At 42.7% G+C, this 576716-nt stretch overlaps 2 protein-coding genes across 5 annotated transcripts in view; one reads left to right on the top strand and one right to left on the bottom strand.

Moving 5' to 3' along the window:
- Positions 1 to 180804, bottom strand: part of TUBGCP3 (tubulin gamma complex component 3) — a 237541-nt gene extending 56737 nt beyond the window's left edge. The window contains exons 1-16 of the mRNA XM_082245180.1: positions 180596 to 180804; positions 162497 to 162604; positions 161350 to 161417; positions 121156 to 121233; positions 116392 to 116609; positions 112075 to 112250; positions 94776 to 94894; positions 93408 to 93533; positions 90947 to 91015; positions 87511 to 87643; positions 82686 to 82852; positions 72951 to 73061; positions 65277 to 65385; positions 55615 to 55804; positions 38657 to 38792; positions 23083 to 23151 (exon numbers count right to left, since the gene is read on the bottom strand). Of these exons, the coding sequence (XP_082101306.1) occupies positions 23083 to 23151; positions 38657 to 38792; positions 55615 to 55804; positions 65277 to 65385; positions 72951 to 73061; positions 82686 to 82852; positions 87511 to 87643; positions 90947 to 91015; positions 93408 to 93533; positions 94776 to 94894; positions 112075 to 112250; positions 116392 to 116609; positions 121156 to 121233; positions 161350 to 161417; positions 162497 to 162604; positions 180596 to 180671 (1953 nt within the window). The 5' untranslated portion in view covers positions 180672 to 180804. The remainder of the gene's footprint in view (positions 1 to 23082; positions 23152 to 38656; positions 38793 to 55614; positions 55805 to 65276; positions 65386 to 72950; positions 73062 to 82685; positions 82853 to 87510; positions 87644 to 90946; positions 91016 to 93407; positions 93534 to 94775; positions 94895 to 112074; positions 112251 to 116391; positions 116610 to 121155; positions 121234 to 161349; positions 161418 to 162496; positions 162605 to 180595) is intronic.
- A 32202-nt stretch (positions 180805 to 213006) lies between these two features.
- On the top strand, positions 213007 to 515723 carry ATP11A (ATPase phospholipid transporting 11A). Of its 4 annotated transcripts, none has more exons than XM_082245178.1 (30): positions 213007 to 213438; positions 359953 to 360075; positions 384788 to 384877; positions 389640 to 389720; positions 389833 to 389940; positions 391395 to 391523; positions 393643 to 393746; positions 396517 to 396567; positions 396695 to 396759; positions 398629 to 398710; positions 400840 to 400990; positions 401233 to 401430; positions 422156 to 422329; positions 424973 to 425136; positions 426861 to 426932; positions 428366 to 428439; positions 432210 to 432313; positions 437006 to 437187; positions 442205 to 442456; positions 448140 to 448314; positions 451552 to 451654; positions 456140 to 456285; positions 456369 to 456428; positions 456648 to 456775; positions 457895 to 458030; positions 472658 to 472723; positions 480239 to 480342; positions 490893 to 491058; positions 503253 to 503340; positions 514775 to 514908. In XM_082245178.1, exons 1-29 carry the CDS (start codon positions 213400 to 213402, stop codon positions 503316 to 503318), a joined length of 3393 nt encoding a protein of 1130 aa, XP_082101304.1. In that variant the 5' UTR covers positions 213007 to 213399; the 3' UTR covers positions 503319 to 503340; positions 514775 to 514908. The 4 variants fall into 4 exon arrangements, with proteins under 4 accessions (XP_082101304.1, XP_082101303.1, XP_082101302.1 ...); XM_082245177.1 differs by having other exon boundaries at positions 503250 to 503340; XM_082245176.1 differs by lacking the exon at positions 503253 to 503340 and adding an exon at positions 497006 to 497094 and having other exon boundaries at positions 514775 to 514906.
- The last annotated feature ends 60993 nt before the right edge of the window (positions 515724 to 576716 follow it).

Genomic DNA, 576716 nt, shown 5'->3' with positions numbered 1-576716 from the left:
TTGATTGTTGTGGAGTAAAAGATGTTGTGGAGTAAAAGATGCCATTAAGAGGAAAAAATTGCCAGGACCAAAGATCCTGACAGGGAACTAGGTCCTTACTCCAGAGAGACTAGGCAGAAAAAAACAGAAGGCCTATAGCAGAGAGGGGGATGTATACCAGCTAGGACTGCCCATAGGGGTGGCCAAGTCTTTTTCTGCCTAGTGTCCTACTCCTGTAGGGGGCGATATAACCCTATGGTTCTGAATATGGAGCGCTGTGTCCATCAATGAACGAAAGAGAAATGGGTTTTACCTACTAACAACACACCTTGTGCAGTGTGCACAGATTAGGAGTCATACTAGACACTTTCGAAAACCTATTATCAACAAGTATATTCTCTTCTTCTAGCACAAGAACACTAAGAATTAAACATCTGATCCCAGCTCCAAACTATGGCCAGCAGGTCAAATATAGCTAGCTGCAAGATTTTATCTGGCCCTCTGATGGAGACCTTGATTTAAGGGTTAACTCTGATGGGGCGACTCACATGTAAGGAGGATGTCTGATGTAAGGGCAACTCTGAATTAAAAAGGGATTTTGATGGGGACTCTGATAGGGGCAAGTTTATTTAGAATTTCTCTCCGTTATTTAAATTATATCATATGCTGATTACAAAGAAATCCAAGTAAAACTTATACATTAACATTTGATTTGTTCATTTATAAAACTGATTTTTTTTTTTATTGGCCCAAGAATACATGTAAAATATACAATGTGGCCTTCAATCTGAAAAGTTTGTAGACTCCTGCATGAGATGATACAGAATGGAGTTACCAAGATTAAAGTGACTCTAAAGAGTTTTTTTAATTTTAAAAAATGATTATACTTACCTGCTGTATACAATGGTTTTGCACAAAAAAAAACCTGAAAATCCTCTTTTAGAGTCTCCTTCTGGTGCTCCTGGCTCCTCCTGCCTTCTGAGTACCCCCTTAACAAGTCGCTTGCTATGGGAGCACTCGTGCGGGCTCGATACCAAGTATTAACGTGTGCATCTTTTGACACACACACAGTGCCGGCTCGACCCTACCCCCCTGGTCCTTCATCACTGGATTGGATTGACAGCAGAAGGAGCCAATAGCTCCCACTGCTCTAACTCCAGTCCAGTGAGGAGGGAGAGAGAACATCGTCAATGTGCTTGGACGCAGTGCTGGACCAAGATTAGGCTCAGGTAAGTGTTTAGGGGGCAGGGGGGGGGGAGCTGCACCCAAAAGGGTTTTTTTTTTTTTTAACCTTAATGCAGAGAATGCTTTAAGGTGAAAAAATGTTGGCTTTGACAACCACTTCAAGCATATTAATGCCATATCACTATTTTTGCATAATTAATTTGGATCTGTTATATGACAAAGGAAGAATGTTTATTTGTTTTTAAAGTTTTAAAACAACCAAACTTTAGCAAGGAAACCCTACACCTCTCCAAATACCCTTCAATCCTCACACAACGTAATACTAAAATATACCAACAATCTACTAGAAATCACTGTATCCAGCTCCACAGTCCCCCAAGGCAAAAGAAGCCCCATCTTTAAAAAATTTAAACTGCACCTCAGCCTTGCCTATAGGTGTAAATACATGCAATAATATATTTGTGCACACTGTTGTACTAGCATTTGCAAGTCAGCATGTGAAAATGTATAGATTTTTCTTAAATAGGCATGCAAATTACCTCACACTTCACTACAAACATTTTCAAGCATTTTAAAGAGATGCCATTTGCTTCTTGAGTAAAGTAACATAATAGCTTCATTAAGTAAAATACAGATTTTAGGTGATAAAACTCTTTTGAACAATAAACCTGCTATTTTCTAATCAAATCTAATGAATCCTTCATCATATTTTATTTTAAATTGTATAAATATGATAGTACTTAAATACATTCCACAGTGCCTTGCAAATTATTTCAAATTAGTTGATAGTCTATGAATAATGGAACACAATGAATGAACTATTTTATTAAGGACATGCTTAAATCTCAAAGAGAACAAGTGAATTATTAAATATATAAGATGCGGTTTCAATAAAAAGCCACTTATCTACATATAACACATTAAAAGAAACTGACATTGTAACTGAAATACTAACTGCCATGCCTTAAAGTCTAGCTTGACCTTTTACAGAAAATAGCCTATGCAGTCAAGGAGCCTCAGTAGATATTTACAAACTGAAGTATACTTATTATAATCACTAAACTGCAGCTGAATTTATAACATTTTTATTGTGTGCTTTTTTCTTTGTGGTTGATTATTTGGTCTCTATCATTTAAAATACACATATGTTAAAAACTATTTCTTTGTAAGTGGGCCAACTTACAAAATCAGCAGTGGATCAAATAATTATTCTCCCCACTGAATAACCTCTCACTCCCATCAAGCTCCGGTTTTGTGGGAAAGCAGTGGATCATGAAGACAGAGGGCTGAGACCTGTGTCTAATATTGAACTCCAAAAAAGATAAGTACTAATCACGGTTTTTGAAGAACCAATAGAACCAGGCTGAGGCTCCATGGAATCACAGATGGAAGTACAGGGACACTCAACAATCATTGATGCCCTGTAGAAAGGTGTTCTGCTTCGTGTTATTGAACTGTTGTATAACACTAGTCAGACAGCTTAACAATAATTCAGAAGTCAAGAAACGTGAGACATCAAATCTGTATGTATTCTTTTTTCTGAATAACTTTGTAAAACTACAACATAAGCATAAACAAAACATATGTGTCAGTACATGAAACATTATACAGCAGCCTCACTCCATCAGTGGATGTACTTACAGACAATTCCCTCAATAGTTCTGGAATAAATAGGGACTCTTCTGAATGCTGTCTGCTGTATCAGAAGGTCAGTTGTGAAATGGAGGAAATACAGTTCCAGGTTAAAGGTTACTGCCCTTCCCTCTGAGGGGAATACCTTTTCCTGTCAAGCTCTAGCAAATACACTTCCAGGTTAAAGGTTACAGCCTCTTCCTATGATGGAAAACATTACTTCCTATAAGCTCTGGCAAATAATAACTATAATAACTCTGACCACTAGATGGCAGCAAAATCAACAACATTGCAGTATAATCTGTAACAGCACCAATGTGACCAATATGGGCAGAACACTCCCTGTCTGGCATAATTTATTATGTCACTACCCAAACAATTACTGCTATGCAGAAAAAACATAAACAGGAAAAATGGAATCCTAGTTAGTCTGAGATCAAAACTATAATGTCTGTTATAGGTCTGAGATAAATTCTGGCAGTCTCATTTTTTACAATCTTGACCTCAACCTTTCTAACCTTGCCATCCCTGCTAGGTAGAACATTGACAATAAGTCCTACGGGCCACTCGTTTCTGCTCTCTTGGCTGTCCTTCAACAGAACAACATCACCCACTTTTACATTTGGGCGATCCTCAGTCCATTTCCTGCGGCGTTGCAGGTTTGACAGATACTCTCTCTTCCATCTTTTCCAAAAGGTGTCTGCCAAGCATTGTACTTGCTTCCATTGTTTCGCATGGACTTGGGTTGTACTTATGGTTCCAGATGGAGCCGACAAAGAGTTCACCTTTTGAGTCAATAACATTGCTGGGGTAAGGACCATAGGTGTATCTGGGTCGGAGGACCATATAAAGTTCTGAAGGCATACTGCTTGAATAGGTCTAGTGGCATAATCTGCAGGGTTTTGCTCTGTAGATACAAAGAACCACTGATCTGGGTGTGTAGATTGCCTGATTCTATTCACTCTGTTGGAGACATACAGATAGAACCTCCTAGTGGTGTTGCAAATGTACCCTAGGAAAGTCTTGCTATTGGTGAAGAATTTCACAGCATCAAAGTCAGTGTCTATTTCATCTGTGATTAGCTCAGACATTTCGACTGCAAGTACAGCAGCACACAACTCTAAACGTGGAATAGTGTGGGCTGGTTTAGGGCTTAATTTGGACTTTCCCATGACAAATCCAACATGACACACATTTTCTGCATCAATTACCTTCAAGTAAGCTACTGCACCTATAGCTGTGGTGGATGCGTCTGAAAAGATACACAGTTCCTTCCTGCAAGCTGATGATAGAGATACAGGCACATAGCATCTGGCTATCTTTAGGTGCTCTAACGTTTGCAAGGATTCTGTCCATTGAACCCACTCACTTAGTCTCTCCTGTGGAAGCAATGCATCCCATTCACTTTTCCCAGATGACAGTTCCCGAACTAGGACCTTACCTCTTATTGTCACAGGCGATACAAACCCTAGGGGATCATAGGGGCTATTTACAGTAGATAGAATGCCTCTACGTGTAAAAGGCTTTTCCTCTGAGGAAACTCTGAAAACAAAACTATCTGATTCTAGATCCCAACTTAGGCCTAGGCTTATCTGCAGGGGAAGAGTGTCTGTACCCAGGCAAAGATCTTTTAGGTCCTTAGCTCTGTCTGCTACAGGGAAGGCTTCCATTACTTCTTGGCTGTTGGAAGCAATTTTATGAAGACACAGGTTGGATTCTGCAACTTCAGCGTGATCATTGTCTAGCATCCCTTTAATGAATTCAATGAAATCTTTTTTCACCTCTGGCTTTCTCTGCAGTGTTTTGCTGAGTGAATGCAAACGCTTCATGGCTTGTTCCCTGTTACTAGGCAAAACACGTCTGGGTGTGCGAAAGGGGAGAGGGGCCACCCAACTGTGATTGTCATCTTGGTAAGCCTCTCTATCCATAATCTGCAAGAAGGTCTGATCCTCTATAGAGAGGGCTTGTTTGTCATCATCTTTAGTTTTCTGGAACACTGTAATCCCTAGATTGTCTGTTTCAATGTTGGAATTGACTTCTTCTTTACCATATAGTGTAAAAGAGCCACAGTGTTGTGTTGACCTGCCAAAGCTTTCCTTGACAATGAAGCTGTTGTGACAGGGACTGAGAAGGGATGTGCGTCCATTTGTTAACACAGACGTCTTCAGAGTGCTAATGTTGTCAGGCTGGTGCACTGTCCCCAGGCAAACTTCTCCTACAATGACCCACCCCAGGTCCAGTCTCTGTGCATAGGGGGCATTATAAGGTCCATTTATTTGCTGGCGCACCTTGTGTACCTGAAGGATGTCTCTCCCAAGAAGTAGAAGGATAGAAACATCTGGCTCAACAGCTGGGATAAGGTGAGCAATTGAGCGGAGGTGAGGGTGGTGATGGGCTACTTCTGGAGAGGGAATCTCAGTTTTGTCGTCAGGTATCATGCCACACTCTATTAGGGTAGGAAGCGGGAACTGCACTTTCCTATTGAAGGATTCAATGGTAAAGTCAGTAGCTCTTCTCCCTGTGGTTTCAACTGTCCCTGCACATGTCCTTAGAGTGTATGGAACTGCACTTGACTTAAGGTTAAAGATATCAAAGAAATCCGACTTTGCAAGGGATCTGTTGCTCTGTTCATCTAGCACTGCATACATTTTCACTGCTCTTTCTCTCTTGCCAGTGGGATACACAGTCACTAAACAGATTTTTGAGCATGATCGTGCACTCTTGCCTTTTCCACATACTTCAGTGCAATTAGACATTACTGAGGAGAGTGGGGTCTCTTGTTGCTCCCTGCCCTGATCTTTCCTGGGTTCTACAGTCTCTAGTGGAGCAGGAGCAGGGCCAGGGTGTAAAGCTGCAATATGTCTCTCACTGCCACATTCTGTACATTCTACTGGTATTTTGCAGTCTTTGGCAATGTGATAAGTAGATCCGCAGCACTTGAAACAGATGCCGTTTTGTTTAAGGAAGGACATCCGCTCTGCAATGGGTTTGCTTCTAAAGCCTTTGCATTTCTTTAGTGGATGTGGTTTTTTGTGTATTGGGCAATGTCTATCAGGGTTTTCTATGGTGTGTACCTTGTGGGTGCTTTGGTAGTCTGTGACTTCTGAAGGTACAGCTGTTTTGTGTGTGGATACAGAGGTCCTACTGTGAGGTCTGTGAGGTCTCTCAGGTCTGTGTGGTTGATTGCCGCTGGTGGTGAAGGCGAAACTGGGATCACTTCGGATTTTCGCTTGCTGTCGGACAAACCTAGAAAACACAGAGAAAGGGGGAAAGGCAACTCCATAATCTTCTTTGAATTTACCTCCCACAGACATCCACTTGTCTTGTAGATTTGAGGGCAGTTTCTCTACTATGGGATTAGTGCCTCTAGCTGTATCTAGATATGAAAGTCCTGGTAAGTAGCCATCCTCTTTGGCATATTCTATCTCTAGTAGAAGATCACTTAGTTCTTGTAGCCACACGTTGTCTCTGTAGCCCACTTTGGGAAAGACTTCAAGTTTTCTCAACAGTGCTCCTTCTATTACCTCTGGGGATCCATACGTTTCTTCTAGTCTTTTCCAGGTCATGTTGAGTCCTGCTTTAGGATTGAACAGGTTTGCTCTTCTCATCCTCTTCGCATGCTCTACTGACTCGGTACCAAGCCATTTTATCATTAAATTAAGCATTTCTGCTGGTGATAAGTTCAGACCTTCAGTGGCATTCAGAAAAGAAGATTTCCATGCCCAATAGTTTTCAGGACAGTCATCGAATTGGAGAAAGCCTGAGCTAACCATTTCTTTGCGGATGAGATATTTGGTGACGTCCACTGCACATTGTTGTTCGCGCATGTAATCTATAGGTTGAGGCGATGGGAACACTTGTTTTTTGTTCTTAGGGGTTTCTGGTGCTTCATTCTTGATTTGCTGGCAGCCGCTGACCTCATGTGGTTGATTGGGCCTGCTCAGGGGGTCTGATGATCTTGGCCTGACTTCCTTTGCTTCAGGTTTAAGAGACTGTTCCTTTGTATGCGCATCAGTAAGGTTCTGGATGTACTCACTTGTACGATCTGCAGAGAATAGAGGTTTTTCTGGAACCTCTGCGCCTTTATATGATTTTTCACTTCCTGATCGACTTGTTCCCATGTAGGCATCGGCCTCTGCTTGAGCAACTGCAACTGCAGCTTGTCGCTGCAGGATGAGCAATTTTGATTCTAATTCTGCATCTTCTTGTGCCATGACAGCTTTCTTTGCTGCTAACTCCTGCATCATCTTGGCTTCTTCTTGTGCTTTGACAGCTTTCTTTGCTGCTAACTCCTGCATCATCTTTGCTTCTTTTTCTGCGTACTGTAGCTGGACACGGGCAGCTTCTGCCTTGGCACGAGCTCTAGCCGCTGAGGAACTTGCTGAGGACATCTTGCTAGCCCGTGAAGATCTGGATGCATGCGATTGTGCATCGTCTTGCTGGGCGCCAGGAATGTTCTCCCTGCCTTGCTGTGTCGGCGGTGGCGTGACATCAGCCTTGTACTTTGTTCCTGATCTTAGACTCATGCTGCAGTAATGGCGTCTCAGTTTATTCCAGACCGGATGTAGTTGTCTTTTTACTGTTCTGCTTCGTGTTATTGAACTGTTGTATAACACTAGTCAGACAGCTTAACAATAATTCAGAAGTCAAGAAACGTGAGACATCAAATCTGTATGTATTCTTTTTTCTGAATAACTTTGTAAAACTACAACATAAGCATAAACAAAACATATGTGTCAGTACATGAAACATTATACAGCAGCCTCACTCCATCAGTGGATGTACTTACAGACAATTCCCTCAATAGTTCTGGAATAAATAGGGACTCTTCTGAATGCTGTCTGCTGTATCAGAAGGTCAGTTGTGAAATGGAGGAAATACAGTTCCAGGTTAAAGGTTACTGCCCTTCCCTCTGAGGGGAATACCTTTTCCTGTCAAGCTCTAGCAAATACACTTCCAGGTTAAAGGTTACAGCCTCTTCCTATGATGGAAAACATTACTTCCTATAAGCTCTGGCAAATAATAACTATAATAACTCTGACCACTAGATGGCAGCAAAATCAACAACATTGCAGTATAATCTGTAACAGCACCAATGTGACCAATATGGGCAGAACAAAAGGCCTATACCAAGGAACAAATGGGAAGCAACCTATGTTGGTACTCAAAGCCAAAGGCAGATGCAGACCAGACTAAAGCCAGTCCAGGCATCCCATGAAGAATCTACTGAGATAGAAATGAGTTCACACCATGCGAGTTATGTCTTCCCACATCATGCAGATTATACCTTCCAGGTGCAATAGTAGACATATGCCGGTTTTCGGTAATTCGATATATCGCGGTATTGCATAGCCACGGTATTGTTATTGTGGCATTTTTAAAATACCGAGTTTCTCTGCTCCTGGGTCTGACTTGTGATTTGATACATTTCAGTGAGCTGGATGACTCATTCACTCACACAGCAGTTCACTCACTCAATAGAAAACAGCTCTGGTAATATGATCCTGAGACTTAGCTCCTCCCTGTAACCAATCAGACGGCTCCCACTCAGCACACACCCACATGCTTTTTCCAGGGCTCAGACACAGAAACACTGCTAATACAAGCAAGTTTCTGCAGATAGAATTAGATAGATATTATATATATATTTATATATAGATAGATAGAGATATACATACATACATACAACATGGGCATAGCAGCATATAACACGCATAGCAGCCCACATTACATTATTATATAGCCATCAAGCAGTGTCTGGCCTACCTGGTGATGACTGGTCCTGGCACTCTGATCCGATGGCCTGGTCTTTAAAGGGGCAAATCCTTGCGGTCCAGAAGTGGTTAAACCTGCAGGAGGACCAGTGTTTTTATTTATAAATGACTTTACTATTGCTTTAGGCCTGGTTCACATGTATGCGGGTTGGTGGTTCACATGTATGCAGGTTGGGGGCCCACATTTGCACAGGCATAGCAGCCCATTGATTTGAATGGGCTTGAGCTGCTATGCCTGCGTTTTTGGCTGAAAAAAGGTGCATGCAGAATTTAAAAAAATGCAGTGGCCATGAAATCCATCCTTTTGCACCATGCGACTTACCTGCCGTTGCTGCACGCGCAAACTGTTTTTAAATGCCGTGCCCACGTATACAAAAAATGCAGAAAGCTTGCCAGAGCAGGAACTGCAGGTAAGTGGCATGGTGCAAAAGCGGGATGGATTTCAAGGCCACTGAATTTAAAAAAAAAAATGCTGCATGCACCTTTTTTCTGCGGAAAATTAGGGCATAGCAGCCCATTCAAATCAATGGGCTGCTATGCCTGTGCAAATGTGGGCCGCCAACCCGCATACATGTGAACCAGGCCTAAAGCAATAGTAAAGTAATTTATAAATAACACCTCCTTCAGGTTTAACCACTTCTTGACCACAAGGATTTGCCCTCTTAATGACCAGGCCATCGGATCGGAGCCGAGCGCCAGGACCAGTTATCACCAGTTAGGCCAGACACTGCTTGATGACCTATTTTAGGCCTGGTTCACAGAGTCTGTACTGACTGACTATATAATAATGTGCATAAGTGAACCAAAGCCCCTAAATTCAGCAATGAAATTGAAGTGAGGTGGAAATTTAATAATTTAAATTTAATAATTGAATACCGTGATAATACCGTATACCGTGGCAAAACCTTAATCAATTAATCGCAGCATGAAAATCTGATACCGTCACAAGCCTATGCAATAGTAGAGCTTTGAGAGGAGCCGTTTCTAGCTTTTAGGAGTGCAGGAATAAAAAAAATTAGATTGGCACTTATCTTTTAGGACTTGGGCTTCAACAGCCATGCCCCATTAAAAAAAAAGTGGAGCAGAGTGGTAAACTGGTTCTTGGGACAGAAGATTAGGGTGATCTGGGAAAGCCTACAGACTATGATGACGGTTGAGTATCACATCAGCCCGAATGTGAAGTTCTGACCTAGCTGGATGATCCCGCAGTCAAGACGTCCAGCAGTGAAGGAATAACTGAATCACTCTAAACTCCACTATGTTGACTGGGGGAGAAGCTTCCTGGTGACCAAGTCTTCTGCACTGAAAAGGGGTCCAGGACTCCTCTACAGCCTTTCAGGCAAGCAAATGCCTTGAGAATTCTCACAGAGAGAAGGTTTCCCCAACTCCAGGGCTGGATTTGTGGGGCCACCAGACCAAGTCTTGGAAATCAGGTTCATAGAATTGAACATAAACTGTGCCTTCTTGTCCTACACAGCCAGAATGTGTAGCTGCAATTGTCTGGAATGGAATTCGGCAAAATAACCTCAATAAAGGAGGTTCTCATCAAACCCAGACCCTAGATGTAAAAGTGAATGGTTGGCTGGTTCTTCAATTTAAGGGCCGGTCCACACTACTGCTCCAGCACTGTTTACTGGTTTTTGAAGGTTCGGGATCTAATCAAACCTCTGTGGAGTCTTAACAGTTTGATGGATACTGGCAGACAAGATCTGTGCCGCCTGTTCCCTCATAAGAGCGATCTCTAGGTTTTTTCTGTGAATGAAGTACAGCATGCACAAGAGCTAAGGAAGAGTGCCAGGCAGGATCAAGGGAAACATGCTTCATCCAGTCAGTCTGCACATCAGCCTACTCCCTTAGGAGTCTTTAGAAACAGGGTTCCACCAACCGGTGTACAGGAGACCTGGACCTGTAAAGTGCTGTTTGGCTGACTCACGGAGTCCACCCACTTGTCTTGGAGAGCGCCTACAGCAGAGCCCGGTGCACTAGGGTCACATAATAGGCTGTACCCACATCTTTGGCATGGCAGGATCCAGGTGGGGCCTCCATGGCTGTGCCAAGCATCAGCCAGGATCCAGAAAACTGCAATAATTAGCTCTCCATCTTTGCAGTAATAAAGGATCTTGACTGTAAAACAAGTAGATCCTGACATAAGTAGAAAAGGCATTTATAAAACAGGGGTTTGCTTCTTTTAGAAACAGATGTCCATTCTCCTATAACAGCAGCCCAAAAACTGGAGCTTGATGGGAGTGGAAGGTGTTATATCTGACTGACCAACAAATGTGTTGCTAGTATCTTCTGTAGGTAGAAGTATAACCTATATGACTCACAGTTAACTTTGTGTTCCCAAGCAATGATAAAGAAAAAATAAACTCAAAAGAGACAAAAAAAAAAAAATTGTAATACATACTCACAAATATAAAAAAAAATATTCAAAATTCCCAAGCATTGCTTAAACATTTTGCCTTAATAAATGCTTTATTTATGGGCTTAGTGCAGAGCAAACTTTTACAAGGCATTGGGAAAGCTTACATCAAACGTTGAGCGGTTTCCATGCAGCATTTTAAACAACCTTCTACTCTAGATTTTAAAACACAGATTTCCACATGCACCTGTGCCCAGACTATGGTCATCAAAGTATTTACATATTTTCAGAAAGCAGTAAATGAGAAGAAAAACAAACCCTAACTGACCTCTGTAGTAGTTGAAAATGTGGAGTAACTCATCCTTTAGGCTCCGTTCACATATACACTACATTACCAAAAGTATTGGGACGCCTGCCTTTACACGCACATGAACTTTAATGGCATCTCAGTCCTAGTCCGTAGGGTTCAATATTGAGTTGGCCCACCTTTTGCAGCTATAACAGCTTCAACTCTTCTGGGAAGGCTGTCGACAAAGTTTAGGGGTGTGTATATGGGAATGTTTGATCATTCTTCACAAAGCCCATGTTAGGTCAGGCACTGATGTGAATGAGAAGGCCTAGCTCACAGTCTCTGCTCTAATTCATTCCAAAGGTGTTCTATAGGGTTGAGGTAAGGACTCTGCGCAAGTCAATCAGGTTCCTCCACCCCAAACTCACTCATTCATGTCTTTATAGACCTTGCTCTGTACACAGTCATGTTGAAAGAGGAATAAGCCATCCCCAAATTGTTCACATAAAGTTGGGAGAATAAATGTATCTAAAATGTCTTGGTATACCGACACCTTAGGAGTTTCATTCACTGGAACTAAAGGGCCAAGCCCAACCCCTGAAAAACAACCCCACACCATAATCCCCCAATCCGACAAATGATTTGGACCAGTGCACAAAGCAAGGTCCATAAAGACATGGATGAGCAGGTTTGGGGAGGAGGAACTTGACTGGCCTGCACAGAATGCTGACCTCAACCTGAGAGAACACCTTTGGGATGAATAAGACCGGAAACTGCGAGCCAGGCCTTCTCTTCCACATCAGTGCCTGACCTCACAAATGCGTTTTTGGAAGAATGGTCAAACATTCCATTACACACACTCCTAAATCTTGTGGACAGCGTTCCCAGAAGAGTTGAAGCTGTTATAGCTGCAAAGGGTGGGCCAACCTAATTCAGAAACCTACGGACTCTGGGATGCCATTAAAGTTCATGTGCGTGTAAAGGCAGGCGTCCCAATACTTTTGGCAATATAGTGTATGTGAAATGAATGCGTTTTGAACCGCATCCGATTCACATGACATGACATATATGTGATGCACCGGCAGTGTGAATTCACTGTGGATTTAAAAAGAATCCTAATTAATAAATGTGAAAAGGATTTACTCCTGATGATTATAAAAAGGAGACAGCTAAAGCTTAAAAAAGTGGAAGGGGTTATTATCACTCTGAAAGAGCAACTAGCACCATTCGCAGACACAAGGGAATATAAGGATAAGGAAAAAGCTTTGCAGGAAGGAATAGAAAAATATGACAAATTAATACAAGGAAAAAAACAAAAGAAGTACAAAAGAGATGTTTTGGATTACAAAAATAATGAAGTTTATAGATGGCAATCAGATGAAGTATATGGTGTACAATCAACACAAGTAGATCCAGTGAGCACCCCCTCAAGAGAAACCAGTGAAGATCGAGACGAGGATGACACCTGGATGGAAGTCGGGGCTCAAGAGGACACTCCAAGGGGAAATACGCGAGGATATACAGAGGCCAGACCACAAAGAGGTACATCCAGGCCCAATACACAGCATCAGGGGTTTAGAACTCCTAGAAATGATAATGGATATTGGAATTCACATAATAGGACTCCAATCAACAATCACAATGGATATGGAAATAGGACACCCGGTAACTACCATGGGTACGAGTCCTATAACAGATATGCTCCATTGGAACATTATACAGAACCCACTTATAACAACCGAGGACCACCACCTCCCCCCAGAAGGGGTTTTTTTCAACAAGGCAACAGGGGGAGACCCCCACGAGGGAGAGGAGGCCCACGGAGACCGTGGGGCCATTGGCAACAGAACTGGCACCGAGCACCACCTCGAGAAGAGCAGTGGATGGAACAGCGACAACAAGGAGAACACCGTGGAAACAGGGAGGACACAAATCGACATCAAGAAAGAGACAGAAACGAAAACCACGAGGAACACGAGGAGGAAAGAAACGACAGAAAAAGGAGAAGAAAACAATAGGGAAAGGCATCTACAATCTGAGTGATACACAATTTGAAGAGGAGGAGTTGAAAGTCTTGGATTTAGGTTTAAAATATGCGCCAGGAAAAAATTTAGATAAATTCGAGGCCTACATAGACCTAAACAAATACGTCAGAAAGCTAAATATAAAGAAACATTTCACTCTGAAACAAAAGCAGATACAAAGACCCATACATAAAGAATACAAGCAAACGTTATTAAAGAATCGCTCCAAGTTTAACCCCAAAAATCCTCAGAATGAGAATTTGGAGGTATTTAAACGAATGGTGGAAGCAGACATAAGAGCATTAAGGATTCAAAACAGAAAAGAGAAAAATACATGGGATACTATCAAGAAATTGGAAAAAAGAAAAGGAGTAATAATAAGGCCAGCAGACAAGGGAGGAGGACTCGTAATCCTAAACAAAAAAGATTATGAAGAGGAGATGGAAAATCTCCTCAATATAAAAGACACCTACATCAAGCTTAAAGGAAACCCAAAACAAGGATTTGAAAAAACTTTACATAAATACGTGGAAAAAGGAAAAGACTTGGGAATCTTAAATAAGAAAGAAGCTAGGTATATTTGCCTGGAAAAACCAAAAACCCCAGTTATTTATTACATTCCGAAGATACATAAAGATGACAAGAAGCCACCAGGCCGCCCCATCGTAAGCGGAATTAACTCAGTGCATTCAAGGCTAGGGGAATATTTGGACCAGTTCCTACAGCCTTTGGTCCCGGTAGGAAAGTCCTATCTGAGGGACAGCAAACAATTGCTAGCAGAAATAAAAGATCTAGAAATAGAGGAAAGTGACATCTTGGTCACAATAGATGTAAACTCCCTCTATACTAATATCAAACAAAAAGATGGTTTACAAGCGGTAGATTGGGCCCTGCATGCCCACACAGACATGAAGGAGACGCAGATTGGATATATACTGGAAGGATTAAAAACAGCGATGGAATCAAACTATTTCTGGTATAAGGGTAATTACTTTGTCCAGAAAAAAGGAGTAGCTATGGGGGCTAAGTATGCCCCCAGCGTAGCAAATGTGTTTATGCAAAAATGGGAGGAGGAACAAGTTTTCAGTATACCAAGGAATAATCTGAAGTATTACCGTCGATATATCGATGATATCATCATTGTGTGGAAGGGAAGTGAGCAATCCCTGCGAGAATTCTTTGATGAAATCAATATGAATATATATGGCATCACTTTTTCAGGAACCTTTCACCATGAACATATTGCATTTCTGGATCTGGAATTAACAAAAAAGGATGGAAGACTAAGCAGTAAAACGTTTTTTAAAAAAACCGATCGAAATGGATACATTCCTAAAAGCAGCTGCCATCATCCGAAGTGGCTGGGAAACATCCCCAAAGGGCAACTGATGAGAATCAGAAGGAATTGCAGCGATATTAGAGACTTCGAAACACAAGCAGAATTATTAATTGACAGGTTTGTGGAGAAAGGGTATAAAAGGAATGAGTTAACCAACATCAAGAAAATAGTAGAGAAAATGAATAGAGAAGATCTGATCAAGGATGCGCCAAATAAAGGTAACGGGAATAACAAAAACACCGAGTTTGCATTTCTAACGGGATACAGTACCCAACATAAGGCCTTAGAGAAAATTGTGAGAAAATATTGGCCTATCCTACAGGCAGATGCAACACTTAGAGACATCCTCCCTGCAAAACCAACTTTCATATATAGAAAAGCACCAAACCTTAGGAACCGGCTGGTGCACAATGTTGTTGATCCTCCTAAGCAAATAAACCTTCCAACCAGCCTAAAGGGCTTCTTTAGGTGCGGAAAATGTCTCCCATGTAGAACATCTAAGGAAAAGAGAAGAAAAACAACTTCCTTTATGGCACATAGTACAGGAAAAACATATGAAATAAAGGAAACCATCACATGTACAAGCACTCATGTCACCTATGTGGTGGAATGTCCCTGTAAATTACAGTATGTAGGCCGCACCACCAGACCCCTATTTGTCCGCATCAGGGAGCACGTAAAGAATATCAGAAAAGGGTTTGACAATCATAGTCTGTCACGACACTTTAAGTTTCACCATTCCCAAGACCCCACCGTAATGGTATTTTACGCTATTGATAAAATAAAAAACAACTGGAGAGGAAGTAACAAGAAAATAGATGTATCAAGGAACGAAACGAAGTGGATATATCAGATGCAGACCCTTCAACCGAAAGGCTTGAACATTGACATAGATCTGAACTGTTTTATTACTGATTTTTAATCTTTTAAGGCTTGTGCCCCCCATGTTTGATTCTCCTTTTGATTCTCCTTAAATCCTTTTTAACCTCCCGTATGGGCCCTCTTCGAGGTTTTTTGGGTTTTTTAGGTTTTTAGGTTTTTAAGGAATTCAGTCCTCTCTTATTTGTATCACAGCTCCTTGGTTTTAAAGAAACTTGTTTTTAAAGATACAATTTCTAAATTTTATATATATATTTTATATATATATATTTTTATATATATTTTTCCACATATTTTTAGGTAATATATATATATATTTTTTACCTACCTTGGAACATTTATAATCTATATGTTTTTTCCCGCATAACATTATTTGGGTCCTCTGGAGAAGCCTGGATGTATAAGAGATTGGTATATTCACCTATTTTAATTTTAATTTTTTTACTATTTTTTTACTATTTCTTTGGAAGTTCACAAAAACATGGACCTACATTTTCAGCGGTTGGACTCATGGAAGAACCTGTTTTTTGTTTTTTGTTCTTGTTTTAAAATAACAGAAAAAGGAATTTTTTCAGCACGAAAATTCTTTTTCAGCACGATTTCTATCTCACCGATTAGATTGGTACATGTATGGGCACTTTCTTCTTCTTTATAGTCTAGCACCATCTGCGTAGACACATCGGCCCACGTACTTACTAAGTGTAACCCACACACATCACTAAATCACATTGTCACTCAATAAAAATATCTAATGAGTATTCTTTTTATTTATATCACGGCACTACTGGACATCGGCTCACTACCGATTAAGCCAGACACATCACCTTTAGCACATCTCTTTTTTATATAATCTTCAACCCATTTTAATTACCAATCGGCATTTAAGTTTAGTCGTACTTGTTGTTTTAATAAAGTTTATGGTTTTATATGTACGGCAAACACAGCATGAAGGGAGTTCACATGATGAACAAAGATCATTAGGCTACGGGATAGGTGCACCAAGATGGCCGCCGTGTCCGGCCTCAAACTTGGTGCACCAAGATGGCGGCATCCCAGCCTATAAAAAGACCGGGAGGAGTGATGGATGGCACGCTCCAGATGACGTCGTATGACGAAACGCGTAGGGCGTGGTTTGTGTACGTCAATACGTCACTTCCGGGAACGGTGGTTTGAGCCGGTGGAACGCGGAAGCGGTCCGGCGAACACCTCTCAAGCTGAAAGTGAACTCCCTAACTGTGAGTGGATGCTACGTTATTTTGGTTGACATAACATATGCTACGCAATGGAGGCTTATCCTTTATTCTAGTGACCAGGAAGTGTCGAGGCATTGGCCGAGAGTGTGCGGTAAGCAGCGGTGCTTTGGTGGGGCATCCACCAACGCCATAACTTTGCTTGTTTATTTGTCTCCTTTTCTAATTTGCACATGCACGATTTAAAGTGGTAGCGCCGGGTCCAACTTTTTTGCATTTTTTCCCTTTAAAAAGAATCCTGTGCGTTTTCTGATCACTGTGGTGCAATTCAGATGCAAATTTCAGCACTGCACGGGAACGCATCTGAATTGCACATCTCATTAAGTTTTGAACAAAAATGTGATCAGAACAGCATGGGTTCCCCCCCCCTACTATCCATGCCATGACCTTTTGGGTTTGGTACAAATGTTAAGGGGAACCCCAAGCCAAATTAAAGAAAATGGTGTGCCCCCCCCCCCCAATCCATACCAGACTGTTAGATCTAGTATGGATTTTGAGGGGAACCCTCATGCCAAAATCTAAAAAAAATAATGTGCCCCCCCCCCCCCCGAAATCCAAACCAGATCTTTATCCGACCATGTTGAGGGCATGTGTCCTGGTATGAACCCCACCTCAAAAGCACATTGTATCATACTCATTCACATGGGGGGGGGGTTAAGGATTGGGGTTCCTCTGTTAAAGGGGGCTTCCAGATTCCGTTAAGCCCTCTGCTTGCAGACCCCAACAACCACCAGCCAGGATTGTGGGGAAGAAGCCCTTGTCCCCATCAACATGGTTTCATTGTGCTTTTGGGTGGGAACCCCCCTGACAGCTGATGAGTCATCTATTGTTAAGGACGAGGCGCCTGGCTTCCCATGCAGACATGTATGAAGACATGTATGAACCTAGCCTAAAGCTTAACTTGTTTTGTGTGTTTCGTATATTTCTTCCAGATCTATGCAGTAACCCAGTGTGAAACTTTGCCTCTTTGCAGATGCTTATGTAAAAGATCAGTCACTGTCTTATTTCTTTCCCCACCTGCAGTTTTTTTAGGCAGCCTACAGTGTGCGGGGCCTGCTGGGCCCTTCAAACAGCTCTGCTAAGGCTACATAGAGTACAGCGATGATGTCATTGTACTTTTTACAAATAAATATCTGAGTTTGCAAAGGCATTTGGCGCACACAAAGTAGATTTCTCTCCCTTGAGGTTATTGATGACTATATTTAAATGAAAGTTTTTGTGCCCAGAGTTTAACTTTAACTACTTTTCTACCAGGGCAATTTTTACATTTTTAATTCACATTGCATGCATTAGTGCCCTTAACCAAGTTGGCTTCTTGTCTGCACAAGAGGCCTGTAACAATGTCATTAGGATGCTCAATTTTATCCACGCAGCTACTATCTCTGCTACCTTATGCCTCAACCTATCGACATGACGCCAAAAAAGGCCTTTGAAGTGACTAGCAATTCATGAAAGCTTCGTCTCGTAAAAGCCAATGGAGTCTTCTCAGAATCCTTCAGGATTTCAAATGGCACTTACCAGAGCTGCTTTCTTTCATCCCTTCTCTTTGTACTCACCCTGGAATCCTTCTTATGCAAAATAAGTGCCGATTCAAATGTAAAAAGAGGACAGGTGGGAGAATATCATTGCAAAATCTTGGCAATGGAGAATTTGAGACATATGAAGATCTTTAATTTCTCAAAATCAACTTCCAAAAATCAGAAGCAAACCTATGACCCTCAACAAATGGACAAACTCAAAACGAACTTCAAATTGAAATGGGCAAACACGGTAATCAAATGCCTTGATACTATTATTCTAGTCAATTTGAAGAACACCTCTAAATTTCCCACCTCCCCCTTCGAAAAACGCAATACCTACACAGAAATGGAAAACAGGCTTGTTCTGGTTTGGCAGTTGTAACATCTTAAAAATGACTATCTTTTTGACATTTGTATACCTATTTTCGACCCTATCCATACATATCGTTCCTTACTATCTTAGATTGGTCAACTTGCTTTTCTCCAATTTCTTATAGGCAAACAACCTAACTTTACCTGACATTTTAAAATATCACACAGCCTACCCTCTAGTCAGACTGATCGACTTGTGCATGCAGTGATACTAAGCAATGGGTCACACTTGAGCAGGCAATCTCATACTTCCACCTGTGTAGACTCCCCTGGTGCCACACACACACCCCACCTTAAAATGCATCTAACAATCAATCAGACCCTCTGTCTTGCCTAGCTCCAGAAACACAAACTATCATCAGTCTATTTTACCCTCTTTGATACTTGGCAATCCAGCTTTCCAGTTCCTAGACTTATGAACCAATTCTGTCAGGCTCTGGAAAGCTCTGCGAAACAGACATTTTATCTTTTCTCTGCCACCTCCTGTCTTATTCTAAAGATATCCGATTTCAAAATGCTATGCAGTGAACAGGGACCACTTCAGCACTCTCTATTTATTCTTTATGTATTACTCTCTCAATCGCAGACAGGCGACACAGTTGCATATTTCAAACAATATGAGCAGGACCCGCAAATTACCCTAAGACCAGAACAAAAAGAAGGTCTTCCCCTTACTCTGAGATCCTCCATCTATACCAAATTCTGGCAAACTAACTAATAATTATGTCTAGGTGGCACAGAATTTCAATGGTCCTCCACAAATTTTGTTCTAATGTCTCGGATGAACACTGGCTTGCAAAGAGGACAAGAGCTCCATCCCCATGCGTTTTGCTTCTTGCCCTATTGATCTAAGCTCAGATAAATCTCTCAAATTCACTGACTTAGTCATTCCAGACAACCCGGTCTCTCTCCTGCTACATCACTTTTATATTCCTATAAACACCTACATCAAAGTTCATCCTTGGTCCTCTTCTAAATGAGACTAAGCCTCAAAAGAAGGAAAAGGTCATTTGCTTAGATATTACCCAAGACCTAAGTGCACTAGCATGAATACAATTGTTACAGGATATGTGTTTCACAAAAATCACGGAATTTGGATGTATATTGTTCATAAACCATGATTATATCTGAAATGTAACCTCATAAATAAGAAGTATAATATTACAAATGATTACAAAGATCAAAATGGTGCGACACGCCAACCCCCCCCCCCCCCCCCCCCAGACCCTTAATGCATCAAGTAAGTTTATGAGGTGCAACACAGCAAACTGGCCCACTATGAAGCATCAATTTTGTTTGCACCTTGCTTATGCTGCTGGAATACATATGCTCATGAAAATTCTGTACATTACATTTTTGCATTATTTTTATGAGTGTGAGGTGTGCACGAAATTGATGCAGGGTACTAAATATATTGAGTTTATTTTTTTTTTTTTTTTTGTATAATCAGTTTGTTTTGACATTTTTCAAAGTAGTACAAAATATAAACCAAGGGCCACAAAAAGAAAGGGGAAAAAAATACTATATGTTTGAAAAGTACAAAATGTACAAAGTAGATTAATTTTATATATTTGTTGTACATGACAAATTGGCAAGTATTAGAGTTTTCAGGTGTCAAATAGTTTCACCAAATAAAGACATCAATCTATCATTGACATCAAAATACAAAACCTTTCAACGGATAACCACAGTTAGGACTCATTCACATAGGCATACTACAGCATAGAACCGTGTGAGGGTTGGGCTTGCCTACACGTGGATACACAATTGGTCCATGCATCCAAATGCAGACTATCCAATTCATGTCTTTTGGGACGCAGCAGCTGCACAGATACAGAAGCTGCTCCTAATTTGACAGCAGTGTGGATGTGTGTCCCCAAACACACACTGTCTGCATTCAGGCTGTGCACCTGTGACACAAACACAGGTGCTGCGTACCAACAGACATAAAAAGGATTGTCTGCATATGGATGCACAGAACACCTGTGCAAAAGCACCATGCAGTTTCAAAGAGGCTGTGATTTTGAAAAGCGTCAGGGACTTCTTTCCAGGCAGGTACAGCAGCCCATCCAAATGAATAGGCTGCTGTGCCTGTGTAAACGCAGCACACAGTAAATGGATAGAACCTAGCCTAACTTGAAGGCACTTGGCATAAAAAGGACATAAACCAAAAAACCTGCTCAAAAAAATTAAAGGAACACTTTGAAAACACATCAGATCTCAATGAGGAAAAATATCATGGTGGATATCTATACGGAAATGGACTGGGTAATATGTTAGGAAAAAAAGAATGCCACATCATTGAAATTAAAATGATCATCCTACAGAGGGCTGAATTCAAAGACACCCAAAAAATGAAAATGAAAAAAGGATGCAGCACGCTAGTCCATTTTTCTGAAATTTAATTGCAACTCAAAATGGTACTCAGTAGTTTGTATGGCTCCCATGTGCTTGTATGCATGCCTAACAACGTCGGGGTATTCTCCTAATGAGACGATGGATGGTGTCCTGGGGTATCTCCTCCCAGATCTAGACCAGGGCATTTCTGAGCTCCTGACTCTATAGGGTCCAGGTATCGCCTCAAGTTACCAGTAGTGATACTGACCCTAACCAAATGCAACTGAAAAAACAGTCAAAAAAGATGAGAAGTGAAAAAAATTGTCAGTGCCTCCACCTGTAAAACCATTGCTGTTTTGGAGGTTGTCTCATTGCTGCCCCTCTAGTGCACCTGTTTATTTCATTAACACCAAAGCAGCTAAAATGGATTAACAACCCCATCTGCTACTTAACCACTTAAGCCCCAGCCCTATTTCGGACACTTTTTGTTTACAAGTTAAAACCAGTATTTTTTCCTAGAAAACTACTTAGAACCCCCAAACATTATATATATATTTTTAGCAAAGACTCTGGAGAATAAAATGTCGGTCATTGCAAAATTTATTGTCACGCGGTATTTGCGCAGCGGTCTTTAAAACGCCATTTTTTTGGAAAAAAATTGAAAAATCACATTTCACTGCATTTAAAAAATACTAAACAGTAAAGTTAGCCCATTTTTTTTGTATATTGTGAAATTTTTGTATATTGTGAAAGATGATGTCACGCCGAGTAAATAGATACCCAACATGTTACGGTTTAAAATTGCGCCCCCCCGTGGGATGGCGACAAACTACGGTCAATAGAGATCTCAATCTGCGACGCTTTAAATTTATTTAACGGTTACCAGTTTAGAGGTAGAGTGTAGCTCTTTTTTTTAAATTATTGCCCACGCTTTGGCGATCGTGGCGATACCTCACATGTGGGGTTTGAACAGCGTTTTCATTCGCGGCTCGACTTGCGTATACGTTTTTTTTTGTGCACGAGCTAACGGTGATGGGGGCGCCTAATTTTTTTTTTTTTTTCCTATTTATTTTTTTTTTTTTTTTAAACTTTATTACAGTTTAAAAAAAAAAAAAAAAAAAATCTGATCACTTTTATTGCTGTCACAAGCAATGTAAACATCCCTTGTGACACCAATATGTAGTGACAGGTACACTTTATGGAGGGATCGAGGGTCTAAAAGACCCTAGACCCCTCCACTACACTTCCCTGTATGCAAAATGCCGAAAACGGCATTTTTGCATACAGCCGTTTTTCAAAACTGCCGCCTTTTGCAGCACAGTAACCCAGAAGTGACGTCATGGACGCCGCCTCCGGGTTACGTCATCGGAGACCCGATCAATGCCGTTTCCGGCATTCATCGGGACTCCATCCAGCCGGCGGACGCGCCGGCTGGGTGCTCGGGGCTCCCGGTGGAACGGGAGCCCCGAGCAAAGCCACGGAAGGCGGCGGGAGGGGGGGGGACGTCCCCTCCCGCCCCCCCCCCCCCGGGTAACGATCGAGCGGCTCCCGAGCCGCATCGGTCGTTACCGACGGAAAGCCGACCGTCGGCTTCAAACCACGGTACCGGGATGATGCCTCTAACTAGAGGCATCATCCCGGTATAACCCCGCAAAGTGTACCGACGTATCGGTACGTTACTATGCAGTAAGTGGTTAACCAGAGCAATATCACAGGAGTTTACTTGACTTAATGCTATACTCTGGTTAAAACGTTTTCCTTTAATTTTTTTGATCAGTGTATAAATGTAACTATGCTGTATTTTACAGGTGTTTATTTCTCTGGCTCCAATAATCAGCCATGTTATTCTATGACAGCTTTCATAACTGAATAGCCTTTCGCACAAACTTTGTAAGAGACAACAATAAAGCCTTTTTGGCTATACGTACATTCATTAATGAAAACACTCTTTACATGACAAGAACCTTTCATTAAGGCACAGTTTTATGAGCAGTGTAATTTTTGATACACACTCTTGTGTTTTTGTGAAGTCTCTAAAGACCTTGGGGTATAATTAATTGCACATTCTAACAAGAAGCCAGTTACAGTTATCTAATATCGATCCACCACAAAACGATACTTAGAACAAAAATTAACTTACAGTCGCAATAGGTCCATCCACGTGGTAATCCAAACTAAATACATCCCATCCAGTGTCTCCAGGAGATACCTAACAAGTAACAGAGATAAAAAGGTTAAATGTATCTTTGTGCTTTTTAAGTCACATTTTCTACAGATTAATAAAATGAAGGAATAAGGTAGACATGAACAGTCTGTTTGAATCGTTCCACTATCACTAAACTGCTATTTTCCTGCAGATTTTCTCTGGAAAACCCTTTTCAAAGAAAAAGGTTTCTAATAGCTCAAGAACAGAAAAAAGGTAGAAATAGGAACACAATTTGCTAACACTGAAAGAAAATGGGACATTTAGAAAACATTTTTGTAGATTCATTCCTTTTTGGATGAAATAGGAACCACTGTTTGACCATGTTCATTTTAAATTGATTTTCCAATGGAAGGATCTGCCTATCCATTTGGCGCCCGTATAAAAGAGTGGGCAGAACGCCCTAAGAAGAGACCAGTACAACATAACCACTCTACTAAACATGAAGCAGAACATTAGTGAATATGGATATCCAATGAACAGGGCTGGCCCAAGACATTGTGCTGCCTGGGTCCGAGAATGAAATGCTGCCCCCCCCCCCCCCAAAAAAAAAAAAAATTCACGCCCTCCAAGAGGCCCCCACATTCTATAGGACTATGAAAGCAGTCAGAGGGGTGTGAGTGTGTACGGAGTGACAGCAAGAGCAGGACAGAGCAGTTGACACTGGGCAGATGAGCGCACCAGGCTTTCTACTGTCTATAATGCCACAGTGCCCTGCAGGGCTGCGGGAATGGTACAGGAGAATGCAGGGCTGCGGGAATGGTACAGGAGAATGCGGGGCTGCGGGCTTGGTACAGGAGAATGCAGGGCTGCGGGCATGGTACAGGAGAATGCAGTGCTGCGGGCATGGTACAGGAGAATGCAGGGCTGAGGGCATGATACAGGAGAATGCAGTGCTGCAGGCATGGTACAGGAGAATGCAGGGCTGCAGGAATGGTACAGGAGAATGCAGGGCCTAGGACATGGTACAGGAGAATGCAGGGCTGCGGGCATGGTACAGGAGAATGCAGGGCTGCGGGCATGGTACAGGAGAATGCAGTGCTGCGGGCATGGTACAGGAGAATGCAGGGCTGAGGGCACGGTACAGGAGAATGCAGTGCTGCGGGCATGGTACAGGAGGATGCAGGGCTGAGGGCATGGTACAGGAGAATGCAGTGCTGCAGGCATGGTACAGGAGAATGCAGGGCTGCAGGAATGGTACAGGAGAATGCAGGGCCTAGGACATGGTACAGGAGAATGCAGGGCTGCGGGCATGGTACAGGAGAATGCAGGGCTGAGGGCATGGTACAGGAGAATGCAGTGCTGCGGGCACGGTACAGGAGAATGCAGGGCTGAGGGCACGGTACAGGAGAATGCAGTGCTGCGGGCATGGTACAGGAGAATGCAGGGCTGAGGGCATGGTACAGGAGAATGCAGTGCTGCGGGCATGGTACAGGAGAATGCAGTGCTGCGGACATGGTACAGGAGAATGCAGGGCTGAGGGCATGGTACGGGAGAATGCAGTGCTGCGGGCATGGTACAGGAGAATGCAGTGCTGCGGGCATGGTGCAGGAGAATGCAGAGCTGCGGGCATGGTACAGGAGAATGCAGGGCTGAGGGCATGGTACAGGAGAATGCAGTGCTGCGGGCATGGTACAGGAGAATGCAGTGCTGCGGGCATAATACAGAAGAATGCAGGGCTCTAGGCATGGTACAGGAGAAAACAGGGGTGTGGGCATGGTACAGGAGAATGCAGGGCTGCGGGCATGGTACAGAAGAACGCAGGGTGGCGGACATGGCACAGGAGAATGCAGGGCTGCGGGCATGGTACAGGAGAATGCGGGGCTGCGGGCATGGTACAGGAGAATGCAGGGCTGCGGGCATGGTACAGGAGAATGTGGGGCTGCGGGCATGGTGCAGGAGAATGCGGGGCTGCGGGCATGGTACAGGAGAATGCGGGGCTGCGGGCATGGTGCAGGAGAATGCGGGGCTGCGGGCATGGTGCAGGAGAATGCGGGGCTGCGGACATGGTGCAGGAGAATGCGGGGCTGCGGGCATGGTGCAGGAAAATGCGGGGCTGCGGGCATGGTGCAGGAGAATGCGGGGCTGCGGGCATGGTGCAGGAGAATGCGGGGCTGCGGGCATGGTGCAGGAGAATGTGGGGCTGCGGGCATGGTACAAGAGAATGCGGGGCTGCGGGCATGGTGCAGGAGAATGCGGGGCTGCGGGCACGGTACAGGAGAATGCGGGGCTGCGGGCATGGTGCAGGAGAATGCGGGGCTGCGGGCATGGTGCAGGAGAATGCGGGGCTGCGGGCATGGTGCAGGAGAATGCAGGGTGCGGGCATGGTGCAGGAGAATGCGGGTCTGCGGGCATACTACAGGAGATGCAGTGCTGTGGGCATGTACCATGCCCGCCGCAGCACTGCATCTTCTGTAGCATGCATGCAGCCCCACATAATGGCAGGTAGTGTGGCTGTGTATGGAGCAGTCTCACTTACCTGTTCCTAAAGGGCGCCTTAGGTTTTAAAAATGGCTGGGGAGGCGGAGCTGAAGTTCAGAAGGCTGGAGGAAGCTGGAGGGGCGGAATCCATGTGTGCTGGGGAGGCGGAGTTCCGATCAGAGCCGAGTGCCTGGGGAAACGAACGTCGGCACAAGGTCCGCGGCTGGCCTGACATGCACACTGCGCATGTGCCGCCCGCCGCCGCCGCTCGGTGAAGTCCGTACATGTTCGGCTATTCCCGGAAATAGCCGAACTTTTACGGGCTTTTCCGAGCGGCGGTGGCCGGCGGCACATGCGCAGTGTGCATGTCAGGCCAGCCGCGGACCTTTTTTTTTTTTTTTTTAGCAATAGCCGAAGAGAAGAGGCGGCCGGGGGCCGCCCCTCTCTAAGTGCCGCCTGGGTCCCATGGTCCCACCGGGACCCATGGTAGGGCCGGCCCTGCCAATGAAACAACTATAATATACACGTAAAATGTTTTTAAAATGAGAATAGGATTATCTATAAACTATGTATAGGATTATCTATAAATCTATGTGTTACAAGCAAAACCAAGAAAACAGAACAATAGTATGTATTTTGTATTCTGCTACCAATAAATTGCATCAGGTGTTACTAGGCACCTAACAATTCCGTAGCTGAAATTGTGGCCAAATTGCAAAAATAAAGAATATTGTTTAGGAGCATAGTGTGGACATAGCATTCAATAATTCTGCTTTCTTATTAGCAATGTTATTTTACTCTATTCTAAAAACAAATTTAAAAAAATAGCAAACTTGTAGAAATGAAAACTTGTAGCCTTTTTTTAATGCTACATCTAAGTCTAGGCATAAAAAAAATGAATGATAAGCAGGTTGCTTTAGAATAAATGGTTTACTTCCGGTGCCACATGAGCTAGGAGCTACCGCCTACAAGGCCCTGCAAATCCTGCTCGCACCTCCTCTGCCTACCTCTGGGGATAATCAGCATTGACCAATTTGTGGTCCACAGTGGTCCCGATTCGAACACAGGACCCTGCTCCCTCAGTACAACAGCCAGGTAACATGGCCGAAGCTATACACGCGGGGGACGTTGCCAAACCCCGGCTACCACCTGATCTCTCTCTCTCTGGGAACCCAGGAAGAGCAATATCACCGAATGGCACAGGCTATGGCTGCTCTCCTGTCCCCTACCATCACGGCAGCAGTAGATAGAGCAGTGGTAGCAGGCATCATGCAGCTCCGTAAGGAGATGGCAAATGGCTCTCTGAGCTGGAACACCGCCTCTCAGACCTAGAGGATGAGGTAAATCCTCTCAGGCAAGCGACCAGCAACATGCCCAGAAACAGCAATACATCCTGGATAAGCTCGAAGATCTCGAGAACTGTTCCAGTCTGAACAATCTGAGAATCATAGGGCTCCCTGAGTCATTCAATGCAGGCTCTTTGCTAAAAATCTGTACCACACAGCTACCTCATGCTCTGGGGATAGCGACACCATGTATAGTTGAAAGAGCACAACGCTTGGAGACCCGCTCAAATGAACGCCGCTCCCCAGACCAGTTATCATTCGGTACCTCAACTATATGGACAGAGTAGCGATTCTCAAGTCGTTCTGTAATGCCAAGTCATTTCAACTAGATGGCCATAAATTGCTTCTCTTTGCAGACTATTCCCAAGAGGATGTCCGCAGACGCAAGGCCTTTCAGCTCTCATGTGCCACGTTTTTATCAGAAATGCGTTTATCCCGCAGTCCTTCGGTTCACTGACCAGGTTGGGGAACCAAAATCTTTTTCCCACCCTGAGGAGGCAGCCAACTATATTCAGGCCTATCTTCATATCTCGATGGAAACCCAACTGTCAACTGCTCCTTCACTCTTTCCTGGCAACAGAGGTCTTCGTAGCCCAAGAAAAGATTCACCGAAAAGGGCCCGATTTTCCAACAAGCCTAAACATGATAAAACCCGCAGATGTCCGGATAATTCTGGCTTATTTGTCCTTCCACCGTTACTGGAGCTTGCAGAGTTTTTTGTGCTCTCTCTTTTTTTTTCTATTTAGAAAGAATGTTCTCCAGTAATCACATTTCACAAAGCCTCAATCCTTTACTCTGTCTATCTTGTTTTTGAAATGTTACCATGTTATCGCTCTGCCTCCCTAACAGAGCCTTAGCGAAGATCTATCTAAGCTGCGTCACGGCCATCATAGGTCCCGCATTGTACCCCCTCAGCTCTTACATTCCCAGGGGGGACACTGACCATTCACGATCTGCGAGCAAGCCATCATACATCTCCGGTAATGCTGTTCCGAGAGAAATGCATCTCATGTGAAATAAAGAGGATAAAGAGAAGTCTTCACGTATTGTGGTAGGTTTATATTTATTTTTCCTATTGTTTACCTATGTTGGGCTAGCAACCACTCCACACCCCTCACTTCAGGAAGCAAGAACCTCAATATACCCCACCGGGCTACATCTCCATGTCCCTCTATCATTTACTCCCAACTCTAACATTCCTACCAACCCCCCCCCCCCCCCCCCTCAACTCCGCCCTGATATGAAAATAGTTTAATGGGATGTCAAGGGGTTTAGGTCTCCCCATAAAAGAATGGCCATTTTACATCATCTTAAGCGGCTTAAGACTGACATAGCCCTACTACAGGAAACCCATTTACTCCCTTCAGACTTTACCCGTAATCGCAAACTATGGGTGGGTCAAGTCGATGGCTCCGTGTCCGTCAAGGGGAAAGCTGGTTTGCTTATCCTCATCTACAAAAACCTCCCTTGAGAAACCCTTTTCAATAAATACAGATAATGACAGTTGTCTGTATGGTGTATGGCATGCTGACCTGTATGGCCCTGATCCTACTGATGACACAGAGGTGAAGGCCTTCCTTGATTAGGTCCAGCTCCCTCAGATAGATCCCTCACTTCTAGCTCAATTAAATGCCCCGATCACTCCTGCAGACGTGAAATCAGCGATAGCTTCGCTGGCACCAGGCAAAGCCCCAGGCCCTGATGGGTACACCTCAGAATTTTTAAAAATCTCAGCAGATATGATTGCTCCAACCCAGCATCAACTTACCAAGCCATTCTAGACGGGGGCCAATACCCCCCCTCGGGTTTCTAAACTCTTATTAAACTGATCCCAAAAAAAGGAAAAGACCCAACAGAGCCAGGATCATATCGCCCAATCTCCTTGCTCAACCTGGATTCGAAAATATTATCTAAAATAATGGCCAACAGGTTAGCATTGCCATTGCTACTTCACCCCTCCCAAGCAGGCTTCACACTTGGACGATAAGCCACGTCAAATATTCACAAAGTTCTTGCTGTCCTAGAACAAGCAAGAGCCAGCCCCACCAGTGATCTAGCCATTGTCTCACTAGAGAAAGCCTTTGACAATGTTAGCTTTCACTTTCTGCAGCTGGCTGTCCAGAAGTACGGCTTTGATGGCCCCTTCCTTCACATGATCTCCTCCATGTACTCTGCCCCCTACGCCAAATGTAGTAACCGCAGGCCAAATCTCCAATAGCTTCCCCCTACACAAAGACACTAGACAGGGATGCCCCTTTGTCCTCCCTCCTCTTTAAAATAGCCATCAAGCCCCTGTCACGCTTCCTCCTCTATCATTCAAATCTCCATGGAATTAAGATAGGCCAACAAGAAGTACGCACAGCCCTTTTCGCTGACGGCATATTAATCTTCACCTCCGACCCCAAGTCAGACATGCCCCATATCCAACATATTTTCACACAATTCTGGGCCTGCTCCTGACTCAGAATTAATTTTTCCAAAAGTGAAATCTTACCCCTTTACCACACCCATGTCTCCCCCCCCCCCCCCAGTCAGCTCAACCCACCTTCGCGGTTGCAAAAACTCACATCGCCTACTTAGGCATCCAAATAGGTAAGTCACCTTCTTCCCTCCATTACCCTTAACTATCCCCCTATCTTCTCCAAAATCATTAGAGAACTAGAAAATTGGCCAGACCTTTCCCTCTTCCTTTTTGACAGATTTCATTTATTCAAGATGGTTAGTTTCCTCAAACGTTTATATCCTCTTCAGACCATCCCCTTTCTCCTACCAAATAAAGACATCCAATCCCTCTACAGATCTCTTACAACTTTACTATGGCGCAAACGCCGTCCCCACATTTCCCTTCACAAGCTATTCCCAAAACATGAGGGGAGCGCTAATCTACCGAATATCCAAATGTACAATCTATCCTGCCTCCTTAGAGTGGGTTTGGACTGGTTGTCGGGGACATCCAGATACTCCAACTATGATCTTGAATCCCAGATGGTTGACCAATAAGGACAGTCCGCTATTGCACTGCAGAGTCAACTCCCTCCCGCCACCATTAAAACACAATTTACTGTTAAGTGTTACCCTGAAAGCTTGGAGGGAGATCAGGAAAAAATTGGGGCTCTCCCCTTTTATATCTCGCCACCTTCCAATAAATGGTCACCATCTCTTTCCACATACGCGGCCTTTTCCACATGGGCCTCCTATGGGCTTACAAGCTTGGCACAATTTTTTGATCTCCCCTCTGGCTTAACCCTCTCCTTCCCAGGTATTCAAACCCGTTACAACCTACCAGCCCACCAGTTCCTATATGTCCGACAAGCAATTAATTTTGCAGCTAGCCTTTGCCCTGACAGGGGTAAGCGTTTTTGCACATCCATACTGGGCACTCTCTTGGATCTTGACCGCCTTAAAATTTCGGACATTTACAGACCCCTAACTTCCCAACTTGTCAAGCCTCCCCACCTGGATCAAACCTCCTCGTAGAACAAGGGTCTCTTCTTTCCATAGTCAGACTACATCCTTGTGGGCTCAACCACCACCTGTGCCTTCATCACCAACTAATTCTGGAAGGAGCAGCAACTCACAATAATGCACCGAACATACTCACCTTTTTTCCACGTCCTTGACCTCTACAACTCAACAACAAAGCTAATGGTGTGACCAAACCAGATCAGACCAGACCAACACTGTATCAAAGGATGTGGAGCTGTCCTCTCCTCTCACGCTTCTGGGACTAAATAGAAAATCTTGCAGCCACAGTGACTGGGTTTATACCATGTAAAGACCCTTTCCCATTGCCATTTGACTTTCTGGAAAGATCTCCACTTGGATATTCAAAAACAAAGTCTCTGATTGTTCGACACTTGGCTTTCCATATGCTTCATGGTGACCAGAAGGGCCACCCTAAGAAAAAAAAAACAAAAAAAAAAAACCAAAACAAAATGGACCTCCGCTACCCCTTCTACAGTTTCTGATGTGTGAACTGAACCTGTCAGACTACTCCACAAAGAAGAACTGGACCTATTCTTCTCCATTTGCAACCACTTGTGCTTTTACAATAAATGTCCCACATTTTGCAGAATTCTCTCCAAGGACATGCACTCCACCTGATAATGGGTGAGACCTTTCCTCCTCCTTCTACCCTCCCTTTTCCCAATAAATCCACACAAATGACAGATGCAGAGACCACTGCATCCTCTAAGCCTCTCCGATGGTCACACCCACTCTCAAGCCTTTGCCCTACCCTATCTATACCTTGTTTAAATTTGTGTAGCTGACTTCCAATCTATACATTTTCACTCAACTCACCCTCTCCATTACCTTCTTCTACGTTGAATGATTGTTTGCCACCTCTCAAGCCAAATGACGGCTCTTCTAGTATAAGATCTTTTTCAGTGGTTCTATCCAACCCCCCCCCCCCCCCCGCCCCTCCCTCACCCACCCCGTTTAATCACCTGCCATCCGGAAGATTTCCCCCCGCCCCTTCATGACCAGGCCATTTTTTGCGATACGGCACTGCATTTCTTTAACTGACAATTGCGCAGTCATGCAATGCTGTACACAAATGAAATGTATATAATTTTTTCCCCACAAATCAAGCTTTATTTTGGTGGTATTTGATCACCTATGGGTTTTTAATTTTTTACGCAATAAACAAAAAAAAGGCCGACAATTTTGGGGGAAAAAAAAGGCCAAAATATATTTTGCTACATGTCTGATAAAAAAAATAAAAAATCCCCAATAAGCATACATTGCTTGAACAAAAGATATAGCGTCTACAAACTACGGGTTATATACTGGAATTTTTATTTTATTTTTTTTATACTAGAAATGGCGGCAATCAGTGACTTATTGTGGAGCTGCGATATTGTAGTGGACAGTCTGACACTAAATGACACCTTGTGGGAACCAGTGATACTAATACAGTGAGTGATTAGTGCTAAAAATATGCACTGTACTAATGACACTGGCTGGGGAGGGGTTAAAGATCTAGAGCGATCAAAGGGATAAATGTGTGTCTAACCAATGTTTGTGTGTACTGTGTGTAGTGTTTATACTAAGGGATGTGATGGGTTTTATTCCCCGCTTTGCAGGGACAGAAAATCCATCACTTATTCCCTGTCAGGACAGAGCTCTGTATTGTTTACAAATGCAGAGCTCCCTCCAGATGACGTCAGTGAGACGAAACCGGTAGAGAGCGTGACCACGTCATTTCCGTTTTTCCGAACCCGAGGCCTGGAACACACATCCGGCGGTTGATGCGCACGCCACCCCCTAGCGTGCACCGCAAGTGAGGAGGTTGCGGTTCCTATGCCAGACGGGCATACGATAGGTTACACTTTTATGTGAGTACATGTCCTTCTTTTATTAATAAAGTGTTTTAAAACGATATTACACTATCGGAGGCTCCTTCCCTTTTCTTCTACATACCCTGGTACTGAATTGGAATTCATTATACCTACTGAGCTGACACCTGAATACTATGTAAGGAGAGAGACCGAGACCTTGGAACATCCTGATTGCCAGTGTATGGGAGCGATCCCTTATTATCGACCCGCTGTTTACCCCTGTAGGGGTAAGGGAATCTGGTAAGCGCAGGACCCCAGGCTCAGGGGAACACTTCTTCCTTCTGCCCATTCACCACACTCGGGGCATAGAAAATAGAGCACCATAATCACTATATATGGACTATACCATCTAGGACTTCTTTGGATCTGCCAGAATCACTGGGATTGCACTTGTGTTTTGATTTATTTGCTTCATAATTTATAAGGACACCACAATTTCTGTACTGCCGTTTCTTTTGCACAGCTGTATAGCAGGAAGATCAATTTGATCATTTTCACTTTTTTACACCTTTGCAAGTGTATACATATTTTTTTGGCAGCTATATATATATATGCACTTTAATTGCACTTATATTTATTAGAATTTTTTACGGTGATATTTATTGATTGTGATGATATGGTTACCCATTTATGATTGGATATTTTAACTAATTTTTTATTATTTCATCATTGCACTCCTGATATTCACTATTGCACTTTTCTTGTTGCACTTTATACCCACCGATTGTACGCATTGTATATATACGCTGGTTTTTATATGTTTTAAGATTTTTTTGATGTTTTGATTTACATATGGGACACTATTGATTTTACACATAGATTGACCTAGTTTTACCAATTCATTGTTTTATATACCTTAAATCACAGTATATATAGTGTTATATAACTTAATTCAGGAGGCCAGGAACCATAAATTACATTCCCAATACCCCACCAGGCAGCGCCAATCACTTCTTCTCTCTTTTTTCCCTCCAGCCTATGTCCTCGACGATCAGTAGGTGCCGGCGGACATCCATTGGCCGGCCCCTGCTGATTGGCTTCTGCTGTGACTAATCCGGAAGTGCAGATTCATGTATATATACATGTGATTCTGCGCAGAACGGCCGTCATGTAACAGTAAATCTGCTATGGGGTGGTTGGCAAGTGGCCAATCAGTACAGTATTCATCAAAAAAAAAAAAAAAAAATAGAAAGACCAAGACCATGCATGCTCAGAAACGACAAAATACAATACAATACATCACTTTCAAAGTTGTATTCTGTCATATGAGAATTTTAATAACCTTAGTGACCTCTTCATTTTTGGGACTAGCATGCAAACAAAACGGATGATCATTCATCTAATATTCTCATTGTGTGTACGAGGCTTAACTTGTCCAGAGATTCTTTACTTCATCTCATACTGTTCATTAATGTAAATTACAGGACAGCAGTTTAACCACTTAAGCCCCGGAGGATTTGGCTGCTAAAGGACCAGGGGTTTTTTTGCGATTTTTTACTGCGTGACTTTAACGGACAATTGCGCGGTCGTGCGACGCTGTACCTAAACGAATTTGACGTCCTTTTTTTCCCACAAACAGAGCTTTCTTTTGGTGGTATTTGATCACCTGTGCGATTTTTTGATCACGCGCTATAAACAAAAAAAGAGCGTAAATTTTGCAAAAATAACAATATTTTTCACATTTTTTTATATGAAATTCCCCAAAAAAAAAGTAAAAATCAAAATTTTTTAACATTTTTCGGCCAATTTGTTTTATGCTACCTATGTTTGGTAAAAAAAATCGCAAAAAGCGTATTTTGATTGGTTTGCGCAAAAGTTATCGCGTTTACTAACAAAGAGAAAGATTTTTGTCATTTTTGGTGTTTTTTTTTTAACGCGTAATGGCGGCGATCTGCGATTTTTTTTTCGGTACTGCGACATTGCGGCGGACAGATCGGACCCTTGACTGACATTTTTGACACTTTTGGGGTTACCAGTGACATTACTGCAGTAATCAGTGCTATACATATGCACTGTTACTGCAAAAATGACACTGGCAGGGAAGGGGTTAACTTTATTGGACAGGGAGGGGTTAAGTGTGTCCTAGGGGCGTGATTCTAACTGTGTAGGGACATTCCTATTGGTGTAAAAGCAAAGATCAACCGTTCTACATAGTAGAACGGACAGATCTTCACTTTTACACAGGGAGAACTGACAGGCAGCTTGTTTACACAAGCTGCTCTGTCTTTCTCCCTTCACAGGAGCGATCGCAGTGTGACTGGCGGACATCGAGTCCGCCGGTCACACGCACTGACTTGCCTGTGAACGAGCCGCGGCGGGCGCGCGCCTCGGCGGGCGCGCGCCCGCCCGCGATAGGCTCGCAAGTCAGTGACAGGCGAGTGACGTACCGATACGTCACTCTGCCTGGCCGGGGCTGACCGCCGCAGTATATAGTCGTGCGGCGGTCGGCAACCGGTTAAAAGGTTCTTTTTTTTTTTTTGTTTGTTTTAATTTTATTGTGTTTATTATACAGAATAGGCTACTTTTTAAAATTGTAGAGGCGGTTCAGACTGGGGCGACTTGTCAGGCGACTTAGTCCCCTGACAAGCCGCGCTCCATTCAGTGCAATGGAAGTGTTCTAATCAGAGCGACTTTAGTCGCTCCGACTTAGAAAAAGGTTCCTGCACTACTTGGGGGCGACTTCGGAGCGGCTTGCATTGACTTCTATTAAATAAGTCATTTGCAAGCGATGCTGAAGTCGCGCTGCAGGGGGGCGGCTTCAGAGTCGGCAGCCCCAGTGTGAAGCAGCCCCAGTGTGAACCAGCTCTAAAACCAACAACCCTTTTACATTCATTGTCTTCTAAATATTTTTGCAATTCTGTCATTGTCAATGTGCACTAAACAGAGTTTAAAAAAAAAAAAAAACTGAAATAGTTTTGGGCCGACAGACTCTAAGCAACAAACAATTGGTAAACCAATCATTTGCCGGTTAGGTTGTTTGTCATGGCAACAATGCATATTTGCTGGATAGCATATTCATTTCCTTTTCAATGATACAATAAAATATAATTAACATTTTATTTTGTATTTATAATATATTAAATGTATGGACACCCTCCCTGACTGACATTTTCTTTTCAATGAGAGTGCAAAGTTATTTTTTATGATTTGCCTAAAGATTCCTTTGGGAGACCTGCCATGTCCATTTACTGTAAATCAGATATATTACAAATGACAATTCTTAAGTGGACTTTAGTTTCCACTGCTCTAAGCTGTTAGACCTATTCCAAAAACATCAATTGGAGTACTGTAAGCTTACCTGTCAACCATTGTCTTGGTCTGTGCCTGCTCTGTAAAGGCAGAGTCATTATTTGTTTGCCCTATATCCAAGCAGTCAATTAATGATGGTATATCAGAAATGCATCAAAGAAGCAGAATTGCACAGCAGTCTGTGGGGTCTAGACAAAGCCTGCACAAGCAAGCAGTTTTTTCAGTGCTCAAATGGGTCTTTTTGGAACAGGCGCTGCAGCTTGTAGTGGAGGACCTAAAGTCAATGTTTGAATCAAGGTTTAATTTAACCATACATCATTTGTATTCACCTCTTGACAAGTTAATCTGGTTCCCCAAATGTACATGTCAAATGGACAGCAACTGCAGCAGAATCTAGGAGAGTCAAATCTGCCTAAAGTTGCTTGCTTAAATAAACTTGCGCCAAAAAGTTTTTTTTTTTACGAAAAAAACCCATATGGCCTTGTTTATTATAGCATTAATACAAACCATAATGAGGTGTCTATAAATATTAGGAAAGCATCTGAAGAAAAAAAAAAACATCAAATTATGACATGCGTACAACATTTAAAGTGCTAATTGCCAAAGTGAAAATCATCCATACTTTGTTTTCTGTACCCAATTTTAGTGTGGCAGTTTTTAAGAAATCAAAAAAGCATATGAAATTATTCAAATGCTAAAGGACAAAAATATTCGAACAGCAAAGCTTTAGATAAAGAACAGGTTTTATATAATACAACACAAACACATTTTCTGCTATTAGTTTCTCCAAAACAGGACTGGCCAATTAAATGGAAGGAATAGTTTTTTTTCAAATGGAGAATAAACAGGAAAAAAATATTTGACAAAGCACAGCATAAACAGCGTGCACTAGAGGCGCAGGAGGGAAGCAGATTGGTCCTATGACATATCAGTCTCTTTTTTGTTACAGGCCCGCCTGAGTTATTAGCTTGCAGGCACTCTCAATAACAAGAGAGTTTCATTTTAAAGAGGAAGCCTTGATTCGTATTTTGATTTTTACAGTGTGGATGAATGCAATAAATAATGTCTTCTTATTTCTCCTAAATGGCCCCATTTGAATCATCAAAAGAAAATTGAGGTTATTATGTGCTCTGTCTAGCAGCACTTTAGTTGCCAATTCTAAGGATGTTTGTTTATTACTTTATATTGGCAAGGGAGGTACTGCTGAATTAAACACTATAAATGTTTTAGGATGCAAGCATTTGTACGCAATTGCCTAGGTATTAGTCTAGTACATTTTCACACAGCGTAATACAAGAAAATTACATTTAATACAAGGGTATTCTGCATGACATACAGCCAATTACGCACTAAAACATACTGTTTCTGTTAGTTTAATAGGAACATTCTTTACCATATTCTACTTTATAACAAATTATTTCACCATAGTGACTATATTGATGATATTTTATATGAACGTGAGCATTTCAAATTCAGCTATAGGTAATGGACTAAATGTAGATAAAGGTAAGGATGGGAGTATTAACAGTGAGTTGCTTGTGCACGGATACAGGCTTAAATAAAATAGGCATGCTTAATGCACCTACAGTAAATAGCTGTAGGTCTAGTTGTTCATGAGGATCCCCTCCTGAAAAGGTATACCAAATCTCATGAGAAGACACTGTGCTGTTGTGTCATCCTGTGAAGTTTTGAGTACCCTGCATTCTTTGGAATCTCGTCCCAAGGGTGGTGATGTCACCCCCTGTAGTACAGAAGCTGGGGATAAGGTAAGAAGATTAAACTTAACTCACCTTTTCGCACTCAGTTCTCGGAGACCCCGCCGACTCCTGAGCCCGTTTTAGTTCTAGAACTCATCAAATGTCAGGAACCTTCACACTGAATAATCCCTGTTTTATGCTGAACTTTACACGCCCTCCTCCACAGAGATTGCCTATGCGCTTAAGACCCGCTGGGTCCGGGATGTGGGACCTATCGAGGATGAGGAGTGGGGGGAGGCTCTGCAGACCTGTAGGCGGGTGTCCCCTAAATTGTCCGACAGACTCACCCAAACGTTTATAGTGCACCAGGCCTACCTCACACCTCTTCGGGTGGCCAGGTACCACACTGATAGTGATCCTGCCTGCCCAATGTGCCGCGAGTTGAGGAGGTACCTTTTTTCACTTGCTTTGGAGCTGCCCTCAGCTCCAGTGTTACTGGCAGCAGGTGGTGGCTTTTCTTCATGACAAAATGGGATCCCCGTTGCAACTGGACCCCAAGCAGTGTCTCCTTGGTATATACCCGGATGGAGACATGAATTAATTTTTTGACTACATTCCTGCAGAAAACGCTGTTTGCGGCCAGGAAATTAATAGCCAGAGCCTGGATGCGGAGTACCCCCCCGACCTTCGCCATGTGGATGCAGGAGGTGAATACCACTATTCCCTCCCTCAATTTGCTTTACAAACACAGAGGGTGTCCTGCCAAGTTCAATAAGATATGGGACGGATGGGTGCAATGTCCGGACACGGGTGCATAGTGTTAACTCTGGTGTTCCTGCTCCCTACCCCAATACTGCTTGTTACATTTTGGGCTTACCGGCTATAGTTATATACGTATATTGTATTGTTATTTTTCCCTGTCACTTGGCTGTCTGTGCTGCTGCACGTGCGCGGTTTGTTGTATTTTATTGTTTGCAAATTTTAAAATGTACTGTACTGAGATTTTAATAAACTCACTGTTTGGAAAAAAAAAAAACAAAAAACTTAACTCACCTTGCTAGAATACTTGAGGCTTTCCTCTGTTTGCTCCAGTTTTCAGCAACCTAAATCCCAAGTGAAAAGCAGACTATTTAGCCTAACAGAGGGGTATACACAAGTCGTTACCCCAGCAGGCTCAATATGCACTGGGAGACAGGTCACAATACCTTATTTTATTTATTTGCCAGTATTGATATCATTAAGCTGTCTGAGGCAAGGGGAGCCTTGAATTTGAAGACACACTATAGCTTTGGCTCTCCTCACTTGGAAATGCCCACCTCCATTAGTCCAGCCCCCCTCAACTGCTCATCAAAGCTCAGTGTACTAGCTGCCAGTTTCCTCTGAGCTAAAGACACTGAGAAAGAAAAACCTGCTCATTGGTACAATACATAGAATACATTGCCACATTACACATTACCTCTAGAAGCCGGACATCCAACCGCTTTAGTATCTCAGGATTGTCAAACTGTGCATTGGTTGCTCTCACAGCAGTTTCAAGTATCCCTGTAAGATTATGTTGGTACAATGTAGTTGCTGGACGAACAAGTTCTGGTCTAAGATAAAATAAACAGCATCCTTCATTTCAATTCTGCAATATCTCATAAATACCTTCTTAAAGTGAAAGAATCTGTACATTTGCAATCGTATGAGCCCAAAAATAAGTATTCCTGGAAAACAGCATATGTATCACCAACATGCACTGAAAAAAAGAACGTGGATGTGTTATCAACTGCTATCAAGACCAGGCTGTTAGTAACCAGCACTTCACAAACATGAATCTGAGAAAGAAAACTGGATTTTTGTAGGAATTTACCGTAAAACCCTTTCTCTGAAATTCGTCGACAGACGCAGCTCCACCTAGTCAGAGACTATAGGGTTATTGCTCCTCCAATCAGGAATAGACACTAGGCAGGAAAAAAGCTTAACCACACCTATGGGGGCTGTCCCTGCAGGCATAACCCCACGCACCCTTCTATAATCAAGCAGTTTAGTTGCAAGCAGTGTTTAGAATAGAAAAAACCCCATTCACACAGAAGAAGAGGGGTGGGTGCTGCGTCTGTCGATGAACTTCAGAGAAAAGGTTTTTACGGCACGTTCTTACAAAAAACTGGATTTTTGACTTACAGTAAAATCCTTTTCTCTTAAGTTCATTGACGGATGCAGTTCTCTCTGATCCATATAAGTAGGGAAAAACTGCCCCCTACAGGAGAAAGACACTCGGCAGAAAAAAGTTCTGGCTACGCCTATGGGTAGTCCCGGAGGGTACACCCTCTCTCTTCCTGCATAGGATGTCAGTTTTGTATCAAAGCAGTGTCAGAAAAGAACACCAACTCAAAATAGAGGGGCGGGTACTGCGTCCGTCAATGAACTTAAGAAAAAAGGATTTTACGGTAAGTCAAAAAAATGGATTTTTGTAAGATCTTACCGTAAAATCCTTTTCTCTTAAGCTCATTGACAGACGTAGTCTTCTTGATTCTCAAGAGCTGGGTTATGTTGTCTCCGCAGGAGTAGGACTAGGCAGAAAGACAAACGTTCTGGCTCCACCTTAGGGGCAGTCCCTGAGGGTATATCCTCCCTCTCTCTGCTACAGGGAATCAGTTCTGTTTTAAAGCAGTACAGAGAATTTAACCCAACCCAACTCAATGATAGAGGGGCGGGTACTACGTCTGTCAATGAGCTTAAGAGAAAAGGATTTTACGGTAAGATCTTACAAAAATCCATTTTTCTCTATCGCTCATTGACAGACGTAGTCTTCTTGATTCTCAAGAGCTGGGACATCCAGAAGCAGTGCCACAAATGAGGGGTGGGATTGACAAATCAAATCCAATCTAGAAGGCCCAACCGGTGCCAAACTAGAAGTTTTAAAGGCTCATTATAAACAAAGAATGAGACTAAAGAAAAAATTTTCCAACGGAAAAACCCTTGAGGTAGACCACTGGTCTCCTCAAATTGCGGCCTGCAAAACCTTGCGGCCAAACGAGGCATCAGACGATGCCATTACATCAACCTTATAATGTTTAGTAAAGGTATGCACCGACGACCAGGTAGCCGCCTTGCACACCTGGACCACTGACGCCTGATGGCGAAAGGCCCATGACGCACTAAGTGCCCGAGTGGAGTGCGCCTTAACAGGGAACGGGGGCTCCCGACCCTTAATAGAATAAGCCTGTACTACCGTCTGTCTGATCCATCTGGAAATGGTCGCGGCAGATGCAGGCAACCCCTTTTTGGGTCCATCTGGGATCACAAAAAGTGAATCCGTCTTGCGAAACGAGTCTGTCGTTTTCAAGTATACCCTGATCGCCCGGACCACATCCAAGGAGTGTAAAGCAAACTCCCGAGGATGACTGGGCTTAGGACACAGGGAAGGTAATACAATTTCTTCATTCAGATGAAATTCTGAAACCACTTTTGGTAGGAAGGATGGATTCGGACGAAGAACCACCTTATCTTTATGAACCACCAGATATGGGGAACGACAAGATAATGCGGCCAGTTCTGACACCCTGCGTGCAGAAGTAATAGCCACCAAGAAGGCCACCTTCTGGGACAACGTAGGTAGAGGAATCTCCCTAATATCTTCAAAGGGAGGCTTCTGAAGAACCGACAACACTAAATTAAGATCCCAGGGGGGTAACGGCGCGTGCACTAGCGGAGCCAGATGTCGCACCCCCTGGATGAAATTCCGCACCAAGGAATGAGTAGCCAAAGGCTTCTGAAAGAAGATGGCTAATGCTGAGACCTGACCCTTGATAGTACTCAAGGCCAGTTTCTGCTCAACCCCTTGTTGCAGAAAAGCCAATATTCGACTAATCGAATAAGACCGAGGACGGAACCCCAAAGGTTCACACCATGCAATGTAGGACTTCCATGTGCGATGATAAATCTTTCTGGAAGTCGCTTTCCTTGCTTCAACTAGAGTAGGAATAACTGAAGCTGACAAACCTTTGTCCTTCAGCACCTGGGTCTCAATAGCCAGGCCGTTAAAGCCAGCGATCGTAAAGCAGGATGGAAGATCGGTCCCTGAGACAGTAGATCCTCCCTGAGAGGAAGTCTCCACGGGACGTCCGCCACCAGTCTGACCATGTCGGCGTACCAAGCTCGACGAGGCCAGTCCGGAGCTACCAGGATTACTGGAATTCCTTCCTCCTCTATCCTGCGAAGAAGTCTTGGCAGTAACGCGAGAGGAGGGAAGGCATATATTAGCTGGTATTGCCCCCACGGGGCGATCAGTGCGTCTGCGGTTTCTGCTAGAGGATCGCGGGAGCGAGCCACGAATCTCTGAACTTTCCTGTTGAATCGTGATGCCAACAGATCCACATCCGGGGTGCCCCACCGTAGGCACAACTGGTGGAAAACGTCTGGATGGAGGGACCATTCCCCCTGATCCAGGGTCTGACGGCTGAGATAATCTGCCTGCCAATTCTCCACCCCCGGAATGAACACCGCAGAGATTGCTGGAACAAATCGTTCCGCCCAGCGAAGAATGCAAGCCACTTCTTTGGCCGCTCGGACACTCTTGGTGCCCCCCTGGTGATTGACATAAGCCACGGCCGTGGCATTGTCCGACTGGATCCGAACCGGGCTGCCCTGGAGCTGCTCGGTCCAGTGAATCAGACAAAGTCTGATCGCTCTCAGTTCCAATACATTTATCGGTAACCTGGATTCTTCCGGGGACCAAAGTCCCTGGACAGATAACTGACCGAGAATTCCTCCCCATCCGGATAGACTGGCATCCGTGGTCACTATCGTCCAAAATATTGGCAGAAATGACTTTCCCTGGCTGAGCATCGAAGACCGAAGCCACCAGACCAGAGACTCTCTGGTCTGTTTGCTCAATCGGATCTGATTGTCCAGGGATTCCGGATTCCGATTCCATCTGAGAAGAATCTCTTGCTGAAGAATTCGGGTATGGGACTGGGCAAATGGGACTGCTTCGAACGAAGCCACCATCAACCCCAGAACCCTCATGCAAGTCCGAAGGGAAGACCAGCTGTTGGACAGTAACAACTGGACTGCTGATTGAATCTTTCGGAGTTTCCCTACCGGAAGAAAAACTCTTGTCCTGACTGTGTCTAGAATTAGACCCAGATATTCGAGCCTCTGGGTGGGAACCAGAAATGACTTTTGCTGGTTCACCAGCCACCCGAATTCCTGTAAAGAAATCATAGTAATTTCTATGTTTTGTAGCAAGGTCTGAGGAGACTCTGCATGAAGCAGAAGATCGTCTAGGTAACCAAGGATCGATATGCCTCTTTGGCGCAGAAGTGCCAACATTGGGGCCAACACCTTTGTGAAGACCCGCGGAGCCGTGGCGAGACCGAAAGGTAACGCCACAAACTGATAGTGGTTCTCTTCTACGGAAAAGCGTAGAAACCGCTGATGTCCTGCGAAAATGGGAATGTGAAGATAGGCGTCCTTGATGTCTATGGACGCTAGGACATCCCCTGGATGCAGGAAGGCTGCTACCGTGCGAATGGACTCCATTCTGAATCTTCTTATGTTGACAAAAGAATTGAGTGCTCTTAAGTCCAGAATTGGACGCACTTTGCCCTCTTTCCTGGGTATTGTAAATAGGTTTGAATAAAACCCTTGAAACCGTTCTGTCCAAGGAACGTGGACTACCACTCCTTGTTGTAGTAAATCTGTGACTGCTCTCCGCAGATCTTCTAAACGATCTGAGGATAGTCGGATATTGGAAGGGAAGAATCGCGCCGGTGGGAGAGATCGAAACTCGATCTTGTACCCTGACCTTATGACTTCGCAAACCCATTTGTCCGGGATTCTGGAAAGCCATGGATCCGGGAACCGGCGAATACGTCCCCCCACCCCAGTTATGGGTGGGGGCGCACCTTCAGGCTTTGGATGGTTTATCTTCAGGTCTGGGGGGGGGGCGGGCTTTTGCTTGCCCGACCAACGACCCCTGACGCCTCCTGCAGGAGCTTTGGAGGACTTAGTTTTTTCACCCGCGGGACGAAAAAACCTCTTGTGAGCAGAAAAAGAAGGCCCTCGTCTTTGACGAGTTCCTCTACCTTTAAAATTTTGCGGTAAAAAGGTGCTCTTTCCACCCGTGAGATCTTTAATGATCTCATCTAAGTTGGCTCCAAATAGACGCTCTCCTGAAAAGGGGATATTAGCCAATGCTTTTTTGGAACCTTGGTCGGCTAACCAACCTTTTAGCCACAGTGTACGCCTGAGAACCACTGCTGAGACTGATGCTCGCGCCAATAATGGAGTGGCGTCTAACGCCGCATCACACACAAACTGTAACCCCTGTATCATTTGTTCCAACAAATCTGATACCGCCTGAGGGACCTCTTCTAAGTCCCGGCGTAACCACTTGGTCCATTCAGTTACAGCCTGCGAAACCAGACCAATAGCAATTATTGGTCTGAAAGCTGATCCAATCAAGGAAAACATGGTGCGAGACATAGCTTCTATCTTGCGATCCACTGGATCTTTAAAAGACGGAGCGTCTTCTAAAGGAATAACCGTGGCTTTATTCAATCTAGCAATTGGTGAATCCACCACAGGTGGTTCTGTCCATTTCTTAATAAGGGTTTCCTCAAACGGATAACGCCTGTCAATGCGTTTAGAAATAGTAAAAGTGCATTTTGGCAGACACCATTCTTCTTCGATTGGATTGCCAAAACATTTGGGCAATGGAAAAACCTTCGCCACTTTGATGCGTTTTTTAGTCCCAAAAGGGATTTCAGTTTCAGCTATTTCCGATGGAGTACCCTGTAACCTTAAGGTTTCTTGAACAGATACAATGAGTGCGTTTACCAACGCTTCCTCTCGGGCTATGGCGGATGCCGAAACATCCTCCTCACTGTCTGAAAAGACAGGACCCGAGACACCAATCCCAGATGAAGTACCTGCAACTGCAGAAATGGGCTCAGAGTCTGAATCCGAGGTTTCAGATAATATGGGGTTAGGCGGGGGTCGCTTTCTTGCGCCCTGTCCCTGACAAGCCACTTCCACCCGGGACACAAAAGTTTCCATAATAGCTGACAATGATTCGATTGTCAATGGGGTGCTGGAGGATCCCGCAGACCCCTCGAGGGGATCCGGAGGAGATACATGAGTGGCAGGGTCCATGTTAATTCAGGACACCTTTGCCAGCAAAACAAAAAAACTTTTTTTTTTTTTTTTTGTGTGTCTCCCCCTAGCGCAATAGCGCCCCTCAGAGTACCTGCTTCTCGATCCCACAGAGAGAGAGAGGGACCCCCAAGGCTCACCAACCGATGCAGTGCAGTTTCCAACCAACTGCAGTCAGCGTCTGTCTTACACAGACTGGAAGGAGCTGTTTGCTTTTTCCCGGGTAGAAGGACGTGGCTCCGCCCCCTGTGTACGCCTTCCGGCGTTCCCAGCTCTCCACGAGGTAGCTGGGCTCACAAAACATGGCCGCCCCCATAGAAGAGACATAAGACTCCAAAAACATGGCGGCCGGCGTGACCTGAGGACATACATGCATTAGGTCTACGGCAAAATGGCGGCGGACCGCCAAAATCGTTTTCCCAGCACATCCACCTGCATCTCTGCTAAGAGGCGATATATGGATCTACAGAAGATATACTACACATAAGGTAGGATTATACCTCCTATGTCAGCTGTAATGTTACAGTCTGCTGGGTAGAGTGTTAGCTCTTAAACCAAGTCCACTTCCCACAAACACATGCTGTATTACAAGGGGGACTTGTAAGTATCAGATATATACTGACCATATATGGAGGGGCCCATAATACATACTGCCTCATAACGAGGAAAAAAAGGGAACGTTTACTCACCATACCGAACCGACAGGCACCCTCTCTTCACAATACCCTCTCCACCGGGGTGGGGGTTTGTGGACCACTCCGGACGCCTCGACTCTCTGGTTCTTGGCGTCCAAGCGAGACTTTTAACTCGCAAGGTCAGTCCCTCCACTGGGACTCCGTCGCGGCCGACCCAGCGCGGAGCTCTGGTCTGCACGCGCTCGTAGGCAGAAACCGGGGTGACCACTGGATCTCAACATCCAGCCCGTCGCCCGGCCCCGCATACTTACTTGAATGTGTCGCGGCCGACCAAGCGCAATGCCATGGTCTGCGCGCGCTCGTAGGCCGGCTGGGGTGACCACAAGTGTCGCCCGGTCCGGCATCTTTGCTTGAAGATCTCACAGGAAAAAACACTGGAGAAAACTACCTAAAAAATGTCTTTTTCTTAAAGAAAAAAAGTCTTGCCAGGACCAAAAGATCCCAGCAAGGAACTTAGGTCCTTACTCCTGACTAGACAGAAAAAAACTGATTCCCTGTAGCAGAGAGAGGGAGGATATACCCTCAGGGACTGCCCCTAAGGTGGAGCCAGAACGTTTGTCTTTCTGCCTAGTCCTACTCCTGCGGAGACAACATAACCCAGCTCTTGAGAATCAAGAAGACTACGTCTGTCAATGAGCGATAGAGAAATCCAGTTTTCTCTATCGTTCATTGATGGATGCAGTTTTCTCTGATCCATATCAGTAGGGACGTCCCAAAACAGTGCCAAAAAATGAGGGGTGGGAACACCAGAAAAGAAAGAGTCTTCAAGGCCAAACATAGCCGACCAGGCAACATAGGACTCATCAGAACATAAGATGAGGCCCACCTGAAACAAACAGTAAACACCCTCAAGGAAGGGCAAAAGCACTCCAAACAGCAGCCAGCAAAAAACCTTGCGGCCAAAAAGAGGCATCTGCAGATGCCAGCACATCCACCTTATAAAACGTGGAAAAGGTGTGAACAGACTACTCGGTAGCCGTCTTGCAACGTCAAGCACAGATGCCTACAAGGCAAAAAGCCCAGGAAGCACTAGGCGCCAGCTTCAAGCAGGGTGGGAATCACTGAAGAAGCCAAACCCCCGACCTTCAGCACCTGGCATTCAACAGCCGAGTCGGCAAAGTCAGCGACCATAAGGTTGAACGAGAGATGGGCTCTGGAGACAATAACTCCTCCCTGAGAGGAATTCTCCAAGGAGCGTCTGCGGCTAGCCTGACCAGGCCGGCGTACCAAGCTCGGCGAGGCCCATCCGGGGCAACGAGATAGACCGGAATCCCTTCCGCCTCGATCCTGCGAAAAATTCTCGGCAGCAACTTGGGAGGAGGAAAGGCAGACTGCAGCTGATACTGACCTTGGCCCATCCGTGAGTACGCACACACGACCATGCTGGCGGCAGTTGTGCGCAGGTGACCATGCTAAACTCCACGGTCAAGTTGAACTTAGCGAATGTTCTTGCCCATGACAGAACCCATGGTGCCACCATTGCAGCCGCCGGAGGGTCCCGGGAGCGGGACATAAACCGCAGCACTATCCTGTAGCGATGCCAACAGGTCTAGGTCTGGGTTGCCCCCAACGAAGGCACAACTGCTGAAACACCTCCAGGTGAAGGGACCATTCCCCTTAATCCAAGGCCTGTCGACTGAGGCAACCCACCCGCCAAGATTTCCACATCTGGAAAGGGAACAGCGGAAGAGCTGGAACAAGGCGCACTGTCAGACAAAGAATTGACACTTCCAAGGCCGCAAGGACACCCTTGGTGCCCCCTTGGCGAATGACATAAGCCACGGTCGTGGCGTAGTCAAATGAAAGTGCACCGGATCGCTCTCAGCCCCAGGATATTGATCGGTAACCTGGACCATCCAGGGACCATACTCCCGAAGCAGAGAACCTGCGGAGGACTCCTCCCCACTCGGGCAGGCTTGAATCCACGGTGAAAATTGTTCAGGAAAAAGGGAAGGAAGGATTCTAGCTCAAGACTCCCTGGTCAGTCAGCTCAGCCAGATCCGAAAGTCCAGACAGTTTGGATTCTAGTCTCGAAAGACGGCACCATCAGTCCCAGAACTCGCATACAGGTCCGAAGGGACAACCATGTGCAGGACAGTAACAGTTGAACCGCAATCTGAAGCTCTAAGAGTTTTATCCCCGGAGGGAGAAAAGACCCTGACTGCGGGCGAGTCCAAAGTCAGGCCCAGATAGTCCAGTCTCATGGAAGGGACTAGGGATTACTTCTGAAGGTTCAGAACCCACTTGAACTCCTCCAGAATTCTCGTGTTGACTTCCAAATTCGTTTGTCAGCACCGTAAGGGACTCCACACGGAGAAGCAGATCGGGCAGGAACCCTGGCCCGGTATGCCCTGCTTCCGCAACAGCGCTGGGACCGGAGCCAACACCTTTGTGAAGACACTAGTAGCATAAGCGAGACCAAAGGGTAACGCCACAAATCGATAGAGATCCTTCCCCCACGGCAAAAAATGGAGAACCCGTAGGTGTCCCGAACAGAACAGGATGTGAAGTTATGCAGCTTGATGTCTATGGAGGCAAGGAATTCTCCTGATGCAGGGAAGCCACCACCGTGCAAACCAATACCAACTTGAATTTTTGATCTGCACGGAACCATCAAAGGACCAGTTGGTCCAGTTTGTTGAACCAGAGCCTGAACTGCCCCACAGAGCACCTGAAAGCGATCCGGGGACAGCCATACATTGGAAGGAAAAAAACGTTACGAAAAACTCGAAACTCGATCTTGCAACTGGACCGCATGACCTCCTGAACCCAGCAGCCTGGGATCCAGGCCAGCCGCAGGTCCTCGACCGGCAAGGACCCCCCCCCACCCCCTCTACTTGGGTGAGGAAGCAACTTCAGGCCGAGTAGGCCTAGTTCGCAGGTCTGGAAAAAAAAACAAACAATCTCATGTTCTCCAGACCAGGGTCGTTTGGAAGCACACACGGAAGTCTGGAAGGACTTCGCCACATTAACCGTCCCCAGGGGACGAAGAAACTGTTTACTGCAACGAAGGCCCTTACCCTTGTTAGCCTGTGGAAGAAAACATTCTTCCCCCCGTGAGACCCTTATATACGGTCATCCAGGGCAGCGCCAAACAGGCGATCCCCCAAAAAGGAGATCCATTAAGACCATCTTAGAAGTTTGATCCTCAGACCAACACTCTGGCCAACTAGACGCTGGACAACCACAGCCGCAAATGACAAGGTGACCCATACAAGGGAGACTCGAACAGTGCGGCATCGCAAACAAATTGCAGCTCCTGCGCCAGCTGGTCCAACAGCTCCCCAAGGGCAAGGAGGGACATGCCCCACACCAAGTCACGGAGGTGGAACTCCGCCCATCAGGCAGAGTCTGCGTGGCAAGGGGAAACAAACAAACACTGTTCCCAGCGCTGACTATGCCAGGGAGTACAGATCGCAGGCCACAGCCCGCGCCGGCCTTAAGGACTGGGATTCCTCAACCGGAACAACAGTAGTCCAATTCAGCTAGAGACCGTACGTCCACCAAAGGCTTAACAGCCTTCTGCACCAGAGACTCCCCAAAAGGGCAACGTCTAACAGCCAATTAGACACCCCAGGGGAACGTCTCAGACGGTCCCTTCCTACATGAGCAGCCAGCAAAAAGACCAGATCCAGATGGCGTGAGTGCCAGATGCCACCTGCGCACCAGGCGCAGCCGCCACTGCGACACCCAAATTGCAGGGTGTCACGCCCCGAAAACAGCCAGAGCATCCACCAGTGCCTGTCGCAGCAGGGGAGGTAGAAATGTCAACCTCATCATCCGAGCAGACAGGGTGCGAGGTAACAGACCCGGCAGGGAGGCCCCATGTCTGCGGCAGCTGAGCCAGACTCCAAGACATCAGATGAGGGAGGGGTAGGCGGAGAAACCTTTTAGCGCACCTAACACCGTCACCCGGGCCCAAATGCTTCCCGAACTGCCGAAAAGGCATCAACGGACAGTGGAGATCCGGAAGGCCCTGCGGCCTCCGTGAGGGGGTCAGGTGGGAACAAATAGCCTGCAGGGTCCATACTGAACCTGAGGAACCCGCCAGCAATTAAAAAAAGAAAAAATTACAAAAATTACTTTTTTTTAAAAAAATGGCCCCACAGCGCTACAGCGCCCCCCAGAGGTCAGGCGCGCGTTAACAGACTCCCACAGAGAAGGCGAGACCACCCTCATGACTCACTGTCCTCCAGGCATTCCCACCGGCCTCCACAGCAAAAAATATTCAGCAAAATGGCAGAAAACGGGTGTACCAAGATGGCCGTCGCCATAGAAGCAGACAGAGGCTACAACAAAATGACGGCCCTGCGTGGGAATCGCGGTAATCGGGACCCACAGGGGGACCCCTCAAACACCCATCCAATGCAGAAAACCCCACCAAGGCCCCCCTGCACGATTCACCGCGGACGGCACACTCCCCCGGCCCCCCAGGCGGCCTGCACACTAGGCCCCAGCCCCACATGGGAGGGTGGGTAGGGAGGGGGGGTAGAAGTGGTAGTGGAGAGGAGGAGGGGGGTCACAAGAGGACAGAGGGAAACCCAGTGTGAGGGTTTGACCACCCCAGGGAGAGGGCCCGCGTCCACCCCAAAATCCGCCGGGGGGGGGGGCGGGGGAGGTTTACTCACCATACCGAAACACAGGTGGTGGCCATCTCCTGACAGGACCCCCCGCCACTGGAGTAGGGGGGCTGTTGGCCAAATAGGAACGCTGTGACATAAGCCTAGACCCTGTGTGTCCTGGCGAGACTCGCGGGGCTAGTCCCCGTCCAGCGGGACTATGTCGCGGCCGACCCAGCGCAGGGCTAGGCCTGCATGCGCTCGATGGCCAGACTGGGGTGACCACTCGATATAGGGGTCCAGCATAATTGCTTGAAGATCTCACAGGAAAAAAAGTTCTGGAGAAAGAAAGGCTAGCTAAAAAAAAAAAATCTACATAATAAAATACTTTATATGCCAAGACCAGAGATCCCAGCAAGGAACTAGGCCCTTACTCCTGACTAGGCAGATTAAAACTGACATCCTATGCAGGAAGAGAGAGGGTGTACCCTCCGGGACTGCCCATAGGTGTAGCCAGAACTTTTTCTGCCTAGTGTCCTACTCCTGTAGGGGGGCAGTATTACCCTACTAATATGGATCAGAGAGAACTGCGTCCGTCAATGAACGATAGAGAAATCCAGTTTTCTCTATCGTTCATTGACAGATGCAGCTCCATCTAGTCAGAGATTATAGGGATGTCCCAAAGCAGTATATTCATGAGGGGTGGGAAGACAACGCAAACGGAAACATAACTCCCCAAAGGCTAAACTTAGCCAACCAGGGAACATGGAGCTCAACCAGGAACACCTGGAGCTCACCCTGAAAACACAATACACCCTCAAAAAGAAACAAAAAAAAATGTTCTCTTTAAACAGCAGCCTGAAAAACCTTGCGGGCAAAAGAAGCATCCGAAGATGTCAACACATCTACTTCTTAGAATTAATAAACATATGCACAGATGACCAAGTTGCCGCCTTACAAACTTGCAGCACCAACGCCTGATAGCGAAAAGCCCAAGAGGCACTCAGCGCTCTCGTAGAATTCACCTTCACCGAGAAAGGAGGAATCTGACCCTGCAGTGAATAAGCCTAAACCACCTTCTGCCTGATCCATCTGGATTTGGTCGCCGCAGACGCAGCTAATCCCTTATAAGATACTTCGGTAAGGATAAAGAGAGCGTCTGATATTCTAAAAGACTCAGTGGTCTCCAGATAGACCCTGATCGCCCGAACCACATCTAAAAACACAAGTTCCTTAGAATGTTTGGGCTTAGGGCAGAGTGAAGGCAACACACGGTCTTCATTCAGATGAAAATCAGAAACAACCTTAGGAAGAAATGACCGATTAGGTTCGAAGTACCACTTCATCCCTGTGTATCACCAGATAAGGTGAGTGGCAGGACAGCACCGCCAGTTCAGATACTCTGCGAGCGGAAGTGATAGCCACCAAGAAGGCAACCTTATGGGACAATGAAAGCAGAGAAATCTCCCGAATGTTCTCAAAAGGAGGCTATTGAAGAACAGATAATACCAGATTGAGGTCCCACGGAGGTAGCGGGGACCTTCTCGGAGGAACCATATGGCGCACTCCCTGTATAAAGGTACGAAGCAAAGCATGCGTAGCTAACGGGTGTTGGAATCATATAGCCAAAGCCGACACTTGGCCTTTGATAGTACCCAAAACCAACCTCTGTTTGACTCCTTTCTGCAGAAAGACCAAGACCCTAGCTATCGAAAACAAGCGAGGGTGCACCTTCAGTGATTCACACCATTAAAAATATACGATTTCCACATACGATGATGTATCTTCATAGAAGTCGACTTCCTAACCTTTAATAGTGTAGGAATCACAGAGTCAGAAAGACCTCTATCTCTCAACACCTAGCTTTCAACAGCCACGCCGATAAAGCAGGATGGAAAATTGGACCTTGAGACAGCAGATCTTCCCTGAGAGGAAGTCTCCAAAGAGCATCGGCCACCAACCTTACTAGGGCTGCGTACCAAGACCGGCGAGGCCACTCCAGAGTCACCAGAATCCCTCCCCACGCTATCCTGCGCAGAAGCCTCGGCAGGAGTTACAAGGGAGGAAAGGCATAAATTAGCCGACACTGACCCCAAGGAGCCACCGGGGCATCTGTGGCGTCTGTCAGAGGAACTCGAGACCTGGCTACGAATCTCTGATTGGGGGAAGATGATGCTCTTACCCTCCATGATACCTTTGATCAACTCGTCCAGAGAGGATCCAAACAGCCTCTCCCCTAAGAAGGTAAGATCAGTCAAGGACTTTTTAGAAGCCTGGTCCGCCGACCAGCTTTTTAGCCAGACAATGCGCCTAATAGCAACCCCCACTGCAGACACCATGGCCATCAACGGGGCTGACTCCAAGGACATAGCACACATGAACCTCAGGGCTTGAATGAACTGGTCCAGTAGTTCCAACACCGCAGGGGGGAGCCGTTCAGCTTCCAAGTAACTTCACCCATTTCATAGCAGTCTGCGCTACCAAAATAGTCACAAAGGTATACTTTAATATGTGACCTGCTACCACGGGTAAATGGCGGGACAAGGATTCCACCCGTCTATCCACGGGGTCCGCAAAAGAAGAAGACTCTTCCACCAGTACCAGAGTTGCTTTATTCAACCTAGACACAGGGGGATCCACTTTTTGGTGGTACAGAAATGGCGTGCAAAACGCTTAGGCACCATCAACATGCATTTAATGCGCCACCACTGTTTATCCACAATAGCATGAAACAATTCCTGGGCAAGGGAACACCTTGCCCGATTTACGGGAGGCAAAAGACACCTGTGTACCCGGCGCTGTGGATTCATCAGCCAATTTTAAAGTTTACCGCACTGAAACCTTTTAGAGCTTCCACCAAAGCGCGTTCCCACACGGCGGCTGATCAGGACAGGTCCTCTTCACCGTCAGAATGCGACGACACCGACCCCTCAGGGTGGTCTATGTCTGTGGCGGCCATGTCTATCCCAGAGTCCGAAGACCTTGCTGATGGGAGGTGAGGCGTTTGCAGCTGGCAGAACTAGCAATGACAAAATCTACCTTAGACCTCAGATGCAAAAAAAACTACAATGTCTGGCTGAGAATGTGAACCAGAAGGTCCCGCAAATGCTCCCAGGGGGTCTGTGGGTGAAATATTATCCTGGGACTCCATGTTACACTTTTTAAAAAATTTGGGTAGTGTCTCTTTAATACCGCCAAAAACGCGGTCCCACCGCTATAAGTGCGGGCTCACAATCCATGGTTATTATAAGATAATAGCAGAGTGAATGAAGAAAAACCCACAGGGAACCCCAGGAAAAACTTTACCAGACAACTGAGGAGACTTCCAGCCTGATCTGTGCAAAAACTAAACTGACATGGACAGTACTGGAAGAGGAAGAGAAAACTCAGCCTCTATATGTTCAAAACCATGCCGCATGCCTGTCCAGCCTATGAACCTCAGGAAAATGGCCGCTCATGCATTCTCAATGGGTAATTATAGAAAATGGCTGCCCATATAATCTAATGGGAATATAAAAATTATGATCCACAGCAAAATGGTGGCCCCCGCAGCGTGCCATGCGGTCTCCACGACCCCCAAAAAGGGGGCTCAGAACAATAGGCATCGGAAGGACCCTGCCCAGGGGCCCACACAGGACCAGTCACCCCCCTCAAATAAGCGCCACAACGGCCACATTATTACCCCCCCCCCCAAAGGTAAAAACCTGCTAGGGGTAGTAGGGGTAAGGGAATGCCGAGTGGTACACAGGACTAGTCCTCCGAGGTGCCAGGGGAATTGAGGGAGCCCCTAAGGTCCGACCATTCTAGGGAAGGGCCCACGTCTGCCCCGAGACCACCAGGGGTTTTTGGGGGGACAATTTACTCACCATACCATGGTACCAGGTGGGCGCCATTCTGAAACAGATCACCTACCACCTGGGGGGGTGCTGTCAGCCAATGGGGAAGCTGCGACTCAGGGCATTCCAGGTCGTGTGCGTCCAGTGACACGGTCCACTCGCAGGCTCGTCCCCATCCATCGGGGCACTGCCGTGGCGAGGCCTACTTCTGGACTATAATCTGCTCACGCTCGCTGGCCAGGCTGGAAGACCTTAAGATTATCCAGTGCGGAACCTCAGCCGGCTGTTGCCTGTAGTTCCTCTGAATCTTGGTCCTCAGGAACTAACTAGTGAAAATAAAAAAAATCACAAACTAACAAACTTTCCTATAATAGCGAAGACCGAAGTCCCAACAGGAAGCTAGGTCCTATTCCTTAAACTAGGCAGAAACAAACTGCTTGATGATAGCAGGGTGTATAGGGTTATGCCTGCAGGGACAGCCCCCGTTGGTGTGGTTAAGCTTTTTTCCTGCCTAGTGCTGATAGGAGGAGCATAACCCTATAGTCTCCGACTAGATGGAGCTGCGCCTGTCGATGAACGAGAAAAGACTGCTTTTCAGCTAAGGCTAAGGGCTTTTACCTTAATGAATTCTCTGCATTAAAGTGGAGCTCCACCAAAAAGGGGAAGTTCAAATTTTTTGCATCCTTCTCCCCTCCATTGCCATATTTGGTTTTGACAGGTACCCGCTCCCACTTTTGGCTAAGCACACTGTGGTGATCTGAACCGAAGTTCGGATCTCGCCCTCTCCTTCTGGGACACATCACAGGTCCCAGAAGACAACGGGACCATTCACAAAGCGCAGTGCAGCACGCACATGCACAGTAGGAAACTGGCTGTGAAGCCTGTTTTCCCTTGTTTCTATGCCGGCACCTGCACCTGAAGCCGACTAAAGAATCGTTTCAGGTGAGGGCATCGCTGGATCCCTTGAAAGGTAAGTGTGCTTATATTAAAAGATAGCAGCTACAGTATTTGTAGCTGCTGACTTTTAAATGTTTTGGGGGAGCCTCTTCTTTAAGAGCGGCTTGCTATGGGGGCACTCAGAAGGGAGTTGGAGCAAAGAGTGCCAAGAGGGGATCCCAGAAGCGGAAGTTTGAGCCCACTTTGTGCAAAACCATTGCACAAAGCAGGTAAGTATAACATGTTCATTATTTTAATTAAAAAAACAAATCATTACATTTTAAAGCGGATCTGAACCCACCAATTTATAGGTTTCCTAAAACAGTATCCACTGGTTATACACGTCTAAAAACTCATCTGCTTCTTGCTGAACTGGCAAACATTTGAACTGTGGGCGGCCTTGCAAGCACCACCCGCCTCACCCAACTTCAATTAGACTGCAAGGCTGAACAAGAGAAATTGTAAGGTATATGGCAAAGCTTACATTAAAGGCATGCCTCTGGTGATATACATCACAGTTGCTAGTCTGCTTACAGTATTGTCAGCTTTCAATTCAACTTTCAAGCCCGTAAACAACTGGTGTCATACCCAATCAGATGTCACCATAGCAACTACAGATCTACATACAGTCTAATGTGCTGTTATCTTCCACCTGTAAAAGGACAGGAGGATTTAGTTCCACTATAATGCATACAGTTGATGTTTTATTTACTTATTACAAGCATTTAAATAATGCAGACAATTTATACAGCTCTTTACATACTCTACATTCACAGCATTTGCTACCCTCAAGGACCCTATAATCTAAGGTCCCTTTATCACATGCGTACATAAATGAACAGACATAGTGCCAATTTATATAGCAGCCAACTAACCTCTTTTTCTCACATGCATACACACACACACACACACACACACACACACACACACACACACACACACACACACACACACACAGCCAATTTAGATAGCCGCAACTAACCTACCAGCATGTCTTTGGAGTGTGGGTGGAAACCCACACAAGCACAGGGACAATATACAAACTTCTGATCAGGGACCAAATCTAGGACCGCATTGCTGCAAGGCAGAAGTGTTAACTACTAATCCATTGTGAAGTTTTTACAGTTATAAAAAATGTAAAATACTATGCTCTTAATTAAGCCAGTTTTTATATTTATTGGTGACAATGTTATCAGTGCTCCAAATATAAAGAAATGCTCAAGTTTAACTAAAATAAAAATTTCTTACTTAAGTAAGTCCATTAGATGGCGTATAAAATCTCCCTGACCCAGCAGGAGGTAACGTCTCATGGCCTGCAAGTGCTCAAGCAAATTGTAATTCTTGTTAAGAACATCCAGTAAATATTTGCTGGTCTCAAAATATGCAGCATCAATTTTACTCTGAAAAGCATTTTCCAAGTCTGTGAACAGCTCTGCAGCTAAAAGACATGAGAGACAATTTAATTAATTGTGTATGGTCTATTATATACACAAAAATGCATTAATTTTAAATGTCTACTATGCGGCTTTAGTATATTTAAAGAAAGACCCGAAATCGTAAAAAAAACACTGTATTTTGACAATGGAATGTAGTTGATGCTTACAACAGTATTCCACACATTACATTCCTTGTTTAATTTCACATGACTTTTTCTACAACTACATGCACACCCAGCTAACCAGCAAATCTGGCCAGAGTTGGAATCATCTATACCCACTGCCAGGGGAGTGCCAGGTGTTGGGTAATATAACTGCTACATATAACATTCAACGCAGGTACAGTGTGAAACTGCTACTCTGAGTCCCACTAAAGTAATTAAGCAGGTTGGAAAAAGGTTGTGATTATTAAACGCAAAAGTGAAACCACTTACAGTGCATCCGCAAAGTATTCACATCGCTTCACTTTTTCCACAATATGTTATGTACAGCCTTATTCCAAAATGGTATCAATTCATTATTTTCTTTAACATTTTACAAGCAATACCCCATAATGACAACATGAAAGAAGTTAGTTTAAAATATTTGTAAATTGATTTAAAAAAAAAAAAAAAGGGAAAAAAAAAAAAAAATCACATGTACATAAGTATTCACAGTCTTTGCTCAATAACTTTGTTGAAGCACCTTTGGCACCAACTAAAGCCTCAAGTCTTTTTGAGTATGATGCTACAAGTTTGGCACACCTATTTTGGGCAGTTTCTCCCATTCTTCTACGTAGGATCTCTCAAGCTCCATCAGATTGGATGAGGAGCGTCGGTGCACAGCCATTTTCAGATCTCTCCAGAGATGTTCAATTGGATTCAAGTCTAAGCCACTCAAGGACATTCACAGAGTTTTTCCGTAGCCACTCCTTTGTTAGTTTGGCTGTGTGCTTAGGGTCCTTTTCCTGTTGGATGATGAACCTTTGCCCAAGTTGGAGATCCAGAGCGCTCTAGAACAGGTTGTTATCAAGAATGTCTCTGTACATTACTGCATTCATCTTTCACTTGATCCTGACTAGTCTCCCAGTTCCTGCCACTGAAAAACATCCCCACAGCATGATGCTGCCACCACCATGCTTCACTGTAGGGATGGTATTGGTCAGATGAGCGGTGCCTGGTTTCCTCCAGACATTATACTTGCCATTCAGGCCAATGAGTTCAATCTTTGTTTCATCAGACCAGATCATTATGACCAAACCATGTCTCTCATGTTCTGAGAGTCCTTCAGGTGCCTTTTGGCAAACTCCAGGCAGGCTGTCATGTGCCTTTTACTGAAGAGTGGCTTGCGTCTGGCCACTCTACCATACAGGCCTGATTGGCGGAGTGTTACAGAGATAGTCGTTCTTCTGGAAGGTTCTCCTCTTTCCACAGAGAAACGCTGGAGATCAGTCAAAGTGACCATCGGGTTCTTGATCTCTCTAGGAAGAGTCCTGGTGGTTCCAAACTTCTTCTATTTACAAATGATGGAGGCCACCGTGCTGATTGGGACCTTCAATGCTGCAGAAATTTTTCTGTACCCTTCCCCAGATCTGTGCAGACAATTCCTTGGTCTTCATGGCTTGGATGGTGCTCTGACATACACGGTTAATTGTGGAACCTTACATAGACAGGTGTGTGCCTTTCAAAATCATGTCCAATCAACTGAATTTACCACAGGTGGACTCCAATCAAGTTGTGGAAACTTCCCAAGAATGATCAGTGCAAACAGAATGCACCCGAGCTCAATTTCGAGTGTCATGGCAAAGGCTGTGAATACTTATGTATATGTGATTTGTTTCTTTTTTTACTTTTAATAAATTTGCAAAGATTTCAAACAGACTTCTTTCATGTTGTCATTATGGGGTATTGAAAAATAGGGGCTTGGCTACACAACGTACCAGAAGGATTGGTCGGGTGAGCAGAGATGTCTCCTCGGTTCCAGCGGTATACTACGCCGCGGCAGCAGGATCTGAGTGAGCACCTTTATCCCCGCTTATGACATTCTTTTATGTGTTTTCACAAGGATTGTTCCATGTGAGTGTAAACATTGGAAGCTGATATTTCATTAAAAGGTCTTTCAGACGTTATTGCACTAGTGGTATCTTCTCTTTCTTTTAATGCCATGAGCGGAAGGAAGGCTATCTAGGCATCAGTGATCTACCAGCCAGTGTACTCTTGATCTAAGGTGGAACATCCAAGTGTCTTTTGCCCATTCCATGAGAGTGGAGGGCATTAAGTGGGGGTGAGTGACTTGGCAAAGGGGTGTGGAACACAGAGGTGGTGGACCTTATTTTGGTGTTTCTTTTATCTTGAAGTCACTGGAATCTCACCAGACTATCTATACTTATCACTATGGATTTTCAGTTTAGTTCATTAACTTTTTTGGACAATTTTTATTTTTCATATTTATATACAATATATTTTTGGTGGCAGTGTTTTTGAATTTTATTGTTCACGTATTTGATTATTTGATTGATCACTTATACACATGTCACTGTTTTGGATGATAATAATAAATTGGAATAAGCTAACAGTTTATATCATTTTGCACTGTTATTTTTCAGTTATATTTAAGTTGCAGCACTGTGATCTATTCACTTTCATCATCTTTTTCATGTTTGCTCATATATTGATTTCACATTATATATTGATATGGATAGTATTTTTGGAGTAATATTGCTTTCGAGCACGAGAGCTCCCACTATTTATTTACATTATGGGGTATTGTTTGTAAAATCTTGAGGAAAATAATTAATTTAATCCATTTTGGAATAAGGTTGTAACATAAAATGTGGAAAAATTGAAGCGCTGTGAATACTTTCCAGGTACACTACATAATCTCAACTTTTTGCTAGGCACCATTGATAATTTCTTGTAGTCAACTGAAGGCATTTATTCATACTAAAAGTTCCCTTTCGCTATATGTCCAGTGCCCGCGGTCACTGGGTCTGAAATGGACAAAAAAAATGGAATTTTTTTACTTACTATTAAATCCATTTCTCTGATGTTCATAGACAGATGCAGCTCTGGTTATTCATAACCATTGGGTTATACTGCCTTCTTCAGAAGTAGGACTCTAGGCAGAAAAAAAATCTGGCTACATTCATGGGCAGTCCCAGGGAGTATACTTCCTCTCTCTGCTACAGCCACTCATTTTTTATAACAAGCAGTGTCAGGAGACTAATAACTCCACAGAGAGGTGGGTGATGTGTCCGTCAATGAACATCAGAGAAATGGATTTTGCGGTAAGTCAAAAATTCCATTTTCTTTTTCGTTCATTGACAGACACAGCTCCGGGTATTCATAACCATTGGGATGTCCCAAAGCAGTGAGGTGATGGGAACTACCAAAAAAAACCTCCTAAGGCTAAAAACATTAGCCAGCCAGGCAAAAGGGGTTTAACCAAGCAACCGGAGCACACCTGAAAAAAACAATACACCCTAAAAGAGGATCAGCTCCTCCTAAACAGCAGCCTGCAAAAGCTTGCGGCCAAAAGGTAGCATCCACAGATGCCAACACATCCACTTTATAAAACCTTGTAAAAGTGTGCCCCGACGATCATGTGGCCGCCTTGCAAACCTGCATCGCTGACGCTTGATGACGGAAGGCTCAGGAGGCACTAAGTGCCCTAGTAGAGTGCGCCTTGACAGAGAAAGGAAGAACCGGACCCCTGATGGAATGGGCCTGAACCACAGTCTGTCTGATTCATCTGGAAATGATCAGAAGAAGCGGACAAACCTTTTCGAGGTCCATCCGTGAGATCAAATTGAGAGTCTGACTTCCTGAAAGACTCCGTAGCTGCCAGGTACACCCTAATTTCCCAGACCACTTTCAAGGCATGCAAGGCAATTTCCTTCCGATGTTTAGGCCTGTGACACAGGGAAGGCAACACAATGTCTTCATTCAAATGAAAGTCAGAGACAACCTTAGCAAGGAACGATGGACAGGGGCGAAGAACCATCTTATCCCTGTGAATCACTAGGTAGGTGAACGACAGGATAACGCAGCTAGATCTGACACCCTGCACAGAGAGGTGATAGCCACTAAAAGGGCCACCTTCTGGGACAGCGTAAGCAGGGGAATCTCCCGAATATTTTCAAAAGGAGGCTCCTGCAGAGCTGAAAGCACCAAATTAAGATCCCAAGGCAGTAACAGAGCCCGCACTGGAGGAACCAAATGTCGGACACACTGAAGAAAGGTATGCACCAGGGAGTGTGTGGCCAAAGGTCGATGGAAGACCGCAACCTGGCCTTTAATGATACTCAAGGCCAATTTCTGTTCAAACCCCCTGCTGAAGGAAGGTTAAGATCCGAGCCACCGAGAAGGAGCGAGGAGGAATTCCAAGAGACTCACACCACGCAATGTACGTCTTCCACATACAGTGCCTTGTGAAAGTATTCGCCCCCCTTGAACTTTGCGACCTTTTGCCACATTTCAGGCTTCAAACATAAAGATATAAAACTGTAATTTTTTGTGAAGAATCAACAAGTGGCACACAATCATGAAGTGGAACGAAATTTATTCGATATTTCAAACTTTGTTAAATAAAAAAACTGAAAAATTGGGCGTGCAAAATTATTCAGCCCCTTTACTTTCAGTGCAGCAAACTCTCTCCAGAAGTTCAGTGAGGATCTCTGAATGATCCAATGTTGACCTAAATGACTAATGATGATAAATAGAATCCACCTGTGTGTAATCAAGTCTCCTTATAAATGCATCTGCACTGTGATAGTCTCAGAGGTCCGTTTAAAGCGCAGAGAGCATCATGAAGAACAAGGAACCCACCAGGCAGGTCCGAGATACTGTTGTGGAGAAGTTTAAAGCTGGATTTGGATACAAAAAGATTTCCCAAGCTTTAAACATCCCAAGGAGCACTGTGCAAGCGATAATATTGAAATGGAAGGAGTATCCGACCACTGCAAATCTACAAAAACCTGGCCGTCCCTCTAAACTTTCAGCTCATACAAGGAGAGGACTGATCAGAGATGCAGTCAAGAGGCCCATGATCACTCTGGATGAACTGCAGAGATCTACAGCTGAGGTGGGAGACTCTGTCCATAGGACAACAATCAGTCGTATACTGCACAAATCTGGCCTTTATGGAAGAGTGGCAAGAAGAAAGCCATTTCTTAAAGATATCCATAAAAAGTGTTGTTTAAAAAGTTTGCCATAAGCCATCCGGGAGACACACCAAGCATGTGGAAGAAGGTGCTCTGGTCAGATGAAACCAAAATCAAACTTTTTGGCAACAGTGCAAAACGTTATGTTTGGCATAAAAGCAACACATGGTGGTGGCAGCATCATGGTTTGTGCTTGCTTTTCTTCAGCAGGGACAGGGAAGATGGTTAAAATTGATGGGAAGATGGATGGAGCCAAATACAGGACCATTCTGGAAGAAAACCTGATGGAGTCTGCAAAAGACCTGAGACTGGACGGAGATTTGTCTTCCAACAAGACAATGATCCAAAACATAAAGCAAAATCTACAATGGAATGGTTCACAAATAAACATATCCAGGTGTTAGAATGGCCAAGTCAAAGTCCAGACCTGAATCCAATCGAGAATCTGTGGAAAGAACTGAAAACTGCTGTTCACAAACGTTCTCCATCCAACCTCACTGAGCTTGAGCTGTTTTGCAAGGAGGAATGGGCAAACATTTCAGTCTCTCGATGTGCAAAACTGATAGAGACATACCCCAAGCAACTTACAGCTGTAATCGCAGCAAAAGGTGGCGCTACAAAGTATTAACTGAATTTTTGCACGCCCAATTTTTCAGATTTTTATTTGTTAAAAAAGTTTGAAATATCCAAATTTCGTTCCACTTCATGATTGTGTCCCACTTGTTGTTGATTCTTCACAAAAAATTACAGTTTTAAATCTTTATGTTTGAAGCCTGAAATGTGGCAAAAGGTCGCAAAATTCAAGGGGGCCGAATACTTTCGCAAGGCACTGTACAATGGTAGATCTTCCTAGAAGTAGATATCCTAGCTTTCAACAGGTTAAGAATCACGATTAAAATAAACCCCTATCCTTCAGCACCTGGCGTTCAACAGCCAAGCCGCCAAAGTCAGCGACTGTAAAGCAGGATGGAAGATTGGCTTTAGGGACAGAAGATCCTTGATGAGAGGAAGCTTCCAAGGAACGTCGGTGACCAGCCACATCAGATCGGCGTAACAAGCCCGGCGAGGCAAGTCCGAAGCCACTAAGGTGACCAGAATCCCTTCTGGCTTGATCCTGCGTAGAAGTTTGGGCAGAAGCTTGAGAGGAGGGAAGACGTATATCAGCTGATACTGATCCCACAGGGCCACCAGTGCATCTGTGGCGTCCACCAGAGGATGCCTTGACCAAGCTACAAACCTCTACACCTTTCTGTTGAGCCAAGTTGCCAACAGATCCACCTCAGCACGGGTGCCCCACCAGAGACACAGCTGATCAAACGCCTCCAGGTGAAGGGACCACTCCCCATGGTCACACTCCTGCCGATTGAGATAATCTGCCTGCCAATTTTCCACCCCGGGAATGTGTGCAGCCGAGAGGGCTGGAATGAACCGTTCTGCCCCCCTTAGAATGCCGGCTACCTCAAGAGCCACCAGGACACTGGAGGAAGGAGCACTCTGGCTAAGGGCGAGTCCAGAGTCAGGCCTAGATAGTCCAGCTTCGTGGACGGAACCAGAACAGAAAAAAAAACATGCAAGGGGACCTTCATGCTGAAGGAGCCTTTTTCATGGGTCTGGAGAAACCCGATCTTGGCTTGCCAGACCAGGTTCGGTTGGATCCTCCCGAAGAGGCCCAAAAAGGCTTTGAGCCCTTGTCAGTCGACCCTGAGGAACAGAAAAACTTCTTATGAGCTGAAAAGGAGGGCTCACGTCTATGACGAGGTTGCTTGCCCATAGTAGCCTGCGGAAGAAAAGTACTCTTCCCCCTGTGAGATATTTAATGATGTCATCCAGGGTAGCTCCAAACAGGTGATCTCCTTGGAAAGGAAGATTAGTCAAGGACTTTTTTGAAGTCTGATCCGCAGACCAGCACTTGAGCCACAAGACACATGGAAGGAGCACTGCCAAAACAGAGAAGCGAGCCATCAGGGGAGCCGCATCCGAAGAGGCATCACAGATAAACTGCAGCTCCTGGAACAGTTGGTCCGCCAGCTGAGCAAAGGCAGGGGGGAGCTGTCCCCCCTCCAGGTCACGGCGTAAGAGCTTAGCCCACTCGGTCAGAGTTAGCGGCACTAGGGCAATGGTGAATGCCGAACCAGCCAGAGTGTACATATGGCGGGCCACAGCCTCTGCCTTCCAGTCAGAAAGATCTTTAAAGGCCGGGGACTTTTCAACCGGAATCATGATTGCCTTGTTTAATCTGGAAACCAGAAGGTCCATCACTGGCGGCACAGTCCACCTTTTTAAGAAGGGACTCCATAAGGATAACGCCTAGTAAAGTGCTTAGGGACCCCACGGGGACGCTTTTGTTGTCTTTTGGTCCACTCTTTGGCGACAATTCTGTCAAAATAGGCAGGGAAAGGAAACACCTTTGCCGCTCTGGATGGCTTGTGAGTACCAAAGGGTACCTGCTCCTCCGTCACAGCTTCAGCTGCGTCCTCCATCTTCAGGGTCTCCCGCACAGATACAATCAGTGCATCCACCAGCGCCTTTTTGTGCGCGGTCGCAGACATGGAGGAATCATCCTATCAGTGGATTCCAGGTCCGTGGTTGCAGACCCAGCAGGGTGACCCACGTCCGCGGTGGCCAAATCGGATTCAGGATCTGATGAGACAGATGAGGTAGGGGAAGGTGGGGGGGGGGCTTTTTGCTAGCCCATCACCCACAAGCCACCTCCACCCGGGACACAAGAGACTCCAGGACCACCGTCAGTGCATGGATGGATGGTTGGGACCCGGAGGGCCCCGCAGCCTCAGAGAGGGGATCAGGAGTAAAAATGTGATCCAAAGACCCCATGAGTCAACAGGGGGACCCCACAAAAACCTGTAAACATTGCTAAGGGACAACCCCCACCACATGGCAGCACCAGAGGTCACCAGGCAAAAAGCACCAGCAATCCTCAGCAGAGAGGGAGAGGACCCCACCAGACTCACCACTCGCAGGGACAAGCACCTGCAGCCACCAGGATAATCTGCACTACATGTGCGGCGATCTGGAAGTAAAATGATCCAGGAGTCAGCACCAAGGGATGAGGAGGACTCCTACTGTCGAAATCGCCGCCCACAGGGCTCCACAGTCATGGTTGTCACTATTTTCAATGGCAAACCACAGCAAAATGGCCCCCATGTATAGAGCACACATGCTACAACAAAATGGCAGCCATGCGTGGCACCACAAGGCACACAGGGACCCAGGATTGGGAGACCAGGCCTTTAAGGACAGATTCAAGCAGGCCGGGGGGCCCTGGCAGTGGCCCCCACCAGATAAAACCCCTCCCCCTGCACAATAAATCGTCTGGTCGCCTGCGGCGCATTCCCTGGCCCCGTCGCCAGTCAGCGCACTGCCCCCACACCTAGAAAGTGGCCAGACCACCCAAACAGCCCCAGCGTATGTGGAAGGGGGGGGGTAGGATAAGGGACTCGGCAAAAAGGGGGTGCCTACGGGAAGGAGGGGAACCTGGGGGTTTGACTGTCCCAAGGAGGGGCCCACGTCTACCCAAAAACCCTCCAGGGGGAGAGGGGAGACAGCTACTCACCATACCAGGAACCAGGCAGGCAACGCTCCAGACAGAACGTCTCTCCATCGAAATTGGGGGGCTGTCGGACAGGAGGAAACGCTGCGTATTAGGCCGAGACCCGGTCATATGCGACCTCGTGAGGCGTTTAACTCACAGTCCCCGCCGACCTAGCGCGGAGCTGAGGTCTGCGCACGCTCTCTGGCCAGACTGGGGTGACAACTGGATCAAGATTATCCAGCCTGTCTCCCAGTCTGGCAGTATAACCCAATAGTTATGAATACCAGGAGCTGTGTCTGTCAATGAACGAAAGAGAAATCTAAGATTTAGAGTTGTCACTAGAGCAATGGAAAGGAAATATTCGACTGTGGCCTCCTGCATCAGCAATACCAGTTAGAGATAATATCTCTCACTTTGGAGAGATCTTCTCTTGATTCCTAAATTGGTTTGAAGCAGGAAGTTTAAGTAAAGCCATGACTATGCACACTAAAGTAGGTAAGTTACATATTGTAAACAAGCAGGAAAATGCACTTAAAAATACCTTTGTTTACCTTTTAGCCTCATGCATAAGGATGGTGAGAGGCTGAAAAATGCTCTAGTATAAACCCCCAACATTTTCCTGTGCCAGGGGAGCCATAGGTGGAACGTACAGTCAGCCATATAAAGGAATGGCTTTACACGCCCATATACATGAAAAACATCGATTTACCCATTAATGTAGAGTGTAATTTCCGTTCGTGAAAACAAAAAAAAGAAAGGATTATAGGGCATTAGTGGCATTTACCATCTTTTGGTGATTCTGCAGTTTCGGCCACTGCCATCATCTTAGCTGTAGGTGTCTGATCATGGCACACTTGATGCAGAAAGTTAATAGACTTCCCAATCAAAAGAACCTAGGAATTAACAGTACAATGAATTTTCATTAGTACCAAAATGTTGTGCGTCATATTGTGTTATCCCAACTACTATGAAAAACAATTTTGACTTCTGAAGAATTCTGACTTGCCTGTAAATTCCTTATCTTGGAGAACAGTAACGAACACAGGTTGAATATTCATAGACTCTGGGTTATAGGTTTATAGCTTCAGGTGATTTGATCCTGGCAAAACTTTTGAGGACATGCCCCCCGGGACCTCCCCTGTAATCCTACCTTACTCTGAGTTTTGTTTTGTGGGTTTGTAGCAAGTAATGCAGGGGAAAGAAGGATTAGAAGATGGTGGCCTGTGTCCTGTACTGTACTCCAAGATATGGAATTTACTGTAAATTCTAATTTCTTATTTTACTCTTATACAATACATGACACAGGCCGAGTATTCATAGACCTTGAGATATTCTCATGCAACAAATGAGAAGGGTGGGCAACACACCGAACTGTGCAAACAGACCCTCCAACAAGAGTGAAAAGACCAAACTTCAGAGTGGCACTGCATCCGCATATGACTGAGCGTCCACCTGGTAAAACTTTGAAAAGTTATTAACAGAGGACAGCTAGTGGCCTTATAAAGCTGAGGGAAAAAGGGTCAAGGAAACCGCCACGGACCTGGCAGAGTAGGCAGGTAAAAGCACTGGAGGAGATTCTTCCTTTAGCCCAGGTTCACAATGAGGCCATTTTGAAACTGTGCGAGTTCAGATGAACTCGCATGATTTCAAGCCAGCATTTCAGTCTGACTTCGGGGGCGATTTCACAGACATCTCTGCATGTTCCTGCACAGATGTCTATGGAAATCGCCCCCCAAAATCGCCTAAAAGTAGTACAGAAGCTACTTTTGGGAATCAGTTTGCCGCAAAAATCGGTGTCCCACTGATTCGGACAGTGCCATTGCCGGCAATTAGCTCCGATTTGACATGCAATTTGGCATGACAAATCCGACCAATGTGAACGTGGGCTTAAAGTGTAAGCTATTTTACATGTTAAAAAAAAGTGTAAGCTTTAGAGATTAGTTGTCCATATCAATTAAACTATGGTGGACTAGGAAACAGAATTTCTTTTGCAAAGTCCTGAAGATAGGACAAATAGAAAGTCTGTCTTGCTAAAAGAAGCTGTAGCTTTGTGGTAGATTCTGATGGTCCTAGCATATGTGCAAGCATAAAAGAGCAATTTCTTTTAGGTGTATTGGAGAAGGGCACTATGTCTTCATTGAGGTAGGAGACTTATAACATCTTAGGGAGAAAAGGCTGATCTGGCTGCATGGGGGGGCCTGATCCAGAATACAGCTTGAATTAGGCCCCTTTCACACATACGGACCTGTTCATTTCATCAGTTCAGTCACACTTTTTTGTCATCAGTTTTTTTTAATCAACATCAGTTTAACATCCATTTTACATCCGTTGTCATCCGTTTTTCGTCCAATCAGTTTTTTTAACGGATGAAAAATAGGGCTTTCATCCGTTCAAAAAACAGATGTTGACAGAAGCGGATGAAAACGGATGTAAATGGATGATCATCCACTTACATCCGTTTCTCTAAAGGAATGCATTGATATCCATTTTTCATCCATCAACAGATGGATGAATAACGGAAGAACAGTCCGTATGTGTGAAAGAGAACTAAAAGTTTTGATAAGGAAGAGTGAAGCTAGAGGTTTTGGAAAATAATGGAAAAGGCAGAAATGTGTCCATCCAAAGTGCTTAAATTGGTACCCTAAAGCAAACATTTATTATATTGCAGCTTACCAATTCTTAGGTTTAATGGCTGCATTCATTTTCTTTTTTAAGCTTTCTTTTTTCTATTTTCATTTGGTGATCCGGCCAGTAAGTCTGTTCTATTCCAAAAGAAAAAGCTCTCCAGCAGAATGCATCAGTTATAGAGTTAAGACAATCCATTTACCACTAGCAGGGGTGCTTACAGTAATCACTTTTATTTATGTAAAACCTTTATCCCAAAAGGAAAAAAAATGTTTGCTGTAACTGAATATAAAGTGTTAGCTGGAGTTTGGCTTCAATTTGTTAGTGTATTTTAAATCTGCTGGTACATCCAATAATACCCTTCCCCCCCCAGATTGATAATGCTACTGCCCAAAGATGCCCATATGCCCCTTATTCAGAGTGGAGGCACAGAAGTTGTGTTATTGGCCAGACCACCAGGTAAAAACAATGAAAATTAATGCGGCCACCATGTCTAATGATTGGTAAGCTGAACTTTATTACATTTTTGGTTTAGGGATTAATACTATTTTAAGGCCAAGTTCTGGTCAAGTGTTTATTGTAGGAAGACCAGAATAGACTTCACAGAGTAATCTCTGGGACTGAAGATGCCGGTGTTCACACCAGACAAAGAAGAATTTCCAGGTAGGATAATAGATCTTTCTGGAAGTGTTTTTTCGTGCTTAAGCAAGGTAAGAATGACAGGCTTGCTTAAGCAAGGCAAGAATGGGAGGTCGAGATAAGTAGCCTGCTTGTTACAGGTTAAAAGACATTGCGCTGGAGAGGCCTTGAATTAAATTAGATGAAAGGAACAGCCTCCAAGGAGGCTACCATGAGGGCTTGAACTGTTATGGAGAATTGCACTAAGGACTCTTTGACCTCAATTCCTGAGTGTAAGAACTGAGGGACAGCATTTTTTTTCTCTGGAAGGACAAACTTTTTACTGATCTTTTTGACTACTCTGGGAGCAGAAGATAGGCCAAAGAGCAGTGCAACAAACTAGAAACCAGTGGCAGCCGTTCGATAGGGGGCGCAGGGGCATTCCATTTAAAGCCTACTATGGGGCGCCGGACCTATTGCTAGCTATGGGGGGGGTGAGGTTTGGAATACCACATGGTGCCAGGCAGAGGCGCCGAATGGCAGCCGTTCTGGGTGTCACCGGGGCGCAGAGCAATGCGCCCCGACACTCCCCACTAGTCCTGTCCTGGCTGTGATTGGTCCAGACTCCAGCCTGGACCAATCATTCAGGACATCCCAGCTGATGTCTTCGTGGGGGCGGTGCGTGCGTCAGTCACTCACCGTCTGTTACCTTCCCGCCGCCGTCAGAGCTAGGAGGAGCCGCGGCGCGCGTGGACGTCTCTCCAGTTACGCCTGGTCACTGAATTGAAGGAGGCACGTACGCTGGTCACTGCATTGAAGGGGGCAAGCACGCTGGTCACTGCATTGAAGGGGGCACGCACGCTGGTCACTGCATTGAAGGGGGCACGCTGGTCTCTGAGCAGTGAAAGGGGGCACGCTGGTCTCTGAGCAGTGAAAGGGGGCACGCTGGTCTCTGAGCAGTGAAAGGGGGCACGCTGGTCTCTGAGCAGTGTAAGGGGGCACGCTGGTCTCTGTGTATTGAAAGGGGGCACGCTGGACTCTGTGTATTGAAAGGGGGCACGCTGGTCTCTGTGTATTGAAAGGGGGCACGCTGGTCTCTGTGTATTGAAAGGGGGCACGCTGGTCTCTGTGCATTGAAAGGGGGCACGCTGGTCTCTGTGAATTGAAAGGGGGCAATTTGTGAATTGAAAGGGGGCACGCTGGTCTCTGTGAATTGAAAGGGGGCACGCTGGTCTCTCTGCATTTAAAGGGGCACACTATACCTTAATTACTGAAGGCCCCTTTCACACTTTTGCGACCTCAAAGTCACGCAATTTTTTGCAGCGTTTTTTGCCGCAAAGCAATGCCTATTACATTTTTCTGTTTGCGCCCCCCCAAAGATTTTGAGCACCAGCCAACACTGCTAGAAACGGCGGTCTTTCACTGAAAAGTGCAGAAAACACTGATGTGGTGGTTAAACGAGAATATGCAAAAATGAATCTTGGGTGTCTACGGATGCCAGTTATTCTCCTCTTCTCAGAGAGGCAATAATCAAACTTTCATATTAAATGCAAAATTTCGGAATTGAAGATATATGTTTAGGGATTTGAGGCCCACATTAGGGTGAAAACCCCTGTTGGACTTTGGTACCAAGAACAGGATTTTGTCTTTGTTTTTGAAAATTCTATTTATTTTGTTTGGAAAACAGTACAATACAAAAAAGCAGACCAAGTACAAAAAAAAAAATCTTCCTTTGTCAGGTGGGCTGTGTGTCGTGTGTCTGAAATAGAACTATAGTCAGACGCAAAGGCTGTGTTAAAATTGGGTCTGCTCCTGACCCAATCTGCATCATCACTTTGAGGTTGAGTGTTGTGTAGGCCTTCCGCACAGCAAATGTTTTCCTGACCTTCTGCCAGGCAAACATTTAGTTTACACCATAGCTACAGGGGAGGGTAACCTCCTGCGGGGGATTCAGAGTTGGAAGCTGAAAATAGGGTAAGCATGTCCGGAAGGAGTACCCAACAACCCGGGTGTAGACCTCCTGTAGCAAAGTCCTCATGGCAAAAAGGCGGTAGAAAGCTCCTGACTGAAGTGGTAGAAAAGTGTGCAACCAGTAGTGTTATGTCATCTTGGTCATACACCTGAGACTAAAGGGACTGAGGGACTCCGCAAGGGGGGGGGGGGCCTGCGGGAAGGAGGGGAACCCAGGGGTCCGACCATCCCAAGGAGGGGCCCCCGTCTACCCCAAAACCCTCCAGGGGGAGAGGGGGGGCAGCTAATCACCATACCAGGAACCAGGTGGGCAGCACTCAAGGCAGAACCCCTCTCCAACTAAATGGGGGGCTGTCAGCCAGGGGGAACACTGCGACTCGAGCCGAGACCCAGACGTAGACGACCTCACAAGGTATTTAACGCGCAGGCCAGCCCTCGTCCAGTGGGGCTATGTTGCAGCAGAAATAGCACGGAGCTGAGGTCTGCGCGCGCTAGCTGGCCAAACTGGGGTGACCACTGGATCTAGATTATCCAGCCTGTCACCCAGTCCGGCAGTTGAATGTAGATCTCAAAGGAAACATCCAGAAGAAAAACATTTTCTATCTAAAAAATGTTGCAAGGACCAAAGATCCCAGCAAGGAACTAGGTCCTTACTCCTGACTAGGCAGAAAAAAACCGAATGGCTATAGCAGAGAGAGGAAGTATACCTCCTGGGACTGCCCATGGGTGTAGCTTTTTGTCTGCCTAGTGTCCTATTCCTGTAGGGGCATTATAACCCAACGGTTATGAATACCAGGAGCTGTGTCCGTCAATGAACGAAAGAGAAAGTGGTATTTTTCGTACAATTTACTGATCGTGTGTGCTAGGCTTACTTAAGCTTAGTGCCTGTGTTTTAGCTGCTTTCAGTGATAATGGTAAACAGGAAAAAAGAGAGGGTGACAAAGACAGCAAAAAACACTCAACAGGTGTTCTAATCCCTCCAAACTATATCCAAAACTAAGGGGGAAAATGCCCATTACCTTAAAGTGTCTTTAAATGCTAGTTTATTTTTTTAAAAAAATAAGCATCTTAGAGGGGCCTCATTCCTATTCCCTTGTGATCTCAGGGAATGCGTTAAAGAAAAAAACTTTTAGCTTTAGGACCACTTGATCACACTAGCGGAAAACATCAGGACCCACTGAGTAGCATGGATTATAGGGGAGGCACCCAGGGGAATATCCTCATAAGCTTTTCCAGTGTCCAATCACCTGAAGGTATGAGCCTATAACCCAGGGTATATAAATAGTTAGCCTGTGTCCTGTACTGTACAATCAAGATAAACATATTTATTGCTCTAAAAAAATTTCAAGAGCAAAATTAACTGGTACTTTTTTTTTTTTTTTAAACAATAAATTATATTTACGGACAATTTGCTATATAAATTAAATTTAAATTAAGCTATAATTTTTTTATTTTTTTTCAAATATGCCATAATGGCTACAGGTATTGCATTTACAAGGGAGTTGCTGATTTAGGTTACCAATACATTTTTAAAGCCCTAAGGTAGAGCAAGCTGCAATGATGGCTCATAATATATATACATTTTCTCTAGGGTGTAAAGAGTGCACATAAACCTCCCAACTGTCTGGCAACTTAGGTTGTGTTGAAGTAAATACGTGCTTTTATGTGGTTCAAGAGGGACTTTATTTCTGCAAGTTTACAGTCCTAGCACTGCTGCTTCTATGGCTCTGAAAGGTTTGTGGACACTGAAAAACAATCAAATTTGGCTGTCCACGCATCTCATAAAAGTTGTCTGTTAAAGCCCAAGTTAAACGGATCTGTACATGAATGGGCACTAGAGAAGAAATAATTAATTCAATAATTGCCAAATCTAACTTTACAAAGGCAATCTGCAATTGTATTTTAACATTAAAGCGTTTTTAACCCTGAAAAAACATATATACATTATATATACGGTATATCCTGTTCCTTAAAGCATATTAAATAGCACAGTGCTTGTGCTGTGTAATTTGTCCCTTTGTATGATGTAAAATACCTAGCTGATCCCGCCTATTCCTTGGTCTCTGCTGACCACAGTACTGTAATCATGGCTCCTGATACCATGGTCAGTTTAGGTGCCATTGTCATCCCCCACCCTCTCCCCCACCCAACCTGTCTGTTAGTTCCAATGCCTGTGTGTGAGAGCCATCTCCTTCCGCCCCTCCACTCCTTCTGCTCTTCCCTGTCACTTGAAATACCTTTTAAAAGTATCTTGCATCCCCTCGGTTTTAGCAAGTTCTATAAATACTAGGTGTTCATTTTTTTAAATCTCTAATCATAAATACGTTCTCTCACAGCAGTCACGTGACATTCTTCTGCTGGCCAGCTGATGTCAGAGGGTTATCTAGCCCCTCCCTCCCCATTCCTTACATCGCGGAAGATCGAGCAGAGTAATGTCACTGACAACAAGTCATTACTGTGAGATAAGGTATTTACCATTAGAATTTTAAAAAAATGGACACATAGTATTGCAGATCTTCATAAAACAGTGGGCATGGCAGTGTTTTATCATCCTGACTTTACAACATATTTTAAAGCGGAACTAAAGTTAGAAAAAAAAAAATTGCAGACAGGGTCTTTACTACAGAAGAGACATGCAATGCTTCCTCCGCAATAAGACACACTTACTTGCCTATTCACAATCGCCTGTAGAATGTACACTGCCTGCCTGTATGCTGTGATGACTTCACTACTACGCATACACAGGGGTGAGGTCATCCCATGCTGGTCAATAAAGACAACCAAAGACCAGCACCTGAAAGAAGCTGAGGAGAAGAAGCTCACACAGGCGAAGGACTTTGTGGGCGTGAGACCATTGGAACTAAGTACAAAGTATTTTTACCATTAGCTGTGCTTTAAAATGTATGTTACCCCCAGAACATTTATTATAAATATAATATATCTCTGTTCATGTTGTTTTGGATAAATGTAGCCTGTTCTTTATGGGGATCTTCATTTGCCCTGAAATACTTGGTTATCCTGCCAGTTTCTCTTCTTCCCGGTTTGATTCTGACAACATCAAGCACAGAAGCAGATCCATGCTGGGATGGTTAGTTTGCGCATCTGTTCTTCCTGGATATACAGGATGTCATGTCACGCACGGCGTGCCTTAACCTCCCATGCAAGAAGTATAGGAAAGGAAAACCTGTATGACAAAGTTTATTTTTCTGTGTTCAGTAAATGGAAAAACCAAAAAACAGTTCACCTTTCTAGACTGATCCATGGTTATGAAAGATGGGATCATTGATTTCCTAAGAGTATATTTGTCATGCCATAGTCGATCTGTTTTTACTGTTGGATCTGAAGCTACAAAAAACTAAAAACAAAACAAGCATGTATTTACTTTCAGAAATTGAAAAGGGTGGAAATACAAGTTAATAAAAAAAAATACCCTTCTGTAATTATTCCTACCCAACATTAAGTAGCTTCGTGTTATTTCCTTGATACTATGACATTTTCATGTTAAGAAATGTTAACAAAATATTAAACCCTCACCCCACAAAAGACAATTAGGCTTGAAAAACATATGTAGATAAAGAAAATGAATTTACCTGCAGAGTATTTGCACCTAAGAACATACAGAAATCACATACATAATTTACATGTTAAAAAAATAATTACACAGTGCCATCATTACTGGAAATGGATGGAAACAAAAGAACAAAAGCAATCAAGGTCATTATCTGCTGATGTACTGATGCAATCCCTGTTCAAGGATCTGCGATTTCCATCATGACATGCAGAAAAAGTGAAAGAAAAAAAAGATAATTGTACTATGATTTCTCATTAATTACTGGGTAAATGCCAAGGCTAAGTAAGTAAAATTCATTTTAAATATGTTATTAGCTATTAAAGGCACCAAAATGGTGTTGCTTCTTGACATGTTTATGGGAAATCATTTATGCCTGAAAAGATATTTATCCAGAATGTGTATCTGGAATCTTTTGTATTAGTATACCTCTTGTGCCCAATTCAGAACACAGGGGGATCTCTTGGCACCATTTTGTTTTATCAGCAAAAGTCAGTGTGCAAAAGAGCAAAACAAGATAGTAATTAAATGATATCTGCAGTACAACAAATAACTTTTAAATCAAATATTTCAAAAAGCAAGTCAAGTTATAATATGAGAAGGGAAAATCAAGCAAATTTCCCAAACCAATTATGCACTACCCAGCTCAACAGCAAACCTTTATTACATATTACTCTATAGCTTTGCAGTCACAAAAATAAATAGCTATCTCATATTAAAATTACCCAGTAACTTAGATGATACAAAATTTAAAGTGTATTTCCATTTTTGAAACCAAATTGGGATAGCACCTGCTTCATATGTTACATGATCACATTCAAATAGAAACTATTTACATTTTTAACCACTACAATCCAGGTCAATTTTCAAAATTCAGCGCTGTAGCACTATGAATGACAATTGCGCTGTCATGTAACACTATACCCAAACTAAAATTTTCTTATTTTGTTCACACAACTAGAGCTTTCCTTTGGTGGTATTTACTCACCACTGGGTTTTTTAGTTTTTGCTAAATAAATGAAAAAAGACTAAAGTTTTGAAAAAATAATGCGTTTTTAAAAGTTTGTAAATAAATAGTTGTTCTTAATACATTTAGGCCAAAATGTATTCTGCTACATTTCTTTGGTGAAAATAAACCAAGTCAGTGTATATTATTTAGTCATTAGGAAAGTTATAGAGTCCACAAACTATGGTATATATCTGAAAATGTATCAATACTAAAGTACTGACGGCCTATCTCATTTCTTGAGGAGCAAAAATGTAGCAAAAGGCATGGCAAGTCTTTTGAAGTTGTAATTTTATTGTCATAATTTTTTATAAAATAAAGAAATAGAACATTTTTTTTTACAATTTTTTTCTTTTCTCACATACTGTCACCAGTGCAGTACAGCGTCATCATATGGCGGTGATCAGGGACACTGACCGGTGACAGTATGGGAGAAAAAACACAAAATTAATATATAGATATATTTTTTTAACACACGGTGACTGGAGCAATATAAATGTTACCACTCTGATCAAGGTTTTTTTTTTTTTTTTACACATTATGATTGCTTATAGCATTGAATTTTACTTTATTGAATTAAATTGATCTATTCAGTTTGTTTTGCTAGGATTAGCTGTGATTGGAAAGAACTAATCACATGGTACAGGTGGGCTGTGATTGGCCTTGTCTGTACCATGTGATCACTGTAACCAATCACAGCTAGCAACACGACTGTACAGAATGGATGGCATGAAAGGAAGCCATCCATTTTTTTATAATTGTCATGTGATTTGCTGTCATAAGTCACAGGGATCATATAGTACTGGCAGTGAGCCGATACAGTGATCAATCATTGGCTGTGTCTGATGGACACAGCCAATGACAGATCGCACTGCTGGGCGGCCGTGATCCAGGAGGACGCCCCCCCCCTGTCGTTATTTTGCCATAGGCCAGGCAGGAACTGGTTAACCACTTCCCGCCCGCCCTATAGGCAACTGACGGTGAGAAGTTGCTGCGGTGTGTCATTCTGCATCTCCCGTCTGACGTAGGCTCTTTACCATGTGACCAGCTGTGTCCAATCACTGCTGGTCAAATAGTAAATGCCATTGATCGGCTTTCCTCAGTTCGTGCCTGACAGGCACGAGTAGAGGAGAGCCAATCTGCGGCTCTCCTGACAGGGGGGGTCTGCACTGGTAATCAGAGCATTGATTACCAGTGCAGACCCTTGGGGGGGGGTGTGCCACTAGAACCACCAGGGATGCCCACCCATGACCCCCGGGATGCCCACCCCTGACCCCAGGGATGCTCACTATGGCCACCAGGGATGGCAATCAGGGCTCAGGGAGCCCGCCAGTGCTCTCCCCATCAGTGCCGCCCACCAGTGTCCATTATTGCCCACCAGTGCCGCCTATCAGTGCCGCCTATAAGTGCCACATATCAGTGCTGCCTACCAGTGCCGCATATTAGTGCCACCCCATCAGTGCCTGTCAGTGCGGCCTCATCAGTGCAGGAAAAAAACTTATTTACAAAATTGTATAACAAACAAAAAAAACGTTTTTCTTTTTCAAACTTTTTGGACTTTTTTTATTTGTTTAGCAAAAAAGAAAAAACCTTGCGGTGATCAAATACCACCAAAAGAAAGCTCTATTTGTGGGGAAAAAAATGACATAAATTTGGTTTAGGTATGGTGTTGCTAAAAGCTGAAAATTGGCCTGGGCGGGAAAGGGGTGAAAGTGCCCTGTATTGAAGTGGTTAAAGTGGCTGTAAAAGGCAGAAGGTTTTTTACCTTAATGCATATGCACTAAGGTAAAAAAAAAAAAAGCTTCTGTGTGAAGCAGTCCCCCCCAAGCCCCCCTAATACTTACCTGTCAATCACAGCCAGTGAGCCAATGAGAAGAAAGAGGGGGTGGGGCCAAACTGCAGCTGTGTGTGTAAATGGAAACACAGAATAGCGGCCTGGAAGTGAGCCTGCTTGGGTGCCCCCATAGCTAGCTGCTTGCTCTGGGGGCATCTGGCAGGAGGGAGGGGCCAGGAGCGCCAGCGGGGGACCCAAGAGGAGGATCAGGGCTGCTCGAACAGAGTAGGTGAGTAGAACATGTCTGTTATTTATTATCATTATTTTTTTTTTAAGACAAGCCTTTAATATAACTAAGTGCTTTTAACTTTAAGGCCTCATGCACACTGGACATTTTTGGAGCTGCTGTTAGCAGCGTCAGACGTTTTTTTTTGCAGCTGCAGAATGCCCATCCGAGTTATTCTATGGCCTCATGCAGACATAGAGCTTTAGGGAGCTCCAAGTGGCATAGGCGTTTTACAGCTCCAAAAAAAAAACCCAGGAACTGTGCGTTCTGGAGCTGCAGCGTCAAGCTGTAAAAACATCTGACGCTGCTAAAGGCTGAATAACGTTGCTTAACGTGCGTTAAGCCACGTTATACGTTTTTTTTCTTCCATTCAAAATCAATGGTTCCCTATGGGAGCCTATTGATTTGAATGGAAGTCGCACTGCAAGTTGGATCAGGATGATCCGACTTGCGGCGCGACTTGCGCTGTGAGAATCTTGAGGGGGAACTCCATGCCAAAATGGGGAAAAAAACGGCGTGGGGTTCCCCCCCAGGTTTGAAACCAGGCCCTTCGGGTCTGGTATGGAATTTGAGGGTAGCCCCAATGCCGAAAAAACGGCGTGGGGTCCCCCCCAAAATCCATACCAGACCCTTATCCGAGCATGCAGCCCGGCAGGCCAGGAAAGGGGAGGGGATGAGCGAGTGGCCCCCCCCCCTGGACCATACCAGCCCACACGCCCTCGACATGGGGGGGTGTGGGTGCTTTGGGGCAGGGGGGCTCTGCACCCCCCACCTCAAAGCACCTTGCCCCCATGTTGATGAGGACAAGGGCCTCATCCCCACAACCCTGGCCGGTGGTTGTGGGAGTCTGCGGGCAGGGGGCTCATCGGAATCTGGAAGCCCCCTATAACAAGGGGGCCCCCTGGATCCCGGACCCCCCTCCCTATGTGAATGGGTATGGGGTACACTGTACCCCTACCCACCATTCACCCCATAAAAGGCAGTGTGTGTAAATAACAGGAGACGTTTTGGAAAGTTTATTAAAAATCTTCATCCGGTCTTCTCCCTCTCCGGTCTTCTGCTCTTTTGCTGTCCTCTCTTCTTGTCTTCTCCTCTCCGGTCTTGTGGTCTTCTGCTCTTTTGCTGTCCGCTCTTCTTGTCTTCTCCTCTCCGGTCTTGTGTTCTTTTGCTCTTTTGCTGTTGGCTCTTCTTCTTCCTCCGGTCCTCCGACGACGACTTCTCCGGTGATTATGCCAGTCTCCGCACTCTGCAGCTTATTATATAGCCATTAGGGGCGTGGCCACCAGATGACGTCATCGGGAGACCCCCGCCCCCTTATGTCACAGATGACAGCGATTTTACTGCTCAAGAAAAAAGTATCCGATCAAATATCTGATTACCTGTGCTACTACTGGCGTTATTTATATGCTGGAGTGCGGATCCGGGCTCCAATATATAGGGCGCACATCTATATGTATTAATATTAGGGTGGCAGAAGAAAGGGGTTGTCACACATAAATGTGTCCTAGCATTTTAAAGAGGTTCATGACAGGAACCCTAAATCACTTAAATTCTGGGGGATAGAAAAAGTAGAGAGACATTGGAGGGGGGGATTTTTGAGATCAAGGTCCTTCCACCAAGAAGCCTTAAGGTGGACTTTGACCTCAACTGCTTTATTAGTGATAGATGATTTTACTCTTATCCTATTTTTTATGAGATATTTGTTTTATATATATATATATATATATATATATATATATATATATATATATATTTATATATTTTTTTTTTTTTACATTGTTAGCTGGAGGTTTAGGTATCCACTTCTGCAAAGAAAAAAATGTTTTGCATATTTTAGAATTAAAAAACAAAATATATTTTTAGCCAAGTGGTGTCCCCATTATATACAGTATCTTTTGGTGACCCCTTCCTCTCGACGTGTCATTTCCAGGTGCATCCCAGTGATGGGCGGCTGATTGTGCTGCCTGAGTGTAATTGAGAATTAACAGGGAGGCGTTGCTGCCGATCTAGCTGAGATCATTTATAGAGCGGAGTGACGTCCTAACCCCACCGAAGTCGTCTACGCTTTAACATAACGCATATAGGGGGCGGAGCCTACGTTCTGACATCACATGGTGGCCATCTCGACTGTAGGGAAACATAGGATTGAAGCCGAGCGAAGCCCGCACTGCCTAAGTGCTATACTCGTGAGTGTTTTATCCTGACTTTTTTTGGAATAATAACATTTTAGTTTAACAGAGAGCACTCGATTTTGCCCTTTTCTTATACCTTCATATATTGTGGACTGACACCGAGGCTTACAAAGCTGGTTGGAGGGAGAGGAAGTTGCAGAGGAGCCAGCAGTATACCGGACCAATTGTTTGTCCCCAGAGGGGAACCCCTGTTTTTGACCTACTGGTAACACAGGGGTCAAAATATGAGGTGAGCGTCCTGATTGCACAGGTGGAGGCGAGCACCAGCACTTTATCGCTTTCTTGCACTGTATGGTGGATCAATATGCTGAGTGACTATCAAGATACACTCATGATATATGTACTATATATTTTTTCTTTTCCCACATGGAATATTTGATTTAAAGGGTTTTCACACATTGAGAATCACTCTATTTCTTAGATTGATTAACCACTTCAGCCACGGAAGGTTTTACCCCCTTATTGACCAGGCCATTTTTTGCGATTTGGCACTGCGTTACTTTAATGGATAATTGCACGGTCGTGCGACACTGTAGCCAAATACAATTGATGTCCTTTTATCCCCACAAATAGAGCTTTCTTTTGGTGGTATTTGATCACCTCTGCGGATTTTAGATTTTGGGCTATAAACAAAAAAAGAGCGACAATTTTGGAAAAAACACTGCCAATAAAAAATTACATGTTTTTATCAGTTTAGGCCAATTTGTATTCTGCTACATATTTTTGGTAAAAAAAAAAAAATCCCAAAAAGCTTATTTTAATTGGTTTGCGCAAAAGTTATAGTGTTTACAAACTACGGGATAGATTTTTGGACTTTTTATTTATTTATAATTAATGGCGGCGATCGGCGATTTTTAATACTGGAGGTGATCAAAGGGGTTAAATGTATGCCTAAAGTGCTTACTCACTGTGGTGGGGATGGTTCTGTGACAGGCAGAGAGAGAGATCGCAGTTTCAGCTTAGCTGAAACTGCTGATCTCTCCCTGTCTGTATGACAGAAGATCCGCCTGCTTTGTTTACATAAGCAGGCGGGTCTTCTCTCGGTTTCTCCGATGATCGCGGGAGGGCAGCCGCAATCGCCGCCGCTCCTCCTGCTGCCCGCCTCCCGCTGTGTCTAAACCATATGCACTCCAGTCTAATACTACGTGACTGGACGCAGCCAAGCCGCAGTAATATTACGGTGGGCGGTCGGCAATTGGTTAATTTTGACCTATATGTTATAAATATTATAGTTGTCGAACAGCACTGTTTTTTGTTGAGTTTCCTGTGGCGTTATCCATTTCAACAGGGTGGACTGGCGATTGCACTTGGCCAGCAGAAGTTTTGGGAGGAGACTAGATACTGCACTTTTCAGAAAAGAAAGGAGGGAGGCTGTTGGTGAACAAATTTTTACCTACTAGATGACATCCCTAATGAAATGAAGCAGGAAAGATATTACTTATAATTGTGAATTTCTATATTAGGGGGTGTGCCTGATTTATTGCTGAAATTATTGTTCCTCTTATCTGTGGCAGAAAGGGATTTCTGATTTTTATATCTGATTTTTCATGGATGTGACATGAAATGCCTCAGTCTGGTCACCGATCTACCAACTGATTTCTGTTCAACCACCCTGTGTGTATTTGTTTGCTCGATCAGTGCAACATGCAATAGGCTGCAGTGCCGATTTCAGTGTTCTAACTGCAGGGAGCCTACAAAGACACAGCGGGGAGGATTCTCCCATCCACCTCAAATGTTTGGATGGGCGGATTGGGTCTTTTTTTTTTTACTCGCTGGCTGATCGATAAAAAATTACTCATTTATGGCCACCAGCCTAAAGACAACTAGACTGTACATTTTGCAAATGCAGTTAAATACTGCAAGAGAATTATCACCAAAACTTAGTGAATGTGGTTAAGGCTGCAGCGAACAATTATTTTCATAATCAATTAGTTGGCCAATTACTCTTTTGATTAATCGACTAATCGGATAATACCCTTAAAAAAAGTGTAGTTTATATTTAGGTAATTTGTAAGGTTAGGAAAAAAGAAAAAAAAGCAATTTATTCTTAAATATCTCTATGCGGTGGTAACTTTAACTAGCCAACTATATGATTAGGGAGAAAAATCTCTAATTCACTCTGAGAATAACAAGCAGGAGAGATATACTTTATATACTATTAGAGGTTGAATCTGGTAAATATCATCAGACTCAAAGATCACATTTTTTATTTAAAGAAAAAAAAAAAAATGAAAGAATGAATGAATATTTTTCCAATTTTCAAACAGAACTGTAATATATTATGTATGACAGACTCCCTTGTCATAGGCAGGTGGCTTGATAAAAGATACCTGTGCCTGCTGTCACTTATGCTGGCCATACAAAAACAAGGTCTTCCTTAATGAAAAAATAATTTCATTTTAAGAACGTTTGTTCGCTTTTCTTATCGTTAGTGGGGTCAAATGGGGTCAAATGGACGTTCGCTTTCGACCACGTCACGACGGCAAAATTTGAAGGAGCAGAATAGAAAACTTCTTGGTTAAAGGAGTTTTCAGACGGTGTATGTGGTTTTCATTCAGAAATTACATTCATTTCAAAACTGAATGTTAAAAGCAAGTGAAATTTTCAAAACTGCATTCTTTCATTCAGCGAATTTTTCGTATGAATATTCTCGCCTGAAAATGGATGTGTGTGTGGCCAGCATAAGGCTCGGTTCACACCTAGGCAGCTTGCTTTTGATACATTTCTGTAGTGCCTTTTGCTGTGCGTTTTTGCACACGCAATTTTGCTGCGATTTGCGTTTTGCATTTTTAGGCTTTTTTTAGGCCAATTAAAAAACCCAAATCGCGGTAAAAATGCACTACATGCTTTTCTGCAGCTTCTCTATTTAAGTCTATTGAACCAAAAAAGCACAGCTTTGCGTAAAAAAGTCCTTGACCCTCTCCAAATTCATAGCGACTGAAAAAAGCATAGATGTGAACGCGTTCCATGGGAAACCATGTTAAATGAACTGTAGTGTGTTTCTGCAAAAAGCACCAAAAAAACGCATAGGTGTGAACCAGGCCTAAGATGTGTAGTAGCAGCATGCTTTTTTTTGTATCATTTGTCACACTGGGATTAAAAAACCTAAAATTAGCCCTTTATAGTATAAAAAGAGAAGATAATTGCTACTATAAGGGGTTTATTTATACTGTGAAACAGTGAAAGTAATATTATATTACTTTTATCATATATAATATATATATATATGTATATATATATATATATAAATAAAAATAATAGTAAATACACCCAGAAGTAGGATATGCTGTATGGGCTGAGACTTTTTTTTCATGGATATGATCATTTTAAATATAATGCACAGTACTGGTAAAAGTTTACTTTAAATGTAATTGTAATGCCTAATATTCCCTCCAGTCTGTCAGCCTCCACCTTCTCTGGGTTCGAATGCTGATCTTCCCTGCACAGTCTTTAACTTTGAATGTGATTGGGTATTCTATTCAAAGTGAGGCTTCACCACATTCACTACGCTCTGAGGCAAATGCTGAATCCTTTCGCACAGGGGAGTCCTTCGGCGGACTCAGTTTTTATCAGCGGGGGATCGATCCGCCGATCCCCCGCTGAGCAGGCAGGTGGCATCTGTGTGCGGAGACAGAGCTATCAGGTTCCCGCTGTTCTCTTTGGGGGAATCATGTGGGAACAGACCGTCTGTTCGTTCTCATCCAATCCCATACGCTGGGCGGATGGAAAATAGTGTTTCCATCCGTCCAGATTTGTCGGATCGGATGTCAGCGGACATGTCTCCGCTGACATCTGATGCCCCATAGAGATGCATGGGGCATCCGTTCAGATCCGCCAGATCCGCCAAAAAAAACGGACAGGCGGATCTGAACGGTCCTATTTTTTTTTTTTGGTCATCTGTGTCCCAAAGAAGATATTTACCTTCACTTTTCATAGCCAAAAAAGGAAGCGAAAGGAAATATCTACTTTCACTGTTGATGGTAATGGGAAACAAGTCAAATAGAGAGGGTGAATGTAACTAACGAGAGCACATACAGCAATAAAAGCCTAACCTGTGTTCTAATTAAACTCCACTCTGTCCAAAATTTTCACCAAAAAAAAACTCTTTACTTATACTTTAAACAGGCAACAAAAAAATCAGTTAAAGTCATACCTCATGGTAAGTATCTTCTAACTCTCCATCGTATATCCAGCGGTAAAGAAAGTTTACAATTGGATGTGACACTAAACCAAGAATATGCTGTACCAAGGACCGCATATATGGGTCTCCTGTTTTACTGTATGCATGTACTGCTGATGCCAACTCTCCCCCTTTCCGCCCTATGCAAATTATAAAAAATAAAGGTTCAAACATTAAATCCTAAAATCATTTTTATTTAAAAAAAAATAGCAAACAAAAAAGCACAGTGCAGTGATATACCTGCATTCAACATAAAGAAGAGTTATTTTATAAAAAATAGATAAATAAAATGTGCACACACACACACACACATACATACATACATACATACAAACGTGAACACTTATGCCAAGGGCGCCTATGTACGAAATTATGGATTGTGCTACAACGTACATATCGCTGCGTATGCCAGAGTGAAAGTTAGCATTAATTATAATCATTTACCCTGTTAGTGCCTTTAAAGCGTTGCCTATGGAACATTTTGGATACGGATGTTTGTTGCTACTTCATAGATATACGCATTTTAACATATCAACGCGTTGTAGCTTTGGCTATCTATTTACTTTGTGCAACTTCTTCTTGTATATTTTCCAATAAACTGGGTAAAAAATAGTGTTTGTGTGCACAGAAAAAAAAAAGACTTTTCTGTAAAGTCCATATCCTGAGAGTATAGTACAGGACACCGCCGCAATTTTTATGGATCCTTGGATATAGGCTGGGACCTTTAAGCGACTTGAAACTGGCAAGCTTTTGAGGACATGTCCCCTGGGCATCTGACCTCTGAAACCTTTCCCTACTCTATGTCCTCAGTTTTGTAGCAAGCAATGCAAAGTGACCAAAGACCAGAAAAGAAGTTTGCCTGTGTCATGTACTATACTCTAATTTCAAGTATTCATACCCCTTGAAATTTACCACATTTTGTCATGTTACAACGTAACTGTGTTGTATTGGGATTTTATGTGATAGACCAACACAAGGTGGCACATAATTGTGAAGTGGAAGGAAAATGATAAATGGTTTCCAAAATTTTTTACAAATAAATATCTGAAAAGTGTGGCATGCATTTGTAATTAGTCCCCGAGTCAATACTTTGTAGAACTGCCTTTCGCTGCAATTACAGCTGCAAGTCTTTTTGGGTATGTCTCTACCAGCTTTACATATCTAGAGAGTAAAATTGTTGCCCATTCTTCTTTTTAAAATAGCTCAATCTCTGTGAGATTGGATGGAGAGCATCTGTGAACAGCAATTTTCAAGTCTTGCCACAGATTCGCAACTGGGTTTAGGTCTGGCCTTTGACTGGGCTCTTCGAACACATGAATATGCTTTGATCTAAACCATTCCATTGTAGCTCTGGCTGTGTGTTTAGGATCGTTGTCCTGCTAGAAGGTGAACCTCCGTCCCAGTCTCAAGTCTTTTGTAGACTCTAACAGGTTTTCTTCTAAGATTGCCCTGTATTTGGCTCTATCCATCTTCCCATCAACTATGACCAGCTTTCCTTGTCCCTGCTGAAGAAAAGCATCCCCACAACATGATGCTGCCACACCATGTATCACGGTGAGGATGGGGTGTTCAGGGTGATATGCAGTGTTAGTTTTCCGCCACACATAGTGTTTTGCTTTTAGGCCAAAAAGTTACATTTTGGTCTCATCTGATCAGAGCGCCTTCTTCCACGTTTGCTGTGTCCCCCACATGGCTTCTCGCAAACTGCAAAACGAGACTTCTTATGGTTTTCTTTCAACAAGGGCTTTTTTCTTGTCACTCTTTCATTAAGGCCAGATGTGTGGAGTGCAGGACCAATTGTTGTTCTGTGGACAGATCCTCCCACCTGAGCTGTGGATCTCTGCAGCTCCTTCAGTTACCATGGGCCTCTTGGCTGCTTCTTTAATTATTGCTCTCCTCGCCCAGCCTGTCAGTTTAGGTGGACTGCCATGTCTTGGTAGGTTTGAAGTTGTGCCATACTCTATTTTCGGATGATGGATTGAACAGTGCTCCGTGAGATTTTCAAAGCTTGGGATATTGCTTTAGAACCTAACCCTGCTTTAAACTTCTCCACAACTTTACCCCTGACCTGTCTGGTGTGTTTCTTTGCTTTCATGATGCTATGTGTTCACTAGGGTTCCATAACAAACCTCTGAGGGCTTCACAGAACAACTGTATTTATACGGAGATTAAATTACACATGGGTCCTACTCAGGAGCAAGGGAAATGTTGTCAGGTGCAAGGAAGTGTTGTAAAGGCCTTTTGGCGAACAAATGTTCAGCTTTTGTCGTGGTTCCCATTAATCTGGTTTGTGCCATTGCTATGGGTGAGGGTATTTCTCTGTGGGGTTTTCATGGAGTAGAGAGCAAAAATGGGCTAAGCGTGTCCAAGACAGAGTTCGCAGCAACTAAGGGTGCAGACCATCATGTAGTGAAGTCCTCATGGCAAGAGGGTGGAAGGAAGCATTTGATTACTTTATAAAAGGCTCTAGGCAGAAGTGGTGGTAAAGTTTACTTGTGGGGTGACTGCTGACCCTGACACTGTTAGCCAGGATGAATGACTCCTGTGCATGCGCAAGAGCAACGTCATCCTGCTACGACCGAAGAATGGCACACAGCAAAAGATCCGGGAGAGGGCCGGGACTGTTAGAGCGAAGGTAAGTTTAGTTCTACTTTAAGAAGTTAGCTTGCCAAATTTCCACACCCGGAATGTGTGCTCCAGACAGGGCCTGGGTCCTTAGTTCTTCCTAAGCCAGAATGAACTCTGCTTCTCGAAGCGTGGCCTGAATCTGGTACCACCATGATGATTTATGTACATCACTACCACAGCTTTGTCATATATCAGATTGGATCCCAAGTGTCACCAGAGTTGGGGGGTCAAGGGCTTTGGGCCAAGTTTTGCTATATGTCAGTGTTCAATCACCTGCAGGTAGAGAATAGCGTAATGGGCTACCTCTCCTATGATGTACAATTAAGAAACAATGCAGAAGAGTGGAGGTTTTATGTGAAAATTTACCTACTTACAATTGTATTCCATCTACAGTGGCAGAAATAATTATTTTAGACCCTGCAGATTTGTCAAGTTTGCCCACTTATAAAGGAATGAAGAGTCTATAATTTATATTATAGGTGTATTTTAAATTATAGAGACAGAATAGCAACCAAAAATCCATAAAACACATGATACAAATGTTATAAATTGAGTTGCAGTTCAGTGAGTAAAATAAACATTTGATACCCTATCAACCAACAATAATTCTGGCTCCCACAGACTGGCTACCATATGTGCTTATGTGGTACACAGATTAGTCCTGTCAGTTTAAGAAGGTGCTCCTAATGACAAGTCGTTATGTGTATAAAAGACACCTGTCTACAGAATCTCTTTCTTCCAATTAAAACTCACCATCATGGGCAAGACCAAAGAGCTGTCAAAGGACATCAGGGACAAGATGGTAGACCTGCACAAGACTGTAATGGGCCACAAGACCATAAGCAAAAAGCTTGGTGAGAAGGAGACAACTGTTGGAGTAATTATTTGCAAATGGAAAAGTACAAAATCACCATCTATCGACCTCAGTCTGGAGCTCCATGCAAGAATTTGCCTCATGGGCAAATGAGGATGATCATGAGAAAAGTGAGGGATCAGCCCAGAACTACACGGGAGAAGCTTGTGAATAAACTCAAGGCAGTTTGGACCACAGTCACCAAACAAACCACTGGTCGCCATGGATTGAAATCCTGCAGCACCCGCAAGGTCTCCCTCCTTAAGAAGACACATGTAAAGGCACATCTGAAGTCTGCCAATGAACATCTAAATGATTCAGAGGAGGGTTGGGTGAAAGAGCTGTGGTCAGATGAGACCAAAATTGAGCTTTTTGGCATTAACTCGTGTTTGGAGGAAGAAAAAAGCTGACTATGACTCTAAGAACACCATCCCTCCAGTCAAGCACGGGGATGGAAACATTATGCTTTGGGGTTATTTGTCTGCTAAAGGTACAGGCTGACTTTGCCGCATTGAGAGGCCAATGGACGGGGCATGTATGGTAAAATCTTGGCTGAGAAACTTCTTTCCTCCACCAGAACACTGAAAATGGGTTGTGGATGGGTCTTCCACCATGACGATGATCCAAAACATACTGCCAAAGGAAAGGCTCAAGAAGAAGCACGTTAAGGTCATGGAGTGGCCTAGCCAGTCTCCAGACCTTAATCCTAAAGAAAATTTATGGAGGGAGCAGAAACCTTGAGTTGCCAAGCGACAGCCAAGGAACCTTAAGGATTTAGAGAAGAACTGTAAAGAAGAGTGGACCAAAATCCCTCCTGAGATGTGTGCAAACCTGGTAACCAACTACAAGAAACGTCCTAACTGTGCTTGCCAACAGGGGGTATTCTCCACTACGAAGTCATGTTTTGCTTGGTGATCAAATACTTATTTTTCTCACTGAACTGCAACTCAATTTAAAAGATTTGTATCATGTGTTGTTTCTGGATTTTTGGTTGATATTCTGTCTCTATCATTTGAAATACACCTATGATAAAAATTACAGACCCTTAATTTTTTTGTAAGAGGACAGACTTACAAAATCTGCAGGCGATCAAATATTTATTTTCCTCACTGTACCAAAGTAACATCTTACAACAGAGGTACAGAACTCCAGCCTTCAACACATGCATGCATACATGCCAGAAGTTTTGGAAAGACAAACATCTTTTAGCTGAATGAACCAACCCACATATAATTCACTGCTACCTGGTAATTACAAAATTCTAAAAAGGCTAATGAAAAGGGAAACGTGTAAGAAAATATGCAATTACCAGCTCACCTTGACAGTGGTCAACAAGTGCTGCAAGAGTTTTCAATCTAATTTTGGGATCATACGTCCATACCAAAAGACGGCGAAGAGTTAAACTACTTTCAAGTCCTAAATTAACACCTTGGTCATCTTCTGCCTGTAACTTTTATGACAAAAGAACACAATTATTGTAATATTTGTTTGTTTTCATACAGTCCTAAGAAAAGAGTCTGAGTATCCCTAATGCCCCTTTCACACACGGAGTCCGTCAGCGGGGGACCGATCCGCCCATCCACTGCTGAGCAGGCGGATGACAGCTGTGTCTCTGCGCTGTGTGCGGAGGCACAGCTGTCAGGTCCCTATGCATCTCTATGAGGGAATCGGATGGGAACGGACCGTCTGTCCGTTTTCATCCGATCCGATAGACGGATGGAAAATAGGGTTTCCATCCGTCCAGTTTTGATGGATCGGATGTAAGCGGACACTGACATCCGATGACCCATAGAGATGCATGGGGCGTCCGTTCAGATCCGCCAAAAAAACTGACAGGCGGATCTGAACGGACTCCCTGTGTGAAAGGGGCCAAAATTAGATTTTATTAAAAACAACTTCTGAAGGGAATAAACTTAGTGAAAATATTTTGGAAAATATATGACACAAGTACTATTCTATGAAATGTCATTTGTGGGGGGTCAAACATTCTGTGCAAGCAAGATGACTTTAGAGGTGTTTAACAAAGAAGAATGGGAACAGAATTTCCTAAAACAAGACTATAATAAAGGCTATTGGCTGGCTTGAAAAAAAAGTTTAGAAGTTACGATTTTGTAAATCAAGTAAGAGAGTAAGAGGGTGAACAAAAGTCTGTACATTACACTTTGTCTTATTTTTCATCCAAACAGTTTCAATTTAGAATTAAACAAGGCCCCAGCAACTTAAAATGAACAACTGGCCAGATCACACACACTAAAGTATTCAAATATTCTGAACAAGCAGTAAAAGAAATTAAAATCAAATCCTCTCTTTCTATAAGCATTGTGAGGACATTTTATTTTCCAAGTTTACAACACAGACATTGAAATCTTTGTTTTCCTTTGGTGTGGCACCCCCATCACTCCCCACCACCCCATCGTCATGCTTTCCAAGCTCTCATGCTCTATTCAGAAACCAAGATCCAAACCTGTGACTTCAGGATGGAGAGTAAGAGGAAATATTCTAACATCCTCTACTTCCATCTCCTCTATAATTCTCTTGGTGATCATTCCTCCCCATTCATAAAAGCTCCTCTCTCCCTGGTCATTTCATCCATGCTCTATTTCCCCCTAGGATCATTCTCCACATCGATCTTGGATTGTTGGATTGTACAACAAAAACAACTTATACAGAACAATCTCTATATTTCAAACATTACAAACAAAATTACTATAGTAGAACACTACACTGCAAAAATGTATTAACAGCTAAATCCCTTAGCAGCCATCATTCACTTAAGCCAATTACAAATATTGCTTTGTATTTGTTGTTGCTAATATTTACTATCCCCAATAGCTAACTGGGCTTCCTTTATTTTTTTTTTTATTTCCATCAACTGCACTTTAAGCGTGTACTGTAGTGATCGTATGCAATATTATTGTTATGTTTTTTCTACACAAATTGGTGCAGGTTTGTCAATGTGTTTGTATTCTGTGGATATGGATATGATTCAAAAAGTGCTGATATAACACAGTTTATGCTCATTTGCAAGCCACCTCTCAGTGCATGTTGTACTCATTTCACCTTTAATATGTTTCCTGTGTAAAGTGTAGGTCTGAAATGCAGTGGCTTTCTAGGTCCAACATTAAGAACAGTACCAGCGGGCACCATTTGGCTGCACACTATGGTAAGTTAAGTCACCTTAGAACATCAAACTGCAAAAACTTTAACAAAACCCATATTTTTGTTTTATTTTTTTAACATAATTAGGTCCGCCTTTTTAAAATGTTTTGCTGTCCCCCTCCCCAGGCTGGGTAGTAGTGGGATCCAAAGCTAAATGTACTGGAGGGAGCCAGAGCTAATTTTGTAAAGAAAAATTAATTCTTTAAAATATGACTTTTGGGATGAAGCAGACACATTCGTGTTAATTTACTGAAACTGGGAATACAAAATCTGGTGCAGCTCTGCATAGAAACCAATCAGCTTCCAGGTTTTATTGTAAAAGCTTTATTAACCACTTAAGGACAAAGCCTATTTCTGAGACTTGTTGTTTACAAGTTAAAATCAGTATTTTTTGCTAGAAAATTACTTAGAACCCCCAAACATTTTTTTTTTAACAAAGTTCTAGAGAATAAAATGGCGGTCACTGCAATATTTTTTGTCACGTGGTATTTGCGCAGTTGTCTTTCAAACACAATTTTTTGGGAAAAAATAAATTTCACTGTATTTAAAAGAAACTAAACAGTGAAGTTAGCCCAATTTTTTGTATATATTGTGAAAGATGATGTCACGCCGAGTAAATAGATACCCAACATGTTACGGTTTAAAATTGCGCACACTTGTGGAATGGCAACAAACTTCGATACTTAAAAATGTCCATTGGTGCCGATTTAATCTTTACCAGTTTAGAGTTACAGAGGAGGTCTTTTTTAAGAATTATTGCTCTCGCTCTGGCGATTGTAGCGATACCTCACATGTAGTTGAAACACCGTTTTCATTTGCGGGCGCGACTTACGCGTGCGTTTTCTTCCGTGTGCGAGCCCACGGCGACAGGGGCGCTTTAAATTTATTTTTTTCCTATTTATTTTATTTTTTATTTTTAGCAGAGTAAAAATCTGACCACTTTTATTGCTGTCACAAGGAATAATAGGCAGTGATAGGTAAAAGACCCCAGACCCCTCCATTGCACTTCAAAGTACTCAAAATGCCGAAATCTGCATTTTTGAATACTGACAGTTTTTTAAAATATGCGCCGTTAGCCGCCGAGTTAACCCGGAAGTGATGTTGTGACATCGCTTCTGGGTTACTATATCGGAGACCCGATCAAAGCCGAATCCGGCTTTGTTTGGGACTCCAACCAGCCAGCGGACGTGCCGGCTGGTTGCTCGGGTCTCCGGTGGGACAGGAGACCTGAGAAGAGCTGCGGTAGGGGGGCCGAGCCGAGAAGAGCCGAGCGGCTGCTGTGCCAGGCATCATCCCTGTACAAACACTTCTGCAAGCCAAAGTACAGGTATGTCGGATTGTGGGAAGTAGTTAAACAAGCTGAAATTAGAAGGGGATTGGCCACAATGCACGGCTGCACCAGATTTTGCACTCTCCAGTTTCTCTTTTTTGTTTTATTTTTGTAAATCAATGTCCCTTTAGCCAGAGGTTTTAGACAAAAAAAGTTTGAAAAACTACTGACCACAGATAGGGCAACATTATTTTTTCAGTCTTTTTCAGTAAAAGCAAATTAATATCTAACAATTTACTAAAAGTGTCTTGTTATATAACATACCTGAGAATGCAGAACTGAAAGAAGACGATAATATTCTTTAAGTTCCTGATGTAATGCAGCACAAAAACTCTGTTAAGCAAAGATAATATTAAGAAATTACAACATCTGTATTTATGAAGAAAATAAAATGTACAAAATCTTAAAGTTTCAATTGTTTGTTGGAAGAGCCCAAAATATGACAATTGGGAAAGAGATTACAGGTGGCCTTTACTTCTTTTAAATGTAGCGGCTTTTGAATCTCTAACTTGATAAATTATTGCTGTAGAAATCATCCTACATAAAATCATCCAGTGGATATTTTATATTTATAATCATAATGAACACAATACACCATCTTATTCTCCAAACGTCATCAACAGACGATTAGATTTCAAATCTTGCATGCGAGTCACATTACATAGAATCCCCACTAGAACATGACCAGTTCCAGACATAACGGGGGCCATCATAAATCCCCTTACAACACTCCATGATCTTGATAGGGTCCAATGCCATTAAAACATTGGCAGAAATCTGGCAAAGCAGAGCACAAAAAGAAGTAGTAAACAACATTTAACAAGAGATTTGTCTGCTGATCCCCTGCTGATCAGAGCAGAGTAGGCGGATAAACCATCAATGTTCTGCAGCTCTTTGGGTAGCCAGGAGTAAATAAACTCTGCTGTCTGTTTACACCCACCTGATCCGATCCACCTAGATGGAGAAGGAGCGATCCCCTTCCATCTTTTTTTTAGCGGACCAGATCAGAACAGAGGTAGGCAGGTGAAAACAGACACAAGTTCTTTTACACCCACCAGTCCATAGAGATGAATGGACCGGATTGGACCCTTCATGCGAGAAGGGCGCAACACTCTTTAATGACTGTCGTAAATATTGTAGAAAAACAGAGCGATACACATTTCAGTCTGGCTTTAATTGACCTAACCTGCCCTTTTCATACAACCCAGTCTTCGTATTTATTTAAATTCTATAAATCTTGCCATGATAAAAATTATAACAAGTACAGCCAGTACACCACTATATTAGGAAGACTGAATCTCCTAAGGTGAACAGGCACTAAGAATAATATGTTTGGTTTTAAATTGTGAATAATGATACAATAATGAGTGTTTGCAGGCAACAGTGAAGCATTGTGGAGGTTCCTTGCAAGTTTGGGGCTGCTTTCTGCAATTGGGGATGCAGATTTGATCAAGATCAATGGTGTCTTTAATGATGAGAAATACAGACAGATCCTTATCCAACATGCCATATTATCGGGGGGGGGGGGGGGGGGCGTGTAATTCCCCCTAATTTATTTTGCATGCATACTGCGGCAGGCAGCCCCTCCTGCGCGAACCGACGTATGGGTACATCGGTCGCGCGCCTGGTGCTGAGCTCCTGCCCCCACTCGGCAGCGGGGATGCTGATGCACGATCGCCAACGGCGACGATTGCCACCGGCCACCCGCGATCGCTTCCCAATGAGAGAGAAGGACGGGAAGCGGTTGTAAACACAGCTGAACGTTCTTCTCTCTGAAATCACAGAGTGCCTGTGATCCTTCTATATAGGATCACAGGTCTCTATGGTCATTTCAAAAGCCCAATCCCCTACAGTTAGTAAACACACCCCTAGGCTTACATTTAATCCCTTGATCACTAACTAGGTTAACCCCTTCCCTGCCAGTGTCATTATTACAGTAACCGTGCATATTTTTAGCACTGATTACTGTAGTAATGTCCCTGGTCCCCCAAAAAGTGTCAAAAATAGTTAGGGGTTTGATCTGTCCACCGCAATTTTGCAGTCCCGCTAAAAATCGCAGATTGCCGCCATTACTAGCAATAAATAAAAATGACATAAATCTTTCCCGTAGTTAGTAGACGCAATAACTTTTGCATAAACCAATCAAAATACGCTTAATGCGATTTCTTTGACCAAAAATATGTAGCAGAATACAAATTGGCCTAAAAGGATAAAACATTTTGATATTTAATTTTTTTTTTTTTTTTTTGGGAATGTTATATAGCAGAATGTGAAAAACATATATTTTTTTTTTCTTTTCAGAATGGACGCTCTTTTTTTGTTTATAGCGCAAAAAATAAAAATCACACAGGTGATCAAATACCACCAAAAGAAAGCTCTATTTGTGGTCAAAAAGAACATCAATTTTATTTTGCAAAAATGGCCTGGTCATTAAGGGGGCAAACCCTTCCGGTCTAGAACTGGTTAATGTCCCTAATCTGAGCACAGGTGCACTTCAAGCAGTGGAAGTTTCGGATAGCATATCTGACACATAAAACAACATTATCAAACAATACTTTCCCTAAAAAAGTAACTTTATAGTCACGCTCCACATTACCATTTATGTCTCTAGGATGTCTGCATATATTGCAATCTCTTTTCTCCAGTGTCTTAAAAAAACATTTTTGATATTTTTCAACAGAAATAAGCAGACAGGCTTTTTTATGCAAAAATAAAATATTCATACTTGTCCAACAAGTCCAAATGCTCGGTCTAAACTTCTTTGGTCTGTGTATTTTCTTATTTTATTATGAAGCCACCCTAACTCTGCAAGCCTTCCAGTGGTATCTTTAAGGGATTTTGATAGAGCCACCTGTTATAAGAAAAAAAAAAACAGTAAATGAAAACCATTATAACAAAAAGACCTCTTTGAATGCAAATTATGGACATGGAAAACAGGAGCTGTAGGGCTGCTCTGCCATATGAGGAAAAAAGCATAAATATGTTCATAATAAAGATAGCAATCACAAGGCAAAACAATTTAGAAATAAAATATTCACACACACTACAATTTATATTTGGCTAATTACTATGAATATATACAATAAGAATCATTTTACATTCTATTTAGAGGATTAAAAATTCCTTGCCCTCTACACGGAACACAATCAGGCCTGGCCATCTTTACTCATGATTTGTTCCTGCATTGTTACAAAAGTGCGTTCAATTTGGCCATCACATAGTACTACAACTGTTGGCAAAACAACAAACACCATTAAAAAAAATATACTCAAAAAATGACACAAATTTTTAATGAAATGCACTTTGCAGTAATGCCATTATGATTGCTAAGTTTCAAACATCACTAAACCAATAATTCTCCATGTACACTAGATGGCAGTAGTAGCCCACAAAAGCAAAATGTATAACTGCTTCTTTCTTTCTTTCTTTCTCAAACTGGTTTAACAGATGTATATACACATTATATATATATATATATATATATATATATATATATATATATATATATATTTTTTTTTTTTTTTCTACTCGCAAGCTACAATAATATATTGTGTACACTCCTGAATAAGAGCATTTTTTTTTTGGTCATTATATTTATTTGTTTAAGCTCAATTCCGAATGTGGGGTATCTCCGCACCCTATAGTAGTTTGGTTTTTAAAATTCCCAGGATAAATCTGTTTTTCTGTGGGTGTCCTCTGGACAGTCGTGTGACTAGAGGGGTCCTCTCTCTCTTTTTTAGAAGTGGTCTATCCTTAAGACTGCACAGTATTTAGGTTATGATGTTAGCGCCATGCTTTAAAGTAATGTACTAGGTGCCCAGGTTGAGATGATTCTCCACAGGGAGGGTGTCTTTGACGGTCTGGGACCAAGGGAAGTGCGTTGAACAACAATGGGCACCAGAAAAACCTAGGAGTCTGGCACAGGAGGGAGTTAGGGCACCATGGAAATGTGGAGGGGGCGAGTTGGGCTTTGCAACTACTCTAAAGATGAGTTTTCAGTACCAAAAACATAGATATTAAACGTCACCCTAATGTGTCTACTATTGGGTTCATTTTTTTTTTTTTTTTTTTTAATAAGCCATGCAATTTTTACCTTGCTGTCAACTTTGTAGCAGTTTTCAGAATTACACATTTTAATGCACTTTCCATCTATGCCCTGGAACACATATAGAATATCTCTTACGAGAGAGGACTCCGTTATTTCAACAGAACCTATAAAAAAAATTAAACAAAGAGCATAAAATGTATGAATACCAAACATTTTCACCTCCTTGGAAAAATACCAATGTGTAACTATATTTTAACTATAATGTATACTACAAATAATATAAAATATATTAACAGACAGAGGTTTACAAGTGTACATGAATTCCTCAAATACTCACAATATAAAAAAAAAAAAAAATTGTTTGTAAACCTGAAATATTGCATATTAAAAATGTGTAGGTTTTCTATCCAGCCAGCAGATAAAGCTCTAGTCTTGTATTTACATATTTCAAGAGTCACTAAACCCATCATAAAAAAAACTTGTATTAATCGTACGTGCTGATCGTACGCTCTCGTTTTCTGTATTTTGCAAAAAACCTGGTTGACCCTGCAGCTATCTCCCCCTTCTACCCAAATCTCCATTTCAGCTAGGGATTTTGCAGCTGCTGAGGCAACTCTGCACATGCTCAGTTTTCAGTGAGTTTCTATGCTAAGCATTTCCTCCCTGTCACATATGAGCAGCCGTGTTACTATAGAGCAGCGGTCACTAAATGGCGGCCCGCGCGATGCTTCTGCCCGGACCGCTTGCAGCTCACTAGCAGCCGTTGTCCTGTCGGGCCGCGAGTAGGGGAGTGACGTCCCACGCGAGCCGCGAGTAGGGGAGTGACGTCCCGCGCGCGCCCCGCCCCCTGCAACTGACTAATGGACATCGCGGTGTCCTGTCGGGCTGCGAGTAGGGGCGTGACGTCACTCGCGCGCCCCGCCCTCTGCTCCTGACTGCGGCTCCCTCACAGCGGACACTATGTGCATGCCCCGCCCCCCTGTTCGCGGCTTTTGACTCAGCTGGCTCCAGGTATGTGGAGCACATTTTTAGAGGAGAATAATGCAATTTAAAAAAAAAAAAAACCCTGAAGTGTGCAGACTGGCATGTGTTATTGTGCTCATTAGAGTGCCCCATAAATGAAACAAAATATGCCCATCAGATTGCTCCCTTGACATAAAATGTGCCCATCAGCGTGCCCCTTATTTTATGTTAATGGACACGCTGATGGGCATATTTTATGTTAATGGACACGCTGATGGGCATATTTTATGTTAATGGACACGCTGATGGGCATATTTTATGTTAAGGGGCACTCTGATGGGCATATTTTATGTTAAGGGACACGCTGATGGGCACATTTTATGTTAAGGGGCACGCTAATGGGCATATTTTATGTTGAGCGCAACGCTGATTTACACGTTTTGTTTTGCCCATCAGCGTGACCCTTAACATAAAATGTGCCCATCAGCGTGCCCCTTAACATAAAATATGCCCATCAGTGTGTACCACAGCAAAAAATATGCACATCAGCATGCCCCTTAACATAAAATATGCCCATCAGCATGACCCTTAACATAAAATAAGGGGCAAGCTGATGGGCATATTTTATGTTAGGGGCACTCTGATGGGCAGAACAAAATGTGCCCACCAGCGTGACCCTTAACATAAAATATGCCCATCAGCGTGCCCCTTAGCATAACATTTGCCCATCAGCGTGACCCTTAACACAAAATAAGGGGCACGCTGATGGGCATATTTTATGTTAAGGGTCACGCTGATGGGCACATTTTATGTTAGGGGGCACCCTGATGGGCACATTTTATGATGGTGGGATCGCTGATGGGCAAAATAAAACGTGTAAATCAGCGTTGCTCTTAACATAAAATATGCCCATCAGAGTGCCCCTTAACATAAAATATGCCCATCAGTGTGTACCACAGCATAAATATGCACATCAGCATGCCCCTTAACATAAAATATGCCCATCAGCATGACCCTTAACATAAAATAAGGGGCAAGCGGATGGGCACATTTTATGTTAAGGGTCACGCTGATGGGCACATTTTATGTTAGGGGGCACGCTGATGGGCAAAACAAAACGTGTAAATCAGCGTTGCGCTCAACATAAAATATGCCCATTAGCGTGCCCCTTAACATAAAATGTGCCCATCAGCGTGTCCCTTACCATAAATATGCCCATCAGAGTTCCCTTTAACATAAAATATGCCCATCAGCGTGCCCCTTATTGTGTTAAGGGTCACGCTGATGGGCAAATGTTATGTTAAGGGTCATGCTGATGGGCATATTTTATGTTAAGGGGCATGCTGATGTGCATATTTATACTGTGGTACACACTGATGGGCATATTTTATGTTATGGGGCACTCTAATGGGCATATTTTATGTTAAGAGCAACGCTGATTTACACGTTTTTTTTGCCCATCAGCGATCCCACCATCATAAAATGTGCCCATCAGGGTGCCCCCTAACATAAAATGTGCCCATCGGCGTGACCCTTAACATAAAATATGCCTATCAGCGTGCCCCTTATTTTGTGTTAAGGGTCACGCTGACGGGCAAATGTTATACTAAGGGGCACGCTGATGGGCATATTTTATGTTAAGGGTCACGCTGGTGGGCACATTTTGTTCAGAGTCAGCACAGACTTGAGATTCGGACCTCGGGCCAATGAAAATTTTAGCGACCGGACCTCCTTGAATTTTAATTCATTACCCCTGCTATAGAGTCACACATGTGGGCGTATAACACAGTGGTAAATGACAGTCCACTCCCTCCCTCCTCCTCCATGCCCACTAACCAGCTAAACACAACGGGGCAGGATATTACATGTAGATTAATGGAGGCTTCACCTGCCTCTTATTCTAAGACACAGGCTCAAGGGGTGTGACCCAGCCTGTGACAAGCAGAAATTCGCCCACATAATGCTATTGCTAAAAAAAAATAATAAATATTTGATTTCAAACATATATTTGTATGCCATTTCAAAACAATGTATTGATATTATTTATTTTTACTCTGTATTCCAGAGGCTTTTTTTTTTTTTTTTTTTTTTTTAACATGAGACCAGCAGCAGAGGACTCGAAGTTCCTCCTGCTTATGTTTCCCTGCAGACAGACTGGGAAAGAGCTTGGTAAATTGACAACTGTATATATTGATTAAGAAAAAGGTACTTCGATTTTTTTTTAAATTAAAACAAATTACATTTCTTTAGGAAGCAGGCATTCTATGAGGAGGGAGAGTGAACGGCTGCCTGTTAGCCAAACAAGTAAATGCTCGATCTGCAGTTCCACCAATAGCGGCCCTCAGGTCACGATCGGGCAGGCTTCTTAACACACCTGACCTGGTTGTGATGGACTGTGGAAAATGTTTGTGTGCTGCTCAGGCTCGATAGCGGGGGAATGTGCAAAAGTGCTTCCGTAACTGCTGCTAGAGTGCTGGCAAGGGATGGGGCCCGTCCTGGCTCCTGTGGTAGCTTGAGGAAAGGAGGCTAGTTCTTGGAAGCTGCACATCTAGGTGGTCTGTTGAGGTGAATAGAGTGGCAACCTCAGCCTGGACTCCAACCAGGCCCTGCCCCCAATGAGTTTCACTCTGCCCCCTGGATCATGATCCCCATGACTAAGCTCTGGAGACAGAGCAAAACGCATTGAGGCATGGCCTGGTTGGAGTCTGCCACTCTATTCATTTCAACAGAACACCTAGATGTGCAGCTTCCAGGGGCTATCCTCCTTCCCACTGGTTGTGACTGAGCTGGTGTGATTTTGTTTTCTCATTTGTACCAGTGTTGAACACACCATCCTAATGACGAGTTGAATATGCATCTTTCGACTCGCGAGCTGCCTAGTCTTACTGTGACACAGTGGGCCCGATCTGACGCTCCTATTGATTTGGAGGAGATTCAAGAGGCGGTGGGTTCGTTCCCAGTCTGCAAAGCACAAGGGGAAGATGGTATCCCCATTAAAGTTTATAAACACCATTTAGCAATTATCCTGTCCCATCTATTGAAAACATTTAATGCTGAATTGAAAACGAACTGCCTGTTTCCTTGTCTAAGGCAATTATTTTTCTTTTTCTTAAGCAGGGCAAGTCTCCCACGGATCCTGATTCATACAGGCTCATTTCCCTACTGAAATCAGATATAAAGATCCTTGCAAAAATTTTGACTCTAAGCCTGAATAAGGCCATACTCTGCATTATACACCCTGATCAGACTGACTTTATGCCTGGCAAGACAACAGCCATCAACCTTCGCCAGGTTTTTCTTAAAGAGTTCTGCCTGGGGAAAAAAAAATAAATAAAAAAGTCAGCAGCTACAAATACTACTAAAAATAAACAAAAAACCTGAATGCCCCAATGGCCAAATGTAGCCAACCAGGAAAAACAGAGCTCAACCAGAAACAACAGGTGCTCCCCCGGAACAACGAACCCTCAAAGAGAAACCAACAAAAGGGGGTTCTCTTTCATACTGCAGCCTGCAAAACCTTGCAGCTAAAAGAAGCATCGGCTGATGCCAGCACATCTACCTTGTAGAATTTTGTAAAGGTATGCACAGACAACCAAGTTGCCGCCTTGCAAACTTGTAGCACCGACGCCTAATGGCGAAAAGCCCAGGAGGCACTCAGCACTCTAGTAGAATGCGCCTTCACTGGAAAAGGAGGAGTCTGACACTTCAGTGAATAGGCCTGTACCACCGTCTGTTTTATCCATCTGGAAATGGTTGCAGCAGACGCAGCCAGTACCTTACGAAGTCCATCCGTAAGGACAAAAATAGTACGATTTTCTGAAGGACGCAATGGTCTCTAAGTAAACCCTGATAGCCCGGACCACATCCAAAGAATGTAAAACATACTCCTTAGGATGCGGAGGTTGAGGGCAAAGGGAAGGCAGTACAATGTCTTCATTTAAACGAAAATCAGAAACCACCTTAGTAAGGAAAGACTGATTAGGTCGAAGTACCACCTCAGATAAGGTGAGCGGCAAGACAACGCCACCAATTCAGATACTCTGCGGGCAGAAGTGATTGCCAACAAGAAGACAACCTTCTGAGTCAAAGCAAGCAGCGAAATCTCCCAAATTTTCTCAAAAGGGGGCTTTTGAAGAACAGACCGCACCAAATTGAGATCCCATGGCTGTAACGGGGATCATCACGGAGCGCCAAATGGCGCACACCTTGAATAAACATTCCGGATAAGGGCGTGCGTGGCTAATGGGCATTGAAAATAGATAGCCAAAGCCAAAACTTGGCCTTTGATAGTACCAAAAGCCAACCGCTGTTCAATCCCTTTCTGTAGAAAAGCCAAAACCCTGGCGATCGAAAACAAGCGAGGGTGCACTTTCAGCGATTCGCACCATGAAATGTACGATTTCCACGTGCTATGATAGATCTTTCAAGAAGTCGACTTTCTAGCCTTTAAGAGAGTGGGGATTACAGACTCAGAGATTCCCCTATCTCTCGACACCTGACTTTCAACGTCTATGCCGTTAAATCCAGCAACTGTAAAGCAGGATGGAAGATCGGACTTTGAAACAACAGATCTTCCCTGAGAGGAAGCCTCCAAGGGGTACCGGTGGCCAGTCTGCGTACCCCCTGGTGATTGATGTAAGCCACAGCCATGGCTTTGTCTGATTGAACCTAAACCGGACAGTCGTGTAGGCGAGTGATCCAATGACTCCGACAAAGTTTGTCCGAGGGGAGGAAAACCCTCGCCAATGCTGAATCCAGAGTCAGGCCTAGGTACTCCAGTCTCAGGACCGGAGTCAATGCAGATTTTTTTATATTGATGTTCCAACAAAACTTTTGTAGAGTTTGGACAGTGACCTCCAGATTGTCCAACAGAACCGAATGAGAGCCCGCTCTTAACAGGAGATAGTCGTATCCAGTGGCGGCCCGTGCATAGGGGGCGCCAGGGCGCCGCCCCCCCTAAAAAAAAAAGAAGAAAAAAGAAAAAAAAGACAAAAAGAACAATAAAGTTCGGAAAAAAAAAAAAAACGGTTCGCCGGCCAATGTGGTGGCTAAAGGGGGGCTAAAGCCTGGACCAATCATCATCCAGGATATCGCTGACGTCGAATGGGGGCGGTGCCGGTGCGTGCGTCAATCACTCACCGTCACCGCCGCTCAGAGAAGAGGAGAGGCCGCCCGCCGGTTCCCGCCGTGAGACGAGGGAGAAGGACCCGCCGCAGAAGAGGAGGAAGAAGCTGAGCCGCGCCGCCGCCAGGTAAGTTTGAAGGGAGCACGCACGCTGCACTCTGCATCGATTGGGGTACACTGCTGGCACTCTGCAATCATTGGGGGACAATGCTGTGGCGCTCTGCAATCATTGGGGGACAATGCTGGCACTCTGCAATCATTGGGGGACAATGCTGTGGCGCTCTGCAATAATTGGGGTACAATGCTGGCACTCTGCAATAATTGGGGTACAATGCTGTGGCGCTCTGCAATCATTGGGGTACAACGCTGTGGGCGCTCTGCAATCATTGGGGTACAACGCTGTGGGCGCTCTGCAATCATTGGGGGACAATGCTGTGGCGCTCTGCAATCATTGGGGGACAATGCTGTGGCGTTCTGCAATTATTGGGGGACAATGCTGTGGCGCTCTGCAATCATTGGGGGACAATGCTGTGGCGCTCTGCAATCATTGGGGTACAATGCTGTGGCACTCTGCAGTGATTGGGGTACAATGCTGTGGCGCTCTGCAATCATTGGGGGACAATGCTGTGGCGCTCTGCAATCATTGGGGGACAATGCTGTGGCGCTCTGCAATCATTGGGGTACAATGCTGTGGCGCTCTGCAATCATTGGGGGACAATGCTGTGGCGCTCTGCAATCATTGGGGGACAATGCTGTGGCGCTCTGCAATCATTGGGGGACAATGCTGTGGCGCTCTGCAATTATTGGGGGACAATGCTGTGGCGCTCTGCAATCATTGGGGGACAATGCTGTGGCGCTCTGCAATTATTGGGGGACAATGCTGTGGCGCTCTGCAATTATTGGGGGACAATGCTGTGGCGCTCTGCAATTATTGGGGGACAATGCTGTGGCGCTCTGCAATCATTGGGGGACAATGCTGTGGCACTCTGCAGTGATTGGGGTACAATGCTGTGGCGCTCTGCAATCATTGGGGGACAATGCTGTGGCGCTCTGCAATCATTGGGGTACAATGCTGTGGCGCTCTGCAACCATTGGGGTACAACGCTGTGGGCGCTCTGCAATCATTGGGGGACAATCCTGTGGCGCTCTGCAATTATTGGGGGACAATGCTGTGGCGCTTTGCAATTATTGGGGGACAATGCTGTGGCGCTCTGCAATTATTGGGGGACAATGCTGTGGCGCTCTGCAATCATTGGGGGACAATGCTGTGGCGCTCTGCAATCATTGGGGGACAATGCTGTGGCGCTCTGCAATTATTGGGGGACAATGCTGTGGCGCTCTGCAATCATTGGGGAACAATGCTGTGGCGCTCTGCAATCATTGGGGTACAATGCTGTGGCACTCTGCAGTGATTGGGGGACAATGCTGTGGCTCTTTGCAATCATTGGGGTACAATGCTGTGGCACTCTGCAATCATTGGGGGACAATGCTGTGGCACTCTGCAGTGATTGGGGGACAATGCTGTGGCTCTTTGCAATCATTGGGGTACAATGCTGTGGCGTACTCTGCAATCATTGGGGTACAATGCTGTGGCGCTCTGCAATTATTGGGGGACAATGCTGTGGCGCTCTGCATTGAAAGGGGCATGCACGCTGAACTCTGCATTGAAGGGGGCACAGCACAGTGTTTATTGCATTGAAGGGGGCACAGCACATTGTTCATTGCATTGAAGGGGGCACAGCACAGTTGCATTGAAGGGGGCAGGCACGCTGAACTCTGCATTGTGGGGGCACAGCACAGTGTTCATTGCATTGAAGGGGGCACAGCACAGTTGCATTGAAGGGGGCATGCACGCTGAACTCTGCATTGTTGGGGCACAGCACAGAGTTCATTGCATTGAAGGGGGCACAGCACAGTGTTTATTGCATTGAAGGGGGCACAGCACAGTGTTTATTGCATTGAAGGGGGCACAGCACAGTGTTTATTGCATTGAAGGGGGCACAGCACAGTGTTCATTGCATTGTGGGGGCACAGCACAGTGTTCATTGCATTGAAGGGGGCACAGCACAGTGTGTATTGCATTGAAGGGGGCATATCACAGTGTTCATTGCATTGAAGGGGGCACAGCACAGTGTTTATTGCATTGAAGGGGGCACAGCACAGTGTTTATTGCATTGAAGGGGGCACAGCACATTGTTTATTGCATTGAAGGGGGCACAGCACAGTGTTTATTGCATTGAAGGGGGCACAGCACAGTGTTCATTGCATTGAAGGGGGCACAGCACAGTGTTTATTGCATTGAAGGGGGCACAGCACAGTGTTTATTGCATTGAAGGGGGCACAGCACAGTGTTTATTGCATTGAAGGGGGCATAGCACAGTGTTCATTGCATTGAAGGGGGCACAGCACATTGTTCATTGCATTGAAGGGGGCACAGCACAGTGTTCATTGCATTGAAGGGGGCACAGCACAGTGTTTATTGCATTGAAGGGGGCACAGCACAGTGTTTATTGCATTGAAGGGGGCACAGCACAGTGTTCATTGCATTGTGGGGGCACAGCACAGTGTTCATTGCATTGAAGGGGGCACAGCACAGTGTTTATTGCATTGAAGGGGGCATAGCACAGTGTTCATTGCATTGAAGGGGGCACAGCACAGTGTTTATTGCATTGAAGGGGGCACAGCACAGTGTTTATTGCATTGAAGGGGGCACAGCACAGTGTTTATTGCATTGAAGGGGGCACAGCACAGTGTTTATTGCATTGAAGGGGGCATAGCACAGTGTTCATTGCATTGAAGGGGGCACAGCACATTGTTCATTGCATTGTGGGAGCACAGCACAGTTGCATTGAAGGGGGCATGCACGCTGAACTCTGCATTGTTGGGGCACAGCACAGAGTTCATTGCATTGAAGGGGGCACAGCACAGTGTTTATTGCATTGAAGGGGGCACAGCACAGTGTTCATTGCATTGAAGGGGGCATAGCACAGTGTTCATTGCATTGAAGGGGGCACAGCACAGTGTTTATTGCATTGAAGGGGGCACAGCACAGTGTTTATTGCATTGAAGGGGGCACAGCACAGTGTTTATTGCATTGAAGGGGGCACAGCACAGTGTTTATTGCATTGAAGGGGGCATAGCACAGTGTTCATTGCATTGAAGGGGGCACAGAACAGTGTTTATTGCATTGAAGGGGGCACAGCACAGTGTTTATTGCATTGAAGGGGGCCCAGCACAGTGTTTATTGCATTGAAGGGGGCACAGCACAGTGTTTATTGCATTGAAGGGGGCATGCACGCTGAACTCTGCATTGTTGGGGCACAGCACAGTGTTCATTGCATTGAAGGGGGCACAGAACAGTGTTTATTGCATTGAAGGGGGCACAGCACATTGTTTATTGCATTGAAGGGGGCCCAGCACAGTGTTTATTGCATTGAAGGGGGCACAGCACATTGTTTATTGCATTGAAGGGGGCCCAGCACAGTGTTTATTGCATTGAAGGGGGCCCAGCACAGTGTTTATTGCATTGAAGGGGGCACAGCACAGTGTTTATTGCATTGAAGGGGGCATGCACGCTGAACTCTGCATTGTTGGGGGCACAGCACAGTGTTCATTGCATTGAAGGGGGCACGCACGCTGGTCTCTGCATTGAAAGGGGGCATGTACGCTGGTCTCTGCATTGAAAGGGGGCATGTACCATCTCCTGTACCATGACCTGTGACATGCTTATACCATATCTGTGCCATGCCTATACCATCTCCTGTACCATCACCTGTGCCATGCCTGTACCATGACTTCAAAGTCACGCAATTTTTTACTGCGTTTTTTGACGCGAAGCAATACCTATTACATTTTTCTTTTTGCGCCCCCCCAAAAATTTTGAGCACCAGCCGCCACTGGTCGTATCCCAGTACCGCAATCCCCGTCAAGCGCAGCAATGCTATCACCGGAGCCAGAACCTTAGTAAACAGCCTGGGAGCGGAGGCGAGACCAAAGGGTAATGCCACCATTCAATAATGCTGCTCCGCAACCGCAAAGCGTAGAAACCGCTGGTGTCCAGCGTAGATAGGGATGTCCACTACCGTATGGATGGACTCCATCCGAAACTTCTGTACCCGCACAAATCGGTTAAGAGCTTGGAGATCTAGGATGGGGCGCACCTTGCCTTCTTTTCTGGGCACGGTGAATGGGTTTGAATAAAACCCCTGAAAGTGTTGCACAATCACCCCTTGCGACAGCAAGTTGTGTCCAGAGAGGCTCCAAATAGCTTCTCCACCGTGAAAGAGAGATCAGCAACAGCTTTTTTAGAAGCCTGGTCACCCGACCAGCATTTAAGCCATATCAGGCATCTAATAGCAACCCCCACTGCTGACGTCCTGGCCACCAATAAGGCCAAGTCCAGGGATGTATCACACATGAACACCAGGGCTTGAACCAACCGGTCGAACAGTTCCAGAACCGCAAGGGGAAGCGGTGTCGTTTTCAAGTTACTCTTCAGCAACTTTACCCATTCAGTAGCAATCTGTGCTATGAGAACATTCAGTTAGCTTTTAACATGTGACCCGTCACCACATGTAAATGGCGGGATAGGGATTCCAACTGTCTATCCACGAGATCAGAAGGGACGGCGACTCTTCCACCGGCACCAGAGTCGCTTTATTCAACCTGGCCACCGGGGAATCCACCTTCGGTGGTACAGCCCATCTGGTATACACTGCCTCCGCAAAGGGATAACGGCGTGCAAAACGCTTAGGCACCACCAGCATGTGCTTAATGCATCGCCATTGTTCATCCACAATAGAGTGAAACAAGTCCAGACAAGGGAATACTTTACCCGATTTGCCATATTTGTGGGAGCCAAAAGACACCTGCTTACCTGACACTGTGGGTTCATCAGCCATTTTAAGAGATTCCCGCATAGAAACGATCACATTTTCCACCAAGGCGCGTTCTCGCGCGACAGCGGAGGAGGACAGATCCTCTTCACCATTAGAATGTGAAGACACCGACCCCTTAGAGTGGTCTGCGTCTGCAACAACCATATCTGTGTCAGAATCCGAAGATCCTGCAGATGGAGGGGAGGACGGAGGATGTTTGCGGCTTGTAGCACCAGAACATTCCGACTGCACTTTTGACATCAGGCTTTGCAGAAAAACCGCAATCTCTGGCTGCAACTGCGAGCAAGGAGGGTCCTGCAGTCACTTCCAGGGGGTTTGCAGGGGATATTTTATCCTGGGACATTTGCAAACAACAAAAAACGATATATATATTTTTTTGTGCACTAAAATTATTACTGCGGACCCCAAAAACCTGAACAATGTCTAAATATAGCAGAACAGGAGAGGGAAACCTACACGGGACCCCCAGAAACTTTCCTAGCCAGAGTCGAAACGAAAGGAACACAGAAGAAACAGGAAGAGGAAGCAACACTGCCTCAAGCATAGAAAAAAAATGGTTGCCCACACAAAATAATGGGAACACAGAGGTCATGAACCACGGCAAAATGGCGGCCCCCATGCACGCCATGGGGTCTCCGTGACCCCCAAACGGGGTTCCAGAAAAAATGGCATCTAAGGGTCCCCATTCAAGGACCCCTACCCCGTACGATCCATCCCCCGCAAATGTGTGCGAAAAACCGTCCGCATTATAACCTCCACCAGGGGGGAAAAACGTACAAGGGGGAAGGGGAAGCAAGGGGTAGGCCAGTTAGGCTTCCGGGGTGCCAGGGAACTGAGGGAGCCCCTAAGGTCCGACCATTCCAGGGAGGGGCCCGCGCCCACCCTGCGACCTCCAGGGGTAGTGGGGAGACATGTTACCATACTGTGGTACCAGGCGGGCGCCACTCTGAATAGGGGTAGGGTAGGGTAGGGATAGGGGTGCTGTTAGCCAAGAGGAGGCTGCGACTCAGGGCGTTCCAGGTCGTCTGCTTCCCGGCGAGATGATCCACTCGCAGGCTCGTCCCCATTCATTGGGGCACTGTCGTGGCGAGGCCTAGTACTGGACTATAACCTGCTCATGCTCGCAAGCCAGGCTGGGAGACCTTAAGGATCTATATTATCCAGTGTGAAAACCAAAGCCGGCTGTTGCTTGTAGTTCCTCTTGATCTTGGTCCTCAGGAACTAGAAAAATAAATAAAAAAAAATACAAAATCACAAACCTGTTACAGCTAAGACCGAAGTCCCAGCGGGGAGCTAGGTCCTATCCCTGTCACGAGGCAGAACAAAACTGTTGGAGTATAGCAGAGCCTGAGGAGTTACGCTTGCTGGGACAGCCCCTATAGGCGTGGACAAGCCTTTTTTCCGCCTAGTGCCAATCCTTAGTGGAAGGAGCGTAACCCTATAGTCTATGATTAAGCAGAGCTGTGTCTGTCAATGAACGATAGAGAAACTTGTGATATCTGTAGAAGACTTGGTTATGGCAGTGATCACGGACTTTGGTATCTATTCTGGCTTAATCATCAACTGGTCCAAGTCTGCACGGTTACCCTTAGAGGGTAACCTCTACAACAGTTTGGGGACGGCCCCTTCTGTTCCAACATGACTGCACCAGTGCACAAATAATATATTACCAAACCTGGTATTATAGTGTAGCTCATCAATAGGAATTAAAAAGGATGATGCATGCAAGCACAAAGAGAAGTGGGACAGTTGGGTATGGTCATAGAAAAAAGGCAGTATGACGCCAGGTGGACCACACAGTGAGGATTGTTGGAATGAGGAGGAAGGTAAAGGGGCTCTGCACCTGCAGTGTGGGAAAATTATTAAAGGATGGGTTCACGAAAAATAAAAAAATCCCAAATAAAAATGGGCCCAAAACCATTGTAATTTACCTTTAGGCAGTCAATATTTTTAAAACAGCAATCAATCTGAGCCCACTTAGTGTACCACCCTCTTACAAAGTTCACAGCAGCACCACTGACATGCATTAACTAGAACATAAGAGGTAGCTAATAGAGCATAGAATCAAAAAAAAAAAAAAAAAAGACTGCACAGTCTATCCCAGCAGCCCATACATAAACCTTCTAAAAAACTCACTGCACTGAACTTTGTAAAGCATAGATATAATAATAATTTTTAAAAAAGCTGACTTAACAATGCAGCAATCTTTCTGAGTAGTATAAATATTTCAGTAATTGACTATGCTTTTTTGACTGGAATTGCTTTTCTTTGCAATATTTTGTATAACCACGTCATCTGATAAGTCTTCCCTATCAGCATAGTGACTTTATATTTAGATTTCAGGTTAATGCAAACCTATTCATCTGAGGTTTATTCAATACAGTATCATAAACATGTTTATGCTTTATTTCAGACTCTATAGCAGCCTCTCTCACAGAGGAACCTTTGAAATAACTTTCAGGTCTAATAATAGATCTACATCTTAGGAGACAATATCAAGAGCGGTAAGTTGTAGATATGAAAAAAAAAATAAAAGAAGGTGGCTGTATTTACCATATTTGAAATCCCAAGGCCTCTCTATACTACAATAATATTTTCAGTAATAATGAAATTAAACAAATAATAATAATAGCCAGAAAAGAAATTCAGACAGTAAAAATTCTAGTGCTCTCTCACATTTATTTAAAAAGTGAACCCCTTTACATTGATAAGTCAGTAGAGAAATTTCCACTTAAACTGTTGGTCCTTTAAGGGCCCTTGTACATGGATTGTCAGCGGGAAGAATTCTCTTTACACTGGTTGTCTATGGGGTGAATGCCCTCCTTATAGATATCTTAAAGGATAATTTCTGTGGTAGCTTACCCGAGAGGTAGAAATTGCCAGCTGACCATGGAACCCCCAGCAACCTCTGGAGGAACTTGGGTTGAGAAAGGCTGCTGTATAGATTATTATTACTGCTCTTTTAAGGTCTATCCATAGATTTTCAATTATGTTGAGGTCAGGAGATTGTGAAGGCCATGGCAAAACCTTCAGTTTATGCCTCTTGATGTAATCTCCTGTGGATTTCGAGGTGTGTTTAGGATCATTATCCATTTGTAGAAGCCATCCTCTCTTTAACTTCTGCTTTTTCACAGATGGCATCAAGTTACCATCCAAAATTTGCTGAAATTTTATTGAATCCATTTTTCCTTCTACTCGTAAGATGTTCCCTGTGCCACTGGCTGCAATACAACCCCAAAGCATGATTGATCCACCCCCATGCTTAACAGTTGGACAGAGGTTCTTTTCATTAAATTCTGTGCCCCTTCTTCTCCAAACGTACCTTTGCTCATTCTGGCCAAAAAGTTCAATTTTAACCTCATCGGTCCACAGAACTTGTTTCTAAAATGCATCAGGCTTGTCTATATGTTCATTTAAAAAGTTCAAACGCTGATTTTTGTGGTGAGGACGTAGAAGAGGTTTTCTTCTGATGACTCTTCCATGAAGACCATATTTGTACAAGTATCTCCTTATAGTGGAATAGTGTACCACAACTCCAGTGTCTGCCAGATCTTTCTGGAGGGATCGTGCAGTCAAACGTGGGTTTTGAATTGCTTTTCTCACAATCCTGCGAGCTGTTCTGTCTGATATTTTTCTTGGTCTTCCAGATCTTGCTTTAACTTCCACTGTTCCTGATGACTGCCATTTCTTAATTACATTCTGAACAGAGGATATTGACATCTGAAAATGCTTTGATATCTTCTTATAGCCTTCTCCAGCTTTGTGAGCGTCAACTATTTTCAGTTTCAGTTTTCTAGACAACTGCTTAGAAGATCCCATGGTGCCAATTGTTGGGGCAAGGTCAGATGAGTCTGGGCATTTAAAACCTTTGAGATTGACATCACCTGGTCTTCCCAGACGATGATTGAGGACAATCCATGACACTGGCAGGTCTCAGCCTTGCAAAGGGGGCAGTGCATGCTATAAATTCTGAAGGGTGCCCAAACTTTTGCAGACGCCATTTTTTTGTTTTCTGTTATTTTGAAAGTGTCAATGATGGAAATAAAATCAAACTTTTGTTGACATATTATAAGAATGTCTAATCTGTAATTTGATGCCTTTTGGAGATTTTTCCATCTTTCCTTGGCTTCTTTATGCACATTAATACAAATTTTTACCTGGGGTGCCCAAACTTTCGATCCCCACTGTATATATATATATAGTACACACACACACACATACACACACACTGTGGTTAGTATAGAATTCTCTATAGATAAAGATTATTAAAAATAAATAAAGGGCATACAGGTACGTGATTTGGCAGATAGTGATTAAAGCTATATTAAATCCACAACCAAAAATGTAATACATTTACCAATCATTAGTTGGGGTGGCTGCATTTGTTTTCTTTTTTAGGCTTTTTTCCCTCTGTTTACACCTGACGATCTGGTGAGTAACACACCTCCTTTATTAGAGTGCCTCCACTCTGGGTGACGGAGCACAGGGGCACAGCAGAGAGCAGCATGGTTAATATGGGGGGGGGGGAAGGGTTATATATACTAGCAGATTTGCATACACTAACAAATAGATGCCAAACTCCAGCTCACACTTTATAATCAGCTACAGCAGTTTTCTTTTACTTTTGTGTTAAAGTCTTTACATTGATGAATAAAAGCTGGTCATTGTAAGCACCCCTTGGCAGTGGTAAATGATTTGTCTCTTCCCAGTAATCTGATATATCAGGAAGAGAGCTTGTTCTTTTGAAAAACAACAAACTTATAGGCTCAATCATCAAGTGAAAATAGAAGTAAGCCAAAAAAGAAAACACATCTAAGAGTTGGTAAACTGCAATATAATAGATTTTTGCTTTTTGTTTTAAGACTAACTACAAAACATCTCCCCCCCCCCCCCCATGTTAATCGAGAAAGAGGTGTTCTATAGTGCTACCACACTCTCCTGCTAGGGTGACAGCGCTGCTCCTCCTAGATACAGTACAATTGTCACTTCGGAACAAGAAGGGTGGCAGGAACCACAGGCATAAATAAAGAAGAAAAAAGTTAGACAATGAAAACAAATTCAGCGATTTCATCTAGGGACCGGTAAGCCACAATACATTTGATTTTTGTTCTTGGGTTTAGAAACACCTAAAGCAAAAAAGTAAACACTGTATAGGGGCATATTTATTAAATCTGATGCAAGCAGGGGTATATTAGAAAAAACTGTATTTTGCACTAAAATCTATTTTTGTCAAAGACCACACTTTTTCCATTGCACTAGTTGTTATATAAGGGGATCGGAAGAGCTGTTCAAAGGTATTAAAGGGAAAGAATTATGTAAAAAGTATTTCTACTTCCTTCTACTTCTAAAGAGATATTTTGTAGAAAAGGCCTTAAAGTGTATCTAGGGTGGGAAAGGGTTAGACATTATGTCACATTTTTTATTGCTGTCCCCATAGGGGAGATTAACCCCCATATATGTATTGGTGACCTTTGCCACTGAAACAGAAATTGAAGGAAAATCAAAAATGTTAGTGTTGTCCCTAGAAAAAGAGGGAAGGAAAAGTTTCCCTATGGTGGCACCTGTTCAGGGTCCAATTCCCCACACTTTGTAGAGATTTCCACTTCCTGTTGCGCTTCTTGGACAGGACGTTAAAAGAAAGTTCCTTAATTGTACAAGGACAGCAAAAAATAACCTGACAGGAATTTTAACCCTTCCGTACCTAGATCAAAACACAAAAACCTTTTGACTATACATACACTTTGAATGCCCAACAATTTTTAACTACCTTATAAACGTATAGGACATCATTTAAAATGAGAAAATGCATTTATGCCAGGGCACAGTAAGGGAGGAATCAATGGAAGTGTAAATATAGATTTTTCCTTGCTGTTCGGCACCACTGTTTCACACTACAATTCCCATCATGCAATGGGAATTATTGCACTCAATGGGTGTGAATGTAGGCAGGTTTGTGGCCGAGCAGACTGGGAGTCTCCTGGTCTGTCAGTCAAGGTATGATGTCATAATGTGAGGGACAGACCAGCAGTCTCTTGGCCTGTAAATCAACATAGGCAGTGAGAGTGGGCTAAATAGATTGGAAATCTGACATGCCTAGGTGCTCCCACTACAGGAGGCGAGAAACTATGCATCTTCTGGTACAATGGGAAAGGTAAAATGATCGGGGCCAGGGAAGAAGCAAACACAGTGGCAGGATATTAGAGACTCTGAGCCCTGGAAACAATCTATTCAATAACAGATTGATTAGTGGATGTTGTTTTGTTTTGCAATGAGACTATCATTTTTAAAAAGTAGGAACGGACTTTCAGAACACGGATAATGAATATAAATAAGGGGCAGGTGTGAAAAAAAGGACTCACCACTTGTCTCCCCTTCCCTCCTGGTTCTTGGCACATTGCGGGACACAGTGTTTGGAAAGCCCTTGTTGGTGACATTTTGCAAAGCTGGCTGCTGACCAGTTGCTAAAGTCCATGCAAGACGCGTACCCAACTGTTGACGGAGGGAATCCCCAACTGCTGAGGTTTGATATGACTGACTGGAAGAAAAAAATAGAAAAGTAAAAAAGAATGTGCTTGTTAATGTCAAGCGTTTTGCTATCATACTCATGTTTTAAATCAAATGGTACCAAGCACTATCCATAACAGTTCAAAAACCAACACAAGGACACAAGTAAAACTTTGCTAACAGTTTTAATGGTACATTTCTTTGATTTATCATTGGCATGGGAATGTGTGGCAGATGGCTGTAACCCTACTGCAGATATGTGCAGCAACCTCTAGGTATTTCCACTTTAACCACTTCAGGTCTGGAAGGTTTTACTCCCTTCATGACCAGGCCTTTTTTTGCTATTTGGCACTGTGTTAATTTAACTGGCCATTGCAATGCTGTACCTAAACAAAATATAATTCATTTTCTTACACAAATTGAGCTTTCTTTTGGTGGTATTTGATCCCCACTGAGCTTATTTTTTGTGATATAAATTAAAAAAAAGTCCAAAAATTTTAAAAAGAAAAAAAAAAAAACAATATTTTTTACTTTCTGCTATAAAAACATATCCTGTTAAAAAAATTAAAAATCAAATGTCTTCATAAATTTTGGCCAAACTGTATTCTGCTACATGTCTTGGGAAAGAAAAATCCCAATAAGTGTATGTTGCTTGGTTTGCGTGAAAGTTATAGAGTCTACGAACTATGGTATATAGCAGGATTTTTTTCTTCTTTCTTCTAATAGTGGTGGACAGCAACTTATAAAGGAACTGCGATAGTGTGGTGGGCAATCCGATACTGATGCTGCGGGGGGAACTGACTTACTGCCACTGACATCACCAGTGATACTAATACAGTGATAAAACTATAAACTGTTAATGTACTAAAGACACTGGCTGGTAGGGGTTAATATTTAGGGCAATCAAGGGGTTAAATGTGTGCCTAACAATGCGTTATGTGATTGGACACAGCCGATCAGCAGGTCCCGGCCATGAATCATTGGGCGGGACTAGCTGACAGAGTCCAGCTGTGTATAATCACCCATGCATCGATAAAACTCACATTGCCATAACTGTTCCCCATCAGGTACATGTACTATTTAACCACTTGCCGACTGCCTGCCGTGTATATACGGCGGCAGTGTGCCTCAATTGCGCAAATCCAAAGCACCTGTACGTCATTTCATCCAATAGCCACTAGATGGTGAGATTGCGCCATGACTGGCTAGCGGGGATGACAATCAATGGGCTCGGCAGACCCAATGTCCGCCGGCCATCAGCGATCATCCCCGGGAGAGGCAGAATGGGAATCTGCCTATGTAAACAAGATAAGATAGCCATTCTGTCAGGCATGAACACAGTGATCTTGTGTTCCTGCTTAGGAACACAGGTCTCTGTGTTCATCCAGTGAGTCCATCCCCCACACAGGTAGCAAGCACCCCCTAGGGACACACTTAACCCTTTGACCACCCCTGATGTTAACCCCTTCCCTGCCAGTGTCATTAGTGCAGTGACAGTGCATTTTTTTTTAGCACTGATCACTGTAATAATGTCACTGGTCCTAAAAAAAGGGTCATTAGATTTTAAAGAAAAAAATTTATTGGCTGTGTTTTATAGCAGAAAGTAAAAAGTACTGTTTTTTTTTTTTTAATTGCCAGTCTTCTTTTGTTTCTAGCGCAAAAAGTAAAAACTGCAGAGGTGATCAAATATCCCCAAAAGAAAGCTCTATTTGTGGAAAATGGCAACGATTGGGCTGAACTGGGACCAGGGGATTATCAAGGCATCTGGAGTCAGCGCTAGAGGGTCTGTGGTCCTGGGCATAAACTGAGGAAGTTTGTGGTTGAATCTGGAGACCAAGATATTCACATACGGGGTTCCTAATTTCTAACATATACGATTGAAGATGTCCCCTTGATCAAGGTGGTGGAGGCTGAGCTAACCTGATTTCCAACTGTCCACTCCCAGGATATCTGCCGCAGAGATTGCTGCACGGTGAGTCTCTGCCCATGACATGATCTGGCTTGCTTTTGTCAAGGCTGAAGGACTCCTGGTACACGCTTGATGTAGTCCACGGCCATGGCATTGTCTGACTGCACCTTGATTGGTTATCCTTGCAGAAGGGAGGTCCAGTGTTACAGAGATATCTTTATTGCTCTGAGCTCCAGGATGCAGATGAGGATCTTGGCTTCCACTGATGAGCATGTTCCCTGGACCGTGAGGGACTGGAACCCTTATCCCCAGCCTAAATGACGGGCATCTGCTGTTATAATTTTCCAGCAATAAGGAAGAAAAGACTTCTATATTGTTAAGGCTGAGCTGAAGAGCCACCAAGTTAGGGAATTTTTTGCTTGGTTGGACAAAAGCATGAGTAGGTCGAGAGAAGGGGCATGCTTGTTCCAGGTTAACAAGATGTGGAGAAGTCTCAAATGAAATTTGGCAAATGGAACAGCCACAGAGTCAGCTCTGGTCAATCAGAAGCGCTCTGAGCCATCCCAGAAGCTCTACAAAACGAAGAGTGAGAAGACAAGGGATTTTAAATCCCCAAAACTGGGCACAGACAGTGTGGTGGGGAGGGTGTGGGTGTTAGTTCACCATTTCATTTTTTCTGAAAAGGTAAACACTTGAAGCTGAGAGTGATTTCTCCATAAAGAGGTGCATAACCTTAGGACACTAGCAATTAACTGAGGTGTGTCCCCTAAAGTTTACTTGTGTCCAATCACCTGAATGTACAAGCCAATAACAGATCTATAAATACTCAGCCTTTGTTCTGTACTGTATGATTAAAATGTATATGTATCTAAAATTTGCTGTCAAGTGAAAGCCCTCTCTGTCTTGAAATACGACAAAGTATTGTACAATACATTAATGTAGACTACAAACTAAAAAGTGGAACCAAGACATTGCCAAAATGAAAAAAGTGTTCTGGGGCTAAACGGGTAATAGAGAAAAACACTCAGGGACTCAGGAGGTTAAATCCCCATTGATGTGCATAAGAATGCAAATCCTGCTTGTAATGAATACAAACCTTTGATAAGTGCTCCAACTGAGATTTTTACCTGAAAGCAGTTTTTAATGATATATTCACATTTGTACATTTCCTGCAATACACAGATTAGTTATCAAAGCAATATATCAGAATGTGGCCAGCATATCTGCTGAAATACTTCTGAGATAAGGTCACTGTGTTTTCAGTCAGTCTGCGTAGACCAAAAGACATGTACTGAGACAGACTACTAAACCTATATAGAAACCCAGATTATAAAAAATATCAGCAACAAGGTATCTAGACTGGTCTTATTGGTGTAAACACATACCAATAAGAAATATTGAGTAACTCGATTTTTTTTGTTTAGAACCTCTTCAGGTTTTTTTTTGCTGTTTGTGTATTTCATTAATAGAGTAGGGGAGGGTTAAGATCCTCTATCGGAAGAACTGCTGTTTGTATTGCTTGTCGGTGAGATTTTCCAACTTTAAATGAGAAGTATGGCCAAAGCTTTTTTGGCTATTCTTTCTATGGATCACAGGAATGCAGTTCGTTCTGCACTCCTGTAACCCATTTTCAGCCAACAACAGGCTAAAGTCCACTGTTGGCTTACGTCATTCAGCTGGTCCAGGCTCTGGAAAAATCCCCAGAAGTCTGGACCGACACCTGGCTCAGCCTCTCCGTGAGCTGCTGACTGCCTGAGCAGTGGAGGGTATAGCAAAGAACCGCTGACTGACAGTCACCGCTCTCTGCTCAGAGCAGAGGGGGAGAACTGAGCAATCAGCGGTGTTTGATCAGTCTGCTCTCACTGCAGAGCTAGCGGGGAACAGCATTGATCCAATGCTGCATCAACCTAGATGAGTATAAATGTTTGCTTTGTTATTTTGCACCGTTTATTCTTGTTGTGTTCATTTTAAACGAGAAGCTCACGATTAAAAAAAAAAAACACACACATGACAGAGGTTCCAACCCTACACCAATCTATCCAAATAGCAAACTTTCAGAACACTAATAAACAAACATATATATCCTAATTGTAAAATATAAAACATACTTTGCCGTTATTTTGTTTGTGATCTTGGAATTACTAATTTTTCTTATTTAAAGATTTTTTATATAGCAGAAATTGCAAAATTATCTTTGTCTCTTATTTTTCAAATGTAAACTTTTAAATGAGAGGAACAGTGCTGTGGAATAATATTCGCTTACCCAGGAACAAAAGACTGTGGTGGTGGAGTTGGCCCATTTAAAGAATACATTCCAATACTGCCAATCCCACTACTGCCCAAAGCAGCAGAATTCTGCACAGACTGAACATTGCGGTCCTGGTAATTCAGTTGGAGGGTCTGCGGCCTTGCGTAGTAGTATGGTGTCGAATGAGCATCACGGGGCAAGGCCTGCGCAAACAGTGTTGCATAGCTGGATACCTGAAACAAATACAATTACACTTATCATGCTGATACAATAACTCCTAAAAGAACTCTTACAAAAAAGGAAGAAAGGGTAACTTATTAAAATATATTTTTTCCAAAAAAAAAAAAAACTGCCAAGAGTTTGTATTTTCACCCAAAAAAAGCGTGTTTGTGTAGATTTCTTGTTTCCTTCCACACTCCACAAAAATACAGGTAGGTAATGTATTATAAATTCCTCTCTCACCTCTGGTATTGTTCCAATACAGTTTCAAAAGAGCTGTAATAACCCCCAAACTTAAGAAATCTGGTGCAGACCCCAGTGACTTCAGTAACCTTCGGCCCATCTCCAACCTTCCTTTTCTATCCAGAATCCTTGAAAAAAACTGTTGCTTCTCAGGTCTATACTTCCCTCTAGGACTCAATCAAATATAGTCTGTTTTTTGTCCCCTACATAGGACTAAAACTGCCTTAGTAAAAAATCACAAATGATCGCCTCATGGCAGCTGACTCTGGTCTCATAACTATCCTCATCCTCCTTGAATCAGAGTGCAGCCTTTGATACCATTTCTCATAACATCCTGCTTGATAGATTAGCCTCCATTGGATTCACTGACACACCCCTGAACTGGTTTCACATCGGGCCAATTTGACACGTCAAATCGCATGCCAAATCGTAGCCTATTGCCAGCAACGGCACCAACCAAATTGGTGCAACGCCCACTTTGTGGCGCCGCACTGATTCCCAAAAGTAGTTCCTGCAAAATTTTTGGCAATTTCGGGGGCGATTTCAATAGACATCTGTGCATGAATCCACACAGATGTCTCTCCAATCACCCCCGAAGTTGGACTGAAATCGTGCTAGTTCAGCTGAACTCGCACAATTTCAAACCCGCATTCAGTTTGAACCTAGGCTAAATCTTATCTCTCTAGCTGTACTCCATTCATCCAACTCAAATCTTTAAAATCTCAACCATATCTACTGGTGTGCCTTCTGTTGCTAATCAACCTTTTTTCTCTTGGTCTCATATTTTGTAAATGTAACATCCACTTCCATTGCTATGTGGATAAAACCCAGCTCTACCAGTCCACTAAATCTACTACCACTCTTACACTGAAATCCCTTACCGACTGTTTACAGGAAATTTAATCCTGGCTTTCTTCCAACTTTCTAAGTGTTTATATATATATATATATATATATATATATATATATATATATAGTGCCCCAGATTAAAATAAATCCATAAACATAGAATGCAAAAAAGGCCAATGCAATAAATAATAAAGCTTCTTATAGCTTGTGCAATCAAAAAAAGTCTCCAGATTAAGACATGTGCGTTGGTGGCGTAACGCATAGAGGTTGAGCCTGGCAGCAGGAGTTTTCACTGGATCACGTGAGAAGCTGGATTTTATTATATGCTTGTTTTTTTACATAATAAATGTGAGTGCATTTAAGTGGGTTCTGTGCGGTGTGTTGAGCTTAATAACCCAGGTACTGCACTATTACAGGCCATTTTTTCTGTGTGTTCTTTTGTGAGCTGTGTGGAGCCATCTTGGAGAGGGAATTCTATTGTTCTTAAAGGAACCTGAACACCGGAGTTTGGCCCATCAGATTGATCTATGTTTATGCTTTATTGACCCTTAGGAGTCTATAATGGAGGTGAGCTTGCACTTTACCTGCTGAAAGGAGCACGAGTGGAAAATTGTCGTTACAGTGTGGTGTCATCCCTATGAAGCACCTTATCAAATAGACTTTTTTGATTGCACAAACTATAAGAAGCTTTATTAATTTATTGCGTTGGCCTTTTTTGCATTTTATGTTTCTTTATGGACTTAATTTACACTGGCACTTTATGTATATGAAACACTTACCTATTAAGTCATTTCTTGTCATTTTCTAGTTTTTATTTTTACCTTTCTTTTAATCACATCCCTCCTGTCCTTCAGCACCCCCACTGGCTTCCAGTCAAATATCATACTGATTTTAAGATTCGGTTACTTACTTTAACCATTTCAATACAAGGCACTTTTCCCCCTTCCCGCCCAGGCCAATTTTCAGCTTTTAGCGCTGTTGCAATTTGAATAACAATTGCGTGGTTATGCAACACTGTACCTAAACCAAATTTATGTCATTTTTCCCCACAAATAGAGCTTTCTTTTGGTGGTAATTGATCACCGCAAGGTTTTTTCTTTTTTGCTACACAAATAAAAAAAGACCGAAAAGTTTGGAAAAAAAAAAAGTTTGTTTAGGCTATAAAATTTTGTAAATAAATAAATGTTTTCCTGCACTGATGAGGCCGCACTGACGAGGAGGCACTGATGGGGTGGCACTAATATGCAGCACTGATGGGCACTGATATGCATCATTGGTGGGCACTGATAGGCGGCACTGATCGGCAATAATGGGCACTGGTGGGCAGCACTGATGGGCACTGGTGGGCAGCACTGATAGATGGCATGGGGTGCAGCACTGATGGCTAGGGCACCACTGGCAGGCTCCCTGAGCCCTGATTGCCATTCCTGGTGACCATGGTGACCATGGTGGGCATCCCTGGGGTCATGGGAGGGCATCCCTGGTGGTTCTAGTGGCACCCCAACCCCCCCAAGGGTCTGCACTGGTAATCAATGCTCTGATTACCAGCACAGACCCCCCCCCCCCCCCGTCAGGAGAGCCGCAGATCGGCTCTCCTCTACTCGTGCCTGTCGGGTCAACGGCTCTTCCTGTTTACTATGTGACCAGCTGTGATTGCATACAGCTGGTCACATGGTGAAGAGCCTACGTCAGGGGGCGCGTAGAGTGCATTATCCTGCCGCCGTCATATGACATCCGGTCAGGATAATGTAACCATCTTCCCGCGGTCAATTGCCTATAGGGTGGGTGGGAAGTGGTTAAGGTCATTCACAACCCCGACCCCGCTCCTCTGTACCTTAGGCTACATTCACACCTGAGCGTAGCGTTTTCGCGCGTTTTTACTGCGATTTTAACCTCGATTTTTACCGCGATTTACAGGTTTTTTGTGCAGGCGTTTTTAGATTGAATAGAAACCAATGAAAAACGCCTGTAATCTGCCCAAAAAGAAGCTCATGTACTTTTTTGAGCGTTGGGCGTTTTGCTTACAGCGTCAAAACGCTCAGATGTGAACAGGGGCCATTGAAATGAATAGGATTTGTCTTGTTGGGCGTTTTGAGAGCTGATCCTAGAGCAGAAAAACTCCCCAAAACGCCTAGATGTGAACGGAGCCTTAGTGAGCTCCTACATATTAACAGACCCTCCTGAACTCTCAGGTTTTCTATCAATCTTAATGTTCCATCCACCCACCTGACCACTATGGTAATGCCATCCTTTAGCAGCTCTTCCCCTTGACTTCGGAGCACCCTGCCTCATGACATCTGCAACATTGACTTCCTAACCATTTTCAAATCACGTCTCAAAACTCATCTCTTTAAACTAGCATATTCTGTATGACTTCATTGATTTGTTTTTGTAATTTAATGTTTATGTAATGTATATTTTTTTGTTGCTCTGTTGCCATTTTGTTTATAAACCTAGAGTTTACGTTACCCTAAGCCCCCGTTCACATAGGGGCGACGCTACTTCGCACCGCGACCTCCGAGGTCGCGGTGCGAGCAGCGCGCCGCGACCTCGGAGCGGCCGACACGGACTTCATAACATTGAAGTCTATGGCGGTCGCCTCCTGGTCGCCCCAAAGAAGCTTTGGACCCTTTTTCTAAGTCGGAGCGACTTGTGTCGCTCCTATTAGAACGGGTCCGCAGCTTCCCTATGGGAGGCGACCTGTGAGGCGACCAGGTCGCCTCACAGGTTGCCTTAGTGTGAACGGGGGCTGAAATGGACAATAGGTAAACATTTGAAATGTTTGAGAAAAACTTTTAGAAATGTTAATCGCTGCTAAGCAGTATCCTAAAAAATTTACTTTGTTTTTAAGTTGTCATGAAAAATAGCAATGCACATCATGCTATGTAAAAGGTGCCTAGGCAGCTTAATTGCTGTATATTTGCTGTGTGAGATCTAAGACACTGCTGTCTCTGACTGCTAGTTACTGGAAACTACTGTGCTACAGGCTCTGACATGAGGAAGCAAAACTGATACAGTGCCAGCACAGGTTATGGAAAAAGATCAAATGCATGGAGACCACAGTCAATACTAATACTCTGTCCTCTGCTTGCCTTGGGCTCCATGCACACTGAGCTTAAAAAAACCTCAGTTCTCCTGGCAGAAAAAAACGCTCATACGGAGTTCAGACAAGTTTAGGAGAGTTTTGCATTTTTTTTCTGCCAGTAACCTCCAATCAAAAACGCAAAGCAGAGGGGTTTTTTTGTTCCTGCCTCTAAACATTGAGCTTAAAAATGCCTGTAATCGTCCAAATGTGCATGGACAGATAGGATAACATTGAGCTGCTTCTACAGGTAGAACATAGAACTCCTGTAGTAGCATAAATTTTTAAGCCAGTGTGTTTGGAGTTTAACTATGGGCACCGTTTCCACAGTTTAGTTGCTTTTTAAAAAGTAACAATATATTGAAAAGCACTCTTATCTATGCTTACCTTGTTTGGTTGTTTACGTGGATCTTCATTAAGGCTAAGCAAAAGATAGAGAATTGCCCATCGGTTTTTCACAACTCCCTAAAACAGCAGAACAAGAGAAAATGTTTGTTAATTGACACATTTTAAAAATACACCACATTTTTAGGGAATGTCAGAACTAAATGCAGCTAACCCAATAAAGTGCACTTATGTCTAGTCTACGTACATTATTACATATTTTTAACAAACGGTAAAAAAGCTTTAAAACAAGGTATCCATGGATTCTGAAAAAAAAACATGAAAAGCATAGCATAAGGCACAAGTCAGACTCCCTGCAGTAAAAACCAAATACATTTTAATAAAAGATGATAAAAAGTGCACTCATAAGCAAGATGGAGTACAGCAGCTTATCTCAAGCCTATGTGGCAGCTTCTTGTGCCCCATGAAAAATGTACATAAACGATCAAGGGGTGGCTTCCTTGATGACCCTGGAACTAGTACAGGAGGGGCTGCATTTAGTGGTACTGACCCCCCTTTCCTCCTGCAGCTGCTGAAAGCCATCTCTCTCTCTCTCCCAACTGCAACCAGCAGCTGCAGGATGAAAGGGGATAGGTCCCAGTATGTGCCGTCATCACCAACCCTCCTGTCCCCGTTCCTCCTCTTTCGGGTGCCCAGCACCCTTGTCCCCGTTTTTCCCCCCACAGTGCTGCCGGCTTCCCTCCTCTCCTGCTGTGAGAGATGGCTTAAGGATGGAGAGAGGTGGAACGGGATGGTAAAGATTAGTGGTGCACCAAAATGAAAATTCTGGTACTGAAACTGAAACCGAAAATTCAGGATGCACTTGGTCGAAAAGTTTTTTTATTATTATTTGAATTTAATCAATGTGGAAATTTGCATCAGCGTCAATGGGACGCGTTTTTGCATCAACGTCAATGGGACGGACGTGTTTTTGCATCAATGTCAATGGGACGGACGTGTTTTTGCATCAATGTCAATGGGACGGACGTGTTTTTGCATCAATGTCAATGGGACGGACGTGTTTTTGCATCAACGTCAATGGGACGGCCCCGTTTTTGCATCAACGTCAATGGGACGGACGCGTTTTTGCATCGACGTCAATTGGACATGTTTTTGCATCGACATCACTAGGGGACGTTTTGCATCGACATCACTAGGGGGCATTTTGCATTAAAGTCACTAGGGGGTGTTTCCATTCATTCACTGTCAAGTGCAGTTGAGGCTGTAGAAACGGGACTGGGGAATCTATGTCCTCAGTCCCTTTCTCGGCTCCAAAAGTGAGACATCAGGGGTCTGTTTTTAGATCCCAATATTCCCCCAAAGGCCCCCAACAGAGCTCCTTAAACATTTTGTAAAAAAAAAAAAAAAAAAATTAAAATTGTAAAAAAATGATAAATGAAAAACTACTGACAGCAGCCACTGTTCTACTGACAATGTCCACTGCTCTACTCACTGACACTGACCACTTTAAACATAGTGTAAGGTTACATTTTTTCAGTGACATTTGTTTTAGTATATTTTTCGCAGTTTTTCTTACTATTTAGTTAGGCCTTGCTAGTTATTCCCTAAAAAAACTATAAGGGCACCAAACCCATGTGGTCTTTGATGTATTTCATTTTGTTCAGCTAGATCTCCGCCTCTCAAAGTTGCCTACCCCTGACTAGATTCTCTCCTAGAGTTCTATTTACCTTAGTTTCCTCTGCCTGTTTATGTTAATAAGGGACTCTCCCCCCTCCCCCCCCCCCCCAATAACATCATAGCTGCTATAATAGATCCCTATAGTTACTGCAATCTTTTGGCTTGTTAAAGGGGAAGAAGCCCCCGAAAACACGTAGCAATAGCAAAGCCACTGCCTCCTCGCAACCTGAAAGTGTGAGCTGGCTCCAAGTTACGATGATACAGTGGAAACTTTAAAAGTTACGATGATATTGAGGGCCTCCTCATTGACCATTTAGGGCTGTCAAATCTTCACAGGCTTCAGATAAGCTGCTATAGTCCCGTTTGCTTGTGAGTGCATTTTAGCCATTTTTTTTTTTTATTAAAGGGTTTATGGTTTTCAATGTCCAAAGGTCACCTTATGCCCTATTCTCTGCTTCTAGGTTTTATTCAGTATAGGAATCTTTCCTGTCCTGTGGAAAATAACCTGCATAACCAATGTATGGTAAAAAGCTTGATGCGTTTTCCATTAAAATTATTCAAAACGCATCTCAGCGCACAGCATCATAGCACACGTCAACATCATAATGCATTTCTTTTAATCTCAATGAAAAACACATTGGGGGGGGGGGCTGTATAGTTAGGAATCCAGCCACAAAAAAATAAATAAATAAAATTAAAACCCTAACCACCTCATCTATCTTTTTTGTTTAAATCAGTTCTTTACATATCCTATGTCAATCGACAATCAGGTCGACATATTAATGATCGGTTCAACATATAAAATTATATGTCATTTTGTAAACAAGGATTCAAAAATCTCTCAAGTCCAGCACCAACTTTATACTTTTATTTTTTATTATTACACATGTGTATCCCCAGAAATATTACAAACACTGACTTATTCCTTTAATATGTTTGCTAACAAAGGGGTGAATTAATGCATCACATTTCTTTTCACGGATGATTGTATATTCTCCTATTATACAGACATGCCTCCCTGTCTTTGTGTCTGAATCATTTGTCCTGTAGCGTATCACATTATGCCATAGGAATTGATATCTTAAGCACACATAAAAACCAAAGACACGAACAATTTAAATTATTTATATCCAATTCCTGGACTTCTCTTCTTACTGTACATGCAGCAAACCTTCTGTGCTATACTGGTGCATCCTACAAAAGCCCAATGTTTAACAAGTGTGAAACCAGCACCTACCACACTTTATGTCCACATGTTCTGTGAACAGAAGAAAGTCCCTTCTTCTCTCATACAAAGAATGTCAGGGTACTTAGCAATTCCGTTTAAGCATACAATCAGTGCTGCTGTGCTTATCTGGGTTACATCAGAACCTTCACAAGTGTTCTGTAACTAGAACAGCATCCCTTCTTTTATCAAGCCCAAGCAGCAACACATGGCAAGACAGTTCAATTGTTTACTGCTGTACTTATCTGGACAACAATGAAGAAACCTTGGTCTGTATCTTTCCCTGCTGTAAACCAGACTTTGCAAATGTCATGATAATTATACAGGATTTATATAGCGCCAACAGCTTGTGCAGCGCTATACAATATAAAGTGGAGAAAGTATAGCAACAATACTATTCAATACAAGATGGTTAGGAGGGCCCTGCTCCAGAGAGCTTACAATAGGGAGGGTAAACCAGAACAAAAGGTAATACCAGTGAGGAAAGAACTGATGGGATAAATAAAAGATTCAGTTGAAGGTAGGATAGGCTTCCCTGAAGAGAGTTTTCAGGCATTGTCTAAACATGGACAGAGTAGGAGATAGCAGGACAGATTGAGGTAGAGAGTTCCAGAGGATGGGAGCTGCTCTGGAAAAGTCCTGCAGACAAGCATGGGAGGAAGGGACAAGGAAGCTAGAGAGCAGGATGTCTTGGGAGGAGCAGGGACGAAACTTTGGGTGAGATTTTGAGACAGGATTGGTGAAGTAGCTTGGGGCAGAGTTGTAAATGGCTTTGTATGTTGTTGTTAATAATTTAAATTATATTTGCTGAGCAATTAAAAGGCAGTGCAGGGATTGGCAGAGAGGAGTGGTAGACACTGAGTGGCTGGTAAGATGGAGGAGTCGGAATCATTCACAGGAATCACATTGTCGTAAGCTTCATCAGGATACTATTGTTTAGTAAGCTTTGTCAGGATACGACTACGTGGTAAGCTTCGTCAGGATACGACTACGTGGTAAGCTTCGTCAGGATACAACTACGTGGTAAGCTTCGTCAGGATACTAGGACGTCGCAAGCTTCGTCAGGATACTGTGACCTCGCAAGCTTCGTCAGGACACTGTGACCTCGCAAGCTTCGTCAGGACACTGTGACCTCGCAAGCTTCGTCAGGACACTGTGACCTCGCAAGCTTCGTCAGGACACTGTGACCTTGCAAGCTTCCTCAGGATACTAGGACGTCGCAAGCTTTCTCAGGCTCCTACTACGTCACAAGCTTCGTCAGGATACTATTAAATTGCAAGCTTCCTCAGGATACTATTACAACATAAACTTCATCAGGATACTACTATGTTGTAAGCTTCCACAGGACACGGTTACATCATAAGCTTATTACATCATACCCTTCGTCAGGATACCATTATGTTGTAAGCTTCTTCAAGATACTATTACGTTGTAAGGTTCATCTGGATACTATTGCACATGCTTACGGTTTAGCTGTTTTTAGCAATTACATTCATTGGTTGAACTGGATGAACTTGTGTCTTTTTTCAACCAGACTAACTATGCAACTATTTACATGCACATTCCAGGGGCTGGACATACCTAAACTGTTCTCATTGGTTGGTTACAGTACATCTCCCCTCCCATTATTTAAAATGATACTGCATGTGTATAATAACACCTTTACATCATTCTTTATACAAATATCCCACTTTTACAAAACCCAGTCTCAACTGGTTTAACCTTGGTTGAAGAACAAAACACTCATAGATCTGGAGCCATGCTTGGCCCGTCCATCACCTTTACCCTCAGCTTCTTTAGCAAGGCAGTGGTCATCTTGAAGGTGTGTTTGGGGTCGTTATGTTGGAATACTGCCCTGCAGTCTAGTCCCTGAAGAGTAGGGATCATGCTCTGCTTCAGTATGTCACAGTACATGTTGGCATTCATGGTTCCCTCAATAAATTGTAGCTCCCCAGTGCCGGCAGCACTCGTGGAGCCCCAGACCATGACACTCCCACCACCATGCTTGACTGTAAGCAAGACACACTTGTCTTTGTACTCCTCACCTGGTTATCGCCACACTCGCTTGACACCATCTGAACCAAATAATTTTAACTTGGTCTCATCAGACCACAGGACATGGTTCCAGTATTCCATGTCCTTAGTCTGCTTGTTTCCAGCAAACTGTTTGCGGGCTTTCTTGTGCAATATCTTTAGAAGAGTAGCTCCACTTTTGTTGGGGAAAAAGACTCCCTTCTGGGTGATTTATATACATTGCAGGGGTTTTAAAAAATTAGCAGCAGATTCCTACCTTTTGTTATTCTGAAGGATTAGCTGTTTGTCTGTATTCATGTACATTTGGTGAATCTAAATTGGCATGACTTTATAATTATCAAATCAGCTGCTGCACCTTTAGGCTTTATTTCTCTTTGGGAGTATCTTACCAAAAATTACAGCTTTGTTGCAGGAGATGCCCAAAATCTTTGGGAGGCATTCTGTACAACATCTGTGTACAGAAAGCCTCCAGGTAGCCACATTGCACTACATTTTACAGAAAATTACAAAGTTGCAGATTAAAAAGGATAAGGTCATTACAATATGACTTGTGTCACAAATAAATAATATATATATATATATTTATTTGTGTAATTTTTCCCCCCTACATAAGTGGAGTTACCTTTAAATGTGGTCACTGTATTCATGGTATTTTTTTCCCCTTTATTTTCACCTGGTGATACAGCCAGTACCACACCTGTATTAAGGTATCCCCACTCTGGATGGAGTAGAGGTGGGAAAACCATTAGACAGCAGTAGGGCCGAAAAAAACGAATCGATTATGAAAATAGTTGTCAACTATTTTCATAATCGATTAGTTGGTCAGCCTGCATATAGAATGCATTATTTGTTTACATATGAAATACAGCTCAGTACACTGTCGTATCATACATGTCAGAAGACACAGTGCAGCACACATACAGCTCAGTACACCATCCATATATGTCAGTAAGTGCCAGAGAACTTGTGACTAAATGTGTGAGGAGCAATGCCTCATGGGACATGTAGTCCTGGGCAGGAACTTTTACCAGTATTGTGCATTATATATAACCACTTCTGGACCGGAAGATTTTCCCCCTTAATGACCAGGCCATATTTTGCGATTCGGCACTGTGTTATTTTAACAGACAATTGCGCAGTTGTGCGATACTGAACCCAAATAAAATTGATGTAATTTTTTTCCACAAGTAGAGCTTTCTTTTGGTGGTATTTGATCACCTCTGATTTTTATTGTTTGCGCTATAAAAATAAAAAGAGCAACAATTCTGGGAAAAAAAACAATATTTTTCACTTTCTGCTATATAACATTCTCGAAAAAAAAAAAAATGTAAAAATCAAAAATTGTTTAACATTTTAGGCCAATTTGTTTTCTGCTACATATTTTTGGTAAAAGAAAATTGCAATAAGCGTATTTTGATTGGTTTGCGCAAAAGTTATCACGTCTACCAACTACGGGAAAGATTTATTTCATTTTTGTTTTATTTTTTACTAGTAATGGCGGCGATCTGCGATTTTTTGCAGGACTGCGACATTGCGGCGGAGATTGGACCCTTGACATTTTTGACACTTTTGGGGGGGACCAGGGACATTACTACAGTAATCAGTGCTAAAAAAATATGCAGTTACTGTACTAATGACACTGGCAGGGAAGGGGTTAACACCAGGGGGTGATCAAGTGGTTAAAGGTGAGCCTAGGGGAGTGATTCTAACTGTGGGGGGGGGCGTGGCTTGTGAAATGATCACAGAGACCTGTGATCCTATATAGCTGACTGTTCTTTTCTCTCAGCGGTGAACGATCGCAGGTGTCAGGCGACAATCGGAGCCGACTGCCCCATGCATTGGAGTCCCCGCTGCCGAGTTGGGGCAGGAGTGCACCGGTGGCGACAGTGCGCTCGCCCACTAGCTGCAGGCGCGCGACCGACGTAGGTCTATGTCGGTTTGTGCAGGCGAGCCGCAGTAAATAGGCGGCAGGCGGTCGGGAACAGGTTAACCACTTTACCACCGGAGGATTTTGCTGTCTTACGTCCAGGCCACTTTTTGTGATTCGGCGCTGTGCGAATTTAACTGACAATTGCGCGGTCGTGCAACGCCATACCCAAACGAAATTTACGTCCTTTTTTTCCCACAAACAGAGCTTTCTTTTGGTGGTATTTGATCACCTGTGCGATTTTTACTTTTTGTGCTATAAACAAAAAAAGAGCGTTTATTTTGAAAAAATAATATTTTTAACATTTTTTTATATGAAATTCCCCCCAAAAAATGTAAAAATCTAATTTTTTTAAAATTTTTGGCCAATTTGTTTTCTGCTACCTATGTTTGGTAAAAAAAAATATCACGATAAGCGTATTTTGATTGGTTTGCGCAAAAGTTATTGCGTTTACTAACTACGGGAAAGATTTCTGTCATTTTTGGTGTTTTTTTTTTTAACGCGTAATGGCGGCGATCTGCGATTTTTTTTGCGGGACTGCGACATTGCGGCGGACAGATCGGACCCTTGACTGACATTTTTGACACTTTTGGGGGTACCAGTGACATTACTACAGTAATCAGTGCTATAAATATGCACTGTTACTGTAAAAATGACACTGGCAGTGAAGGGGTTAATTTTATTGGAGAGGGAGGGGTTAATGTATGCCTGGTGCTTACTGACGTGTGGGGGGGGAGGTGACTGAGTGACAGAAGGACAGATCGGATGTTCAGCTATGTTGAACACTCCGATCTGTCAGTCCCTGTCACTTTGGAGATCCGCCCGCTCTGTTTACACAGGCGGGCGGATCTCCTCACTCGATTCCCCGACGATCGGGGCAGAACAGCGGCGATCGCCGCCGCTCCTCCCCTGGCCCGACTCCCGCTGTGAATGAAAACAGCGGGAGCGCGCCTCCGGCGGCGCGCGAGCGCCGCCTACAGGGGGAGGAGTCCAGCGATGTAGGTCTACGTCGCTGGACGGGAAAGAGCCACTTTGCCGCAGTACGCTCCATGTGAGCGGTCGGCAAGTGGTTAAAATAATTATATCCATGAAAAAAAATCTCAGCTTTTAGTACTACTTTAATATAAAAGATTTATATCGCTCTTCCACCCTTTCTATAACTTCATGTCTGACTCCTAGTTAAAATGCCCATATATCCTAATTCTGGGTATATTCATTTTTAAATATATGATATACATTACTTTTCACTGTTTCACAGTATAAATGAACCACTTATAGTAGTGATTATCTGCCCTTTTTGTACTATAAAGGGCTAATTTAATTTTTTAAAGCACATTATAACAGGTGATACAAGAAAAAAAAAAGCATGCTGCTGCTACTAAACGTCTTAGGTCTGGATCACACCTATGCGTTTTCATTGCAAAAATGCACTACAGTTCATTTAACATGGTTTCGTATGGGACACGTTCACATCTATGCTTTTTTCAGCCGCTTTGATTTGAAAAGGGTCAAGGACTTTTTTTCAACGCAAAACAGTGCTTTTTTTGCTTGTTTGGTTTAATAGACTTTAATGGAGAAGCTGCAGAAAAGCATGTATTGCATTTTTTGCCACAATTTGCGTTTTTTTAATCTAACAACAAATTGGCCAAAAACAGCATAAGAAATGCACAGCAAATCGCGTGTGCTAAAACACAAAACAAAAAGCACTGCAGAGACGTCTCATAAGCAAACTGCATAGGTGTAAACCGAGCCTTATGCTAGCCAAACACATCGATTTTCGGATGAGAATATTCATACGAAAAATCTTTGTACATTCGCTGAATGAAAGAATGTAGTTTAAAAATTTCACTTGCTTTTAAAATTGTTTTAAAATGAATGTAACTTCTGAATGAAAACCACATACACTGAAAATTCCTTTGGCCAAGAAGTTTTTTTATTCTGCTCCTTCTAATTTTCCCGTCACTGTGGGCGAAAACAAATGTCTGTTTGACGTTACTAACGTTTAGAAAATCGAATAAACGTTCTTAAAATGAAAATGTTTTTGAGTCTGATGATATTTACCAGATTCAACCTCTAACAGTATATACAGAATTTCTCTTCTGTCCGTTATTTTCAGAGTGGATTCGAGATTTTTCTCCCTAACCATATACCGGTAATTGGTATACCACTGCATATAGAAAAATTTAGGAATAGATTGCCTTTTTTTTTTAACTTTACATTTTAACTAAATTATACAAACCACACTTTTTTTAAAGTTATTATCCAATTATTTGAAGAAATAATCGGCCAACTAATCAATTATGAAAATAATCGTTCGTTGCAACCCTAGACAGCAGCATGGTCAGCCTGGGGAGAAGGTAGCATCAGATGCAGATTTACATGGACTCGACTAAAAGATTAAAGGAAAATTCCAGCAAACACTTTAAATCAGAGAAATTTTTTTGCCTTGGTAACCATTATAAGCACCCTGTCAGTGTTCAGTGGTTTAACTCAATCCTGTAACTGCCACTTTTGCTGGACAGCTTGGTTTGTTAAAGAAAGTTAAAAGATAACAGACTTTCTTCTAGCTAACCAATACTGTTCCCTCTACTCAGTTTGCCCATTATCATTCTGGACAAAGAAATTAAAGGGATAGATGGACTGATGATAGGTCCAGCACCCAAAACTTTTAGATCCCTGCAGATTGAATATCTCTGCCATGGAATGTAGCCCAATATCACTTTAAGTCAAGCATGTCCGAGTCGAGGGCAGGCTTCCAACTAACTGTAGGCAGAGGCTGCCTCAGAGGAGGGGGGGGGCGAGCGGCGCTGGATTACAAACAGAGCAGGGATCTTACCCGGCGGCCGCTGTCATACGAAGCCCTGCCTCCTGGACCGGCTCCTATGATAGACAGCACATTGGTGACGTCTATCATAGGAGCCGGTCCAGGAGGCAGGGCTTCGTATGACAGCGGCCGCCGGGTAAGCAGAAGATCCCCGCTCTGTGTAATCCAGTGGCTCTCCGCTCTCTTCATTGCAGACTGCATTGGATGGGCACGCACTGGTGAGGCTACATTGGATGGACACTGGTCAGGCTGCAATGGATGGGCATGCACTGGTGAGGCTGCATTGGATGGGCACTGATCAGGCTGCATTGGATGGGCATGCACTTGTGAGGCTGCATTGGATGGGCACTGATCAGGCTGCATTGGATGGGCACGCACTGGTGAAGCTGCATTGGATGGGCACTGATTAGGCTGCATTGGATGGGCTCGCACTAGGCTCCAAGTGCCGTGCAACCTCCCGGCTGCCGCGGGAGACTTAGGATGTCTGTAGTCAGTGACAGAGCCGCTGCTTCTTCCTGTATAGTTCCGGCTCTGTCACAGGTGGAGTGATATGAAATGCACTCCGCCTGTGACAGCAGCCATACAGGAAGCAGTGGCTCTGCTCTCTACTGCAGCTGCTGCTTCCTCCAGCAGTACCCGATGTCATGACCAGCAGTACCCGCATGACCAGCATTAACCGCCAGCAGTAACTGCCAGCAGTCTGCAAAATAAGTAGAGAAGGTCTGAGCATTAGCGTGTGTAAATTGTTGCAATATGTTTTTTAGTAACTAGTTGTGTTTTGTCATAATATGTCATGTCCTTGTTCATACATGTATGAATAAGGACGTGATATTTTCTGGCTGCCTAAGTCATGTGTGCTAGGGGTGCAACTAGCCCCCAGCACATAATTGTAAATATCCCAGCATGTGCAGTGTTTCTGACTCCTACCACCATGACCACTTCAAATCTCTTTTATGCGGCCTGAGAAAATTTCTCTACACTCAGTGTGGCCCAGAGAAGCCAAAAGGTTGGAAACCCATGCTCTAAATCTAATACCAAGATTAAAGGTATCTCACTATTTTATAATTTTCTGAACAATAGAAACATATTAAATTAAAACCTCTAATATCCAAGCATGGGAAAAAGATCTCTTACACTCCTGTACAATGGCAAAAGACGCTCAGCATCACAAATGCAGAAACAAAAAGTGTTAACATGTGGGAATTGACTCAAAATTTTTTTATTTAGGTGGTACTTAACTCCATTTAGGATATCCAGATTTTCGCCACAAGCTCCTTTTACATGCTAGAGGAACTGTGGAGCAATAGGTAGACTATACCACATACTTTGGACATGCCCGGTTATAGTCACCTTTTGGACAGCAATCTTCCTATTGCTCACACAAATTCTGGGGATAATTGCACCCATATTGCCAGGACTGGCTCTTCTGTCCTTAGGTATAGAAACAATACCAATAGACATTAGAGATATAGCCATTCACATTCTACTAAGCGCAATATTAGCTCTAGTACGCCATTGGTAAGATCATTCAGCTCCTTCTATCCACGAAGTGACAGAGACAACCCACAGGCATGCCACAGATATCAAGCTGCTAAAACTCTGTGAAAAGTATGGATTGATTGGCATACAATTTTCTCTACTGATTAACCACTTAAGGACCAAGCTTATTTCTAACACTTGTTGTTTACAAGTCACAATCAGTATTTTTTGCTAGAAAATTTACTTAAAAACAAATATATAATATTTGGGGTTTCTAGCAGAGACCCTAGAGAATAAAATGGAGATCATTGCAATACTTTATGTCACACCATATTTGTGCAGCAGTCTTACAAAAGCAATTTTTTTTTTTATTAAAAACACAATTTTTTTTAATTAAAAATAAGAAAAATAAATTTAGCCCAATTTTTTCTATAATGTGAAAGATAATGTTACGTCAAGTAAATAGATACCCAACATGTCATGCTTCAAAACTGGTACTTAAATATCTCAATAGGCGACGCTTTAAAAATGTCTACAGGTTACCAGTTTACAGGTTATGGAGGAAGTCTAGGGCTAGAATTATTGCTCGCGCTCTAACAATTGCGGTGATATCGCATGTGTGATTTGAACACCGTTTACATATATTTGGGCGCAACTTGCATTTGCATTAGTTTCTGCGCGAGAGCTCGGAGGGACGGGTTGTTTTCTTTATTTTACCTTTTATCTTTACACTGACATTTAAAAAAAAAAAATTTTGATCACTTTTATTCCTATTACACAGAATGTAAACATCTCTTGTAATAAAAAATAAGCAGGACAGGTCCTCTTTAATGTGAGATTTGGGGTCAAAAAGGCCTCAGATCTCACATCTACACTAAAAAGCAATCAATCATTTCATCATGAAAAAAAAGCCGTTGTGAGGAAGTGACATAGGACATCGCTCTGGTCCTCAAAAGCAAGAGAGTCGAGTGGGGGGCCAGGTTGCCCTTACTCGACTTACTCCCTAGGAGGGGAAAAGTACAGGATAATTTTCCCCGCTACCGAAGGCCCCGGGGAAAGCGGCACCTCTCCCACCGCCCATAAAAGTGATCCAGTGGCAAATCTGTATGAAAATACCGGGGTTATGGCAGCCATCTGCTGCCATAACCCCGGTATCTAATGTCAAAATAGCGACGTAATACTGCGGCAGGCGGTCCAAAGGTGGTTAAATGTGCCATATACAAAAGGCGGAAATTTGACATAAACCTATTGACTGTGATGTTTTGTCCTGTTATTCCAGTTTGTGCTGTCGTTCTGTTGTTTTGGAACACAGCTCTATTGCACATAGTTCTCTTACACCCTAAACTCAACTGTAAATCATAAATTTGGTCAAGGACATATGAAGATGTACCTTAAAGACCTAGAAATGGTCTCATCCGACATAAAAATACTAAATGTTTGCCTTTTGTATGTACACCACTTTACACCATCTATGCATAATCAAGATCATCTCAAATGTCCTTTTTCTCCATTCCTTTTGTAACATTTATTGATTAGAAATATTGAAATTAAAATAACAAAACTTCCCGGTTCACACTACCGCAACTTGTCAGGCGACTGGTCAGCCTGACAAGTCGCGGTCCATTCTGTGCTACGGGAACCGTTCTAATAGGAGCGACTCAAGCCGCTCCGACTTAGAAAATAGTTCTTGTACTACTTCGGGGCGACATCGGAGCGACTTGCATTGATTTCCATTATGTGAAGTCCGTGCAAGTCGCGCTGAAGTCGCGGTGCACACGACTTCACAGGTCGCCCCCGAGGTCGGATCGCCATAGTGTGAACCGACACTTACTGGCTTGATCACCAAGTAAAAAAGGAAAAAATGTCCAAAAAAAGAAAACAATTGCACCTACCACATCTAAGATTAGGTAAGCTGCATTAAAATACATATTTGTTTTTTAGTTTTAGTTTAAGGTCGCTGTAAGCCTGAGAAAGAATCTTTAGATCCAAAATACATTTCTGTTGAATTGTATTGAATACAAACACACACGAGGTACCGCAGTTCCGTCTAGGGAATTTTTGCTTATTTCAGTGCTACAAACAAACCCACTACTATCAAAATTGCAGCTGTGTCCATATCATAAGAAAATATGCCATTAAATAAGCAACAAGAAAATGTGAGAAACTAGTTATATATCCACTTTAGCCACTTTCTATGATCAATACCATCTTAACCTTCAACCAGAAAACACTAGCTACTAAAAAAGCTCCAAATGTGAAAAGAGTATTCAATAAATCAGTAACATAGTAAAACAAAATTACTCTAAAAATAAACTGTCACTATAGAATTGAGCCTGTAATGTTCAAAATCAAATACAAAAATCTATCCCTTGCAAGAGGTTTCCTATGATCAAGGATGCTAAAAGGTTTTGATGGTTTAAAATAACAGCAAAAAACCACCAGGTTTATAATAGGAGAAATGCCCTTCCTATGTCAAGAGAAAAGAAAGTCCATTAGACCTACACAGCAGAAAGATGCAGGCTATAAAACTTCCACTAAAATTTTTAAAATAATGCAATCAAGCTGTGCATTAAAGTGCGTCACCCAATCAATGTATCATTATGCTTCTCCCCTGGGAGTACAATATTGCAGAAAGGGGATCCATTTAAAGAAAAACTCTGCCAAATACTTTTACATTAACACTACTGCCAACATATCTGTAGTTTTCAAAATACAAAAAATAAATAAAAAAAGCAGTTTTATCTCAATATGCCTAGAAATCTGACAAACATACATTGTATTACCAAATGTATTGAGACACCTGTCTTTACACACACACACAAACTTTAATGGCATCCCAGTCTTAGTCTGTAGGGTCCAAAATGGAGTTGGTCTACTTTTTGCAGCTATAACAGCTTCAACTCTTCTGACAAGGCTGTCCACAGGAATGTTTGACTATTCTTCCAGAAGTGTATTTGTGAGGTCAGGTACTGATGTGGACAAAAAGGCCTAGCTTGCAGTTTCTGCTCTAATTCATCCAAAAGGTGTTCTATCAGGTTGAGATGGAGGTCAGTCAAGTTCCTCCACTCCAAACTCATCCACATCTGTATGGACCTTGCTTTGAGCACTGGTCCAAACCATTTGCGAGAGGGAGGATTATAGTGTGGGTTTGTTCTTCAGGGCTTGGGCTTGACCTCTTTGTTCCAGTGAAGGGAACTCTCAACTCTAAGACATTTTGAACCATTTGATGTTCTCATCTTTGTGGGAGCAGTTTGGGGATGACTCCTTCCTGTTCCAACATGTCTGCGCACCACTGCACTTCCCATCTGCGCAGTCCACTCAGTGGAGACACGCACGGCATTCTGGTCCTTGTAGTTTAGCTACATTGATCTGGACCTCGGCGCAAGATATGGCCTTGCTGTCAAAAAAATGAAATATTATGCACCTATCAAAACAGTGCAGAATAATTGATCTTTGGGTGTTAATTGTGCCCATGAAAACGACACCAAAATATTTCAGATGAAAACAACTCCCACAACGTTAGGCAGCCTAGAAGTCTTGCAGAGATTCTACACCCAAAAACATGTAATCAGTGACTTTGGCATCAGGGGCTTCATAGCTGCTGGTAATCCAGGACTGATTTATTTTGATAAATGTCAGACGGTTCATGGAGTCTGTGGACAGACGCCTTCTATTATCAGTAACAAAACCTTCAGCTGGAATGAATACCTGTATGGAAAGCACGCTGGATGCAGGGCAGCCGAGCAGCTCAATTGCATACTAGGCAAGTTCTAGCCAGTTGTCTATTTTCATGACCGAGTAACCCAGTGGATCGTCAACTGGAAAGCTCTCCATCTCTGTTTTCGTCCCTAAATAATCCTCCAAAATAATCCGACGCTGCTGATAGGATGTGGAAGCTGAGAGCCCTGGGTGGTGAGGACAAAATAATTGTGAAATGCATTACTTAGGCGGACCCCTTCTCCAGCACTCCTCTCTTGACCAGGAGCCTCAAAACTACATTTTCCATGACACTGTAACCTACCAGAGTCAGGAAAAGCTTTAGATAAACTCCTCTTTAAAGTGTCCTCAAAAGATTTCATCCTCTGCACCCTCTGTGGGGGCAGGGTGAGTTCTGAGACTTTCCCCTTGTAACGATGGTCAAGGAGGGTTGCCAACCAAAAGTGTTCCTTCTCCTTGATGCCACGAATTCTTGGGTCCTTTTGCAGGCTTTGAAGCACGAGGGAGCCCATGCGCCGCAAGCTTGTGGAGGCATGAAAAGCAGACTCCTCGGGGGTCACTGAGGATTACCGTATCTTAAACTGCCTCCTCCCAGCCACATACTACTCCCAAGGGTTCTGGGGATGGAAAATCATCTCTTAAGGTTTGACGCATGTCTTCCTCTGCATTAATGCCCCCAAAGCTGTCAGAATCGCCCTGCCTTGCTCAACGATGACACAACATTGCCTTTCATGTGGTGTTTTTGCCACGCGTGATACAAAGTTTGCAAATTGCAACAGTGCGATCGGCTCTGCTAAAAGAGGCCCAAACAGCAGAGCTGTGGGAAGCGGGCCGGGAGATAACAGCGCCACAATGTGATGGAATAGGGTGGCTGCTCTCTAATCTTTCATGATGGCTGCCGCATTGGGGTTGTGCCCAACACTCCGGCAGCTGCAGTGATCTGCGCACTAGTCTCTGCTTGGGTGACAGAGGATGAGGAGGATGGTTTAGTAAGCCAGTCCCACCACCTCCTCTGCATGCTGTGGCTGGATAGCACGGGCAACATCACTAAACAGAGGAAATGATGCCCTGCCTGGGGAAATGATGCACCTTTGCCTGTGGACACATTCGCTGCTGGCCCCCTCACAGTGCCATGGGAATGTTTGCTCTCCTTGATGGCCTCGCAGACATGATGGGTGGGGGTGCTTAAAAGAAAATGTAATAAAAGATGTTGAAATGTGTACGTGGATGCACTTTACTCAATGGAAAGTGGTGTTTGGTGCACTTTAACCTGAGTACTCACTACACCAACACTACAATATACTGCAGTATATTGTAGCACTGCAATTCACTGCATTAAACGGCACATAACGCACTAAAATATACTGCATTAAACGTGCAGTAACACACAGAAATATACAGCACACAGCATGGCACAATTAATCCTCTTTTGTTTGGGACCGTGAAGTACTCTGTGAGACACATCATTTTTCCTCTCTGTGTGTATGTCAGGCGGGGGCGGACATGTGCAGTCTTCCGAGACGCGCTCCTTATTGGTCTCTGGGGCTGCCATTCACAAAGTGGGACAGCCCCAGACGAAACGGGAAATGACACCGCGGTGCACCTGGAACGCAGAACCGCCTGCACTCCTGGGTGTACGAGCGAGGTGTACGGTTCAAGCAAATTTGATGTGGCTTGAAACACATACAACGACACGAACCCCTGCCTACGGATGATGTGCACACATTTGTGGGTAAGTAGAGCATGATCCCTAATATCCACTGATCCCATCAAGGTTGGAATACATACATACATTATATATATATATATATATTATATACATACACAGTGCCTTGCGAAATTATTCGGCCCCCTTGAACTTTGCGACCTTTTGCCACATTTCAGGCTTCAAACATAAAGATATAAAACTGTAATTTTTTGTGAAGAATCAACAACAAGTGGGACACAATCATGAAGTGGAACGAAATTGATTGGATATGTCAAACTTTGTTAACAAATAAAAAACTGAAAAATTGGGCGTGCAAAATTATTCAGCCCCTTTACTTTCAGTGCAGAAAACTCTGTGCAGAAAACTCTCTCCAGAAGTTCAGTGAGGATCTCTGAATGATCCAATGTTGACCTAAATGACTAATGATGATAAATAGAATCCACCTGTGTGTAATCAAGTCTCCGTATAAATGCACCTGCACTGTGATAGTCTCAGAGGTCAGTTTAAAGCGCAGAGAGCATCATGAAGAACAAGGAACACACCAGGCAGGTCCGAGATACTGTTGTGGAGAAGTTTAAAGCCGGATTTGGATACAAAAAGATTTCCCAAGCTTTAAACATCCCAAGGAGCACTGTGCAAGCAATAATATTGAAATGGGAGTATCAGACTACTGCAAATCTACGAAGACCTGGCCGTCCCTCTAAACTTTCAGCTCATACAAGGAGAAGACTGATCGCAGATGCAGCCAAGAGGCCCATGATCACTCTGGATGAACTGCAGAGATCTACAGCTGAGGTAGGAGACTCTGTCCATAGGACAACAATCATCCGTATACTGCACAAATCTGGCCTTTATGGAAGAGTGGCAAGAACAAAGCCATTTCTTAAAGATATCCATAAAAAGTGTTGTTTAAAGTTTGCCACAAGCCACCTGGGAGAAACACCAAACATGTGGAAGAAGGTGCTCTGGTCAGATGAAACCAAAATCGAACTTTTTGGCAACAATGCAAAACGTTATGTTTGGCGTAAAAGCAACACAGCTCATCACCCTGAACACACCATTCCCACTGTCAAACATGGTGGTGGCAGCATCATGGTTTGGGCCTGCTTTTCTTCAGCAGGAATGGGAAGATGGTTGAAATTGATGGGAAGATGGATGGAGCCAAATACAGGACCATTCTGGAAGAAAACCTGATGGAGTCTGCAAAAGACCTGAGACTGGGACAGAGATTTGTCTTCCAACAAGACAATGATTCAAAACATAAAGCAAAATATACAATGGAATGGTTCACAAATAAACATATCCAGGTGTTAGAATGGCCAAGTCAAAGTCCAGACCTGAATCCAATCGAGAATCTGTGGAAAGAACTGAAAACTGCTGTTCACAAACGCTCTCCATCCAACCTCACTGAGCTCGAGCTGTTTTGCAAGGAGGAATGGGCAAAAATGTCAGTCTCTCGATGTGCAAAACTGATAGAGACATACCCCAAGCGACTTTTAGCTGTAATCGCAGCAAAAGGTGGCGCTACAAAGTATTTACTTAAGGGGGCTGAACAATTTTGCACGCCCAATTTTTCAGTTTTTTATTTGTTAAAAAAGTTTGAAATATCCAATAAATTTCGTTCCACTTCATGATTGTGTCCCACTTGTTGATTCTTCACAAAAAATTACAGTTTTACAGTGGGTACGGAAAGTATTCAGACCCCCTTAAATTTTTCACTCTTTGTTATATTGCAGCCATTTGCTAAAATCATTTAGGTTCATTCTTCTTCCTCGTGAATGTACACATAGCACTCCATACTGACAGAAAAACACAGAATTGTTGACATTGTTGGAGATTTATTAAAAAAGAAAAACTGAAATATCACATGGTCCTAAGTATTCAGACCCTTTGCTGTGACACTCATATATTTAACTCAGGTGCTTTCCATTTCTTCTGATCATCCTTGAGATGGTTCTACACCTTCATTTGAGTCCAGCTGTGTTTGATTATACTGATTGGACTTGATTAGGAAAGCCACACACCTGTCTATATAAGACCTTCCAGATCACAATGCATGTCAGAGCAAATGAGAATCATGAGGTCACAGGAACTGCCTAAAGAGCTCAGAGACACAATTGTGGCAAGGCACAGATCTGGCCAAGGTTACAAAAAGATTTCTGCTGCACTTAAGGTTCCTAAGAGCACAGTGGCCTCCATAATCCTCAAATGGAAGACGTTTGGGATGCAAGAACCCTTCCTAGAGCTGGCCGTCTGGCCAAACTGAGCTATCGGGGGAGAAGAGCCTTGGTGAGAGAGGTAAAGAAGAACCCAAAGATCACTGTGGCTGAGCTCCAGAGATGCAGTCAGGAGATGGGAGAAAGTTGTAGAAAGTCAACCATCACTGCAGCCCTCCACCAGTCGGGGCTTTATGGCAGAGTGGCCCGACGGAAGCCTCTCCTCAGTGTAAGACACATCAAAGCCCGCATGGAGTTTGCTAAAAAAAAACACCTGAAGGACTCCAAGATGGTGAGAAATAAGATTCTCTGGTCTGATGAGACCAAAATAACGGAATTTTTGTAAAATCTTACCTGTAAAATTCCTTTCTCCGAGTCCTCCGACAGTCGCCGCCTCTTCATATTCGTCACAATGGGGTTATGACCTTTGCTCCGTAGGAGTAGCTAGGCAACAGAATATGTCAATATTAAAGCTTTTAACATATCCCACCCCCAGGGGGTGGTCCCCTCAGTCAATACCCTCCTACTTCCTGTATCCATACCTCAGTTTCAGTGGAATAGCAGTAGAGTATACAACCAAACCCCAAAAGAGGGGCGGGGGCGGTGACTGTCGGAGGACTCAGAGAAAGGAATTTTACAGGTAAGATTTTACAAAAATTCCGTTATTTTGGTCTCATCAGACCAGAGAATCTTATTTCTCACCATCTTGGAGTCCTTCAGGTGTTTTTTTTAGCAAACTCCATGCGGGCTTTCATGTGTCTTACACTGAGGAGAGGCTTCCGTCGATGCCTGAACATCCACCTTGTAGAACTTTGTGAAGGTGTGAACGGACGACCAAGTCGCCGCCTTACACACCTGGGCCACAGAAGCCCGATGATGACAGGCCCAAGACGTACTCAGAGATCTGGTAGAGTGCGCCTTAGACATATGCCGGTTTTCGGTAATTCGATATATCGCGGTATTGCATAGCCACGGTATTGTTATTGTGGCATTTTTAAAATACCGAGTTTCTCTGTCAAGTCTGCCTGACTTGTGAATTGATACATTTCAGTGAGCTGGATGACTCATTCACTCACACAGCTAATGCCTATCAGCAAAGTCTCCTAACTATAAACAAAAATGATTACATTTGTATCTTTTCCTTCCCTCTGCCAGGGAGAAAGGAAGTTTAACCTCTTAAAGACTGGATCTTTTTCTGACACTTGTTGTTTGCAAGTTAAAATCAGTTTTTTTTGCTAGAAAAGTACTTAGAACCCCCAAACATTTTATATATTTTTTTAGCAGAGACCCTACAGAATAAAATGGCGATTGTTGTAATATTTTATGTCACACTGTATTTGCGCAGCAGTCTTTCAAACGCAATGATTAGACTTTAATGAATAATAAAAAAAAAAAAAACGTAACAGTAAAGTTATCCCAATTTTTTTTTTTTTTGTTACACAGAGAATCGTGAGAGAATCGTGATCTTTATTCCAAGCTAAAAAATCGTGATTCTCATTTTGGCCAGAATCGTGCAGCTCTAATATATATATATATATATATATATATATATATATATATATATATATATATATATATATATATATATATACACACACACACACACACACACACACACACACACACACACACGCATAGCAGCCCACATTACATTATTATATAGCCATCAAGCAGTGTCTACAAAAAATGCAGAAAGCTTGCCAGAGCAGGAACTGCAGGTTAGTCGCATGGTGCAAAAGCAGGATGGATTTCAAGGCCACTGAATTTTAAAAAAATGCTGCATGCACCTTTTTTCTGCGGAAAATGAGGGCATAGCAGCCCGTTCAAATCAATGGGCTGCTATGCCTGTGCAAATGTGGGCCGCCAACCCGCATACATGTGAACCACCAACCCGCATACATGTGAACCAGGCCTAAAGCAATAGTAAAGTCATTTATAAACAACACCTCCTTCAGGTTTAACCACTTCTTGACCACAAGGATTTGCCCTCTTAATGACCAGGCCATCGGATCGGAGCCGAGCGCCAGGACCAGTTATCACCAGTTAGGCCAGACACTGCTTGATGACCTATTTTAGGCCTGGTTCACAGAGTCTGTACTGACTGACTATATAATAATGTGCATAAGTGAACCAAAGCCCCTAAATTCAGCAATGAAATTGAAGTGAGGTGGAAATTTAATAATTTAAATTTAATAATAGAATACCGTGATAATACCGTATACCGTGGCAAAACCTTAATCAATTAATCGCAGCATGAAAATCTGATACCGTCACAAGCCTAGTGCGCCTTCACAAGCATTGGAGGAACTTTTCCCTTCAAAGCATATGCCTGTTCAATGGACTGTCTGATCCATTTGGCGATGGTAGAAGCCGACGCCGCCATGCCTTTCCGAGGACCCTCTGGAAGGACAAATAAGGAATCCGACTTGCGAAAAGATTTAGTCGATTTCAGGTAAACCCTGATTGCCCGAACAACATCCAGGGAGTGCAAATCCTCCTCCTTCGGATGCTTGGGCTTCGCGCAGAGCGAAGGTAGGACAATATCCTCATTGAGGTGAAAATCCGAAATCCTCTTCGGAAGAAAAGAAGGGTTAGGTCGCAAGACCACCTTATCCAAGTGAACGACCAGATACGGAGACCTGCAGGACAAAGCTGCCAGCTCCGACACCCGGCGAGCCGAAGTGATCGCCACCAAAAAGGCAACCTTCTTGGACAACATGGACAACGAGATCTTTCTGATCTGTTCAAAGGGAGCATGTTGTAACACGGACAGAACAAGATTCAAGTCCCAAGGAGGCAGGGGTTCCCTCCTAGGAGGGACCAGATGTCGCACCCCTTGGACAAAAGTGCTAACCAAGGAGTTAGATGCCACAGGACGTTGAAAAAGAACGGCCCTTGATCGTAGCCAGCGCCAAACGCTGGTCAACACCCGTTTGAAGGAAGGACAACACCCTAGACACCGAGTACGTGCGAGGGGAATGCCCCCTGGACTCACACCAGGCAAAATAGGCCTTCCAAGTACGGTAATAGACCTTCCCCGAGGAAGACTTCCTCGCGTTGGTCAAAGTGTGAATGACCTCAGGGGAGAGACCCCTATCCTTCAGGACCTCGGTTTCAACAGCCAGGCCGTCAAAGCCAGCGACTGTAAAGCAGGATGGAATATCGGTCCTTGAGACAGGAGATCTTCTCGAAGAGGTAGATGCCACGGGGCGACCGCCAGATTCACGAGGTCTGCGTACCAGGACCGGCGAGGCCAGTCCGGTGCCACAAGAATCACCGTGTGCGGTTCCGAGTTCAACCTGCGAAGTAACCTGGACAGCAGTTGAACCGGTGGGAATGCGTACAGCAGTCGGTATTGATGCCACGGAGCTACCAACGCGTCTGACGCGTCTGCCCGAGGATCGCGTGTCCTTGCCACGAACCTTTTCACCTTGTTGTTCAGATGAGACGCGAACAGGTCCACATCTGGAAGACCCCACTTCGCGCACAACATCTGGAAGACATCCGGGTGAAGTGACCATTCCCCCTTGTCCAGGGTCTGGCGACTCCGTCTGCACCCGAACCGGACGGCCCTGCAGCCTGTCCGTCCAACGTCGAAGGCCGAGATTTATCGCTCATAGTTCCAGAATGTTGATCGGAAGAGAGGATTCCTCCACCGACCAAGTTCCCTGGGCGGACAGAACGCCCAGAACACCACCCCAGCCCGACAGGCTGGCATCCGTGGTGACCACCGTCCATGAGAGTGGACGAAAAGACTTGCCCCCCGACACCGTCGGGGACTGGAGCCACCACAGAAGATCCCTTCTGGTGCGATGACTCAATGAAATCTGGAGTTCCAGAGATTGTGGTCGCCCGTCCCACCTGGACAGGATCTCCGCTTGGAGACCCCGCGTGTGAAACTGGGCGAAGGGAATCGCCTCGAAAGCTGAGACCATCAACCCCAAACAGCGCATGCACGTCCGGATGGACGAGCACGGAACGTCCCTGAGGGACCTGACCTCCTCCTGAAGAGACCTGAGTTTGTCTTCCGGCAGGAAGACCTTCGCCTGGACTGAGTCCAGAATCATCCCCAGGTAGGGAAGACGAACCGACAGGCACAGCGTCGATTTTGGAAAGTTTATCGTCCAACCAAACTCCTGCAGAGTCTGCATTGTGACGGACAGGTCTGACACCAGACCCTGGTTGGTCGCCGACCGAACCAGAATGTCGTCCAGATACCCCAGGACAGAGATGCCCTGGGCTCTCAACAAAGCCAGAACCGGTGCAAGCACCTTGGTGAACACCCGTGGAGCCGAAGCGAGCCCAAAAGGCAGCGCCACGAATTGGTAATGATCCTCCGCAATTGCGAATCGAAGGTACCTCTGGTGACCCTCGAAAATCGGGATGTGAAGGTACGCATCCTTCAAGTTGATGGAGGCCATGAATTCCCCCGGAACCAGGGCAGCCACCACCGACCGCAGGGATTCCATGCGGAACTTGCGAACCCGCACAAAGCGGTTCAGAGCCTTAAAGTCCAGAATCGGACGCACCTTGCCCTCCTTCCTGGGCACGGTGAACAGATTGGAATAGAACCCCCGAAATCTGTCCCGATGAGGCACCGGAACCACTACTCCCTGAGCCCGCAGGTCCCGCACCGCCAGGTGCAGATCCCGCAAACGCTCCTGAGACAGTTGAAGATTTGAGGGAAAAAATCTGCTCTCCGGCCGAGAGAGAAACTCGATCTTGTAGCCAGATCGAACGATTTCCTGAACCAACCTGTCCCGAACACGGGCCAGCCAGGGTTGAAGAAAACCGAGCAAGCGTCCCCCCACCCCAGAACCGGGTGAGGGCGCCCCTTCAGGCCGCATTGTTGTGGGAAGCGGATCCGGACTGGCCGGACTTCTGCTTACCTGTCCACAGCTTCTTCTGGGAGCCTTGGCCTTTGAACGGCTTGCCCTTATAGTGCGACCGAAAGGCACGAAAGGAACCCTGAGAGGGCCGAAAAGAAGCGGTCTTCTTACCAGGAGCCGCCTTAGCCTTGTGGAATTGGGGCAAGAGCGTGCTCTTACCACCCGTGATCCCTTTAATCAGTGTATCCAAGGAATCGCCAAAAAGGCGAGATCCGTTATAGGGTAGATTAGCCAAGGTCTTGCGCGAAGACTGGTCCACAGACCAACACTTCAGCCAAATCAGGCGGCGTGACAACACCGCCACACTGTGCACACGTGCAGCCAACGGTACCATATCCAAGTCCGCATCACACAAATACATGACACCCTGATGGATTTGATCCACCATAGCCAATGTCTCTGGAGGGGCAGAGTCAGCCAGCAGGACGCGCCTAAGCACCTGCGTCCAATTTGCGACAGCCTGAGCTGCCATAAGTGAAGCAAAAACAGCTTTGAGCATAGAACCGGTAACCGAATAAGTATGACGGGTAAGAGACTCCAGCCTCCTGTCCGTGGCATCCCGGAACACCGGCGTATCCTCAGCAGGAATCGCAGTGGACTTATTCAAAACCGCTACCGCGTGATCCACCGGAGGTGGCACACACCAACGTTCATCAGTAGCGGGCGTGAAAGGATAACGCAGCTTGAACCTACTTGGCACAGCAAAAGGCTTCCGCAGATTGCGCCACTGTTCACTAACAGCGCGCTGAAAATCATCAGTGCAAGGAAAAACCTGTGAAGATCTGCGTTTCCGCTGCGTCCCATAGGAGGCTAAAACAGCAGGAGGACATGGCTCATCCTGCAAACGCAGTGTTTGTTTGATAGAAGCAACCAATTCATCCATGAGTGCAAGCTCTTCAGACGAGCCAGGGGGAGAATTATCAACCCCTTCCACCTCAGCCTCAACTTCTGATCCCACAAGATCCAGGGAGGAACGGGACCCCGATAAGGAGACCCCAGCCATAGCAGCCCCATCACCCTCACCCTCGGAATCAGAGGAAATTGAAACTCTGGGCCGTTTAGTGGATTGAGCAGCCACCAGCATTTGCACCTGAGCAGCAAGGTTGGCCACAACAGCAGCCAAATCACCCCCTGGGGGGGAAGCAGCAGCCCCTTGGCCTCCCACCAAAGTGAGAGGGAATTTGCTTTCCTGAGAATCCATGCCCCAAAAAATTTTGCAGGAGAATAAAGGGTAACTGCCCCTTTAAAAGCGCGGTCAGCGCAGCCCACCGCACTCACACACCAGCACAAGCCGACCCCCACAGGGAAAAGCACAAACTCAGGCAAGGATTCAAGACAGAGAGGATAAAACCTGCAGAGACCACCGCTGCTGCCTCGATCGGTGCGCCCAGGAGAAGAGGAAGTGATGCAATACAGGGCGCTCTATTAAAGCCTATGGAGGGCTACAAGAAAATGGCTGCCTGCAGTGCCAGCATGAGGCCGGAGCGATCGCCGCCAAAATGGCGGCGCTTGGCGCCGAATACGCCGCTCCCGCCCACAGTGAAACACCAGTACACATGTAGCACAGTAAAAACAATGGCGGACCGCAGCAGCGGTCGCCGCAAGTATGCACAACATGATCCACATCATGCCCCGCAACACACAGCCTATCACACAGTAAAAGACAGCACACATTCTGACACAGAGACAGTGCAGTATAGCCCCCCTCCTTGCATTCCACAGAGTGCAGCTAAGACAGATAGGGAGTCCAACAGTGTGAACAGGGGCAGGGCTACACAGTCCCAGACTGACACCCCCCCAAACAGACAGGTCCCCACACAGATACACTTACCTCCTAAATGGCGTGGGGAACCCGCACAAGCGACCAAGCCACTGCACATGGGACAGGGAGAGTCGCAGCCAGGACGCAGGAGAACTGCGGAGCGATACCGCAAGGCGTCCAGTGAGGTAGCCACCTCACCATAGCATCCCCGCAGCGAACAGGGATGGGTCGTTCATTGTGCCAGGAAAAATACCTGACTGAACGCTCGATGGCAGGCTGGGAAGCCACTGACCCACAACCTGCGACCAGGGGGGTCAGCCCGAGACCCAGCCCGCACGATCCTCTTCATCAGAAGAACTAACTAATGCTGACAAAAGTAACAGCTAAGAGAGAGAAAAAAACTCAAATAAAATAAAAAAAAGAGAAAAGGCTGAGACAAAATGCCCCAGCATAGAGACATCCAGCTACTCCTGACAAGCTAGACATTGAAACTGAGGTATGGATACAGGAAGTAGGAGGGTATTGACTGAGGGGACCACCTCCTGGGGGTGGGATATGTTAAAAGCTTTAATATTGACATATTCTGTTGCCTAGCTACTCCTACGGAGCAAAGGTCATAACCCCATTGTGACGAATATGAAGAGGCGGCGACTGTCGGAGGACGTAAGAGAAAGAACTTTTTGGCCTTAATTTTAAGCGGTATGTGTGGAGAAAACCAGGCACTGCTCATCACCTGTTCAATACAGTCCCAACAGTGAAGCATGGTGGTGGCAGCATCATGCTGTGGGGGTGTTTTTCAGCTGCAGGGACAGGACGACTGGTTGCAATCGAGGGAAAGATGAATGCGGCCAAGTACAGGGATATCCTGGACAAAAAACTTCTCCAGAGTGCTCTGGACCTCAGACTGGGCCGAAGGTTTACCTTCCAACAAGACAATGACCCTAAGCACACAGCTAAAATAACAAAGGAGTGGCTTCACAACAACTCTGTGACTGTTCTTGAATGGCCCAGCCAGAGCCCTGACTTAAACCCAATTGAGCATCTCTGGAGAGACCTAAAAATGGCTGTCCACCAACGTTTACCATCCAACCTGACAGAACTGGAGAGGATCTGCAAGGAGGAATGGCAGAGGATCCCCAAATCCAGGTGTGAAAGACTTGTTGCATCTTTCCCAAAAAGACTCCTGGCTGTATTAGATCTACTAAATACTGAGCAAAGGGTCTGAATACTTAGGACCATGTGATATTTCAGTTTTTCTTTTTTAATAAATCTGCAACAATGTCAACAATTCTGTGTTTTTCTGTCAGTATGGGGTGCTATGTGTACATTCATGAGGAAGAAGAATGAACCTAAATGATTTTAGCAAATGGCTGCAATATAACAAAGAGTGAAAAATTTAAGGGGGTCTGAATACTTTCCGTACCCACTGTATATCTTTATGTTTAAAGCCTGAAATGTGGCAAAAGGTCGCAAAGTTCAAGGGGGCCGAATACTTTCGCAAGGCACTGTGTATATATATATATATATATATATATACATACACACACACACACATACATATATATATATATATATATATATATATATATATACACGCACACGTATCGCTATTTCCATTTGGACTTATGTTCACTGCTTTAAAGTTAAAGTCAAGGCATTGTGTGACCCTAATCACTATGGTTGTAGGCGCCGTCAACGGTTAATAGTATTTACTTTATTCATTCATGCTTTATCATTTTACCTTTATTATTACCATCAACATTTTTCGCAATTGGTGGACGTATATAGCTGGTGTGTATATACAGGGGCGGTAGTTTGTACTGTGTGGCAACTTATCTCTTTGGGTGTTGCCGACTATCAGTAAACAAACCCCACCAACTCACACCCCTCCCCTTTGCCTTCTGTGGGGCGGGGCTAACTATCGAGGGTGGTACAGATTGGCTATACATCACCTTGTGAATTTACGGTGGGCCAGTAGTACTTTTGGCTCTGAAGAGGATTCTCCATCGAAACGTGTCCCCCAGGCATATACAGACACCATCACGTCTCTCAGCACCATCGGTGTATCCCGGCAGTCCAGAAGGCGATTGGTTCCACTTCTTTAACACGCGTGCATTTTTCATGTTTTTGTGGGTACAATGTACGCTGCTCTTTTGACTTTGAATAAACTCTTTTAGTGGTAATGCACGAGGTTGGTGCGCCCTTTTCTTGTTGTTGTTTGTGCTAATATGGCAGATGGTTAACTCACATTCTGAGCAAGATTATTTGTGGTTATAGCCTGGTCTTGGTGTATCTCCTGTAGCCACACAGCGCCCCCCCCCTTCACGCACAGTGCAGACGGCATCGTTGGTGACAATAAGGGGCCAATTGGGTAAGCATAAGGTGAATGGACAGGGTGAATAACAACCATATACTTTGTGTAAAAATTGTATTATGGGTTTGTGTTATGTATAATTTATCATATCACTGACTGAATATTTTGTCTTCTGATGTAGTAAACATACCAGTATTGGTTCTCAAAAATCCCTGAAGAAGCCCCAAGTGGCAAAACATGTCGGGATAATATGCCACGCTACTACTTTTTATGTGAATATACCATTGTTTTGATAAATTTTAACATGTGGATTTTAATGATGTACTAATAAAATGTGTGGAATTTTTATATTTTAAACTATCTCTGGTATTTTCTGGCACTGGTAAAATCCCACTAAATATTTTTTGCTCTGCGAATACTATTCCAGGATGTAGTGCCTAATAACCATTCCCCCTAACCACATCAATATGAGACTTCGCACCAGTGCACAGTCCAATAGATGAGCAAGTCCTGACCTCTACCTAATAGAACACATTTGGGATAAATTAGAGCGGAGCCTGTGAGCCAGTGCTTCTCGTTCAACATTAAAGAGGTTGTAAACCCGTAACATTTTTTCTTTTTTTTTTTTGCAACCTAAAAGGGAAACACATAATGAGCTAGTATGCAGCGCATACTAGCTCATTATGAAATACTTACCTTAGAACGAGCCCCCGCTGTGCCGCTCGCTTACCTGTATGACGGGCGACATGTCCAGTGGCCCGTCTTCCGGGATCGCGGCATCCAGGCCATCTGATTGGCCGGAGCCACGGTGACGTCACTCCCGCGCACGCCCGCGGGAGCAGACGGTCACGGCACGGGACTCTGAAGGAACGGCCGCTGGTTCCTTCAGAGCGCATGCGCCAGTGACGTCACTGGCTGCATGTAAGGTAAATATCTCCTAAACGGTACATGTTTAGGAGATATTTACAGTACCTATAGGTAAGCCTTATCATAGGCTTACCTATAGGTACAAGTTACAGAGGAGGGTTTACTTCCTCTTTAATGCCTGACCTCACAAATGTGCTTCTGTTGTATGGTCAAACATTCCCACGGACACACTTCTAAAACTTGTGGACCGCCTTCCCGAAGAGTTGAAGCTGTTATAGCTGCAAAGGGTGGCCCAACTCAATATTGAACCTACGGAATAAGACTGGGATGCCATTAAAGTTCATGTACGTGTAAAGGCAGGTGTCCCAATACTTTTGACAATATAATGTATAATTCAGGCTGAGGAGGAGACTGAGTAGTGGTTTGAGCATCACAATACAAAAAAAGGAAAAAAAATATTGATTGCATAGATGAAGGAATTTGCAAGCTGGCTGAATGAAAAAAGAGAAAATGTGTATGGTCAGCCTTACTATCCTGCTTGTCCTTTCTATGTATCTGAACAGCTAAAGAGATGGTCTGTAAAGTGTTCAATGGAAGCCTTGTTAGCTCTTTCACTGTAACACATACAATACTTGTCCTAGTAAAATTCAAAATGGTTCAGATAACCCCAAACCTTAACCACCCCAAAAATCTCACAATGGGATTGTATAGGGAGTCTCCCAATTAGGACGCTCCTTTATCAATACAGCCTATTTCTGCCTCAGAATAGAGAAAAAAAAAAGACAAACTGCCCATGTGCCCATACTATGAACAATAACACAGAAACAAGCAGCAATAGAATTTTAAGGCTGGGTTCACACTGTGTGCAGAGCAGCTCGCAGCAGTGGTCCGGTGCGTCCCTGTTCACCGTTTCAGGTCCGAATTCTGTCCAAATTTTTGGGTGAATTTGGACCTGAAACGTACCAGAAGATGCACAGGACAGACCCTTCTGCAAACTGCTCCGCAGGCGTCCCGGAGCTGTGTGAACCGGCTCCATTGAGAGCCAGTCACAGTCTCCTGACAAATGCGAATTGGATGCGGGGAAACCTGCATCCAATTCGCACCAGTGTGAACCCAGCCTTAAACAAACTCTCTATGGCCTCTGTAAATGCATTACGGGAAATTGACCTTCAACATTTACAGAGGGCACTATAATCACAGCTCCCCTCCCCTTGGCCTGCCAGCCTTTTGATGTAAACAAATATAGGGTTCTATAGGCTATCAAAAATTTACTGAAACAAACTTCAGTCTGTTGTGACCTTTGAACATGAATTCCTCTACATTAAAACATACATACTACCTTAACCAGTTCTAGACCGGAAGGATTTACCCCCTTAATGACCAGGCCATTTTTTGCGCTTCAGCACTGCGTTACTTTACGGAAAATTGCGCGGCCGTGCAACGCTGTACCGAAATAACAATTTCCCACAAATAGAGCTTTCTTTTGGTGATATTTGATCAGCTGTGCGATTTTTATTTTTTGCGCTATAAACAAAAAAAGAGCGACATTTGTATTTTAGGTGAACAACACCCTCGCCCAATTAAATAAATATCTGTGAAATATCTGTGTGAATATTGTGAGGGAGAACGCAGCTGCTACACGTTTACCATATGGAAAAAGGAACAAACTAAATTACTAACCAGCAGCGCAGTAATCCTAATGTGTGCAAATTATCTTGCTACAATCATAAACAATATTTTAAATACATATATGGGCAATGTATACAATGCAAGAGTGATCTTGGCAAAAATAATAAATAAATCAACAATTAATATTATAAAGTGGATTTGTGTGTAAACAATATTAGTGCATATATTTGTAAACCATATATCAGGTGCTCCAGTGCTTTGTGCAAAAAATGCCAATACAGTCCTGTATTCTGTGCTATGCCATACACCAGTCCATATATATTCCTAGGCATGCAGAGTATTGGTGGCGAGAACCTCTAAACAATATATAGGTGGTGGGAACCTCTTACGCCGAGTGCACCCTGTGGAGAGTGGTGGGGGCTTACCAGATAGATGATACAATTGAGCCTTTTTCCAACCAGTGCAGCCACTGCATATAAGGAGACTCCCCAATCTATGGGTCCACTGTCAGTATCTTCCTTTCCCTCAGTGCCTCCTACAGTACTTGGACAAAAAACAATAGACCGTCCATAGTGTAATACGCTCAAAAACTTTATCAAAATACTATCAGTTTAAAGCCATATAAGACTATAAGCTAGATAGACCGCACACTACCCGCACAATACACAATTACCGTGTGTCTGCTGTATGCTCTCTAATTACAATCACAGTCCAGCAGGTGGGTGGAGGTGCATGCATGTCACTCTGGGTCCGTGGTAGGCGTGTCCATCAGCTTTACATGTTTCGTCATTATGTTGACGTCCTCGGATGTATTGTGCGGTTTATCTAGCTTATAGTCTTATATGGTTTTAAAATGATAGTATTTTAATAAAGTTTTTGAGCATATTACACTATGGAATGGGAATGGACCGTCTGTCCGTTCTCATCTGATACCAACCGATCCACTGGACGGATGGAAAGGGTTTCCATCCGTCCAGATTTATCGGATCGGATGTCAGCGGACATGTCTCCGCTGACATCCGATGCCCCATAGAGATAAATGGGGCATCCGTTCAGATCCACCAAAAAAACTGACAGGCGGATCTGAACGGTCCGCCTGTGTGAAAGGGGCCTTAGGCTGTCCCTCTGGGATCTTCAATATCTCCTGAGGTAGCCAGAGTTGGTTGATGGAGCCAGGGGTCAGGCTGCCTCCTCCACTCCTCCACCCAACCTGAGGAGAAGAGACCACATCAGCCCTGGGAGGGTTCATATCCAGCAATGCTGTGACTGAGCACATTGTCACGGCATACAGCCCTAGCCTGCCACAATTTCACCAAATACTATCCAAACCTGCCACTATACTGCCCTATACTACCCAAACTTGCCACTTTACTGCCCTATAATACCCGAACCTGCCACTATACTGCCCTATATCCCCCATAACTACCCAAACTCTTCACTATACCACCCTATACTACCCAAACCTGCCACTATACCACCTCCTATACTACCCAAACCTGCCAGCCTACTGCCCTATGCTACCCAAACCTTCCACTATACTACCCAAACCTGCCCAATTGTGCCTATAGTAGCCAATCATATTTTATCACATTTAGATCAATGAAATATTCTTAATAATAATATTGTTAAAGTTGTTGTTGTTAATTTTGTAACCTAATTCTGCATAAAACATTGTCATTTCATCAGATAATTTGAGGGCAAGTTTAGGGGTGGGATTAGGGGTGGGGCAGGGCAGGGGTTGGGGGGGGGGGGCAACTGGTGGCAAGTAATGCTTGCCATACATGGTTAGAAAATAGTTTGAAAAAGCGTTTGATATGCTCAATCATTTGACTTTCGAAGAGTTCTGACTTCACAACTCCTTTAATAGGAGGGGAGGGCAACACTGCAAGCCAACTGGCCCCAAACAACTAAACCAGTATAGGTTAGAACCTCCTAAAGAAGCCTGTGAATTGTGCCAGCCAAAAGGTAGACTTTAAGGATGAGAGAAAAAAGCGGAGGAATCCAAAAGAAAAAAAAAAGAAAATGGTAAAAATAAATGTATTGTAATGAATCGGCGCTGTAATAACACATGTGGCCACTGGAAAACAAAGTTTGATATACCCAAATCCTAAACACTTCTATTATCATGAAATTATGCAACGCCAGGGAATCTAATAAAAACGTACAAAAAATAAGTAAATAAACAGTGTTCAATATGCAAAGCGTAAAGTTTCTCTTAACTCAAAGTCCATATATATTCAAATAAAATAGATCTTCCACCATCCAGCAGATCCTTTAGTGTAATGAAAACTCTGAGTGCCACTACCTTATTCCAAATACTCACTCACCAGACCATGAGCTGTAACAGGTACAGGGGACACAGCAGGTTTCTTAGGCACAGATCCCCCCAGGAGTAAAACCATCCACTCTGGAATCACTCCTCTTAGGCAACTCCCACTTAGTAGAGCTGGTAGAGCTCACCAAGGAGCCAACATAAAGCCAGTGATAGTATAGTAGCTTAACCACTTGCCGACCGGGCTATAGCCGAATGTCGTACACACCGATCAGTGCAGTGCACATGGAGAGGAGGGAGACCGCAGCACTGCTCATCCGTGCCTCAATAATGCCTCAATGCCAATCTGAGCCTCAATCTGTGCCCTATCCGTGCCTCAATCATGCCTCATTCATGCCAATCTGTGCCTCACATGTGCCTCAATCAAGCCTCATTCATGCCAATCAGTGCCTCATCCATGCCCATCTGTACCTCATTCATGCAAATCCGGGCCACATCCATGCCCACCTATACCACATCCATTCCTCATCCGTGCTCACCTATGCCACATCAGTGCTCATCCTTGCCACATCTGTGCCACATCAGTGCACATCCATGCCACTTCTGTGCTACTACAGTGCTTATCAGTGTCCTACAGCACCTCACAAAAGTGTAATGGGTAGTCAGGAAATTAGATTTGTAATTTTATGTCCCTAGAGCACCTGATGGTGAATGTTGGGCCTCTGTATGTGGCTAGGCTGTGTAAAAGTCTCACATATGCGGTATCGCCATACTCAGGAGGAGTAGCAGAATGTATTTTGGGGTGTCATTTTCGCTATGTACATGCTATGTGTTAGAAATGTCTTATAAATGGACAACTTTGTGGAAATAATAAAAAAATAAATAAAAATGCGCTCTCATTTTCTTTCCACATTTTCCAAAAACGTATGAAAAAAAAATGACATGTTCAAAAGACTCATTATGCCTCCTAGATTATGTGTTGGGGTGTTTTCTTTGCAAAATGGGGTCATTTGTGCGTGTTTCTATTGTCCTGGTGTTCCAGGGCCTTCAAAAGTGTGACAGGTTGTCAGGAAATTATATGTGTAATTTATGCTCCTAGAACGCCTGGAGGTGCTACTTGGATGTTAGGCCTCTGTATGTGGCCAGGCTGTGAAAAAGTCTCACACGTGCAGTATCTATATACTCAGGAGGAGTAGAAGAATATATTTTAAGGTGTCAGAAGGACTAAAAGAAAATCCCAGATGGGTTGGAAAAAACACAGCCAAGGCCAAAATCTGACCTTTGATCGTCTTTAAGGCCACACCCTCATCAACACCAGAGGAAGATACCAGCAAGACTACACTAGAGCACTCACCAGTTCTGCTGCAGGACCCCCTATACCACACGGGTCAAGCACAAGGCCCGTGGGCCAAACCCAGCCCGCCAGGCCATTTCATGAGGCCCTCAAACCCATGGCTTTTCTTCAGCCGGAACGTGGTGGAACCCTGTGTCACAACCTCCAGCTCTCACCCTCCGATGCCCGATCACCGTTGTCACTTGTAAACACTGAAGCTTGCATTTACAAGGACAGCTTTCCTCTCGGCAGGTCTCAGATTCTCTTCTGCCCTGCACTAATGGCAGGGACAAGGGAGATGCAGATGCTGGTGTAGTGTGGGATGGGGCATTTGCACTGTGGTGCCCAGGTACACAGATGCCAGCAATAATCTCCCTGCCAAAGAGAAGGTGAAACAGTCACCTACACTGCCAGGAAGTACTTGAGCTGGCCGGGTAAGTTGCGAATAAGCTTTTGGGGGGAAAGAAGGGGAGAGAGGGGAGGGATGGAGGAGAGTGGTGAAGAGGTCGGAGCCAGGGAAGGGTGAATGTGAGATGTGGACAGCCTGTGAAAGAAAGATGAACCCTTCACTCTGTATGTAGCACCCTCCTCGACCTTGCACTCTGTACACAGTGCACCCCTGAACTCTGCACTCTACATAGCACATCCCTAAGCTTCACAATAACGCATTCCTGGTATTTATTGCACCTTTAAGATCCTCTCACTGTTAGTGCAATTTATCCACACCCACTGTTTCATGTGATTCAGCCATTGGGGGGGGGGGGGGGGAGTGGTTGAGTTCCTGCACCTATTCTGAGAAAGAAAAGCCTTGATAAATTGATATAGTCTTAACATCGGACCCTCTGAGGGCAACCATAATGTTGATGCAGCCTGCAATGAAATTAGGTTTGACACCTCTGCCCTAGGGAGTCCAATCTTCCCCTATCACAGCAGGTAATGCCTTCAGGGGCTCAACTCCCCAGCCTGTCAAAAGACAGAGTAGAATGAAAACTCCTCCTACAAGCTTTAACTAGACACTGAGAGAAGTCATATGACTGCTATATACGGTTGATGAAAAAAATTGGATTTTTGACTTACCGTAAAATCCATTTCTCTGATGTTTATTGACGGACACATCTCCTGGTCTTCATAGCCCTTGGGTTATACTGCACCCTATAGTAGGACAATAGGCAGAAAAAGAACCTGGCTATGCCTATGGGCAGTCCCAGGGGGTATACTTCCTCTCCCTGCTATAGGTACTCAGTTTTTTTTACAAGCAGTGTCAGAAGAATTACAACTCCACAGAGGGGTGGGTGCTGTGTCCGTCAATGAACATCAGAGAAATGGATTTTATGGTAAGTCAAATATCTTATTTTCTCTTTCGTTCATTGACTGACACAGCTCCTGATCTTTGGGACGACCCAAAGCAGTGTTAAACATGAGGTGTGAGAACAGCAAAAAAATTCCCCAGGCTAAACAGTAGCCAACCAGGCAACAGGAGCTCAACCAAAACAACTGGAGCCCACCTGACAAAAACAATACACCCTCAAAGTGGATCAAGTCTTCCAAACAGCAGCCTGCAAAACCTTGTGGCCAAAGGAAGGACCCGCAGATGCCAACACATCCACTTTACGGAACTTTGTGAAAGTGTGCACCGACGACCAGGTGGCTGCCTTTCAAACCTGTGTCACTGATGCCTGATGACCGAGGGCCTAAGAGGCACTGAGCGCCCGAGTAGAGTGCGCCTTGACAGGGAAAAGAGGAACCTGACCCTTGATTAAATAGGCCTGAATCACCATCTGTCTGATCCACTTGGAAATGGTCGCAGAGAAGCTGACAACCCTTTCCGAGGCCAATCCGTGAGCACAAATAGAGAGTGACTTACTGAAAGACTCCGTAGCTGCCAGGTACACCCTAATTGCCACATCCAAGGCAAGTTCCTTCGGCTGTTTAGGCCTGGGACACAGGGAAGGCAACACAAGGTCTTCATTCAAATGAAAATCAGAGACAACCTTTGGGAGGAACGACAGACAGGGGCGAAGAACAACTTTATCTCTGTGAATCACCAAGTAAGATGAACGACAGGATAACCACACCAATTCCGACACCCTGCGCACCGAGGTTGAGGTCCCAAGGCAGCAACGGGGAGCGCACTGGAGGAACCAAATGTAAGACACCCAGAAGAAAAGGTACGCATCAGAGAGTGTGTGGCCAAAGGTCATTGGAAGAAGACTGCCAAAGCAGACACCTGGCCCTTGATGGTACTCAAGGCCAATTTCTGTTCAAACCCCCGTTGAAGGAAGGTCAAAATCTGAGCCACCAAGAAGGAGCGAGAATGAATCCCAAGAGACTCACATCACGCAATGTACGTCTTACACGTATGATACTAGATCTTCCTAAAGGTAGATTTCCTAGTTTTTAACAGCTTTGGAATCACCGACTCAGATAAACCTCTATCCATCAGCACCTGGCATTGAACAGCCAAGCTGTCAAAGCCAGCAACTGTAAAGCAGGATGGAAGATTGGTCCTTGGAACAGCAGATCCTCCCTGAGAGGAAGCTTTCAAGGAACGTCGGCGACCAGCCGCACTAGATCAGCGTACCAAGCCCGACGAGGCCAATCCGGAACCAATAAGATGATCAGAATCCCTTCTGCCTTGATCCTGCGTGGAAGTCTTGGAAGAAGCTTGAGAGGCGGGAAGGCGTAAATCAGATGATACTGACCCCACGGGGCCACCAGCGCCTCTGTAGCATCTGCTAGGGGATCCCGTGACTGAGCCCCAATATCTGCACCTTTCTGTTGAGCGGAGACACCAACAGATCCACCTTGGGGATGCCCCAACGGAGACACAACTGATGAAACACTTCCAGATAAAGGGACCACTACCCTTGGTCCAACGCCTGCCGACTGAGGTAATCCGCCTGCCGGTTTTCCACCCTGGGAATGTATACGGCAGAGAGGGCTGGAACTATCTATTCTGCCCACCCTAGAATGCCGGCTATCTCCCGAGCCACCAGGACACTTTTTGTGCCCTCTTGGTTATTGACATAAGCCACAGCAGTAGCATTTTCCGATTAAATGCGCAGTGCACATCCCTGAAGACAATCCAGCCAATGGTCCAGGCACAGTCTGATCGCTCGGAGTTCGAAGATATTGATCAGTGTCTGGACTCTTCCAGTGTCCAGATCCACTGAGCAGAATTTTTGCCGAGGACGCCTCCCCAGCTGGACAGGCTGGCATCCATGGAGACCACTGTCCAACATAAGGGGAGGAAGGATATGCCCAGCAAGTACTGAGGGATGACCATCTGCTGGACAGCAGGAGACTAATTGCAGCCTGCAATGTCTGGAGTTTGTCAAGAAGAAGGAGCACTCTGGCTAAGGCAGAGTCCAGGGTCAGACCCATATAGTCCAGCTTTTTAGACTTAACCAGTGCAGTTATGAAAATTCAGAATTCAGCCGAACTCCCTCAGAGTTTGTATGGTGATTTCCAAGTTTTCAACCAGAGCAGTAGGGGATTCCGGTCGCAGAAGGAGGTCGTCCAAGTAGCCCAGTATTGCGATTCCCCGTTGGCGTACCAACGCTAGCACCGGGGCTAACACTTTTGAGAAGACCCAAGGTGCAGAGGCGAGACCAAAGGGTAACGCCACAAACTGATAAAGCTCCTCTTCTATGGCAAAGCAGAGGAATCACTGGTGACCGGCGCATATTGGAATGTGAAGGTAAGCACCCTTGATGTTGTTAGAGGTAAGAAAATACTCCTGATGCAGGGATGCCACCACCGTGCAAATAACTTCATCCTGAACTTCTGCACACGCACAAAGCAGTTCAGTGACTTGAGATCCAGGATTGGACACACCTTGCCTTCCTTCCTGGGAACTATAAACAGGTTTGAGTAAAAACCCTGAAAATGTTCCGAACCGGGACAATCACCCCTTGAAGCAATAGGTCAGTACAGCCCCAAACAAAACCTGTAAACGGTCCGGGGACAGGGGTGACTTTGTGGACCCATTTGTCTTCTACCACGGGTAAGGAAACTAACAAAGATGCCCCCCTGATACAGAGCCTTGTCCGCGGGTCTGGAGAGGCTCACTCTCGGCTTGCCAGACCAGGTTAGTTTGGATCCTTCAGAAGAGGTGCTGAAAGGCTTCCAGCCCTTGTCAGTCAACCCTGAGGGACGAAAAAACTTCTTATGAGCTGAGAAGGAGGGTCCACGTCTATAATGAGGTTCCTTGCCCTTAGCCTGTGGAAGAAAAGTACTCTTTTCCCCTGTGAGACCTTTAATGATGTCATCCAGGGACCCCAAGGGGATGCTTTGGTCGTCCCCACTCTTTAGCGACAATTCTGTCAAAATAGGCAGGGAAAGGAAACACCTTTGATGCTCTGGATGGCTTGGGAGTGCCAAAAGGAACCCATGCCTCCGTCGCAGCTGCGTGCTCCATTTTTAAGGTCTCATGCACAGATACAATCAGTGCTTCCACCAGCGCCTTTTCGTGCGTGGTTGCAGATGTGGAGGAATCATCCTCACTATCTGAGTATCCTGGGCGAATGGTCACAGACCCATGCAGGGTGACCCACGTCCACAGCGGCCGAATCAGATTCAGGACCTTATGAGACAGATGAGGCAGGGGGAGGCGGGGGGACGCTTTTTGTTAGCCCATCGCCCGAAAACCACCACCCGGGACACAAAGGACTGCCGTCAGTGCATCGATGGATGGCTGGAATCGGGAGGGCCCCGCAGCCTCAGAGAGGGGGTCAGGTGGGGAGATGTGCTCAAAAGCCTCTAGGAGTCACCAGGGGACCCCACAAAAAGTGTAAAACACTGCAAGGGACAACCCCCACCGCACTGGCAGCACCACCCGGTCGCCAGGCAAAAGCACTAAGCGATCCTCAGCAGAGAGGGAGAGAACCCCACCAGACTTACCACACAGCAGAAACAGGCACCTGCAGCCACCAGGATAATCTGCACTCTACGTGCGGCGATCAGGAAGTGAAAAGATTCAGGAGTCAGCACCAGGGGATAAGGAGGGGCCCCCACCACCGAAATCGGCCTCCACTGGCATGGCCGCAGCTATTTTTAATGGCAAACAACCACAAATTGGCCGCCTGACTATACAAACATGGCCGCCGGGCATGGGATTACACAGCCTACAACAAAATAGCGGCCCCGCGTGGAAGCACTGGGCTCCCAGGGACCCTGGAGGGATCTCTAGGCCTCAAGGACAGACCCAGGCAGGACAGGGGGCCCTGGTAGGAGCCCCCACCAGGTACAACCGACCCCAGAACAGCTGATCGTCTGGTTGCCGGCGGCGCACCCCCCGGCCCCCCCTGCCAGCACAGCATCCTGCCCCCACCCCAGGGAGGTGGACCAGACCACCCAAACAGCCCCAGCATAAGTGGAGGGGGGTAGGATGGGGGGACAGATGAAAAGGAGGGTGCCTGACGGAGGCGGGGAACCCGGGGGGTATGACCAACCCAGAGGCGGGCCCGCTTCCCCCCAAAACCCTCGAGGGGGAGAGGGGGGGACAGCTTTTTACCATACCAAGAACTAGGTGGGCACCGCTCCAGACAGAATCCCTCGCCATCGAAATGGGGGTCTGTCGGCCAGGAGGAACGCTGCAAATCAGGCCTAAACCCAGTCGTATGCGACCTCGCAAGGTTTTTAACTCGAAGGCCAGCCCCCGTGGGGCTATGTTGCAGCCGACCTAGCATGGACCCGAGGTCTACGTGCGCTCGCTGGCCAGACTGGGGTGACCACTGGATCTAGATTATCCAGCTAATCACCCAGTCTGGCAGTTCATTATAGATCTCACAAGAAAAAAACAGGAGAAACAATTTTTAATCTAAAAAAAATTGCCAGGACCAGAGATCACAGCAAGGAACTAGGTCCTTACTCCTGACTAGGCAGAAAAAAAACTGAGTACCTACAGCAGGGAGAGGGAGTATACCCCCTTGGACTTCCCATATGCATAGTCAGATTCTTTTTCTGCCTAGTGTCCTACTCCCGTAGGGGGCAGTACAACCCAATGGTTATGAAGATCAGGAGCTGTGTCCGTCAATGAACGAAAGAGAAAAGGTATTTAGCAGTTTATATTAACTACAATAATTACATTTCCATGTTCTGTGTACTGTGGGAGCCCAGATATAGTGAATACAGGGTCCTGAGTTTAGTAACACTAAGTATTCTGGTTATATTTTCTAATGGTATTACATTTATCTGTATCTGTCATCATTTATACTTATAAGTATTTGTGTGTTCTCTCTTTGCACATCTAAAACCCAAATACCTAAACTATCACGTATCTGTGATGAAATATACACAAACATACTGTGGCGTATTTACACAGAGTGTAATTTTACTTTATTTGTGACATTCTGTACTTACTTGTGACTGGAGTTTCCTATGCAGCTCTGAAAACAGAGCACCATCTGCTTCTCTTCTCTGACGCACAACTGTAGAAAAGAAAAGGATTACTGAACAGCCCTTTACAGAACATAAAAAAGTTAGGTAAATCACTTTAATATCACAGTAGCACATAACTGCTTTGCAATGGTCTGTTGAGTACTTTAACCCTATTCGATTCTGCAGATTTAACTATTTTGTCAGCGGGCACTGCCAACATGTAAAGAGAATACGAGCTGCTATAGCCCATGTATAGACACTGTGGTTGTGTGTGTCTACCAATCGACTTCTGTACAACCATCCTGACGGATTTTCCCCTCTTGATCAGCGCCAATGTCTTTTTGGTAAGCAAAACCTGAAACTTTTTAAAATGAATAATGAAAAATGTAAACTTCTTTAAGATGCTTTGGGACATTGGTGTTCCATCTTTTGCCTTTTATGTTTCTGTGCTTCATTTGGTAGGTAATGCAATATACCCCTGCTTACCAAGGCTGCAGACAACAGTCTTTTTTAGCTGCATCAAAGGCCAGCAGCCACCCTCTAGGAGCACTCTCCTTTTTTATCAAAGCACTTTGCAGGTTTTCTGACATTTCAGCACGCCAAAATGAACTCCCTGCCAGTTTGTGTGCAAGCTGTTTTATCAGAAGAATGTACATTACATAAGGTTTATGTGCAAGAGCATTTAAGTCAAGCACTGCATTTTCCATCTTAAGGCAAGAAGATGTGATTGTGTTGAAAACGCACCATTTGGCAGAAAAAGGCACCATTTGATCTGCTTTGACTGCAGTTCAAAGGCACTTTACTAAGACACGCTGCGTCCAAAGAAACGCAGCACAGCACAAAGCAGGTCAAACACAGCCTCGGAACTTCCCCATGTACTGCTCAATTGAAGTCAATAGGATTTTGCTGACATGCATTTGACATGCATTCTATATCCCTTTTGAAAACCTTTACATTTAACAGTATGGTGAATTAGGACCAGCATGTGAGGTTCAGTAGCTGAGAGGTCAGGAACTATCAGGCTTCAGGTGACTTTTTACCCTCAGATTGCCTCAACAATTGTTGTTCAAATATTTCTGCCCTGAGTTCTAAATGAAACAAGTATTCATTTTCTGTAAAAAATACTTACATTCTTTTTTAATTTTCTCAGCAACAAGAAACTCATCCCTTTCAACGGTTGGGGCAAAATTACTGCCAATCACTCGAACTGCATATTGAAACTGCTGGGCTACATCCGCTGGAAAAGTAAGAAATACAAGAGGACAAACATGTCAATAGCAAATCATTTTAATGAACCAAAAGTGTCACTTTTAAGTTCTTTATGGATACTTTTCTGGTGTTACAGCTCTCTTGCAATCCTTATATAGCAGCTATAAAACTGTAAAAATCCACTTTCCTTTTACTGTCCTTCATCTCCCATTGACTAGATTTTTTTCTACTGGCTGATTTTAGCCAACAGGAAAAATAGTTCCAGCCAATCAGGAAAGAAGGGATTAAGTCTGTGGTAAGCAAACAGCCTAAAGTGTTTGTACAAGAACATTTTTATTAAAATAATAAACATGTTATACTTACCTGCGATACTGTTGCACAAAGCGGTGTCAAACCTCCTCTTCCTCCCCTAATTGGTGCTCTTGGCTTCTCTTCTTCTGTATGTGTCCTGATAGCAAGCCAATTGCCATGAGGGCACACCTGTGAGCTCACTCCTGAGCAGGGCTGTGTGCATCCATAGACACACAGTGCAGCACAGCCCCACCCACCACTCCCTCCTCAAAGAATTTGATTGACAGCAGCAGGAGCCTATGACTTCCACTGCTCTCACAGAGTCCTGTGAGGAGAGGAAGAGAGACCAGCGTTGCTGCAGACAGGCTCATCGCTGGATCGAGATAGGACTCAGGTACTGTACATATATAGGGAGGTTGAGGGGGTGATAGGACTACTGGAACATATTTTACCCTAACCACTTCCCTGTCTATTGGGTATAGGGTGGCTCTCCAGCTCTGGGAGGTGGTCCGTGGATGTCCTCTCAGAACTGCCCTTCCCACGCATCTTCTGTGTCCTTTGGACAAAGCTGATCACAGCCGCCCTTTACCATGTGATCAGCTGTGTCCAATCACAGCTGATCACATGTAAACAGACTTTGCTGGTTATCAGCGTTATTTTCCTCACAAACTTTCTCTGTGTGAGGAAAGGAAAGCTGATAACCATCAAGGCTGGGCATCCATGGATATCCTCCCATAACTGCCCTTCCCGCGCGTCCTCTGTGTCCTTTGGACAAAGCTGATCGCAGTAAAGGGCCAATCATAGCCGCTCTTTACCATGTGATCAGCTGTGTCCAATCACAGCTGATCACATGTAAACAGACTTGCTGGTTATCAGCTTTTCTTTCCTAACATACTGTCTCTGTGCGAGGAAAGGAAAGCTGATCACCGGCAAGGCTGACAGGGTACAGTGAGGTCATTGTGTCCTGATTATTAGTGCCGTATTAGTACAGCCCCATCAGTGCCACCTATTAGGGCCAATCAGTGCAACCTCATTAGTGTTCATCAGTACAGCCTCAATCAGTGCACAGTGAAGAAGAAAAATTACTTATTTGCTAAATTTTATAATTAACAGCAAGAAAAACTTTAAAAAAAAAAACATTTTGTTCTTTTTCCATTTGTTTAGCAAAAAAATGAAAAACCCAGTGATTAAATACCACCAAAAGAAAGCCCCGTTTTAAATGAATGATAAAAATGTCATTTTGGTACAGTGTTGCATGGTTGAACAAATGTCATTCAAAGTGTGACAGAGCTAAAAGCTGAAATTTGGCCTGGGCAGGAAGGGGGTGAAAGTGCCCGGTATTGAAGTGGGTAATGTAGGGAATGCGTTCAAGTAAAAAAACGTCTTGGCTTTAGAACTACTTTAAGAAGGAACTTGAAAAGTCTGATTTCACTGATGAGTTTTTACAGCTGCTATCTAGGGATTGTTGAAGAGCTGTGACATAAGAACTGAAGCAATAAAAAGCAAACAACTGTCTCAGTGCAGGTATGCCATTTATATTTTCCAGCGCAGATAATGGAAGGTAAAATAAAAGTCTGATTTTACGACTGCAGACATGATGAGCGGGGAACTCCAAAATCGGACTTGGTTTTGCTGGATCTAGTCAGGGCTACTCACTGTAATAGTTCAACAGACTTGGATTCTTGTTCTAGTAAAACACACACTATTTATTTTTTTAAAGCCATTTAAATAGCACCGGTAATTCGTGCACTTTTACATCAGTCCTTGCCCTCAAAGAGCTTTAAATCTAACTATCCAAATTTCACATGCATACATACTAGAGCCAATTTAGACGGGAGTCAATTGAACAGCATGTTTTTGGAGTGTGGAGGGAAACCCACGCAAGCACAGCAGAGAACTTGTATTCTCCATGAAAATAGATTCCTAGACAGAATTTGAGGAGCCCAACACTGCAAAGGTAGAAGTGCTAACTACTAAAACATTGTGCTGCCCTCTAATTTGTATTTCCCTTACTATGGCTCAAAACAATGTAAGCAACACAGATCCGTCTTTATTCTGATAATGTTTACAGTACAGATATATGTTACACATTCCTGCATTATTTATTAACTGTGTATCACTTTGCCAAACCGACACAATTAAACCTTAATAGCAAATACTGTGAGGCCCCGTTCACACTGGGGCGATGCTACTTGCCGGGGCGACCTCATAGGTCGCGGCGTGCTGCTCGCACCGCGACCTCGGAGCGGCCGGCACGGACTTCATAACATTGAAGTCTATGCAGGTCGCTCCGGGTCGCCCCAAAGAAGCTCCGGACCCTTTTTCTAAGTCAGAGCGACTTGTGTCGCTCCTATTAGAACGGGTCCGCAGCTTCTCTATGGAAGGCGACCCATGGCGACCTGTCAGTTGCCCCAGTGTGAACAGGGACTGAATGAAACTTAACCTTCCTAGCGGTATTCCCGAGTGTGACTCGGGGTAAGATTTTAGTGCCAAAAGCGGTAACCCTGAGTCACACTCGGGGTAGCGCTAAGAAGATCGCTGGATGCTGGAGGAGGTTTTACTTACCTTTTCTCCGGGATCCAGCGAAGACTGCGAGCTGTGTGCGGCGGCGGAGCTCTCTCCCGATCGTCTGCGAGCCCCGGCTTCCGTCTCCGGCGACGTGACGTCCGCCGGGGGGTGGAACCGGCGGCAAATTTGAATGTAAAATGCACCAAACACACTGATATCGTTCAAAATAAAATAAAATCACATTACATTACCCCCCAGTGCCCTTTCCTGCAGTTTTACTGTACTTTTTATGTAAATATATGTATATATATATATATATATATATATATATATATATATATATATATACACATACATATATATACAGTATATATATATATATATATATATATATATATATACGTATATATATATATATATATATATATATATATACACACACACACACACACATTATATATATATATATATATTATATATATATATATATATATATATATATATACACACGTAATTCTTGTGAATGAGCAGCCCAAACCAACTGTATACATTATATATATATATATATATATATATAATATATGTATACATAATCTATGTATATATATATATATATATATATATATATATATATATAATGTATAATAAATGTATACAGTTGGTTTGGGCTGCTCATTCACAAGAATTACATGCTTTCAGCACCTAAAATAATGGTACCGCTTTCAGCACCTAAAATCCAAAAGAATCATACCGCCAGGGAGGTTAAAGTGATTTTAAAGGAAGGTTTTTTTTTTTTACTTAATGCATTCTATGCATTAAGATAAAAAAAAATTGTGTGCATCAGTCCCCCTAATAATTACCTGAGCCCCATCTTGATCCAAGGATGTTGCACAAGAGTCTGGGCTGTCTCGGCTGGGACTCTGCCTCCTTATTTGATAAGACATCAGTGGGTGCCATTGGCTCCTGCTGCTGTCGAAGTCAGTGAGCCAATGAGGAGAGGGGGGGCAGGGCTGAGAAACGGCTCCAGGTCTGAATGGACGCAGAGCAGCCACCTTACACCATACAAGCCCAACTTGTAATAGGTAAAAGCAGCCTCAGCCTAACTCAATCCAGTGATTGCGTTGTGGCAATAGTAATCCTGCTCAGTACGAGAAGAACCGCAGGTTCAGACATTTGGTGTATGTGCTTGGCTGAGGAGCCAATAGGGAGAAGCTACCATCTGTTGGACTATGATTGAATGCCTCTAAGGAAGTATTCACTCTAAAGGTGACAATACGGCAATGCCATGGAGCCCACGTTGGCCTGGGATAGCCGACTCCCACACCCCCTTGCCGGGGCGGGGGGCCTGGCACACGGACGGAAGTGGGCCGCCTCTCTCCCGGAGCGCACCACATGTTTATTTAGAACTCAGTGCTAAATCATCCGTAGACGACCTGATTCTGGGTCAGGTTTTCATGCGTACCAGAGCAGCTACCTCGCTGCGATCTATTGAGTCATCCCTAGAACCAAGCTTTTGTAAAAATAAAAAAAAATAAAATATATAATATATATATATATATATATATATAAATAATCAGCTGTTCAATAAAAGTGTTCTGGGCATCTCTACAGTCACCCAATCTCTTTTACTGTAGTGACCACCGAACTGTCCTTGATTAGCTGCACTGGAGGGTCGACATATGGGGGGGGGGGGGGGGGTCTCCATAAAGAGGGCCTCTGACCTGCCTAATGCTATCACTAGGGAGCCTATTAGCAAAAGCATTTTCAGGCAACTTTTTGGAGCTTTTTATATTATTTTTTAACAGTTGTGTATGTTTATTTAGGATTTTTAGCCTTGAGTGTTTTTTTAATCAAAGTAAAGCTAGTTACTAGGAGGAGAGGTGAACAATTACACAAAAAAAAAAAAAAAAAAAACACATGATCACACACATTTTCAATCACCCTATTGAAGTATATAGGGCAAAAAACACGTGGCTCTGGCCCAAAGAAGCTAATGTACTTTGTCAAGTGACAAATGTCAAGTAGCAGGACACACAGGTGTAAATATATATATATTATAACTAAATATAATGGAAACCCTGATGTTGAGTGTTGAAGAAATTCAGGAAACACTCTCCCCACACTCCAAACTAACATGATCATTGAGGGGCGCATTGTGTTTTAAAAGGCACTGTGGGTGCCAATACATTAAAAGCACCTGAAACGCAGAGGTGATCTTTCTGCACATAGCTTGAAGTGCTATATTCCTCCCACGAGGAGAAAAATGGCAAAAGGCGGTAAAAAAGACCCGATTTGGGAATATTTTAATGAAGTGTTGCCTGGTGGCCCGAATGAAACATTGTGAGAAGACATGCTGTGATAAAAGGACCGTGTTTGAAGTTTTTTTTGTGTGGACCCAGCGGAAATATTCAGTTTAGGTTCTTTTGTTTCTGTTTTTTCATAGATATTTTGTTTATGCACTGCAGTTATTAAACATTGAAGAGAATACAAAAATATGTAATATAATGTTATCATTTTAGTTAAATAAAACAATTTTAGTAGTTCTCCAACTATGTGTGATTAACCTATTAACCTATAGCTCCGTTCACATATAGGCACTTCGGATCGTGGGCAGAATTGCCGCGATTCCAAACCATTGCAAGTCGCTAGACGCCCGAGCGATTCCTGTGACTTAGAATGGCACCCCAAACCTGGTGCGATTTTGCCGCGAGTGTCGCGGTAAAATCGCGCAGAGTACGAAAACTTCTTTTGGGCGTCAGGCGTCCCACTACTTGCAATGGGTCAGAATCGCAGGCAGAATGCGAAAACGCCTATATGTGAACGGAGCCTAAAATTGGTTCTGATGTCGCTGTTTTACTAACCTGACAGCTTATTATTCTAAGAGCCGGTTCAAACCGGGGCAACTCAAATATTTCATCGCGGCTTGCAAACGACTTCTCTAATAGAAGTCAATGCAAGCCGCTCCGACTTCGCCCCCAAGTAGTACAGGTACCTTTTCCTAAGTCGGAGCGACTCAAGTCGCTCTGATTAGAACGGTTCCATTGCACAGAATAGAGCGCTACTTGTCAGACGACCAAGTGGCCTGACAAGTCGTGGCAGTGTGAACCGGCTCTAAGGCTCCATTCACACTAGAGCGACTTGTCAGGCGACTTGTTAGCCTGACAAGTCGCGGTCCCTCGCGGTCCATTGACTGCTACAGGACCCGTTCTAATAGGAGCGACACAAGTCGCTCTGACTTAGAAAAAGGGTCCTGTACTACTTCGGGGCGACCTCGGAGCGACTTACATTGACATTCATTTTATGAAGTCCGTGCAAGTCGCGCCGAAGTCGCGGTGCACAGAACTTCACAAGTCGCCCCCGAAGTAGTACAGAGTCGTGCCGCTCCAGTGTGAATGGGCTCTAAATAAGAAACCTTTATTTTGTTTACAAATATTAAAGATTCTAAACTATCAGCAAGAATAATGGCCGGAATACACGATAAGAAAATCGGCCGATATGCTACTCATTAATGCCCAGCCATCAGTGACCCATATCGATATTGTGAACGAAAAATCCCGTTTGAAAAAATCAAAAAATTCTGTCGTCTCGTTTGCGAACGAACGATATTCTATATGTTGGTGTTAAGGTCGTTCATTTAAAATCTGTAGATCATCACGCATGCACTGTTTCGATGGTCGGCGGTCAAACGGTCGGGCGATATTCGGCCTGTGTATGTTGGCAACGTTTTCGACCAACGAACACTTTTTCATAAGTTGGTGGTCGAATGATCGGGCGATATTCGGCCCGTGTATTCTAGCCATTAGTCCTTACATTTAAAGAGCACCTGTCATTTCAGATCCATCATGGCAGCGCCTGTTAGCGGGCATTCACTCATCTGCTGCCCGCCACTTCCCTCACTTTGCTGTGTCACTGCCGCATCACCAGCCGTCCCATTAAAGTGAACGGTCAGAGGAGAAGCCGCTGCAGGACAGAGATGACAGTAGGCTTGTGACGGTATCAGATTTTCATGCTGCGATTAATTGATTAAGGTTTTGCCACGGTATACGGTATTATCACGGTATTCTATTATTAAATTTAAATTATTAAATTTCCACCTCACTTCAATTTCATTGCTGAATTTAGGGGCTTTGGTTCACTTATGCACATTATTATATAGTCAGTCAGTACAGACTCTGTGAACCAGGCCTAAAATAGGTCATCAAGCAGTGTCTGGCCTAACTGGTGATAACTGGTCCTGGCGCTCGGCTCCGATCCGATGGCCTGGTCATTAAGAGGGCAAATCCTTGTGGTCAAGAAGTGGTTAAACCTGAAGGAGGTGTTGTTTATAAATGACTTTACTATTGCTTTAGGCCTGGTTCACATGTATGCGGGTTGGTGGTTCACATGTATGCGGGTTGGCGGCCCACATTTGCACAGGCATAGCAGCCCATTGATTTGAACGGGCTGCTATGCCCTCATTTTCCGCAGAAAAAAGGTGCATGCAGCATTTTTTTAAAATTCAGTGGCCTTGAAATCCATCCTGCTTTTGCACCATGCGACTAACCTGCAGTTCCTGCTCTGGCAAGCTTTCTGCATTTTTTGTAGACACTGCTTGATGGCTATATAATAATGTAATGTGGGCTGCTATGCGTGTGTGTGTGTGTGTGTGTGTGTGTGTGTGTATATATATATATATATATATATATATATATATATATATATATATATATATATATATATATTAGAGCTGCACGATTCTGGCCAAAATGAGAATCACGATTTTTTAGCTTGGAATAAAGATCACGATTCTCTCACGATTCTCTGTGTAACAAAAAAAAAAAAAATTGGGATAACTTTACTGTTACGTTTTTTTTTTTTTTATTATTCATTAAAGTCTAATCATTGCGTTTGAAAGACTGCTGCGCAAATACAGTGTGACATAAAATATTACAACAATCGCCATTTTATTCTGTAGGGTCTCTGCTAAAAAAATATATAAAATGTTTGGGGGTTCTAAGTACTTTTCTAGCAAAAAAAACTGATTTTAACTTGCAAACAACAAGTGTCAGAAAAAGATCCAGTCTTTAAGAGGTTAAACTTCCTTTCTCCCTGGCAGAGGGAAGGAAAAGATACAAATGTAATCATTTTTGTTTATAGTTAGGAGACTTTGCTGATAGGCATTAGCTGTGTGAGTGAATGAGTCATCCAGCTCACTGAAATGTATCAATTCACAAGTCAGGCAGACTTGACAGAGAAACTCGGTATTTTAAAAATGCCACAATAACAATACCGTGGCTATGCAATACCGCGATATATCGAATTACCGAAAACCGGCATATGTCTAGATGACAGTTGATTTAAATCAAGCCTTTTTATCAGTGATTTAAATCATAAATTAAATCGACTTGATTTAAATCAAATCCACCCTGGTAGTGCATGTACTACGTTTGGTGCGATCTGGTAAGATTTCAGCCCATTCAAATGGTTCCATACCTTGGGTGAGAAGGTCTAGAGTGGACTCTACCCGAGATATTTTAGAAGAAATATGAGCTCCTGATAACCCCTAGAACAGCCTTTCTCAACCTTTTTAACACAGAGGAACCCTTGAAATACATTTCTGGTCTCAGGGGAACCCCAACTAAAAATGAAAAATCTACAACTTATGACAGATTAGTGTGACAGTCAGTGGGAAGAAAGCTCCTTACTCTATCATTGGGAAGAATTACCCCCTTACTGATAGCTAAAAGGAACAATGGTGTCATTGGAAATCTATCTGAGAGGCAGAAATTGCCCATTTCTCTAGGAACCCCTAGAAACCTCAGGGAGGGACCTGGTTGAGAAACCCTGCCCTAGAGCTTAATTCACACCTATGCAAATACAACAGTGCAATTGATTTTGCATGTCGTGTTTAGGGCCATCCATTTATTTCATAAGGCTGTCCTACACATGAATTGCACCAAATAAGTACAAGCACCTAGGGCTTGTTTACACTTGACTAAATTTCTAACTCTTAACAAATGCTCCTATAAAAAGGTAATGCGCTTTAGTATGGACATTAAACTGGCATTTTACAAGTGTTAATGAGGTTTTAAAAACACTCCCCAAACACCTTATGCCACGTTTGAAGTGCGTTAATACCAGTCCACAAACGCATACTTTTTTCCTTTTTAAAGGGAAGCAACATTACAGGAAATAAACAATTTGAGGTGTGACTTGTCATAGTGATGAATTCCTGTGCATACTCCATTAGCAGGGAAGGCAGCAACATTGATTCCTTTACTAGGCTTTACAGTAAACCCCCCTCCATTGCGGGGGTTGCGTTCTGGACCCAGCCGCGAAAAGTGAAATTCCGCGAAATAGAAAAACCCTATTAAAATGCATTGTAGGCATGATTTTTTTACTGTCACTGTACGTGTAAAAGCATTTTAAGGTCTTTAAACACACTTTTAAAACAATAGAAACTCATTTAAACACATAAAAGATACTTAGAGACATAGCAAGAGCTATGGAAAACACAAAAATCTTTCATTTTTAATGATTTATATAGTAAAATAACATTACAAAAAAACCGCGAATTACCGGGACCGCAAAAACTGAACCGCGATGTAGCGGGGGATTACTGTATCTCATGTTTGGCCTCCTGCAGAAGATGCTGATTTATGAGCAATTGGATGAGCAGAGAAAGAGAAGAGGGGCATCCAGGTGCTACTGGGTACATCCAATTGTTTCTCAGAGATATTCTGAAGTGATTTACACAGCTACCCTCTGAAGTTGATGGCAGCCTTCAAGCAGCACAAACAGGAAGTTCATAGAAGTAAGGGACTGCAGGACACTCTATGCCAGTGATAGTGAACCTTGGCACCCCAGATGTTTTGGAACTACATTTCCCATGATGCTCAACTACACTGCAGAGTGCAAGAGCATCATGGGAAATGTAGTTCCAAAACATCTGGAGTGCCAAGGTTCACCATCACTGCTCTATGCTATCATTACAGAGCATTGTGGGACATTAGATTCCTTCTGCATGATACATTTTTTTTAAGCTCATTTTCAAGCACCCGCACTGTAAACACAGTAAAGATATCACAGTAGATCGCCGCCATTACTCGTTAAAAAAAAAAACACCAAAAATGACAGAAATCTTTCCCTTTGTTAGTAAACGCAATAACTTTTGCGCAAACCAATCAAAATACGCTTATTGCGATTTTTTTTACCAAACATGGGTAGCAGAAAACAAATTGGCCAAAAAATTTTTAAAAAATTGGTTTTTACATCTTTTTTGGGGGGAATTTCATATAAAAAAATGTTAAAAATATTGTTATTTTTTCAAAATAAAACGCTTTTTTTTTTGTTTATAGCGCAAAAAGTAAAAATCGTACAGGTGATCAAATACCACCAAAAGAAAGCTCTGTTTGTGGGAAAAAAAAGTTCGTTTGGGTACGGCGTTGCATGACCGCGCAATTGTCATTTAAAGTCGCACATCGCCGAATCGCAAAAAGTGGCCCAGACGTAAGACAGCAAAATGCTCTAGTGGTAAAGTGGTTTAGATACATACACATGCATACAGTACTATAATTGACACAAAGTTGTCACATGCAGCCAGGTGGCGTTGAACCCCAGTAGCCCAGCCAGTCCGGGTGTGGCAGCCCTCTCCACCTGTTGAGGTCTTTAGGGAGGCAGCAACATACTTCTACTTTGTTTTTATCATTCCTTTGCGGCTGAATACAATTAAGCATCTTAAACAGTTTGGTTAGCAATCATGTCAACTATGTGTCATTTATTGTACTATATCTGGAAAATATATATACCAAAGTATATGCCTCGTGCCAACGGAACTAAAAGGGTATTTTAAAATATTAAAACTCTTAGCCTAAAATTCAATTTTCTCTGCACTATATGGATGTGTATGTATCTTAATGCTGACTTTGTATCATGGAATAACTTTGAACCTATGTATGAGCATCGCTGAAGGACAAAAATCCGTATTGTCGAAACCTGTGGGAGGTCTTCATATATTGTTTCTCATAGTCAAGGTTTCCATTATTTATGTATACTGTTTACTAGCTGCAATCATTTTACACTTTTACTCATACATTTTGTAATAAAGTACCATTTTAACAATTCATGTTTTGGAGTTCAGATTGTCTGTTGTGCCATTTAAAGTCCCTTTTTTGGTGCTTTGAGGGTATTTCTTCTTCTAAAGTATCATTTGCATAGGCTTTTGAAAAAAAAAAAAAAAAAACACAATGCCAGTGTGAACTTAGCCTAAGTTGTGCAATTTTGCACCAACGTTAGCAAGGTGTATTGGGGTGCCATTAAAGGATAAGTTCACATTCTGAACACGTCACACCCATATTTAGGGTGTGAAGATGTTCAGCACCCTCATCCAATTCCCCCGCTCCCTGTGACAACAGGTGAAGGTACGTCTTCCTGCAGCACTGTCACATCATTCATTCACAGGGCTCTGTGAATGAATGAACTACAGGACAGGTCCCGTCTTCCACAGAGGCAGACAGTTTGTAGTTCTCAATGAACTACAAGGGCACTGATCAGCGCTCTTGTAGTTTGTTCACTCTTCCTGCAGCTGCCCATACAGAGGAATGGGCAGAGAGCTGTACTGAATGTCTGCAGGAACCTGGCACTGCACCTGCAATCCACTGATTGTGGGTGCAATGCTTTGCAGGCTCCAAATAATAAATACCCTTGCCTTTAAGAATTAGAGGAACAAATACATACCTGTAAAGAGATGCACTTGTTTTGTACATCACAATAACGTGCATGATTTTGTACACATTGCAATATCACATAAATGTGAACCTAGCCTAAATTACCCAATGCACTGTACAGCAGGTGCTATGAGGTGCCACACCCTACCCCTACCTAGGAGCCCGAGTGACACCTAATACCAAAGCTAAGCACTGTCAACTAGGGGGTAAGCCCATACATATATTCACATTCTGAAAGAAGATATTTACATAGGATTTAGGGGCTAGTGCGCTGCAGAGGCCAATGGAGCTGTCAAGGTAGGATGTGCCCTTTTATGTGCCTGCCTAACAAGGTTAGTTACTTTTATGGTTAAAAAGACATTAAGGCCCCTTTCACTTGTCCTGCGACTTAGGACTGCATGACAAGTCGTACCCCTTGATTTGCAATGAGTACCATTCATATCAGTGCGACTTCAACTTAGTCCCTGCTAGGGCTGGGCGATTTTGCCTAAAAAAAAAAAAAAAAAAAAAAAATCTTCGATTTTTAAAGAAAAATTCGAGTTTCGATTCGATTTTCAATTTTTTTTTCAATGCACTTAAAAAATAACTGCAGACATCAGATATAGTGTCAAAAGTGCAACTTTATTGCTACGATTGTCCTCAAGAGTTAAAATGCGTAGAATCCCAAAACAAAAAGTAAAAAAGTAAATGAGGTTACGCGGGGCGGGGGCTGGCTCATATTGCGCTATGGTAACGCACAAGGACTGTATGGAATGAGGGGCGCTGAGCGGGGAGGGAAGGCTCACAGGAGGAGAGCTCACACCTGTGTGGAGGACTGAGGAGAAGCGCTGTACAGGTGTGGCTAGTCTCTGTACCTATCACAGCCCCTGTACAGGTATAACCCCGCCTCCCCTCAGACGCACCGCCCGCTTCCTCTCCCGGCAGCTGACATCACATCCAGGCCTGGCGGTGGCCGATGATTGGCTCGTTCCTTGTAGACTCTGAGCAGAGATGGCAGCGGCGGTGGTCCGGTTACTGGGGAGTTCTCGGTGTGTTGTGGCCAGTTCCTGGGCCTGGCTGTGCAGCGGACTAGGAGCTGGCTGGAGCCCAGGGCAGCCCGCCTGTACAGGTAAGTGTCCCGCATGCAGGCCATGGGGGCCCCTGAGTGACCTCTAGTGTGTGTGTGTACTGTCGGTTACGAGGGGCGGGGGCTGGCTCATATCGCGCTATGGTAACGCACAAGGACGAAACGCGGAAAAGTCAGAAAAAACTATTGTGGCAAAAAACTCGAGTTTGCAAAAATAAAAATAGTTTTACTCTACAAAATCGATTTTTTGCCCAGCCCTAGTCCCTGCACTACTTTGGTTTGACTTTAATGCTACTTGAGGTCCATAGATCTCAAGATTACACAGGCATTGCTTCAAGTCGGGGCAAAGTTACACGACTTTCAGGTCGTACAAATGTTAAAAGGGGCCTGGACTGAAGGACCCGAAATTTACAATATACTTTGCAGTGTACATGTAGGTTCTCCTATAATGTGCAATATAGGGTGCTGGGTCATAAAATATATTTTACAGTGATAATCAGGGCATAATAAAGTGGTTACCTTTTAGAATTATAACCTACCATTGGCCACAATGGTATTTTATCACCGGAAGCAGATCTGCAACGCTACTCTGACAGATACGGCAAACACTGAACCACATTGCGTAGTCTAAATACATTTTAATGAATTTTAAGATTTTATCAAAAAATTAAAAAAGCATAGTGCAAAAAGAACATACATATACATGCTCTAAAACCATGCCCGGCCAGCACACATACAGTATGTGTATCTAGGAGTTATCAAACATCCGGACTTATATCAGATAGTTGTACATTAAGTTTTTATGGTCCCCCGCTCGCTCTGAATTTGAAAGACTGCTGCGCAAACGACTGCTATTTAATAATTCTCTAGGGTCTCTGCTAAAAAAAAAAAAAGAGAGAGAGAGATGTGTGATGTTTGGGAGTTCAAAGTAATTTTCTAGCACAAAATACTGATTTTAACTTGTAAGCAACAAGCGCCAGAAAAAGGCTCTTGCTGGCCATACACTATACGATAAATCGGCCGAAAATCAGTCATTTGGACAGTTCTTTCGTTTTTCGGCCAGTTAATGGTCAGGAATCGGTAATCAGTTGTGACATTTTTGAGCCAAAAAAAAACAAAAAAACAAACGAAGGACAAGTTTGGAAATTTTCTCCCGAATGAACTATAAATTGAAAGATTAACCACTCAACGCAAACTACGTCAGCTGACTTTGCGTGGTTATACCGGGATGATGCCTCTAGCTAAAGGCATCATCCCGGTACCGTTGTTTAGAGCCAGCAGTCGGCTTTCCGGCGGTCAAGACCGATGCGGCTAGGGAGCTGCTCGATCGTTACCTCGGCGAGCGGGAGGGGACGTCCCCCCGTCCCACCGGTAGACCCAAGCAACCAGCCAGCTGGAAGGAGTCCTGATCTAAGCTGGATGCGGCTTTGATTGGGTCTCCGATGATGTAAACCAGAGGCGGCGTCCATGACTTCACATCCGGGTTACTCGGCTGCTAAAGGTGGAAGGTTTCAAAAAGTAAATATTCAAAAATGCAGTTTTAGGCGTTTTGAATACATTGAAGTTTAGTGGAGGGGTCTAGGGAAAAAAATAGGAAAAAAAAATAATAATTTTAGCTGCCCCCGTCGCCGTGAGCTCGAGCACGAAAGAAAACGTATAAGGAAATCGCGCCGCAAATGAAATCGCTGTTCAAACCACACATGTGAGGTATCGCTGCGATCGCCAGAGCGTGAGCAATAGTTAAAAAAGAAAAAAAAAAAGAGCTACACTCTAACTCTAAACTGGTAAACCGTTAAAAATGTTAAAGCGTCGCCTATGGAGATTTTTATTGACCGTAATTTGTTGCCATTCCATGGGTTTAGGGTATAGCCAGCATTAGTCTTTAAAAAGGTTAAACTGCCCTCACTAAGGCCCCTTTCACACGGGCGATCCCATCTGCCTGTCAGTTTTTCAGGCGGACCTGATAGGATGCTCCATGCATCCCTATGGGGCAGCGGGTGTCAGCGGAGACATCCCCGCTGACACCCGCTGCTATCCGATTGCAATCCTATCTGTGAAATCCAGATGGATGGAAACCCTATTTTCCATCCGTCTGGAGGATTCGGATCGGATGGGACGAGAACGGACAGGCTATCCGTTCTCATCCGATCTCACCATAGAGGAGAGCAGGGATCTGACAGCTCCGTCTATGCACACAGAACGGAGACAGAGCTGTCATCCGCCTGCTCAGCAGGGATCGGTGGATCGATCTCCCGCTGAGCAGAATGGACTATGTCGGGGCGGTGCGCCCATGTAAAAGGGGCCTTACAGACGGCAGTTCAATCCCTTGATCTAAAAGAAGGAAATGATACATTGTAAAACATTTTAAGATAGTGAGAGAGAGAGGGGGGGGGGGGGAAATCGAGATCGCAATTTTCTAACAATTATTCGTACAGCTGTAACATATATTTGATCATGGTAGAGTTTAAAAACACTTGATGTTTCAATACCCAAGATTAAATTCCCAAAAACACTATGGGACATCCCTAGCTAGACTTGGACTACGAACACTATTGGATGCGCCAGCACATCAACCTGCACACTAAAGCATGGAAAGCCCATATATGTAGAGATCAACTTTATAATCACAGATCTTTTTCCATTGTATTATTTTTATTTATTTTTTTAATTTCAAGTTACTTTGAAACCTGGCAAGCTTTTTGCTTGGATCTATGTGCGGAGCTGAACCTGGGCCCCCTTGCGATTGAATTATAATACAGCAGATTGTAAGTAATCATCCAATATACACTATATTACCAAAAGTATTGGGACAAATGCCTTTATATGCACATTAACTTTAATGGCATCCTAGTCTTAGTCCATAGGGTTCAATAGAGTGTGCCCACACTTTGCAGCTATAACAGCTTCAACACTTCTGGGAAGGCTGTCCACAAGGTTTAGGAGTGTGTCTATGGGAATGTCTGACCATTCTTCCAGAAGCGCATTTCTGAGGTCAGGCACTGATATGTACGAGAAGGCTCCACTCAAATTCATCCCAAAGGCATTCTATCAGGTTCAGGTCAGGACTCTGTGTAGGACAGTCAAGTTCCGCCACCCCAATCTCGCTCATCCATTTCTTTATTGACCTTGCTTATAGCCAGGAAATCCCTGGTTACACCTGGACCCTCGCCGCTACAGGACATCCCTGGTTACACCTGGACCCTCGCCGCTACAGGACATCCCTGGTTACACCTGGACCCTCGCCGCTACAGGACATCCCTGGTTACACCTGGACCCTCGCCGCTACAGGACATCCCTGGTTACACCTGGACCCTCGCCGCTACAGAACATCCCTGGTTACACCTGGACCCTCGCCGCTACAGGACATCCCTGGTTACACCTGGACCCTCGCCGCTACAGGACATCCCTGGTTACACCTGGACCCTCGCCGCTACAGGACATCCCTGGTTACACCTGGACCCTCGCCGCTACAGGACATCCCTGGTTACACCTGGACCCTCGCCGCTACAGGACATCCCTGGTTACACCTGGACCCTCGCCGCTACAGGACATCCCTGGTTACATCTGGACCCTCGCGCCAGGCCTTCTCGTCCAACATCAGGACCTGACCCCACCAATGCGCTTCTGAAAGAATGGTCAAACATTCCCATAGACACACTTCTAAACCTTGTGGACAGCCTTCGCAGAACAGTTGAATCTGTTAAAGTTTCAAAGGGTGGACCAACTCAATAATAAACCCTACGGCCTGGGGTACAATTAAAGTTCATGTGTGTGAAAAGGCAGACGTCCCCAATACTTTAACACTACAGTGTATCTAGATCCCAAACATAACGGGACATCCCTGGATCCGTCCGGGTCCCAAACATCACAGGACATCCCTGGATACATCCAGATCCCAAACATCGCAGGACATCCCTGGATACATCCAGATCCCAAACATCGCAGGACATCCCTGGATACATCCAGATCCCAAACATCGCAGGACATCCCTGGATACATCCAGATCCCAAACATCGCAGGACATCCCTGGATACATCCAGATCCCAAACATCGCAGGACATCCCTGGATACATCCAGATCCCAAACATCGCAGGACATCCCTGGATACATCCAGATCCCAAACATCGCAGGACATCCCTGGATACATCCAGATCCCAAACATCGCAGGACATCCCTGGATACATCCAGATCCCAAACATCGCAGGACATCCCTGGATACATCCAGATCCCAAACATCGCAGGACATCCCTGGATACATCCAGATCCCAAACATCGCAGGACATCCCTGGATACATCCAGATCCCAAACATCACAGGACATCCCTGGATACATCCAGAGCCCAAACATCAGAGGACATCCCTGGATACATCCAGATCCCAAACATTACAGGACATCCCTGGATACATCCAGATCCCAAACATTACAGGACATCCCTGGATACATCCAGATCTCATACATTACAGGACATCCCTGGATACATCCAGATCTCATACATTACAGGACATCCCTGGATACATCCAGATCCCAAACATTACAGGACATCCCTGGATACATCCAGATCTCATACATTACAGGACATCCCTGGATACATCCAGATCTCATACATTACAGGACATCCCTGGATACATCCAGATCCCAAACATTACAGGACATCCCTGGATACATCCAGATCCCAAACATTACAGGACATCCCTGGATACATCCAGATCCCAAACATTACAGGACATCCCTGGATACATCCAGATCCCAAACATCGCAGGACATCCCTGGATACATCCAGATCCCAAACATTACAGGACATCCCTGGATACATCCAGATCTCATACATTACAGGACATCCCTGGATACATCCAGATCCCAAACATTACAGGGCATCCCTGGATACATCCAGATCTCATACATTACAGGACATCCCTGGATACATCCAGATCCCAAACATTACAGGGCATCCCTGGATACATCCAGATCCCAAACATTACAGGACATCCCTGGATACATCCAGATCTCATACATTACAGGACATCCCTGGATACATCCAGATCTCATACATTACAGGACATCCCTGGATACATCCAGATCCCAAACATTACAGGGCATCCCTGGATACATCCAGATCTCATACATTACAGGACATCCCTGGATACATCCAGATCCCAAACATTACAGGGCATCCCTGGATACATCCAGATCCCAAACATTACAGGACATCCCTGGATACATCCAGATCTCATACATTACAGGACATCCCTGGATACATCCAGATCCCAAACACTTTACACAATGCAGTGAATGTAAAGCAATCTAATCTCCCGGCCATCACACAGTGCAGTGCACAGATGAAGTGACACCTTAAAGCCCGGGCCCTGCCATCAGGACTCCTGGTGTCACCCGGCATGCACACAGCTAAGAGAGCAGCATGGAGAGAATGAATCGGTGCGGGCCGCATTACCTTCCCCCTTTCCAAGTATACGACAGCACAGGTTCTGCAGCAAGACATTTGGGGACTTCTGCTCCGGTGTCGCCATTCCGGAAGAACACGGTGAACAGCGAACCCCCTACACAGTCTCCTGCATCAACCTCAGCCGTTAACCGTCACTACAGCGGCGCCATTTTAACAACCCGCCGAAAGCCCCTGTCATTTCCCACAATGCTCCGCTCTGTTGTGACAGCGGAGGGGGCTGCGCGGCATTGTGGGTGTGTGTTCCCAGTCTGGGGTCACCGGCCTGGGTTACCCGATCACTATAGCTGTCAGTTTTCCCTGTGTGTTCCTCTTCAACTATATGTGACAAGCTATTTACACTATAATGCCTCATATCACATTACTTCTGCCTTTTCAATATTTACTGTTTATCTATTTAACAGAAAAAGACTGAAATGTATCAGCATTATTTACTAATAGCAGCTTTATTTTAGATGTTTTAGGTCTTGCACTCCTGAATCACAGAATTTGCGCACAGGGGGACTTCCGTCTAGAGAATTCCAGGTACGGTATATTTTGTAGTAGGGATAGACGGATGTGTTTTTTTTCAGGGCCAATACCGATATTTTGGTCACAACGTATTGGTATCGGCCGATATTTTGGTCACAACGTATTGGTATCGGCCGATATTTTGGTCACAACGTATTGGTATCGGCCGATATTTTGGTCACAACGTATCGGTATCGGCCGGTATGGTATGGGCCAATATTTTGTACATTTAAAGTTTTGAAAAATAAAGTAAATTTTTGACACAAATCTGGTACTGAACATGTTAATTTTTGTTTAATGCTTAATGGCTGGCTGTCTGGCACCCTGTGGTGGATAGCTGGCTGTCTGGCACCCTGTGGTGGATAGCTGGCTGTCTGGCACCCTGTGGTGGGTGGGTGGCTGGCTGGCACCCTGTGGTAGACCCTGTGGCTGGCACAGGGTCTGTGGGTGGCTAGCTGGTACAGGGCCTGTGGGCGGCTAGCTGGTACAAGGCCTGTGGGTGGATGGCTGTCTGGCACCCTGTCTGTGGGTGACTGGCTGTCTGGCACCCTGTGGTGGGTGGGTGGCTGGCACAAGGTCTGTGGGTGGCTAGCTGGTACAGGGCCTGTGGGCGGCTAGCTGGTACAAGGCCTGTGGGTGGCTGGCTGTCTGGCACCCTGTCTGTGGGTGACTGGCTGTCTGGCACCCTGTGGTGGGTGGGTGGCTGGCACAGGGTCTGTGGGTGGCTAGCTGGTACAGGGCCTGTGGGCTGCTAGCTGGCACAAGGCCTGTGGGTGGCTGGCTGTCTGGCACCCTGTCTGTGGGTGGCTGGCTGGCACCCTGTGGTGGGTGGCTGGCTGGCATCCTGTGGTGGGTGGGTGGCTGGCACAGGGGCTGTGGGTGAGTGGCTGGTACAGGGCCTGAGGGTGGGTGGCTGGCTGGTACAGTGCCTAAGGGTGGCTAGCTGGTACAGTGCCTGTGGCTGGCAAGTACAAGGCCTGTGGGTGGCTGGCTGGTACAGGGCCTGTGGGTGGGTGGCTGACTGGTACAGTGCCTGAGGGGGGCTAGCTGGTACAGTGCCTGTGGCTGGCAAGTACAGGGCCTGTGGGTGGCTGGCTGGTACAGGGCCTGTGGGTGGGTGGCTGGCTGGTACAGTGCCTGTGGCTGGCAAGTACAGGGCCTGTGGGTGGTTGGCTTATGCAGGGCCTATAGGTGGCTCGCTGGTACTGTGGCTGGCTGGCTGGTAGGGGGCCTGTGGATGTGGGTGGCTGGCTGGCACCGGGCTAGTGTGGGTGGGTGTATGGCTGTGATACACTCCCATGAGACTAGTCCCGACTCCAGACGAGGCTGTCCAAAGTGAGGGAGGCGGTCTTAGAAGGCAGAATGAATGATGTCACAAATATATCGGGCCGATACTGATATATCGGGGAAAGTGCCCCTGATATATCGGCCTTGCCAAAAATCGGTCTATCCCTATTTTGTACACAGCTTTATTGATCCAGCTTGGACCAATGTATGTACCATACATGCGGGATGCTGCTGCCTCTCCAGTGATATCCATTTGCTTCCAGATCCTGCACCGAGTGGCCGGACTGCTGCAGGTACAGTGCCTTGAAGAAGTATTCATACCCCTTGAAATTCTTCACATTTTGTTATGTTACAACTAAAAACGTCAATGTATTTTTTTGCGATTTTATGTGATAGTCCAACACAAAGTGGAACATAATTGTGAAGTGGAAGGAAAATGATAAATGGTTTTCAAAATTGTTTACAAATAAATATCTGAAAAGTGTGACGTGCATTTGTATTCAGCCCCCTTTACTCTAATACACCTAAGTAAAATCTAGTGGAACCAATTGCTTTCATATGTCACCTAATTAATAAATAGAGTCCAGCTGTGTGTACTTTATTCTCAGTATAAATAAAGCTGTTTTGTGAAACCCTCAGAAGTATGTTAGAGAACCTTGGTAAACAAACAGCATCATGAAGGCCAAGGAAAACACCAGACAGGTCAGGGATAAAGTTGAGAAGTTTAAAGCAGGGTTAGGTTATAAAAAACATCCCAAGCTTTGAACATCTCATGGAGTACTGTTCAATCCATCATCCAAAATGGAGAGAGTATGGCAGAACTGCAAACCAACCAAGACATGGCTGTCCACCAAAACTGACAGGCCAGGCAAGGAGAACATTAATCAGAGAAGCAGCCAAGAGGCCGATGGTAACTCTGGAGGAGCTGCGGAGATCCACAGCTCAGGTGGAAGAATCTGTCTACAGGACATTTATTATGCAGGCCTTACAAGGGTCGAATTCCGAATGAATTTTCTTTCAAAAATTAGAAATTTCTTGCACTTTGCGATCCAATGGTGCCACCACTGATTTCGAAATTGGACCAACCAAAACTTCAATTTCACCTCATGTTGCTACAGAAAATAATTTTTGTGGCCAGGAATCTTCTTTTCTTTCAAGGAATTTTTTTTCCTCCCAGGAATTTTCTGTTCTTGTGCTCATGCGCATTTATTTTTTTATTATATTTCTCACAAGATTCTTCCATCATTGATTAGAAAATCGTTTGTTTTTAAAAAAACTTCCAACGTGCCCGATCACTCAAATGCGATGGCTACACGAAAATCGGTCATTGTTGCAGCCTACTAATGGTGCGAAATTCAAACAAATATTCTTTAATAAGATTTGTGAAAGAGAATTCTTTCGAAATTCGTCTCATGTATGGCTGGCCTTAGTCATGCACTCCAAAAATAGGGCCTTTATGGATCAGTGGCAATAAGAAAGCATTAATCAGTGAAGCAGCCCAGAAAGAGGCCAAAGGTAACTCTGGAAGAGCTGCAGAGATCCACAACTCAGGTGGGAGAATCTGTCCACAGGACAACTATTAGTCGTGCGCTCTACAAATCTGGCCTTTATGGAAGAGTGGCAAGAAGAAAGTCAAAAGTCCTATTTGCAGTTTGCGAGAAGCCATGTGGGGGACACTGCAAATGTGGAAGAAGGTGCTCTGGTCAGACAAGACCAAAATTTGAACTTTTTGGCCTAAAAGCAAAACGCTATGTGTGGCAAAAAGCTAACACTGCCCATCACCCTGAACACACCATCTCCACCTTTGAAACGTGGTGGCAGTATCATATTGTGGGGATGCTCTGCTTCAGCAGGGACAGGGAAGCTGGTCAGAGTTAATGGGAAGATGGATGGAGCCAAATACAGGGCAATCTTAGAAGAAAACCTGTTAGAGTCTGCAAAAAACTTAGAACTGGGGCAGAGGTTCACCTTCTAGAAGGACAACGACCCTAAACATACAGCCAGATGGAATGGTTTAGATCAAAGCATGTTCATGTGTTAGAATGGCCCAGTCAAGGTCCAGACCTAAATCCAATTGAGAATCTGTGGCAAGATTTGAAAATTGCTATGCACAGACACCCTCCATCCAATCTGACAGAGCTTGAGCTACTTTGCAAACAGTGGCGGCTGGTGCTCAAAATTTTTGGGGGGGGGCGCAAACAGAAAAATGTAATAGGCATTGCTTTGCGGCAAAAAACGCTGTAAAAAATTGCGTGACTTTGAGGTCGCAAAAGTGTGAAAGGGGCCTTCAGTAATTAAGGTATAGTGTGCCCCCTTTCAATGCAGAGAGACCAGCGTGCCCCCTTTCAATGCACAGTAACCCCCCTTTCAATGCACAGTGACCAGCGTGCCCCCTTTCAATGCACAGTGACAATTGTGCCCCCTTCAAAACAGTGACCAGCGTGCCCCCTTCAAAACAGTGACCAGCGTACATGCCCCCTTTCAATGCAGTGACCAGCGTACATGCCCCCTTTCAATGCAGTGACCAGCGTACATGCCCCCTTTAATGCAGAGACCAGCGTACATGCCCCCTTCAAAGCAGTGACCAGCGTACATGCCCCCTTCAATGCAGTGACCAGCGTACATGCCCCCTTTCAATGTAGTGATCAGCATACATGCCCCTTTCAATGTAGTGACCAGCGTACATGCCCCTTTCAATGTAGTGACCAGCATACATGCCCCTTTCAATGTAGTGACCAGCATACATGCCCCTTTCAATGTAGTGACCAGCGTACATGCCCCTTTCAATGTAGTGACCAGTGTACATGCCCCTTTCAATGTAGTGACCAGCGTACATGCCCCTTTCAATGTAGTGACCAGCATACATGCCCCTTTCAATGTAGTGACCAGCATACATGCCCCTTTCAATGTAATGACCAGCGTACATGCATATCGCACGAGCTCCCTGATTGGCCAGGAGGAGGATCCGTGTGACAATAGCGAATTTTCATTCACTATTGTCACACAATGGGTGGGCTTGGGACGCACTGCTCTGCGCCCCGGGTCCACACTTTGCATCGCCCTATTAGAGACTCTGGCTCTAATCAGGTGATGCCAAAAAAAAAAGCCCCATTGAACTCCATGCGTCCGGCGCCCCTGCATGTAGATTAGGGGGCCGGATGCATGGATAGGGGGGGCGGCGCCCGTGCACCCACAACGAACCGACTGCCACTGTTTGCAAAGAAGAATGGGCACAAATTTCAGTCTAGATGTGCAAAGCTGGTCGAGACAAAAAGACTTGCAGCTGTAATTGCAGCAAAAGGTGGTTCTTCAAAGTATTGGGGGGAATACAAATGCACTCCACACTTTTCAGATATTTATTTGTAAAACATTGTGAAAACCATTTATCATTTTCCTTCCACTTCACAATTATGTGCAAAATGTCAAGGGTATGTTTACATTTTATGGCACTCTATGGAATAAAATTGGCTGCGGCCCTTTATTATTAGTTTAAAATACTATTTCTCCTCTGTTTGCTGACTGCACTCATATGTGCGGCCTCTCGGTGGGTGGGCTTCAACGGTAAGAGGCCGCATATATGTGGCCCTATATAAAACACAAAACTGTGCTAAGACTGCACACTGCATGCTCCCAGTACAGTCACCAGCGTGGACCCGAAAGTTTTACGATCATGTGACACCTAATCACAGCGATCACATGACCCAAATGCCTGCCTCCGCCGCCTGACATCTAGAAGTTATTAAAGGACCAGGAGGCGGCAGCAGAAGGGAGTTAATATATATATTTTTTTATTTAAAATCACATGACAATATAAATAAATCAATTAACCAAAACACCCAATCACTACAACTCGAGCCATTTACGCAAATAACAGGAGTTTTAAAAATCAACTGTCCCCCTTGCTAACAATGTGACCCACCACATAATACAGGCTGCAACAAAATTAAAACACTTCTTGGCTAAGATCAGTGTAGCTTTTTGCCTTGTCTTGGTCACAGGTAATGAACGCTGTCAGTCTCTCTCGGCCTTGGGGTGTTTCCCCATGCTGCTTTTAGGGGGGACGCCAACGGGAGTTTATGGGAGAGATTGCTCTCCCTAACTTGTCCCTTTCAATGTAGTGACCAGCATAGTGACCTTGTCTTGGTCACAGGTAATGAACGCTGTCAGTCTCTCTCGGCCTTGGGGTGTTTCCCCATGCTGCTTTTAGGGGGGACGCCAACGGGAGTTTATGGGAGAGATTGCTCTCCCTAACTTGTCCTTGTAGCTTGTTTTGGATGAGTGTAGGTGGTGACATGGTGGCTGGTGTTCCTGATGTGCCTAATACTTCGAGGCTGGATTTAGCTGAGTCTAGACAAGGTTGGTTATGTACAGAAGCATGTAACTGAAGACTTGTTTGGTATGGCGGGATAAAGTATCTTTTGCATGCAGTTGTTTTCCTACACCTGGACTTTATGATTCTACCTGGAATAAGGAGGATCTGCAGACATATCTGCTTTGGAAGGGAGAGAAGGCGGAGGACCCTCTGCTGGAGAGGATTACCTTTCTATACAGTGAGTCCCAAGCAGACAGTCCCTGTGATGGTTCATATGTACAATCCCTTCATGAAGGGTAAGGAAATCCAGTCGTTCCTACTTTGGTACTGTGATTTTGTATCGGTGGGTACTAAGCTTCCGAATGTGTTTGGAACCTTCAATGTCCAAAGAAGGTTCTAGATGCAATTTAGGGCTGATCGGAGGGGGGGGCATCACTCTCCCCAGGAATTTTCAATTGGCAGCAACCGTGGATATCTGTGGTGGTTTGGTAAGCCTTTTTTTTGCCATTCCTGTTACTACTTTGGGCATACCAAGGAGGAGTGTGCTTTTGGACAGGTGTGTCAGAACTGCTACAAAGCTGGACATAGGATGACACAATGGCCTGAAGGCCGGGGATGCTACATCTGAGGTAGTGGGGACCACTTGGCAAGGCAGTGCCCCAAGGTCCCCAAAGAGAAGGCGAACACTACAGATGTGACCAATGAGGGTGACATCGGTGAGGCTGTGCGCATGCCCCGGTCTCCTTTGCTGATGTACGGTGGGGTGCAGTACCTTGTGAGAGTGCCCTGGTGAAGCCTCAGGTTTCCCCTCTGGATCCTCCTATTGAAATTGCTTGGGACAAAGGGACTATTCCTCTTGCAGAGGAGATCCTGGTGGCAGAGGAAGGGGAGGAGGGTGCTGAGGAGGTCCGGCCAAAAAAGGTGAGGAAGAGATGGACACAAGCGCCTCACTGAAATGCAAAAGTCCAGAATCTCCTTCCTCTTCTTCGTCATCGAGGAGCTCTTCAGCGACACAAGTATTATGAGTGCCAAGCGGCTATTGAGTCGGATTCCTCCATGCAGTCATTTGCCAGCTCAGGCCAGGTGGAGAATATCCATATTGTTACTAGCTTTTGAAAGTCAACGAAAGTAAGCAGCCAATGACTGAGCCAAGGGAGTGATAAAAGGAGTAAAAAAGGATGAACCTCCAAAAACTTCCTGAAGATCAAGGTGCAGATAAGGACCAGTTTCCTGCTGGTCTGGCCTGTCCGGTTTGTCAACATGTTTGTGCTGAAGACCGCGCTGGACTGACTGGATCAGTCACTGGTCGTGGGTGAGTAGGGAGTTGACCCTATGGTAGGGTGTGCCCAATGATAGATACTGGCAGGGAGCCCTCTTAGAGCTTGGGCTGCTGTCTTTTTTTTAAGGTCTTAGGGTCATTTCCAAACTTGGAAAAGTAAGAATGAAGGAGTGCCCGGTGTTCAAAAGAATACAAATTCAATGGTAGATTAGGAGGCGGTAATTGAGAGTGGTGACAAGTATATCAAGCTAACGCATTTCAGGAGAAAGGCTCTCCCTTCTTCAGGGACTATATCAAGAGCTCTCTATTGTTATATCAAGCATATTCCTTTATCCCTAGAGCTATATTAAGAGCTCCCTATTGAGATTACGATAAAAAATATCACAATAGAAATATTATTAAGTAATATTATTAGTAGCATTATTATCAATATTATTCATATTGTGATCATTTTTATTTTTATCGTGATATATACATTTTATATTTTATAATGCATTTTTTAATCTTGAGATTACCGTACTTGCTTGTATTTTTGCTTTACATATACCTCCCTGTGCTTCTGTGGTTGCTGTCTCAATACCAGTGGCCTCCAAGTCGGAGTTGTATGAGAGGCCTTGCTCTGCACGTCAGGCTCACTGACCAGGTATGTGACATTCTCAATAAACATAAAAGTCCAGTTTTAATCCATATTTCAACCAAATGTGTTGTAAGGAACGCACAGTGACATCCGGGGGGTGTACGAGAACGCGCATGCACAAATTCACTCACTCCCATTTTAATGGCAAACTTGTATTCACCAATGTGCATGCACGTACATGAACGCACGCGCGCAGGCAATAGCATCACAATTTGGCTCTATACGTGGCCTATATAAAGGTGACAGACACACTTGTTCCTTGCTGTATTGTCTGCAGCTTTACCTGTACTCCTGATCCTGAACCTGCTGTATCCTGTTGACTTCCTGATTTACCTCCCTACTTGTACATTACTTTGTCTGCCTGCTGCCCGCCCTGACCTTGGCTTGTTCCTGTGACCACTCTCCTGTCTTATCCTTGCCGGCTTTTCTGCTTCCCGTTCTGGACTTGTTCACCTCCTGGTGGGGCAACCCTGAGGACCGCGACCTGGTGTTCAGCACGCAGCAAAACCCATCCTCACCATCAGAGGCTCTGGTAAAGACCTGCTGTCACTTAGACTCCGCACCTCAGGCTAGCCTGTGTCTACCACCAGTGGGATCCGTCCGTGTTCCTGTTTTACCGGATCCCGCTAGGCTACCTCTGCACATCCAATAAATCATCAAGCAAGTGCCGAAGATGTTTACAAGTCTCATCTCATTTAGTAGACCCTCACAACAAAGGTCATGGAATGTCTCTGTAAAATTAGTGGGGTACAGGTTTGACCAGCTGGACTTTCCTCACTATCTACCTCAAGGCTCCAGCGATCAGTAATCTTTCAAGTGGTAAAAAGACAGATCTGTAAAAATCAATGCTCTGTCCAGTAACACACCTCCTGTATTAGTAATGGCGCTTTTCCACTGCATGGAACCGAACGGTTCGGCTCGCTTTTGTGCTTTTCCACTGCTGGTACCGCATGGTACGGTGTAGGAACGGTTCGGTACGGTACGGTATGGCGGCGCTTTTCCACTACATGGAACTGAACGGTACAGCTCGCTTAAACAGTACAACCTCAGTTGTGGTACCATATCCCACAATCCTTTGCATGCAGCCTTGACTGTTTGTAACTACTAGCCACTGATTGGTCAGAGAATCATTGTTATCCCACCCACTTACTTTAGTACTACTTTAGTGGAAAAGCAAACCATACCAAACCGTACCGAACTGTTCCAACACCGTACCATGCGGTACCATGCAGTGGAAACCCAAACAGGGCCAAGTAGAGCCGAGCCGGTACTTGCAGTGGAAAAGTGCCATAAACAACTCTGGAGGAATGAGAACAAGAGGGACAGCAGTCCTGTAGCCCTAATCAGACAACTGAGGAACATACCAAACGTAGGGGCACATTTTAATGCTTACTATCCAATGAGGCTTAGTTTTAAGGGAGGAATTAGGACTAGGAACCAAAAAAGAACTGAAAAAAGATTCCCCTTGAATGTGGGACTTTTTAGGCAATAACCCATCACAGAGTAAACTTCAGTAGTAAACAAATATCATTTTTTTCAAAGTATACAAAATACTGTAAGAAAAACAAAGCAACAACATAACAGTTAAAATGCATGTGGCTAGATGTTACATCACTTAATAGGAGATGTGGGATGAAAAGTTCGATGTGGTGACTGACGCGTTTCGGACTTGGCCTTTTTCAGAGGTCAATGGAAATGCATCTCAGGCTATAAGTACGAAAAACAAGTATGAATAAGACATAAAAACATATATGTATATACACTCATAGTTTACAGTAGTATGTTGAATGTACAAGGTATCTGTTATATATGAGTACATGTCAATAAAAAAAGGACCAGGATAAGGGGGGCAGGAGGAATGGCTGCCCTGGGTATAGTTGTGTCATGTGAGGAGGAGGAGGAGAGCCGTGTGGTGAGTTTCCACCACCACAAGCTGACAGGAGTAATGACAGCAGCATCACTACATCACTTTACAGCTTATCCCTGGAGGTGGCAAGCCAGATTTAGAAAGGAGAAGAGAACCAGAGGAGGTTTGAGCTGTGTTCTCTCACACACCCCAAGATCCTCCCTTCTGGCAGTGCAGTACTCCTGGATACAGTTTTCTTACCCACCCCTATCTACACAGAAGACTGCTCCTGTCCTGTCAGTAGAAAATGTGGGTAAAGCCAGGTAAGCAAACCCTACGAAGTCCTGATCTGACAGCCAGTGGCATCACTAGCGCCAAGCACCCAGGGCCTGTGCCCCACATCTCTTGCAAGGTGTCTGGGTTGCTGATGCCACAATCCCCATCGCTGCAGCAGCCTTAATCACTCTCCACTGGCTACCTAGTAAATGTCAGAGAGGAGGGAAGCTACCCCCAAGCCTCTTCCTAAACTCTGACATGTCAAGGTGAGGAGGAGCGTGGGAGCAAGGTCAGTTGCATCCCACAGACATCTTCTATGCTGTATCTAGTAGCCTGTAAGTTTGAGGGAAGGAGGAATTGTACTGGAAGCACAATTGGGGGGGGGGGGACAGGAGCAGTAACAAATATGTGCGCTTGAGGATGAGATTTGTGCTAGGAGGGGGAGGGGGGGTAAGGATTCTTTCTAGGAAGGGGGATTTGGGGAAAGGGAGAGGATTTGTGCTAGCAGGGGGGACTTTAAGGGGGGGGGAGATGATTTGACCTAGGAAGGAGGATTTGGGGGAAGGGTAGAGAATTTGTGGTACCAGGGGGATTTGTGTGGGAGAGGGCATATTAGGGAAGGATTTGTGCTTGAAGGGGAAATTGGGGGGGGGGAGTTGTGCTAGTGGGGGGATTGTGCTAGGAGGGGGGATTGTGGGTAGAATATTGGGGCGGGAGGGGTATTTGGGAGAGAAAGATTTGTGCTGGGAGGAGAGACTAGGGGAAGGGATTTTGTGCTTGGAGGGAGATTGGGGGGATTTGTGCTAGTAGAGGAAATATGGGAGGGATTTGTGATAAGAGAGGGATGGGGGGAGGATTTTTTTGTAGGATTTGGGGGAAGGAATTTTCCTAGGAGGGTTATGGGGGGGAAGAAGACTTGTGCTAGTAGGTGGAATTTGAGGGGGGTTAGAGAGGGGGATATGGGGAGAGAATTTGAGCTAAGAGGGAGGGATTTTGGGGAAAGAGGATATGTGCTAGAAGGGGAGATTTGGGGAAAAATTTGTGCTGGGGGGGTTGTAGTTGGAGAGCTGATTTTAGCAGGCAGCATTTAAACTAGGAAGGGGGACCCGAGAGGGGCATTTGTACTGGAAGGAGGGGGAGATTTCGAATTTTCATTTGGAGAGAATTATGCCCTGCACAAGAAATTTATTCTTTTTTTTGGGGGGGGGGGGGATTTATGCTGACACATGGGGTACACAGATTGGTGTGAGAAGGGAGGTCAGGGGCACAGTTTGGCATGTTTGATCTGGGTGCCAGATGACCTTGTCCAGGCACTGCCAGGAACTGCTATGAAGGTGCTGATTGCGTGTGCCATGTGAAGCCACCAGTTATAAATCAGAGTTTCTTCTACTGACTTATAAAAAATTAAATATGATTGATACGTTCTCAGCAAAAATAAGGCAGCTCCATTCTTTTTTGTTTTTTGGTTATTTATTTAATAATATTCAGAAACATCGGCTCTTTCGATTGGTGCAAAAAGGAGGCAGCTCTGAGCATTAGTTCCCATTCTCCTTACCAGAGAGAGCTGCCCATCTAGAATGGTGGACGGAAGAATGAAGCAGCTCCAAAATGTAAAATTTCAATTTATAGAAAGGATAATATTGGATGCTTGCAATGCTGAGTCATGTGTTAATAATACATGTACAACAAATGGGTAAAACACTTTAAACAAGTTGAAAAACATAAGGAAACTTTTTTTTTTTTAGTTTGCCAAACCTAAGTAAAACTTGAGCTGCCACCTTATTGCTGCAAGCGCTTCAACTCCTTGACATTGTTTAATACTCTGCATATTGTTCTTGTTGAATAAGCCAAATTGTAGGATAAAACTAAGAATCGCATTAACATGCTACATAATGATTTTTTTTTTTAATTTGCCATAAATATTTTAAGCTACCCGTATAAGGCGACCTCCCATTTTTGGGGGATTTTTTTGAGGTTCAAAAGTAGTCTTATACGCCAAAAAATACAGTATTTATTTTTAACACTAGATACAGCCTGTCTATGGATTTCTCCTCTTTGCCATCCTTGGAAATCTGATATTTGTACATTCGCCCCCTTAGACAATTTTCAAGGTTTAACAGTAGAGGGCGCCTACATATTATTAATGCAAGTTTGCTGAAGCACAATTGCTTGTTCTATCCTTTTCCTATGTGATGAATGACCTATAATGATGTTATAGTAATACCGTTTCATTTCTCGTTGTTTTCTTCTGTCTTATTATGCTGGCCACAGTCAGATCTTCTAAATGGGTCATTTTATTTGCCATAAAATATGACAAAAAATTGTGTGTCTAGTGTTAGTGTTTAGAGGCAGAAACAAATGATCGCTATGGCATTTCTGTCACCAATAGTAAATTGGTATTGGAGTTTCTATATTTTATAGAATGCTGAGGGATCAAGGCTGCTGATAATATTACACATTTATGTTTAATTCATGTTTATCTCCTTACAGCAGGGGTGTCAAACTCAATTTCATTGCGGGCCACATCAGCATTATGGTTGACCTCAAAGGGCCGGTTATATCTGTAAGATTAGATGTCCAGAGCACCCCACACCCCCTTACATGAGATGTCAAGAGCCCCCCCACCACCATCAGAAGTCAAAAGTCACCCACCCTTCCTTACATCACAATGCACCCCCTTTCCTTGTGCTACTGCCAGAAAGAAGATGCAATTAGATCTGGGAGGAAGAAAGTACAGGGTCTGGAGGAGGATCAGAGGAGGGCTAGAGTCAGCTTCCAGAGAGTCTGCTGAATGCTGAGACCAGGGGAGGCAGAGACAAGGCAGTGTTGCGGCTGCACAGAGAGGTGCAGGTTCTGTAGGAGAAGTTCTGCCCTCCTCTCTGCTGTGGACTACTGAGAAGGGGGGGGGGGGGGGGGATGGGCAAAGGCAAGCCTTTCTGCAGCTGCACAGAGAAGCGCTGGATCTGGCAAAGGGGTTCTGTCCCCTCTGCTGCCGACTACTGAGACAAGGTGGGGCAGAGACAAGGGGGGCGCTGCAGCTGCAGGAGAGGTGCAAGGGCCACATGAAATGGCCTGGGGGGCCGCATTTGGCCCACATGCCTTGTGTTTGACACCTATGCCTTACAGCTTTAAGCTGGGTTCATACTGCCACATGGAGCGGTTTACAGCAGGGTTCCGGTGCGTCCCTGTTCAGAGGTTCAGGACTGCTTTCAGTCCAAATTTATGGCTTAATTCAGACCTGAAACAGACCAGAAGACGCACAGGACTCCCGTGCAATTCACACCGGAGCCGCTCCGGAGATATGTGAACCGGCTCCACAGAGAGCCAGTCTTAATCTCCTGACATGCGAATTGGATGCAGGGAAACCCGCATCCAATTCCCAATAGTGTGAGCCCTGCTTTAAAGTAAATATAAAATTCATGTTGAATAGGGTATGGGATGTTTTTAACCTCTGTCACCTTTTTGCCATCTGTGCCCTATTGCAGAGATCACTTCCTGTGCCAATGCCCATTGCGTTAAGGAAGACCATTGTTTTGAATAGGCTGCTAAAGGACCAGAGTGGACAATAAAACCTACAGTGCCTTGAAAAAGTATTCACACCCCTTGAAATTTTCCACATTTTGTCATGTTACAACCAAAAACGTAAATGTATTTTATTGGGATTTAATGTGGTAGACCAACACAAAGTGGCACATAATTGTGCCACTTTGTGTTGAAAGAAAAATGATAAATGGTTTTCAAAAATGATAAATGGTTTTCAATAAATATCTGAAAAGAGTTGAGCGCATTTGTATTCACCCCCTGAGCCAATACTTTGTAGAACCACCTTTCACTGTAATTACAGCTGCAAGTCTTTTTGGGGATGTCTCTTCCAGCTTTGCACATCTAGGAGAGTAACATTTTGCCCATTCTGCTTTGCAAAATAGCTGAAGCTCTGTCAGATTGGATGGAGAGTGTCTGCGAACAGCAATTTTCAAGTCTTGCCACAGATTCTCAATTGGATTTAGGTCTGGACTTTGACTGGGCCATTCTAAAACATGAATATGCTTTGATCTAAACCATTCCATTGTAGCTCTGGCTGTAGGTTTAGGTCGTTGTCCTACTGGAAGGTGAACCTCCGCCCCAGTCTCGTCTTTTGCAGACTAACAGGTTTTCTTCTAAGAATGTTCTGTATTTGGCTCTGTCCATATTTCCATCAACTCTGACCAGCTTCGCTGTCCCTGCTAAAGAAAAGCATCCCTAACAACATGATGCTGTAAACTACCACGTTTTTTACGTGGGCAGGGTGTGTTCAGGGTGATGTGCAGTGTTAGTTTCCCACCACACATAGCATTTTGCTTTAAGGCCAAAAAGTTCCATTTTGGTCTCATCTGACCAGAGCACCTTCTTCCACGTTTGCTGTGTCCCCCACATGGCTTCTCGCAAACTGCAAATGGGACTTCTTATGGCTTTCTTTCAACAATGGCTTTCTTATAGCCAGTCTTCCATAAAGGCCAGATTTGTGGAGTGCGCTACTAATAACTGTCCTGTGGACAGATTCTCCCACCTGAGCTGTGGATCTCTGCCGCTCCTCCAGAGTTACCATGGGCCTCTTTGCTGCTTCTCTGATTAATGCTCTCCTTGCCCGGCCTGTCAGTTTAGGTGGGCGGCCATGTCTTGGTAGGTTTGCAGTTGTGCCATACTCTTTCCATTTTGGATGATGGATTGAACAGTGCTTTGTGAGATGTTCAAAGCTTAGGATAAAATGGGGGGCTTTACAGAACAGCTGTATTTATACTGAGATTAAAGTACACACAGGTGGGCTCTATTTACTATTAAGTGACTTCTGAAGGCAATTGGTTCCACTAGATTTTAGCAAAGGGGACTGAATACTGAATACAAATGCACCCCACAATTTTCAGATAGTTATTTGTAAAAAATTTTGAAAACCATTTATCATTTTCCTTCTACTTCACAATTATGTGCCACTTTGTATTGGTTTATCATATTAAATCCTAATAAAATACATTTACCTTTTGGTTGTAACATGACAAAATGTAGAAAATTTCAAGGCGTATGAATACTTTTTCAAGGCACTGTACCTACAACTTATTTCTACTCAAAGCACCACAATGCACAGCAGTGTGTTACCATGCATTGCAACACCGGTGTGGAGAAATGGCACAGCAACACACTAATGAGCATAAAGTGTTACCACAACGCAGTTATGTGAATGCAGCATAAGGGTACAACATTTTCATTGAAAAGAATCCCTTTCTGTTATATAAGAATAATTCCTTAAGGCGTTTGTTACTTCAGCACTTCATATTCCTGATATGTGTCTGCTGTACCATGTACTTGTATGAGAAAGTCTTCTATTCTCTTTGTATTGCTTCCTTTGTGTGAAATCCCTGGTGTTCCTGCCAGTCCCTCTGCTTTCCTATTACAAACTGACCACACTAAGCAGGAGAACACACCGGGGTCAGTTCTCTAGCTATGCTTGGAACTCATTGTACCCTCCTCAAATGATCAAACTTGTCATGACATGCCCCTGCTGCACAGCCATTCACTTGGAAGATCAATGTGCTGTTGCTTCTCCTCTCCCCAGCTGTTATGCAGCTGAGAACAGAGTGAAGGGGATCACTTATAAAAAAGGGATAAAAAGGTATTTATAATGTTTTTTTGTTTTTTTTTGTATCTATACAAACATGTTTTGCCTTTCATTTCTATTTTAAACTGAACAGGTTGTTTGCAAGGTGATCGTTTACAGTCATCAGTTTAATTTAACATTCTGTTCAGTCTTTGTTGACAGTATTGCAGCTTGTCTTAATAATGAATCTTCCAAAGCAAGAAAAAGCTGATTGATTGTCAGTGCAAAAAAGCAATATGTTGCATACAATGGGGTTGATTTAGTAAACGTTCTTTTTTCACTTTGCTCGACAAAGCTACAGTCATTGAATCCCTTGGAAAAAAAATTAAAAGTTTTTTAATTTCCATGCATGAAACCAAGTGTAAGGTCTGCTACCGATTCTCCCATGGGGTAGGGACTGGCATTCACATTTCTGGTGAGTTCAGGGCTCTTCTCAGTTACATGTGGTCAGAGATCTAAACTTGTGACTTACAAAATACTTTTTATAGTGATTGGAGGGAAGCTCTTTCCCCCACATAATCCATAGGCTGGTGTCTTCTGGTTCCCTTAAGCTGCATGTTTCAAACATGAATCTAGGCCATTTCATGTGGCCCTCACACCTCTCCTGCAGCAAGGACCCCCCCGTCCCCCGTCCCCCCTCAACCTGTCTCAGTAGTCTGCAGCAGAGAGGAGGACAGAGCTCCTCCACTAGATCCTGTCGGCAGCAGAGAGGAGTACCAAACTCCTCTTACAGATCCTGCACCTCTCTGTGTAACCACAGCACCCTCCTTACAGATACATCCCGCCCTTTTGGGCAACCATAATTCTGATGTGGCCCACAATGAAATTGAGTTTGACATCCCTGCCTTAAGCAGTACCTAATACCAGCCTACCTGAAGGGCCCTGTAAAGCCTACATGAAAGCAACAGGCACTGCTCCCTCCACTTCCCACGCCCACCTATCTGACAGACCCAGGATTTAAAGTATAACTAAAGGTAAAACTTTTTGTTTAAGTTTTGGTTGGAGTGGAGAGCGATTTGAATGCTTGTCAGTTTTTATTGCTGTCTGTGGCCCTGATAAGGAGATTCATCCTCTCTTTTTGTCCTGTTTACTATCTTCAAAAGTGAAATGGGAGATTTTGGGTTGTCCCCTGAAAAGACACTAGTTCTGATGGCCTGGGGTCCCCAAGGGATTCCTTTAATTTGCTTTCCAAGGGGACACAGATGGCGAAGAAATATCTGACAGGGGTTATAATAACCATCCTTTACTCTATACAAAATGGGAAAAAAAGTTTTGCTTGTAGTTCTTTTTTAATATTAGTGGGCCAATGAGTGCTGGAAGTGCTCATTATTACACTGATGTTATGGCTGGAAGTTTACTAATGCCTCGTACAAAGGTAACGGTCTTCGGCCGATCGATCGGCCGTCTTTTGTCCAGGGCTGTCCTGTTCTCTGAAAAGTGCAAAAGACTGCACAAGAATTTTGTCCACCGACTGCAGAAGTGATGTCATGTGATGGTTAACTTTCCCTGTGTTTTTTCTTCTCTGAGCATGCCCAGTCTTGCGAAATTGCTGATTGTCGGCCTAATTCTGTACTGACTGGCGAACAATCGGCCGTTCTGGTGTTGGCCAACAAAAATTTTAAAGCCTGCATGACAGATTCTTTTCGGCCGAAAGTGCGCTGTCGGCTGTCGGAAGCATCATACTAACAAGCCTACAATCGGCCGATCGGTCGTCGGCCGAATATTTACGGCTGACAATCGGTACGTGTGTACGGGGCTTATGTGTTCCCTTTTCTGTGGCAAAAAGAGAGAGACATGTTCACCATGTGTGTACAGTCCACTACATACAACCATAAGCCAAGCCAAACAGAGGATCAGGGTGATCCCAATAGTAGGATCATTTGAGTGAGAACACAATTCTTTGAAGGACAGTTCACAACACCTAGCACTGCTTTTTGGATCTGTCGTTCTAGTGCAAAAGACCTAAGATTACCACCAGATCTGTCCAACAATAGTTCGGGGAGTACAATGTCATGTCCAATGCCAACTTTATTCATTTTACATGTAAAATGCACTATGCCAGTAGATACAGACAACAAAAGTGGGAAATCTCAAGACCCTATACATTCATAATGGGGCAAAACAGTTAATGAATTCTATTTACAAAGTTTTTATTTTTCTGTCATGACTTGTGATATTACATTAGCCAAGTGTATATGCAGTGTATGAAGCAGGAGTTACCCTTTATAAACAGCGCAACTTACTGATAAGGTACTACTATGATAACACAAGCCAATAAAGTGCCCCTTACATCAATGTAATATGCCATAATTTATAACACAACTGCAGTGTATGTAGCATCCCATGTATGCTGTATCAGTATATAAATAGTGATAAAATATAAATGTGTCTTTCCTTTTCACATGGCTTATAACCCCAACAAGTCAATTTGATATATTTTAAAGCAGAACATGTATTTGCAGAGCACTCTCAGTTTGGGCAGTGCTGTATGCAATGTTGGACACGACACCCATGCAATGCCGTTGATTTAATAAAGGCAAATAGACTGTTCACTTTGCAAGGGAAGATGCACTTTGTGAGGGAATTTTCCCCAGAGCTTTGTGGGTAAAGCTCTGTTGACCTCCATCATCCAATCATTTGCAAGCAAAAATTCAGTTTTTATATTCCTTGCAGTTGATTAGGTATCTTTTGTAAAGTGAGACTTCGCTGCATTCACCAATATCTGGGGAAAATTCCCTTGCAAAGTGAACAGGCTGTTTGCCTTTAGTAAATCAATCGCAGTATGTACAACTAAACTACCAAAAGTATCGGGACGCCTGACTTTACATGCACATGAACTTTAATGGCATCCCAGTCTTAGTTCATAGGGTTCAATATTGAGATGGCCCACCCTTTGAAACTATACCAGCTTCAACTCCACAAGGTCCACAAGGTTTAGGAGTGTGTCTATGGGAATGTTTGACTATTCTTCCAGAAACGCATTTGTGAGGTCAGGTACAGGAAGGCCTGGCTTGCAGTCTGTGCTCTAATTCACCCCAAAGGTGTACTATCGTTCTATCAAGTTGAGGTCACTTTGTGCAGGCCAGTCAAGTTCCTCCATCCTATACTCGCTGATTCATGTATTTATAGACCTTGCTTTGTGCACTGGTGCATAGTCATGTTGGAACAGGAAGGAGCCATTCCCTAACTGTTCCCACAAAGTCGATTTGTTCAAAATATCTTGGTATGCTAAAGCATTAAGATTTCACTTGACTGGAACTTAGGGGCCAAGTCCAACCCCTGAAAAACAACCCCACACCATAATCCCCTCTCCACCAAATGATTTGGACCAGTGGACAGCCTTCCCAGAAGAGTTGAAGCTGTTATAGCTGCAAAGGGTGGGCCAACTCAATATTAAACCCTAAGACTGGAATGCCATTAAAGTGGAGTTCCAGCCTCAAATACCTTTTTTAACTAAAAATACCCCTATAATACTAATCCATCGGCCCTTTACATAACCGCTATTCTCATACTTACAAGGTGTACAGTATTGGATTTTAGTCAAAATCTTACTTTTAAAAACGATCTGGGTGCGGCCATCTTGGATGTGGGCATCTGAAGCCGCAGTGTAATCTGCTGTGTCCTTCTTCCTGATTCCAGGGAGTGTTCTGGGCGTTCTTCCTGATTCCAGCCTCCTGGGAGTGATGACAAACAGCTTCCAGGATGCAATGCAAAGGCGGGAGTGATGTCGGTGGCCGTGGCCACAGAGGGGGGAGAAGGAAGAAGTACAATGAAAATGTCCTGAAAATAAGGTAAGAGACCCCCGAAAAAAATGTAAATGTCAAATTGTTGATCAGCATAGCGAGCACTCCAGGAATCACTAAAGTTGCAAAATAGGCCAGAACTCTGCTTTAAAGTTCATGTGCGTGTAAAGGCAGGCGCCCCAATACTTTTGATAATATAGTGTACTGTATGTGTGTATTCCCACAGGAATAGGATTCTTCAGAAAGCTTCTTTCATAGGCCCCCTGAAAAGCGACCTATAGGGGATTGGTACTAGTGCCACTTATAGAAAAAACCCTAAACCCAATCCTACCAGGCCTGTCCTATAGATTACGACCAAGAGGGGGAGCCCTCCACAAATAACAGTATTCTACAAGCCCTTCCTCTAATATTGTTAAGAAAAAAAAAAACTTTATCAAAGATCAAGATGAATAAATATGCACGACAGCTCCCAATTAAAAAAAAAACTTCATATGCCTTAATTAGTATATTGAAAATGCACAATTCCACACAATTAGGTAAACAGAAACGTTAAAAACCCCTGCTACCAAATTTCCACACACTATAGTAAATATTGTAAATTGTAAAGACCTCATTCTATGTGTCACATAGTAAAGTGTATTGGTGGCCACCAGAACAATAGGCAACTGCCACAATTATGGTTTAAAGTGGATGAGACATTATAGAAAAATATGTGAGCTAATATCTTCAATGCAACATGTCATTGCCATGGATGTTAAGACAATAGGCCTAAGTAGTAATAATGAAACACATTCCACACTAGAGAAACAAAAACTTAAATTAGTTGGATGTTTGCACATGTCCATCACCCCATGTGTACCAGCTCAAAAGTGCATGTAATCCCAGAGCTTTTAAACACTAATTGGTTGGGGTGGATACTAGGATTCTTGTAGATGTAGTTTCAGAATTCCAATGTAGTGGTTCCCTTTGATAGACAGACATTTGTCTCCCCCTCATAATTGTTGTGTAATAGGGGAATACTACTGCCGCACCCTGAACATGTTTTTGTTTGCTTTCTTTACTTTTATTTTTAGGCCTCATGCACACTGGGCATTGTTACAGCGGCTGTTTTGGCGTCAGATGTTTTTTCTGCAGCCAGTAAACTCCCCAGCATGTTATCCTATGTGTCCATGCACACACAGGCTGTTATCAGCAATTTTTGGCAGAGGTGTTTTCTGGCTGGAAAAGAACCCAGAATTAGTGGGTTTTAGGAGGCGTTTTTCAGCTGTAAAAACGCTCCAAAGTTGATAAAAACTTAAAAACGCTGAAAAACAGCAACAACTGTTGAAAAACACGGCTTTTCTGCGTTTAGCAACATTTTTGAGCCATAAGGTTTTACTAAAAAAAAAAAAAAAAAAGCTAAAAAACCCTACAGCTGGAAAAAGCTAAAAGACACTAGAAAAAAAAAAAAAAAATGAAAAAAGCCTTCTACAGCTACAGCTTTCTACTGACGTTTTGATGACATCCAGACCCAGTGTGCATGAGGCCTTAAATTGCAGAATGACTCGTGGTTGTGTTGCACCCCTATTGGACTCAATGGGCGAGTTTAACTGGAGGTGCCACCTGTTCGTCTCTTCACCTTGAGTTAAAAATGCCCTGTCTGTGAAGCCTTATCGTGGCCATGGCGCGTGTACAGCCCTGTCCATCTTTATTGTTACAATTCAGGTGGGTGTGAAAACACCAACTCCCACTAGGGATATTGGAAAAAGGTGGGCTTAAGGGGACTTTTTTGGTATCATACTCAAAAATATATGGCTGCATGTATATAAAACATTAGCAAATTTTATTAAATTATAAAAACAAGACATTCACAATTATTGACACTACAAAACATACATACAAAAAAAGCAATACATGGGTGGTAAGGGGGCAGTAAAACCTCACCTCTGCTGCCTGTTTTTACTGATCCCCGTCTGAAAAGCACAAAGAGCCAGTCCATGATCTTTAACCTGGAATCCTGTGGGTAGATTCCTGAGGGTACTGCAATACTCAGACTACCCCTCAGATACAATGAGATGACCCCTGAAATACCTGACACTGTGAGGAGTGGAAGGCATGACTCCTGCTGTTGGCTGTCAGTGCTCAGAGTCGGGGCTACAGTGCTCCCTCTTGCATGTCAGTACCAATGTGGGACTTTGCGGCTACTAGTGGGTGGGCAATGGGCCGCCAGCATAAATATAATGGTGCTGCTCATCTCTGCTTCCTGTAGAACTTAGGACACAGCCCAGTAATGTAATCCTCATTGCCACAGCTCCCTACAATGAAATTATATTTCCAGACCACCCCTTTCTGATTGATATAGAGGGGATCAGATTTTTAATTTAAGATAATTACTTTGCCAAAGGTAATTAAAAGTCCAGTCTATGCTCCTGGGGCCGCCTGCTGAACTGATGGGAATCAGGGCCCGATATAGGAGAGTTGGCTATATCCTCCTATCAACAGCCTTGCATATCATAAGGAACCTAGGTCCTAAGTCACCCAGGCACAGCACATAAATGTAAAATACAGCACCCGCTTTTACATTTCTTAGGCAGACACTGGGCACACCACCCCTCGATGCAAAGACAGAGGCCACTTCGGAACTGAACGTCTTTCTCTCTTCATTCCCCAGCCCATAACAGGAAAATGTCCTGGCAGCTTTGGTTTTAGGAAACTTTAAGGTTTAGACCCCTTTAACATAGGGCAGATTCCGCTCCAATCAGCAGGGAATTTGTGAGCTGATCCTCTGCTGATTGGAGCAGAGAGAGATAGATGTCACATCAGTGTCCACTCAGTGTATCCAGAGCAGACACCGACAGACCCAGCTCTGCTCTATGGGCGGTGGAGTGTAAATGGACTTTGCTGTCCATCTACATCCGGCTACCTCCAATCCAGGACACCAAAACGGAAATGTCTTTTTTAAGTAGCCTCATTCAGACTCAGAGGTAGGCTGGTGTAAATAGATAGAAGTCTGTGTACATATCATCTCAACTAGTTAGTGTATTCCAGAGAATTTTACTTTGTTTTTTTGTTTTTTCAGGACAAACTAATTATTTTTTATTATTATTTATTATCAAAGAAAAACTGGCCCAAAATAGTAAAAAAATTATTTAAAAAAAAAAGTAATTGTATATGTCTTGCTATTATCATAACTCTCCACCAAAGAATAATCCAAAACAAATTCTCCAGCTCCTGAAGATTGCAGCGATAGCACTTAAATGTATGTTATTTGTTGTCTGTACCCATAGAAGGGCCCAGAAACAACAGTGCACATTTTGCTTTTTTTTTTTTTTTTTATCCTATTTCAAACACACTGATGCTAACTGACCTTTGACCCTTGACCTATCTAAAATACACTGACCCTGACCTTTGATCCTGACTTTGAGCATGACCTTTGACTCTAACCTTAACACTGACCTAGATCCAACCCTGATCTAGCTATTTTATCGTTTTGTTATTATTAACGTTTTTCTTACACAACATTTTGTTTACAACTTTCTCCTCTAAAAAGGAGAAAAAGAAACATTGTATCTTTTACTCCATCCAAAAGAGGATAGAGAACCATAGGGCAGTCCATACAGTGAGTACAATGAGTGATCACTAGCTATCACAGGGATCAAGTGATCAGGAACCATTCCTCCCGGTTCCTGATTATTGGTACAAGACTTGCAGCTGTCTGACAGCTCAGTCTCTGTGCTGGAAGTGTGCTGTGCAGTACGATGAACACCGCTTGTATGTGTACACTCATCGTGAGGGGGTTAATTAGTCTCTGTTGTTGAGAATGCTTCTAGGCTGTCTCGCCTAAGTAGTTCTTTCTCCCATGGAGTACATATGGAGGACATCTTCTCTCAAAAGCTTAAAAAAAGAGCATTGTTCTTTTATCTTCTAGCCCAGTGATGGCGAACCTTGGCACCCAAGAAGTTTTGAAGCTACATTTCCCATGATGCTCAACTACCCTGAAGAGTGCATGAGCATCATGGGAAATGTAGTTCCAAAACATCTGGGGTTCCAAGGTTCACCATCACCATTCTAGCCCATCCTCTTGTCATTTCACGGCCAAACTCTCCTGTCCTTACTTCACCCAGGTTTACTTGTGTAAGTGAAACAATTCTACTCCTTTCAGATGATACTAAAGTTTTTTTTTTTTTTAAGTAACAAACATGTCATACTTACCTGCTCTTTGCAATGGTTTTGCACAGTGCAGCACCAATCCTCCTCTTCTCAGGTTCCCTGCTGGCACTCTGGCTCCTCCCCCCTTCTGAGTGCCCCAATAGTGAGCCGCTTACTATGGGGGCACTCGTGCATGCTCGCTCTCAAGCCATAAGGCACACAGAGCGTGGCTTGGCCCCAATACCTGTTCCCTCCTCACTGGCTGAGCCTAAAAAGGAGGGAGAGAGGTGGGAGCGCTGCATACTGAAGGTTTTTTACCTTCATGTATAGAATGCATGAAGGTAAAAAAAAAAAAAAACCTTCAGAATTTAGATTTACTTTAACCCTTGGGCCCCTGAGCCCTTTTCTCACTACAACCCCCTTGAGTCCCAAAACATTTTTTTTTTTCATTTTGGGGATATTTCAGCTCAGCACTTTATATCTGCTGAGATAAATAGTATATCCCACTGTAACACATTATGCATCATCTGTAAATAAATATATATACATATCCGTGCTAATGGATGTGGTAAGAAATAATAAATAAATTACGCAAAATAGCAAATATTATAGGTGAGGTTGCTGCTCCTTTAAAAGGTGTAGTGCCTTAAATCATATATATTTGTAAAAAGGGCGCTCCCACTATGAAAAGCTAATATGTGTAAAAGGTAGCATACACTCATATAGCTATATATTTATATATATATATATATATATATATATATATATATATATATATACACACACACAATAACAAAGTTCAAAAATAAATAGAAGTCATAATCAAAATCAATAATATTGGTGAAAATTTTTGCAGTTCCATCATAATTTAAGTGCTGAAGTGCCAAATGCTGTAAACAAAATTGGTGCAGTCCGTGCTCCCCTCCTGTGTGCCCACTCACTCACCAGCTGCCATAGACCCCCATAAAAGAAGTCATGTGTGCTTTGCAAAACGTCTCAGATGCTGGGATTAGTAGTCCTCCAACGGAGCTCCTTCTTTTTGTGGGTGCGGATTCCCTTTGCATATTGTACAATGCCAGAAGAGGAGGAGGAATATATAGCAGAATTCCATTTATTAACCTCCCTGGTGGTAATCCCGAGTGAGGCTCGGGGATCATTTTCAGTACCAAAAGTGGTAACCCCGAGCCACACTAGGGGTTACCCCGTAGTGAAACTTAACTTGTCCCTACAATCCACTGATATCCTCCCGTTGTGTCCTCCGGCCGATGCCTGCATCTGTCTTCTGGGTTCCCATCCCTGCAAACGCCGCGACACAGGGGGGCGGAACCAGGCTGGAAATTAAAAAAAAAGAAACAAAACATGACATGATACATTGTAATCTGTTAGGATTACATTACTGTATCAAACCATTTCACCTCAGTTTGTCCCTAGCGCTTTGTACAGTGCCCTGCCTGCACTTTTACTTTTACTTTTATTCCTTTTATTTTTATTATAAATCTATTAATTTATTAACAAATGTATTAATTTAATTTATTAATAATTTATTAATACTTTTTATTAACTTTTACTGTTTTAAGACCTACAATATAAAACAACAGATTTCAAAGCAAAACAAATGTACCGCTTTGACATTCAAAAATACTGACATAATCAGACCGCCAGGGAGGTTTAAATGATGCTAAAAACAGAGTATTGCGCTCACTGTTGTAAAAGGTTTTTATGCTTGTTACATTGTAACAAGCATAAAAACCAGAAACTGGAAGTACGCCACCACTTGTGTGTCACCAGCCAGATCTGACATCACCACCCGCGGTCACCAGATGCGTTTCGTCCCTCGTACAGGACGTTATCAAAGCCTTTGATAACCTATTGGGTTTGACATGTTGGATATCTATTTACTCATTGCAACCTCATCTTTTATATTTTACCCAAAAAATTGGTTGGAAAAAAAAAATGGGTATTTTTTTGCATTTGTGTGCCCTAAAATGAACATTGATTGTATTTTTTACTGAAATTTGCGTTAATATTGCGTGACATAATGAACCTGGAACTATCACTATTTTATTCTCTAGGATGTTTGTTTCTTAGAAAATATATTCATGGCTTTAGGCCTAAAATTATTTTTTAAGCAAAAAATGCAAAAATGACTTTGGCAGTGTGCTGGGGACCCACTTTGTATTTTTTAGGAGCAAACACATTTACAAAGGCACACAGAAAAAGGCCTCCCAGGCCAAATGTTCCCAGACCCCCCTCCCAACAGGTATTAGCTCTTTGGCCTCAAAGCACAATAACTGGATTGCAGCAACCAGTTTCCTCCATGACAAGACAAGAAGTAACCAGACCTCCCTGTTGCAACAAGATCCAGGCGTCCCCTGAGCGGAGATTAGATGGTGTACACAAAGGCAGTCAAGAGGTTGCCTGCCATGCCTGACTCATCAGCACTGCCTGTCAGTCAGGACATGAGCACACTGTGGAAATCACAAAAGCAGGAGGTGAATCGCTTCCAAAAATAGGCACATGACAGCTTACATCAAACCCCTTTGTTTTACTATGGCTATCGACACAATTCCAGTCTGCAGGCATCCACATCCCTGCTTGTTTACAAGTCTGCCATTCTGTCACAGCTACAAACACTTTAGGCTCGTTCTCATCTGCGACAGCCCTTGCTACCTATCTGAAAAGCGATCTGCGGTGGATCGCTTTTCAGAGAGAATATGACAGGCAGTGAAAAGTTGATATGTTGCCTCCTCACCACTTCTTTTACTCCAAAAAAGGCTGGACCACCGCGTGGGAAATATTTGCGGCACGGCCCCAAATGGGTCACATTCAGCGGTGGCAGCGCCTACCAAATATGACATGTGGGTTAGTTTTGGCAAAAGCATTGTGGCTGTAATATGTATACAGGCCTGAGCTGCTGCATGCCCTTCTTTACCTGGGCTGTCAGGAGGTAAAAATGGCAGTTCAACCACCTACTTCTACATAGCTTCCAACTGTCCTTGATTTTGAGGGATTGTCCCTGATTTGGAACAAAGTCCCTCTGTCCCTCTTTCATCCTAAATCAGAGCTCCAGGCTCCTTCAGAAAAAAATTAAAAGTCAGCAGCTAGAAATACTGTAGCTGCTGACTTTTAATATTAGGACGCTTACCTGTCCAGGGATTTCATGGTGTTTTCACCCAAACTGATTTTTCAATTGGCTCTCGGGGGCTGCCGCCACCATCTCGTCTAAGGGAAACTGGCAGTGACGCCTTGGGGCATCACAGCCGGTTCCCTATTGCGCATGCGTTAAGCATGCTGTGATTTGTGAGTGGCTTGGCAGCGGGGGAAGGAGGAGGGGGGCAAACTTCCGGCTGAGGTTGCTGTAGAAAAGTCAGCCAGAAGTGGGAGCGGGTACCTATCAAAACCAGGTTCCCACTTCCCTCCTAAAGGTACCAAATGTGGCAGTGGAGGGAGAGAGGAGGCAATCAAGCGGAGCTTCTCTTTTTGGGTGGTGCTCCCCTTTAATTTGTCCCTCATTTTGGTCTGATCTATAAAGTGTTATATAAAATTCACTTTTTATCTTTTTCAAAAGTATTTCCCAGGGCTAAACCTTTCATTCAATTTCTAAATTGCTGCATTTGATAATTTCAAAAGCCACTATAAATGAATAGTAGTGTTTTAAAAAGAAAAAAAAAAAAAAAAAAGCACTTGTGGGTTTAACTAATCTTTTTTTTGTATAATTCTCCTTTAAGGGGGTGTGGCAAGGGGTGTGTCCTGTGCCTACATACTTTTGCAAATAGGTGTCCCTCGTTCCGATCTCAAAAAGTTGGGAGGTATGCTTCTACTGCCATCCGGCCGCCAATGTGAACAAGCCCTAAGCCTAGCTTTAAACTAGTGCTGCAGCATAAGCAAGCTTTCAGTGCATTTTTATAGTGCGTTTATGCATGTTTTTTCATAAGTTTTCATGCATCATGCGTATTTATTTCTCTCAAAAACTAGCTATATCCGCTGTGACATCAATTCAGATCAGGAAGAAGAGACTGGATTATAAAATGATACACCAAGGTATTTGTTTTTTTTTCATTGTAAAATAATAAACATGTTATACTTACCCCAGTCCAGATGCTACTCTTCTCGGGTCTTCTCAGCACTCCTGGTCCCTCCCTCCTTCTGAGTGCCCCCAGAGCAAGCAGGTTGCAATGGGGGCACCCAAGCAGGCTCGCTCCTGAGCCACTGCTCTGCATGTCTATTTAGAGGCACACACAGCAGCGGCTCAGCCCTGCCCATTCTCTCTCCTCATTGGGTAACTGGCTGTGATTGACAGCAGCAAGACCCAATGGCTTCTGCTGCTGTCTCAGGCAATAAGGAGAAGAGTCCCTGAAGAGCCAAAGCTCTTGTGCACATCCCTGGATTGTAATGGGGCTCAAGTAAGTAGGGGGGGGCTGCTGTACACAGAAGTTTTTTTTTTATCATGCATAGAATGCATGAAGGTAAAAACCTTGAGCCTTTAGACCTTTAACCACTTTACCGCTGCTCACTAGAGCTCTACTGCGGCAAAGTGGCTCGATAACGTCTGGCGACATAGACCTATGTCGCCAGACATTCCCCTGTATTCAGTCACAGCGGGAGCCGGGCCAGGGGAGGAGCGGCGGTGATTACACAAGCGGGCGGATCTCCTAAGTGACAGGCAGGGGCAGATTGCAGGGTTCATAGCTGAACCTGCGATCTGTCCCTGTGTCACTCAGTCCCCTCCCCCCACACACGTTAGTAAGCACCAGGCATACATTAACCCCTTGATCACCAATAAAAATTAACCCCTTCCCTGCCAGTGTCATTTTTACAGTAACAGTGCATATTTATAGCACTGATTACTGTAGTAATGTCACTGGTACCCCCAAAAGTGTCAAAAATGTCAGTCAAGGGTCCAATCTGTCCACCGCAATGTCGCAGTCCCGCAAAAAAAAAATCGCAGATCGCCGTCATTACTCGTTAAAAAAAAACACACCAAAAACGACAAAAATCTTTCCCTTAGTTAGTAACCTGATGTTAACCCCTTCTCAGCCATTCCCAAGTGTCATTAGTACAGGGACAGTGGTTTTTTTTTTTTTAGCACTGATCACTGTATTAGTGTCATTGTCAGTTAGTGTCAGACTGTTCACCGCAATTTCATCAAAAAGATATCCCATCGTTTGTAGATGGTATAACTTTTGCGCAAACCAATCAAAATACGCTTATTGCGATTTTTTTTATCAAAAATATGTAGCAGAAAACAAATTGGCCTAAAATGTTAAAAAATTTTGATTTTTACATTTTTTTGGGGGGGGGGGGGGGAATTTCATATAAAAAAAATGTGAAAAAATATTGTTATTTTTTTCAAAATTGCCGCTATTTTTTTGTTTATAGTGCAAAAAGTAAAAATTGCACAGGTGATCAAATACCACCAAAAGAAAGCTCTGTTTGTGGGAAAAAAAGGACGTACATTTCGTTTGGGTACGGCGTTGCATGACCGCGCAATTGTCAGTTAAAGTCGCACAGTGCCGAATCGCAAAAAGTGTCCCAGATGTAAGACAGCAAAATCCTCCGGTGGTAAAGTAGTTAAATAGCTCACATTCAGTGGTGGAAGTGTCTATCAAATGTGGGTTAATTTTTGCCAAAGTGGCCGCGACATGTAGTACAGCCCTGAGTGGCTATGCGTCCTTCTTTAGATGGACTGCCAGGAGGCGGTAAAAATGGCAGCTCAACCACCTACCTCTACCGCCAACCAGCTGCCCATGTGAATGAGCCTTAAGCCTAGGTTCAAACTAGGGCTATTGCACAAGTTATGATTAAGCACTGTATTGTGTGAAACGCGTTAACATCCTTGGAACCCTGTGTTGTATTAGCTCATCTTTTGGAATAAAGAAAGCATTTCTCAGTATCCTATTATGGTATGCGGCTTTCATCTTCTATCTGTTGCATAAGCTTGCGTCTTTCAGTGTGTTTTTATGCACATTTTCCATCCGTTTTCATGGATCATTCATATTTTATTGTGCCATAGACTGGCCATGTCTGCTGTGACATTATTGTTGCTAGGTAGAACAAACTGGATTGTAAGCAAAAATATATTTTTTCATTCACTCCCATTGAAGTTCATTATAATTTATTATATAGGATTTATATAGCTCCACAGTTTGCTTAGCGCTTTACAAAAAGAGGGCAGATATTACAGTTACAATATAATTTGGTACAAGAGGAATCAGAGGGCCCTGCTAGTTAGAGCTTACAATCTAAGTTCATAGCGCCAAATGCACTGTGTAGTAACAAAAGAAGCACATGCACCTTTTCAAAAATCCCACAGCATCCTGTTGCATCGATGTAAATAAATATCACAGAGCATAATGTGATTTCCATTGTCATGTGACGCACAGCAAATCGCACCAGTGGGAACGGGGGCTCAGATGGGATGCTACTAAAACTGGAGCAGATGTGCAGGACAACCAATCAGCTTCTAGCTCTCATTTCCAAAGTTTAAATGAACAAGATAATGCTGGAAGCTGATTAGTTGCTATACACAGCTGCTCCAGTATTAGCAGAAATAAAAGTGAAGTGTAGAGTGCAGGCTGGGCTGCTTAGGAGCAGATTTGCATGGAAACCAATCAGCTTCTAGCTCTCATTTCCAAAGCTTAAAGCGGAGTTCTACGCACATTTTAAACTTTTCACCCCTGTGTTCATGACTACTGTACAATTTTTCATTGGGCACTTTTTTCCAACACTATATGTACCTTATTTTGCTGGCCAATGCCCCGCTTCCACTGTTCCTCGTGGCAATGAGGTATGTCATTTCCAGCCAGCGGCAGCGCATTGGCTCCTGGGATATGAGTTTCATCAATCCCAGGGGTCAATGGGTATCCTCTGCTTGCAGTATTGCAGTATTCGTGTGCCATGCTTTCTATGATATGCGCAAGCCCTGTATCCCAGAAGAAGCAACAAGTGGACTTCAGATACCCACACTCAAGATGTAAGCGGGCTCACAGGGAGGAGCAAAGTATGTTTTTTAAAAAGAAAAAGACTGCAAAAACATACATTCATTACTCATACTGATATATATATATATATATATATATATATATATATATATATATATATATATATATATAAGTAGGTGCAACCATCACATGGGTGTTTTAAAAAACAACAAAAAAAAAACAGCTGGAACTCCGCTTTAAATGAACAAGATGACACTGGAAGCTGATTGGTTGCTATACAGAGCTGCTTCCATCTTAGTAAAAATAAAAATGAAGTGTAGAGGGCAGGCTGGGCTGCCTAGGAGCAGATGTGCATGGCAACCAATCAGCTTCCAGCTCTCATTTCCAAAGCGTAAATGAACAAGATGATGCTGGAAGCTGATTGGTTCCGATACAGAGCTGCTTTTATCTTAGTAAAAATAAAAATGAAGTGTAGAGTGCAGGCTGGGCTGCCTAGGAGCAGATGTGCATGCCAACTAATCTGCTTCTAGCTCTCATTTCCAAAGCTTAAATGAACAAGATGACGCTGGAAGCTGATTGGTTGCTATACAGAGCTGCTCCAGTTTAAGTAAAAATAAAAGTGAAGTTTAGAGTGCAGGCTGGGCTGCATAGGAGCAGATGTGCATGGCAACCAATCAGATTCTAGCTCTCATTTCCAAAGTTAAAATGAACAAGATGATGCTGGATGCTGATTGGTTGCTATATAGAGCTGCTTCCGTCTCAGTAAAAAAAAAAAAAAGTGAAGTTTAGAGTGCAGGCTGGGCTGCCTATGAGCAGATATCTATGGCAATCAATCAGCTTCTAGCTCTCATTTCCAAAGCTGAAATGAACAAGATGACGCTGGATACTGATTGGTTGTTATACAGAACTGCTCCAGTTTTAGTAAAAATGACGTTTAGAGGGCAGGCCGGGCTGCCTAGGAGCAGATGTGCATGGCAACCAATCAGATTCTAGCTCTCATTTCCAAATTTAAAATGAACAAGATGACGCTGGATGCTGATTGGTTGCTATACAGAGCTGCTTCCGTCTTAGTAAAAATAAAAGTGAAGTTTAGAGTGTAGTCTAGGCTGCCTAGGAGCAGATATCTATGGCAATCAATCATCTTCTAGCTCTCATTTCCATAGCTTAAATGAACAAGATGATGCTGGATACTGATTGGTTGCTATACAGAACTGCTCCAGTTTTAGTAAAAATAAAAGTGAAGTGTAGAGTCCAGGCTAGCTTGCCTAGAAGCAGGTGTGCATGGCAACCAATCAGCTTCTAGCTCTCATTTCCAAAGCCTAAATGAAGACGATGACGCTGGGCGCTGATTGGTTGCTACACAGAGCCGCTCCAGTCTTAGTAAACATACAAGTGAAGTGTAGAGTGCAGGCTAAGCTGCCTAGGACATTCCACGTTGTGGTGTGACAATCCGAGCTCATTTCTAGCCAGCTGGATCAGTAAGTCGCCCGGCGAGATATAAATAGCACAGGATGCCAGCACTGGAGCAGATTGATGAAAAGAAGTAGGGAGGGAGAGGCAGGCGGGGGAGGGGGCGTGTCCAATCACAGGAGGGGGGAGGTGGGCGGGGTAAAGTGACAGAACTGACAGAAGGGGAGGCGAGCGGAGAAAGAGGGCGTGGCGTGCAGACTCGGCAATGACTGGCAGTGAGGGATCAGAGACAAGGCGAAAAGAAAGAGGGGAGGAGGCTGAGAAGAGGGGAGGATACCAAAGTGAGGGCTGGGAGGGGCGCTGTGACATGAGACGGGAGGGGTGCGAGTGTGTGGAAGAGGGAACTGATCATCAAAGAGAAACAAGCATCTAGTTGGAAATCCACAGGAGGGGGGCAAAGCCGAATGATTCCACTGACACTGCCAACCCGAGACACAGCAACACCAAAGATACACATCGGGCCAATCTCACGCAGGAATTCCCAATGCGAGAGCCAGCGATCAATACATGGAGTGGAGATAATACAAGCATTTATCTCTTACTACACGGCGATCGGCACTTGTTAACAAACACACAGCCCATGTGAAGCTTCCCCATCCAGCCTCTAGAAATAAGAAGTCCATTGTAGAAGGAGGCCAGCTTTTAATGTGTGACCACACACCGAGATAAAACATCCTATCCAGCCGGTGTATGGAAGGAAGGAGGCAGAGGAGGTGTCAGGGCAGCTGTCACTAGCCATGGATTGCAGCCTGCTCAGGAGACTCATTAACAGATATGTAAGTCATCATCACTGATGTGTATGTGCTTCTGTGTGTGTCCATGTCACCTTCCCATCTGCTTACTAGTCTCTTCTTATCTCTGTGTTACATGTGGGTCATGAACCTTATCAGTAATAGGTGTAAGAGCTGCTATAACACTGCTATAGACATGCAGATTGTAAATAGATTTCACCGCCAGGTCAATATCGTTCAACTTTTCAAGATATGCCTAATGAAGTGCTTTCTACAGAGCCAGGATGGTACTTATATTACTTTTATATGGACTTGAGGAATTTTGTGTGCATTGAGTAGATTAATAATTACACCGTTTTACCTTTTTTTTTTTTCTGCTCACCAGTGGTGACAGATGACTAATGCTGGCCGTACACTTTACGAAAGATCGTTCAAACTCATTTTCGAAAAGCGAACAGTCGGCCGTGAGAGCAGGATCGTGCCATCATGTAATGACTGAAGTTTGATCGATAAATCGTTCAATGGACATAAATGAATCAGTTTTTCATTTGTGTTGTCACATATGCCTAGTGCAAACAGTTCAGGCGAGAAACACATTAACCTTTCGATTTATCGTTCGTTCAGCAGAATTTTCCAAACTGTTCCTTCGATTTTTCAGCTCTGAAAAGTTAAAACCGATTTTCTATTTGTGCCCATTAACTGTACGAAAAAATAACGAACGAGCCAAATTACAGATTGTCAAACGATTTTCCGGCTAGTATTACGGTGCCCATACCCTGTCTGGTTTTAAGATCCCATAGATGTGTGGTTCAATCAACAGATCAACTTTACAAGCAATTAAGTAGCTATAACTTCCACCTGAAAGATTTATAGTTGCCCATGCATGCATCCTTTTTTTTTTTTTTTTTCTGATCGATGGGAAATGTGATTAAAACGATCCAATGCACAAACAATTGAATAGCCATAACTTCTCTTTGGATGGATTTAGACTCCATTTTATTAGTATCAATCAAACGGCATCGATCGGCCAGGGAATAATATTATCAATTGTTTTGCATAAATCGGCAGCACTGAGATACTCTATTAATGAATACATTGTATTTTGAGCAATTAGATTATAAGATTACATGGTGAAAAACAGAGATATGATAGATAATTTGTGAATCTAAAGCCCCGTACACACGTACTGATTGTCGGCCGAACGATCGGCCGTCTTTTGTCCAGGGCTGTCGTGTCTGTTGAAAACTGCAAAAGACTGCACACGAATTTTGTCGGCCAACAACAGCCGACTGCAGAAGTGATGTCATGTGATGGTTAACTTTCCTTGTCTTTTTTCTTCTCTGAGCATGCCCAGTCTTGCAAATCTGCTGTCTGTCGGCCGAAATCTGTATTGACTGGCAAACAATCGGCCGTTCTGGTGACAGCCAACAAATATTTTAAAGTCTGCACAATAGATTCTGTTCGGACGAAAATGCGCTGTCGGCTGTCGGAAGCATCATACTAACAAGCCTACAATCGGCCGATTGGTCGGCGGCCGAATATTTACGGCCGACAATCGGTACGGGGCTTAAGTTACTAATGTGTCTTAAAGGGGACGCTTTACTTGTTTGCCTCCTCCCCCTCTCCGCTGCCGCACTGGGCAACTTTTGGAAGGGAGCAGGTACCTGGTTTTGACAGGTACTCGCTACCACTTCTGGCTTACTTCGCCACGGGAAACCTATCCCGAAGTTCGGGCCTCCTTCCTCCACCACCGGGCTCTTCACAAAGCGTAGCACACTTTGCGCATGCTTGGTAGGGAAAGGGCTGTGATGCCGCAAGGCTTCACTGCCAGTTTCCCTTAGCCAAGATGGCAGCAGCAGCACCCGAGAGCCGATTGAGAAATCGGTTTGGGTGAAGACCACTAGATTCGTGGACAGGTAAGTGTCCTAATATTAAAAGTCAGCAGCTACAGTATTTGTAGCTGCTGACTTTTATTTTTTTCTGAAGGAGCCTGGAGTTCTGCTTTAATTATTGATCAAAATCCACTTACCTGTGTGTGTGTGTGGCATATCAATCACATGTGTGTGTGTGTGTGTATATATATATATATATATATATATATATATATATATATATATATATATATATATATATGTAATATGATGACTTGCCTAAACTATCCAATCAATCTCTATCCATTCCAATCAGTCAAACTGAGTGGGTTGGCTAGGTCTGAAAAAAATCGATCACTTTGCATCAGTGGACAGCGCTTCCCTGTGTGTGGCATATTGATCGGTATGGGTTTTCAACTATAGATCAATTATTCTTATCGGGAAAGATGGCTTGGGAAAGAAATTGATCAAATATGAAAGTGTTATGCCCACCATTGGGCTCACCACATGCTTACAATCTAGCTGTACAATCAACTTTAGAGCTATAGAAACTATGTAATCTGAGCACTTACCTAAACTATATAATCAATTTATATCCAATCAAATTGATTGGCCAGGTCCTGAAAATGATTGATCACTTTTCTTCAGTGGGCAGCGCTGACATGCTTTGTTCATGAAAACGATCATATTTCAATCGATCAGATTGTGAGATTACATGGTGAAAATAGAGATGTGCTCAATACCTTCCAAAGTTTGTAAGATTGTATTGGATGTTTGTTGAGCACCTTTTCCCCCAGGTGTGGCACATCGATTGAATTAGTTGTGAACTATAAACCAATTATTTCTGTTGGAAGAGATCAACTGGCAGAGAAATCGGTCATTTGTTAAAGCATGTATGTCCACCATTGGGTTCATTACACACTTAAAATATAACTGTACAATCCACTTTAAATCTACCAAAACTATATAATATGAGGGCCTATAATTATTTAGTCAATCTCTATTCAATACAATTGATCAAATTGAGTGGGTTGGCCAGGTCTGAAAACTATCAGTCAATCACTTTGCTTCAGTGGAAAGCACAGATATGAATATAGTCATATTTTGATAACCCAGATTGTGAGATTACATAGTGGCGCAGGAATACAGCGATACTGTCCACAAAATGCTCCGATCATAACTTTGTAAGATTGTATCCTAAAGTGATTGTAAACCTTTACATATACCGAGTGAAGTGACTGGCCTCGGAGTGATACAGGGAGATGAAACCAATCCTCCTACAAAAGTTGCACCTGTTTATCTACTTCCATCTGTCTCCTACATCCATTCAAAGTGCAGAATTTACACAGGATCTCTCAGCTCTGAAAAGCAGGGGGTGGAGAGCTGCAGTTACACACTGTACAAGAGCTCTCAGAGCTGATTGGAGGGAAGGGACACCCCCCCCCCTTCACACAGCACACAGGAAGAGAGCTAAGGCTTTAAACCACAGGCTGTGCCCTCCCCTGTCACCTTTTTGCTCTTGGTGTCAGGAAAACATGTCAGAAGCAATTCATGCTGATAGTAGAGGAATGAGGCAGCAGACAGAAATGGCACTTAGTGCTCTGGATTGGGACAAGCATACACTATAGATGGATATGCTTTGTTCATAATTCATGTAGGATTCACGTTTGATTAGAATAATATTTCCCACGTGAGGCATATCAGTAATGAACTATAGATCATTTATTCCTTTCAAAAGAAATCAATTGAAAAATAAATCTGTCATTTATCTGTGTGTGGGGCCACCATTGGGCTCATCACATGTACAATCCACTTTACCAAAACTATGTAATATGAGGAATGTCCATATGCAAATCCAAAAACACAATCCCTCACACCAAATGCTGTGAATCCTGAAAGCACACGTCACCAATGTGTCAGGAGTGAAGATCCTGCTTACCAGAAAGTAATGACCCTCAAATTATAGAGTGGCCAAAACAAGTATGTGGAAAGTCCGTAAACTCGATCTGCACCTGGACCAGATTTGCACTGTGTCATCTGAACGTCAACAATCGGTTCACCTTTTCTCCAAAACTAGGCTATTCCCAAACCAACAGGCAATCAAACCCACCTCAGGAATCAAGAAGTGCTCACATAGTGTAGTAGTTCTTAGCAAAATGTATTAAATGAAAGCAACGAGATGCACTCGCATGTAAATGAATGGCAAAATACGTGTAGAACAATATTCAAAGATGGCCGTGGCGTAGCGTGCTTGCGTCCTGTTATTCGCATCTTACCCATTTTGTCATCAGTAGACGTCATCGGAGGCATGATGTCTATTGATGACGAAACGCGTAATGTGCTACACTATCTGAGAACTTCTTGATTATTGAGGTGGATTTGATTCGATTGCCTGTTGGTTTGGGAATAGCCTAGTTTTGTAGAAAAGGTGAACTGATTGTTGGCATTCAGATGCAAATATGGTCCAGGTGCAGATCAAGATTACGGACTTTCCACATACTTGTTTTGACCACCCTATAATTTTGAAGAACATTACTTTCTGGTAAGCAGGATATTCTCTGCTGACACATTTGGTGTGGGGTATTGTCTTTCCTGTTACATTTGCATATGGATATTCCTTTATTGGACTGAAAATCGCTAGTATTGTTGCTGCACCCCGTTTTTTTACCGTATTGCTGTGGGTTTACAATTCTACCTATTGGTGCTGGCTGCCTTTATTCAGCTTTAATATCAAGCTCAGATATTATTTTTTGTTTATTTTATATAATATGAGGACCTACCTAAACTGGCCAACCAATCCCTATCCAATCAAGTGGGCCCTTGCCCTACATACTTGTTAATAGATCTGATGGAGATTGTACCCTGTGTGGTGAGCTTTATGTATAGCTTTAATGTACTGTAAATAGCTCATTACAGGCGTTTATGCTCCTTGCTCTCCTAGACTTCTGATTGAACCATCAAGAATCTAAAGCCTCTTCACATTCATCAAGAGACAAGCAAAAACATGTACAGATATGTCACATTATTCCTTCCTAGAGCTAAACAGCTGAAATTGTTTTACAGCAGAGGCAGGAATGCAAATCATGTGTGTACGGCTTGCTTTGTGATCCACTTTCATGTCTACAGGAATAATGTCAGAGATGTATGAACAATGTTATTGTTGTAAGGCTCGGGTGACCTAACCTTCTGGCTACACTGTGTGCCTAGGTAAGAATGTCACATTTTTTTCCCGGTGAATTCCACCTGATGATTTTAAACCTAACACCAAGTTATATTTTCATTTCTGGCTTGGAGATCTCTGCAGACTTCCCTGTTCTGGGCAAACAATGGTTTTCTTGTGTTTTCATTCTGTGTACTAAAATGTGATTCCTCACAAGGTGCCCCAAGTCTTATGACTTGTATTACTGTGACCGCTCTGCTTTCAACACTCTTCTATAATGCTTTCATCATAATCTGCACAGTCTTTTTCCTGCAAATACATTGATTTTAGTGAAAGTGTGGGGCATACCATGAATCAGGGCTGCTGTTAGAAATCACGCCCCCCCCCCCTCCCAATTATTAAGACAATATTTTCATTAAAAATACACTGAAATCATTATTAGTGGACACAAACATAACAAAGAACCTGGGTGAATTAGCCCTTTTTTAATAGTTTTTTTACTTTTAAAAAGAACAAAAGGGGGGTCAGAAGCAGGCAGAACAGGGAGGGGGATCAGTGTCGAAGAAGCAATTACAGGAATGATGCCCTGTGTCTGTGTCTCTCCCTGCAGCAGGTAAAAGCTGGCAGGAGGGGGAGAAACTGGCTTTCAGCTGCTGCAGAGAGCCACACAGGGCTTCTTTCTGTAATTGCCCCTCCTCCGGACTGCAACGATTCCCCATGCTGTTAGGGCCCCCCCCCCCCCCGTGTGCCCAGGCCCCCTACAGGAGGACTGGTTGTCCCCCCTATCATCAGTGGCCCTGCCATGAATACAGTAGTTTATTAAATAACTTTTAGCTCACCACAGTAAAGGTATAGTAAAAATGTAATTATTAATTTCCAACTATACAAAATATATATATATATATATATATATATATATATATATATATATATATATATATATATATATATATATATATATATATATATATATATATATTATTTAGACATGACATGTAAAGATCAGCATAAAAACGTGTATTCTTGTAATAGAGGAGAATGCATTAATATTTACTAAATGGATACTTACCTTCTCTTGAAGGGAACATTCAGGAGAGACATATGGGAGCTACCACTGGTGACTTGTTTTAAAGTTGCACGTCCCAGGGCTGTCATCTCTGTCCTTCCTTTTAGGACTTCAATTTGCAAGAGAATTTGCAAAGGCCCGCAGTTATGAAAGAAAATAAAAGAGAAGTACAGCCAAAGCTCGTTTGGCTGTACTTCTGTGGATCACAGGAGCGCAGTTCCTTCTGCACTCCTGCGACCCGTTTTCAGCAGACAGCGGGCTGAAGATTGCTGTCTGCTGACGTCGCGTCACAGAGCCGGTCCAGGCTCTGGCAAGATCTCAACACTGCGGTCCAGGCATGGGTCGTGATCTGCCCACATGCCTGGACCAACACCTGACTCAGCCTCTCCTGAGCAGGCTGCTCCCGCCCTCGCCACAGCCCAGCGCTCCAGTAAGCGAGGGAGGGAAAAGCAGAGAGCAGTGACTGACGGTCAGTAGCTCTCAGGTTAGGGAGCTATGAGAACCGAGTGATCTGCGATGTTAGATTGCTTGGTACTCAGTGTTACAGCCGGCAGGGGACAGATGCAGCCTTGGACCAATGCTGCATCCACCTAGGTATGTATAAATCTGCAAAAACCCCAAACCACATGCTTCTCTTTTAAAGTGACTGTAAATGATAACCTTGTAAAACAACCCATTCAGTTTAAAATAGAAATGAATGGCAAAACATTTGTGTAGATAAAAAAAAAAATAATAATAATTTAATACCTTTTTCCCCTTTTTTTTAAGTGATTGAATTTCCTCTATTCTCAGCTGCATAAGAGCTGGGGGGAGGAGAAGCAACGGTACACTGATCTTCCTCGTGAATGCCAGGACAGGTGAAGTCTGATCATTGGAGGAGAGCAGGCTGAGTTCCCAGCATAGCTAGAGAACTGACAGTCGTGTGTTCTCCTACTTAGTGTGGTCAGTTTTTAATAGGAAAGCAGAGGGACTGACAGGAACAGCCGTGATTTCACACAAAGCAATACAAAGAGAACAGGATACGCTCTCATAAGAGTACATGGTACAGCAGGCACATATCAGGAGTAGAGCTGCACGATTAATCGTTAAAAAATCACAATCTCTAATCACCCCCCCTCTCACCATCCTAAAATGGCATGTTCTCAATTCTTACACAGCTGTTCTCTGCTCACTCTCAGCTGTCAAAAAAAAAAAATAGCATCCTGCAAATGTTTATCAACATTGTTAAGGCTGCAAGATAACTATAAGGCCCCATGCACACGGGGCGTTAGAAAAAACGTACGTCAAAGTTAGTTCTGACGCCGGAAAAAGCAGCTGTAAAAACGTGCTTTCAGTAGCTTTTTCCATTGGCGTTATTGCACGTTTTGCCACGTTGCTTTTAGCAGCGTTTTTTTTTCTTCCATTCAAAATCAATGGTTCCCTATGGGAGCCTATTGATTTGAATGGAGGTCGCACCGCAACACCGCAAGTCGGATCCGACTTGCGGGGCGACTTGCGCTGTGAGAATCTTGAGGGGGAACTCCACGCCAAAATGGGAAAAAAACGGCGTGGGGGTCCCCCCCAGGGTTCCAAACCAGGCCCTTCGGGTCTGTTATGGAATTTGAGGGTAGCCCCATGCCGAAAAAACGGCATGGGGTCCCCCCAAAATCCATACCAAACCCTTATCCGAGCATGCAGCCCGGCAGGCCAGGAAAGGGGAGGGGACGAGCGAGCGGCCCCACCCCCCCTGGACCACACCAGGCCACATGCCCTCAACATGGGGGGGTGTTGGTGCTTTGGGGCAGGGGGAGCTCTGCACCCCCCACCTCAAAGCACCTTGCCCCCATGTTGATGAGGACAAGGGCCTCATCCCCACAACCCTGGCCGGTGGTTGTGGGGGTCTGCGGGCAGGGGGCTCATCGGAATCTGGAAGCCCCCTTTAACAAGGGGGCACCCCAGATCCCGGACCCCCTCCCTATGGGTATGGGGTACACTGTACCCCTACCCATTCACCCCATAAAAGGCAGTGTATGGAAATAACGACAAGAGACGTTTTGGAAAGTTTATTAAAAATCTTCATCCGACTCTTCTTGTCTTCTCCTCTCCGGGGGTCTTCTCCGGGGTCTTCTGCTCTTTTGCTGTCCGCCCTTCTTGTCTTCTCCTCTCCGGGGTCTTCTCCGGGGTCTTCTGCTCTTTTGCTGTCCCCCTCTTCTTGTGTTCTTGTCTCCGGGGTCTTCTGCTGTCCCCTCTTCTGCTGTCCTCTCTTCTTTTCTTCTCCTCTCCGGTCTTCTGCTCTTTTGCTGTCGGCTGTCGGCTGTCTTCTTCCTCCGGTCCTCCTCCGACGACGTCTCCGCTGATTATGCCTATCTCCGGTCTCTTCAGCTTATTATATAGCCATTAGGGGCGTGGCCCCGATGACGTCATCTGGAGGCCCCGCCCCCTCATGTCACATATGACGTCATATGTGACATGAGGGGGCGGGGCCTCCAGATGACGTCATCGGGGCCACGCCCCTAATGGCTATATAATAAGCTGAAGAGACCGGAGATAGGCATAATCAGCGGAGACGTCGTCGGAGGAGGACCGGAGGAAGAAGACAGCCGACAGCCGACAGCAAAAGAGCAGAAGACCGGAGAGGAGAAGAAAAGAAGAGAGGACAGCAGAAGAGGGGACAGCAGAAGACCCCGGAGACAAGAACACAAGAAGAGGGGGACAGCAAAAGAGCAGAAGACCCCGGAGAAGACCCCGGAGAGGAGAAGACAAGAAGGGCGGACAGCAAAAGAGCAGAAGACCCCGGAGAAGACCCCCGGAGAGGAGAAGACAAGAAGAGTCGGATGAAGATTTTTAATAAACTTTCCAAAACGTCTCTTGTCGTTATTTCCATACACTGCCTTTTATGGGGTGAATGGGTAGGGGTACAGTGTACCCCATACCCATTCACATAGGGAGGGGGTCCGGGATCTGGGGTGCCCCCTTGTTAAAGGGGGCTTCCAGATTCCGATGAGCCCCCTGCCCGCAGACCCCCACAACCACCGGCCAGGGTTGTGGGGATGAGGCCCTTGTCCTCATCAACATGGGGGCAAGGTGCTTTGAGGTGGGGGGTGCAGAGCTCCCCCTGCCCCAAAGCACCAACACCCCCCCATGTTGAGGGCATGTGGCCTGGTGTGGTCCAGGGGGGGTGGGGCCGCTCGCTCGTCCCCTCCCCTTTCCTGGCCTGCCGGGCTGCATGCTCGGTTAAGGGTCTGGTATGGATTTTGGGGGGGACCCCATGCCGTTTTTTCGGCATGGGGCTACCCTCAAATTCCATAACAGACCCGAAGGGCCTGGTTTGGAACCCTGGGGGGGACCCCACGCCGTTTTTTTCCCATTTTGGCGTGGAGTTCCCCCTCAAGATTCCCACAGCGCAAGTCACCCCGCAAGTCGGATCCGACTTGCGGTGTTGCGGTGCGACCTCCATTCAAATCAATAGGATCCCATAGGGAACCATTGATTTTGAATGGAAGAAAAAAAAACGTATAACGTGGCTTAACGCACGTTAAGCAACGTTATAGCAAAGTTATTCAGCTTTTAGCAGCGTCAGGCGTTTTTAACGCTGTAACGCTGGTCCTCAGAACGCGCAGGTGGTGGGTTCTTGTTGCAGCCTAAAAACGTCTAAGCCACTTACAGCTCAAAAACGTCTGAGTGTGCATGAGGCCATAGAATAACATGGAGGGGCGTTTTTAGGCTGCAAAAAGAAAACGCCTGACGCTGCTTACAGCGGCGTTAAAAACGTCCCGTGTGCATGGGGCCTAAACACAATGTTTTACAATGTATCATTTCCTTCTTTTAGATCAAAGGAATGAACTTCCATCTGTAAGGCTGCATTCACACTTGAGCGTAGGGTTTTACCGCGATTTTCAGGCGTTTTTTTCAGGCGTTTTTGGAGGCAGGCATTGACATCTATTAAAAACGCTGGTAATCAGCCCAAAAAGAAGCTCATGTACTTTTTTCAGCTACAAGCATTTTGCAAAATGCTCAGATGTGAACAGGGGCCATTTAAATGAATGGGGTTTTACTTGTTGGGCGTTTTGGAACGTTTTTTTTTTAGCGTTTTTGGAGCTGAAAAACACTCAAAAACGCCCAGGTGTGAATGGAGCCTAAGTGAGGTCAGTTTAACCTCTTAGAGTTGGTTCACACTATGGCGACGCGACTTTGGGGCGGCTTGAACAAGTCACCGTGCACCGCAACTTCGGCGTGGCTTGCACTGACTTCACATAATGGAAGTCAATGCAAGTCGCTCCGACTTCGGCCAAAAGTAGAGCAGGAACCTTTTTCTAAGTCGGAGCGACTTGAGTCGCTTCTATTAGAACGGTTCCCATTGCACAGAACGGAGCATGACTTGTCAGGCGACCAAGTCGTCTGACAAGTCGGAGTAGTATGAACCGGCACTTAAAGTCTAAGCCTTTTACTGACACTTGTTGCTTACAAGTTAAAACAGTATATATATATATATATATATATATATATATATATATATATATATATATATATATATATATACATTTCGTTGCGTTTACATCTTCTTTAAAGCGTAACTCCACTTTTGTTGAGAAAAAAACATTCCCCTCTGGGTGATCTCTGTACATTACAAGGTCTTTAACCACTTGCTGACCGCCGCCCGACTATATACGGCGGCGTTCAGCCCCTCCCAGGCAAAGTGACGTACCGGTACGTTACTAGCCTGGGAGCCAATAGGGGTCGAGCGCGCCACCAGAGGCGTGCTCCCGCCCCCGCTCGTACCCGAAGAAGCCGGCGCGTGTGACCGGCGGACCCGATGCCCTTTTTTTTTTTTTTTTTTTTTACCAAACATGTAGCAGAAAAGAAATTGGCCTAAAATGTTAAAAAATATTGATTTTTACATTTTGGGGGGGGGGGGGGGGGATTTCATATAAAAAAATGTGAAAAATATTGTTATTTTTGCAAAATTGTCGCTCTTTTTTTGTTTATAGCGCATGATCAAAAAATCGCACAGGTAATCAAATACCACCAAAAGAAAGCTCTGTTTGTGGGGGGGGGAAAAAGGACGTCAATTTCATTTGGGTACAGCTTTGCACGACCGCGCAATTGTCCGTTAAAGTCACGCAGTGCCGAATCACAAAATAGGCCCTGGTCAGGAAGGGGGTAAAATCTTCCGGGGCTTAAGTGGTTAACAAACTTTGTTGCAGATTCCTACCTTTTGTTATTCTGAAGAAATCCTTGTTTGTTTCTCTTTGCTGAGTGAGTCAAATGGGAGTGGTTTCATAATTATCTATCAGCTGTGGCAGCTGCAGGCCTCTAATGATTAAATCTGCGGGGCCTGCATCCCTTTAGACATGTTCCTATTGGGAGTATCTCACCAAAAATGACATTTTTGTTGCAGAGGATGCCAGAAATCTGACTTGTATCTTAGTACAGACTTCTGGGAAAATTGGTGAGCCAATCACACAAGCAGGAAATGATGTTTCTGGGGTGTGGTCAGTACGCATTCTGTGTACAGAACAGCTCCAGGTAGCCATATTGCATTGCAATTTCAGAAAATTACAGTGGCTGAAGATTGAAAAGGAAAGGTCATTTCTAATAACATTCAATTACAATATGATTTGTGTGGCAATTGTATACGCTATATTTTTTTTTCTTTATTGGCTATTTTTTCCCCCACTAAGTGCAGATGTATAGATTGTGAGCATGGGCAATGACGAGAGTAAGTTCTCTCTTGGCAATAAGATGGACAAAATCTTTTCTGAAAGTTAAAGTAACACTAAATGATATCCTTTTATTTTCAAATCTAATTCATACACATCCACTTCTTAATGGCATTGTAATCAATTTTTCATTAAAACACTTCTTATTAATTTTTTTGCCTTCTTGTAATGTCCTCCATGAGCTTCCAATCTTCCTTATCCTCTCACTTCTGTTTGTTTGGAATAAGCAGCGCATGCTAGTTGTGGTCATGTGCACCACTCTATGTACACTCCACATCCAATAGTTCATAGTCCACAGTCCATCTTGGGAGGAAGCAAGAGAAGGCGGCTACGGTCCTACATACAGTGGGATCATGGAGAGAAAATGTAGCTACCTTCTTTAGGACTTCAGATCACAGCAGCAACAACAAACATTTAGGGATTTGGAGGAGGCTTAGAGCAATGCAAGGTACTTTACATTAAAGAGGAGCTCTAGTCTCCTGTGAAAAAAATAAGTCAGTAGCAACAAAAAACGGTAGCTGCTAACTTTTAAAAATAAGCCAATGACCTGTCCCATGATACAGCGATGTGCTCACCCCAGCTGGTTTCGTCTGCTGTCTTCTTTTCTCTGAATTGGCATAGTTACTTTGGGCACCCAGCTGTGATAGCTTGTGGCTTCACAGCCAGGTGCCCACTGCACATGCGCAAGTAGCACTGTGCATTGTGACTGGTCCAGCAGTCTTCTGGGACCTGTCAGGTGTCCCAAAAGACTGCAGGGGGAGAGAGAGGGAGGAGAACTTCCGCTTCTTATTGCCTAGGCGGTCGGAGCGAAAGTGGGAGCAGGTAGCCATCAAAATCAGTTACCCGCTCTCTCCCCGCTTCTCAAAAGTGCCAATTCTTCAAGGAGAATGGGGAACGAGTCCTTATAGCGCAACTTTTCCTTTTGTGTGGAACTGGGCTTTAACCACCTCAATACCGGCCCATAGTACATATACGTCCTGAGTTTAAAGCTAAATACCGGTGTTATGGCAGCAGATAGCTGCCATAACCCTGGTATTTTTTTAAACTGCAGTCGATGGGCTTTCCGATAAGGGTGGTCCCAGGGGCGGATTCGCCGCGAGATCACCCTCCCCCCCCCCTCCCGCCGCGTCCTGGTCCTTTTCCCCGCTTACCGGACCCGCCGGCAGCGGGGAAAACGATCGGGTCCCGGATCCTCACAGACAGGATGTCGAGTGAGGGCAAGCTTGCCCTCACTCGACTCTATTGTCTTGGAGGACCGGAGCGACGGCAAACGTCGTTGCCGAGCAACCGGCTTAAAGGTCCCCTTTTTTTTTTTTTTTGTCATTTTTTTTTTTTTTTCCTTTCCATCTTTATTAGTGTACTTGTGAGATCTGAGGACTTTTTGACCCCAGATCTCACAAAAAAAGAGGTCCTGTCGTGCCTTTTTCTATTACAAGGAATGTTTACATTCCTTGTATTAGAAATAAAAATGATCAATTTTTTTTTTTTTTAAAAACGGTGTAAAAATAAAAAATAATAAATAAAATAAATAGTAAAAAAAAAAAAAAAAATTAAAGCGTCCTGTCCCCGTTAGCTCGCGCGCAGAAGCGAACGCACACGGAAACCCCGCCCACATATGTAAACGGTGTTCAAACCACACATGTGAGGTATCGCCACGATCGTTAGAGCGAGAGCAATAATTTGAGCCCTAGACCTCCTCTGTAACGCTAAGATGGCAACCTGTAGAAGTGTTGCCTATGGGGATTTTTAAGTACCAATGTTCGTCGCCATTCCGTGAGCGTGCGCAATTTTGAAGCATGACATGTTGGGTATCTATTTACTCGGCGTAACATTATCTTTCACATTATGGAAAAAAATTGGGCTAACTTTACTGGATTCTTATTTTTTAATTTAAAAAAGTGATTTTTTTCCAAAAAAATTGCGTTTGGAAGACCGCTGCGCAAATATGGTGTGATAAAAAATATTACAATAATCTCCATTTTATTCTCTAGGGTCTCTGCTAAAAAAAAATATATAATGTTTGGGGGTTCTAAGTAGTTTTCTAGCAAAAACAACTGATTTTAGCTTATAAACACCAAATGTCAAAAATAGGCCTAGTAGGCAAGTGGTTAAGAATGCATACTTTTTAACCACTTCAGTACTGAACACTTTCATTCCTTTCCAGCCCAGGGCAATTTTCAGCTTTCAGCACTGTCACACTTTGAATGACCATTGTACAGTCATGCAACACTGTGCCCCTATGAAATTTTTATAATTTTTTTTTTACCTAAATAGAGCTTTCTTTTGGGTTATTTTTTCACCACTGGGTTGTTGTTTTTTTCTTTGCTAAATTAACCAAAAAATGAACAAAAAAAAACAAACGTATTTTTCTTTGTTTTTGTTGGACACAGTGGGTGACAGTTCATACAGCAGCCTGGCCTGTTCTGGGGAGGATGTCCTATGACTAGAGCGGTTCTGCCCAGCCTTCATTGTACTAAAGTTCGGGCAAGAATTGATTATCGATTACATCTGCAGTGTAATGAATCAAAGTCACCTCTTTGAGCCAATCTAATTTCCTGCTCTGGGGACCAGACATTTTTCTCTGCTTGTTATCTTCTTGGGAACTGGTCCCCTCACTGCCCCCATGCCTGTGGAGCCTAAAAGAGAGGACCTGGTCACTGTAAGTGTCACTAAGCTGGGGGAAAATTCCCTATTGGCCTTTAGTAAATCGATCCCTATGAGTCATTAGCCTAGATCGAACATGTGTCTATTAGATGTTGTGACAGCTGATAAGAGTCAATGACTAAGTAGTCAAACAAGTATACAGCCTTAGAGCGTGTGCTTTTCCAAAGGAGACCAGCAATGGCAGCTCCCTCTCACTGGGAGAAACAGTCGGCCGATGTTATCCATGCTGCCTGATCCATTGACATCCCAAGATCATTTGCTGGGGGAGATCTGCAGATGTTACAGATGGGAATCTACCAAAAACTGTCCGTTTTGGATGCAGGCTTTCATGGTCCTCAATGAAAATAGGAACCAAACTTACGGTCTCTATTACAGAAGTTTGACGATTTTTTAATTTTTTTTATTTACCTTTTTACCTCTAAATGCCCCTCTGTTAACCTATGTGTCCACGCACACATATGAATTTACTGGTGTTTTAGAAGAGGAGCATTTAGAGGCTCAAACCCCTGATTCGGCAGAAAATAAAACGCTTAATGCGCCTAAATGCCTGTAAATGCATCTGAACGCTTGGCACGTTTAGTGCTTGAGCATCCTTGTCAATGTCCAACAAACATGCATACACCGCTCAGGCCAAAAGGGGAAAGTGCAAAATATCCATTGCAGGTGCTCGCCTCGGCTCACCATCGTAGACCGTGAAGATACCAGAGAAAGATATGGCCGCACTCCACACCTGAGATAAGATTATGAAGTTTCCTTATTCATCGTCAGTCCAGACAGACAGGGGACAGGTAGACAGGTTGATTGTCAATGGCCAGAATAAATTAATATCCTGGCCAGTGGAATGAATGAATGCCCAAATGCTTAAGGTGCCTAATCATGCCTAAACCCATTTGCGTGATGCTGCTTTAGGCACATTTTTTTAAAGTCATTCAGAAGAGCTGGGCAAGCGTCTAGAGTACATGAAGGCTACTGGTCGATTAGCACTATATATATATATATATATATATAAAAAAACGATAAATCATTATGCTAGTAGGTCAGCATGAGAGATGATCACTTATTATAATTTTATTTATTTTGGTCTTCTGCGGATTTTACATTACCAGGCCTGCACAGACAGATTTATGGAACAGACACTACAGTGAATGGTTATTTTAGGAAGCTCTGCAAAGTAATTTTAAATCAATATTCCTCCAGTATTAAAAATAACATGATGCAGAACTACGGCTAAAGCTAGCTATTGGTACTTATGGCATGCTTGGTTGATAGGCATATGTTTGTTGTATAATCATTCAATTACACAAACCCATTTCTCATATAAGACATACATAATTCACCAGCCAGCAGTCAGGAGTCCAACAGAGGGGGATGACTCTTTAGGTTTAGGGCCATTCTGTACAGATCCTTCCCACTGGATTATTGGCCACAACGCTGAAACTCATTACTACCATGGGACTGTCATGTGGTTGTCTATGCAATCATTACTGATGGGTGATAAATAGGTTTTATTGTTAGCAGCCTAGCAAATGTTAAAGGCATCCATACAGATTGTGGGGACTAATGGTCAGGAGCTTGTGGAGGAATTAAAAAAGGAAATGGTGTACATAGTAGCCATGAAGTGAAAATGGTTTTTAATGGGCGTTTAAAACCATCTAGAAAATGTCAGAGATTCAGTTCCACTCATAGGAAGTGGAATTGACACGTGGGGGTTATTTACTAAAACTGGAGAGTGCAAAATCTGGTGCAGTTCCGCATAGAAACCAATTAGCTTCCAGGTTTTATTGCCGAAGCTTAATTGAACAAACTGAAGTTAGAAGCTGATTGGCTACCATGCACCACAGCTGCACCAGATTCTGAGTGCACCAGTTTTAGTAAATCTACCCTATGGTGACAAGTGACTTTATATAAACAATATTTTACTGGGAATATAATAAAGGTGATGTTTTAGGCCTGACTGGGTTTGATGTGCAGGTGGAGCACTTCCCCATTTTTTTTTGCTAGTTGAGTGTGATTCCCACACTGGAATAGATTACTATACATATCAGGCTATTGGAATGATAGGTAAAATGCATGCTTTACCACAGGCTACCTCAATGGTAATTTGAGATTAGTGGTGTGTTGTGGTATCCTTCAGGTGGATATAAACCCCATTCATGAAATTTTACCTGGGCACATATATCTGTAGTGTTTTCTTATCTCTCTCCAAAGCCCTGAGTCCTGTGTCTCTCTGCTGCTCCGTTCTTATGTCATCAGCATGATCATTTCTGACAAGTTCTCTGGCACAGGAGACACAAGCAGCTGGACATTTGTCAAGTAGTAAAGCAAATCTCCTGCGCTCAAGTAGAATATGATGGAGGGAAGAGAGATACACTTCAGACTCAGGTGGAAAAAAGCCAATGGTCTTGCTGCCCCCTCAGGATCAAGGATATCCAGAACCAACTGAGAGAAAAGACAAAAGAAAAAGGGGCGCTCCGACCTAGTGCATCACCACTAAAACCATTTATTAAAATATTAAAAAGTATACAATATACTCACAAGACAGGTGTGATAATACACACATCAACATTGCATATAAAATCTCCAAGGTAGCCAAGGTTCCATACGTAGCCGAGCAATTTTTCTGGCTCTGAGGAAGGGGGTCCGCCCCTGAAACGCGTCAACCCAGCCACAGCAGCCCCATGCGGCACTCTGCATGCCATTCGGGCTACGTATGGGACCTTGGCTACCTTGGAGATTTTATATGCAATGTTGATGTGTGTATTATCACACCTGCCTTGTGAGTACATTGTATACTTTTTAATATTTTAATAAATGGTTTTAGTGGTGATGCACTAGGTCGGTGCGCCCCTTTTTCTTTTGTCTGGACATTTGTGTCAGGGTGGATACATACATACAGATTATTAGAGAGCTTGTCTATTCACAGCACAACTCTGCATGTTTCCTCCTTCCTCTGCCTATGTGGAGGGGGGGGGGTGTGCCTTTCCTCCAATCAGCTGTCAAACAGTGTATGCCAAGACTCCACACCCAGTGCTGGAACAGGAAGAAACAATTCTAACACAATGTTCATTTTCTAAACCATGTAGAAAGCTGAAGACAGCAGATATACAAAAAAATCTTATGTAGGGAGATTTGTTTCATCTCTGTGTATCATCTGAGGCTGTTTACTTCACTGGGTATATGTGAGAGTTTACATCCACTTTAACTTTGAAAGACACCCAGTGCACCTTGCAAAGCATCCCAATACACCTGCATTGCAGTGCACCACAATTAAAACATGGAAACCATCTGTGTGCTTGGAGGAAAAAATGCTGCATACAGGGCCGCCACCTGTAGTGGTCACATGCAGTGGTGGTGAAGTGGAGGGGCTGTTACCTGGAGCGCTACATTATATATTTTAGTTGAAAATTATGCACACCGTGAACTTCGCTGCCATGTAACAAAACACTCCACAACCTGTTTGTTTCCTCTGTAAGCAATTTGGCAAATACAGAGACATCCTGTTGTGTCTAAAAACCTTTTAGGGCCTATGTTGATAAGCTTTTGTTCACTTTTAGGGGAATTTATATTTCCATACAAATCTATGGGAAGGCAAAAGCCTGCTTGAAACGTTTCAAACGTGGGTAAGAAGGGGATGAACTGCAGGTCATATGCACTGCAGTTGATCCCCTTCTTACCCACGTTTCACCCGTACTCCATCTTGGAACCAGTTTTGTGCCTGTGTAGACTTGGGGAGCGTGATACCTGCCTGTGTGCTCATTTACTCTGAGGTATCTTGGATTTTGGCAGACTTGAGAGGTTCACAGTCAATCGCCATTAGATTCCTATGGACCGTGATGGATGTCTTAAGAACATTGCTGGAACATCCCATATTCCTGTGTAATCATGCTAGTGTTGACCTTTCTATAATTTGAGAGTCAACAACAATTGTTAAGCATTTCACCAATATCCATGTGGTGTTTGGTGACAGGACTCCATCTTTATTGTCATTGGTGTGTGAAGGATTTTCTTGGTCACTCTTCATATGGACTTTTATATGAACTTTGATCATTGTTTTATGTATTGGCACTGCCCTTTTGTGTATAGGTCATATGCACTGGCCAAAAATTTCTGAATAAGCTGAGAAGCGTTGCAACACAAGACCAGATCCATCAACACATGCCCTTGCATGGGGAAAAATGAGTGTAATTTCTGATGTTCTGTATTAAAAGATACAGCCATAACTTGTCAATCTTTTCTTTAAGCACTTTGGCAAATGCCCAGGCACTCTAATGACCAGGCTGGTGATACAGATGCATAATATCACTTGTTTTTGCCTATAGCTGTGAAAATAGAAATGGCACTGGGAGCAGTTTAACGCTAAACTCCAGCAACTATATATTTTTTGCATACTTATATTAGGCCAGCTTGGCTTGATATAGGTTCGCATATCTAATATCTAGAGGGCCAGAGGGGATGCTGTAAATTATTGTAGTAGTCTTTGCTATATACAGTATGAGCCCTTCTCTTCTTGGTTCTGTGAGGCTTCGTTCACACTGGGGTGGCTTCAAAGTCGCCCGACACTGAAGCCGCCCCCTGCAATGTGACTTCAGCATGGCTTGCAAACAATTTCTTTAATAAAAGTCAATGTAAGCTGCTCCGAAGTTGCACCCGAGTAGTGCAGGAACCTTTTTCTAAGTCGGAGCGACTTGAGTCGCTCTAATTAGAAGGGTTCCATTGTACTGAAGTGAGTGCGACTTGACTAAGTCGCCTGACAAGTCGTCCCAGTGTGAACTGAGCCTGAGAGTCCATTACACTACACAGTCGCTCCATCAGTACATCTGCCATGCCTTGTATTGTTTCAGAGAATAGTCATTCTCTGATTAGACAAGTTAGAGATTGTGACATCACCGTCCCATCTCTTCATTTGGTCCTATCAGAACTTCTGGTATTCAATAAAAAAAAAAAAAACAGGGCATTCTATGAATGGCAGAGGTGCCAAGCTGGTGCCCCTCTGTGGTCAATTTCTCCAAATGGCACCAATAATGGGGCCTATTGACACCAATGAAGGGGCGCAATTCCTCCCACTGACACCAATGATGGGGGTTTGCTTACTCCCACTGACACTGGGACATTTTGTACTCCGGATGGCCGTAGTCCGGCCCTCCTAAAGCCTGAAGGACAGTAAACTGGCCCTTTGTTTAGTACGTTTGGAGAACCCTGCTTTATATCATGCTTGACTCTTGACAATTGCTGTACTTCTGAACAGTTTAATAAACTTTTTTTTGATTTTTGATTAAAAAAAAAACAAGGGAGAGGGGAAGTTTTGTAAGAGGGGAAGATGACAATCTTGTGTTTCCGCTAAGCAGGAACACGGATCTCTGTCTCCCCCCCCCCCCCCCCAAAGCACCCCCAACAGTTAGAAAGCACTCCCTAGGAGCGCATTTAACCCTTTAAATGCTCCTGATGTTAACCCCTTCTTTGCCAGTGTCCTTAGCACAGTTATAGTGCATACTTTTAGCACTGATCACTGTATTAGTGTCACTGGTCCCCCAAAAAAATGTCAGTTAGTGTCCGATTTGTCCACCGCAATGTCGCATTCCTGCTAAAAATCGCTGGTTGCAGCCATTACTAGTAAAAAATAATTAAATAAATAAAAATATCCCATAGTTTGTAGACTCTTTACCTTTTGCGCAAGCCAATCAATATATGCTTTTTGGGATATTGGCCTGAACTGATGAAGAAATTGGATTATTTACATTTTTTTATTGGGTATGTTTTGTAGCATAAAGCAAAACCTGTATTTATTTTTTTCAAAATTGTCGGTAATTTTTTTTTTATATATATCGCAGAAAATAATAACCGCAGAGGTGATCAAATACCACCAAAAGAAAGCTCTATTTGTTGGGGCAATTTTTTTTTTTTTTATTTGGGTACAGTGTCGCACGACCGCGCAATTGCCAATTAAAGTAAATCAGCGCCATATTGCAAAAATTGTCCTGGTCATCAAGGGCTGAAGAGGTTAACTCACTAAGTAGCTAGATGAGCTGAGGAGAACAAGACCATAACCTCCAGGTCTCTCTCTTGCTTTTAGCAGCCCACCATACTATCTTACTAAGGACATATAAAGTATATAAAGTACTGTTAAGCCGGCCATAGATGGTACAATTTTCTTTCCTTTTCTTGCAGCCACACTGACTGTGTTGATGGAAGAATCTCTCCCGCGGAGCTATTGTGTCCCCTCCGGGAGAACACACAGTGATTATTGCTAGCGGCTATAGCTGCTTGCAGTATTCTCATGAAAAATCCTGCATGGTGGCTGTACCCAAGTCAAACGATAGATCCACTTGGGTTCAGTCAGCATGCCCATACACGGTTCAAACTGCCTATGGTACGGCTTTACTCATTGAACTAAAAGGAGGCATTTTAGGGTGTTGCTTTCATACATGTAATAAATGTTATCAAGAAGGACTAGGGATCTGCTGGGCAAATGGGAGTGTTGGGTGTCCTTAGTTTAGGATCCAGCAAGGAAGAAACCCTTGGGGATGCAGGTCAGTTACAATTGCTCCACAAGAAAGAGGAGCATCATGAAGAAAGCAAAGTTCATTCATTGAATGGGAAACCTTATTAACTTAAAAGGATAAAGTGTAACGACTATCTTGGCTTCTCTTCATTAAATTTTCATAAACCATATCACATCCCTTTTTTTTGTTTACACTTCATTAACCACTTGACTTCCAGAAGATTTACCCCCCCCCCTCATGACCAGACCATTTTTTGCCATACAGCACTGCGTGACTGGCAATATCGCAGTCATGCAACTCTGTACCCAAATAACATTTATTTCATTTTTTTCCACACAAATCGAGCTTTCTTTTGGTGGTATTTGATCACCACTGCAGTTTTCATTTTTTGTGGTACAACAAAAAAAGAGCAACAGTTTTGAAAAAATATCTTTTTTGTAAAATATACCTTATAATAAAAAAATTGTAAAAATCTATTTTCTTCAAAAATTTAGGGCAATATATATTCTGCTACATGTTTGTGGTAAAAAAAAATTCCAATAAGCATATATTGATTGGTTTACGCAAACATCTACAAACTATGGTATATATGGAAGATTTTTAAAAAAAAAAAATATTATACTAGTAATGGCAGTGATCAGTGACTTTTATAGCAGGATTGCGATAATGCGGCGGACAATCAGACACTATCTGACACTTTGCAGGAACCAGTGATACAAATACAGTAATCAGTGCTACAAATATGCACTGTTACTGTACTAATGGCACTGACTAAGAAGGGGTTTTATATCTAGGGTAATCAAAGGGTTACCTGTGTGCCTAGCCAGTGTTTTTGTGTACTGTATGTGCTGCTTTTACTAGGGGAAGAAATTGATTTTATGTACTGCTTTGCAGGAGCACAGAATCCATCCCTTCCCCCTCCCTCCCTCCCCCTTCCTTGTCTGTAAATGAAAACAGACATTACCACATCAGCACCAGGTCTGACTCACACCAGTAACAGACCCAGTCCCAAAGGTCATTAGCTTAGGTCAATAGCTTGCATTTTTACTTTACAGGGTACTTTCAGCTTTTTTTTTATTCAGTTTTTTTTTTTTTTTTTTTTACACACTGTCACTAAATAAATAATTTTAGAGCAGATTAAATATATCTGCTATATACCCATTTCCGAATCCTTTCATTGCAAAAAGCAAACGAGGAAAGGTTTCAACATTCCCTACCTCCCCCTTGACCCACAGGCCAACCCATGCAATAAAGTCAAAAGGGAAGAAAGAGGAAAACCAGCTACAATTTAAAGGCAGTATTAAACCCAAAAATGAAAATGTAATATATTGCAGCTTATCAATCATTGGATCAATGGTCTTTTTTTTCCTTTGTTTTCACTTAGTGATCTGGTCAGTAAGACATCTCCTATATTAAAGGTGCCTACATTCTGGACAAAGGAGCAGCAGAGTTGGTCTGGGGGTAAGGTTAGTGTTAGATGTACTAGGAGATTTACATACACTAACACATTGAAGTCAAACTCCAGCTTACACTTTATAAGCAGTTTCAGTAACAGTTTGTTCTTGTTGAAAATAAAGTTTTACATAAAAGCATATTCATTGTAAGCACCCATGTCAGTGGTAAATGGTTTGCCTCAGCCCCCTGATACAGGACACATCAATTAAAGGTACTCTGTTAAAGGCATCTGCTCACACCACATGGTGCGATCCCATATAACCAAAAAAGTTCATGTGTGTACAAGAAAGACACACTAGAAAACGATTACCTTTTCTGGAACAACTGCAGCATGCCAGATATTTTAGAATATGTGATTTATTCCAAAATTCGAGGCCATTTGTATAAAAATATTAACATACATCCCATCTATAAAACCCAAGAAAATGTTGTCTTCCCCATTAAAAACCAGATATCACCTGTGGCCACAGGTAGGTAAAGTAATCAGATTCTGAGGAATTCCACTAATCGGATGATCACCTAGACAGAATATGAACCGCGTGGGAAGGTATACTCCTTTTGCCGACAAACCACTATAATGGAGTTACAATGTTGCAACATACACAAAAAGCATTTCAGCAGAGAGGAATGTAGGAGTGTGTGTATAAGCACTGCTAATCAGAGTGGCAATGTGCCAAGTTGCAGCTATATGGATGCATGACAGTTCAAAATGAATATACCACAGGTCATTCCACTTGCAGTAAAGATAAGCTTGAATAAAGTTCCTCAATGGTATTGCAGTGTATTGTAGCCACAAACTAAAAAGTCAGTGATAAATAGGGATGCCAACTTGTATAGATCTAATATCTTCAGTGACCTGAATTTCAATTAAGCCAGATCCACTTCCCCACTCTGTATAAAGTGATGTGAGCAGACATGGGTGGGCACCAATGTTAAATAGTCTCGGAAAGTACAGTGGGGAGAATAAGTATTTGATCAAAGAAATGACGAAAAAGGTCTATAATTTTTATCATATGTGTATTTTAAATGATAGAGACAGAATATCAACCAAAAATCTAGAAAAAAGCACACAACACCATTTTTTTAAATTGAGGTGCAGTTCAGCGAGTAAAATAAGTATTTGATCCCGATCAACCAACAATAATTCTGGCTCCCACAGACTGGCTACAGTATGTGCTTATGTGGTACACCGATTAGTCCTGTCAATTTACGACCATTCTTTAGGTGTATAAAAGACACCTGTCCACAGAATCTTTCCTCCATTCAAACTTCATTATCATGGGCAAGACCAAAGAGCTGTCAAAGAACATCAGGAACAAGATTGTAGAGCTGCCCGAAGCTGGAATGGGCTACAAAACCATCAGCATTAAGCTTGGTGAGAAGGAGACAACTGTTGGAGCAATTGTTTGCAAATGGAAGTACAGTAAACCCCCGCTCCATCGCGGTTCAGTTTTTGAGGTCCCGGTATATTGCGTTTTTTTTTTTTTTTTGTAATATTATTTTACTATATAAATCATTAAAAATGAAATATTTTTGTGTTTTCCATAGCTCTTGCTATGTATCTCAGTATCTTTTATGTGTTTAAATGAGTTTCTATTGTTTTAAAAGTGTGTTTAAAGACCTTAAAATGCTTTTACACGTACAGTGACAGTAAAAAAAACATGCCTACAATGCATTTTAATAGGGTTTTTCTATTTTGCGGATTTTCACTTTTCGCGGCTGGGTCCGGAACGTAACCCCCCCAATGGAGGGGGGTTTACTGTAATACAAAATACCCATTAATCGCCCTTGGTCTGGAGCTCCATGCAAGATTTTGCATCATGAGGTAAGGATGATCATGATAAAAGTGAGGGATCAGCCCAGAACTACATGGGAGGAGTTTGTGAATGATCTCAAGGTAGTTAGGACCACAGTCCTCAAACCATTGGTAACACAATATGCCACCATGGACTGAAATCATGCACCGCCTGCAAGGTTCCCCTCCTCAAGAAGGCACATGTACAGGCCCTTCTGAAGTTTGCCAATGAACATCGAAATGATTCAGGGAAGGATTGGGAGAAAACGCTGTGGACAGATGAGACCACAATTGAGCTCTTTGGCATTAACTTGACTCGCCATGTTTGGAAGAAGAAAAATGCTGACTATGACCCTAAGAACACCATCCCTACAGTCAAGCATGGAGGTGGAAACATTATGCTATGGGGCTATTTCTCTGGTAAAGGTACAGTCCGACTTTGCCGCATTGAGAGACCAATAGATGGGGGCCATGTATTGTAAAATCTTGGATGAGAATCTTCTTCCCTCAGCCAGAACACTCAAGATGGGTTGTGGATGGGTCTTCCAGCATGACAATGACCCAAAACATACCACCAAGGCAACAAAGAAATGGCTCAAGAAGCAGCACATTAAGGTCATGGGGTGGCCAAGCCAGTCTGCAGACCCTAATCCTATAGAAAATTTGAGAGAGCGGAAACTTTGAGTTGCCAAGCGACAGCCAAGAAACCTTTAGGTATTTAGAGAAGATCTGTAAAGAAGAGTGGACCAAAATCCCTCCTGAGATGTGTGCAAATCTTGTCACCAGCTACAAGAAATGTCTTACCTCTGTGCTTGCCAAAAAGAGTTTCTCCACCAAGTGCTAAGTCATGTTTTGCTTGGGGATCAAATACTTTTTTTTACTCACTGAATTGCAACTCAATTTATAACATTTGTATCATGTGCTTTTTCTGGATTTTTGGTTGATATTCTGTCTCTATCATTTAAAATACACCTATGATAAAAAAATATAGACCATTCATTTCTTTGTAAGTGGGCAAACTTACAAAATCTGCAGGGGGTTAAATATTTATTTTCCCCACTGTGTGTGTTGGAAACTGCTTCACCGATCAAGTACAGTACAATATCGGCAGAAGTATATCAAAAGCTATTGCAGCAAGCAGGCATGCTTATGCACATGAGATTCCCATCCATCTCTAGAAGACATGAACCACTTCCAGTCTCATCAACATAGTGCCCACAGAGTACAGAGTTGCATACCTGTCTGCGGAGTATTTCCGTGCCCCACATCAGTCCATATCTTGCTGTATGCAGACCATTCAGGAAAGTGTGATGGTAATAATCCACCCGTGATCCAAACACATCCAAACACAACAGTGTAGATATAATACGGTCACAAGAATTGATAAAGCTGCTCCTAGGAAAGAGTGGCTTATGTCTCCCCTCTCCTATGAGCACTGCTCTCAATGCCGATAATCGGTTACCCACAGGTATGCACAGGTGCATTTCATAAAATTGGAATAGCATGAAAAAGTTAATTTATTTAAGTAATTCAATTTCAAGTCAAACTAATATATTTTTTATATAGATGTCTTACACACGAAGTGATATATTTCATGCATTTCTTTCTTTTATTTGTGATGATTATGGCTTACAGATAGTGAAAACCCAACATTCAGTATCTCAGAAAATTTGAATATTACATAAGACCAATAAAAAAAAAAAAGATTTTTTTATACAGAAATGTTGGCTTACTGAAAAGTATGTCCATGTACAGTATAGTATGCACTCAGTACTTGGTCAGGGCTCCTTTTGCATGAATTATGGCATCAGTGCAGCGTGGCATGGAGGCGACCAGTCTGTGGCACTGCTGAGGTTTTATGGATCCCAGGTTGCTTTGATAGTGGCCTTCAGCTCATCTGCATTATTGGGTCTGGTGTCTCTCATCTTCCTCTTGACAATACCCCACAGATTTTCTATTGGGTTTAGGTCAGGCGAATTTGCTGGCCAATCACACACAGTGATACCATGATCATTAAACCAGGTATTGATACTTTTGGCACTGTGGGAAGGTGCCAGGTCCTGCTGGAAAATGAAATTAGCATTTAAATATGGCTGGTCAGCAGAGGGAAGCTTGAAGTGCTCTAGAATTTCCTGGTAGAGGGCTGACTTTGGATTAGATAAAACACAGTGGACCAACACCAGATGGCATGGCTCCCCAAATCCTCATGGACTGTGGACAATTTTGCATTTAATTTGTAAATCAACGTCCCAGAGTCTGGAGGAAGAGTGGAGAGGCACATAATCCCAAGTTGCATGAGGTCCACTGTGAAGTTTCCACAATCAGTATCTTTATAGAATTTACTGAAGATTCTCAACTTCTGTAAATCAGCCTCAAAGTCTCTGACAAACGGTAGCCTCTTCCACCATATTTCTCAGTCCATGGACCACATGAAAAGACAGCCTGCTCCTCCGAGTTGGGTTTTTTACACTTTTTTATATTTTTTAAGCTGATTGGCTGCTGCAGATGGCAGGAAAGAGAAGAGATGTTAAATATGATGGAGAGGCAACCACAATATATCACAGCGGGAACATGCATGGCAGCAAAGCAGCATACATTGCAGAGGCATGAATTATTTATTACCTGCAAGTATCCGATTCAAAACTAAATCTCTCATCCCTGGTCAAAGACTATAAGATTGAAAAGAAAAAAATTCTTCTGCTCGTTGGCAGTACAACCACTGATTCATATATAGCTTTAACTACATTGAGAGCAAGATTACTTGATGGTTATCATTTCCTATTTAACTGCTTGCCGACCTCTGCACGACTATTTACTGCGGCGGTCAGCCCCTCACAGGCAAAGCGACTCTAGGGAGCGAGCGCGCGCCGCCGGAGGCGCGCTCCCGCTCCCTCACGCCCCCCCCCTGCGCGAGTGACCGGCGGACCCGATGTAATAAAAACAGCTCATCCATGGTATAATTTGCCTAAAATGTAAAATCAAATATAGATATATACATGCATATCTGACCATGTCTCCCATATAAATCGCAGTATAAATAACCCAATGAATAAATAGTTGGATTAAAAACAGCCAATAACTCCGCACAATAGTCCACTGACTACTAAAAGTACGTTTAATAAGATATTAAAAATACCGAATATGAATAGATATGGTTAAGAATTGTTAATAAAGGCATTCACGTCCACATCTACATTAAGGCCAAATGGAACATAGGTCTTAGCCCTATGGATCCAGGACATCTCCAACTTAGAAATGCCCCTGACAAAAGGTTCACCCCGCCAATGAGGGCTAAATTTGTCAATGCCCAAAAAGAGTATTTGTGGATCCTTTTTGTGCTTCAGCAAGTAGTGCTTTGACACAGAGTGCTTCGGAAAGCCTTTTCTGATGTTTGCAATGTGCTCATTGATTCGCACACTCATAGGCCTCTTGGTTCTCCCAATATATTGCAAACCATAGGGGCACTGTAATAAATACACGACCCCTGTGGTAGAGCAACAGATGAGAGGTTTGATGGAATGTGTACGACCCGTGCTAGTAGAAACAAAGACCCTGGTGTTACGTTGTTTAGAGATATTAAGCGCACAAACTTGACACCTATTGCATCTATAATACCCTACCAGGTGAAAAAGGAAGGTTTTTGAATGGGCGGGTCCAAAACATTCGGTGCAAGTTTGTCTCTCAATGTAGAAACACATCTAAAAACCACCTGTGGTTTGGCAGGTAAGATCCCTTTGAGAACCTTATCATTATTGAGTATATGCCAATGTCGCTGCATGATGTTTTTTATACCTCTATGTTGAACAGAGAAAGTTGTTACAAAAGGAAGTGAAAAACGATTCTCCTCGTTCGCAGAGCGAACTCTAGGTTGCAACAAACTTTCTCTGTGCATACTGGCCACGTCACTGAGCGCATTCTGCAGAAAGTCTGACTTAAATCCCTTTTCAAGAAATCTATCAGTGAGTATTGTGGCCTGAGAAAGGAAGTCCCTGTCACTGGTGTAGTTCCTTCTGATCCTAAGGTATTGTCCCTTAGGTACCGCCTTCAGCCAGGGATCATAGTGACAGCTGTCAGTTGGAATATAAGAGTTCCTGTCTGTAGATTTAAAATAAGTAGTAGTAATGAATTGGTTATTATCAATATTAATTGTTAGATCTAGGAAGTTGATAGATTTCTGGCTAGCTTCATAGTTAAGATGAATGCCCCTAGTGTTCTGGTTCAGCAGATTCATAAAGGAATCCAACTCCTCCTTGGTCCCTTTCCAGAGAAGGAGGACGTCATCAATATATCTAGCCCACAGCCCGATCTGAGATTGGCTATGGCGATAGATAACATCCTCCTCCCACTGGGCCATAAACAGGTTGGCCAGACTGGGGGCATATTTAGCCCCCATTGCTACGCCCCTGTCTTGTCTATAAAACTGGTTATTGAACCAAAAGTAGTTGGATTTAGTAGCAAAACCCAACAATTCCATAATGAAATTAATCTGGACCCCAGGGACCTGAGACTCTCTTTCAAGGAATAGCCTCACCGCACTAAGACCAAGGTCATGTGGAATGATGGTATAAAGTGACGTAACATCTGCCGTCACCATCCACATCTGTGGTGTTGGATTTATACCAGACAGGAGATTAATCGCATGCCTCGTGTCCTTAATAAAGGACGGGATGTTCTGAACCAGAGGCTGCAAAAAAGAGTCAATATATTTCCCCACCCGGGAACGTCACAGAATCAATGCCACTGACTATGGGACGACCCAGGGGGGAAATCAGACTCTTATGGGTTTTAGGAAGATAATAAATGATTGGTGTCCGTGGTCTCTTGGGCACCAAAAAAGCCTGTTCCTTCTTGTCCAGTATACTGAGACGGAAACCCTTATTGACCAGGGCCTCCAACTCATTCTTATACTGAAACATAGGATCACGTGGGAGAGGGGTATAGGTGTGCCTGTCACCCAAAATGCGCTGCATTTCGGCCATGTAGTCACATCTATCAAGCAGGACTATACCCCCCCCCCTTTGTCGGCCGGTCTAATTACCAAATCCCTGTTATTACACAAGGAGTCTAGTCTGGCTTCCAAGGACTTATCCATTTTGGCTTTCCGGATTTTTATGTTGTCCAAATCACGCAACACAACATCCCGAAAAACCTTTAAAGAAGGCGCCAGGGTGCCTGGGGGGTTGAAGAGGGATGCATTAGAAAGACCTGAATGTTGGAATTCCGTGGAAATGATCCGGTTTTCTTTAATTGGGTTGCTAAGCATATAACGTTTGATGTTGACCTTTCTTATAAATTTGTGCACATCCATATAGGTCTGAAATTTATTCAGACTCTTTGGAGGCGCAAATTTAAGGCCTTTGTAGCAGAAAACAAATTGGCCTAAAATGTTAAAAAATTTAGATTTTTACTTTTAAAATCACGCAGTGCCGAATCGCAAAATTGGCCCTGGTCAGGAAGGGGGTAAAATCTTCCGTGGCTTAAGTGGTTAAAGGGAGAACAAGACTGGTCAGGTTTGTAGATATCTTTCATACTCCTACAAGCTAAACAAGAACCAGAGCCTGTGTTGCTCTCCTGTTGCGGTCAGTAGTGCATGTGTGGTACATCTAATCATTCCTCTCCAGTGAATGATAGAGAACCTATCCTCTGGAGCATTTTCTAAGTTTGAAAATGTCCCTGTACAACCTTTACAATAATAAGCATCTCTTCCTGCCCAAGGCACTTGAGATCAGCCTCAAGTAATTCAGAAAAAAACTTGATAACAGCACGAGATGTTCAAAATCTTGAGCAATGCTTGCGTTTATTGTGCCATCTGTGGCCAGATGTCGTAATTTGACAGCCATTACTGTGAATTGCTGATGTAAACTCTGAATTAAAAAAAAAAAAGAAAGATAAATGAAAATCACTATGCTTTCTCAGGACTAATATATTTAATTAATGTATATTAGAATAGTATATCAGAATACCATTACTTCACTTTACGTTGTATATTGATTACACTGCATATACCCATCTTTATAACACAACTATGGAGCAATGGATTTGTATGATGCAAAAGCATACATAACAGATATTTCATAGGTTAGATTTTTTTTTACGTTTTTTCGTTCGATAATATTTTATTTGTTGTTTTTTGGAAGTGGGAAAATACTGAACAGCAGAAAGGTTAATGATATTTTTATGCAGCAAAAAATCCCACCCCTATATTTAAAATGCTTGGTGCTTTTTTGTGAAAAACGATTTTGGAGTTCCCCTGTGCTGTTTGTGTTCCTTTTCGAAATACTCCACACTTAAGTAAAATTCAGTTCCCCATATGCTCCTGGTAAAGAACCACTTTTAAATGTTGATCTTGTGTGCTCGAGTACAGCCAAAGGCACCCATGTTACAGGGCTACATCTGATAATTGCATGTGCTTAGTCTGGCACACATTTAACATCATGTCATTTTAGGTAAGGGTGAACTAGTGCTAGACATGGTGTAAAAGCAATTGTTCAGCACCATCGAAAAGGATGTTTATAAATGAGCAAATTTAAACTAGTTCAGATGGCAATAAGCAAGGCCTTTGACCTTCCTGTGAAAATACTAAGGGGTTGATTTACTAAAGGCAAATAGACAGTGCTCTTTGCAAAGTGCAGTTGCCATCTGCAAATGTAGATCATAGTAAATAAGCAGAAGCTTTGCTCATTTTTATCATCCAATCATATGCAAGCAAAAATGCTCTTTTTTTATTTTTTTTTATTTTTCTTGCACGTGATTGGGTATTCTTTGGAAAGGGAAGCTTTAACTCATTTACTAAGATCTGGAGCAACTGCTCTTGCATAGTGCAAAGTGCACAGTCTATTTGCCTTTAGTAAATCTACCCCTAAGTGTCTGTCTTCCATGATGATCCCCCTTAATGTAATACTTTGTGAGACACTGACCTGAAGTAAGTATGTGGCAAGTGAAGGTGTAAACTTAAAAATTGCTTGCTTGTTCCAGGTCCCTAAATCAGAAAAATAGTGAAGCCATGAGGTCAGCATGACAGCCACACAGCTAGCATTTTCAGCAATGGTTGTCCACATGTTTATCGAAGAATAGGTTGCATTATTTTGCCATTAACTTAAATGAGGATATAGTTCACAAAGGCGCCTTTCACAAGAGCGATCCGATCAGATCTGCCTGTCATTTTTTTAGGCGGATCTGATCGGATCCTCCATGCATCCCTATGGGGCAGTGAGATGTCAGCGGAGACATGTCCACTGACACCCGCTGCCATCCGCATCCGATCCTGTCAGTGAAATCCGGACGGATAGAAACCCTATTTTCCATCCGTCCAGGGGATCGGATTGGATGAGAGCGGACAGGCGGTCCGCTCTCATCCGATTCCCCCATAGAGATGCATGGGGCTCTGACACCTCCCTCTCCGCACACAGAGCGGAGAGGGAGATGTCACCTTCCTGCTCAGCGGGGATCAGTGTTTACGATCTCCTGATGAGCAGCACAGATCCGCCTACAGAGGCGGACCGTGTGAAAGAGCCCTAAGGCTTTTAGGTATTCCTAGAAATTAGCCTTTCCGGGAATCTGCCAGTGTTACCAGACCTCCAGCATAGACCTGCTGGAAACCTTTATCATTTTATTTAAAGCCAGCTGCAAAAATATAGTGGTTGAATGTTTGATTGCCAAACCTTCAACCTTCACATTTGCATGTTTCAATAATGTATGTATATGTTCTACTTCTTAAACCTGATTTTGTCTTCCCAGGAGGAGGTTGGGGGGGGGGGTGAAGGTTACTTGCCACAATGTTCAGACCAATCTTCAATCTGACATTCAGCCAGTATGTGCAGGTTTTTATAAGGTGTATTATCTGGTCTCCTCCATTTACAACATAACTACACAGCTAGCATGAAACCCATACTCCCCATAGTTGATCAAGGGGCGTCATGCTTCGGAACAGATTATGTGTATATATACATATATGTGTATATATATATATATATATATATATATATATATATATATATATATATATATATATATATAAATATATGAAGCACTTTGGATTGCTTATGGCCAGTTTCAGGTTGATCTATTTTACTGCTTATAAGGGAGGTGTTTTATGGTCACTAGAATGTTTTCCTGCTGTAGAGGCTGTATTATTGCCTATAAATTGCCCTTACTGCAAATGACTGTGTTCTTTGGACCTTACTTCTTCTATGTTATTGAGGCTCCTCACCTGTAGATAGAGCCCTTCTACACTACTTTTAAGATCTGGAGTCCCCGTGTATTCTTGGGTGTTATCTTACATTTACTTCATTGGTGACGATCCACTGAATTGAGGGGAAAAAAAAGTTTCAATAGGTCTGACCAGCAATCTGCAGCAATGGCTATTGACAGGCTGAAGACCTTTGTGGTTTGGCTGAGATTAGAAAGCCAGAGTAAGGTCAAAACTCCAATTCGAGACGGGTCTACCTTGTCTAGAATTATAAGAACGTTTAATTCCCTGACATCTAAACATTATGAAAAGTTTATGGGAGGTTGATATTTTCAGCATGAGTGGAAGGTGTTCTTCACACTCCATTGCATTCTCCTGTATCCTGCATTCTCCTGAATCAGTGCTTCAGAAAGTAATCTGGAACTGTATGATGGCCAGGGAACTGGCATTTCTTTTAAAAATGAGGTCAACTACAACATCTTTCATATTTTCTCTCTACTGGGTTCCTTTAACAAATGTCTTTTTTGCAGTGCATTAGAGTCTGTTGTCTAAAATCTAACCGTCCTGAAATAAATTTGGCCCAGTTCAAAGTTTCCGCTTTTTGATTGATCTCAACCTACAAGAAATGATTTACATTTTGAATATAAAAAGTATTTGAATATTCCATTTAAATCAGACTGAGCTTGAATTTGTTTTTTGGGTGTCGTTGTTTGCCATTTATCTTTTTGTATTTGTATCTTTTATATTATCTTTGTTGTGATTCCTCTCTCCGGAACTCTTACATTAGCGCGACTTGTCAGGCGACTTGTCAGCCTGACAAATCGCGGTAAGTCGCGGTCCATTGAGTAGCACAGGACCCATTCTAATAGGATCGACACAAGTCGCTCCGACTTAGAAAAAGGGTCCTGTACTACTTTGGGGCGACCTCGGAGCGACTTGCATAGACTTCCATTATGTGAAGTCTCTGCAAGTCGCGGTGCACGCGACTTCACAGGTCGCCCCCCAAAGTCGTGTCGCGCTAGTCTGAATGGGCTCTAGTGAGACTTTGTGCTTGAGGACCTGGGTCTGCTCAACTCATGTGGTCATTATAAGGGATAACTACTCCCTCTTTTTGGATTGTTGGATAGGAAATATTGCAGAGAGATCTTAATGTTAAAGTTGTCGAGATCTATAAGAAGCAAGGAGTTCACTCAGCCAATCGGGTTCCACTTCTAACTTAAGTTGTAATTCCTTTTGGGTGGACTGGTGATATAAAAGCACTGGAGTCTTGGGTAATAGATCTGTTGTCGGGTACTCAAGAGTGTTAAGAAGCCTCCAAATTCCAGCAGGAACTGAGCTATTAAGTTTGTGTTGACTTGTTCTTTAAAATGTAATTCTATTCCTTCCACTACACTACAATTCAATTTAATGGGTCGTTCTTGAAATGAAATTCTAGCGTTACAAAATCTGTTGCAGCACAAACATTCTTTTAACAAGTGCAATTTGAGATTTCTTAATTGTATTGTGGAGAGCAATACAGAATAAGTGGATGGTACATTTTATTTGCTATACTTAAAATATTTTTACAATGCCAAATTAGAGTTCAGGAAAGGCCGAGGGACATTAAGGTCGAAAAGGAGTGAGCAGCATAAATTTATGTCATCATGAGCTCAACCCCACAATAAAATGTAATTCCAGCCTAACCAAGTTTAAAAAAAAAAAAAAAAAAAAAAAAGAATTCCAGTCTCTTTATTTTATTTCTCATTCACCAATAAGGGGTATATTTATAAAGGTGGGGGATCTATCACTCTCATTTAAACCCCTGTACCAGAAAGATTAACCTGTAGTGAATATTTGGTGAAAGTCAGCTTAACTGTGTTATAAATATGCCCGAAATGTAATTATACTTTTAAACTAAAGCTAAATTTATTTCTTCTGTTTCCCAAGTGCAAAGCTGTATAACCTGGACTGGATTTGAATTATGTCCTCTAATCCAGTGGTCCTCAACTCCGGTCCTCGGGGCCCACTAACAGGCCAGGTTTGCAAGATTATAAAAATGGGGATATTGCTGCGCTAAAATGTAAAGATAAAAACATACATGAATAAAAAGTCAACAGACCAAATGAAAGCAGCCAGCACCTGATCTAGAATCAGAAATACCAGATCTAAATAGCAATATAGAATGGGATTGGTGCAGCGCTAACACAATTGAATCCACAGTCCATACAAATGTTCAAATGGATCAAATACAAAAGTGCAGTAAACAAAAGTTCATCAGAGAGTGCTCCAATAAAGAAGGGAAACTGTCCACCACTTCAAACTTGGAAAAAGCCCCGAGTGCAGGAACCGCCACCAAGATAATAAATGGCCTCTTACCAAATTGCAATGACCCCCATTACAAGGATCAAAGACAGCCTGTGTGATCAAATCAGTGCCCAGATTGACATGTATCGATTCCCAGTGTTCCCTCAGCATCTCCGACCGGAACAAGTGAACATAAGGAAAAGAGGGACAACTCCAATAGTGAAGTACGTTCACAGGTTTATTCAGTAAAAGCAGAGTGGCAACTCACGTTTGCATGAAGAAACCACAGCATGTCTCGGAGCTATACTCTCAGAACCTTTGTTTCCAACCAATAAAATGGCCGCCGTGTCTCCTTGCTGGCCTCAGCACGACGAACCGCAGGCTCCTCCTCCGACCGGTTTCATCAACACGTGACTTGTTCCGGTCGGAGCTGCTGAGGGAACACTGGGAATCGATACATGTCGATCTGGGCACTGATTTGATCACACAGGCTGTCTTTGATCCTTGTAATGGGGGTCATTGCAATTTGGTAAGAGGCCATTTATTATCTTGGTGGCGGTTCCTGCACTCGGGGCTTTTTCCAAGTTTGAAGTGGTGGACAGTTTCCCTTCTTTATTGGAGCACTCTCTGATGAACTTTTGTTTACTGCACTTTTGTATTTGATCCATTTGAACATTTGTATGGACTGTGGATTCAATTGTGTTAGCGCTGCACCAATCCCATTCTATATTACAGGTTTGCAAGATAACTAAATTACATCACAGGTGATCTCATTTGCTGCTCAATGATTGTAGTATTCTAGTCTGCATCTCCCTAAGGTTATACTTAAAATCTGGCCTGTTAATGGGCCCCGAGGACCGGAGTTGAGGACCACTGCTGTAATCCATTTTCCCCTATGGCCTGTGTACCCACACTATTTGTAGGCAGTAGTAGCACACCGGGGTTGATTTAAAAAAAACTAGAGTGCAAAATCTGGTACCGCTGTGCATGGTAACCAATCAGCTTCTGGCCTTTTAACTTCAACTTGTTCAATTAAAGTGTAACTCCACTTCTGGGTAATCTATGTACATTACACGGATTTTAACAAACTGTTGCAGATTCCTACCTTTTGTTATTCTGAAGAAATCTTTGTTTGTTCCTCTGTTCTCCTGTGCTGAGTGGGTCAAATGGGAGTGGTTTCATAATTATCAATCAGCTGTGGCAGCTGCAGAGCAGTAATAAGGACATCTGCTGGGTCTGCGTCCCTTTTAGATGTGTTCCTATTGGGAGTATCTCACCAAAAATGACATTTTTGTTGCAGGGGATGCCAGAAATCTGACTTGTATCTTAGGCAGACTTCTGGGAAAATTGGTGAGCCAATCACACAAGCAGGAAATGATGTTTCTGGGGTGTGGTCAGTACACATTTTGTGTACAGAACAGCTCCAAGCGGCCATATTGCATTGCATTTTCAGAAAATTACAACAGTTGCAGATTGAAAAGGAAAGGCAATTTTTAATAACATTCAATTACAATATGATTTGTGGCACAATTGTATACGCTATATTGTTTTTTCTTTTTTTGCTATAGGGGCCACCCTCGTCAGAACACTCCGTTTAGTGCACCTAGCAATTGGCTGAGAGTGCTGATCGGGAGCTGGTTGGCCATGAGCCTTCAACAGAAGCCAGCGAAATGGCCGACTTCTGTCGGACCAGCTGCCATACACATGAGCTGAATGTCGGCTGGGTTCTTTTGAACCAGCCGATAGTGGTTGACATTTGGCCCGTGTGTTCTAGGCTTTGGGCGGCCCAATCCTTGACAAATTTGACCATTTTTGTTTTGAGACTAAACAAAAAATTGTGCGGTAACCACATGTTTACCTTAATGTAGGCAATGTGTGATGGGATTTTGCATATGTCCAAAACATATTATTATTATATATATATATACATATACAGTGTATATATATATATATACATATACAGTGTATATATATATATATATATATATATATATATACATATACAGTGTATATATATATATATATATATATATATATATATATATATATATATATATACATATATATATATATATATATATATATATATATTTGGATAAATATGGAAGGCAGTATAAACGCTGATTTCTCTACACTTCCTGTCCTACCTGGGAAGTAATCAGAGATCTTTGCAATGTCAATGTTTGTTATTGCTGTATGTGTTTACAGTGGGGAAATTTATCTTAACTTTCTATCCCAGTAATACCAGTTACGTGGACTAGAAGTGATAGTAAACCTCCTAGCATGGCAACAAAAATCTGATAGGGACTTGTGCACTTACCAATCCTTAGGCTCCATTCACACCTGGGCGTTTTCAGCTCCAAAAACGCTCAAAAGAAACGCTTCCAAAACGCCCAACAAGTAAAACCCCATTCATTTAAATGGCCCCTGTTCACATCTGAGCGTTTTGCAAAACGCCTGTAGCTGAAAAAAGTACATGAGCTTCTTTTTGGGCTGATTACCAGCGTTTTTGATAGATGCCAATGAAAAACGCCTGAAAAAATCGCGGTAAAATCGCGGTAAAATCGCGGTAAAAATCGCGGTAAAATCGCGGTAAAAAAACGCTACGCTCAAGTGTGAATGCAGCCTTAGATGTGGTGGCTGCTTTATTTTTATTTTTTTTGTTTTGATTTTTTAGGCTTTTTTACCTCTGTTTTTACCTGGGGTTATCTAGCCAGTGACACACCTCCTGTATTAGAGTGCCCTCACTCTGGATGAAGGAGCACAGGGGGCAGCTTTGGATAGCCGCATTATCAGTCTGGGGGAAAGGCAGTGTTGGATGTGCTAGCAGATTTAAATACTCTATTGAAGTTGAACTCCAGCTAACACGTTTTAAACGATTACAGCAGACATTTTTTTTTTTCCTTTTAGGATAACGGTTTTACATAAACTGATCATTGTAAGTACCCCTGCCAGTGTTGAATGATTTGTCTCAACCATGTAACTGATGCATCTTGAGAGAGAGCTTGTTCTTTTGAAAACCACAGACTTACCAGCCAGATCACCAGATAAAAATAAAGGAACCCTTAAAAAAAAAAAAAAAAAAAAAAAAAAACTAATGCAGCTATCAAATCAAAGAATTGGTATGCAGCAAGGCGTTGTATAATAAATGTCTGCTTTTTTTACCACTTTAAGTTGTATGAGCATCATATCTACCTCTTGTAAATGACCTCATATTAGTATAAAATAAACCATATAGTATATTTCCATTAAAATGTTGTGTACTGTAAATGCATTCTCTACATCAAGTAATTGTTAAACCCAAATTACAGCAATTAGGAAGTAAGCAAAAAACCTAAAGCAGCAAATTAGCCCTTTTTAACCATCAATTGTATTTGCTAAAGCATTTTAATTGCAGCACAGCATTATTCAATAAAGGGTTTTCATTTTTTAAATGCAGTAAACCATAACAATCAATAAAAATATATTCTGCTGTAGTCTGGATAATTTGATTGGTTATTATGGATAACAGCACTTAAAGAGGCATGTCACCCTACCTCAAATTACATTTCAAATCCTTAATAACCATCTCTGTATAAAAATTTGAAAAAAATACTTGTTCAGCGTTGTCTACCTTGCAGACAAAGTTCTGCTTCGGCACTCTGCTCCCACGACACCATCTTAAACCAAGATTCTGAAGATGCACAGACACTGTAGGTCTCTGTCTAGCCTAAGTTCCTTGCTAGAGATCTGCGGTATAGACCCATGCAACACATCTCTGCAAAGTCTATGGGCCTGGCAGAGACATGCATGCACACTGAAATACTGCCTCCTAGGACAAAGTCATAGACCAAGGGTCTTCAAACTATGGCCCTCCAGTTGTTCAGGAACTACAATTCCCATTATGACTAGTTATGTCTGTGAATGTCCGAGTTTTACAATGCCTCATGGGATCAGTAGTTCAGCAACAGCTGGAGGGTCGTAGTTTGAGGATCCCCGTCATAGACTATACCCTATTCAGTCCATCAGGAATGCTTCTGCCAAACTCATTCACCTCAATCCACTCAGCGTCTGCTACCCCTTCTCTGCTAATCCCTCCATTGGCTGCCACTCACCCAACTACTGTAATTCAAATCAAAATGCTAAAAACAACTTGCAAAGCCATCCACAACTCGCCCCCAGCTACATCACTAACCTAGTCTCAAAATACCAACCTACTCGTTCCCTTCATTCCTCCCAAGACCTCCTGCTCTCTAGCTCCCTTCTCACTTCCTCCCATGCTTGATTCCAGGACTTCTCCCGAGCCTCTCCTATCCTTTGGAATTCCCTACTCTAATCTGTTCCACTGTCTCCAACTCTGTCCACTTTTAGGCAATACCTGAAAACATTTCTCTGCCTCCACCTAACAACTATACTTTTATTTCCTCCATCAGCCCATCCCGCACAGTTTTTACCTTGACCCTTCCTTATAGATTGTAAACTCTAACAAGCAGGGCCCTCTGATTCCTCCTGTATTGAATTATATTGTAACTGTATTGTCTGTCTTCATGCCGTAAAGCGCTGTGCAAACTGTTGGCACTATATAAATCCTGTATAATAATATTTAATAAACATCCTGGTGGCTGGGCCTGCTCAATCCACACCTGTGGAATTCAATATCTGCAATTATGTAAGGGGAGGGGTGAACACAAATGAGAGAAATTGAGTGAATATCGCTATTTGTCATACGTTTTTCAACGCTGCTTTGGTGGACTGATTCATGTTGGGACTATTTTATATATTTTTTATATTTATTTCTACAGTCTTTACAAGTTTTCAGTGAATGTGATTGGGGAGTGAGCTTATCATTCTTGTTTGCGCTACTAGAATTTTTTGTATCTACATATTGCCTGTATTTACATATATTCTCTTATTTCATGTTATTTTATCAAGTAGCAGCATCTGTTATCACACTATATTAGAGGTAGTTATCCTCTCTAAGCGCTTGGTTGCTTGCAAACTAGTGTTGGTTCCGGGTTGTGTGTAAGCTATCTATATACAAATGAGAGAAAGTTCTTTTCATGGTTGAAGGTCCACTTTAGAAATCCAAACCCCTTGAAAACAGTTGATCGGAACCTGTGAAATTGGGAGTATAAAGGATAAAATGTGCTCCCTACATATCCATAGTTTAGCATGTTAATAAAAATAACACTAAAGCCTCATGCATACTGAGCATAAAAAATGCTCCTTTTACAGGTGTTTAGCATTTTTTCTTTTAGCATGTAGAAGCAGCTCTATGGTAGCCTATGTGTCCATTTGGGCGTTTACAGGCATATTTGTAGAGGAGCATTTACAGGCTAAAAAAAAAAAATAAAAAAGCATCACAAGTGTATTTTTGAGAGGAGCTTTCAGGCAGAAAAAAACACTTGACACGCCTAAATGTGGAATTTAGGTCCAAGTTTACATTTTTTTAGTGTTTCGGGGAAAACGCTTATAAATGCAAACGTGCCTAAACACTTGTACGATATGCTCCATAGGAGAGTTTTTTCTGCATTTTTCTCTGCTGCCTAGTGTCCATTGACCCTAAAGAATTAATGATCTTTGATTGATAAATAATAATATGGAATGTTTCTTAGTGCTGCTATCACTATATTTTTAACCCCTTGGCGCCAGCCATACGCAAATATGTGGCCTCTCTGCGACTGGATCTTAGCGCTGTGGTGGTGCATATTTGCATGAATTTCAGCCTATACACCTGTGCTGAGAGCGTGCACTCCCAGCGCCATTACCATCGCCTAACCGAAAGCTCCCGATCGGGAGTTTTCCAACCACATGACCGCTGTGGCAGCCAATCACATGCTCAGGCTCTGAAGGATCCTAATTACAGGCAGTCCCCAGGTTACAAACATCCGACTTACACTTACAAACGGAGGGAGACAACAAGAAGTGAGAGGAAATCTACCCCTAGGAAGGGAAATTCACTCCTGTAAGAGTTCTCATGGGAAAAACGTGTCTCCACTGAAGCTTTATCCCTAATCCTTGTTTCCACAACAACCCAAAATTTTCAAAATCCAGTTGTCATAGGGTCAGAAAGTGAGATGAAATCTTCGGAACAGTGGCACACACAGCAAAAGAAATGGTACAGGTGTGTTAACCCTTCCCTATGCTATCCAAAAAACATAAAAATTATTATTTTGGCTGGTGCTACACTTAAAAAATGTACCTGTTCTGACTTACAAACAAATTCGAACCTACAGTCCCTATCTTGTTTGTAACCCGGGGACCGCCTGTATTGAGCCAGCCTCTGTGAGTGCCAGCTAGGATAGAGCTCCAAACATCAATGTATAAGGAAGAATGTGTCCTGTGAGCCGCACATTGTTGCACGTCCAGTGTAAGGAACTGTAACAGCCTCAGCCCTGTCTCCAATAAGGCCATGCCCCCCCCCCCAATGCGTTTCGCTCTGCCCCAGGAGCTTAGTTATGGGGATAGTGAAAATGAATAAAAAGGTTTGGTCATATGATATGGAGGATTTTGCTTTCATTCTTCTAAACGTCCTGTTTTTATCAAATTCTCCATTCATCACAGAAGAGATAATGCAGCACTATTTAATAAAATAACTAAATTATAAGTCTGTTTATTATCAGTGGAGAAGGGGTGAACAAGCTTATTTTGCCAGGTGAAGGGGCACAGTACCCTTGAAAGCTTCTTCATCTTTCCTTGCTGGCAGGAAGGTTGAGCCCTTCTTGCTGCACAGTTGGTGCTCCATTTTTGTTTATTTGCTGGTGTGGCTTATTAGTGATGTTGGTGCACCTCGCCATTCTGCCAGTTCTGCGTGCTTCATTCTACTGTACGTTTGCTTCATTCTACTGTACGTTTGCTTCATTCTACTGTACGTTTGCTTCATTCTACTGTACGTTTGATTTTCTGCCCTACTGTGAAAAAAGTGAAGGGCAAAGATACCAACTGTCCTTTTTTTGTCTGCTTTGGGCAGGTACCTTTACTCACAAATCTGCCAAAGTTTGTTCCCTATCACGGTTTGGCTGCTATGAGATCAGCTTTGCCCAGCATTTCTGGAATATCTTGACATGAACGACTTCTTCTATAATCTTAAAATAGATTTCCTGTACAAATGTAGTAACATATTAATTATTAATTGTCTCTCAGTTCTCCTGGGTTTATACAAGACTCCCTTTCATTTACCCACAGGCTACACTACCTTGCTCTGTTGTCATGGTAACCTCCGTTCACACACTCGCTATTCTACCAGCTTTGGCTGGATGTCATAGCTGTTGTATCTTAATCATTTATTGTACTTGGATATCAAACAATTACACAGTGTTGGTAGGGAGAAGGCATACAAAGTGGTGTGGTAGGGCAGCAGAGAAAAATGGCTTTCACAAGAGTTCAAGGGAATTTAAGATTTCTAATATCTATGTGAGAAACATGAGATGGAAGCTTTTTTTTTTTTTTTTCCTTTTCTCATTCCATATAATAATTCATGGGCAGTAAAAGCTGTGTTCATTTATTCAGCTTCACTGCAAGTGCCATCCATGTGCTGGAGCTGGTTTGCAGCACAGAAGTCAGGGATGGCATCTAAAGTTTCTTGCATTGTTATTTTGTTAATGATAGATGAATCCAGAGACAAAGTTCACAATATGTGATACCAAATGAAACATAGAGAGGCCAGATGTGGCTGGAGATGAACGTAGAGCCCTAAACAGTCCAGGGTCAAACCAGAGCAGCTATTAGACAAAAGAGGATAATGTCCAATTACCATGCTGGTGTACGGAAATGATTATTAAACTTGTTACCAGTTAGGACCAATGCATGCCAGCCGTAGAACCATGTCTGTGCTGCAAGGCGACAGCAGGCCAGTCTGGTAGAATATTCAGAAAGCTGGCCTTGGCTAGATTTTGGAAAAATATGTATAGTACAAATAATCTATTTAAAGCAAATCTCCAGGCAAACAGATAAATATACTCTCAAAGGGTGACACCCCCCATAAAATGCAATAAAAATTTGCCATAAAAATGCTTTATTGGAATATGTAGCACCCTCCTAGACAGGTTCTGGATACAATCATCAATTTTGCTCCTGCTGCTTATCAGGGGAGCTGATCTGTTAGCTTTGCCTGTCACATGTTTCCAGGTGTGAATCACTGGGTCTGAGGGAGTGTCCCCACTGTATCCAATGAGGGAGCTTGTTGGACAGTGGAGGAAACCCGGCCAGTGACACATCCTGTTTCATGGCAGTCCCAGTAGGAGGGCATGTGGCAATGCATCCTGGGATTGGCCATAAATAGGGCAGAAGCATGTGACAGGGCGTCTTTTGGCGGGAGCAAAGTCCCAGGAGGAGGTGGACGGCTGTCTCTCCTCCTGCAGAGTGAGGAAGGTGGTCCAGGCGGTCGGCCTAGGGACCAGTAGTGGAGCTGGGTTGCAGAGGATCCAGTGTGCTGACCAGTGGAGCTGCTGGGCAGAGGACTTTGGGAAAAACAGTATCGTGAGTACCAAGGGATGTGCCTAGGGGTCTGCCTAAGAGAGGGGACCACTCCAGAGAAGTTGGGGGATCAAGGAGCCAGCTCACTCAGAGTGTTATAGTAAAGGGGGCGCCGTGTAGTGAACCCTGAAGATTAGGAACAAAGGGGGTGCCAGGAAGGGCCCTGAAGTTGTTCAGCAGTACAGTTCAGTTGCTTCAGTGTAAAGATTACTTAAGAGTACAGATTACCTCCAGAGAATTACTTCAGTTCTGCGTCACAGCTAGTGACAGACTGAAACCAGCGGCCTAGCCGTAACTATCTCAATTTCAGTGTTACCCAGCGTTACTCAGCGTGAACCAGCATTTACTCAAGTCGTCCCTGTCTATTGTGCATAGTTTGTTCAGTTGGAGTATCCACTCATCCCTTCTCCTATCCAAGTTCCTAATAAAGCCTAAAAACCAAAGAAACTGGACTGATTCTTGTCTGAGGTAAAAACACTGGGAAAATGCCAGATTGTTCTACTGTTGCTAATGTTAACCCAGGTGGACCCGTAACCAGCAGCTTCCTTGGGAGTAGTGCTACATATATAAAAAATTTGCACTTCCAGCAATGCGGTGTAAATCCACATAAATATCATAGCCAGCTGCCTGTAACAACTTTGCCCGTCCTTCCGGGATCTCTAAGCGTGGTGATGTCAGCACGTCGCTGAACCCGATAGGTTTCGTCACAGATGACGTAGTACTAGGGCAAAAATACTTGAGAGAGTCTACCAGTCTGCCAATCCCTCTGGAGACACAAGGCGCTGGCTGGGTTAAAGCCCTAAGCGCTCTTGACCTGTTGAGGTCTATATCTCTGGTAAGCAGGCCATCCTGTCTTCGTGGAGGATAATACATATGGTGGTGAAAGGACACATTTGTCACGGTAAGGATATAACCTGAATATTGTGTTGGACAGTATTTCTATATGTATTTGCACTGGTGTTTTAAGTATTAGTGTGAATGGTCTATTTTGGTTTCTTTAAGTATCAAAATTATGTTAGAAGTTTTTTACAGTCAATGTCATTATTACACATAACTTTTTGAGAATTGATTTTCAGCACAGCACAACTTCACTTATTTATATATATATATTTTTTTTTTTGTGTCTATCTCACATTTGAGTTACTGCTCTGAATCGTATAATATAGTGCAGTTTTTTCTTTTTGATTAGATAAATATACATACAGTATATCCACTTGCGCTCCCAAAGATTTACCCCCCCCCCCCTTTATGACAAGGCCATGATCACCACTGTGGCATGTATTTTTTATTTATTTTTTGCACTATAAACAAAAAAAGACCAACAATTTTGGAAAAAAAAAGAAAAAAAAACTTTTTGCTGTAAAACAAAATAAACAACAACAAAAAAAAAAATCGAATTTCTTCATCAATGTAGGCCAATATGTATTCTGTTACATATTTTTGAAAAAAACAAATCCCAGTAAGCGTATATTGATTGGTTTGCGCAAAAGTTATAGCGTCTACAAACTATGGGATATTTTTATTATTATTTTTTTTTTGTTTACTAGTAAAGGCGGCGATTAGCGGCTTATAGTGTGGCCTGCAATATTGCAGCGGACAGTCAGAAACTAACTGTCACTTTTTGGGGGACCAGTGACACTAATACAGGGATCAGTGATAAAATCAGTGATCAGTGTACTAATGACACTGGCTGGGAAGGTGTTAACATCTGGGGCGATCAAAGGGTTAACTGTGTGCCTAGCCAGTGTTTGTGTGGGACGTGCTTTTACTAGGGGAGGCATTGATCCATGTTTCTGCTTCGCAGGAACACATTATCCATGCCTTCCCTACTGACCGAACAGCGATCTGCCTTGTTTACATAGGCAGATCGCCGTCCTGGCTCTCTGCCTAATGATCGGCAGGTATCGAGTCCATGGTACCTGAAGATCAGCTCCTGCTGTGTCAAATCACAGCAGGAATGGGTCGCCGGCAGCGTGCAAGCACGCCCAGACCTGGAAGTGTCGGATCACGTACTAGGTATGTGATCCGGTGCACAGTGACCACCCTGCCACAGTATATGTATGGTGGGCAGTCCGCAAGTGGATATGGGAGGTGTTCTTCTTGTCCATTCATTCCTGATATATACACAACCTCATCATCAGCAGCTATCAGCACAATCTGTCTGATTTTTTTTTTTTTTACTGCTGCAATTGAATATTGCTACTAAGTCTTGTCTATGCCCCCAGCAAGTGATTCGATGAAAAATAATGTTGTGCTGTTCTTTTAAAAATGTCAACAAATGTAACTGAGTGCTACAATGACAGATTGAATAGATAAGATCAATCTGGCTAAATAAGTGAATCACACAACACACAATGAACCAACTTATGTGAGCTATGTGCATAGATTTCGCTCTGATCACGAAACACAAACTCATCAATGCATAAAATAAAATGCACAAATAGAAATGAAAAAAAAAAAAAAAAAAAAAAATATATATATATATATATATATATATATATACAGTATCTCAAAAAAGTGAGTACACCCCTCATATTTTTGTAAATATTTAATTATTTCTTTTCATGTGACAACACTGAAGAAATTACACTTTGCTACAATGTAAAGCAGTGACTGTACAGCTTGTATAACAGTGTAAATTTGCTGTCCTCTCAAAATAACTTAACACACAGCCATTAATGTCTAAACCACTGGCAACAAAAGTAAGTACACCCTAAGTAAAAATGTCCAAATTGGGCCTATTTAGCCATTTTCCCTCCCTGGTGTCATGTGACTCATTAATGTTACAAGGTCTCAGGTGTAAATGGGGAGCAGCTGTGTTAAATTTGGTGTTATCGCTCTCACTCATACAGATCACTGGAAGGTCAACATGGCACCTCATGGCAAAGAACTCTCTGAGGATCTGAAAAAAAATATTGTTGCTCTAACAAAAAGATGGCCTAGGCTATAAGAAGATTGCCAAGACCCTGAAACTGAGCTGTAGCAGCTGCCAAGACCATACAGCGGTTTAACAGGACAGGTTCTACTCAGAACATGGTCTCTAATATCCACCAGCTCCGTGATGTTGTCGTAGAGGAGTGGAAGAGGACTCCAGTGGCAACCTGTGAAGCTCTGGTGAACTCCATGCCAAAGAGGGTTAAGTCAGTGCTGGAAAATAATGGTGGCCACACAAAATATTGACACTTTGGGCCCAATTTGGACATTTATTTACTTAGGGGTGTACTTACTTTTGTTGCCAGCAGTTTAGACATTAATGACAGTTTGTTGAGTTTTTCTGAGGGGGCAAAAAATGCACAATGTTATACAAGCTGTACACTCACTACTTTACATTGTAGCAAAGTGTCATTTCTTAAGTCCCCATTCACACTAGCGCGACTTGTCAGGCGACTTGGTCGCCAGACAAGTCGCGGTGGGTCGCCTGCCATAGATTAGCACAGGACCCTATCTAATAGGAGCGACACAAGTCACTCCGACTTAGAAAAAGGGTCCTGTACTACTTTGGGGCGACCTGGAGGCGACTTGCATTGACTTCAGTTATATGAAGTCCGTGCATGTCGCGCCGAGGTCGCGGTGCACGCTGTGCACCTCGACTTCACAGGCCGCCCCAGCAAGTCGGGTCGCCCCTGTGTGAACGGGGTCTCAGTGTTGTCACATGAAAAGATATAATAAAATATTTACACATATGTGAGGGGTATACTCACTTTTGTGAGATACTGTATGTAAACCAGTGCACAAATGATGCCAAAGTCTCAGTGCAACATTAAAAAGTCCATGAATCCAGTCCACAACTTTAGAAAAGTGCATATAACAGTTAAAAAGTGTATATATATATCAGTTGCTCCTCTCCATGTCCACCAGTGCTCAAAAGATGAGAAAGGTGCTCCGTCAACAAGGCAAAATTGGTCTTTTACCAGACACAATGGATCCCTGTTACATAGATCAAGGCAGCTTGTGAAGGAGTAACCACAGGTGTAGATGTCTCAAATAACATGTCTCCAGTCCACATACTTGCAGGGATAAACTCCATATATCCAGAAAACATATATAAAATAGGGAGAAATTTTAATGAAATAGTGTAAATTTGCCAGACGTTTTTATTTAAAAAAGGTAATGGTTGCACTTACATTGAGGTTAAAAATTTCAAGCATAAAATGATATTTCTAGCGGCGCTGTCACCCGCCCAGCTAGTTCAGATGACGGCTTGCGATATTTGTGGGGGGTTTTTGTTTGGTTGGCTTTTTTTTTTTTTTTTTCTTTTTTTAAATATTGCATGCATTTGAAAATGTAGAATGGCAAATTCAGGAAAGATGTGATGTAATAACCACATAAAAATGTAGATATAGCATTAAAGCGGAGTTCCAGCCATTTTTGTGTTTAATAAAAGTCAACAGCTACAAAAAATGTATCTGCTGACTTTTAGTAAAAACACACTTACCTGTCCCACGATCCAGCAATTCTGCCGCCCAAAGCCTCTCCTCTCTGCGGAGCTGGCATCACTAGTGTGGGACAGCTTGCAGCTTCACAGCCAGGTTCGCACTGCGCATGCGTGAGTCGTGCCGCGCTTATACATCATGAATGGCCAGGCAATCTTCTGGGACCTGTGACATGGCCCAGAAGATTGCAGGGAGGGAGGGAGAGAGGAGAACTTCCCCCCCTAGGTGGCTCGAGCAGAAGTAGGAGCGGGTACCTGTCAAAACTAGTGTTAAATTAAATGTCTTCAGAGAGTGGCATTGTGGACATTAAATGGTAAATCTGTGCCTCATCCTAGACAATTCGATACAAAGAGGGGGTAGAAATATGGACTTTGATTGCACAACACAACCTCACAGAGGACTTCAATTGTTTTAAAATATAAAGTACACTTTTCATTTAAATATCTTTAAAAGCAATTCATTATAGGAAGACAAATACATTCAAAAATTTTTTTATGCGCATGGACCAGTGTCCTAAATATTGAATGTTGATGCCCAAAAAAAATTAAGTGTAGAATAAATCCCTTAGAACCAGGAGATTCCTGTATATCAGTGTTGATGGGCAACCAACATCATGGCAACGAGTCCAGTATGGGGGTACAGTCAGCCCGACACGTTTCGTGCGAAATCTGTGCTTTCTACATAAGAAGAAATATGCAACAAAATGTATTTGTCTTCCTATAATTGCTTTTCTTTTAAAGATATTTAAATAAATAGTGTACTTTATTTTTTCAAACAATTAAAGGTTGTATGTGCCATTAAAGTCCATATTCCTAACCCCTCTTTATATCGACCTGTCAAATCTAGGTACCCCCCCCAAGAAAAAAATAATAATTGCCAAATGTGGCATGTCAGGGGGCCAGGAGCCCTTAAAGGGGTTGCAATTGCAATCGGGCACCATGCTCTAGGGGGCCTGTATGGCTCCCCTGTGCACCTGGATTAGAGGGGTGGTGGGGGCAGCATGTAGAGAAATCACTTTCCTCCTTTTTCCTCCTGTAACTGCAGGAGGAAAATGGAGGAAATTGGTTGCCCCCCCCCCCCCCACTGTGCTGTCCCCCCCCCCCACTGTTCTTCCTCCCCTCTGCTGCCGGCAGCTGCAGGGGATGTGTCGCAAAAGAGAACCAGGAAGGGGTCGGTAAATAAATAATTTACTAGCTCCTTCCTTTTCTGATTGGACAGAATCATAGTCAGTGACATTGTAAAAAAGTAAAATAAAATGATAAAAAAATAAAATTAAAATACCAAAAAATAAAAACTACTGTCAACAGTGGGTGAACTTCCAGGATTGCAAATGTCACACTTGCAACCGGGCCCTGGCATTCCACCTCCGTGGGGAGGCCCCAAGATGGCAGGATGGGGGCCCACTGCAGAACATGTAAAAAGGGTCCCGCTGCGGAACCATAATAAAGGGCCCCACAATGAGAGTAAAGGGCCCCAGGATCAGTGGGAAGAGCCCCAGGCTTGAAGGGAAGGGCCCTGACCAGGGGCCTAGGGGGCCCTTCGTGGTTTCTTGCACCAGGCCCTGAAGGTTCTAGTTACGCCTCTGACATGTGCATTTGTACCTGACATCAGCTAAATGCCAGTAATCTTCACTTGAATATTTTGAAACATTTCCTGCAGATAGCTGTGGTTTGTAAATGAGTTTTCAGGCAAATTTTCCCAATACCACATTAATGGGGGCATGTTATACTGCAGGCACTTCTCTTTTCCTCTTTGTGGGTAGTTTTGTGAGCAAGGAGATAGAGTTGTGTAATTGAAATGGAGTGCAGAGCAAAGCTGGTGGTTACCATTGTATGCATGCTTCAGAGGAGAAGATGAGGCAGAGAGAGAGTCAAATGAAGTGAAAATAGGTACAACCTTTAACGTTCCAGCATCTAACTAGGAGATGTTTTGTCCTGATGTATAAGGAAATTAGAATGTATCCCGATACATTTTACAACTTTACTAGAATGCTTCATAGTAGGTAAGGTTGAATAAAGACAATAGTCCATCCAGTGCAACCAGGGAAGCCATCAGAAATCTTGGGGCCCCTTACACAGCTTTAGGCCTAGGCTCCCAGGGCCTGACCACCGGGTTACATCCTTCTCCTCTGCAGGGGCCTGTAAATGCATGTGATTGGCTGCTAAGACGCCAGGCGGTCCTAGCGACCAATAATTTTGACAGCGGTGGGCAGCAGCAGGATGGGAGTCAGGAGCCAGTGCAGCGGGTGGCACCAGCGGGAGTCGGGACTAGTTTTCAGTGTAGGGGAGGAAAGGAAGAAAAAGGGGAGGTGCCAACTTGGAGCCCAGGGCAACCCGAGGGACTGGGCCCCTCAGGACGCCTGGGCCCCCTACATCTGTATGGGCTGTAACCCCCTGATGGCGGCCCTGAGTGCAACCTGTGTGAGTGTGTTCTCGCTGAGATGCACGTCCTAAAGTCTTTTAAAACTATCAATACTCCCTGCTGACTTCACCGATTGTGGAAGAGAGTTCCACATCCTTATTGCCCTGACAGTGAAAAACCCCCTACACAGCTTAAAGCGGAGCTTCATCCAAAAGGGGAACTTCCGCTTTAAGGACTCGTCCCCCGATCCTCTTGCATAATTAGCAATTTTGAGGAGCAGGGGGCAAGTACCCGATTTTGACAGGTACCTGCTTCCCACTTCCATTCCGAGTGCTGCGGCGCTTCGCAACAGAAGTTCCCCTTCCTCCCTCCTCCCTTCAGTCTTCTGAGACACTGGCAGGTCCCAGGAGACTGCATCCACCATTTAGAATGCGCAATGCGACTCACTCATGTGCAGTCAGCACCTGGCTGTGAAGCTGTAAGCTGTCACAGCCGGATGCCCATAGTGAAGATGCCGCCGCCAAGAAAGGACAGAGGATGAAGACGGCTGGGCTGAGTGCACCGCCGGACTGTGGGACAACAGGTGAGGGGCTGTTTTTTAAAAGTCACCAGCTACATTTTTGTAGCTGCTGACTTTTATTTTTTTGATTGGTGGCCTTGGAACTCCTCTTTAAAGTTAAACTGATTCTCCTCCAATCTCTTTGTGTGGCCCTATGTCTTCTTATACTCCCTGAGACTGAATGGTTTCCTACCTATACTGGGATCACCATTGAGGTATTTGTATATCGCTAAACCTCTGTCCACCTTCGACAGCTTACTAACTATTCTTAGACCATGTATGCACAGAAGGAGGATGAATGAGAACCAACATTAAAGGAAAAAAAATGGGAAGAGTATAACTTTCTGCTGCTAAATGCACAGCAGCTTTCTGCAACTAAAAGCAATGTGCAATTAGCTGTACATAAGGGTAAACTATCAACCCTGGATGCAGCTAAACTGTCTGCAGCTAAATGCTGCTAATCCTTCTGTATAAATAATGATTAATTTGCAGTGTGTAAGTCCAGCTGCTTTTGGAAAAGTCTTGGAAAAGCAGCTAAACTCTGAAATTTAGACACCTGTGCAAATGTAGCCTAATAGCTAGTTCACACCATGAATCGCACAGGAACGAGCTGCCCTTTTTTTTTTTTGATCAGGGTGCAGTGCGATTTCAGATGTGGTTTCCCACATTGCATTCTGGGGTGAATTGACCCTAAAAAAAAAAAAAAAAATACTTGTTATTTATCTCATGGTACAGGCAGTTGATATTTTAGGAATGTGGGAGAAAAAGAGAGTAGCCTTATTACGCCCCCCTTTACCTCATAATGCCGTGGCGTCTACATTTTTAATAATACTATAATGTTTTTGAATGGGGTTTATTCTAATAGGTTAATTAAGGTCACATGACCTTGAAAGTTCTAAAAGGTTAAAAGGTCAAGTGAGGATTAGTCAAATTAGGGTCATATGACCTTCAGAACCTTCTGGAAGGGCTTTGGGGCTTATTTAACCTCCCTGGCGGTATGATTCTGTCAGGAATTCTGTACCAAAAGCGGTACAATTCTTTTCATGGAAATTTGGCGTTATGTATTATAGGCCTACAATTCTTAGTAATTACTGACTTAAACCTGACCAAAACAAGAGTCTAGTAGACATCCCAGATGTGATAAATTTGAAACACAAACGCATGAATTATAATCGAATCAATAATATAATTTTATATATATATATATATATATACATACATATACACACACATATATACATATATATATACATGGGAGCGGAACTAGGGAGGGAAATTCAAAAAAAAAAAAAACGTTGCACAAAACACATTTTATATTATATATATATATATATATATATATATGAATATAAAATGTGTTTTGTGCAACGTTTTTTTTTTTTTTTAATTTTTCTCCCTAGTTCCGCTCCCATGCAGCATTGCTGCTGCAGGGAACGGAACTAGGAAGTCCTCCTACCGACAGACGAGCGGCGGAGATCTCGGCTGGTGGTCACAGCAATGAGAGCTCATCGCTGGATCGCCAGGATAAGGTAAGACACTCCGCTGCGATGTCTGCATAGCTCTGCCCATTCACCCCGAGCGTGACTCGGGGATACCGATAATAGCAGGAAATTCCTACCCCGAGTCACGCTCTTGACAGTTTTTTGCCAGTTACCTGAGAGGATTTGTTGCAAGAAGCTCAGACAAAAGGCTGTGGAGATACCTCTGGAAGAATGAAGATCCTAATGCTGCAGCTACTGGAGAGAGCGGAGTCGGCGGGAGGAGACAAATGCATAAGGCAGTGTCTGTGGAAGGAGCTGTCTGTGACAGCAGCGGGGTAGAGGTGTCGGCAGCGCAGGAAGGCGGAGAAGGAGCACAGCATCGCCCAGGCCGGATGGAGGAAGAAGCCCCGGCAGAAAAGAAGTTCCTGAGTTTGAGACGCAGGAAGGCATCATGTGGCAAGAGGAGGAGGGTTGGAGGGCGAGCAAGAGGAGGCATCAACAGCTGAGGAATCAGCCCGGCCCCACCTGCTATTCCAGTCATAGGAGGAGGAAGACGTTGCGCAGGCGTGGAGACATTGGAAGGAAGAAAAGGTGGAAGGAGCCTCCAGGTGTTGTCACTAGGCATCAAATCGTCATCATGGCAACAAAGAAGGTTGAGGAACCAACCAAGGCTACGGGCACCTGGGGAAAGAGCAGCCTGCGGAGCAATTCAAGGATCCTCACAAGCAGGGGCAGAGCAATCCGGTAGTCCAATTCCTGTGCGGTATGCTTCACCTATAATTACTCCATCTATGAATACTGGTGAGTGTGAGACTCTGTATAAGATCTCTGCTTTATCTTCTTCTTTGAGAACAACTTAATCAATCTGAAATGCAGTCAGGTCCTGGATCGTGGTGGTGCGGCAGCGGGGGGGGGGGGGGGGGGGGAGTCTGGTCTACGATTTTGTCTGACACTAGGTCTGGGTCTCAGAGTCCTGCTGTTGCTGTGCGACCTTCAGACTCTCCCTCAATTTAATCAAGTACAGGAGGGGGGTGCTAGGGAATGCATGCCGTGTGTTCTTTCCCCACTTGTTTTCCACCTTTCAGCTGCATTGAAAGAAAAAAAATTGGCAAGGTGAATATATAGATTTAGTAATGGTTTTCCCCCCTTCAAGGGATTTTTCCTTTTTTTATTTTGCATCTACGCAAGTGTATTATGTGAGAATAATCCTGAGAATAGTTCATCCCTTTTCCAACATGTTGATATAATCCTTAAGGCCTACAGGAGCTTTAGTGGTTTTTCATGGTTATCATATGATGAGGCTTTTCGGCAAAAAATAGCCATTCAACCTTCTCTCCAATGGGGTTCCAAAGATGTTAGTCTTTGGTTGAATTTAATTTTGCTGCAAAAGCAACCTTTTGTTCATCAGACCACTACGGCTGCTGTAAACGCCTCAGGGAGTGTGTATAAAAAAGGGATATGTTTTGCATTTAACGACCGTCATTGTAAATGGTGACATGCGTGTAAATATAGGCATGAATGTGCCTTCTGTTTGGGTGCTCATCCAATTGCTAAGTGTTCTCGGAAGCTGCAGTCGGCCCAAAAAGAGAATTTTCAAAAAAGCAGTAACTCCGGTTATTATCCAAAGAATGCTTCCTTGGCTTTGAATTTACCCAAACCAGGAGATGGCTTCTCTGTTAACTGAAGGTTTCATGGCGGGTTTTAATTTACCATCTTTTGAAGGTTCTGTGTACTGTGGTTAGTAATCTAAAATCGGTTTGCGAATTTTCTCTAATAGCAAAGAAACAATTGCTTAAGGAAGTGACTGCTAGTAAAATGGAAGGCCCTTTTCCTTTTTCCTCCTTTTGTGAATTTTGGAGTTTTACCTTTGGGTATTGTTCCCAAGAAGGAACCTAATGAATTCCGTCTCATTCACCACCTGTCCTTTCCTTTTGGTAAATTCATTGGATGAGCAGATAGACCCACATTTCCCTTCAGTAACCTATGCATCTTTTGAGTCAGCCTTGCAGAAGCTGCGGATGTTGGGTCCAAATGCTTTGTTGGCTAAGGCAGATATAAAGTCAGCTTTTAGACTTCTCCCATTAAATCCAAAATGTTTGAATTCATTAGGAATTTGTTTTGAGGATAAATTTTATTGTGATAAGTGCTTGCCAATGGGCTGCTCGGTGTCTAGCTCTTTTTTTGAAGCTTTTTCGTCATTTATAGAATGGGTAGTAAATAAAGTGACTAATTCCCAATTTTCGATCCACTGCTTGATTTATTGTTCATGGGACAAGAAGGGTCGGATGATTGTATGTATTTACTACAATCATTCTTGTTTGTCTGTAATTATTTTGGTATTCCTCTGGCTGAAGAGAAGACTATCTTTCCAACAACCACAATAGAATTCCTAGTAATTACGTTGGATACAGTTACATTTAATATAAGGACACTTACCTGTCCAGGGATCCTGTGATGTCAGCACCCTTAGCCAATTGGTCAGATGGCTTCGGGTGTGGGTGCTGCCATCTGTAGTAAGGGAAACAGGAAGTGAAGCCTTGCGGCTTTACAGCCTGTTTCCTTCTGTGCATGCGCGAGTCATGCTGAATGGTTTTGCGGTCTTCTGGGACCTGTATGTGTCCCAGAAGGCAGCGGGGGGAAGGAGGAGGAGCCAGAATGTCATAGGTCACCGATCAGCGATCTTACCCGTAGGTTGGGGAGGGTAAAAACAAGGTACCCACTTCCCCCCAAAAAGTGCCAAATGTGGCCGTGGAGGCTGGGGGGTTGCGAACAAGCTGAGATTACCCTGTTGGGTGAGGCTTTGCTTTAAGTCTAGGTTCACACATGTGTGGGTGGTTGTGGGTGTGGAACAGCATGTAAATCGCACCTGTGTCTGCACCTGCAACCATCTGCTGCTCCTTTGCAGACCTGCGGGGCTGACACTCATTCTAAATGGCACCCCTACACATCACAAAAACGCTGCACCATGCGATTTCCCTCTGACTGTTTTTTTTAAAAGGTGCAAGAACCTTTCTCCTGCATAAAATGCTGATGGAGTTCTCAGAGCCACTTGGGTGTGAACCTGGCCATTCACACGAGTGTTTTGTAAGCCCATGTTCATGTGTCCCGTCACTTGTAGCTGGATGCTTATCACTCATAAAAGTTCCTTAGATTTTTTTCAGGCAGAATTGGCCATTTTTGACCTGTAGACTTTAACTACTTGCCGACTGCCTAACGCCGATCTACGTCGGCAGTCAGCCCCTCACAGGCAAAGTGACGTAGGGCTACGTCACTAGCTTGTGAGGGTCTAGGGAGCGAGCGCGCGCCCCCGGAGGCGCGCTCCCGCGTGGTCACGGACCCCCCCGCGCGTGTGACCGGCGGACCCGATGTCCGCCGGTCACTCGGCGATCGGCGGGGGAGAGGGAGAATGTCAGGCAGCTTGTGTAAACAAGCCACCTGTCATTCTCCTTGCTGTTAGGATACTGATCACTCGGATCTAGTATGTAGATCCGTTGATCAGTGTCCATACAGCTCAAGCCCCAGCCAATCACAGTAGAAAGCACGCCCCTAGGGACACACACAGCCCCTCCCTCCCAAATAAAGTTAACCCCTTCACTACCAGTGTATTTTTACAGTAACAGTGCATATATATAGCACTGATTACTGTAGAAATGTCACTGGTAACCCCAAAAGTGTCAAAAATGTCAGTCAAGGGTCCGATCTGTCCGCCCCAATGTCGCAGTACCGCAAAAAAAATCGCAGATCGCCGCCATTACACGTTAAAAAAAAAACAACAAAAATGACAGAAATCTTTCCCTTTGTTAGTATAACTTTTGCGCAAACCAATCAAAATACGCTTTTTGCGATTTTTTTTTTTTACCAAACATAGGTAGCATAAAACAAATTGGCCGAAAAAGTAAAAAAATTTTGATTTTTAAATTTTTTTTTTTGGGGAATTTCATATAAAAAAATGTGAAAAATATTGCTATTTTTGCAAAATTGACGCTCTTTTTTTTGTTTATAGCGCGTGATCAAAAAATCGCACAGGTGATCAAATACCACCAAAAGAAAGCTCTGTTTGTGGGAAAAAAAGGACGCAAAATTCGTTTAGGTACAGCGTCGCACGACCACGCAATTGTCCGTTAAAGTCACGCAGTGCCGAATCGCAAAATACCCCCTGGTCGGAATGGGGGTAAAATCTTCCAGGGCTTAAGTGGTTAATGGGAATGCCTGAAACTGCTGGATTCCAGTGTTTTTAAGCGTTAGTATTTTAGGCATTTTTTAGCCTATATTACCTAAATTCCTCCACTTGGTGTTTTCCCTTGGCTAAAACAAAAACTCCTGAAGTTTAAATGCACATGTAAAATTAATGTAATACATTACAATGTCCTACAAGGATTCAGGCCCCTGACCCTCTGTCTGGACAGTGCTGATTGGCCCTGTGCTGATCACATGCACCGTCCCAAGAGGAAAAAAAAAACTCTCTAGCAATACACACCAAGCTGAGCATGTGCAGAGTTCCCCCAAGGCTCTGTTCTATCAGTAGATTGATTGGGGACTGTGGAAGAAGGGGAGGATCAGAGTAGACAGGATCAAACAGCCTTTTTACACAATGCAGAGGATTAACCCCTTAGGTTCCACAGTGAGTATAACAGGCATGCTTTACTGCATTTACAGACTGATTTTACTGTTGTGGGTTTAGTAACACTTTAAGAGATTAATAAAAACGCATGAGTTTTTTTAACCATTTGCTGACAATATAACTTACATATATGGCGGCAAAGTGGCACTGCTGTACCGGATCATATACCTAGTATGTGATCTGATACTTCCGGGTCAGGGAAATGCACACAGTTCAATCTGCGGGCATCGTGGACTCAATGTCTGCCGGTACCCACTGATCCTTCAGTACTATGTAAACAAGGCTGATTGCCATTCTGTCAGTAGGGAAGGCATTGATTCTGTGTTCCTGGAAAGCAGGGACATGGATAAATGCCTTCCTCTAGTAAAAGCACCTCCTACAGTACATAAAATCACCAGCTAGGCACACAGTTAACCCTTTGAGCGCCCCTGATGTTAACCCCTTCTCAGCCATTCCCAAGTGTCATTAATACAGTGACAGTGTTTTTTTTTTTTTTTTTAGCACCGATCACTGTATTAATGTCACTGGTTCCCAAAAAGTCCGTTAGTGTGAAACTGTTCACAATTTCATCAAAAAGATATCCCATAGTTTGTAGACGTTATAGCTTTTGCGCAAACCAATCAATATACGCTTTTTGGGATTTTTTTACCAAAAATATGTAGCAGAACATATATTGGCCTAAATTTATGTAGAAATTTTAGATTTTTTTTTTACTTTTTTTTTTTATTGGATATGTTTTATAGCAAAAAATAAAAAAATATTGTTTTTTTAATTGTCAGTCTTTTTTGTTTATAGTGCAAAAAATAAAAACCACAGAGGTGATGAAATACCACCAAAAGAAAGCTCTATTTGTGGGGAAAAAAGGTCCTAAATTGTGTTTGGGTACAGCGTCAGTTAACCACTTTACCACCGGAGGATTTTCCTGCTTAACGTCCAGGCCACTTTTTGCTGACAATTGCGCGGTCATGCAACCCTGTACCCAAACGAAATTTACATCCTTTTTTCCCACAAACAGAGCTTCCTTTTTGGTGGTATTTGATCACCTCTGCGCTTTTCATTTTTTGCGATATTAATAAAAAAAGAGCAAAAATTTTGCGATAAAATTGACATTTTCTACTTTGACAGTTAAATATTCAATTTTTGTCATATATTTACCTACATGTCTTTGACAAAAAAATTCTCAATGAGCGTATTTTTAACCGTATTAAGATCGGAAGATTTTACCCCATTCCTGACCAGGTTATTCGGCACTGTGTTACTTTAACGGACAATTGCGCGGTCGTGCGACGCTGTACCCGAATAAAATTTATGTCCTTTTTTCCCCACAAATAGAGCTTTCTTTTGGTGGTATTTGATCACCTGTGCGATTTTTTTTTTTTTTTTTTTTTTTTTTAATTTTTGAAAAAAAGTGCGACAATTTTGAAAAAAAAAAAACAATATTTTTTACATTCTGATATATATCATTCCCAAAAAAAAATGTATAAATCAAAATTTTTTAACATTTTAGGCCAATTTGTTTTATTTATTTTTTTACTAGTAATGGCCGCGATCTGCGTTTTTTTTTTTTTTTTTTACCAGTGACATTACTACAGTAATCAGTGTTATAAATATGCACTGTTACTGTAATAATGACACTGGCAGGGAAGGGGTTAACTTTATTGGTGATCAAGGGGAGAAATGTATGCCTCATGCTTACTGACGTGTGGGGGGGGGGAGGGGATTGTGTGACAGAGACACACTATGCTGAATCCTGTAATCTGTCCCTGCCTGTCACATAGGAGATCCGCCCGCTTTGTTTACACAAGCGGGCGGATTTCCTCACTTGATCCCTGACGATCGGGGAAGAGCGGCAGTGATCACCACCTCTCCTCCCCTGGCCTCGACTCCCTCTGTGTCTGAATACAGCGGGAGCAAACCTCCGAGAGAGAGGGGAAAGTCTGGTGACGTAGGTCTACATCGCCAGACCTTAACAAGCCCATTTGCCGCAGTAGCAGCACAATGAGCAGTGGTCGAGCGGTTAAACTAACACAGTGCAATATCACAAAAGATGGCCTATTCATGAAGGGGGGTAAATCTTCCAGAGGTCAAGTGGTTAAGGCAAAGATGAATGCAGTATTTATCTTAGTGAATAGACTCCTGTAGTACAATTGATTTAGCTCCTTGCACTACTTTTCCCACTGCAAGTCTGAGCTCTGGTGTACAGGGACTGTACCAAACTGATGCCAAGTCAACGTCAGGTACTTATGATTTTTTTAATGATCACCTATCTGCATGAATTGGGTTATATCTGCCTGAATTTAATCTTTAAAGACTTCATGAGAGAAACGAGGAAGCGACCATTGTTGTCTTTCCTTTTATACTGTATGAAGTTGTCCGGTTTCCATGCTGACTACTTTTCTTTGAGACCGTGATCTGGAAATAGTATGCAGATTAAAAGCTTTGACTTTCTGGCTTACTAGTTCTTTGCTGACCTGTCTGCTTGGGGGATGTGTGTATGTATGGGTGTGTTTGAGATATACATATGTATGTATATATATATATATATATATATATATATATATATATATATATATATATATATATATATATATATATACTATATGTATGTACAGTATATACACACTGCTAAAAAAAAAGTTAAAGCAACAATTTTTGATCACAGTATAGTATCAAGTCAAGTAAACTCCTGGGATATTGATCTGGTCAGTTAAGTAGCAGAGGGGGTTGTTTATCAGTTTCAGCTGCTTTGGTATTAATGAAATTAACAACAGGTGCACTAGATGGGCAACAATGAGACAACCCCCAAAACGGGAATGGTTTTACAGGTGGAGGCCACTGAAGTTTATTTTTCCCTACTCCTCTTTTCTGAATCTTTTTCACTTGTTTTGTATTTGGCTAGGGTCAGTGTCACTACTGATAGCATTAGGCGATACCTGGACCCTATAGAGGTTGTACAGGCAGTCCAACTCCTCCAGGATGGCACATCAATACGTGCCATTGCCAGAAGGTTTGCTATTCCTCCCAGCCCAGTCTCAAGAGCATGGGGGCGAATCCAGGAGGAAGGCAGTTACTCTAGGAGAGCTGGACTGGGCCATAGAAGGTCCTTAACCCATCCGCAGGACTAGTATTTGCTCCTTTGTGCAAGGAGGAACAGGATGAGGACTGCCAGAGCCCTACAAAATGACCTCCAGCAGGCCACTGGTGTGAATGTCTCTGACCAAACAATCAGAAACTGACTTCATGAGGGTGGCCTGAGGGCTCGATGTCCTCTAGTGGGTCCTGTGCTCACTGTCCGGCACCGTGGAGCTCGATTTGTACTTGGCATTGAACACCAAAATTGGCAGGTCCGCCACTGGCGCCCTGTGCTTTTTGCAGATGAGAGCAGGTTCACCCTGAGCACATGTGACAAGACGTGAAAGGGTCTGCAGAAGCCGTGGAGAATATTATGCTGCATGTAACATCGTTCAGCATGACTGGTTTGGTGGTGGGTCAGTTATGGTCTAGGGAGGCATACCCATGGAGGAACGCACAGACCTATACAGGCCAGACAATGACACCCTGACTGCCATTAGAAATTGGGATGAAATCCTTGGACCCATTGTCAGACCCTATGCTGATGCAGTGGGTCCTAGGTTCCTCCTTGTGCACAACAATGCCTGGCCTCATGTGGCGAGAGTATGCAGCCAGTTCCTGGAGAATGAAGGAATTGATCCCATTGAATGGTCCCCACACTCGCCTGACCTAAACCCAATGGAACACCTCTGGGACATTGTTTGGGTCCATTCGACACCCCTAGGTTGCACCTCAGTCTGTTCAGGAGCTCAGTGATGCCCTGGTCCAGATTTGGGAGGAAATACCCCAGAACATCATCAGTTGTCTCATTAGGAGCATGCCCTGACGTTGTCAGGTATGCATACAAGCACAGAGGGGCCATACCAGCTACTGAGTACCATTTTAAGTTGCTGCAATGAAATTTAAGCAAAATGGACTAGCCTGCTGCATCATTTTTGTACTTTGATTTTTGGGGTGTCTTTCAGTTCAGCCCTCTGTAAATTGATAATTTTTATTTCTATCAAACGATGTGGCATCATTTCCTTCCTAACACATTACCCAGTCCATATCAGTATAGATATCCAGCATGATATTTTTCCCCATTGAGATCTGATGTGTTTTCAAACTGTTCCTTTCATTTTTTTGAGCAGTGTATAATATATATATATACAATGTGTGTATATACAGTATATATGTGTGTGTATGTATATGTATGTGTGTGTGTGTGTGTGTGTGTGTGTGTGTGTGTATATATATATATATATATATATATATATATATATATATATATATATGTATGTGTGTGTGTGTGTGTGTGTGTGTGTGTGTATGTATGTATGTATGTATATATATATATATATATATATATATATATATATATATATATATATATACCTTTTTCCCCTTTTTTATAAGTGATCGAATTCCCTCTGATCTCAACTCATCTTCCCAGTGAATGGCTGAGCATCAGGGGCATTTCAGGATAAGTCTGATCATTGGAGGAGAGCACACTGTGCTCCTTGCATAGCTAGAGAACTGACCATGGTGTGCTCCCCTGCTTATTGTGGTCAGTTTTTAATAGGAAAGCAGAGGGACTGGCAGGAACACCAGGGATTTCACATGAAGAAAGCAATACAAAGAGAACAGGATACTTTTTCATACAAGTACATGGTACAACAGGCATATGAAGTGTCGGGGATAACAAATGCTTTAAATTCCATGAATGGACTGTAAAAACAAATGCGCATGACCATTGTCATGGTGGAGAATCCACATGTCAGGCCAGAGGTCTTTTCCTCCAAACTGTTTTCAAGATGGATAGATAGATGGATGGATGGATGGATAGGTAGATAGATAGAAATAAATTAGATGGATAGGTAGATAGATGGATAGAAATAAATTAGATGGATGGATAGATAGAAATAAATTATATGGATAGATAGATAGAAATAAATTAGATAGATAGATAGAAATAAATTATATGGATAGGTAGATAGATGGATAGAAATAAATTAGATGGATGGATAGATAGAAATAAATTATATGGATAGATAGATAGAAATAAATTAGATAGATAGATAGAAATAAATTATATGGATAGGTAGATAGATGGAAAGAAATAAATTAGATAGATAGATAGAAATAAATTATATGGATAGGTAGATAGATGGATAGAAATAAATTAGATGGATAGCTCTGTGTTTCTATGCATTTCACACCAATATTATTTTTGAAACCAAATCGAAGTGTATTCTGTCCTAAGAACAAAGACTGAGCCAACAAATGTTCCTAAATGTACTAATGTACTATTGATATTTGCACTGCCACATTATTAAAGGACTCTGTAGTTCCTAAAGCCTTTGTATTAGCAGCTTTAGTATATATAGCCGGGAAGTGATGTCAGTCTATAGAGTGTAAGGATGAAAAGTCACTTAATATCCTAATACTGCGCTTGCATAACCTAAAATTGCTGTTTAAGCAGGAAGCCCTCTATAGTCAGGACGGATGAATGTTCCATGGTGTCCTAAAATTAGAATATCAATAATGTGAACGTTAATTGAGTTAGTGGTCCATTTTCTGCTTACTCTTCTGGTTAGTTTGTTCGATATACCTGTCTAGCAATGCTCTGAGAAAGTAGTGGTTTTATTTACTGGTGGTGCTGACTAATCCCCCAGCTGATGTGGAAAGAGGATTTGCTGTAACCTATTTTACACAGAGGATTAAGGACAATTAGGTTCCTCTCTGGATCTGTATGAAGAAGTCAGGTACAATCCCCTGAGATGCACATCTGTTCATGCACTTTGCAAAAGAGTATAAAACATTAATCAGGATGCAAGGCTAACTAGCGTTTCGATGCCAATCCTGCCCGTGGATGTGTTTTTGGTGCCAGTCCCTGAAATGCATTTATCTCGCTTCTGATGTTTTCAATGCGACGTCTCTGTTTTCAGTAACAAGGCTTATACATACTTAAAGCGTTTTGCTACTTAGAAAGAAATGTTATACTCCGCTGGCAATTGATCCGCTTGTTTAACCAGAACAATGCGTTATTAAATTGGCAACCGGGATTTTGTGGATGCTGTGAACCAGTTTTAAAGTGATTGTAAACAATTAAAAATTGAAATGAAAGGCAAAACTTTTTTATAGATATATAAAAAAATATATATATTATGAAATATTTTTTCCCTTTTTTATAAGTGATCACATTTACCGCTGTTCTCGCTGCTTAAGAGCTGGGGGAAGGAGGAGAAGCAGCAGCACACTGAGCTTGCCAGTGAATGGCTGTGCAGCAGGGGCGTGTCGGGATATTGGAGGAGAGCAGGCCGAGTTTCCTGCATAGCTAGAGAACTGACCATGCTGTGCTCTCCTGCTTAGTGTGGTCAGTTTTTAATAGGTAAGCAGAGGGACTGGCAGGAACACCAGAGATTTTACATAAAGGAAGCAATACAAAGAGAAAATGATACATTTTCATACAAGAACATGGTACAGCAGGCATATATTAGGAATATGAAGCCAAAGAAATGCCGCTCTAGATGAGTGACCGACTCTCACACGTTGCTAACAGGAACCCAGGGATGCTGCACAGCTCATCTGTGAGAATCAGAAACATGCAAAAAAATCCAGAATATTGCTGCACTCCTTGGTAACTTTATTGAAGCATTAAAAATCACATCACAGGTATGACAGGAACATAAAAGGTAACGAGTTTCACGCTAAAGTCAGCACTTTAGGAGGTTTGAGTTAGCGCTGACTTTACACGTACCTTTTACGTTCCTGTCATACCTGTGATGTGATTTTAATGCTTCAATAAAGTTACCAAGGAGTGCAGCAATGTTCTGGATTTTTGCATGTCTCTTATTAGGAATATGAAGTGTTGGGGTTTAAGTCAAACGCTTTAAGTCACTGTAGAAGAATATATGAAAAGGACCAAGTCTGCTCTTACACTTTAGTGGTCAGTTAGACATGCAACTGTTCTCAGGACAGCATATCTTTAAAGGATAAGTGCATTTTAAACCAATGTTTATTTATCCTTTTTGGCCTTTTCCCCAACCTAATCAGACCCCCCTTCCTTCCCAGTGGCGGCTGGGGCGCCCCCCCATCCATGCGTAAGGCCCCCTAATATACATGCAGGGCGCCGGACGTATGGATTCCAATGGTTTTTTTTTTTTTTTTTGAAGCACGTGATTAGAGCCAGAGGCTCTAATAGGCTTCAAAAAAGGGTGGGTTCGGGGCGCAGTGTGACAATAGCAAATGAATACTCGCTGTTATCGCACGGATCCTCTTCCCAGCCAATCAGGAAGCGGTTCCTGAGACCCGTTTCCTGATTGGCCTAAAGGAGAGGCCAAGCTATTGGCCAAGGAGGAGGAGGAGACGCAGGGGAAGCCGCCGCCGCTGGGGGAGGCTGCCGCCGCCTGATCTCCAGTCCAGGGTGAGTGGTGAGTGAGCCGGCGAGGGGGGGGGAGAAATGGTATGCTGTGCTGCTGGTGCTGTCGGGGGGGGGGGGGGGGGGGTATGGTGTGGTCCATCTGCCGCTCCCCCTCGGCCCATGGAGCACCAGCTGCCACTGTTCCTTCCACAGAAGCCTACTTATCTCAATCCAGTGGCCTTGGTTTTAATTGTCTGTACATTCATTTCCGCAAGTTTTCACTGTCCTCTACATCCCTCTAGAACCCTATGGGACATTTCTCTTTGTTTCTGGCCCAATAAAAATCTAATGGGCAGTAATGCTTACATGCAGCCAGGACAATGAAGACTTGCTACATTGGAAGTAAACAAACACTGGAGACAATGGCAGTTGGATTAAGAGAAGTATGCATCTGTAGGAGGGAGGGAGGGTTAGGTTAGGTTAGGTTAGGTCAAGAGACTGGAGCAAAAAGGGATAAATGCACTTTGTTTTAAAATACTCTTGTGGTTGTAAACCTCAGACATGATAAATGAATAAAACATTTCCTTTTATAGTGTGTGATTGTCTCTATTAACAGCACTAAGGGGTTGATTACTAAAGGCAAATAGACTGTGCACTTTGCAAAGTGCAGGTACACCCTGCAAGTGCAGTTGCTCCAGAGCTTAGTAAATGAGATAAAGCTTCACTTTGCAAAGAATACCCAATCACATGCCAGGAAAATAAAAAAAAATACAGCATTTTTGCTTGCACATGATTGGATGATGGAAGTCAGCAGAGCTTCTGCTTATTTACTAAGCTCTGGAGCAACTGCACCTTCAGAGTGTAATTGCACTTTCCAAAGAGCACTGTCTATTTGCCTTTAGTACAGGGGTCTCCAAACTATGGCCCTCCAGTTGTTCAGGAACTGCAATTCCCATCATGCCTAGTCATGTCTGTGAAAGAGTTTTACAATGCCTTATGGGACATGTAGTCCTGCAACAGCTGGATGACTGTAGTTTGAAGATCCCTGCTTTATTAAATCAACCCATAATTGTAATTTCTGTCTGCTACTTTGTTCCTCTGCTTTCAACATGAATTACTTCTGACAAGTTTTCCTGACACCAAGAGAAAAATGGTGACAGGGAGGGATCTCAAGCTGATTGACAGCCTCAGCTCTGTCCCTGTGTGCTGTGTGAAGGGGGTATGTGTCTCTTACCTTAAATCATCTCTCAGACCTCTCCCCCTGAGTTCTACAGTGTCATTTTGGATCCCTGCCTCCTTTCTTCTGAACTTTCAGAGAACTTTAAAATTCAACACTTTGAACAGATGTAGAGAAGAGAAGACTGTAGATAGACAGGTACAACTTATGTGGGAGGATTTGTTTAATCTCTGTGTATCACCTAAGGCCAATCACTTTACTGGATCTACGTGAGGGTTTACAATCACTTTAACCATTTACTGCTACAGGACGGCAGTTGTGCCCAAGATCACGTGTAGATATACGTGATCTTGCACTTCCGCCTGCAGGGGGTGTGTGTGCCGCTGGCGGGCCTCTTCTGTGTGATTCTTCACAGCCGCAGCCTATCTTTGGGAGCCGGGCACTCAATGTCCTTTGGCACCCATGTATACAAGGCAGATCGCCTATCTGACAGGGGAAAGGGATGGACTCTGTGTTCTTGTAAAACAGGGACTAGAATCCATCTCTTTTCCTAGAAAAAGCAGCACACAGTGTACACAAAAACACTGGCTAGGCACACAGTTAACCCTTTGATCGCCCTAGATATTTAACCCCTTCCCAGCCAGTGTCATTCGTACAGTGACAGTGCATATTTTTTCAGCACTGATCACTATATTGGTGTCACTGGTTCAAACAAAGTATCAAAAGTGTCAGTGTCTGATTGTCCACCGCTTTAAGTCACAGATTGCCGCCATTACTAGTATGAAAAATAAATAAATAAAAAATCCCTAAATAAATACCATAGTTTATAGACGCTATAACGTTTGTGTAAACCAATCAATATACGCTTATTGGGATTTTTTACCAAAAAAAGAAGCAGAATACATATTGGCCTAAACTTATGAAGAAATTCGATTTTTTTTTTTTATGGGACATGTTTTACAGCAGAAAGTAAAAAAATTGTTTCGTTTTTTTTCCAAAATTGTCTTTTTCTGCTTATAGCGCAAAAAATAAAAAATAAAACGCAGCGGTGATCAAATACCACTAAAAAAAAGCTCTATTTTTGGGGAAAGTGACATAAACTTTATTCGGGTACAGCGTTACATGACTGCGCAATTGTCAGTTAAAATAACTCAGTGCTGTATCGCAAAAAAATGGCCTGCCTGGTCATAAAGGGGGGTAAATCTTCCAGAGGTCAAGTGGTTAAAGAGCTGTGGGCACTCTGTAAACTTGCAAAGTTATCTCTGCCAATGAAGGTGAAATGGTCAGTGAAGCAGGCAGACACTGCTGTTGCCATTTATCTCAAGAAAGAACATAGGCCATCAAAACGGCCTTCTATCTGATCAATTTTTAACATGCAGTCAATGGACCAGTAAATTATTGTATAAAGAATCGTGCAGCCTTATATATCACATAAATAAACCCAAGAAATAGATGTCCAAAGGAATCCAGCAGAAATGTGAATCCTTTAACGATCACACAATAGCTTGGTCCCGGTGTTCAGATCAATCCAAATACACTCGTGGGTAAAGGCAAGAAAAATCAGCTGCATACCAGATAGCCACGACTATCACTATTACAGCAAATAGTCAAAACCGCACTTTCAGGGTTATTAAGGCTAACCCCAGCCAATGGATCACCTCTGCTCCAGACAATCGGCCACAATAATGCTCAGAAACAGAAGCGTTCCCATTAAAAGTATCTATTGTACATGAAATTAAAACACTTAATGTCCAAGGTCCAATGTCCAATTCACAACATGAAAAATACTGATACATAGCGTTCCTATGGGCTGCTGGAGATCCATTCCGCTCATCTAATCGCTTGCGGTGTCCCTTTTTGTTTCTGTTCTGAACAAAACTTTTTCATCATGCCCTGCTTTCTGCATGGCATAAATTTTCTGAACAATAAATATTTTTTAATTCAGTTTTACACTATGGAATTTGTAATCTATTCTTTATATATGTTACTTAGGGATTATCTATGTGATACAGCGCTGTACTATTTTTTTATATACATTATTTTCGGGCTTAGTATCACAGGCTTTGATGTCAGCAGCTACATTGAGTTGGCATATCTAAGTGAAGAGACCTTTTTGTTTATATTCCCGTAAATTCTTGCCTGTTCCCAAAAACAAACCTAAGGCCCCTTTCACATTGGCTTTCCGATCAGGGCCGCCTGTCTGTTTTTCAGGTGGACCTGATCGGACCCTCCATTTACCCCTATGGAGCGGTGGATGTCAGCGGTGACATGTCCACTGACACCCGCCGCTATCCGATCCGATCCTGTCCACCAAATCCAGACAGATAGTGACTCTATTTTCCATACGTCTGGGGGATCAGATTGGATGAAAACAGATAGGCGGTCCATTTATATCCGATCTCCCCATAGCGGGACTGTGACTGGTCCGTCTCAGCACAGTGAGCGAAGACGGACCTGTCATCTGCCTGCTCGGGGGGGGGATCAGCAGTAAGTGTAAAAAAGACACAGTTTTTGACAATTCCCTTATTAAATAAATAACAAAAAGCAAAAACAATGTCCCCCAGTGTAAATCCAGCTTCAATCACGAATGCCACCACTGACCTGAAGAAAAACAAAATAGCTCCTCACCAGGTAACCCCCGCCCTCCTGTGAGGTCATCAACCCATCATTGTTTTTTGTTTTTTTAATAAATGAATTGTCCAAAACTGTCTGTCTTTATTTCTTTTTGAGACTTTTGGTGTACTCCATACTCATTCACATGGGGGGAGGGATCTGGTGGTCCCCTTGCTAAATTCCAGATTCCAATAAGCCCCCAGCCCGCAGACTCCCACAATCACCAGCCAGGGTTGTGGGGAAGAGGCCCTTAGGGACAAGGTGCTTTGGATTGGGGGGCAGATGTTGAGGGCATGTGGCCTGGTATTGTTAAGGAGGGGGGGTGCTTGCTTGTCGTCCCCCCCCCCCCTTACCTCGCCTGCGGAGATCCAACACTGTCCTCATCTGGGCCAGTTCTTTACCAATCTTCAGGTCCCCGACACCGTGTTTACTAAGGAAAGCCAGAAGTGACTCCTTGTGGCTTCACAGCTTGCTTCCCACTGCAAATGCGTAAGCCGCGCTCTTTGTGAATGGTCCCACAGACTTCTAGGACCTGTAACGTGTCCCAAACAGCTGCAAGGAAAGGGAAGGGGGTTAATGTCCGCTCGATTCTCTAGTTCTGAGTGGAAGTGGGAGCTGGTACCTATCAAAACCAGGTACCTGGTCCCATATAAGTAAATATAGCCAAAAATTATAGAGGAGGGGGGAGGAGGCGGGAAAGCAGAACTTTCTCAATTGGGTGAAGTTCCACCTTAACATGGTTTGGTATTTAATAAATATTTCAGTTAAAGCAATGAAACCGGTTCATGCATGTCTGGGGCAGCCCCAGTCCGTTTTTTAAAAGAGTCCTGTGCAATTATGGGTCCGCTTTGGGAGCAAATTCTAGTAAAAATTTGCACCTATATCACATCTGAACCGGAGAACAAAAACGTACCGGACACCGGACTGCAAACTGCAGCCGGACATGTGTGAACCCAGTCTAAAAGTGTCATGGCTAAAATATTTTGCCAAAAGATTTTGTGTGTTGTGTCTTATTTTTTTATTGAGTTGATTATGGTTACTTGTTATATGCCACCTTCAATCAAACTTTTTCGCCTCACAAAAGCCATGGAGCCATGCAGAAGAGGAAACCAGCTGCAGAGATTTTTGGACCGGCTTCCCAAGAAAGGAAGGAGGACTTTTTCAGCTCTAGCAGGTCAGCTGCTGGAAATACTAATCGAATGTTAGAGTTTAATGACCGGCGAAATGCTAATCGAATGTTAGGGTATAATGACCAGCTTCCCAAGAAAGGAAGGAGGACTTTCTCAGCTCTAGCAGGTCAGCTGCTAGAAATGATAATTGAATCTTTAATAGCTCTCTATTAATTATAAATGATTACAGTCATATGGAGTAGTTGGGTGTTTCTCATACACAGGATCTTCTTCGGCAAATAATCTTGCATATTGAAAGCTAGCTAATTTATTAACAATCATTCTTGCTGCACTTAAAGTTGAATTTTGCCCTTAAAGAAAAATATTATTCAGCAGCTACAAATACCGTAGCTGCTGCCTTTTATATATCAGGTACTTGCCAGTCCCTGGAGTCCAGTGCTGTCTTCCCGCAGCCGATTCTTCTCACTGGTGCCAGTCGACGGCACCGCATTCTTGGATTTGGGAGTCAGCTGTGCCTTGTTCAAGTCATATTCAAAAGGGTTCGGAGCTGGGGTTGAGGAAGAGGAAAAGATGCACTTTCACTTTTTAATGATGGTCTGCTTTAAAGTATATGTGAACTATTTCTTTAAAAAACCCATTAAACAATGTGCAATAGTCATTTAAGGCAAATTTTTTTATACAAAAGAAAAAAACTATTGTAAATTCCTGACCATGACTGCTATTCAGCACTACATCCTGGGTTTTAAATGATGGGGGAGGGGACTCCTTGTGGTGATCGGCTTCTAACAACATTGCATACTCCAGCCACTGTCATTCAATATTTTAAGGACTGGGCGGGGGTCGTGTCAACAGCATCCTGACCACGTCTCTTCTCTTTCTCCAGTAAAAATGGCAGAGAATGTCACTGGACCGGCCCTCCTTGTAAGTTGCCATCACTTAATTTGTACAGAGCTGGGTGGGAGTGGGGGCATGTGTTTAGAAGTCTGACCATAGGGGTACAGGCATGCTGTGTGTGGGCACAGCATCCTGTATGCCCCAAGGAGAAGGCACATACATAAACTGACCCCCATACTAGGATGAATCTGCTTCTGTCCATGGCATGGTCAATTTTAAACAGAAAATAGGATAGACTAAGGAACAAAGACTACGGGCTACATTTACCAAAAAGTACACGTAAACCTAGACCTATATCTGATGTCCTATTTTGGGGTAACATAAACTTTTAAAGAGAAAATATGAGAAAGGGTCATAGACAGTGATAAAAATATGATTGGGTTTCTAGCATTATCTCAATCTACTATAAGAAAGTTGAGGCTGTCTGTGTGTTGGAGATGTACCTTTGCTTCTTCCTGTCTGGTAGGATTGTTGTCACCAGGACAGTAAGAAATGGGAAATTTATTTTTAATGTATCCTTGTACAGAAATAAAAACCTGACAGGGGTCTTAACGGTTTCTCGCTATGTCCAGGAAAAAAGCTTGAATGGACACTTTTAAATATTGTCATTCTCCAAACCATTATAATTCTCTCTGAGTTTAGCTTATTGAGCATCAATGTAGGATAATATAAGGGCTCATTGGCATCTCTAGGCCTTGACTGTGCCATGCTGCAAAACTAAAAATCCATAGATGTGATCTATGATCTTCTGCTGTGGCTTAAAGGAGATGTACAGACAAAGCTCATTTGGCTGTACATCTCCTATGGATCACGGGAGGGCAGTTCGTTTTGTACTCCTGTGACCCGTTTTCCACAGAGAGCGGGCTGAAGTACGCTCTAGGCTGACGTCACAGATGTCGGTCCAGACACCACATCATCACAACCATGGAGGCCGGACCTGCCAGGTGTCTGGACTGACACCTGGCTCAGCATCTCAGCGAGTCTGCCCCTCCCTGCCCCTCCACAACTCAGCGCTCCAATGAGCGAGGAGAGGGCAGAGCAGAAAGCTGTGACTAACAATCAGCAGCTCTCAGCTCAGGGAGCTTTCAGAACTGAGCGATCAGCAGTGTTCAATTGCTCAGTTCTCAGTGCAGAGGCACCGGGGGACAGATGCAGCATCGGAGCGATGCTACATCCACCTAGCTAAGTATACATGGGGGAAAAAAATCAAACCCATACATCTTTTTTAAGGTATTATGAAATCGCTTTATGGGTAACATGGGGTCAGATACAATAACATTTTTTATCTTTCTGAAAAATTCACCTTTAATTTCCTAAGCTCTTGTTTTCTCTGCCGCAGCTTCAAATACGACATCCCTGTGCAACTTCATCGCGGCCTGCATATGACTTCTTTAACAGAAATCAATGCAGTCGTGTTGAAGTCGCACCAAAGTAGTGCAGGAACCTTTTTCTAAGTCGGAGCAACTTGTGTCGCACCAATTACAATGGTTCCATTGCCGTTAATAGGGCGCGACTTGTCATGCAACTTTGAACTTTCAAGTCGAATGACAAGTTGTGGCAGTATGAACATAGGCTAAATGTTGCCAAATTTATACAGCAGAAGGTTTTTAAAAATTTTCTGATCATTATGAGCTTCTTTTATGTTGTAGCTGCTGCAACTTTAATGGACTGTTCATGAAGCATTAGCAGTAACTCCCAGTTATTTATTTATTTTTCTTGAAAATTAAGTGGAATTGTCTATTATCCTTTTTTCTAGTGGGTTTCATGTATTGTTTCTTTGAATGAAGAATGAATGTATGGAGATACCTACAGAGACCAGATGATTGCTCTCCAGTTGATGGCTATTAGCAGTTGGCCTGAACCTCTTGGCCAACCTTGGGCAAAACAGCAGCTGATTGCTATGTTGTAGGCTGGCCTCATCTGGCTGAACAATCCAAACATGTATGTTTAGGCCATCTTATGGTATCCCTAAAATGTTAACTGTAATTCTTCGTTGTTCAGATTTGTAATATGTGAGGAAATTGTGCAAAAAAAATGATTTCTATCAGAAAAGAGGTTCTGGCCTGAAGAAACTATTGAATGATTCCTAGAGGGCCGTATAGGAATTACAGTATGCTGGTTTAGTATTGGCTTATAAATAAATGTGTTATGGATTTAATGTTATTCTGTATTGCGAAAAGGAGACTACAATATTTGTGTCTGTATCACATTACCATGAGCACTATCCTCAGTTTTTTCAAAAGTCTTTTACCAGAAACAATAATATCTGAATTTCCGTTGTAAGCAGCAGAAGGAATATCCACTAGATGGTTTATGTATGTATTGCTGCATGCTAAATATGAGTAGATGACTTATTTTCTGAATTGCATTACACAGGAGAGCTAGCAGAGGAACCCTAAATGGAGCCTGAAATAGTACAGCTCCTCCGTGTATATTAACCATTGCTTTCTGGAAAGCCGGATCTAGGAATAATCTTGACTGCCATTTACAGTGGTGAAGCATGGTGATGGATTCCCAGCACTGTATATTTCACATTATTGACTTTCAGTATGTAAAGATTTATGTAAATAATGTATTTAGGTCTGCAGATATACTGCAATACAAAATAGAATGATTGTTCTATGGCAGTGTTTCTGTCAAGGCACGAGGCAACCCTTTAAAATTATAGACAATCTCAAGGCACTCTTTATAATTATGGAAAGTCTCGAGGCACCCCATTCTCAAATGTAAATAAACTATTCTAATAGCTTTACAGCAACATCCATATGTAGGAAACCCAACTGCTAATGGAAGAGGGGCACTGGAGTCAAACAAGGATGCTGTGGAAGCACATCTTATTAGCTGAAGACGTCATTGGTTGTTAGGATGTCAGTGTCTAGAAAGTTGTGATGGTGCATAATGAAAACCCGTGGCTTTACCAAAAGCCAGGCTTCATCAACCCGCTGTCTTGTATAAAATATTTGATCAATTTTTGGGCATTTTGCCAAGGCACCCCTGAAGAAACCTCAAGGCACCCCAGGGTGCCTGGGCTCCCTGGTTGAAGAAGGCTGTGCTACAGCATATGCCTCATAACACTTACCTTATGAATTTACTGTTGAATTCTCTATTATCTTTCCTTTTTTTTTTTCTAAATAAACCTTTTTCTCTTTATAATTTCAAATATGGCCATCAAGAATAGATAATGTACATTTGTAAATTGTAAACGCTGCATTGTTAATTTTGTTCTGAAGATAAGTAGGGTACAGGCTTATACATTCTGTAAGTCTTTCACTTCTGTTTTTTTACTGTCACCATTTGACTTTTAAGTTTAAAACAGTGTGTTTTTTTTTTTTTTTCTTCAACGCAGCTGTGTAAAGTAATAGAAATGATGCAAAGCAGGCACCCTGAGTTGCCCAGCATCTATAGTGGCTTGAGAGCTCGTGCAGAGAAATTAGAAGGCTAGCCAGCATTCTTCAACTTTTTTTCCTCAGCATTTACCTCTCCTATCATTTAAACAACTATTAGGGAGGGTATATAGTGCAGTGGTGGTGAACTTGAGAATTAGGGAGGGCCCCTGGCACTTCAATAGGCCACACAAGTAGTGGCACTTTTTCATGAGTTGAGATGCATTGCATCAAGTTAGGCAGCCTATTCAAAATGAATGAGTTGTGATGCACCAAAATGCCCTAAAATGTCAGTCCTGCTGCAATTTTTTGCAGCACACCACAAAGCACATTGAAACGAATGTGGGAGCTGCCACTCTGGTCCTCAACAGGTGGCACACTCAGCCTCTAGTGGGCTGCACACAGAGGGCCAGCTGGTCACATGTTGGGTACCAGGATTATGGAATAGACTAGCTGCAAGCTTTACTCTTAATTTTTTATTATTTTTTTTTGACCATACACTTTTTATACATTTTTAACTGATGAATTTGAATGTCAGGTGGTGGTAGAATGACAGAGAACGCATACGTCTATGTGCCAGAGCCACATTCCAGAGAATGATGAGAGCAAGTAATATGGGAGTGTGTTAATGTGCTTTTGTGCAAGAGAACACATTTGATGTTTACTCTAAAGCAGAGAATTGTTTTTCAAAGACCTGTATACCATGCTAAATGTATTAATTTTTGTTCTATAAATAATGTAATTTACATCATTCTTATAATTAATTTTCATTTAAACAATGTTGCAGTAACCATAACTGATTTCGCTTTATTGTGTGCCATTTCCGGTCCCTCGGAAGTTATATCATTCAAATATAGAGGAAGAAGACAAAACTGTGGTTTTTATGCAGCTAGTCAGCTTTTGTGGGTTAACAAATTGTCACTCAGTGGAGAAGTACACACACACTCTCTCAATCTCTGGTTGGGAAATGATAATTTTACCCCATAACAACCCTGTCAGACACTCAATTTCTAATCCCAGTAATTGAATATTTTGTGAGTGCTCTCAGACCATTGCTTTGGAAACCCAGTATACCTCTGCAATTGCTTTGAGAAATGTATAAAAAATAACTTCATTTTGGTGAAAAAAAAAATGGGTGATTGCAAGGAATTTAACAAACTTTGTTGCAAATTCCTACTTGTTTCTGCTTTGAAGAAGTAGCTGTTTGACCATGTCCTTTGCAAACTGATTATGAATGGGAGGTTGGGTTCATCGTAATTGAAAAGTTGCAATGTTCACATCCCTTTAGAAGTAATTATAACAGGCTGAGGCTGCCAATTAATGCAGGGGTGGCATTACAGTAGCACTCCAACTTAAAAACAATGCATCTCCAACAGAACATAATTAACTCCTTGTAATCTGTGGCCCAATCTCTGTACTCTTTGCATTGTTCACTACAGACATCAGTTTCTTGTTGTGCTCTGTGCACTATGGATAATAGTTCATCAATACACTTCATAACTCTTCTCACTTTGTATTGTGCAGCATTTCTGTGTCAGTGCTGCTGAGCTTGTACTCGATTTAATCACCCCATGACTCCCAGGCTGGGTCCCTAGAACGCCCTGTGCTGCTATGTCAGACCCAGTGTAGTGGATCCGGTCACTAGGGAAGGAGCCTAAACACGTAAACTCCTTAACTGCCAGGGCCTCTGTCACCGTTGCCAAGACACTGCTTCCTGACTGGCTGGCTGTGTATACGCTTGACCCTAGTGCAGTAATTATTAGCAACAGCAATATAGCCTCCCCTGAATAGCTTCACTGCACTTTAGGGAATTGTACTATATCTTCTCTAACTTGGCCTTTCATTAAGCCTCGTTCTTGTGATATGTCATGCATGCATTGCAGTCCTTTAAAATTGTCTTCAGACCTGGCCAAGTTGAATAGCAATAAACCTTCTTTATTGAAGATATTTAAAAGTAATAAATAACAGTTCAAATGGTATTTTAAATACACATTCCTGTACATGATCTTCTAAGTGTCCTTAAGACAGTCCATTGGTGCTCTTAATTGCCGATGAGGTACTCATACGTTATAAAGGCCTTAAGTCCATTTAGCAGTAGCATGAGGCCATATCCCTGGAACCCCGACTAGGCTCCCCAATAGTTAAAATCTTTAGAAGTATTCTGTTTCTTAAGTGGGGAAACCTTTTTACTGTGGTGCCCCTAAAAGGTGGTTCCCTCTCTTTAAATGTGATGCCCTAGCAGAGGATGGTACCGCCTCAAAAAGCTCAGGAAAACCTGAACAGCAGTGTTAACCATTACCCCCAAGGGAGTACTACCTCAGGAGGGCAAGCAGAACTAAACAGTGAAATTAACTCACATTGGGATATTGTAAGGAACCATGAACCAGGCAGAGACAGAAAATGCTATTAAAATCACACCTTTAAAGGAGTTGTAAAGTCAGGAAGATTTTTAATCTTAATGCATTCTATGCATTAAGATTAAAAAGCTTTCTATGTGTAGCAGCCCCCCAGCACTCCTAATACTTGTGCCCCCTCTCTGTCCAGCAATGTCCACGAGTTCCTCGGCTGTCCTGGGACTCCCCCTCCTGATTGGCTTGGATACAGCCACGGCTCCATTGGATCCTGGGGCTGTCAAACAAAGTCAGTGAGCCAATCAGTAGAGAGAGGGGGCGAGGCTGAATGGCAGCTCTGTATCTGAATGGATACACTAAGCTGCAGCTTGCATCAGGTGCCCCCATAGCAAGCTACTTGCTCTGGGGGCATCCAATAGGAGGGAGGGGCCAGGAGCAGGAACAAGGGACCCGAGAAGAGGAGGATCCAGGCTTCTCTGTGCAAAACCAACAGAGGAGGTAAGTAGAACATGTTATTTAAAAAAAAAACAAAAAAAAACAAGACTTTACAATCTTTAATGGAAAAGTAAAATAATACAAATCAGGAACTTAGTCCAAAACAGAAGCCAGGGTTAGGAAGCCAAAACGGGTAATCAGATAAGCCAGAATCAGGGAGCCAGGAATCGGCGTAGTCAAAAGCCAAAGATTGGGATCAGTAGCTAGAAGAAACGTCAGCCAGGCAAAGTCAAACAGTACCACAGCAGAGACACACTGGATATGTTGACCAGGTGAAGGCACCGAAGGAATGAGCAAGGCAGTTTAAATAGCCAAAGGGGCTGGCCGTAGGCTGGACTAATGAGGCAGGTAATGGCAATCGGGTGAATCATTGTGGAAATTATGAGTGGCTGGTAATTATCTGACAACTGAGCAGCCTGTGCACTGAGAAGAGAGCTGTTAAAAGCCCAGCTTTGAAAGATATACAGTTTTGCAAAGAAATGCAAAGTAATCAAAACCACAATAGTGAAAAATATATAAAGGACTACACAATGCAGTAAACCCCTCGAAGCACCTGCTTGCATATATGTAAAGTAAATTTTGGATTTTATCCATATGATTGATGGCAAGTTAGTTACTCATTGACTATGTCCACATACATGGTACCCCAATATCCCCCACTAGTAAACCAGCTGGATGCATTACCATGAACACACACATTAGCACATGGGCCGACACTCGTGTAGGTGTGTACACAGCTGTGACCCCTATGCAGCGGGCCACAACTTTTATTAAGCACATGCACGGATCTCTGGGCACTGCCACGTACTCCATCTTCCTGACAATAACACTCTTCGTGTTTAAAAAGCTGTACGATTCTGCTTCTTAGTATGTGTGGAGAGGCTGTAAGTATGTTGGACTGTGTACCCTATGGACCAAGTGCCCAAGCCTGAACCCTACCCACAGGGGAACCAAAAAGGACTTGGAGGGCAATAGGAACCATGGAGCCATCATCAAGCCAAATACTCTCACATCAAAAGGTCTGCTTACGTTGCAGTCCTTGTTCTAATGGAGCTGAACACTGTATTGTCTAATCAATTAAGTAATCAAGTTTCAATGATCGACTGGACACACAATACAGTGTGAAAATCAAATTGATTATTGATACTTTCCCTAAATATTACCAAATTACAGCCTGTGTGCATCTCAGAGTGTGGTATCTGCACATATAGTATTCATTTTTCATATTTATACTGTTTATTGTAGGATAATCTTAGTAAAGGCCACACAGAGAGCAAGAAGACTACGTTGGCAAAGTGTTGGAACCCTCACCCAGAGTAGCAGTGTATAAGGCAGATTCCCCAGAGAATTCTGGGTCCTGAAGAATCCACATACAGTATCTCGCAAAAGTGAGTAAGCCCCTCACATTTTGTAAATATTCTATTATACCTTTTCATGTGACAACACTGAAGAAATGACACTTTGCTACAAGGTAAAGTAGTAAATGTACAGCTTGTAAAAAAAGGGTAAATTTGCTGGCAACAAAAGTGAGTACACCCCTAAGTAGAAATGTCCAAATTGGGCTTAAAGTGTCAATATTTTGTGTGGCCACCATTATTTTCCAGCACTGCCTTAACCTCTTGGGCATGGAGTTCACCAGAGCTTCACAGGTTGCCACTGGAGTCCTCTTCCACTCCTCTATGAAGACATCACAGAGCTAGTGGATGTTAGAGACCTTGTGCTCCTCCACCTTCTGTTAGAGGATGCCCCACAGATGCTCAATAGGGTTTAGGTCTGGGGACATGCTTGGCCAGTCCATCACTTTTATCCTTGGCTTCTTTAGCAAGGCAGTGGTCGCCTTGGAGGTGGGTTTGGGGTCATTATTATGTTGGAATACTGCCCTGCGGCCCAGTCTTTCGAAGGGAGGGGAACATGCTCTGCTTCAGTATGTCACAGTACATGTTGGCATTCATGGTTCCTTCAGTGAACTGTAGCTCCCCAGTGCCAGCAGCACTCACGCAGCCCCAGACCATGACACTCCCACCCCCATGCTTGACTGTAGGCAAGACACACTTGTCTTTGAACTCTTCACCTGGTTGCCGTCACACACGCTTGACACCATCTGAACCTAAAAGGTTTATCTTGGTCTCTTCAGACCACAGGACGTTGTTCCAGTAATCCATGTCTTTAGTCTGCTTGTCTTCATAAACTGTTTGCAAGCTTTCTAGTGCATCATCTTTAGAAGAGGCTTCCTTCTGGGACGAAAGCCATGCAGACCAATTTGATGCAGTGTGTGGCGTATTGGACTGAGCACTGACCGGCTGACCCCCCCACCCCTTCAACCTCTGCAGCAATGCGGGCAGCACTTATAGTCTATTTCCTAAAGGCAACCTGAGCATATGCACTCAACTTCATTGGTCGACCATGGTGAGTGGAACCTGTCCTGTTAAACCGCTGTATAGTCTTGGCCACCATGCTGCAGCTCAGTTTCAGGGTCTTGGCAATCTTTTTATAGCCTAGGCCATCTTGTAGAGCAACAATTCTTTTTTTCAGATCCTCAGAGTTCTTTGCTGTGAGAGTGATAACACCAAATTTAACACACCTGCTCCCCATTCACACCTGAGACCTTGTAACACTAACGAGTCACATGACACCAGGTAGGGAAAATGGCTAATTGGGCAAAATTTGGACATTTTCACTTAGGGGTGTACTCACTTTTGTTGCGGTTTATACGTTAATGACTGTGTGTTGAATTATTTTGAGGGGACAGCAAATTTACACTGTTATACAAGCTGCACACTCACTACTTTACATTGTAGCAAAGTGTAATTTCTTCAGTGTTGTCACATGAAAAGATATAATATATTTACAAAAATGTGAGGGGTGTACTCACTTTTGTGAGATACTGTAAGCTAATTAATGTCAGTTTTGCTGACTTTATTCTGATACACAGCCTCCGGGACTGTGCATGGAGTGACAAGTGCATGGATTAGTAAATTGGCAAGCGTGGATGGTAGCAAACTTGCAATAGCAAACAAGTGTAGCGAGGATCACAGGAGTGGGTGTTGAGAGAACCTACCCATTAAGCTTTCAAGTGGGCCATGCTTCTGTGAATCAACAAAAATAGCCAGCCAAGTTTAATAGGGAACCCTAACTTCCAATGGGGAGCTACATCCATGTCTTCATAGTAGCAGTAGAGGGATCTCATTGTTAAAAGGTATCAGTCAAAAGAAGGGCACAAAAAAATTTCCAAGGCATTAGATATACCATGGAATACAGTGAAGACAGTCATCATGAAGTGGAGAAAATCTGGCACAACCGTGACATTACCCACAACTTGATGTCCATCCAAAATTGATGAAAAGATGAGAAGAAAACTGGTCAGGAAGGCTGCCCAGAGGCCTAAAGCAACAATAAAAAGCTGCAGGAATATCTGGCTAGTACTGACTGTGTGGTACATGTGACAACAATCTCCCAAATTCTTCATATGTCTGAGCACGTGGTAGCGTGGCAAGACAGAAGAACACGAAGAAAAACATCCAACCCGGCTAAATTTTGCTAAAACACATCTGAAGTCTCCCAAAAGCATGTGGGAAAATGTTATGATCTGATAAAACAAAGGTTGATCTTTTTGTCCATAATTCCAAAAGAAATGTTTGGCACAAAAACCTATACTGCAAGCATGGTGGTGGCAACATCATGCTTTGGGGCTGTTTTTTTTCAGCTGGAACAGGAGCCTTAGTCAAAATAGAGGGAGTTATGAACAGTTCTAAATACCAGTCAATATTGATACAAAACCTTCAGGCTTCTGCTAGAAAGCTGAACATGAAGAGGAACTTCACCTATCAGCATGACATTGACCCAAAGCATACATCCAAATCAACAAAGGATTGGCTTTACCAGAAGAAGATTAAAGTTTTGGAATGACCCAGCCAGAGCCCAGACCTGAATACAATTGAAAATCTGTGGGGTGATCTGAAGAGGGCTGTGCACAGGAGATGCCCTTGCAATCTGACAGATTTGGAGTGTTTTTGCAAAGAAGAGTGGGCAAATATTGCCAAGTCAAGATGTGCCATGCTGATAGACTCATACCCAAAAAGACTGAGTGCTGTAATATAATCAAAAGTATTAGTTTAAGGGTGTACACGCTTATGCAACCCTATTGTTTTATTTCTTTATTTTTACTTCCCCCCCCCCCCACTAAAAGATTTCAGTTTGTTGTTCAACTGAGTTGTACAGTTTATAGGTCACATTAAAGGTGGAAAAGGTTCTGAAATGATTTATGTTGGTCTCATTTTTTTTACATCACAGAAATCTGACATTTTAAAAGGGGTGTGTAGACTTTTTATATCCACTGTACTTGCTGTCTCTATATAAAGCTATTGATCTGGGGAAAAAATGTAGACAAAAATGTTTCAGAAGAGAAATAAATACTATTCAACTTTAGTAAAAACAGTTATGTTATATACTGTATATATATATATATATATATATATATATAATATAATATAATATAATATTTTTTTTTTTTTTTTTTAATCAGAGAAAGTTTATTGAAGAACAAAACACAGTACAGAAAATATGAAATATTTTCATAGAAATAGAACAATACAAGCAGGATGTCAATGAGCAATCCTGTACCAAGAGTAATTAAAAGTAACAGAAAACCAATAAAACAGGGTAAAACGGACCAACAATCTCATGATCATAAACATATAGTGTACATAATTTAATAGCTAACTTTACAATGATGTCGCTTTCCAGTTTATGACTGTTTACATCACCTGAAATATAGAATGTAGATGCTTTGCCAAATATCTGAGACTTGGTATGTTCATTTTGGATATGCAAACTCCACCCACAAGACAAGAAGTAGTGAATGGAGTTGAAGTGATTCTGCAGGAAAAAGCAGCAAGTTCACTTAATTACACCTCTCCAGTAGCCCATGCTTGCATTTTCTTTGCACTCCTATTGTTCTGTTTGGCTGTAGGAAGCAAGAGAAACCACCCACTGTAAGCTACAAGTCCCTTGCTGCTCTGGACTCAGTGTTGTTAGTGGTTGAGTCAATGCTTATTCATATCTGGAAATACAGAGTATCTTGGTTCTTCTGACAGGTGAAGGAAAGGTGGTCTCATTGGGGGAACTTGGGAAGTCAAACAAACTTGCTGCCTTACGCCCTGCTTAGGCTACACAAGATTTTCTTTTAGCAATGTACAACAACCAATGGCTGCATGGATTTTACATACATTTTCTATACTGTGTGTGTGTGTGTGTGTGTGTGTGTGTGTGTGTGTGTGTGTGTGTGTGTGTGTGTGTGTGTGTGTGTGTGTGTGTGTGTGCGCTATATACACTGCTCAAAAAAAAAAAATTAAAGGAACACTTTGAAAACACATCAGATCTCAATGGGGAAAATTATCATGCTGGATATCTATACTGACTTATTGACTGAGTAATGTGTTAGGAACGAAAAGATGCCACATTGTTTGATGGAAATTAAAATGATCAACCTACAGAGGGCTGAATTTAAAGACACCCCGAAATCAAGGTGACAAAATGATGCAGCAGGCTAGTTAATTTTGCTGAAATTTCATTGCAGGAACTCCAAATGGTACTTGGTAGTTTGTATTAGTGATCGTCCGATATCGTTTTTTTAATGCCGATACCGATATTTTGGCCATCGGATATCGGTATCGGCCGATTATCTGCCGATATTTTTATCTCTAAAGGTACTCCTTGTGGAGGGATCTGGGGGTCTAAAAGACCCCAAACCCCTCCTCGGCACCGAAAAGCATTCAAAACACCAAGTTTGGCTGTTTTGAATGCTGTCAGTTTTTTTTTAATTCGGCGCCGAGTACCCGGAAGTGATGTCATGACATGGTTTTTTACATGGAGACCAGGGTCTTCTCTTCGAAGGCGGTGAAGGTAGGATGCCCGGGTCTCCCGGTGGGATGGGAGACCTGGGCGAGCAGCGGAAGGCGGCAGGAGGCCTCTCAGCCGCATCGGTTGTCATTACAAGTCAGCCGACCGTCGGCTATGGACACCGGTACCAGGGAGATGCCTCTAGCTGCAGGCATCACCCCGGTACAAGCACTTTCTCTAAATATCGGAAATATCAGTAACCTCAGAGGCCGATTCTGATATATCGGGGAAAGTGCATATCGGCCCCCGGTATATCGGTGTTGCCGATAATCGGTCGATCCCTAGTTTGTATGGCCCCCACGTGCTTGTATACATACCTGACAAAGTCGGGGCATGCTGCTAATGAGAAGACGGATGGTGTCCTGGGGTATTTATTCCTAAATCTGGACCAGGGCATCACTGAGCTCCTGAACAGTCTGGGGTGCAACCCGGTGACGTTGGATGGACCGAAACATGATGTCCCAGAGGTGTTCTATTAAATTTAGGTCAGGTAAGCGTGGGGGCCATTCAATGGTATCAATTTCTTTATCCTCCAGGAACTGGCTGCATACTCTCACTACATGAGGCTGTGCTATGTCATGCACTAGGAGGAACCCAGGACCCACTGCACCAGCGTAGGGTCTGACAACGGGTTCAAGGATTTCATCCCGATACCTAATGGCAGGCAGGGTGCCATTGTCTAGCCTGTAGAGGTCTGTGCATCCCTCCAAGGGTATGCCTCCCCAGACCATCACTGATCCACCACCACACCAGTCATGCTGAACGATGTTTCAGGCAGCATAACATTCTCCACGGCTTCTCCAGACCCTTTCGTGTCTGTCACGTGCTCAGGGTGAACCTACTCTCATCTGTGAAAACCACAGGGCGCCAGTGGTGGACTTGTCAATTCTGGTGTTCAATGGCAAATGCCAATCAAGCTCCATGTGCCGGGTAGTGAGCACCGGGCCCACTAGAGGACGTCGGGCCCTTAGGCCACCCTCGTGAAGTCTGTTTCTGATTGTTTGGTCTGAGACATTCACACCAGTGGCCTGCTGGAGGAAATTTTGCAAGGCTCTGGCAATGCTCATCCTGTTCCTCCTTGCACAGAGAAGCAGATACCGGTCCTGCTGATTGCTTAAGGACCTTCTACGGTCCCATCTAGCTTTCCTAGAGCAACTGCCTGTCTCCTGAAATCTCTTCCATGCTCTTGAGACTGGGCTGGGAGACACATCAAACCTTCTGGCAGTGGCATGAATTGATGTGCCTTCCTGGAGGAGTTGAACTGCCTGTGCAACCTCTAAAGGTTCCAGGTTTCGCCTCATGCTACCAGTAGTGATACTGACCCTAGCCAAATGCAAACCATTGAAAAATAGTCAGAGAAGAGGAGTAGGGAAAAAAATGTCAGTGACCTCCACCTGTAAAACCATTCCTGTTCTGGAGGTTGTCTCATTGTTGCCCATCTAGTGCACCTGTTGTTAATTAACACCAAAGCAGCTGAAACACATTAACAACCCCCTCTGCTACTTAACTGACCAGATCAATATCCCAGGAGTTTAATTGACTTGATGCTCTGATTAAAAAGTGTCCCTTTATTTTTTTGAGCTGTGTGTGTGTATATATGTATATGTATATGTGTGTGTATATATATATATATATATATATATATATATATATATATAATATACCGTATATTATACCAATGCCTGCATTGAAAAAATATATTTAAATATTCCTGTTCCTTCTATAGTTTTTAATCTTCCTGACTTTACCAACAAGTGAATCATAGCCATAGAATAACTAAGGGATGTTGTAATCTTTTTTATTGAAATTATTTTAGTCTGTGATTCTACCACCTTTTTAAGTCTAAATATGGCAAAACTGAAACAACAAAATAGTTATTTGATATTTGTCATCCGATGTTTACAATCTGATTAAATACAAATAAAAAGGCCTTGACAGGATTAAGTCTGGAACATGTCCAGCCTAAGGGCTACTCTGCGGTAGATATTGGCTTAATAAGATGTGTGTATCAGTCTATGCTTCCTGTATGTCTGATGGGAACACTTCTGACACAGGCCAAATGTATCCGCTGCAAGACATTACTAGTCTCCATCATTCGATCATCATTTCTACACAACTGTCCCGTGTTGCCCTCAAACCTGGCAAAAACATTTCTGTGATATCACTTTTTCAGGTAATATTATTTTCCTTTACTTGAGGTGAACAATCCAAGGTAAACCTTTGGGACTACTTCAAATGTATTAATTCAATTATTTTTTGGATGGAAAAATTCATATTGAGTTTCCAAACCCCAATTTAAACATGTATGTACCAAATCTTGGTGTTTTTTTTAAATCCAAATTTAACTGTGTTCACGCTATAGCAATCATTTGCTATTTGCACACAAACGCAATCATTGTCATGATTGATGGTGACTTCTGCTACCAGTGGTAAGTGTGAAATTCCCTGAGGTGTGGTTCCCTACATAAGGAGATTTAGGGTTTTCTGTGGGATACTCTCAGGTTCGATCTCTTTGATGTGCCACATGGGCAACGACTGACCGCTGACGGGCAACTAATTTCTAATACTGAATGTTCTGTCGGAAGTGTAACCCACAAATTTGAAGGTGGTAATCCGGTTGTAAGTTTTAATACAGGCAGGAAACTGGGATAGGAAGCAGGCAGAATATAAAAGCTAGGCCAAGGTTAAAGTAGAAGTCCACCCTAACACCAAAATGCCTGCATCTACAGACATCCACAGCAATGTTTTGCCAGGTTTGAGGGCAACAAGGGACAGCTGTGTAGAAAACGGAAAATTTATATCAAATACTTACCGTAATTTTCCTTTCCTGATGGACTCCATGGCAGCATACGTATCGGGTTTGGCCCCGCCTCCAAACCTACCCATAGGACATCACTCCCATAAATCTTTGCACCTGTTCAGCACACGTGTTCTGTAACTATCCTCCACAGAAATCCGGGAGGGAACTCCTGCTGCCATGGAGTCCATCAGGAAAGGAAAATTACGGTAAGTATTTGATATAAATTTTCCGTTTTCCTGACAGACTCCATGGCAGCATACGTATCGGGAAATAACTCGCCGTACACAAAAGGGTGGGCAGGTGCTGAACAAAAGTTTAATTTTACTCTGTCAAACAGACAGGACTTGTAAACCAAAGTTAACAGAAGAAAGAGCCGCCGGCTCAACAATAGTGAGACAAAAAAATATTTATAGAGGACCAGGACGCTGCTCTACAAATCACTTCAGGGGAGACGTGTCTGGACACTGCCCAGGACGTAGAGACACTCCGAGTTGAATGAGCCGTAATCGCCACTGAAGGGGTCAAGCCCTTAGCCCTATAAGCCCATTGGATAGTTTGGATGATCCAAGAAGAGATGGACCTTGAAGAAGCCCGAAGACCCTTGTTCTTTCCACTGAAAGTGACAAACAAATGATCTGACTGTCGAAAGGAGACCGTAGCTTCCAGATACTGCTTGAGGCAATTTCCAACATCCAGCGGATGGACAGAAGAATCTTCTTCTTGCCTAAAGGTAGGCAGAACTATTTCCGTGTTTTCATGAAAAACTGAAGTAACCTTTGGTCTAGCCTCCAGCATAGGGATTAATACTATCCTGTCTGGAAAGAAGGTTAGAAAGGGCTCCTGTGCCCCTAAAGCTCTGATTTCAGAGACTCTCTTCACCGATGTAATGGCTACCAGGAACACGGTCATCAATGTCAACTCCTTGATGGTAAGAGTTTCATCTGTGTCACGTAATCGTTGTGATAGAAAGTCCAGAACTAAGGGGAGATCCCATTTGGGAAACCTTGGCTCCTTCTGGGGCCTGAGTCTCATTGCCCCTTTGAAGAATTGTCGGACTAGCGTATGGGTAGCCCAAGAAATGCCGGTAAAGGCTGAAATAGCCGACACCTGAATTCTCAGAGAACTCACTGATAGAGGAAGATCTAGACCAGACTGTAGAAAGTTTAGCACATCCTGAATCCTGATGGATGAATGAGGGTTGAACCTAGTGGCCAGATGAGAGGAAAATCTTGACCAAATTCTCTCATACACTTTATTAGTTGAACTCCCTCTGGCACTCAAAAGTGTAGAGATGGCCTCTTCAGAGCACCCTAAGGCCTGTAGCCTTCCCTTCTCAACAGCCAAACCTTCAGATGCAGCCGGGCTGGACAAGGATGCAATATGGTGCCTTGAGATAGTAGACCTTGCATGAGAGGCAGCGGAATCGTTTCCTGAACGCTGAGAAGTGTTAGCAGAGGGAACCAAGGCCTGTTGGGCCAGAATGGAATCACCGCCACTATTTCCGCTGCTTCCGACCTGAGTCTCCGGAGAAACTGAAGGATTATGGGAACTGGGGGAAAGGCATATGCCCTGTTGAACCTCCAACAATCCGTGAGGGCGTCCAACCCCAGAGCCTGAGGATCCCTGAACCTCGCACAGTATTTTTTCAACCTGCGGTTGCGAGGAGAGGCAAACAGGTCTACCCCTGGGGAGAACCCCAGGCTCAGGATCCACTCGAAGACCTCCTCGTGGAGAGACCACTCATTGTTGTCCAACTGCACACGAGATAGAAAGTCGGCTTGGACACCTTGGACTCTCGGAACATACACTGCTGACAGGTCAGACAAGTTCTTTTGAGCCCAGACCATAATTGGCTCCACCTTTCGCAGCAAGGACCAACTGCGTGTCCCTCCTTGCTTCCTTATGTATGCGACTGCTGAGGTGTTGTCCAGTCTTAGCATCACTGGAAGACCTTTTGTCAAGTGAGGGAACGCTTTCAGAGCTTGAAGGGCCGCCAGTAGCTCCAGAATGTTGGACATTATCCCCTGGGAGGGGAATTTCCATTTGCCCTGAGCCACTTCCAAGAGGCAATGAGCCCCCCAACATGTGCTGCTGGCATCCGATGTTATCACAACCCATGAGGTCTGTACAAGAGAATGGCAGCACAGAAGATGCTCCCGCTGCAGCCACCATGGAAGACTTGCTCTCATGGCTGGGGTCAGGAAGATGGTATGATCCAAATGCCAGGTGTCCCATTGAGGAAGAAAGCCTTTTTGGAAAGGCCTCATTCTCCATAGGGCCCACTTTACCATGGGGGCTATAGCCACCATGGTCCCGATTATTCTCAAGCACTGACGCGCTTGGAGGTGAGGTGATGCGAGGGCACAGAGAATCCTGTCCCTGACCACCGTGATTTTCTCCTCCGGAAGGGACACTGTCGCTGTTAGTGTATTGAACAAGGCCCGGAGGTAGACGAGAGACTTGGTGGGAATTAGATGACTTTTCTCTAGATTTAGCAGCAACCCAAACATCTGAAGGGTGGACACCACCTGGTCCAGGTGCTTCAACAGCTGAGATTTGTCTTGGGACAAGAAGAGCAGATCGTCCAAGTAATGATGTAAGCGAATGCCCTTTGTTCTCAAAAGAGCTACCACAGCCAGCAAAACTTTCGAGAAGGTTCGTGGAGAAGTGGAGAGCCCGAAGGGGAGGCAAGTGAACTGAAGGTGTAATTAATTGATGGAAAACCGGAGGTATTTCTGGAAATCTTCTGCAACAGGGACATGGAAATAGGCGTCCTTCAAGTCTATAGACACCATCCAGTCCGCAGGTTGGACCGCCTGTTGAATAGAAAGAAGAGTTTCCATCTTGAACCTTTCCTTTCTGATGAATTGATTTAGAAAGGTCAGATCGATGACTGGCCTCCATGTTCCGTTTTTCTTGCGAACCAAGAAAAGAGGGGAGTAGATTTCCTGGCTGCACTCTGGTTCTGGTACGGAGACGACAGCCCCTTGAGAAACTAGTGACTATGTAGGAAAATAGTGCCTGGCGCTTCTCTCCTGAGGGTGGCAGGGAGGTAGGAAGAAACCTTGATCTTGAGTTTCTCTGAAAATCCACTTGTGCCCATATGTGACTGTTCTGACAGTCCAGGAGTCTCAGATTGAGGCCGCCCAGACATGCCGGAAGTGTAGCAACCGAGCCCCCACCCGACATGTCTGAGCGGGCCCAATCTCAAAAAGACTTGGTCGTATCACATTCACCGGAGGGGACACTCTTAGAAGGTTTCCGCGAGGAGGTTTGTCATGCTCTCCAGTTGCGACCAAATTCTCTGCCGGGCCTATAGGTACGTGCTTCCCTAGCACGGTCAGGAACATACCTTCTGCGTTGTCCTTTCCTTGGATTGAGAGGGCGTCGAGCCTGAGGGAGAAACCCAGACCTGCTGCCCGTGGCCCTGGTTATCGCCTCATCCAGCTTATTCCCAAAGAGGGAGGAGCCTCCAAAAGGAATACGGCTTTAGACTTGTTTGGAAGCTGGGTCAGCCATCCAAGGGCGGAGCCACAAAGCCCTCTTGGCCGTTACTGAGGACAGCATAACCCTGGCCAACAGACGTATAAGGTCAATAGATGCCTCCCCTAGAAAAGACAAAGCCATCTTAAGTTCCTGAATCGGGGAACTTCTGGCAGCCTCCTCAGAAAGGCTCCGAAAGGACTCATCCACTGAGTCAGACCACAACTCCATTGCTTTGGATAATGAGGATAAGGCCAGTGCCGGCTTGCAGGCCATTCCCGCAGTCAGGTAGATTCTTAAGATCAGAATCCATCCTCCTATCCAAAGGATCTTTAAAGGAGGCTGTGTCCTCTAGTGGGAGGGTCACATGTTTGACCAGCCTCATGACTGCGGTGTCCACCAAGGGAGGAGATTCTAGAGGTTTTACATCTTCTTCCTTGAAAGGATATAACCGGGACATTTTGGAAAGCATGGAATTCTTCCTTTCCACTTTACTCCATTCTTCAGTAATGATATCCCCTAATTCACCCAAAAAAGGGAAGTTGAGTCGCTCTTTGCAGAGCTGCTTAAAGAATCTCTTCTGTTTTTGGCGGAGAAAACAGCAGAGTCTTCCCAATTCAGGGTCTCTCTTACCGCTCTGACTAAGGAGGGGATGAGAGCATACTCAAATCCCAAGCAGGGATCTTCAATCTCTGAATCACTCTCTGACAGGAAAGTTGACAGGTGACTAGGTTGAGAGGTTTCAGGATCTTCCCAAGGCTGTCTTCCAAGGGGAGGGCTTGGAGGAGTCACTTCTGGGCTCTGCGCCCGACCTACTCCCACGTCTGCCAGGGAATCCTTGATGACCCTCTTGACTAGGGCCTCCAGTCGCTGGTCTGGATTGTCCCTCTCTCCCGCAGCTTGAGAGAAGCATTTGTCACACATTGACTTGCTTTCAGGGACACGTGCACCACAACCCCAACAGCCCACTCTATCTGGGCGTCACGAGGGGCCCGCCGAGGCAGATGATTTCCCACGATGATGGGAGCCTGACTGTGACCTCCGAGCAGATCTTGAGGAGGAGTGCCGGTGGTGAGAACTTAAGCGATGCTCACTCTTGCGTGAGGAATGCCGTTCCGACCTAGGAGGGCTGTAAAACAAAGGAACAAAGCAAGACAAACAGGGAGCCAGGACATAAATGATGCCCTAATCCCCCCCTCTCTACACACCCCAACCCCCAAGCCCCGCATACCTATTAAGGGTGGGCTGAGGGTGAGGAGGCTTCCATCTGGCGCTGACCTACAGGGATGAGCCGGACAACGGGATCAGAGAGGAAGAAAGAGGAGAGGGGGAATAACTCCCAAAACCTGGGGTCGGTACTCACCAGGAAGACCGTATGGGCAAATGCAGAGCAGCAGCGGATGCCGCAGGTAAACACACCGAGAAACTGACAGCAAAATACAGACTTCCAGCAACAGAGTGTATGATCTACACACTCTGCTGACACCTGAAGGGTTTTCAATATGGCACCCGCTGACATCATCAAGCAGCGCCGAAAAACCCTACTGCACATGCTCCACATCGTCACTGAGCATGTGCGAGAACCAAGCCTCGTTCTGAGGCGCCCGCACATGCTCAGTAGCCCTAGCCACCAGGAAATAACAGGAAATAAGGAAAGAACATACAAAACCAGCTGAAATAAAAACTTAAGCTGCCATGGAGTTAAACAAATATGACAGGCAAGGAGTACTCACGACCACCAACGAACCGCTAGCCACCAGGGATGGATGAGCATACAGCACACACCGGACTTCATGATTCTTTCAGGGTACCGGCCACCCGCAGCAGCTGGGCTTTTTGGCCAAGGTGCACGTCAGAAGAATCTTCGCCCCTGCTCCATACCCCGCAACAGCTGGGGCTTATTGGAGAACTCAATACCCGAATGGTAGAGACATCCATCTCCTGGGATCCATCTTCAGGTAGGATACAGGTAATCCATTAGGAGGACAAAAAAAGAACACGTGTGCTGAACAGGTGCAAAGATTTATGGGAGTGATGTCCTATGGGTAGGTTTGGAGGCGGGGCCAAACCCGATACGTATGCTGCCATGGAGTCTGTCAGGAAATGATGATTGAACGAGTGCTTTTGAGTGCTTGACATTAAAGTGTTTGAGTGCATGATATTAAAGTGTTCCTAAACCCACTACAGTAAAATCAGTCTGTAAGTGCAGTGTCCGAGCTTCCAACAGGGAATTAGGCATACATTCCCCGATATACAGGAGAACACACAATTTAGGAATTCCTAGCCTATGACATAGTATATATTTTTTCGACACCGGCCGGTCCTGTTATTTTTCTGTTACATGTTAGTTAGTTAGTGTTGTGTTCTGTGTTAAATGTCGCTACATTGTAATTACTTACTACATTGCAGGTCTATGTAATTTACATGTATTCATCACATTAAATCACTTTGGAAATTACAATATTGACTCTCTGCCTTACAAATACCAACCATTAACCTTTCTTTTTTTTCCACGCTCTATGTGGAACATTTTTAGTATATGTGCAGTAAAGCATGCTTGTTATACTGTGGAACCCAAGGGGTTAATCCTCTGCATTGTGTAAAAAGGCTGTTTGATCCTGTCTTCCAACAAGATGGGCTGTAGTAGCATAAGAAAACAGGAAAAGGGGGGAAAGGCAGAAAAAATAAAATAAAAAGAGATAAAAGAGTGAGAAAAGGAATAAAAAGAAGGGGGCTGCAAGGTAGCATAATGAGATCCCGCACACGAGAGACCATAAATTAATCACCCTTCCAGGGTGTTTTGTATGTATTAACAGACTAGGCAGAAAGCGGCTACATGTCCTCAAGAAAGAACCATACCCGCCTTATTAAATACACAGTTTAGAAAAGTCAATTGGCTGAGTCTGAAGTCGCAACATCCAAGTAAGACTTTTAAAATGAATCCAGCAAGCCTAGGTAGTATAGTTAAATGTGAATCTGTCTTAAGCTATACAAATAAGTTCTTCCATTTCGGCCAATTTATCCAGACTGACAAACTATTCTTTAAGAGAAGGAACATGGGTCTGTTTCCAAAAAAAAGGGACGTACATCCTCGCTGCCGTAACCATGTGCATCGCTAGCGATTTATGGTACTTTCTGCCCATAGGTGCTGAATGATGAAGCAAGTATTGTGCAGGTATAAATTCCAAGAGGTAAGAGGTCACACCTGTGTAATGATAGCATGGACCTCTTTCCGGTATGACTGTATTGTGGCACACAACTACCATATATGAAGCATTGTTCCCGGTGCTTGATTGCACCTCCAACATTTGTCAGGAACATTCAGACAAATTTTGATTACGAGATGCAGGGTTCGATACCAGCGGGAAAAGATCTTAAAGTTATGTTCTTGTGCAGATACATTGACAAACCCTTTATGGATGGCCATGTGTACTTGTTCCCATTGATCATATGATAGGAAAATTCCCAGCTCCACTTCCCATTTACACTGGAGGTGATTGGGAGTATCTGAATGGTCATTTGTCATTAAGATGTAAATCGATTCGATCATGAGCTGACGAGGGTTTTTAGAAGAGCATAAGGATTCAAACAATATCAGTTGTCTACCATATGCCTCTCGATGTGAAGAGTCCATCAGAAAATGGCGGACCTATAGATATGACCACCAAGGTATTATGATCTGCAGGTGAGAGGCGACCAATTCCACCCACAGGCAAATAGAGCCCCTAACGTATTGTGGAAAGAAGATTGTAGGACCAAGAGAAACGGAGGGTGGGCAATGAAGGGAGTGATTGGCACTCCCTCCCCCCAAAGGTAAAAGCAGAAAACAGCTGTTGGGAAGCTTAAACAAATGAGTAGGGGAGAAAAATGGCTAGCATCTGCCTCCGCAAACCTAGGTAAAAATGGGTAGGATCTGCCGCCCTGCCAAACCGTGATAAGTGCATGCCCTCCCAATGGCCAATGTCCTGTTTAATATTTTGCAAAAGGGTGAGGAAGTTAAGCGAGTATAAGTCTGATAAAGACATAGGCTATAAAAATCTAGATAAGGGATACTCTAGGTTGCCATATGAAGGGAAATTCACGCTGGCAATGGTCAACCATATCCCGTGGTAGCGTAATATAAAGGGCATGGGATTTCGAAAAAGACTCATTTTGAAATTAGAGACAGCTTGATAAGCCTGTAAAATCTTCAAAAGAGCAGGGATTGTGGCTAGAGGGCGAGAAAGAAGTGTAGGTACGTATATTAATTCCATGCAATGTTGGGATAAACCCGAAGCTGTCACAGGAGCAGCTCCAGAGTCAGGATAAATATAATGTGAGACGACAGAGGGCATACTTGTCTCGTTCCGTTGGTGATTGGAGAAGGTTCTCGACAGGTGACCATTTACTCTGACAGAGGCAGATGGATTAGAGTACCACAATCTGATAAAGGCTCGCATGACAGGGCCCAGCCCTATCCTAGCAAGGACAACCAATACAAGTCCAAAGCCACTCTGTTGAATGCCTTTTCTGCATCCTTCGACAAAAAAAAGCCGTGGGAGCCAAAAGTGGTCAGCCAGTGATGAATGTTTAGCGCCTTTATAGTGGTACTCCGCCCCTCTCTACCTGGAACCAATCCCACCTGGTCAAGCAAAATCCATGTCTGAAGGTGAGAAAGTAAGCAACTCGCCAAGACTTTCGCAAAGATCTTAACGCCAACATTCAGTAAAGTGATGGGGCCATAATTTTAAACTTGAGTGGAATCCTTACCCTGTTTATGAATTACCACAATAGGAGCTTCCAGGAGTTGTCTAGGGGTCAAGGTTTTAACTTCTGAAGAGTTAAAGGCCAGAAGAAATTGTGGGAGTTGAATATAGCTGAAAGTCTTCTAATACTGCGCAGGCAGCCTTTCAGGACCAGGACTCTACTGGCTTCATCGCTTTCAGCACTTCCCCAGCTGAAATCAGAGTCGGAGTCATGCCATGGCGAAAAAGAAACTCCTGAATTGCTCATTTCCTATCAATAGAGGGGCTAGGTGCACCGTTCAGAGATGACAGGTTACAGAGAGTTTTATAGTACAGTACAAATTTTGTTGAACGGCAACAAACTACGTTAATTACTTAATCTATAGACGACACTTTAAAAGTCCTTTACAAGTTACCAATTTAGATTTACACCAAAGTTCTGCTGCTAGAATTATTGCTCTTGATCTAACGTTCGTGGCGATACCTCACATATGTATTGTGATTGCGGTTTATACACATGCATTCAGGTTTATGCGCGAGCACAGGGGGATGGGGGGGGGGGGGGGGAGCTATTTAAAAAAAAAAAAAAAAGTTTTTATTTTTACATTTTAACTTTTTTAAAAAAAAAATATCACTTTTATGGTTATGATAAGTAGTGTTGAGCGAACACGGACTGTATTATTCGTGTTCGTACCGAATAATTGGATTTTTTTTACCCGAACACGGACACGGACACTTTACTGTATGTTCGGGTAAAAATCCGTGTTCGGTCGTTTTATTTCCGGGTTTTGCATGCTTTGGCGCTCTTTTCATGGCGGGCTTTCAACAGCCAATCAACAATCGTTTAACTGGTGTGCCTTAAGCCATCCCAGCCATGCCTGCAAATGTCTTAGTAGCTGTGATTGGCCGTCTGAAGCATGTGACCAAGTCTTTATAAGTTCGAGGCAGCCGCCGCAGCAGCGTCATTCTGCTGCTTAGCTAAGGGACAGAGCACACATCAATGTGCTGGCTGCTGATTAGGGAAAGATAGGCAGGAAAAAAACATTTGTGTCCGGATAGAATTGAGGGACAGGTCGGAGTGTTTAGGCAGGGCGAGTTGTAGGCATTTTAGGGATAGAGTCTGCTGAATTATAGGGTCAGTGTCTTCTACAAACTACAATCGATATTGCTGTGTGGGGGGTGGGGTGAATCTGCACTCAATCCTGATCTACGATCTCTTCTCAATCCTGTTAGGGACAGAGTCTGCTGAATTTTAGGGAAACTGTGTTCTACAAACTACAATCGATATTGCTGTGTGGTGTGGGATTGGAGATAGGCAGGTGTCAGTGATCCACATCCATTTTTCTGTGTGTGAGCTGCAGTGAACACAATCTTTTTGGGCTGCAGTGAACACAATCTTTTTGGGCTGCAGTGAACACAATCTTTTTGGGCTGCAGTGAACACAATCTTTTTGGGGTGCAGTGAACAAAATCTTTTTGGGGTGCAGTGAACACAATCCTTTTTGGTGTGCAGTGAACACAATCTTTGTGGGGTGCAGTGAACAAAATCCTTTGTGGGGTGCAGTGAACACAATCTTTTTGGGGTGCAGTGAACAAAATCCTTTTTGGGGTGCAGTGAACAACATCCTTTTTGGGGTGCAGTGAACACAATCTTTTTGGGGTGCAGTGAACAAAATCCTTTGTGGGGTGCAGTGAACACAATCTTTTTGGGGTGCAGTGAACACAATCTTTTTGGGGTGGAGTGAACAACATCCTTTTTGGGGTGCAGTGAACAAAATCCTTTTTGGGGTGCAGTGAACAAAATCATTTTTGGGGTGCAGTGAACACAATCTTTTTGGGGTGCAGTGAACACAATCTTTGTGGGGTGCAGTGAACACAATCTTTTTGGGGTGGAGTGAACAACATCCTTTTTGGGGTGCAGTGAACAACATCCTTTTTGGGGTGCAGTGAACACAATCTTTTTGGGGTGCAGTGAACACAATATTTGTGGGGTACAGTGAACAGAATCTTTGTGGGGTGCAGTGAACACAATCTTTGGGGGGTACAGTGAACACAATCTTTTTGGGGTGCAGTGAACACAATCTTTGTGGGGTGCAGTGAACACAATCTTTTTGGGGTGGAGTGAACAAAATCATTTTTGGGGTGCAGTGAACAACATCCTTTTTGGGGTGCAGTGATCAAAATCCTTTTTGGGGTGCAGTGAACACAATCTTTTTGGGGTGCAGTGAACAAAATCCTTTGTGGGGTGCAGTGAACAGAATCTTTGTGGGGTGCAGTGAACACAATCTTTGGGGGGGTACAGTGAACACAATCTTTTTGGGGTGCAGTGAACACAATCTTTGTGGGGTACAGTGAACAGAATCTTTGTGGGGTACAGTGAACAGAATCTTTGTGGGGTGCAGTGAACACAATCTTTGGGGGGTACAGTGAACACAATCTTTTTGGGGTGCAGTGAACACAATCTTTGGGGGGTACAGTGAACACAATCTTTTTGGGGTGCAGTGAACACAATCTTTGTGGGGTGCAGTGAACACAATCTTTGGGGGGGTACAGTGAACACAATCTTTTTGGGGTGCAGTGAACAACATCCTTTTAGGGTGCAGTGAACACAATCTTTGTGGGGTGCAGTGAACAACATCCTTTTAGGGTGCAGTGAACACAATCTTTGTGGGGTACAGTGAACAGAATCTTTGTGGGGTGCAGTGAACACAATCTTTGGGGGGTACAGTGAACACAATCTTTGTGAGGTGCAGTGAACACAATCTTTGTGGGGTGCAGTGAACACAATCATTGTGGGGTGCAGTGAACTCAATCTTTGTGGGGTACAGTGAACACAATCTCATACTTCTGAAGATTTGAGGGTGCTGCCTGTTCCATACTCCCCCTACTCCTCATCTAGCCTTTTAGGGGTACAAACAATAGTAATTGGGGCCTAGTGTGGTTGTGTACGTGTGATATACATACACTTTTTTTGGATCATATTTTCTATTCCGCTATTTAATCAAAAACCTTTGGGGATCAGTTAAATTGGGGGATAGTCTGTGTTGGTACGTGTGAGAGAGATCCACCTTTCCAAGTTGTTGGGGTTCATCTCATACTTCTGAAGGTTTGAGGGTGCTGCCTGTTCCATACTCCCCCTACTCCTAGCCTTTTAGGGGTACAAACAATAGTAATTGGGGCCTAGTGTGGTTGTGTACGTGTGATATACATACACTTTTTTTGGATCATATTTTCTATTCCGCTATTTAATCAAAAACCTTTGGGGATCAGTTAAATTGGGGGATAGTCTGTGTTGGTACGTGTGAGAGAGATCCACCTTTCCAAGTTGTTGGGGTTCATCTCATACTTCTGAAGGTTTGAGGGTGCTGCCTGTTCCATACCCCCCCTACTCCTCATCTAGCCTTTTAGGGGTACAAACAATAGTAATTGGGGCCTAGTGTGGTTGTGTACGTGTGATATACATACACTTTTTTTGGATCATATTTTCTATTCCGCTATTTAATCAAAAACCTTTGGGGATCAGTTAAATTGGGGGATAGTCTGTGTTGGTACGTGTGAGAGAGATCCACCTTTCCAAGTTGTTGGGGTTCATCTCATACTTCTGAAGGTTTGAGGGTGCTGCCTGTTCCATACCCCCCCTACTCCTCATCTAGCCTTTTAGGGGTACAAACAATAGTAATTGGGGCCTAGTGTGGTTGTGTACGTGTGATATACATACACTTTTTTTGGATCATATTTTCTATTCCGCTATTTAATCAAAAACCTTTGGGGATCAGTTAAATTGGGGGATAGTCTGTGTTGGTACGTGTGAGAGAGATCCACCTTTCCAAGTTGTTGGGGTTCATCTCATACTTCTGAAGGTTTGAGGGTGCTGCCTGTTCCATACTCCCCCTACTCCTCATCTAGCCTTTTAGGGGTACAAACAATAGTAATTGGGGCCCAGTGTGGTTGTGTACGTGTGATATACATACACTTTTTTTGGATCATATTTTCTATTCCGCTATTTAATCAAAAACCTTTGGGGATCAGTTAAATTGGGGGATAGTCTGTGTTGGTACGTGTGAGAGAGATCCACCTTTCCAAGTTGTTGGGGTTCATCTCATACTTCTGAAGGTTTGAGGGTGCTGCCTGTTCCATACTCCCCCTACTCCTAGCCTTTTAGGGGTACAAACAATAGTAATTGGGGCCTAGTGTGGTTGTGTACGTGTGATATACATACACTTTTTTTGGATCATATTTTCTATTCCGCTATTTAATCAAAAACCTTTGGGGATCAGTTAAATTGGGGGATAGTCTGTGTTGGTACGTGTGAGAGAGATCCACCTTTCCAAGTTGTTGGGGTTCATCTCATACTTCTGAAGGTTTGAGGGTGCTGCCTGTTCCATACTCCCCCTACTCCTAGCCTTTTAGGGGTACAAACAATAGTAATTGGGGCCTAGTGTGGTTGTGTACGTGTGATATACATACACTTTTTTTGGATCATATTTTCTATTCCGCTATTTAATCAAAAACCTTTGGGGATCAGTTAAATTGGGGGATAGTCTGTGTTGGTACGTGTGAGAGAGATCCACCTTTCCAAGTTGTTGGGGTTCATCTCATACTTCTGAAGGTTTGAGGGTGCTGCCTGTTCCATACCCCCCCTACTCCTCATCTAGCCTTTTAGGGGTACAAACAATAGTAATTGGGGCCTAGTGTGGTTGTGTACGTGTGATATACATACACTTTTTTTGGATCATATTTTCTATTCCGCTATTTAATCAAAAACCTTTGGGGATCAGTTAAATTGGGGGATAGTCTGTGTTGGTACGTGTGAGAGAGATCCACCTTTCCAAGTTTTTGGGGTTCATCTCATACTTCTGAAGATTTGAGGGTGCTGCCTGTTCCATACCCCCCCTACTCCTCATCTAGCCTTTTAGGGGTACAAACAATAGTAATTGGGGCCTAGTGTGGTTGTGTACGTGTGATATATATACACTTTTTTTGGATCATATTTTCTATTCCGCTATTTAATCAAAAACCTTTGGGGATCAGTTAAATTGGGGGATAGTCTGTGTTGGTACGTGTGAGAGAGATCCACCTTTCCAAGTTGTTGGGGTTCATCTCATACTTCTGAAGGTTTGAGGGTGCTGCCTGTTCCATACTCCCCCTACTCCTAGCCTTTTAGGGGTACAAACAATAGTAATTGGGGCCTAGTGTGGTTGTGTACGTGTGATATACATACACTTTTTTTGGATCATATTTTCTATTCCGCTATTTAATCAAAAACCTTTGGGGATCAGTTAAATTGGGGGATAGTCTGTGTTGGTACGTGTGAGAGAGATCCACCTTTCCAAGTTGTTGGGGTTCATCTCATACTTCTGAAGGTTTGAGGGTGCTGCCTGTTCCATACCCCCCCTACTCCTCATCTAGCCTTTTAGGGGTACAAACAATAGTAATTGGGGCCTAGTGTGGTTGTGTACGTGTGATATACATACACTTTTTTTGGATCATATTTTCTATTCCGCTATTTAATCAAAAACCTTTGGGGATCAGTTAAATTGGGGGATAGTCTGTGTTGGTACGTGTGAGAGAGATCCACCTTTCCAAGTTGTTGGGGTTCATCTCATACTTCTGAAGGTTTGAGGGTGCTGCCTGTTCCATACTCCCCCTACTCCTCATCTAGCCTTTTAGGGGTACAAACAATAGTAATTGGGGCCCAGTGTGGTTGTGTACGTGTGATATACATACACTTTTTTTGGATCATATTTTCTATTCCGCTATTTAATTTAACTGGGCCTCCATGCGAGACCTGTGTGCCTTGTTGCGCTGTTTTGAGTACTCCACCAACATGGCCAGTGGCAATGACGCCGTTCTCAGCTTAACTATCCCACTTCTATGCCTCCTTGAAAAAACAATTCGGGCGATGATGGAAGAGGATGTGGCACAGGATGAGGAGGAGGAGGAGGATGAAGAGGTAACATTTCCAAGGCTTTCAGGGCAGTCATTCGCAAGGGGCTCCGAGGGTGGGTTCCTGCACACGCAAACGCCAGGGACGCAATTGTCCAGCAGGGGCACAGTTCTGGAGGATGAGGAGGATGAGGAGGAGGAGGAGCTGGAGGAGGAGATGGAACCATGTTCACAGCAGGGTGGCACCCAGGCCAGCTCATGGCCATCACTGGTGCGTGGCTGGGGGGATACAGAGGACACGGACGATACACCTCCCACAGAGGACAGCCTTTCGTTGCCTCTGGGCAGCCTGGCACACATGAGCGATTACATGCTGCAGTGTCTCCACAACGACCGCCGAGTTGCCCACATTCTAACTTGTGCTGATTACTGGGTGGCCACGCTGCTGGATCCCCGTTACAAGGACAACGTACCGTCCTTAATTCACTCACTGGAGCGCGATCGCAAGATGCGCGAGTACAAGCGCACGCTGGTAGACGCCATGCTGCTGGCATTCCCATCTGACAGCGGGGCCACAGTGGAAGCACAAGGCAGAGGAGGAGGAGGTCGCCAACGCAACCAGGGCACCGCCAGCACCTCAGAAGGCAGGGTTAGCATGGCCGAAATGTGGAAAAGCTTTGTCAGCACGCCACAACAAACAGCAGCACCAGCAGCTCAGATGGAACGTCTTAGCAGGAGGCAGCATTTTACCAACATGGTGGAGCAGTATGTGTGCACACGCCTACATGTAGTGAATGACGGGTCTGCCCCCTTCAACTTCTGGGTCTCCAAATTGGGCACATGGCCTGAGCTTGCCCTTTACGCCTTGGAGGTGCTGGCGTGCCCTGCAGCCAGTGTATTATCTGAACGGGTATTTAGCACGGCTGGGGGCGTTATAACAGACAAGCGCAGCCGCCTGTCCAGAGACAATGTGGACAAGCTCACGTTCATTAAAATGAACCAGGCATGGATCCCACGGGACTTTTCCGTACCTTATGCAGAATAGCAATGGATACCGACCTTACCCACCCATTGTTCCATTTTTGCTCTTTCTCACTCTTTTGGGGTGTACCCTCATTTAAAATTTTTGAAAAGAAGCAGTGTTGGCTACCTCGTCCTCCTCCTCAGGGCCAGATTAATGTAGGGGCTATTGGAGCTGCAGCTCCAGGCCCCTACCTTTTATATAGGCCCCGGGTTGGCCATATTCACTGTTACCGCTCTTCTGTCACTTGTAAACACAGAAGTCTGGCTTCTATGCTCGCTTCCCCAGGCAGCACCCTCAGAACCTCCCCACACAGCGTGAAGGCCGGACAAGGAGGGACAGTTGGCGATGCATGGATGTGTTTATGGGCTTCAGAGACAGCATCCCATGTTGAATTAGGCATGCATGGCTGCACCCTTCCTCCTCTGGGTGCATGGCAAGGCACGGCCCTTAAGGCCCTTCAAAATCCTCAGCACCAAGCCCATGATGCTGTTAATCCGGCCCTGGTCCTCCTCCACCGCCGCTTCCACCTACACCGCCCATAGGTGTGCGCAGCCTATTGCATTAAGGTGTGCACCCCAAAGGGGCCATGTACCTGTAGGCAAGGAGAAATAGAGCAGAGCAGGTCCCAGGGAGATCTTTCCCATCTCCTCACTGGCAATGCTATGTGCCCTAGGTGATTAGGGTGTGCCCAGGCACACCCAGCACACCCTGTGCGCACGCCTATGTCACCGCCACATCCACCACCACCTCAACCTCCCTCCTACTCCATATGGGCCTCGTCCTTCAGAGATGAAGAAGAACATTGTTTTATTTTTCTGTTTTTTTTTTGTTGTTTTAAGTTATTTCCCTATCCACATTTGTTTGCAGAGCACTTGCCATGCTCTTAATTACGTTTTGCTGCCATTTGCAGCACTCTAGCCCTTTCCTTTGGTGTTTTAGAGCCATTTTAGTGCCTTAAAGTTCGGGTCCCCATTGACTTCAATGGGGTTCGGTGTCCGGGAAAAGTTCGGTAAAAGTCCGGGACACGGACCCGGACTTTTTTTTAAAGTTCGGCCGAACCCGTCGAACACGGACATCTAGGTGTCCGCTCAACCCTAATGATAAGCAATGTAAACATCCCTTATGATAGCAATAGGCAATAGCAGGTCTTCTTTCCTAAAATCAGTATGATCTGATGCTTTTTACAAACCACATGGTTTGTTTACAACCGGAAAAACCATAAAGGATGAAATACTTGTCACTTCCAGTTTCTTAGACCATATATATGATGGGGGCCATTCCCCGATCAGGTTAACGATCAGCCAGCAGCTGCAATCCCAGGTTCCCTGGTCCCTTCCTCCTTCCGCATGTAGAAGCAATCCAGCGGCTATTTAGCCACAAGGATTGCTTTTACAAGAAAGGACTCCACGACTCTAAAAAACAATACTGGGATAATGACTACAGCTACAGGCAGTATCCCAGTATAACCACTCAATTTCAGGTGAGGTACCAGTATGACACCTGACGTTAGGTGGTTAAAGGGGTTATAAAGGCAGAAGGTTTTTTATCCTATTGCATTCTATGCATTAAGATGAAAAGCCTTCTGTGTGCAGCAGCCCCCCTCAGCCCTCTTAATACTTACCTGAGACCCGTCTCTATCCAGCGATTTCCGGGACTCTCTCTCTTGATTGGCTGAGAAACAGCATCGGCGCCATTGACTTCCACTAATGTCAATCAAACTCAGCCAATCAGGAGAGAGAGGGGCGGGCTGAACGGCAGCTTCTGTCTGAATGGATACACGGAGCTGCAGCTCAGGTTGGGTGCCCCCATAGCATGATGCTTGCTGTGGGGGCACTGAACAGGAGGGAGGGCTAGGAGCTCCAGCCAGAGATCCTAGAAGAGGAGGATCTGGGTTGCTCTGTGCAAAACCAACTGCACAGAGGAGGTAGGTATAATAGGTTTGTTATTTTAATAGGAAAAAAAATGAGACTTTACAATCACTTTAGGTTCTTGTGTCTGCAGTTGTGTGGATGGGTCACCATATGCTTCATTCAATCTGGATTTCAGTAGATTCAGGATTTGCTTTGCTCTGGAATCCTTTTGCATACAATATCTTTAATGTAATAATCTCAGTGGTACAGTTAGAGGTACTCTATGTGGACCTTGTTATACTTAATAAGCACATTAGACTGTTTTTGTTCTACCGTGCAGGACTGTTTTAATTGCTTCAGCTTTGTTTTCAAGTCTCACAGAACTTATGACGTGTCCCTTGTATTTCACTTATTGATACTAAAATGTATCCTAATGGAACTTGTGTTGCGTTTTATAATTTTTGCGTTTTTTATAATTTTATTCCATTAACCAGATATTAGTTATAAAAATGCTGGGAGGTTCAAATGTTATGCCCCTTGCTACAACCTACAAGCCGTTGAAGTAGAACTCTGATTCACTGTTCAGTGCAGGCATTAAAACACTTCAGGCCAGAAGCCATTTAACTCTGCAGCCCCACACACTTGCTGAAGGATCACATCCCCTTCCTCAGCCGGTGGCTAGTTCTATTCCTACCTACTCTGACAATGGACTCCATAGCATTTTGAGCAAATAATGCTAGGCATGTCCTAAACTCTGCTAGCCCTCTCACCTCTTCACTTGACACTGTAATCTTTAACTCACACTCTCAACTCTGTATAATAAGGCCTGGTTCACACTAGTGAAACTTTAGCCAGTCAGAATCGCAAGAAAAGGGAAATCACATCAATGCAGCTTAGCATAGCATGATATTTTCAGTGCGATTAAGTAGTACAACATTTTGGATTTTGTTTACTTATTCTATGGGGTTCAAAATCGAACTGGGTTTCCCACAGAGTAGATAAATTAACTTTTTTACGATACATATATATATATAAATATATTTATTTCAGTAAGTCAATTCAAAAAGTGAAACTCCTATATTTTTTATAGATGTGTTACACACAGAGTGATATTTTTCAAGCGTTTATTTCTTTTAATTTTGATGATTATGACTTACAGCTAGTGAAAACCCAAAATTCAATATCTCAGAAAATTAGAATATTACATAAGACCAATAAAAAGACTTTTAATACAGAAATGTTGGCCTGCTGAAAAGTATGTCCATGTACAGTATAGTATGCACTCGAAACTTGGTTGGTGCTCCTTGGTGAATAAATTACTACATCATTGCGGCAGGACATGGAGGTGATCAGCCTGTGGCACTGCTGAGGTGTTATGGAAGCCCAGGTTGCTTTTATAGTGGCTGTCAGCTCAGCTGCATTGTTGGGTCTGGTGTCTCCCATCTTCCTCTTGACAATCCAAGTTGCATGAGGTCCAGTGTGAAGTTTCCATAGTCAATGATGATTATGCAAACAAAATCCAAAATGTTTTACTTCTTGATCGCACTCAAACCCAGTTCACAAAGTAGTAGTGTGAACCTAGCCATAGTTGATTCTGATCCTGGGGCACCTAGAGAAGCCACTGTACTTTTTTGCAAGACCTTGCAGAATATGACCCCATGCTAAATCCCTAGGCGAACCCTATACTGCAGCAGGCTCCAAGATGGAGACCAAGCCACTAAGTGGAGAACAGTATGCCTGTTCCCTATTTATCAGGGTTCCTTTCACCCACCATCATCACCCGCTTCCACTTCCAGCTGGCAGCCACTACTTCTTTACATCTTCCTCCACAACCATAAGGGTTGACTATAATATTTCATAATATACACTTAACCACAACTTAATAAAATGCCAAAAAAGACAGCGCTTGCAAGAATGTGCATATCCATAAAATAATAAATAAATTAAATCATGTAAAGTGCAATTGTATTGCAAATGTGCATACCCATATAACAATAAATTAAATCATGTAAGGTGCAATTGTGCTACGTCGGTAATGACAACTAACATCAATTCACAGAATAATTAAAGTGCAATGGAGCCAAAGCTATGATTTTGTGCATAAAGTGCAAAAGTGCTGAATACTACAGTGCAAAAGAATGTCCAAAATTGGGAAAACAGTCCACTCCAAATATAACTTCAATAAAGTGCTGTAATCAAAGGAAAAGTGCTTGAGGTGCTCCACACGGTGGAAATGTGCTTCAAAAAACCCTCGTGGGGATCCACTCACCAGAACTATATGGATAATGAGCCTAGAACATGCAGTGGTCCTCCAGCGTATGAGCCCTTTGTTAGGATTACCCAGCAGGATGGGTGAGCCTTTAAAGTGGATGGGTCAACAAACCTCCAGCCTCCAGTATAGTCACCCCCTCGATAGTCATGTTCTCTGTCCTGAAATAAAAAACATTTTTCTTCTTGTGTCTGATCTCAAACTGATTGGGATCAAAAAGACTTACATTGGTTTCTTTCCCAGATTAAGTTCTTCTCCATACACCACTGTTACACCTTAGTCCCACACTGATTACTTCTTCTCCATTAAATGACTTTCAACATCTGTACATCCACAGAAAAACCAATACCTCTTTATATATGTACGATCACAAAAGATTTATTTGAATACAATACAGTTCTAGGTGGTGCTAATTACAGTATTAGCTATGCTGGTTTTAGTTAAGCCCTGTACACACGTACCGATTGTCGGCCGTAAATATTCGGCCGCCGAACGATCGGCTGATTGTCGGCTTGTTAGTATGATGCTTCCGACAACCGTCAGCGACTTTTCGGCCGAACAGAATCGGGTGTGCAGGCTATAAAATTTTTGTTGGCCGTCACCAGAACGGCCGATTGTCAGTCAGTACAGAATTCGGCCGACAAACAGCAGATTAGCAAGACTGGGCATGCTCAGAAAAGAAAAACACACGGAAAGTTAACCATCACATGACATCACTTCTGCAGTCGGCTGTTGTTGGCCGACAAAATTCGTGTGCAGTCTTTAGCACTTTTCAACAGACAGGACAGCCCTGGACAAAAGACGGCCGATCGTTAGGCCGACATTCGGTACGTGTGTACAGGGCTTTATGCTGTCCGTGGTGGTGCTAAGACTTAATGGTGCATAAGTAAGTGGTGCTGCTCATACATCAAAGTGCAATTGTCTATAGCAACAAAGTCCATTATGAGTGGTTACCCTATATCACTGTCTCCCAAATTGTATGAGAACCCTAACAATGTACTTGTCTTATTTGCTACCTTTTAGTCTGCAAAATTTACATTTTAAAGCATTTTTTGTTTTCTGTTAAATACGTGGCAAAAACATTTGTTGATTGTGCCAGAAATCTTGTGGGGCGATAACTTCCTGTGCTCGTTGCCTATGCACATTATTGATGGGTTATGGAGATGGGGGGGGGGTAAAAGATGAGGAGAAATCTGTATTCTTTGTAATTCATCAGAATTGAAGTAGGCAGCTCTTACACCATATGCTTCGGAATTGAGAGCTTTGTTGTCACATCATATAGAAAGGTAGGAGCACGTTATATTTCTGGCACATCAACAGTTGTTTATGTGTAATTGCACCATGCTCAATGAGACAAGCCTTAGGCTGGCCATACATTCTACAATTTGCTTGTACAATTTTCCTTTAGATTTACCAAAACCATATAATTAGAGGTCGAAACCTAATACTTTCAATGTGTGTGCAATCAAGCAGGCCCTTGTACTACTACATAGTTGAAGGTAAATCTAGTGGAAACTGAATAAGAAAATTGTGTAATGTATGGCCGACTTTAAGGAAATGTGCATATATTTCATTTTTGTTTTTTTTCTTTCTCTTTTTAATTGTGCCTTGGCCTTTGCTTTAATGCTGCTTCTTCTTTTTTTTTTTTTTTTTTTTCTAACCAATGTCTAACCTATGTCTGATTTTGAATCCAAACGGTAGCTGATCTTGAGTGATCATCAAGGTATATTTGAAGTACAAGTTATTTCTTTTTTTCCTTTACATCCTCAGCTGTGAGAGCTGGGAAATGCTGTTAACAGTCCTCAAATCTAAAATGTCAAAACCTTTGCCCCTTCCCTAATGAGTCCTGTACCACAAGGACCTTCTACAATCTTCTTCCTAATTCAACAGGGGTTAGGCACACAAGCAATAAGTGCCGGTTCACACATATGCGATGTCAGACATTGCATGTGAATCACAACGCACTGCTCTGCAAATCACATGCGATGTCTGTGCGTTGTGAATTCAGCCATACAGTTTGTATGGCTGAATTCGCATCACTTTCGGACCAAAGTTGCACAGGACCCTTTTTTTGGTCCCCACCAGAACCGGATTGTATGGGTGTTCACACCTATGTGAACCGATTCATGTCCGAATTGACAGTTCGCACTGCGGTATGCAAACTAATCTGGGGGTTTCATTACCTTTTTGTATTGACACTCTAGCGATTCGCATATGGCAGTGTGAACTGCCTGCGAGTTGAGTGCGACACTGGAGCCCGCTGTGGATTTGCAGGGTTCCCACATCGTATATGTGTGAACCGGCACTAACAGCTATGTTCATTTTTTATTCGTGAATAGTGAAAAGTAGATGTGTATGTTGGAAAGGATTTTCTTTCGTTATTTCACTTTTACAGGATAATGACAAAATAGCCATATTGCTTGCTTTTATTAGCACTTTTATGACTGTTTGCAGAATCATGTTCTTTTCTGTTTTAACAAAATACTGCATAGCCATGGTGTGCTCATATAGACAAAGCACATAACATAACTTTTTTTTGTACCATATTATTTTTATTAGAATATAAGTACAAAAATAAAAACAAAGAACCCCCCCCCCCTCTGTTAAGGAGAAGAGAGGAAGGTGTTATGTAGTTCCTAACACACTGCCTGTCCTAGGGTGTCAACGCTGCTTATGGTTGTCGCCCTAAGACAGAAGTTGAGGTAAGGAATGAGCACCAGGTTAAAATAAATGAGTAAAAAAAAGAAAGAAAATACAACTACCATGTCTAAGGACCGGTAAGCTGCATTTTTTTTTTGTTATTGGGTTTTGATATTCTGTAAAAAATGTATTGCTTAACCGGTTGCCGACCGCTGCAAGTACATATACTGCGGCGGTCAGCCCCGAACAGGCAAAGTGACGTATGGGTATGTCACTAGCCTGTCACTTGCTTGTGACCGGCGGACCCGATGCCCGCCGGTCACTTGCGATCGTCTGCCGTGAAGGGAGAAATGCAGGCGGCTAATGTAAACAAGCCGCCTGTCATTCTTCCCTGTGTATGAATAGTGATCATACGGTTCTACTATGTAGGACCGTTGATCACTGTTCCTACACCAGTAGCCATGTCCAATCACAGTTAGAAGCACGCCCCTAGGGACACACTTAACCCCTCCGTCCCCAATAAAGTTAACCCCTTGCCTGCCAGTGTCATTTTGCAGTAACAGTGCATATGTATATCACTGATTACTGTAGTAATGTCACTGGTAACCCCAAAAGTGTCAAAAATGTCAGTCAAGGGTCCGATCTGTCCGCCGCAATGTCAGAGTACCGCAAAAAAAATCGCAGATCGCCGCCATTACGCGTTAAAAAAAAACACCAAAAATGACAGAAATCGTCAATAACTTTTGTGCAAACCAATCAAAATACGCTTTTTGCGATTTTTTTTTTCTTTTTTTTTTTACCAAACATATGTAGCATAAAACAAATTGGCCTAAAATGTTAAAAAATTTTGATTTTTAAATTTTTTTTTTTGGGGAATTTCAAAATAAAAAAATTTGAAAAATATTGTTATTTTTGCAAAATTGATGCTCTTTTTTTGTTTATATCGCAAAAAGTAAAAATCGCATAGGTGATCAAATACCACCAAAAGAAAGCTCTGTTTGTGGAAAAAAAAGGACGTCAAATTCGTTTAGGTACAGCGTCGCACGGCCGCGCAATTGTCCGTTAAAATCACGCAGTGCTGAATCGCAAAATAGGCCCTAGTTAGGAAGGGGGTAAAATCTTCTGGAGCTTAAGTGGTTAAATTAATTCATAATATCAGAAAGTTTTATTTTTTTCTGCAGAAGTGTCATATAGAGTGACATGAATGTTGTACGTGCCTGTAAAACAATGAAAGGGTGCTTTAACATGGCTTCTTTTTGTTTCTTTTGTACCATATCAATCATTTGTTAAAGTTGTAACAAAAAATGTGCTTTCTTCCCATTACACATGTAATTTTGACTTGTATGATAAATCAGTACTGTGACACAAGGTAGTAGGCTCCATATTTTCTCAGGCATAGACAGTGAGTTACCACTGCAGATGGTATCTTTATTAAAAGGGTTGTAAATTCAGAATGTTTTTTTTTTTTTTATCTTAATGCATTACGATAAAATGCCTTCTGTGTGCAGCAGCCCCCCTAATACCTAATTAAGCCCATATCGCTGCAGCGATGTTGTAGGAGTGTCTCCGCTGCCCGAGACTCTCCCTCCTCATTGGCTTATTAAACAGCATCAAATTCACAGAGCCAATGAGGAGAGAGAGGGGATTATTTTAGTGTTATTTCGATATATAAATTAGAGTGTTATTTTCGTCGACTACAATATTTTTGTCGACTAAATTAACACTATTTTAGTTGACTAAAATATGACTAAAACGGAAACCATTCAGATGACTAAAATAAGACTAAAACTAAAATGACAATATGGTCAAAAGACTAGGACTAAAACTAAATCGAAAACTGACATAAAAATGAACACTACTACTGCTGGCTATTTCTAAATTGGCAACACAATTCCATCCAGAGCCTGTAATAATAGCATATTAAAGTTTAAACATGTATTTCACTACCGCATAAGAATAAGTAAGGGGCATCTACTAAGCTGCTAAAAGAGAAACAAAATTAAGAAAAAGGCTTTTCTTTGATTTTATTTCTTAATAAATAATGTTGGTAATATATTCAGGTAATATGTGCAATGACATTACAGCCAATACAGTTTCCAATCTTTTGGGTTTTTTGTGTTTTAAAGTTGCACTTCTGTTTGTCAAAAAGCAATATTTTTGTTTGTTTGTGAAACTTGGTTTTATTTATAAAGATGTTATACTGTATGTCACAATGGCTAAATCTGCGTCTGTAGCACGCGGTCAAACCTTAAAACCATAAATAATAATATTATTCGATTTATAATTAGTTCGAAAATTCTAGAGAAATGTTGAAATAATGCATTACAATTTACCTAAACCTGTTGGATTTGTAGTTGACTAAAATGTATGAGATTTTAGTAGACTAAAATGTACTCTAGATTTTAACCGACTAAAATATTACTAAAACTAAAACAATTTAGATGACTAAAATATGACTAAAACTAAAATAGCATTTTAGTCAAAAGACTAAAATACGACTAAAACTAAAATGGCATTGTAGTCAAAAGACTATGACTAAAACTAAATTCGAAATTTGCTGGCAAAATTAGCACTGGTGGCAGGGCCGGGCCGCGGCTCCATGTCTGAATGGACACCGGGAGCTGTGACTCGGCTCAGGTGCCCCCATAGCAAGCTGCTTGCTGTGGGGGCACTAAACAGGAGGGAGAGGCCAGGAGCACCGAAGAGGGACCCGAGAAGAGGAGGATCCAGGCTGCTCTGTGCAAAACCATTACTCAGAGCAGGTAAATAGAACAAGTTTGTATGTATGTCAAAAGGGAAGTGATTGGCGCTGCCAAAAGAGTAGGTTAATGGGAAATCCGGGTTAAACTGCTATAGTCTAAACCAAGTTCAACCTATGTAAATGTACATAAAATGTATGTGGAAAAAATTGGTATAAATAAAGGAATGTAAAAACACAATGTGTGTGTAGTATGTGTCTAAAATTAACACTATGTGCTAATATCCTATAGCAAATTCGATAAATAAATAAATAAATAAATGTGTTCACTGCCTTGTATGCATTTAGAGAATCAACATAAATATAAATGTAAATATAGATATAAATACAAATATAAAGGCATAAAAAAATAATAATAATAAATAGTGGTGATTTAAAGTGTTGGTGTGCAGAAATGCTAGAAGAAATATAAATATGATGCACTATTCAAACTATATAAAGTGCGTATCGAATAGTCATAACCATCTATTCGATAAAGTGCAAATGCATACTCATAAGCAATGAGAATAAATAGGTGAATAAACTGTGTGCATCCCACACTGGTGACAGTATTAAATCTAATAAATAAGTGCAACCGTGCAAAAACTATATAAAATATGAAGGTGAGGACCATATAAACTCAAAAGGTCAAAAAGCAAGTTCACTATATTCTCAAAATCGTCCACAAATCGTGCAATCAGAGCTGGTAAAAAAGTCCTAAAAATATGTAGTCCATAAAGAGATGGGATAAGGTGCTCTTTTTTCTATGTAGCCGGGAGTGCAGTGAGTGGACTCTTGTCCACTCCTTGCTTCAGTACATATAGGGGTTAAAGCATCTGGGAGAGAGCTCCAGTACAGTTCCCAGGTATAAGAGAAAGGGGAAAAACAGAAGCCTCCGATAGTGCAAAATCGCCTTTAAAAACTTTTATTTAGAATCCAAAATAGACATGTACTCACATAAAAACAACATGCAGCGCATCCGTATGGCATAGGGTCCGCAACTACCTCGTTCGCGGTGCACGCCTGGGATAAGCGTGCGTCCCAACCGCCGGATATGCGTTCCTAGCCTCGGGATCGTTCAGACGGAAGTGATGTGGTCACGCTCTCGACGCGTTTCGTCACACTGACGTCATCTGGAGACTGTACTAAAGCAAGGAGTGGACAAGAGTGGTAATAGGAAGGATAGGATCGAACCAGGTTGCCGGTGTATGGGAGCGATCCCTGTTATCGACCCGCCATTTACCCCTGTAGGGGTACGGATATCTGGTAAGCACAGGACCCCAGGAGAAGGGGAGCACCTTATCTTCCGCCCACTCACTGCACTCCCGGCTACATAGAAAAAAGAGCACCTTATCCCATCTCTATATGGACTACATATTTTTAGGACTTTTTTACCAGCTCTGATTGCACGATTTGTGGACGATTTTGAGAATATAGTGAACTTGCTTTTTGACCTTTTGAGTTTATATGGTCCTCACCTTCATATTTTATATAGTTTTTGCACGGTTGCACTTATTTATTAGATTTAATACTGTCACCAGTGTGGGATGCACACAGTTTATTCACCTATTTATTCTCATTGCTTATGAGTATGCATTTGCACTTTATCGAATAGATGGTTATGACTATTCAATACGCACTTTATATAGTTTGAATAGTGCATCATATTTATATTTCTTCTAGCACTTCTGCACACCAACACTTTAAATCACCACTATTTATTATTATTATTTTTTTATGCCTTTATATTTGTATTTATATCTATATTTACATTTATATTTATGTTGATTCTCTAAATGCATACAAGGCAGTGAACACATTTATTTATTTATTTATCGAATTTGCTATAGGATATTAGCACATAGTGTTAATTTTAGACACATACTACACACACATTGTGTTTTTACATTCCTTTATTTATACCAATTTTTTCCACATACATTTTATGTACATTTACATAGGTTGAACTTGGTTTAGACTATAGCAGTTTAACCCGGATTTCCCATTAACCTACTCTCTCGGCAGCGCCAATCACTTCCCTTTTGACATATATACTTGACGCTCCCCCATTGGGGGTGCATCTTCTGAAGTGGGCAGCAGCCATTAGTGTCTTATCCATATTTATCTTTTACATATATATTTTTACTATATATTTTATCCTAAGCGCGGATCCTTTTTCCTTTCTTCAAGTTTGTATGTAGTTTGTACAAATATATTTATAAAAAAAAGGAGACTGCATTCACATATGTATAAGACTGCATTCACACATGGACATTTTGAATCGCAGGCAGAATAGCCACAATTCTGCCCGTGATTTAAAATCACCCAGGTGTAAATGACAAATCGCACAATGCACATTTCAGATGCCATTCATTTGAATGGCAACTAAAAACGCTGGCGCGGTTCTGCCGCAATGATCGCACGATCATTGAGTCCCAATAACTCACAAAAAATCTGTGACGTAACCCTTTTGGGAAACCTGTAATCATGAAAATAATTTGTCATGTTGATTTATCAATACTGGTTTGAGGCTGTTATCCTGATCCTTAACCACTTGACATTCAGAATATTTTCCCCCCTACATAACCAGGCAATTTTTTTGCAATACGGCACTGCATTCCTTTCACTGAAAATTGCGCGGTTGTGCGACGGTGTACCCAAAAAAAAATTATGTCCATTTTTTTTCCCACAAATATAATTTCGTCTTGGCGGTATTTGATTACCTCTGCGTTTTTTGCTCTATAAACAAAAAAAAAAAAGACATTTTTGAACCAAAAAACAACGTTTTACTTTTTGCAATAAAAACCTATGCAATAAAAAAACAAAAAATCCCAATAAGCGTATATTGATTGGTTTGTGCAAAAGTTATAGCGTCTACAAACTATAGGATATTTTTATTCATTTTTATTAGGTTTTTTTTTTTTTTAATTTTACTAGTAATGGTGGCAAACAGTGAATTGTAGCCGGACTGCAATTTTGGGCAGACATTCTGACACTCTTGACACTTTTTGGGGAGCAGTGACACTAAAACAGTGATCAGTGCTAAAAAATATGTCACTGTACTAATGACACTGGCAGGGAAGGGGTTAACATCAGGGTTGATCAAAGGGTTAGCTGTGTGCCTAACCAGTGTTTTACTACACTGTGGAAGGTGCTTTTACTAGGGGAATGCATGGATCCTAGTCCCTGCTTTGCCGAGACATAGGATCTATGCCTTCCCTGTTGTCAGAATGGCAATCTGCCTTGTTTAAATAGGCAGACTGCCGTTCTGCCTCTCTGTCTGATGATTGGCAGGGCCAGCGCACATCGAGTCCACGGTACCCGCCCATCCGCTTCGGCTGCGAGTAATCACAGTGGGAGCGAGCCTCCGGCAGCGCGCATGCGCACCCCCTACAAGGAAGAGTCGGATCATACGTATATACAGCTGCAAGAAAAAATATGTGAACCCTTTGGAATGATATGGATTTCTGCACAAATTGGTCATAAAATGTGATCTGATCATCATCTAAAGGGCCATACACTTTATAGGATTTTCTGAAGACTTTTTCCTTCAGATTTACATTTTCTATGTAGTGCAAGGGCCTGCCAGATTGCATACAAATTGAAAGAGTTTAGGTCTTCAGAAAATCTTATAGTGTATATGGCCCATAAGTCACAATAATATACAATCACAGTCTGCTTAAACTAATAACACACAAAGAATGAAATGTTGCCATGTTTTTATTGAACACACCATGTAAACATTCACAGTGCAGGTGGAAAAAGTATGTGAACCCCTAGACTAATGACATCTCCAAGAGCTAATTGGAGTGAGATGTCAGCCAACTGGAGTCCAATCAATGAGATGAGATTGGAGGTGTTGGTTACAGCTTCCCTGCCCTATAAAAAACACACACCAGTTCTGGGTTTGCTTTTCACAAGAAGCATTGCCTGATGTGAATGATGCCTCGCACAAAAGAGCTCTCAGAAGACCTACGATGAAGAATTGACTTGCATAAAGCTGGAAAGGGTTATAAAAGTATCTCCAGAAGCCTTGCTGTTCATCAGTCCTTGGTAAGACAAATTGTCTATAAATGGAGAAAGTTCAGCATTGCTGCTATTCTCCCTAGGAGTGGCCGTCCTGTAAAGATGACTGCAAGAGCACAGCGCAGACTGCTCAATGAGGTGAAGAAGAATCCTAGAGTGTCAGCTAAAGACTTACAAAAGTCACTGGCAAATGCTAACATCCTGTTAGCGAATCTACAATACGTAAAACACTAAACAAGAATGGATTTCACGGGAGGATACCACAGAGGAAGCCACTGCTGTCCAAACAAAACATTGCTGCACGTTTACAGTTTGCACCTGGATGTTCCACAGCAGTACTGGCAAAATATTCTGTGGACAGATGAAACCAAAGTTGAGTTGTTTGGAAGAAAAACACAACACTATGTGGGGTGAAAAAGAGGCACAGCACACCAACATCAAAACCTAATCCCAACTGTGAAGTATGGTGGTGGGAGCATCATGGTTTGGGGCTTCTTTGCTGCATCAGGGCCTGGACGGATTGCTATCATCGAAGGAAAAATGAATTCCCAAGTTTATCAAGACATTTTGCAGGAGAACTTAAGGCCATCTGTCTACCAGCTGAAGCTCAACAGAAGATGGGTGTTGCAACAGGACAATGACCCAAAGAATAGAAGTAAATCAACAACAGAATGGCTTAAACAGAAGAAAATACGCCTTCTGAAGTGGCCCAGTCAGAGTCCTGACCTCAACCCGATTGAGACGCTGTGGCATGACCTCAAGAAAGTGATTCACCCCAGACATCCCAAGAATATTGCTGAACTGAAACAGTTTTGTAAAGAGGAATGGTCAAGAATTACTCCTGACCTTTGTGCCGTCTGATCTGCAACTACAGGAAACGTTTGGTTGAAGTTATTGCTGCCAAAGGAGGTTCAACCAGTTATTAAATCCAAGGGTTCACATACTTTTTCCACCTGCACTGTGAATTTTTACATGGTGTGTTCGATAAAAACATGGCAACATTTCATTCTTTGTGTGTTATTAGCTTAAGCAGACTGTGATTGTCTATTGTTGTTACTTAGATGATGATCAGATCACATTTTATGACCAATTTGTGCAGAAATCCATATCATTCCAAAGGGTTCACATACTTTTTCTTGCAGCTGTATACGTGATCCAGCACAGAGGTGCCGTCCTGTAGAGGTAAAACTGCTATAGGGCAGACTCTAGGCAATCAATATGTATGCAGCAAGTCTAAAAAGCTACCATCTGGCATACTTACTTTTTGTCAGTAAGCCACTAGCTAATGACGCAAGGATCAGGATGCTTTGGTGCTTGCACCTTTACCAATGGCAACTCCCAGCATTTCCACCTTGACAATTTCCACCAAATATATGCTTCATCCAAGTCATGAACTTATCTACCTGAATATTGCCAGTTCCAGGAAATGCTTGTCTTTCTGAAAGGCAGCTTCTAATATGCAGAGTGATAGGTCCTGATTTATCATGGCCCCACAATCTTCTGCATTTATTTAATCAGCTGAAATAAAGCTTTAATCCTCTCTTCACGTTTACCAATTGTAGGCCTTTAATGGTGGCCTTCAAATCAATTTGCTATTTCAGTTAATCAATGAAATGTCTGTTTGCCTTTTAATAGCTTTGATTTTTTTTTTAATCCAATCAATAATGGAAGAGATGAGCTATATTGAATCATTAGTATTGATGACATTTCTATGGTAAATGTGTTTAGTTTAAAATCTTTGATGTTGGTAAGCACTAAACACGGATGGCTGTGTAATGTGTACTAGATGACACAGACATTTCAAATTGCTTTCTTTATCACTAAACTTAAAAAAATGCCTAGTATCCATAATATTGTAATAAAGATAGAATACAAAGGTCTGTTAAATGTGGACTTCTTAGTACTGTCTTGTAGATTGGCCTACATTTTACTTCTGCCTGCACTCAGCCATCACTGGGGTGACCATGCGGGCCAAGACTCCCATTGTTGCTGTCTCACCCAGCAGGGGCGGATCCGGGGGGGGGGGGGGTTGGCGTAAGGCAATGGGGCAATTGCTCCCCCGAGAAAATATTAGTGACTCTCCCTCCTGCTCTGGGTTGGAGGGTCAGTAAGCCCAGATTGTGGGTACCCGACCCACCATCCCCCGAGCATCACTGTAAATAACGGAGCCGGCACTAGAGGAAGCATAGCCGATGATTCCTGTATAGTGTCACAGGCGGAGTGATACCAAATGCACTCCGCCTCCGCCTGTGACAGGAAGCATCGGCTTTGCTTTCTCCAGCGCGGCTCAGTCACGCTGATTCTCAGGAATGGTGGGTCGGAAACCCACCAACAGTACCCGCCAGCACAAGCCAACAATACCCACCAACAGTACCCGCCAGCACCAGCCAGCAATACCCACCAACAGTACCCGCCGTTACCAGCCGGCAATACCCACCAACAGTAAGCGCCTGCACCAGCCAGCAATACCCACCAACAGTACCCGTCAAAACCAGCCAGCAATACCCACCAACAGTACCAGCCAGCAATACCCACCATCAGTACCCGCAAGCACCAGCCAGCAATACCCACCAACAGTACCCGCAAGCACCAGCCAGCAATACCCACCAACAGTACCCGCCAGCACCATCCAGCAGTACCCACCAGTACCAGCCAGCAGTACCTGCCAGTAGTACCCACCAGTACCAGCCAGCAGTTCCCACCAGCCAGCAGAACCCACCAACAGTACGGGCCAGCAGTACCGGCCAGCAGTACCCGCTAGCAGTACCGGACAGCAGTACCCACCAGCATCAGTCAGCATAACCCACTAGCAGTACCAGCTAGCAGTACCAGCTAGCAGTACCCACTAGTAGTACCAGCCAGAAGTACCCGACTAGCAGTACCCACCAGCACCAGCCAGCAGAACCCACCAGCAGTACCAGCCAGAAGTACCCACCAGCACTAGCCAGCAGTAGCAGCCAGTGAAACCCACCAGCAGTGCCAGCTAGTTGTACCCATCAACAGTACCGGCCAGCAGTACCAACCAGCACCAGCAGAACCCACCAACAGTACCAGCCAGCAGAATCCACCAGCAGTACCAGCCAGCAGAAACCACCAGCAGTACCAGCCAGCAGAGCCAACCAGCAGTACCCACCAGCAGTACCAACCCTGGAGTACAGTCAGCAGAAGCCACCAGCCATACCAGCCAGCGATACCTACCTGAAGGAATCCTGAGGAAGAAATGAAGATTGAGGTCAGTTGAGGTGCAGATAAACGACATCCGTGTGAAAGCAGCCTTAGGCCCCTTTCACACAATCGGTCTAATCGGGTCCGCCTGTCTGTTTTTTTCATGTGGACCCAATTGGACCCTCCATTCACCTCTATAGAGCGGCAGATGTAAATGGACTTGTGTCAGTTTACACCCGCCTATCTCCAATCCGATGCACTTAAAAAAAACAGAAGGGGATCCATCCCCTTCTGTCTGGGCGGATCGGAGGGCCCATAGAGTAGATGGCTGCTCTGCATATGCTGAGTTGACATGGACCTGTCATCTGCCCAATCCGCTCATTGAGGCCCGCGACGGGTTACCAAGGCGCTAAAGTGTTCCTCTCTCCTCAAAAGGTTAGACACCCCTACTGTAGGGGCATGAGTCCTGGATGGAGAGGTGCTCTGTAGCAGCCTTCCCCCTTAGTTTTGCCACAGTGTGTGGCGGAGGGGAGGAGTCCCAGATTGAGCTACAGCATAGCGCATCAGGAGACCCGCGGGGAAATCATAAAGATCTCCTGTGAAGTTGATAAGTTTGAAGAACGCCAACTCTGTCACAGCTGACCATAACTTTTTAATTACGGTGGTTGGCAGGTCTCACTATTCTTCCCTACCTCCTCCGCACTGAGAGGAAGTGGCATCATTTATACGTGTCACTGTTTTAAACAAGGTTAGGACTGTATGATACATTAAAAACAGTTCTGTAAGCAACACCCTATTTTCTGGCAGTGTCCCTCCCGAGACTAGACTCTGGATCCGCCCCTGTCACCCAGTAAACAAAAGGTGTTGGGCACTCCCACTCACAGCACACAGCCAATGGAGTGGGCAGACACACATACACATGTTTACCGATATACACTCACAGACACGCATACAGTTAGGATTTATGCACAAAGACATACAATCAGGGCATACATACATAAACCAGGGCTTGACAAATTTGCTTTAAATCTAGGAGCCAGCTAAAAACTTAGGAGACAGTTTTTTTTTTTGAACAAAGCTTTATTTTCAGTGACAAAATCCCTTCTCTTTTGAAGCCCGGATGTGCATCTTTACAGATGAACGGCACAGGTTTACACAGGAATCAGTTGGTGAAGAAGCAAAAAAAAAAAACTTTAGCTTTGTTGCTTTTATCGCTGTGACACTTTGAATGACAATTGCATGCAACACTGTACTTATATAAGACATTTTTATCATTTTTTGAGACAATGATGGGCACTGATAGACTGCACTGATGTGCGTTGATGAGGTGGCACTGATAGGCAACACTCATGGACCCAGATAGGCGGCTCAACTAGCTGACATTGTGCAGGAGCTAATGCAGAATTTCGCACCGCCCCCACAGAGTTTCTCTATTCCCCCTCACCTTGTGCAGCTGGATCCTTTCAGCAAATCTGACTCTCACTCGCTCCCCAACTGGATCTCTTTTTCAGTAAGGCAGCAAGCAGACTGAATACCCAGACGGGTCCCATCTCCTGTGAACAGCGGCATGGACAGGGAGGGCTCGCACCGAGCAGCCGGGGTAGGCTGAACCCCCGGACGGGGTCCAGATCCTAGTTCCCTCCTGCAATCCGCGGCACACTGTCACACGGAGCAGCAGGGCTAGGGTGAATCCCCAGCCAGATCTGGATTCCTGGCTCCCTCCTGTGATCAGCAGCAAGGTGGTGTGTGAGTTACATGGCTTCTTGTGAATGCAGCTGCCAGCAACCTGCCATACCCAGGTCAGCTAGGCTGACAAAAGCTCAGGCTCCAAAGCGCAATTTCTAGTCACCATGGCGACCTGGTGCCTAGGATTTGTCACGCCCTGACATAAACTCACACATTTGTTATTTTTACAAATATTAACTATGCATGAGCAAACATCCTTCATGTTGGTGATGTTTATTTGATACCCCAGCTGTATGACTTTAGCACAATCCTCATTTTATAGGTCACCTCTGTTTTTGAAATATTATAAAGCACCATTTAAAGGGAAACTAAACCCTTCAATACTTGCCTCTTTTCCAGCAATGCAATGTCTGTGAACTCCCATGCCGGGTCTAACATCTTCTCCCCAGCTTCCTCTTGGTTTGGGGTGTTTGATCATGTTAATTGGCCAGGCTGGTATTGGGTAACTCCGGCACAAGTGCACGGGAGTTCTTTTATCCCATCAGTGCATGTGCAGCTCAGTGTACCTTTTAGAGCATCTTGTGAAGAGGAAGGAAAGAAGCCTTTTTTTTTTGCAGAAAAGACCATAGTATGTCTCTTCTGCACTAAAAATCCTTCCTGCTTGCAAGTGTATGAATTCAGGATTAAAGTGGCTCTAAAGGCTCCTGATTTTTATCTTCATGCATTCTATGCATGAAGGTAAAAACCTTCTTTGTGCAGAAACCCTCCTAATAATTACCTGAGTGCCTCGACTCTCGTTGGCCTTCATTGCTGTCAATCACAGCCAGTGAGCCAATGATAAGTGAGAGGGGGCAAGGCTGAGCCATGGCTCTGTGTGTGAATGGACACATAGAGTAGCGGCTCAGGAGCTAGCCTGCTTGGGTGCCCCCCATAGCATTCTGCTTGCTCTGCAGAATTCAGGGGACACAAGCGCCAGTGGGGGACCCAAGAAGAGGAGGATCAGGGCTGCTGTGTGCAAAACCAGAAGAGGTGGATCAGGGCTGCTCTGTGCAAACCCCCCCCCCCCCCCCCCACAGAGCAGGTAAGTCTGATATGTTTGTTATTTAAAAAATTGCCTTTTAATATTAGTTTAAATTACAACTAAAGGCAAAACTATTTTTTTTCCTTTTGGATAGAGTGGAGAAGGATTAGAACACCTGTCAGTTTTTAGTGCTGTCTGTGCCCCCGTTAGTGAGATTCCCCCTTTCGATCTCTCCTGTTTACCATTTGAAAGTGGAAGTAAAAGAAAATCCCAAATCTTGGGTTTTCCCCAGAAAAGTAATAGAGGGGAAATCTTCCAATAGAGACACTAGTTCTGGGGACCTAGGGGTCCCCAATGAATTACCTTCATTTGCAGGGATTTCTTGTCACTTCCTGTTTGGCTATGGGACAGGAAGTGAAGTGAAATCTCAGCAATGGGAAAAAGATGGTGGAAAAATATGACAGGGGTTTATAACCCTCCCTTACTCTATCCAAAATGTAAAAAAAAAAGTTTTACCTATAGTTCTACTTTAAGCCACATAACTAATGATATGTTTATTTAAATAAAACACACTGTTCAGAAACAACAGTTCAAGGAATTTCAGAAAATCTTGTAAAATAACTACTATTCTGTATTTGAGCCGGTAGTTATGATTTTATCAGATGATAAAATCTTGAAGAGCATTGTTTAAGCAGACTTTACCCTCCCTCTTCTAGTACATTGGCGTGATCTATGTTCACTACTCCAATTTAACTTTTCAAGTTAATTATTGAAAGTGTTCCACAGGTTTACCTGAAGAGAAAATCTCTGAGCAATGATTCAGGAGATACGTTTTGATCTTAGCCCTCAAAAAATGCTTTTTTTAAAAATAGCAAATCAGAGTGATTGTGTCAACACATACTGATACTTTTTAGGCAACAAAAGTTTTGATATAGTTGTATTGTTAGCCAGTTTGAAAAAAAAAACGCAACAAGTCCATCTAGTTCAAAATCATTATAATTCATATCTGCCTATTTCTTATGAAAAATGCACATAGTTACATAGTAGTTGAGGTTTAACAAAGACATCAGTCCATCCAGTTCAACCTGTAAAGGTGTGTGTGTGTGTGTGTGTGTGTGAGTCAGTGGCCTAATCATTTCCCATACCCCGAATGTTGTGATCTGTTAGATGCACGTCCAAGAGTCTTTTAACCACTTGCCGACTGCCTAACGCCGATCTACGTTGGCAGTCAGCCTTTCACAGGCAAAGTGACGTAGGGCTACGTCACTAGCTTGTGAGGGTCTAGGGAGCGAGCGCGCGCCCCCGGAGGCGCGCTCCCTCGTGGTCACGGACCCCCCCCGCGCGTGTGACCGGCGGACCCGATGTCTGCCGGTCACTCGGCAATCGGCGGGGGAGAGGGAGAAAGTCAGGCGGCTTGTGTAAACAAGCCACATGTCATTCTCCTCGGTGTAAAAACACTGATCACATAGATCTACTATGTAGATCCGGTGATCAGTGTCCTTACAGCTCAAGCCACAGCCAATCACAGTAGAAAGCACGCCCCTAGGGACACACACAGCCCCTCCCTCCCAAATAAAGTTAACCCCTTCACTACCAGTGTATTTTTACAGTAACAGTGCATATGTATAGCACTGATTACTGTAGTAATGTCACTGGTAACCCCAAAAGTGTCAAAAATGTCAGTCAAGGGTCCGATCTGTCCGCCACAATGTCGCAGTATTGCATAAAAAAATCGCAGATCGCCGCCATTACGCGTTAAAAAAAAACAACAAAAATGACAAAAATCTTTCCCTTTGTTAGTAAACGCAATAACTTTTGCGCAAACCAATCAAAATACGCTTTTTGCGATTTTTTTTTTTTACCAAACATAGGTAGCATAAAACAAATTGGCCGAAAATGTTAAAAAATTTTGATTTTTACATTTTTTGGGGGGGGAATTTCATATAAAAAAATGTGAAAAATATTGCTATTTTTGCAAAATTGACGCTCTTTTTTTTGTTTATAGCGCGTGATCAAAAAATCGCACAGGTGATCAAATACCACCAAAAGAAAGCTCTGTTTGTGGGAAAAAAAGGACGCCAAATTTGTTTAGGTACAGCGTCGCACGACCGCGCAATTGTCCGTTAAAGTCACGCAGTGCCGAATCGCAAAATACCCCCTGGTCGGAATGGGGGTAAAATCTTCCGGGGCTTAAGTGGTTAAAAGTAGCCATACTCCCCGCAGCTACCACCAAATGTGGAAGAGAGTTCCACAGTCTCACCGCCCTTACAGTGAAGAACCCCTTACGCAGCTTAAGGTTAAACCGCCTCTCCTCTAATCTCATTGTGTGGCCACGTGTCTTCTTGCACTCCTTGAGACTAAATCGTTTTTTTACCTATGCTGGGGTTGCCATTGAGGTATTTGTAAATCGCTATCATGTCCCCTCTCAAGCGTCTCCTCTCCAAGGAAAATAAATTAACCCTTATAATTAAGGTCCTCCAATCCCCTTATTCATTTAGTTGCCCTTCTTTGGACTCTTTCCAGTTCCAGCACATCTATTCTGAGGATTGGCAACCAGAACTGGACAGAGTACTCCAGATGTGGCCACACCATGGTTTTAAAAAGTGGTAGGATTATAGCTTTATCTCTGGAATATATCCCCTTCCTTATACATGCTAATATTCTGCCGGCTTTGACAGCTGCAGCTTGACATTGCATGCTATTGCTTAGTCTATCTTCTACTAGAACCCCCAAATCCTTCTCCATCCTGGATTCTTCCAGAGGTTCCCCCCCAGAGCATAATTTGCATTTGTTTTTTACCCCCAAATGTAATACCTTACATTTCTCCACATTAAATCTCATTTGCCATGTAGTTGCTCACTCTGTTATTTTGTTCAGGTCATTCTTTAAAATTTGCCCTGCATATCTTCGTGTCATCCGTGAAAACTGAGATTGAGCTAATGATTCCGTCCTCTATGTTATTGGTGAATAAATTGAACAAAAAAGGTCCCAGGACTGAGCCTTGGGGGACCCCACTTACCACCCCAGACCAGTCTGAGTATACATTATTTATTCATACATCTTTTCCAAGAAACTCAATATGGAAGTTTAATGCAATCTGGCCACAGTGGCTTGGGTTTATGTGCCCCATACTGGGGTAGGTTCTCATGTATGGGGTTATATGTTACTTATGCTTTATAGATGTTTTTTTTATGCCATTTGTGGCATGTTTTGTACATATGGTTTGTTTTTTTAGATTGAAAAAAAAAAAAACATTTTCTAAATAAAATCTGATTTAAAACAAACAAACCAACAATATCTGTGTAATAAAGGATTTAAAGTGCATTTAACATGATAAAAGTATAGGGCTACCATTGCTGGCCTGTTTTTCTTTTAAAGAGGAAGTAAACCCTCCTCTGACACTTGTACCTATAGGTAAGCCTATGATAAGGCTTACCTATATGTACTGTAAATATCTCCTAAACATGCACCGTTTAAGAGATATTGACTTTTCATGCAGCCAATGACATCCGTGGTGCATGCTCTCGGAAGGAGCGGCCGCCCATGCTGTTCCTTCAGAGCCCTGTGCCGTGAATGATGGCTCCTGTGCGCATGCGCGGGAGTGACGTCATCGTGGCTGCGGCCAATCAGATGGCCTGAAGATGTGAACCTGTAAGGAAGATAGGTTAACGTGTCGGCCGTGTCAGCGGTGTGCGGGGGCTTCGTTCTAAGGTAAGTGTTTCATAATGAGCTAGTATGCGATGCATACTAGCTCATTATGCCTTTGTCTTTCAGGTTTCATTTTTTTAATTTTGTTTTTGTTTTTTTTGGACGTTTACAACCTCTTTAAAATGCTTGTTGCCTTGGCAGCCTTCATACTTTTCTCATTACAGATTACCGTAAGCCCAAAACCACTAAAAGAACTGTGGAAAATAGGAGTTGTCAAGAATACAGAATTCTTGAGTGATGGCTGACTGTGGTGACAATAGGCAAATGTCAGATCTTATCAGCTGAGGGATCTGCATGTATTTGGCCATAATTGAGCTCATTCTCTGGAAAAAATGTTTGCTAACCTTTTATTTACAAGTGCCTCTCAAAAAATTAGAATATCATCAAAAAGTTTTCAGTAATTCAATTAAAAAAAATGAATGTATATTATAAAGATTCATTACACACAGAGTGATATATTGCAAACATTTCTTTCTTTTAATTTTGAGGATATGGCTTACAGCTAGTGAAAACCCAAAATTCAGTATCTCAGAATATTAGGTTATTGGAAAAAGTTTAATATTGTAGACTCATGGTGTCACACTCTAATCAGCTAATTAACTCAAAACACCTGTCAAGGTTTCCTGAGTCTGTAAATAATTTCTCAGTCTGGTTCAGTAGGTTACACAATCATGGGGAAGACTGCTGACTTGACAGTTGTCCAGAAGAGAGCCATTAACACCCCCACAAGGAGGGTAAGTCACAAAACGTCATTGTTAAAGAAGCTGGCTATTCATAGAGTGCTGTATCCAAGAATATTCATGGAAAGTTGAGTGGAAGGAAAAAGTGTGGTAGAAAAAGTTGTGCAAGCAACAGGGATAACTGCAGGCTTAAGAAGAGTGTGAAGCAAAGACCATTCAAGAATTTGGGGGAGCTTCACAAGGAGTGGACTACAGCTGGTGTCAGTGCTTAAAGAGCTACCACACACCGAGTATCCAGGACATGGGCTACAACTGTCGCATTCCTTGTGTCAAGCCACTCCTGAACCAGAGACAACGTCAGGAGCGTCTAACTTGGGCTAAGGAGAAAAAAGACTGGACTGTTGCTCAGTGGTCCAAAGTCCTCTTTTTGGATGAAAGTACATTTTGCATTTCATTTGAAAATCAAGGCCCCAGAGTCTGGAGGAAGAGTGGAGAGGCACTGGACATGAGGTCCAGTGTGAGGTTTCCACAGTCAGTGATGATTCGGGGAGCCATGTCATCTGCTGTTGTTGGTCCACTGTGTTTTATCAAGTCAGTGCAGCCCTCTACCAGGAAATTCTAGGGCACTCCATGCTTCCTTCTGCTGACCAGCTTTATGGAGATGCTGATTTCATTTTCCAGCAGGACTTGGCACCTGTGCCAAAAGTAACAATACCTGTTTTAATGATAATGGTATGTCTGTGCTTGATTGGCCAGCACACTCACCTGACCTAAACCCCATAGAGGATCTGTGATATATTGTCAAGAAGGAAGATGAGAGACACCAGACCCAACAATGCAGATGATCTGAAGGCTGCTATCAAAACAACCTGGGCTTGTTTCCTCCATGCCATATTGCATTGATTCAGTAATTCATGTAAAAGGAGCCCCGACCAAGTATTGAGTGCATATTATACTGTACATGGACATTCTTTTCAATAAGCCAACATTTCTGTATTAAAAATTTTTTTTTCATTGGTTTTATGTAATATTCTAAATTTTGGATTTTCACTAGCGGCAAGCCCTAATCATCAAAATAAAAGAAAGAAATGCTTGAAATAGATCACTCGGGCTGTAGAAAATCTATATAATATGACTTTCACTTTTTGAATTAAATTACTGAAATAAATTAATTTTTGATGATGATTTTTTGAGATGCACCTGTATGTTACCCATGAATGTAAGACAAAAGCCGCCATTATTACTTATTTATTCTAGGCATTTTTTTTAACGCTGTCTTTTTACACAGCACTTCACATACTTTACTTTCACATCAGTCTCTGAACTTAAAGGGCCTAAAATCTAAGGTCCCTATTTGACCTACTCAGAGAAAACCCATGCAAACTCCATGCAGATAGTGTCCTATCTGGGATTTGAACCAAGGACACACCATTGTAACAAGTGCAAACCACTAAGGTCCCTTTCACACAGGCTGGATCTGTTTTTTCTCAGCAGGAGATCTGTCCACTAAGCCCCTGCTAAGCTGAGCAGAGCTGCCGGATAACAGGTTCGTGTCTGCTCTGCATATGCACACCCCGCTCTGCTTAATGGGCAGTCAGATCTAGACAGACTGGCTGTCTATTTACATACGACTGACCTCCAATCTGATCCAGCCAGATGGAGAAAACGTATCTCCTTCTGTTTGATTTTGCCAGATCAGTTCAGAGGTAGCAGGGTGTAAACTAACACAAATCCATTTACTTCCAACTGCCCATAGGGGAGAATAAAGGATCCGATAAGCTCAGTCAGAAAAACAGAGAGGCGGACCCCATCAGACCTTTTGTGTGAAAGGGGCCTACGCCTTTTGTGCTACCCTTGGGAAAGAGTAGTGACCAGTGGGTTAAATCATCTGGGTCAATTGTTTCTCCGAGACTGGTTGGCCTTGGAGTGCCGGAAGATCCTATATAAATATTAGTGTACTCCAGAAGCCCATTCAGTTCTCCCAGTTCTTATCTTACCACTACAAGTCAGTTAGTGTCAGTGCTATGTATTTTGCCTATAGCTCTAATTTAAGCATGAAACTTGGACTCTGCAGTACCTAAAACTACACTATTTTGACTTTTTCAGGAGTGGATTTCATAATACATCTTTAGGTAAAGTGCAAAGCCTATTTAAAAGGAATGCAAAGGGTTCATCAATAAAGAAAGTTAGCAATTTGTCCAAATAATTAACAGATTTTGGCAGCAAAGTGACGAGATGTGTTCTATCTGTCTTGGACCTTCTATAGTATTCTAGTTGGTTTTATCTGAAAGTAAATATTAATTTGTATCTGTATTTTTGTCCATTTTAATGCAGTAAGTTAATGTATCACTGAGTCAGGAAAACTGGACTTCAGAAGCTTTGTAGAGTATTTTTTAATGATTCCAGTGGTTTAGCATGTGACATAAACTAAAAGAAGCCAAGGCTAAAAGCTGGCCAATCAATATATATAATCTGTAGAACCTATTTTAGATTTTCTAATTGCTATGTAGTGCAATTTTGTCATAGTTTTGCTAAATCTAATTGAGGTTGTAAAGAGCTTGTATAGTGTAGCCTCAACCTGCAATCCCACCTTAGAATATTGTAAGCAAAGCGCATTTCTGGTGATTTTTAAGCAATTTTTTTTCATTGATTTTCTAGGTGTTTTTATAAGTGTATCCAGCTTCAGAAGTTTGTTTTCTGGGGCATGCGGCATACGGAGGAGGCAGTTCTTTAAGAGTTCTTCAAGCTACAAAATGCATGTAGCAACTGTTTACAGATGTTCGCTTGGGATTAAAAATGCCTAAACTCACTAAAAAAAAAAAAAATCTCTTGTTCTTTATTTGAGCGTAGGGTAGCTGAGCATACAAGTGGAACAGGGGCAATAAGAAGGAATGGGATTCTGCGTAGTTAGGCATAATCAGGCATAGAGAAACAAGTAGAAAAATGCTCAAGTGTGAATGGGGACTTACACTTCCTGCTGCAGCTCCGAAATACAGGATGAAAAACTCGGTGAGATAATATAGTCTTTGTCCCATGGTGATTAAAGCTAAGAGCCAGTGAAATCATCATTTGGAGGAAAAATGTATGTTGTGCCTACACTGCCAATTAATTTCATGTAGTACTTGGCAGTTCTAATCAGTTATAATATTTTCTGGTTTAAATGCTTATTGATCCCGCAATGTAGACAAAGGCTGCCATGGGCTGAAGACGGTGCTTGCCAGATTTGTGAAAGGTCTTTGATTCAAAAGATCTATCCATAAACATTAACAGTCTTATTTATCAGAATGATTTATTTTAAAATAGACTTGTACAGTAAGTCCCTCTACATACGGACGTTCAACTTTCGAACTTTCAAAGATGCGAACATGTGTTTGCATGTCCAATTCTATAAAGCTGGGTAAGCACACTCAGCCTATTTTCGTTCAACCCAGCGGGCTGAACCAAAAAAAAAAAGACTGATCGCCGTACCAACGTAAGCATTGTTGGTGCAACGATCTCCCTTGCTGTGCTATTGTGTTCTGACCGGGTGAATCCCCCCTCCAGAATACACTGATCAGCGCTCACAGCCATTGTCTACAATTGCTGATCTTTGTTGAACTTACGAATAGGCTCCTGGGAGGGCACTCATTCATACGTAGGGGACTTACTGTATATGGGAGAATTGCATGTATATTGTATACAATTATTATGTTATGCTGAGATGTGACAAGGTCATCAAATGGAAATTTGACAAACATTTCCAGCTCCACAGATAATCTTTTTTGTTTGGCAATGGTTTTCAACATAAGATCTTTTATGCATACAGTATAATATATTTGGCTGGTCATACATGTTACAGTCTGATTGTTCCTGTGCAGTCTCCTTTAGGTTTACCTAGAACTACAGTATGTATTGCAAGTGTTTACCTGAACAATACATTCTGAAAATCATTCAATTTATATCTAGTGTGGCTCTTTCATAGAATGATTGTTGGTAAGTTTAATGGACATCGTACAATTATATTTTATTAATATGCATAACTTGGAAATACCACTAAAAGGTGTTTTTCTAATAGAATGAATGCTCAACTTAAAATTGCCTTTTTTCAGACCACTGTCTTTTAAAGCAGAGGTCTCCAAGCTGCAGCCCGGTGGCAGGATGTGGCTCTTTGCTTTCATCTATCCGCCCATTGGGACATATTCTGCCCATTGTCTGCAGCAGTGGGGCATAGTTCCTACCACTGACACCGACAATGGGGCACTATTAATCCCCCTAATACCAAGGATGGGGCATTGCTTACTCCCACTCAAACCAGGGCATTTTCTACTCCCAGTGTTGGCCAGCCTCTTAAGTTTGAAGGACAGTAAACTGGCCCTATGTTTTGAAGGTTTGCAGACCCCAGTTTTAAAGGTAGCCCTAGAAAAAGTCCATACTTCCAAAATGTTTGATTTTTTATCCCAAGTTTTAAAAATGTATCTCTTGAATTATCTGTCATCGGAAATGTCTCTAATTACTAAGCTTATGTTAAAACCCTGGTTTCTTCACTGTAGATTAGAACTGTTAGTAGTGGTAGATAACATTTATTTGTCATAGTGTGGACTTTTTTTAGCACAATTTAAAATTCAAAAAATGTATTGTTCACCTTAAGTGCGTCTTTTTCAAGCATATGTAGAATTGTTGTCCTTACAAGTCTTCTTTATTGTTGCCTGTCATTTTATGGTGAGGATGGCCAGAAAGTCCTCCTGCTAAAGCATTGTAAAATTGAGCATTGCATTGCTAAAACAGAAGGGTATATTTATGTCCCCATTTATACTATAGATTGCCCCACCCCTAAAAAATAAGCTATCATTAATCCTTATTTTTGATGCTGGATGGAGCTTATTCCTTTTGACCAACTGTGCATCCAGTACTGCTTCTAAGATAAGTCTTCTGAGCAAAGTGTACATAAACCCAATTCTATATTTTTGTATAAGAGTTAACATGTTGATGTCATTTTTTTAAAATGTTTAAATCACAGCTTTGATTAGAACAATACCTGATGATCCTGTTATGAAAGTCCTTGTTTAGGCACTTTGTGTATGTCCCATACTCCCAATTATGCTGTACAGTAGATCTTCGGCACTGAGATGCAACAAAGAATGGTATATTTGTTTAAGCTGCAATTATTTATGATACACCATGCTTCATCAAGCTAAAGGTCACTTAGTTGTGACCACATTTACTTTAGGACCAATGGGGTTGATTTACTAAAACTGGAGAGTGAAAAATCTGGTGAAGCTGTGCATGGTAGCCAATAAGCCTCTAAATTCAGCTTGTTCAATAAAGCTTTGACAAAAAAAAAAAACTGGAAGCTGATTGGTTTCTATGCAGAGCTGTACCAGATTTTGCACTCTTTAGCTTAAGGCCCCTTTCAGATGGGGTGGACTCATCATGCTGATCTGCCTGCTCAGCAGGGGATCTCTCCACTGATCCTCGTTGATCAGGTGGAAGACAGGTCTGTGTCTGCTAGGCAGAGCGGACACGGACACAGCCAGCTGTTCTCTATGGGGCAGTTGGATGGAAACGGACCACCTGTCCATTTCCATATGTAGCACTGTCCCCATAGGGCCTGCTGAATGATGCCTTGACGGGCTCCCCTAGTTACCAGCACACAGTTACCTTGAGATAAAGTTCATTGATCCCCCCCTTGCTCCTGCGGGCTCACCACTCATTGGACCTGATAACTTAGAGGTGTACTCACTTTTGTTGCCAGAAGTTTAGACATTATTGGGTGTGCGTTGAGTTATTTTGAGGGGACAGCAAATTTAGACTGTTATACAAGCTGTATACTCACTACTTTACATTGTAGCAAAGTGTAATTTCTTCAGTGTTGTCACATGAAAAGCTATAATAAAATATTTACAAAAATGTGGGGGGGGGGGGGGTGTACTCACTTTTGTGAGATACTATACTGTCATCTGATCCGCTGGATGGATGGGGAATGCACCCCATCCTCTATTTTTAGCAGACAGGATAGGATTAGATTCCGGCGGGTGTCAGAGGACACATGTCCGCTGACATCCGTCACTCCGTAGAGAGCTATGGATGGTCGAACCGGGTCCACCTGAAAAACTGACAAGCGGACCCGATCTGTCCATCAGTGTGAAAGGGGTCTTAGTAAATCAACCCCTCTGTTGCCAACTTTGTTGGTATCTGGTAGACCAAATGTTGCTGATTGTTTGATAACCACTAAACTGAAGACCTGCATCCATTACTGTTACCCATTGTAATTTTGCACATGCCATTTTGGGCATACATGGCACCAGTCAATCAGTCTCCAGAACTCAGCAGTTTACAGAAGCGTTACTTGTCATAGCTACAGTTTGTGATCTTCATACATGTATGGATGGATTTAAGGATAACAGTGCCTCATTGTTGTTGTTAATAGTTACATCTGTACTGTAAATGGAAATAAACCTGCTATTGCTGAAGACTAAGACTAAAACAATTTGCTGCATTGGGAAAAAAATAATAAAAGATTGGTGTAAAAATTCCCAGTTACTGGGCAGATTTGCATTGCATTGGAGGTATTTATGAATCCTGCAGTAAAAAAAGGATAGCTGAACTCTCAATCTCGCGTGCATACTTTTCTTACGAGATACATAATAATTGTTCTATATGGGGAAACATGAAAGACCTTTTGCTAATGTTCTAGCTATCCAACATACAGGAAGTTGTAAAACCGAAATGTATACAACTATGTTTAGTGTTGGGAAAACCACACACATACACGCATCCCCTTTCTACAGACAGATGATGCCAGATTTCACATTTTTTAGTTGTGAAATTATTCTTCTGACCACACTTCTGTGGCTCTCACAGTAAGGCCATGATGATATGACAGCACATATATGATTTAGAAGAAGAATACCTATGGTTTTAAAATCATCAAACTGTGATGCACAATAGCTGGTTGTGTTTAAAACACACACATTATGGTTTAAGAACTAGCAAATAGGATAAAAAATATGTATACAGTAAACCCCCCTCCATTGCGGGGGTTACGTTCTGGACCCAGCCGCGAAAAGTGAAAATCCGTGAAATAGAAAAATCCTATTATAATGCATTGTAGGCATGTTTTTTTTTACTGTCACTGTACGTGTAAAAGCATTTTAAGGTCTTTAAACACACTTTTAAAACAATAGAAACTCATTTAAACACATAAAAGATACTGAGCGACATAGCAAGAGCTATGGAAAACACAAAAATATTTCATTTTTAATGATTTATATAGTAAAATAACATTTAAAAAAAAAAGCAATATACCGGGACCGCAAAAACTGAACCGCGATGGAGCGGGGCTTTACTGTATCTTGGACTGATCAGATGTGGAATGGCTTGCTTATCTCTAGGAATAGTAATGCCTAATATACGCTTAGTTCCAGGTCAGTATCTCACTGGAGATCATTTACTAAGGGTAATTAGGCTGTTTACTTTGCAAGGAAATTTCTACTTTGCAATTACATTTTCCTAGCATGTTTACTGAATATGGTGAAATTTCACTTTGCAAAAGAATACCCAATCAAATGCAAGGAAAATAAAAAAAACTTCTTGCTTGAACAGGATTGTATGATGGAAGTCAAAAGAAATTCACCTCATTCACTGAACTCTGGGGAAAATTCTCTTGCAAAGTGCAACATCCCTTGCAACCCCATTAATTACTTATCTAGAATATGGATTCTTTGATTTTTAACTTGTATACATTTAGGCTATACATTTATTTGTAGAACACGAGCCCCAGTTTCTGCAATGCAAACATAAAGGTTAAGTTCATCTTTGGGAACATGTTACATGTTCCATCCAATTTTTAACCCCCGAGGGGCAGAGTGAAACGTGTTGGATGCGGGGCCTGGCTGGAGCCCGGGCTGAGGCTTCCATTCATCTCACTTCATGCACATTGGTCTGCTTTATAATGTGTGGCTTTTGAGTCATTGACTTCTGCTGCTGTCAATCAAATCATGTGAGGTTTGATCAGGGGGTGCACACAACATGGCTCAGAGGTGCACCCACAGGTGTACCCCCATAGCAAGAAAAGACAACGCTGGTGGTGGACCTCAGAAGAGGAGGTAAGGGGCCGCTGTGCAATGCCATTGCACAGAGCAGGTAAGTATAACCTCTTTTTTTATTTTAAAGCACAATATCTTTTACTTTTTATTATCACTTTTACTCTTTAGGTAATGCTCTGCATTTATGATTTTTCTGTCTGTGGAATTTGAACCTGTTACTATACGTATTTTTCCTTTTTTTTTTTTTTTTTCTTTCGTTTTTGTATTTAATTTCTTAATCTGTATTTTTTTTTTTTTTTTTAACATTGTGTGATTCATTGATACTAGTTATTAATTGTTGGTGCTTGCATCATGATATGCATTTGAATTTCACCAGCCTTTAATGATGCTAAATTTCCATTTTACGTTCTGTCTTTTAGTAACTGTTGCAGCATCTTCCTTAGAACTCATTCCTATGGGTACTTTTTCCATAACTGTTGTCATCCCTAGATTGCATTCATCCATGTGAGAAATGCAATTCAGACAGTATTGTATTGGAAGAGTGTGATAACCAGAGCCAAAAAATCCCATTTATTTTCTCTACCTTGTGTTATATATAATTACTGTATATACAGTATCTCACAAAAGTGAGTACACCCCGCACGTTTTTGTAAATATTTTATTATATTTTTTCATGTGACAACACTAAAGAAATTACACTTTCCTACAATGTAAAGTAGTGACTGTACAGCTTATATAACAGTGTAAATTTGCTGTTCCCTTAAAATAACTCAACACACAGCCATTATTAAACCGCTTGCAACAAAAGTGAGTACACCCCTAAGTAAAAATGTCTAAATTGGGCCCAAAATGTTAATATTTTGTGTGGCCACCATTATTTTCCATCAATGCCTTAACCATCTTGGGCATGGAGTTCACCAGAGCTTCACAGGTTGCCACTGGGGTCCTCTTCCACTCCTCCATGATGACATCACAGATCTGGTGGATGTTAGAGACCTTGCGCTCCTCCACCTTCCGTTTGAGGATGCCCCACAGATGCTCAATAGGTCCATCACCTTTACCCCACAGCTTATTTAGCAAGGCAGTGGTTGTTTTGGAAATGTGTTTGGGGTCGTTATCATGTTGGAATACTGCCCTTCGGCCCAGTCTCTGAAGGGAGGGGATCATGCTTTGTTTCAGTATGTCACAGTACATTTTGCCATTCATGGTTCCTTCAATGAACTGTACCTCCCCAGTGCCGGCAGAACTCATGTAGCCCCAGACCATGACACTCCCACCACCATGCTTGACTGAAGGCAAGACACACTTGTCTTTGTACTACTCACCTGATTGCCATCACACATGCTTGACACCATCTGAACCAAATAAGTTTATCTTGGTCTCATCAGATCACAGGACATGGTTCCAGTAATCCATGTCCTTAGTCTGCTTATCTTCAGCAAACTGTTTGTGGGCTTTCTTGTGTATCATCTTAAGAAGAGGCTTCCGGGGTGACAGCCATGCAGACCAATTGGATGCAGTGTGCGGCATATGGTCTGAGCACTGACAGGCTGATCCCCCACCCCTTCAACCTCTGCAGCAATGCTGGCAGCAATCATACGTCTATTTCCCATCGACAACCTCTGGATATGACTCTGAGCACGTGCACTCAACTTCTTTGGTCGACCATGGCAAGGCCTGTTCTGAGTGGAACCTGTCCTGTTAAACTGCTGTTTGGTCTTGACCACCGTGCTGCAGCTCAGTTTCAGGGTCTTGGCAATCTTCTTGTAGCCTAGACCATCTTTAGGTAGAGCAACAATTTTTTTTTTCAGATCTTCAGAGAGTTCTTTGCCATGAGGGGCAATTTTGAACTTCCAGTGACCAGTATGAGACCTTGTAACACTAATGATTCACATGACACCGGGGAGGGAAAATGGCTAATTGGGCCCAATTTTGACATTTTCACTTAGGGGTGTACTCAGTTTTGTTGCCATCGGTTTAGACATTAATGGCTGTGTGTTGAGTTATTTTGAGGGGACATCACATTTACACTGTTATACAAGCTGTACAAAGTTTCATTTCTTCAGTGTTGTCACATGAAAAGATATAATAAAATATTTACAAAACTGTGAGGGGTGTACTCATTTTGCGAGATACTGTGTATATGCTAACCTAGTGTTATGTAGGATTATGATTTTGGATATGGGAGGATATTATGAGACAAATTATTTGTAATTGTTCACATATTGTTTATTTTAAAGATGTGTTCTTCTATTAGTAGGTTAATCGTTGGATACTACTGACAATGTGTTGAGGAATGGATTCACTACATGTAGCCACATCCTAGTCTTTTAAATAATGAATTGAAAAAGTCTGTGTTGTCTTAATTGCTAATTGATGACTGAATGGATTTCTAATTACTACTGAAACATATATAAGTGTGTGTATAGCTAAAATGTTCACCATAAAATCAAGCAATTGCTGTCTTAAATACTGTATGTAATGTAGACATACCTCAATCTTCTGAAAAGAGAAAAGACACCTTTAAGCACAAAGTACTTAGGCAAAGAACACACCACTTTTCTGCCCCAGTGCATGGACCATGAAGCATCAATATGCAAAAAATAAAACCAACAAGTGCTGCTTTCACCATTTTTTTTTTTTTTGCCTTGGTCCTAGCTTTTTGAAATAACAGATGCAACAGTTTTGATATTAGATGAAAGGTTTAGTATAATATTGTTGGTGGTGAAATAGTTGATTACTTATAGAGGTCTAGAAATGAGAATAAAAAGAGGGACAATGAAGGAGGAAAGAGGGACAGAGGGACATGGCACCCAATGAAGGACAGTCATTCCAAATAAGACACAGTTGAGAGGTTCAAGCACATAACTACATAACATGTAATCCAAATTTTATCCATGTATTTGTTTATGAAGGGTAAAATGTTAGATGTACACATAATATACTATAAATTGAGAAATTATTGGCCTTGACTATACACATTTAGACATTATTCTTTACCAGTGCATTTACCACTTCAAAAAGAGATACAGTCGGTACGGAAAGTATTCAGACCCCCTTACATTTTTCACTCTTTGTTATATTGCAGCCATTTGCTAAAATCATTTAAGTTCATTCTTCTTCCTCATGAATGTACACATAGCACCCCATACTGACAGAAAAACACAGAATTTGACATTGTTGCAGATTTTTTAAAAAAGAAAAACTGAAATATCACATGGTCCTAAGTATTCAGACCCTTTGCTCAGTATTTAGTAGAAGCCCCCTTTTGATCTAATACAGCCAGGAGTCTTTTTGGGAAAGATGCAACAAGTCTTTCACACCTGGATTTGGGGATCCTCTGCCATTCCTCCTTGCAGATCCTCTCCAGTTCTGTCAGGTTGGATGGTAAACGTTGGTGGACAGCCATTTTTAGGTCTCTCCAGAGATGCTCAATTGGGTTTAAGTCAGGGCTCTGGCTGGGCCATTCAAGAACAGTCACGGAGTTGTTGTGAAGCCACTCCTTCGTTATTTTGGCTGTGTGCTTAGGGTCATTGTCTTGTTGGAAGGTAAACCTTCAGCCCAGTCTGAGGTCCAGAGCACTCTGGAGAAGGTTTTTGTCCAGGATATCCCTGTACTTGGCCGCATTCATCTTTCCCTCGATTGCAACCAGTCGTCCTGTCCCTGCAGCTGAAAAACACCCCCACAGCATGATGCTGCCACCACCATGCTTCACTGTTGGGACTGTATTGGACAGGTGATGAGCAGTGCCTGGTTTTCTCCACACATACCGCTTAGAATTAAGGCCAAAAAGTTCTATTTTGGTCTCATCAGACCAGAGAATCTTATTTCTCACCATCTTGGAGTCTTTCAGGTGTTTTTTTAGCAAACTCCATGCGGGCTTTCATGTGTCTTACACTGAGGAGAGGCTTCCGTCGGGTCACTCTGCCATAAAGCCCCGACTGGTGGAGGGCTGCAGTGATGGTTGACTTTCTACAACTTTCTCCCATCTCCTGACTGCATCTCTGGAGCTCAGCCACAGTGATCTTTGGGTTCTTCTTTACCTCTCTCACCAAGGCTCTTCTCCCCCGATAGCTCAGTTTGGCCGGACGGCCAGCTCTAGGAAGGGTTCTGGTCGTCCCAAACATCTTCCATTTGAGGATTATGGAGGCCACTGTGCTCTTAGGAACCTTAAGTGCAGCAGAAATCTTTTTGTAACCTTGGCCAGATCTGTGCCTTGCCACAATTCTGTCTCTGAGCTCTTCAGGCAGTTCCTTTTGACCTCATGATTCTCATTTGCTCTGACATGCATTGTGATCTGGAAGGTCTTATATAGACAGGTGTGTGGCTTTCCTAATCAAGTCCAATCAGTATAATCAAACACAGCTGGACTCAAATGAAGGTGTAGAACCATCTCAAGGATGATCAGAAGAAATGGAAAGCACCTGAGTTAAATATATGAGTGTCACAGCAAAGGGTCTGAATACTTAGGACCATGTGATATTTCAGTTTTTCTTTTTTAATAAATCTGCAACAATGTCAACAATTCTGTGTTTTTCTGTCAGTATGGGGTGCTATGTGTACATTCATGAGGAAGAAGAATGAACCTAAATGATTTTAGCAAATGGCTGCAATATAACAGAGTGAAAAATTTAAGGGGGTCTGAATACTTTCCGTACCCACTGTATATCAACATGTGGATTTGTTTTTATATTTGAACCTAATTTCTGTAAGCTTTGCTGTATTTTTTGCCAAAGAGGAGTGCCAAAAGACAATTGTCACTCTACATGGATGAATCCAGTGATTTCCCATGGATACTCGTACTGCTTTTACTTTTTAGGTTTATATTTGCTATACATTTGCTGCTTTTTGTTCACTTGCTTGGTTAAAGCAACATTACAAAAATATGTGTTATATCTCACTTTCATTGTAAAGAAATACCAACACCAATCCTCTATAGGGGTGTCAACACAATCTGTGCAATGCGGAGAGTTCAATCAGGCAGAATTGCTGGGTGGCTCCCCCTTCTCCTTTGCGCATCACTGCAAGCAGACATTGGTTTGATTGCATTGATGTGTAGATGAAACCCTGTGGGGTTGATTTACTGAAGAGTGAAAAATCTGGTGAAGCTGTGCATGATAGCCAATCGGCTGCAAACTTCAGTTTGTTCAAATACGCTGACAAAAAAACCCTGGAAGCTGATTGGTTTCTATGCAGAGCTCTACCAGATTTTGCACTCTCCAGTTTTAGAAATACAACCCCAGTATGTTTTTGTTCCCCACAGATATGAATCTTTCTTCAGCCACTAGATGCTGCCGTGCCATTTATAAGATTGGTAGTGCCAAAACTACAGACAGTGCAGGAAATTAAAGAAATGTGGCTGAGACCAGTTATATCTAAGCTGGTGCAATTACCCATAGCAACAAATCAGTTTCTATCTTTTGTTTTTTTTTTCCACATAGCTTAGAAAAATCTATTTTTAAAAGCTGATTGGCTGTGCCCTAGTTGAGACAAAGTTAGTCTCAGACCCTTTTTATGAAATTGATACTATACTTTTTTTTTTTTTTTTTTTAAATAAATTGTTATACTTGCCTGATCTGTGAAGGTGGAAATGACTGCGCTTGTGTAAGTCTTAGATGAAAAAGCTGCAAACACAACAGTGAGATATTTATCACCAAAATACATTTGTAAACAAAAAGTGTTGCGCTAATAAAATTGCATAAAGTCAGTGTGTAGAAATCCATATATAATCCAAAGTGAAAACAGTCCCACAAAGAAAATTGTAAAAGATGAGTGGTTCCAACAGTCCAAAGATCGAAGATAGAGGTTATCTCCTTCCCTTCACCAAAGAGGCCAATTACTAACACCCTCCTAAGATGTCCTCTTACCGGAGCTCAAGGACCCCCTAAATATAGGTGGGTCAAAAGGGCTTTTGGGGACTTTCTCCCTCTAGCGGTGCTTGAACCGGACAGCACAACCTCAGGAATGATATCTTGGGTAGGAATCCAGAAAGATATTACAAGCTCCCAAAATCGTTGTACATATAATTAAAATGCACTAAATAGTGTAAAACCTTAGGACAAATTTTATTTAAAACTGAGTGCTACTCACACAAGTAAAAAGAACATGCGCATGTCTCCATAAACAAATCCTGATCAAGCAAGATGGTGTCTGCCTCATCTTCCGGATAACACAATGACATGTCCCAAGCCACTCCGGTAGAAGTACTATGGTGAGGAAATGCGTAGGGCATAGTGGCTTGGTTACGCTATCGCTCTACCCAGGGGTGGAAGCGGAGTATTAGCTTTCTATTTATACGTACAATGATATTGGGAGCTGGTAATATCTTTCTGGATTAATACCCAAGACATAATTTCTGACGTTGTGCTGTCCGGTTCAAGCACCACTAGGGGGATAGAGTCCCCGAAAGCCCTTTTGACCCACCTATTTTTAAGGGGTCCATGAGCTCTGGTAAAAGGACATCTTATGAGTGTGTTGGTGACTGGCCTCTTTGGTGAAGGGAAGGAGATAACTTCCATCTTCGATCTTTTGGCTGTTGAACCACTCATCTTTCACAATTTTCTTTGTGGGACTTTTTTTCACATTGGATTATATATGATTGTTGTACACTGACTTTATGCAATTTTGTTAACGCAACACTTTTTGTTGTATATATCACATATAACACTTTTATGTCTGTATATTTTACAGATTGGCAGCATGGTCTTACCTTACTTACCAATATATTTGTATTTTTAGCTGAATCCTGACTGACTTTCTTACTTGGAGTGCTATGAAAAAATAGCATTGATAGACAGATTTGAAATGCACTGGTCGGCATGGACTCCAAGATATTTCCTTGTCTCAAAAAAATCCTTGAACTCCATAGGCAATACATTATCTACTGCTTGCGTGTGAATTTATTGGTAAACGAATGAAGTTGAATTCTAGTTGTATACACAGCAATGTCTTTGTTAGAGCAACGCAATATATGGCATAAAAAGTTAGGCAACAATAAAAAAATAAGAGTTCAAATAAAGGCTGGTGTCTTAAGAGCAGCTGCCATAGGAGATCCCCCATGTATGAATGTGTATCCTTTCCAAATAGCAAATAGTCTTGGTGCTTTTGTATATTTAGTCCATGCATAAGATCCAAAAGAACATCTCACATAGGCACTCTTGGCTTCACCCACTCTTCTTTATTGTGGATTTTTCTTGTGTATCTTATTAAAAAAATGCCAAGAAAGCTGCCATCTTAGCCTCTGTTTGATTTGCAGTTGCCAAGCTGCCGTTCATGTGATCACCTGCCATTTGATGACTTGACAGTTCTGCTGAGAACACAAGTAATTGGGACAGTTCTCCTTCACGACATGCATTGAATAAAATGTTTTTGGAAAACCGTTAAATCATTAGATGACCTTGGTCATCCTTCCCTTTACATTCTGACTGTTTTACCATTAACAATAACTAATTGCCTAAGTGCCCTCTGATGTCCCCTGACAATGTACTTACATTTTGACGGCTACAGTGTGTTAGACACTGCTTATTTATTTATTTATTGCTGTTTGGCTGGTGCTGATCTTCAGAACAAGTAAATCAAAAACTTGACATTCCTTATTCACTTATGTCCATCAACATAACAAAAATGAAAGGATTGATTGACCTTGAAGATATTTAGTTATTAATGTAACAAGTATCAAGAGTTCAAAATAAGTTTTTTAAGTATATAAACTCATTTACTCTATTTAACTCTTTAGTATAGTAGGTAACCCCTTTCTGATGCCCCCCCCCCCCGGGTTACTTAACACCCTCATTCAAGTGCCCAGTTCTGGGAGGGTGTAAATTAAAGTACCCTCTGGAGAATACCCTGATTTCCAGGAGGCTGCAGACTGTGAGGAAGGCATGTAAGATTCGATCAGTAACCATGCTGAGTGATGATGATAGTATGTTAACTCTTTTGTTGCCAACACTGTAGCTGTGGTATGGCGGGACAGTGAAATGACCAAAAAAAACCTGCATCTGTGATCGCAATTTTGGGTTTGTTCTCAGTGGATTCTTCATGCTTTCTTTTTTCTGTAGGTCACCTGATCACTTCTAGATGTACTCAGCATAAATGGAGAAATAATTGTGAAAATATTTGGAAGGATATTGGTTGTACAAAATGTAGCACCAGCAATTTTTTACATGTCTGACAATTTCTTAACTTATTATAACAAATGTGTGCAGGTTTTTTTTTATTTTACATTTGAACTAAATGAAGGCCCTGTATGTTCTAAAAAAAACAAAAAAAAACATGATGGTGTCTAAAGAAGTTAGGAAGTTTTTAGTTGAATAAACGATACGTGGCAACATTTACAAATTTGATTATAAAGGTTTTGATTAGTCTAGGGCTGAAATTGGGTTAAGTCCTTATTCATTTTCTCAGAAGGAAAGTCTCAACTACATAGAGAGAACATTCTTTGTAAAGCCTTTTGAAGACCTTTCCTATTTGTCTACAACTACTTGAATCGCAGAGAGCTGCTTCTCCCTGGAACAACCTGTTTTCCTTTGAATTTAACATTGCTACACCTACACAGCCAAACTTTCAGCTCAAAGGTCTGTTCAAAGGGATCTGCAAATAACGACTACAAGTCCCATCATCCACCACGGTAGAGGACTCACAGATCTTAAATAGAGCACACAGTGATATGACCACACACTTGTGGTCCAGTGTTTACTTCCTCCAGGCCAATAACAGAAGGGCCCTCTGTCTGTATGGACCTGGGACTTGTGGAAAAGTTTTCAAAAGCCAGTGTATTGTATTCGCAATGGACTGATTGCTGTTGCACTGCTCTGCAGGCTTTATGCAAAACTTTTAATAAATGAGAATTATTTTATTTTATTAATGTGGGTGCTCTAATTACATTTTTGCAAAAGGTGGACTATGCCTTTTTAATGGTTGCCATTTGGAGAGGAATCACTGATTCAGTAGGTAGTAGGATACTTTGTACTACAAAAGCATTTGCATGGGATTGACAGAATCTGACCCTATTCTTTTCAGCCTTTATATAATATTAATAGTAGCAAGTCAGTCCATTAATCATGTAGTAACATTTCCATTGACCCACAAGGTAAACTGGTAGAGCTTCTGGTAATCAAGAACAAGGGGCAACTATGCTAAGTAGAGAAGAAGCATCAACTGTGTTTTGATAGTTCTACATACACATATATGTATAAAGTAAGCAAGCCTATGTACCCAATATAATCACAAATATTTTAGCAAATGGTAGTTACTGAAATTTTGTACAGATCGTGTATACACCAGAGAATTGTAACCGTTGTAGAATTATATATATATATATATATATATATAATATATACTGTATTTTCTGGCGTATAAGACTACTTTTGAACCTCAAAAAAATCCCCCAAAAATGGGGGGTCGTCTTATACGCCGAGTATAATATCTCCAAGGTAACCTAAGTATAAGTATTACTGGTAGATGAAAATTAGGGGAGTCGTCTTATACGCCCAGTCGTCTTATACGCCGGAAAATACGGTATATATACTGTCTCCTTGCCAAAGCAAAGACAGTTGTTCATTAATAAATCTTTAAGCCTCATATTGATCTTTTGCATTACCGTCAAGATGTCTTTTAAATTCTAGCAATATTTGCTTTTTTTGTGCTTATATGCTTTGCATACATCAGCAGGATATTATGGCCGCATCTCATATCTATAGCTTTGCATTTCTGTTGTCTGCTATACAATAGCAAAAATAGCGTTTCAGGATTTTTTGTATTCGTCATGTATTCCAATTGAGATATACCGTACAGCGAGGACTTGGGTACTCCATAGTGCTTACAATCACTACTATTTACAAGCTGGTATCAAGGTAATACAAAATATGTAAAAAAAACAAAAACAAAAAAACAGTGCATAGCATGGATAGAGTAGATCTATTTTCATTAAAGTGTATGTATAGCCACTTAATTGCAATAATAACTTTATTATTTTAATTTTGGATAGAGAAGGAAAAGGTTATGACCCGGCTCTGCCCCTGCTCTCTCCTCATTGGCTGTGATTGACAGCAGCAAGAACCAATGGATCCTACGCTACCTCTCTGTCCAATGAGGAGAAAGAGAGCTGCTGCTCTTGTGCACATCACTGGATCGAGATAATGCATCTAGGCATCACTGGATCGAGGTGGACTTTATGACGATGCACCTAATATTGAGTAGGTCCCACTTTTGCCGCCAAAACAGCCCTGACCCATCTAGGTATGGACTCCACTAGATTTCTGAAGGTATGCTGGGGTAAGCCATTATTAGCGGATCCTTTAAATCCTGTAAGTTTTGAGGTAATGCCTCCATGAATCAGACTTGTTTTTCCAGCACTTCTGACAGATTCTTGATTGGAGATCTGGAGAATTTGAAGGCCAAGTCAACCTCTCAAAGACCTTTTCTTCCATTGCTCAGTGGTCCAGTTCTGTTGCTAACATGCCAATTATAGGCACTTTTTTGTCAGTGGACATAGGTCAACATGGGCACCCTGACTGGTCTGTGGCAACGCAGCCCCATACGCAACAAACTGCGATGCACTGTGTTCTGACACCTTTCTGTCCGCATCAGCATTAACTTTTTCTGTAATCTAGACTACAGTAGCTCTTCTATTGATCTACATGGGCCAGCCTTCAATCGTTCATCAATGCACCTTGGCCACCCATGATCCTGTCACTGGTTCAATCGCTTTTCTTCCTTCAACCGCTTTTGGTAGATCCTGACCACTGCAGACTAGGAACATCTGACAAGAGCTGCAGTTTTGGAGATCCTGTGACCCAGAAGTTTAGTCTCTTAGGCCAAAGAAACTCAAATTCTTATATTTGGCCGTTTTTTGTGATTTCAACACATCAACTTCAGGAACTGCATACTAACTTGCTGCTAATCTATCCCAGCCACTTTCAGGTGCCCTTGTCACAAAATGATGTTCACTTTACTGTCAGTGGTCATCATGTTATGGCTGATCGGTGTATAATCGTGCCTTAACACTGCATGAAATGACTTCAGTGATTTACTGCCATACAGTACTGTTAGCATTGCACACACAGGTTTAGAATAAAGGATAAATGTATTGTGTAAGTATGGAACATTTAATGGAATAAACGATTTAGACATCCTAATGCTTTTTTTTTTCCAGACTGTATCATTTATTCAAAGTTTTAGTAATATAGATTTGTTCAGAACATGTATAAAGGTCCTGTTTTATGTTCTTCTGTGATTTCAGGGAATGATCAATTTTCTTTTTGTTTAGAATAGACTATGCTATAACTGTCCTTTTTTCAATTGTTGATTAAAGACATCATTTCTTAACTAAGTTTTATTTATATAACCATTCCCGTAACCATTATCAGAATACAAACCCATTGCAGCATGATTTCAATTTCTGAGATAAATGGGAAATGTTACTTGCTGCATTATTTCTTTATTGAGATGCAGTTTAATGCACTATGAACATTTGTCTTGTGTTTTTTAAATTGAATTATCTACATTAGGATTTTATACTGTAACATTTCCTTTTGGTCCATGCTCACTCTGGGAATGTGTCATGATAGCTGATATGCACTTTTGTCTGTCTAGCTCCCAGAAAAGCATTTTATTGAGAACATTATTTTCTTGTTTACAAGTGCGAGTTAGTCCGGTCAAACAGCATGTCTGTTCTGATGTAATGAGCAGGGGAAATTTGAGCCTTGTGTCTGCTTTCACTTGTTCAATTGTTATGGTACACCGACAATATGGCGGATGGTAATAGCAAACACCACATGCTGCTTATGTCTTCTGTGCAGGCTGTTTAGGTATCTCTTCCTCATAATACATTATTGCAATTTTACAAAAGTTATTTTTTAATTATTGTGTTGCTACAATATATTTTATGGTATTGCAGGTAGAAAAAATAAATCTAAAAGTTGCCTATATAGTGATTCTTAAACATTTACTGACCGTTAATTGGATTAGCTCGCTTAATCTAACTTTATTCTACCATTAATCCATCCTATTACAATTAGATGAACAGGAACATGTAAACAGTAAAATAGTACATTCTGTAATCCATCTTATTATTCAAGACACGTTCTTGCTTGGACCAGTAGTTCTGAATCTGAGTTTGTGATACCGGGGGGTACCTCAGGGAGTATAGGAATGGTACCTTAGAGACTGTATTCAATATGGTTGATCACTGAACTGTCTCTAATCTGTGAATTTGTATACCTTAACCAATGCAGAACAGTTGTCCCTTGAGCTTATACTTCTATATCCAAGAATGCAACAATAGAGGGATATTCCACTAGCTTTTAATAGGAGTATGGGGAAACCTTGAAATATTTTTTTTTCTAATAATAGGAAAAAAATAAAAATAAAATCTACTGTAAAAGAACCACTAAAAAAAAAATAAATATATATATATATATATATATATATATATATATATATGTGTGTGTGTAATTATTATTATTGTTTTTTGTTTAGGGGTTCCTTTACAAAACAATTAAGGGGGAAAAATCTGCCATAGTCCATTATTTTCATAAGGCAAGATGCAGTTGGTGTTTTTTACTTTTTTACTGTTTTAACACCGTTCTATTTATTTTTTTTTTATGTATTCTTTATTTGTAGAAAGTTGTCACAATTACAATAAGCTGAAAAAAAAAATAGAAATAAACATGATACATAGACCTAACCATCCAGGTACAAATTCAGAAAGGGTGCTTTTAGGATACCACCATAAGACTAGGTCTAGAATATTTAACATAGGTACAACATAAACCCATCTTGTACAAAAAGAATAACCCAACAGAATTCAAGAGACTACAGGTAGATAGTTTGTTCATCAATAGGAAATAGAAAGGAAAGGGAGAGGGAAGATGAAAATAATAATGGTCGGGGGGAGGGGGAAAGGAGAGGGTGGAGATAAGAAGGGGGCAGGTGAGGCAGCACCACCAGCAGGAGGAGTAACAAGAGTACAGCTATCGCCTAAAGAAACTATGCATGGCAGACAAATGGGGTTAAAGAATGTATAGGGTTGACGATGAAAGAAGAGTGTAGCAGTGCAGAAGATTATTCCGCCAGATTTTTTTTTTAATTCACCCATACAGGAAAATTCAAGCCAATAGAACCACATTTTAGTAAACCCTTCAGTTGTATCTTTGAGTGTGCTAGTCAGACCTTCCATTTCCCCAATGTCCAACATTTTAAGGATCCATTACCATAGGGTGCACCGAATTCCATAAAGGCAGAATACACGCCCAGGCAGCGTTAATTAGGTGCCTCACCACAGTTTTTTTTTTTTTTTTGTGTAATGTAATTTTTTGTGTAATTGCTAATGTCCTGTCAGTAAATTTTTCCATCCCAAAGAGTACTAAGCGGGCAGGACCAAAATACATGTAACATGCCGCCTCTCTCAGCACCACACCTCCAACACATTTCGGGCACAGAGGGTTAAATACGGTGCAGTAGTGTTGGGGTACCATCTGGTTAAGGCTTTATACCCCAATTCTTGAAGTTTATTGCATATAGATGATTTAAAGGAATCTGCTGGGGTCCAGCATTTGTGGAGGTCATTTGTCTAGATACCTAAGCAGGGGGGTCTGTGAAGATTTTGTGAGGCTTTTCAATCCAGCACTCCTTTTTCATAGGTAGTCAATAGTCTCATAAAGGAAGAGGCCGCTGGCAGGGAGTGCAAGAAAATGAAAGAAGCATTGGAAAATAACCCTGGTTGAAGTTTTACAGTTCGATTTTTAATTGTTCAGTTCCATAAAATCTACCAAGTGCGTTATAAGTGGACCAGTTTGGAGACAGCTCATCTTTTTTTTTTTCTATGGAATTTCTATAGATTCAGGAGAACCATCAGACATGCAGGCAACAACCAACTGCTTACAGTCAAATACCCTTGCTGGATGCAACATACATATGAATGTTCAGCAAGGTGCTTATCTCATTAAGGGGAAAAGGTGATCGTAGTTATCAGAAATTGATCATTCAACCTAAGAATGCTCATTCAATTATTGGATGGTCTGTATTTACAAATAGTGTATATATAGTAAAGCTTTGTATTAAATATATAAACTGCCTCAGTTTCTTCTAGTCATCCAAGTGCCAGTGTTCTATTTGTCAGGAACCCAATTTGACAGTTTTTGTTTTAATTTATTTTTTGTGGTTTTAAGTACTTCAAACAAATGTGGCTCCTAATAGAACTCTAAAGATTAAGTCTCCATTCACACTAGTACGATTTGTCAGGCGACTTGGTCAGCCTGACAAGTCACGCACCGTCGCGTCCCATAGTGTAGTACAGGAACGGTTCTAATAGGAGCGACACAAGTCGCTCCGACTTAGAAAAAGGGTCCTGTACTACTTCGGGGCGACCTGGAGCGACTTGCATAGACATTCATTTTATGAAGTCCGTGCACTTCGTGCCGAAGTCGCGGTGCATGCAAATTCACAGGTCTCCCCCTAAGTCGGATCGCTGTAGTGTGAACCGAGTCTCAAGTTACATTACATTGGTATAATCATCTGTTAGAGCAAATAAAGTATCTGACTTGTTCAGGGAAAGTTGCTTATTGTTTTAGCATATCGACATGTTGGATAGCAGATGTGTGTAGACCCCTTAGTTTCTTTTTATGTGCACATTACCTTGTGTGAATTATAAATATCTAAATACGGACATGGGTTTGAATTCATTTTTGAAGCAACTGGAGTTCTCTGGCTACCTCTTGTTTACAAAGAGACCCTTTCAGAAATTGCCTTTCTTTAGTTAGCTGGAAATTGGTTTCTGGTTGACATGGGTTATTGCCCTTGCGGTGGGTTATTAAATAAGACCCGTTCTTTGACCATAATAGTCTGTGACTGTCAAAATAATGGCCCTTTTTTTTCTCTCTCTCTTCTTTATAGTGTGCTGGAGAAGAAAATTGGGTAGACAATCGCACTATTTATGTTGGTCACAAAGAGCCTCCTCCTGGCACTGAAGCATACATTCCTCAGAGGTATCCAGATAACAGGATAGTCTCCTCAAAGGTAAGATTGTTTACTCCTCTCCATCAAGTCACTTGTGTGGTTACCTGGCTGGCACCTGTAACTAGGGCTGTATTTATCTACAGCTCAACTACTAACTGCTCAGTGCCTTCGTATCTGCTTATCACTCTTGGAGCAGAAGATTGCTTACGTAATATTTCTTCTCTTATTGGATTACATTCTGATGTTAGTTCTGTAATGCTTTTATTGCCAACAGAAAAGAACAAATAAGGTCAATGTCTCCTATTCTTTACACTTTATCTTTCAAATATATAGCAGTTTAAATTTGATTCGACAAACTGTCATGCATTTTAAAATATATCACCTATGTATTGTTATTATTGTTGTTTTGCACGTATTTATACAGCACTGATGTAATCCATGCCGCTTTACACAGTACAATAAACCATCCACACAATTCCCTGACCGAGTGGAGTTTAGTTTCCAATCTAATATCCCTATTGTGGTCATACGATATATCAGTGACGTTGGAGAGCTTGAGAAAGATGCATGTGGGGGCAGAACATTTGTCCATGTACTGTGTTAACATAGTAAACTCCTTCTGCACCTGACACCATTGTACTGAGGACTTGTCTGCAGTCTTGTATGGATACAAGATTATGAACTAATCTTTTCTGTACGCTTTGGTGTTGATTTACTAAAACTGGAGAGTGCAAAATCTGGTACAACTCTGCATAGAAACCAATCAGCTTCCAGGTTTTTTTTTGTGAAAGTTTAAAGTGTTACTAAACCCATAACAGTAAAAATCAGTGGGTATATGCAGTAAAACATCCTCGTTATACCCACTGTGGAACCTAAGGGGTTAATCCTTTGCATTGTGTAAAAGAAAAAAAAAGGCGGTCTTATCCTGTCTTCTCTGATCCTCCCCTTCTTCTACTGTCCTCAATCTCCTGATAAGACAGAGCCTTTGGAGTCACTCTGCTCATGCTCAGCTTGGTGTGTATTGCTAGAGACTTTTTTTATTTTTTAGGAGAGTGCATGTGATCGGCACAGGGCCAATCAGCACTGTCCAGACAGAGGGTCAGGGGTCATGCAGCCTCATAGGACAGTTAGAGTAGAATGGAAACCCCTCCTATAAGCTTTAACCAGACACTGATAGAAGTCACAAGACTGCTATATACTGCTGATGAAACAAGGTATTTAGCAGTTTATATTTACTAAATGAATTGCATCTCCATGTTCTGTGTACTGTGGGAGACCAGATATAGTGAATGCATGGTCCTGGGTTTAGAAACACGACCAAAGATTATTTGTCCCTACTTCTAAGGATCACAGGAGTGCAGTCACTCAGCAGGCTGGGGAAAGATCCCAAATTTACAGTCAGAAACTATCCAGATGCCTGGACCAACAGCTGGCACAGCCTCTTTCCTGTGCTGCTGAGAGACTGAGCCAGCTGCTCCCCTCCCCAGCCCAGTGATCTAGTGAGTGTTGGAGGGGAGAGCAGAGAGCCGATCACTGACAGCCACTGCTCTCTGCTCAGAGCAGAGGGGGAGAACTGAGCAATCGGCAGTCTTTGATCACTCGGTTCTCAGTGCAGAGCTGGCAGGGGACAAATGCAGCATCAGATCAATGCTGCATCCACCTAGATCACCTAGATCAGGGATCAAACTACAGCCCTCCAGCTGTTGTGGAACTACACATCCCATGAGGCATTGTAAAACTCTGACATTCACAGACATGACGGGAATTATAGTGCCTGAACAACTGGAGGGCTGTAGTTTGAAGACCCCTGACCTAGAAGAATATAAGGTTTTTATTGTATACCCCTTACTTCTCTTGCACTTTCTACTTGCACTTTCCAGCTTTTTGGGATTCTATACTTTGTTCTCTACACACATGTTGAAATATTACAGTAACCCAAAACCTCAAATAATTACATTTATTTTCACCATTATGTGATGTACTGTACATTGCATAGAAGCATAATGGGGTTGAATTATTAAAGGCAAGTAGACAGTGCAGTTGCACTCCTTTTAACCAGAGCTTAGTGAAGGAGGTGAAATTCTGCTGATTTCCATCATCCAATCATGTGCAAGCAAACATTTTTTTTTTTCATTTTCCTTGCAATTGATTGGGTATTCTTACCCAATTAAAGCTTCACCACATTCACTAAGCTCTGGGGAAAATTAATGCAACTACACTTGCAAAGTGCACAGTCTGTGTGCCTTTGGTAAATCAATCCCTTAGGGTTCTTGCACACGGTACTGATGTATGAACGTCTGATTTACCTGGTAGAAAGTTCCTGTGCAAAAAAAGGTAAGTATTGTCCGTATAGTAAAGAGGAAAGGATTGCCCCTACTCCCGATCAGCCCAGGTGAATAAATAAGGAACAGTGGCCTTAAAGTGGAGTTCCACCCATTTTTAATAACTTGGATTACATCAGGGGTGGGGAACCTTTTTTCTGCCAAGGGCCATTTGGGTATTTATAAAATCATTCAGGGGCCGTACAAAATTATCAACTTAAAAATATGCCTGTTACATTTGGTCAAACATTTAATTAACTCACCCCTAATGTGATGGCTGCAACTGCTTCTCTTTAGTGAGGTGTGTGATGTTAGCTGGTATTGATGATATTGCTACTCGCAACTGGTTTTCCAGGTTTGAGTCGGTCAGTCTGGAGCGCAGTCGACTCTTTGTGGTGGTAAGTTTTGAAAAGAACTGCTGGCGGGGACTGCTGGTGGGTATAGCTGGCTGGTACTGCTGGCTCAGGCTGGTACTGCTGGCTTGTACTGAGCTGTGGGTACTGCTGGCTGGTACTGCTGTGGGTACTGCTGGCTCAGGCTGGTACTGCTGTGGGTACTGCTGACTCAGGCTGGTACTGTGCTGTAGGTACTGCTGTGAGTACTGCTGGCTGGTACTGCTGTGGGTATTGCTCGCTGGTACTGTTGTGGGTACTGCTGGCTCTGGCTGGTACTGCTGTGAGTACTGCTGGCTCTGGCTGGTACTGCTGGTTGTGGCTGGTATTGCTGTGGATACTGCTGGTTCTGGCTGGTACTGCTGGCTCTGGCTAGTACTGCTGGTTCTGGCTGGTACTGCTGGCTTTGGCTGGTACTGCTGTGAGTACTGCTGGTTCTGGCTGGTACTGCCGGCTCTGGCTGGTACTGCAGGCTCTGGCTGGTACTGCTGTAAGTACTGCTGGCTCTGGCTGGTACTGCTGTGAGCACTGCTGGCTCTGGCTGGTACCGCTGTGGCTACTGCTTGTTCTGGCTGGTACCGCTGTGGGTACTGCTGGTTCTAGCTGGTACTGCTGTGGGTACTGCTGGCTCTGGCTGGTATTGCTGGCTCTGGCTGGTACTGCTGTGTGTGCTGCTGGCGGGAAATGCATGCTAGCAGCGGCGCCGCGCTGGAGGAAGAGGCAATGTTTCCTGTATTGGTCACAGGTAGATTGCATTTGATATCACTCCGCCTGTGACTCACTCAAACTGTCAGAACAGAGCTGGAACTATACAGGAAGCATCGGCTCTGTTCTGACAGATCAGCTGAGAGACCGACTCGCCTACACGGGGGGCCGGACCAAATGACTTTGAGGGCCGCATACGGCCCCCGGGCCATAGGTTCCCCACCCCTGGATTACATAGATGTATGTAATCCCCTTTAAAACTACTTTTACCAATGGAAACTTTTTTTTTTTTTTTTTGCTAGGAAATACCTTATTTAGTGAGCTCAGTGAGGATATAATGCTTTCAGTCCTTGCTCACTGAGAGGAGGCGGGGCGGAGGCGGGGCAGAGCACGGCCTCAATCCAATACATACAGTACAGCTCAGGGCACCAGTGTAATAATGCGAGATTTCATTCCATGAGATACATCCCAGCAGCCCTTGTGAATCGCCGAATTACGTAATCGCCGATCGGCGGCCGGACCCGGAAGTGAGGAGAGGATGAATAAAGAAGAAAATAAAGCAAAAAAAAAGTTTCCATTGGTAAAAGTAGTTTTAAAGGGGATTACATACATCTAAAGTTACTAAAATGGGTGGAACTCCACTTTAACCTAACCATCACCAAACCGCACACTCTAATGCATTTCATGCCGCCCACCAGGGCTTAGTCATAGTCATATTGTCCGTATAGTGCATGCATTACAAACGAATATATACACACATACTTGCGTAAAAATTCTTCTCACTCCCAGAATACCAAATATTCACATGATATAATCTATTATTTAAGGGGGGAGGAGTGATCTTCTTGCGTATGGCGGAAAAATACTGACCAGCAACACTTTTTTTTTTTTTTTAATAATCCAGTTTATTGATATTTACAGGCCTATTAAAAGTAATGGGCTGTGTTGAGATCTGTAAAAAAAAAAAAAAGAACGACTAAAAAACTGGCATTTTTTTGGGACCCATGTGCAAGAGCTCTTAGAAAGAAGTGAGTAAATATCACTCTAAGACAGTTGACCCCTCTTCTTCTTCCTGTGACAACTATAACATTTTGGATTTCTGATCACCGTTTGTCTCAGTGACAATGATCATAAGGACAGATATACAGTGTGTGTACCTCCTGTGTGACAACAGTCAAAACAGAAGTTCCAACCCTTCCCCATTTATCCCCAATTATGGAAAGGTATTGGCTTTAGATCTACTTTAAATTAGATGAGTATTTGGTTCTATTAGCAAAGCTGGTGGTGATGATACTAATGTTGTTGTTACTGCTTTATATAGCACCAGCATCTTCCTCTTCACTGTGCAAAGTGATGTAATTGATCTTCAGATAGACATTATAATAAAAGGCAAAAAATAAAGCACTAGACTCTCTCAAAGACGCTGGGTCCATTTAACCTGAAAGCATCCAACAAAAATTGAACTAAAAGTCCTGTGTGTATAGAAAGCTGAACTTTAGGCAGATAAAAAACAAAAATAAATACTGCTCTGGAATCATTAATACATAATTTAAAATGTACAGAAAAGAAACAGTGGTCGTGGGACTTTGTGAGGTAAGTCACTTGCTGATCGAAGATTGTATAAAGTCACAGAATAATAATTAATCATTTATTGGATATTACATGATTGACACAATGATAAGGAATCCAGATAAAATTTGGACATACATAAATAGAGGACTTGACATGAAGTAGATAAATGCCATACATAAATACATTTAATATTATAATAATGAATAAATACATATATTAAAAAAATCATAAAAATATATATCATAAAGTCAGCCTCCAAATGGTATGTCTTCATATCTATGAGCTCTATGCATTTCGCGGCTCTCCATCCACTCATCAGGAGCTTAATTAAAAATTATATCTGTAAATATAGACTCATATTAGAATACACAACATCTCATAAATAGGAGAGGAATATAACAAATTGCTCCAAAAATATTAATAAACATAAAATCTGACTACTTGCATATCTGTAACTAAAGTATCCAATAACTGAGGGGAGAAGAGACCACCCCAAAAGCAAACCTAATTTAAAATGTATATAGGCTCTAACAATAAGTGTCTCTTTAAAGGAGATGTACGTACAGCCAAAGCACATTTGGCAGTACGTACATCTCCTATGGATCACAGTTTGTTCTGCACTACTGTGACCCGTTTTCAGCAGAGAGTAGGTTGAAGTCCACTCTCTGCTGATGTCACAGAAGTCAGTCCAGGCACTGCATCATCATGACAATGGAAGTCGGGATCCACCAGATCCTTGGACCGACACCTGGCTCAGGCTCTGTGAGCGGCTGAGAGCCTGAGCCGGCCTCTCCACCCCCTCCACAGCCCAACACTCCAGTGAGCAAGGAGAAGGAAAGAGCATAGAGCTGCTGACTGACAGCAGCTTTCTGCTCAGGGAGCTGTTAGAACCGAGTGATCTGTGGTGTTCGATCGCTCGGTTCTCAGTGCAGAGGCGCCGGGGGACAGATGCAGCATCGGACCGATGCTGCATCCACCTAGGTAAGTATAACACTGGAAAAAAATTTAAAGCCATACTTTTCATTTAATTGTTCTCTATTGGTCTGTTAACCACTTGACCTCCAGAGGGTTTTACTCCATAGGTGTGAGGAGGGGGTGTACCAGGTGTGCCTGGGCACACTCTAATCACCCTGTGTGGTTCCAATTCCCCCTACTTGCCCCCCCCCCCCACCGCAATGCTGCTGGCTTCTCTCCCCCCAGCTGCTGCGAGGAATGTTTCATGATGTGAAAGTGGGTGAAGGGGCTAATCAATATGACATTAACCAGCCCCTTCTTTTTCTAAATGAACACACTCACAAACTGTATTTACTATGCTTCCGTTTGTTAACGAGCAGAGAGCTGCTCAGCACAGAGCACTTCCCATTCATTCATTGTCCAGTGCAGCTGAGCCTGCAGAGAAAGGCGTGTATGTTTTAACTTTGAGGTGCACATCCTAATGCAAGAGGCTGTGCACACCTATGTTTTTTACCTCCTTTTATGACTAGGCTATACTTTGCGGTTCAGCACTGCACAACTTAACTGTCAATTGCGCGGTGATGCAACAAACATTAGAGCTTTCTTTTGGTGGTATTTTATCACCACAGGGTTTTTTATTTTTTATTAAATAAATGAAAAAAACAAAAAATATTTTCTACTTTCTGTTATAAAACCTATCCCAAAAAAAAAAAAAACGAAATTCTTCATTAATTTAGGCCAAAATGTATTCTGCTACATGTCTATGGTTAAAAAAAAAAGAAATCCCAATAAGTGTTTGTATGAACATTTTATAGCATCTATACAATATAGTAAAAAAAATATATGTATGTATGTATATATGTATATATATATATATATATATATATATATATATATATATATATATATATATATATATATACTGTTACTGGTACCGTGATAGGGTGGTGGGCAATCTGGCACAAACAGACACTATCTGGGAGGGTTGTTAACTGAAATTGATGTTGCTAGTGATACTAATACATATATCAGTGATAAAACTGTACACTGATAATGTACTAAGGACACTGGCTGGGAAGTGTTAACATCCAAGGGCAATCAAGGGGTTCATTGTATGCCTAAAAAATGTGTAATGTGTGCTGCTTTTACTAACAGATCTGGCTGTTTTTTTTTTCCCTGGGAGAAGAAACGCCCAGCCCAGATTGCGGATGCTGTGTACAGAGCCCTGTGTGCATGTACTCATAGGACTCTGTGCTGTGATTGGCTACAGCCAGCCAGAACATGCTGAATGATGTACATGTACATCATCCAGCCTGCCCATGCCACCCTTCTGCAGTAAATGTACTGTGGCTGGGAAGCAAGTGGCTAAATGCACCATTGAAAGTGTTTTATTATCTTAGGTGTATGTGATTGTATCTCCTTTTTCACAATGTACATGATTTGTGATCAGCTACTATGAGCCTTTGGGCCAATTCTGTTGACTTTCCATAAATATATCTTTAAAAAAAAATAAAAAAATAAAGTGTTTTATTATATCTGTGCAACAAATGTAAAAATTGGTTGTTTATCCATCAAACACTTCTTGTGCTGCTTGCCTCTCAACTGTTTTCAGTAAGCATTGTTCCCTGCTATCTCTGTGGACTACTGTATATAAAAAAAAGAAACAGTTAAGCCCCGTACACATGAGTAGAAATTTGGCTGGAAAATTTCGTCCGACGACCTATCTGCCGATTTTCGGCTTCTTAGTATGGTGCTTCTGACAACCGACTCCGACTTTTCGGCCAAAAAAATCCTGGTGTGCAGGCTATAAAATTTTTGTCGACCGTCAAAACATGTCCGATTTTCGTCTCATTAGTACAGATTTCGATGGGAACAAATCTTATGAGCAAGACTAGGCATGCTCAGAGATGAAATAACACAAAGAAAGCAATCCAACACATGACATCACTTCTGAAGTAGAATTCTGTCGTGCGGGAAAATTTGTGTGCAGTCTAGAGCACATTCCAACCAACAGACACCACTCCGGACAAAAGATGGCCGACCGGTCGGCGGAAATTCGTTGCGTGTGTACGAGGCTTTAGACTCGATGGACTACGTCCAGTCTTTTTTTCTGCCATCACCTTTCTATGTTTCTGTACTCAGTCACTGCTCTCTGCTTGGAGCAAACCAAGAACTGAGCGATTAGTGGTCAAGTAATGCTCAGTTCTCGGTCTTAAGCCCCGTACACACGTACCGATCGTCGGCATACAAACGTTCGTCTTTTCTCCCCGGGATGTCGGTGTCTGTTGAAAAGTGCAAAGACTGCCCAAGAATTTTGTCCGCTGACTACAGCCGACTGCAGAAGTGATGTCATGTGATGGTTAACTTTCCCTGTGTTTTTTCTTTTCTGAGCATGCCCAGTCTTGCAAATCTGCGGTCTGTCGGCAGAATTCTGTACTGACTGGCGAACAATCGTCCGTTCTGGTGTCGGCATACAAACATTTTCATGTTTGCAAGAAAGACTCTTGTCCGCAGAATGTGCGCAGACAGCTGTCGGAGGCACCATACTAACAAGCGTACAATCGGCAGATCTTTCGTCCGCCGACGTTTGTATGACGACGATCGGTACGTGTGTACGGGGCTTTAGAGCCAACCTAGGACAGCCGCAGCATCACACTGATGCTGCAGCAAGGAAGTGAGTATGCTTGTTTTTTTTTTTTTTATATACACCCCAAACTTCTTTAACTGGAGATATTTTTTGTTAGATAACCATGAACGAACATTGCAAAAAAACAGCTTTCTAGAGCGTGCCAAACATTATTTTCACAAGTATAGAAAACAGAATGTTGAATGCGATTTGTATTTTGAGCCATGCTCAGATTTGGTAGAAATGGGAGGATGGACCTTGATGTTCCTTTGTATTCCTCTATAAAAGGATTTGTATTCATATGTATTATATTGTACCTGTTCATTTATTTTGTAAGGCCTTTTAAATCTTACATGTCATTTCTAGTCTTTGTAATTAGTGCAAATATTGATTAGGAAGGAGTTGTCCAGTGATTCCCTAATGAGATGTTACACATTGTCTTAATTTCAGCTAATGAAAGCGGGCACAGCTGCACATTCAGCTGATTGTTGTGCTGCTATTAAATACTGTAGCCATGCATAGGTAATAAGAAAATCACTGTGTTCTGCTGTTATTATTATTTTATTTAGTCCCTGTTGCATGGAAATGTTTATTGCATTAAACAATTATATTATCGTTGGAAAAATAGAATTTGCATTATAATTAATTTGTAACCAAGAAGTTTCAGCCAGATAATTTCCAAAGTTATGATCAACGTAGTTATGACTTAATGAAATACCGAGCCTTGATTTGGAAGCCGTACAGCTGTATGGTACACGATGCATCATGTCTATCATCATCAAGTAAATTTGGAGGTTATTATTTGCTAATGGAATGATAACAGTGCAGGGTTAATCTAGTTACCAGGCAAGACTGACTAGGGCATGAATCAAAGCAGAAAACAAATGCACAAAATTGTACTTTATAATATAACCTAATCATGGGAACATGGACTACATATAAGTTGAAGATGAACTCCAGACTGATATAAATGCAGCTTAGACTTTTTACAATTTTTTATTTTAAATGAATAATGCAGCTGTTGTTGCAATACTCACCTTGCCTCTGGCACTGTCCCCTACATATTAACCTTGGTGCCCCTAGCCACTGTACATGTTCTGGGATGAATGAGGGCCAGCATTAGCCAACCCAGGCGGTCCCAGACATGCCTCCTTGGGGGTGCATAACAATACCGGCCCGGGCACACAGTTCAATACTGCAGAGAGTGGCACACACATAATGTGTCACTGTTCTCTGCATAATAAAAATGGCTATCTCCAGAAAAAAAAGGGTAGAGGAACAGGTCATGTGACCTAGTCAGATGAATACTAGAAAAAATTTATATAGAGTGATTTTACAGAAAGTGGGTATGTGGGGGTCTTTTAAAATGACAAGATTGTGCTTTGAATGTATCCTTAAGTGAATTCTTTCCAGACCTTTTAGGAATTCTTTTAGCTTTGAAATATTTAAGGAGGCCCAGTCACCAACTTAAAAATGCAGGTAAAAGCACAGAAAACTTTCAGTGTTTTTTTTTTTTTTTTTCATCGCAGTGTTTTTCCTTTCCATAAATTTCTTTTTTATATCCACTTGAAGTGTGCTTGCTAGGAAAATATGACTCCAGAATAGCCAACTCCCCAATACCCCCTCCCTCCTTGCACTTCATTGACCCTATTATAAACTGCCATTGGGCAGAAAAAAAACAGGCATTCAGTAGGTGGCAGGATCACTTTCTGAACACTTGACAGCGGCTGTGCCCTGAAAAGCGATCCACAGTGGATCCTAGCCTTGGCATTAAAGGGATTGTAAAGGCAGAAGGTTTTTCTATGCATTCAGATAAAAACTTCTGTGTGCAGCAGCCCCCCTCTGCCCCCCTCAGCCCCCCCCAATACTTACCTGAGCCCATCTTTATCCAGCGATGTTGCAGAAGTTTCTCAGCTGCCTGGGACTCCCCTCTTCATTGGCTGAGACAGCAGCGTGACATGTTTGGTTCCCCCTGCTGTCAATCAATGTCAGTCAGCCAATCAGGAGAGAGAGCGGGAGGGGCCAGGTCGCGGCTCCTGTCTGAAAGGACACAGGGAGCTTGGACTCGGGTCAGGTGACCCCACAGCAAGCTGCTTGCAGTGGGGGCACTCAACAGGAGGGAGGGGCCAGGAGCACAGAAGAGGGACCCGAGAAGAGGAGGATCCAGGCTGCTCTGTGCAAAACCAACTGCACAGAGCAGGTAAGTGTGACATGTTTGTTATTTAAAAAAAAAATAAAAAAATAGAGACTTTAGTATCAATTTAAGGTCTAAATTATAAACAGACCTTTTATCTAGTTTCTTGAAACTTACTTAAAAATGTTTTGCTTTAGAAATACAAATGTAATTTAGGGTACTCCTGTCCTGTACTGTGCTAGTAGACTGTATCTCTCTTAACACACAAGGGAGGACTGGAATGGGAGCAGGCATTTGGGGGTCAGTACATATTAAAATGTTCACCCTCAGTGGAGATACTCCCCCATTCTCTACTTCCCTAAGATTGAGGTTGTGCCTGTAAGGGAATCTGATCTCAGCTATGTGCTGTGTGGGGAGGAGGAGATCTGTTAAGTGCCCTGTGTCTAGTGCGGGGATAAGGTCACATAAACATAACACAACACTACCGCACCTGTGTGAAAAGTATTGTGTGGTGCCATGGTATTATTCATGGCAGGCATCGAAGGGCAGTTATGAGGCTTTAACCTCTTAGCGCCGACAGTACCACAAATATGCGGGCTCTCGGCCAGTGGGCCTTGACACGAGAGGACGCATATCTGCGTACACCTTCACGCTCCCGGCACAGTTACTAGCGCCTAACGCAAAGCAAGTAGCGATCAGGAGCTTTACAATCATGTGACCATTGTGACAGCCAATCATGGCGGTCACATGATCATAATGGTGTGTCCAAAGTGTGGTGATAAATAATGTATACTCAAACTGGTCTGGAGTGGTAAGTGGGGTCCCCCAAGGCTCAGTCCTGGGCCCAATTTTGTTCAATTTATTCATCAATAACCTAGAGGACGGAATCAGTGGCTCAATCTTCGTTTTCGTGGATGACCCAAAAATAGGCAGGGCAATAACGTCTCATCGAGATATAGAAATCTTACAGAATGACCTGAACAAAATAACAGAGTGGGCAACTACATGGCAAATGAGGTTTATTGTAGAGAAGTATTGCACTTGGGGGCTAAAAACGTAAATGCAAGTTATGCTCTGGGGGGGGGGACCTCTGGGGGAACCCAGGATGGAGAAGGATCTGGGGGTTCTAGTAGAAGATAGACTAAGTAATAGCATGCAATGTCAAGCTGCAGCTTCCAAAGCCGGCAGAATATTAGCATGCATAAGGAAGGGGATATATTCCAGAGATAAAGCTATAATCCTACCCCTTTATAAAACCATGGTGCGGCCACATCTGGAGTATTCTGTCCAGTTCTGGTCGCCAATCCTCAGAAGGGATGTGCTGAAACTGGAGAGAGTCTAAAGAAGAACAACTAAACTAATTAGGGGATTGGAGGACCTTAATTATGAGGAGCGATTACAAGCGCCTAATTTATCCTCCTTGGAGAGGAGACGCCTGAGAAGGGACATGATAGTGATTTACAAATACCTCAATGGCGATCCCAGCATAGGTAAAAAAAATAGTCTCAAGGAGTGCAAGAGGGCACGTGGCCACACAATGAGATTAGAGGAGAGGCGGTTTAACCTTAAGCTGCGTAAGGGGTTCTTCACTGTAAGGGCAGTGAGAATGAGGAACTCTCTTCCACAATTGGTGGTACTTTTAAAAGACTCTTGGACGTGCGTCTCACAGATCACAACATTCAGAGTTATGGGAAATGATCAGGCCTCTGACACACACACACACACACACACACACACTTGTACAGGTTGAACTGGATGGACTGTTGTCTTTTTTCAACCTCAACTACTATGTAACTATGTATAAACCCCGCTCTGCCTCCGAGCCTCAGAAACCCCTAAAGGGCCAGGAGGTGCCAGCGTTAAAAATGCTGAATAAATGGCGCAGGAGCATAGGATATTTGACGCTTGTTTGATTACCTGCCCCTGTCCCCTCCTACGGCTGCTCATCTCCTGGCAGCAGGAATTGTGGGTAGGGGCAGGTAATGAATCCGTGCACAATCCAATCAGAGAACAATCCTGTGTCACCTGTTGTATGAAGGAGTGCTGTTCTGACAGGAGGGGGAGAGCACAACACAGCCTGCACCTCCTCCTGGCTCTTTCCTCTCTTCCACTGTCACTTCTACTATCTGGACATCACTGCCCACTTTAGGAGTTAACTGCGCCAGGCTTCCACCCCCCGTCCTGGCCCTGAGTGTAGTCATTTGGGGGAGAGGAGCTCAGGCCAGGTAAAACATCCATGGGAGGGGCCCTCTGGGGTACAACTGAATTCTGGGGGTGGGCGTAGCCCTCCTCAGTACTCCCCTGCCATGCATTACACACTTGCTTTGGCTATGAATGTAAAAAAAAAAAAAATGTGGTAACTCAGATGATCAGTTGTGATTGATCTGGTGCGTTTAGTATACTTAAACGAAATGTCTGATTGTTTGTTATGAATTATAGTCTATTTAAGCTGTTTATAAATAAATGTATGTGTGGTTGCCCTCACTGATTCACAATAGCTTACCACATTAATCTGCTTTAGTACACTTGTCAGAAATTGCTCCATTATCCATTATATGCTATGCCATCTCTGCACTGTCAGCTTCAACCCATACCTAGGAGATGAATAAGAGTCTTTTTAAAAGGATGTCGATTACAATAGAACTATTCAAAATGGGAGAGGAGTATCACAGCTTTCCCAGGCATTGTGCTCAAGCATCAGATGAGATGGCACCAGGAAAGGTTTCATTTATCAGGAGAAATCATGTAAAAGATTGTATTATTGTTCGTTTTTTTCAGAATTTAACAAGTCATAGGAATTGAAAACTATTACACAACCTTGAATGGTAGAAGTTAATACATCAGTTTGCCTCATTCAATAATAAAGAACAGCAAATGTGTACATGCAATGTGAATCTAACTAGTCATCTTGCACATCTAATCACAAGGTTGCTGATCATTCCTGAATCTCCTGGTTTTCTGTAGGAAGTTATGCCATGTGTCCCTGTGGTTTTGACAGTTGGCAATCACTGTCAACGATGCACCTCTGATAATGTAATCAGGCCTCCCATACCCTATGCCGCTCCGCCCTTCATTCAGCTGTCACTTGAAGCTTTCACTTTGATTAAACTCTAGGCAGAGAAGCAACAGGTAGAGCTAAGCAGACAGGACCATTGTAGAGGAAAATGGTCACATTGGCAGCAGAAGCTGGCTTCAAATTAAACAGAAATTCAGATCATTAAAGAAGAATGGGGTAGGCTTAAGGCTCGGGTCACACTGCCGTGACCTACAGTGTGACTTTGCCAGACTTGATGCAAATTGAAGCAACTTCAGGGAATGCATTTGTAATCTTTTTTGTAACGTCGGATCCAAATCATATCAATTAAGATGAGGATCCGACTTTGAGGCGACTTCCATTAAAGTCAATGTGCACAAGTCGGATAGAAGTTGCCTTGAAGTAGTTTCTGCATATAGAACAATTTCGTAGAAGAGGAGGTCAGGATCCCATACATTTTTGAGATGTCCCGTGTGCTTATCATATGACCCACACAAATACTCCATCGAGGTAGATGTAGCATACATACGTTTTCAGGTACAGTCACCCCTCCAAACAATAGAGCAAAGAAAGGTAAAGTGATGTGTTAGAAGCTAACTCTTGTATTTCAACTAAGGCAAAGAAATTAGAAAATGAAGGTTAAAAACTACTATCTTGCTGGCAGCTGTTAGAGAAACAAATCTTGGAATGGCCTAGAAATGAAAATTAAAGGCAATAACTTATGTTGATTTTCTGTATACAAAACGTTTCCTGCTCCTTTACTGAATAATCCTATCCTCAATTTGGCAGGGGGAGACTATTTTTATGCCTTCACCGATTATTTTGTGTGCCTGCTTCTGAGCTGCTGACAATGATGATAGGGCATATTTAAAAAGCAGTGGCTATAAAAAGAAATTGTATTCAAGTATGCATGCCTAAAGTGATTGTAAATTGTTGATTTTTTTAAAAATTTTAAATAACAAACATGTCTTACTTACCTGCTCTGTGCAATGGTTTTGCACAGAGCAGCCCGATCCTTCTCTTCTAGGGTGCCCCGCCAGTGCTCCTGGCAACTTCCCCGGCAAAATGCCCTCCATACCAAGCCGCTTGCAATGGGGGCACTCATACAGGCTCACTCCCGAGCTGACTGTGTGTGTCCATAGACACATAGAGAGCAGCTCTGCCTCACCCCCGCTCCATCCTCCATGGCTGTGATTGATAATTATGTCTGAGCCCGTGAATAGGGAGAGAGCCTAGGGAGCTGCTGATCTCATGCACAATGCTGGATTGGGATCAGGCTCAGGTAAGTTGCTAGGGGGGAGAAGGAGGGGGGGGGGGCGCAGTGAAGCATTTTAACTTTAATGCAGAAAATGCTTTAGGGTAAAAAAAAAAAAATTGGCCTTTAGAACAACTTTAGTGCAAAATTGCTCTCCTCAATTTCCTATTTATACTGCTGTGATCTCACTTCGTACATTTGTTGTTCTTGGTCCTAGTGTATGTAGGAATATAGACACCCTCTCTTGCTTACTCCTGAAATGGACTAGTGACTATGGGATTTGTAGTGTGCATAGAGCAGTGCACATGACCACAACTAACATCCACTGCTTATTACAAACAGGGAAAAAGGAAATGTTCAGGAGCTCACAGAGGGCATTACAAGGAAACAGAAAAACACATGTAGCACCCTCCTAGTTTAGGTGCTAGAATGTAAATAGTTGGACTAGAGTAATTTTCTCTTCCAGAATATTCCCTAAAAAATAAAATTCAAACCAAAATATTGGCCAGCATGTGTCGAGTGAATTTTTTTGTGCAAAAAAAAATATATAAAACGACACAAATAATTAAATGTCCAAAATAAACATGTGTCCAGTGAAGGAAAATATTCTGTGCCCAGTGCTCTCTTCTAAATAAATGGTGTCAAACCGTGCTTCCTCATGCAATCTGTTGTGATCCACACCCCACCTGTTAATGCACTTACCAGATGACGTGGACCCCTTAGCAGTACTGCATGTGGGTCGGTAAAACTTAAAACTGGTTAGTGTTTGGCACTTCTTAAGATTCTTCTTTGATGGTCACACAGGGCAGGAGAGATATTGGAATTTTTTACTGGTCCCCCAATGGTCATCACTCAGGGCAAAGAAAAACAGAGAAACTCTATAGTGAAATACGTTCAGCAATTTAATAGGTAAAAGTAGAGTAGCTACTGTCAGCCGGAATTTGCGTTGATGCGTTTCGCCCCTCCCAGTGGGCGTTATCACAGACGAGGGGCGAAACGCGTTGACGCAATTTCCGGCTGACATTAGCGCCAGCAACGTCCCTTCCGAGTGGAATGCAAGCAGTAAGGTGCACACCGCAGCGTTCTCACACGATTCGGATGTTGGACTACTCAGTACTTGCCTGATGTCTGTCATTATTGGGATATGCGAATACATGCCTGATGCACTGTAAGTGTTACTCTACTTTTACCTAATAAATTTCTGGCTGAACTGAAGGGGAGCCATGCCTGAGAGGATCGGTTTGTGACTCCTATGAGTACAGACCAAAGATCTTGGGGTCTGTTCTCCTAGGGTACCCCCTTGTGCTAGTACAGTCAGCCTAGGTTCCAAGTAAAGAGATCACTGGCTTGTAAGCCAAAGAGCTTTGTCTACCTGTCCTTTTTTTATTTTCTAATCCATTTTTTTAATCCATATTTATTGATATAAAAGAGAAAGGCATTTGAACATTACATGGACAGAATGGTCAGCATTAATCGTACAATTATAAAAATACAGAATACAATGTTCAAGCTGTGCTAGCAAGGTGCAAAACACAAAGAGAAACCAAACCACAAAGGGAAAATTAAAGTAGAACAACACGAGCCTATAGTGCAGTAATCTATGCACAATGCCATTTCTTTCTGTTTTTCTGAAGTAATAACAAATTGGCTCTGAACCAAATTAACTTAATGAACATCAGAGGTGGGTGGGGTATTCCAGGTTCTTTAGCAAAAAAAAAACAGACTATATTCACCCACAGATTTGTAAGAGTCTATCTATTACTAGTTTGTGTAGAAGAAAGACCAGGAGAATTCAGCCAGCTTACAAGAGTAAAATTACTTAACGCATTTTCGATGGCGATAAGCCTGTTGCTCCCTTAGTAGAAGAGAGTTAACATATTCAACCTATTTCTTTCTAGAGGGTATCATAGGCGGTATGCAAAACCTGGCTATCAGCTTCCTAGACAAGTATAGCAGTCTTGTTATCATAGTGTATATGCCCAGTGGATACTTTTCCTCATCCAAGGCTCCAAGCAAATACACCAGGGGGTTAAGAGGAATAGGCACTTGGGTGAGCATGGAAATAATTTGCAAGACCCCGTTCCAATACCTTGTAGGTTTTGGGCATTGCCACAGCATATGTATAAAATTGCCTCTATGTACATTGCATGTGGGGCATAGAGTGTATCTCTCCTCCCCCAATCAAACAACATAGCAGGTGCGTGAAAAGCTCTATGGAGAATAAATAGCTGCGAGAGCTTGTGGGAGGCAGATAGGGAAGTTACAGCGATTGCTTCCAGAGCCATGTCCTATTGATCACCATCAATTTCTCCAATATCCATCGCCCAACGAGCTCTGCATTTCAGTCTAGTATGGTCTTAGATAGAGGATAGTAGTTCCATATAAGCATGAGAGATTAAACCTTTGGGGGTATTTCAATGTAAAATCTCAGTCACTAGGGCTGAATTAGATGTAGCCAAATTAATGGTTCACTGTTGTATCTGCAACACGTGTCTAAACTGAAGGTATTGGTAAAATTGCCTAGGAGATAGTGAAAACTCATTGCACAAGTGGTCATGTGCCTTCAGGGTGGTGCTCCTAAAGACCTCATGAAAGAACCAAATACCCTTTTGCTGCCAAGTTGAGAAACCTGTTAATTTACAAAGCTCAGAAAAATTAGGATTATGCCATATCGGGGTAAAATCCACTCCGTAACATGGAGTGCCTCCTTCATGGCCTTCCAAACCTTTTGAAGAAGAGCTGCTGTAGGGAAGGAAAAGGGGAAGCTCAGTAGATCCATCTCCAAGTGAGAGCTGGCAGGCAAGCTAGGGTTAGATGAGCTTACCAGTCTAGCTATAGGGTCCTCTGTGTCAAACTGACCTCAGCCAGCAAATTGCTGCATCTGGGATGCCATAAAATATGTCTTGGGGTGTGGGACTACCAGGGCCCCCTCTATCCTTGTCATACTGCAGGGTGGTTAAGCTAATATGGTTCTTTTTCCTTCTCCAAATAAGATCCCCGAATTGAGAGTCTAAGAGGGCGTGTTTAAACCACTTATTAGAGATCCACATAGGGGAGTTGTGAAGATGTAGGAACGTTGCGGTGCCCAGATCATCTTTACTAAATTTTCGTGGCCCACTACTGACAGGGGGAGCTTACACCAACTTAGGTTTTTTCATTTTTGCCTATCCAGCAATGTGCTAAGATTTATTTGGAGGTAGTGTTAGGGCTCAGGAGAGACAACCATGCCCAGGCATTTAAAGGAGTTAGCAACAGCAATTTGGTCTGTACAGGCCGGGAGGGGTGCTCCTAGCGGGTCGAGGGGCATACGGATGGATTTAGACCAATTTATAGTAAAACTGGAGAATTCACCAAATTTGTTGATAGTTGTAATCAGAGTCTGCAAGAAGCCCTACCTGTCCTTCATTACTCATTATTTCTGCACTGCTATACAGTAAAAGTCTGCCATCTGCCCCCAGCAAGGGACTCCACCTGCTATTCAATTCTAGATCAGCTAGAGTCCTCAAATTGTGAATAGTTTTTGTTCTGTAGTATCCTACTACAAATCCCCTACCCCATCCAAGTTCTTCCAAAATAAAACTATAAAACACCCCTAGACTGGTCTTTTTGCCAGTGAATAAGTAGAGACTATCTGTGTAATACTCAAGTGGCTCCTACGGGTGTAGCGCTGCACAAAGTAATAAACAAATTCATGTGTTTGGATTGTTTTTGGAGAAAAAGGGACATATTTTAGTGCCATTTTAATCAAACTTTCTTCAAACAGTCACTGCAGTGATTGACTCACCACCAGAAAAGGTTTGGTGAAGGTCACCTTCATTTGCTTTTTATATTTTCCCCAATGTGTGATGTTTGAGATGAGCAAACTGCATTATTTTACCAAGACAAATAAAAATACATCAGTGACTTTCCCAGAGGATTACTATATTGTTTCAAGCACAGATTTAATTATAGTGATTTATCGCAGCAATTTGTGAAACATTAGGCAAGGTCTTGTTTTTACAGACTAGTGCATGTACAACTATATGCTTCTGACTGCAGGATATCAAAAATGTCACCTATTAAAGTGGATCTGAAGTCAAAAAATTTGTGTTACTAAACCCAGGAGCTTGCATTCACTATATCTGGTCTCCCACAGTACACAGAACATGGAAATGCAATAGTTTTAGCAAATATAAACTGCTAAATACCTTTTTTCGTCATCAGTATATAGCAGCCTTTTGACTTCTATCAGTGTCTGGTTAAAGCTTGTAGGAGTTTTCGTTCTGCTCTGACCTATGAGGCTGCAGGACCCCTGACCCTCTGTCTGGACAGTGCCGACTGGCCCTGTGCTGATCACATGCACTCTCCCAAGAAAAGAAAAAAAAAACTCACCAGCAATACACACCTAACTGAGCATGTTCAGCTTGTCCCCTAGCCTCTGTTCTATCAGGAGATGGTTTGGGGACAGTGGAAGAAGGGGAGGAACAGAGAAGACAGGATCAAACAGCCTTTTTACACTATGCAGAGGATTAACCCCTTAGGTTCCACAGGGAGTATAATAAGCATGCTTTACTCCATATACACACTGATTTTACTGTTATGAGTTTAGTAACACTTTAGGATTTGCTACTCCATAAGGATTGTCCTGAAATGACTATTGTAAGTACTCTATGTGCACAGTTGGGCACAAATTACGCAAGTGAGCATTTTGACCAAATCATCTTTTTTATGCATATCGTCCAACTCCAAGCTGTATAAACGTGAATGCCTTTTAGATTCAAGCATATCAGGTGATGTGTAATAAGGGAGGGTGTGGCCTAAGGTGATCAACCCCCTATATCAAGGTGTGCCTAATTATTAGGCAGCTGCTTTTCCTCTGGCAAAATGGACCAAAATAGAGATTTAACTGATTTTGAAAAGTAGAAAATTGTAAAAAGTCTTTCAGAGGGATGCAGCACTCTTGAAATTACTGAGATATTAGGGAGTGATCACAGAACCATCAAACATTTTATTGCAAATAATAAACAGGGTCGCAAGAAATGTGTTGAGAACAAAAAAGCAAACTAACTGCCAAGGATTTGAAAAGAATCTAATGTGAAGCTACCAGGAATTTATTATCCTCCAGTGCTGTCAAATTCCAGAAGTGCAACCTACCTGGAGTGTCCAGAAGTACAAGATGTTTAGTGCTCATGGTCAGGGTAAGGAAGGCTGCAACCTACCTGGAGTGTCCAGAAGTACAAGATGTTTAGTGCTCATGGTCAGGGTAAGGAAGGCTGCAACCTACCTGGAGTGTCCGGAAGTACAAGGTGTTCAGTGCTCATGGTCAGGGTAAGAAAGGCTGCAACCTACCTGGATTGCTCAGAAGTACAAGGTGTTCAGTGCTCATGGTCAGGGTAAGGAAGGCTGCAACCTACCTGGAGTGTCTAGAAGTACAAGGTGTTCAGTGCTAATGGCCAAGGTAAGGAAGGTTGAAACCCAACCACCACTGAACAAGACATCAGTAATGGGCACAAAACTCCACTTCGACTCAGATGCCAGCAAGGTGGAGGTGGGGAACTAGTATGGGCTGGTTTTATTAAAGATGAGCTAGTTGAACCTATATATGCAGGACAATGCTCCATCACATGCACCAAAGTACTTCACTGCCTTAAAGTGGTTCTAAAGGCAGAAGGTTTTTCTTATCTTAATGCATTCTGTACATTAAGATAAAAAGCCGTCTGTGTGCATCAGCCCCCCTCAGCACCCCTAATACTTACCTGAACCCATCTCAATTCACCTATGTTGAAGGAGTGTCTCGGCTGCCCAAGACTTTCACCCTATTTGGCTGAGACGGCAGTCCGGCACCATTGGCTCCCACTGCTCTCAATCAAACTTAGTGAGGCAATGAGGAGAGAGAGGGGCGGGCTGGGCTGGTGCTCCATCACTGAATGGACACTCGCAGCTAAATCTCGGTTTGTGTGCCCCCATAGCAAGCTGCTTGCTGTGAGGGCATTCAACAGGAGGGAGGGGCCAGGAGCGCTGGCGAGGGATCCGAGAAGAGGATCCAGGCTGCCCTGTGCAAAACCAACTGTACAGAGGAGGCAAGTATAACATGTTTGTTATTTTTAACAAAAAAAACACAAGACTTTAGTACCACTTTAAAGATGAAGGAATAAAGACATGACCCCCTTCCTCATCTGACCTAAGCCCTATTAAGCACTTGTGGGCCCTTCTTAAATGGGAGATTTTGAAACTTTGATTACACTACGTAGTGACTCTGCCCAATATTAGGCAGTGTGGTCGCTTTGAGCACATTATGGCACTTTAATGTTATGTTCACAGTGTGTGTTCATTATTTGGATTTTGTTTATATGCGAATCTTGCACAGCTATATTATTAATTTTATATGACCCCTTTGATTACCCCCGGTATTAACCCCTTCCTTGGCAGTGTCATTTATACAGTAACAGTGCATATTATTTAGCACTGATTACTGTATTAGTGTCACTGGTCCCCAAAAAGTGTAAAAAATGTGAGTTAGGGGTCCGATCTGTCCGCCGCAATATCGCAGTCCCACTAAAAATCCCTGATCGCCGCCATTACTAATAAAAAAATAAATAAATAAAAAGTCCAAAAATCTATCCCGTAGTTTGTAAACGCTTTACCTTTTGTGCAAACCAATTAAAATACGCTTTTTGGGATTTATTTTTACCAAAAATATGTAGCAGAATACAAATTGGCCTAAACTGATAAAAAAATGTAAAATTTTTGTTATTGGGAATGTTTTATAGCAGAAATTTAAAAAATTAAAAAAAAAAGTAAAAAATATGGCGTTTTTATCAAAATTGTAGCTATTTTTTTGTTTATAGCGCAAAATCTAAAAACTGCAGGGGTGATCAAATACCACTAAAAGAAAGCTCGATTTGTGGGGAAAAAAGGACATCAATTGTATTTGGGTACAGTGTCGCATGATCGCGCAATTTTCCGTTAAAGTAACGCAGTGCCGAATCGCAAAAAATGACCTGCTCAATAAGAGGGTAAAAGTGGTTAAATGCCATGGACTACCTGAGTATTGTTATTGACCATGTCCATCCCTTTATGACTACAGTGTACCCATCGTCTGATGGCCACTTCCAGCAGGATAATGCACCATTGGTTTCTTGAACATGACAGTGAGTTCACTGGATTCCAATGGCCTCCACAGTCACCAGATCTCAATCCAATAAAGCACCTTTAGAATGTGGTGGAACGGGAGATTTGCATTCGACAAATCTGCAGCAACTGCGTGATGCTATCATGTCACTATGGAGCAAAATCTCTGAGGAATGTTTGCAACACCTTGTTGAATCTACTGTATGCAGGAAGAATTAAGGCAGTTGCCTGAAGGCAAAAGGGGGTCCAACCCGGTACTAGCAAGGGTTACATAATAAAGTGGTCGGTGTGTGTATAAGTCTAGTATTGTTAACATTGCAGTGGCAAAATGAACTGTACATACCTGCCACGAAAAATAATATTTGGCCTGTTGCAAATAAATGCCATTTGGAAATCCCCATCTATAACCATTGATAATTTACAAAAAAAATTAAATTAGGATATCTTTCAATCGCATCATGGCAACAGACTACAATCTGACTTCCAAGAATCTTCTACCCAATACTAATTTAATTGGCTCATTTCCTATCCCACAGCACTATATAGCAAGCCCAAGGTCAAATTATTTGCAGTCTGATGTATGAAATATGACATCACTGACATCTCTTCTATGTGATTATGTAATTTGAAGACCCTTCTAATACATGAATACATCTAAAGTTTAACCTGCTGTGTATAGTGAATAGTGAGGTTTACTGCACTGCAATGAAGTAATTGAACAGAATACGACCATGTCAAAGACTGGTATGATGCAATACAAGACTTCTAGATACAGTATATACAAGTCAATAAAGTATGGTTTTCAACCAAGCATTCACTGGTGGTGAGTCAACCATTTCCTATGGGTAAGGTTCACATCTATGCGGTTCCTGCGGGTTTTTTTAGAAAGGGTCTGAGACTTCTTTCCCCGCAGTGTTTTGCATTTTTGGTTCAATAGACCAGTGTTTCTCAACCTTTTTTCAGTTAAGGCACCTTTTAAAAATGATGGACAGTCCCAAGGCACCCTTTAAAAATTATGGACAGTCTTGAGGCACCCAATTCTAAAATGTAAAAACTATTCTATTAGTTTTGCATAACACAGCAACATCCACATAGGTAGAAAACCCAACGTTAGAGGTGATTTATTCTTCCATAGCAAATACACTTTTTAAAACTGCTACTGACTAGTATTCCAATGTTTCTCTTCTCCCTCAATTTTTCTCCATCACCTAGCTAAGGTGCCCTCAAGAAGTTTGTAATGGCGCCCAATGAAACCTGTGGCTTTGTGTAACTAAAAGGCAGCTTTATCCACAAGCCAGCTTTTATATAATTTTGGGGCAATTTTTAGGCATTTTTCCAAGGCACACCTACAGAAACCTCAAGGCACCCTAGGGTGCCTGGGCACCCTGGTTGAAAAAGGCTGCAATAGATTTCAGTTGGCCTGCATCCAAAGCGCAAGTGCTGCGAGTGTCCTGCATTGCTGACGCATTTTGCAGCTTGCGTTTTTGACCATGCTTCACTGCAAACACCTCCCACTTCAAACAGACTTCCCACACTGCCCTACAAAATTATTGTTTTGGCCAAAATAAAAACGCATGAAAGATGCAGGTACAAAAATGCAACACGCACCGCAAAACGCATATGGAAAACGGACCAACTGCATAGGTGTGAACCCAGCCTTACTGTTGTCTTTCTATCATCTTGAACCAGTCTGCCCATTCTCCTCTGACCTCTGACATCAACAAGGCATTTTTGTCCACACAACTGCCGCTCACTGGATATTTTCATTTTTTCGAACCATTCTCTGTAAACCCTAGAGATGGTTGTGCATGAAAATCCCATTAGGTCACCAGTTTTTGAAATACTCAGACCAGCCCATTTGGCACCAACAACCATGCCACGTATAAAGTCACTCAAATCCCCTTTTTATCCCTTTCTGATGCTCAGTTTGAACTTCAGAAAGTCATCTTCACCGCATCTAAATGCCTAAATGCATTGAGTTGCTGCCATGTGATTGGCTGATAAGCAATTTGTGTTGCCAAGCAATTGAACAGGTGTACCTACCGTAATAAAGTGGCCGTGAGTGTGTTTTAAAGTTGGATTCTTACTTTATCTTCTTTTATTTATATTTCATATGTATATAATGTCCCTAGGTATTTCCGTTTTAGGATTGTATAACAAATAATGTCTGGGTTGAGATAAAGTCCAGTATACTGGTTATTACTTGTTGGCAAATAATCAACTGAATGACTAAATACTTGAGTGGTGACAGTAATCTATTTCTGGGAAACAAAGGATGTGAATGTTTAGTTTGCTCTTCAGTCACATTCTAGCAGTGCATTGATATCTGCATGATACATACTGTTACTATGTACAGCTATTTCTGTTACAGAAGTTGGTTGTCATAACAATTCTCACTGCTAGTAAATTGTTAAACGTCACAGTTTACTATGTTCTATACAGAAACCAACAAGATTGTAGCAAAAAAAAAAACAAAAAAAAAAACAGGCTTTTGCATAAACTGCAATTTTCATTAATGGACATTTTTTTTTATTTTTTTTGAAAATTGGACACTTATACAGATTGCATTTATTAATGCTTAAATATTAATATTTGTTGTATAGTTTTATTATGCTCATGTTTAAAATTCAGATTAATACCATGCGCCCTGTACTTGTTTTTCTTTTCAGTACACATTTTGGAACTTTGTACCGAAGAATTTATTTGAACAGTTCAGAAGAATAGCAAATTTTTATTTTCTTATTATTTTCCTTGTACAGGTAAGTTAAAAATGCAACGCGTGATAGCAGTTCAGAATACTTTTAGATGGTATTCACTGAATAGGATGTCTGTGTATATATATATATATATATATATATATATAATATATATATGTGTGTGTGTGTGTGTGTGTGTGTGTATATGTATATGTATATGTATATGTATATATATATATATATATATATATATATATAATTACATAAATCCAAAACTGGTATTGAGGCACTCACGGGTCTTGCAGAGGAGGAAGGCCAAAAGCAGTGTTTTTATTGTCAACGTCTCGATGACTTGCTTGCTTTGTTGGTGCTACATTAGACTGATTTTTCTGTGTGGTGTTCTGGGAGTCCAGACCCTTTCTCTTTAATGGAAACCTCACTTAGTTTCCATACGTACTCCTTCTATTTGGGGTGGCATGTTCTTTTCCTAGTGGTGTTAGTCTTGGGGTTTTCATCATCATTCCTCCTCTGAAACGAATTATATTTCTGAATCCTCTTGTTTCTTCTTTCCGGTTGTGTAGTATTGATTTATATTATGTTCCCTTGTTTTTTGTGTATCCACTGTCATGTTATGCCTTTTAGGTGCTATGCTGGAATGATTCTTCTGGGTGGTGTTCTGGGTGTCCAGACCCTTTTTCATATGGGTTTCCATACGTCTCCTTCTGTTTGGGATAACTCATTTTTTTTCCTCCTTAGTGGTGTTAGTCTTGGGGTTCTCACCATCATTCCTCCTCTGCAACTATTCATGTATCTGAGTCCTCTGGTATCTGGCTGTGGAGCATTCATTTATTTTAAGTATATTTGTATGTATTTCTATCTTTGTGCACTGTTTATTGTCATATGTTGGGTACTAATTACACTCCTACAATTTTTTACTTTTGGCACACGTAGGGTGTTTGGCCTTGGGTAGTATTTTTGTGGCTATCTGATGATTTTTATTTGTTACTATTTTGTCCTAACATATCACTTGTTGTTTTATTATTTTTTTCATGGGGGTCCATGTCTGCCTGGTGTTTGCCATATGCTATGGCGGCTATCTTGTGAATTTTTGGTATATGAATTGTTTCATTTTTTCTTCAAGTTGCCATTTTTATGTAGGAGCTATTTTTTTATAGCTTGATTTAAGCTAGGATTTTGTATATTTTGCTTTTTGATGAACTATTTGTTTTTGCTCCTTGTGAGATCTTTCTTTTGACACCACTAGCACTTTCACTGCACTTCCTCCCATGGTCACTGGTCCCAGCACCATCTCTTCAGGCTCTGCCAGGCCGCCTGGCTGCAGCAGCCCCTTTCACTAGCCCTCCTGGCTACATCTCACAGTCCTCCCAGACTGCACACTCACCAGCCCACCCGGCTGACTTCTCCTGGACGTGCTCACTGGCTTCTGCTGTCCTCACTCTTGCTTCCATGTCTCTAGACATGGCCCACTCCCTGCCAACCCATTTGCTGGGGATTGGCTGGGGCCCTCCTCAATACTCCAGGCAGCTCCTCCTAACCTCCCTCCAATTCTTCTGGAAGCTTCCCCAAGGTTCCAGCAAGTAGGGAAAGGTACCAAAGATGCTGCCTAATGAGTCATCCAGCCTCCCCGAGTCATTCACCCTGACACAGATTCAACCCAAAGAAATGTCCTTGATAAGCGTGGATGAAAAAGCAACAGTTCAAAATCTTTCTCGTGCATCAACAAAAAAGACTTCACAGAGAAGGGAAGAAATGTGAAGATCCTCAGCATGGGAAACCACCACCAGGCACCCGCACACACTGATCCTTACCAGATCGCATTGACCCTCATCACAAAGGTCAAAAAACGCCCATGGTACAAGCACTGGAAAGCCGGGATCATTCACTCCTCCTCCTTTGAAATCTTCCACCAAACAGGCAACTTTCTGCTGCTCACAGAGCTCCCCGAGTACATGTAATAGGCGATTCCTAGGAGCCACAGGAAGGCGAAACACAATAAGATCCGAGATTTCCTCCTCATTGCTCTTCAATAGCACCGGGCAGGGAATAGTGACAGCTTCTGTCACTATTCCCTGCCCGGTGCTATTGAAGAGCAATGAGGAGGAAATCTCGGATCTTATTGTGTTTCGCCTTCCTGTGGCTCCTAGGAATCGCCTATTACATGTACTCGGGGAGCTCTGTGAGCAGCAGAAAGTTGCCTGTTTGGTGGAAGATTTCAAAGGAGGAGGAGTGAATGATCCCGGCTTTCCAGTGCTTGTACCATGGGCGTTTTTTGACCTTTGTGATGAGGGTCAATGCGATCTGGTAAGGATCAGTGTGTGCGGGTGCCTGGTGGTGGTTTCCCATGCTGAGGATCTTCACATTTCTTCCCTTCTCTGTGAAGTCTTTTTTGTTGATGCACGAGAAAGATTTTGAACTGTTGCATTTTCATCCACGCTTATCAAGGACATTTCTTTGATTTTAGCTACCAGATTAGCGCCACATTTGTATTTTTTATTATTATTGATCTTTCTGTTCCAAAGATTTGTGTTGGCTGCTTTTCGCTTATTTATTATTTTTATTATATTTTAGCGCAGCAATTACATGTTTTACAGATTCAACCCAATCTGGCTTTTAGCCAGGCCAAATTTTACCTACACTACAACTAACACTAGCACAGTTAGGTAGAGGGTGCTACAACTATATATTTAGGTGATATTTTTTTCCCAATCGCTCCATTTTTACCTTACTAATAGTATCAATGTTCTCATGATGGACTTTATTCTGGGTATACCATTATTTATTTTAAATTGGAGATGCTTTTAATCTAATCCAAATATAAAAACCTGTTGCTGGAGATATTTTAGAGCCAGTCTTATTAATTTAAATATCTTAAATTGAACCTATCCTTTGTCACTGGGGGATTCAGAAGGACTGAACCTGCCCAACATGGCCAGTGTTGGGCAATTCAGAAGGAACTTGGCACTTTCACATGGGATAGGGGGAGTGAACCTCATGCTGTCCCATACCCCTAAGTGTTGGGTATTTCACTTATCTCCCTTGTTGGAATGGAGCAGTAGGAAAACAAGGAAAGATAAGTACATGCTGTTGGGGGCACATGAAGGTTATAAAGTCCTTTTTACTTTTCCCTGCATTGGCAATGTGTCTTAAGTTGTCCAAAGCCTGTGGACAAGACTTTTAAAATAATCCATGCATCTATATTCCTGAATACTGTATATCCAAGGGAATAGTGTGTTTTTTCTGTAGTAAGTGGATTTTTTTTCCTTTTTGCAATAAATAGATCTTTGTGGACCTTGAGCCATGAATAAATCTATAGATGTCAGTATGCATATCTCTTGTTAATGATTCCAGTAAAACAGGTGTTGTCTCCTAATTTTCCATTTTATTAAGCATGAATGCTGGAACATGCAAGATCATTATCTACCGGTAGTTGTCTTTTTAAGTAACTGTTCAATAAACAATAAAGTGATTGTTTTTCATTGTTCCTTGCTGGACCAGCCTGTGAGCTGTAATTATCGTCTCTGAGGGTTTGTTGCATATTTCCAGAATTTTAGGGTGTCTTGTGATAGTTTTAAGCTGACAGTACATGAAGCGAAATTCGGTGGGTCCAACAGGGAATTTTAATCCATGTATGGGCACCCTGGTTGTACAAAAGTCAATCTACCGGTCGACTTGTGTACAACCAGCCTGCTGGGTTTTTCCTGACAAATCAGTGCCACCGGCTATATCAGGCAGCACTGATCAATGTATTGTATTCTGATGTCGGGGAAGGCTCCCCACCTTCAGAACACAATAGCACAGTGGGAAGGATACCCCCATCCACATCAAATGTTGGGAAAAACCTGACAGGCTGGTTGTACACAAGTCAATTTATAGATCGACTTGTGTACAACCAGCCTGCTGGGTTTTTCCTGACCAATCAGTGCCACCGGCTATATCAGGCAGCACTGATCAATGTATTGTATTCTGATGTCGGGGAAGGCTCCCCACCTTCAGAACACAATAGCACAGTGGGAAGGATACCCCCATCCACATCAAATGTTGGGAAAAACCTGACAGGCTGGTTGTACACAAGTCAATTTATAGATCGACTTGTGTACAACCAGCCTGCTGGGTTTTTCCTGACCAATCAGTGCCACCGGCTATATCAGGCAGCACTGATCAATGTATTGTATTCTGATGTCGGGGAAGGCTCCCCACCTTCAGAACACAATAGCACAGTGGGAAGGATACCCCCATCCACATCAAATGTTGGGAAAAACCTGACAGGCTGGTTGTACACAAGTCAATTTATAGATCGACTTGTGTACAACCAGCCTGCCCATACACTGATTGATACTCAGCAGTCCCTGCCAAACCAGGCCCAGTTTCAATCCATGTATAACCGACTTAAGCTAAATTACACTTCTCATCCATATGTAGGAGGTAACCCCATTCTCTGTACAACAACACACCAGAATTTCAGGCTGGGGGCCACCAGTGTGTTGCTGCATTAATGCAAGAAACGAAAAAGTGGTAGTTTCTCAAATCAATTATTACTAGCAAGAAAAAGGTGTACATATGTGACATAATAGTCTGAACAACACTAAAATTCCCCAGCACTGAATTCTGCTGAATGAAAGTCTGGGACATTTTTAGGGGATTTCCAGTGAATGCCCTTCTTCCTTGTACGTTATAGGTTGGATTGAGCAGCATTTTTGTTGTGTGTGTCTTTTATAATTAACATATTCCTTCATTACAGCTTCAAATTGTTTTTTTATTTATCTAACTATAATATGAATTAATTATATGTAACTGTGCTTTGCAGCTTATTATTGACACACCAACTAGTCCGATAACCAGTGGTCTACCACTTTTCTTTGTCATCACTGTGACTGCAATTAAACAGGTAACTAATATGTATCGCATTTTATTTCAGAATTACAATTTAAATGAATACGTGTTTAAAACTGACGGTCAACTTTTACATTGAAACAACTCCGTTATTTATTTCTGTGTAGGGCTATGAAGATTGGTTAAGGCACAAAGCTGACAATGCAATGAACCAATATTCTGTCCATGTCATCCAGCATGGTAAACTTGTCCGAAAACAAAGCCAGAAACTAAGAGTAAGTTCAAGTGCAGAAAACACATGCTTCATAATATGGTGTACTTTATTGCAACAATCACCACAGGTCTAATTTATAAAGATGGGAAGCAAGAAAAATATCTTTGTTTCCAGTTGCATATTAGGCCCTCAATAAATACAAGATGGTTGTCAGACTATCAAGGACTTTAATACAAAAGATGTCTCTATATATTTGCAGGATTCATTCAGTTAACCAAGTATGTTTATGAACCCCTAGAAATTAAAATACCTGTCCAATCAATTCTAATCAATAACTATTCTCAGTTGGCCAGGATTAGTCCTTAAAGTAGAACTAAAGGCACAACAATTTTTTTTTATTTTTTTTTTTGGATGGAGGGTTATAACACCATTCAGTTTTTTTTTTTGTTTTTTTTTTTTTGCCATTTGTGTCCAGTTGCGGAGATTTGCCTTTTCTTCTGTCCCATAGACAAAACAGGAAGTGATATGACATCCCTCCAAAGTGAAGGAATCCCCATTGGATGATTTTCCCTCTGTTAATCATCTGGTGCCAACCCAAAATTTGGGATTTTCATTTACTTTCACTTTTGGTAACGGTAAACAAGAGAAAAAGAGAGGCTGAATATCCCCAACAGTGGCATAGACAGCAATAAAACCCAACAAGTGTTCTAATCCATTTCCACTCTATCCAAAACTAAGAAAAAAAAAATTGCATTTAGTTACACTTTGATTGCTATAAGTCAATAGATATGCCATAATTTTTTGCAATCCAGTTGTTGCTGGTCATATTAGACATCAATCTTTTAATAGCTGATTTTTTTTAAAGTATAAAACTTTTTCAAAGTAAAAATCTGCCAGAGGTTAGAGCCCTCCCTTGTTCTATCTAAAAATGAAAAAAAAAAAAAAAAAAGTTTTGCCTATACAGTAGTTCTATTTACCATAGCTATTAGATATTTTGGTTCTTTACATCTTTACATTGTAGATGGTATGTATATCAAAAGAAATAAAATGATTTGGCTGGCACATTCCCTTTTGTTGAGGATTGGACGACAGTTATAATTAATGTAATTTTTTTTATAGCTTTGTAATTGTAAAAATATGCAAACTGTATTATTAGTAACAATATCACTAAACATGCAACAAATAGCAAATAATAAGATGTACCATGTACCGAGGCCAGTCATCATCAGTTAAATACTTATGTAAGGGAATGTGACTGTGTATTTACCATGGAAGATGGTAAATACAGCCTGGCCACAAAAAAATCTTTAAAAATTTACACTAAAGTAAAGTAATATATTCCTTCCAAAAATGATTACTCATCGATTAAAGGCTCAACTTTAACTCTGACCCTTATTTGTAAGAACAGGGGGATCTTTTAGTTAAATTCCCTTTGCAATCCCAGTGAAGTGCAGTCATTAACGTTTAATGGTTCTTGGTATATTATAGACTTATGTAAGTTACTTTACTTTCAAGGTTGGAGACATTGTAATGGTAAAAGAAGATGAAGTTTTTCCATGTGATATGATCTTGCTTTCCTCAAGTAGAGAAGATGGGACATGTTTTGTTACAACAGCAAGTCTGGATGGAGAATCCAGCCACAAAGTGAGTTCAAATGTCTACTTTTTAATGTAATATTAATTAGCACCATATGTAAAGAATGAAAAAAGTTACACAATACATTTTACATTACATGTAAACACCAGCCAATTTTGTTCTATAGTTGGTTGTGAAAGGTTAACAGGTTTTGTATTGCTATCTGTGTACGCTGCAGGATGTGAGTATCTATCACTTTTGTGCTGGTGACAACCTAATAAAAATGATTTTCTCTTCCATTGAGAATAATCATCAAGACAAAAAGTAATGGCATAGCTCCCAAGTGTCCCTGATTTCGAGGGACTGTCCCTGATTTGGAACAAAGTCACTCTTTCCTCCTCATTTGTCCCTCATTTTAGTCTGATCTATTTAGTTGTATATAAAATGCACATTTTATATTTCAGAAAGTGTTTCCCAGTGTTAAACCTTTCATCCAATTTCTAAATTGCTGCATTTGTAAATTCCAAAAGTCAATATAAAGGAATAGTAGTGGTAAAAAAGTATTTGTGGGTTTAACTAATCATTTTTTTGTATAATTCTCCTTTAAGAGGGCATGACAGGGGGTGTGTCCTATGCCAACATGTTTTTGCTAATAGGTGTCCTTCATTCCCAGTTGGGAGGTATGGTAATGGTGGATGCCCCCAGCAGGACACAGACAGCAAATAAAACACATGCCTGACGAAGGGGTCCTGTGCGGCTCCGAAATGTTGCACTATATTTTTCTGATGTGATCTTATCTGGAATAAAGTTTTTTGGACTGCTTTTGCAAGATCCTTGGTGTGCTGGCCGAATATGTATCTACTTGTAACTGATCCAGTTGCCAACTGGTGATCGCTTCAGCACCCATTACACACGAGCCAACAAACCAGGAAGGTATGCGATAGGACTATGAACTATACAGCAAATAAAATCCGACACTAGTTCTAACTCCTACCAACTCCAGCACTAGGAAAAGTTTTATATGGATTCTACTTTTAATACACTATACAAAAATGTGGGTCTATCTTACATCCTGTAAAGTGAAAATAACAAATCCTAGACCAACATAAAGCACAAATGCACATGTGACATTAAATAAATTAACTTTTACCCCCTTTGGCATCTTTAGTTTTTCTAGGCCTCATTTGCCTTTTTTAGCCACTTTTGTTGGGCTGCTGCTTTGTCTCCATTTTTGTCTCCATTTGATCTAATTTCTAATATAAATGAGAAGTAGATTAGTATATTTTTTTTTGGTGTGAACTCACCCTTGAATGCTGATAAACATAGTTTACAATTACAATATAGTCAAATATAGATTTTTCTGTTACATATTACTGCCCTCGGCCACAGTAGACACCTCCACACAATCTATTAAAACACTCAGGCATTCTCGCCATTATTCCTTTTTATTGCAGCTCGTAAAACGCTCATCTCTGAAGTCTCAAAACGCCCAACAAGCAAAATCCCATTCATTTCAATGGCCCCTGCTCACATTAGAGCGTTTTGTCGCCTGAAGCAAAACGCCTGAAGCTCAAAAAAGTACATGAGTTTTTTTTTGGCAGATTACAAGCGTATTTGTTAGATTTCAATGCCTTCCTCCAAACACCTGCGAAAAACACCAAAAAAAAAAAAAACGCCTGAAAAACGCCCCAAAAAATGCCTGAAAACTATACGCTCAGGAGTAAATGGAGCCTAAAGTGTACCTGTAGAAGAGCATGTTTAAAGTTTATGTATATGCATTATTTTTAGTTTTGGGTAAGAGTAAGGTAGAGATAGGCCCTCTGCCAAATTTTGATTGCAGTCTATTTATCTCCTGAGGGGGGTTTATTCCTCTATTTGGCCTGGTGGGGAATGGGCTGCCTCAGGTGCGAGGCACCTCAAAGCAGGAGAGACGCGAGCAGAAATGGAAAAAATCTGATTGTAAAAGCGCGTTCCTTCTGTGCTTAGGTGTGAGTGGGGTCTAACGTCTGTATATGTACACAATACTATATTACCTTTCAAAGAATGGTGAACTTTTGTGTTCTATCTTTATGTAAGGTGACCAAACATCTGAAATGTATATTTATTTATTTATTAAGTTCACTATTGAATACATATTTACCTGGAAATAAAATGTGTATAAAACTTACATTTCTTTTCCCCATACTAGACATATTTTTCTGTTCAAGATACAAAAGCGTTTTACCATGAGCAAGATATGGACACTCTGCATGCAACCATTGAATGTGAACAACCTCAGCCTGATCTTTACAAGTAAGAATAACCATTTCTAGGGAAGACAAGGTCATTCACCCGCATCACAGAAGCTTCACACCACATTGAAACAGTGTAGCTGTAGTTCGGCGCATTTGCACAGGAAGGTGTCGATTCCTATCCTTCAAGTAGAACCTCAACCAAAACTATTTGTTCTACTTTTGGATAGGGTGGAGAAGAGGAGTTTTTTTTTTTTCTGCCGCCTTGGTTTACAATTTGGAGATTCACCCTTTTTTTTTCTATTTTGTCTGTCCTTGTGTACAGTGTGTCAGACAGAAAATGATGAAAAATGTAAAATGTTATTATTACCAACATGGGGCTAGAATTCAAATCCCCCATTGCATACACCTATTCTGTTGACAACTGTCATTTTCCTTTTCTTATGAGGAGGTTTTCACATACTTCCTGCTGGGAATAGGAACTGCAAGAAAATCTCACCAATGGTGGCGCAGACGGCAATTAAAAAAAAAAAAAAACAAACACAAGAGGTCTAACCCTTCTCTAATTCATTCTAAGCTGAAAACATTTGGCTTGAATTACACTTAATCACTTAAGCCCCGGAAGATTTTACCCCCATTCCGACCAGGGGGTATTTTGCGATTCGGCACTACGTGACTTAAACGGACAATTGTGCGGTCGTGCGACGTTGTACCTAAACGAATTTGACGTCCTTTTTTTCCCACAAACAGAGCTTTCCTTGGGTGGTATTTGATCACCTGTGCGATTTTTTGATCATGCGCTATTAACAAAAAAAGAGCGAAAATTTCGCAAAAATAACAATATTTTTCACATTTTTTTATATGAAATTCCCCAAAAAAAAGGTAAAAATCAAATTTTTTTAACATTTTTGGCCAATTTGTTTTCTGCTACCTATGCTTGGTAAAAAAAAATCACAATAAGCGTATTTTGATTGGTTTGCGCAAAAGTTATTGCGTTTACTAACTAAGGGAAAGATTTTTGTCATTTTTGTTGTTTTTTTTTTTAACGAGTAATGGCGGCAATCTGCGATTTTTTTTTTTTTGTGCGGGACTGCGACATTGCGGCGGACAGATCGGACCCTTGACTGACATTTTTGACACTTTTGGGGGTACCAGTGACATTACTACTGTAATCAGTGCTATAAATATGCACTGTTACTGTAAAAATGACACTGGCAGGGAAGGGGTTAACTTTATTGGGGAAGGAGGGGTTAAGTATGTCCCTAGGGGCATGTTTCTAACTGTCATTGGACATGGCTACTGGTGTAAGAACAGAGATCAACGGTCCTACATAGTAGAACCATTTGATCTCCATTTTTACACAGGGGAGAATGACAGGCGGCTTTGTTTATATTAGCCTCCTGCCTTTCTCCCTTCACGGCGCACGATCGCGAGTGACCGGCGGACATCAGGTCCACCGGTCACACGCACTGACTTCTTAGGGAACAAGCCGGGGCGGGCGCTCGTCCGCTATTGGCTCACAAGCCAGTGACAGGCTAGTGACGTACCCATTTGCCTGGCCTTGGCTGACTGCCGCAGTATATGTATTTGCGGCGGTTGGCAACCGGTTAAAGTGCACCTGAGCCTAGACTTTGAAGAGCTTTAAACAACGCTAACTGCTGGTACTGGGAATTTATTAATTCCAAAGGCCCTCAAATTTCACAAATACAACTCTTAAGTTAGGTTTACGTCTAGAGGAAAATAAATTTAATCTCCAAATACTGAAAGGTTTCTTTACAGTATGAGCTGTGAAAATGTGGAATAGACTCCCTCCAGAGGTGGTTCTGGCCTACTCTGTAGATTGTTTTAAAAAAAGGTCTGGATTCTATCCTATATAAACATAATATAACTGGGTACTAACATTTATAGGTAAAATTGACCCAGGGAATATCTGATTGCCTCTCGGGTGATCAGGAAGGATTTTATTCCCCTGCTGGAGCAAATTGGATCATGCTTTGCTAAGATTTTTCACCTTCCTCTGGATCAACTATAGATATAGGATTGTGTATATGGGATTATGTGGTTGTGGTGTTTTTTTTTTTTGTTTTTTTTAATTAATGGTTGAACTGGATGGACTGTCTTTTTTTTCAACCTGACTAACTATGTAACTATGTTTCAGTCTAGTTCTAATAGCTTAGAAATACCTGCTGTGTGTTTATACTCGGTACGCAGTCTGGTAGGCTGCCAAAGATTCTGTATTTATAGGAAAAAGCTGTAATTTCAGTGTCCCTGTTGTGAACATTGAAGATGAATTTGGCCTTTTTGCACACAAGGCAATTACATATGTATCCTGTGTAAGGCCATGTTTTACTGGCATGGGGATGCACAGGTGTTGCAAGCATCCCCGTGCCATCAGTCTCATAGCTATCAATTCAAGATGCAGCAATTACATGTATGTATCCTGGGTGAGTCAAATTGGGACACAACCGCTATATCTGTGCAGCTGCAGTGTCCCAATAGATATAAATGGGACTGTCCACACGCATGCACACCTGTGCATCCCCGTGCTACAGAGGACATGTTTCAAAGTACTTTTACTACTCGTTTAGAATATGTACATATTGTATTGCTTATATTCTTGGCACTTTCAGCTTTTCCTTTTCTATGCTTTCAGTAGGAAAATCGGTTTTAGGAAAATCGGTTTTGCATTGGCTACTGTTTACGGAATACTTTTTTTTAGACATAAAATAAAAAATCAATAATAATAGTAATAATGATAAAGTTGTTGTTAGGACATTCAAATGATTGTATATAATTTTAACTTTGTTGTATGTGGCACTTTTATTTTTCAGGTTTGTTGGCAGAATAAATATTTATAATGGAACAGAAGACACTATTGCCAGGTTAGGGCTTGCTTAACACTTCTATAATTAAATTCTACAGTTCGAAAATTGTATTTTTTATATTTTTCAACTTATTATTTTTTTATGTGATTTTTTTTTTTTTTCAATATTATTCTTTAATTTTCAGGCCTCTAGGGTCTGAGAACCTGTTGCTTCGTGGCGCCACACTGAAAAACACAGAAAGGGTTTTTGGTAAGTCAAACCGAAAATTTGTTCAGTAAATTGACAATGTGTGCCTGGATACTTTGCCACCATTGTACACTACAGTATAATTAACAGGTATCCTTCTTCCAGAGAGGGAGTTCCTCTATTGGGGTCAGATATTGCCTCTGCTTTTTTCTTTATAATTGTACTTTGGTTAGGTTTCATTTAGAAATCCATTTAAATAAGTATACCAGTTAATTATCAAACATGCTTTTACCCTTCTATAACCTTGTTCACCCTGTAAATCATTAAATATTTTGTTATTAAATACCCATATTAAGGAAAAATAATAATCTTGCACTTTGCTCGTAACCAGCCCAATGTTTTTATCTAACCTCAGAAACATACATTGTGGTTATTGGCAGCACAACTTTTTTTTTTCAAAGTCTCAGTATTTAAGGGATTTGTGTTTTGTTGTATTCTTTTCTTTTGCTAGGGACATTTTTCCTTTATCACTTCCCATATATCCAGGTTCTTATGTTGAAAGTAAAATAAATAAGTATTCCGTATGGAGTGAAATGTTGTATAACTGTTTTTTTCCTCCCTAACAATACATTACAAATAGAAATTAGTCTTTGCACCATTGCTCCTAACCCACAAAAAAAAAGCTTGTACCTCTATGCTCAGACCATATGGCCTGCTCTTATAGTATCTCTGACATGAAAGGTGCTGGGACGTATTGATGGTTTACAACAGCTGACTGTCCATCTCTCTCAGTGGGGAGCGATCACGGGTGCCCGATGGCAATATCGACCACCGGCCCCGTGGATTGGCATCCCCGCTGCCTAGTGGGGGCGGAAGCGGGCCGCCGGTGGCGCGCACTCCCCCCCCCAGCACCACGCGTGCAACTGACGTAGGGCTAAGTTGGTTCACGCAGGAGAGCCAGTCTGCCGCAGTAAATGTGTAGCGGGTGGTCGGAAACCTGTTAAAGAAGACAGGAAGGAGATCGCCTGAAAATTACAGTTATTTCAGCAGGAGGTGAGGGGCAGGCACTGTCAGTTGCTGACAGGCAGGGAGAGAGGGTAATAGAGAAAAGAGGAGAGACAGTGGGATGGTGGAGGCATGTAAACTGACCACGGTGTCAGGGCTCAGCAGCCATGATAAACCGTGGTCAGTTTACAGGGGGGAGGGCAGAGCCAGGCAGGATCAGCCAAGTATTTCAGGTGATAGAAAGGGCTAAATGACACAGCACACGCCCAATTTATCAGTTTATTTGTTAAAAAAGTTTGAAATGTCCAATAAATTTTGTTCCACTTCATGATTGTGTCCCACTTGTTGTTGATTCTTCACAAAAAATTACAGTTTTATATCTTTATGTTTGAAGCCTGAAATGTAGCAAAAGGTTGCAAAGTTCAAGGGGGGCGAATACTTTCGCAAAGCACTGTACCTGTAGAGATTTCCCTTCTTTACAACCACCCTCTAAAATATATAGGAAGCTTTAGAATGACTGCCTGAATGTTCTTGTCCAGATTGGAGAAGCAATAGCTTTCAGCCTCACCAAAGTAGAGGCATTTTTATCATTTACACTGACTGCCAGTGCATGCTGGTACAGAGAATTCCGCAGTAGCTGGGTGGCTAGAGGTTACTGTTTCCTTTTGTACTGTATTTTTGCTGACAAACACAGATTAATATAGTAAAGGATTAGTAAGATTATGTTTCTTTGTCTATCTAAACCAATGTCAGCTTCCCAATTCAACAGAGAGCAGTAGAGAATTCCCTTTGTAAATGTCTAGTTTTGGATAGCCTATAAATCACTCTGTGATGAGGGTCTGTCCTTGGATGTATGGTGTTCAGTAGATTTTTCAGTTTGCTGGTCTCGAGTAACAATCTCCTTTTACTCTTCTTATCTAATTCTAGGTGTCGCTATATACACTGGAATGGAAACCAAGATGGCATTAAATTACCAATCCAAATCACAGAAAAGATCTGCTGTTGAAAAGTAAAGTGTTCTACTGCATTATTTATGACTGTTGTTGCATGTAACAATTTAGCAATGTTGCTGAAGATAACGCACCTCAATCTAAAGCTTGCTATACACTAGTAGAATTTTGTTCGAAAATTTTAACTTTTAAGAATGTTTGTTCAATTTTCTCATTGTTAGTGGGGGTCAACTTGACTTTTGTTTCATCAGCAGTGATAAGAAAATTCAAAGGAGTAGGATGGACATTTTTTTGAATGAATGAATGAATTTGTTACAGTGTAGGTGTTTTTTGTTCTGGAATGTCTGTTCACTTCAAAATCAAATGTTAAAGAAGTACAGCCAAAGCACTCCTTTGGATCACAGGAGAGCAGCACTCCTGTAACTCGTTTTCTTTAGAGAGCGGTCTGAAGTCCACTCTCTGCTGATGTCACAGAGTTTGTCTAGGCTCGGGCGTCATCATGACCATGGAGTCAGGATCCAGCCACATGCCTGGACCACCGGCACCCAGCTCAGCCTCTCAGCGAGCCGCTGAGAGCCTGAGATGGCCGCTCCCGCCCCTCCACAGCTCAGCACTCCAGTGAGTGAAGAGGGGGCAGAACAGAAATAGTCAGCAGCTCCCTGCTTGGAGAGCTATGATAACCGAGCGATCGGCGGTACTCAGTGTAAGAGAAGCCAGGGGACAGATGGAGCATCCAACCGATGCTGCATCCACCCCGGGGAGTATGATTAAAAAAACCCCATACAACGTTTTTTGAAGTGCTTTTGAATGACATTTGTCATTGAATGTGCTGAAGAGAATTTTTGTACAAATGTTCATACAAATAATGTATGGCCTGTATAAATGTAAATAATGTATAGCCAGCTATATAGATTGTGCACCAAAATAAAGACCTAGATCTGTAAGTAACCTTTCAATACATGCATTAAAATGGTTCTAAAGACATGCCCCCCCCCCCCCCCCGTTATACTTACCTGAGTGAGATCGCGATCCAACACTGTCCCCGAGAGCAGAGGCTTTCTGACTTTTTATTGGCTCAGACAAAACAGTGGGAGCCATTGGCTGTCAATCACTGCCAGTGAGGAGGGAGCGGGGCTGAGCCTCGCTCTGTGTGTCAATTGACACACAGAGCCGGCTCGGGGACAAGTATACACGAATGCCTCCGTGGGGACCCGAGAAGAGGAGGATTGGGTCTGCTTTGTGCAAAACCATTGCACAGAGCAGGTAAATATAACATGTTTGTTATATTTAAAAAAAAAAAAAAAACAAAAAACACAATCCTTTACAATCATTTAAAATGTCTGTGCCCACAAGGTCACCTGTGAAAAAAAACACACTTCATAAAAATAGAAAAAAACACCTATAGTTACTTTTTCTGCAGCCCTTGTGTTCAAATATTGTGCCTTTGCTGCTCCCCCACCACTGCAGGTATGCTACACTTTTGAGTGTGTTGAATACACTCTTGCGCATGCATCACGTTGCAGCTCCTTCTGCAAGATTGTAAATTCTGTTGTGTTTAAATTGAATGTAAAAATGATATCTGTATTTAATATTTTCTTCTCCATGGAGGCACAATATAGTATGTGTCTCTATGTACACTATGTAATATTACAGCCTTGGTCAGCAGTAATTCCTGGAAGCATAGGTGATCCCAGCCTATAGCATTAGGGTGTGCACCCCAAAGCTCAAACACACATGCCTTTTTTTGCAGCCTCAGCTGCAAGGGGCAGTGAATGAATTAGAAGTGCTCTGTACTGAGCAGCTTCTCGTTCATTTACAAACTGAAGCATTGTAAACACAGTTTGTGAAGTTTGTGTCTGTGAAGTTTTTGGTGTTCGTAGGTGGACACACGTGCATGCAATGTACACAAGAAACAAACTATCAACTTTTTTTAATAGACCAAAATATGTATAATCCGCTATCTGAGCCTTCCCTAGTGCTGCCTTTGTAAGTCCAGTGCTTTTCATTGAGACACACAGTATGTTTAATCCCTTTACATAATACTAGCATGGCTAAGAATATCCTTGCTAAGCTGTCATGTTGTTCCAGGATATTAATAACTAAAAAATATCATATGCATACAGATGTATTTTCTGTATAATAAGGAGCCAAATACAGCTCAGAGATGACTTTTATATTTTCCTTCTAGGTCAATGAATGCCTACCTTATAGTCTACCTGTGTATTCTCATCAGTAAAGCTTTGATAAACACGGTGTTGAAATATGTATGGCAGAGTGAGGCTTCCCGTGATGAGCCTTGGTACAACCAAAAGACGGACTCTGAAAGACAAAGACACTTGGTGAGAAAACGTTGTGCTCATTTCATGTATGTCCACTTCACAACGTCTTGGGTCTACCTCTTCGTCGCTTGCATTTCCTTCTCTGTTTCTTATGTCTGCCCCTCCAACTTGTGTTGTCTTCTTTTCTTCTGTTCTCCTTTGTCTTCTTGGGGTCTCTGTGACGTTGTTTAGTTTTTATGTTTCTAGTTGCGCTTATAGTGAAATATATATATATTTTTTTTGTCTGTTTTGTGTCGTTGCAGTTAATCAGAGCATTCACAGACTTTCTGGCTTTTATGGTCCTTTTCAACTACATTATTCCCGTCTCTATGTACGTCACGGTAGAAATGCAGAAGTTCCTGGGCTCTTATTTCCTCACATGGGATGAGGAGATGTTTGATGAGACAATCGGAGAAGGTCCTTTGGTGAACACCTCCGATCTTAACGAGGAGCTTGGACAGGTAAAATATCAATGCATACTTATAAAAAATGGAAAGTAAATGTGGCACTATATGTAAAGGAACTAATAATAATCATATATGTGTGCACAACTACCAAAACATACACAAATTTAGATATTTTAAGTATTTTTTGTCATCATTTCCTTTGCTAATCATTTTAGGCATACAAAAGGATTGCCAGCAGTGTTAATTTAGTTGACTAAAATATTTAAGCTGACTAAAATATGACTAAAACAATTCAGATGACTAAAATACAACCAAAACTAAAATGGCATTTTAGTCAAGATTATGACTAAAACGAAATTGAAATTTGACGTCAAAACTACCACTGCACTACCACAATAGAATACATCGGGGGCATCTACTAAGCTGCTGAAAGAAAAAAAATTAAGAAAAAAGCTTTTCTTATTTTTTTTTCTTAATATTTAATGTTGGTAATATATTCAGGTAATATGTGCAATGGTATTACAGCCACTAGAGTTTACTTTTTTCTTTGGTGGGGGGGGGGTTCATATTTGGGGGGGGGTTCATATAAGTTGTACTTCTGCTTGTCAAAAAGCAATATTTTTGTTTGTTTATGAAACTTGGTTTCATTTATGAAGACTTACTATATCACAACGGCTAAATCTGTGTCTGTAGTGCATGTTCCAACCTTAATACTATAAATAATAGATTTTTACTCCAGGAGTATATAATGTTTGTCAATTCTAAAGAAATAATGCAATAAAATGTATCTAAATCCGTTAGATTATAGTTGACTAAAATGTACTGGAGATTTTAGTCAACTAAAATATGACTAAAATTAAAACAACTCAGATGACTGAAATACGACTAAAACTAAAATGGCATTTTAGTCAATAAAACTCAATGGAAATCTGATGTCAAAATTAACACTGTTTGCCAGTAAAAGTCGCCATTTCCAATAGGTTATGTTCTAATAATTTCTTGATGTTACATTTTGTAAATTGACTCTTATTTTCTGTGTTGGTCTTTCAAAACATTATTTGGGCTAATGGGTGTTGGGTATGGGCATTGTTTTCCTGCATTTGACATGTTTGCCAATCAGCAAAATGCCATAAACTTTTATTGATTAATACACATAACAGTTCAGAGGCTGCGTTTGACCTGCTTTATGTTGTGCCGCTTATCTTTGGATGCAGAATGTCCTGTATCCTATAAGGTGTGTTTGAACTGCAGACAAAGCAAGTCAAATGCATCCTTTTCATGTCAAATGCTGTGTTCTCTATTGGAATACAGCTGCATACATTTGGAAGGATAATACTGTTCTTGTCTACAACACTCATTGCAATGAGCCCTTATAATTCTGAAGGCTGTTGTTTTGATTAACATTATCACAAATTCTGATCTTTGATCTACATATTTGCACGCTGATTAGGATGAATAGCTATATCTTTGACACATTATCATTATATTAACTTGCTAGATGCATTTTCCTCTGCTAGTATTACTTTGTAGCATTTCTTAAGCCCTGAGGTTATACCACATTATGGTGTTTGTGAGTTACAGTGGTCCCTTGTGATTTATTCCCTACAGTGTTACATTTCTGTTTATCCGCCTTCATGATAGCTGTCTACGCTTCCTGTTTATATATATATATATATATATATATATATATATATATATATATATATATATATATATATATATATATATATATAAATAAATAAATGAAAGGAACACTTTTTAATCAGAGTATAGCATCAAGTCAATTAAACTCCTGTGATATTGATCTGGTCAGTTAAAAATCAGAGGGGTTTGTTAATCAGTTTCAGCTGCTTTGGTGTTAATTAAATTAACAACAGGGGCACTAGATGGGCAACAATGAGACAACCTCCAAAACTGAATGGTTTTACCGGTGACCTTTTTTTCCCTACTCATCTTTTTTGTTTTTTCACTAGTTTTGCATTTGGCCTGGGTCATTGTCACTTCTGGTAGCATGAGGCGATACCTGGACCCTATAGAGGTTGCACAAGCATTCCAACTTCTCCAGGGTGGCACATCAATGCGTGCCATTGCCAGAAGGTTGGCCGTGTCACCCACCACAGTCTCAAAAGCATGGAGGATATTTCAGGAGACAGGCAGTTACTCTAGGAGAGCTTAACGGGGCAGTAGAAGGTCCTTTACCCATAAGCAGGACTAGTATCTGCTCCTTTGTGCAAGGAGGTACAGGATGAGCACTGCCAGAGCCCTACAAAACGGCCTCCAGCAGGCCACTGGTGGGAATGTCTCTGACCAAACAATCGGAAACCGACTTCATGAGGGTGGCCTGAGGGCCAAACATTCTCTAGTGTGCCCTGTGCTCACTGGCTGGCACAGTGGAGTTAGATTGGTATTTGCCATTGAACACCAAAATTGGCAGGTCCGCCACTGGCGCCCTGTGCTTTTCACAGATGAGGTCAGGTTAATCCTGAGCACATGTGACAGACGTGAAAGGGTCTTGAGAAGCCGTGATGGATGTTATGCTGCCTGTAACATTGTTCAGCATGGCCGGTGTGGTGGTGGGTCAGTGATGGTCTGGGGAGGTATACCCATGGAGAGATGCACAGACCTCTACAGGGACCCATTGTCAGACCCTACGCTGGTGCAGTGGGTCCTGGGTTCCTCCTGATGCACGACAATCCCCGTCCTCATGTGGCGAGAGTATGCAGCCAGTTCCTGGAGGATAACGGAATTGATACCATTGAATGGCCCCCATGCTCGCCTAACCTAAATCCAATAAAACACCGCTAGGACATTATGTTCTGGTCCATCTGATGCCACCAGGTTGCACTTTTCAGGAGCTTAGTGATGCCCTGGTCCAGATTTGGGAGGAAATAACCCAGGACACCATCCGTCGTCTCAAAAGGAGCATGCCCCGATGTTGCCAGGCATGCATACAAGCACAAGTGGGCCAAACAAACTACTGAGTACCATTTTAAGTTGCTGCAATAAAATGTCAGCAAAATGGACTAGCCCGCTGCATCATTTTTTCACTTTGATTTTGGGGTGTCTTTAAATTCAGCCCTCTGTAGGTTGATAAATTTCATTTTCATTAAACGATGTGGCAATAAACGATGTTCCTAACACATTACCCAGTCCATTTCAGTATAGATATATAGATTGAGATTTTTCCACATTGAGATATGATGTGTTTTCAAAGTGTTCCTTTAATTTTTTTGAGCAATGTGTATATGTATATATATAATATGTGAAAAAGAAAAGTGCGCTGATCCGTGATATGCTGCTCCCAGATAAAAATAAGTAAATGCGTGTAGTTGGTGGTGCGCTATATCTGAAATATGTGCAAAAATGCAAACAAATGATGTGCACCTCAAATATAAACAATATAGGTGCAAAACTCTAACATATAAATATATGTGAGAAAAAGTCCCAAGACACTAATGTGTCTGTGTTGAAACAATTTTCGGTGATGTAGCTGGTGACAGATGGTGTTCAAAAGCAATAAGTGACTTGAATTCCCTCCACCTGTTAGAATTCCTCCTTACCGGACGGAATGAAATAAGTGCTCTCCTTAAAGGAAACAAACAATTCCAGGTGCTCCCAAATCAAAAAAAAAAAAAATATATATATATATATATATATATATATATATATATATATATATATACACAGTATCTCACAAAAGTGATTACACTTCTCACATTTTTGTAAATATTTTATTATATCTTTCTATGCGACAACACTTTGCTACAATGTAAAGTAGTGAGTGTACAGCTTGTATAACACTGTATATTTTCTGTCCCTTCAAAATAACTCAACACACAGCCATTAATGTCTAAACCGCTGGTAACAAAAGTGAGTACACCCCCTAAGTGAAAATGTCCAAATTGGGCCCAAAGTGTCAATATTTTGTGCGTCCACCCTTATTTTCCAGCACTGCCTTATTCCTCTTGGTCATGGAGTTCACCAGAGCTTCACAGGTTGCCACTGGAGTCCTCTTCCACTCCTTCATGACGACATCACGGAGCTGGTGAATGTTAGAGAACTTGTGCTCCTCCACCTTCCATTTGAGGATGCCCCACAGATGCTCAAAAGGGTTTAGGTCTGGAGACCTGTTTGGCCAGTCCATTGCCTTTACCCTCAACTTCTTTAGCAAGGCAGTGGTCATCTTGGAGGTGTGTTTGGGGTCGTTATTATATAATAGTATGTTGGAATACTGCCCTGCGGCCCAGTCTCTGAATGGAGGGGATAATGCTCTGCTTCAGCATGTCACAGTACATGTTGCATTCATGGTTCCCTCAATGAACTGTAATAAGAACTGTAACTCCCCAGTGCTGGCAGCAATTATGCATCCTCAGACCATGACACTCCCACCACCATGCTTGACTGTAGGCAAGACACACTTGATTTTGTAACTCCTCACCTGGTTGCTGCCACACACACCATCTAAATCAAATAAGTTTATCCTTGTCTCATCAGACCACAGGACATGTTTCCAGTAATCCATGTCCTTAGTCTGCTTGTCTTCAGCAAACTGTTTGCTGGCTTTCTTGTGCGACATCTTTAGAAGAGGAGAAGTTAATGAAGTGTGCAGCTTATGGTCTGAGCACTGACAGGCTGACCCCCCACCCTTTCAACCTCTGCAACAATGCTGGCAGCACTTATACATCTATTTCCAAAAGACAACATCTGGATATGATGCTGAGCACATGCACTCAACTTCTTTGGTCGACCATGGCGAGGCCGGTTCTCAGTGGAACCTGTCCTGTTAAACTGCTGTATGGTCTTGGCCACCGTGCTGAAGCTCCTTTTCAGGGCCTTGGCAATCTGCTTTTAGCCTAGGTCATCTTCATGTAGAGCAACAATTCTTTTTTTCAGATCCTCAGAGTGTTCTTTGCCATGAGGTGCCATGTTGAACTTCCAGTGACCAGTATGAGAGAGTGAGAGCGATAACACCAAATGTAACACACCTGATCCCCATTCACACCTGAGACCTTGTAACACTAATTAGTCACATGACACCGGGGGGGGGGTGGCTAATTGGGCCCAATTTGGACATTTTCACTTTGGAGTGTACTCACATTTGTTGCCAGCGGTTCAGAGATTAAGGGCTGTGTGTTGAGTTAATTTGAGGGGACAGCAAATTTACACTGTTATACAAGCTGTACACTCACTAATTTACATTGTAACAAAGTGTCATTTCTTCAGTGTTGTCACATTAAAAGATATAATAAAATATTCACAAAAATGGGAGGGGTGTACTCACTTTTGTGAGATATATATACATTTTTTATTTTTTTTACCATTTTGGTAGACAGGTCCTTACAGGTAATACACCTAATCACTGAAGATTACCATTCTTGAATAGTAGATTTGTCTATGCATTTCGGTTCTCTCCAAATACTTTTAGTATAACATACAACATTTTAGCAACCAAACACATTCAATCTTTTATTCTTCAATTAAATTAACAAGGGATCTTATTGGTTATTATGGGCATGGTCTTGACTTTTATGAAGAACATTCTTGTCTCTTATTTTTATAAATGATCTAAGGTAGCCATACATAATGGATGGCGAGACATCTGTTTAACTTCAATGTTGTTGCTTTCACACCAAGAACAGCAGTAGTCTTCTCTCTGACTTGGCTGATGGATGTTGGTGAGCAAATTTGGTGAAATACACATTGGGGGGGGGCGTCTATCAAGCGAATTAGCTACACATTTAGACAAAATCATGCTGCTTGCCACTTAGCAAAGTCTCCAGGACAGGTTTACGGTGTTTTAATGACCCAGATGTGCCTGTTTTCCTGGGCAGCCAAATACAACAGATTTGCAATGTGTGGGATAGATTTATTACTGAAGATGAGGTAGATTTTCACATAGATGCATAATTAAAAAGTGATAAGGATCAGGTTTCATTTAGTCACAGGCAGTGTTACAGAACAGTCAAGTGAGGAATTTATGACTCAAACCGAAACCTTTTAAATAATCTGCCGTGCAATTTGTCTCACTGCTACTGTTTAGCTTTGGTGTGTGACACCATTGATAAATGTCCCACATTCTGTTTTCCCCATAGAAGGGGCACAGATTTTGGTAGCTTGTGTTTGTTGAAAATCTCTATTCATTATTTTTATTTAATATTTTTATTGTTTTTTCTGGAACAATAATTTTTATTGAAAAAAATGCACAGGTGCAGATCAACAGTTTACCCACGCAGGGGGATCAGGTGAGAGACATCAAGTTACACAGAACATCAATGAATGACCAAAAACAGGTCCATTTTATAGAACAAGTGCTCAAAGTGGGACCCCGGGGCACAGGCCGTAGGTCTGCGAAAATGACCAAAGTCTAAATGCATCAGCACACAGGGGGAGGGTAAATATCCACAGGCTAGGATCTAGGCCGCATCATTAATTAGGAAGTGCCCAGACTGATCAAGGGTACTGTGGGAAGGGCATAAGACCACCAAGGGTACACATTTTTAAAAATTTGGCGTGGGAGTTATAGATAATTTTTGACATTTTCTCAATAATCATAAGGTCCGTCATTTTGCTCCTCACCACAGCAATCAAAACAGAGGGTTTCTTCCAGGCTCTGGCAATGGCTCTCTTCACTGAGAAAAACAGGTAAGTCGCTAGTTTTTTTGGTACAAAAATAGACCCTGAAAAGGACAATGCACTAAAGCCAACTTGGCGTCCTTAATCACGAAAAATATGAAAAAAGAGTTGAAGGAGCCCGAAAACCCTGGACCAGAGCCCTGTTAACCAAGGACGAGAATATCAGATGCGGATAACGTCTCCCCGATGTCCACAACCCCTGTCGCTATAGGATGGGTTTGCATTGGCTGTATGAACCAGAACCCAATGTCGCCTCAAGAGAACATTGTAGGCAGCTTCCAATGTAGTAGTGTTAAAGGAGCACTTTGCGACTTGAGACCGGGCCTTACTCCCCTCGTCAGGGTCAATGGATGCCGCCAAATCATGTTCATCGAGACTTCTTCAAGCGGCAGCAGGACAATCGTGTGCGTTGAGGGAGGAATAACCTCATGAGATGGTGCCTGGGGCACGAAGGCAAGTGAGTTTAAATGCTGTTTTTTTGAAAGGGGAAATCGGAAATTACACCGCAGAGAGGACACCCAGTGTCATAGTTGAGCGGATCAAAAAAATTCAGCGGGTTAAGCTTTGCGGATTTCGTGGAGTGAAGGCCACAAGGGAAAGAAGCAGCAGGTTGCGAAGAAATGATAGACCTCCGTGGATCCATTGGACACCCACCAGGTGAATAACCCTTCTCCTTGAACAGAGCAAGGAGCGTGAGGAAGGGAGACATAAGACTGTCAGAATAATGGACTGAGTCCCAGAGTTTTAGGCTGTGGAGCATAAGAGGACTCAGAGTGTAGGGGTGGAGCTTAGGAATCTCAATGTGTTTTTATCCGCACGATTCCTATTGCCTTGATGGACAGCCCTCCAATGTCAAATATTTGCTCAGTTAATACAAGAATTGATGTAATCGGGTACTTTTGCAAGCATTTGTGTGAACATCAGTAGTCTAACCTACCAATCCAGTAAGATGCAAATTCCATCTGTTCTAATTGTATGCATTTTGGAACAAACATATTTTTTAAGGATGCTGGTCTAAATCACTTTCCTAATGAGAAGTTGTGCCTGTTTTACATGCTTCACAGTCTTTGGTTATTTGCACCTTAAAATCAGGCTGTTTTGTAGAAAAAGAAAAGGCCCCCATCTGATACATCATGAGGACCAAGGACGTAGTAAGGAGGAGAGACCAGAAATGTAACAGAAGGGATTCCTCAGAAGTGCATACATATTGCAGAGCTCTGCTTTTATAAAATTGTTTGATTGAAGATGTTGTTTTAGTGTAGGCAAAGTTTAAATTCAGGTTGTCATCTGGTGTCACTTGGGCATTGTTCACTGAAAGAAACATTTAAGGACTAGAGCATTTTAAGAATATTATCTGACTGTTTTGCATTCCCTAGTGTCTTTTAAAATACGTTGCAAAATTTTCCTGAAGTACTTGTGCTCATTAATATTCCTCTATCTACCTCCTCTTCCTGTTTTGATGGGTGAAGAGAAAAATGACAGATACTTGCATATGCATCGATTTTGTTTTATAGCTCTAGCATGTCCTTCTTTGTCCTGTCCCTTTTTTATATGGCTAAAATCTTTTCCTGCTGCACTTGATTTTATGTGAGTACCTGTGCCGCCTCCTCAAACCCATCATAAATACTGGAAGGAAGGTTGAAAATAATATCAGTGTGCACATAGCATAACTATTTGTAATGATAAGGGACCATGCAAATAAAACTGGAGGAACATTTTGCACATGCAAACTAGTCAAATGTTAACCATCTTTTTCTAATTTGTGCTAGAAGAATGAAAGCTGGAATCTTAAAGTAGATCCAAACTTTTACAAAAAAAAAATCCTAGTTCGGTATAGGTCTGTAAGTAAAATAGAACTACATTTTTGGTAAAAAAAAAAGGCTATGATGAAAAAGTTTTGTTCAGAGCAGAAACAAATTATAATTGACCTCTCTGTACTTGGGATCATTGTCACTGAGAAAGAAACAAGGGAGACACCTATTAGTTATTGCCAGAACAAGAGGGCAAGGTATTTGGGCTGCATGAATAATAAAGGTCTTAATGTGTCCAATTCAGGGAGTGGAGAGACCCTGATGGTTTTTATACAGTATACGCAAATAATTACCATTCTGGAGCTCAGAGTTCTGAGAGCACATAGGTGGTACCAATTGTATTTATATGGGCACATCACCTGGTGTGGGGATTCAATATCACTGAGGATTTAAGTGGATTGTTATTGGTCCCAACGTGATCATAGGTCCCAAAGAGAGATTGTTTATCTATTTTAAACATTAGAACACTGTGATCAAGCTGAAGAGTTGATTATGTTGTGTATGAGCATATATTTGCTAGTATATATATATTTCCTTATCTTATGTAACTGTTATGTCTTTAACCAGTTCTGAATCTGAAGTTTTTGCCCTCTTAATGACCAGGCCATTCTTTTTGCAATTTGGCACTGCATTATTTTAACGGACAATTGCGCAGTCGTGCGACACTGTACTCAAATACAATTTGTCCTTTTTTTCCACTATTAGAGCTTTCTTTTGGTTATATTTGATGACCAGTGTGAGTTTTATTTTTTGCGCTATAAAGAGTGACAATTCTGAAAAAATTAAACAATATTTTTCACATTCTGCTTTATAACATTCCCAAAAAAAAAAATAAAAAAATCTAAATTTTTCATCCTTTTAGGCCAATTTGTATTTTGCTACATATTTTTGGTAAAAAAAATCACAATAAGCATATTTTGATTGGTTTGCGCAAAAGTTATCGCGTCTACAAACTAGGGGAAAGATTTATGTAATTTTTAATATTTGTTTTGCTAGTAATGGCTGTGATCTGCGATTTTTAGCGGGACTGCGACATTGCAGCAAACAGATTGGACCCCAAACTGACATTTTTTACACTTTTGGGGGGACCAGTGACATTAGTACAGTAATCAGTGTTAATAATATGCACTGTTACTGTAATAAGGACACTGGCAGGGAAGGGGTCAACACAGTGGTGATCAAAGAGTTAAGTGTGAGCCTAAGGGAGTGTTTTATAACTGTATGGGGGATGGGCTTGTGAAATGACCATAGAGACTTGTGATCCTATATAGGAGGATCACAGGCGTTCTGTGATCATTTCAGAGAGAACAACGGTCAGCTGGGTTTACAGCTGCTGACCCTCCTTTTCTCTCAGCGGGGAGCGATCGCAGGTGCCTGACAGCAATCGCGGCCGCCCACACAAAATCAGGTAAGAGCTTCATTACATTATCTTAAACAATTCAAACTGTAAAACAGTAATATCAGTACATCTAATGAACTGCTAACAAAAACATAAACTATAAATTAATTAAACAGTAAGCTGAATAACAACTAGTCACCTAACAGTGATCTAATGAAACAGTAATCTAATTAACATAAACATATAACATCCCACAATAGTTTGTTATTGAGGTGAAGTGGACACAATACTAGCAGACAGACAGGAATAGATGACTCAATTACCAATGGGAGGCACAAAACGGGGAATTATACAATGAAAGAAAGACACCTTAATAAACATATTATAGCAGGGGACTCCAGCATCAGGTTGTTTTGAGCCAATTATATTAACATCTATTCTGAGTCTCTGAGTCTAGGAGGCCCTAAATCTGTATCCAGGTCCTAGGTTCCCAGAGTCTGTGTGTTTCGGGGGGGGGGGGGGACATGGACCCGAATTCGAAGCAAAACCATTCCAAGGGTCCCCCAGGCACACACCTCCTAAGAATAGAGCCCCCCCCCTGAAAAGCCAGGGCCCATAGTCAATAGGCTACCCTGCATTTCCCTCCAAAAGCCCCTGTCCCGGTTGAGTCACACAACCCACAAGCACCACCAAACGTTTGCCAAATCAAGCAAAAAAAAAAAAAAAAAAAAGAATAGTTTACCTCAATATATAAAATAACCATGTAAAACAACAACTTATTTCTTCTTAATAAGCATTTTAATACATATCCTCCTATAAATTAATATATCTTTGTTAATTTATAGAAAAAAAATAAAAAGACTGAGGAGGCATTTGTTCAATTATTGTGCGTTTGAAATTGGAAAGGCCTGCTATTAGCCGCTAAAGCAATTAGCAACAGTGCATTTATAAGAAAGATTCCAAACAGAAGGTGCTAATTATTCCCACACATTCATCTTCCTCCTTGATATCCACGTCCCTGTGTTTTTACAAACAATACACATCATGGTAAATAAACACCAGCTGGCTTTCATGACGTGGCCATGGATTCACATGTGAACACAGATGTGAACATTCTGCTAACCTGGTCATCTGCAGCTCAACAACACGCAATAATGGCCAGTAAGCTTTAAAATAAAAAGGCAGCACTTTTCAGTCATTAACTAACACATAACGAATATTGACCCTAATGTACGCTACCTAATGTAAAACAAAGTAAGGTATTTTATATATTGTAATCAATAATGTGTCTCTAACCAAAGCTCGTAAAACAAATATTGTTGCAGTAATGTAGAATTTTTTTTATATATATATATTTTTTTATAATTTATCACACCAGCAAGGTGTACCAAGGGAAACTTCCTTTCTTAACCACTGGACCTCTGGATCATGTACCCCCCTTCATGACCAGGCCATGTTTTGCGATACGGCACTGCGTTATTTTAACTGGCAATTGCGCGGTCGTGCAACGCTGTACCTAAACAAAACTGATGTCCTTTTTTCCCACAAATAGAGCTTTCCTTTGGTGGTACTTGATCACCTCTGTGGTGTATATTTTTTTTGCTATAAACAAAAAAAGACCGAATAATTTTGAAAAAACTAAATATTTTTTACTTTGTGCTATAAAACATATCCAATAAAAAAATGTAATTTATTCAACAATTTAGGCCAATATATATTCTGCTACATATTTTTGGTAAAAAAAATCCCAATAAGTGTATATTGATTGGTTTGCGCAAAAGTTCTAGCATCTACAAACTATGGGATATGTTTTAGTTTTTACTAGTAAAGACGGTGATCAGCGACTGTGATATTGGGGCGGACAGTCGGGACACTAACTTAAACTTTTGACACTTTTTGGGGACCAGTGGCACGAACACAGTGATCAGTGCTTAAAATATTCAGTCACTGTACTAATGACACTGGCTGGGAAAGAGTTAACATCAGGGGCGATCAAAGGGTTAACTGTGTGCCTGACCACTGCTTTAATACTGTTGGGGAGGTGCTTGTACTAGGAAAAGGCATGGAACAGTGCCCCTGCTTAGCAGAGACACAGGATCAATGCCTTCTGTACTGACCGAACAGCGACCTGCCTTGTTTACATAGGCAGACTGCCGTTCTGCCTGTGTATCGAAGCATCGACGGGTGCCGGCCGACAGAGTCCACTGTACCTGCCAATCAGCCACCTGCGGCATGTGCCCCAACTATATATATATATATATATATATATAGTATACAGTAGGCAAGTGGTTAGGCTCCATTAACTCCTGTGCGTCTCGTTTTCAGGCTTTTTTTTGGGGGGCTTTTTACAGGAGTTTTTTCCAGGTGTTTGGAGGGAAGGCATTGACATCTAACAAAAATGCCTGTAATCAGCCAAAAAATAAGCTTATGTACTTTTTTGAGCTTCAGGCGTTTTTCTTCTGGAGACAAAACGCTCAGATGTGAACAGGGGCCGTTAAAATGAATGGGATTTTGCTTGTTGGACGTTTAGAGACTTCAGAGATGAGTGTTTTATGAGCTGAAATATGCTCAGGTGTGAACAGGTCCATAAGCTGGCTATAGATCACTTGTTTTTGTTTTAGGCAAAAAAAAAAAAAAAAGGAGTTTCCCCCCAAGCAGGAGACAGATGGAGGAATCCTCCTAGCTGAGACATTGTATTCTGATAGTGAGATTTCTCCACTATAAGAATACGCTGATTGGCTGCAGTATCTGAGTCATCTATTCCTGTCTGTCTGCTAGTATTGTGTCCACTTCACCTCAATAACAAACTATTGTGGGATGTTATATGTTTATGTTAATTAGATTACTGTTTCATTAGATAACTGTTAGGTGACTAGTTGTTATTCAGCTTACTGTTTAATTAATTTATAGTTTATGTTTTTGTTAGCAGTTCATTAGATGTACTGATATTACTGTTTTACAGTTTGAATTGTTTAGGATAATGTAATGAAGCTCTTACCTGATTTTGTGTGGTATATATTCTGTGTGAGTTTACAATAAAGTCAGTTCCAGTTTGCACCTAAGCTATTGTTGTCTAGTTCTTGGGTGCAATGCTTAGCTATAATACCTGGTTCCAGAGTGGAGGAGGCTGTATCTTGGTGGAAGCACCCAGGCTGTCACAGGTAGTATGGTAGCTTAGTGGATAGTGGTTTTCGCCATCTATCCCATTGCAGAGATTTCCCTTTAATTTCTTTTTTTTTTCCAATAGAAATGTTATTAATATAAAGAGGTTTAACAAACATGTCCAAGCACAGTTTTGCAAACAGTAAAATGTATATAGTCAAGATCAGTGAATGCCTCTTCACAATTCCCTTCACTTTCTGTCCCATAGCCAAAGTGGGAGGAAATCCCTGTAAATAAAGGGAATTCCTTGGGGCCTCCAGCGCACCAGATCTAGTGTCCCCATTTGAAGATTTACCCCCTGTTATTTTTTTGGGGACAACCCAAAATTTGGGATTTTCTTTTACTTTCAATAATAATGGTAAACAGGACAAATAGGGAGGTTGTATCTCCTTAACGGGGCACAGACAGCAATAAAAGCTGACCGGTGTTCTATTCCATCTCCACTATATCCAAAACTAAGAAAATAAAAAATAAATAAAAAAAAAGTTTTGCCTATAGTTATACTTTAACAATGTTTTTCTTTTTTTTCTTTTTTTTACTTTTACTTTTTTTTAATTTTAATGATAAATCGAGAGTGAATCTTCCTAATGGGGGCACAGACTGCAATAATATCTCATAGGTTTTCTAATCCCTCTCCACTCTATCCAAAGCTAAAAAAAAAAAAAAAAAAACGTTTTTTCCTTAGTTATACCTTAAAGCTCGCCATACACGTTACACTGTGACTGTATAATTCCTGTACAATCACCTTTATATTTACAAAAATGAAGTAGCATTTGCCTAAATAGTTCCATACACGTATATCATATCAAGACAAGCCCTTGCACTGTAGTTGTTAGTAGATCTTAAAGGGGTAGTCCAATCACATTATAATTTGTATTATGAGCTTGAGAGCACCATGAGAGGTTGATCATATACAAAAATCAAATCGTATTCAGAAACCTCACAATTGCTTATTTGTTGGGTATCCATAGCCTAAAAGAGAAAAAGGGGGGGAGATTGGCGCAATCGGACGGCAAGAGCTGCTGCGATAATCTGGATATGGGCAAAAGGCAGATGGCAGAGTCCAGAGGAATTGCTAACACTTTGATGGCTGCAGGCTTTGTAGGGTGAAGTAACCCTGTATGGATCCAAGACAAAAGAGAGAGAGAAGACTTGCTATTAAATTGACTTTATTGCTACACTTAGATCGGCGCTTGGTCTTCTCTCTCTCTTTTGTAAAAGAGAAGTCTACCCTTTAGTCTGTGTTTAGATATTTATTTTGTACGCATAAATATATACTGGCCAGTTGTATTTCTGATTATGCATGCTGGTCTACTTCCTGCTTAGCAGAGCTTCTCAATAGTCATGTGTGATTTCCCTGGGCTATAGGTCACATGCGGGAGCTCAGGAGCAGTATTGTTCATTCATACCAAGAAAGGGGCACTAATTCTACTAAAAATAAAAATTGTAATTATTCATGCTGCTATATGCAACTTGGATTGTTTGTTTGAAGTTTACATATTAAAAATAGGTTCACTTTAAATTCCAAAGTTGTTTCACGCATTGATTCAGAATTTACTTATCATGCAAGCTTTATGAAATCCTCTTTCAAAACAAGCATGCTTTCATCATCTATTGTCACGTATTGAGGTATTATTTAGGTATTTGAGGTAATTTAGTACACACACTTACAGTCTCTTATCGAAGATTCACTTTCCCTAGCATCAACCCACACTTACAAAACAGACACCTTTTAAGCAATACCATCACTCCTTCGAACATCCCATTGTTTCAGCGTTTCTCTTTCCAACCAATGGCGAGGGGACAATTTGGTGTTATATTACAGTAAACTGCTAGATTCTGCTTAACACTTGCAGGAAATTCATTGTCCCATGATATGGAATGGCTCCATGACTGGCGGTGTGCAACTATGGCTGGTACTGCTACAAACACCTGTGCCATATACGTAGTAGCTTTAGAAGACGTTGCAGCATAGGAACACCTATGACTGATAGATTTAAAATATACATTACGGTGTTCTGCAGCTTCTGCTGTTTTTGGTTTTGATCGCCTTCTGTGTTTGGATTCTGCTTCTCATTTTGCCCACCAACCTCAATAATTTCTGCCAGTATTATGACTTTGCTCAAACATTGCAGCCTTGAATTTAGTTTTCATTGATCTTTATAGGTTACATACATCCCTTTCATTTTGGCACGTAATATTATTAACTGCCACCACATGACTGGAGCAAACCTGAGGACCATCAGCTGGAAGTGTCACCCACTGAAACCCCAAACTCCTTGTGGTTCTTGGTGAACACAAGATTTCTTACACACTCTGCACTCTCTGTAAGTTAGGGAAGTCCATGCAGCACACTAAAAACTAGAAGGGTTGCCATCTGTGACATTCCATATGCTTGATGATGGGGCTTGAGACTTCTATCGAAAAGACCAAACAATTGTTTTTTCATCTGATATATGCATTCAAATCGTAACACATTTTAAATGAATTCTCCATGGAAAAATAAATACAGCATTGCATCATCTTTCCTAAATTTCCAGAGTATCATTCAACAATATGGCAAACATATTTTAGGGCTTGTTGCAGTGTCCATAGATATTGAAGTTGGTTGGATGTGCAGGCCTCTTAACTGGTAACTCACAAACAGGAATGCTTGTCCAGCTCTTTATGTTCAGTCCTGGGCAGATTAAAAGTCAGATGATGGCCTGTTTACCCCAGGAAAGGGAGAGGGTGCAACAATAGTGAACAGAATAGGCTTTCTAATTCATACATTTTACATTACTTTGGAGTGGTGAACCAGAGTGTCTGCCAGACAACCAGACATGAGATTCAAATGACCCCACTAGATCAGACAAATCATTTCAGGACCATGTACAGTTTTCCATGATAACCATTTCAGACATTTTATTTTGTGTCTTATGGACTAGTTGGAGAAGAGCTATACTTTCAAAATAACAGATTAGACCTAACATATTTGATTGCGTTGATCTGTACTTCTCCAGCCATTTGCTGCAAATGAAGTCAGCAAAACTTGGACTCAAAGCAAGTGAAATATTAACGTCTGTATGGTGACAGAGATAATTAAAAAAAAAAAAAAAAAAGCTACCGTTCAGATTTTTTAACATTATCTAAATACATTATTTCTCTGTCGCTCATTGACAGACGTAGTCCTCGTTGATTAATAACAACTCGGGTTATACTGCCCTCTACAGGAGTAGGACTAGACAGGAAAGAAAACGTTCTGGCCACACCCTAGGGGCAGTCCCAGAGGGTATATCCTCTCACTTCCTGCTACAGCAAATCAGTTTTTTTCTGTCTAGTTAGGAGTAAGGACCTAGATGCCTTGCTAGGATCTTCGGTCCTGGCAGAATTTTTTTCTTAGAAAGATTTTTTTTAGACCGCTTTTTTCTCCAGTGTTCCTGTGAGATCTTCAAGCAAGCAAGCTGTAACTGGGCGACGGGCTGGATGTTGAGATCCAGTGGTCACCCCAGTTCAGCCTACGAGCGCGTGCAGGCCATAGCTCCGCGCTGGGTCAGCCGCGACATAGTCCCACTGGACGGGGACTGACCCTGCGAGTTAAACGTCTCGCTTGAACGCCAATGACCAAGAGTCACGGCGTCCGTACTGGTCGACAGCCCCCCCACCCCGGTGGAGAGGGGTTCTGTCAGGAGTGGCGCCCGCCTGGTTCCGGTTTGGTGAGTAGTATGTTCCCCCTCCCCCCCTGTCGGGTTTGTGGTGGACGCGGGCCCCTCTCTGGAATGGTAGGATGGGTTTCCCCTCTATCCTATACAGGTCACAGATCACCCAATTTGAGTGTGATTTTTGTGAACAGAAACCAGGAGGCTTGGTTTGGGAGCTGACTATCTAATGTCATTTTAAAACTGTAAAGGTGACTGAAGTCAGTGGCAGTACTAGAATGGGCATTACTAATGAAGCAAGAGGTATCTTACCTGTCAGAGGTGTTCACAGGGCGATGCCTATGCCTGAATCACTGCAGTCCAGATCGCCATTCCTCCAGCAAGGGCAGAGTGCTGCCTTCCGACGGCCCACGGACCGCATGCGGCCCGCCGGGATCCAGTATCGCCGGCCAGGCTTATCACCATCAGGGTGAAGGTTGTGGGGCCGAGATACTCCCGCAGGCGAACATAGAATCCTGTACAGGCCGCCGCCATTGTCTGGCAGATCGCACGAGGCCGCCATATTGGCGTAGCCTCGTGTCTCCAGCATGGGGGCGGCCATGTTTGAGGTGACCAAACGCCTCGTGGAGCCAGGGGGAGGCACCGGAAGGCGTGTTAAAGGGCGGAGCCGCCTCCTTTACCCAGGAAAAAGGGCCAAAGACTTCCTGTCTGTAACAGGACAGCACTGAGCAAGCTGATAGAAAACTTCTGTGCATCAGGGATGAGCCTCGGAGTCTCTCTCTCTCTCTGTGGGGTCTAAAAAGGCAGGTAACACTGAGGGGCGCTGTTGCGCTGGGGGATTACAAAAAAAAAAAAAAAAGTTTTTTACTTTTTTTTTTTGTAGCTGGCAAATGTCTTGTATAATCATTGACTCTGCCGCATAGGTATCCCCACCTGATCCCCTCAAGGTGGCCGCAGGACCCTCCAGTACCCCACTTGTTTTTAATGCATTTTTGGCAGTTTTGGAGTCTTTGGTATCCCGGGTGGAGGTGGCCTGTCAGGGACGGGGGTCAAGAAGTGACCCCCGCCTACCCCTATTTTTTATCTGATACTTCAGATACGGATTCGGAGCTGGTCGATGCAGCTGCAGGTCCCTCTTATGGGGCTGTTGTCTCAGGTAATGTCTCCTCAGCAGTGAAGAGAACGTTTCTGCCTCCGCCATAGCACAAGAGTGGTGGATGCACTAGTTGTGTCCGTCCGGGAAACCTTTAGTCTTGAGGTTACACCGGTAGAGGTAGCTGAGACTGAGATTCCTTTTTGGTACTTGTTAGCCTACCAAAAGGGCGAAGGATTTTCCTTTACCCAAATGGGGTCGTTTTGAAACAAACCCCTGTTATTTCTAAACGCATGGCTAGGCGCTATCCGTTTGAGGAATCCCTCTTTAAAGGAAGGTCATATGGTCAGGATACAGGATCGAGTTTCGATCACTTCCACCGGTGCGATTCTTCCCTTCTAACATTGAACGGTTTCAGGGGTTCTATTCGAACCTGTTCACAATGCCCAGGAAAGAGGGCAAGGTGCGTCCAATTTCTGGACTTGGGGAAAGATGGAGTCCAGCCGAACAGTGGTGGCCTCCCTGCATCAGGGGGATTTCCTGGCGTCAATAGACATTTAGGATGCCTATCCTTATATCCCCATCATCGCAGGACATCAGCGTTTTCTTCGCTTTCCCAAAGATCATCCCTGGTTCCCACCAGGAGACTGAACTATCTGGGCCTAATGTTGGATACATCCTGGGCAAGAAAGTTTCTCCTTGCGGAGAAACTCCAGAAGGTTCAGTCAACGATTCGGATGTTGCTGTCCGTCAATTGGCTGGGACTGATGGTGGCCTTCTTAGAGGCAGTACTGTATACCCAGTCTCATACCCGAATTCTCCTGAAGGAGATTTTTTTCTAATGGAATCAGAATTCCAATTTCCTGGACAATTGGATCCGGTTGAGCGAGCGGACCAGGAAGTCTCCGATGCTCAACCAGGGGAAGTCATTCCTTCCGATAGCATCCAGGTTACCAATAGGGTATCGGAACTGAGAGCGATCAGATTTTGTCTGATTTACTGGACCGAGCAGCTCTAGAGTAGCCCGATTCGGATCCAATCGCACTATGCCACGGTCGTGACTTATGTCAAGAAAGGGGCACTTAGAGTGTCCTGGTGGCCATCGAAACGACTAGCATCTTTCATTTGACGGAACGTTTTGTTCCGGATCTCCCTGCAGTGTTCACTCCGAGGGTGGGAAATCGGTAGGCAGATTATTTCAGCCATCAGATTCTGGATCAGGGGGTATGGCCTCTGCATCCAGAGGTTTTTCACTAGCTGTCCCTTCATTGGGGCACCCCGGATGTGGATCTGTTGGCACCTTGGCTCAACAGGAAGGTGCGGAGGTTTGTAGCTCGCACCCGCGATCCTCTAGCGGACGCAGCAGAAGCGCTGATCGCCCTGTGGGGGCAGTATCAGCTACGGCATGCCTTCCATCCTCTCAAGTTACTGCGGGAACTTCTTCGCAGGATAGAGGTGGAGGGAATTACAGTTATTCTGGAAATTCCGGACTGACTTCGTCGAGCCTGGTACGCCGACTTGGTGAGGCTAGTCGCGGACGCTCCTTGGAGACTTCCTCTCAGGGAGTATTTGCGGTCTCAGGGACCGATCTTCCATCTTGTTTTACTATCGCTGGCTTAATGGCCTGGCCATTGAGACCCAGGTACTGAAGGACAAGGGAGTGCCAGCTTCAGTTATTCCTACCTCTAGTTAAAGCAAGGAAAGCGACTTCCAGCACATGGAAGTCTTATATTGCGTGGTGTGAATCTCTTGGATTTCCCCCACCTACCTATTCGGTGACCCGAATCTTGGTCTGTCTGCAACAAGGGGTTGAGCAGAAATTGTCTTGAGCACATCAAGGGTCAGGTTTCAGCGTTAGCAATCTTCTTTCAGAAACTTTTGGCTAATCATTCCTTGATGCGGAATTTCATCCAGGGGTGCGACATCTGGCTCCGCCAGTGCATGCACCCTTACCGCCTGGGATGTTAAGTTAGTGTGGTCGGTTCTTCAGAAACTTCTCTTTGAAGATATTAGGGAGATTCCCTTGCTTACATTATCCCAGAAGGTGGCCTTCTTGGGGGCCATTACTTCTGCACGCAGGGTGTCAGAACTGGCCGCATTATCTTGTCGTTCCCCATATCTGTAAGACGAACTCACTTTTTGTGAGCACGGATAGCCCTAGAAGGGGGTTACCTGTGTCTGCCGCGACCATATCTAGATGGACCAGTCAGACGGTGGTACAGGCTTATTCTATTAAGGGTCGGAATCCTCCGTTCCCTGTTAAGGCGCACTCTACTCGGGCGCCTAGTGTTTCCTGGGTCTTCCGCCATCAGACGTCAGCGATCCAGGTTTTCAAGGCAATGACTTGATCGTCGGTTCATACCTTTACATCATTTTATAAAGTTGATGTGATGGCATCGTCAGATGCCTCTTTTGGCCGCAAGGTTCTGCAGGCCGCAATCTGAGGAGACTGTTGGTCTATCTCAAGGGTTTGTTGGGTTTTTCACTTAGGTCTCATCTTTTTGCTCGATGAGTCCTTGATGCTTCTGGTTGGCTCCGGTTGGGCCTTCTGGATTTTGATTTCTATTAGCCCACCCCTCATTTGTGGTACTGCTTTGGGACGTCCCGAGTTGTTATTAATCAACGAGGACTATGTCTGTCAATGAGCGACAGAGAAAAATTGATTTTTGTAAAATCTTACCGTAAAATCCTTTTCTCTTAAGCTCATTGACAGACGTAGTACCCGCCCCTCTGTTTTTGAGTTGGGTTGGGTTAAATTCTCTAAACACTGCTTTGTGACATAACTGATTTGCTGTAGCAGGAAGTGAGAGGATATACCCTCTGGGACTGCCCCTAGGGTGTGGCCAGAATGTTTTCTTTCCTGTCTAGTCCTACTCCTGTAGAGGGCAGTATAACCCGAGTTGTTATTAATCAACGAGGACTACGTCTGTCATGAGCTTAAGAGAAAAGGATTTTACGGTAAGATTTTACAAAAATCCATTTTTTGGTGCTGTGGTTTTACCATGTGGTGCTTTTTTATTAGGATTTACCATTTTATATCTGCTTCAATATGTAACATTTAAGTTTAACCTTTTCTCAGTGTATTATTCTCCTTTATCCACAGGTAGAATATATATTCACAGATAAGACCGGGACACTGACAGAGAATAATATGGAGTTTATTGAGTGCTGCATTGAAGGTCATGTGTACATACCACATGTAATCTGTAATGGGCAGATCCTTCATGATTGCCTGGGCATTGACATGATTGATTCCTCACCTGGAGCTGGAGGCAAAGTAAGTTTGTTTTAAATATCCATATTTTATATACCATAAAATGGTGAACGAAATTCAGTTTTTTCCTCATATGAGGCTGTAGTATTATGTTAGTACTGTACTGTTATTGCTTTGGTAAGTTATTGTTCACAAATTGGATTATTACACTAAAGCTGGGCCACACGCTTTATAACATTTTTCTGCCGAATTTGACCCTTGACCCACTGACTATTATCCAAATTTAAACTGTGTTTGGTTCTACTAACTACCAATGATTGCTGGAAATGTACAGAAATCTAGTTAAGGAGTTACTTAATCCTCACTGTATATCCAGCTAGTTCTCCAAATGCTCAATGTCTATATTCTATAAGGAGTAGTAATACATCATATACAGTGCCTTGCGAAAGTATTCGGCCCCCTTGAACTTTGCGACCTTTTGCCACATTTCAGGCTTCAAACATAAAGATATAAAACTGTAATTTTTTGTGAAGAATCAACAACAAGTGGGACACAATCATGAAGTGGAACGAAATTTATTGGATATTTCAAACTTTGTTAACAAGTAAAAAACTGAAAAATTGGGCGTACAAAATTATTCAGCCCCTTTACTTTCAGTGCAGCAAACTCTCTCCAGAAGTTCAGTGAGGATCTCTGAATGATCCAATGTTGACCTAAATGACTAATGATGATAAATAGAATCCACCAAGGAACACACCAGGCAGGTCCGAGATACTGTTGTGAAGAAGTTTAAAGCCGGATTTGGATACAAAAAAATTTCCCAAGCTTTAAACATCCCAAGGAGCACTGTGCAAGCGATAATATTGAAATGGAAGGAGTATCAGACCACTTCAAATCTATGAAGACCTGGCCGTCCCTCTAAACTTTCAGCTCATACAAAGAGAACACTGATCAGAGATGCAGCCAAGAGGCCCATGATCACTCTGGATGAACTGCAGAGATCTACAGCTGAGGTGGGAGACTCTGTCCATAGGACAACAATCAGTCGTATACTGCACAAATCTGGCCTTTATCGAAGAGTGGCAAGAAGAAAGCCATTTCTTAAAGATATCCATAAAAAGTGTCATTTAAAGTTTGCCACAAGCCACCTGGGAGACACACCAAACATGTGGAAGAAGGTGCTCTGGTCAGATGAAACCAAAATCAAACTTTTTGGCAACAATGCAAAACGTTATGTTTGGCGTAAAAGCAACACAGCTCATCACCCTGAACACACCATCCCCACTGTCAAACATGGTGGTGGCAGCATCATGGTTTGGGCCTGCTTTTCTTCAGCAGGGACAGGGAAGATGGTTAAAATTGATGGGAAGATGGATGGAGCGATCTGGAAGAAAACCTGATGGAGTCTGCAAAAGACCTGAGACTGGGATGGAAATTAGTCTTCCAACAAGACAATAATCTAAAACATAAAGCAAAATCTACAATGGAATGGTTCACAAATAAACATATCCAGGTGTTAGAATGGCCAAGTCAAAGTCCAGACCTGAATCCAATCGAGAATCTGTGGAAAGAACTGAAAACTGCTGTTCACAAACGCTCTCCATCCAACCTCACTGAGCTCGAGCTGTTTTGCAAGGAGGAATGGGCAAAAATTTCAGTCTCTCGATGTGCAAAACTGATAGAGACATACCCCAAGCGACTTACAGCTGTAATCGCAGCAAAAGGTGGCGCTACAAAGTATTAACTTAAGGTGGCTGAATCATTTTGCACGCTCAATTTTTCAGTTTTTTATTTGTTAAAAAAGTCTGAAATATCCAATAAATTTCGTTCCACTTCATGATTGTGTCCCACTTGTTGTTGATTCTTCACAAAAAATTACAGTTTTATATCTTTATGTTTGAAGCCTGAAATGTGGCAAAAGGTCAAAAAGTTCAAGGGGGCCAAATACTTTCGCAAGGCACTGTATATATTAGATGATGTATTACTGCTCATTATAGAATATAGACATTGGGCATTTGGAGAACTTGCTGAATACTCAGCGAGGATTAAGTAACTCCGTAACTAGACTTGTGTCTAATAATCCAAATACATAAGTAGTCCTATGCCAGAATTGTGCAATGTGTGCTTGTTAGCACTGATTTATGTCACAATATTAATCTGGGTATTCTAGCCCTTTGCATTGTTAGTGTGCCTGAGTCATAATGTGCAGCAAATTAGCTTTGATCCTTCCTGCTTTAAGCAATATATTTATAATATTTTATATTAGCCTTTTTTCTTACAAATGCATGTGCTGTAGCTCCTTGTATATATTTTCTTTTTAACGGAAAGAGCTCCTTGCATATTTAGAATTATACTTGTACTTTTTTTAATTAGTCCATCAGTTAAAGCAAATTCCCAGATTTGTTTAGTTTTGGACAGAGTAGAACCTTACACAGGTGTTCATGCTGTCCGTGTCTTCATTGGAGAGATTTTTCCTCACTTCTTGTTTTTTCTGAATCCCATAACCTAGACAGGAAGTGCAGGGAAATATCTTCAATGGTGATTCAAAAAGCAATAAAATCCTGACAGGGGTTCTACTCCTTTCTTACTGTGCTTTATGCTGTCTGTGTTCCCCTACGTTTTATTCTATGAATAGATAGGATGTGGGAGAGGGGCACAGAAATAAAGAAGTATCTAATCCTTCTCCTCTCTATTCAAAACCCCCAGGAAAGAGAAGATCTGTTCTTTCGTGCTCTCTGTCTGTGCCACACTGTACAGGTGAAGGACGAAGACAACATAGATGGTGAGAGAAAATCCAGTCAGTCTGGGAAATCCAGTGTGTACATTTCCTCCTCACCTGATGAAGTTGCTCTTGTAGAAGGTATACAGAGGTAAGTATCTGAAACTTAGGCCAATTGTGTCAATGCATCATTGGTGAATATTTTTTATGTTATTTCCCAGTTATCCTGAATGCTTTTCATGGTAAAACGGTGGTGTAGGCCTTATATACATGGGCATATAGCTTCATCAGAAGTGGCATAGCTTGTTGACCGGTAGCATCATAATTGTGAGCACCATGTACCTCTATATTGGATCAAAATGTCAAGCACAAAAAGTGCAGGTCAACCAAAAAAAAAAAAAACAGAGAACAGCAACTTTTAATATACATGAGCAAATGGTTATGTCTGGGAAGGATTACCCTTAAAAATCACAAAGTCCTTTTTTCATGATGTGATGATTTACTAAAGCGTGAAGTGGTCGTAGATCACATTTACTAAAGTAGATAATGAGTTTGAGTGAACCCATAAACCCTTACCACACTTTAGTAAATCAGGCTGCATGTCTCAGGCCCCTTATCTTCTGGTATGTGTTATTATACTATGCAAATAGCTTAATACAGGTTGAATCTTACATTTTTATAGAAGCTCAAAATTACAATGTTTATGGTTTAGTCAATTTTGCTAATTTCATTTACTTGCATGTTAAACTTTGACCTAAAGTAGAACTCTGGGCTAAACTTTTTTTTCATTTTGGAAAAAGTAAGAGAGGGTTATAACCCCTATCAATGTATTTCTTGCCATCTGTGTTGCATTGCGGAAATTTCGCTTCACTTCCTGTGCCATATTAAAACCAGGAAGTGAGAGGCAATCCTTACAAATTAGGAGAATCCCCTGGGACCCCCCAGGTCACCAGAACTAGTGTCCCCATTGGAAGATTTTCTCTCTATTACTTTTGCTTTCACTTTCAATGAGAACTGTAAACAGGACAAATGGAGCGGGTGACTCTCCCTAATGGGGGCACAGACAGCAATAAAAAGCTTGAATGGTGTTTATTTCCATCTCTACTCTATCCAAAACTAAAAAAAAGGTTTGCCTTTTTAGTTGTACTTTTTAAATTCATTCCAATTACATTTTTTTTTTTTTTTTTGCCCTAAAAGTCTAAATACAATATAAAGTGTAACCCTGACACCTGCTATTCATTTTATTTGCCGCCTTAAAGCTTACCTTTGTGTTAGCAGCATCTCTTTTCACCTTTTCTAGTCTGCCATGAGCGGCAACCTAATTTATTATTCAGCAACATGCAATTCCTCTCCTTCCACAGCAAGCTTACAGAATACCTAATAAGTATACTTTTGAAGTTGTCCACCTTTTTCTGCCTTCCTTACTTAGTGCATGTAAATTCTCCATAACTTTGTCCCATCCTGACACATTCAGGGCCATTGTCGATGGGCTTTGACTACTTCTGAAGTGCACAAAAGCTCTTCGACTTTGACCCTTGTATCCTACCCCCAAGAGAACAAAAACTGTCTTTACTGCCATGATGTCTGAAGGTGCGATGCTTGAAACCAGGGATTCTGCATGTGCAAAGTTCTCTTGATCACCCGTGTGGTGGAAAGAGAAGTAATGCAAACTTTTCACAATGCAGTATAGACTGACTGACACAGGGATCAACCTTCATGCACTTTCTGTCTATTGGGCATAAAGTCTATTTGAAACTAAAATATTAATGTACGAGATTTATATTTATTACATAAATGTAACCGTTCTAAATCTCTAAATCATGATACATATCTGCCTGCTGATTGTGACTGTGTGACCTTCCTTTTCTTTTTCAGACTTGGTTATACATTTGTGAGACTAAAGGACAATCATATGGAGATTTGTAACAGAGAAAATGAAATTGAAAGGTACGTTTGAGTCAGCAGATTAGCTACAATGTTCTATTATTGGTGGCTTATTACTTACAGTGATAAAGAAAATAAAAAAGGCTAATGAAAATACATAGATAAGGCTGTAAGTGGACATCTAATTTTACAGTTCTTTAGCTCTGTACCACTGATCCATGTGGGCTTTATAGCTTGTGTTCAGCGAGAGCCATGAATATTGCTCTAAATGGCAGACTCATTCCGAAATAGAAACTCATGAATCTAGGTTAAGCTGCTGAAGCATTTACCAGGGAGACATTAATATGTTATCATGCTAGATAACTGGCCACTGACCTGAGTGAACTACACTTCTTTTGTACTTGTGCTTATATTTATACTATAGTGGCTCCAGTAATGGATTAAATACCGTCAAAAGGCCCCTGAGTGAGAGAAATGTTTGCAACCACCCCCCTCCACCACAATTAAGTATCTGCCTAAGTAAAGATAGATTGATAGATCGATTGATTGATGCAATTGGGAAGCAGCCTTTAAAGAACCTCAACTCTTTATTGGTTGTTAACTTGCAACTGGGGTAGTATGGTTTCCGTTTACTTACAATCCAAATGCCCTTGATAGGAAATAAGAGAACCATTCTGCATATCGTAAAGTAGGTTAGGAAGTAGGTAAATTTGAGTGCTTGCTGCCTAACAAAACTTTGATGTTACAAACTAAAATCTAGGTTAAGGCATCATGAAGAATGCTGCCTACTTCTCATCTGCCCTAAATGCAAACAACACTGAGGGGGTGGGTGGTTCTAGCACCTGCTCAACCTGAATGTAATATAAATAGGCCCCTAAGTCCCAAAGGCCCCTTGTGCAGTTTGACAGTTTGTACAAATGGTGTCCACGCCTGGGTGCTTCAGCAGCTCGTACTGCTATATTGTAGTAATGGGCTTACTACAAGGACCCCCTCAGAATCTAAATTTCTGAGTTGTGTGCTTTTCTTTTTCTATAGTTCCTCCCAAAATCCAAGTGTACTTCTGCTGTAAAAGATGAATGGGAATTGAATGTGGCCCACAGAGAGATGGTGGTGGGAGTCTGTTATTCAAATTGGGCAATTTAAGTCTGTTTCAAGGTATAGGCAGTGGGTTTTGCTGCAACCTATACAATTTTGTGAGCTGGAGGCACACAGTTGTACTCGGTTTTAAGACTTGTATCATAATGTCATGAGAAATGTTATTTATGTAATTATTCTTGTTCTATATTTATGTGTATAAATAAAGACATACATATGTACAGTATATGCTAATACAATTATTAGTGTGCCCTTGACACTTAAAAAATACCACTAATAACAATGGTAATATGGATATAGTTTTTACTAATTTGCTGATGCTATAGAGTTAATATTTGTGTGTCTATGTTTAGATGTCAATTCTTATTTTTCTTTTAAATCTTGTGTCTTTGGATCCTCAGATTTGAATTGCTACAAGTTTTAACATTTGATTCTGTGAGGAGGCGTATGAGCGTCATAGTGAAATCAAACACAGGTAGACCATGCCTACATTGCTTGGTTCATCATTGTCTATTCCGCTGTTTGTGTTGCAAATACCAGGTCTATTTAATCACTATATCAGTTCAGAATGTAACAAAACATGTTTCATGACTGTGAGAACTTGAATTTCAGATGGGTTATGTGCCCTTAGGCTGAAAGGTGTGGAGGAGTTTATATGACATCACCGTGAAATGTAGGGTCGTAGAATGTGTTAGTCATGTAGTGCACAATTAAATCCATACATGTTGCTTGTATACCTCTAAGGATACAGCCAGCACTCCCTAGTGGGAATAAGAAACTTACAAGACCAGGGTAGCCATGCGAACCACTGAATGACCATAATTGCAGACTTGAAAATGAAATCCTGTTCTGCCTACATTAAGCAAGGACTAGATTTTGTTTATACTTTATACATACAAAGTGTTTCTTGAATTTTGCAAATGGATTTGCTTTATGTGATTTAATATAGTTATGTAAAAACTCTTTTGCCACAATTAGTAATTAAAACCTGCTAACGGTGAAATATATTATAGCTAGCAGTACAGAAAGTAACCAGTGAGGAAATATATTGTGTAATTCTAAAAGGCAAGTTAGACTTTGCACAAAAAGTATTGCAAAATTTTGTGTCTTAGTGATGTGTTCATGACATCAAAATGAGAGGCTAGCCTGGGACCAACTTCCTATGATTTGCATAAGTCATTTGTATTCATACGTTTTGTGATGTAAGTGAATGAAATGGGTTTTACTACAGAATCAGCAATAAATCAAAAACTTTATTTATGGTTCTGGGGATTATCTCTTGTAGATCCCCCCCCCCCCCCCATCTCTTATTCTAATCCCCTATTTAGAGCTGCTAGGCACTTAGAGCTGTTCAGTAGTTTTTGATCTGGTGCAGCTCCACACTCACTAATCCAAGGATACTTTGATTTTGAAAGTCATTGTGATGAAGAAGAAAAACTGTGAAGTTTCTGTTGCCCTGAAACGATAGTTGTATGTCTCAGTATGCCTTGTTCTTAGTATTACTATAGCTTTTTTTTTTTTTTTTTTACGAAGAGGTAACTTCTTATGGAAAAATTTCCTGCTACCTCATAATATTCATGATCATACATCAAAAAGTGAATGTGGCATTTACAGCTAAAATAAAGCAACCAAACTGTAAGCAGCACTTGCAAGAGGGTCAGTGTAAGCAGACATACAGTATATACTTGTGAACTGTGGGACCCTGCGCTTATGGATTTTGAATAAAGTGATTGGTGCTAAAAATAAATATTTTGATCAAGCTGCTAGCTGCAAAAAAGTGCAAGTGCTCTTTAGAATGTGAAAAATGTGAATGCAGCGCTGCTTAATAATATAAATAAATAAATACATACAAGTGATAAAATCATACAAGTGGTAAAATCTACTACCGATCATATACTCATATTATTAAGAAATTGAATAAAATTAAATATGATTAAATCAATGTGTTAAATAAAGTCCATAGGTTAATCCTTCCGTAGTGGTGTGTCCTTCCCCAATATATATAAAGTGCTTTAGTGCTCGATCTGTGCTTTGCATGGGGTTTCCCCCTTCAGGTGTCTACTTACCACTAAGTAGATATAAGCAGGCATGAACAATTAGACTTTATATTCAGCGTCTCCACTTTAGCAGGAAAGGACTGTTGCTGGAAGATCAAGATAAATTCCCCATTTCCTCAGAAAAAAGAAACTGTTCATAGTGAAGTTCATTTAAACATCACATTTATTGGGTGTACAAGGGGAATTTATACTCACAAACATCACAAAATGACATGCAAAGAATATAGCAGGACGGCTCAGTGGTGTGCTGCTCCCGCAGCATACAATCCTCCGGCCGGAGATCACGTGGTACTCGCTCTGAGCTCACTGAGCTACAGATGAAGCTGTGTGTCACAGCGAAACGCGTCTAGCGATAGGTAGAGCGAGTACCACGTGATCTCCGGCCGGAGGATTGTATGCTGCGGGAGCAGCACACCACTGAGCCGTCCTGCTATATTCTTTGCATGTCATTTTGTGATGTTTGTGAGTATAAATCCCCCTTGTACACCCAATAAATGTGATGTTTAAACGAACTTCACTATGAACAGTTTCTTTTTTCTGAGGAAATGGGGAATTTATCTTGATCTTCCAGCAACAGTCCTTTCCTGCTAAAGTGGAGACGCTGAATATAAAGTCTAATTGTTCATGCCTGCTTATATCTACTTAGTGGTAAGTAAACACCTGAAGGGGGAAACCCCATGCAAAGCACAGATCGAGCACTAAAGCACTTTATATATATTGGGGAAGGACACACCACTACGGAAGGATTAACCTATGGACTTTATTTAACACATTGATTTAATTATATTTAATTTTATTCAATTTCTTAATAATATGAGTATATGATCGGTAGTAGATTTTACCACTTGTATGATTTTATCACTTGTATGTATTTATTTATTTATATTATTAAGCAGCGCTGCATTCACATTTTTCACATACAGTATATACTAATCACGGATATCAGTTATAGTTTCTGTGAATTCTTTGAAAGTCATAGTGGAGAGAACCGCACCTGGTAGAGAATGACTGCATCCACTACTGCGAGTCCACACAGACTTCTATACAAAATGCTAAATCATTTTCCATTTAATAAAAACAGCAGAAGTCAAGTGCTCCAAAAAGATATATAGGTCAGAGAGGAACAGGGAATCAACCCAAAAAAAAAAAAACATTGTCCGTGAGTACAGTAAATACATTGGTTGGAAGGACACAGCTCAATATATTGAACCTTTTTGAAGGATTTACACTGTGCACACTTTACACCAGCAAGCAGAAAATTCTGACCTTGCAGCTAGTGACTATATACCAGCATCATAAAGGTTGGCCAGTGCGGTGTGACAGTGGAATACGTTTCCTGTAAAGTTTTGCATGCCAGTGAGGAGTGTTCATGATTTATGGTATGAGTAGCAGAAAATGCACATAAATGCTAAATCAAAAGGGAATTTCTAGAGCAGTGATTATATAAGTGTTTGTTAAAGAAAATTAATAGATTTAGCCTTAGATATGACTTTTACTGTTACATGCTTGTTCAAGGGAAGTAAATACTAAAGCCAGAGATAGCCATGTACCTAGCATTGTCCTATGGCACTCAGAAATGGCAGCCTCCAAGTTGTCATTACAGATTTCCTTTAATCATTGCAGCCAACCAGGTTTTAGTTTAGTGTGATCGGATTAGGGAATTCTGTTGCTCCTTTTTTGCAATTGATTATGAACATAATAAATACCTTTATTAAATTGGACCTATTTTAACTGTCTTACTTGGATGGATAAATAGTCCTAAAAGTGCAGAAACAATTTTTACATTTTCTGAACAAAAAGTTATTCCAGTTCTCCCTTCAGTGCTGATGACCTATGACCAACACTAAAGTTCACATAGCACACATATCAGCATTTTCTCTAGGAACCGCATGTATCTTATCCCTGCTACTCTTTATCCACTTTTTAAGAACACATTTGTGTATTGGTCCATTTAAAATAGATCTGATGATTTGTAGTATCGTTTTTTAATAGCCTGTTAAGCTATTTGTGTGTGTGTGTGTGTGTGTGTGTGTGTGTGTATATATATATATATATATATATATATATATATATATATATATATATATATATATATATATATATATATTTTTTTATATATATTCTATTTACTCAACTTCACAATGTTATATTTGGCTATTTACTAAGGAGCCAGTGATTGTTTCTGCAGGTGACATCATCCTGTTTTGTAAAGGAGCAGACTCTTCCATATTTCCCAGAGTCAGGGAAGGGAAGGTTGACCAAATACGAGCCAGAGTTGAACGCAATGCTGTGGTAATACATAATACTGCACCTAACCAAGTGATTCTGTATGACTGTTCTTAGTTACCTACAATCTAACTTTACTCCAAAACAGTTTTTTTATGGAAAGATTCAAAAAAAATAAATTGTTGTCTGTGACCAGCTTAGAGAGATGTTTCCTTTTTTTCTGTCCCTTTGACAGCAGAACAAGAAATCCGTGAAGTGGTTGTCACTAGGACAGAAATACTTATAGGAGAAGTTTTAACGCTTACCTATTTTACTGAAGAAGGATTGTTTTGTTGCAGTCTGTGTCCCTACTGTTCAGATTTCCCATTACTTCCTGGCCTGACAGAAAACAAATCTTTCAGGTGTGGACACAGACAAAAAATAAAAATAGAAGTTCTATCCTAGCCCTATACTGTCTTAAAATATAAACATAGTGGTATCTGGAATGCTTGATCTATAAACTGATATTCAAGTGACTGTCAATCCAGAGAATATCCGTTTGCTTTTGGGGGACCAAGAAGGACTTTTTTCCCCCCCCCACTAAAGCAAGTTGGACCATGTTTTTTTTTGCCTTCCTCTGGATGAACTTTGGGCATAGGGTTCTGTCGATAGAGGTTTTCTATTTATTTATTCTATGTATTTATTTTTTCTATTGTTGAACTAGATAGACTTGTGTCTTTTTTCAACTTGAATAACTCTGTAAGGCTTCTTTCACACGGCCGCTCAGTTTATTTCATCCGCTGCGGCACTTTTTTTTTTTTTTACGGACACGGATGACACTTGTCATCCGGTCCGTATGTCCGCATATCATCCCATCCGTTTGCGGATGATATACGGACATAATGTATGTCTATGTGATTGCGGATGTCAGCGGATGACACCGCTGACATCCAATTTTGCGTCCTTTCCGCTTTTTAAACGGAAGAAAAATAGGGTTCTGTTCCATTCCAAAAAACGGAACAGAACTGAAGGGACACAAATCGGATGTCAGCGGATGGTCATCCGCTGACATCCGCAATCCCATTGACATGCATTATGTCTGTATATCACCCGCAAACGGATGGGGTGATATACGGACATACGGAACGCCCGTGTGAAAGAGGCCTAACTCTGTTAGTGGAGGGACAAGGGTGGGCCTAAAGGGCGACTGTTTACAAGTAAAATCCACATGTTATTACATTCATCAAACACAACACTGGGGTTGATTTACTAAAACTAGAGAGTGCAAAATCGGGTGCAGAAACCAATTAGCTTCCAGGTTTTTTTGTCAACGTTTAATTGAACAAACTAAAGTTAGAAGCTGATTGGCTAGCATGCACACCTGCCAAAGGTTTTGCACTCTCTGGTTTTAGTAAATCAACCTCACTGTTTTCTATGCTCCCCAACAGTTATAGTTTCATTTTTATGAAGGCCTCAACTTCTTTGACTTCAGAACCAAACCCTACCTACCTGCCATTCATCTGCTCAGTGAGAATACCTTCAATGACTCCACTATCATTGGATGATGGGGTTGTAGGTGGGTAATAAAAAGTGAAAAAAAAGTCTAGTAAAACAAACACCAGAGGGATTGCACAGAACAGGCTTTTTTTGCTAGCTATGGTACTGGCAAACACCTTTCAGCACTCACCTATGAGCAGGACTTTTAGCATTTGAAATGGATAACATGATTGTTTTAAAATGGTTCTGGCAGTTCTTGGAAAAAGAAAAAAAAATGGTGCCTGCAAAAAAACAGTAATAATTACCTGTTACCAACCTTTGTTCTCTACTGCTGAGAAAGAATCTTCTGCATTCGTATGCACTTCTGGATATTTCACATGCCTGGTCCCCTGCTGAGCATTGTGATGCCACCTGCTGACCCCTACATCAGTAAAAGGGTCTGGTGGAAGGGTCAACATTGTGCAGCTTGGACTAGACGCATCTGATATTCCCAAAGATATAGATGCAGAAAATTCTTTGGGCAGTGGGGGCTCTTTCAGGACTCATGTCACCCAACTTTTTTTTCCTGCATTTGACATACGAAATCTCAAAGGAGCTCTATGGTCACAGTATACAATATCATTTTACAACATCAGCGCCATAATAGCAATACAAACAATAGTTATTATTGAAAATTTAATAGAAGCTTACTTGAAAAATATCTTTCATGTTGGAGTGCTGCCTGTCTGCTGGCCATCTCTTTCCACAACTTGGATTACCTGCATGCTTGGCAGCTTCTCCTCTGCTGTTAACTTTTCTCTGTCTGTGGTCTACATATCCCATGGTACCTTGCTGCCTGCAAGCTGCAACTCCTGTACTGGCTCTGCTTCTTAAATCTCCTCTTCTCACCACCTTTGTAGTTCAGAACGCAGGCTCTGTGAATTTTGTGACACAGCAGTGCCTACTCACAGGACACAGTAAATGCATGTCACAGAATTCAAGGAAAAAAATGCTTGGTATCTTCACAAAGTAAGTTTACAAACTTAAACATTGTTCAGATTAAGAGGAGTAGGCTAAAAAATAATTGCAATATGATATGGAAATAAATGTCATTTTTGATATTTTGGCCATGGATACACTATAATTGAGCAGTACACATGGGAATTTAGAGGTTGCATTTGACCTGCTTTGCATTGTGCTGCATTTCTTTTGACACAGCAAGTCACATTAAGGCAAAGCAGGTCAAATGCAGCCATTTCTTGTCAAATGCAGCCATTTCTTGTCAAATGCTGCATTTGCCATATAAACGCATGCATTAGCTTTTGAATAGCAAACATAACATTTCATAAGAATGTTCATCATCATTAGCCCCAAGAGAGTGAAGATTGTCAAGCAGGCAGCAGGATAGCATTTTTTTTGCAGGCACATCTTTACCTATTTCAATTTGATATAAGACAGAGTCACTTCACAAACTGAGTTTAGGTTATGTATGAATTTCAGTAGTAATACACATAGCCGAATAAAGCTGGGGAAAGTGCCACAAAGTTTCCTAAAGTGTAGGTCCTGAAAAGTCTTTTCTACCCCCCTTAAGGCCCATACACATGAAAAGAAAATAGTACAAAAAATACCGCTTTCAAACTGATTGTACAATAATCTGATTGTTAGTAAACAGCTTTCATCCGAAATTATCCAAAGGGAAGAACTCGAACATTTTTCTCATACGATACCAGATCGCACAATTTTTATTTCATTAGTACAGTTTCAGTCCGAAAATACAATACAAATACAATACAGTACATTACATCACTTCCGAATTTTTATTTTGTTGTAGAAGAATTTTCATACTTTAGTAACCTATTCATTTTCGATTTGGAGCCTAGCATGCAAAATAAAAAAAAAGATGATACTTTGTCCGATAATCTCATTGTGTGTACCAGACTTATTCTATGCAACCACAACTGGGTTGGCTGGATAATGGATATATTGTATATGCACTCATTTACAAATCGTTTGGCAGATAAAACATCCAGTGTATGCATCGCATAGTAGCACATCATGTGAAACGTACCTAAAAACTAAGCCCTCCAGCGATGCAATGCAATCGCTGGAGGCAGCGCCCATCCATCTTCATCCGGTCTTCCTTCCGGGTCTGCCAACTCCAGCTGTGTGATAGGCCGGAGCTGCAATGATGTCACTCCTGCACATGTGTGGGGAAGCTGTCATTCATGGCCAGAGTTGTATAAAGTACTCGAAACCCATACTTGAGTAAAAGTACAAGTGCTCGATCAAAAAGTGACTTGAGTAGAAGTGGAAGTGCTCGATCAAAAAGTGACTTGAGTAGAAGTGGAAGTGCTCGATCAAAAAGTGACTTGAGTAGAAGTACTAAAGTATTCAACATTTTTTGTACTTAAGTATTGCAAGTAGTTTTTTTAAAAAATTTGCTACTCAAGTACTGAAAGTAAAAGTACCAGTAGTTTTGAAAAAAAATTGCTACTCAAGTACTGAAAGTAAAAGTACAAGTACTGTGTTATGTAGTTATTAAAGAAAGAAGTCAAAAGTTTGAACATCATATTGTTTTTTATTATTTCAAATGCAGCTTTTATTTATACATACAGTAGCATTTATTTTGGTATGCGCTGATAATACACATATTTTGAGCTTCTTGAAACCTTCCATCTACTGTTCTGGCAGTGGTAATTTTTATAATTGTAACGAGTAACTATGCAGCACACAAAAAAAATATCGGAGTAGAAGTATTGAAATCATTGAAAAAATGTAGTGAAGTAAAAGTGGAAGTAGGAGAAAAAAATTCTACTCCAGGAAAGTACAGATACCGCCTTTCGGTACTTAAGTACAGTAGTGAAGTAGTTCTACTTAGTTACTATACATCTCTGTTCATGGCACAGGTATCTGAAGGTAAAGCACATGTGGCTGTTCCTTCAGAGTGCGTGCGCCGATGACGTCATTGGCTGCATATAATGTCAATATCTACTCGGTGTACGTTTAGGAGATGTTTACAGTACCTACAGGTAAACCTTATTATAGGCTTACCCATAGGTACAAATTATGCACAGGAGTTTACTTCCTCTTTAATACACCTAATAAATTGTGTTTTATGAATGTATATAAGAGAAAAATAAAAACCTCTGTTGATTCAGTGTCCAAAAAGGATTAAAACCTGAATGAATGTATGTTTTATTGAATGAGTTTACAAGACTGAAGCGGGATGTGGTACGGATGTTTTACTATGGAGAGCAGACAGAAAATTCATAGCATTTTACAAATGACATTTCTTTATTACAGGAAGGTCTGAGGACTTTGTGCGTTGCCTATAAGAGGTTTACACAAGAGGAATATGAAGATGTGGATAAGCTTCTAAAGCGAGCACAGCTGTCCCTACAAGACAGAGACAAGAAGTTGGCAGAAGCATATGAACAGATTGAGCAGAACCTCATCCTACTGGGGGCCACAGCGGTAGAAGACAGGTTTAGTCTGGTGTTAATCATGCTCTTTGTAAATAACCGCAAATAGAACACAGGCTCCTATTCACTTCCTGAGAGCGAAGAAGAAAATGTATATCGCAGAACTTAGAGATGTGAATAGGAGATGTTTAAAGCTGTATCAGAAGATTATACTATGTATTTTCTAATATCACTGTTGTTCATATACAACAGATTGAAAAAATAAAACATCAACGAGAACTAAACACCATTTCGCTAATGCTTTGTTTGTAGAGAATAGGTTTTTGGGCTTCTGGAGAAGAAAAATAGTAAATACCTGCAATTAGGATACATAAATAAAACCGTGCACTCCGTTCTGAGGTAACATACTGCCTCAACTGATGTGCCAATAAAATGTTTTCTTATAGAGAATTTAAACTGTAAGGCCTTGTGCACACTAGGCTTAGAAAACGCTGCTTTTACAAGCATTTGTTTTTTTTTTTGATTTTTTTTGTTCTCGCCCCGTAAAAGCACCTCTTTGTTAGCCTATGTGCCCATGCACACGCGTTTAGGAGTGTTTCAGCATTGATGCATTTCAATGGCCAAAATAAAATAATATTCTGGCCAATGGTATCAGTCAATGCTCAAACACTTGGACAGGTGCAATATGTGGCTTTAGGTGCCTTTTTTAAACAGTTTGTCTCCTGCTAGGAGTTCTGGCGTTCAGAGGAGAAAAGCAAACACCCAGTCTGCATGAAGCCTTAGGGCTCCTGTACACAGGATTCTGACTCAGAAGCAGGTCATGCACCATATACTATTAGGTGGCCCTGACTTGTTTGTGAGATCCTTTCATTAGCCTTCAAGCTACTTCTGAGTTGTTTTGAGCCACTTTGAGTTGCTTTTATATTCACATTGACTTTTGTATAGAAAAAAAAAAGCAGCTGAGATGCCAACAAATGCCTGTAAATGTAAGCCCTAATCTTTATCATTATTATCATACAGGATTTATATAGTGCCAGTAGTTTGTGCAGCGCTTTAAAACCTTAGGGCAGACAGTACAGTTACAATACAGGAGGAATCAGAGGGCCCTGCTCATTAGAGCTTACAATCTAGAAGGGATCATTCAATAAGCTTTGAGTAGATGATTAGAAAGCCTGGTTTAGGACTAGTGTACACAGGTTCTGAAGCATGATAAATGTGGAATGCGTAGTTAGAGATCTGCTATGGATCTTGTGAATCTGTGTACACTACTGTTTTTGCCATGCATTGTGTTGCCTTGTTTTAATTCCTCCACACAAGTCTGTGCTTCTGCATTGTGTCCTCAACTGACCTCAAAGTGATGTCAGACTGATCTTAAATGCAGATCTGAAACTTGTGTACAGGAACCCGTATGCACTTATCCCCACCTCCAGAACGCAGCTTAGAAGAGATGTCAATCTGAATGTCATCTGGCATTCCTATTCTGTTTCTCTGCCTGTCAAATTTATATGTTAACTTAAAGTTGAACACCAGCCAAACAATTTTTTTAGTTTGAGTAGACTTATAAAAAGTTAATCCTTCAATCATGATTTTATATACCCTCTTAAGGGAAATTTCAGTTTACTGCCACTGTGACAGCAGGACAAAAAAAACTGAGAGGAGTGGTTGTTATTGGACACATAGGGTATTACTGACCTGACAGAGGTTCTAACCCTTCCCTATTTTACTGGAAAAATTGTTTGGTAGTCTCTATGCCCATTGGAGAAATTTGGCATAACTTTCTGTCCTGAAATGTTAGGGTAAATCTCCCCAATGTGGACTACAAATGAAGCCTGGCAAAAGATCTGTCCCGTTCCTATTGTGTCAAAACAAAAAAGTGGTGGTAGGAATGCCTGATCGATAGCTTGAGGCCTAAGAGGTGAGTGGACTTGCATGAGCCTAAAGTGTATTTCCACATTTGCAGTTGTAGAATATTATACCATGTTAGCCATTGATAATGTAGAACGTTTGGAATTCAAGGGATACCCTTTATTAGTTAACTTAAAAAAAGATGCAAACTTTCATCAGATATCATACCTCTATGTATAAAGCCTTATGAAGTGCTTTTAGTTATCCCTAAATCTTGCATCCTTAATAACTTGAGTTAGCCAGTAAAGATTATCATTTAAACTCCAAGCTTTCTGCACATATGCATCCAAATTTGAGAAACCCTCACTATATGTTTTTTGTGTTCCCATTCACACAGCATACCTTAACATAGTTTAAAAAACATCTCTTGAGATGGTCATGGATCGATTCCCCCATCAACACAGCCAGGGGTGAATCCCTCTCATGCAGCCATTGTGGTCCCCCTGGTGGGAGGAGGGGGGGGGGTGAGGCTTAGCCATCTGCACCAGGAGAAGACAGTGATTATTGCTAGCAGCTATAACAGTCAGTAGCGATAATCACATGTAAAATCCAGCTGGCTGGTTGTACTCAAGTTGATTGATCGCTCAACTTGGGTACATTCAGCCTGCCCATTCATGGTTTGAATCTGGCCCAGCAGGAACCGGCCGTTTATGGCCGGCTTTACTTTTTCAGTCATTTCATTGGAGCAGGTTTGTGTATGTAGCACTACTCCCAAGGGAGCTGCTGGTTACGGGTTCCCCTGAGTTACCATTAGCAACAATAGAACAGTCTAACATTTTCCCAAGTGTTTTACCTCAGACAAGAATCAGTCCAGTATCTTTGATTTTTACATTTTATTTGGAACTTGGATAGGAGAAGGGATGAGTGGGATACTCCAACTGAATATAACTGTGCACAATAGACAGGGACGACTTGAATAAATGCTGGTTAATGCTGAATGACGCTGAGTAACGCTGAAATTGAGCTAGTCACGGCTAGGCCGCAGCTTCACTTTGACCTTGGCTGTGAAAGGTTTTGCTTAAAGCGGAGTTCCAGCCCTAAAATCATGCCTGCCGATATTATGGCATCTGCTTCCTTATCCTTTCCTGAGCCCGAATTGGATATTCCCAGCATTTTTATTTTTTTACTTACCTTTTTAGAGAGGATAATATACTCACCTTACCATCCACTTCCTCCTTCCGCGGCCCGCGCCATCACTTCCTGTCCCGCAATGCGTCCTGGGAGCTCTTACTCGTGGCTCCCAGGATGCAATGCGCGGTGACGAAGGCGGCCGTCCGCTCCTCTCATCGCATGATTTCCAAACAGGAAATGTTGCGATGTTAGGCGGACAGTACTCCACAGTACATAGTACTGGGCATGCGCGAGATTTCGCGCTGGATTCACCGGCCTCCGCCCACTACAACCAGGAAGCAGGGCAGGCATTTCCCCACAATGGACTCGGCGATCCAGGACAAAGATGACGGCGCTCACAAGAATTTTTATAAAGTAAGATTTCATGCTTGCAAACATATTATTACAATGTATGAAACAGGATTAGCGGATGTATAGAGGTCTTAGGGTCACTGTTTGGGGGATATTAAAAAAAAAAAAAAAAAACGATTCTGTGGCTGGAACTCCGATTTAAGCTTCCTGAGGTAAACTCTATCCTGAGGCAAGCTGTACTCTGAGGTAAACTGTACTGCTGAACAACTTGAGGGCCCTTCCTGACGCCCTCTTTATCCCTAACTTCAGGGTTTAACTACTTGGCACCCCCTTTACTGTAACACTCTGAGTGAGCTGGCTCCTTGATCCTCTGACTTCTCTGGAGTGGTCCCCTCTCTCAGGCAGACCCCTAGGCAGATCCCTTAGTACTCACAATACTGTTTTTCCTAAAGTCTTCTGCCCAACAGGTCCACTGGTCAGCACACTGGATCCTCTGCAGCCCAGCTCCACTCCTGGTCCCTAGGCCAACCACCTGGACCACCTTCCTCACTCTGCAGGAGGAGAGACAGCCCTCCACCTCCTCCTGGGACATTGCTCCAGCCAAAAGACACCCTGTCACATCCCCCCTCTGGATTTATTCCCGATCCCAGGATGCATTGCATCAATGCCCGCCCACTGGGACAGTCATAAACCCTGGTGTGCTATTGGTTAGGTTTCCTCCACTGTCCAACATGCTCCCTTATGGATACAGTGGGGAGACTCCCTAAGACCCAATAAATCACACCTGAGACCATGTGACAGGCCAAACTGACAAATCAGGCTCTCCTGATAAGCAGAAAGAGCCACTCTATGCATTTGCCTAGCACCTACCTAGGAGGGTGCTACATCTATTGGACACTATGAGCAATCTTCTGTTTTCTTGAATAGAGGACAATGTGAAGATAAGGGGCAGACAGTGACCATTTTTTTTAAAGTGCATTAACATACCATGCAGAACCTACTCCTTCAAATCTATAACTGTTTTGTTAGAACAGGCAAATCTAGCTTACAACTGATAATGAAATTGGCAAGCACAGTACAGATAGGGTTAATAATGGTAAATGTAACTTCCCAAAGCACCTCCTTAGCTTTACATAGAAGAGAAAGCTAAGTAAGATTCTTTAGTGTGCAAAAAAGACTTAAAATATAGGTAGCGTTTATTTTTTTTAAGTTATGCTATGTGAATGGGAACATGTAACAATATAAAGTATGCGTTATCCCAATTTGGCTGCAAACATGGAAATACACTTTAAAGTGGTCCTTTCAGAGGTTCTAACCCTTCATGACTCTGATAAAAAATAAATAAAAAAAAGTTTGACTGGAGTTGGACTTTAAAAACACTTGAATAAGGACATTTCCAACACAATGACAATATCAAGGTGAGGAGCTTGGCAGAAGATCTTCATGCGAGTATAACTTTATAAAACAGTTGGAACACACCAGGTTCTCTCTCCACCCAAAACTGTAAAGATATACTGTACAATGCATATTAGTGCAGATGTGTGGGTGCAACATTAAAGTATCCACAATAGTAAATAATCATCCATAACTGGATTAATAATAGATATACTAGGAAACATGGCTGGAAGATTACTTCCAGATAATTCTATACATTTGGAGCAATTGCCAGTGTTAGATTATAATATAAGCATAGTGCAATAGTAGAATTGGTGAATGATTCGAAAATCATTTTTTTTTTGTCTTTTTGTCCCAGACTGCAGGAAAAAGCAGCAGATACCATTGAATCTTTACAGAAAGCTGGCATTAAAGTGTGGGTTCTCACTGGAGACAAAATGGAGACTGCTGCTGCCACTTGTTATGCCTGCAAACTGTTCAGGAGAAACACACAGCTGCTGGAGCTCACAACAAAGAAGATTGAGGAACAAAGTTTACATGATGTACTGTTTGAGTTAAGCAAAACGGTCCTGAGGCACAGCGAGAGCTTACCGAGAGACAATTTCTCAGGGTATGTGAAAGACTCAAGTTTGGTAAAATAGCAATCTACCAGAAACTTTGCTTGAGAGCAGAGTTTTTAGACTGTGAAGAGTGCTATACCTATGAGGGTTTTTATTAAAGTGGTGGTAAAGTCATGTATGCAATTTTTACCTACCGGTAAGCTTACCATAAAGCTTACCTGTAGGTAAAATAAATATCTCCTAAATGTGCACCATTTAGGAGATATTCCACAGAGCAGCAGCCGGTGACATCACCGACGCATGCGCTCTGAAGGAACGGCATACCGTGCTGTTCCTTCAAAGGTCTGTGCTGTAAACCATGGGTGTCCAACCTTTTGGCTTCTCTGGGCCACATTTAGTGTAGAGAAATTTTCTCGGGCCGCATATAAAATCTATAATATAGTTAAGGTATATAATTAATAAAATGCCGCTGCGCCCTTCTTGCGCGGCTGCACCCCCCGCACTAATTTAACACAACTAGAGGATGATCAAATTAAATGGAATCAGTATACAGAGGTTTACTTCTCCTGAGAGAGAATAAAGGAACACTCTAACCACCATGACCACTTCAGTGATTTAAAGGGGTCATGGTGGTAGGAGTCAGAAACACTGAACATGCTCACATCCCCCCCCCCCTTCCCCTCTGAGGCAGCCTCTGCCTACGTTAGTTGGAAGCCGCTGTGGCCATGCCCCCGGCCCAAGTTCCTTCCTCCCCAGCAAAAAAAAAATTGTCAGGGGGCAGTGGACCGCATTGCCTGGGGTTCCGGGCCGCATGTGGCCCCCGGGCCGCAGGTTGGACATGCCTGCTGTAAACAGTGACTCCCATGCGCATCGGGTGAAGATGGACGCCCTGTCAGCCGTGACAGCACTCCGTAGGAGTGCTTCGTTCTGCATACTAGCACATTATGGCATTGTCTTGCGGGGGGGGGGGGGAAAGGTACCGCTTTAAGCCTTGTAAACTATGGAGCCCAGGTTTGTTAACAGGAGTATGTAAGCACAGAACCCCCAAATCTGGCCCATTAAAGTATATGTTTTACCAAAACTTTTCTTTAGAGGTTTTCAATAGAGCAGGAAAGGTTCAGTTTATTGTTTTCTGTCTTTGTCCCATTGGGAAGATTTCCCTTAACATTCTGTGCTAGAGATCCAATAGGAAGTTAGAGGAAGTCTACCTGAAGTAAAGGAAAAGCCCCTTCGTAGACAGTGGTCTCCAAGGAGTGTCCCCATTGCAAGATTTACCCTTGCCTCTTGTTCTGATGACAGATGTAAAATTTGGTATTCCCCATCACTTTCTGTCTCAGCAACAATGATCACCAGAACAAAGGGTGAATCTACCTTGTGGGGACAATGTTCGCAGAAAAAATCTGACCGCTTCTAACTCTTCCCTACTCAAAAATAACAACGCACAACAAATTCTATTTTCCTAAACATACTAATAAATGTATTTGGAAACATCTTTCTATTGTACATTGTATCAGTTGTACTATAAATCACTAATGGCTGCATTCCTGTAACTACAGCCTAACCACTGAAAATATAACATATCACTGGTATGTACAGTCCTAGGCCAGCATAGTTACACCATTATCTGAAGCTTGCCATATGGTACAAAGTGAAATCTTTACATTTACCAATATCTATGTACAGTAAGTTCTTTCCTGACTGGTTTTAAATTGAATAGCTTGATTTTATTAGGCCCTTGCAGTACATTGCTGTTGTACAGTCCCAAATGAGTTTGTAAAGAGATTGTACAGTTAAGCCCCAGACACACAGGCTGAATGCCTGAATGCCAGCTGACATTCAGCCCATATGTATGGCACCCTGTCCATCAGAAGCCAGCAGCCAACTGCCTCCCGACCAGCGCTCTTAGCCAATGACTGAGAACGTTGACTGGAGTGTTCTGCCAGGGGGGGGGGGTTCCCCGGCGGTCCCCCTGTCCAAACACAACAGCTCAGCAGGGAGATTGCTGTACTAATGTCGGATCGTTGGTACAGCGGCTCCAACCTGAGAAAATATAGTGTGTACCAGTCCTGAACTGATAGTAGAGTGTACCAAGCTTTAGATTGTACAATGCTACTCTCATTTTTAGCTGATGATGTATGATTTAGGTGAGACCCATGAGTCATGTAAGAAGAGCTTAAGAGACCTCATGGAAGCATTTGAGAACAATTTCTTTACTGGAGATCACGTCACGCTGACAGATATTATCAGCTGTATATGTACAGTGGGTACGGAAAGTATTCAGACCCCCTTAAATTTTTCACTCTTTGTTATATTGCAGCCATTTGCTAAAATCATTTAAGTTCATTCTTCTTCCTCATGAATGTACACATAGCACCCCATACTGACAGAAAAACACAGAATTGTTGACATTGTTGCAGATTTATTAAAAAAGAAAAACTGAAATATCACATGTTCCTAAGTATTCAGACCCTTTGCTGTGACACTCATATATTTAACTCAGGTGCTTTCCATTTCTTCTGATCATCCTTGAGATGGTTCTACACCTTCATTTGAGTCCAGCTGTGTTTGATTATACTGATTGGACTTGATTAGGAAAGCCACACACCTGTCTATATAAGACCTTCCAGATCACAATGCATGTCAGAGCAAATGAGAATCATGAGGTCAAAGGAACTGCCTGAAGAACTCAGAGACAGAATTGTGGCAAGGCACAGATCTGGCCAAGGTTACAAAAAGATTTCTGCTGCACTTAAGGTTCCTAAGAGCACAGTGGCCTCCATAATCCTCAAATGGAAGACGTTTGGGACGACCAGAGCCCTTCCTAGAGCTGGCCGTCCGGCCAAACTGAGCTATCGGGGGAGAAGAGCCTTGGTGAGAGAGGTAAAGAAGAACCCAAAGATCACTGTGGCTGAGCTCCAGAGATGCAGTCAGGAGATGGGAGAAAGTTGTAGAAAGTCAACCATCACTGCAGCCCTCCACCAGTCGGGGCTTTATGGCCGAGTGGCCCGACGGAAGCCTTCCTAGAGCTGGCCGTCCGGCCAAACTGAGCTATCGGGGGAGAAGAGCCTTGGTGAGAGAGGTAAAGAAGAACCCAAAGATCACTGTGGCTGAGCTCCAGAGATGCAGTCAGGAGATGGGAGAAAGTTGTAGAAAGTCAACCATCACTGCAGCCCTCCACCAGTCGGGGCTTTATGGCCGAGTGGCCCGACGGAAGCCTCTCCTCAGTGTAAGACACATGAAAGCCCGCATGGAGTTTGCTAAAAAAACACCTGAAGGACTCCAAGATGGTGAGAAAAAAGATTCTCTGGTCTGATGAGACCAAAATAGAACTTTTTGGCCTTAATTCTAAGCGGTATGTGTGGAGAAAACCAGGCACTGCTCATCACCTGTCCAATACAGTCCCAACAGTGAAGCATGGTGGTGGCAGCATCATGCTGTGGGGGTGTTTTTCAGCTGCAGGGACAGGACGACTGGTTGCAATCGAGGGAAAGATGAATGCGGCCAAGTACAGGGATATCCTGGACGAAAACCTTCTCCAGAGTGCTCTGGACCTCAGACTGGGCCGAAGGTTTACCTTCCAACAAGACAATGACCCTAAGCACACAGCTAAAATAACGAAGGAGTGGCTTCACAACAACTCCGTGACTGTTCTTGAATGGCCCAGCCAGAGCCCTGACTTAAACCCAATTGAGCATCTCTGGAGAGACCTAAAAATGGCAGTCCAATAACGTTTACCATCCAACCTGACAGAACTGGAGAGGATCTGCAAGGAGGAATGGCAGAGGATCCCCAAATCCAGGTGTGAAAGACTTGTTGCATCTTTCCCAAAAAGACTCCTGGCTGTATTAGATCAAAAGGGGGCTTCTACTAAATACTGAGCAAAGGGTCTGAATACTTAGGACCATGTGATATATTTCAGTTTTTCTTTTTTAATAAATCTGCAACAATGTCAACAATTCTGTTTTTCTGTCAGTATGTGGTGCTATGTGTACATTCATGAGGAAGAAGAATGAACTTAAATGATTTTAGCAAATGGCTGCAATATAACAAAGAGTGAAAAATTTAAGGGGGTCTGAATACTTTCCGTACCCACTGTATAGAATGCAGGCTCTTTTGTGTTTAGGTCACGCAAGTCCAATAACACCTCTGATATATATATATATATATATATATATATATAATTTTTTTTTTTTCCTTACTGTAGGCGGGTCTATTATTACCTTTTTTTTACCCTGTAAAACACATTTTTACTGAAGGACAGTTAGTGCTGTGCCAGGAAGGTTTTTTCAAGTACGTTGATCAATTTGCTGTAGATGTAGATTATCGCTAACACATTGTCAGGAATGCAAATGCAGATATTATATTATGTAACATGTCTTAATCTGGTAGTATATACCAATCATGTACATTTACATTTGAGTATTGTTCCAATTCTTAACTGCGGAAGCCATGGTTTTCATACACTGCACTGATGGTGGCCAAGTGTATGATGGTCTGGAACAGCTGTATGCAGTTTTGGATCATTGGCTCTATAATATTAGTATACAGTGTTCATAGTATATCCACTGGTAGTGAATCTAAATGTGTACTTTGGTATTGGGGCATAGAGGGATTTATTTGCTTGCCTCTGCCCAATGTCCTGGAGTGATTGCTAATCCTCTTATTTTGAGATATGTTATCTAAATACCTCCTTCTCTTAAAATGATTTACTGTGCTATGCACTGATTCAGTTTGAGGGTTTTTTCATTCATTTTAGATCCTCAACATTTTTTGTTTAGTTATACTGTTTCAAGTTGTTAACTATAAAATGCACAAGTCATCCACACATTGGATTGTACTTCTAAAATTTTGCATCCTATTTATGTGCACTTTATTCATTTGCCTAGTACTTAGCAAAGTGTTCACATCAGTCCTTTCCCTAATCTCCTTATATTTTAGTCAAGCAGATACTGATACACCCACACACAGACCAGTTTAGTTGGCATCCAATTTGCCCACTAGTATGTTCTTGGATTGTATGACAAAACCAGACCACTTGAAAGAAACCAATGAAAACACAGGAAAAACATACAATGTCTGTTGAGATAATGTCCCTGGAGGAAACTGAACTCAGAGCTCCAGGCCACTTAAGCCTGGTATACACGATGAGATTGTCCGACGGATAATTGTTCGTTTCTTTTTTTTGCATGCTACATTGCATAGAAAATGAAGAGGTTACTCTCGTTCAACAGATTCAACAGATTAAAAATTCAGAAGTGATATATTGCATTGTATCTTTATAGTATTTTTGGATTAAAACTGTACTGATTGAATGAAAATCATATGATCTGGTGCTTGTCCAATTGGATAATTATACAAAACCTGTCCTGATCGTCTCTCTAAAGCTGTGTATTAACAATCAGATTATCGTACAATCGCTTCGAATGTGGTATTTTTCGTACGATTTTCTGATTGTGTGTACTAGGCTTTAGTCTCTAACAGGCCATACAACTGGATAGATAATTAGAAGCATCTCCCATTAATCTTTAAATATAGCCATGAACGTTAATAAGAAGTATCACTGCAGGTCTCATTGTTTTACAATCTTTGTCTTATAATCAACCCAAGTGCCCAACCATCTGCTGGGCCTCCTAGACCGGATATACAGTTCTTGTTTCCATTAAGTAAATGACTTGGAGCAGACAGCTGCAGTACCTGATGCCTTTTATTTCTTTTTTCTTCAACGTGGTATAGGTTTTCAACTGATTTCCAAGATTATGGTTTAATTATTGATGGAGCCGCACTTTCATTAATAATGAAACCTAGAGAAGATGGGAGCTCTACAAACTACAGAGAGGTTTTCCTCGACATCTGCAGGAACTGCAGTGCTGTTCTGTGTTGCCGGATGGCCCCTTTGCAAAAGGCACAGGTACCGACTCTTCGAGTTATTCATTTTCCAAAAAATTAAACTTCTTCACCGTGAGTCAGCACACTGTTATCAAGGCATTTGGTTTTCAAACTGTCAGAACAGCTAGGTTCCCAATGTACAGGATAGGATACTTTTACCCTGATCAAATAAATGTATACACTGTTGTTTTTGGGGTTTTTTTCTGCTTTAAATTTTATGGTCTTCATACGCATTTCTTATTTGTGCTGTAGTATTTCAATTTGCAAATATGAGCTGACTACATTTTAGTGTAGCTATGCAAATATTCAGAGACAATATACTGTAGATACAGCAAAAGTGCTGCTGGGTCCATATTAGTTACCTATAATTCTAAGTATACATTGTCCAGAGGAGATTGCTGGGGATGCTAAAAATCTTCATCATTATACCACATTCCATTTATTTTTCTGGCTCAGTTGCTGTAAGTTTGCTCTTTAACTCCTCTATTCAGAAAATGTCTTCCTTTCCTTGTCAGCCTTTATCAAATCTAGTCAATTTTCTTCTTGCCAGTTCACAAAAAGGGTTCTTGCCCACAGAATTGCCTCTCACTATTTTTTTTATTATTTTTGTGCACCAGTCCCAGTGCACAGTCTCAGAAGGTCAGAAGTTTCTGAGATGGTAAAGGTACTGTATGTACTGAACAATCACCCATAGTCAAATGTACTTAGATAACACATCTTGCATATCTAAATTTCTTTTACCAAACTTTGTTTTGAATTTCCACCACAAATAAGCACAGGTACCTTGAAGGAGAAAACCTTGGTATGTTGCCAATTTGGTAACTAATTGTTCTGTTGTGGATTTATTTTATACTGCAATGCATAAGAATTATCTTTTACCAGTATAAAGTGGTTAAAAAATGTATTGAACACATTACCATTTTCTAGGTAAATCCCATGCAATCCATACATACAAAGAAACCAAAACAAATAAGTTCAGAAATTAAGTTATGTGTAATAACATGGAATGACACAGGGAAAAAGTGTTGAACACGCTAACTGAAATTTGTTGAATACTTCGTACAAAATCCTTTGTTGGTAATGACAGCTTCAAGATGCCTCCTGTATGGAGTAACTTGCATTGCTCAGGTGTGATTTTGGCCCATTCTTCCACACAGTCTTCAAATCGTGAAGGTTCTGTGGGCCTCTTCTATGAACTCTGATCTTTAGTTCTTTCCATCATTTTTTCATTGGATTCAAGTCAGGTGATTAGGTGATTGGCTGGGCCATTCTAGCAGCTTTATTTTCTTTCTTTGAAACCAATTAAGAGTTTCCATGGCTTTGTGTTTGAGATCATTTTCTTGCTGAAATGTCCACCCTCGTTTCATCTTCATCATCTTAGTAGATGGCAGCAGATATTTATCAAGCATGTCTTGGTACATTTTTCCATTCATCCTTCCTTCGATGACATGAAGTTTGCCAGTACCGTATGCTGAAAACAGTCCCACACTATGATGTTCCCACCTCCAAACTTCCCTGTTGGCATGGTGTTTTTGGGGTGATGTGCAGTGCTATAGGATTTCCAAACAAGGTCTCATCTGACCAGACTATATTCTCACAGAATTTCACAGGCTAAATGAGCTTCAACATGCTTTTTCTTCAGCAATTGAGTCTTGTGTGGTAAACGTGCATACAGGCCATGGCGGTTGAGAGTATTACTTATTACTTATAAGTATTACTTATTGTTTACTTTGAATTAATTGTACTTGCTAATTCCTTTCTGAAACTCTCCACAGGGTGTGCTTGGTTCTTAGACAACATTTCTGATGATGTTTTCCTCTCCTCTGTCAGAAATCTTGCAAGCAGCACATGGTCGTAGGCAGCTTATGGTGAAATTATGTTCTTTCCACTTCCGTATTATGGTTCCAACAGTGCTCACTGGAACATTTAGACGTATAGAAATTCTTCTGTAACCAATGCCATCAGTATGTTTTGCAACAATAAGGTTGCATGGGTTTTGAGAGAGCTCTGTGCTTTTGCCAATCATAAGATATTTCTTGTGTGACACCTTGGAAATTAGACTCCTTTTTAATAGCCATCAGTTGAAACTGAACCAGTTGATATTAATTTGCACTGACAAGGGGCAAATAGATAGATTTCAGCTGGTTACTTGGCTTTCTGTGGCTTTTTGCACCTCCCTTTCTTCATTTGTGCAATACTTTTCCCCTATGTCATTCCATTTTATTACACATACGGTAACTTAATTTCTGAATTTATTAGTTTTGGCTTCTTTGTATGTATGGGTTGCATAGGTTGTTACTGACGTGGTGAAAATTTCATGTCAATGGTACCGTTAGAAATATATTTACCTAGAAAAATGGTGACGTGTTCAATAATTATTTTACTCTCTGTATATCATAAGACACATGCAGTACATATAAGCTAGTATGTAGGGTAGTCGGGTGAAACAGAGAAGCACCACTTTCTTCATTCTTTTATAACCTCTGTATAAATGTGAGTACTGTGCATATACAGTGTGTGTGTGTGTGTGTGTGTGTGTGTGTGTGTGTGTGTGTGTGTGTGTATGTATATGTATGTGTGTATGTTTATGTATATATATATATATATATATATATATACATACACACACCAAGATTTAATGCAGGTCTCAATGCTCTAAACTGCTTGTGTGATATGTATACTATCTCTTTTTTCCCTTCCAGTTATGTGATTAGTTGAATACAATCTCTTTATACAGACAGCAGGAAAGCTGCAACAATGCATTTTAAAGGAGATAGTTAGGCTGGGCATACACCTGTAGATTTCTTATGTCCAGCTTGTGAGCTGAATAAAAAAAAATCTAACAGATTTATCCTTCCTTATTAAACAGTGCAGGTGGATGAATCTCTTGCTGTGACAACTGGTTGTCAGAATACCTAAACAGTGGCTACATCTGTTTGGATACAGGCTCTGTTTGCCTGGCAATAGGGTTTGGAGTAGAAAGATGTGGGTCAGAGTGGTGGTGACAGGGCCACCTACTGATTGGATTTTGGGCAGTTCATTAAGAACAGGTTAATGTGTAACAAGTGAAGTGTAGCCTGTACTAGCAGGCATTATTAATCATATACACATAGAAGAGCATGAGTTATTACAGTCCTGACTAGGTATATTTAGAATCTTATAGCATTCTCATTACAGGAAATCAAATTATTAATGATTATTTATGTATTGACATAAAAGTGTAGTCCAGTTCATCAGAAAGTTGTTCATTCTTTTATAGATTGTCAAACTAATAAAGACATCTAGAGAACATCCAATTACACTGGCCATTGGAGACGGTGCAAATGATGTCAGCATGATCCTTGAGGCACACGTTGGCATTGGTATGTTTGGAAAATATGTTCTGTGTAGTCTAAATATTGGTGTGGATTATATCATTTTCACTGTGAAAAATAACGTTTTTAATGGAACAAATGCATATACAGAATCATAATAAGTAAAAAAAGGCTTTATCTGACATACTTCTCAATAGACATATATATCCAAATGAGGAGATTTCAGACCATTGAAAGTAATAAAATAAAAAGGGATGGGTGATGTGAGCATACATGACATGTGCACCCAGCATGTATAAAACAGGCGTGTTGTGTTGCAGGCATTCACTTGCAAATACATAGCATTACAATTATGGTAGTAATACAGTAATAGAAGAGGAGGTGCCTGTCCATATACTATGACACAATTCCCAGGTTGAAGTAGATAAATTAGAAAAGATATTGGGTAAAGTAATCTAAAATCTGCAGTTGACCAGATTAGCCATTCATACACAAGTATTAGAGAGTGCTAGCCATTGGTCCCAAATGTAATTGTATTTGGATGGGCAGCCCCTATGTAGATATTTATTCCTAATATTGTTAGGAATTTATTGGTATCAGGATCAGTCGGAAGACCTAGCAGGCATTGTTTAGGACCTAGTGTTAAAGGGGAGCCCATTTTATCTTGTAGAAATTGTGTATATATATAGGGTTCAATATTAAGTTGGCCCACCCTTTACAGCTATAACAGCTTCAACTCTTCTGGGAAGGCTGTCCTCGAGGTTTAGGAATGTGTCTATGGGAATGTTTGACCATTCTTCCAGAAGCGCATTTGTGAGGTCAGGCAGTGAAATGGATGAAAAGTTCTGTCTCGCAGTCTCCACTTTAATTCATTCCAAAAGTGTTCTGTTGGGTTGAGGTCAGGACTCTGTACAGGCCAGTCCAGTTCCCCCACCCTAAACTCGCTCATCCATGTCTTTATGGACCTTGCTTTGTGCACTGGTCCAAATCATTTGGTGGAGGGGGGATTATGGTGTGGGGTTGTTTTTCAGGGGTTTTGGCTTAGCCCTTTAGTTCCTGTGAAGGGAATTCTTAAAGCGTCAGGATACAAAGACATTTTGGACAAGTTCATGCTCCCAACTTTATGGGAACAGTTTGGGGGTGGCCCCTTCCTGTTCCAACATGACTGCACACCAGTGCACAAAGCAAGGTCCATAAAGACATGGATGAGTGAGTTTGGAGTGGAGGAACTTGACTTGCCTGACCTCAGCCCAATAGAACACCTTTGAGATGAATTAGAGCAGAGACTGCGAGCCAGGCCTTCTCGTCCAACATCAGTGCTTGACCTCAAAAATGTGCTTCTGGAAGAATGGTCAAACATTCCCACAGACACACTCCTAAACCTTGTGGACAGCCTTTCACAGAACAGTTGAAGCTGTTATAGCTGCAAAGCGTGAGCCAACACAATATTTAACCCTACAGACTAAGAATGGGATGCCATGAAAGTTCATGTGTGTATAAAGGCAGGCATCCCAATACTTTTGGTAATATAGTGTATATGCCAACAAGAGCGAGATTTGTCTGGAAAAGGACCCAAAGGCACCACACCCCAATTCTAGAAAGTCAAGAAAGCTCAACCACCTATAAAAGGGGGGAAGAGAAAAATTTGTTGGGGATTTTTGAGGTGCCAAAAATAAATCATGTCTTTTTAAAATATACAAAGTTTATTATCAAAATATGTTTTAAAAAAACAGACAATGTTTAGGAATAGGTAGACATACATATTTAAAATCAATATGTTAGCTGCATACACAATAAATTTATATACATATATTTGTGATAATGTCACAGAGTAGCAATCCTTAGCCCTCATGCACACTGGGCGTCAGAAAAAACGAGCTGCAGAGCCACTTCTAACGCCAGGAAAAAGCAGCTTTAAAAACATGCTTTTAGTAGCTTTTTCCATTTGCGTTATTGCACGTTTGGCCACATCGCTTTTAGCAGCGTTTTTTCTGCCTCCATTCAAAATCAATGGTTCCCTATGGGAGCCTATTGATTTGAATGGAAGGCGCACAGCAAGTCGGATCAGGATGATCCGACTTGCGCTGTGAGAATCTTGAGGGGGAACTCCACACCAAAATGGGGAAATAAATGGCGTGGGGGTCCCCCCCAGGTTCCAAACCAGGCCCTTCGTGTCTGGTATGAAATTTGAGGGTAGCCCCACGCCGAAAAAACGGCGTGGGGTCCCCCCCAAAATCCATACCAAACCCTTATCTGAGCATGCAGCCCAGGAAAGAGGAGGGGACGAGCGAGCGGCCCCACCCCCCGGACCATACCAGGCCACACACCCTCAACATGGGGGGGTGTGGATGCTTTGGAGTAGGGGGGCCTCTGCACCCCCCCACCCCAAAGCACCTTGCCCCCATGTTGATGAGGACAAGGGCCTCTTCCCGACAACCCTGGCCGGTGGTTGTGGGGGTCTGCAGGCAGGGGGCTCATCAGAATCTGGAAGCCCCCTTTAACAAGGGGACCCCCCAGATCCCGGACCCCCTCCCTATGTGAATGGGTATGGGGTACACTGTACCCCTACCCATTCACCCAATAAAAGGCAGTGTATGTAAATAATGACAGGCGACGTTTTGAAAAGTTTATTAAAAATCTTCATCCGGTCTTCTCCGCTCTGGTATTCTCCTCTCCCGCTCTTCTGGTCTTCTGCCCTCCGCTCTTCTGCTCTTTTGCCTCCTCTGGTCTTCTTCTTCCTCCGGTCCTCCTCCGACGCTGTCCCCGGTGATTATGCCAGTCTCCGGTCTCTGCAGCTTATTATATAGCCATTAGGGGCGTGGCCTCCCAGTGACGTCACCGGGAGGCCATGCCCCCTTATGTCACCGAAGATGTCATCGGTGACATAAGGGGGCGTTGTCTCCCGGTGACGTCAATGGGAGACCACGCCCCTAATGGCTATATAATAAGCTGCAGAGACCGGAGACCGGCATAATCACCGGGGACAGCGTCGGAGGAGGACCGGAGGAAGAAGAAGACCAGAGGAGGCAAAAGAGCAGAAGAGCGGAGGGCAGAAGACCAGAAGAGCGGAGAGGAGAAGACCGGATGAAGATTTTTTATAAACTTTTTAAAACGTCTCCTGTCATTATTTACATACACTGCCTTTTATGGGGTGAATGGGTAGGGGTACAATGTACCCCATACCCATTCACATAGGGAGGGGGCCGGGATCTGGGGGGCCCCCTTGTTGAAGGGGGCTTCCAGATTCCAATGAGCCCCCTGCCCGCAGACCCCCACAACCACCGGCCAGGGTTGTCGGGAAGAGGCCCTTGTCCTCATCAACATGGGGGCAAGGTGCTTTGGGGTGGGGGGGTTCAGAGCCCCCCCTACCCCAAAGCACCCACACCCACCCCCCATGTTGAGGGTGTGTGGCCTGGTATGGTCCAGGGGGGGCAGCTTGCTCGTCACCTCCCCTTTCCTGGGCTGCATGCTCGGATAAGGGTTTGGTATGGATTTTGGGGGGGACCCCACACCGTTTTTTTGGCGTGGGGCTACCCTCAAATTCCATACCAGACCCGAAGGGCCTGGTCTGGAACCTGGGGGGGGGGAACCCCACGCCATTTTTTTTCCCCATTTTGGCGTGGAGTTTCCCCTCAAGATTTTCACAGCGCAAGTCGCACCGCAAGTCGGATCATCCTGATCCGACTTGCGGTGCGCCTTCCATTCAAATCAATAGGCTCCCATAGGAAACCATTGATTTTGAATGGAAGAAAAAAAACGTATAATGTGGCTTAACGCACATTGAGCAGCGTTATTCAGCCTTTAGCAGCGTCAGATGTTTTACAGCTTGACGCTGCAGCTCCAGAACGCACAGGTCCTGGGTTTTTTTTTGGAGCTGTAAAACGCCTATGCCACTTGGAGCTCCTAAAAGCTCTATGTGTGCATGAGGCCATAGAATAACATGGATGGGCGTTCTGCAGCTGCAAAAAAAAACGTCTGACACTGCTAACCGCAGCTCCAAAAACGTCAAGTGTGCATGGGGGCTTAGTGTATATGGCTTTTTACTTTATTACAAAAAAGAGAGAACATACAGTCCTAAAAACTGATACAGTCCCCAATTTATGTGTAGTAACAAAGAGCTATAAAATGAAAGGATTCATCAATGATTTTTTTGTGCAAGCCGCTTACTGGTTGGCCTGATCATTCTGTCTTTTTTTACACAGTTTCAAAAGCAAAAAAAATGCATGTCTCCTTTTCAGGCATACCCAGTATGGCAAAATAGGCAGCAGAAAGTATGCAGCCCCCTGCCACAGTGATACTAGCTTGCATGTCCTTCTGCACTGAGAAGGAGCATTAAAAGAGGTTGCCCAAAAAAGGGGCACTCCTCCCAATGGTACTTGGGGGCCCCATGCTGATGGGGGTAAGTAGGTGTCACATAAGCCCCCTTTGCTAGCCATGCTAAGCACAAAGGATGCTGTAAACCTGGTGCCTGTAAAAAATTATTTAAATGACTATCCATTCCCTTAAGTGCAATTTCTTCTTATGTTTTTTCAGGCATTATCGGAAAAGAGGGAAGACAGGCAGCCAGGAATAGTGACTATGCAATACCTAAATTTAAACATTTAAAGAAGATGCTTCTAGTTCATGGTCATTTTTATTATGTTAGAATAGCAGAGCTGGTTCAGTACTTTTTTTATAAGGTAAGGATAGCATTTTACCAGTAAATGCATGCAGGTCAAACCCAACTTCATTTTTTCACCATTTTTTTCTGTTTGTATTTCAGAATGTGTGCTTTATCTTCCCCCAGTTTTTATACCAGTTCTTCTGTGGATTTTCCCAGCAGGTCAGTAATGAAAAAAAAAAAAAAATAGATCACAGATCAGGAGAACGGACAATATGGAGTAATGTAGTGTAGGTGCTAAATCACATACTGAAACATTAAACCTTAACTGATTTCTTATATTTAAAATTATTATAGCTCATTTTACATATTCAGTATTGCTAAAAGTTAATATTAGAAGTATCATGTTACCAATCTAAATCTGCAAATATTTTTTTTCAGCCTTTATATGATACTGCGTACCTAACACTGTACAATATCAGCTTCACTTCACTGCCTATACTGTTGTATAGTCTAATAGAGCAACATGTTAGTATGGAAATGTTGAAGAGAGATCCCACGTTATACAGGTATATTACACAAAATGTACTTTGGATAAGAATGTGTATGTATATGAGTGTTGGGTGAATTTATTTCCTACCTTAGATTATGATACATTCAGCTGTAATTACACTTCTAAAATTTCTTTTTAAATAATAAAGGAAACCTGCTGTATAAATACAATATAGAGCACACCAATACAACTTTTGCAATTGGAATGTTGCCTTGAATCAACTGCAGGCAGGTTGGTCCACCAGTGGTGTTCTTTTGTGAGTGAGCAAAAATTAGAGTTTTAATTTTTCTGAAATTTCCGTCAATAATTGGGAAATTTTCATAAAATGTTGCCATTGCTTGTGAAATCCAATAGTAGGAGGCTAAATGAAGGTATCTTTTTGGTTTCTAAGAGAGCAAAATCCTTCTAAAGGCTATTGAGGGTTACGGAAGCTCTCTTCAACTATACTGGACCTTATACCAGGACTTGTTCTTCTGCTAAGCCTCATTGTTTTACGTTTTTCCCAAAAAACAAAAAAAGCGATATAAATATAAAAAAATATTAATTGACAGTACAAATAGATATACACAAAAAAAAAAAAAAAACAATACACTAAACAAAATGAACTATGAACTACACTACCCTAAAAACACCTCCCCCCCCCCCCCCAAAAAAAAAATATCCCGGCACCCTTTAAGGGGTGTCAAATACATTGTTTTTATTTTAAAGCAAGTTTTGCTAAGTAGCTCAACAAGCAAAACGTAAAGTTTCTCCATTTCACAGTAAACTTAATTCAGCCAAAATCACTCTCTTTCAGAAACCATTTCCATGCTGTTGTATGGCTTGATTAGAACACACATCTCAGACTTCTTTAACATGGTACAATTTGAAAATAATATCACATTTGTACATTCCTGCACAAAGGCAGCATGGGATTATAAACCACAATAGTAAGGGTAGAAAGTTCTCACAAATGGCTAGAAGATTATAGTAGAGTAGCTTTTGAACTTTTGGCAAAGATATGAATAGTTAGTAATATAAATAATTTTACTAGGGATATTTTGACTACATTTTCTGACTTTTTACAATGTGACTTGCTTTGAATAGATCAGTATGAGGCAGGATAAACATACATCCTGTTTTTTCTCTTTTATAGGGATATTGCCAAGAATGCTCTGCTACGATGGCGTCTATTTATTTATTGGACCTTCCTGGGACTGTTTGATGCGGTTGTGTTTTTCTTTGGGGCCTACTTTCTATTTGACAATGCCACTGTGACTAGCAATGGACAGGTAAGTGCTGGAGAAAATCTGAGGCAGATAAGTTGTGTTTTTTAGTGTTAAAAAGACAACAGTAAATGTGTATACAAATTTTTCATAGATTTTGGAGCAAAAGCTACCTACCTACTAGCAAATTCTATATATGCCTGTATACTTATATTAGCTGCTATAATGTTTATACATATGTGTGCAACAAACTTAGTTTTGTTTTGTTTTTTTGCATGTGCAGTTGCTAGTCCAATTCTCTCATATTTTATATCAAAATCTGCTTCCTAATATGTGAAGTTATTGTGTTGATTTAGCAATTTATTTTGGCTACAGTGTCCCTCAGACCTCCTGTTAGTTTTGATATTAAAGAGCCTAAGACATGAAAAACTAAGACACATAAAGGCTCAATTCACAAAGCTAACAAACCAAGATAAGAATTCCTAGGCTGGGTATACACTGAGTTCTTTTTTTAACCAGCGAGATGAAAAACAAAAAAGAAAAACTCAGACTCCTGCATCCACACAAGCAACGTGGAAGCAGGAATCTCCCCTGCTGCACTATTGTATTCTGATAGCAAGACCCCCCACCCTGTCAGAATACACAGATCAGCGCTGCAGCCATTGGCTCTTGTAGCCGATCGAATGATGGTTTTCCAGCAGGACCCTTCAACAGAAGCTGGTCGTCAGACTTCTGTTGAACAGAGAGAGGGATACACATACTTTGAAATTTGACTAGTTCCTTGCAGCCAAATTTCGATATATGTATACCCAGATTTATTTTAAATAAGCCCTGCTGGCTGAATTAAAAAAAAAAAAATCTAACATTCCTCCATCCAGGCTAGACTACCTGGATGGCTGAATCTCTTTCTGTGGCCCTGCTGGCTGTCAAAATACCTGAACATTACCTGCCTCTGATTGGATGTATGTGCAATACAAGGAGGCAAATAAGAAAAGTAAACAAGAAATCAAGATGGCTAAAATCAACTTTGAGAGACAAATAGCGGAGGATAGTAAAAAAACCCAAAGAAATTCTTTAAATATATCAACAGCAAAAAAACTAGGGCAGAGCATATTGCACACATAATTAACGATGATGGGAGGATGGTTACAGAGGACACTGAAAAAGCAACCGTGCTGAATGCTTTTTTCTCGTCAGTCTTTACGCAGGAAAAGGAGGGGTACACTGACCATGACTGTATGGTTAGTAGTAATACACAGGACTTGCCACTATGGCTAACAGAGGGTGAAATCAGGGAAAGGCTGGATAAACTGAACACAAACAAATCACCAGGCCCGGATGGCGTACATCCGAGAGTGCTCAAGGAACTCAGTAAGGTTATATCTAGAGTAGACCACTGTTCCTGATCTTTGCTGACAGTATTAGGACAGGAGATGTACCAGCGGATTGGAGGAAGGCTAACGTGATTCCGATATTCAAAAAGGGCCAGAGGCATATCCCGGGAAATTATAGGCCTGTCAGCTTGACATCAATAATATGTAAACTTTTGGAGGGGATGATAAGGGACTATATCGTAGAATATGCTAAAGACAACAACATCATCAGTAGTAACCAGCACGGGTTTACAAATGGGCGTTCTTGTCAAACCAATCTCTTAGCATTCTACGAGGAGGTGAGCTGTGAGCTAGATAGGGGCAGACCAGTGGATGTGGTGTACTTGGATTTCGCTAAGGCGTTTGATACAGTTTCCCACAAGCGCTTAATTTATAAAATAAGGTCTGCAGGTATCGACAGCAGGGTTTGCTCTTGGATACGGAACTGGCTAAAAGGCCGTGTCCAAAGGGTGGTAATAAACAGCGCATACTCAGACTGGTCTGAGGTAGTAAGCGGGGTCCCCCAGGGCTCAGTCCTGGGACCAACCTTGTTCAATTTATTCATAAACAGCATTGAGGACGGGATCAGTAGTTCGTTATCAGTTTTTGCAGATGACACAAAATTGGCCAGGGCAATAACTGCACAGCATGAAGCAAATATCCTACAGAATGACCTGGACAAAATTACGGAGTGGGCAACGACATGGCAAATGAGGTTTAACGTGGAGAAGTGTAAGGTTTTGCACTTGGGGACTAAAAACATAAAAACACAATACACGTTAGGAGGGGAACCCTTGGGGGAATCAAAAATGGAGAAAGATCTGGGAGTCTTGGTTGATGATAGATTAGGCAACAGCATGCAATGTCAAGCGGCAGCTTCCAAAGCCAACAGAATATTAGCATGCATAAAGAAAGGGATGTATTCCAGAGATAAGACTATAATCCTTCCACTTTATAAAACTCTGGTCCGACCGCATCTGGAGTATTCTGTCCAGTTCTGGTCGCCAGTCCTCAGGAGGGATGTGTTGGAGCTGGAGAGAGTCCAAAGAAGGGCAACTAAACTGATTAGGGGGTTGGAGGACCTTAACTATGAAGAGCAGCTGCAATCGCTCAATTTATTTTCCCTGGAGAAGAGACGTCTGAGAGGGGACATGATAGCAATTTATAAATATCTTAATGGGGATCTCAGCTTAGAAAAAAAGCTGTTCATTCGAAGGAATTGCATGAGGACTCGAGGACATACAATGCGATTAGAGGAGAAGCGTTTTAACCTCAGGCAACGAGGAGGGTTCTTTACTGTTAGGGCTACAAGATTGTGAAATTGTCTACCACAAGAGGTGGTTTCTGCGGGTAGTATAGTGACTTTCAAAAGACTCTTAGACTTACATATCAAGGATCAGGAGATTAAGGGCTATGTTAGATGATTACAGTCACACACACCTACACAGGTTGAACTGGATGGACTATTGTCTTTATTCAACCTCACCTACTATGTAACTATGTTTCTCTATCGCTCATTGACAGACGTAGTCTTCTTGATTCTCAAGAGCTGGGTTATGTTGTCTCCGCAGGAGTAGGACTAGGCAGAATGACAAAACGTTCTGGCTCCACCCTAGGGGGCAGTCCCTGAGGGTATATCCTCCCTCTCTCTGCTACAGGGAATCAGTTTTTTTCTGTCTAGTCAGGAGTAAGGACCTAAGTTCCTTGCTGGGATCTTTTGGTCCTGGCAAGACTTTTTTTCTTTAAGAAAAAGACATTTTTTAGGTAGTTTTCTCCAGTGTTTTTTTCCTGTGAGATCTTCAAGCAAAAATGCCGGACTGGGCGACACTTGTGGTCACCCCAGCCGGCCTACGAGCGCGTGCAGACCAGGCATTGCGCTTGGTCGGCCGCGACATATTCAAGTAAGTATGCGGGGCCGGGCGACGGGCTGGATGTGAGATCCAGTGGTCACCCCGGTCTCTGCCTAAAAAGCGCGTGCAGACCAGTGCGCTGAGTCGGCCGCGACGGAGTCCCAGTTAAGGGACTGACTTTGCGAGTTAAAAGCTCGCTTGGACGCCAGGACCAGAGAGTCGAGGCGTCCACAAACCCCCACCTCGGTGGAGAGGGTATTATAAAGAGAGGGTGCCTGTCGGTTCGGTATGGTGAGTAAAACGTTCCCTTTTTTCCTCATTTATGAGGCAGTATATATTATGGGCCCCTCCATATATGGTCAGTATATATCTGACACTTACAAGTCCCCCTTGTAATACAGCATGTGTTTGTGGGAAGTGGACTTGGTTCAAGAGCTAGCACTCTACCCAGCAGACTGTAACATTACAGCAAACATAGGAGGTATAATCCTACCTTATGTGCAGTGTATCTCTGTAGATCCATATGTCACCTCTCAGCAGAGTGCAGGTGGATGTGCTGGGAAGACGATATCGGCGGTCCGCCGCCATTTTGCCGTAGACCGAATGCATGTATGTCCTCAGGTCACGCCGGCCGCCATGTTTTTGGAGTCTTATGTCTCTTCTATGGGGGCGGCCATGTTTTGTGAGCCCAGCTTCCTCGTGGAGGGCTGGGAACGCCGGAAGGCGTACACAGGGGGCGGAGCCACGCCTTCTGCCCGGGAAAAAGCAAACAGCTCCTTCCAGTCTGTGTAAGACAGACGCTGGCTGCAGTTTGTTGGAAACTGCTCTGCATCGGTTGGTGAGCCTTGGGGGTCCCTCTCTCTCTCTCTCTGGGATCGAGAAGCAGGTACTCTGAGGGGCGCTATTGCGCTAGGGGGAGACACACAAAAAAAAAAAAAAAAAAAAGAAGTTTTTTGTTTATTGCTGGCAAAAGTGTCCTGTATTAACATGGACCCTGCCACTCATGTATCTCCTCCGGATCCCCTCGAGGGGTCTGCGGGATCCTCCAGCACCCCATTGACAATTGAATCTTTGTCAGCCATTATGGAAACTTTTGTGTCCCGGGTGGAAGTGGCTTGTCAGGGACAGGGCGCAAGAAAGCGACCCCCGCCTAACCCCTTATTATCTGAAACCTCGGATTCAGACTCTGAGCCTATTTCTGCAGTTGCAGGTACTTCATCTGGTATTGGTGTCTCGGGTCCTGTCTCTTCAGACAGTGAGGAGGATGTTTCGGCATCAGCCATAGCCCGAGAGGAAGCGTTGGTAAACGCACTCATTGTATCTGTTCAAGAGACTTTAAGGTTACAGGGTATTCCATCAGAAATAGCTGAAACTGAGATCCCTTTTGGGACTAAAAAGCGCATCAAAGTGGCAAAGGTTTTTCCATTGCCCAAATGTTTTGGCAATCCAATCGATGAAGAATGGCGTCTGCCAAAACGCACTTTTAATATTTCCAAACGCATTGACAGGCGTTATCCGTTTGAGGAAGCCCTTATTAAGAAATGGACAGAACCACCTGTGGTGGATTCACCAATTGCTAGATTGAATAAAGCCACGGTTATTCCTTTGGAAGACGCTCCGTCTTTTAAAGATCCAGTGGATCGCAAGATAGAAGCTATGTCTCGCACCATGTTTTCCTTGATTGGATCAGCTTTCAGGCCAATAATTGCTATTGGTCTGGTTTCGCAGGCTGTAACTGAATGGACCAAGTGGTTACGCCGGGACTTAGAAGAAGTCCCTCAGGCGGTATCAGATTTGTTGGAACAAATGATACAGGGGTTACAGTTTGTATGTGATGCGGCGTTAGACGCCACTCCATTAATGGCGCGAGCATCAGTCTCAGCAGTGGTTCTCAGGCGCACACTGTGGCTAAAAGGTTGGATAGCCGACCAAGGTTCCAAGAAAGCATTGGCTAATATCCCCTTTTCAGGAGAACGTCTATTTGGAGCCAACTTAGATGAGATCATTAAGGATCTCACCGGTGGAAAAAGCACCTTTTTACCGCAAAATTTTAAAGGTAGAGGAACTCGTCAAAGACGAGGGCCTTCTTTTTCTGCTCACAAGAGGTTTTTTCGTCCAGCGGGTGAAAAAACTAAGTCCTCCAAGCCTCCTGCAGGAGGCATCAGGGGTCGTTGGTCGGGCAAGCAAAAGCCCGCCCCCTCCAGACCTGAAGATAAACCATCCAAAGCCTGAAGGTGCGCCCCCACCCATAACTGGGGTGGGGGGACGTCTTCGCCGGTTCCCGGATCCATGGCTTTCCAGAATCCCGGACAAATGGGTTTGCGAAGTCATAAAGTCAGGGTACAAGATCGAGTTTCGATCTCTTCCACCGGCGCGATTCTTCCCTTCCAATATCCGACTATCTCCGGATCGTCTAGAAGATCTGCGGAGAGCAGTCACAGATCTACTACAACAAGGAGTGGTAGTCCACGTTCCTTGGACAGAACGGTTTCAAGGGTTTTATTCAAACCTGTTTACAATACCCAGGAAAGAGGGCAAAGTGCGTCCAATTCTGGACTTAAGAGCACTCAATTCTTTCGTCAACATAAGAAGATTCAGAATGGAGTCCATTCGCACGGTAGCAGCCTTCCTGCATCCAGGGGATGTCCTAGCGTCCATAGACATCAAGGACGCCTATCTTCACATTCCCATTTTCGCAGGACATCAGCGTTTTCTACGCTTTTCCGTAGAGGAGAACCACTATCAGTTTGTGGCGTTACCTTTCGGTCTCGCCACGGCTCCGCGGGTCTTCACAAAAGTGTTGGCCCCAATGTTGGCACTTCTGCGCCAAAGAGGTATATCGATTCTAGGTTACCTAGACGATCTTCTGCTTCATGCAGAGTCTCCTCAGACCTTGCTACAAAACATAGAAATTACTATGATTTCTTTACAGGAATTCGGGTGGCTGGTGAACCAGCAAAAGTCCTTTCTGGTTCCCACCCAGAGGCTCGAATATCTGGGTCTAATTCTAGACACAGTCAGGACAAGAGTGTTTCTTCCGGTAGGGAAACTTCGAAAGATTCAATCTGCAGTCCAGTTGTTACTGTCCAACAGCTGGTCTTCCCTTCGGACTTGCATGAGGGTTCTGGGGTTGATGGTGGCTTCTTTCGAAGCAGTCCCATTTGCCCAGTCCCATACCCGAATTCTTCAGCAAGAGATTCTCCTCAGATGGAATCGGAATCCGGAATCCCTGGACAATCAGATACGATTGAGCAAACAGACCAGAGAGTCTCTGGTTTGGTGGCTTCGGTCTCCAATGCTCAGCCAGGGAAAGTCATTTCTGCCAATATATTGGACGATAGTGACCACGGATGCCAGTCTATCCGGATGGGGAGGAATTCTCGGTCAATTATCTGTCCAGGGACTTTGGTCCCCGGAAGAATCCAGATTACCGATAAATGTATTGGAACTGAGAGCGATCAGACTTTGTCTGATTCACTGGACCGAGCAGCTCCAGGGCAGCCCGGTTCGGATCCAGTCGGACAATGCCACGGCCGTGGCTTATGTCAATCACCAGGGGGGCACCAAGAGTGTCCGAGCGGCCAAAGAAGTGGCTTGCATTCTTCGCTGGGCGGAACGATTTGTTCCAGCAATCTCTGCGGTGTTCATTCCGGGGGTGGAGAATTGGCAGGCAGATTATCTCAGCCGTCAGACCCTGGATCAGGGGGAATGGTCCCTCCATCCAGACGTTTTCCACCAGTTGTGCCTACGGTGGGGCACCCCGGATGTGGATCTGTTGGCATCACGATTCAACAGGAAAGTTCAGAGATTCGTGGCTCGCTCCCGCGATCCTCTAGCAGAAACCGCAGACGCACTGATCGCCCCGTGGGGGCAATACCAGCTAATATATGCCTTCCCTCCTCTCGCGTTACTGCCAAGACTTCTTCGCAGGGTAGAGGAGGAAGGAATCCCAGTAATCCTGGTAGCTCCGGACTGGCCTCGTCGAGCTTGGTACGCCGACATGGTCAGACTGGTGGCGGACGTCCCGTGGAGACTTCCTCTCAGAGAGGATCTACTGTCTCAGGGACCGATCTTCCATCCTGCTTTACGATCGCTGGCTTTAACGGCCTGGCTATTGAGACCCAGGTGCTGAAAGACAAAGGTTTGTCAGCTTCAGTTATTCCTACTCTAGTTGAAGCAAGGAAAGCGACTTCCAGAAAGATTTATCATCGCACATGGAAGTCCTACATTGCATGGTGTGAACCTTTGGGGTTCCGTCCTCGGTCTTATTCGATTAGTCGAATATTGGCTTTTCTGCAACAAGGGGTTGAGCAGAAACTGGCCTTGAGTACTATCAAGGGTCAGGTCTCAGCATTAGCCATCTTCTTTCAGAAGCCTTTGGCTACTCATTCCTTGGTGCGGAATTTCATCCAGGGGGTGCGACATCTGGCTCCGCCAGTGCACGCGCCGTTACCCCCCTGGGATCTTAATTTAGTGTTGTCGGTTCTTCAGAAACCTCCCTTTGAAGATATTAGGGAGATTCCTCTACCCACGTTGTCCCAGAAGGTGGCCTTCTTGGTGGCTATTACTTCTGCACGCAGGGTGTCAGAACTGGCCGCATTATCTTGTCGTTCACCATATCTGGTGGTTCATAGAGATAAGGTGGTTCTTCGTCCGAATCCATCCTTCCTACCAAAAGTAGTTTCAGAATTTCATCTGAATGAAGAAATTGTATTACCTTCCCTGTGTCCTAAGCCCAGTCATCCTCGGGAATTTGCTTTGCACTCCTTGGATGTGGTCCGGGCGATCAGGGTATACTTGAAAACGACAGACTCGTTTCGCAAGACGGATTCACTTTTTGTGATCCCAGATGGACCCAAAAAGGGGTTGCCTGCATCTGCCGCGACCATTTCCAGATGGATCAGACAGACGGTAGTACAGGCTTATTCTATTAAGGGTCGGGAGCCCCCGTTCCCTGTTAAGGCGCACTCCACTCGGGCACTTAGTGCGTCATGGGCCTTTCGCCATCAGGCGTCAGTGGTCCAGGTGTGCAAGGCGGCTACCTGGTCGTCGGTGCATACCTTCTCCAAACATTATAAAATTGATGTAATGGCATCGTCTGATGCCTCATTTGGCCGCAAGGTTTTGCAGGCCGCAATTTGAGGAGACCAGTGGTCTACCTCGAGGGTTTTTTTCCGGTGGAAAATTTTTTCTTTAGTCTCATCCTTTGTTTATAATGAGCCTTTAAAACTTCTAGTTTGGCACCGGTTGGGCCTACTAGATTGGATTTGATTTTGTCAATCCCACCCCTCATTTGTGGCACTGCTTCTGGATGTCCCAGCTCTTGAGAATCAAGAAGACTACGTCTGTCAATGAGCGATAGAGAAAAATGGATTTTTGTAAGAACTTACCGTAAAATCCTTTTCTCTTAAGCTCATTGACAGACGTAGTACCCGCCCCTCTATCATTGAGTTGGGTTGGGTTAAATTCTCTGTACTGCTTTAAACAGAACTGATTCCCTGTAGCAGAGAGAGGGAGGATATACCCTCAGGGACTGCCCCCTAGGGTGGAGCCAGAACGTTTTGTCATTCTGCCTAGTCCTACTCCTGCGGAGACAACATAACCCAGCTCTTGAGAATCAAGAAGACTACGTCTGTCAATGAGCTTAAGAGAAAAGGATTTTACGGTAAGTTCTTACAAAAATCCATTTATGCTGTTTGGCCTACAATTTTTCCACCTAGTTATTCTCAATTTGGATGGAAGGGTGTTGCGTGGGTGCTGCCAGTCAATCCAAGAAGCAGTTTTGGGTGGTTCATTAGAAATTTTACAAAATTTGCTTTGTGAATGGCTAGGCTTATTTTCAGCAGAGGTCAGTGGGATTTTCAAAATTTGGTCGCATTGGCTAAAATAAAGGTCCTTGTGGTAAAGCTGTGTGAATTGATCATTAAATAATATCCCACTATATGAGCCAATTTGGTCCATAGAAAATGCGCTCTCTCTCTTTTACTCCATTCTCCTATCACATTACAGGAACCTTTTACTGACTCCCCCCTTTAGAGTTTATCATAATAGGAGCATGTGTGGGATCAGTAAATTAATTTGTTGAGCATACATTTTCACCATCAAAGCATACAGTATATAGAAATACAGTAAAACCTTGGATTGCGAGCATAATTCGTTATGGAAACATGCTTGAAATCCAAAGCACTCTTATATCAAAGCGAATTTCCCCATAAGAAATAATGTAAACTCAGATGATTCGTTCCACAAGTCCTTCAGTTTATAGTCTATAAACAAAGATTATAGCAATGTGATAGGTTGTGTAACCATAAAATGTCCATCCACAATATGCAGCCTTCCCAAGGGGATTAGAAGCAAAATCTAGCAGAGCTACAGAATATAAGAGAGATGAGAGGCGCCTCTAAGTGTAGCAATATGGTTACATTTAATGAAGGTTCAACATTTAGCAACTCACATGGTTGATGATTAAAATAGGCACACCCAAGTATGCAGGAATCCGGGGTAAAGCTGTCCACATAGACCATCTTCTGAACCACCGGCTCTCACCACTGTCAGTCTGCAATCGTGACCGGGAAGAATAGCCTGCAGTAGAGTGATCTGAAAGTGAGGCTTTGAATCACTAGTGGAGTGGAGCGGTGAAGGGATGATGAAGATAGCTGTGCAGAAGATGGTCTATGTGGACAGCTTTACCCCGGATGCCTGCATACTTAGATGTGCCTGTTTTAATCATCAACCATGTGAGTTGCTAAATATTGAACCTTCATTAAATGTAACCATGTTGCTACACTTTAGAGGCTCCTCTCTTCTTTTTTATACATGACGCTACTTGTATATCAAGTCAAAATTTATTTTAAAAATGTGCTTGTCTTGCAAAGCACTCTCAAACCAAGTTACTCTCAAACCAAGGTTTTACTGTATGTTCTAAACATAAAGCCTACTTCTGGAGGGTTGATCTGAGATAATAACATAAATAGGACTGCCTAAGTATCCTGATGAAAGCAAATATGAACAAACTAATTCCTTGGATCAATGATTTTGTATTCATATTAATATAGTTTACAGTAAAACAAATAATGTTTTATTTTTGGTAAATGCATGTATTAATTTGTTTGTTACTTGTCATTTTGTAGCCATTTTCTGCTTAAATGGGCTATGTATCAGAGCAAAGCACTGAAAACCAAGGAATATAAAACTGCAACTCTCTAGAATTTTCAGTTTTATGCTACAGATGTATTGGGTTTGCCTTGATACATACCCTTTCAGTGTTACACCTTCTGGTTTATGTTCATAGTTATGTTGTGCTGTGCATGTTTATGTTTATGTTTCTTTTGCTTCTGCCACTGTTGCTTTCCTCAGATCTTGACAGCCAACACATATATGGTAAGGAGTCCGCTGGAATGTTATGCTGTGCAGTTCTATCCATTCTCTTACTAGACTCTTTTAGATAAAATCTTTATGAATATTACACCTTATTCTTTGCTTTTGCTACTAGAGTGTATCTTACTGCCTGTTTAATTTGCTCATTGAAATCAATGGGATTGCACTGCAACCGTGAGCCAAACATTTGGCTCGCAGTTGTGCCGCAATCAAAAAAATAAATGAATAAAGACAAAAAAACTGGCATCAGGGGGTGGTAGTAGTCCCTCCTAAACACCTGCCAGCTGCTGCTATATCGTAAGCATGCTGCCTGTCTGAAAGAGTTCTAAAACCAAATAGAAGATGAATTCTGAGTTGGTTGCTGTGAGTAATACATTTAGCTCTTTGCTTCTTGCACAGTTTTATTAAATAGGCCAAGTAGTCAGTTACTGAGACTTGCCGAGTGAAGGTATTTTTGGTACAGCAGTAACTACCTTTGGAAAATTCTACCTTGGTGGCTACCATGGCTAAATGGGAGCATGGCCAAAATAGAATTTTTAAGGACGTAGCCAGGTCTCCAGGAGATTTTATTATTGTAATAATGCATTTGTGACAATATGTGGGCAACGTGCTGCCATTTGTGGCAATACCTAAGCAGCACAATAGCAATGGTGGCACACTGCTAGTCATAGCAATATGTGGGTAGCACACTGGCAATTATGACACATGGGTGAGAAATACGGGCAGCACATTGGCAAATATGAAAATATCTGGGTAAAAAACTGACAATTGTGGCAATGTGATCTCACTATTTCAGTCAGTCAATTGTAAATCTGGAGGCTATGTAATCTTTTTGATTTCCCAGGTGTAGGTCGTTTTGGAGAGTTCCTAAATTTGCTCATTCCATGTAGTTTAAAACATAACTTATATTTTATAGGGCATATAATGAAAAGAAATTAGAACTATTGGCTGTACACTCAAATACCACAAAATAAAATGCAGTAGCTAAACCTCAATCAAATCTCTGCTCATATAATATAGATAGCATTCTTCATTGTATAGTTAACTGTATTGAGATGTATGAAATAGAATGTGCCCACATGTTTTAGCACACTCCATGATGATGATGATAGGGAGAATGACTAGGATGATGTCCTCAGAGCCTACACTTTTTAATAAAACAAGTCACCAGTTCCCATATGTCTATCCTCACAGGGTTATCTTAAAGACTATGTAAACCCTAACAATTAACTTCTACTAAATGGTGTGCTAAATTAATCATGGAAGGTGCTTTTTTAAAGTCTGTAATAAGTGCAAAAAATTCCTGTTGATCCTGCCAGAAATGCTGTGCTGTTCAGTTTACTCTATTGCCCTGCCCAATTTAGCACTGTGGACTGCAGTACACCTCTCCCTTTATTTGAATACAAGGAGAGGGGAAGGCGTCCCATAGTCCTAACATGCTTCCTGTCCCAGAGTGGCAAAGCTAATCCTCCCAATATACGGTATACTGAGTAAGCAGTGTCACCCTAGGTGGCAGGATCACCTGAAAAAAGCTTGATACTTCTCTTCTGCTTAGATTCAGAGCTGTTGTACTTCCCCTCAGTTTAATGTAATGTCTGTCCTTGATAGCGGTTTCCAAAATCAACTTTTTCCCTTATTAAAATATAAACTATTGCTTGAGCATTTATGGGGATAAGTTTAACTTTTGTTTTTAGAGCAAAACACAGCTAAAAATTCAACCTTCCGTCATATATGTTTATTAAATAGCTGCTAAATGTATTCTGAAATACTGCTAGTATTAGTTGTAGTTTTTTTTTTTTTTGCTTTTTTTTTTTTTCTGTTTTTTTTTTTTTATTCTATTCACATTCGATATCAGACTGAGAGATGTAATGTTAGCACTGTGAGCCATTTTTCCTCTGTTGTCATGACATGTTCAGGCACATGGGGTTGAATGGGTAGGTGATTAGGCCGCTTGCAGGAATTGAAGTACAGCTAGAAGACAATGTGGGTTTTATGAATGGGATAATAATCATTAAAAAAAATATGGGATTTAAAAAAAAAAAAAAATATATACTCCTCTAGGTGGATGCAGCATCGGTCAAATGCTGCATCTGCCCCCCCCCCCCCCCGCTGCCTCTAAGACCGAGAACTGAGGTATCAAAGACCACCAACCGCTCGGTTCTTGGTCTTTAGTGAGCAGAGAACCCATCATTGTCAGTCATAGGCTCTCTGCTCAGTCCCTCCAGCTCTCACTTGAGTGCTCGCCTTTGGAGAGGGCAGAAGCAGCTGGCTCAGGCTCTTAGCAGCATCCTGAGAGGTTGGGTCAGCTGCCAGTCAGGCATCTTGGTGGATACTGACAAAGTCGGGATCTCTCTAGGGTCTGGACCAGCTGAGTGACATCAGCCAACAGCAGACTTTAGCCCGCTGTCGGCTAAATTTAGGCCCCAAGAGTGCAGAACTAAGTGCACTCCTGTTACCCACAGGAGAAATAGGGCCAAAGGAGCTTTGACCCTACTTCTCTTTTAACAATCCATTTCTCAAATTTGAGGGTAGGAGGCAGTTCCAAGCTGCAGAATGAAGAAATATCATTTTTTGATTATATAGAGCGGCAGTGTTTTTTTAATAAAGTTTGCAAAATAATTCTGCAGGACTAATGGTTCACATATGTTTTTCACATTGTGTTAGCTTATTAGTGTCTGAAAATTGTCCGCGTTTTTGTCATTTTAAGTATTTTGCCAACATGTAGTAATAAACAATTGCAGCACAAATAACTTTTATCACATGTTAAGAATGTTTCACACTCCAAAAGGTAATTCTAAATCAATTTATCACACGTAATCAATATCACAAGTAATACTTCTTTGGCTTAAAGGGACAGTGTCACGAGAGATGTTTGGAGCTGCCATTTTGGGCCTTTCTCAAAATCTAGTTGTCTGTCTGTCTTGCTAAAGAGATGGTTTCAACAGTTCCTTAGTGACTGACCTAATAAAAGGGTAGAAATATGGAACTCTTAAAACTTTTTTTTTTTTTTGCCTCCATACAATTTTTTATGATAGATTCACTTTAACCTAAACATAGGAATTGATTTGAAAACTAACACTGATTCATGCTTGTATGCAGCTCAGCACTGTTACCACAGAAATGTTTTAGGCCAGGTCAGGATCACATTAAATACTGTTATATTACAATAAAAATGAACACTATTTCATCATATTGCATGTTTCCTTAGATATTAGCTATAATAAAAAGTAAATACATACAATAAATAATCAAGACATTTTTTAATGCATCAAAGTAGGTGTGTTGACATTATATATATATACACCTTTTTGGCCCATGCATTCACATTTGTTTGTTAGGTCCATACAGGTTATGGGCCCTAGCACAACAGCAGTCGCCTTGCCTTGAAAATTGCAATGGCAGAAATGTAGAGCATATCTTAAACCAAAGAACAAAAAATGTAAAACATTAGAACTTACCAGCCCATTGATATGGTGGATGCATTTGTTTTCTTTTTCTAGGCTTTTTTTCCCCATATTTTGACCTGGCGATCCTGTCAATAACACACTTCCTGTCTTAGGGTGACAACGTTCCTTTACTGTACTGGAGGAACAATGTTGTTACTCTAGGCTACCCTTTCCCAACGATGGTGTTGTCTGCATTTATTAGGGGTGCTGCAGCAACCTGGCTGAGAAAGGCTTGGTTAGAAAGGGGAGGCAGAGAAGCACTGGACTGTATGTTGGCGTAGAGTGGCAGTTTCATTTGGATGACAGCAATGGACAGAATATTTAGGAAGTTACCCGCTCACTAGATATCTGGAAGGATCAACAGGTATTTTTTGCAACTATCAAAACAGATATATCAAATGATGTAACATGCCAACAAAGGGCTAATAAAAGAAGGTTTTTGTTATGGTTTACATAAACTACAGTTCCCACTATTCCTTGTAACTTGTAAATTGTTGTTAAACAGTGATACATACTTGAATTAATTAATCAGTTCTAAATACTATCTGTGCTATTTGAGTCATGTTTGAAGATGATTAAATAAGAAAATGTTTATATTTTTAAAAGACTTTTATATATTTTTTCTTTTGGTTTTGACAATTTAATAGATGCTGGGAAACTGGACATTTGGAACACTGGTATTCACTGTCCTAGTGTTTACAGTTACACTTAAGGTAAGATTGGAATCTTATTTCAATTATCGTTTTGTTTTTAAAGAAAGGTTTTGTTATACATCTTCATTGGGAAATGTGTGCATCTGCAGTATTTAAATTGGTTTAACATTTTAGTTCAGGTGTCTCTGACAGTTAAAAAGAAATAAACACATGATAAAAATGTAAAAGTTTCTCAGCATTCATTCTGACAAGATCATAAATTAAAATCTCATCAGTTGATACTCAAAGTAAACCTTTTGTGAGAGAAACATGGACTGCAATTTTTGAGCTCCTTCTACAAATGTTAGTTGCCTGGCTAGTTTTTTTTCTGGAAAATTACTTTGAACATTATATAATTTTTTTTTAGCAGAGACCCTAGAGAATAAAATGGAGATTGTTGCAATATTTTTTATCACACCGTATTTGCGCAGCGGTCTTACAAATGCAATTTTTGGGTAAAAATTCACTTTTTTGAATTAAAAAAAATTTAAAAACAGTAAAGTTAGCTCAATTTTTTTCTATAATGTGAAAGATAATGTTACGCTGAGTAAATAGATATCCAACATGTCATGCTTCAAAATTGCGCACACTCGTGGAATGGCGACAAACATTGGTACTTAAAAATCCCCATAGGCGACACTTTAAAAATGTCTACAGGTTACCAGTTTAGAGTTACAGAGGAGGTCTAGGGCTCAAATTATTGCTCTCGATCATGGCGATACCTCAATGTGTGGCTTGAACACCGTTTACATATGTGGGCAGGACTTGCGTATGCGTTCGCTTCTGCACGCAAGCTAACAGGGACAGGTCGCTTTAATTTTTTTTCCTATTTATTTTATCTATTATTTTTTATTTTTACACAGGTTTTTTTTTTAAATGTTTTGATCATTTTTATTCCTATTACAAGGAATGTAAACATCCCTTGTAATAGAAATAAGCATGACAGAACCTCTTTAACGTGAGAACTGGGGTCAAAACGACCTCAGATCTTACATCTACACTAAAAAAGGAAAAAAAAAAAAAGTCATTTCTTTTACATGATGAAAAAAAATGGCCTCTTTAAATCCGTTGTTAGAAAGTGAGGTCCTCCAAGGCCATAGAGTTGAGTGAGGGCCATCCTGCCTGAGAGGAGAGCGGACCAAATCATTTTCCCCGCCACCGGCGGGTCCGGTAAGCGGGGAAAACGACCGGAAAGCAGCAGGAGGGGGGCACCCCTCCCGCCACCCATAAGGGTGATCCCGTGGCAAATCTGATGCTGGGACCACCCTTATGTTAAAGAGGACCGCCCGCCGTTTAAAAAGATACCACTATCTGCTGCCTTAATCCCGGTATTTAACGTCACAGTACCGACGTATATTTACAGCGGGCAGTCTGTAAGTGGTTAAAGTGGTTATAAAGTCACCAAATGTAAAATACATTTATATATATATATATATATATATATATATATATATATATATATATATATATATATATATATATATTCACATTTAAGGCTACTACAAATCCATTGTTTTTCTTTTTCTAACTTGCTTACTAGAGTTGGGCGAATGGTTCAGGCGAGGCAGTTGTTCAGTGAACACCCGAATTTGCAGGGCGTTCGGCGGGTGTTTGCCCAATTAGGGCACAGTGAATAGCTGGTTGTTAAGGAGTGGGTCCAGGAAGTCGGCTGCAGCGTCCTTAACAACTAATGAGTCATCAGCTGTCAATGGGCTTCCCTGCTGACAGTTGAATAAAAAAAAACTGCCGGCATTAAAAAAAGTGAAAAAAAAAACTCTCCAAAATATTTTTAAAAAAGGTTGTGGGGCCCCCCAAAAAATCCACACCAGACCCTTATCCGAGCACGAAAGGGGTGGGATAAGCGAGCGCCCTCCCCGTTGAATCATACCATGGGGGGGTGGGTTCTTTAGGGCAGGGGCGGCTCTGCCCCTCCCCCGTCCCAAAGCACCTTGTCCCCATGTTGATGGAGACAAGGGTCTCTTCCCCACAACTCTGGGCTGTGTTGATCTCACAAAAAATCCCTGCTCTCCATGACCCACAGATGTTTTAATATGGGGATAAATATGTCAAGCTGTTGCCCTGGCTGGCTAAGGGTCAAACCACTGCTACACATATTGTGAGAATGAGGAGGTAGGACAAGAAGATGCTGAAGTCACCTGACTGTATTAATGGTAGATTTATGCAGTATTATCAATCACTATACTCTTCCAAGGTTGACTATAGTGAGTCTGACTTTCATGCTTATCTTGACCTAATTGAGGCTAGGAATAGATTGTACCGGATTGTGCAGGAAGCTTTAGGTCACTTACAGCCAGGTAGGACCCCCTAGAATCTGTGGGATTCCAATAGATATATATTCACTTTATCAGGAACTGTTGGTGCCTAGCCTCGAGTCTCTCCTTGCTCAATTAGTGCCAAATCCGGGGAGGGATCCTGAGGATTGTGCCTTTTATAGGCAAATCTCCATGCTTAATTCTGATGCTAAAATACTGGCTAAAATTCAGGCCATCTGCCTCTTGAAGGTGATTGATGACTGTATTCATGTTGATCAAACTGGTTTCATGCTTGGGAAGGGCACTGATATTTATATTTGCCGCCTATTCCTCAATTTGTCTGTGCCCCACGCCAATGGTGTTTCGAGAGTCATAGCTTCTTTGGATGCTGAAAAAGCTTTCAACTTAGTTGAGTGGATGTTTCTTTTGGGAGGTGATGTGTAGGTTTGGCTTTGGGCCTAGGTTATTGCATGTTTCTAGGTATTCTCTATCATACACCCTGGGCTAGAATTTGGACCAGTGATAGACTTTCTGAGGTTTTGTTCTTGTGAAAGGGGGACTCGGCAGGGCTCTGAGCCTGATTGCCCTGGCATTAGACCTGCTGGGCATTCTGGTGTAGAGCTCCTGGCTCGTTGAGAGCTTGTGGGGCGGCCCCCTGGAAGAAAAAAATAACGCTCTACGCCAATGACCTCTTCTATATTTACATGATGCAAATTCCTCCTTGTAGGCCATACTCACTGTTGCAAATTCCTCCTTGTAGGCCATACTCGCTGTCTTTGATGAGTTTGGATGCTACTCAGGAATCTGTATCAGCTGGATAATTCTGCTCTTTTCCTTCTTGATTGCCAGGCAAGGGAGTCTGTGGCTCCTACTCCGTTAATGTGGTTTGATGAACTTAAGTATCTGGACATCTGGATCACCCGGGATCTGGGGACCTTTTATAGCCTTATGCCCCGTACACACGTGCAGATTATCTGCAGACTTTTGTCTGCAGACTTACCTTTTCTATGTAGTGCAAGGGCCTGCCAGATTGCATACAAATTGAAAGTGTTTAGGTTTGACCTCATATTATATGGTTTTGGTAAGTCTGCAGACAAAAGTCTGCAGATAATCTGCACGTGTGTATGGGGCATTAGTCTTCACCCTTTTCTCCTACAGTTGCAGGAGAGGTGCTCTTCTTGGGCTAACTTACCATTGAACTTGCTGGGATGCATTAATATACTTAAAATTATACTTCTATCTAAATTAAACTATGTTTTTCAGAATTGCTTTACCTGGATAGCTGGTTCCTTTTTCAAGGATGTTGACTGTTGCGTTGGTTCTTATTTGCGAAGTCCACCCTTCAGCTGTTGATGCGCTGCGGTGGTCTGACATTACCTACTTATTTGATTTATAACTGGGCAGCTATCCTAGTCACCATTAGATGGTGGTTTATGGGATCTAGGGCTAACGTTGCAGTCTGCCTGGAGTCTGCCCTATTGGTCTCCCTTACATAGCACAGTAACCTGGTGTATAGAGGCCCCGACCTCCAGGTTTGGACCCGGTACGGTATCTTAGGGACGTTATGCCTACAGGTACCCTATTGTCCTTTCGAGATCTTTTCTCTAAGTTTAGTTTACCTGGGCAGGCGTACTTCCTCTATTATCAATTGCACAATGCAGCTCGATTTTTGGACCTCCCTGCCTGCAGAGTGAACCGATGGAGGACCTTCTTTCACAGGACTCCCTCCCCAAACCTTTGTCTTCACTTTAAATGACTCTCCTCAGTGTAGAGTCTTCTAAGTTATGGGACCAGTGTAGGGTGGTTGTAGCAATTTTTGGATACAGAGTCCTGGGCAAACTCTTATTGAGGATAGCTCCAAACTCGCTATTTCCTTGCGGGACAAACTGATTAAAACAACATTTTTACATAGAGTGTATTACACTCCACAGGGGTTAGAGCAGGGGTCCTCAAACTACGGCCCTCCAGCTGTTGCGGAACTACACATCCCATGAGGCATTGTAAAACTCTGATATTCACAGACATGACTAGGCATGATGGGAATTGTAGTTCCTGAACAACTGGAGGGCCATAGTTTGAAGACCCCTGGGTTAGAGTCTATCCTCAAATGTCCCCCGATTGCTCACGCTATCACTCTTATGTTGGTACATATTTTCATTTGTGTTGGACCTGCCGTAGGGTGGAAAACTAATCTGGATAAATGTCTTTGATCTTATTAATACCCGTCTGCAACTGTCCTTCCCACTTTCCCCTGAGCTTGTACTGTTGGGCATACGTGATGACAAGCAGAGGCCCGGTTATACCAAATTATTGATTTCCTACCTGTTGGACTATGCCAAGAAGGAAATACTTTGTAAATGGACCTCCCTCTCCCCCTCTCAGTGGCATCACAGGAGTCCTTCATTAATGTTGTGCTGCCTATGTAAGTTAACATACATTATTAGGAATTGTCATAAAAAATGCTTCATAAATTTGGCAGCCTTGGATAGCTCATTGAGTCATCCTCTTCTCTAATTATTGGAGCTTTTGTCTTTAAGCCTTTTTGTCCTTACTTGAGGGTCAATTTACCATCTTGCTACTGTATATGCTATACATTTGTATCCTCTATCTTGTTCTAGATTGCTTAAGCTTGACTGTGTCCTGTGCACTTGTGCTTGCAATCTATTATGATGATTTGTACCATCTTGTTACTTGTTGTTATCGTACCATGCCTTTGTTTTAAAAAAAGAGAAATTCTGGTTGTAAAGAAAACAAAAAGAAATGAGCAAATGTTAATATGAAGGTGTGGCATACCACCTGCAATTTACTCATGAAATTAATAACCACCAGTTTACGCACAAACAGATGACAGATCTAGAGCGGTAAATATAACCTTTCATTAATTCTGGCTATGATTCTGGGTGGCCTGATGATATTGCAGATTAGCTCATTTTTCTTAATAAGACAACCATAATTTATTGTTTAGACCTGCCCTGATTTAGGTTGATTAGCGGGCATCAGGGCTGGATATACACTATATTATCAAAAGTATTTTGACACCTGCCTTTACATGCACATGAACTTTAATGGCATCCCAGTGTTAGTCTGCAGGGTTCAATATTGAGTTGGCCCACCCTTTGCAGCTATAACAGCATCAATTCTTCTGGGAAGGCTGTCCACAAGGTTTAGGAGTGTGTCTATGGGAATGTTTGACCATTCTTTCAGAAGTGCATATGTGAGGTCAGACACTGATGTGGATGAGAAGGCCTGGCTTGCAGTCTCCGCTCTAATTCATCCCAAAGGTATTCTATTGGGTTGAGTTCAGGACTCTGTGCAGGTCGGTCAAGTTCCTTCATCTCTAACTCGCTCATCCATGTCTTTATGGACCTTGCTTTGTGCGCTGGTCCAAATCATTTGGTGGAGGGGGATTATGGTGTGGAGTTATTTTTTAGGGGTTGGGCTTTGCCCCGTAGTTCCAGTGAAGAGAACTCTTAAGGCGTCAGCATACCAAGACATTTTGGACAATTTCATGCTCCCAACTTTGTGGAAACAGTTTGGGGATGGCCCCTTCCTGTTCCAACGTGACTGCGCACCATTCATGTTGATGGGACAAGGGCCTCTTCCCCACAACCCTGGGGGGGTCAGTGGGCGGGGGCTTATCAAAATTTGGAAGCCCCCTTTAAACAGGGGGCCCCCAGATCCTACCCCCCATGTGAATGAACAAAAAAACAAACACAATGTCCCCCGAAGTAAATCCACATTTATTTAGGAACTGTCAAGGAGCTGTCAGAGGGGGTCGGGTAACCTCTTTTTTTTTTTTTTTGGGTTTGCGGCAACGTTTTTCATGATTGATTCTGGATTTACTTCAGGAGACTTTTATTTATTTTTTTTTTAAATAAAGGAATGGTCAAAAACTGTCTCTGTGTTTTTTATTTCTTTTTGACATTGTTTTTTGGGGTGAATGAGTAGGGGTATTTATTCATATGGGGGGCGAAATCTGGGACCCTCTTAATAAAGGGGCTTCCAGATTCCAAAAGTCCCCACCTGCAGACCCTCACAACCAACAGCCATCAATATGGGGACAAGGAGCTTTGGGGGGTGCAGAGACCCCCCCCCTGCTCCATATCACCCACCTATATGTTTAGGGCATGTGGCCTGGTATGGTTCAGGGGGGCCCTTCTTATGCCCCCCCTTTCCTGCCCTGCCTTGCCAGGCTGCATGCTCGGAAAAAAGGGTCTGGTTTGGATTTTGGGGGGACCCCATGCCATTTTTTTAAAAATTTTGATGGGTTATCTTCAAAATCTATACCAGGCCCAGACCCAAAGGGTCTTATTTTTTCTTCGCCAACAATTTGTTTGTTTTTTTATTCAGCTGGCAGCGGGGAACACCGCTGACAGCTGATGACTCATCAGTTAAAGACACAGCAGCCGTCCGCTCCTTAACAATTGGCTATTTACAGCTTGACAAGGAGAAAAAAATGCAAAATGCATGCAAAAATGCACCAAAAATGCATATTCAAAGATGCAAAATTAACCAGAAAACCGCATCAACCACAACCGCATAGATGTGAGCCTAGCCTAAAGGAGAATATTTTCTCACTCTGTATGTCTACACCTAGAACCCAATGACAAGAAGTACAAGATATACTGTCACTGTACTCTTCCTGCAGATTGGTTATAGGTGCACGGACCTAGAATGTTTGCATAGTGAGTGAACAGTAAAATTATTTTGGCAGCAAAATGCACAAACTGCGTGGGGACAGCATCACCAAGACCCAATGTGAAAAGCTTGGGATGTGAAAAGCCTATTATGCTTGGGATAATGTGAAAGAAAGTCAGTAAACCTGTAGGTGCCTATGTTCTACCCCCAAAAAACCTGCTACCCATGGCCACAGCCTATGTTAGCAGTGCAGAAATTTAGCCTTGGGAAGCATGCTGTGCTTGTACCGATGTCATTATAGATAGCTAAAACTTGGTGAGGAGGATTGGTGATGCTCACTGTTTTCATTTTCTTGAATACAGACACAGACATTTTACTGTTAGAGACATTTGGGTCCTATATACTGTAGTTGCATTGTTGTGTTTTATTCTTTATTTTTTATTTTTTGGCTGAAAGAGAGGTAGTTCATTCTGAAGTGATACTGTAGTTATGTTTTCAGCTATCATTTATTACTGCAGGTAAAATAAAAATGTATTGTTTTTGCAAAATACTATGATGATGTGCGCTATTGTTTTTGCAAAGACAATTTAGTGCCTTTCATGTAACAGTTTTTATTTTCTTTCAGCTTGCACTGGATACACAATACTGGACGTGGATCAACCATTTTGTGATCTGGGGATCACTTGTTTTCTATATTGTCTTTTCTTTGCTATGGGGAGGGATTGTCTGGTAGGTTTCTCTTTTACTACTTTATGGTCAGCATTTTACACAGCAATATGTTTAAAGGCTAAATTCACCCTTTTTTTCGAAATTATAGCTCCCCTATGTACCAATATAGCATTATTGTACTTCTTATGCAGAAATAACAAAGCTTTCCATGTATTCTACACACGCTTACCTCATGGCTGCTTGAAAACACTTCTCCATTACGTCTGCCTTACTTCCTGGTCAGATTGTAGGTCATGACACAGGAAGAAGTTGACCAGCTGACCTCATTAGCACACACCCTGCATCATCTACACCAGTGTTTCTCAACTCTGCTCCTCAGGTCACACTAACAGGCCCGGTTTGCAAGAAAACTGAAATACATTACAGATGATATAGTTTGCTGCTTAGTGATTGCAGTATTCTAGTCTGCATCTCCCCAAGGTAATACTTAAAATCTGGCCTGTTAGTGGGCCCTGGGGACCGGAGTTGAGAAACCTTGATCTACCCACCCACCTACCTACCAACCACTCACCTCCAGGTGCACTTTTTTTAAAATAAAATGCAATTAATCAGTGATCACCCTTCTCACTAAATATGTACACAGGCATCAATTTTTTTTTCTACCTTAACTTTAAAACTTGTATAGATTGTTTATTTGTCAGTGTGCTGAGGGATCAGATAACAGCCTTTGTCCCTAACTCATATCCATACAGATACTGGGGCCAATTTAGATAAGAGCCAATTAACCTACTACCATATCTTTGGAGTGTGGGAGGAAACCGGAATACCAGGCACAGGGAGAACCTGCAAGCTCAATGCAGATAGTGCCATGCTTGGGATTCAAACCAATGACCCCAATGCTGTCTAAGCACTTAGCCACTGTGGTGCCCCAAGTACCATGTACTTGTATTAAAAAAAAGTATCTTGTTCTCTTTGCATTGCTTTTATGTGAAATAGCTGGTGATCTTGCCAGTCCCCCTGCTTACCTATTTTACACTGACCACGCTAGGCATGGTAGCACATCCATCCCAGCACGGTCTGCTTGCTTCTTTGCATTCTTCCTGGGAGCACAGCTTGGTTGTACACCAGTGGTCAGACTTATGTGGACATGCACATCTTCAGCCTCGTTCACTCATAAAACATCAACAGCTTTGTACATAATTACAAACAGAAACATGTTTGCTTTTACAGTGATCGTTAACATTTACATTAAAATGACCACATTCATATGGGCATATCAAAGATTATCAATGCCCTTTAAAGTCTGTTGGTCAGTATCTAAGACTGCCTAAAATGGCAGCTGGATATGGGCATTTAAAATCAGTTCAGGTCAGTTTTTGACCTGTTTGTGCTTTGCTCCTATTCCTTGATGCAAGGCAATGTGAGTGTATCCAAAACCCATCTCAAGGGCTAGTGTGCATTAGACCTTATTGAAATACAGGCATTTTCAGTAGCCCCAGAGCCCATGGCACTCTGATATGAAAACCAAATGCTGGTCTAACTTTTACTGCATCTTTTAAAAGTTGTTGGTCTTGGATACTAGACTGGAGAACCAAAGCAAAGTAGGCATTAGGATAAACAAGTGCCCCAGGTCATGGCTCCTGATGCTCTTGGAAAGATTCTACTGGTGCCTGAATTAAATGTGTAATATAATTTCCATTTGTAGATTGGTCCAATTATTTTAATAAAACAGACAACCGTCATTGTCTGTTTTATTACACCTTTTTTAATATCTAACCTATAGTCATCTTTTTCTCCCAGTTCATATTTTATAGTGGATTCTGCCTTCAGGCTTTACAGAAATTTATTGGTTACCGAAAATTTAGTGTGGTGCCCATTTGGCAATAAAACTACCTGTGATGTCTGGGTTTGAACAAAATGCCTGGGGGACATGGTTAAATTATTAACATTCACTGTACTCTAGATGCCATGCAATTATTTGGAGCTGGTGTTGTGTTGCATACGCTTCCAACTGCTGTGTGTGTGTACCAAGTGCTTCAAGCCTGCTCTTGTAAACTTTGTTATAAATGGTACATTGGTACACATTTAGAAAAATGAGCAGTTACGTTGCCTATAACAGCAAAAAAGTTTTTATTTATTTATTTTTTTAGCCTGTTTTTGTAACCAGAAAATTGACAGCTAGACTTGGTTTGCACTATTTTTGTTTTAATTATTTACATTTTGTAATTTTTAGTATTTTTTTTAGCATGAAAATACTATGGATGTTAGTAAAGTTCTGTATAGTAGTATATGAAATATATTCACACAGGGAAAAACATGGAAAGGACAGCGTGTGTGTATGTGTAATATATAAATATATATATATATATATATATATATATATATATATATATATATACACACACACACACACACACAACACCATTCAAAAGTTTGGGGTCACGCAGACAATTTCATGTTTTCCATGAAAACTCACACTTTTATTCATCAAATGAATTGAAAATTTAGTCAAGACATTGGCAAGTTTAGAAATAATGATTTTTCTTTGAAATAATAATTTTTTCCTTCAAACTTTGCTTTCATCAAATAATTCTCCATTGGCAGCAATTACAGCCTTTCAGACCTTTGTCATTCTAGCTGTCAATTTGTTGAGGTAATATGAAGAAATTTCTCCCCACGCTTCCTGAAGCACCTCCCACAAGTTGGATTGGCTTGATGGCCACTTCTTACATACAATACGGTCAAGTTGCTCCCACAACAGCTCAATAGGGTTGAGAACTGGCGACTCCATTACAGACAGAATACCAGCTGACTGCTTCTTCCCTAAATAGTTCTTGCATAGTTTGAAAGTGTGCTTTGGGTCATTGTCCTGTTGTAGAAGGAAAATTGCTCCAATCAAGCGCTATCCACAGGTATGGCATGGCGTTGCAAAATGGAGTGATAGCCTTCCCTATTCAAAATCCCTTTTACCTTGTACAAACCTCCCACTTTACCAGCACCAAATCAGCCCCAGACCATCACATTACCTCCACCATGCTTGACGGATGGCATCAGGCACTCCTCCAGCATCTGTTCACTTGTTCTGCGCCTCACAAATGTTCTTCTGTGTGATCCAAACACCTCAAACTTAGTTTTGTCTGGTTTTGTCTGTCCATAACACTTTTTTTTTTCAAGCTTCCTCTGTCCAACGTCTATGTTCTTTTGCCCATCTTAATCTTTTCCTTTTATTGGCCAGTTGCAGATATGGCTTTTTCTTTGCCACTCTGCCTAGAAGGCCAGCATCCCAGAGTCGCCTCTTCACTGTTGACATTGAGACTGGCATTTTGCTGGTACCATTTAATGAAGCTGCCAGTTGGGGACCTGTGAGGCATCTATTTCTCAAACTAGAGACTCTAATGTACTTGTCCTCTTGCTTAGTTGTGCATCGGGGCATCCCACTTCTCTTTCTATTCTGGTTAGAGCCCGTTTGTGTTTGGTTGCTGTTCTCTGAAGGGAGTAGTACACACCGTCGCATGGAATAGCCTTAATTTCTCAGAACAAGAATAGACTGTCGAGTTTCAGAAGAAAGTTCTTTTTCTGGCCATTTTGAGAGTATAATCGAACCCATAAATGCTGATGCGCCAGATACTCAACTAGCTCAAAGGAAGGCCAGTTTTATAGCTTCTCTAATCAGCACAACAGTTTTCAGCTGTGCTAACATAGTTGCACAAGGGTTTATCCTCAATTAGCCTTTTAACACGATTAGCTAACACAATGTACCATTAGAACACAGGAGTGATGGTTGCTGGAAATGGGCCTCTGTACACCTACAGTATGTAGATTTTCCATTAAAAATCAGCCGTTTCCAGCTAGAATAGTCATTTACCACAGTAACAATGTCTAGACCATATTTCTGATTGTTATCTTCATTTAAAAAAACTGTGCATTTCTTTCAAAAATAAGGACATTTATAAGTGACACCAAACCTTTTAACAGTACTGTGTGTGTGTGTGTGTGTGTATATATATATATATATATATATATATATATATATATATATATATATATATATATATATATATATATAAATATAAATATATACACACACACAGTATGTATTTATATATATATATATACATATACAGCTGCAAGCAAAAGTATGGAATGATATGGATTTCTGCACAAATTGGTCATGAAATGTGATCTGATCATCATCTAAGTCACAACAATAGACAATCACAGTCTGCTTAAACTAATAACACACAAAGAATGAAATGTTGCCATGTTTTTATTGAACACACCATGTAAACATTCACAGTGCAGGTGGAAAAAGTATGTGAACCCCTAGACTAATGACATCTCCAAGAGCTAATTGGAGTGAGATGTCAGCCAACTGGAGTCCAATCAATGAGATGAGATTGGAGGTGTTGGTTACAGCTGCCCTGCCCTATAAAAAACACACACCAGTTCTGGGTTTGCTTTTCACAAGAAGTATTGACTGATGTGAATGATGCCTCGCACAAAAGAGCTCTCAGAAGACCTACGATTAAGAATTGTTGACTTGCATAAAGCTGGAAAGGGTTATAAAAGTATCTCCAAAAGCCTTGCTGTTCATCAGTCCACGGTAAGACAAATTTTCTATAAATGGAGAAAGTTCAGCACTGCTGCTACTCTCCCTAGGAGTGGCCATCCTGTAAAGATGACTGCAAGAGCACAGCGCAGACTGCTCAATGAGGTGAAGAAGAATCCTAGAGTGTCAGCTAAAGACTTACAAAAGTCACTGGCAAATGCTAACATCCCTGTTAGCGAATCTACAATACGTAAAACACTAAACAAGAATGGATTTCATAGGAGGATACCACAGAGGAAGCCACTGCTGTCCAAACAAAACATTTCTGCACGTTTACAGTTTGCACAAGAGCACCTGGATGTTCCACAGCAGTACTGGCAAAATATTCTGTGGACAGATGAAACCAAAGTTGAGTTGATTGGAAGAAACACACAACACTACGTGTGGCAATAAAGAGGCACAGCACACCAACATCAAAACCTCATCCCAACTGTGAAGTATGGTGGTGGGGGCATCATGGTTTGGGGCTGCTTTGCTACGTCAGGGCCTGGACGGATTGCTATCATCGAAGGAAAAATGAATTCCCAAGTTTATCAAGAAATTTTGCAGGAGAACTTAAGGCCATCTGTCTATCAGCTGAAGCTCAACAGAAGATGGGTGCTGCAACAGGACAGTGACCCAAAGCATAGAAGTAAATCAACAACAGAATGGCTAAAACTGAAGAAAATACGCCTTCTGAAGTGAGCCTGACCTCAACCCAATTGAGATGCTGTGGCATGACCTCAAGAAAGCGATTCACACCAGACATCCCAAGAATATTGCTGAACTGAAACAGTTCTGTAAAGAGGAATGGTCAAGAATTACTTCTGACCGTTGTGCATGTCTGATCTGCAACTACAGGAAACATTTGGTTGAAGTTATTGCTGCCAAAGGAGGTTCAACCAGTTATTAAATCCAAGGGTTCACATACTTTTCCACCTGCACTGTGAATTTTTACATAGTGTGTTAAATAAAAACATGGCAACATTTCATTCTTTGTGTGTTATTAGTTTAAGCAGACTGTGATTGTCTATTGTTGTGACTTAGATGATGATGAACAGATCGCATTTAATGACCAATGTGTGCAAAAATCCATATCATTCCAAAGGGTTCACATACTTTTTCTTGCAGCTGTATATACAGTGGGTACGGAAAGTATTCAGACCCCCTTAAATTTTTCACTATTTGTTATATTGCAGCCATTTGCTAAAATCATTTAAGTTCATTCTTCTTCCTCATGAATGTACACATAGCACCCCATACTGACAGAAAAACACAGAATTGTTGACATTGTTGCAGATTTATTAAAAAAGAAAAACTGAAATATCACACGGTCCTAAGTATTCAGACCCTTTGCTCAGTATTTAGTAGAAGCCCCCTTTTGATCTAATACAGCCAGGAGTCTTTTTGGGAAAGATGCAACAAGTCTTTCACACCTGGATTTGGGGATCCTCTGCCATTCCTCCTTGCAGATCCTCTCCAGTTCTGTCAGGTTGGATGGTAAACGTTGGTGGACAGCCATTTTTAGGTCTCTCCAGAGATGCTCAATTGGGTTTAAGTCAGGGCTCTGGCTGGGCCATTCAAGAACAGTCACGGAGTTTTTGTGAAGCCACTCCTTCGTTATTTTAGCTGTGTGCTTAGGGTCATTGTCTTGTTGGAAGGTAAACCTTCGGCCCAGTCTGAGGTCCAGAGCACTCTGGAGAAGGTTTTTGTCCAGGATATCCCTGTACTTGGCCGCATTCATCTTTCCCTCGAGTGCAACCAGTCGTCCTGTCCCTGCAGCTGAAAAACACCCCCACAGCATGATGCTGCCACCACCATGCTTCACTGTTGGGACTGTATTGGACAGGTGATGAGCAGTGCCTGGTTTTCTCCACACATACCGCTTAGAATTAAGGCCAAAAAGTTCTATTTTGGTCTCATCAGACCAGAGAATCTTATTTCTCACCATCTTGGAGTCCTTCAGGTGTTTTTTAGCAAACTCCATGCGGGCTTTCATGTGTCTTACACTGAGGAGAGGCTTCCGTCGGGCCACTCTGCCATAAAGCCCCGACTGGTGGAGGGCTGCAGTGATGGTTGACTTTCTACAACTTTCTCCCATCTCCTGACTGCATCTCTGGAGCTCAGCCACAGTGATCTTTGGGTTCTTCTTTACCTCTCTCACCAAGGCTCTTCTCCCCCGATAGCTCAGTTTGGCCGGACGGCCAGCTCTAGGAAGGGTTCTGGTCGTCCCAAACGTCTTCCATTTGAGGATTATGGAGGCCACTGTGCTCTTAGGAACCTTAAGTGCAGCAGAAATCTTTTTGTAACCTTGGCCAGATCTGTGCCTTGCCACAATTCTGTCTCTGAGCTCTTCAGGCAGTTCCTTTGACCTCATGATTCTCATTTGCTCTGACATGCATTGTGATCTGGAAGGTCTTATATAGACAGGTGTGTGGCTTTCCTAATCAAGTCCAATCAGTATAATCAAACACAGCTGGACTCAAATGAAGGTGTAGAACCATCTCAAGGATGATCATAAGAAATGGAAAGCACCTGAGTTAAATATATGAGTGTCACAGCAAAGGGTCTGAATACTTAGGACCATGTGATATTTCACATTTTTCTTTTTTAATAAATCTGCAACAATGTCAACAATTCTGTGTTTTTCTGTCAGTATGGGGTGCTATGTGTACATTCATGAGGAAGAAGAATGAACTTAAATGATTTTAGCAAATGGCTGCAATATAACAAAGAGTGAAAAATTTAAGGGGGTCTGAATACTTTCCGTACCCACTGTGTGTGTATATATATATATATATATATATATATATATATATATATATATATATATATATATATACACAGGTGCACCTCAGTCATTTCTGTAATTCAATTAAAAAAGTTATACTCCTATATTTTATATAGATGTGTTACTACACACAGAGAGATATATTTCAAGCATTTCTTTCTTTTAATTTTGATGATTATGGCTTATAGCTAGTGAAAACCCAAAATTCAGTATCTCAGAAAATTTCAATATTACATAAGACCAATAATAAAAAAGGATTTTTTATATTTTTAATACAGAAATATTGGCTTACTGAAAAGTTTGTCCATGTACAGTACAGTATAGTATGCACTCAATACTTGGTCGGGGCTCCTTTTGCATGAATTACTGCATTAATGTGGCGTGGCATGAAGGTGATCACCCTGTGGCAATGCTGAGGTGTTATGGAAGCCCAGGATTCTTTGATCGTGGCTTTCAGCTCATTTGCATTGTTGGGTCTGGTGTCTCCCATCTTCCTCTTCACAATACCCCACAGGTTTTCTATGGAGTTTAGGTCAGGCAAGTTTGCTGGCCAATCAAGCACAGTAATACCATGATCATTAAACCAGGTATTGGTACTTTTGGCAGTGTGGGCAGGTGCCAAGTCCTGCTGGGAAATGAAATCAGCATCTCCATAAAGCTGGTCAGCAGAGGGAAGCATGAAGTGCTCTAGAATTTCCAGGTAGAGGGCTGTGCTGACTTTGGACTTGATAAAACACAGTGGCTCCTCCAATCATCACTGACTGTGAAAACCTCACACAGGACCTCATGCAGCTTGGATTCTGTGCCTCTTAGACTCTAGGACCTTGATTTCCAAATATAAAGCAAAGTTTTCCAGACTCCCGGACAGCCGAGCCATTCATGAACATCGCTGGATCGAGATGGAGCTCAAGTAAGTATTAGAGGGGCTGCTGCACACAGAAGGCTTATTATCTTAATGTATTAGGATAAAAAAACCTTCTGACTTTACAACCACTTTAAAGCCTAGTACACAGGATGAGAATATCGGATGTATTATTTTTTTTTTTTTTTTTGCATGCCAGTCTCCATATCAAAAATGAAGAGGTTATTAAAGTACAAAGATTCTCATATGACCGAATAAAAATTCTGAAGTGATGTATTGCCTGCTCACATTTTGCGAGAGAAAAATGATTGAGGGTGAGTGTAGGGCTGCCTTGGGAGCTGTTCTCCCCAGTGATCGCCTAGGGGAGGAGAGAGGAGTGGAAAACGAAAGCCAGCCAGATAAATACATAGTGGGGATTGCCCCACTGTAACAGCTTTCTTTGAATTGCTGGGAGCTCACCGTCACACACAGCACTGCCTCCTGGCTGGGCTCATTTGATACACAGAAGAACACAGGTCCAATGCCGGGAAGTGTGACGTCTATTATAGGAGCCGATCCAAGAGGCAGGACTGTGTGTGACCGAGAGCGCCTTGCAATTCACATGAAAGCTGTTACAGAGGGGCGATCCCCACTCTGTGATTATTTGGCCGGGTTTCCTCTTCCTCTCCTCTCCCATCCCCTGCACAGGTGAGGCTGCATTGACGGGCACAGGCGAAATTGCATTGATGGGCACAGTTGAGGCTGCATTGAGGGGCATATGTTAGGCTGCATTAATGGGCACAGGTGGGGCTGTATTAATGGGCACAGGTGAGGCGGCATTGATGGGCACTGATCAGGCTGCATTGATAGGCACAGGTGAGGTTGCATTAAAGGATACTGGTGAGGCTGCATTGATGGGCACTGGAGAGGGGGCATTGATGTACACAGGTGAGGCTGCATTGATGGGCACAAATGAGGCTGAATTGATGGGCACTGATCAGGCTGCATTGATGGGCACAGGTGAGGTTGCTTAATGGGCAAAGGTGAGGCTGCATTGATGGGCACAGGGGAGGCTACATTGGTGGGCACTAGTGAGGTTGCATTGATGGGCACAGGTGAGGTTGCATTGATGGGCACAGGTGAGGTTGCATTGAGGAGCACTGAAGAGGCTGCATTGATGGGCACTGATGAGCCTGCATTGATGGGCACAAGTGAGGTTGCATTGATGGGCATTGTTGAGGCTGCATTGATGGGCACTGGTTTGACTGCATTGATGGGCACTGGTGATGCTGCACTAATGAGGCTGCACTGATGGGTACTGGTGAGGCTGCATTGATGGGCACTTGTGAGGTTTCACTGTTGAGCACTGATGAGACGGCACTGATAAGCTTCACTGATGGTTACTGATAGGCTGTATTGATGGGCACTGATGATGCTGTACTGATGGGCACTGATAAAGTTGTTATTATTTATTTTTGTAATTTCTGCATTAAATGCAAAAACATTTAACAGGGTCATTTTATGAGATAATTTATGAGGGTGTGTTTAGGGGCAGAATTAGGGGTGGGGCAGGGTAGGGGTTGGGGGGTGGGGGGAACTAGTGGCGAGTAACCCTTAAGGCCTAGCTAGTAGTGCAGGAGTTGAAATGTTGAGCCCTGATGTATTGTATTGTATTTTAGGACAATAACTGTACTGATTAAACAAAAATCATATGATCTGGTATCGTACGAGAATTTCTTTTGTGTTTGTCCCTTTGGATCTTTTCAGATGAATGATGTGTACTAACAATCAGATTATCATACGATTGCTTCAAAAGCGGTATTTTTTGTACACTTTTCTGATCGTGTGTATGGGCCTTTAGGCTAACCAGGGATAAAAAGGGATTAATGTGGGCTTAAATAGGAACACATTTTATTTAAACTATAAATAAAAACAATTTTTTTTTTCTATTATCTGCTCTACTTTAGCAACTCCTATGTACAAAAAAAAAGGGGGGCAGATTAATTGCTCCTGACAGCTGCCACTAACTACAATGTATCTATTTTGTTTACATTTTAATAAGCATTGATGCTGAAACATCTGTTACATTGATCAATGTAGGAGAATCTGCTGCCAGAAACTGTGATACATGACTTGGGCTATGAGAGCTTACTGAATCAAGTGTTCTGTCAATGAGGAGTGTCCAAATGACTCCAGAGGGTGAGACGGGTATTTATAGACTGAGATAGTGCTGGTTGGTGTTCCATGAAAACATATAAAATAGCATTGTTTACATTATAATATTCATAGTTATGTGCTGTAGCAAAACGCCCATTGCATCAAGTATTGTTTCTGTTTTAATTTAGAACCTTTTTGTAGTATAATGTGCCTTTTTTTTTTTACCATTTTAGGCCATTCCTCAATTATCAGAGGATGTATTATGTCTTTATGCAAATGCTATCCAGTGGTCCTGCATGGCTGGGCATTATACTCCTCATTACGGTCAGTCTCCTCCCAGATGTTCTGAAAAAAGTTATATGCAGACTGTTTTGGCCCACGGACACAGAAAGGATACAGGTAAGCAAGAACACTCTAGTATACATTCTTATAATTCACTATCTCATGCAGATAAATGCAATGGAGAAATGATATATTAATCAGTTATATAAATAAATCTATGAAAATGGTGTGCAATGTTGTGATCAGAAGTAACGTTTTAATTTTAATACCTATTTTTTGAATATTATTTTTAATATAATGTTGTCAATATATTCATTATTTGCATAGTTTTATTATTTCCGTTGATGAAAGAGAACCTGTTATAATGGTGGCTATTTGTCGCAGTGATGGTTTATTGTAGGAGGCTGCCGTTGCCTGACTCCTGGAAGCCAAACTAAATCCAGGGCAAACAAATCGGTGTGTGCCAATGATAAGGGGGAGCATGGCTTTAGAAATGACCCTGCTTTCAGGAGTTGGACAGTGGCAACCTGGATTGGATCCTCAGCTGTGGCAAAAAAAAGCCATTTTCACAGGTCTGGAATGTGGACCTGTCAGCAAGTACTAGTTTTTGCTTCACTTTGTTCAATTCCTTCTTAAAAAAAGAAAAAAATGTTCAAAGTGCAATAAACTAGCAATAAATCAAAAATCATCTTTGATTGTGAGTAAACAAATTTACATGCGTTGGGCCTGGACACACATTCTTGTTGAATCTGTCATTTTTCTAGCATAGGTTAGAAAATGAGTGTCAGTGCCTCAATGACTGATGAGACCTACAGGTGTGCTTACCGATCACATCAAAAAAATGGCAAACTTTGAGCCTTCTGCCAGGTGTTGGTTTTCATTGTCCTACCTACAGTGAGGGAAAAAAAAGTATTTGATCTCATGCTGATTCTGTATATTTGCCCACTGACAAAGAAATGATCAGTCTATAATTTTAATGATAGGTTTATTTTAACAGTGAGATACGGGATAACAACAAAAAAACAGAAAAAAAAACACATTTCTAAAAGTTTTTAAATTGATTCGCATTTTAATGAGTGAAATAAGTATTTGATCCCCTATTGATCAGCAAGATTTCTGGCTCCCGGGTGTCTTCTATACAGGTAACAAGCAGAGATGAGATTAGGAGCACTCCCTTAAAGGGAGTGCTCCTAATCTGTTTGTTACCTGTATAAACACACCCTGTTCACAGAAGCAATCAATCAATCAGGTTCCAATCTTTCCACCATGGCCAAGACAAAAGAGCTGTCCAAGGATGTCCAGTGCAAGATTGTAGACCTACACAAGGCTGGAATTGGCTGCAAGACCATCGCCAAGCAGCTATGTGAGAGGTTGACAATAGTTGGGGCGATTATTCGTAAATAGAAGAAACACAAATTAGCTGACTCCATGTAAGATCTCACCATGTGGAGTTTCAATCATCATGAGAACGGTGAGGAATCAGCCTAGAACTACACGGGAGAATCTTGTCAATGATCTCAAGGCAGCTGGGGCCATAGTTACCAAGAAAACAATTGGTAACACACTATGCCCTGAAGAACTTAAATCCTGCAGCACCTGCAAGGTCCTTCTGCTCAAGAAGGCACATGCACAGGCCCATCTAATGTTTACTAATGAACATCTGAATGATTCAGAGGAGAACTTGGTGAAGGTGTTGTGGTCAGATGAGACCAAAATCAAGGTCTTTGGCATTAGCTCAACTTGCCGTGTTTGGAGGAGGAATGCTGCCTATGGCCCCAAGAACACCATTCTCACAGTTAAACATGGTGGTGGAAACGTTATACTTCGGGGGTGTTTTTCTGCTAAGGGTACAGGACAGGACAGCTTCCCCGGGGCCATGTACCATCAAATCTTGGGTTGAGAACCTCCTTCCCTCAGCCAGGGCATTGAAAATGGGTTGTGAATGGGTATTCCAGCATGAAAATGAATCAAAACACACAGCCAAGGCAACAAAGGAGTTGCCCAAGAAGAAGCAAATTAAGGTCCTGGATTGGCCTAGCCAGTCTCCAGACCTTAATCACATAGAAAATATGTGGAGGGAGCTGAAGGTTTGAGTTATTAAATGTCAGCCTCAAAACCTTAATGACGTGGAGAGGATCTGCAAAGTGGAGTGGAACAAAACCCCTCTTGAGATGTGTGCAACTACAAGAAATGTCTGATCTTTGTGATTGCCAACAAGGGTTTTGCCACCAAGTACTAAGTCATGTTTTGCAAAGGGGTCAAATACTTATTTCACTCATTAAAATGCAAATCAATTTCAAACTTTTTTGGAATGCGGTTTTCTGGATTTTTTTGTTGTTGTTCTGTCTCTCACTTAATCCTGCCATTAAAATTATAGACTGATTGTTTCTTTGTCAGTGGGAGAAGGTACAAAATGAGCATGGGATCAAATACTTTTTTCCCCTCACTGTAGGCTTGAAAGCTAATGCTAACCTTAATAGTTGCCATGGGCAACATCTACATATTCTTTGCCTCCAGTTTTATAATGTATATAGCGCTCTGATCAGAAAGCAACTCAAGATGCTGGGTAGCATGTAAGTGAATCATATTAAATGAATTAAGTAGGCTGTAACTGAATCACTGGTAGTCAGGTTAGGTAAAGATGATTTATGTTTGCTTGCTATGTAATACTGCACTTTGTACATAATCATTGTTTTTGTACTGTACAATGACAGAAGCCTCTTCATTTAAAATTGCAGATGAACTGAGAAATCTAAATTAATTGTCACTAATAATGATTGCAATTGCTTTAAACATGGCAGCAGATTACCAAATTCGGTACAATGTTGCTTTTATTTTACTAAGAATTAGCATGTAATTCTACTTTTCTTTTCTCCAGTGTTGTGTGTCCATATTCTATATAGAATTATATACACCTGCAGTATGTAAGCTAACAGTCATTCTTGCTGGATATGTAAAATAAAAAGCTAGCGAGTCAGTATGCAGGTACTATGTTATTTGCTTATAGCTTTTATGTTCTCTATGTGAAGAAGCATCATTATGTGATTTGTAACTAATACTCTGTTAGAGAAAAAAGCTCAAAGAGTGGGTTGTGTGCACAAGTAAAATGATCATATTTCACAGACGTCAAGATATTTTAATGTAAAATGTTTAATGTTCAATGTCTAAGAAAAAAAAAGAAAAGAAAAACATGGTTAACCCCTTCTGGACCGGGAGGATTTTCCCTCTTAACCTCCCTGGCGGTATGATTCTGTCAGGAATTCTGTACCAAAAGCGGTACAATTTTTTTCATGGAAATTTGGCGTTATGTATTATAGGCCTACAATTCTTAGTAATTACTGACTTAAACCTGACCAAAACAAGGCTCTAGTAGACATCCCAGATGTGATAAATTTGAAACACAAACGCATGAATTATAATCGAATCAATAATATAATTTTATTATATAATACATAATATATATAATAAAATTATATTATTGATTAGATTATAATCCATGCGTTCTATATTATATATATATATGTGTGTATGTATGTATGTATGTATGTGTATATGTGTATATATATATATATATATATATATTGTGTGTGTGTGTATATATATATATAATATATAACGCATGAATTATAATCAAATCAATAATATAATTTTATATATATATATATATATATATATGCATATAATATAAAATGTGTTATGTGTTTGTGTTTTGTGCAACGTTTGAATTTCCCTCCCTAGTTCCGCTCCCATGCAGCATTGCTGCTGCAGGGAAAGGAACTAGCAAGTCCTCCTACCGACAGACGAGCGGCGGGGATCTCGGCTGGCGGTCGAAGCAATGAGAGCTCATCGCTGGATCGCCAGGATAAGGTAAGACACTCTGCTACCGATAGTAGCAGGAAATTCCTACCCCGAGTCACACTCGGGGATACCGCTAGCCTGGTTAATGACCATGCCATTTTTTGCGATTCGGCACTGCGTTACTTTAACGGACAATTGCGCGTTCGTGCGATGCTGTATCTAAATAAAATTGATGTCCTTTTTTCCCACAATTAGAGCTTTCTTTTGGTGGTATTCGATCACCTCTGCGATTTTTTATTTTTTTGCACTATAAACAATAGACAATTCTGAAAAATAAACTATATTTTTCACATTCTGCTATATAACATTCCCAAAAAAAAAAAAAAAAATGTAAAAATCGAAATTTAACATTTTAGGCCAATTTGTTTTCTGCTACATATTTTTGCTAAAAAAGAAAAAATCACAATAAGCGTATTTTTTTTTTTTTTGTGCAAAAGTTATCGCGAAGGGGTTAACACAGTGGGTGATCAAGGGGTTAAATGTAAGCCTAGGGGAGTGTTTCTAACTGTATGGGGGCGGGGCTTTTGAAATGATCACAGAGACCTGTGATTCTATATAGGAGGATCACAGGCGCTCTGTGATCATTCCAGAGAGAAGAACGGTCAGCTGTGTTTACAACAGCTGACCATTCTTCTCTCTCAGCGGGGAGCGATCGCCGGTGCCCGGTGGCAATCAAAGCTGCCGCCCCCCTGCATCGGAGTCCCCTAGCTGCAGGTGCGCGACTGACGTACAGCTCCGTCGGTTCGCGCAGGAAGGGCTGCCTGCCGCAGTAAATCAGGCAGTCCTTAGGTGGTTAAAGTATAACTATAGGCAAAACTTTTTTTTTTCGTTTTGAGTGGAGAGGGATTAGAACACCTGTCAGCTTTCATTGCTGTGCCTCCGTTAAGGAGATACAACCTCCCTATTTGTTTTGTTTACCATTATTATTGAAAGTAAAACAAAATCATAAATATTGGGTTGTCCCCTGAAAAGTAATAGAGAGGAAATCTTCCAATGGGGACACTAGTTCTAGTGAGCTGGAAGTACCCCAGAAATTCCCTTAATTTGCAGGGATTTCTTCAAACTTCCTGTTTGGGCTATGGGACAGGAAGTGAAGGGAAATCTCTCCAATGGGACACAGATTGCGAAAAGAAAATCTGACAGGGGTTATAACCCTCCCGTGCTCTATCCAAAATGAATGCCTATAGTTGTACTTTAAATCAAGGCAAGGCAAACAATGTCCAAATAACAGCATCCAATAAGATTTGTTCCTGACTCTATCACCTAAACCTTAACTTTAAAGGCTCATTGGCCCTTTAAAATTAGTACATTCATTAATATTTAACAACATGTGGAAAGAAATGCATAAGAATAAGTCAGGTTTTAAACAACAATATACATTCTATTTTAGTGTCCAATTTAACAATAAAATGCTATATTAAAATCACTTTGGGTGTAACTACCTTAGCTGATTCCCTGGATAACCCAGGCACATAGAATGATGAGAAATTGGACACTATACAGCTTATGGGCCCCTCTATCAGAAGTTGATTTAAGTCAAAATTGCTGAATTTTTTGCCAATTAAATAATATTTCAGTAAAGCCTTTCCAATAAAAAAAGTAGGTATATCCTCCGACGAGGGCCGTTGCTAGACTATTTTACGCCCTAGGTAAGACCAGCTACTTGTGCCCCCCCCCAACAGTGGTGGAAAGCCAGGGCCTGGTAGTTCCGCCACTGCCCAAGACACCTGGCATCTTCCTCTGTCCCTTCTTCCTCCCCCACTGCCATCCCTCCCCTCAGCTCACAAGGATCATTTATGATGGAGAGAGAGTGCCGACTCGTGGCTGCGCCCCTAGGTGGACAATGCGCCCTAGGTGGCTGCCTAGTTTGCCTAGTGGAAGCACCGGCCCTGCCTCCGACCTCAAATGTGTAAAAGTAATTCAACAGCATCTCCATTGGCTTTACAACACTGCCATCTCACCTCTCATGTTACAGATTTGGAAGTAAAAATGCAGGTACCCACACTTACCTTTGAGCTTTTTTCTCTCTACACTGCACTAATATTGCATTAGCAGTGCTTTAGTGTTTAATAAAATGTATCCCTTGTGTTTCTTTCTCCTTCTTCCTCTCCCCTTTGCTGTCTTCTACTTGCTTTGCATAAATAACTGCTGCCTTGCTTACACATTGCACGTGGGCATCTGCTGCCACCTTCTGAGGAACTTACAGACTAAACAACCGTGCCTTTCTGTTGAGCAGTCCACCATCTTTATGCTTTCTCAGACCACAGGCAATATAACTTTCTAATGGACCTAAAGGTGATCCTTTTTTTTCTGACTTTTGCATGATCGTAATTTCTTCTACACACGGGGCTTTCTGTCGTTCATTTTCTTGGTTTCTGTTTCTGCCATCCTATCGTCGCAATATAAATGGGGAATTCTATAATAATCAAAAATAATTTAATGGGAAGGATGAACTATTGCTACCTCGTCGTTTTAGTTAGATCTTTTTGCTTTATTTAGCATTAAAGCATTGTATAGAGAAAATGAAGGAAAGCAAATGTTGTTGCTTATAGCTACAGGTCAGAATCCAGCTGTTTTTTTTTTTTTTTTTTTTGGTGGAGGATGCGTGCATTGATACTAAGCTGTTTCTTTTGAATCCACATGGATGAGAAATGACAGCTAGACTTTGGTTGCCAAATGGAATTTGGCTTTCTTGTACAACAGAGACACTCTCACCATTTAGAATATTTTTGGATCACTGGATTTTTTGCTAGCCCCCTGATTCACATACAGTACATTTATAAAATTTTCAGACCCCCCCCCCCCCTTCACTTTTTAACATTTTTTTATATTGCAGCCTGATACTACAGTTATTAAATTATTTTTTCTCATGAGTCTATACTCCGTACCCCATTATGACAAAGTGAAAACAGAATTTTAGAATTGTCTGTGAATATATTAAAAAGGAAAAACAAAAATATCACAATGGCATAAGTATTTAGACCCTTTGCAACAACACTTAACATTTAGATCAGGTGCCTCCCATTTCTCTTTATTGTTGCTGAGATGTTCTACACCTTGATTGGAGTTCATCTGTGGTAAATTAAATTAATTGGACATGACACCTCTCTATAAATGGCCTTACAGTTGACAATGCATACTGTAACAGAGCAAAAGCTAGGAGGTTAAAGGAACCGCCTGTAGAGCACAGAGACGGGATTATTGCAAGACACAGTTCCGGGGAAGGGTACAAAAATATTCTGCTGCACTGAAGGTTCCTAAGAGCACAGTAGCCTCCATAATTCTCAAATGAAAGCAGTTTGGCACAGCCAGGACTCTTCCAAGAGTTGGTCGCCCCGGCCAAACTGAGATATAGCGGGAGAAGGGCCTTCGTAAGAGAGGTGACCAAGAACCCAATGGTCACAAATTCCCAGAAGGATAACCATTACTGCAGCCCTCCACCAAACTGGGCTTTATGGCAGAGTAGCTAGACAGAATCCTCTCCTCAGTTTGCAAAAAGCACCTGAAGGACCCTGACTGTGAGGAGTTTCTCTGGTCTGATGAAACCAAGATAGATCTGTTTTGACCTCAATTCTAAATGTTATATCTGGAGGAAACCAGCCCCTGCTCATCACCTGCCCAATACATCCTAACAGTGAAGCATGGTGGGGGCAACATCAGCTGTAGAGGTGTTTTTCAGCAGCAGGGACTGGGAGACTGGTCAGGGTTGATGGAAACCTGAATGGAGCAAAGTATAAAGATATCTTTAAGGAAAACCTTTTCTGCAGCGCTCAGGACCTCAGACTGGGATGAAGGTTCACCTTCCAACATGACAAGGATCCTAAGCACACAGCCAAGACAAAACGGGAGTAGCTAAAGGGCAAATCTTTAAATATCCTAGAGCAGCCCAGCCAAAGCCCTTACTTAAACCCTATTGATAATTTCTGGAGAGTCCTGAAAATGGTTGTCCACTGACGGCCCCATTCCACCTGACTGAGCTTAAAAGAATTTGCAAAGAAGAATGGCAGAAAATCCCCCAATCCAGGTGTGCAAAGTTTGTCACTTCATACCCAAATTGACTTGATGCTGTAATTGCTGCCAAAGATGCTTCAACAAAGTACAGGGTGAAAATACCTAATATTGTACATGTGATATTTCAGTTTTTTTTTCTTTTTACTTAAGATTTTAAAATTCTGTTGTCACTTTGTCATTATGGGGTAATGAGTGTAGATTATGGATAAAAAAATGAATTTGATCAACTGTAGCATCAGGCTGCAACATAAAAAAATGAAAAAGTGAAGGGGGGCCTAAATACTTTATGAATTTACTGTACTGTATATACATTTTCCAAGTTTCTATATAGAGGCATTGGGATGAAAGCATCTTCTGGTTCTTCTACAATATAATAATAATGTGCTTCTACCTGGAAGAATGGAAACATACTCTGTTACCAATCTCCCTCAAAATTTCCATGATAAGCTCACAACACTATTTCTGGTGATATGACACAATTTTCACCTCAGCTCCTTCCTTAAGCCTACTTCTCATGTAAATAATGATGCAAACAGTGTGCAGTGATACAGGTCCCCTGGGCTATCCCTGACATCCAAAGTAAATACGTTCTAAATTGACCAACTAATTTTATTCATATAGACCTACCAAATATTGCAAACCCAGTACTTAAAGTGGTTGTAAAGTCACTTGTAAAGTTTCCCCAATCCCCTCGGTTAGATATTGCTGTTCCCCAGTGTGTGTGTGTAATTTTTATTTTTTTTTAAAAAGCCGCTGTGTACCTTATTCCATAGTGCCTGGCTCTTTCCTCTCCCAGGCTGACAGCTACAGTGGGAGGGGCCGAGAACTCCTGCTGACGTCGACCGGGAGCAGGAGAGGAGAGAGCTGGGTAGTCACATGAGCACCTGTCTGTGCTATTGATTAAGATACATAGCAGATTAAAAAAAAAAAAACACACACACACACACACTGGGGAACATAGCATTATCTAACAGAGAGGATTGGAGAGACTTTACACTGTTATTCTATCATCAGGAGGGGAGGATCAGGGAGCTGACAGACAGGGAGGGAGGGGTAGAGGACCGAGGAGAACTGTGGATGATGGAGGTACGTAAACTGACCACGGTGTCAGGGCTCAGTAGCCATGATAAACCGTGGTCAGTTTACAGTGGGGAGGGCAGAACCAGGCAGGATCAGCCAGGTATTTCAGGTGATACAGGGGGCCAAATTACACAGCACAAGCACTGTGCTGTATAACCTGCTTTAAAGGAACAGGATCTTTTTTTTTTTTTTTTTTTTTTTTTTTTTTTTAGGGTTACAACCACTTTAACAATGTAAAGCCACCTTGGAAATCATTATACTGTTCTTGCTATATATATGGCAACTGGTAGTGTTCTCTACCATGCATGGGTCTTAGTGACATAGCAGTAGAAGTCTTCTGTAGCAACAGGTAAAATGTATTTTGTTTATTATTATATAGGCCTCTTTTGATAGCTTTGCAAACCTTCACACCATTTCTAGGTTCAGATTGATCTCCATTATCCATTTTATTTCCTAGTAACTACAATAACAGTTACATTTGTAACCATGTTTGTTATTCAGTGCACACACCCAATGTGCTCAGTTGCCTCGACTATCCAATACTACTATGGGTGTATTACATAAAAAATGGCTAACAGCCAGAGCAGTACATCATTGCCAGTGGGACTAATAGACTTGGCTGCAACGAACAGCAAAATCTTTGGAGGATTTATATGGCCCGAGAGCAGCACTTTTATTTTTGCTTACTTCTTTTATTTTAAGACTTTGCCTCTGTCTTGCACACGATTTTTTCTGAAGCAATCATTTTGCAGAATCATTCCTCATGCTTGCTTTATTTATCATAAACTAACCTGATCATTCAAAGATATGGAACTGTCATCTCGATCACAATGCATGCTTGCCATTTAGCTACACAGCTTATAGCTCATTTGAAGAAGAGTAGGTGGTTGTCACAGGAAGATCGGACTCAGCAAGACTGAATTAATAGGATTCAATAGTCCTATTATTAAATTGGTTATACAGAATATATACACTTTCCTAAAGCAGCAGATGAGGTTTGGCCAACACTTGTTATTTCATCAATATTGGCTGTCTAGTGGGGCACATAGAGCTCTTTAGCTATTTCTGGAGGATCTCTGCTGGTGAAAGAGAAACTAGATAGGTTGGCCTGTTCTTATGAGATTAAAGTAGATGAGAGGGACCTTTCAGCAGTCACAAAGTTTTTTGAAAGTCCATATGTGGTTTATATCCAGCTTTATGATTACATCCATAGAAAATAAACTTTGTCTATAAAAAATAAAGTTAAGGTTTAACTGCCATGTAAATGCCATTTAAAATAAAGATATACTAATGAAAAAAATTGGAAGACACAATGAAATCCAAATGAAATGAAAAGTAAACTTTACAAGCCTGGTCTATTGAAACATAGAATATAATGACAAAATGCATAAGCATGAGTTGCCTACAGAGAAAAATTACATGTCAGAATAATCAAGATATCTAGCAGTTTAGGCCTCTAAATTTTTAAGCAAATCTTTTCCTGTAACTTCTGACAATCTCCAAGGTATCCCTCCCAACACAATAATGTACAAATTGGGAGGCTTCAGATGCAGAAGGGGAAGAACCAAGTTGATATTTACATAGCACATATTTTATATGCTACTTTATTTGCCCAGACTTGTGACAGGTTTACTTTTTAAGCGAATTTCCAGCTCTATATTCAGTTTAACTAGTCAGTTTGGGCCAACTGTTTGTACCCTTAGCTACATACACTATAGAGCCTTGTGTTCTGGCTGTGCGAAAAGACCATCCCATCTCACACCAGCACCAAAATCAAGTTTGTTTAGCAGGACTCAGCCATTTATAGTCCGCTTTTGACCCAAACCAACTAGTTGAGTGAAAATAAAACTGGAAATCCACTTTAAAGCGGAGTTCCGACCGAAAAAACTTTTTTTTAAATAAAAATACCCCTTTATTACTAATATATCGCCAATTACATTAACACTATTCTCAGATTACAGTACAGTACAGTATTTGATTGTAGATATCTTACTTTTAAAAATGATTTCAGAGCATGGCCATCTCCGGTGTGGGCTTCTGAAGCTGCTGTGTTTGCCGCTTCTTGATTTCGCTGCAAGCTGGCTACCTAGAATGCCGATCCCAATCTTGCGCATGCTCTGTAGATTGCGATCGGCAATGAGAGGAGCGGCCGGCCATGCCCATTGCCTCCTGGGATTGATGACACACATCTCCCAGGATGCAATGCAAAACCGGAAGTAACATCCGGGGCCGCGGCCGCATAAGGATGATGTAGGACAAACAATCCTCTAAAATAAGGTAAGTGATCCAAAAAAAAAAAAAAAATATATATATATATATATATATATATAGACCAATTCATTTTTAAAAACCATATCACTGCTGAAATCTGTTAAGTTAAACATTTGGGTGGAACTCCGCTTTAAGTAACACTATTTGTATCTCGAATTAGTACACATACCACACCCAAAAAAAGACTAAAAAAAATAAATATACCTGTAAAATAAGTAGAAAAATAAATCAATGTGAGATTTTATCATTTACTAGATCTCCATTTGAAAGGATCCCTCGAAGAACTTGCTATCTATTACTTAAAAGGCTCTAACAACATCATTTTCAGCTTGTGTTGTTCTTTATGAGGATCTTTATTTTGCTGTTATAAAGTCTAGCCACTTTTTTTTTCTTTGGATGGAGTAGAAAATGGTAAAACCCTCTGTTAGCAGTAAAAATGGCACAAGGTTTTAGTCGTTCCCTATTCTATCTAAAATCAAGAAAAAGAAAATATGTTCCCTTTACATACTTTAATTTATTCACTTTGCCGTATTCTTAAGCTACTTCAGTTAATTTCTTACCAATCTCTTCAATATAACACATTTCAGAATATAAGTGTGTATTACGCTCCTAACATTAAAGGGGTCAGTACACCCACAATTGATATTTTATTTCTAGATACTGGGGAATTAAACCACATGACAGTTTCTTATATCTTTTAGAAACAATATTGGCCAGATCTTCCCTTGAGTTGCTAGATCTGTGTTGTGGCCATTATGTGGGTTCCTGGTCTCCTTAATAGATATTTGTTTCATTTTATAATGCACATAATGTGACACGAGATTCTGTAATGTTAAGTTGGGCAGGAACACCCAAAGAGATGGACATAAACAAAGCTAATAACTACAGCTGGGAAATCTGGCTATTTAAGTATGTAAAATGCATAAAAAGCCAGGGGCTGACTCTGCCCACTGGGCTCCACCTACAGTATACCTAAATTGTCACTTTTGGGTGGACAAACCTTTTAATTACATATGTAGCCCTTTCCATGTGTATAAATTCACAAGTGACGCCCAGAGCATATCTTGGTGTTCTTCCACTCCCTACAGCAGACATTGAAACTAAAGTCGGGCATTGAGGGGCCACTTCTGGAAGAATCCAGTGCTGTAAACAGATAAGTGCAGCAAGCTCACTGGATAGGTACCGTATGATATATGTGTGATCAATGTTTTTCTCTTGGTGTGCTGACTCTCAATATTTTCCTCCAAACTTTTTTGCTGTGCGTGATTTTATTTTTTTGTATTTTTTTTTTTTTTATCACAAAAAGTATTTTACTATGGGAAACTTGTAAGTATGTTGTAAGGTGTAAGTATACAATTTTTTGTTTTGAAATTATTTGGCCTTCAAATAGTTTTGAGTATTACGACTTTTTTTGACTATTTGTGGTCAATTGTGATCCTCATTTATGGAATTGCCCTGGGGGAGAATCCTCTTCGACAGGCAGTGTTGCAAACAATACAGGCATCCATTATCTTCCTTGCTTTAGAGAGAGAATCTGATTGGTTGCTGTTGGGCAATGAAAGGACATGGATAAAGCTGTGGAATTTTTCAAAATTCATTAGCTGTTTAAAATAAAAAAATAAAAAAAAGCAACATATGCTTAAAGAGTAGAAGTCTCCTTCAAAAGCCACTAAAACTTAGCAGTATTACCTTACTGATTTTTAGGTCAGGCCAGTCCTACTTTTACAAGTATTAGAAAAGAAAGAGCAGTTAATACAGAGGTACAGAATTTTCCCTGTAGAATGTGAATTATCAGTCTCTCCGGGGTAGTTCTAGAAGACAAGAAACTACAGTTGATCTTATGTAAGCAATAGTTTTGCTTCTGTTATCCCTCTTGTAAAATCAATATATGTTACTGAATGTTAGAATTACATTAATTAAATGTGACCAGTACTGCCTCAAAACTAGGCTGTCAACACTATATCTTCAAGGTGTCTGTACACATTACTGATGGCTAAAGTGACTGCAGCTGTCAGTAAGGTTGTGTTGGATGCTTGGTATTATAAAAATATCTGATTTTGTACAATAAATGTTTGGCTCCATTTAATATCAGTATTAGGACTGTAGTTGCTTGTATATGTATGCTTTTGGATTAAAAATTTGGTTTAGAGTCTAGGTGGGGGCCTGCAGTTTGGCTAAGGCTGATACTTGGGGTTGGTATGGTTTTGGTTGGCTAGTATTTTAGATATCCAGCACAGTACATTTGGGAAACACATAGGAGGGGTCTGTTCTTCCTCCACTATATTCCAGACTGCAGTCATGTGGAAACGTACACCAAGCAATGTTTGACTTCAACACCATATTGGAACAAGCAAACATTACTTCTTCATTTAAACAGTGCCTGTAAATAATGGTAATGTACTTGAATAAAAACACAATGGAAATGTTGACTTCTCAATCATCTCTTGACAAAAAGATGTAATGGTGTACTGTGGGAAGCACACCCTTGACCTCCCAGGCCTATATTGCCTCCTTTGCATAACTGCCCACTAGTTCCTGATTTGGACTTCTAAGGGCTTTAGAGAGCTCCTTTGGTCTTGACCTTTTGACACCACTCATGTCAGTTGGAATGAAAACATTAGACCCTGACTATCTAAGGTTGAACCCTTTTTTGCTGCTGACGATATAACTACTCTATTGGCAGCAATGCCAGAATTTAAACAAGTTTATTAAATTCTTACACCTGCTGCTTGCTTTCTAGTGGAAATGATTGGGTGGCTTTACATCTGCCCGTTCATTTTTACATGCTCAGAACTATGGCTTCCCTGCACCCCTTATGACCACCACCATGAGTTTCAGGCTTACCTATCCCTCCTGGGTGTCTGGGACCATCATGGCGATTGTTAGAATGGAAAGCAGTGGGGGAGCAGATCCCCCCCCCCATGTTAGAAATAAAGTTTAAACATTTTTTACAAATATTAAAAAAAAAATAAACACTCGAGGTTTTTTGAAATGTTACCCTCACAAACATTTGTGCACATCAAGTACAAAAATTACGATTGCACCCCACATATTAGGTATGTCCAAGCATGCTGGAGTGAGCGCAATGCTAGAGCTATCTGCAAGCCTATGGATAAAATTGAGTACTGTACTTTTTTGCTGTTAAAGAGTTCAACATTTTGATGCTTGAAATACTTGTTATCCATTTACTCAACACAACCCCATCTTTTATATGTTACCATAAAATTGGGTAATATATTGTGTTTGTGGGCACTAAGATCAATCTGAGTGTATTTGTTACCGAAACACATCTAACTTTTAAATAAATTAAATGATGCACATTAAAGTGGTTCTAAACCCTTTTTTTTTTTTTTTACCTTAATGCACTCTATGCATTAAGGTAAAAAACCCTCTGTTTCACAGGATCCCCCCCCCCCTTATACATACCCAAGCCCGAATTTAACCCAGCTCTGTGTATGAGTGCGGCAGATCTCTCGGCTCTCTCCCTCCTCACATGGCAAATTGGCTCCTTCTGCTGTCAACAAATTTGCAGGGCCGAGCCACGTCTGTGTCAGGAGAAAGCCTGCAAGAGTGCCCCCCTAGAAATCAGTTTTCTGTGGGAGCATTTAGTGGGGGGGGGGGAGCTAGAAGCTCCAGTGGGGGACCCCAGAATAGGAGGATCAGAATTGTTCTGTTCAAAATCATTGCACAGAGCAGGTAAGTATGACAAGTTTATTTTTTTTAAAAAACAATTAAGCTTTACAATTACTTTATCAGGCTATGGGAGTTTTTAAGTGTCTTTTGTTTAGGTATATCAAGTTCATCTGTAGGCACAGATTGAATGTTTGCCTGTCCAAATATGTTGAAAAAGTTAAGTTTCCTTGCGGTGCACATACTTTTTTCATATGACTTTACCTGGGTTCATTAGAATCACAAAAAAAATGTGATTCTAATGGAGAATACACAGTACCTATAAAAAATGTATAGCACATTCATAATCGGTCTCGATTATTAAATATACGTCAGAATCACTTCAGAATTTATAATCAACATTCCATAATTTGGGACATTGTGTTGCAGACTATAACAAATAACTAAATGTCAATATGACTACAGCTGATATATGAGGCAATCTATGGGAGTCATAATTCATAATATACAACAAGACTCAGTTACACTGTGTTCTGCCACCAATGTATAAACATCTCATGGATCCTCAAGTGGATGCTTTTTAACACTTTTTTGTTAATTATTCAAGTGATTTAACCTGTATGTGCTTTTTATTTTTTATATTGACATACATTTCACAAATGTTTTTCTACAAAAAGGTTTTTTTTTATGTAATTCAACATTAAAAATGTTATTGTCATGTTCACAAGGACAAAGCAGAATGAAATGCTTCCTTGAATGCATTTTTGCAGTCTAATAGACAACACTTAACTAAACTGACTCTACCATAAATATACTAACAATTCTAAAAGTAGTTAGATAATAAATAGTGACAAAATAAAGTCACTGTGGGCAGAATATGAATTTAAATAGCTTTTTTTTCTGCAGTGTGTTTATATATCCTGTATATCTCTGTGCATTAGGATTAGAGCTAAAAAAAAAAAAAAAAACTCAGATGTTATTTTTTTTTCTTTTCAATCAGATAAGTCTTTCATGTGGCATATGAATATTTTATATATACCACTTATACCCATCAAGCAGGGAGCTCTAAACCTTGTTTTTGGAGACACAGATAAGTTGATGTTGTGAAATAGAACTTAATAGCAGAATACATCAATTGCAAAATGATGCACAGAGAAGGGACATAACCCATGTGCTCCATTTTTCCTAGCTGCGTTAAGGTCAGATCATACCACCTGACTGACTCATCTATATATAGAGTGGTTCAAGCTTTGCAAACTCAGTTTTATGGATAGCTTTGCCACTCCGTACTTTTGAATGACTAACCCAGACCAAATACAGAGATAAGGATTTCTAACTTTGCTATGACCTTAACCCAAAAATAACCAATTAGGACTATAAGGGTCCATTCACTCTAGCGCGACTTGTCAGGCGACTTGGTCGCCTGACAAGTCGCGGTCGGTCGCCCCAAAAATAACCAATTAGGACTTTAAGGGTCCATTCACTCTAGCGCGACTTGTCAGGCGACTTGGTCGCCTGACAAGTCGCGGTCGGTCGCCTGCCATTGATTAGCACAGGACCCGTTCTAATAGGAGCAACACAAGTCGCTCCGACTTAGAAAAAGGGTCCTGTACTACTTTGGGGCGACCTGGAGGCGACTTGCATTGACTTCAATTATATGAAGTCCATGCATGTCGCGCCGAGGTCGCGGTGTACGCTGTGCACCGCGACATCACAGGTCGCCCCAGCAAGCCGTGTCGCCCCTGTCTGAATGGGCTCTTAAGGTACAACAGCAGTCCAATCTTTAAACTTCTAGAAATAATTATATTTTTACTCCATACAAAAACAGATAAAAAAATACATACAATTACATTAAATTACAATATACATTCAGAACATAATAGATACGCTTAGAAACCCCTATGTAGGACCCATTGAGAAATGTTTTACAATATATTATAAGGTATTGTAGTTTTGTATATTAGGGATTTGGCAAACCCAAAAAGGCATGGTTAATTGGCATCCATAAGACACCCCTTGTATACTAAGTATGCTCTCTTTTCCTGATCTGCATGCTTGTTCCAGGCCAGTGATTTCAGAAAATATTGGGCAGAAAGTCAGCAAAACAGCAATGTGAATTGCACTTTCTAGAAGTAGGTCGGCAATGGCAGCCCTCATGCATTTCTTATGTCTGATTAAAAAAAACAATAGGCTGTGGTGTCTTAAGATGTGAAATATAGTGATGGACGAACATCAGACGCGGCGGTTCGCGAACGCGACCTGCAAACGTTCTCAAATGTTTGCGAACCGCAAGTTCGCGACGGACCCCATTCACTTTAATGGCAGGCGAACATTAAAATCTCCAGGTCATATTTGCAGCCACAAAATACTTACTAGCTGTGCACACCTAGCCCCACAACATGGACACTGACATACCAGAAGTATTGCTATTGGAAAAGTTGCCATAAATTTTTTTTTTTTTTCAGCCAAAAAATGTATTTATTTTTTTTTCTAAATCAGCCAGAACTGACAGCAGCTGGTAAATCCATGTCAAATACATATAGGGTCCATTCACACGTCTGTAAAATGGGTCCGCATCCGTTCCACAATTTAGCGGGACGTTTACAGACCAATTGCTTTACAATTCCAGTCTGAAAAATTAGGCATTCACAGGATAAAGAAGTAAGTGTCGGCCAGTACAGCCCCAAAAATTAGCCCACAGGCGTTCACCTGACAGCAAAGAACTTGGTATTCTGTGTCTGGAGGTACATTAGGCATTTACAGGATACAGAAGTAAGTGTCGGCCAGTACAGGCCCCAAAAATTAGCCCACAGGCATTCACCTGACAGCAAAGAACTTTGTATTCGGTGGCTGGAGGTACGTTAGGCATTCACAGGATACAGAAGTAAGTGGCGGCCAGTACAGGCCCCACAAATTAGCCCACAGGCGTTCACCTGACAGGAAAGAACTTTGTATTCTGTGGCTGAAGGTTGCTGTGTGGAGCAGGGACAGACTGTATAGTGACACAATTCGCTAGCTAATAGGTCCACAAAAGTCTTTTGTCAGTGTAGGGAGAGGTTGCTGTGTGGACAGGGACCATGAATTTGTTATGGGTGGTGGCCGATATTTGTGGCCTGTCATGAGGAATTTGAATCAGACATGGTCTACTGGTCACATGTGTTGAATTCCTCTGAGATCCATACCTCATTCATTTTTAGAAATGTGAGGTAGTCAACACTGTCGTGAGCTAGGCGAGTGAGGTTATCCGTCACGATCCCCCCTGCTGCGCTGAACGTCCTTTCAGACAGGACACTGGACGAGGGGCAAGCCAACAGTTCCATTGCAAATTGTGCAAGCTCTGGCCAGAGGTCAAGCCTGCCCACCCAGTAGTACAGGGGTTCATTACTTCTCAGAGCGTCCACATCGGCCGTTAACCTGATGTAGTCGGACACCTGTCGGTCTATGCGTTCCCTGATGCTGGAGCCTTTGCAGTCAATGCATAAGTCGCGGTAAGCCCAACACTCACCTAGGGATGATCCACTGGACGGATGGAAAGTAGGGTTTCCATCCGTCCAGATTTGACGGATCGGATGGCAGCGGACATGTCTCTGCTGACATCCGATGCCCCATAGACATGCATGAGGGGACCGTTCAGATTGGCCAAAAAAACAGACAGGCGGATCTGAACGGTCCGCCTGTGTGAAAGGGGCCTAAGAAGGCACCTGGACTCCCATCACCGAGCCCAGTGGGAGCAACACCGTCAGAACCCACAAAGCCACACTCCAGGCTCTCACCGTCCGGCCTCTTCTCCTCTCTCCTCACAATTGTCCTCCACTCCACCTTCCATCATGCCATCCTCACGTTTTTCTAGAAAAAGGAAGGCTTCCGTGGCCCAAATGTTCGATGATAAAAAAATGATGACGCCGGATAACCCTGTTGCCCAACGGTTGACCGCTGGCTTGTCGGAACTGATAGCCTGCCAACTACTGCCATATAAACTGGTGGACTCGGAGGCCTTTTGAAAATTTGTGGCCACTGGAACACCACTATGGAAGGTCCCAGGAAGGATATATTTCTTGCAGAAGAGTATCCCAGAGCTATATGGCCATGTTCAGCGGCAAGTGAATGTATCTCTGGCACACAGTGTCGGTGCCAAGATACATCTGACCACAGACACGTGGTCTAGCAAACAAGGACAGGAAAGGTGTATAACTTTTACTGCCCACTGGGTGAACCTTCTGACGGCCGTCAAGCATATAACCCGTGCCACCCGTGTAGATTTGGATTTACCACCACAGATTGCATACAGGCCAGCCTCTTCTTCTCCTCCTACTCCATCCTCCCTCTCCTCCTCGGCTGACTCCTCCTTTTCCGCTGCTACCGTCACTTCCGCTGCGCCGCCCAAGATCTCCAGAACCTATTTGACATGCCAGGTGGGACGTTGCCATGCTGTGCTGCGTCAGTTGTGCCTGGAACCCAAGAGCCACACTGGTCCTGCACTCCTTTCAGCTTTGCGTTCACAGGCAGATCAGTGGCTAACACCGCTCAATTTGACAGTTGGTAAAGTGGTGTGCGACAACGGTGCCAACCTGCTGAGCATGCTGAAACAGGGCAAAACTACACACGTGCCATGCATGACACATGTCCTGAACTTGGTCGTGCAGCGATTCGTTGTCAAATACCCTGGGGTCCAGGACGTCATGCGGCAGGCCAGGAAAATCTCGGCCCATTTCAGAAGATCTTACACAGCCATGGCTCGCCTTGCTGACATTCAGTGGTGACACAACCTGCCTGTCATACGTCTTATTTGTGACTGCCCGACGCGAGTGAGCTCAACCTTGTATATGCATGATAGGCTGCTCCAGTAGAAACGTGCAGTTAACGACTACCTGTACGAACTCTGCGGCAGGGCAGGTTCTGGGGAGCTTGAGTTTTTTTCAACGCGCCAGTGGCTGCTCATGCGCGACGCATGCAGACTTCTGCGTCCATTTGATGAGATCACCAAACTGGTCAGTCGCAGCCAAGGCGCCATCAGTGACATCGTACCTTACGCCTTCTTTCTGGAGCGTGCATTGCGTCATATCATTGATCAAACCGTCGAGGAGCAGGAAGATGAGAAAGTCGCAATGCTGGATGAATATAGAAAGCATATTATAGTGGATTTGTATTGTGCAGCATTGTGACTGGTGAGCAGTTCTGCATCGATACTACAACTGCAAAGAGTGACAAACGCAATTAGAAAAAAGTATTATAACTAGTGTGATAGACCAGTGGCCCCCAAAATGACAGATTGAAGCGGGGGGTGTTATATAACAATATACTTTCATAATAGTGTATTTGGGTACTGCAGAAATTTTGCCTCTGCATCATCGACATCACCTTCCCCACCACTAACATTAGAGATATCGGAGTAGGCAGCAACAGCGGGGACCAACCTCCTTGGTCTGATCTGGGTACTGTCATCAGTACCGCCTCTTCTCCTCCTCCTCTACCTGGTCCAATGCCAAGAATGGCTGTGCATCGTAAATGTCTTGTGATGGATTGGAAAATAATTCCTGTGACTCAAGCGGACAGTATATTGTGGTGTTGGTGGTGGTGTCTTTGGGAGTGCACGCAGCAGAAAGTGAAGAGGGTGCAGATAGAGAGGATGAGGAGGGTGCAGAAGAGGAAGGCTGAGTGAGCCACTCAACCAAGTCTGGTGCATCCTTTGACGTAATCAAACGCACCTTCTGCAACTTCCCACTTTGGCTTCGGCCTGGTTCTCCTGCCCTACCCCTACCGCCCCTGCGGAAGGGCCTGCCTCTTCCTCTGCCTGTCATTTTTTAAATGACCCCTTTGACAAAAGTCTCCAGAGAAGCACAGCATATGTGGAAGAAGGTATATATCACCCCCGCTTCAATCTGTCATTTTGGGGGGCCACTGGATTATCACACCAGTTATGAAAAATATTTTCTAGCAACTTTTGTCACTGTGTGTAGCAGAGTTAACGCAGTGAAAGAGGCAACATTTCCGCAGTACCCAAATAATTTATATGAAAGTATAACACCCCGCTTCAATCTGTCATTTTGGGGGGCCACTGGTTTATCACACCAGTTATGAAAAATATTTTCTAGTAACTTTTGTCACTGTGTGTAGCAGAGTTAACGCAGTGAAAGAGGCAAAATTTCTGCAGTACCCAAATACACTATTATGAAAGTATAACACCCCGCTTCAATCTGTCGTTTTGGGGGGCCACTGGTTTATCACACCAGTTATGAAAAATATTTTCTAGTAACTTCTGTCACTGGTGATTCACACTAGTGCATTCCGATTCTGTGCGAACTGTCAGATCGTACTGTGATATGCGATCTGAGCTGGGGGTGTCATTAACTTTGAACTGACACCCCCAGCATATAGCATAGTGCATGTTCACACTGATGCGATCACAGAGATCGCATGTAATTCGGAGTGCACTGCTCCTAAAATTACATGCGATGTCTGTGCGGTGCAAATTCAGCCATACAGTTTGTATGGCTGAATTTCCCCCACAATCTCAGTGAACGCGCACAGGACCCTTTTTTTTCGGTCGGCAGCAGAATCGGATCGCATGATGGTTCACACAAGTGCGATCCGATTCTGTGCGAACTGTCAGATCGCACTGTGATATGCGATCTGAGCTGAGGGTGTCGTTAACTTTGAATTGACACCCCCAGCGTATCACATTTGGCAGTGTGAACTGCCTGTGCTGCGAATGCGATGCAGGAACAAGCAGATATATTCGCAGTGTTCCCGCATCACATCAGTGTGAACCGGCACTGACAATCTGTCCCTGCTCCACACAGCAAACCTCTCCCTACATTGACAAAAGAGAGAATATAGATAGTACACCTATACCAAATACCAGTCCTTAAAAGGACTTTTGTAGACCTATAACAGAGCGATCTGTGTCACTGACAATCTGTCCCTGCTCCGCACAGCACACCTCTCCCTACACTGGCAAAAAGCAGAATGTAAATGGCAGCCAGATCAGGTCTATTTACAAGGTAGGGGGTATGTCAATGTGCTGAAATGTCTCAATTGGCTGTCCTGTACCACCTGATGGATGTGTCATGGGTCAAAGTCCTTCACAATGTAAAACAATATGGCCGCCCCGAACATCGCCATATGTTCGCATGATCGGTGGACACTGAACGAGGGAAGTTCGCCGCGTACCAACCACCGGGCGAACTACAAGGCCATCTCTAGTCAAATGCCCACTATGCTCCTGGTGATCCAACATCCATCCATCTAACACCAGGTTTCTTGTGACGTTAAGTAGCTTGTTTGGTTCTTTGACTGGCTGAGGTGGAGAGGTGGGCAGATAATGTCATAATCTACACTTTAGCAAATCAGAGGAAGTCTTGTATTCATTTATAAAAATACAAGGTTTTGTGGATTATAACCCTAATTTATCTGGTGGATGCCAAACTCTCCTTTTCCCATTTTTTAACTGTATTGGAGAACTTTGCTTGGTTTTATAGCTTCAGGGTCATTGGGAAAAGAGACCATTACAAACACCCTAGTTCACTCCTGAAAGTGGTAAACCAATTTAAATATCTGGGTATTATTGTTCAAAGTTCAGTTTCTAGAAATGTAGAAAACTTAAACTCTGGATGTCTGTATCCCTGTATCACATGGGCATGGTTAATTTAATAAAATGCATTTTCTACCTAAACTTCTTTATCTGTTTGTAGTTAGTGCTCAAATATACTTCAAACAAATTTGTGCCATCTGTTCCTTGTTTATATGGAACAATAAACCTCCTAGAATCTCCCTCACAACTCTTCAGCTGCCGCTGGAAAAGGTGGGACTGGTTTTTCCCATCTTCCATCTATATTTTCTTGCCCAATTTATTCCAATACACGATTGGCTTGGGTCTCGTTGGGTAATGCCTGCACAGAGATGGAGGTGGCTGTCATGTCTTCTTTTGAATCTCTGCATAATTCTGTATATAGGCAAACCACAGGTCTCATAACGGGCGCCTCCATCATAAAATGCTCTTAAAATTCTTTAATATGTTAACTCATTTTTATAGTCTACTTCTATTAACAATCCTATATGGGGTAATTCCCTACTCCCTGAGATCCTTAAGGTGCCCAGTGCTGGATTTTGGGCCTCCAGGGGTCAAAAGTTTATGCGCCAGTTATTTCATGAGCGCAAGATGAAGGATTTTGTTATGATACAGGAGAAATTTTGGGTTCCTCCAAAATACTTTCTTTTTACCTCAATTTAATTCCCTTATGGTCATACTCCAGCAAGCACCACTGGAAAAACTCCTGTTGTGCACTGATGAGACCAAATTGATCTCCCATTGTTCTGATCTTCTTATTACTAAAGTACCCCCCCCCCCCCCCTTGAGTTAGGTCTAAGTGGCATAAGAGGATACCCCAATTATCGGTTGAAGATTAGGATAATGTGGAGGGAACATACAGCTTAAGTTGTACCATCAAACCTATTATACACCCGACACTAATCTTAGAAAGGCTCTACTGTGTTTTCAACTTTGTGGCCAAGAGGCAGACTTCTACCATGCCGTGTGGCTATGTCCTTAGATACAATTGTTTTGGTTACAAGTATGTAAATTTCTTCAAATGGCCTTAGGTTTCCTGAATGTCCAGATTCCATTTAGGGAAACTGGAATGTGGTATCTACTAAGTCTCCAGGTTTAGATTTTGTGATCTTGGTAAGCATCACATACTGTATGCAGTAGTTATCTAGCCATATACAATAAGTCCTAAATTCCAAATGTATTCCTTGAGGCAGAGTTATGAGATCTCATTCTTGTTACTGGCCAGCACCTTGAGAGTTGATATACAATAAACAGTTTTGCTCCTTAATGACATAATTTATATTTTGTAAAAGTAGGGGTCAAACATTTCCATCTTGTCTGGGTGGGTAAATATACCAAAATTCTTGTTTCACTTCATACAATGAAAGCCTGTTTACCAATCTTTTTTGCCTCCTAACTTATGTTCTCTCTCCACAGAATGCTTCCAGCCTCTCTCAGGACCATGTTTCTGAGTTCACGCCTCTAGCCTCCATGCAGAGTCCAAACTACCAAAGCAACGAATTCAACAGTGCTACAGCCAGCAGGTCTAATTATTTTTCTAAAAAAGTGATGCTTACTCACTGGCGAGGCAATGATTATTTCCACCTTCCATCCCTCTTTGGCTATTCCAATAGTCGCTATAGCTCCAGTACGGGCTCATACCTCAGCCGGTCAGGGTTGGAAACATCAGTGTGACAGATCACCACTGCAGGCCTTTATGAACTCTCTTATTTAACGTTATAAGTTGGGAAATGCAGCAAAATGATTGTTGTAAAAACAATAGCCTCTTGGACGCTGACCACCACTGTTTATCATTAGGAGAGATTGCTTCTTTCTGGGCCTGGGAGGCTTTTGGTTTATTTTTTTAAGCACTGCAGCAAAGAACAATCTTCACAGTCTGGTACTGTGTGACTGAGAGCACTATACATTTTCCTTGTTACCTGTTCAGAGATTTATGTGTTTTATTAGTCATGTCCGCTTTAGTTGTTTTTATACTACTGAACTGTGTGTGAATGATTTCTATTATATGTTAAAGTCAAAAAGGTAGCTGGTGGGTACAGCATAACATACTATCTAACTGTACATCTTGTTCTTTTTTTTTTTTTTTTTTTCTTCTGCTGCTGGTACCAAAAGAACAAGCTGGTGTTTTCCCTGTGTTCACTGCTTTTAAAGAAACATTTATCTATCAGTCATGTCATTGTAAGTTGCCAAATATGTTCATGTATTAGTCGTGTTCCTCCTCCCATTAGTTCCTCTCTGGATTCCTATATGTGCTCATGTGTTGTGTGGCATCCAATGAAGTTGATTTATTAAAACTGGAGTATAAAGGGGAAAAAAGGCCAATGCTTAAGTTAGCACATCTTTTATTGCAATACAATTGCAAGGAATGAAACCTGAAACCCCAAAAATGAATCCTCTCTGATGAAGTAGTGCTAAGTTACCATTATTCTGAATGTAACCTTTGGCCAAGATACTGCAAATAACCACAAAATGTAACCTATAGCCTAAGCCTAATTACAACTGAACTTGAACTTACCTGAACTTACACCTAAAACTGTTAGTATAGCTAAATACATTCTAGGTGCATCAAAACCAAAGATGTTCATTGATGTACTATTTTATTTCTTTCTAAACCAGCTACAGCCAAAGTAGAAAAGCCTGTGCTATGCCAGCTGTTATAGACCCCTGTGTGTAAACAGTGTTTTCTTTGCAGAGGTCCAACACTTATAGTACTGCAGTCAGCAAAGCTCATGCAATCAGCAGGGACTAAGAGCTTTGCTGACCTCAGAGCTTTAGGTCTGACTCTTTAGGGGGCATGTTGATCTTATGCAAAGAGGTCACTGCTTCCCTAGAAACAGCAAGGGTCCTTCTCTGCAGTATGCTGGCAAGTGGCAGGCTTTTCTACCCAGGCTGTGGCTATTTTCTAAAGAACAAATATATATATTTTTTTGTTTTGGAAATTGAGGACAATAAAAAACTGATATGGATTCTTTTATTTTTTTTTTTTTTAATAAGTTTTTATTGGGTTTTTCAAAATACAAGTCACAGAACATCAACAGCAAACTGTAACCACAATCATGTAAACAAATTCGCAAGTAAGGCAAGATGGAGTGGACCATCCATATTCACAATTTCTATCATGTGGGCAGAGAAATGACAAACACATTCGAACCGTAGTCACTTAAAGAGATACATATAAACTGTCTGTGGTTCAATAAGATTCTGAGATCGTTAGAACAACGGCATGTGCAGCCTCCACGTGGCACCCAACTGGGACCATACGTAGCCACGGAAGGACGCCCACACCTCTGCTCCCATGCAAGGACAGAGAAAAGAGAGAAGACAATGAAATAAAAGAAAAAGAGGAAGAAACAATGGCAATCATGAGGGTGACTTCAAGAAGCTCTGTAGGCCTCCCACAATCTCCATCTATCCTGAAAACGTGTAAAAGTTAAAGCTGAGCAAGAAAGAATACTTTCATATTCATGAGATTCATCTACAAGCTGGATAACCTCTCTCATTGAGGGTGAGATATTGTTCTTCCAATTGCGGGCTATGACTAGCCTGGCTGCATATAAAACTGATATGGATTCTAACTTCCCCCCACTCAACTTTTTTTTTTTTTTTTTTTTAGTAATCCATCTGTGTTTTTGTTGATCTTCTCTCGGTTCTCTTTAACCACTTAAGCCCCGGAAGATTTTACCCCCTTCCTGACCAGGGCCTATTTTGCGATTTGGCACTGCGTGACTTTTAACGGACAATTGCGAAGGGCGTGCGACGCTGAACCTAAACAAATTTGATGTCCTTTTTTTTCCCCACAAACAGAGCTTTCTTTTGGTGGTATTTGATCACCTGTGCGATTTTTACTTTTTGCGCTATAAACAAAAAAACAGCATCAATTTTGCAAAAATAACAATATTTTTCACATTTTTTTATATGAAATTCCCCCCCCCCCCCCAAAAAAAGTAAAAATCAAAATTTTTTAACATTTTGGGCCAATTTTTTTTTACCATATGTTTGGTAAAAAAAAAAATCGCAAAAAGCGTATTTTGATTGGTTTGCGCAAAAGTTATTGCGTTTACTAACAGAGGGAAAGATTTTTGTCATTTTTGTTGTTTTTTTTTTAACGCGTTATGGCGGCGATCTGCGATTTTTTTTTGCGGGACTGCGACATTGCGGCGGACAGATCGGACCCTTGACTGACATTTTTTACACTTTTGGGGTTACCAGTGACATTTCTACAGTAATCAGTGCTATACATATGCACTGTTACTGTAAAATTACACTGGCAGTGAAGGGGTTAACATTTTTGAGAGGGAGGGGTTATGTGTATCCCTAGGGGCGTGATTCTAACTGTGATTGGCTGTGGCTTGAGGTGTAGGAACAGTGATCAACGGTCCTACATAGTAGAACCGTATGATCACTGTTTCTACACAGGGGAGAATGACAGGCGGCTTGTTTACACTAGCCGCCTGCCTTTCTCCCTCTCCACCCGACGATCGCGAGTGACCGGCGGACATCGGGTCCGCCGGTCACACGCGCGGGGGGGCCGTGACCACGCCTCCGGCGGCGCGCGCTCGCTCCCTAGACCCTCACAGGCTAGCGACGTATCCCTACGTCACTCTGCCTGTGAGGGGCTGACCGCCGACGTAAATAGTCGTGTTGCAGTCGGCAAGTGGTTAAGGACAATAAAGGCTCATTCACACCAGGTGGGCTGATCAGGTTGATCAACTAGATATACAACGCAGGCTAAAACCAAGGACATATACAAAACATGTTTTCTATGTACCCTGTTCACACCCTACAGGTTAATGTGTGTTGCAATAAATGTATTAGGTCTACATTTTTATGCAATGCAACATACAGTAGCGCATTGCAACATGTTTAAATCTATTGTTTTTGTGTTAACGGTAAACAAAGTTGCACCGCAGGTGCAAACTGCACGCCAGCGTTTGCCTTATACAACCCAAAATTTGCACCTGCTTGTGTAAATGGGCCCCTATGTGAAAGCTCTATAAGGTCAGGCTCTCACAGTTGCATTGTAGTAATGCATAGGAAGGTACGTTGGTGTGCTGGGGGTGCCATTCATTCTGAATGGCACCGCATTCTGGCATTTCCAAAAAACCCGCATTGCAGGCGCACTACAAAGCACCGTGATATGAATTGTGGTGCGCTGTGTAGCTAAAATAGCGCTAGCAGCTTTACTGGTGCTTTAGAAAGCTCTTTTTAATGAATGGGCTGCATTAATGGCCCGCACATTAATATGTGGCATAATAACACACTGAAAATATGTCAATGGTCCCTTAGGGAGCTCTGGACAGAAGTAAAAACTTTATGGGAGGTTTCTTCCTCACTCTATCTAAAAAAATAATTTTGGGTAGACATACACATTATTTTTTCCCTACCAAAATAAGAGGAGGAACATCTTTACTGTGGGCCCCCTTACAATAACCCCTAACCATGCAGTGCTGGGTCTGCCTGCTGGATCTATCATAAATAACAGATCACCAACACAACATAAACTAAGTACATCTCTACTTTTCTTTGCTCCAGTTTTTATAAATCAACCCCAATGCTTCTTACTAACTATGCTTATCTAAAAGTGCCGTTACCACCACAGGAAAGAAACTCATGGGACAAGACTGCTTTTTAAAAATTCCAAAACCATGTACTATATATTAACCGAAAATTGTCTACAGTTAAAGTACATTTAATGTATAAACGTTTAATATAGTATTCCTAGCATTATGCTTCGTGATTTGGTTCACAAGGTTTCAATTCTTTAATATGTTATTGATTCAGCTGAACACGTTTAGCCTTAGCCCTAGCAACAGTCTCAATTGTACATTACAGTTAAATTGCAAACTAGCCAAAATAAAAAAATAGGAATCTCATCATAACAAAAGAACATGACAAAAGATTTAATATTTCCTGTCATCGCAATTCTCAGTGATCTAATCTGAAATCAAACTAGCTGTATCTCTATATACTTTTGTTGGGTTTCATTCAATCATGGTATACTACACGTGATAAAACCAGAAACACATATTAATTATTCCATGGGATGTATTTTAAGTTGCATGCAAAATCTGAAGTCCAACTGTGCTTTAACAGTAAGCTGTTAACTGGCTGCCAATGACTAGTGTCATTCAAGGAGGATGAGAAAAATGTTTTGGGAACCACATGCAAACACCAAAGCACTCTTAAAAGAAAGGCATCTTCTATTCTACTGTTCAGAACCTAAACAGATATCTTGGCCTTGTTAGTAGTGACCAATATATACCCTTATTGTTAGCAGATGAGGTCAAAAATAAGTTTTTCCTGTACATGGTCTACACAATTACAGGTGCCTTTAAGGCCACCATAGACATCTAGAAGGTGTTCAGATGTGCAGGCATGGCCTGATCACATTTAGGTATCTATGATTACCTCTGGGTCTCTAAAAATACATATTTTAGCTATGGAGAGAGGTCAGGGAGGTATGCTGTATATGATTTCCAAAAAACAACAATATCTCTCCTGCGCTCGAGTGGTATGCGGGAAGGTGAATCTTCTAGGCGGTTTTATGACACAAATGAAGTGGTCTTGCTGCCCCCCTCAGGACCAAGGGTATCCAAAAGGCACTACAAGAAAACAACAAGAGAAGGGCGCACCAACCTTGTGCATTACCACTTAAAAGTTTATTAAAATCAAAGAAGGGTAGCGTACAATATACTCACAAACATAGCATATGAACAAGCATATAGGAATCGGCACCGCTCGCTTCCAGGACACTTCTCTTCTGCTGGATAGCGTGATGGCGTCCTCAAAGCCTGATGTGGCTTACGCGTTTCGAGGGAGGACCCTCTTCCTCAGAGCCAAAATCGTGGCGATTTTGGCTCTGAGGAAGAGGGTCCTCCCTTGAAACGCGTAAGCCACATCAGGCTTTGAGGACGCCATCACGCTATCCAGCAGAAGAGAAGTGTCCTGGAAGCGAGCGGTGCCGATTCCTATATGCTTGTTCATATGCTATGTTTGTGAGTATATTGTATGCTTCCCTTCTTTGATTTTAATAAACTTTTAAGTGGTAATGCACAAGGTCGGTGCGCCCTTCTCTTGTTGTTTTCAGGTATGCTGTATACTTTGAAGACACTGACTTATTGGGGTAAAACAATACCAGTCATTGTTTTTCAACCTGTCTGCTGTTTCCACAAATGAGCCTGTCTTCTGGTGCTTTCTCATCTAATGTCTATGGAGAGCTTTTTATCTTACCAATTAAAGTTATGCTGGCTATATATGGACAGGTATTTTAAAATAAAAAAGGTGCAGTATTTGCCATATATTCAAGATTGGGCCAATAAGTTTACTGACCCACATCCCATTCAATAAAAAGTTTTGGTGAACCATATTAGTGGAATAAACTTTTTCCAGTATGCTGAGTTTCCTAATGACAGATGATGCAGATTATCATTGCTCCTACTCCTGCTTCCGTTTAAGGGTAAGTCAAAATACAATATTTAGTATTTAAAATACAAAAAAGTCAGCACATCAGCGGAAATATCAGTCGTGTATGGCCAGAAAATGAGCGAAAATATGCATCAATTAGTTACGGCACAATTCTACTACTTTAATAACAAATCCCTGTTGCTTTCTCCAATACTAGAGAGACCCAGCTTTACGTAGTTTCCAAGATCGTGATTTGTAGTAGCAGGAAACTAGATTTTATTGCTTTTTTCTCCTTTGCACATAGTCGCCCTTTATTTACCTACCTGCATCAAATATAGACGTCCTATATGTTCAAGGTGATATATGTCTGTGCATTACTGTGAGATATTTATTGACCGCTTACACTTTACTTTAAGGAATTGGGATGTTTTCGCATTATTAAAGGATTATGAAATGCCCACTAGAGTACTGTCAGGCTTCTTCAATCCCCAGCAGAAGAAACAAAGTGCAGTATCTCATGCCAACCAATCATATTTTGCTTTACTAAAGCTAGTGCATTACAAGATGGATTCTGATTGGTTACTACAAATACTGGAATTTGCACTTTTTCACCTTGCACTATTCTGTTGGATTTTTTTATATTTAAAATTCTAACTTTGCATAACTTATAAGTTTAGAAAATATGTACAGCTTATTCTGTAAAATAAACTTACTTTTCATACTGTCTCATACATTTAATGCCCCCCCCCCCCCCCCTCAGTATTGCATAGCTGAATTTGTCTCAAGCAGGAACAGAAGCTGAGTTCCCATGATATAAAGAAACTTTCTAATGCTTTTATTGCCCAAGTAACATTGGGGTTGATTTACTAAAATTGAAGAGTGCAAAATCTGGTGCAGCAGCACATGGTAGCCGATCAGCTTCTAAATTCAGCTTGTACAATTAAGCTCTGGCAGAAAAAAGCTGGAAGCTGATTGGTTTCTATGCAGAGCTGCATCATATTTTGCACTCCCCAGTTTCAGTAAATCATCCTCATTGTCAAACTGCATCAGGTGTTGAGCACAACATCTTCAAAGTAGAAGATGGTATCAGTTATTAGACTGCATTTATTGCTTTCCTTATCCAAAGAAAGTAGGAATGTGTTCATTTGATTGTATTTAGCAATTCCAAAATTTTCCCTATTGAAAAACAATATGTTGGCTTTTCATACGAGTTATTATTTTTTTTTATTATTATTTTCATCTGTTTAACAACACATATATATCATTTTAATTTGTTACAGATAATCATTTGTGCCTAGACATATCCCAGTTGTACACTTACACAGTTTTTTTTTTTTTAATAAAAGGAATTATTTCTGTAAGTATGGGCACATGATGCCCTATGCTGAGAACACAGATTGTTGTTTTCTTGTGCCTGCACAATGTACAACATCCTCTGCTGTATCACTGTCTTTTTTTTTTTTCTTTCCTTGGTTGTGTTTTTTTTTTTTATGTAAAAATGTACAGTGTTTTTGAAATCATTTCAAAATGTATTTGCAAATGGCAGCAATTATGTTTGTTACTAAAATCCTTGTTTTTTTTTTTTTTGACCAAAAGGAAATATTACCTACAATAGAAATCCTGACTTTCATCAGTTATTTTGTATGTTAAAGCGTTTCTTTTTTTTCCCTGTGAATAAGTAAACTGCATACATTCATGTCTTTGGGTGAATAAATGTGATGGAAGATATGTTGGCACTATATGAAAATAACCTCAAAAGTACTGTCCCTTCCATTATTTGGTATTGATTTGTTTTGTTGACATGCTTGAAATTAAAGTAAGAGGGTTATTCTTTTTTTAAAAAAGCTGATGATCTTTGTGTTCCTTTTTTTTTTTTTTCTTTTTCTTTAGACTACATTTACATGGCTGTATTACAAAAAAAAAAAGATAAGCATTTTGTTTTTACCACTCTGAGCACAGCTGCACTGTTTTCAATAGAGACACTCAGACAGGTGCATAAATATACACTGTGTAACATAAAATTCAAAAATCTATGACAGTACATATAAATGTATACCATGTATTTTGGTATTCAAAAAAAAAGACAATGTTATGCCTTTAAAATACATTAAAAAGAGAATATCATTTATGCAAGAACTTTTGTTACAGAACAACATCAGTAAATAGTTTACAGCCATGTGAATGTAGCTTTAAGGTGTTACTAAACCCACAACAGTAATATCTGTGTGTATACGCAGTAAAGCAGGCTTGTTATACTCACTGTGGAACCTAAGGGGTTAATCCTCTGCATTCTGTGAAAAGGCTGTTTGATCCTGTCTTCTCTGACCCTCTCCTGCCACTGTCCCCAAACCACCTCCTGATAAAACAGAGGCTAGGGGGACAAGCTTCACATGCTCAGTTTGGTGTGGACTGGTAGAGAGTTTTTTTGTTTTGTTTTTTTCCATGGGAGGGTGCATGTGATGAGCACAGGGCCAATCCGCATTGTCCAGACAGAGGGTCAGGAGTAGGGATGATCGAACTTTTGAAAAGTTTGGTTCGACCAGAGCACCCGAACTTCCCGAAAGTCAATGGGACCCGAACTTCGGTAATAAAAAAACACCATTTTGAAGCCCTAAAACCCAATAAATGCCCCTATAAAGTGCCTAGGGTTCTGGGTCATGCCCCATGGACTATTATACACACAAAAAAAGTTCTTAAAAATTGTCGTTTTTGATAGAGAGCCAATTATTGAAAAAACTATTGAAAAAAAAAAGAGATTTCTTTGGATTTATTGTCTGGGGGGTCTAAAAGGTGTACCTGTGAAGTTTCAGCTCTGTAGCATGTCCAGAACCAGAAAAAAAAAAATATTGTTTGTCTTAGAATTGCAGTAGAGCAGGGATGGGGCTCCGCTCCTTTCACACCTGGGCGTTTTTGTTGCAGGCGTTTTATTGTGCATTTTTTGGGCGTCTTTGGAGGCAGGCATGACATCTGAACTTCTGTATAGGGGTATATATACACACACATATATGTATATATACACATACACACATACAGGTGTGATAGGAGCGGAACCCTATCCCTGCAAATAATTTCATAAGCGCAGGCATAGGGCTCCGCTACTTTCACACCTATATGTGTGTATGTGTATATATACATATATGTGTGTGTGTATATATACCCCTACACAGAAGTTCAGATGTCATGCCTGCCTCCAAAGACGTCCCCAAAAAAGCCCAATAAACGCCTGCAACAAAAACGGCCAGGTGTGAAAATAGCGGAGCCCTATCCCTGCTCTACTGCAATTCAAATAGAAACAATATTTTTTCTATAGGGGTCACCCTGACATGGAAGAGTTTGGTCATCCTGCCATAGCAGTCAGTCAGTTCACCCTACACTACACTACGGTCACCCTGACACTTAACACTTTCCCTACAGAAACTAGATTATTAAATCTAACTATAGTGGAAAATAGTACCCTAACTACACTAGATATCCCTTTCCTCACACTAATAATTGCTAAATGACAATTTTGAAGCAGGAGTAAGAGAACTGCTTCCACTCTCTTCCACAGCCCCTGTATTACAGTGCTAGAGATTTGGCGGGGCTATCTTATATACTGGGGGGCGTATTCACTGCTGATTGGCCTCTGGACCCCCTAGTCACTCCAATCACATTCCTAGCATCCTCCTGCCCCCTCAATTGGCTTTTACTAATGTTTCTGGTCCAATTACAGGCTTTTAAAGTCCAGTTCCCATATGTCCAATTGCATTTTGGTCGGTTCTGGTTGCCGAATTCCGAACTTTTTCCGCAAAAATGTCGGAATTCGGCCGAATTTCGAACAGTCAATGTCCGGGTCGAACCGATGGTCGACCCGAACCGTTCGATCATCCCTAGTCAGGAGTCCTACAGCCTCATAGGACAGTCAGAGGAGAATGAAGTCTCCTCTTACGGGCTTTAACCAGACACTGATAGAAGTCACAAGACTGCTCTGTACTGCCTTTGAAAAAAGGTATTTAGCAATTTATATTTACTAAACTATTTGCATTGCCATGTTCTGTGTTCCATGTTCTGCGTTTAACAATTTAAAGATGAACTCTGGGATAAGCAAATATTATTTAAATACAAGGGACAGGTACTGCATATTCTTACTTAAATCTTGGTGTGCTTTGTAAAAATCTTCAGATCCATGCAGTAATCCAGCGTAAAACCTTTCCTCTATACAGGAGCTTCTATAATGAGAATTGGTCACTTGATGTTATCCCTACTTGTGTAGGGTGACTGGTCTTATCTATGCCCCTGCTGAAGTTTATTGCAGGCAGCCTGTAGTGGCTGGACATGCTGGGTTCCTTCCACTGCCCTGCGCCTCTGCTTAGGCTATGTACAGCTCAATGATGATGTCAACATTACTTTCATAAGGTAATAACTGGGTTTGCAGAGGCATTTGTTGCTCAATAAGTGCATTTACATTCTTTGTGGCTTTTCAGAAATACAGTACATTGAAATTAGTTATTGTGACTGGAGTTTTAAGCTTTAAGCATGTGTAACATCAAATGAGAAATTTTACATATACAAGCACAACCTAATTATCTGTACCTTTCATAGGCCATGTCCAGTGTGGGAACCAACGCCAACCTGGATGGTTTCAGTTGCTAAATACAGCAACGTTCTAAACATATTTTACACTTGTATGTATATGCAGTAGCCAGCATTTAAAAGAGAAGTATGAGAATTTTTTTTTTTTTTAGAATCATACTTACCTAGGTGAATGCAGAATCAGTCCAATGCTACATCCCTCCCCTGCTGGCTCTATCACTAAGAACTAAGCGATCAAACACAGCCGATCGTTTGGTGCTCACAGCTCCCTGGAGCGCAGGGCTGTGGAGTGGAGGGGGCGGGCGCAGCCAGCTCAGACTCTCAGCGGGCCGGGTGCCGGTCCGGGCATGTGGGCATATCCCGTATATAGTCATTGTTATACCTACAGGGTTCCACATGTACTGGCTCCGTGACATCAACCAACAGTGGGCTTCAGCCCACTGTCTGCTGAAAATGGATCATAAGAGTGCAGAATGAGCTTAACGGTTATCCACAAGAGGAGTACAGCCAAACGAGTATTGGCTGTGCGTCTCCTTTAAGTGTCATACATGGTAAATGCATGGAGATGTGCTTGTGCCTGCTTTAACTATTTGAGGACCTTGGAGGTAGGAGATGCACTCCTTATCTCACTTATTTTATTTACTTATTTATTCATAAGTGGATCTAGGGGTAAACATTGTTTTTCATATGGCATGAGTTAGGCTACATTCACACTAAACCCTAGTACTCACTGCTAGTTTGTTGTCGTTCAACCCAGCGGGGTTGGAGCTGCTGTACTAACAATCTGATGTTAGTACAGTGATCTCCCCTGCTGTGCTATTATTTTCTGACAAAGGGTCAGCCTCCCCCACCAGAACATTCTGGTCAGGAGCCGGGCAGCAGACCTTTTTCAGTCATGACTCTTCTACAGAAGTCAGCTGAATGGCCAGCTTCTGTCAGACCGGCTGCAGTACATACGGGCCGAATGTTGAACCAGCCGATGCCATCCAAAATTCAGCCTGTGTGTACGGGACTTTATTAAGTTCGGAAAATGCAATCCATGCACATTTTCAACGCCTCATTCAAATCTTACTGCCCTGTCTGTGCAATCTTAACGACACCCCAAACACAGTTTGCAGTGCATTTGCTGGCACCGGATCACATGGTACAAAACGACCATGTGATCGGATTGTGGTGTGATTCCAAAATTGCTGCATGCACGTCTTTGGTTCGATTTAGTGCAGTGTGATTTGAGCCCATTCAAAAGGAATGGGCTCTAAATTGTACCGCTCTAAATCGCATGTCAATTGAACAGGAATGTGGTGTGGTTCCTGTGCAATTCACATGCGGTTCATAGCGTGAACCGAGCCCTAAAGCATCTTTGCAATTGGGGAGGGGGGAGTTTTTCTTTTTAAATAAAATGTATTCCTATTTAACCCCTATTAAACCTACTTAACTACAATAATTTTTTTCTGCAAATTTTTTTTTTATTTCCATTTTTTTACTATGACTATTTTTACTTTTTTAGTTTTTATTCATTTTGGTTGCATTTAAGATTTGGGCAACAAAACAGATGCACACTGTTTTCCATGTATTTTGATTGTCCTAGTTCACTTCACTGCAGTCACCAAAAGGAGAGCATGCTGCATTTTTTTCTGTGTGGAAAGCATCTGGAACACAGCAAAATACATGAAAAACACACTAAAATACATATAAACGCATCGGAAATGCACCGTAACACACATGTCCTGAAATGAGATGAAAGGAAAAAGAGGTGAAAAAAATACAATGGAAGGCATAAAAAAATGTGTGTGAACACGCATGGAGAAACGCATCTAGAATGCAGAAATTGTGGAGTGAACTAGCCGTTAGGAGGTATTTTGGGCATGTGGAGCATGCCCAGTCTCCTTAAGTTTTTTAAAAATTACCTTTCCTTTTCAATATGCAACAATTGCAATGTTTTGTAATATTTTTTGGAAGTGTTTTGTACGTTTTGTGCACAGTTGGTGTACAGACCATCACCAGACATGTCATTTTCTGCTTGTGTGATTGGCTCACTGATTTTCCCAGAAGTTTGCACCGAGATACAAATCAAATTTACAGGCACCCTCTTTAACAGAAATATCCATTTTGGTGAAATCCTCCCCAAGGGGTAAATAATTATAAACGGATGTAGATATTGCAGCTTTTCTCATTAGAACACTGAGAGTGTGCCAGCTGATTATAATGAAGCAGTCCCTCCCATTCAGAACCAATCTGCAAATGATAAGTTCAAATAAACAGCTATTTCTTCAGAGTAACAAAAGGTAGGAATCTGTTACAACATTTGTTAAAATACCTGCAAGGTACATTGATCACTCAGACAGAATTGTTTTTTTTTTTTTTTCTTTTAACAAAAGTGGAATCAGGCTCCATTCACGCGAACATCTAAACTTCAGAGTTTAGCTGCGTTTAGAAGTCTTTTGTAAAAACAGCTGGACTCACATAATACAAAGTAATCATGTTATGCATACATAATGTCTAGCAATGTTTACTTGCAGACAGTTTAGCTGCATTTAGAAAATAAAGGAAAGTGCTGCATCCATGGTTTTCTATCTGCAGCTAAACACGCAATCTGCATGTGGGTGCCAATTATTTGTTAAGGGCACCCCAAACACAGATCACAACGCAGTGCATTTGCGGGCACCAAATCACTTGGTACTAGAGTATCATGCAGTTGGGTGTGGTGTGCGTGAACCAGCCCTCAATGGTAACCACCAGCTTTGCTCTGCACTGAATTACACAGCTCTATCTCCTTCCTCAGAAAACTACCAACAAAGTGGGTATAATATCCCCCCCAAGAATGGGGTATTGAGAAAAAGTATTCCTGAAAAGGCTGATGCACCTAAACACAGCTAAACTTTATAAACCGCAACTATCTTCAGTAAATACTTCAACTTTTTCAAGTGCAAATTACTGGCGTTTGGCTGCTTTCAGATACAAACGTCTTTGTGAATGTAGCCATAAGGCTCATACACACTATAAGAAAATCGGGTGAACATTTTCGTCCAAAGGAACTCCAATTTTCTGATAGTGTGTACACAACTTTCAACAGCCGATTCCGACCTTCCAAATGAAAATTTCCAATGGGGCAAGCTCCAAAATTTTTGCTCGTACGCAGGGGCGGACTGATAACCCATCGGGCCCCCGGGCAATATGAGATCATGGGGCCCCCCTGTGTCCATGTCCATGAGTACACATGTTGCAGCAGGAGTTAAACCCCCTGTTGCTTTTGGTGGGTTATCGTGACCCATTCAAGTGAATGAGGCCCACTCGGCAAACACCCTGCAACCATGTGCAATGCACATAGTTTCAGCATGCTAGTGTGTGAGCCAAGGAGTTGAAGCAGGTGATGAGAGGCAATACAACGTTTTCTCCTTGCCTACTTTAACCCTTTTTTTTTTTGCTGTACTGCACAAGGTTGCACAGCCTTTGCAATGCAGCCCCATTCACTTCACTTGAATGAGTTATGCTTGGCAGGTGCTACACCTGCCAAGCGTGACAGGACATATAATTCCTGATGCGGCTGCAACATGTGTACACCCCTGGCCCTTGCAGTTAAAGGGGGTGTGGTGGGGGGTGAGTAAATACAGGGCTCAATTCTGAGGTTTTCCTGCCCCCAAACTGCAAATTTAAACAGGCCCTTGCTGTCCTGAACACCCTATCACAGTTGGTGTTTAGGGGACCCCTTGGATGAGGACAGAGAGGGACCCCTGAGATAAAGACAGAAAGTGACCCTTGGGATAATGTCAGAGAGTAGCCCCTGGGATAAGAACAGAGAGGGACCCCTGGGATAAGGACAGAGAGGGGCCCCAGGGATGAGAGCAGAGAGGGGGTCCTAGGATGAGAGCAGAGAGGGTCCTGGAATGAGAACAGAGAGAGGGTCCTAAGATGAGAGCAGAGAGGGGATCCAGGGATGAGAGCAGAGAGGGGGTCCTGAGATGAGAGCAGAGAGGGGGTCCTGAGATGAGAGCAGAGAGGGGACACTGGAATGAGAGCAGAGAGGGGATCCTGGAATGAGAGCAGAGAGGGGGCCCTGGGATGAGAGAAGAGAGGGAACTCTGGGATGAGAGCAGAGAGGGGGTCCTCAGATGAGACCGGGGGGGGGGGGGCTGTGATGAGAACAGAGAGGGGGTCCTGGGATGAGAGCATTGCGAGACCCATAGGATAAGAGAAGAGAGGGATCCTGGGATGAGAGCAGAGAGGAGGTCCTGCGATGAGAGCAGAGAGGGGGCCCTAGGATAAGAGCAGAGAAGGGGCCCTGTTACGAGAGCAGAGAGGGGGTCCTGGGATGAGAGCTGAGAGAGACCCCTGGGATGAGAGCAGAGAGGGGGCCTTGGGATGAGAGCAGAGAGGGGGTCCTGGGATGAGAGCATTGCGAGACCCATAGGATAAGAGAAGAGAGGGATCCTGGGATGAGAGCAGAGAGGGGATCCTCAGATGAGAGCAGAGGGGGGGCCTGTGATGACAGCAAAGAGGGGGTCCTGGCATGAGAGCAGAGAGGGGGTCCTGGCATCAGAGCAGAGAGGGGGCCATAGGATGAGAGCAGAGAGTTGGCCATGGGATGAGGAGAGAGGGGGCCATGGGATGAGGAGAGAGGGGACCATAGGATGAGAGCAGAGAGGGGGCCATGGGATGAGGAGAGAGGGGGTCCTGGGATCAGAGCAGAGAGGGGGCCATAGGATGAGAGCAGAGAGGGGACCATAGGATGAGAGCAGAGAGGGGGCCATGGGATGAGGAGAGAGGGGGTCCTGGGATGAGGAGAGAGGGGTCCTGGGATGAGGAGAGAGGGGGTCTTGGAATGAGTGGCAATCTGCACCTCTTTGATTTGGGGAGAAGGGGCAGTAAGAGAACATGTGCTGGGGGATGCATTTGGAGGGGAGAGGTCAGAGTTGAAATCCCCTCACACCACCTCCTCACCTTCTAGCACAAGTCATCCCCCCTCCAAAAGCATCCCCCTAGCATATGCCCCCACCCCAATCACTTCTCCATATGTGCATCTTTGTTATCTGTCCCCCTTCTGTATCCATAAACTATGTACAGTACATACCTCAGATAATCAGTGCAGCTCTTGAAGTTAATGTCCCTCCTCCCCGGCTACTCCTCCTCCTGTCTGTGTACTTCAGAGCCGTGGAGGAGGATCCCTGGTGAGCTCTGTGTGTACTGTGCAGGCATCAGTTGGGGGAGAGATGCAAGTGTCGGCTGCTGCAGAGGGACGATCGCTGCGTGAGGGAGCCCAAGCACCCTGAAAGAGATGCAGTGAATGTGCCCTGAGTGCCCACCCTAGTGTGTCTCTGTCAGGCCAGTTACCGGAGCTCAGTGCTGGAACTTGTTCTGGAACTGGGCTCTGGGATCATCACAGATGCTTTGGAAGGTAGGTGTCAGGAGCCTCTCATGGGGCACCCTACTAGCCCTGGGCCCTCGGGCAGTGCCCGAGTGCCCTAACGGTCAGTCCGCCCCTGCTCGTACGGGAACAAAACAGAAGATTTACATTTAACGTGTACCATTTTCATGCAATATTTGTACGAGAAATAATCAGACACAATAAAAAAAAAAAAAAAAGCCTTTGTCATACGAGAATTTTCATACATTTTTTCCTTCCTCAGTTCCCACTTGCTCTAAAATAACGAGGAAAAACAGACGATCATTTGCCTGATTTCCTTTTACAGCATCTCACAAAAGTGAGTAAACCCCTCACATCTTTTCATGTGACAACACTGAAGAAATAACACTTTGCTACAATGTAAAGTAGTGAGTGTACAGCTTGTATAACAGTGTAAATTTGCTGTCCCCTCAAAATAACTCAATACACAGCCATTAATGTCTAAACTGCTGGCAACAAAAGTGAGTACACCCCTAATTGAAAATTACCAAATTGGGCCCAATTAGCCGTTTTTCCCTCCCCAGTGTCATGTGACTCGTTAGTGTTACAAGGTCTCAGGTGTGAATGGGGAGCAAGTGTATTAAATTTGGTGTTATCGCTCTCACTCTCTCATAGTGGTCACTGAAAGTTCAACATGGCACCTCATGGAAAAGAACTCTCTGAGAATCTGAAAAAGAATTGTTGCTCTACATAAAGATGGCCTGGGCTATAAGAAGATTGCCAAGATCCTGGAACTGAGCTGCAACATGGTGGCCAAGACCTTACAGCGGTTTAACAGGACAGGTTCCACTCAGAACAGGCCTTGCCTTGGTTGACCAAAGAAGTTGAGTGCACATGCTCAGCGCCATAGCCAGAGGTTGTCTTTGGGAAATAGACGTATGAGTGCTGCCAGCATTGCTGCAGAGGTTGAAGGGATGCATGTCTCCAGACCTAAACCCTATTGAGCATCTATGGGGTGTTCTCAAACGGAAGGTGGAGGAGCGCAAGGTCTCTAACATCCACCAGCTCCGTGATGTCGTCATGGAGAAGTGAAGGAGAACTCCAGTGGCAACCTGTGAAGCTCTAGTGAACTCCATGTCCAAGAGGTTTAAGGCAGTGCTGGAAAATAATGGTGGGCACACAATATTTTGACACTTTGGGCCAAATTTGCACATTTTCACTTTTGTTGCCAGCTGTTTAGACATTAATGGCTGTGTTATTTTGAGGGAACAGCAAATTTACACTATTTTACAAGCTGTACACTTACTACTTTACATTGTACAAGTGTCATTTCTTCAGTGTTGTCACATGAAAAGATATAATAACATATTTACAAAAATGTGAGGGGTGTACTCACTTTTGTGAGATACTGTAGTGTTTACCCTACTTTACTCTTTACTGCTTCTTTATTACTAACTCAAGGGAGCTGATAAGGTGACATCATGAGCAGTGGTGTTTTTAGGTTTTGTGCTGCCCTAGGCCTGGCTAAACTTGGGCACCCCCTAATTTAAATATGACCCACCCCTTCCTGTAAAGGCCACACCCCTTCCTGTTTATGACCTGCCCTGTCATCTGTAAACCACAGACCACAACCACAGTCTATCAGTGCCCATAAGTTCAGCCTCATCAGAGCCCATCAGTGTAGCCTCATTACTCCCCATCAGTGCAGCTTCATTACTGCTCATCAGTGCAGCATATCAGTGCGGCCTCATCAGAATCCATCAGTACAGCCCCATCAGTGGCCACCAGTGCATCATCTCAGTGCCCATCAGTGCTGCCTTATCAGTGCAGCTTATCAGTGCCATATCATGAGAGGCCATCAGCATAGCCTCATCAGTGGCCATCAGTGTGCCCATCAGTGAAACATATCAGCGCCCATCAGGGCAGCATATCAGTGCAGCCCCATCAGTGAAGCTTATCAGTGCCGCCTCATGCCCATCAGTGCAGCCTCATCAGTCCCCATCAGTGTAGCATATCAGTGCTGCCTTATCATTGCTGCCTCATTAGTGCCCATCAGTGCAGTTTATCAGTAAGCACCACTGCCGCCTCATCAGTGGCCATCAGAGCACCCTTATCAGTGCCCATTCGTACAGCCTCATGTCACGGGATTAGTACGATTACTCCTTTCTTTTAAGAAATTTGGACTTGTGTTTGCTGCCACTGATTGTAATCATAGGATTATTTCACTTATTTGTATAATAAATAGGAAGTCCATAGTCATTATATAAATAAGTGAATTAATCAGTGTCAGCAAACACAAGTCCAAATATCCTAAAAGAAAGGAGAAATCTTACTAATCCAGGGACATATTGCAATAGCACATATGGAGGTGAGCAGGTCCAAAATATTATTGCCATCATATACAATTAAAAGTCTTAATTGTATATGATGCAATTCAGTATGCTCGGACAAGGATGTTTAAAGAAATTTAATTTAATTATTGACATGATGCCTGCCATAGCTGGGGGCGGAGAAGGGTAGGTGGAGCATTAGGCTGCAGTGCCACACTTATTAGCATTGGCGGCCGTCGGGCCAGTTGTATTAAGTGTGGTCGGTGGCCTGCGGTCTGTCCGAATGTCCTCACCGGCCGATATTATCATAACGGCAGGTAGCAGTGTGACTGCTTTATGGGGGTGCCAGACTGATTTGTCTCCTGGACCCTGCCCTCCGGCCCAATTCGCCCCATAAGACTGGCACTATACTAAAAGTGTAGGGCAAGCCGGCGGGGACCCTTTTCGTGTGGGAGCCAGGTGGAGGCTGTTTTTTCTTGTGCGGGTTGCAGGTTTTTTGCTGCCCCCTGCAAAGTGCCACCCTAGGCCTGGGCCCTGTTGGCCTAGGCCAAGATACAGCACTGATCATGAGTCTATTAAACCCCTAATGTCACCTCTGCTGAAGCTGATCAAACACAGACTGTGCTCAATCAACTTCTTTCATGGTTTTTGAGTGTTTCCGGGTTCATACTACCCAGGGGAGATCAAGAAACGGATGTTCACTGATCCCCTGCTGTGTCCAACCTGACACCTACCATGGCACCCATGATGGAGGTCCCCCATAAATCACTTGCACTTTGCAAGAAAGCTAGCAGTTAGACGATAAAATGTAAACAAACTCCTTGTGACTATAGAGGATGGGAGTTTCTTTACATGCAGATGCTGCCTTTGACATATCAGTTATGTTGGTGACAGCAGAAGTGTTAAAGGGCCAATAATGGACTTTTGTTTAAGCCAGAATCCTCATTCTAAAAAGTGAGGGCACAGAGCTGCTATAGTATCAGTACTAGAAGCTTCTGTAGGGAAAGCTGACGAACTTCATAGGAAGAGATTAGAATTAGACAAGAAACTGCACTATAATTTTGACCTCTTTAGTCTAGCAACACTTTTGCTGCTTTTTTTCCCCAAAATTGCTGCTTTTAACATGTTTCTTATTTTTGGGGGCAGTTACTTTTAGCTGCTGTCCCACGCAAACTTTTTTAAAATTTTTGTAGCAAAAAATTGTTTTTGTTTGAGCAAAGCATTGTATTGTTTTATTTTAATATAGCCTTTATTTTAGGTTCCATTGCTTTTTTTTTTTTGCATCAAGGCTTTTGTTGGGTACTATTTTAGGCCGGGTACTATTTTAGGCCGGGGTACTATTTTAGGCTGGGGTACTATTTTAGAGGTTTAATTTCTTTTACCATACTGCCTATGCAAATTAAAAAAAAAAGTACACACCAGTTAGGCCTAATATCCCTGAATCGTTCTGCTTGTAGAGTGGGGAGAATATGCCCATATTTAAATTTACCAAGGGTTCAACAATTCCTGTTTTAAACTCGGCAAACCCAAACTTGGCGGCAAACCCTATCAGGCAAATCCTATTTGTAGATTCTGGCCATTATAATTGAAAAAACTACTAATACTACAACAAAGGAAAGCTAAGCACTGCTAAACTAAACTTAACATGCAGTGAGGAGCGGGTCTATCCATGCAATAGTCTAAATCTCAGTAACAGCATATTATGGCAGCGGAATATTTTTATTTTTTTCTCTTTTAAAGTAAGCTTGGCTTACAAACTGCAGCAAAACCCCAATCTGATTCATTTAAGTCTGACATTTTTTTCAGGTAGTTGCTGGCAGTGGCACATGCTTTTACCACTTGTGGTACTATACCTACTTTGACTGGCAGAAATTGGCCAAATGTTTACTAAGGGTGACAGCTTTTAGTTTTTTTTTTTTATTTTTTGCTAACGCAAAACTTTCCTGCCACTGGTGAATTTTTTTTTCACACTATAATTAGGAATTAAAAGATTGCAGATGGTACAGCAGTGTAAAATTGTCCGAAAGCAAGGAGACTGGGCCAAAACATAAAAGAGATAGAGTATAATTGGGTGTGTTACTACAAGAATTAGGTGACCACAGGTGACATGCCTAATAGCCAGCAGCAGGAAAATTTAAATAAGCAAGGCTAAGATTAATTTATTAGGGACAAGGAGCACAGGTAGGACCATTATAACAAGGGATAATATATGCCTAACTTTTTTTTTTAACCACTTAAGCCCCGGAGGATTTGGCTGCTCAAAGACCATGGCCTATTTTGCGATTCGGCAATGCGTGACTTTAACAGACAATTGCGCGGTCGTGCGGTGCTGTGCCCAAATGAAATTGATGTCCTTTTTTTCCCACAAACAGAGCTTTCTTTTGGTGCTATTTGATCACCTGTGCGATTTTTACTTTTTGCGCTATAAACAAAAAAAGAGCGACAATTTTGAAAAAAATAACAATATTTGTCACATTTTTTTATATGAAATTCCCCCCCCCAAAAAAATTTAAAAATCAAATTTTTTTATCATTTTAGGCCAATTTGTTTTCTGCTACATACTTTTGGTAAAAAAAATTGCAACAAGCGTATTTTGATTGGTTTGCGCAAAAGTTATTGCGTTTAATAAATAATGGAAAGATTTCTGTCATTTTTGGTGTTTAACGAGTAATGGCGGCGATCTGCGATTTTTTTTTTTGCGGGACTGCAACATTGCGGCGGACAGATCGGACCCTTGACTGACATTTTTGACACTTTTGGGGGTACCAGTGACATTACTACAGTAATCAGTGCTATAAATAAACACTGTTACTGTAAAAATGACACTGGCAGGGAAGGGGTTAATTTTTATTGGTGATCAAGGGGTTAATGTATGCCTGGTGCTTACTAACGTGTGTGGGGGAAGGGGACTGAGTGACACAGGGACAGATCGCAGGTTCAGCTATGCTGCACCCTGAAATCTGACCCTACCTGTCACTTAGGAGATCTTAGGATCTCCAAACTCGATTCCCCGACGATCGGGGAAGAGCGGCGGTGATCACCGCCGCTCATCCCCTGGCCCGACTCCTGCTGTGACTGACTAGAGCGGGAGCGAGCCTCCGGCGGCACGCGCGCGCGCGCCGCCGAGAGAGTGGTATGTCTGGTGACGTGGGTCTACGTCGTCAGACGTTATCGAGCCACTTTGCCGCAGTAGAGGTTCAGTGAGCAGCGGTAAAGTGGTTAAATTTTTTTTTATTGGGAGTGTTTTATAGCAGAAAGTAAAATTTTTTTTTTCTTTTTTTTCAAAATTGTCGCTCTTTTTTTGTTTATAGCGCAAAATCTAAAAACCGCAGAGGTGATCAAATACCACCGAAAGAAAGCACTATTTGTGGGAACAAAAGGACTTCAAATGTATTTGGGTACAGCGTCGCAGGATACATATATTTATATATATATATATATATATATATACATATACATATATATATATTTATTTTTTGCTTCAGAATCCCCCTCTGTTCCCATCTCTTTGGGTGTATTGCATTGTTGCACTGGTCAGCTCAGTTCTGAAGAAGGGGGTGCGCCCCCGAAATACGTCAGCTTTGCTATTCAGCGGGATACTATTGGAGCATACTCATCTTACACTATATGGCATCTTGTTGTCTATGTGTTTTTACCAGTTGCACTTTTGTAAGTATCCACGTTTTATTAATTTTATTTGCTCAAATAAATTTGTTTGCAGTAATGCACTAGGTGCTTGTGCCTCCCTGTCTCCTTGATATTATTTACCTGTGCTACAACCTCTTGCAGTCATAATACATTTCTACAGCCTGAAGAAATTAGTACACCACATGCACAGCAGCAAGGGATGTAGAGGGAGGAAGCAAATAAAATAGATGCTGCAGAGTTTGTAATGGGAGAACATTTTTTTCAAAAGGTAAGTAGATCTTCAAGGCACACTATGCTTAAGTTGTTTTTGGAACAAGGAATGTTACTCCCAAATGATAAAGCTGTTCCTACAGGTCCTATGGATCTGTTCCTCCCACACAATTCTGCAAATTCCTTGAGTTGCATACCACTACTAAAGGTTAAAATCAACTTTATTGTTAAGTACAAGCACAGGCAACCCACCCAGGATCTTCCTTCTAATGCCCCGTACACACGTGCAGATTATCTGCAGACTTTTGTCTGCAGACTTACCAAAACCATATAATATGAGGTCAAACCTAAACACTTTCAATTTGTATGCAATCCGGCAGGCCCTTGCACTACATAGAAAAGGTAAGTCTGCAGACAAAAGTCTGCAGATAATCTGCACGTGTGTACGGGGCATTACATGTGTTGCTTTCTACTGGGGCTTAAAGTAGCATTCCAGCTTTCATTTGATTTTAAAGTAGCATTCCAGCTTTCATTTGATTTTAAAGTAGCATTCCAGCTTTTAATTGATTTTAAAGTGTTACTAAACCCACAACAATAAAATCAGTCTGTATATGAAGTAAATCCTGCTTGTTATACTCACTGTGGAACATAAGGGGTTAATCCTGCTTATTGTGTAAAAATGCTGTTTGATTCTGTCTTCTCTGACCCTCCCCTCCTTCTACTGGCCCCAATCCATCTCCTGATAGTACAGAGCCTTGGAGGCACTTTGCACATGCGGAGTTTGGTCTGTATTGCTAGAGAGTTTTTTTTTTTCTTTGGGAGGGTGCCTGTGATCAACACGGGACCAATCAGCACTGTCCAGACAGAGGGTCAGGAGTCATGCAGCCTTATAGGACAGTAGGAGGAGAATGAAAACTCCTCCTATAAACTTTAACCAGTGCTCAGCTGGACACTGATGAAAGAAGTCACAAGAATGCTATATACTGCTGATGAGAAAAGTTATTTAGCAGTTTATATTTACTAAAATAATTGCATTTCTATGCTCTGTGTACTGTGGGAGATCAGATATAGTGAATGCAGGGTCCTGGGTTTAGTAACACTTTAAATAGTTTGTTTGGGCCAAGCTCCTACCCCATAGGACCTCTCTCCCATAAATGTTGAGGTTGATCCAGTCCACATGTTCCATAACTAGCCTACTCAATAACCGGGAGGGCTTCTGATGCTACCATGGAGTTAATCAGGTAAGGAAAAGCATGGTAAGTGTCTAACAACAATTTTATGTTTTCCTGACTTATTCCACGGCAGTATAAAAATGGCAAATAAATAGCTAAAACAAGAGTAGGAGTGGAAGTAAGGTTTCAATCACAGCTCTAGCTGACAGAAATTAAAAAAAAAAAAACAGGATAAGGGTTCTGGTTTCACTCCATATTGAGTCAAAAAGCTATTAGTAGAGGACTATGCTGACACCCTACAATTACTTTTGTGACCCAGGAAACCCCCAAAGTCCAAACACTATTGGTTGAACAGGTTGTCATCGCTTCCATATGAGCCAAACCTTTCGCCCTATATCCAGTGATGAATCTGGATGATGTTTCCTTCCCTCTGATTTTCCCAGAATATGCCAAAGCTTGTAAGTAAGCTCAAAGTATCCTGACATCCAGGGAATAAACTAGTCATCCTAAGTAGTCCTGCATGCAAGGAGAACAATTTTTTATGTTCTCATGGACATCTAAAGATACTTTGGTTCACATTCCTGCATGGGGATATACACTACGCAAACAGGGCGAAACACCAAAAAAGGGTCCCTCATACTCTAAGGTCCTGATCTCTGCAAACTTCCTGGCTGAAGGGAATAGCCATTAGAGAGTCTGTCTTTATGGATCACAGTTATTTTACTAGGATGAATGTGATCCCATCTGTAGCTGGCAAGTCCCACTTTGGGAGTCTTACCTCCCTCTAGAGTCTAAGATGCAGGCCCCTATTGAGGAATATGATGAGAAAGGAGTAACTCTCCCATGAGACATTGGACAGTGCTAAGGTCTGCCCTCCAAAAAAGTTGAAGACCAGCCCGATAGCCAGGCTGGTCTTTAAAAAGTCCAGAATGTAGTGGACCTAAGTACTGAAACAAGAGAAGTCAAAAGTAGCCATAACTGGACAGATTTTACTCAAATCCTGCTGTAAACTATAATAGCTTATCATCCTCCTGGAGTAAGGATACCTGCTTAGAAAACAGTAACTAGGTGGAGTATTTCAGCCTGTACCAGAAGATCTCATCTGAGAGATATTTGGACCAAGTTCCTCTAACTAAGGTTAAAGCAGAAGAGGGAACCAAGGCCTGTTTGGCCAACAGGTAATACTGCAACAGTTTTATTTTTTTTTTAACAGTACATCTAAATACAGTGAGGATTGGAACGAAAGCATACAGCCTAATAAATCTCTCTAGATCTGTCAGAACATCCACTTTTAAGATGTGCTGGTCAAGGCCTCTTATAAAAAACTCTCCAGGTTGCATTTGTAAGGAGATGAAAAACAGATCTAACTCTGGAATCCTGTGCAGGGACAGAATCCAATTGCAGGAGCCTGGATGTAGAGACCATATGTTGTGCAATAGGGACTTGGAATATTGAGTCCTCCTAGAAGTTTGAATCCTTGACATCAGAGGCGTAACTAGAACCTTCAGGGCCCCGGTGCAAGAAACCATGAAGGGCCCCCCGGACCCCTGGCCGGGGCCCTTCCCTTCAAGCCTGGGGCTCTTCCCACTGATCTTTGGACCCTTTACTCTTGTTGCGGGGCCCTTTATCACGGTCCCACAGCAGGACCCTTTCACAAGTCCTGCAAAGACAGCAGAACACAAGTGAACTGGAAGGAAGGAGTGGTGGGGGCAGCATACAGAAGAACGAATCTCCTCCATTTTCCTTCTGCAGCTACAGGAGGAAAAGGAGGACAGTGATTTCTCTACATGCTGCCCCTCCTATCCAGGTGTACAGGGGAGCTGCACAGGCCCCCTGGAGCATGGGGCCCGGTTGCAATTGCACCCCCTGCAACCCCTGTAGTTACGCCCTTGCTTGACATGTACAGTAGACTGCTGAAATGATAGAGAGAATCCTTTCTGCCTAGGTCATGATAAACGTTATCTCTTAGGTAGACTAAGGCTGCAGGTTCCAATTTGCCTCTTGATGTAGTACACCACTGTCATATTGTCCAGCCTCATCAAAACTGAAAAGCCTACTGTCAGGTGATGAAAAACATGGGGAGAAAAAGGCTGGCTGGAAATCTGGAATGTTTGAGACAGCTTCGTTAACAGGAAAGTTCTGTTTACTTTGGATCACTGTTTGGCAGCTGAGAAGATTTACTACTGCATCCACCACCCTCTTATCACTGTCTATGAAATATGAATAGTTTGGTATTTGTTCACTGTTGTAGAAAAACCCTAATAGAAACGGTGCCTCTTCCACTGAGCCCACTCTAATATAGGGACAGGGGACACCATGTTCCTGATCATCATCAGGCATCCAGCATCTTACCACCAGTATGTTCTCTATCAGCAGAATTAGCATACATCTAAACTGTGATTTATTGGGCTCTCCTTTACACAAGGACGTGTGTAGGGGTCAGATGACCTTGTTCCTTTTTTGCTAGCCAGCCAAACTCCTTATTTGCTAGCCAGCCAAACTGGTACTGGAAGGAAAACTGGAAATTTCCAGAAGAGATGGCCCCTGCACAGGGTGAGTGAAAACAAGTGTCTTGACCATGAGCTTGATAAATGTGACAACCTGTTTGTTTTTGTCATCTTTATTCCTGGCTGCTTCAACAAAGCAGGATTCAAACAGGGTTTGGCCTGCCAAGGCATAAGTGACAGAGGCCTAGTTTAGAGTGTGCATAATGCATATGCCCCTTACCTTTTTGACAATGGCTGGCCAAAAGGATGAGGTGACAACTCATGGCTCAGGGCAGTAAGCAAATGGTTTTGCAGCAAATTTGCAGAAAGAAATACAAGCAGGTAAAGAGCCTACAGCTTTAGCAGGCCCACAAAAGGACTGAAACGCCAGTAAAAAATATCAGAAAGGAAGACACTGGCTCCTACCGGCAACTAACCTGCATCGAAAAAGTCACAGGAACTAAACTAAACTAAATATACTAAAGGTTAACTATCTCTTTCAAATTGCAGCCATAAAGCAGACCAAAATATTCAATGCAATAGGAATTTAGCTTGTTTCATAAGCTAGTAGTAGTTCATTACCTACTGCTAAAGATATGCTGACACTGCAACTTCCCACAGAAGAGCGCTGAGATTACACCAATGGGTAATGAACCAGGCCCTACCATACAGAAAACAGAACATGATAAAACAAAAAACGTATATATTTTTTTTCATTTCGGGGGAGGGTCATAACCCCTGTCAGTTTTTTTGCCACCTGTGTGCTATTGGCAAGATTTCCCTACACGTCCTGTCCCATAGCCAAAACAGAAAATGAGACGAAATCCTGAAAATTATGAAAATCAGAAGTAGAAATACTGTTAGTGTTACAGAAGTATTATAAATGTTATACTGTATAGTGAAGTTTGCACAAAAGGAAGGGACAAAAGAAAATGGTAGAATTATAATAAAAAACTCTCAAACCTTCTCAAAATCTTAATATTCTGAAATATTAAGATTTTGAAAAGGTATTCAGAACATGGCTGTGGGGAAATAAATAAATAAAAGGAAGAAGTCAGCAGGGTGTGGGTAGGGTATAGTAGGTAAAGGAGAGGGCATCGAGAATAGAACTTGTACCACAAAAGTTAATACAAAGTAAATAAAATATAAGTCTTAACTACCAAGCATTCAGAACCTGTTCCTCAAAACCCGGTGATCGGCCATGTTTAATCCAAGGGTCCCAAATGCTTATAAAAGTACTAAATTTATCGCAATCCATGGCTTCCATTTTTGCATGTAATAATGCATTATTCATCCTATGTTTAACTTCTACAAGATTCAAAGTGGTAGTCTTCCAAGCTTTGGCTATGGTTTGTTTAGCGGCATTAAGAAGCTGAAGGAATAATTAGAATTTTTTTTGTGTCAGGCATGCAGGTTTTAAATTTAAAATGGCAATCACCGGATCTGGAGTAATATCTATTTCAAACATTTTAGATGCTAGAGAGAATATTTCTTTCCAAAAAACTATGTTCTCTTATTTTCATTTTTACCAATAAAAGTAAACATGATAAATAGAGAGGGTGAATCTCCCTAATAGGGCCAGATATAGCAATTTTAATCCCTCTCCACTCTATCCAAAACTAGAAAATAAGTTTTATCTTTAGTTATATTTGAACTATTCATAACAGAAACAAAAAGGTAGGAATCTGCAACAAGTCTGATAATGCAATGTACATAGATCACCAAGGGAATTGTCAACATTATCATTTTTTTTTCCACTAAAAGGTAACTTCAAACAAAAGTTAGTTTTAAATAGCCAACATGCATTGAGGCAGGTGCCTTCTGCCCAAGTTGCTGTGGAACCCAGAATGCATTCCAGCTGTCCTAAGAGGCAGTGCTGTATTTTGGCCTAGGCCAACAAGGCCCAGGCCTAGGGCAGCACTTTGCAGGGGGGCAGCAAAAAGCTGCCCCCCCTCCACCTGAGACTCTTTTGGCCACTGGTTGCTAGAGCTGCCTCTCCCACCTCTCTCTCTCTCACCCCCCTCCTCTCTCACTCACTCACCCCCTCTCTCTCTCTCTCACCCCTCCTTACTCTCTCATCTCTCTCTCTCTCTCTCTCACCCTCTCTCTTTTTCTCTCACCTCTCTCTCACCCCTCTCTCTTTCTCTCTCACCTCTCTCTCTCTCACCCCCTCTCTCGTTCTCTCTCACCCCCCTCTCTCTCTCAACCCCTCCTCTCTCATCCCCCCTCTCTCTCACCCCCTCTATTTCTCTCTCTCATCCCCCCTCTCTCTCACCCCCCTCTCTCTTATCCTTTCTCTCACCTCCCCCCCCTCTCTCATCCTCTCTCTCTCTCTCTCTCTCTCTCTCCCTTTCATTCCCCTCTCTATCTCTCACCCCCCTCTCTCTCTCTCACCCCCTCTCTCTCATCCCTTTTCTCTCTCTCCCTCCCCCCTCTCTCTCACCCCCCTCTCTCTCATCCCTTTTCTCTCTCTCTCATCCCCCTCCCTCCCTCACCCCCCCTCTCTCTCTCTCTCTCTCTCTCTCTCTCTCTCACCCCCTCTCTCTCTCTCTCCCTCCCTCACCCACCCCCCTCTCTCTCTCTCTCCCACCCCCTCTCACCCACACTTGTGAGATCTCAGGGGTTCATGCTGGGACTTGAAGTCCTTCAATTTTTGAGGGAGTGACATCCGTTAAAAAGGAAGGAGTGGGGAAAAATTTACATAGGAGTCGGAAGGGGGTCGCCCAATTTTAGTCTTGCCTAGGGCAGCACAAAACCAAAATACACCACAGAGGCTCCATTAGATCTAGAGAAGCATCACTAAGGTCCAGTTCACACTGGTGCAACAATCGCTCCAACTTTGGGAGCACATGCCGCATGACATTTAAAAATCAATTATTCGCCTGACATGTGTTGGTCTGACTTTGGAAAAGGTTCCTGCACTAATTTAGTCAGACTTCTGTCTGATTTCAGCCCATAGAAATGAATGGAAGTTGCATCCAAGTCAGATCAGCTTCTTAACTGATCCGACTTGTGACATGCGACTTGTGCTCAGAAGCAATGTTAGCAATGCAAAATGTATTTTTAAAAACAGCGTGGGGTCCTCCCCAAGATCCACTTCAGACCCTTATCCAAGCATGCACCATCAATGACCATTGTGATTGATGTTGGATCTACATCTGGGGACATTTTTTAAAAGGACTTGGCAAACACTGCTCTTATGTTTTTTGTTACAATACACTGGTTTTTTTTTGGGTGAATGGGTAGGGGTGCTAAGCCCCCTATAATCATCCACATAGTAGGGGCTGGAAACTGGGGGCCCTCTTTCTTAAAGGGGGCTTCCAGATTCCGATAAACCCCCTGGCCGCAGACCCCCCACATACTTAGCCCAGGGTTGTGGGGAAGAGACCCTTGTCCCCATAAACATAGGGACAAGGTGCTTTGGGGGCAAGGGGTGGGCAGAGCCCCTCTTGCCCCAAAGCACTGCCTTATGTTGAGGGCATGTGGCCTGGTATGGTTCAGGAGAGGGGGTTGCTCGCTCATCGTCATCCCCTTTCCTGACCTGCCTGGCTGCATGCTCAGATAAGGGTCTGGTATGGATTTTGGGGGGACCCCACACCGTTTTGTTTTAATTTTCTCAAATTCTGATCAAAATCAGATCCTGTTAATTAAAGTCACATGGAAGTCGAATCGATGTTGGACCAACAGATCAATGTTTTGCAGGGCAAAGTCGGATTGACAGTTGCTAGATGTAGCATCAATGTGATCCGGGTCTAAAAGAAAATCAGATGCAGAGCCTGCATGTTTAGAGGCAATAAAAGGCTTTAAAATCAGGACCAGATCTGGCCTGTCTGATGTGGGGGTGCAGTAAAAAATGTCAGTAGAGCAGAGGATGGGATCAGCAGTTTGTAGGGCAGTGTACCGAGGTAAGCAGGGCAGAGGACAGGAGGGAGCAGGGCAAAGGATTGGCAGGTCAGCAAGGGTAAGCAGAGTGGAGGACGGGGATCAGTGCTGGCAGGGCAGAGAACAGGGATCACTGCTGGAGAAGCAGAGGATAGGAATCACCACTGGAAGGACAGAGGACAGGGATCACGGCTGGAGAGTCAGAGGACAGGGATCACAGCTGGAGAGACTGAGGACAAGGATCACCACTGGAAAGGACAGGAATCAATGCTGGAAATGCAGAGGACGGAGATCCTTGCTGGAGAGACAGAGGACAGGGATCACAGCTGGAGATTAAGAGGACAGGGATCACAGCTGGAGATTCAGAGGACAGGGATCAAGACTGGAGATTCAGAGGACAGGGATCACGGCTGGAGAGTAAGAGGACAGGGATCACAGCTGGAGGGGAGGAGGACAGGGATCACGACTGGAGAGGCAGAGGGCAGGGATCAGGGCTGGAGAGGCAGAAGACAGGGATCACAGCTAGAGAGGCAGAGGATAGGGATCACGGCTGGAGAGTAAGGGGGCAGGGGTCACAGCTGGAGAGTTAGAGGAAAGGGATCACGGCTGGAGGGGCAAAGGACAGGGATTACAAATGGAGGGGCAAAGGACAGGGATCACAGCTGGAGAGTCAGAGGACAGGGATCACGGCTGGAGGGGCAGAGGACAGGGATCAAGGCTGGAGGAGCAGAGGACAGGGATCATGGCTGGAAGGGCAGAGGACAGGGATCATGGCTGGAAGGGCAGAGGACAGGGATCAGGGCTGGAGGAGCAGAGGACAGGGATCAGGGCTGGAGGAGCAGAGGACAGGGATCACGGCTGGAAGGGCAGAGGACAGGGATCACGGCTGGAAGGGCAGAGGACAGGGATCAAGGCTGGAAGGGCAGAGGACAGGGATCAAGGCTGGAAGGGCAGAGGACAGGGATCAGGGCTGGAGAGGCAGAGGACAGGGATCAGGGCTGGAGGAGCAGAGGACAGGGATCACGGCTGGAAGGGCAGAGGACAGGGATCATGGCTGGAAGGGCAGAGGACAGGGATCACGGCTGGAAGGGCAGAGGACAGGGATCATGGCTGGAAGGGCAGAGGACAGGGATCACGGCTGAAAGGGCAGAGGACAGGGATCAGGGCTGGAGAGGCAGAGAACAGGGAATCAGGGCTGGAGGGGCACAGGACAGGTATCACTGCTGGAGGGGAAGAGGACAGGCATCACCATTGAAGAGTCAGATGACAGGAATCACCAATGAAGAGTCAGATGACAGGAATCACCAATGAAGAGTCAGAGGACAGGAATCACCATTGAAGAGTCAGAGGACAGGGATCACCTCTGTCATGGCACTTGGCATAGCTCCTTTCCCATCCCTACACTATACACAGCTCCTCCTCCCCACACTACACAGAGCTGAAATCACATTCTTTTACTTACTGCCACGATCTTCACAGGGTGTAGCTGGCTGCTATGTTGCCATCCTGACCTGTAAAATTCCCTGGTCAGGACGGCAGTGTAGCTGCAGTAGCCAGATACACCCTGTGAAGATTGTGGCTGTAAGTAAAAGAATGTGATTTCAGCTCTGTGTAGTGTGGGGAGGAGATGCTGTGTACAATGCTGGGATGGGAAAGGAGCTCAGCAGCGAGGCAGAACATTCAGGGTGGAAGAGGGGTGGTCTAGGGGCTTTGGGAGGGGGCACAGCCCCCCCTAGCACCCACCTATATCTTGCAGAGACCACATGACAAAAAGCTGCACAGCCACGGTAACTGGGAATAGACTTGCATGTAGCAAGGAAACAATTCTAAATGCTAGTCAAAACACCCACTCAAACAGCCCTATCTAAGGGTCCAGGAAGCTGGGTCTGCACCAAGGGAGAAATAGATAGTCAGCCTGGTAAGGGGAGTGGATTGCACATCTTGTTCCGTCCTACGAGGTGAGGAGGACAATATAGGAACACGTGGACTGGATTAGCCTCAAAATATATGAGAGAGAGGTTCTATGGGGTAGAAGTAAAGATGGAGTCCCTGTCTTGCAAAAAAAAACATAGACTTTCTAGACAATGAAGTCCAGCGTTGTCCACCCCTTATCCCCAGCATCATCTCTAATTGATATCTGGCTCATGCACAGACACCACACAAGTCTCTATCAGGTCTATAGGACTGGTTGAGATGCCCATGGCATTTATGTGCATGTACTAGACCTAACGCGCATGCACAGACACATCACAGGTCTCTGGCAGTTCTTGGGCACAGACTCGCGTAGTGGGTGCGCATGCATGGCATCTCACAAACGGCTCCTGGCATGGCTACATCACACATCCCAGAAAGGAGGCAGTTTGTTAGATGTTGCACATTCACACACACACACACAATGAAAGTCACTGCCAGAACTGTCAGAGACCTGTGGGGTGTCTGCATATTTGAGAAGGGGGGCTTCACTTCATCCTTGCCTAGACAGAATTTGATAAGTAAACAAAGTACACCCCTCACATTTTTGTAAATAATTTATTATATCTTTTCATGTGACAACGCTGAAGAAATTACACTTTGCTACAATGTAAAGTAGTGAGCTTTGAGCTTGTATAACAGTGTACATTTGCTGTCCCCTCAAACTAACTCAATACACAGCCATTAATGTCTAAACTGCTGGCAACAAAAGTGAGTACACCCCTAAGTCAAAACGTCCAAACTGGGCCCAAATTGTCAATATTTTGTGTGGCCACCATTATTTTCCAGCACTGCCTTAACCCTCTTGGGCAAGGAGCCAGAGCTACACAGGTTGCCACTGGAGTCCTCTTCCACTCCTCCATGACGAGCTGGTGGATGTTAGAGACCTTGCGCTCCTCCACCTTCCATTTGAGGATGCCGCACAGATGCTCAATAGGGTTTAGGTCTGGAGACAGGCTTGACCAGTCCATCACCTTTACCTCCAGCTTCTTTATCATGACAGTGGTCGTCTTGGAGGTGTGTTTAGGGTCATTATCATGTTGGAACATTGCCCTGCAGCCCAGTCTCCAAAGGGAGGGGATCATGCTCTGGTTCAGCATGTCACAGTACATGTTGGCATTCATGGTTCCCTCAATGAACTGTAGCTCCCCAGTTTCCGGCAGTTTCTGGCAGCACTCATGCAGCCCCAGACCATGATACTCCCACTACCATGCTTGACTGTAGGCAAGACACTCTTGTCTTTGTACTCTTCACCTGGTTGCCACCACACACGCTTGACACATCTGAACCAAATACGTTTATCTTGGTCTTGACAGACCACAGGACATGGTTCCAGTAATCCATGTCCTTAGTCTGCTTGTCTTCTGCAAACAGTTTGCAGGCTCTCTTGTGCATCATCTTTAGAAGAGGCTTCCTTCTGGGACGACAGCCATGCAGACCAATTAGTGGTCTGAGCACTGAAAGGCTGACCCCCCCCACCCCTTCAACCTCTGCAGCAATGCTGACAGCACTCATACGTCTATTTCCCAAAGACAACCACTGGATATGACGCTCAGCACATGCACTCAACTTCTTTGGGTGACCATGGCAACCATTGCGAGGCCTGTTCTGAGTAGAACTGCTGTATGGTCTTGGCCACCATGCTGCAGCTCAGTTTCAGGGTCTTGGCAATCTTCCTTTAGCCTAGGCCATCTTTATGTAGAGCAACAATTATTTTTTTTCAGATCCTTAGAGTGTTCTTTGCCATGAGGTGTTGAACTTCCAGTGATCAGTATGAGAGATTGAGAGCGATAATACCAAATTTAACACACCTGCTTCCCATTCACACCTGAGACCTTGTAACACTAACGAGTCACATGACATTGGGGAGGGAAAATGGCTAAATGGGCCCAATTTTGCCATTTTCAATTCGGGGTGTACTCACTTTTGTTGCCAGCGGTTTAGACATTAATGGCTGTGTGTTGAGTTATTTTGGGGGGACAGCAAATTTACAATGTTATATAAGCTGTACACTCACTACTTTACATTGTAGCAAAGTGTCATTTCTTCAGTGTTGTCACATGAAAAGATATAATAAAATATTTACAAAAATGTGAGGGGTGTACTTACTTTTGTGAGATCATGTATATTTTTGCTAATTTGTAAGAGCAATGGGGGAGGAGGCAGGAGAGGGGATCAAGAGAAAAGGGGTTTTTCTTTAAGCTGGCTGTACAGTATACAGTCTGAATCTTCTTTAGATCTACTAAACCTCAATATTCTATCCCAACACAACCCTATGAAGCCAGGCAAAGGGCTACAGCAATATGGAGAAGAAGACAGTTGCCTTTTATTCTTCTCTCCATCTACTGAGATATTGATGTTCTTCTGCACTATTCTCCTCTGGCCCGCAGGAAAGCTACAGTCAAACAAGCCCATAGACTTCTATGCAGAGCACTGAGAATCTTGGGAATTGTAGTTTGAGATGGCAGCCATATAATGGCTGCACTAGAATGTTACACTACAGATGATCCCAATAGGTACTCTGCAATAGGAGGAGTTAAGAGATGATTTTTTATTAAACTGCTCAGGAAAGTTCTTCCTCTTAGCACCAAGGGAGTTATAAAGGGAGCACTTCTGTCTGGAAATTTGCCTGCGAGCGGGAGACTAGGAGTGAGGACACCTAGGGGCAGCACAGCACCCCCATATCACTGCAGCGCTGCTGCAAGGTGACTGGTGTGTCAACTCACCCTCTGCTTCCCACTGCTGATCACTGTAGACTTTTGGGGAGAGACCGAGGGGGCCCCCCTTCTAGAGAGAGGTCACTGCAGCATTCCGGGGGCAGGTGAGAGGGCTATTCGTTCACTGCTGATACTGCTAGCAAGGACTGAATCACTGAGAGCAGAATACTAAGTGTACCCAATCCATGCCGCACTTATTCCAAGCCTAGACTGCACCTATACCAACCCAGATAACCTTATACCAAACTTTAACCGCATCTGAACCACATCTACCTTGCACCTGTACTGAGACTTTACTGTATCTATACTGCACTCAGGTTAACTGGGACTGTTGCTAAGTGCACCGACATTCTTGAAGGGCCCCAGCGATAGCCAGGAAATGAACATCTCAAAGGACTGCCTCACCTTTAATAAATATTCTGCAAGCCCCCTTTGTTCCCTTTTGTTACCTTGGCCCATCTGCTACCATCCTTTTTTTCTCTTGGACATTGCCTACCCAGTATGACTAGCATTGCCACCATAAATGCGCTCTGGCAGTATAATTTCAGCACTCGGTAGATTACACTTTACTATAGCTCACTGCTGCATTTGAGGTGGCCAAGCTACTGTTTATACTGATAAGGACACTAAATGTCATCTTATGCTTAGTCCTTACTGTTTATCATTTTGTATGTTAAATTGTGTTTTTTTATCATTTTACCTACCAACCATATTGAGTGACAATATATTAAGTTTGCCTTTACTACCTAGTTTGGAGACTATTTTCTTTGATATAGCACTACTATTGGGTACTAAGTATTACTTTAATTTATTTCCTAAGATATTATATGTTTATAACCTTAACCTGGTGTGTCAGTGGGACTTAGGTTTTTAAGAAGTTTGAGGCAAACAACAGATGACCCATCCTATCTAACGGCTCCTATGGTAGTGCTACACCTATATTCTGATCAATTGATATATGATCGGATTCATGACCAAAGCATCTCAGTGCTCCTGATTGATGAAAAACAATCAATAATTGTTTTGCCTTTGCTGATTGACTCAGTTTAATCAAATCTTATCTAATTCAATTGGTAAGAAAGTTATGGATAATCGATTCTTTGCAGATTTGATAATTTTGATCAAATCACACATTGATTGGATACTAAATCAAAGCATATATGGCTACCATAAATCGATCAGAAGGGAAGTTATGACTGTTTGAATGTTTGCTGTTTTAGTCATTTTGATAGAATCGCACATTGATCAGATAATAAAATCTAAGTATGTATGGCCACCATTACACTGGTGCGCTTTTGTTGCGCTAAAACATACTTTTCCATGCATGCAAACTATTCCTCTTTAATTTCTTTGTAACTGTTCACATCACTGCCTACAGGTGTGCGGTATTTTGAAAAAAAGCATGCTGCATCTTTGGTGCAAGTTTTTCAAAAGTGCACCTTCCATTGCAAGTCAATGGAAATGCATCAAAAGCGCACCACATCTGCATTTATGGTGTGTTTCTTGTGTCACGTGTCCATGTTTCACAGGTGCATGCTGGGAGTCAAGAAATCAGAAATCGCAGTAAAAACTCATTAAATTGCATTAAAAAGGTGACATGCATTTTCGAAAAAACGCAAACTGTGTTTTTAAGCACACCGGTGTGAAAAGGCCCTTAAAGAGTAATTCAACTTTTGTTGAGTAAAAAAAATATTTTCCTCTGGGTGATCTCTGTACATTGCAGGGATTTTAACAAACTTTGTTGCAGATTCCTACCTTTTGTTATTCTGAAAAAATAACTGTGTTTGTCTGTCTCTATGTGAAGAGTGAATCTGAATGGGAGCTACTTTATAACCACTTAGGCTCCTGAACATTTTACCCCCTTCATGACCAGACCATTTTTTGCTATTCGGGACTGGGCTTCTTTAACTGGTAATTGTGCAATCATGCAACACTGTACCCAAATTAAATTTTTATATAATGGTTTTTCACGCAAATAGAGCTTTCTTTTGATGGTATGTGATCACCACTGGGTTTTTAATATTTTAATCATATAAATGAAAAAATACCCAACATTTTGAAAAAAGAACAATATTTTTTACTTTCTGCTATAAAACATATCCAATTAAAAAAATGAAAAAAATATTTTTTTTCATAAATTTAGTCCAAAATGCATTCTTCTACGTGTCTTTGGGAAAAATGACCAGCGACTAAAGGTGGGACTGTTATAGAGACTATCCGCAATCTCTGACCATCTCTTGTATCATGTCCGTAGTCTCTGACCATCTCTTGTATTATGTCTGTAGCCTCTGATCATCTCTTGTATCATGTCCGTAGTCTCTGACCATTTCTTGTATCATGTCTGCAGTCTCTGACCATCTCTTGTATCATGTCCGTAGTCTCTGACCATCTCTTGTGTCATGTCTGCAGTCTCTGACCATCTCCTGTATCATGTCTGCAGTCTCTCACCATCCTTTTATCATGTCCGTAGTCTCTGACCATCTCTTGTGTTATGTTTGCAGTCTCTGACACTCTCTTGTATCATGTCTGCAGTCTCTGACCATCTCATGTATCATGTCCGTAGTCTCTGACCATCTCTTGTGTTATGTTTGCAGTCTCTGACACTCTCTTGTATCATGTCTGCAGTCTCTGACCATCCTTTTATCATGTCCGTAGTCTCTGACCATCTCTTGTGTTATGTTTGCAGTCTCTGACACTCTCTTGTATCATGTCTGCAGTCTCTGACCATCTCTTGTATCATGTCCGTAGTCTCTGACCATCTCTTGTATTATGTCTGTAGTCTCTGATCATCTCTTGTATCATGTCCGTAGTCTCTGACCATCTCTTGTATCATGTCTGCAGTCTCTGACCATCTCTTGTATCATGTCCGTAGTCTCTGACCATCTCTTGTGTTATGTCTGCAGTCTCTGACACTCTCTTGTATCATGTATGCAGTCTCTGACCATCTCTTGTATTATGTCTGTAGTCTCTGATTATCTCTTGTATCATGTCCGTAGTCTCTGACCATCTCTTGTATCATGTCTGCAGTCTCTGACCATCTCTTGTATCATGTCCGTAGTCTCTGACCATCTCTTGTGTTATGTCTGCAGTCTCTGACACTCTCTTGTATCATGTCTGCAGTCTCTGACCATCTCTTGTGTCATGTCCGTAGTCTCTGACCATCTCTTGTATTATGTCTGCAGTCTCTGACACTCTCTTGTATCATGTCTGTAGTCTCTGACCATCTCTTGTATCATGTCTGCAGTCTCTGACCATCTCTTGTGTCATGTCTGCAGTCTCTGACCATCTCCTGTATCATGTCTGCAGTCTCTGACCATCCTTGTATCATGTCCGTAGTCTCTGACCATCTCTTGTGTTATGTCTGCAGTCTCTGACACTCTCTTGTATCATGTCTGCAGTCTCTGACCATCTCTTGTGTCATGTCCGTAGTCTCTGACCATCTCTTATATTATGTCTGCAGTCTCTGACACTCTCTTGTATCATGTCTGCAGTCTCTGACCATCTCTTGTATCATGTCTGCAGTCTCTGACCATCTCTTGTGTCATGTCTGCAGTCTCTGACCATCTCCTGTATCATGTCTGCAGTCTCTGACCATCTCTTGTATCATGTCTGCAGTCTCTGACCATCTCTTGTGTCATGTCTGCAGTCTCTGACCATCTCCTGTATCATGTCTGCAGTCTCTGACTATCTCTTGAATCAATCTGCAGTCTCTGACCATCTCCTGTAATATGTCTGCAGTATGTCTGTGGGCTCTTTCTGACTCTATAACAGAGGCTCCCTCTGTGTCCCATTAGAGTACTCTGCTTCTCTTTCTGTATTTTGATTATTACTAAGATATCGTGGGAGGATCTCAGGGTAAGATATCGTGGGAGGATCTCAGGGTAACAAAGACTCCTTAGGGGAGCATCTATGTGTTTAAGTCATTGCCATAGAAACATTTGCAAAAGGGAGGAGTTAGTAAAGATGACCACGCCCATGGGGGGGCACCAGATGTACTTCTGCACCCAGATGTCTATGACCCTAGGATCAGCCCTGTAGAGACACATGTGTAGCACCCTCCTAGGTAGGTGCTAGGAAAAGCATTTGGTGGCTCTTTTCTGCTTATCAGGAGAGCCTGATCTGTTGGTTTAGCCTGTCACATGTTTCCAGGGGTGACTTGCTGGGTCTGGGGGAGTGTCCCCACTGGGTCCAATGAGGGAGCTCGCTGGGCAGTGGAGAAAACCTAACTAGTAGGACACCAGGGTTTATGGCTGTCTCAGTGGGTGGACATTGCTGCAATGCATCCCGGGATAGGCTATAAACCGGGCGTCTTTTGGCGGGAGCAAAGTCCCAGGAGGAGGTGGACGGCTGCCTCTCCTCCTACAGGTGTGAGGAAGGTGGTTCAGGAGGTCGGCCTAGTAAACCAGGAGTGTGGAGCTGAGCTGCTGAGGATCCAGAGTGCTGTCAAGTGGCGCTGCTTGCAGAGTCATCTTGGGAATAACAGTATCGTGAGTAAAAGGAGATCTGCCTAGGGGTCTGCCTAAGAGATGGGACCACTCCAGAGAAGTCAGGGGATCAAGGAGCTAGCTCACACCAGGAGTGTATCAGAAAAGGGGGTGCCGTGTAATTGACCCTGAAGATTAGGAACAAAGGGGGTGCCAGGGAAGGCCCTGAAGTTTTTCAGCAATACAGTTCAGTTTACCTCAGAGCACAGATTACTTCAGAGGATTCATTCAGTTCTGCGACACAGCCAGTGACAAACTGAAACAGTGGCCTAGCCGTGACTAGCGTTACTCAGCGTTATCCAGTGCTATTCAGCATTTTCTAGTCGTCCCAGCATATTGTTCATAGTGTATAAAGTTGGAGTATCCCACTCATTCCCTTCTCCCATTCAAGTTCCAAATAAAACATAAAAACCAAAGCTATTGGACTGTTTCCTGACTGAGCCATAATCACTTGGAAAATGCCTAATTGTTGTGCTGTTGCTAATGGTAACCCAGGGGAACACGTAACCAGCAGCTCCCATGGGAGTAGTGCCACACATGCATTATAATAGACAGGCAGAGGGCAGGTGAGCCTGGAGGGTGCCCATCCCTACTTAACTGCTTGCCGACCGCTGCAAGTACATTTACTGTACTTGCAGCCCAGGAGCCTGTAGGGGGCGAGCGCGCGCTGCCGGGGGTGCGTTCCCGCCCCCGCTCGTTCACGGCTCCGATATCCGCCGGTCACTCGCGATGTCCCGCTGGAGAGGGAGAAAGGCAGGCAGCTGATGTAAACAAAGCTGTCTGTCATTCTCCCTGGTGTAACAGCAGAGATCATACGGTCCTCCTATGTAGGATCGTATGTCTCTGTGGTTACATCAAAAGCCACGCCCCTTGACAGTTAGAAGCACGCCCCTAGGGACACACTTAACCCCTGGATCTCTAATAAAGTTAACCCCTTCCCTGCCAGTGTCATTTTTACAGTAACAGTGCATATGTATAGCACTGATTACTGTAGTAATGTCACTGGCAGTGTTCCCTTTAGCCTGCGCGCATGCGCGGGCGCGCAGTGTGAATGAAGGTCCCGCGCAAGCACCTATTCAAACCGCGCAGCCGCAGACGTGGCGGCCGTGTAGCAGAGCGTGCGCCGCGAGAGCACGCCCATTGTGTGACAATAGCGAATGAAAATTCGCTATTGTCACACGGATCCTCCTCCTGGCCAATCAGGGAGCGGGTCCTCCCGCTTCCTGATTGGCCGAAAGGCCAACTTCATGCCATTGGCCGAGGAAGAGGCGCCGGGACTCGGGAGTCAGGAGGACTGAGGAGAGGCAGGAAGCCGGGGAATGAACTGAAGAGAAGCTGCCGCCCGTGACCGTGAGGTAAGTGCACGGGGGGGGGGGGGTAGACTCGCGGGGGGAACGCTGGCATCTCTACATTGATTTGGGGACAATGCTGTGGGCACTCTGCATTAATTAAAAACTGAAAAAGTGGGTAACTCTATATGCAGCTTAACATACAGAAAAGGGTGTATTCATCAGTTCTGGAGGATATCAATGAGGAACTTGCTTGCAGAACCATTACTAGACTCGGGACTGAAGAGTCTTTACATTGAAAGGGAAGACACTGGCATCTCTACATTGAAAGGTGGCACGCTGGCATCTCTACATTGAAAGGGGGCACTCTGGCATCTCTACATTGAAAGGGGGCACGCTGGCATCTCTACATTGAAAGGGGGCACACTGGCATCTCTACATTGAAAGGGGGCACACTGGCATCTCTACATTGAAAGGGGGCACACTGGCATCTCTACATTGAAAGGGGGCACGCTGGCATCTCTACATTGAAAGGGGGCACGCTGGCATCTCTACATTGAAAGGTGGCACGCTGGCATCTCTACATTGAAAGGGGGCACACTGGTATCTCTGCATTGAAAGGGGGCACGCTGGCATCTCTACATTGAAAGGTGGCACACTGGCATCTCTACATTGGAAGGGGGTACACTGGCATCTCTACATTGAAAGGGGGCACGCTGGCATCTCTACATTGAAAGGGGGCACACTGGCATCTCTACATTGAAAGGGGGCACACTGGCATCTCTACATTGAAAGGGGGCACACTGGCATCTCTACATTGAAAGGGGGCACACTGGCATCTCTACATTGAAAGGGGGCACGCTGGCATCTCTACATTGAAAGGTGGCACACTGGCATCTCTACATTGAAAGGTGGCACACTGGCATCTCTACATTGGAAGGGGGTACACTGGCATCTCTACATTGAAAGGGGGCACGCTGGCATCTCTACATTGAAAGGTGGCACACTGGCATCTCTACATTGAAAGGGGGCACACTGGCATCTCTACATTGAAAGGGGGCACACTGGCATCTCTACATTGAAAGGGGGCACACTGGCATCTCTACATTGAAAGGGGGCACGCTGGCATCTCTACATTGAAAGGTGGCACACTGGCATCTCTACATTGAAAGGGGGCACACTGGCATCTCTACATTGGAAGGGGGTACACTGGCATCTCTACATTGAAAGGGGGCACACTGGCACCTCTACATTGAAAAGGGGCACGCTGGCATCTCTACATTGATTGGGGGCAATGCTGTAGTACTCTGCATTGATTGGGGGCAATGCTGTAGTACTCTGCATTGATTGGGGGCAATGCTATGGCACTCTGCATTGATTGGGGGCAATGCTGTGGGCACTCTGCATTGATTGGGGGCAATGCTGTGGGCACTCTGCATTGATTGGGGGCAATGCTGTGGGCACTCTGCATTGATTGGGGGCCACAGAAAAATGATCAAACGTTGACCGGTCCGCGGCGATAAAAAGGTTGGGGAGCACTGCGCTCAGAAATTTTTTTATTTGCTCAGCCCAGTAAAAAATTAGAGGGAACATTGGTCACTGGTACCCCCAAAAGTGTCAAAAATGTTAGTCAGGGGTCCGATCTGTCCCCCGCAATGTCGCAGTCCCGCAAAAAAAAAATCGCAGATCGACACCATTACTAGTTAAAAAAATAAAAATAAAAATGACATAAATCTTTCCCTTGGTTAGTAAACGCAATAACTTTTGCGCAAACCAATCAAAATACTCTTATTGGCGTAAAATGTTAAAAAATTTAGATTTTTACATTTTTTGGGGTAATTTAATATAAAAATGTTTTAAAAATATTGTTATTTTTTTCAAAATTGATGCTCTTTTTTGTTCATAGCGCAAAAAATAAAAATTGCACAGGTGATCAAATACCACCAAAAGAAAGCTCTGTTTGTGGGAAAAAAATACGTCAATTTCATTTGGGTACATCGTTGCACGACCGCGCAATTGTCCGTTAAAGTCACGCAGTGCCGAATCGCAAAATAGGCACTGGTCTTTGAGCAGCCAAATCCTCCGGGGCTTAAGTGGTTAAAGGCACAGGGGCACACTGGACACCCAATATATAGCACCTTGGCAGCTGAGGTGTCCAGTGCATCCCCTCACAAATATTCCGGCTCTGCACCTTACGCTTGTATTTGCAAATGTATGCAAACTAGGTTGGTTGCAGACTGGTCGGTAAGTTGAGCTGGGAATTTTCTTTGGTTTTGTTTAACCGCTTGCTGACTGTATACAGTACATATAAGGCGGCAAGGTGGGTCTCCTGTGCTGGATCACATACCTAGTACGGGATCCGCGCCAGGCTAGGGAGCGCCCCTGCTGTGCTGCAATTGGCTGCAGCACGAACCAATCAGCGGGTGCTGGCCACTGATTGATGACCGGCACCTGACGATCGGCTCTGGACATTACCAAAGAAAGCCCAGTGTAGGTAAACAAACACAGGGCTCTCTTCTGACAGCAGCAATGTGCAAAGCAGGAAGTAAAACAGCACATTGCTTAGTAAAAACACCTCGCACATTACACAGTGAAACATGTAGGACACACATTTAGACCCGGTTCACACTAGCGCGACTTGTCAGGCGACTTGGTCGCCTGCCATAGATTAGCACAAGGCCCGTTCTAATAGGAGCGACACAAGTCGCTCCGACTTAGAAAAAGGGTCCTGTACTACTTTGGGGCGACCGGGAGGCGACTTGCATTGACTTCAATGCACAGCGTGCACCGCGACTTCACAGGTTGCCCCAGCAAGTAGCGTCGCCCCTGTGTGAACAGGGTCTTAACCCTTTGATTGCCCCTGATGTTAACCCTTTTGCTACCAGTGTCATTAATACAGGAACAGTGGATATTTTTAGCACCGATCACTGTATTGGTGTCACTGGTTCCCAAAAAAGTGACAGTCGGGTGTCCGATTTGTCTGTCCAAATATTGCAGTCCTGCTAAAGGTCGCTGATCGCCAGCATTATTAGTAAAAAAAAAATTAAAAATACAAAAATAAATCCCATAGTTTTTGGAGGCTATAACTTTTGCACAAACCAATCAATATGTGCTTATTGGGATATTTTTTTGTTTTACCAAAATTATGTGGCAGAATACATATTGGTCTAAATTTATAAAGACACTTGGTTTTTTACATTTTTTTTTTAATTGGATGTGTTTTATAGCAAAAAGTGAAATATATTGTTTTTTCTTTTTACAAAACGGTTGGTCTTTTTTTGTTTATAGTGCAAAAAATAAAAACCGCAGAGGTGATCAAATGCCACCAAGAGAAAGCTCTATTTGTGGGATAAAAACATAAAACATAAAATTTGTTTGGATACAGCGTCACACAACCCTGCAATTGTTTGTTAAAGTAACGCAGTGCCGTTTTGCAAAAAATGGCCTGGTCATGGACTTTAATGGCATCCCAGTCTTCGTTCGTAGGGTTTGATATTGATTTGGTCCACCCCTTGCGCCTATAACAGCTTCAATTCTTCTGGGAAGGTTTCCAGAAGCGCATTTGTGAGGTCAGGCACTCATGTGGATGAGAAGGCCTGGCCTGACTCGAAGGCTCCGCTCTAATTTATCCCAAAGGTGTTCTATCGGGTTGAGGTCAGGACTCTGTGCAGGCCAGTCAAGTTCCTCCTCGCTCATCCATGTCTTAATGGACCTTGCTTTGTGCACTGGTGCGCAGTCATGTTGGAACAGGAAGGAGCCATCCCCAAACTGTTCCCACAAAGTTGGGAGCATGAAATTGTCCAAAATGTCTTCGTATGCTGATGCCTTAAGAGTTCCCTTCACTGGAACTATGGGGGCCAAGCCCAACCACTGAAAAACAACCCCACACCATAATCGCCCCCTCCACCAAATGATTTGGACCAGTGCACAAAGCAAGGTCCATAAAGACATGGATGAGTGAGTTTGGGGTGGAGGAACTGGCCACCACTGTAGGGGTAGAGTCCTGACCTCTACCCGATAGATGGAATGAATTAGAGCGCAGACTGTGAGCCAGGCCTTCTTGTCCAACATCAGTGCCTGACCTCACAAATGCGCTTCTGGAAGAATGGTAAAAACATTCCCATAGACACACTCCTAAACCTTGTTGACAGCCTTCCTAGAAGAGTTGAAGCGGTTATAGCTGCAAAGGTTGGGCCAACTCAATAATGAACCCTACAGACTAAAGCCTCGTACACACGCATCGAAAATTGGCAGGGAATTTTCATCCAACGTCCGATCTGCCGATTTTCGGCTTGTTAGTATGATGCTTCCGATAACCGACTCCGACTTTTCCGCCGAAAAAAATCTGGTGTGCAGGCCATAACATTTTTGTTGGCCGTCAAAACACGTCCGATTTTCGTGCAGTCAGTACAGATTTCGACAGGGAAAAATCTTATGAGCAAGACTGGGCATGTTCAGATAAGAAAAAACACAAAGAAAGCAAACCAACACATGACATCACTTCAGGAGTAGATTTTTGTTGGGCGAGAAAATTCGTGGGCAGTCTAGGCACATTCCAACCAACAAAAAACCACTCTGGACAAAAGTCGGACAATCGGTCAGCCGATAATCGTTGCGTGTGTACGAGGCATTAGACTGGGATGCCATTAAAGTTCATGACCAGGCTATTTTTTGCAATGCAGCACTGCGTTACCTTAATTAACAATTGCGCAGTCGTGCGACCCTGAACCCAAATAAAATGTATGTCCTTTTTTATGCCACAAATAGAGCTTTCTTTTTGTGGTATTTGATCACCTCTGTGGTTTTTATTGTTTGCTCTATAAACAAAAAAAGACCAACAATTTTGAAAAAGAAAGAAAAATTTATTTTTTACTTTTTGCTATAAAACACATCCAATAAAAAAAATTGTAAAAAAATCTCTCCCAATATTTTTGGTAATAAAGCATACCTCCCAACTTTTAGGATGGGGACGAGGGACAACTATTAGCAAAAGTATGTAGGCAAAGGACACACCCCTTGCCACACCCCTTAAAGGAGAATTATAAAAAAAAACGATTAGTTAAATCCACAAGTAATTTTACCACTACTAATTCTTCATATCGGCTTTTGAAATTTACAAATAAAAATTAGAAATTGGATGAAAGGTTTTGCATTGGGAAACACTTTTGAATGATAAAAAGTGCAATTTATATACAACTATATAGATCAGACCAAAATGAGGGACAAATGAGGAGCAAAGAGGGATCGAGGGACTTTGTTTGAAATCATAGTTACATAGTTAGCGAGATTGAAAAAAGACACCAGCCCATCCAGTTCAACCTATGATGTGTGAGAGTGTGTGTTTGATGTTAACTGTGCATTGTATACCCCTGTATGTTGTGGTCTTTAACTACTTGCCGACCGCCCACTGCAGTTGTACGGCAGCAGTCTGGCGCTCCAAGGCAAAGTGCTGTACATGTACGGCGCTAGCCTGGGAGGAGCTAGGCGGCGATCGCACGCCGCCAGAGGCATGCTCCCGCCCCGCTTGTCGGCTGGGGAGTCAGTGCGTGTGACCTGCGGCTCTGATGGCCGCCGGCCACTCGCAATCTCCCGCTGCAGTGAGAGAAGGACAGACGGCTGATGTAAACACAGCTATCTGTCATTCTCATTAAAGTAATCACAGAGGCTATGTGATCCTGCTATATAGGATCGCATGTCTCTGTGATTACATCACAAACCACGCCCCCCCCCCCCCCCCCCCCACAGTTAAGAATCACTCCCCTAGGGACACACTTAACCCACTGATCACCAGTAATGTTAACCCCTTCCCTGCCTGTGTCAATTTTACAGTAACAGTGCATAATTATAGCACTGATTACTGTAGTAATGTCACTGGTATTCCCAAAAATGTCAAAAATGTCAGTTAGGGGTCCGATCTGTCTGCCGCAATGTCGCAGTCCCGCAAAACAATCGCAGATCGCCGCCATTACTAGTTAAAAAAAAAAACAATAAATTACATAAATCTTTCCCATAGTTAGTAAACGCAATAACTTTTGCGCAAACCAACCAAAATACGCTTATTGCGATTTTTTTTTTTTTTTACCAAAAATATGTAGCAGAAAACAAATTGGCCTAAAATGTTAAAAAAATTAGATTTTTACATTTTTTTTTGGGGGGGGGGGGGTATTTCATATAAAAAAATGTGAAAAATATTGTTATTTTTTCAAAATTGTCGCTCTTTTTTTGTTTATAGCGCAAAATCGCACAGGTGATCAAATACCACTAAAAGAAAGCTCTATTTGTGGGGAAAAAAGGACATAAATTTAATTTGGGTACATCATCGCACGACTGCGCAATTGTCCGTTAAAGTAACGCAGTGCCGAATCGCAAAATATGGCCTGGTCAGGAATGGGGTAAAATCTTCTGGTCTTAAAGCGGTTAAAAATACACTCATTGAGAATTTTTTTGTCAAAGACATGTAGCTAAATACATTTTGGCCTAAATATATGACAAAAATTGAATATATTGGATATTTTTTAACTGTCAAACTAGAAAAATATTGTTATTTTTTCAAAATTGTCGCATATTTTTATTAATATTGCAAAAAATCAAAAGCGCAGAGGTGATCAAATACCACCAAAAGAAAGCTCTGTTTGTGGGAAAAAAAGGACGTAAATTTTGTTTGGGTACGATGTTGCATGACCGCGCAATTGTCCGTTAAAGTCGCACAGTGCCGAATCGCAAAAAGTGGCCTGGACGCAAAGCAGGAAAATCCTCCGTTGGTAAAGTAGTTAAGGTTAAACCACTTTTCTTCTAGTTTTAATGAGTGGCCCGTGTCTTATTCAATTCCCTTTCTCTGAATAGTTTGTTCCCTCTGCTAGGGTCACCAGTACGGTATTTGTACATTGATATCATATCCCCTCTCAAGCGTCTCTTCTCCAGAGAGAATAAGTTCAATGTTTGTAGTCTTTCCTCATAGCTGATGCAAATCAGAGACAGTTGGGAGCTATGATATAGTGTATACAGTGGCGGCCGGTGCATAGGGGGCGCTAGGGCGCCGCCCCCCCTGAAAAAAGGAAGAAAAAAAAAAAAGATAAAAAAAAAAAAAAAGATTGCAAAACGAGCAATAAAGTTTGAAAAAAAAAAAAAATTGCGTTCGCCGCCGCCGCCGCCAGCCGATGTGGAGGGGGTGGGGGGGTGGGGTTACCACCCAGAAGAGGCGCCGATTGGCTGCCTTCTGGGGGGCGTGGGGGGCGTAACCTGGGCGCAAGGCAGATTCCTTGGAAACCCCCACTTCGTGGATTCCTGGCTGTGATTGGTCCAGCCTCCAGCCTGGACCAATCACAGCATCCAGGACATCCAACGCTGACCCCGCTGACGTCACTCGCAGCAGTGGACCGGACCGCGGGCGATGGAGTCGGGTGGACACCGCACGGGAGTGACGGCGGCACCGGAGAGGAGACCAGACCACCGGAGGTCATCTGCTGGAAGAAGACATCACCACCGGTGAGTCCTCCTGTCCTGTCAGTCCTCCATGACCATCCATCCAGCTTTTCCACCGCCATCCCCCTATGCTCTGCCTCATCCCATGAGTCATGGGATGAGGCAGAGCAGAGGGGGATGGCGGTGGAAAGGCTGGATGGATGGATGGTCATGGGATGAGGCAGAGCAGAGGGGGATGGCGGTGGAAAGGCTGTATGGATGGTCATCATGGGCCATGACCATCCATCCATCCATCCATCCATCCATCCAGCCTTTCCACCGCCATCCCCCTCTGCTCTGCCTCATCCCATGACCATCCCTCCCACCGCCATCCCTTTGCCTGATCCCATCTCTCCCACTGCCATACCTCTGCAGGGGGCATGTACGCTGGTCACTGTATTGAAAGGGGGCATGTACGCTGGTCACTGTATTGAAAGGGGGCATGTACGCTGGTCACTACATTGAAAGGGGGCATGTATACTGGTCACTACATTGAAAGGGGGCATGTACGCTGGTCACTACATTTAAAGGGGGCATGTACGCTGGTCACTGTATTGAAAGGGGGCATGTATGCTGGTCACTACATTGAAAGGGGGCATGTACGCTGGTCACTACATTGAAAGGGGGCATGTACGCTGGTCACTACATTGAAAGGGGGCATGTACGCTGGTCACTACATTGAAAGGGGGCATGTACGCTGGTCACTACATTGAAAGGGGGCATGTACGCTGGTCACTGTATTGAAAGGGGGCATGTACGCTGGTCACTACATTGAAAGGGGGCATGCACGCTGGTCACTACATTGAAAGGGGGCATGTACGCTGGTCACTACATTGAAAGGGGGCCTGTATACTGGTCACTACATTGAAAGGGGGCATGTACGCTGGTCACTACATTGAAAGGGGGCATGTACGCTGGTCACTGTATTGAAAGGGGGCATGTACGCTGGTCACTACATTGAAAGGGGGCATGTACGCTGGTCACTACATTGAAAGGGGGCCTGTATACTGGTCACTACATTGAAAGGGGGCATGTATGCTGGTCACTACATTGAAAGGGGGCATGTACGCTGGTCACTACATTGAAAGGGGGCCTGTATACTGGTCACTACATTGAAAGGGGGCATGTACGCTGGTCACTGCATTGAAAGGGGGCATGTACGCTGGTCACTGCATTGAAAGGGGGCATGTATACTGGTCACTGCATTGAAAGGGGGCATGTATGCTGGTCACTGCATTGAAAGGGGGCATGTACGCTGGTCACTACATTGAAAGGGGGCATGTATGCTGGTCACTACATTGAAAGGGGGCATGTATGCTGGTCACTACATTGAAAGGGGGCATGTATGCTGGTCACTACATTGAAAGGGGGCATGTACGCTGGTCACTACATTGAAAGGGGGCCTGTATACTGGTCACTACATTGAAAGGGGGCATGTACGCTGGTCACTGCATTGAAAGGGGGCATGTACGCTGGTCACTGCATTGAAAGGGGGCATGTATACTGGTCACTGCATTGAAAGGGGGCATGTACGCTGGTCACTACATTGAAAGGGGGCATGTACGCTGGTCACTGCATTGAAAGGGGGCATGTACGCTGGTCACTACATTGAAAGGGGGCATGTACGCTGGTCACTACATTGAAAGGGGGCATGCACACTGGTCACTACATTGAAAGGGGGCATGTACGCTGGTCACTGCATTGAAAGGGGGCATGTACTGGGTGGTCTGTGCTAGGGGGTCTGTACTGTGGGGTTTGTACAAGGGGCCTGTACTGTGGGGTTTGTACAAGGGGCCTGTACTGTGGGGTTTGTGCCACTCTGTCAGTGTATCCCATAATAGGGCCCCTGCTCCCTATTATGGGATATACTAGTACTGATGGACCCCTTAATATGTGATATATTGGGAGAATTGGTTCACGCAAGCAAAATACAGGGGACAAAATGGGTGGGGTCTATAAGGGGTGTGGCTTCTGAGAAATGGGAGGGGCCAAAATAGAAGGGCGGGGTCTTGCGCCCCCCCATCTTAAAACTTCACCAGCCGCCACTGAGTGTATATGATATAGCTGCACATACAAGGCTGGATAGGCAATGTGTGCTGGCCTCATATTGTCATTACAGGTGTACTTTAAAGAAGGCGCTGTTCTCAGCTATGCCGCTAGGTGTCCCCCCTGAGTCATTGGAGTCTTTTCTCCAGTCTGCTTGCTGTCCTGCCTGCCTTGCATCTCTTCCACCTCCTCTCCTCTTCACTGTCCACACCTCTAGTATCTGACTGTATGGCCGGAGTGTCAGTGCACATAGCCGGCTTGTTCAGCCAGGAGCAGTGCAGAGCAGCATCCCCATCATCCTCATCATTATCTGTCAGTGACAGGAGGAGGCAGCACTGTGCAAGTCTTCCAAGTCAGAGGTGAGTAGTGTCCTGACAGCACGTGTGTCTGCATGCACCGCACTGACAGCACAGACAGCACAATAGCAATACAGCACTGACAGCACAGACAGCACAATAGCAATACAGCACTGACAGCACAATACAGCACTGACAGCACAGACAGCACAATACAGCACTGACAGCACAATACAGCACTGACAGCACAATACAGCACTGACAGCACAGACAGCACAATACAGCAGTGTGCACCCACACTGCCTACTGATCAGCTCATCACTGCATTAGGGGAAGGCAGGTACACTGATCAGCACTTCATCTCCAAGTCACAGCACTCATAACTGCTCTCCTTCCACTTTGAAACATTGTTTTTCAACAAAGGTGTGTTTATTTATTACATTTCCTCCAAGTCTTATTTATGGCTCAGCATCTGCAGGCTGTGCATACGTGGAGCCTGACTATTGTATTTTTATGTTTGCAGAACTGAGCAGCCTAAACATTTGTCTTCACTGTCATGCTGGATCCAGTGCTCTCTGTTCTAGGAGACCGATTCTCAGTCTTAGCTTATTGGACAGGGACATATTCTGCTGTTGTTCCTATTACATGCATTAGTTAAGTTAATTTAAGTTGACCTATATAGCTGGTGATTTTATTATTACAGATATACATTTACTATTACATGCAAGATATTTGGCTTTACAATGATCCTAGATCCAGTGTTCTCTGTTCTAGGTGATCGATTCTCAGTCTTAGCTTTTTTGGACAGGGACATATTCTGCTGAAGTTCCTATTACATGCATTAGTTAAGTATATTTAAGTTGACCTATTTAGTGGGTGATTTTAATATTATAGATTTACATTTACTATTACATGCAGGATCTTTGGCTTTCCAGTGATCCTGGATCCAGTACTCTCTGTTCTAGGAGACAGACTCTCAGTCTCAGCTTATTGGACAGGGACATATTCTGCTGAAGTTACATGCATTAGTTAGGTGAATTTAAGTTGACCTGTTTAGTTGGTGATTTTATTATTACAGATATATATTTACTATTACATGCAGGGCATTTGGCTTTGCAATGATCCTGGATCCAGTGCTCTCTGTTCTAGAAGATCAATTCTCAGCCTTAGCTTTTTTTGGTCAGGGACATATTCTGCTGAAGTTCCAATTACATGCATTAGTTAAGTGAATTTAAGTTGACCTATATAGATGGTGATTTTATTATTACAGGTATACATCTACTATTACATGCAGGATATTTGGCTTTACAATGATCCTGGATCCAGTACTCAGCTCTCTGTTCTTGGAGGTTTGCTGTCAGTTTGGGTTATTGAACAGGGACCTATTCATGTTACAGAGTTCTGTTTACTATTACGTTTGTAGTTAAAGAGGAAGTAAAGCAGTGTGTTTTATTTTAGGAAGTAAAGCAGTGTGTTTTATTTTTAATTTTTTTTTATGACCTGCAAAGTAAAGGCATAACATGCTAGTATGCATCGCATACTAGCACATTATGTGAAACTTACCTTCAAAACGAATTATAATAATGTAATCGAGGGCACTGGTGCCCTGCTATGGTGGGCTAGCTAGTGGTTAAAAACAAAAAGAAATGTATGAACTGCTGTTACCACCAAATCAACTACTCAAATTCTTGAAAAAGCAAAAAAAAAAAAAACCTGTATTAGTAAAGTGGTGTGCTGTTCTACCTAATATACAATTTGATGCTTTTAATAAAAAATGGTTGTAGTGATATAGAATGCATATATGTAAAAAAAGAGTCCATGAAGAAAGTCCATATACTGTAAATGGCTTGTAAAGGTAAACCCCCAGGAGGTTTGCAGCCAGTTTAGGTTATTGAACAGGGACTTATTCATCTGTTACAGAGTTCTGTTTACTATTATGTTTGTAGGTAAAGAGGAAGTAAAGCGATGTTTGTTTGTTTGTTTTTTGTTTTTTTTTTATGACCTGCAAAGTAGAGGAGCAGGGCATACTAGAGCAGTGTTTCTCAACCTTTTTTCAGTCAAGGCATCCTTTAAAATTATGGACAGTCTCGAGGCACTCCATTCTAAAATGTAAAAACTATTCTAATAGTTTTACATAACGCAGCAACATCCACACACGTAGGACACCCAACGTTAGAAGGGATTTATTCTTCCAAAGCAAAAACACGTTTGCAAACTGGTAATGACTAGTATTCCAGTGTTTCTCTTCTCCCTCAGTTTTTCTCCATCACTCAGCTAATGTGACCCCAACGCTGATGGAGAGGGGCAGGTCCAACAAGGATGCTAGGCAGGCGACTGACCTCCTCCATATCAACTGATGCCATTGGTTATTTGGATGCTGGCAGCTAGAAGGCTGTAATGGGGCTCAATGAAAACCTGTGGCTTTGTGTAACTAAAAGGCAGGCTTCATCCATATGCTGGTTTGTATAACATATTTGGGCAATTTTTAGGCATTTTGCCAAGGCACCCCTGAAGAAACCTCAAGGTACCCCAGTGTGCCTGGGCACCCTGGTTGAAAAAGGCTGTACTAGAACTTTAGGTGTAACTTACCTGCAAACTAAGCCATCGTTGTCACCGATGGAAGACGCATCCATCTTCAACCGTCTTCCTTCTGGGACCACGGACTCTGGCTGTGTGACTGGCTTGAGCCTTGTGACGCATGCATGGGAGTTACCGGTTATGGCACAGGTGGCCGTTCCTTCAGATCGCATGCGCCAATGGTGTAATCGGCTGCATATACAGTAAATATCTCCTAAACGGTACACATTTAGGAGATATTTTTAGTACCTATAGGTAAGGCTTATTATAGGCGTATCTATAGATAGATATAATCAAAGGAAGTTTACTTCCTCTTTAAAGCGTTTGTTACCCCAACACTTCATATTCCTGATATGTGCCTGCTGTACCATGTACTTGTATGAGAACGTTACCTGTTCTCTTTGTATTGCTTCCTTTGTGGGAAATCCCTGGTGTTCCTGCCAGTCCCTCTGCTTTCCTATTAAATACTAGGCAGGAGAGCACACTGTGGTCATTTTTCTAGCTATGCTGGGAACTTCGTATGCACTCCTCCAGTGATCAGACTTGTCCTGCCCCACCTTTTGCACAGCCATTCACTGGGAAGCTCAGTGTGCTGCTTCTCCTCCCCCAGGTCTTATTCAGCTGAGAATGCGATCCAACAAGTCACACTGACCTATGCCAATCCCCTTTGGATTGTAGCAGCCTTCAAGCCTACTGGCTGGTGTAGTGAAACCTCCATGGGATTGGTCCGAGTCACCTGACTGTATTAGTAGCTTGTTCTGATTACTCATCATTTATATGTATGGTTTTATTTATTTAAATACTTGGTGCCTGAAAAGTCCATGTTTCCTCACTGTACGATCTCTAGATTGATTGGGATGTGACACTTTAACAAATGGTCTACACATCCATGGTACCACCCTGTGATAATGTAATTTGCTTGGAGATTCTTTCCTTTATTGCCTGGTGACCTAGCCAGTAAGTCTGTTATTTTTCAATTTCCTTTAACAGACTAAGCTGTCCAGCAAAAATGGCAGTTGGGACAAACCAGTTACCAATGAAAGAGGTGCTTACAATCATCCGCTTTTATTATTATATGTAAAACCTTTATCCCAAAAGAAGAAACCAAACTGTTGCTATAACTCAGCCTTTTTCTAGCAGGGTTCCTCCTGAGATTTCCAGATGTTACTTGAGCAATGAACAACTCTAATGTATTGTATTGTAATGTATACTTTTGTTTCCGAGCATGTGTGGTCTTGGTAACTTGTTCGTTTTTGTATTGTACAAGAAACATTTTCATGCTGGTCCCTTCAGATAATTTTGCATGAACTGTCGTAGTCGGCTCATGTTAGCTGTGTACTAACGATCCGATTATCGTACGTTTGCTTCAAAAGCTGCTTGAACAATGAGCAACTTTAGCTCCTTAGATAAGTATCCAGACACCAATGATCTGTATAGCTATATTTAAGGGGGAACTCTTCCAACTGACCACAAGTGGAAGGAGCAGTCTTCCCAGTGACCTTTGGAGTAATGTACTCTGAGCTGTAGGCATAGTAATTATTAGTAGGGGTCCCCTGAAATCGTAAAATTATTTTAAGGGTTTCTCTATGACAGTAGTCTCCAAGCTGCGGCCCAGATGTGGCCCTTGGCTTACCTTCATCTGGCCCTTGGGAAACTATTCCACCAACTGACACCATCAATGGAGCCCTATTTCTCACACTGGCACCATCCATGGGACACTATTCCTCCCGTTGACACAATGGATGCAGCACTATTCCTCCCACTGACACCGTGGATGGGGCACTATTCCTCCCACTGACACCGTGGATGGGGCACTATTTCTCCCACTGACACCGTGGATGGGGCACTATTCCTTCCACTGACACCATGGATGGGGCACTATTCCTCCCACTGACAACATGGATGGGGCACTATTCCTTCCACTGACACCATGGATGGGGCACTATTCCTTTCACTGACATCATAGATGGGACACTATTCCTTTCACTGACCCCCATGGATGGGGCACTATTCCTTCCACTCACCCCATGGATGGGGCACTATTCCTTCCACTCACCCCATGGATGGGGCACTATTCCTTCCACTCACCCCATGGATGGGGCACTATTCCTTCCACTGACCCCATAAATGGGGTACTATTCCTTCCACTGACACTATTGATGGGACACTATGCCTTCCAGTGACACCATTGATGGGACACTATCCCTTCTACTGATCCCATTGCTGGTGCACTATTCCTCCCCCTGACACCATTGATGGGGCACTATTCTTATCATAGATTCCAACAGTGGGGTACTATTCCTTCCATTCAAATCAATGATGGGGCATTGTTTATACCCACTGATGCCAGGACATTTTCTGCTCACACTGGTCACAGTCCGGCCCCCTAAAGTCTGAAGAACAGTAATTTGCCCCTTTGCTTAAAAGGTTTTGAGACCCCTATGATGAAAAAGGTTGAGAAATAAGTCTGTCGGTTCCTCCACGGAAGCCGACAGGAACGAACACTGAACCAAGAGTGGAGGGCGGGCCGCAACGTCGTTTCGCTGCCTGATGAAGGAGGAGGTCCTCCGAAACGACGTTGCGGCCCGCCCTCCACTCTTGGTTTAGTGTTCGTTCCTGTCGGCTTCCATGGAGGAACCGACAGACTTGTCCTTTCTACTTCCGGTTCCCGGATCATTACCTGCCTGCTGCACGGCGGATTGCGGGGACTGTCCTTTGCACCATGCATGCTGTCTTATTGGAATACCTGTTTTTAACATGTAAGTTACTACATTAAATTATACAGCTGTTTATCTACCTTTATGACTTGGCGCCCTTGTTCTTTTTCTTTGTTACTGACTAGAGACATGCTAAAGCTGGCTATGTACTGATACATTGCTGGATTGGCCACATTTAATCAGTGTGTGGGCTCGACAGAAGTCAGTTTTTTAATCGACCTTTGTTGAAGGGGCATGTTGGAAAATTTTTCATAGATCATAATCTGCAGCCAATGGTCAGTGCATTCGGACAGTGGTGGGTGCTGCTGTAAGAATACAGTGGCAGGGGGGATTCTTCCAGCTGCCCTGTTTGTGTGGATAGAGGAATCTGTTTGTTTTTCTTTTTTTTCATTCAGCCAACTAACTGTATATGCTGAGCATAGGACAGAAAGTGTTTTCCTGGAAGGATGACCAGGTAAAAAAATAAAACTAATGCAGCCAACACCTCTAAAGACATCTAAGGATTAGTTAGCTGTAATATACTATTTTTTTTTTGGGGGGGGGGGTTAATACTGCTTCAAGTGATGAAAGTGAATGATACATTTATACATTTAGTTGGTGATTGATTAAATATACAAATACATTTAATATGATAAAAATCACTTGTTTGTGTTTACAATGATCCTGTATCCAACATTCTGCGCTCAGTTTAAAGAGATTTACCCTCGATTTAGGTTATTGGAAAAATAAATATTCATCTGAAAGTACAGATACGGTAGATGTTTATTCATCGCATTTTAGAATTTACTCCAGCCTTTCTCAGCCTTTTTACCCAAGAGAAACCCTTGAAATACATTTCAGGTCCCAGTGAACACCTGCTAAAAGTAATCCATTAGGGGTCAGTAGGAAAAATTCCCCTTGCATTGTCTCAGAATGCCCAATGGTGTCATTCTGCTGTCATGCTGCTGGATCTGCCAAATGGTGTTAGCTTCGGAGCTATGGAGGTCAAGCAGCCACAACTCAAGGTACCCCTGATCTCTGGAGAACCCCTAGGGTTCTATGGAAATTCTGATTAGAATGACTGATTTAGGTGAAACATATGCTGTTGGGATTGTATCTGTGGTCATTGTTCTTTATTTCAGTAGTTGTATAGAATTACAGAAATATAGAAGAGTGACAGCAGAAAAAAAGGCCAAGTAGTCAGACATCAGTGCTCATCTGCGTCACATCAGTGCACCTCCATGCCACATCAGTGCTCATCCATGCCACATCAGTGCTCGTCCATGCCACATCAGTGCTCGTCCATGCCACATCAGTGCTCGTCCATGCCACATCAGTGCTCGTCCATGCCACATCAGTGCTCGTCCATGCCACATCAGTGCTCATCCATGCCACATCAATGCTCGCCTGTGTCACATCAGTGTTCTTTCGTGCAACATCAGTGCCCGTCTGTGCCACATCCGTGCCACATCAGTGCTCATCCGTGCCACATCAGTGCTCATCCGTGCCACATCAGTGCTCATCTGTTCCACATCAGTGCTCATCCGTTCCACATCCATGCCACATCAGTGCTCATCCACGCCACATCCATGCCACATCAGTGCTCATCCGTGCCACATCAGTGCTCATCCATTCCACATCCATGCCACATCCGTGCTCATCCGCACCACATCCATGCCACATCAGTGCTCATCTGTGCCACATACATGCCTCAGTGCTCATCCATGCCTCATCCATGCCCATCAGTACTCATCTATGCCACATCAGTACCACTACAGTACTTATCAGTGCCCTACAGTGCCTCACAAAAGTGTAATGGGTAGTTAGGAAATTAGTTAGGAAATTAGATTTGTAAGTTTCTGTCCCTAGAGCACCTAAGGATGCTCCCTGAATGTTGGGCCTCTGTATGTGGTAAAAGTCTCACATGTGGTATCGCAATACTCAGGAGGAGTAGCAGAATGTATTTTGGGGTGTAGTTTTTGCTATGTGTTAGAAATATCCTATAAATGGACAACTTTGTGTAAAAAAGAAAAAAATGTGTTTTTCCTTTTCTTTCCACATTTTCCAAAAACTTGTGGAAAAAAAATGACACACTGAAAAGACTCATAATGCCTGCTAGATTATGTGTTGGGGTGTTTGCTTTCCAAAATTGGGTCATTTTGTGGGCATTTACATTGTCCTGGCGCTTCAGGGCCTTCAAAAGTGTGATAGGTTGTTGGGAAATTATATGTGTAATTTTTGCTCCTAGAATGACTGGAGGTGCTTCTTCAATGTTGGGCCTCTGTATGTGGCCAGGCTGTGTAAAAGTCTCACATATGTGGTATCGCCATACTCAGGAGGAGTAGCAGAATGTATTTTGGGGTGTAATCGCAAATATGCCTATACAGTGTGTGAGAAATAACTTGGTAATATGACAATTCTGTGAAAAAAATAAATAAAAAATATTTATTTTGCAAAGAATTGTGGGAAACAAATTACAACTTCAAAAATAACACCATGCCTCTTACTAAATATATTGAAATGTCTAATTTCCAAAAAGGGGTCATTTAGGGGGTATTTGTACTTTCCTGGCTTGTTAGTGTCTCAAGAAATGAGATAGGCCGGCAGTATATCAGGTGTGATAAATGTTTAATGATTGGCACCATAGCTTGTAAACTCTATAACCTTCACAAAGACCAAATAATTTATACTTATTTGGATTATTTTAATCAAAGATATGTAGCAGTATAACTTTTAGACAAAATTTTTAAGGAAAAATGACTAAACTTGCAAAAATGTTATAACCAAAACGAAGAAAAATGCACTTTTTTATAAATTTTTCAGTCTTTTTTTCATTTATAGCGCAAAAATAAAAAACCCCATTGATGAATAAATATCACCAAAAGAAATCTCTATTTGTGTGAAGAAAATGACAAACATTTTAAATGGGTACAGTGTTGCATGACTGAGTAATTGTCATTCAAAATGTGAGAGCACTGTAAGCCGAAAATTGGTCTGGTTAGGAAGGGTTAGTTACTCATTAGCTCACACAGCAGTGGAATCCATTGGCTCCTGCTGCTGTCAATCAAAGCCAGTGAGCCAATGGGGAGAGGAGGGGCAGGGCCGAGCCACGCTCTGTGTGTGAATGTACAATGTCTATTCACAAGAGCATAGCTCGGGAGCAAGCCTGCTCGAGTGCCCCTTATAGCAAGAGGATTGGGGCTGCTCTATACAAAACCATTGCACAGAACAGGTAAGTATAACATGATTTTTTTTTTTTTTTATAATACTGTAGCACCACCCCCGCAGGAGCTGCTGATTAGATTATTGGGTCTACGTCCTGCCTAACAACCCACAGAATTGGCTCGAACCCTCCCTAGGCACAACTGACCCAGAATAGGACTGGAATACCAAATGGCTACACAGATTGGAATATAACACTTCAATAAATAATAATGACCTGTTACCTCTCTCCAGCTGCAGTCCTTCTGGGTAATACAAAGTGACCACACACAAGCTTGCTTTTAAACAGGAAAGTTATTTACTGTAAATCAAATAAACAGTTTCGATACAGTAAAATATGACTTTGTAAAAGGATATACTGATTAATTAATCAAAGATAAGATAAATACTGTGATATCACTCCTCAAGGGCACATTAATTGTTTCAGGAAATGTCTCAGAGCCTATAGGACCCCCATCTTAATCACTATTATACTTTTGGAAATAAGGCTCAGCATTCAGTTAGACACAGTACCAGACAGTCAGACCTATCTGAGTCCGCTGTTTCTTCTCTATATCTTCGCTAGCAACGTTGGTGCACTCGCGATTTGTAATCCACATTGAGGATGGGTGATCAATAGAGAGAATGGCAGCAAACAGTTAGTAATCACCGCGGGGTGTCTGTGCAGGATTGGCGGTAAAACTTCTGTGAGAGATGTACTGGGCCACCTGGTATATTGCCTTCTACTACTCTAAGGCTAATCCTGACTAAAGTTACTTCTTTGATAGATAGAGTCAGTTTTTGGGCAGGTGCCCTCTCACCAACAGGACTGTCTCCCAGGAAGCCTCCGCTGCGGTCTCAGTCTCCGGCCTCTGTCACCAGCCGCGCTAGGTATTTGGGGTGGATGAGTCTGGTCTCTGTAGAACATCGATGGGACCTCCAGGAGGGATCCTCTACTGGAGATGAAACACTGCAACTTAGTCACTTAAGGCCCAGGAGTTTCGGCCTAGCATACAGCATCAGCCCACAGCGCTGGCATCCTGCTTGTCTCACTGTGTCTTTCCCAAGAGAGTGAGCCTGGCTCCTCCCTTCCTTTATAAAGCTTCCCCCAGAAGGCTGTGCGGTGCAGCAGTGCACCCTGGTACTCTCAAAGCACTATGGGCGATGAAGACTGCTCAACTTCCTGAAAGGAAAATAACATCAAAAGAAATTCCATAGCCGCTGCAATGTGTCCTTTTGGCCACTAGATGGAGCCGAGTTCCTCTCAAATGTCAAACAGCAGTCTTTTAGAACTTGTATAATGGGAGACCCCGCTACACACTCCCCCCACTTGAGAAACTTTGGTCCCCAAAGAGGACAACAGCATGTACTCCAGTGCATATGTTGGCAGTACACAAAAAAAAAAACATTAACATATGCATAACAGGGAATCATCTTCCTTTTCATAAGCAGAGTTCAAACTTAACAACTGCATATTACAACACAGGTTCGACATAGGAACCTCCCACCAATTGTCGGGGGAGGGAAGGTAATTCTGTTCACAGACCCCTGACACTTGAGTGGCTTGTACAGATGTGCCTGGGGGTGAGCTAGGGTTGTCCTCCACCAAATCTGCGGTGGAAGAACTAGGCTGATCAAGAGTTCGTTTGGAAGTAAAGATAGCCTCTTCCGAGCATTCACCCAATTGGTCATAGGTCAGTCTTTTGGGTGGGTGAATGACTCTTCTTTCCCTCTGTTCTTTGGGATGCACGATCTCAGAGGTACTAGGACCAGCCACTTCTGGGGATTCTTCAATGTCCTCCTCCTCATGTTCCAACACACAGGAATCTGATGCTTCAAGAGCGGTCAGTTCTTCTTCAGAGAAAGGTGCAACCTCCTTCTCAGGATCTTCATCATCAACTACTTCTTCTGGAAGCATGTGGAAAGGTATGAATTCGGGGGCTTCCGCCCGAAGGGTTCCTCTGTCAGCCAATTCGGATGAAGACAGGGAGGCAGGTGTGGGTTCTGGTAACTGAGATGACCACATCCAGTCAGGTACCTCCTCTTCATCTTCCAGATCTTCAGATGGAGAATTTCCCTCCCTCACATCTGGGAGTGTCGACTGAGATCTGGTGACTGGTCTGGACAGGCGAGAGGTCGAAGGGGTCTCTGACGAATCTATGACAGGAGGCATGCGAACTGCTTCAGAGAGAGGCAGTAAATGGTTCCTATGCCAAGTCTTCAGTGGACCCACACTTCCTTCAGGCCGAATTTGATACACAGGGAGGTTTGGTAGTTGCTTGCAGATAACATAAGGTTGGGACTTCCAGCGGTCTGCCAACTTGTGTTTTCCCGGGACACCCAAGTTCCTCAACAATACCCTGTCCCCTGGTTGCAAGTCTTGGATCCGAACTTTTAAGTCGAAATTCCTTTTATTCCTCAGTCCACGTTGATCAGATGTGGCCTGAGCTTTATCATAGGCCGATTTCAGACTCTTCCGCAGTCGGTCCACATATCCCTTGTGCGATGCTGAAGAGGTGTGATCGGGTGAGATGCCAAAGGCCAAATCCACTGGCAACCGAGCCTCTCGTCCAAACATTAGACGATAAGGGGAATATCCAGTAGCATCACTGACAGTACTGTTGTAGGCATGCACAATGGCAGCTACATGTTTGCCCCAATGCTGTTTCTTCTCTGAGCTTAAAGTCCCCAACATGTCCAAAAGAGTCCTGTTAAATCGTTCCGGCTGGGCATCCCCTTGTGGATGGTAGGGAGTAGTTCTAGTCTTTTGGATGCCTAACAGATCTAACAGTCTCTTGATCAGTCTGCTTTCAAAGTCTCTCCCCTGATCTGAATGGAGGCGTTGTGGTAACCCATAGTGTACAAAGAACTTTTCTACAAGAACTTTGGCTACTGTAGAGGCCTTCTGATCCCTTGTTGGGAATGCTTGGGCGTATCTGGTAAAATGGTCTGTTACCACAAGGACATTCCCTTGGCCACTCAGATCAGGCTCTAGGCAAAGGAAATCAATGCACACCAGTTCCATGGGTCCCTGGCTTTGCAGATGGCCCATTGGGGCTGCTTGACGTGGCAGAGTCTTCCTTTGTATACATCGGACACAAGAATGACAGTATCCTTCAACTTCGGCCCTCATACAGGGCCAGTAGAACCTGTCTCTGACAAGCTGAAAAGTTCTTTCAGGTCCCAGATGGCCATGATTATCATGAAGAGCAGCCAGAACTCTCTCCCTGTATTTAGCTGGTAAGAACAGTTGCCACTTCTCCTCCAGATCTTCAGATGGGCCTCTTCGGTAGGCCACCCCTTCTCGGATCTGTAACCGGGTCCACACTCTATGCAACAGACGGGCCCCCTGAGGAGAGTCGGTGAGAAGCAACTCAGGGCGCTGGATCTCCAAGGCTTCCAAAAGAAGTTTTCCCAGAGGGTCTTCCAGCTGCTCCTTCCTCAAGTCCCTTTTGGACAGCCGGGGTAAATCTTCCCCTTCAACCTGGGTCACCCTGCAATAGTATTTGGGTACTCCGACAGCCGAAACCCCAATCTCTTCGGCTCTTGATCCTCCTCTGGATCGAAGTTCAGTT

Source organism: Pelophylax lessonae (genome assembly GCF_965119305.1).
Source record: "Pelophylax lessonae genome assembly, chromosome: 2".
NCBI classification, from domain to species: domain Eukaryota; kingdom Metazoa; phylum Chordata; class Amphibia; order Anura; family Ranidae; genus Pelophylax; species Pelophylax lessonae.
This window is presented reverse-complemented; position numbering and strand designations above follow the sequence as displayed.

Excerpts from the sequence above, each read along its gene's own strand:
- ATP11A (XM_082245175.1), top strand. The coding sequence starts at position 213,400 with ATGGATTGCAGCCTGCTCAGGAGACTCATTAACAGATAT. Across the intron at positions 360,076-384,787 it reads ACAGGATAGTCTCCTCAAAG|TACACATTTTGGAACTTTGT; the intron begins GTAAGATTGTTT and ends TTTTCTTTTCAG. Across the intron at positions 425,137-426,860 it reads CTTGTAGAAGGTATACAGAG|ACTTGGTTATACATTTGTGA; the intron begins GTAAGTATCTGA and ends TTTCTTTTTCAG.